The 576,716-nt window shown below is 38.9% G+C and overlaps 1 protein-coding gene across 1 annotated transcript; it reads left to right on the top strand.

The window, feature by feature from the left end:
* The first annotated feature begins 13,427 nt into the window (after positions 1-13,427).
* On the top strand, positions 13,428-477,881 carry LRRTM4 (leucine rich repeat transmembrane neuronal 4). Its single transcript, XM_058193989.1, has 2 exons — positions 13,428-15,002; positions 477,660-477,881. Exons 1-2 carry the CDS (start codon positions 13,428-13,430, stop codon positions 477,879-477,881), a joined length of 1,797 nt encoding a protein of 598 aa, XP_058049972.1.
* Positions 477,882-576,716: the final 98,835 nt, after the last annotated feature.

Genomic DNA, 576,716 nt, shown 5'->3' on the forward strand with positions numbered 1-576,716 from the left:
TTCTGCACAAGACAGGACAGTGTCCTGGTTTCTAACCTGGTGCCTTAATCACCAGACTGGTTTGTGTATGCATGGGGATATGTACATGTATACAGTTCTCCAAAAACTATGCTTTATTTCCAACAAACACAGGTAGGTAGGGGGGAAAGAGAGAGAGAATTGGTACAGGTACAGATGTAGATACAGATATATATACATACACATGCAGGCACAGACACTTAAATATATATACATTTTGGCACTGCCAAAGTATGCTTTTGAGATGGATTTAATGAATCAGGTCCGTTCATGTTATTACAGATTCTACTTTGGTGATCATTCTTCTGTTTATATAAGCAAACTGTGACAAGTTTTTTTCCCCTTCAATTCCTGGTCCCACTTAAGGAGCTAGGACTAATAATTTACTGATGTCAGGAAAGAGAGAACCTATTTATCCTCTATATGCAAGCAAGCTGCTGTCTCATTGTGGCTTGTTCCTCATTCATTAAGAGTACTTATAGAAATTAGAAGACACAACCTGAATGGCTTAAATCATGTTTAAGGCCAATAACAGAAGCACTAATAGACACAGATGACCCAGCCTATGCTTTGCAATTTCTTTATGGATTAAAAACCATAACAAAAGAATGATCCAGGAAAGTCAGCATTCTGGAATAAGGCAATGGGAAGTTTGCTGTTTGCCGTACTGTAACCAAGAAAGTTACTGTACTGTAACTTCCGCCAACCTAGCAGTTCGAAAGCGTGTAAAAAATGCAAGTAGAAAAACAGGGACCACCTTTGGTGGGAAGGTAACAGCGTTCCGTGCACCTTTGGCATTTAGTCATGCTGGCCACATGGCCACAGAGACGTCTTCAGACAGGGCTGGTTCTTTGGCTTTGAAATGGAGATGAGCACTGCCCCCTAGAGTCGGGAACAGCAAGCACATATGTACGAGGGGAACCTTTACCTTTTAACCAAGAAAGTGTAATCAGGAGTCCAGCTTCATTTGAAGGATATTTTTCCTTGCCCCCAATATAAATTCATCAGCCGAAACCAGGGGTCTGCAAACTTGGCTCTTTTAAGACTTGTGGACTTCAACTCCCAGAGTTCTTTAGCCAGCAGAGCTGGCTAGGGAAGTCTGGGAGTTGAAGTCCACAAATCTTAAAAGAGCCAAGTTTGCAGACCCCTGGACTAAACCATCAACCTCAAGTTATTTGCATAAATAAGATTCCTAGTGATTATTATGAATCATTTCTTCTGATTATCAGACGATTCTGATAACAGTTCTGAAGGTAACCATTATAGGAAACCATGAAGTTCTGCCTCACCACAACGACGGAGTCAGTTTTTTCACCATTCCTATAAGTATTGTGAAATGTAGAGATGGCAAGCTGGGGACAAAGAATAGGACCTGATATATCTATTTTGTAAATGTGGGCCAGATGTAACTAGAGCAATGTCAGGTTTTAAAGATTAGGACATGCACCATAAGCATATAAACAATGTTCCTTTGCAGAAAATGCTCTATATCGTAACTCGGGTTATTTTATTTACTCAAGTCAATGTGGGCTACCCATGAAAGGGTCAAGTTCCACAGAAAGAATTATTTTAGTGATAGGAGGGAACTTCTGACAGCTCTTAATAGAAGAAGCTGTCTTCTATTGATCTTTCTGACAAATAATAGAACCCAAGTAACCACAGTTTGTTCAGCAAACTTCATGTGACAAGGTTCAGACAACATGCTAATCAATCCACTTTTATAGTCTAAAGCAGGGGTCTTTGAGGACAACTTTAAGATTTGAGGACAACTTTAAGATAAGTTATCATATAAATATGTGTTTTCACAGATGAAAATTGGTGTGGTTTCATACGATAAGCATAGCTCAGAGTGTCTGTCCTCATAGCTGGCTGGAGAATTCTGGGAGTTGAAATCCACGAGTCTTAAAGTTGCCAAGGTTGGAGACCCCTGGTCTAAAGCAGAGGTCTTCAAACTTGGCAGCTTTAAGACTTGTGGATTTCAACTCCCAGAATTCTCCAGCCAGCTATGCTGGCTGAGGAATTCTGGGAGTTGAAGTCCACAAGCCTTAAAGCTACCAAGTTTGAAGACCTCTGGTCTAAAGCTATTTGTGCCTCCGGGCAACTGATTTTGGTTCATAGCTGTCCAATCACTCAGAAAGTTTATTTCTACTAGAGATTCCAAGAATTAAGCTCATGTCTTCTCAATGTAGGACAGACACTCTGAGCTATGCTTATCATATGAAACCACACCAATTTTCATCTGTGAAAATACGTATTTATATGATAACTTATTTATATGTTATTATCATATTATCTATATGATTATTTATTTATATTTCCAAGTGCACTATCTCTCACCAACATTGCTGAAAGTGTGACTTTCTACTTAAACATTCAGCACATAAATGTCTGCTGGAGAAACACTTTTGTAAATATAGCTGCATGTGCATTAGCTTCCATATGAATTAAAAACAGGGTCCTAACTCAGGCAATTTTTTTATACTTACACACAAAGGCTCTTTTCTAAAGATGCCCATACTTAGCAAATTCATGTGGGACACCAATATTACTAGAATGTTAAGCAAAGCACTTAGGTAGTGAATGCTCCAGGTATTTTAACTCCCAAGTGAGGGTTTTGTGAGAGTGTTCTTGTGGAAGCCTAGTTCTGGATCTGACATGGGACATAAACACTTCTATAAGTCTCAAAGCAAATTTCATCCCAGGGGAAATAAGGTTGCGTTAGCAGCTCATTCCTTCTGCTTCTTGGGCAGCAAGCAGATTCTGCTTCTCTCTGGCAACCTATGGTAGAATATCCACTACTGGGGAATGGAAAACTAAAATGCAGTGTTGTCTTGGTTTCTTATGAATGGATAGCATCATCAGACTGGACACTAGAGTTTGTAGACAATAAGACTACATAATTTATAGCTCAGAGGTAGAACATAATATTTTATAATAATTTTTTATCATTATTTTTATAATAATTTCCACTAATATAGCAGAACCCCTAAGCATGATCTTTGAAGTAGCTTTCACGACCAGTTCCCTTCCCAAACTTTGGTCACTAGCCACAGTCATCCCAATCTTCAAAAAAGGAGACCCCAGCTTAGTTGAAAATTAAAGACCGATCTCTCTGTGCTGCGTCACGTGCAAAGTAATGGAATCAATCATCAACCAATCCATTACCTTCCACTTAGAAACAAACAAACTACTCTCTAATAAACAGTTTGGTTTCAGAAAAAAATTATCATGTAACTTACAACTTCTCAACTGTAGAAACATATGGACTACAAATCTTGATCAAGGCAAAACAATAGATGCAATCAGTAGTACATGATAAACTTCTCCTAAAACTAAAATCCTATGGCATTTCAGGACCCTTCACAAATGGATATCTGCTTTTCTGTCTAACAGACAACAAGTGGTCAAAATTGGCAATGCTCTATCAAATTCTGTTCCTGTCAAGAGTGGCGTTCCTCAAGGCAGCGTTCTTGGACCAACACTCTTTATACTATACATAAATGATCTTTGTGACCATATCTCAAGTAATTGTGTTCTCCTTGCTGACGATGTCAAACTATTTAACACCACCGACAATACATTTGGATGGGGAGAAACAGGCTCGAGCTCAATCCCTCCAAGACAGAGTGGCTGTGGATGCCGGCACCCCGATAGAGTCAGCTGCAGCCGCGGCTGACTGTTGGGGGTGAGTCATTGGCGCCAATGGAGAGGGTGCGCAACTTGGGCGTTCTCCTGGATGGACGGCTGTCTTTTGAAGACCATTTGACGGCCGTCTCCAGGAGAGCTTTTTACCAGGTTGCCTGGTTCGCCAGTTGCGCCCCTTTCTAGACCGGGATGCCCTATGCACGGTCACTCATGCTCTCGTGACATCTTGTCTGGATTACTGCAATGCTCTCTACATGGGGCTCCCCTTGAAGAGCACCCGGAGGCTCCAGTTGATCCAGAATGCGGCTGCGCGGGTGATAGAGGGAGCCCCTCGTGGCTCCCATGTGACACCTCTCCTGCGCAGACTGCACTGGCTACCTGTGGCCTTTCGGGTGCACTTCAAGGTTTTGGTAAGTATCTTCAAAGCGCTCCATGGCATAGGGCTGGGTTACCTACGGGACCGTCTACTGCCACCGTTTGCCTCCCACTGACCCGTGCGTTCTCACAGGGAGGGATTCCTCAGGGTGCCATCAGCCAGGCAGTGCCGACTGGCGTCACGCAGGGGAAGTGCCTTTTCTGTGGGGCTCCCACCCTCTGGAACGAACTTCCCCCAGGACTTCACCAACTTCCTGACCTTCGAACCTTTCGCCGCAAGCTTAAAACACATCTATTTATTTGCGCAGGACTGGACTAGAATTTTAAATTTTAAATTTGGTTTTAACGGGGTTTTATTATTTTTATTGCAATTTTTTAATATTTGGCCTTATTTAATAAGTTTTTTAATTGGTGTTTTATTTTGTATTTATATGTATGTTTTTATTAGGCTATAAACCGCCCTGAGTCCCCCGGGAGATAGGGCGGTATAAAAATGTGATTAAATAAATAAATAAAAATAAATAAATCTACCATTCAAAAAGACCTTGATCATCTAACCACTTGGTCTAAAACTTGGCAACTCCAAATCTCAACCAGCAAATGCTTAGTCTTACATATAGGAAAGAAGAACCCAAATACTAAGTACATACTAGATGGACATTACCTTACAGATGACCCCCACCCTGTTAAAGACCTTGGAGTTTTCATATCAAATGATCTAAGTGCCAAAGCCCACTGCAACTATATAGCAAAAAAGGCTCTAAGAGTTGTAAACCTAATCTTGAGTAGCTTCTTTTCCAAAAATACTACACTACTAACCAGAGCATATAAAACATTTGCTAGACCAATTCTAGAATACAGCTCACCTGTCTGGAACCCTCACCACATTTCTGACATCAGTACAATTGAACTTATCCAGAAATATTTTACAAGAAGAGTTCTTCACTCCTCTGAAAACAACAAAATACTTTATCCCACCAGACTTGAAATCCTAGGCTTAGAAAACTTAGAACTCCGTTGCCTTCGACAAGACCTAAGTTTAACTCACAGAATCATCTATTGTAATGTCCTTCCTGTCAAAGACTACTTCAGCTTTAATTGCAATAATACAAGAGCAACCAATAGATTTAAACTTAATGTTAACCGCTTTAATCTAGATTGGAGAAAATATGACTTCTGTAACAGAGTTATCAGTGCTTGGAAAACATTACCTGACTCTGTGGTCTCTTCTCAAAAACCCAAAATCTTTAACCAAAAACTTTCTACTATTGATCTCACCCCATTCCTAAGAGGACCATAAGGGGGTGCATAAGCGCACAAACGTGCCTACCGTTCCTGTCCTATTGTTTTTCTTTCTTCTCTCTCTCTCTCTCTCTCTCTCTCTCTCTCTCTCTCTCTCTCTCTCTCTCTCTCTCTCTCTCTCTCTATATATATATATATATATATATATATATATATATATATATAAATAAATATATATATAAATAAATAAATATATATATATATGTAGGTCTTTGGTTGTTGGGTTTTCTCCCGTGTAAAATTTTACACGGGAGAAAACCCGAACAACCAAAGACCTACATACAAACACCCGTGAAAACCTCAGAAAACAAATATATATATATTCAGCACGAAGCTGAAGCCTGAAGATGACGAATGAGACTTCGTCGAAACGTTGCCAAGACATTTCCAATTTTACACGGGAGAAAACCCGAACAACCAAAGACCTACATATATATATATATATATATATACGCTTATACCTCCTTATATTTCCTCATATATATGTTTATATACTATACAATCTTTTTGTGTGATGCTTATATATATTGTTGTGACAAATAAAATAAATAATCTTTGTAAACAGAGGATACCCATCTACTCCAAGTCAGGTAGGGGGAAAAATTGTGTATGCATCCAGGGGTGGGCATCAAAAATTTTAGCAATGGGTTCTCTGCCCAGATGCTGGGTGGGCATGGCCATGTTGGGTGTGCCATGTCAGCCTCCTGCACCACAGTGGGGGTGGGGTTACTTTCCTCGAGCCTCCAGGGAGGCAAAAATGGCCTCCCCAGGCTCCAGAGCCTCTCCCAAACTTCCAGCAGGCCTCCCTTAGCCTCCACGGCATCCTGCACTTACCTGCATCCAAAACGGGCTGTGTGGGGACTCCTGGGAGGGGAGGGGAAGGGAGGGGTGGGCAGAGCCAGCCAGCAGTGGGATTTAGGGGTTCTCTGAACTGCACAGAATCTTAGCTAGAGGTGTTTCCAAACCCCTGCAAACCCCCAGCATTCCACTCCTGTATGAATCTCTGGGAAGTGACTGCCAGTTGATTGCAATAGCAGTAGAGATAGGCATACTTTATATTCAGTCAGTTTAAAGCAGCTTATAGAATCATAGGTGTTAAAGGAACCCTGAAGTCCTTCTATTCCAACTTCTGCCCAGAATAGAAAACAGCTTTTTTAACATTTACTTGAAACCTTGAGTGGTGGAACACCCACAACTAAAGGAGACAAGCTGTTCCTCTGCTCCACAATTCTCACATTTAGGACATTCCTCTTTTTTTGCATTCTGTTCTTTCTCTGTAAACCTTTTGCCCATTGATTCTTGTCTTACTGTCAGATACTAAGGAGAATAAATTCACATCCTCTTCCCCAGTGACAGCCTTGCAGGTATAGAAGGATTGCTATCATGCCTCCTCCTAGCATAGTCTTCTTTAGCTAAACATTTTCTCCAGAGGATTTTGCCTCCAAGCCTGTCATCTCAACCATCCTTATCTTCTCCTCAGAAAATTTTGCTTTCAAGTCTGTCATACCACCAATCTTTTCTCTGCAAAGTTTTTAATTCTTTAATGTCTCTCTTGTATTACGGAGACCAGAAATTGACACTTTTTCAGGTGTCGTCTAACCAGTGCAATATAGAATAGAACTGTACTTTCTTATTATCTTAACACTTTATTTCTACTTATGCAGCCCAAGATGATTTTTGCTTCTTTCAGAAGACGTAGAACACTGCTGGTTCATGCCTAATCTTCAGTCCACTCCCTTTTGGGCCTGGTACTACCTCTCTTATACCTGTGTGTCTAGTTTTTCATACTTAAGTGAAAAGCTCTTTCCTATTATTGAACTGCATATTGTTGGATAGGGCCCATTATTTAAGCCTGTAAAGATTCTTTTGAACTTTCAATGTGTCTTCTAACATAGAATACTGAAGAGCACTGTACTCCCATTCCTCCAGATTTATGTCTGCAGATTTGATGAATATGTTTTATATTGACTTATATAATTATGAAAATATTGATGAGCACTGGACTCAAGATGGAACCATGTAGTCTCCCACTCCATGTATACCTTTCTCCATGTAAATACCACATGTTTGGTGCAGTCATTCAACCAATTACAAATATATCTGGTAGGGAGACCATCTATTCACCTTTATTAAGGATAAGGTTATGTTCTACTTTATCAAACGTGCCTATATTCCTGTTCATAAGAATGTGAAAAAGTTTAAGGTTGATGCAAACAATCTGCATATGTAAACATAGGTTTAAACATATTAAACATTACATATGCAAACAATCTGCATATGTAAACATAGATTTAAACATATAAGATGTCAACTACACAGAGCTCAGGACCTTAAATGAGTCCTATGACCAGAATCTTGCAAACTGTTATTTATTGCTGGCTTTTTTAGTATATGAACTGGAAATCAGATTAAAAGGTCAGTCTGCAAAAAGAGACAGTGATAAAGAGAGAGATGAATGGAGGCATTCTGTAGCCTAATCACCTTAATACTGTATTTTTGTGTGGGTGTGGGTGTATTTTTCTATACAAAAGAAAAAAACCCCAGATAATCCAATGTTGGTATGTGATAATGCTGGAGTTTGCAATGAAAGTTTGAAGTCACCCAAACTTTTCCACATCTTGCTTCATTGTTGTCTCTGCCCAGTTTTTTTGTTTTTTTATTTATAATTTAATTTTTATACAGTTATGGTGGTCTTGATTCTGTATACATGTAAAAAAAAAATACTACACCCCAGTCTAATAATACTGATTTGCAAGACTTCAAACTTTTCTTTTTCTATTTAAGAATTTTTTGTCATGACTCGGGAATATGAGGAAAAACTGAAGAGTTAGGGTTTTAACTGAATAACATCTGAATTATATGAAAATCTCACCTGTAAAAAATAGTTATGAGGCAAATTAAAATAGCTGTTCTGCTTAAAAAAGATAGAGAGTTGGCTAAACAAACATCCTGCCAGCTTTTTCAAGTATAAATTGAAGAGAGACTAATCTATAACTTGACATTGCCTGCAGTGCAGATCTAGTTAGTATGGAAGTCAATTTATAAAGAAAAGTGGGATAAGTGATGAAGTTCTTGGACTTGTTGCAAATTAAAAATTAACAAATTGCCAAATCCAGAATTGCATTCAGTGGAGAATTCTTAAAGACCAGCAATGAAGATAGTTTAGACTTCATCCAGAGGAAGGCTGTTTTAAAGATTGAAAAGTTGCCAATGTAACATTTTAAATATATATTTTACTTATTTTTATTTATTTATTTTGTCAAACACAACAATATAGATAAGTATAGGCATGAGATAACCATACAAGTTGAATACAACCAAAGGGAACATTAGGACAGGAACGGTAGGCACGCTGGTGCTCTTATGCAGACCTCTTAGGAATGGGGTGAGGTCAACAGTAGATAGCCTTTGGTTAAAGCTTTGGGGATTTGGGGATGAGACCACGGAGTCAGGTAGTGCATTCCAGGCATTAACCTGGAATGCACTACCTGACTCCGTGGTCTCATCCCCAAATGAGGATCTAACAACTCTGTTACTGAAGTCATATTTTCTACAATCAAGATTGGAGCAGTTCACTTTAAGTTTAAATCTATTGTGTGCTTGTGTATTGTTGTGGTTGAAGCTGAAGTAGTCTTCGACAGGAAGGACATTGTAGCAGATCATTTTATGAGTTATACTCAGGTGATGCCGAAGGCGGCATAGTTCTAAATTTTCTAAACCCAGGATTTCAAGTCTGGTGGCGTAAGGTACTTTGTTGTGATCAGATATATATTGGAAGATGCTAGAAAATTGCAGAGCAGTTAGTGCTACCTCTATTCCAGATACTGTAAATTACTAGAATGCATTATTGAAGATAAAAATAGTGGGCATATAGAATAATATATTTTGTTGAAGGAGAATAAAAGTGTATTCTGGAAAATTTGATCTTGTCATGCTAAGAAAGTTAAGTATCTAAGAAAGTGTCTAATTATTAGAATATAGTTTTACTTTTTAAATAAAAAAAATCAACAGTGATGGTCTAAGAGGAAGTTTCTTAGGGTTTGGTAAATAGATATAGACATATAGATTAGATATAGCTATAGATGGCTATAGATATATTAGCATTGGGTTCAAGGAACCTTTGAATTGAGTTTAAGAAAGTGATTTCCATTGTCTTCTTTTCAATTTCCCCATCTAACCTTGGCTTTCTTCGTGGTCTCTTGGCCAAATCCTAATTGGATTTTACATTGGCAAATGTCTATGGAGATTCTCAGTCATCCAGGTCTTGGTTGTCCCAAAGGTGCTTTTTCAAAAGGCAACTGGACTTGCTTTGTTTTTCTTTGAAGACATTTCACCTCTCTTCCAAGAAGCTTCTTCAACTCTGAATGGATGAGAAGCAAAAGGTCTCCATAGAAGAACAAGAAAGTCCAGTTGCCTCCTGAAAAAGCATCTTTGGGATTATTACACTGTAATCAAAATATGAAGGGCAATGAAAATAGACCTTCAAGTATGTGCTCGAAGTTGTTTTGGTGTTGTGTGAAGAATTCTCTCTGAAGCTCCAGCATAATTATTTTAAAAAGGATAAACACGGCAACCATGGCGTGGAGAAGCTTATTCAGCAGAGGGGGCAGCTGTGAGTAATCGCACTCCTGCATCTTTAATTTTCTCCGCGCAAAAGGGAGCCTGCATAGCAATGCCAACCCGCTCACTAGTTCGTGCTTTTAATATGTGATCCGTTTTCTCCAGTGGAGGGCACTCAATGTATCGCAAAGTAGAACATTAGCACCAACAAGCTCCTAAGCATTTCATCTGTGTCTGGGAAAGAGGGAAGAAAAAGGAGGAGGAGGAGGAGGAGGAGGAGGAGGGGTGGAGGGGGGAGGAAAGAGAGAGAGAGAGAGAGAGGGAAAGAGTGAAAGAGAAAGAGAGAGAGGAAAAAACAGATTGATTGTGGAGAACAACCTCGCGCGCGCAGCACAGGGCTCCAGAAAATACACGCGCGCGCGCGCGCACTGGCACATTCGCTCACACACACACACACACACACACACACACACACACACACACACACACACACACACACACACTCTTTGGAACCCGAGCGCCTCCATGGATAAAAACTAGCTTTTGAAACGACGAAGAAAGGAGGGCAAAATCTTGGAGACAAGACCCCGGGGAGTCACCTTTTTATTTTTTTTATTTTTTTATTTTTGACAGCTGGATTGAAGGAATGGGTCGCTGTGCTTGGGGATGGAGAGAGGCAGCCGACTGAGGAGGTTGTCTTGCAGCAGGAGGACACTTCGCGGCCTTTTCGTCCTCCCCCTCCTCCCCCTGGCTGAGAAGTTGCTTCTCCTCCATGGTCCTCTCGAGTTCCAACGAAAGGCTGGACGATTGATGCCAACGATCCAGGCGAGGCGCTCCATGGCTTTCCGAGATTAGGTTATTCCTTCCTTCCTTCCTTCCTTCCTTCCTTCCTTCCTTCCTTCCTTCCTTCCTTCCTTCCTTCCTTCCTTCCCCCTAATCCTGTCTCCCCTACATTCCACTACCCCATTCCCTAACCTACCCTTCCTTCCTTCCTTCCTTCCTTCCTTCCTTCCTTCCTTCCTTCCTTCCTTCCTTCCTTCCTTTCCCTCTCAGGAACTTTGTGTAGGTTCCTGGCATCCACTTGGATGGCATAGAAGTAGGTAGCAGCTGGGCTAGTCTGTGTGACACCATGCTTTAAAGGAAAAGAACCGGCTTGAAAGGGGGGTGGGTGGGGAAGAAACCACCACCACAACAACTATCAACCTCCCCGGTCATTCCAAACAACAAACAACATCTGGAAGAAGAAACATCTGGAAGAAGAAACAAGAAGGATACAATTGCAGATGAGGGAACGATGGGTAAGTGAACTTTTTTTTTTTTTGGTAAGGCTGCAGCTGTGCCCAGGGCTGAGGGTGGCGTGTGTGTTTGTGTGTGTGTGTGTCTCTCTCTCTCTGTGTGAGAGCACATCTCATGCCTGCCCATTTGCTGGAGAAGAAAACCCATCAAAATAACACTACTGCGTTCCTTTTGCTAGGTGACTCACACAAGCTACTTTTATAGAGATTCTGCCTTCTTCTGCCTCATCCCATCCTTTACTCTCCCCTCTGTTGCTTTGGGAGATCCTCAGATGAATACCCTTACTCCATTATTAGTGGTAGATATACAGACGAGAACAGTTTGGTTCTTCTTCCCCTCTCTCTATTTACCTACCCCCCTCCCCCCTCCCCCAGTTCTGTCATTTCTTCTACTCCTCTGGTGCCCTGCTAGTCAATCTATGCTTCATCCCCATTTAGCATTTGCTCAGATTCATGACTTAAGAATTTTTTTAAAGGTGGTGCTAATGATAAATCCAGACCCTTAACCCTCTATTGAAGAAAAAAAGGAGGGGGGGATTTGGTGATGAACCTGCTCCTGAGAACTAAGTTGATATCCTTCATACACATGCATGCGCCATCCTCCAAAAGAAACTGTTAAATCTCCAACACCTATTTTAGAGATTCTCTTCCCCTCCTTCCAGAAACCTCCTCCTCCAAATGTGACAGAATTATATTTTTCCCTCCGTGTGTAGGTTGGAATATGTTTCTGCTGTTGCTCCTCCTGGCATCAGGCAATGAGAAAAGATCAGAATTTAAATGAAGGAAGGAAAGGAAGAATCTTGCCATTGAAACGAACATCTCGGAGATAGTCAAAAGCTCTTTGGATTAGCAGTTTGCCTCCACTCAAATAAAACACTGAATAAAATAACGGCTTATTTGGCTATTTTTTGTTCCTTCTTTTCTTCTTTCCCCCAACCTAATAATATTATTTACTATTAAGAAAACAATACTTTCCAGAATTCCTGACTGAAGGATGCAAAACAAATGACCAGACAGGTTGCAACTCTGCAAAGCTATACTTTGAATCTTATCTCAAAACTAGAAAGGTCCAATTTTCCCCCTTATTTTGGAGAATCCAAAGCCTATATGTAGCTTAGTTCTCCCATGACTCACGTAGTTATTCAGAGAACATGGGAACCGTGAGCATCTCAGAAGGATGACTATAAAATAAGTTTTTTGCTACATATGTTAAATGTAGACTATCAAAACCGGAAATGGAAAAAGAGAAGGGAAATTCACTTTTTTTTTTGATTCACCTGGGATTGAGTTTCCATTCATGTTTATTATTAATTTATAATAATAACATTCTCCCTCCTTTTACCCAGAATAAATATTGGGTGTGCAAGGCTGTAATTACAGAAGAAATGTGGATGCTAAAACAATAAAACCATGCTACTGTATATTAAAATATATCAATAAGTAATATAATTATGTTAGCTGTTATGTGTGAAGATATGAAAAGTATCTCTGATGACCACATGCATTTTATGATATCCAGAAGTTCCTTGTTGTTGCTATTTAACATCCTTAGATTTTTTTTTTCAAACATAAGATTTGACACATAAGACATTCATACCTGTCCGCTTGAATTATGCTTAGCTCACATGAAATAAAATATCTTACCGTGTGCTTTTCCCCCCCCTCTCTAATTTTTCTAACTTCTATTTGTCATGCTACATTAACACATATTTTTAAGGTCATCTGTGCATCTCTTGAAGGGCCCAAGAGATGTGTACCTGTGAGCTAGTTTATTGAAAAACCTTTTACTGATTTAAGAATATTTAACAATTCAAGCTTGGGTGCATTCTCTTCCCAAAATCTACTTCACAGTGACTTGACAAATATGTTTAGTATTAAATCTACAACATCCTAATGATAAGGGTATTCAGGCTCTGTGCATCGTGCTAATGCATGTGGTTATGAGTTAAAAATGGGAAGGGGAACTTAATTTGTCATTGGTAAATGAATAAATCTAGTCTGGTTGAATATGTTGGCTGGATAGAGAGAAGGAAACATTGGAAAAAAAAGAGTCAGTATAGCAAACATCTCTATGTAAAACACCAAGCTCACACACATGCACACACAGAAAGAGAGAGAGAGGTTGAAAGAGAGGGTGAACTGCTTGGAAGCAAGGCATCGTGTTTTGAATTCAACTTTGCTATTTGAAATCCTGATGGTGAATTCTATGATTCTGATTTGGGTGGTCTCATGATGTATGTTTGTTATCTTCATATTGTAGGTTTCCATGTAATTAAGCATCTGAGAGGCATGAGTGCAGTGTTCGTTCTCCTTCCTACTGTGCTGTTTGTGACGTTGAGTGGGGCTCAGCGAGCTTGCCCCAAGAACTGCAGATGTGATGGCAAAATTGTGTACTGTGAATCCCATGCATTCAGAGACATTCCTCAGAACATTTCTGGAGGCTCTCAAGGCTTATCATTAAGGTACAACAGCATCCAGAAGCTCAAGCCAAATCAGTTTGCAGGCCTACACCAACTCATATGGCTTTACCTTGATCATAACTACATCACTTCAGTGGATGAGGACGCCTTCCAAGGCATCCGAAGGCTGAAGGAATTAATTCTAAGCTCCAACAAAATTACGCACCTTCACAATAAAACATTTCACCCGGTCCCCAACCTACGCAATCTAGACCTGTCTTACAACAAGCTACAGGCGCTGCAGTCAGAGCAGTTTAAAGGTCTTCGCAAGCTCCTGATCTTGCACTTACGATCCAACTCATTGAAAACGGTTCCTATTCGGGTTTTCCAAGATTGTCGCAACCTTGATTTTCTGGATTTAGGCTACAATCGCCTGCGGAGTTTATCTCGCAATGCCTTTGCTGGCCTTTTGAAGCTCACAGAGCTCCACTTGGAACACAACCAATTTTCTAAGATCAACTTCGCTCACTTTCCTCGTCTCTTTAGTCTCCGCTCCATTTATTTGCAGTGGAATAGGATCCGATCCTTAAGCCAAGGGTTGACCTGGACTTGGAGTTCTTTGCACAATTTGGATTTATCGGGAAATGACATTGCAGGGATTGAACCTGGGACATTTCAGTGCCTGCCAAACTTGCAGAAGCTCAACTTGGATTCCAACAAGCTTACTAACATCTCTCAGGAGACTGTCAATGCCTGGATTTCTTTGATATCTATTACTCTTTCTGGAAATATGTGGGAATGTACCCGGAGCATTTGCCCTCTGTTTAACTGGCTTAAAAACTTCAAGGGAAACAAAGAAAGTACCATGATTTGTGCAGGCCCTAAGCATATTCAGGGTGAAAAGGTGAGCGATGCTGTAGAAACCTACAATATTTGTGCAGAAATCCCAGTGGTGGTCACTGAAAAACCTTACCAGGTCCCTAAAACCCAGCAGAGACCCATCTTTATTCCAAAACCCACCATTCCCAAAGTGGAAGACTATGAACCGACATCTTTTACACCAAGCCCTTCTCCAGATTTCCCAACATCTGGACAAGAACCAGAATATGAGCATGTTTCCTTTCACAAAATAATTGCTGGAAGTGTTGCCCTGTTTCTTTCAGTGGCTATGATTTTGTTGGTCATTTATGTTTCATGGAAACGCTACCCAGCCAGCATGAAACAGCTTCAGCAACATTCCCTCATGAAAAGGCGTAGGAAAAAAGCCCGAGAATCTGAAAGACAAATGAACTCCCCTTTACAGGAGTATTATGTGGACTACAAGCCAACAAACTCTGAGACCATGGATGTATCGGTTAATGGATCTGGACCCTGCACGTATACCATTTCGGGCTCCAGGGAATGTGAGGTATGAACCATGATCCTCCTAAATCCATTTCTGCTGCTGGGAAGGAGAGGTAAATGTTTGACGCTCTTGAGGTGACTCTAATCACTAGACAGATTAATGAGTCTTGTTTCTTTGGGGTGAAAGGTTATTAATTAAATTGCAACGGTCAGGGAAGTGATGGTGTCTAACTTTCAAGAATCCGGACTTAAAAGCTATTAATTTAAGGATAAAAATGAGTTTGGGATGAATAGCATCAGAGAAGCCCCTTGGGTCTAGCTTTAGCTGTTTTATGCTGGTTAAAAGTCAGGGTTACTTCTATCGTGATTTTTATATTTTGAGATAACAGCAACTAAGGGGAGGCTCTGTTATACCATAAAAATTTGCCTTTGTAGCAGAAACATAAACTTTTTTCCCCTTGTTCTATTTCAAATGAAATTCTAAGTAACTTACTATACAAACTCTCCCCTTTCCTGCATTTTGGTCCTGATCCCTCATGCATATTAAGAATATCTCATTACCTGTCACTTCCTTGACATGTAAGGAAGGTGGATATTCAACACTTATATACAAGGCAGTTCTTTCTGAAGCGCCTGGATGAATAAAGGAGGGTTTAAATGCGGCCTTTTGCGGTTGGCGGTGCTGAAATCAAAGGATTTCTTTAAAATGTATCTGCTGGGGAAAGGCAGATTCTCCACTAACATTTCATTTGAGAATAATTATTTTATATCAGTTGGAAGCTTGGGTTCCACTATGACTATGATATTTAGAGAGAATGGGAGGATATGTTGCTGTTCTCCCAGGGATGGGAGAAAGAGCATCTGAGGACCCACTGCTTCACAGAAGGCTGCTTCAAACAGGATGGGAGGAGAAAAGATGAATAATGTGTACTCTAGTTATGGCTCTTGGCAGCATGGGGACAAGGGTGGGTGGTGTTATTTGATTTGAGCGGCTGCAGGATTTACAATCCTCCTAATTGTCTTTCCTGAAAATCCAACCTGCTTCTGACCAGAATATGGATTATGCTATGAAGCCTGTGCCCAAAATTTGCCAAGATAGATTGCTCTTACGCTTTGATATCTTGTTACATTAAAAAGCACTTCAATTTAAAGACAGTGCAAATGAATGCACCTTCCAAATAAGACGGACACTCTCCATTGAGCCGCTGAATCAAATCCAATGCCTTTCATCAATTCAGCCATTTGAATGTATACTTTCTGATGCCTCTCTGAATTGATTAGAAAATCCAATCAACTTTATATTCCAAATCAATTAGAAGTGCCAGATCAGATCAGATTGATTATTTGAATCAGAATGAATAATTTAAATAAGAATTACAGATACCTAGGAGAAAATCTGCTTTGACCATATTACAATGGGGATTCCTTTGCTCTCCCATACTACCAGATTTAGTTTCTAGGGATATTTCAATAGAAGAACAATTGGAATTGCACTGAAAGTATTAAGTTGCTTCACTGTATTTTTTTTTCCCGTTTTGACTTTAATTAATATATCATTTTTTAAAAAATAAATAAATAAATAATGAAGGAGCGGACAGTTTAATTATTTTTCTACCTGTTGAGAAAGATTATTCCCATCAGTCTAATTTAGTTTCTTCAGAAACATGTTTATAACTCCTGAAGAGTCCAAAACAAGCTGATAAATCCCTATTAGAGTCTGGTGAATTCAATAGATCATTGGATATGACTTTGCTGGGCTTTGGTTATGCTCAAATCACATCAGTTGCTCTGCTTGAGAAGAAGTTTAAAGTGTTTCCTGTTGTCTAAAGAAGAAACATAGGCCACCCTAGGGGAAATAAAGACAGTCTGACATATGTTTCTTTTCTATGGCAATGAGATATATAATTTAAAAATCAAATATACATGTATTGTTTTATAGATAAATGTATAAAACAATAGGCTATGCCTTCTCCAAAGTAGGTTTCTCTAAATTTGATAAGAGTTTGCTTGATTCTAATTTCTTTAGGGTTTGTAAATCCTGGTTTATCATTTTTCATAAACTAACAATGGCTAGTGTGTTGTTTTTATTTGTCATACACCCAAGCAAGGACTAGGAAGCATAATGTAGGGATAATTTCCATTTTCTAATAGAAAAATCAATGGCTGTTATGTGAGAAAAGTATTCTGGTTTTTTATGATGAACATCTGGAGCAGTATGAAGTAATCCCCACATTCTATGTTCAACCCTTAAAGCAGGGGTCTCCAACCTTGGCAACTTTAAGCCTGGAGGACTTCAACTCCCAGAATTCTAAAGCTGGCTGGGGGTTTCTGGGAGTTGAAGACCACCAGGCTTAAAGTTGCCACAGTTGGAGGCAACTGCCTTAAAGGATGAAGTTACAAAGGTGCAGTTAGTTCCATTAATGTCACACTTAAGGAAATAATAATATAATCCAAAGATCCCACTATCTCCAAAAACAATCTGAAAACTCATTTCCAGATAAATGTATGTATTTATGAATTGTGGAAGCTACTTCTATCCAACTGGCCTCTAGAGATAATTTTTAGTATATTCAGTAAATTACAATATTAGTAATACAATATAGAAACTAATATATATGTAAATAAAATTAAGTCTTACATTAATGAATCGTTACCGAAAGGTCTTCGGGATGGTGGAGTTATTTACAAGTTCCTTGATGACCATAAGAATAAGAGCCATCCTATTGATTTATTTTTATATATGTGTATATGTATGGAAGCAAATGATCTTTGCACCTTACAAAGATGCAGATTATATTTTAACCCATGGAAGGAATCTTCCATACAAATATTGTATAGTCAGACCATGTATAATGGATACTGGATTTTATTATAGATTTAGTTGTCATTATTATTTTAAACTAGAAGTCTTAAGTGTATATATACGGAGTGCTTTTATTTGTTTCTGGTCTAAGACTGAAATAATAAAATTGAAATTGAAACATACAAATGTATAGCACTGAATTAAGGACCAGTAAAGGCATAATTTTAAATAAATTAAAACAATAAACTCTTTATTTTTCTCTTAAAAGTGGCCATATTTCCACCTACTATTTTCTAAGCTGGCCAGTGAAAAAGAACTAGTTTTATTAAAGTCTTGTTAATACAGTCCTAACTGGACTAGGAATTTCCAAGAAAAACTGGGTGAGGATTCTGTACTTCTAAAATGATGTTTTTTAGTTAGTGTGATTATCTTAGAAGCACAAATATATGGATTTGAAGACTTGGATAAGTAGATTGTATGAAGAGAACCAATAAATTGCTGTACTCTGATAGCATACCAAATAAATTGTGGGAACATCCAAGGTGAAATTAATTGACCCAGTTTTTATAAACATATAAAAACATCTAATATCTAAAAAAATATCTGTAATTAAAATATTCCTAATTAAAGGAAGAAGGAAGTGGAGGTAATAACAATAGGGATTAGTTTTTGTGGTATCATCACAACAAAGAGAAAATAAAATGTGAGAAAGAAGCAAATGATTTTTCACAATTCCAGAGAATTTTGGAGCTCTGTAGAGAAAAAGGAGTACAAATACAATCCACTTGATTAAGGCAAAACTAATTTACAACTGAAAAATCTCTATCACAACCAATAATGAAATGTTTCTATTGTTTCAATTCAGAGGCTCGGTCAATAATTTGCTCACAAACATTGGCCTTCTAAAGCCTTAAATCTTGTCCACATGGAGCTCATTAGCATTGTGTTGCAAAGGAATGGCAAAAGAAATCTGTAAGAGATTCTGCTTAATAACCATGTTGAAGACACTGGAGAAGAATAGTGACACTAACTTCTCCCTGCATCAGTTCTTTAAAACAAACCACATTGTTGCTATCCAAAGCTGGCAGAAGTTAGGTTATATTTGCTTGCTTGCTTCTTGTTAGCAGGAATGGCCTTCCAGACAGTGAATTATCAGCATCCTTCAACAGCTGGGTACTAGGATGGTAGTTTCCACCTTTTGATAGTCAGACTCCAGTTAACATTTGGGACCCCGCTGGATGGGGCAGTTATTCCAAGTAAATGAAGTCCTTTCTTCCATGTTCATAGATGGGTCAGAATATTTCTTGCTTGGGCCTTTTAGAACCGATGGGTTGGGGGTTTTTTTGTTTTGTTTTTTTAAATGTTTAACTATGTTATGTCTATTTTAGAGGTTACATTGAAATTTTAATGAATCATGTAAAACAATGCCACTGACTTACTAGGTTTTTAAAACAGTAGCTTTATCTTTACTCTCAGGAGTTCATAAATTAAGAAAAACCATTACTATTGAAATGTTTTGATACATTGCCAACAGCAGTGATGAAAAAGCATTTCCAAAAAATACCAATGGGGGAAAAGACATTTGTCTTTATGGATCAAGTAGAATCTTTAGCCCACATATTTCTGTAACACTTTTATTACAGTGCAAGTAGGTCTGTTTTTACTTTTTCTCACAAGCTGAAATCCTAGGGTACACTGGCAAATTTAATTTGTTTATCTGTTAGCAAACAAAAATGTCTACCATGTTTACAAATTTGTTAAGTTCCATGCTCCAGTTTGCATTCTTCAAAAGTTCAACACTGAATCAATTTTTGGGTTCACATGATTCATATTCCTCTACTTATAATTCAAGTTTAATTTTCATTATTTTTAATGTATTTCCTTAAAAAAAGCCATGTGCATAGAGTTTTGGTAATTGTAGTCCTATGACTGTAATAATGAAATGAAATGTCACTGATTTTGAACTCCAAGGATTATAGAAAAGTTGTGTTTGACTCTTGGAATTTGATTCTGTTGAATGGGCACGATGGGTAAAATAAACCTTTCTGAGAGATAAGGATTTTGAATTGTGCATGGTGGTGGTATGGTCACACACCCCACAAAATATGATAGGTTACCACAAAGGAATGACTGGAACCAGATGTAACTTCATTTTAACAATAAATCAGGAAATCAGGAATCTAGTCTGTAACTTATTTTCCCAATTATCACATTTAAAAATTACAATTAATGGCAATTTTTGGAAGATGGTGACATCCAAACCTTTTGTGAGAGCTCCATGCAATCATGAATCCTGGAATTCTGCAGGCTTGATCTTTTTTTTAAGTAAATTGGGAATATAGGAGTAAATTTATATTAGCATTGTTACTTTGGAATGAAGAAAGAAAGATTTTCAACTCAACTTGGGGAAGATATGGAGAGATATGGAGGGGGAAGGTTAATCTGTTCATCTGTTCCCAGTTGACTGCCATCCTATAAACTTTCTCCCAAGATGATGTCTGTTTTAGTATTCATTGGATTCTGTAGGTGTGCAGTTGAGGTACACCTTACCACTATTGTTTTTGACATGATCGTGAACTTAATTCATTTCAGGAATCCAAGAAAAATAACCATGAATGCAACTAGAATGTAAATGTCTTGATTCCAAGAAAGCAGCCATCATATGGTTTGTTGATGTAATAAGTCAATGGCCAAAGGAAGCTATTTGGAACTCCTTTTATGGCATTGAGATATCAGCAATTATTTTGCTCATGCTCATATTGGAAGAAAGGGAACAATAATCAAAAAGTAGGATAAAAAAGTAAATTTCGTTTTGTATGGTGTAAGATTCTGTAACCTTTAAAAAGAAAAGATCGAATGAAAATTGACTGCTGTGTAAAGACCAGAGAAATTAACTTAGTTTTTAAGAATAAATCTTTTGCAGTATCAGTCATCTGATAAGATATCAGCTGTTCTTTAAATATCACTCTTTGAATGTGAGGATTTGTATATTTCAGGGTTATATGAGAATTTATATCAGGTAGCAGCAGTAATTCCTTAAAATTACCTCAAGTCACAGAGAAATGATGTTGACTAAAGTTTATCAGGAAGTTTAGCTGCTGTAATTTGGAGAAGTATGTGGTTGACTGAAGGACTTCCAGTAGAATGGTTGAAATAAACATGACCCATGAAAGCGGATGAACATGGTGAGATGCAAGACTAACTTTAGGGGAAGAAACTTTAGGAAAACAGAACTAGAAGGAAATATAACTTAACAAGTCTTCCAGTACTCAAGAGGCCATCTCAGAAAAAAGAGGGTCAGCCTATTTTCAAAGAACCTGAGGGCAGGACAAGAAGTAACAGATGGAAGCTTATCAAGGAGAGATACAACACAGAATTAAGAGAAATTCCTGACAGAACAATTAATCAATTAATTAGAACAGTTAATCACCTTACCTCCAGGTAAGGGTCTGGATGGGGAGAAACAGGCTCAAGCTCAATCCCTCCAAGACGGAGTGGCTGTGGATGCCGGCACCCCGGTACAGTCAGCTGCAGCCACAGCTGACTGTTGGGGGCGAGTCATTGGCCCCAATGGAAAGGGTGCGCAACTTGAGTGTTCTCCTGGATGGTCGGCTGTCGTTTGAAGATCATTTGACGGCCGTCTCCAGAAGAGCTTTTCACCAGGTCCGCCTGGTTCGCCAGTTGCTCCCCTTCCTTGACCGGGATGCCTTAAGCACGGTCACTCATGCTCTTGTCACCTCTCGCTTGGATTATTGCAATGCTCTGTACATGGGGCTCCCCTTGAAATGCACTCGGAGGCTTCAGTTAGTTCAGAATGCAGCTGCGCGGGTGATAGAGGGAGCCGCACGCGGCTCCCATGTAACACCACTCCTGCGCAGGCTGCACTGGCTGCCTGTGGTCTTTCGGGTGCACTTTAAGGTTTTGGTTACTACCTTTAAAGCGCTCCATGGCTTAGGGCCTGGGTACTTACGGGACCGCCTGCTGTTACCTCATGCCTCCCACCGACCCATACGCTCACACAGAGAGGGACTTCTCAGGGTGCCGTCCGCCAAGCAATGTCGGCTGGCGGCCCCCAGGGGAAGGTCCTTCTCTGTGGCGGCTCCTACCCTCTGGAACGAACTTCCCCCTAGCTTGCGCCAATTGCCTGACCTTCGGACCTTTCGCCGCAAGCTCAAGACATATTTATTTATTTGCGTGGGACTGGCATAAATTTTAAATTTTAAATTTTAAATTTTACTTTTAATTGGGGTTGAATTAATTTATATTTAATATGAATTTTAAGGGTTTTTAGGTCTAAATGTTTTAAATTTTTGCCAATTATATAATAAGTTTTTTAATTTCTGTTTTAGTTGTACATTGTTATTGTTTTTATATTGGCTGTAAACCGCCCTGAGTCCTTCAGGAGAAGGGCGGTATAAAAATCTAATAAATAATAATAATAATAATAATAATAATAATAATAATAATAATAATAATAATAATAATAAGAAGAAGAAGAAGAAGAAGAAGAAGAAGAAGAAGAAGAAGAAGTAGTAGTAGTAGTAGTAGTAGTAGTAGTAGTAGTAGTAGTAGTAGTAGTTGTTGTTGTGGGTGCTCCATTGCTGGACGTGTTCAAGAAGAGATTGGACTGTCAAACTCTCAGCCCGCGGGCTGGATGTGTCACGCGCTGGCCACGCCCATGCCCAGTTTAGCAAAGGGAGGAAAAAGTCCTGATATATCACGTGATGCAGCTGTGACGATGTGAATTTGACACCCCTGGTATAGAGGAAGGGGTAGAAAACTAGAAAATTCTAAGCTCCGTTCCTACCCTCTGAGCCACCAGAGGTGCCTCTGGTGGCTCAGCAGACTAAATCTGTCTGTTATTAACAGCAGCTGCTTGCAATTACTGCAGGTTCAAGTCCCATCAGGCCCAAGGTTGACTCAGCCTTCCATCCTTTATAAGGAAGGTAAAATGAGGACCCAGATTGTTGGGGGCAATAAAGTTGACTTTGTATATAATATACAAATAGGATGAAGACTATTGCTTAACACATTGTAAGCCACCCTGAGTCTTCGGAGAAGGGCGGGATATAAATGCAAATAAAAAAAATTATTCTATGTTGTGTTAGTAAAATATAAAGAAATAAGAGGAAAAAGGCACAGAGTGGTAGAAATGCTTTAATGCACCAGTGGTATATTTTGTCAAAAGATATATATTTTATTAAGTTTACTACGTGCATGTAAAATTCTAGTAAGATTATAGTGGATTTTTTGTGTTTTAATTTGAAAGGCTCCGCATCAGAGCCAAATCTGTTTATTTTGCCTATTGTCTCTTATCTATAAAATCTTCTGGTGCTATGAACCACAAAAGCATGTTTCATATCTGGGTTCATATCTATTCCACATTCTCAATATGGACATCTAACATAATACTTTTTAAAATCCACATTAACCTTGATTTTATTGTACCGCAAATATGTCTGCTACCAAGGCCTCAGGTTATGTCCTAATTGTAGGTTATTTCAAAATAGACATGGACTGAAGTAAAAAAAAAAAAAAAAGATATGTTAAGATGGGGAAAACTGTAACAGTCATGTGCCAGGGAGAATTTATGTGCTAAAATTGAATGTCTTGCCTAGAACAATGCTTTTAACTCAGATAATTCCTCTTTTGACAACTGATACGGCATGTAAAAGTGGCAGAAGGACATATCTAAATTTGTATGGCAGGGGAGGAAAACCACAAATTAAATCTAAGGTGTTACAAGAAAGAGGAGGCACGGGTTTATTAGATTTGAACTTTGGGGGGGGGGAAGCATTATTATTCAGCTTCAGTCGCAACAATACACGAGCACACAATAGATTTAAGCTTAATGTGAACCGCTCCAATCTTGATTGCAGAAAATATGACTTCAGTAACAGAGTTATTAATACTTGGAACACACTACCTGACTCTGTGGTCTCTATTCAAAATCCCCAAATCTTTAACCAAAAACTATCTACTATTGACCTCACCCCATTCCTAAGAGGTCTGTAAGGGGCATGCATAAGAGTACCAACGTTCCTACCGTTCCTGTCCTAATGTTCCCTTTGATTGTATCCAATTCATATAGTTATTCCACGCTTATGCTTATATATATGCTTATATATCGTATAGTTATTTCGTGCTTATGCTTTTATATACTGTTGTGACAAATAAAATAAATAAAATAAATAAAATATTACTATTTTTTGCAATTTGCTGTTTGGTTTGGATGAAAGAGTGGGTGCTGCTGAGAAAAAGAATGCTTTCAGTTTATTTTTGAAATGGTGCCGTTGAGCACATAACCGGAGCATCTGCTGCTTTTATTTGTTGTAAAGCCTGATTTCACCTAAAGAGAAGGTGTTTCCTAAAAACTCAAGCCTCTCAAAAATATGACACAGGTTCTGCAAGAAATCATTGTTTCCAGCTGTGGAAGCATGACATGTGATATGCCTTCGGCATACACACATTTTTCAAGAGACCAATAGACAAATTGTGTGAGAATGCGTATTGTTTTCTGCATTAACTTAAGAATAATTTCTTTTCTTTTTTTAAAATAATTTTTATTGAACAGTGTTTTTTTTTAACAACTTGCTTCTTTACAACATTTCTACATCGGTATACATCCTTTATATATCCATTTTACCCACCCCCTTACATCAATTTACCTTTATCTATAAATTTGGTTTCACTTGTACATATTAACATATTGATATACTAAATTATACTCATTCATTTTGTGTCATATATATTTGTGCAAGTTTGTTACTAATTTCTAACTCCTAGTTCTTCTTCCTTTAATCTTTTCTTAACTTTTACACCTATCCTCTAACCATTCATACCATTCATTCCATACTGTTTATCTTTTATTTCTTTTGCAAGTCAGTCCATCGCTGCACGCTCTAAAACTTTTCTTATCACAATTTCCTCTGATGGTATAGTGTTATTCTTCCAATTTTGTGCATACATTATGCTTATAATATGTAATATTAAGTATTGTGTTTTTTTAATCATGATTTCCTGTGAATATTCCTAGTAAAAATAATTCTGGTTTCAAATCTATTTGCTGTTTGGTTATCTCTTCAAGCCATTTTCTTATTCTAATCCAATCTTTTTCTCTTGAAAAATATAAGGTCTTCTAATTGCAAAAAACAAACAGACCACTTTGCTCTCAGTTACCATAACCATGTTAAGAAAATTTACATCTCCCTCTCCCCCACCTTTTTTTTTCTTTTTGGCCTTTATGTAATATGTAACTTTGTAGTGCAAAATACATACTAGAGTTAGGATTGTACCAATATTCAGTTTGGAGATTCAGTTTGGCAGGTATATGATTGAATCCCCCAGATCAAATTGACTCTCTGAATTGAGTTATTGATTTGGATTGAGTCATCAAATTGAATCAGGTACTTTAAAATTAATCTGACAGTTTGAGGGTCTTTGGGGCATGCATAAAACATCCTTTTTCCCTGATCAAATTTAATTTCTGAATTGGATCAATTCAATTTCTTCCTATTGATTTAGAAATACAGACTGACAATTCTAAATTGATTTTTTTCAATTAAATTGTTGCTTTGAGATGGATCATATATAGTCTTAGCATCCTACTATCGATACAGAATGTCAATTTATATGCATACATGCATATATGTAATGTCCTATATGATTTAAATTATTGCCTAATTTCTCATGTAACATCACATGACACTAAGCTACCCTGGTTTCCCCAAAATAAGACATCCCCTGATAATAAGCCCAATCGGGCTTTTGAGCACATGGCAATAAGGCCAAGAGCTTATTTCAGGGTTCAAAAAAATATAAAACAGGGTTTTATTTTCGGGGAAACATGGTAGTAGGAATAGCCAACACCCAAGAAGACAAGCTCAGGAACCAAAAATATCTTGACAGACTTTAACAATAGGCCCTAACCAACAAAATGAAATTTAATGTGGAGAAAAGCAAGGTTTTACACTTAAGCAGGAAAAACCTGTCTAAGATCATAAGTCTAGTTAATCCAATTTAGATCTTCCAATATAAATCTTAAGCTTTTAAAATTCATTCGTATTTTAATTTTAGCAAAAAGCCCCTCTGCCCAATCTGCTTTCTGATTTCCAAATCAGTTTTCATACTTCTTTAAAATTGTCTTTATTTTATGGGCACCGCTTTTTCACTGCTGTTGCTGGAAGTAGGGAGGCAGCCATACATCCACTTCCTCCCCTTTCCACTTTTGCTGTTCTTCTTCAGTTATAACTTTTAAAAACCAGGGGGTATAATAAAAATAGGAATCTTGTTTTCAAGACAATAAATTCGATCTCACACAGACAATCCACCTCACTTTCTTCTCTTCCTTTGTGGCCGCTCCAGCTTTGAGACAGCTCCCGATGGCTGTCTTTCCAGTCACTGAGTCAGAGACTATTAGTCGGTGCTTCAGGGAATTTGCGATTTTCCCGTTCGCACCAGCCTGTGCCTCCATTCTTTACCATCCCTATGAGATGGCTATGATCCTCTGTGGACCTCCAAAATGGCTGGAATATCAATGCTCCTCTGGAGCCCCGAAGTTTGCAACATGTCGCTGTGATGCTGTTTGTGCACCCCCACCCCCCCGCAGTACTGCTTTATAAAGCCTTAGTAAGGCCACACCTGGAATACTGTATCCAGTTTGGGTCATCTCATTACAAAAAAAGATGTTGAGACTTTGGAAAAGTCTGCAAAGAAGAACAACTAAGATGATTAAAGGCTTGGAGACTAAAACATATAAAGGACAGTTGTAGGATTTGGATTTGGCTAGTCTAAAGAAAAGAATTGGGGGAGGGGAACATCATAGCAGTATGAAATGTATTTGAATATAAGTATTATAGCAGTATCACAGTATTTGAGAGGCTGTCACAAAGAAGAGGCGGTCAACTTATTTTCCAAAGTGCCAGAGAGCAGAACAAGAAACAATGGTTGGAAAGTAATCAAAGAGAGAAGCAACCTGGAATTAAGAAAAAACTTCCTAACGGTGAGGACAATTAACCAGTGGAACAGCTTGCCATCAGAAGTTGTGGGTGCTTCATCACTGGAGATTTTTAAGAGGAGACTGGACAGTTACCTATCTGAAATGGTATAAGGATCTCCTGTTTGGGTGGGTGGTTGGACTTAGAAAATGGGTCTCCAACCTTGGCAACTTTAAGCCTGGAGGACGTCAACTTCCAGAATTCCCCAGCCAGCTGGCTGGGGAATTCTGGGAGTTGAAGTCTTCCAGGCTTAAAATTGCCAAGGTTGGAGGCCCCTGGACTAGAAGACCTCCAAAGTTGCTATCAGCTGATTGATTGATTGACATACCCTTCTATTTATAAATGACTCATTGAACAACCTTTCCTTTTTGATCAGAAAAATCCAAAGCACTAAGGCTATGAAATGTAATTGGAAATAATACTGTGATTTTCATTAGTATTAGATTTTGACTGTAACTATTTTTAAACTATAATTTAATTAATTTAAAAATGGGATTTTTAAAATGTGGTGTTATGTGACATTTATATGTGCTTCAGAATTGATTCATTGGTTTACTTGTTTGTTTGTTTACTGCTTTTCTATAGCCACCCATCTCAAGCAAGTAGATCTGGGTACTGGACCTAAAACAATTAAAAATAATTATAATATAATACAAGTGAAATACATATGGCAGCCAAGTTTTAATGATATTTATCTTGAAAATTGGCCTGCCTTAGGCAGATTAGGTGTTAAAGGAGGAGGTAAGAGATGTCTCTAGAAACAAGGTATCTTCTGCTTGTTGAAGGTATTACTCGTTTTGCTCTTGAAAGCCTTACCTATCATGATTTTAGAAGTTTCTCTTATCAACTCCAGGGAAAGTTACAACTGTTCTTTTTAATGTTTAGAATGTTGCATAATTACAGTCAGGGTTAATTTATTGTATTTACTAATTTGATTTTTATAACTACCCATCTCCACAAGTAATTCTGTTCATAGCTATAGCTTTGTCAGTCTCCTTTCTCATCCCTATGAGTGTTCTATACCTTTCTCAATCTCAGGTCCTCCACTAGAGGCCTAGGAGTTTGAGAGTTCTGGGTAGTATCTTAACTATTCCTAATACTGGACATAGAGCTATGATGTTGCTCCTGAAATCTATTCAAGCCTCTCTCCCAGTTTAGGAGTCACAGTCCCAAGTGCTCCTACCACTACTGGGGCCACTTTGGCCTCTATTTTCCACATTCTCTACAGTTCCTTCTTCAAGCCCTAGTACTCCTCCAGTTTATCATCTTCCCTTCTCCTGTGGTTGCTGTGATTTGACACTGTTACATCTATTGGCTTTGTTGTCTTCTGTCCTTGTCCATAGACAATGTCTAGTTGATTTAACCAGTATCTATTTGTCCATATGGGTCTGGAAGTAACACACGGTCTTAACCCTCTTACCTCCACAACCTTCTTGGGAATCTCCCATCTGGACTTAGGAGGTTCTAGCCCATTCATTGTGCAGCTACTCCTGTATACAATGCCTGCTATTCCTGCCTGCATCTTACAACCTGCTACTATGTGATGAGGCTTCTCTGAATACTGTGCATCTTGAATCCATTCAGTGGAGTAGATCCCTGCTTCTATGGATCTGGTGCTCAGTGCTTGTTCTTGTGCTGCTATGATCAGTGTCTGAGTGCTGTCTTTTAGTTCAGCCCTTTCCAGCCACTGGTATGAAATAATAATTAAAAGCACCATATAAATAATTAAAAGGGATATATAAATATCAAAGCAAAAATGATCTGAAAAACTTTCCTATAGTGAATTTATAAAAAAAAATAAAGAAAAAGAAAACAAAGGAAAAAATGTAAAGAAATCAAGTTTTTGGACATTGTTTGAAGGGACTAAAAATCAAGATTCTCATCAATAAAGGAAAGAATTTAACAATTGTTTATTTGTTTCAAGGCTAAAGAAGATATGTTGCTATCTTTAGTAACCTTTAACGGACTTTTGCTGATATCAGGACTGAAATAATGAGGCTTTATAGATTTGTTTATAAATGAGAAGGGCTATGAGAAGAAGAGATCATTTGTATTTTAAGAGAAGGTGATAAGTTATTAAAAATATTTATATTTGGTTGAGGAAAGGGGAAGACACTTCTTTATATGTTTCTTTTCTTTTTCTTTACTATATTCTTATTTTTTTTCTTTTATACTATTTTAAATTTGTATTTTATTGTTGTAAATTGTAATCTTTAATAAACTATTTTTGAAACAGTTTGCCATTTTCTCCTTCCTAGGGCTGAGAGAAAAAGTATTGCCCTCTAGGACTTCATGCCTAATGCAAGACTAGAATTCATGAATTCCTAGTTTATAGTTTGATGCCTTAACCACTAAGCCAAACTGGCTCTCCACTCAGTAACTAATGAATGTAATATCTGGGGTAGATGTATCCCTTACCTAGACTTGCAAATGCAACTATAGGTTTAAAAGGAAAATGACAACTAATACTAGGATGTTTCATCTATTCTTTTTCCTGCTCTTCTCTTAAACTTCCTTTGAGGGAGACAAGTTTTCTGCTTAATGGCTGTTACTGTATCAGAGTAAAATTAAGGGAAGGGAACAGTCTGCATTGGCATGGGAGTATTCTCTGCTCTTACGTTCCACATCTATGCCACAGCCCAGAATGTCAACATTGTGGCTGGCTTCTGGTGAAATTGGGGAAAAGTATTTAATTAATTGTCCTCCAGGAAGACTCATTGCACCTTAGCATTTGCCAGGTAACTTTTCTCAGTAATAGACATCCTAACCAGATGCAGCAAAAGAAGCAAAAAATGCTTAGGCTATGTATAGCTCTAAATGCCCTGCCCTTGTTTTAAAAATGAATGACTTTGCTTGGGAAATGAATCCGGAACCTTCCATAAGGTTGACCTTTCCAGTAAATGTCTCATTGCTTCTCCTGAGAGAAAAGGATGCGCAGTGAAAATAGCTTCCTGTTTGAAACTCTTTGCCTCGTTTCTACTTTCAACTTGCATGTGCTGGAAAGAGGTAATTACTAGTTTTAAGATGGGTTGGAAGAACAAAAATAACAGGTATGCATAATTTCACTCCTCTGCTTCTAAATCCAGAGATCTCAGTGAAGTGTTTCATGATTTCTATCGCTGCCACCCGTCACTCTTGTAAAAGAGCAGCTGCAGCAAGATATCTACCCTACACCAACTTAGACAAACTACAAAATGTACTTTCAGGATTTAGTTTTAGCATGACAATTTTCTCTTGCAATTTTTTTTTTTTTTTACCCTACCAGTTTTCGTTCGGTTTGATGACAGCATTTGTTCTTGGAAGTTCTCCCAACACAATGGGAATTCTGGCATCCCTGTCTTTTAACACGAAATGAGCCCACTGAGCAGTTTGCAGATTCCTTCAGCACCTGCCTGACCTACTTCCCAATTTTATCTAAGTCTTCTTCTTCCTAGTATTATTCTCAGGCTATGGCAAGGTCCGCCTCCAATCTTATCTAATTGAAGTTTAGAAATAGAGGTAGAGGCTGAGATAGAGAGGGAGGAAGGGAGGGAAGAAAGGAAGGAAGGAAGAGAAAAAGAGGGGAAGGAAGGAAGGAAGAGAGGTAGGGAGGAAGGGAGGAAGGGAGGAAGGAAGGAAGGAAGGAAGGAAGGAAGGAAGGAAGGAAGGAAGGAAGGAAGGAAGGAAGGAAGGATTCTGCGAAGCACACATTTTAAAAAGTTATCCTTTTTTCCCCAAAGATCTTCAGCTTCATAGAGCTTTTGTAAGCATTTTTAATCACTTTGTTCCTATTTCACCCTCACCTTTTCCCCCACCCTCAAAAGTTACAAAAATAAACTAGATTTCATACATTGTAAGAAGCAATCTTTTCTGTTTGTCATTCAGTAGATGACCCTGCAACTTAAAGGAAGCTATTTTATGAAAACGGCCACAGCACACACTCCAAATTTCAATTAGGCTCACTGCCCCCCCCCTTCTCCCAGATTTTTATGCTTGCTGTCATTTAGTCATCAGCAAACAAAGGTCAAGGGATATAACTAGTAGTTAAGCATAGCTGGGTAATTGAGAGCTTCATGGCAACAGATAGTGGACAACCTTTTGCTGCTAGGGAACACAGGAAATGTAGTTTTCCAAGACCAATTGTCTCAATGAATTTATTTATAATTAACTGCCATAGTTAAAAGCTTCAGAGGGTTGTTTTCATCCACATTGCTATGGCAAATTATATAAATGCTCTGACCCTCAAAGCAGACCCATGAATTTATTCTGATAATCTAATATCCAATGAAGTCTATGAACAATTGCTTTCTCTTCCAGAAAACATATTTTTCATATCTTCTCCCATTGCCACCCTTCTGGAGTTGGGGCAAGGGAAGCAGCTGCATATATATTTAAAGGCTGCCTGCTTCAATTTAACATTTAGAGACAAATTACACATAGCCACTTTCACCAGGAGAAAAATAAATATATAGCAAAAACAGAAATGAAAGTGTTTTGGCATAAGAAAAGAAGAATTTAAACAAGCTTGAATTTCAGATTTGCAGAGTCCAGATTCAAATTTTCATTAAAAGTATATTTTACTCTGAATCTAAAATTGATGTTTTAGTTAATTTGACTTGTTCTTTACAGCTTCCAATTATTTGTGTTGCTCATATTTTAAGAACTATACTTGAGATACCATAAAAGTCTGAATTTGGGTAAAACTGCTTCAATTTTAAAGGAACCTGATATTCCTAAATTCGTGTATTGTAATTGCTTAGATTCTTTCAATGGATTGAGAGATATTTGAACTTTCTATTTTCCTGAAGTTCATTATAGCTTGTGGTAGCATATCTCTGTCATACTTTTTCTTTAAAAGCAATTTAAAGCAATGTTTAAAGTTTTTAATTTTTAAGCAGGCTTTTAACATTGTATCATAACATGTTTTTAATCCCATCTGTTTTTTTTTATAGTGTTTAATATTTGACTTGCTTTTGTAATTACAACTTTGTAGTTTAAATGTTTTAATTATTCTTTTTCTGAGTCAACATTGGTGGATCCTACTCATGAAGTCTGCATCAGTCCTTAAATCAATGGAATGCAATCTTTCAATAAACTTAAACAAGTTTCTCTAGAAACTTCATCCTCTACCACCCTTCATCCTCTATGAAGGGTGGCTTGTTCAGAGTATCCATCAGAATTGGAAATGATTGGACGGACTAATGTCTTTTGAAGGAGACATCAAGTTCATTGATTAAATAAAATGTAAAGGGTTTTGTTTTGTTTTGTTTGTATTTTGGGCTTTTTTATGCCCCTGGATGGATATTTATAATGCCAATGATTGTGGATGAATGTTTTGCTACCACCTAATTAATAGAATTTTTTATTGGCCAAGTGTGATTGGACACACAAGGAATTTGTCTTGGTGCATATGCTCTCAGTGTACATAAAAGAAAAGATACCTTCATCAAGGTACAACACTTACAACACAAATGATGGTCATAGGGTACAATTTAACACTTAATGATACAACACTTAATGATAATCATAGGGTACAAGTAAGCAATCAGGAACAATCAATATCAATATAAATCATAAGAATTACCAGCAACAAAGTTACAGTCATACAGTCATAAGTGGAAAGAGATTAGTGATGGGAAAAATGAGAAGATTAATAGTAGTGCAGATTTAGTAAATAGTTTGACAGTGTTGAGGGAATTAGTTGTTTAGCAGAGTGATGGCCTTCGGGAAAAAACTGTTCTTGTGTCTAGTTGTTCTGGTGTGCAGTGCTCGATAGTGTCGTTTTGAGAGTAGGAGTTGAAACAGTTTATGTCCAGGATGTGAGGGATCTGTAAATATTTTCACGGCGCTCTTCTTGATTCGTGCAGTATACAGGTCCTCAATGGAAGGCAGGTTGGTAGCAATTATTTTTTCTGCAGTTCTAATTATCCACTGAAGTCTGTGTCTTTCTTGTTGGGATGGAGAACCAAATAGTTATAGAAGTGCAAATGACCGACTCAATAATTCCTCTGTAGAATTGGATCAGCAACTCCTTGGGCAGTTTGAGCTTACTGAGTTGGCGCAGAAAGAACATTCTCTGTTGTCCTTTTTTGATGATGTTTTTGATGTTAGCTGTCCATTTTGGATCTTGCGATATGATAGAACCTAGAAATTTGAAGGTTTCTACTATTGATACTGTGTTGCCTAGTATTGTGAGAGGTGGAAGTATGGAAGGGTTTCTCCTAAAGTCTACCACCATTTCTACGGTTTTGAGTGTGTTCAGTTCCAGATTGTTTTGGTTGCACCACAAGGCTAGTCATTCGACCTCTCGTCTATATGCGGATTCATCATTGTCTCGAATGAGACCGATCACTGTTGTGTCATCTGCGAACTTCAGTAGTTTAACAGATGGATCGTTGGAGATGCAGTCATTGGTATACAGAGAGAAGAGAAGTGGGGAGAGCACAAAGCCTTGGGGGGCCTCTGTGCTAATTGTACAGGTATCTGATGTGATCCTGCTTAGCTTCACCTGCTGCTTCCTGTTTGTTAGGAAGCTTGTGATCCACTTACAAGTCTGTTCAGGTACCTGTAGCTGGTTTAGCTCAGTTAGAAGTGTGTCTGGAATGATGGTATTGAATGCTGAACTAAAGTCTACAAAGAGGACCCTTTCATAGGTCTTTGGAGATTCAAGATATTGTAGGATGTAGTGCGGAGCCATATTAACAGCATCATCTGTTGATCTATTTGCTCGGCATGCAAATTGCAAGGGGTCTAACAGCGGATCTGTGATGGTTTTCAAGTAGGAAATCACTAGCCTTTCAAATGTTTTCATTAATTATAAATCTTAAAGACACTGGTTTATACATGCATACATGAACTTTATCTACAATCACTTCCTGAGAACTCTGCTTTAAGATCAGTTCTGGAGGAGGAGGGGTGGGAGGAAGAGGAGGAGGAGGAGGGATGATGATGATGATGATGATGATACAGGCTGAAGTTTGAAGTTGCAATGGCCATGCTGCCTCGCATGATCATGTTACCACATATTGGGTGGGACAGCTTTACAACTCATTGTGGCATTCCGCAATCCTGTGACTGCAATTTGCAATGGTTTTTTTGCCAGTTTCTGACATTTTTGGCTGGTATCCAGGCAAAAAAGGTATTCACACGAGTGAGTTAACTTAACAACCATAGTGTTTGCTTAATGACCGCCATATTATAAAAAAGGTCAGAAAATTACTTCTAGTTATATGGGTGCCTCAATTTATAATCATAAGGATTTATGAGTGTAATTTGGGGCTGTTATGGTTGAAGTTGTAAGTCGAGGAGTATCCCTCTCCTTCCATTCTTTCTTCTTCTTATACTCTTAATCTCTAAACCATGTTTTTAATCTAAAGCATTTTCTGCAGCTCCGTAATTGCTGTTGCTTCAGCCAAGCAATTTTATGCAATAGAACAGGCTATTTACGGGACCGCCTACTGCTACCAAACACCTCTCACCGACCCGTGCGCTCTCACAGAGAGGGACTCCTCAGGGTGCCGTCAGCTAGGCAGTGCCGTCTGGCGACACCCAGGGGAAGGGCCTTCTCTGTGGGGGCTCCCACCCTCTGGAACGAACTCCCTCCAGGACTTCGTCAACTTCCGGACCTCCGAACCTTCCGTCGCGAGCTTAAAACACACTTATTTATCTGCGCGGGACTGGATTAGATTTTAAATTTATGGTTTTTAATGGGTTTTATTATTTATATGGTTTTAACAATTCGGCTATGGAATAAGTTTTTTACTTGTTATTTTAGTTTGTATTTATGTGTATTTTTAAGTGCCTGTGAACCGCCCTGAGTCCCTAGGGAGATAGGGCGGTATATAAATGTGAACAATAAATAAATAAACAATAAATAAATAAACAAAACTGCCCTATATTAACGCTGTTTTCTTACCATTTCTTGTTTCTTCCAATGTTACCACTGCTATCCACCCTTTGTTCCCAGAGCTTCTAAATCATGTTTTAGGAGCCTTTGATTTAAAAAGCCTCGCCACTGACACATATTAAATAAAATGTAGAAACAAAGGCAATTCTTGTCTTTTCACAATTAGGTTGCAAGTTGGACAAATTAAACCAGGAAGCAAGGAGCTGGCAACTTCAAATTAGCCACCATTTGCTTATAGGAACAGATTCTGCATGCACATGTTTTAGTTGTCAAATGTATCCAGAGACCCTATGAGAAAAGTAGGGGGGGGAAAATCCAGGCAGTCTCTGGGAATTATTAACCTTTTGCTCTTGATTATTTACCACAAGAATCTTTTCCCCAGTTAAGTACTGGAAAAGTCAAATCATAATTTTTAGCTTGACTGATATTTTCATCTACTCTTTGCTATCTTGAGCAATTAAGAAAGAGAATGTGCAGGAGCACACACACTGGATTTTTTCCCCTCCAGAGATCAAACAAACAAACAAAAAAAGCTTATTGCTTATTTTGCAGCCTCTCTGTAAGTGGCCTCTTAAAATAGACAGTGTTATCATCCTGTATACATGCAAGACCATTTCTAATTGTGAATAAAGGCAGCAGTAAAGAAGATATTTTATCAATGTATAAATCTGTTGTCCATATTAATGGTGAGTCTTCTTGAGACCAAGTTATAGACTTGGTAGTTAAATAGGATCTGTTCAGCCAGTACTTGATTTCAGATCAGAAAAATGTTTGGCCCCTGAATGGATAAAGGAAAGTAGCTTAATCTAACATCAGCAGTCAGTGATGGGATTCAGCCAGTTCGCACCACTTTGGGAGAACCGGTTGTTAACTGTCTGAGCAGTTTGGCAAACTGGTTGTTGGAAGAAATCGTTAGGGCAGAGAACCGGTTGTTAAATTACTTGAACCCCACCACTGTCAGCAGTGGTAATGAATAGTAAAAGAGCTTCTGCTAGCCTCTTCATAGACACCCAAAATTGAACCCCAATGTTTTTGACATATGGTGTTTTTGGAACTCAGACTCTAGGTTAAACCTTAATTTATTTTCTCCTGGGAAAATAAAATGAGAAGGAACTATTGTGCGCTAACATTCCTAGTGCTTTCATTTCATTTTACTTGCTGGCATTTACTTGCTTCTTTTATGGGTTTTAAAATCTGCCCCAATCAAAAAGAGTCTGTTACAACATTAAAAACCCGAAAGACAAGATAATGGCTGCTGATAACATTTAACTAAAAGCTGAAGGTTCAGTGAAATAAAACCATCTTCAATGTGCTTCTAAATACGATAAGGGAAGGAGGTTTATGAACCTCTGGGGAGAACATGCATGTAGATAGAGATGTAGAAATAGAATGATTCTTATATTTGATGGCTCCAGTCTCATTTTGGTCATTGTGTTTTATATTGAAATAGAAATGTATCCAAAAATGCCAGCTGATGGACACACAGGAAGGTGCGTGCATCTTTCTGGGACTTGCCATGTCAGTAGAAGATTACTTCCTGAGTTCTTTACCTATATTTAATTATACATTTGACTTTGCCTTATTGAATCTAGTAATGTAATATTACTTCCAGGCCAAAAGGTATCTAAGCCATTGACTCAGGGAAGGGATGGAGCAAAAAAAGATAATGAGTTTTCAGGACAAGAAGAATTCTGTTGAGCAACAGAGCTTGAAATAGTGAGCTACTAACTTGGAGTTTCCTGAAGCTATCCAATTCCCATGTGCTTTCCTATTGACTTCATTGTGCTCTTGGCATCTGGTTCAAACCAGGCCAGGCAGCAAGATGAAAAGAAAATGCAAGCTGATACAAGGGTCTTTCTTTCGTTTCATCCTATATGGTGACATTAGAAAGAAAGTTTGCATGTGGATATTGATTGATTGATTGATTGATTGATCAAAATTTAAAACTGCCGATCTCCTTCACAGAGGGACTCTGGGCAATATGCAAATAAAATATTAAAAACTTAAAAACAGTATATACAATTTAAAAAGAGGCATGCGATGCTGAAAATTAAAATGCTTCATTAATATGAAACAACCAGCACTAGTGCTAAGGGTGATCTTAGGTTGTTGATTAGTGTTGCTTGATAAGGTTGCATTATCAAAACTGCTTCTGTAGGTAATTCTGGTATCTAAGGCATCTATTTGCAAAGACTAAGAATATCACTAGGAGAGACATATGAGCACTTCAAACTCTATTTCTAGAATTCAAGTCTGCATTTAAATTTGACTTGGGGAAAAAAACATACAAATCTCTTGAACGATTTTTGGAGGGGGAAGGATATGTATAATAGCAGTGTTCTGATTTATAAAACACCGCTGCATTTTTACCATCCGTTTAATGGCAGTGCCTTGGTGGTTAGCAAGAAGCATATTGTTTCAGCTACATTAGTTTTCTATTATTGAATTTCAACCAGAATTTGATACAGATTGTTTTTTTTTCTCCTGCTTCTGTTGTCTGTTGTAATCTTTGAAAACGAAAACAAACTCTTGCTTTTAAAGATGTTGTAAAAAACTCATCAGTTTTTTCTCCCTCCATGTAAAATAGGATGACCTGCCAAAATATCTTCTATTGCAGCAAAAATGGTCATATAATCATCACTGTCTATTGTATTTTGACTCAAAATATTTCCATTCCCAAGATTACATACATATGACTTTTAAGATTACATATGACTTCTAAGTGTAAAAGTGAATACTAGACAAAAACTCAGTGGTAAAATCCAGCCGGTTCTATCCAACTTGGGCAAACCGGTAGTCCCAGCAGCAGGAGGCTCTGCCCACCTGCCCGGATATCATCACGTCCCATTTTTTACCCTCTGTGCATGCACAGAAGGATCTGTGCATGCATGGAGGAGGCACGCACGCTCACATTTGTAAACTGATAGTGGAGGGAAGTAAATTTTACCCCTGCAAAAACTGTATGCAAAAGAACAATAACAATAAACACTTAGTGGATTTTCAATTTAGCATTAATTTGCAAAGTAGCGTATATTGAGGAATTAACTAATAACTGAATAATGACTCTATCTCAATTCTTTGCTTCAAAAAGCGTGTGTTTTACTTTGATCTCTACCATGCAGAGAATTAAAGAGGTTTCCAACTAACTCAGCGGTTCTCAACCTGTGGGACTCTGTTGGGGGTCGAATGACGATTTGCCAGGGGTCGCCTAAGACCATCGGAAATATGGGAAGTATACTTGCGAGTTGAAGAATTGCACTCCAATGGTTGACTCCACAAACCAGCTGCAGGCTCTTCTAATCGCTAGCCAAATTCGGCTTCAGGCGCGATGAATTAAAAAAGAGAAATCTTTGCTCTGATGTCTCCCTCTCAAGCCAGCTGCAATCACTCCCAATCGCTAGCCTAATCTGGCTTCAGGCGCGATAAACTTAATAGGGGAGGAGTCTCCGCTTTAATGCCTCCATTCCAAGGCAATCACAAGCAGTTCAGATCGCTAGCCAATACGGCTTCAGGTGCGATAAATTCAAAAAAACAGTTTGCCGCTTTCCCCCCCCCCTTCTGCAGCTGCTGAGGCGTGCTAAGATCGCTGCCTATCACCGCGATAAATTTTACGGTTGGGGTTGCCACATCGTGGGGAATTGTATTAAAGGGGTCGCAGCACTATAAAGGTTGAGAACCACTGAACTAACTGTTTTGATTTGTTTTATTAAATCTGCATCTGAAACATTATGGCCAAATGGGTTTATTTATTGAATTTATTTAAAAGATTCAATTGCTGCCCATCTGAGAGAGCACAATCAATGGGTGCTCCTCAGTAATAAAAGCACAAACCCTCCATAAAAGTGAAGCAAAAGAAAAACAACAACCCTTAAAGCCAAAGTTCCTGCTTACCTAGCACTTTAGAAGCTCATGCAAATGCGAATAGATAAATAGGTACCACTTTGGTGGGAAGGTAACCACATTCAGTGGGCCTTTGGTGCATATAGCTATGCTGGCCACATGACCATGAAAAATGTCTTTGGACAATGCTGGCTCCCTCAGCCAAGAAACAGAGATGAGCACCACACCCTAGGGAAATTTTTACTTTTACCTTATTGTAATTAAGACTCTAATGGTTCTTGATCAGTGTATTCTTAACACAAAGTTCTGATCAGTGGACATTTAGTAGAAATTATTGTTGGATTGGGGATTGCAGCATGTCTGCACCTGATTACTTTATTATGTCTTATTGTCTTTTAAATCCAAAAGGGGATTTAAAGTAATACTAAGACTAGACAGAGATAAGTTTCCTCTTCTTTTGTCCTTGCAGTTTCCAGGGTCAGGGGGAAAGAAAGAGCAATCTTCCCCATTGCAGATGGGGTTGTTTGTTATTTGCAAGTTAAATCATATTGTTCGGTTAGAGACTTGAAAATATTACCTCCTTTAGATTTCTGTATAGGTTTTGGGACCTTCCTTATTAATGGTGACATAATTAATCCTCTTGCTAGACCTCTATAATATATAAGTGAACCTTGTTATGATGAGGAATCTGTTCCACTCTAGCAGCTACTGATAATGAAGCCACAGATAACGAGACCTTGAAAAATGTACTTTGGGTATGCACAAAAGTTCTTCATCATTATATATATAATGTTCATTCAGGATGTTCATTCAAAACTGATGGATGGATTGTATGTTATTGAATGAGTGTTAACTCTTACTGAACAATAGATGTTCTCCAGTTGGTGCTTCAGGCTTTTCAATGGTGTATCCATCACTGTTGTAAATTAATCCATCTATCTACTTGCTGGTCACTTTCTTATCCTCTTTCTTTCCATCTTACCTAGCATTGTAAACCCCGTCAGAGAACTGCATCATTACTTAATACGAGCGATGTATGATGATCCTGTATTCTATGTTTTGAGTGAAAACTCTTAATTGATTTGTGGAATAATTCATTATTTTGAATTGTTTTGTTTTTTTCTTGGCTGTCCCTGGTATTCTCAGGAGTTTTCTCCATCACCAGAGTTTAAAAGTATCAGAAGTCCTTTCATCCAAATTCTACAAATTCCATTTGTTGCTTTTGTAGACTTCACATGGAATATTGCCATTGCTTGCATCTTTGTACATGTAGAAACTTTATTGCAACTAAAAGTTGCATGTTTTGTTCTGACACTTTGTGGGGAAAATGAAGTTTATTTCTAATGCATATGACATTGCTGCATTTGTAGATTTAGTTATAACCTCAGTAATAATTTGAATTTATGATCTCTTGACCAGTTGGTAAATTAGGTATCTGCTTATTACATCAGAAATGAGACATTCTCTTTTCCTCCATTACTTCTGTATGTATCTTTCAGCTTCTACAAAAAGAATATTACTGAGTATCTAGAGTTACTCATAATCCCCAATGCTTTTCTCTCAGTGGTGATTGGTACCTGTCAAAAGCACATCAAAATGATAGAAATGTGCAAAAAAACAAAAAAACAAAACCCAGCTCCAAAATACTCTTTCAGGTAGGTTTCTTTCTAAAGTTTTCTTCTAAAGTCTTCAGCAACAGCACTTGAAAAATTCAAAGGGATTAAAATGTAAATCTTTGGAGTTTTTCAAGTATTGCTGTATGCTCCAAAATCTCAAGGAGATTTTGGCATTTTGAATAAGAACTCTTGAGAAACATAAATGAATGAAGATGCACTAGACAAGAGAAAAAAATCAGCATATATTTTCCATTTTTGAAAAACAAGGAAAACAAGACAAAACAAACCCTGCTATGGCATGTATATGGTAATGTTTTCCTTCTAGCATGCACAGTTGTTGCTGTTGGTTCCTCTTTAACTGAACTTTTCTATTTTATTATTTTAACAATAAAAATATGTTTTTAAAAAGTTATTAAATTATACACTGCTGCTCCAGAGCTCTGTATGGATCTTACCCTGATAATATCCCCAAAGTTCTTGAAAATATGTCTGTTTTCTTAGGCCCTGGGTAAAGTAGCTGTTGGGTTTCTTTTGATGTGTTGTGTATGATTTTTTTAAATGGACATATATTATCTTTTTCTTTAACATAAAATAATAATAGCTTCATTACTTTTTAAAGTATAGGCTGACCTGAGTCTTTTGGAATAACAGCTCTTGATGGTTTACAAAGCATACAATATAAAGACACTTTGAACAGAGAATTAGAGAGCGCTTTAAAACTTTGGATCATGGTTAGTCTTCAAAACAATCACAGGAGTTCACTTTCTTTGCTTTGTAAAGGAACAGTGTCTATCCCTTCATGTGAGTGACCTTCTCTTTGGGTTCCTCTTCAATACATAAACTTTTTGCTCGGGGGAAAAAGAAGCTGTGTGTCTTTTGTTCCTTTTGAACTACCACTGTTTCAAGAGTCATGCTTTCCTGAAAATATAGCTAAGGCAGGTCCTTACATTAGGTGGAAGACCCCGGAAAGGATTGCAGGAGGTGTACTACTCAGGTGTATCCTTCTTTCAGGGGGGCAGCATGTCAGCACCCCATAGGGACACTGCCATTTGGGAGGGGGCTGGTTGTTGGAGGCAAATTCTTTGCATTCTTTTGCTTTGCTGTAACACAGAGGATTGGGGGGGGCAGGTCTGTGCGATGGATAGGCTTCCTCTCAGCTGATTCTAGCCTGTTATCAAAGATTGCAGTGCCCTGAGAGTATTACCTCCTCAAAACACCTTTCTGGCATTGTATTGGCTACTGGTGGACTGGGGGATTGGGGTGGGGTTTGAAGAGGGGGAAATAGCTTAACGCTTTGTGTGGGAACTTCCGATTGCACCTGATTTCTCTGCAATCACACTCTGGGTAAAGGTTTCCTTTTGAACTACCACAAGTCATGCTTTCTTGAGAATATAGCTGAGGCAGGTCCTTACATTGCAGAGTAAGAGGTCTTAGACTAGAAAAGTTAAAATTATATCCTGCATTTTAAGGAATTCCAAAACATATACTCCCTTTTTTCTGTTGCAAGTAATACAAGTACTATATTATATGTAAAAAAAATGTTTTCTAAAACAAATGTAAATGAGGGATTTAAAATTGTGCAGGGGGTGAAATATATATATATTGTCTAATCAAGGAAGTTTGGGGTGGTGAGACATAAAACTTCCTCCTCTTGAGCTTTATACTTTTATTCAGACTGAGTTAATATGCAGTCCTGTCATAGTAATGAGAGGGAAAAATGGAAGCATGGAACAGCACAGAAAACTCTTATTTCCTGATTTTCCAATATAAATTGGTTTTTGTCACTTTTTTTTTTTGAACATGTTTTTTATTTGTGTGTGTGTATCATACACAAATATACGTATACTTTTTAAGGTTTCATTAAATATCAACTGTCCAATATTCTAATGAATAAAAAATATTTTAAGCCTATAAATGCCATGTGAGTTTATGAGTATTTGCCTGCTCCTAACAACCTGCTGGGGGTAAGAATAACCAAATCCTTGCTTGTTATTGACATACAGGATACCTGTGTTTGATGCACACAGCCAAATCCTTACAATATTTGGAAGCTTGATAATAAGAGAGGCAAATTTAACCCTGTCTCACCAAAGTAATTAAAGGTGATGTGTATGCCCTTAATTAGAGGCCTAAAGAAGCTTGTTTACTTTCACTTTCCATGTAATTAAGCACACAGTCCTTTTGGTTTTGTCACATGTTAGTGTCAGAGATGCTTTCTTTGGGACTGTAGTCCTGTTGAGAATAGTGCCAGATTTTTTTTTACTTATATATAATGTATCCATTGTTAATCTCATGTCGTCCTGTCTAAACAAAACTCTTGAGTCCAGAGAAGTTTAAGACCACAGTTCCCATGTGTGATGTTTATCAATCATGCCTTGCTTGTGTACATGGATAATTCTCTTAGGTAGATATTTCTTATTAGTACAGAAAGAGCTGATCATGTTCCACATAATTAATAGAGGACATAATTGCCCCACCCTCAGGCTACAATTACCTTACACGTGGGAGATAATTTCCATTTGCTATTCCTAGAATGTATCTAAGCCATATTGCATGTACAAATAATAAAGATATTATTAGGGATTAGGGTTCCTCTCTGAGCTTGATTGTTTTCTTGCAGATGTTTCATTACCTAAACTAGGTAACATCATTAGTGCTAGCTATCATTCACTAGTACTAATGATGTTACCTAGTTAGGGTAATGAAATGCCTGCAAGAAAACAATCAAGCACAGAAAGCACCAAGGACCCCTCATTTCAACCCTGTGCTACAAATATTCTCCTTTATTAATAAAAAGCATTGCTATCCACTGCTTGCCATTTCTTCAGCCAATCTTCTCTCAATTGTTTTTTCACTGGGGAGGATATAATGCCAAGTAGATGCAGTAGCCAAGTACAAGCTTCAGGAATAGCTTCAGGAAGTTCTCCCCGGTGTATGCAATTGGTTTTTGCAAACTTACCCCTATTTGTAATAATTTACCAAAACAAGAAAAAGGATAATTAAAGCAATAATCTGAAGTGCTGGGAAAAAAATAGGCTAGCAATGGTGAGAGCTGTGTGGATCATGTTAAAGATATACGGTCTCTGAGTTTAGGGCTACAACAATGGCTGTTTTCTTTATATATACACTGGACATATATTTAGTTCAGTTGTGGGTTTCAAAAATTTTACTACTGGTTCTGTGGGCGTGGCTTAGTGGGTGTGGCTTGGTGGGCATGGCAGGGGAAGGATACTGTAAAATCTTCATTCCCTTCCCAATCTAGGGGAAGGTTCCTGCAAAATCCCCATTTCCTCCCGATCAGCTGGGACTTGGGAGGCAGAGAATAGATGGGTGTGGGGCCAGTCAGAATTTTTACTACCGGTTCTCCGAACTACTCAAAATTTCCACTACCGGTTCTCCAGAACTGGTCAGAACCTGCTGAAACCCACCTCTGGTTTAGTTGTTGAAATGTAATTGGAGCTGGAATGCCAAACCTGATAACATTCAGGAAGAAAATATAGTTGATTTGTATGCCTTAGACAATCAAAATGAAGCAGAAGAATGGCTTATCAATTTCTGTCACTCCCATAATTTGTTTTTATAGCTAATTGTGTCTTCAAACAACCGTGTATCTATACATGGATAACATCAGGCAGTGTGGATATAATTTGAATTAATTGATAATTTCAATATCAAAATATTATTGCTAAAAGGAATGAAAGAGCTCATTTATATCATCAAAGACCTGGCTAGGGGCTGACTGTAAAATACATCATGAACTGCTGATGTGCAAGTTGGAGAAGCAGGAAGAGGAGCGAGAAGAAGAGGGGGAGGAAGAAGAGGGGAGGAGGAAAAGGGGTGGAGGAAGAGGAGAAGAAGAGGAGGAGGAAGAGGTGGAAGAGGAGTAGTAGCAACAGTTTCCAAGATGTGATCTTGAGCATATACCAACCACTTGCAAGGAGAACATCAGGAATAACTTTGAAGTCCTGAACCTTGTTGATAGAGAATCAGAGGAATTAATAGACTAAACTTAAAGAGGTCCATAAGGATGACTGTGAGAAGAGACTGCCAAAAATGCAAACTAGATTTCAGAGCGAAGAATTGAAATAGCCAAGCACTGAAGAGAAACCAAAGTGAAGACAGACAGAAAAATCTCAGAAAGGAATTTTGAAAGTAGAGTTTTAGAGAGCTGCTAGAAGAGGCAAGAAGCACTATTACAACGTCTGCAAAGAGGTGGAAATAGACATGGAGAAACAAGGAAAGGAGATCTCTGAACTGAAGAGGATCCCACCTCAAATTGATATGCTAAAGGACATTAATGGACAGATAGCAACTGATTCAAAGAAAATCAAAGAAAGATAGAAACAGCTTATTGAAATACAGTAGAGATGTGAATATCCTCTAAGACATCCAAGATATTTTAGAAAATATTTCCAATGGTGAAGTGTCTCTAATAATAGAAGATGAAGCAAAGACCAGTTAAATGTCATTATAAAGTTAAGAGGCTACAGAAGAAAATCCAATAAATGTTCCTACAAAGCAAAACTGGAAAATGACATACTGGCCAACTATTCCAATTAAAAGCAAAACAAAAACAAGGGAAGCCGATACTGCTGGGGGAAAAAAAAGGAAGGAAACAGAAGTAGAAGACAACCAGCATTAAAGATGATTGTACTCAGTTACAGTGGTGATGAGTACACTATTAGAAGACCTGAAAGACCAAGTTAAGGGAAGACTGTCATGAAGAAAATCCTAGATCCTGTGGTTTGTAAGAATCAAAACTGAGTTGGTTACCCATAATCTAATCAAATTGTTGGTAGATAACCTTGTCCTTGTGGTCCTGATACAATACAATACAATAGTATTTTAGTGTTGTGTCTGTGGAAAAAAATTAGCTGCAGTTTCTTGCAATTAAACAAACCTGCTTTATATGTCCTAAAGTAAACTTTATAGTTCCTATGCTTGTGATGTGTCCCTATCCATTTTTCTTCACTATGCCCTTCCTGACTCTGTTATTTTGCCCAAGGGAGAATTCTACCAAAAATAATGATCAGTGTTATAATCATAATGATCAATCTGGCCCCAGTCACAAAAGGTTTACCTATTTGCTATTACATACAATCATATTATAGCTGAGGTTTTTTTTCCCTTCCTCTTCAGAGTTGGTACTAAAATAAAGTAAGAGGGCTGTGCGTATCACTTTAAACTCCAGGGAAAAGAAACAGAGGTACCAAAGGCAAATAGAAGAAATAATGGGGTGCTGAAGACAAGAAAAAGTAATAATATGGTATTAAGACAAATAAAAATAATAATGAAGGAATAATATTACTAAAACTTAACTGCAAACAGATGAACATTTTAACAAGAACTAAATAAAAACATTGAAAGGGAGCTGTTTTTCAACCCTGCTAACAATATTGTTCCCGTTTTCTTTCTCTTCCTTTTTCCCCTTCCTCCTATTTTTATCAGTATATGTAGACCAAAATAAGAGCAAACGCAGCATTTTCTCTCTGGGTTTCATTTACAAAGTCAACATTTATAGTTCAGTAGTCTTTCTGGAAGATAACACTGATGTGTATTGTCTTGTGTTTATACTAAGCTGTATCTTTTTTAGATAGACAACTTAACATTCTCTCTCATTGTGCCTTGCCTTTGATAATTGGAGTAGTTGGAAAGCTGTTTTTCCCCTTTTCTTTTTTCAAAAGGACTTGCTTGGCTTATTTGATCAGGCAACCACATGTGTCTCAAAGAGAACTGTTAGACTTAGGTCTGTCATCTTTTCATCAGATTGGACTTTATTCTCTTAATGCTTCCTTGGTCCGTTTGATAGCTGAATCATTATTACACAGGTCTATCTATTTTTGATTTTGTCGCTACTTGGGCTACAGATCATTAGCTCGAGGATGCTTAAGAATAATCTCTGATATCTTTTCATACCATGTGCTATAGTTAGCAACAGTTTTCACAGCTCCATTAGATCAGTCAACTCTAAAATAAAAATTGTGGTTTTGCTTGGAAAACAGATTTCTTGGTTTTGTTTTAGTTTCCATTATTTGCAGTTTGTCAGAGACCTTTGTTAGGCACCAAATAATACTTTAGTAAAACAATTGCAGTAAGTCCCACAAAAGCCAAAATGACAGCGTTCTTTGCATGTTCTGCTTTTTAAATTGCTAGATTGTAAATGCAGATACATATCTATTACAGAAATGCCTATGCTGCCCTTCAAGCAAATTTTAATATTTACCACAAAAGAATAAAAGGTAAACGTTGAGGAAAATACTGAAAGCAACATTGATGATTTTGGTGTAAAACAGTGACATAAAACAGGGGTCTCCAGCCTTGTGGACTTCAACTCCCAGATCTCTGTGGCTCAGACTGGTAAGACAGTCTGTTATTAACAGCAGCTGCTTGCAATTACTGCAGGTTCAAGCCCCACTAGGCCCAAGGTTGACTCAGCCGTCCATCCTTTATAAGTAGGTAGAATGAGGACCCAGATTGTTGGGGGCAATAAGTTGACTTTGTATATAATATACAAATGGATGAAGACTATTGCTTGACATAGTGTAAGCCGGTCCCTTTAAGACTTGTGGACTCAACTCCCAGAGCAAAGCTGGCTGAGGGACTCTGGGAGTTTTTTTGTTTTTTTGTTTTTTTAATTTGCATTTATATCCCGCCCTTCTCCGAAGACTCAGGGCGGCTTACACTATGTCAAGCAATAGTCTTCATCCATTTGTATATTATATACAAAGTCAACTTATTGCCCCCAACAATCTGGGTCCTCATTCTACCTACTTATAAAGGATGGACGGCTGAGTCAACCTTGGGCCTAGTGGGGCTTGAACCTGCAGTAATTGCAAGCAGCTGCTATTAATAACAGACTGTTTTACCAGTCTGAGCCACAGAGGTCTGGGAGTTGAAGTCCACAAGTCTTAAAGGGGTCAGGGTTGGAGACCCCTGACATAAAACAATGAACAAAAATGAACTAGACCAGGGGTCTGCAAACTTGGCTCTTTTAAGACTTGTGGACTTCAACTCCCAGCTTTGCTGCCTGAGGAACTCTGGGAGTTGAAGTCCACAAGTCTTAAAAGAGCCAAGTTTGCAGACCCCTGAACTAGACTAATCAATTGGGGAAAAATATGGGAGAGAGTTAACAAACACAAGGATATGTTGAGATTTTGTTCTGCTCCTCCTTTCTCTTACTTGCTTTGTTGCAATCCAAAATGAATGAAGTTTCTTTGAATAACATTTGACATATCCAAAAGCTGGTTCTTAAAAATGACCTCTCCCTACCTGTCCCTTCTAGATAAAAAGCCCCACTAATATAAAATACACAAGCTGTGACTGACTTCATATGGATGGTGATTGCATTAGAGTGGGTGTTGCCTTAGACAGGCATAGATAACGTAGATTAAAGTCCATTCTTGGTTGTAGAAACTAACTAGATAACTTAGGACCAATCATTCTCTCCTTGCCCAGCCAACTCAGGAATATTGCAGAGAAAAATAGACAATATGTATACTATCTTGAACTCCTGAGGAAAAGAAGAGGATATAAATAAAAAGAACGGAAAACAATCCTACCTACTTTAAGTCATCATTCCCCTCTCCCTCAGACACATGTTATTGAGAAATATGAGAAGCGTGGACACTAAAAATCTTTCCACTCTAGGAAAAGATGGCTTCAGAAGAGAACTATCCCAGGACAGTATGGATCTTTAAAATAAATGTACAAAGCCTTTGGGAAGCTTGTGGTGAACTGGATCAGGTAATTGAACAGAATACAGTAGTTAGAAAGCCTGCAGCTGCTGGAAAATATCATCAAATAACTGCCAGAAAAATCCTTCAGGTCTTTAACCAGACTTCTAAACAAGGCTAACCCAACTTGATCAAGAACAATCCTACATGCATTCGACAATACATCTGCCTGTCCTCTTGTTTTCTGACTCTAATAATGTGTTGATTGACTATTACATATGGAGATGATTACCTCAGACATGATTTTAATGATTTAATATGGTTTTATATTGTTTTAGTCCCTTTATTGTTTTGGTTTGCTGATTTTATATATTATTTTAATTGTTTGTGAGCCACCTAGAGTCTTATATGGAGATGGGCAGCTGCATAAATGTGATTATTAAAATTAAAAAATCAGGCCAGTTCATTCAACAGTAACTAGAGAAACCATTCTAGCCAATCATAAAAACGTACACCGAAACCATTCTAGCCAATCATAAAAGAAGTACACCGATTCCTCTTTATCTTTTATTCTTAATGTTAATCTGTTCATTTCTACACATTCTAAAATTTTCTTGATTATCTCTCCTTCTAACGGGATTTCTTCTGCTTTCCAGTTTTATGCAAATACTATTTTAGCCACTGTTATAATATGTATAATCAAATATGTATCTTCTTTGCCATATTTCTCCAGTAAAATTCCCAATAAATATGTCTCTGGTCTTAACTCTATACACCGGTGTAGCATTTCTTCTAACCATGTTTGTATTTTAACCCAATAATTCTTTGCTTCCTTACATGACCACCACATATGATAATATGATCCCAGCAACTGATGACATTTCCAACATTTAGCTGATTTTATTCTATTCACCAAATCTTCATTTTCCATTAAATTCATTTTATGTTTTTGCAAGTCCATCAAATTCTTAGTCTTTTTATCATGTGGATTTTTCTGTAGTTCCATCTCTAGTTTATTATACTCTTACTCCAGTTTCTTTTGTATTTTTCTATTCTATTTATTCTGTTTTCCTAGATAAGTCATTGTCAGTCCTCTAATATATGCTTTGCTGGTATCCCATACATTTTTTGATGACGTATCCTCTTTTTTTAATTTTCTTTAAATAAATAGGTCAATCCTTTTTCCATATACTGCTGAAAATTCTTTACATTTAATAGTTTTTGATTCAATGTCCATCTTATTCTTTTCCTCTGCCCCTTCCATGTAATTATTATTGGGTTGTGGTCTGCCCATGTTTCTTTATCAATCTTGTGTACTTTAGATATTAATTCTGTTGACATCCACATTATATCTATTCTTGACCATGACATGTGTCAGTTTGAGTAAAACGTGTACTGCTTTTCTTTCAGATATCTTCTTCTCCAAGCATACTGGAGAAACTCAATTCATCTGTCATTGTAAAAAATGCTCTAGGAAGAGTCTTTCTTAACTTCTTATTTATTTTTGTGGATTTGTAATCTAACTCATAATTTACAATCGCATTAAAATCTCCTACTATACATATATCTTCATATTCATATTCTGTTATGTTTCTATGTAATTTCACGTAAAATTCTCCTTGATTTTCATTTGGAGCATATATCACTACTAAAAATATTTTTGTATAGTTCATTACTATTTCTACCATTAATACTCTTCCTTCCTCATCCTCAAAAATTTGTTTGGATTGAATTTTCCTTTTAATATATAGGGCTACTCCTCTTTTACTCTGACAAGCAAGTGTTGTATATATAATGTCCCCAATTTAATCTGCTCCAAAAACTTCTTTTGTTGTTTTCTAATATGGACTTCTTGTAAACATATTATCTCTAATTTTAACTTCTCTAATCTATTAAATATTCTTCTTTCTATTGCCAAATTTATTCCATTTATTTTTATTAATATCATTTTTATTTCTTCTTCCATATCTTACTTATTTACTTGTTTAGTAGATCTAGTCATTCTTATCTCCCTTTGTTCTTTTGCTTCTTTCACTCTTGCTCCTTCTCTTATTGCTCTTTCTTCTTGTTCTTTAGCTGTCTCTTTTGGTTGTTCCTTTTTCTCTTCCTGATATCCAGCCCCTCTTTTTTTCTCTCAACCTCTCTTCTTGAAATCCTATATATTGTTCATAAAATAGTTTCACCTTCTCTATTATATCCAATCTATGTCTCTGTTCCTGCCAATTCACCAACATTCCTTCTGGAACCAACCATCTAAAGCTCACTCCTCTTTTAATCAAATATTTTTTCAGGAACTGGTATTCTTTTCTTAAGTCTCTAACCCTTCTTGGAACTTGTTTCAATGCCACTATCTCTCTACCTTTGTGTTTCTCATAAACTGCAAAATCTCTTGGTAAATCTGATGTGTATTTCTCTAGGCAAATTATTTCTCATTGCATATCTTGTATGTACTCTGAAAATCTCATCAATCCCATTTAATATCTTTTCTGTGCTCTCTTCCATTGCTTCCACTAATATCACTGCATTTTTTTAGGTAGATTCTCTCCTTTTTCTTCTTCAATATTTTGGAATCTTAAATAATAATCAGCCTTGTCCATTTCCAATGATATAATTGTTCTTTCCTGATTTTTGTCTGTTGTTGTAAGCCTATCTCTTCTACTTCTTTCTCTGTTGATTCTGCTTTCTCTTCCACTATCTTCAGTCATTGTTCATTTTCCCCCATCATCTCTTTGACTTCTTTTACTTCTTCTTTTACTTTGTTTATTTGTTCCTTAAGATTTTCATACATTGCCTGTAACATATTTTTTTAATTCCATATTAGCTTTCCCTTGTTGTGTTGTAGTATCTATTACCTTTTGTGCCATGGAGCTAGACGCTGTTGTTATTGATAGTGATGATAAATGTGCTGTTATTTTCTTCATCTTGTTCTTTGTTTTCAAACCACAAAATGTATAATCCAAATATCAAATTTAATTGTAATCCATGTTTGTTATCTTGAAATTCTGCTTTCAAATTAAATCCAAATTTAAGGTCAAAGTCAAAATCAAAATCAAAATTCAATCCAACATCTTCAGGTTCTTGTTACCTTAATCCACATAAATTTGAAGAAAATAGAAAAGGAGCACAAAAAAAAAAGGTATCCCACAAAAACAAAAGGAGAAAGAACATCTGCCCAGGGCCAAAAAGGAAAAGCAAAAAACAAAAATTTAAAAAGGAGAAAGGAAAAAAAGGGAATTAAAAAAATCCAAAAAATTAATTCCAAAATTTCCAAATGTCAAAAGAAATCCAAAAATTCAAAATCATAGATCCAGAAAATAGAGGGAAAACAATTGGATATTTAGTCTATTATACAGCTGGTTCTTTTTCTTTCTCTTTGCCGGGGCAAATCACAAGACAATTATTATCAGAACTCTGTTGCCAAGTTTAAAAACATTGTCCAAGATCATTCCATTCCATTTCATATCTTCTTTATTCTTTCCAATAGTTCCTCTTACACCACTAGATGGCACTGCAGTTTACTCCCCCTAATCATAAGTATAATTAATCCAATTCAGACCTTTCCAATATAAAACTCAAAATTTTAAAGTTCATATGTATTTTAGTTTTGGCAAAAAGCCACTCTACTCAATCTGCTTTCTTTTTTTCAAATCCATTTTCAAACTTCTTTAAAATTGTCTTTATTTTATGGCCACCACTTTTTCGCTGCTGTTGCTGGAAGTGGGGAGGCAGCCTTACATCTGCTCCCTCCACTTTCCAATTTTGCTGTTCTTCTTCAGTTATAACTTTTAAAAACCAGGGAGTAAAGTAAAAATAGGAATCTTGTTTTCAAGATAATAAATTCAATCCCACCCAGACAATCCACCTCACTTTTTTCTTCTTTCTTTATGTGTGGCTGCCCTAGCTTTGAGACAACTCCCAATGGCTGTCTTTCCAGTCACTGGGTCGGAGGCTATTCTCCGGTACTTCAGGGAATTTGCAGTTTCCCTGTTCACACCAGCCTGTGCCTCTGTTCTTCACCGTCCCTATGAGATGGCTATGATCCTCTGTGGACCCCCACCCCCAAATGGCTGGAATATTGATGCTTCTCCAGAGTCTCAAAGTTTGTTGTGTTGCCACGATGCTGGCCTTTGGCTAGAAAAGGACTATGCATAAAAATAAATGAGAGAAAAGACAAAAAATAGAAATCCAGATGACACCTGAGTAAATAAAAAAGAGGGAAGGAGGGGGGAAATGAAAAAAAAGAAGTACTATATAAATATACATTAAGGATGATATATGTCTAACAAGCAAAATAGAAAATAAATTGAAAGGAAAATATAGGTAAATATAAGATCGGGGTTGCTCAAATACCATCTTAATAAAATATTGAATTGAAAATGGACACAACAATGGATAGGGAAGGGAGAGAGGAATAGAGGGACAGGTAGGAAGGAGAGAGGAGAAGGGAGGAAAAGAGAGAGAGAGAAGAAAGGGAAAAGGAGAGGAAGAAAGGGAGGGGAATTAAGAGTAGGAGAGAGGGTTAGAAAGAGGGGAGGGCTGGGGGAAAGGAAGGGGGAGGAGAGAAGGGGAAGTAGAGGAGGAAAGAAGAAAGTTGCAAAGGGTAAGAGGGGAGAAGGAGAGGAATGGTTGTTGTGGAAGAAGGGAGATATGGAATGGTAGAAGAGCAACTCTGAATGTATTTTAAAGTTTTATGATGAAGAATGAACCAATATGGAAACCAAAAGATAATATGTGTGATAAGAATGATTAAAGAGATTGTACATTTATATACGTTTTATGAGAAATAAAAATAAAAAACGTTTATAAAAAAAAAGATAAATCATTCTGAAGCTATAAGATAATTTCAATTATATACAATTTTAAAAGGAACAGCAATTTTTTTTAATCTCACGATATGTGTTAAGTGGAAAGAGATTTGTGTTATCATCAGCACCATGTTGTTAATTGTCACTTAATATGCAACATTTTTCAACTCGTAGACTCTGAAGCATAAGTCCAACCTCTGATATATCCATTTCATTTACATCTGACTTTTCTACTCCTTCCATATACAAACATGCCTGACAAATTCTGATAATACTTTATGTATCTCTTAAGGTAAAGGTAAAGGTTCCCCTCGCACATACGTGCTAGTCATTGCCGACTCTAGGGGGCGGTGCTCATCTCCGTTTCAAAGCCAAAGAGCCAGCGCTCTCCGTGGTCATGTGGCTGACATGACTCAATGCCAAAGGCGCACGGAACGCTGTTACCTTCCCACCAAAGGTGGTCCCTATTTTTTCTACTTGCATTTTTACATGCTTTCGAAACTGCTAGGTTGGCAGAAGCTGGGACAAGTAACGGGAGCTCACCCCATTACATGGCAGCAATAGGGATTCGAACCGCCGAGCTGCCGAACTTTCGATCGATAAGCTCAATGTCCTAGCCCCTGAGCCACCGCGTCCCTCTATGTATCTCTTAGTGGCCTTCAATCCTTTAAAGCATACGTCTTAATAGGTGGATTGCATTTAAGGAGTTTTTAGCTGCTTTTCAGTTCTCTTATGATTTTCCATCTGTTTCCCTTCCTCTTCCAATCTGTGCCCCATCTTTCTTTCAAAAAAAGCCAGTTTTTTTCTTAAGATAAGAAAGATGGTTCCACAATAGGAAATATCTTTCATAGACCGCAACTCCCATCTTATTAAGTATAATAAACCAGAAGGAATAATCAGACTTATAGTATTATATCTGAAGTATAACCAGTTATTACCCAACCTTCTATGATGTACTAAAATAATGTGTGGACTACTTTAAGTATAGGAGTGTTTTATTAATTTTAAAAAAGATTTTATTGTTAGTGAGATGCTTTAAACATTTATTACATTTGTAAGCTGCCTGATAACTGCGCACAGTATGAAAATTGAAACAAAATAACCATAAAACAGTAGCAAACAAATTAGATAAAAGTGGAAGAAAATAAAACCAACTTTAATGCCTTTTATATGTATCAGATTTCAAATTCTGTGTTTCCAGACAACATGGTCAATGACCAATTAGGAAGGATGCTTTGAGATTTTTAATTGAGTAACATTAAAATCACAATAGCTAATTACTAATCCAATATATGTATTTAGAGGGCATCAGGTTGGGGAAATCTGTTATATACTGTACATGTGATAGAAGAAAACTCAGACTTCAATGGAAAACTATACATTGGAAGCACCAGTCTTTGGCATTAATGATTTTTTTAAGAACAAAGAAAAAGAAAGAAACTTTTTTGATCTGATATAAAGTCTTCATGTATGACTACTAGTTTCAAATGTATATTTACCAGAGGTTCTAGTTATAATATCTAGGATTGAGGATCTCAAACGATTTAAGTCTCCTAGATTTAAAGGTAGACTCTTCTTAGTTTAATAAAATACATTATTAATGTAGTCTATTTTTTGCCTCCTCTCAGCTGAAGAAATAGATGCCACAAGGATAACAAGAATGCTATTTCACTGTTGTAGCAATATAACAGGGTGAAATCCAACAGGTTCTGACAGGTTCCGGAAATTTTGAGTAGTTTGGAAAATACCATATCTGGCTGGCCCCAGAGTGGGGTGGGAATGGAGATTTTGCAATATCCTTCTTCCAGGAGTGGGGAGGGAACAGGGATTTTGCAATATTCTTCCCTTGGTGTGGGCAGGGAATGGGGATTTTGCAGTATCCTTCCCCTGGAGTGGGGTGGGAATGGAGATTTTGCAGTATCTTTCCCCTGCCACACCCACCAAGCCACGCCCACAAAACTGGTAGTAAAAAAAATTGGAATTCACCACTGCAATATAGGTATAATAGCATTATAGGTATAGTAGGCATAATAACAAAAAGGCTGTCTGTTTTATACAAACAGAAACAAAGCAAGGTACTTTGAGTTTCTTATATTTTCCACTTACCTAGGACTGAGTTTTATATGTATTTTCCTGGCTTACTGGCTTATCCATCCCTTCATCAAGGTTATGTTCACAATATTTTTTATACAAAGTGCAGCAAAACCTTCCATAAAAGCCCCCCAAACTTCAGCTGTAGCCTACTGTCTGTACTCTTCACTGTTTTGATCTTTGATCTTTATTTTGACTTTTCTAGTTCTGATCAGATGCAGTTTCATTGTAAAGAGACATAGCAAAAAGACATTGTAAAGAAACATAGCAGAGACATTGTAAAGAGACATAGCAAAGCAAGTATTTTGTGAAAATAAGTCAGTCTGAGTTTTCTGGGGAAAGGATGGAACAATAGACTATTTTTGGAAGGCCTTTTAAAGAAAATCCTTACAAGAAAAGAAAACATATGAAAAATATTGACATGGAAGGATTAGAAGAGAATTTAGAGAACATCTACTTTTAATCCTCTGTCCAGTGCAAAAAATCCATTATTAGAGCATCCTTGACTGATAGTCATTCATCTTCTGCTAAAGCTCCTCCAGCAAAGGAGAGTCCATCAGTTTCTAATTAAGAATTTTTTCTTTATGTCCAGTTAAAATCTGTGCTCTTGTGCAGGTGGTCTTATTTAACAACTGCAATGTTCCATGATCATTTGAAGTTACAACAGAGCTGAAAAAGAAATTAAATGACCAGTCCTTGCAGTTTCAACCATGAGTGTCCCCATGATCATATAATCTATAACCTTTGTAGTGCCTTGCAGTCACATGATCTCCTTTTGCTTACTTCCCAACTGATTTCAGATGAGTTGAGTCAATGGGTTTCTGGCAGTAAAATTACCAGTTGTGGTCACATGATGTTTCCCTGAATGGTTGTGCAGCTTAGCAATGGAGTTGCTATTCCCAATTGTGGTTCTTAAGTAAGGGCTGTGATTTTAAACACCTTCCCTCTGACACAACTTTGAACAAGTCTATATCATCTTCTGCATGGCATCTATTCAGGAACTGAAGAGAATTGTCAGATCTCTTTCAACTCTTTTCCAGGTTGAACATATCCCATGTCTCTAACTATTTCTCATAATTGTTTCTTTCCAATTTTATTGTCTGAATAAGTTCAAGTGTATCACATTTTCTAAAATGAGGCTAAGTGAATTTAGGTATGGATTGACCAACATAAAGAGAAACTGTCATTATTACTATTAAACTAGAATTTTGCATTTCTCCAAGCTGAAAATTCTCTTGCTGATTTCTGCATTTTGTTCCAGCTTATAAAGATCCACCTGAATCTTGATTAGGTTTCTAAGATACTTGCTATCGTCTCATCTATGTTGACCTTTACACATAATTTGCTAATCCTATTTTCTAGCTCCTACTTTGAAAATCCATTCAAAATACATTGAATAGGTAAGTCCTAGAACATCATTTTTTGACAGCTCCTCTTGTTGCCAACCAACCAAAATATGGTGCATTTTTGAAGCATTAATAGGTTATATGACAGTCATAGAGAATCCATGATCCTTCTCAAGGAGAAAATAATAAGTATTGTTATTGGAGGAATTACTCAAGCTTTTCTTCCCCGTGACCTGAATACCTATGAGCTTTTGAATCAGAAGGAATGAATCTAGTAGGTTTTGTCAGTCTAGAAAGCACTTGTGACTGATAATCTTGTAGTGGCACACTCATGTTTAGTATGTGCCTCATCCACTAGATGTCCCTGTATACTGGATTGAGTCCAAGCATAGCAAAAGAGTGATGGATGAGGAATACCAATTTTTTATGAACGGTTGAAAAACCTTTAGCTCTGGACTCAGATTGTAGCTCTGAAATATCTTTTCTGCTTTTCTAATAGTGCATGTTCCAAGGTATTTTTATGAACTAGCCTGATCATGCTTTCTAAACAAGTAGTTGGATTAGAATGTCATTAACATTCAGATCCTTTCTTCAGGGAAACAAAGCATTAGAACGTCTTTCATTGTTGCTATCACTACCTTAAATGGGTATTTCCCAAAACTCCACAATTTTCAGCTGCTCTCTGTTTACTGCAGACTCATCTGCCTCATCAGTGTTACACTGAGTTTCTTTCCACTCCCAGGGAATGGATTTTGTGTATGATTCCACATTGATACAAACAAGTGAATCTCCTTCTCCTTTTAAATAGTGTGACCTGTTTGCTGGCAGATGTGTGATTCATGACCTGAATAGAAATTTCAGTTACATGTATTAATATTTCTATTAGAAGAATCATCTGTTTTATATGTCACCACCCTATGCGCAGATCACACATGATGACATCATGGAGCCTCTCACCGGTTTTACTATCGGTTCTATACAACCGGACCGAACCAGGAGCAACCCACCACTGAGTCTAGCCCTGGTTGACATTTTGGAAGCTTTGATTTGTTCTGTTTCTCAGATGCCTCATAGAAGGACCATACTATGTATTTGTGTCACTTTTCTTCTATGGCTTTTTCTCAAATTGATCTCTCAACATGTTTTCTCAGAGAAATTGTGAGATAGAAGGACCATACTATGTATTTGTGTCACTTTTCTTCTATGGCTTTTTCTCAAATTGATCTCTCAACATGTTTTCTCAGAGAAATTGTGAGATATTTCTTTTCCTTAATTGCTATTGTGATCTCATTATGTTCAATATGCCCAACTCATACTAATGTTTCATAGGTCACTTCCATGACCAAATATTTTCTCTAGCGTACCATCAACTTTGTCCCTTCCTTTCTCAAAATTGTTCTTTTTCAAGATGAATGTTGATGCATTACTGCAATGTCTACCCATCAACAAAGTTGTGATGCTCTTTATGACATTTCAAATGGAATATTTTGGCTTTATGAAGTCCTCATAGACTTTCACATTTTGTTTAAAGGATACAATGGGTGTAATGTTAAGGACATTGTCTTACTCTTGATTTATTAGATTTTCATAAACTGCTAAAACTCCATTGCAGAACAGAATAAGCCATCTGGACCCTGCCATAGCTACTATGTGACACCTAAGGAGGAAATTGTTTATTGATTTTGCTGAGTGAACAAACTGCAACGAAAAAACCACAAACATATTGGTAATGCTAATAGATAACATCAAAAGCAAAAACACTTTACTAGTATCTTGATTACAGAGCAGGAAGTTTAACTAAAGAGTCTTTAAAAAAAAGAAAGCAAAAGAAAAACGTGTTTTATAGAAACATCTAATGAAAAACCTCTTGCAATGACACAGTAACATTTAGAAACATTTGTGTATGTTTATTTCAGAATGCTAATGATATATTGGATTGAAAACAGATAATTTAATAAAGCAAAAACTTCAGTAAATGAAGTTATTTTATTTGAATAGAAGTGAAACATTGAGAAATGAGATTTCAGGGCAAAAAAAAAAAAGCCAATACCATAATCTTTAATGGATTAACTGCTTTTGCTAGGGTGGTCAAAAATTATTCAGACCAGGGTATCCAAGCAAAATGTTGGAGATGTGACTGTGATGACGCTACATATTTTCATATTTGGTGGATTTGTAAGAAAATTAAGGCCTTTTGGATAAGAATATGGTGGATTATTCAAAATGTCCTGAAGAAGAAGATAAAGTTCCTGCCGCAATTTTTCCTTTTGGGAATTATAACGGATTGTACAGTGACTGAGATTAAATTGATTTTGAACTTAATGACAGCAGCAAGACTGTTGATTGGACAATATTGGAAGAAAAAAAGAGTTACCTACAATAGAAGAATGGATATTGAAAGTTACTAACTTGGCTGAGATGGCTAAAATCTCAGCTTTTTTGAAAGACAATACGCAGGAAAGATATTTAATTGAATGGAAAAAATGGATTGATTATTTACAAAATAGATATCAGATTAAGAAATATCAGATTGCCTTTGAATAATTAGGATGTATTATTTTATATAATGGGGGGATTAGGAAATGAAAAGATTTGGATGAGGTTAATTGGATTAGAAGGGAAAATTTTACTCTGTTTGGTTTATGTATAACAATACCTTGTGATTGACCCGGGAAGCCGGGGGGGGGGGAGGGAGGGGGAAAGGGGGTTTTGTGGGGGGGGAGGGGGGGAAAAAGGGGAAAAATGTTTTTGCTTGTTAAAACTTTTTCAATTAAAAAAAATTATTCAGACCAGCATAAATTCTTATGAATACCTTGTTAATATTTAGTGTATGCATTGCTCTTGGGGACAATCTGTAGGACTAGATATTGTACCACATTTGGCCTCAAAGTTCCAAATTTAGTACTGTAATGAAATACGGAGAAAAGGTTTTGGTAAGGAAAGCTTTTCATCCACAGAAGAGGATCTGGAAGAGGATCCATTAAATCAAGGTATGCAACATTCCTTGAAGAGTAAATGTTGGGTTAGATACGAAACATATTTTTCCACATCAAATCATAACTTCATCTTCTTTCACCACCCTTCCCAAGAATTAAAGGAAGTATCCATTTATACGAGAGCAACAAATATAGTTGTATAATCCTTTCCTTATCTTGAGTGGATTTTCCTTCTTTTTCCATTGTGATATTTACTGCAGCCTACTTTGTCCAATTCTCTTCACAGATCTAGTTCAAGTTCATTTCCATCTTTTCCTGGTTTATATTACTGAGAAGACCGTAATCACATTGAATATATGACATTTCGAAACACTGAGACCAATTCTGAGCATTTAATCAATTAAATGAATCAAATCAGATGTGCCTGAATCAGTTCAGACAGATATCATATGCATTTTAAGGTAAGGGCACACACATTTTAAAGGTCCAGATCAATCCAAATTAAATCATATCAAGTATAGGTCAGAGATTCATTAGTCTCATACATATACAATGTAAATGCAAAAGGACTGATAGTCTCAATAATATTAAATAACATTAAGAAGAATCCTACTTGCAGTCTTAGTATTTGCGGTATATGCCTAATATCTGAACAGGGCCAACGGGATCATACCATTCCACCAGGATGGTCCTCTATTTATTCCATGAATTTATGCAATACATTCTATTATAAAGAAAAGTTGCTGGAATTGGGTATGTCTAGTTTAAGGAAAAGAAGAACCAGGGGTGATATGATAGCAGTGTTCCAATATCTCAGGGGCTGCTACAAAGAAGAGTTAAGCTATTCTCCAAAACACCTGAGGGCAGGACAAGAAGCAATGGGTGGAAACTAATCAAGGAGAGAAGCAATCTGGAACTAAGGAGAAATTTCCTGACAGAACAATTAATCAGTGGAACAACTTGCCTCCAGAAGTTCTGAATGCTCCAACATTGGAAATTTTTAAGAGATTGGGTAGTCATTTGTCTGAAATGCTATAAGGTTTCCTGCCTAAGCAGAGGGTTGGACTAGAAGACCTCCAAGGTCCCTTCCAACTCTGTTATTCTATTCTAATTCTTTTTCCTCTGGCTTGCAAACAGGCCTATGGCAAATTGCTTATATTATGGCTAAACCAAAGCTAGGTGATTAAAAGTAAAAGAACTATAGATTAAATCTTTGATATATGGTCTAAAGTAAGAATGCTTAGAATGTATGTATGTATTAATATCCCTTATACAACCATCTTATTTGGCTTCAGTATGCAATTTAATCTTCTCAGCTATTCACTGCCTTTACTTTTGCCCCTTGTTCCTCAGTATCGTTTGATACATCTTATCTACCTCTGAGAGCTGTTAGGATGCAAGTACTGAGCTGTGTATCATTACTTTGACATGGCTGTAACTTGTTAGGCCTATGCAGGTAAGATGGGACCAAGTATATCATAATGCAGGTTACATTACTTGTTTCATCAGCAAGGCCATCATCCATACGAGCAGTTATCAGCAATTCTAACCTGTAGTGTCTGCTGTTTTCCATTTAAACAAGGCACCCCATACTTGGTTCCTCTCAACACCTTTTCCCCTGGCAATTTTTATACCTTTTTTTTTTTTGCATTTATATCCCACCCTTCTCTGAAGACTTAGGGCGGCTTACACTATGTCAAGCAATAGTCTTCATCCATTTGTATATTTATATATAAAGTCAATTTATTGCCCCCAACAATCTGGGTCCTCATTTTACCTACCTTATAAAGGATGGAAGGCTGAGTCAACCTTGGGCCTGGTGGGACTTGAACCTGCAGTAATTGCAAGCAGCTGCTGTTAATAACAGACTGTCTTAGCAGTCTGCACCACTCAAGGACCCTAAAGTACAACTTTAGTTTAGTACAAACCCTTGTTTGTACTTCTGAAAATGTATGAGGTAACATTCAAAAATATCAGAAGACATTTTAGAATTTCAACAATCACACATATGCCTATTTTTTTTTTATTGAAAAGATGATGTCTTGTTTAAATGAAAAATAGCAAAAGGAAGTACTTGCATTTTCTTTGTCTAGCGCACCTTTTTTTAATTAAAAAAGTATAGACTTGGGTAATGTGCTTTTCCTTCTCGTATGACTTACTTTAGATTTTCCTAGTCTCTAATAGCATTGGCACTGACTGCTACTGCTTCTGAGTTAAGTACAGTGGTAGCATTCAAATAATTTAACAACCGGTTCTCTGACCTAATGATTTCTTCCCACAACCAGTTCACCAAACTGCTCAGAAAGTTAACAACCGGTTCTCTCGAAGTGGTGCGAACTGGCTGAATCCCACCACTGGTTAAGTACTTGAGATTGGTGCTGAAGTTTCATCCTGTGTCTGTGTCTATTTGTGTGTGTGTGTGTGAGAGAGAGAGAGAGAGAGAGAGAGAATTTTGAGAAAGTAAGAAAGAGGTGTTTCTGTTTATTGTATGTAAATAAAATGGGGATAGAGATGGATGGATAGAGAGAGAGATTCAGAAATAAGCATTACAGTTTTCTTTTTCTTTTTAATTTAAAATTCAAAGCCAGTAGCTCTTAAAGGATACAGCCAGTATTTGCTCCACAACTTACTGTCCTTGAGTAATATTTGCAAACTATAACATATAGAATTTGGGTTTAATCTTATGATTTAAACTTGAGCCTTCACATGTTTATCCAGGAAACATAAGATGGAATTTTCAAAGGGCAAACAGACAGAGAGACAATATGCACACATGCACACGTGTGGACACACACACAAACAAACATCCCTTCTTGTTAGTTAAAGGGGCACATCTGTGTCACAACAGGCTTGATTTGTCACTCATATTTTTTTTTTCAGGAACGTTGTTAAACTTAATTTCATCTAGATTTCTCTTGAATTGATTGATCTTGTTTATGAGGACAGTGGCTGAATTCACAGTTCTGTATTGTGTTTCACCCTTCATCATTTAATACATACTGTAAGCATTTTGTACAATTTATCACAGTTTTAATTTCCTCCAGTTTTTTCATATCTTTTCTTCTTCTTTAAACCAGAAGGTACATAAGGACAAAACAAACATTGACAGAATATTATAAGATCCCACAACTTACATAGAGTCATACAAAGATGAATCTTTTGCGGGGGTCTCTCTTGTGATATTCAGAAAAAACCCTGCCAATAATGTTTTGGTAGCTAAGTGCAGCAAAACCATCCATGTCCCCCTATAAACGTAATATTACTTTTTCTAAAAAAATATTTTTACCTATTCCATAAACTGAGTTTTTTCTTGTCAGTTCCATAAACTATTTAAGCAATACTGTTATTAATTGCACGCCTTTATTGCATTTTTCATTAAAAAATGTGGAAGAGATTGTGTAAAATTTGTGATACTTTCAAAAGTATCAATTGCTCTGCATGGTTGGGCTACTCTGTTGTAAGATGTACAGTGGTAGCTTTGTCTACAATAACCCTCTGTGTGTGTTCACTTTAAAGAATAACTGAGCAAGAATATATCTGAGCTTAAAACTTTCAATCACTCTACTTGTTTTCTGATATATTTAACTCTGCAAAGGTATTTTGATGCCATGTTAAGCCTATAATGGTGATGAGAGTATTACATTAATAGGAGTTGCACCAATGGTTATAATTTATTAATGAAAAAAAGAAATGAAATGAAATGAATGCATTTACTGCAAACAAGTGCAAGTGCCATTTTCTAAATTCTTAATTTAGACTTGAAACTGCTCCAGCTCATTTGTTTCCTCAAATGAGAACTCTCTAGCCATGATTCATTGTCTGGAGAATTTGAAATTAACAACTTCATTCCAACAGTATTAAAGCTTCTATGAATGATGGGACAATAATTCTGAATAGAGATGGAAGAGGTAAGAATGATAACATCAGTCTGTGCTGTTCTGGACTTAGCTACAACAATCTATGGAGATGCATCTGCTTCCTGTCTCTCATAACGCTGACATTTTAATCAGTTTTGCTGGGGAAAAAAAAAGCAACAGCATTCCATATGCATCTGTCTTTTGACTGACATTTGCAAGCAATTTTCTCCCCAGTGGTCAGGCTAGATCAAATGAGCATTCAAGAGCAAATTAAATTGATGAATTTATGTAACCTCTTAGAACAGGGGTCTCCAACCTTAGCAACTTTGAAACTTGCGGACTTCAACTCCCAGGAATTCTGGGAGTTGAAGTCCACAAGTCTTAAAGTTACTAAGTTGGAGACCCCTGTCTTAGAAGACTGAGGAATAAATAGACTGATCAAAGGACATTATTCAAGAGGAAGACTTCCAGATATATTCTAGGCCAATCTTAATCACCCTCTTGTTTTGATTTTATTATGACACGGTTCAAGCCTCTCGTGCATTGTGGATTGGGTTGGGGGGGGGCGGTGGCTACCAGCTCTGCTTGTCTGTTACAGCTGGGTGGTGTGGGGGGAGATGCACGAGCTATTCTGGGATGAGGCTCTTTTGTTTGCGGTTGCACTATAGCGCCATTTAGTTTCACTTATGTAATGTGAACTAAACTTATGCGCGGGCAATACAAATAGTATATTTTCAGAAATTTAAATTGTCACGGGGAATTTTATGAAAACCTAATGAAAATGTTTTTAAATAATGCTATGAAAATTTTTAAAAAAGTCAATTAAATTTAAAAAAAGGAAAGTGCTTCAGTATCGGACAAAACCCCTACAGCCCACCATGAAAGCTGGAACGTCCACTAGTGGGCAATAGAGACTAGGTTGACTACCACTGTTCTAGACTATCAGCTGCAGAATATATTCATTATACTGAACTGTTGGTACATGGTTGGTTTTCTGAAATTAGTTAGAGCTCTTAGCTCTTATTCGCCATTAATCAGGAATTTTATTTATTTCCCAGTGCTCTATGTATCACTTTGGGCCAATTATATCTCTGTATATAATAACTGTAGCTGATATACTACCAGCCCAAGTTATGGCACACATTAATTGAAAGTGAATATTCTGTTTAGTTAATAGTAATACTTAAATGCATAACATCTTCAACGTGCTGTACAAACATTAACTAATTAGTACCCCCAACACTCCACCGAGGTGTGTAATTATGTGTATTATTAGAGCTGGTAGAATTATTCCTTAGGAATAAATTAGTCAGCAGAATTGGCTTTTTTCCCTATTGAAAAATTTGTATGACTCTCAGACCTAATATCATTTGCATCTCTTCAGTATGGTAGCAAGTGCAGTGCCAAATTTCTTCTGTACTTTTTAACATTTTTGTATTAACTTGATGGTAAATATGTAACAGAAAACTAAAGAAAAGGTTAATAAATTTCTTATGGGAAGAGTGTATGCTTTTGCATTTGTTTTAAGTGATTACGAAGTGACTTTCTGAACATCGGGTTTGTTTCTCCTATTACAATTTTTCCAGCTGTTTGCTGTCTCTCTGGATTTTTATATAATTTCTGTGAAATGTAAAAATACGCAACAGAAAAACAATAACAGCATCTTTTTGCCACCTTGTAATAATAATTTGAGTAACTACATAATGTTTTTATGGAACTTTGTTTTATGGAACATATGGAGAAAACAACATGAATTTCAATTACTTTTCCATTGAGAGAAACAGCACTTATAGATGTCATAGGTTAGCCTGTGTGGTCCCACAATTGCTTGCACATTCACTGAACATTTGGAAGAGGTGGTGTGAACCTTGCTATGATAAAAAAAATGATCAATTGTACCTGTTTATAATTGTTTATCACTATGAAGTATGATTTGTAGAAATCATACTAGCTTTCTGAATCACCCTGAAAACACAATTCCATACACAGGAATGGATACAGATCACTCATTGTCTCTTCTTTCTTGAGGTTCTTTTATTCTCCTTTCCTCTTCAAGACTTCTCTGGCAGGAAGAAATGAGCAATATTACACCACTATCTTACTTTCACCTTCCATTTTAATTTTGCCTCAGCCATGGACAATGCCGCCTCCTACATCTTGAAGGAAAAGTAGCAGAAGCCAAGTACTTAGGGTGTTGGGTAAAAGCAAGTGAAGACTTTTATTAGCTCAGGAAAGTCAGAATGAAATTCTGCTTTTTTTTCTAGTGTGTAATGATGCCACGGAACAGCGTTCCGTGCACCTTTGGTGTTGAGTCATGCCGGCCACATGACCACGGAGACATCTTCAGACAGCGCTGGCTCTTCGGCTTTGAAACGGAGATGAGCACCGCCCCCTAGAGTCAGCAACGACTAGCACGTATGTGCGAGGGGAACCTTTACCTTTAATGATGCCATAATTTTTTTTGGAATACATGAAATTCACCTCTTGTTTAAGGGGAAATTTAAAAGCCCAAAACTTATGTCCAATACTTAGCTTGATGAACTTAGCTGAATTTCTTAATTAGAGTGGGAAGTGAGGAAGAAGACTGGCTCGGAAATGTTTTATGGTAAGAAAGAAGTGACGATACGGACAATGTGTAAAATCCTGTATTTTATGCTAGAAAACGTGACATGAAACTTCAAGTGATCTCGAGAGTGAAAAAGAACATCCTCCAGTTTTTTTGTTTTATTTGTAATTCTATTATGCCCTACTTGATAGAATTCTATTGCTACTTTTCTTGTGCTCATATCACCTCAATATGTGGTATACTCCCTCATGAAACTAAAGTTCAACTTCAGCTTAACCTTTAAAAGAAGGCAAAAGTACTGTATAGAAAGCAAGGAATCAGACTGTTTCCTCATCCAGGGGGCGGTGTGGGGGTATTTTAATTTTAACCTGCCTTGCCTTGCACCCACTCCAATTCTGAATGAAAAGCAAGTGGGAAAATTGTGCCGTATAATTCAGCATTGTGCATATGGGAGGGCCCAGAGAGATTATTATAGCAGGCTACATTGGGATCATTAGGTAACCATAGCAACCCAAATCCTTTTTTTATACACTTTGTGGTGCAATTCTTTTAGTTTTGTTGCCTTTCTTGCCAAATGCCATGAATATAGAAATCTTGCCTTGCAACATGCTTTTCATTTTTAGTTTTGGTAAGGTTGACCAAGATTGATTTTAATGATGTTCCTTCAAAAGAACACAAAAGGAATTCAAAGATTGTTCAGGAATGCAGACAATGGAAAAGAAAAGAAATGATTTTTTTCCTCCCGGGGTAAAATAGCCTAGATACCTTGGCCAAGTTGACATAGTGCCTTAACAATGTCTTATCTGTGGATATGTTCAAGATTGTGAGTGGGATACTGCACATATTTAATGAAAAGTTTATTCCTATATATCTCTGCAGTGATTGCTCTCAATTGTGGGAAAATGATGGATAGTGGGAATCATGATGTCAGCATTCCAGAAAGCTCCAACTCCAATTAAAAACTCTGAGGCAAGAATTCCTCAAAGTTCCATTTATTAGAGTAGGTACACTGACACATCTGGGAAAACCCAAATCTGAGAGTTCCTGTTGTGACCCAGGTTCCTGGACTCAGACTCCTGGACTCGGATGATTCAGAAAGTGAGGAAGAAGACCTGGCAAGGCCTGCTTCTCCTGGGCCCTCTCCCTCCCTGGCACCCACCCAAGGGGAGCAGGAGGAGCTGGCAAGGCCTGATTCCCCCGGGCCTTCTTCTGATTTGGCAACGCCCCAAGAACAATTTTGGCTTGATGCAAGACTGCACAGACGTGACCAGCGCACGCAGCAGAGGAGGCATTGGGACAAAGTCAAAGAATGATGAGTCACAGAGTGACATCCACAGAGGCTATAAAAGCAGGAGGCGGAACTTCCTGGCTTTTTGTCTTGGACAAAGCAGTGAATTTGCGCGGTATCAAACTGTATCAATGGAGGGAAGAATATATTCATGAGTAATTCTGGCCTTATCTATAATTTCCTAGTTATCTCCAGAGACTTGGCAAGCGCATGGGTAGACATGGCCAGAACATTTATTGATGTAAATAAACTAGAAAAGAAGGCCTTTGACTGACTCTTTGTTGGGAGTATTGGGGGAGGGAAACAGAACAGTTCCGGGTTTTCCCTCAGTAAATCAAAATCCCAAATTCAGCCTCTGCACCCATCAGTCTGTCACATGGCCCAATCATTATCATCCCAACCTGAGCCATCATTGCAACCACTCCTCCTCCAGATGCATAAACACCGTGACCTTGACCGAAGGGAATAATACTATTATGTCTAACTACAATCACTCTCCTGAATCCCCTACTTTCCCAAGCACAAGAAGTTGGCAGCGTGAAAGCTTCTGGTGTTAATATGGCTTCCAAAGCTGACACATGAGATAGCTAAATAGAGGTTGGTCTAGTGCAGGGGTCTCCAACCTTGGCAACTTTAAACCTGGTGGACTTCAACTCCCAGAATTCCCCAGCCAGCAAACTGGCTGGGGCATTCTGGGAATTGAAGTCCTCCAGGCTTAAAGTTACCAAGGTTGGAGACTCCTGGTCTAGTGGTTAAGGCTAGATAGCAGGAGACTTGTTAGTTCTAATCCTGCCTTAGTCATGAAAGCAACTGGGCCAGTCACTCTCCTTCAGCCCAACCCACCTCACAGAGTTGTTGTGGAGGAAATAGGAGGAGGAAGGTGTGTTGGATATGTTTGCTGTTTTGATTTAAATAATTTAAAAATAATAGCAATAGCACTTAGATTTCTATATCAGCTTCACAGTGCTTTACAGCCCTTTTTACAGAGTCAGTCTATTGCCCCCAACAATCTGGGTCCTCCTTTTTTTTTTTTTTTTTTTCAACTCCTACCATCAAAACGACGCTATAGAGCACTGCACACCAGAACAACTAGATACAAGGACAGTTTTTTCCCCGAAGGCCATCACTCTGCTAAACAAATAATTCCCTCAACAATGTCAAACTATTTACTAAATCTACACTACTATTAATCTTCTCATAGTTTTCATTACTAATCTCTTTCCACTTATGACTGTATGACTATAACTTTTTGTTGCTATCACTAAGGTTTAAATTGCAACCTATGACCATCATTTGTTTTGTAAATGTTGTACCTTTGATGAAGGTATTTTTTTTTCTTTTTTTTTTCTTTTATGTACACTGAGAGCATATGCACCAAAACAAATTCCTTGTGTGTCCAATCACACTTGGCCAATAAAAAATTCTATTCTATTCTATTCTATTCTATTCTATTCTATTCTATTCTATTCTATTCTATTCTATTCTATTCTATTCCCAACCTTGGAAGAATGGAAGGCTGAGTCAACCTTGAATAAAGGTGAGATACCAAGTAAATAAATAAATATGTCTCCCTTCACTTCATGATTGTTGGAATGGCCTCTGTATCCTGCTCCACATAGCTCTCTGACTTCCCTAATCAGGATTTGGCAGTAAATTCAGATTTCCTGATATTTGATGACTGATTCGATTTTTCAACTTAGATTGACAGAATGTTCACAGAAACAGATCAACTAGTTTATCGACAAGAATTAAGACACTTCATTGCCCACTAATACATACATATACTGTACACCTCCGATGTTTAAATTCAAGACTGCTAGCTTCCTTCTTTCAATTCATGGATACTTTGCAAATCATGGTTGGCTATTCGTGGCCTTAAAAGCAAGCAATTTTTGTAAGCATCTATAATCCCCATTTCTGGCTAAGAACTGGTGTCTTCTAGTCTTAATCCCCATACAAGCTTCTTTTGGAAACCTTTTTTGGAATTAGAGATAAGAAGCAATTAATTTTTTTTTCTCTTGAATGGGAATCTACTGAATTCACACTCCCCAAACCGATATGTAATTCTTAACCTTTTGGCATTTATTTATCCTCAATCAATCTCTTTCCTCCTCCACAAATTTTCCAGATCTCAGGGAAAAGGGAAAATATGTACATTTTTTCTATTGGACTTAGGGTACAATATAAGCCCTAACTACAGAAATATATATAGGTACTATTTAGAAGTGTACTAGCATTATATCGCCTTAACTTACTTCATCATAACTTAAATCAATAAATAACCTGATTTTTTTTTAAAAAAGAGATTTTTGAGAGTAACAGCCATTTCATATGATGTGACACCCAGAAAAATACATCATGTTTCACTTAATTCCAAATCTAAGGGACTGGTTTAGACAAAACTCAACAGCAGTTTTTGTGTGGCTGTTGATAAAAAAAGGATCGCCAACATGATCATCAACGTCCGATGATGCATATGGCACAATAACGACGAGAAGAAGCCATTTCATTACCGAATAGTTTTTGTCCTTCTGAGGTTTAAAAGCTGAGGATGGCATACTCAGGGATGGTGATGATGATAACGATGATATTATCCATTCAATCATGTCCGACTCTTGGCACTTCTATGGGCCAGATCTCTTTACATCTTCCAATTTGGCACTACTTTTTTTGAGTTTTTCTATGTTCTGACTGGTGTCAGCTTTGATGGTGTCCATCAACTACATTGTCTGGCGGCCTGGTTACACTTTACTGCTTACTCTTCCAAACATAATTGGTTTCCCCAGTGAATTCCTCCACATGACATGGCCAAAGTAACTAAGACACAGTTTTGTGATTTTGCCTTCCGGTGACATGTCTGGTGTTTTCCAGTACTGATATTTTGAATGCTATGTCTTTGTCTTTGAATGCTATGTCTTTGTTATTTGTTACATCCTCCCTGGCAGTAGCCCTAGCTTAGTGATTGCCCTGTTTAGTGACCTTTCAAAGTTATGACAAAATAACTTCACAACTGGTCATTGCACTTACAACCATCCCAGCAACCACGCAGGCATGCAATCAAGATTCAGATGTTTCATATCTACAGAGATTCTCAGTCATCCAAGTCATGGTTGTCCCAAAGGTGCTTTTTCCAGAGGCAACTGGATTTTCTGGTTTTTATTTGAAGACATTTCACTCCTCATCCAAGAAGCTTCTTCAGCTCTGACTGGATGACAGGTAACGGAAGAAATATACACCTGGCATACAGCTGGTCATTTGAATTCTTTTACAGAGTCATTGAGGCCACCTGAAGATTTATCTGTGTCATCGGGGTCACTTGAGTAATACACAAAGATGTGGACCCTTCTTGGAACTGTTGAAAGGACTGTGTTGTAGACTGGAGATAGATGATGTCATATCCCACCCCTTCATTTGAGAGAGGACCATTCGATTTTGACATAGATGGCCTCTTTGACCCCTCTTTCAAACCAGTAGTCTTCTGTGTCTAAATTGCTTTTCTGTCTTCCAAAGAATGGCCTTTTGTCTTTTAAATGAAGATGGACTGCTGAATCTTTGATGGTACAACATGGGGTTTGTTCCCCCATGTTGTGCCATCCAGTTATGAATCCTTCCATTGCCCACTTCTTGGATGAGAAATGAAACATCTTCAAAGAAAAACCAGAAAGTCCAGTTGCCTCTTGAAAAAGCACCTTTGGGACATTTAGATGTTTCCCAACCATCAGGCATTTATGCACTCACATTATTATCATTTGAACACTTCACCCTTGGCTTCTGGCAAGCAGATTGAATGGACAAGCCAGCAAGCCATGGTCTTGTGATGTCTCACATAATAACTGTATGTGAAGGAGTCATAAGTCTGGAGTGGTCATAAATCTGTTGTGGTCTTATGTTGTCTCACTTAATGACCCTGACACTTAGCAATGGAGATGCAAGTCCTAAATGTGAATGTGAGGAGAGCCATATCTGTACTATGGTTATGGTCAGGAGTTGATTTGGAGAGAGAGATTTTAACTGTTATTAGAGAAGAAATCAATGGAAAACTCCATAATGGTATGTCACCAATAGATGATATGCTAACATATGCAATGAGCACTTCTACCATTCCATATTGCATTCATTTTCTAAGTGTAATATTGACCAACAAAAATAAAAAAATAATTTAAAAAATATTTGTTCAAAAATATTGCGACTTCTAGCTTAGCAATGAAAAAATAGAAATCTTTCTTGGGCAATTTGTATTCTAGTCTTGAAGGGAATGGAATTGAATATCTGTCACATTTCATCTGGATGGAATCGTCTATACAGCTGTAATATTTGCTGTTTCGCTAGCTGATCAAATAGAATACCATTATATGGGAATCACTCAGCTGACCAACTGACCATATTCATGCTGAAATGAAGACAAGTCTGTTAATGACAACATGGATCAAAGTATTCCAGATGAAGAGTTAATAATAATAATAATAAATATAATAATAACAATAACAACAACAACAACAGAGTTGGAAGGGACCTTGCAGGCCTTCTAGTCCAACCCCCTGCCCAGGCAGGAAACCCTACACCATCTCAGACAGATGGTTATCCAACATCTTCTTAAAAATTTAATTTATTTTAAAAAGTTTAATTTAACTTAAAAAGTTAACTTATAAACATTATTCCCTCCCCACACTTTCCCTTCTTATGTTACTTCAGAGATTTGCATCAAAACACACGGTTCAAACTCACATCTTACAACTTATATTTGATTCTAATATCTGCTTTACATTCCATGGACAGCAATTGTTGCAATTGCTCTTTCCTTAAATTCACTTATGGCCATTACTTCAGCCCAGTAATATGCATTGCAATTCTTGCATTTTCCAATGTTACTCATATTGAGTAACAGAAAATAATTAAATTTAGGACACACACACACACCCCCAAAAAAAAATTCCAAGGAGTAACAGCATATGAGTAAATGCTGAACCTTTACAAACAGTGAGGCATCCTTGGTGTTCTCTGAGCTTGGTTGTTTTCTTGCAGATATTTCATTACCCAAACTAGGTAACAACATCAGTGAATAGTCTCAATTTGCAAACAGTCTTTGTGGATGATCTCCTAGCTCCAGAGGTGGGCTGCTGGGGGTTCGCAGGGGTTTGGGACAACCCCTACTAACACTACTAAGACTACTAATTACTAAAATACTAACTACTAACACTACTAACCAGAGCATATAAAACATTTGCTAGACCAATTCTTGAATACAGCTCGACTGTTTGGAACCCTCACCCCATCTCTGAAATCAATACAATTGAACGTGTCCAGAAATATTTTACAAGAAGAGTTCTCCATTCCTCTGAAAACAACAAAATACCTTATCCCACCAGACTTGAAATCCTGGGTTTAGAAAATTTAGAATTACGCCTCCTTCGACATGACCTGAGTTTAACTCATAGAATCATCTATTTCAATGTCCTTCCTGTCGAAGACTACTTCAGCTTCAATCGCAACAATACACGAGCACACAATAGATTTAAGCTTAATGTTAACCGTTCCAATCTTGATTGCAGAAAATATGACTTCAGTAACAGAGTTTATTTATTTATTTATTTATTTTTCAAATTTTTATACCGCCCATCTCCGAAGACTCGAGTTGTTAATGCTTGGAATACACTACCTGACTCTGTGGTCTCTTCCCAAAATCCCCAAAGCTTCAACCAAAAACTATCTACCATTGACCTCACCCCATTCCTACGAGGTCTGTAAGGGGCGTGGATAAGAGCAAAAGCATGCCTACCGTTCCTGTCCTATTGTTTCCTTTTGTTATATCCAAGTAATATAGTTATTACATACTCATACTCATATATATGCTTATATATTGTATAGTTATTTCATGCTCATGCTTATATAAATTGTGTGATATAAATAAATAAATAAATAAATAAATAAATAAATAAATAAATAACCTCTAGCTAAGATTCTGTGCAGTTCAGAGAACCCCCAAATCCCACTCCTGGCTAGCCCTACCCACCCTGCCCCACCCCTCCCTGGAGTCCCCAAGCAGCTCGTTTTTGATGCAGGTAAGTGCAGAGTGTGCATGGAGGCTCAGGGAGGATGAAAAACAAGCCTATTGGAAGTTCGGGAAGGTCAGAAACGGGCCCATTTCTTGCCTCCAGAGGGCCTCCGGAGCCTGGGAAGGCTGTTTTCAGCTTCCCGGAGGTGTAAGAAAAGCCTACAGAGCCTGGGGAGGGCAAAAATGCACCACCACCCCGGCCATAGTGCAGGAGACCAACTAGGCCATGCCCACCATGCCCACCCCCACCCAGCAACTGGGCAGGGAACCTCTTACTAAAATTTTTGAAGCCCTTGCCTAGCACCAAAGTTATGTCACTAAAACCTGACAATTTGTAGTAGGACCCAATTGATAGGTCTTTGAAGAGAATCTTTATGTACCATTTGAAAAGTCTGTTTATATGTGGGTGGGTGTTTTAAAGCAGGGGTCTCCAACCTTGGTCCCTTTAAGACTTGTGGACTTCAACTCCCAGAGTTCCTCAGCCAGCTTTGCTGGCTGAGGGACTCTGGGAGTTGAAGTCCAGAAGTCTTAAAGGGACCAAGGTTGGAGACCCCTGTTTTAAAGAATCCCAACTTTCCAATGAAAGAATTAAAGAGGATTGAAGAATTTGGTCCTACATAATCAGTCACATCATTGTTTCCCCATATCTGAGAGACCAACACTTTTTGGGAAAATTAGAAATGCAGTGGCAGATAGGGGGGAAATAACATTCCATGCTTCCCTTCTCCTAAGTTTGCAGTCACTCTCAAAAGTTCAGTTTCTCCTTCAATTGCCTGAGTAGATCCTTCTAAGAAGAGTTCACTGGTTTTGTTGGGGTTAGAGAGAGAGGGGGGAGAAAGAGAGAGGAGGGGAGGGAAATAGAGAGAGAAAGAGGGAAAGAAAGAGCGGGGGGAAAAGCAGGGAGGAAATTCAGTGGGTTCTATCTGGCTCAGGTGTACCGATAGCGGAGGCTGCGGGAGGCTTTGCCCTCCCATGCAGACATCATGAGGTTGCTTTTCTGCAACATTTTAAGCCTCTATGTATGTGCAGAAGGTTTTCTGCATGCATGGATGATGGTGCGCTCACATTTGGGAACCGATAGGGAAGGTAAGTGAATTTCACCCCCGGGGGAAAGAGAGACGGAGGGAAAGTGAGAAATGATATTCCAAAAGTTTTTCTTTTTTTATTGTTGCTCAACATAAATCCTGGGTTTAGAAAACTTGGAACTCTGCTGCCTTCGACATGACCTGAGTTTAACTCATAGAATCATCTATTGCAATGTCCTTCCTGTTGAAGACTACTTCAGCTTCAATCGCAACAATACAAGAGCAAACAATAGATTTAAACTTAATGTTAACCGCTTCAATCTTGATTGCAGAAAATATGACTTCTGCAACAGAGTTATTAACACTTGGAACACACTACCTGACTCTGTGGTCTCTTCTCAAAATCCCAAAAGCTTTAACCAAAAACTGTCTACTATTGACCTCACCCCATTCCTAAGAGGTCTGTAAGGGGCGTGCATAAGAGCACAAATGTGCCTACCGTTCCTGTCCTACTGTTGCTTCATGCTTATGCTTATTTATTTTATTAAATTTTATTTTATTAAATTTTTATACCGCCCTTCTCCCGAAGGACTCAGGGCGGTGTACAGCCAGAATAAAATACAGGATATATACAATTAAAACAAATTAAAATATAACAATTACTAAACGGCTGAGAATTAAAAAGAATTTAAAATTTAAAATATTAATAAAACCCGATTTAAAATCAATCTATTTATGCCAGTCCCGTTTGAATAAATAAATATGTTTTTAGCTCACGACGGAAGGTCCGAAGATCAGGCACTTGACGTAGGCCAGGGGGGAGTTCATTCCAGAGCATCAATGCTCCTACAGAGAAGGCCCTACTCCTGGGGGCTGCCAGCCGACATTGTTTGGCGGACGGCACCCTGAGGAGACCCTCTCTGTGAGAGCGTACGGGTCGGTGGGAGGCATAGGGTAACAGCAGGCGGTCTCGTAAGTACCCGGGTCCTAAGCCATGTATGTATGGTGTTATGACAAATAAATAAATAAATAAAATAAAGTAATATTTCAAAAGCAGGGGAAAAAATGAAGGGGCACAAAAGTTTTATCACATTTTTCTTAGAACAATTAGCTGAACTCTGCCTTGTTTATCATTATTGTAGGTAGTAAAACCTCATTATTCAGGTTAAATTGCCATATTGGCACCTTGCGATAAATAAGTGAATTTTGTGTTGCAGTTTGGGCACTCGGTCTCTGACAGGTTTGCCGTCACTGCCTTATGCTGTAAATTCTAGAAAGTGGGAATTCTCAGCAGGTGCTCCCTGGATGTCCATGTAAAGGTGGTAGAAACTGGGTCCCATTTCAGGTGCTTGGCAACCAGCATGCATTATATGATGGTCATGAAGTCTTGTGAACTGTCTGCAACCTTCCTCACAGTCAACGGGGATAGCCAGAATTACTTAATATCTGCAGCCATTTGATTAATGACTGTGCCGAAAATAGATTGTAGAATTGGGCTCAACTCACTTAATAACTTAGCGATGGACGTTCTGGTCCCAACTATGGTAATAAGTTGAGAACTACCATTAAAGATTAAAAGTGGAACAGGAAGGTATGCTGGGTTAAGCAAGATGAAAAATTGAGATGTGTAGCTCTCGGAATCTATGGCAGCTGCCTAAAACTGAAAGTGATTATTTTCTAAGTAAGATTCTCAGAGGTCTCTTTAGCAAGTCTTATTGAGATAAAGAGATGAGATTACAAGAATTCCTTCAAAGAGCAATTTTCAGTTTATAACCTTTTTGTATTTTAGGCCAGAGACATTCTGAGACTTTTGTTTTTCCCCAAACGGTCTTTTTATAATCCTTATTCATTGATAGCTGAAAAACATTCTTCTAACCTTTTACATTACTTCTCCTTGAAATTTATTGGTTGGCAACTTTCTCTTATGCTAACTCACATAAAGGTAAAGATAAAGGTTCCCCTCGCACATACGTGCTAGTCGTTGCCGACTCTAGGGGTCGGTGCTCATCTCTGTTTCAAACCCGAAGAGCCAGCGCTGTCCGAAGACGTCTCTGTGGTCATGTGGCTGGCATGACTCAATGCCAAAGGCACACGGAACGCTGTTACCTTCCCACCAAAGGTGGTCCCTATTTTTTCTACTTGCATTTTTACATGCTTTTGAAACTGCTAGGTTGGCAGAAGCTGGGACAAGTAACAGGAGTTCACCCCGTTACACGGCAGCACTAGGGATTCAAATCGCTGAGCTGCCGACCTTTCAATCAACAAGCTCAACGTCCTAGCCCCTGAGCCACTGCATCCCTTATGCTAACACACATACACGTACACATTTTTTTCCTCATAAAAAGTTGGGTTATTCGCAATATTATTCCATCCCTAGAGTTGGGTCAAAATATGTCATTCCACAATCTTAATTTCCTGCACTGTTGAAATCATGCCATTACTGAATTTTCCTGTAGGAGTCAAGAAATAAATTTCATTGGGATGAGCAGTGTTGAAACAACATGTCATAGCATTCTGTGGCCCAAAGGCAGGAGACCACATGGTGCTGTCAGAAAAACCTGTTTGGTTTTGGGGGTTCAAAGGATATGTTTATTGAAAGTTAACCTTCTGCTTCTGAAATTTCCAATGGAGTTTTAAATAATTTCCTTAAGTATACTAAAAGTTTTCCATGTTCAAAAAAATCATAGATATATGACTGGTTGATTGGCAAGTAGAAATGGAAACTTAACAGCACAATTCAAAGGTCACGTTAATTAAGAGAAAATTTTTTAGCAGAAGTATTTTTTTCCATGTTTCATGCATTCGTGCTTTATGTGTTAGAGCACATAAAGTCATGGTGTTGCTGTCAGACGCTGGCTGTTATTTAAGGAAAGTACATTGCCTACATGAGATACAAGAAGCAAAGATTTTTATCCTTGTCTAGCTTTGAATTCTTGTTACAGAAGTGGGGGAGAAGGTGCCTCTACTTTGCACGTATTTCTATTTATATGATTTTAGAATAGGATAGCTGCACAAATTGAAATAATAATAACAGTAACAATAATAACAACCAGAATATTTCTTATGAATATCTCATTCAGTCAGATTTAATAAAAGAAATGACTTTCAATAAGAAGATAATTTTGGTGAAATATCTCATGTGATATTTTTTTTTTGCAGATATTTTGTTAGATGTTAGCCCAAGGATATCTGTGAATATTTTCTATTTCATTATACAAATATCTCTCTTTATTAAAAATAAAAGGTTAGCAGGCCAAGGAGCATGGCTTCCATACATAAAATAACATTTTGAGTTCCTAGCTATAGACAGAGTTTTTTTGTTAAATATACTAGATCTTTACTTACTTTTGGCTAATAGCTTTCATTTTAATTTTCTAGACATACTTATCAATCTGTATATTTTAGTGTGTGCTTTAATAATAACTGCAATTTTCTATTTTTAACCAACTTGGACAGCTAGTATCCCAAAACAAGTTAGATGTTTAAATAAATACAAGCTAAATAACTTAATCTAAACAGATTTTTTTGTTTTACTTTGTTTTTGTATCTCAGACATATATTTAAATACAATATTGGAACTTACTTGGAATTTAGAATAAGACAGGTGCCACTGCAATTGTTTTTAAAACAATTCTCTTAGAAATTAGCAATAACTAAATATTTGCAGTATAATTATATTATTTTGATTGTTAGTGAAACATGGAGCTGCAAAAAATATGCTGCTTTAATTTCCTTTTGTGGCTATCTGGCTCTCAAACATGTATTTAATTATTTATGGCTTGTTCAAACTTATAGAGAGAAAATATGAAAATGTGTTCATAAATGTTAATTACAGTAGAAGACATAAATGATATGTACATAACAATGACTTATTAAACATAATTTAGAGACCCCATAAACAGAGTTCGACATAGAAGAACATGAAATAAAACTTACAGTAGTTTTAGGAAATGTAAATTGAAAATTGTGGCATTGATGCAACGTATGTTACTTGTTATTGAATTAACTAATTTTGTGGATTTGAATAATACATTAAATTGTAAGCTAATTGAACAAACTGGACATAAAGAGAGACAAAAATTAGCACCAATTAATCTTAAAATACTTCAATGCAGTTGCAAACTCTTAACAAACTGGTTAGGTGTGTTACGTAACGCCAGTCAACACATCTTATAGTCTTGTAAGCACAAGCAAAACAAGGCAACACAATCGATATGTTAGCTGAACCCTACATTTTGTAAACTCATCCCAGAGACATGGTCACAGCTAGGCCGTCATTTAGAACAGCTAGTTAATGCATTGATTCAAGACAATTTTATGGTATGACTACAATGTATATTCAGGTATGGCTTAGAAATGCAATGTTTGCACTGGTTCTCAACATTTGCTGCTCTGGAAGTCAAGTGATTAAAGAGAAATATATTATGTGATTAATGCTTCAGCCCATTAATCAGGCCAATTAATCAACTGAAAGCTGGCAACAGCAATAAAAATGGCACTGAACTTATTAGGAGCTAAAAAAAAAATCACCCAAACTTGCACTCAATTACTAAACTAATTTCAATCTCCTCCCCTACCTTTTGGTCATATGCCAGCATCACACCTGCTATAATGTTGGGTTTCATCCATACTGACACAGGAACCAAAAGGCTAGCACACAAGTACGCTCACACAGAGAGGGACTCCTTAGGGTGCCGTCCGCCAAACAATGTCGGCTGGCGGCCCCCAGGGGAAGATCCTTCTCTGTGGGGGCTCCTACTCTTTGGAATGAACTTCCCCCTGGTTTACACCAAATACCTGACCTTCGGACCTTTCGCCGCGAATTGAAAACATATTTGTTTGTTCGCGCGGGGCTTTCTTAAATTTCTTAAATTGTTTAGATTTCGAATTAAAATTTTATTTAAGTTTTAAATTGGGGTTTTTAGATTTTTAAATATTTTTAATTTTTCGGCCAAATTGTATAATAAGTTTTTTAATTTACTTTTAATTGTATATTGTTTATTTTTATCTTGGCTGTACACTGCCCTGAGTCCTTCGGGAGAAGGGCGGTCTAGAAATCTAATAAAATATAATAATAATAATAATAATAATAATAATAATAATAATAATAATAATAATAAGAAGAAGAAGAAGAAGAAGAAGAAGAAGAAGAAGAAGAAGAAGTACACAGGCACACACTCACATAGAGAGGCATCAGAGCTAAGCTCAAGTCTTCAATATATTTTCTCTTGCCTGTGCTCCATAATGGGCTCTTTCCATTCCTTCTGGGGCAAGAGGAACATTTAGCATTGACATACTATTATTGCAATGGAGTAGTTTACTCTCAAGTCCTCTGCTTCTGACTTTGCCTGATCTAGTCCTCATGTGGACTGAAACAGAGTGTCTGTCAACTCACAAAATATCCCTGGCCTGCTCGCGAGTTGCCATAGGCCAGAAGGGATGGGGAACCGGTGAAACTGCACAGCAGCCAAAAACAGATGAACATTCCACGCTTATCTCCCTCAAGGCTGTATCCCAGGGTTACTTACAGCAGCAAGAGGAGTGACTGCTACAACCCACAAAATTGCTCTGTTGGCAAATGTGATTGATGATACACCCTGGGGGGAGGGGGGAAACGGGGTCATAATTGGAGCGTAAATTATGTAGGGTCAGAGCTGGCTTTACTTTGGATCGTGCCGACATGAAGCTCCTAACAAATAACTGGATTTCTATTGAAGCTTGGCTTGAGACTCATGATTTAATTAGGGCATCTATTGGAACCCTGACAGTGTCAGGGTTCCAAGTAATAGACTCATAGCAAGCAAAACTCTGAGGCAGATGGATTTCTCAATGAATAGTTTTATTGGATATATCATATTGGCACAGATCTGATGAAAATCGACTCTGGAGGTTCCCATGGTTTTCACCTAATTAAAAATAAAAGTTTGTCACTTTCTCAAAACAATCAGTCACATGGTCCAATCATGGTGTGGTCTGGTTGCCTGGTGACATTACTCCGCCTTCCTCTGACCAGGTGTGAGAATGTCCTTGGTTCCCAAGAGAAAGTATTTTTTTTTGGCTACAAAATCCCAGCTATCTCAAATTCCCCCTCCCTATCCCTCAGCCCCAGTGTAGCAACACTGAAGCTTCTAAAATGGCTTCGGTCAGGTCAGCTTCAGGGTTGACACAGAGATTCCAATAAATAAATTTGTAAATAAATGCAACTACAAAACAGAAACAAAACTTGTGAATTACAAACTAAAAATACATATGCATAACCAACAAGCCTTAAGAAAAATATAACAATAAGTAGGTAGTTTAAGAAAAATGCAGCAATAAATCTAATGACATAAAATGTACTACAAGCCAGTGGTGGAATTCAATTTTTTTTACTACTGGTTCTGTGGGCGTGGTTTGTTGGGCGTGGTTTGTTGGGCGTGGCAGGGGAAGGATACTGCAAAATCTCCATTCCCACCCCACTCTGGGGCCAGCTAGAGGTGGTATTTGCCAGTTCTCCGAACTACTCAAAATTTCCGCTAACGGTTCTCCAGAACCTGTCAAAACCTGCTGAATTTCACCTGTTCTACAAGCCCATTTTTTAATAGTGAATTAAATTTTGAGCAGAATCTTTCCTTTATGGTGATAAGAGTCAGTACAAAGGCTGATAGTGGACACATTTCATCAAGCTAGCTGTTGGTATCTTTTACTGAAATATCTTCATAGGAACGTATGATGCATTTTTAGTAGTAATCCAGGCATAGCTAATTCAACATACGTATATTTAACTTTCTTCTAAGAACATGGTTCCCTTTAATAAAATGGCTGAGCGAATACAAAACAACCACAAGGCATCACCAAAGTATAAAATTTAAAATACATTCAACTGTCCTGCATCTCCTGCACACTAATGCAGCAATTCCTATGCCATTAAACATAATGAAAAACTTGTGCTTTATGTAGGAAGAGAAAACTGTTTGTGATCCAGTCTTTCATTGTGTTTGAAAGACTGGATCACATTGACATTGTGTCCAGAACAAGATTATATTGTTCTCTGTTTGGCCAAAATTCTGTTTTGTTTGTATTCTTTTTAATTGTATTCTTTTTAACAATAACCTTAACCACAAAAAGAAATCATTGAGAGGAATCAAATGGCAGAAAATATAGTACTTAAAATACTTAGGTTCAACTTTCACATCTTCTTTAATAAACTATAATTTGGAGTTGAAAAACAAACCACATTTTCTCCATAAGAAAGTGATGATGTTTCCTTTCAATGGGGCTATTTTAGAAAGAGGAAAAACTCATATATGCCATAAAATATCCTGGCATGTCTTAAAGGACATACCTCAAATAATCCCATAGTCTCTGAAATTTTACAATTCTGCAGTAAATTTTCAGGTAATAATCTAAGTGGCTTTTTTGCATGCATGTATGAATCACAAAATTCCAATAGATTTACGTCATATCATGTCATATCATCCCATATACTTATTAATTTTTTCAGGCTTCAGTGATTCTGACTGTGCATGATGAACATCTATTGAATTATATGTGATATCAATCCAATAAATTCAGCATTTTAATTTATCAGATAATTCAAAGCAATGAATTGGGCTTTCAAAGAAGAACTGATTTAGAGATTGAATCTTAATTAATTTGCAAATCCAAATCAAATAAATCGTTTTTCCAAATTATTTTAAAAATCTGAATCAGGCTGGATTGATTTCCTTAATTGATTTGAAACTCCAATTCAAATTACTCTGATTTTCCAATGTAATTCAAACCTCCATATCAAATTATATTGAATGTTCAAGGAATCAATCAATCAATCAATCAATCAATCAATCAATCTTTATTTGATCAATGACCAGCACAATTTAAAAGAGCAAAACAAACAAAACCAGAGTAAAGCAAATAAATACCATAATATACTAACAGCTAGTGAAATAGCAATAGCACTTAGACTTATATATCACTTTACAGTGCTTTTACAGCCCTCTCTAAGCAGTTTACAGAGTCAGCATCTTGTTCACAACAATCTGGGTCCTTATGTTACCCACCTCTGAAGGATTGAAGGCTGAGTCAACCTTGAGCCTGGTGAGATTTGAACTGCCAAATTGCAGGCAGCTGTCACTCTAGAGTACTGCACTCTAACCACTGAACCACCACGGCTCATAAATTACAGAATATAACTTTCACTCTTCTATTGTTATGTTAATACTGTTGTTACCTGGTGATAAATACAAAACTTTAATAGGTCTACAGTAAACATAAAAGCTGCATGTTCCCAACAATTGATAGTTAAGATGTATCAAGTAATATTTTAAAGCAAAGTTAAAATGTCTTTGACCAAATATATTTTGCTTTCATTACAGCAGCACAACATTTAGCTACTCTGAAAACCCTGATCAATGGTTTTAGATCCTGAATGAGAAGGTTCGTGTAAAATTTAACTGACCTCCCAGAGAATTTATCTACCAGGGTACATTGTATATTGACCTAATGTCTCCTGCAAACTACACCTCTATTTTTAATGTGGACCGGTGAGGATCAAGAACTATGTCAGTGGTGTTTATCTCTGCTCCTTTTCATTCTAAGGTTAAGCGCTGAAATCTAAGAGCATGCAACCTTGTTTTTGATTTTTGTATCATTTTGCCCTTAACAGGCAGAGCAGTTTTGGATGTGGCATGTTGACGTTATTAGATAGAGCGGAGACAAAAGTTCCAACCATTTTATTTTTATTTTTAAAAAAGACTTTGTAGTTGGACTCCTAAAGTAATATATACTATATATTTAAATTACTATATATTATATACTATATATTTAATATTTAACATCTCTCTTAAAGGGCTATGCCTTTTATTTGTTTGATATTTTTTTTTAAATTAAACCCTGCCGATTCTGAAGCTGTAAAAAGAAACTCCAGCATCAAATGGAAATAAGCAAAATGATGAAATGAATAATGCTGTGTACAGGTTCAATTTTTTAAAAAAATGTAAATATATGTAAATAAAGGAGGAAGGTAAAGAGACAAAGAGGACTTGCTTTACATCCCTTTTTGCAGTGATTGTTAGGAACATGCCACAGTCATTGAGCGAACAAGGTGGTCATGAAAGAATCTGTTTAAACCAGGGGTCTCCAAACTTTAAGACTTGTGGACTTCAACTCTGTTTCACCCTGTTTCAGGTGACCTGCTCTCTCCTTCCACAGGGGGTGCGGGATGACCCATTACAGGGAAGTGCCGAGGAGTTTAGTGGTTATCTATACAATAAAATCGTTCAGCTTCGGGATGGGTTGGATCAAAATTGGGTAGATCCAGGTGAGAGGTTGGAGACTCGTCTTGTTGAGACTGTTTGGGATGAATTTGACCCTGTGGCTCCTGAGGACATGGACAGGTTGTTGGGGAGGTTGAACGCCACCACATGTTTACTGGACCCGTGCCCCTCCTGGCTGGTACTGGCCACGCAGGAGGTGACACGAGGCTGGTTCCGGGGATCACTAATGCTTCATTGTTGGATGGGGTTTTTCCTGCTGCCTTGAAAGAGGTGGTGGTGAGACCCCTCCTCAAGAAGCCTTCCCTGGACCCAGCTGTTTTAGGAAACTACCGTCCGCTCTCCAACCTTCGCTTTGTGGCGAAGGTTGTAGAGAGTGTGGTGGCACGTCAATTACCCCAATACCTGGATGAAACTGTCTATCTAGACCCGTTCCAGTCCGGCTTTTGGCCCGGATACAGTACGGAGACGGCTTTGGTCGCGTTGGTGGATGATCTCTGGAGGGCCAGGGATAGGGGTTATTCCTCTGCCCTGGTCCTATTAGATCTCTCAGCAGCTTTCGATACCATCGACCATGGTATCCTGCTGCACCGGCTGGGGAGTTTGGGAGTGGAAGGCACCATTTATCGGTGGTTCTCCTCCTATCTCTCTGACCGGTCGCAGACGGTGTTGGCAGGGGGGCAGAGATCGACCCCGAGGCGCTTCGCTTGTGGGGTGCCGCAGAGGTCGATTCTCTCGCCTCTCCTGTTTAACATCTATATGAAGCCGTTGGGTGAGATCATCAATGGTTTTGGGGTGAGGTACCAACTGATGATGATACGCAGCTGTACTTTTCCACCCCAGGCCACCCCAACGAAGCTATCGAGGTACTGTCCCAGTGTCTGGAAGCCGTACGGGTCTGGATGGGGAGAAACAGGCTCAAGCTCAATCCCTCCAAGACGGAATGGCTGTGGATGCTGGCACCCCGGTACAGTCAGCTGCAGCTGCGGCTGATTGTTGGGGGCGAGTCACTGGCCCCGATGGAAAGGGTGCGCAACTTGGGCGTTCTCCTGGATGGGCGGTTGTCTTTTGAAGATCACCTGACGACCGTCTCCAGGAGAGCTTTTTATCAGGTCCGCCTGATTCTCCAGTTGCGCTCCTTCCTTGACCGGGATGCCCTATGCACGGTCACTCATGCTCTTGTTACCTCTCGCTTGGATTACTGCAATGCTCTCTACATGGGGCTCCCCTTGAAGAGCACCCGGAGGCTCCAGTTGGTTTAGAATGCAGCTGCGCGGGTGATAGAGGGAGCCACTCGTGGCTCCCATGTGACACCACTCCTGCGCAGGCTGCACTGGCTACCTGTGATCTTCCGGGTGCACTTCAAGGTGCTGGTTACTACCTTTAAAGTGCTCCATGGCTTAGGACCGGGTTACTTACGGGACCGCCTACTGCTACTGATTGCCTCTCACCGACCCGTGCGCTCTCACAGAGAGGGACTCCTCAGGGTGCCGTCTGCCAAACAATGCTGGCTGGCGGCCCCCAGGGGTAGGGCCTTCTCTGTGGGGGCTCCCACCCTCTGGAATGAACTTCCCCCAGGACTTCGCCAACTTCCGGACCTTTGAACCTTTCGCTGTGAGCTGAAGACATATTTTTTCATCCGCGCAGGACTGGCATAGGATTTTAGATTTTATCTGGTTTTAATTTTAGTGAGTTTTATTGTTTTAAAGATATTTTAATCTGGGCCAAATTGAATAACTATTTTAAATATTATTTTATTCTCTATTTATTTTGTTGTTCTGTTTTTATCTGGCTGTAAACCGCCCTGAGTCCTTCGGGAGAAGGGTGGTATAAAAATTTGATTAAATAAATAAATAAATAAATAAACCCCCAGAATTCCCCAGCCAGTCATGCTGGCTGGGGAATTCTGGGAGTTGAAGTCCACAAGTCTTAAAGTTCCCAAGTTTGGAGACCTCTGGTTTAAATGAATCTACATACATTTTCTTTTCATTGGAATCCTGAAGTAAGTGCTAAAAACTGGCCAAAAATAACAGAAACGGAGGTCATGTGATCTTGGGACACTCACACAGTCATAAAGGTGCAACAGTTTCCAAGCATCCAAAATGCGATCACGTGATCATGGGTCCATGGCCATTGGAACTTCAAAATCATAAGTACCTTTCCAGGTGAGAGTCCATTGTAACTTCAAATGGTTGCTAAGTTACAAGATCCAATCTGGGTCGTTCAAGGGGACTAGAGGTTTAGTCTTCCAAGCTTTCAGACTTGTGCTGGAGTCCATCTTCAGGGAACTTCTCTCTAGCAGAGTGTTAGAGCAACCTAACCTAAGTCTGACTTAAGTATGTATATAAAATTATCTGCTACAATGTCCTACCTGTCAATGATCGGCTTCAACCACAATACACAAGCACACAATAGATACAAACTTAAGGTAAACCATTCTAAACTCGATTTCAGAAAATACGACTTCAGCAACAGAGTTGTCCATTCCTGGAATGCACTACCTGACTCTGTGGTTTCTTCCCCGAACCCCCAAAAATGCAACTTTAGACTGTCTACTGTTGACCTCACCCCATTCCTAAGAGGGTGTAAGAGACATGCATAAGCGCACCAGCGTGTCTTCCATCCCTGTCTGACTGTCCCCATTTATTCATATCCATTTCAGGTATTCATAATCATGTTTATACTTATATTTGTTATCTTATACATGCTTGACAAAATAAATAAATAAATAAATAAAATAAAAAAAACACTTAGAGACTGCTAAATGACCAGTTAGACAAGGACTACCTATAATTATTCTGATGAAGGAGCTCTGCTTTCTTTTGCATAGGTGCTTCAAATGGCCACTGGTTGATAGGGCTGACTTGTAGGCCTGGGATCAGAGGTGCATAAGACAGACTTTAGTTGGGAGGAAAGTAAAACACTGGATAATTTCTTGAAATAGATTCTTGCGGTCATGTATTAAACACCTCCGAATCTGCACAGAAAGGCCTTCCATGTGTTTAATCTTAAACAAGTATCTTGGAGCAACTGTTAGATGAGAAATTATTAGAAAGTCAGTGCCATTCAGATAAAAAAACAAGAAAAAAAGGATTTGGAAAGAAGTAGCAATCAAACGAGCAGATTATGACAACTGGGTCTTTCTTCAAGAAAGTTCCTGTTTCACTTTGAATTTTCTGCATGGGTATGATAGCTAGCTTTAAGGCTATTATAAATTCCACAGTATGGAAAATAAATAGTGGGAAATTGCCCTGCCAGCTAGATACAAAATAAATTCTCTTTGTTGTAGACTTGTGCCTATTGTCTGTAACATACTGTGTATAATCCTCCATGAACCTAATATGTAAAATTTTGGAACATATAATTGTAGGTCTTACAAAGAAATAATGATGATACATGTCATCCTTCAAAATTGTTGTCTTTTAATGTGGCTCACAAGAGGTACTAAAATATTATTCTTATTTATTTGCTAATATTTCTCTACTGCTCCACTTCAGAGAGTGTGACAATTTAAAAGCAAAGCCAAACTCACATTTAAAGATGGCTAACCAAAATCAAGCATTAATCATCAGTAACTAATCTGTTTCTGCTGAAACAGAGCTAATTTTGATGACTTTGCAGAAACATAATGAGGATGTGGGTTTGGTACTGCCCTGGAGGTAAGGAATTCAAAAGCAAGAGGGCTATTACACAGATGAATTTTCTCATTGGAATCCTGAAGTAAGTGCTAGAAACTGGCCAAAAATAAAAAGAAACTGAGGTCGTGTGATCTTGGGACACTGGGAGTTCTTTTATTACACAGATGAATTTTCTCTGAGTTCATAACTCTTCTCATCCCAGTCTCTTGTTGGGATGGAACTCAGAGCAATCCATCTCAACTTGTCAGCCCTTCAATATAGCCCAAACCGGAAGCATAGAGTACCAAGTCTACCTTTTTTGTAAGGCTACAGTAGCAGAATCTTCCATGTCTGAAACTACTTCTCCTTTCCTTTACTTTTACTTCCAGAAAGGTTTACTTTACTTCCAGAAAGCTAGGGAAGGTTTCTTCTGATATTCTTCCCATGCCCCTTTTCCTTCAGTGGACTAAGTTGCCTCTTGTCAGGCCGTTGTCTAAGCTGTGACTCATTCTTCTATATTCGGAGATCATTCCCACACAGACCGTTACACAACCAGAATGCACAGGCCAAAGGATTCCACCTAGAGCAGGGATCTCCAACCTGGACAACTTTAAGACTTGTGGACTTCAACTCCCAGAATTCCTCAGCCAGCTTTGAAGTCCATAAGTCTTAAAGTTGCCCAGGTTAGAGAGCCCTGACCTAGAGGAGATGGTCCTTAGATAGAGGGGAAAAATGCTGATAGAATAAAGTAAAAGTTAAATCAGCTTGACAGTTTGAACCCAACTTTTTGATGTAATTCAGAAAAGTACTATTTGAATTGGGATCCTAGTCCTGGAGGAGGAAGACTTAGCAGCATGGCTTCAAATCTGTATTGCATTATACATTGTATTTTTCCCCAAGTGGAAAAGCAAGATGTTACATTAAAATAAATAAATAAATGGAAGTGGTTCAATCTAGGGAATGAAAAAATGATTGAATCCAAATCAGGCAGACAATATATGAATTCAACTACAGCCCATTACAGAGAGCCAGTCTGGTATGGTGGTTAAGGCATCAGGCTAGAAACTGGGAGACCATGAGTTCTAATCAGGGCTTAGACATAAAGCCAGCTCGGTTGAGCCAGTCACTTTTTCTTAACCCTAGGAAGGAAGCAATGGCAAACCACTCCTGAAAAACCTTGCCAAGAAAACTACATGGACTTCTCCAGTAAGTCTCTGATATTCAGACATAATTGAATGAAAAAAAAATCCCATATTATTAAGGCCTTTGGGACATTTCCCCATTCAGTAAGTATGGATTAAATAGCAACAAATTAACAATAATGATAATAATAATATATCTTAAAGTTCTTAGGTCCTTGGTTAGGACTTGAATTGTTAAGTTTTTACCTGTCCCAGACTGTGAATCAACTTGAAGATTAACCATAATAATCAGAGGTGAAATCTAAAAAATTTCCCTACTGGTTCTGTGGGCGTGGCTTAATTGGTGGGTGTGGCTTGGTGGTCAGGTGACTGAATGGGCATGGTCAATAATAATAAATAATAAAAATAATAAAGTATACAAAACTTGGGAGGCACTGGTCTACCTTCTTTAAAAATAGAGGCCCCAGTCTACCAAGTGCCTTTTACTGAGAGGCACCGGTTTACAAAGTGCCTTTTTTTGGCAGGCACCGGTCTACCTTCTTTAAAAATACAGCGCTGATCAGCTGTAGTGCGGCCCTTTGAAGTGCCGCAGCAGTCATTTAAGGCCGTTTGCAGCTATATCACCACTGAGAGCTTCAAGGACAGAGAAGAGGAACAGCGAGGCGTGGGGGGCAGGGATTTTTGCTACCACTTCTCTGAAATACCCGCCCCCGTCACTACCGGATCAAGCGATCCGGCCGGAACAGGGAGCATTTCACCCCTGATAATAATATCACCAAGAAGAGTGAGTATTTTTTACAAAATGCCCAATAGTTTTACCTCTCTGGATACATTAGGAAGTAGCCATTCACTAACTGCTATCAGCTGCAGTTGCCATTTAATTAACAGGTATTACAAGAGATGTATTCTGTGCTGGCTAATTCTCAGCTAGGATGAGAATTGTAATTTTCTTCTACAAGAAGTTGCATCTTCCTCCTTCTTGGTCACTATTTTGTTCTCTTCCTGCTAAATATTGTAGGTCCAAACTGGTTTTGGTTTGTTTGTACTACTAGATTGGAACGAGTATTTTTAGATTTTAGATTACACATGACTGCAGCTTTATTTTTGCACATAAGTGACTTTACCATGTCACACACATTGTGAGATTTTCCGCAACAAGGCCCATACTAATTTCCCATCAGTTTCATTCTTAGGACTAATACCAACCAATTTTGCTGTACAAAAATGGATTCAGGTTGTTTAGAAAGTTATGGTATGGGGAATATGGGGAAGAATATGAGGTAAATGTTAAATTCATATAAGGAAAGATGATGTTTATTATTAAGTATGATGGAGATAATATGATGGATTATAAGGTATATTGAGGAATAATTTTTGATATTACAACATTGGAAGATGGGATATTGTTTAATACAGAAGATTAAACTTTAAATTTAATGATGAGAAGGTAGAATTATCATCATATTTGAAAGATTATTTTTGAAAGATATATACAATGGAGATTGAAATAACAAAACACTAAATAGCTTTTAAATGAATAGAAGGTAATTGTATTAGTATTAATATTTTACTTTTTTTTCTATTTTTTATGGAAAAGGGGTGTTGAGGTTCAAAAAGAGGGAGGGGAGTTTATGTTAATTAGCATATTTTAGTTCATGATTGTTAGATACGATACCCTGTATTTGCTCTGGGAAGTGGGGGAGAGAGGGGATGGGGGGAGGAGGGAGGAGGGAGGAGGGAGGAGGGAGGAGGGAGGAGGGAGGAGGGAGGAGGGAGGAGGGAGGGGAAGGGTTAGGGTTGTGGGGAGGAGGGGATGTATGGGGGAAAAAATTGTAAAACTTTTTCAATTAAAAAAAATGGATTCAGGTGAAATAAAGAATTGCTTGAAATAGCTTCGAATAGATTTCATCGATAAGCAATGTGGGAACTCAAGACTCTGATATTTCCTCATTTAGCAGCTTTAGATTATTGTCTGCAAGCACTCTCAAACTGAAATGAATTTAGGTCACAGCATGCTAAATGCCTTCAGGTTTAATATTAATATTTAGCATATTGCCTCCCCTGTGCAGCCAAGCACACTCAAGCAGCATTGCTGTAATGAGAGTAATTTTTATAATGTAGTTTAATGCAGTGGGGATGGTGAAGTTCCTGAATTTTGCTGGATCTTTGACATTTTCTTAAACATAATGTTTTGCTAAAACTTGAGAACACCTCGTGAGAAGAAAAGAATCTGAATTATTTGTGCCATGTTTTCTTCTTTCTTTGTTCCTAAAGATTTAACTAGGAATAATAAAAAGTGGTGGTTGATCTAGGCACAATATATATGTGTGAAAATAACATATGCCTATCTCATCCACTTGTCTCTTAGAAAATCAGTGCCAATATCAATACTTTAATTTAATTAATTAACTACTAGGAAGCTTCAGGTGGTTGAGAATGTAGTGATGAAGGCATTGATGGGCATGCCTCTGTTAAGTCTGGGATATTACATGGCAGATGATGATGATGATAATGATGATTGTTGTTGTTGTTGTTTGTCACACAGCCAGTCAAATGTTCAGATTGGATTTGGCATTTTCTCCACCTATTGAGTCCTTCCCAAGGGCCTGGGATAGGCAGATGTGGATGTTTGACGGCGTTAGAGATATTGTCACAGGATGTAAACTTTTCCGAATAAAGCTGCCTTTTGCAACTGATGTTGATTTTGTTAATGCCGATGATGTTCAAGTGATGCTTCAGATGTTTTGGGATTGCACCCAAGGTGCCCGTTACTATTAGTACTGGTTTTCCTTGTTGTTGATGATGATATACTGTACACTGCAGGGGTGGGTTCTACTTACCTTTACTAATGGTTCGCAATGGGATCGCGCGTGCACGCTTGCTTCGCTCACGCATGTGCAGATCAACTATGATGACATCTGGGTGGGTGGGCGGAGCGTCTCCCTGGGTTTACTACCGGTTCGCAAGAACCGGACCGAACCAGGGGCAACTCACCACTGGTACATTGCCCCAAGCCCCTCCTTGAGAGAGATGGGTGGTTTAGAAACATGAAAAGCAAATAAATAAAAATTAAATAAATAATCCTTCATATGTTCTCTACATATGGAGGTTGCCTATCTAGACACAGACTTCAAGTGATTTCTTGATTTCAGGGAACAGTGTCTAGAAAATCAGCTAATATACATGGAGAACTTTTGAGCCAGTCCCTGCTTTTCAGCCCAACTCTCTTCACAGGGATCTTGTTATGGGGAAAATAGGAGGAGGAAGGAGTAGTAGTTCCATTTACCACCTTGAGTTATTTATAAAAATAATAAAGGCAGGATACAAAACAATCTTTCAAAAAAGAGAACATGGGAATAGAGCCAGAGGAAAGCAATTTTTCTCTATTTTACCTTTCTGTTAAAAAGTTTCTTAAACCATGGAGAAATAAGCATTTAATTAATAGCTCAGTGCTTTTAATACTAAAGAAAGAAAGACATGTCTGATTTATTAAATTAATTATGGAATTATATCCCTGCCTCCTTAAAGGAAGATGAAATTACTACCCACTGAAGCTGGGACTACTACGTGTATCCTACCACATGTCACTTGCGAAGGCATGTGTCTAATAAACAAAAGATTGAATAAGCAGTTACAAAGTTCTTGTCCTCTTCCTTAGAGGTTCAGCTTATCTCAACTAATCATGGAAGAGGCTACTTCTATCACCTCAGCAAGACTTGGGAAGTCAAAGTCTGAGCACTCCAAGCTATTTTATCTGCCAGGTTCCTAGAAAATACTTCACAGTGGCATAGGTCAAGCTGTGATTTGTCCCTAAGTTATGGAATGGGAGACATTGGCTAATTATATCCTCCGCTTAATTAGCATAAGAAAATTAACTCATTTTTTCCCTTAGGCTTTCTGAATAAAGAAAATATCCAGTATGTTTTAGAAAAGGCCAGAGCTCTTAATTAGCAGGTTTCTGAATTTGAGAAATAGGCTACCCTTTAAAGCTTTCTCTTTTATGCATAAATACAATCAAAATGAAATGTTACTAATTATAAGAAATAATCATATATTTCATTTGATAACATAAACCAAACAAATACTTACTTGAGTGATGTCTCAGGCAACAATAGACAAAAGAAGATTCCTGATTAAATCAAGATTGGGACGTACAGATTTGGGAGCTTGCCTTCAGAAGTTGTGGGTCCTCCATCACTGGAAGGTTTTAAGAAGAGATTGGACAACAATGTGTCTGAGATATAATAATAATAATATCATAGAGATCATAGAGGGTCTCCTGCTTGAGCAGGGAGTTGGGCTAGAAGACCTCCAAGGTCCCTTCCATCTCTTTTATTCTGTTGTGAGACAACAGAGGATCCCTGAGTTAAATCAAGTTTGGAACATAAAGACTCAGGAGCCTGAATAGCAGCTATAGACATTCAGTACAATGTAGAGTAGGCAAATAATTGGCAAATAATTCATGTAGATATTACTATATTAATCTATTCCATCTCTATAAAGTACCCATTTTGTTAAATGAAACTATCTATCATATAGAGGCTATTTATTAATTTATTCTACAAATTATATTAGCTTTGTTAATCTTCAATAGGTCATATTTGCATTTTATTTCTAACTAGACTATACTTGGTGTGTCTTGTTTAATTCTCCCATACAAGTCAATACTCATTTCTCCGAAGGTCAATGCTAATGGAATGTAATTCAAGTATATACATATGCACAGTTCCATTTATACAGTACATTACAAATTGCTTGCCTCCTCATTAAAAGTTTTTATATTTGCCAAAAAACTATTTCTAGTTTAACCAATTTATTGTTCTTGTTTTTTTAAAAAAACCGCTTGTGTCTTACGAGCCTTGTCCAAAGAACAGGATGATTAAGAAGGCTCAATAAAATCTGTGCATTCTTATGTTTTAATGTATCTCAGACTTACAGTACATCTCATTTTTCATTTAGAAAAATTAATTATCAGATAGAAACATATAGATTTTTTTAAAGTATTTTTTTAAAAGAAAAAAAAATCTTTAAAAGTTCCATTTTGAATTGGAAGGCTGCTTACACAGGCTTTATCTCAGGGGTCAAGTTTTGTAGCCTTAAGAGAAGTACCAAAGTTTGTGAAGCATTTTGGAAGCCGTAGTCCAAAACTTAACTATGCTCATTTAAGGAGGAGTTTTAAGGAACAAAATCTATCTTATCACTTAAGACTTTTGTCACTCTGTATCTGTATCTGTGTATCTGTATTATCTCTATCTATATATCTTATCTCTATCTGTATCTATAGCTATCTAATCTGTCTGTCTGTCTGTCTATCATCTCTCTCTCTCTCTCTAGCATCTATATTTATATATCTCTATCTCTATCAGTATCTATATCTATCTAATCTGTCTGTCTGTCTGTCATCTCTCTCTCTCTCTCTCTCTCTCGCATCTATATTTATATATCTCTATCAGTATTTATATCTATCTAATCTGTCTGTCTGTCATCTCTCTCTCTCTAGCATCTATATTTATATATCTCTATCAGTATCTATATCTATCTAATCTGTCTGTCAGTCTGTCTATCATATCTCTCTCTGTAGCATCTATATTTATAATCTCTATCTCTATCAGTATCTATATCTATCTAATCTATCTAATCTGTCTGTCTATCATCTCTCTCTCTCTCTCTCTCTCTCTCTCTCTCTCTCCCTCCATCACTCCCTCCCTCTCTCTCTCTCTAATCTATTTTGGGGGAGTCAAAAAGGCATGCTCTGACCAGGGTTGAATCTTGGCTACATGTTTTGGTTAACCTTCCTGACTACTTAATGTTAAGAATTCCCTCTCAGTTTTTCCTTGGGTTTCCTGTGAAACCTTGCAGAAGTGAAATTTGGACATTGAAAAAAGCAGGATAGAAAAATATTAAATGTCTGAAACTTTGTATTGAGAACACCATGGACAGACAAGAAAACAAATAAATGGATCATGAAAGAAAGCAACCAAGAGTTTTCAATCAAGGCCCTAAGGACCAATTCAGGTTATTACACATTATACAAAGATCCAGTGATGTAGATGTTGCATCTTCAGCCACGCCGTTGCATAGCAACACGGGAACGTTTCCCACTTGCTAAGACGTAACAGCTCTGCCGGCGGGAAAATAGACGCACGCTATTGGATTACCCCTTTGACAGCTGCTATATAAATAGCAGCTTGACTGAAAGTTGTCGGTTGCAGGTTCCTTCTTGTTAGTATGTTAGCTGTTACCCTAATAAAGGGATTTATCTTAAAGTCATCTTTGCCTCAGTTTCTAGCCACTCTTGTTTTCCTGAACAGAACAGTAGATATCCATAATACTAGGAAGGTGGAAAGAAAAAGAAGACAGCCATCAGCAAATTGAACGGAATCAATTACAATGGCAGTGAGTGTCCTTTGGAACAGGGGTCTCCAACCTTGGTCCCTTTAAGACTTGTGGACTTCAACTCCCAGAGTCCCTCATCCAGCAAAGCTGGCTGAGGAACTCTGGGAGTTGAAGTCCACAAGTCTTAAAGGGACCAAGGTTGGAGACCCCTGCTTTGGAAGACCTGAAAGATCAGGTTAGGGAAATATCGTCCTGGAGAAACTTAACTGCTCCAGGTATATCACCCTTGAAAATTGTTTAGCTTCTTTTATCTTCCTTCATAACTTCCTTTATAACTGGCCTTTCCTCTATAAAGAAAAATAAAATCAGGGAAGTGTATTTACGGCCCAGCTGCATGCATTATACAGAAACACTCTGAAATGCGTGAAGATATATTTGTTAGCCTCAAAATGATCTGAGTATGACCACAGAAATACAGCCGTTAATAAAGGCCTAAATATTTAATGACATCAGCTTGCTAATTTGTGAGTCCCTCTGGGATGAGAATATTTATTAGGTACTGCCTGGTTTGTGATTAATTGTATTGTCAAGATTTGAAAGCTGCATGATTTAGCAAAGAAACAACAACAAAAAATATTATTCCTTCCAAAGGAATCAGAGGTGTGGGGAGCCTGATGTGCCACTTATTTGAGGAACCATAGATTCAGCCAGTTCGGGCCAATTCAGGCGAACCGGAAGTTAAATTGATAGCTGGCCCCATCCCGCCCCTTCCAGGAGTCCCCACGTGCCTACTAGGCCTAAAATGGGAGGCCTACTAGGCCCAAAATGGGGTACGGGGGCGTCACATCCCCCCTGTGGCCTGTTTTTGCTCCCAGGGGGGTGCAGGAGGCTGAGTGCTGCTTGTCACACCCCCTGGCCATGCCCATCATGACCACGCCCACCCATCTATTCATTAGGAGAGAGAACTGGTTGTTAAATTATTTGAATCCCACCACTGCATAGAAGGTTTCTATGAGGACTTTAGCACAGAGGTCTCCAACCTTGGTCCCTTTAAGACTTGTGGACTTCAACTCCCAGAGTTTCTCAGCCAGCTTTGCCTGTTGGTGGCACAGTAGTTAGAATGTAGTATTGCAGGCTAACTCTGCCCACAGCCAGGAGTTTGATCCTGATGGGGCTCCAGGTTGACTCAGCCTTTCATCCTTCTGAAGTCAGTAAAATGAAGACCCAGATCACTGGGGGGCAGTACGCTGACATTTGGAAACCACTTAGAGCAGGGGTCTCCAACCTTGGTCCCTTTAAGATTTGTGGACTTCAACTCCCAGAGCAAAGCTGTCTGAGGAACTCTAGCAGGAATTATGTACGTATCTTTTTTGAAGATCAAGCCAGCTAGAAACAATAGATGAAAGGATAGATATTATATAAACAGAGAACTGATCATAGTGATATATTGATCTAACAAGCCACCATTTCTTTCATTATGTTTTGTTTTGCTTTGTTTTTATTTGATGCCATGTATTTATCATTTGACCATTATTTTAGATACAGAAAATACCATCAGTTCAACAAATCAATCAAGTCTTTATTATAGTCAAAGACCAACATAAGGAGGGTAGAATAGAGTCTTTAAAAGAATAGAAAGTACATCAAAGGCTAAAAATTAATAAAAGGCTAAAAACTATAAAATCAAATTATAGATAAAAAGCAAAAGTCTAAAAGGAATCTAAAAAAGGGGGTGCAGAGCATTACCCATGGCAGTACAGTGGTTAGAATGCAGTATTGCAGATTGACTCTGCTCACTGCCAGGAGTTCAGTCCTGACTGGCTCAAAGTTGACTCAGTCTTCCATTCTTCAGAGGTTGGTAAAATGGAGACCCAGATTGTTTAAGGCAATTTGCTGACTCTGTAAACTGCTTAGAGAGGGCTGTAAAGCACTATGAAGCAGTATATAAGTCTAAGTGCTATTGCTATTAGATGGCTATAGGGAAGCCTAATGTTAGAATACAGCAGACTAAATCTGTCACAGTACAATGCAGTCTAGAATGATGAAGTAGATCGGGGGTCTCCAACCCCCGAGCCGTGGCCCACTACGAGGCCATGGCCTATTTGCAACTGGGCTGTGTGAGCAGCGGGTTGGCACTTGATTTGGACAAGTGACAGGCTGGCAAGCGGGCACATGCACACACAGCTCAATTTGCACAACTTGAGCTCCGCCGCATGCGTGAGCATGCCAGCCCAGCAGTTGAGTAAGTTGAACTGTTTGTGCATTGCACTGGCCCACCAAGTTCCCTTCTCTCCCCGCCCCACATGGCCCGGTTCCCTTCTCCCTCCCACACTAGGCCATCAAGCCACAAAGGTTGGGGACCACTGAACTAGATCCTACTTTATGGCATAGGTCACCATATACCAGATTTTAAGCATTGCTTTGCAGAACGTGGCAATGTTATATTCTGTTATAGATTGATATCAGAAAGCAGCAAGGAGGTGTACAATTGTACTACTGATGCATTAACTACTACCCCAAACTGTCATCTCTTTTAATCAGAGGACACTGCAATTTCAGTAAATTGTCTTGAAGTACATGCAACTACAATATTTCCTCAATTTTCCTAGGTACAGATTGATTGAAAGATATATGCAACATCCTACTTTTCATTGTGGTATACAATCTTTATTGCTTCTCACCGTCCCCATTAGACTGCAAACTCTGGGCAGAAGGAAAGCTGCCAAGTGATCAAGTATGTTCTACCACTCAGATCAATAAAATCCTCTCAATAATGTCACAAGCAGTACTGTCAATAAATCCTGAAGTATCGTTAGCTCTTGTACAAGGGAGGAAACCTTTTGAGAAACGGGAAGATAAATTTTAGAACTATGCTAGTATTTTATAAGTGTTTCAAGCTTTGCACAGGCATTCACTGAAAATCAAGATGTTAATTCACTGGAGGCATAATAAATACAGTTTTACTGTAGAACATTTGTAGAACAACCATTTAATTAAAATGCTGTATATGCTATGGTTGAAGTACAGGGTGTAGGCATAACTCTGTTTGGCTTATTCAATTCAGTTTACATTTCTTATTTGTCATAGTCTTGGGTATTTGTTCTATTGTCGTTTTCCTGGGTGAAAAAAAATGAAATATTGATAGTCATGGCAGCAGAAGGAAAATGACTTTCCTGTCTAAATCACAGATTTCCATGGCATGAGTGTAAGAGTGGAGAAAAGTGAGTGAAGTAGATGAGAGATGTGTACAATCCTGGAATGTGATTGAAAAATGATGTCTTTGTCACTTAAATCAAACAAGCTATTTATAACTTCCCAGAGGTCTGCAAATAGGCATGAAAAAGAGGTCTAAAAAAGAAACCTGCATATTGTTCCTTAGCTTGAATGCAATGGTGACATGATGTGGTTATAATCAGTAAATAATAATGTAACTTCAGAGTATACAAGAGCTTTCAGGGCATGTTGCAAAACTTTAAAAAGAGTACCTTTAGTAGAGAATATTTGTAGCTCAGGGTTAAACTGTGGTGTCCTTCATGCTTTCTGAGCTTGGTTTTTTTTCTTGTAGATGTTTCATTACCCAAGTAGGTAAAATCTTCAATGCTGGAAGGAATGGGATTTGCTCTCTGTTTATATATAGAAACTTTAAAAAGTCAAATAGGGTTCAAAGGTTTAATCATTAGTCTATAACCAAAACTGGGATCCTAATATCAGATTCAAATACATGAAGGGTTTGATTTACATAGAGATATCATGATGTACATTCATTACTCTCATCTTGTGGGAACTTATGGGTTTGTACTACAGATCTGCAGCATTTGCAATCCTGCATCTACAAGTATGGTTATCAAATGGCTATTTTAATACAAATATCTATTCACTTAATAGACACAGTAGCATAGTTATTGAACAGGACCAGTGGGATGTCCAATGTCTCTTGGGAGATTTTGCTCAGATGCTCTCCTTTGGGATTCAGTGGAATTCTGAGAACTCAGAAAAGTTACAGTTTAGTTAAAAGACAATTGCACTATGAACACTAGGATATATATATGCTCTTGGCCACATCTTAACTAAATAAATGCAGGATTGCCACACTCCCCTGATGAGAATTTCTTGGATGTTTTCATGGAAATGACTTTCTAAAAGTTAAAATAGAAATAGCACTTATATATTGCTTCAAAGTGCTTTACAGCCCTCTCTAAGCATCAGAGTCAGCATATTGCCCCCAATTATCTGAGTCCTCATTTTACTGACCTCAGAAGGATGAAAACTTTGAACCAGTCAGGATCGAACTCCTGGCTGTGGACAGCGTTAACGTGCAATACTGCATTATAATCACTGCACTACAACATCTCTTAGAAGCCGTAGAAAATAAGAGAAGAAAAAAATTTGCTTGGTATTATTAAGAGCTTATTCTGGAATAGAAACAATAGCTTGGAAGTTTGATGGGTTCTTCCTTGATGGAAGTGTTCTTAATAATATTTACAATCCAAGAAGTGATAATTTAATGTAGAATATATGTGTCCATTGCTCCTGACATATGGTAAAGAATGTGAACTGGAAATCAAGTCTTTATTTTTGGCATATATACATACATACATACATACATACATACATACATACATACATACATATATGTATGTAGGTCTTTGGTTATTCGGGTTTTCTCCCGCATAAAATTTGAAGTGTCTTGGCCAAGACACTTCAAATTTTACGCGGGAGAAAACCCGAATAACCAAAGACCTACATACAAACACCCGCGAAAACCTCAGAAAACATATATATGTATATATATATATTACATCAGCCCTTTGATTTTTGCAATTGTTCTTCAAAATCATTGGGCTAAGCCCAACACTATCATTTGAAGCAACTGACATGTGTAAACATTTGCAGACATGACTCAGAAGTTCCATATGTTCTTTGAATCAAAAGCAGTATATGAGTTCATCATTTTTAATAATAGTAAAAATTGCAGGATAGTACCCGGTTCTGGAAACATACGGCAGCTGTTATATTGGCCAGCTTGCTGAAATCACAACTGAGTATCACTGAAGCCACAATTTACACTCAGTATGTAAATTTCTTCTTTATTGATGCTGGAGCTTATCATGTACATAAATATAAATATAGAGCTATATGTTGCTAGAAATATGTTTCTATAGGGTTATAACTCAAATATATTGAGTATGGTTCCCTGAACAATTGATATAGGTCTGTGTGCCCCATCACTATTAGGTGATACCCAAGTTGGACATATTGAAAGAACATATGGGTTTCAATTTTTTGTTGCTCCTGCAACAAAATTTGCTCATGATGGGACTATCCTAGTAATGGGGACAGTACTGTGATATAAATGTAGGTCTGTGTAATGATTATTCAATCAGTAATGCTGGTTGGTGTTTTCCAGTGTCTTGACCAAGTGAATATGGTAGCTTCTTATTTTATCTTCACTATTCAGCTAGGACATCGTAGTACCAGCTGAATATTCATATCACCTAAAGTTTTGTATATAATTGACCAGAGTTATCATTCATTTATTGATATATTATTTATTTATTTATTTAGTCAAATACATATTAAATAATATATATATAAGTATAAGTATGAATTAAATACATAAAATCAATACAACTAAAGGCAACATTAGGACAGGGACGGTAGGCACGCTGGTGCTCTTATGCACGCCCCTTATAGACCTCTTAGGAATGGGGTGAGGTCAACAGTAGACAGTCTTAGATTAAAGTTTTGGGGATTTTGGGATGAGACCACAGAATCTGGTAGTGCATTCCGGGCATTAACAACTCTGTTACTGAAGTCGTATTTTCTGCCATCGAGATTGGAGCGGTTCACTTTATGTTTGAATGTATTGTGTGCTTGTGTATTGTTGTGGTTGAAGCTGAAGTAGTCATTGACAGGAAGGACATTGTAGCAGATGATTTTATGAGCTATGCTCAGGACATACCGAAGGCGGCGTAGTTCTAAATTTTCTAAATCCAGAATTTCAAGTCTGGTGGCATATTCATTCCTTACTTAATTTTATTTCATGAATGAAGCAAATATATGTGTCCCAGGATAAATGTTGCAAGATCCAAGCTGGGTTGGTCACTGGGACAAGAGGTTTAGATTTCCGGACTTTCAGACTCATGCTGGAAACCATTCTCAGGGAATTTCTCTCTTGAGTTCCCTGAGGATTGGCTCCAGCATGAGTCCGAAAGCTCGGAAGCCTAAACTTCTGGTCCCAGTGACTGATCCAGATTGGATCTTGAAATTTTATTCCAGTAGTTATTTAATTGGCCAACTATGAAATGTGGTTTGGTGAAAAGAATAGTAACTTAATTTTTTTTAAATTTGCATTTATATCCTGCCCTTCTCAGAAGACTCAGGGCGGCTTACACTATGTTACCAATAGTCTTCATCCTATTTGTATATTTATATACAAAGTCAACTTATTTCCCCCAACAATCTGGGTCCTCATTTTACCTACCTTATAAAGGATGGAAGGCTGAGTCAACCTTGGGCCTGGTGGGACTAGAACCTGCAATAATTGCAAGCAGCTGTGTTAATAACAGACTGTCTTACCAGTTTGAGCCACAGAGGCCCTAAATCAGCATATGATTTAATATAACTCTATAGCACAAATTAGACACTTGGTGCCCCTCAACTATTCTGGATTATCCTTCCATTATTCTTTGGTATTCACCATACTTGGAAATATATTGGAGAATACAAAACTGTCTTGTCTTTTTCTACCTCTCTCCACTACTACTACTGAAATGAAGTACATTTGTAATCTGCTGTGGCATAGTTTATGAATTGATATTATAGTATAGTTAGGCCGTGTGTAACTGACAGACTGGATGGCAAATTGTGATTTTAATATAGATTGTACCTGTTATTTATTATTTTTCTCTATAATTTTTAACTGGATATTCATTGAGTGTTTTGATTTGTTCTGGTTTCTGGTCTTTGTAATAAACTTGATTTGATTACATGTATAGCATATCATATTAAAACCATATCTCCTCATTCAATGATTTTCTAGGTGGCAATGACAAATTTGGTGGGATGGAGGATAAAATTCTTATTTTTTTTTATTCAACTGTGCTTACCACATGCACTTGGATGTCAGTTTACGTCAATTGCCTGATCTTCGGACCTTTCGGCGTGAGCTGAAAACGCACCTATTTATTCAAGCGGGACTGGATTGAAATTTTATTGGGGTATTTATGTTTTAAGATTTTAAATGGTTTTAAAATTTCGGCCACATTATAATATTTCTTTTTAACTTCTTTTTAATGTTTATATATTGAATTTTTACTTGGCTGTACACCACCCTGAGTCCTCCGGGAGAAGGGCGGTATAAAAATCGAAATAAATAAATAAATAAATACTCCCAATTTCCATATATCATAGAAATATGATCATAAAAATATGATTATCGGTGAAAATATGCAAAATCCACTTTATATTATGGATGGTTACCTTCAAAAAGTTTTTGCAGAGGTTATACTAGAAAGTATCAGATGAACATACATCTGTATTTGCACGTGGAAAAATATATTATTTCTATAAATTCATATATCATTGTGGAGAAGAGAAAAATAAAAGTATGTGTTCTGTCTCCTTCCCCACTTCAGACCCACGAGCTGGCCTTTAGCCAGTGGATTCACGGCTCTTTATCAGTCCTGGCAGAGAAATCGCAGCTGCCTGCCAAAGTTCAAACAAATGACTCACGTAGCAAGACTTTCAGCTCTTTTAGAAACAGATCAGCTAAACTTTGCTTCCCATGGAGTGAGAGCAGTCCGAAAACTCCTTATATATCCTGTGGTATATATCATTTTGATGACGCCGCCTCTCTAATCCTCTGAAGCGCGGGTCAAGCCAAGCTTGATTATTATTATCAGCTGGATCTGAAGCCGTAGCCTGGGGAAGGGAGGAATCAAGGGATGACGCCTCATTACGTCCTCCGACTGGTCTGGTTCTGGCTCCTGGAGCCGAGCCAAAGGAATCGGTAAGCTCCCGAGGTAAGCCTTACTGGCCCTTCCCCCTCACTTTCGGAGTCACTTTCAGGCATGGGGCCAGGTTCGGGGGCTAGAGTCACAACAGTATGTTTGGAAAATGAGGCATTAAACAAATCCATTGCTGGTAATTTAGACCATCCATTGGACTATAATGATTAGAGCAAGGACATTTTCTTAAGTTGAGATTTCATCAGCATGACAAAACGCTGTGTTGCAATGCAAGTATCAAAGGGAGGGCATTTATGTCATGATTTTGTGATGGATCTTTATCCATAAATTCCTGTGGGTACAGTTGTAATAAGAGCCATAATGATGCAATGGTTAGAATGCAATATTACAGGCTAACTCTGCCCACTGCCAGGAGTTCGATCTGGACTGGCTCAAGGTTGACTCTGCCTTCCATCCTTCCAAGGTCGGTAAAATGCGGAGCCAGATTGTTGGAGGCAATATGCTGACTCTGTATACCCCTTAAAGAGGGCTGTAAAGCACTGTGAAGCTGTATATAAGTGCTATTGCTATTACTATTGTAATAAAAAAGGCAAGGGTAATTTTTCAGCCATTTCACCCACTGTCAAATCATTTTTTTTATAAAAAAAAATCAGCTGTCTTAAAAAATATATTCTTGGAAATTATTATTTTTTTAAACTGAAGAAAAAAATAAAATAGCAAGAGACATAAAAAGGGCTGGCATTATAATAGACAATGGTTGAGTGTATACAGACCAACACTTATTATTTTAGAGCAGAACAATGTTTTCTCTAGCAGCCCAGTTGTTTTTAGTGATACAGTGATAAATATCCCTCCAATCACTAGTGATTGAATTGGGATTGTGATCACTTGAAAGGGTACAACGCAGTCCTGTCTTGCTTCAAGCATCAAAAGTAGCACAATGTGCCATGCCTGTTTGCCATTTCAAAGTAGATGTATTCCACTCATGAAATACCGAGAAAGACACAATCTGACTAGACTGGTGACTTTGTTTAAAGCAAATGACTTGTTATAAAGAGCCATACGTGAACAATAAGACCACCAAAGTGCCACAAACTGGCAAAAGTGAAGCACAGAATCTGTACTAAGATGGTAAAAGAAAGCAGAACTTCATCACTTCATACAGCTTCACTTAAAACACCTGGAAATATAGTCATGTATTCAGAATGTTCCCATGTTTCCTGAAGGACTTTTAGACAACATCAGAGGTGGGTTTCAGCAGGTTCTGACCAGTTCTGGAGAACCGGTAGTAGAAATTTTGAGTAGTTCAGAGAACTGGTAGTAAAAATTCTGACTGGCCCCACCCCCATCTATTCTCTGCTTCCCAAGTCCCAGCTGATCGGGAGGGAATGGGGATTTTGCAGTATCTTTCCTCTGCCACACCCACCAAGCCATGCCCACCAAGCCATGCTGAGCCCACCAAGCCACACCCATAGAACCGGTAGTTAAAAAAATTAAAACCTACCACTGGATAACATGTATAACATTTTCTCCAGCCAATTTTCACCATGGTAGAAGTAGACCAAGTAGGCTACTACACAACATTATTCTACCCTTCATTAAAGCTTGGAACAATTTAGATGAGCAGGCTGGCAACTATTCCATGCAATTTCTTTAGTTTTTTGAAAAAAAAAACATAAATGTTTTTTAAAGAAAAAATGAAATACTAAATATATGTATATGTGTGTGTGCGTGTGTGTACACAAACAGTATATATAGTATTTTGATTTTTTTAAAATCATTTATAAAAAATTTATGGTTTAAAAAAATTATGCTACAAATAACCAAATTTTATATTTCTGTTGTATTCACATTTGATATTTACAACCAGATCTCAAATGACTTCAAGGGTTACTGGTATCAAAACATTTAAATATTTTGGTTTTCTAATGGAAGGCAAACATGTCTTAGGTTCCCTGAAAGTTACAATTCCACTTGTGGTCATCTTCTACTACTCCATTTCTTTTCAACACACACATACACACACACACACACACACACGAGAGAGAGAGAGCGAGAGAGCGAGAGAGAGAGAGAGAGAAAGAGAGAATCGGGGAAAGTCAGAGAGAAACAGAGAATGAAAATATATTGCATTTCCATATCTGCAAATAGATATAGATAGATGACATAGATACAGATGTTTTACGTGTATAAAACCATATCTACAAAGCTGTTGGATCTCATTTTGTGTACAAAGAACAAAAAATGAGAAATTCAAAAATGCATACATCTACCTCTAGCTGGACAGATCAGGGATTTCTCCTTAAATAACAGAAGCTAACCTATGTAAGTTTAGTTCAGAGATTTGTTTGAAGTTGAAGCCGGACAACAGCTGCGCAGCTCACCAGCTCAAATCCCCCTGCAGCTCAGACTAATCTGAACACAACCAAGTCCCCACCCAAAGAGGACACACCCCCATCCAATCAGAGCACCAAAAAAACTCCATCCAATCAGAGCACAGCCAAGCTCCCACCCAATCAGTTCAAACCCACACTAGCAGTTAAAAAGGAAGAAACAGCTGCAGTCACACATTGCTCCCAGAAGCACGAAGCTGAAGCCTGAAGATGACGAATAAGACACTTCCAATTTTATGCGGGAGAAAACCCGAATAACCAAAGATAGATATATATAAAGAAAGAGCAGAGATAAAGCACAACCACATATTCATGATTCTGTTATGACAGCCCTTTTCAATGAAAGTGGCTGTGCTTTTCCCGTGGAGTTTATTTTTTCTGACCTGGATTACCCACTGTGACTGACAGATGAACAGCAACATTTGATGTGAAATGTTTAATAATAAGATTTCCTGGAAAAATCACCTTCTGAATGAATTGTAATGTAAGCGATGGATATTCCTGAAATGTGGACTTTTTGTATTATGATTGTATCCTAATTTTAAATCAAGTCTACATCAGGGGTCTCCAACCTTGGCAACTTTAAGCCTGGCGGACTTCAACTCCTAGAATTCCCCAGCCAGCTTTGCTTTGCTGGCTGGGGAATTCTGGGAGTTGAAGTCTTCCAGGCTTAAAGTTGCCAAGGTTGGAGACCCCTGGTCTACATGGTGGTTGATCTGAGTTATTCTGAAGCAAGCAGTGTGATCAGTGAGACTATTCTCACCCAAAAATAGTGTAGGATTGCAACTCAGATTATTTAAGTAGGACATTCAGAATGAACTCTGCTTACAAGCTGCAATTTCATCAGATGGGCAAATATCTCTTTATTTGTGGTGGATTTATTTATTTATTTATTTATTTATTTATTTATTTATTTATTTATTTATTTATTTATCTATTTATTTATATTTATATACCGCCCTATCTCCCTAAGGACTCAGGGCGGTTCACAGGCAGTTAAAACACATATAAATACAGATTAAAAACAACAATTAAAAAACTTATTCTATAGCCTAATTTTTAAAACAATATAAATAATAAAAACCCCTTAAAACCAATTTTTTAAAATCTAATCCAGTCCCGCAGATGAATAAGTGTGTTTTAAGCTCATGACGAAAGGTTCGGAGGTCCGGAAGTTGATGAAGTCCTGGAGGAGTTCGTTCCAGAGGTGGGAGCCCCCACAGAGAAGGCCCTTCCTGGTGTCGCCAGACGGCACTGCCTAGCTGACGGCACCCTGAGGAGTCCCTCTGTGAGAGCGCACGGGTCGGTGAGAGGTATTTGCAGCAGTAGGCGGTCCCGTAAATAGCCCGGCCCTATGCCATGGAGCGCTTTAAAGATTGTCACCAACACCTTGAAGCGCACCCGGAAGGCCACAGGTAGCCAGTGCAGTCTGCGCAGGATAGGTGTCACACGGGAGCCACGAGGGGCTCCCTCTATCACCCGCGCAGCCACATTCTGGACTAACTGAAGCTTCCGGATGCCCCTCACGCGGAGCCCCATGTAGAGAGCATTGCAGTAATCCAGGCGAGACGTCACGAGGGCGTGAGTGACCGTGCATAAGGCATCCCGGTCTAGAAAGGGGCGCAACTGGCGCACCAGGCGAACCTGGTGGAAAGCTCTCCTGGAGACGGCTGTCAAATGGTCTTCAAAAGACAGCCGTTCATCCTGGAGGACGCCCAAGTTGCGCACCCTCTCCATCGGGCCAGTGACTCGCCCCAACAGTCAGCCGAGGACTCAGCTGACTGTACCGGGATGCCGGCATCCACAGCCACTCTGTCTTGGAAGGATTGAGCTTGAGCCTGTTTCTCCCCATCCAGACCCGTACGGCCTCCAAACACCGGGACAGCACTTCGATAGCTTCATTGGGGTGGCCCGTGTGAAAAGTACAGCTGGGTGTCATCAGCGTACAGCTGGTACCTCACACGAAGCCACTGATGATCTCACCCAGCGGCTTCATATAGATGTTGAACAGAAGGCGAGAATCACCCCGCGGCACCCCACAAGTGAGGCGCCTCGGGGCCGACCCCTGCCCCCGTCAACACCGTCTGCGACCGGTCGGAGAGATAGGAGGAGAACCACCGATAAACGGTGCCTCCCACTCCCAATCCCTCCAACCGCGCAGCAGGATACCATGGTCGATGGTATCGAAAGCCGCTGAGAGGTCTAATAGGACCAGGACAGAGGAACAACCCCTATCCCTGGCCCTCCAGAGATCATCCACCAACGCGACCAAAGCCGCCTCCGTGCTGTAACCGGGCGGAAACCGGACTGGAACGGGTCTAGATAGACAGTTTCATCCAGGTGCAGGGGAAACTGATATGCCACCATACTCTCTACAACCTTCGCCGGCGGGTTGGAGACCGGACGATAATTACCTAAAACAGCCGGGTCCAGGAGGGCTTCTTGAGGAGGGCCTCACCACCGCCTCTTTCAAGGCGGCGGAAGACTCCCTCCAACAAGGAGGCACTCAGAATCGCCTGGAGCCAGCCTCGTGTCACCTCCTGAGTGGCCAGCACCAGCCAGGAGGGGCACGGGTCCAGTAAACACGTGGTGGCATTCAGCCTACCCAACAACCTATCCATGTCCTCGGGAGCCACAGGGTCAAACTCATCCCAGAAAATGTCACCAAGACCACCCTCAGGCGCCTCATCTGAATCGCCGCAATTTTGGTCTAAACCGTCTCGAAGCTGAGCGATTTTATCGTATAGATAACCGTTAAACTCCTCAGCACGTCCCTGCAACGGGTCATCCCGCCCCTGGTGAAGGAGGGAACGGGTCACCAAACAGGGCGGCTGGGCGGTTATCTGCCGACGCAATGAGGGAGGAGGCGAGCAACGCCTCGCTTCCTCAGTGCCACTAGGTAGGTCCTAGTATAGGACCTAACTAGTGTCCGATCAGCCTCTAAATGGCTAGACCTCCAGGAGCTCTCTAGGCGTCTTCTCCGGCGTTTCATCCCCCTCAGCTCCTCGGAGAACCAAGGAGCCGGTTGGGATCTGCGCCGGGTCAGAGGCCGCAGAGGCACGACACGGTCTAAAGCCCCAGCCGCAGCCCGTTGCCAGGCTGCGGCTAGTTCCTCTGCCGTGCCGTGAGCTAGACCCTCAGGAAGTGGCCCAAGCTCCATCCGGAACCTCTCCGGGTCCATCAGGCGCCTGGGACGGAACCAGCGTTGTGGTTCCGTCTCCCTGCGGGGTTGAGTGGCAGTCAGAAAGTCCAGGCGAAGGAGAGAGTGATTACCATCAGGCTTACTGTACATCAAAGATAGATTAATATTTAGCACACAGCGTTCCATACTACATGCATCAGTGACTGTATATTAAGGCACTAATTTCGGACCAATTCAGAGTCTACTACAAGAGACTTTTTCAAAGAATGAAAAAAAAAGTAAAAGGTGCAAAGAAGAGATGGGGCAGTCATGTAAATCATTCAAATGAATAAATAGCCCTACAACACTTCTGTCAGTATATCACACTAAAAAAGATGACTAAAACGAAGTACTGCCTCTTTTAAATTCCAACAAAAGTGGATTTTCATACCTTTCAGTCAAGAATTTATAAGCTACAGACACAAATATGGTTGCTAAATCACCGTTCATTGAATTATTGAATTGGCTAAGTTCACAAGATATGCTCAATTGGAAATACTGATTTAAAAGGTGATGCTTAGTAATTGACAAACAAATCATATTAACACTTTCTATCATCCAAGCATGCATGTACTAGTGAATAAAACTGAAGTATGCTTTTGCTAGTTTTATTTCCTGCCAACTGCCTGGGTAAACTTATGATCAGTTGGGCAAAGATTTCCATTTTGAGCCACACTTTCAGAAGCATGAAAAATCTTGGAAAAATCAAGGAGAATATTTGTAGATCAAGGTTGAAATGAGGGGTCCTTGGTGGTCTCTGAACTTGGTTGTTTTCTTGCAGGGGTTTCATTACACAAACTAGTTTGCGTAATGAAACATCTGCAAGAAGACAACCAAGCTCAGAGAGCACCAAGGAGCCCTTATTATTACTTCTGTTATCAGTGTCACTACCAACTCTTCAATCTTGGGCTCAGCAAGGCCCTGATCATTTTGAAAACATTTGGAAGCTTGAGCAAGACCAAGCACAGCATCTCTTCACTAAGTAACGAAATTAATAATTAATTAATTTATTTATTTATTTTATTTATTTATTTTTGTCACAACATCATACAAAAAGATTATATAGTATATACACATATAAACATATATAGGAAGAAGAAAAGAAAAACAATAGGACAGGAACGGTAGGCACGTTTGTGCGCTTATGCACGCCCCTTATGGTCCTCTTAGGAATGGGGTGAGGTCAATAGTAGAAAGTTTTTGGTTAAAGCTATTAGGATTATGGGAAGAGACCACAGAGTCAGGTAAAGTATTCCAAGCACTGATGATTCTGTTGCAGAAGTCATATTTTCTGCAATCTAGATTAAAGCGGTTTACATTAAGTTTAAATCTATTGGTTGCCCTTGTATTATTGCAATTAAAGCTGAAGTAGTCTTTGACAGGAAGGACATTACAATAGATGATTCTGTGAGTTAAACTTAGGTCTTGTCAAGGCGACGGAGTTCCAAGTTTTCTAAGCCTAGGATTTCAAGTCTGGTGGGATAAGGTATTTTGTTGTTTTCAGAGGAATGGAGAACTCTTCTTGTAAAATATTTCTGGACACGTTCAATTGTATTGATGTCAGAGATGTGGTGAGGGTTCCAAACAGGTGAGCTGTATTCTAGAATTGGTCTAGCAAATGTTTTATATGCTCTGGTTAGTAGTGTGGTGTTTTTGGAAAAGAAGCTACGCAAAATGAGGTTTACAACTCTTAGAGCTTTTTTTGCTATGTAGTTGCAGTGGGCTTTGGCACTTAGATCATTTGACATGAAAACTCCAAGGTCTTTAACGGGATGGGGGTCGTCTGTAAGGTAATGTCCATCTAGTATGTACTTAGTTTTAGAGTTCTTTTTTCCTATATGTAAGACTGAGCATTTGCTGGTTGAAATTTGGAGCTGCCAATTTTTAGACCAAGCGGTTAGATGGTCAAGGTCGTTTTGAATTAATGCCAATTGATGAAATTAAAACTGTCTGCAGTTTCTTAAAGTAGCTATCCTTTTTCCTCAAACTGCAGAGATGCACTTCATACTTGCAAAGTGGTCCCAGGAAAAATAGGTTGGGTTTAAGAAGTTGCACAGAAGTGCAAAGTATATTCTCATGGGTATATATATTCTCAGCGAAGCATTTATTTGCCTCTGAACTTGCTTCTGGGTTCACATTTGGCAAAAAAACTAGCGGGGGAGGGAGGGAGACAGAGTGAGAGATACATACACATACATACAGTACATACATACATACAAACACACATATAGATTTCTAAATATTCCTTAGGGGAAAATGAATGGCATATGGATTTCTTCAAAAGTATTTACATACACATGTTTTTACAGCTACCAAGAAAAATTACATGTTAATCCCCTGTATTCCCCCAGGGAATTTATGGAGAAAGCTACATAGATGAAGGGAGAGAATGCACAAAAGCACTGCATGCTAAAATGGAATTGAAAACACAAGAGATTTGCAATTACTTTCAAAACCGTTATTCGTTTTTAAGATCTCTATTAATAATGGAACAAATTTATACTGACCCACAGCGCAGCAACATGCTTTCAGTTGCCCTCAAAGTGCTCAGAAATGTGGTGGATCTCATCTACTCTCAACTTTAGATATGGTCTCCAGATGCATTCCTTTATCTGGTTTACTATATCTTCTTCCTATGATGCATTGAAGACTGGACTCTACTGGAGCTCCTTTATCATATGAGTCTGCAGTGGCACAGTGTTTAGAGTGCAGTACTGCAGGCTACTTCTGCTGCCTGCTGGCTGCCTGCAATTTGGCAGATTAAATCTCACCAGGCTCAAGGTTGACTCATCCTTCCATCCTTCCGAGGTGGGTAAAATGAGGACCCAAATTGTTGGGAGCAACAGGCTGACTCTGAAAACTGCTTAGAGAGGGCTGTAAAAGCACTGCAAAGCGGTATATAAGTCTAAGTGCGATTGCTATATTTGTCCATACGCTATCTCAATCTAACTTTAAAATGTTTAGGCTTGACAGGGAAAAAAAGGTTGTTGAAACTATAATTTCTATAAACTTCTAATATCTGGTAACATGAAGTGCTAAGTGGGTCTTTCCACTGAAAGTCGGGCAAGTGATCTGCAAGATTTCAGCTAAATGCATTAATTTATTATGTTTTCCTTCTTTGACATCTAGCCAAGGAGTTAAGAAAAGTAGAGATCACTTTCTTCTTGTACCTTAAGTACTTAAAAAAAAAAATGAGACCAAAGGGCAGACTGACTAACCAAGCAACATCTTGATAAACTTCAAAGTAAGAGCTATGAGACCAATGACTGTGTGTCTATATATGTCCCTACAGAGATGAAGACGTTTCATCTCAATTCTGTCTCTAAGGCAACTCCTTCTTTTTTGAAACTGGGATAGGCAGAAGGTAAAATTGAAATCTCGTGATGAGTATATGCAGCACATAAGCAAGTGTTCATAATCCCCAAGTGATTTGACAATAACAATGTGTTCCTTCTGTTATTACGTTATACTGTAATTATGTTATTAGATTATACTGCTCCTTAGTATCTTAATTTCTATCTTGTTTTGATTTTTAATACCTGAGATGTTGATATGTATAAATATAGACATGGCATATTCAAGGTTCAGCTTGGGGATACAGAAGATCATAGATTCCATAAGTTTTGTATCTGGTTGTATAGCTTGCTATCTAGTTCTGTCAAATAAAAACAGTCTGAATTCTGACCACCAAAATCAGCACCTTTCTACTATTATATATTGGCAGTGGTGGAATTCAAGTAATTTAACAACCGGTTCTCTGTACTAATGATTTCTTCCAACAACCAGTTTGCCAAACTGCTCAGAAAGTTAACAACCGGTTCTCCCGAAGTGGTGCGAACTGGCTGAATCCCACCACTGTATATTGGCCATCCTTATTTAAGGCACCACACTTTAGTTTCATGAATCTCACCATCTGCTGAGTTATGGAGAAGCATAGCTATCTTGTGCAGCCAAGATAGAATTAAACAGTGAGACAGTATGCATTATTATGAAGCATCTTGCTATGGGCATTCTTATAATGTTTTATCATAAATTACAGTGTGCAGCCTTTTGCCAATGATATATTTCATGCAGCCCTCAGTCTCATTGCATGCAACTGAACTAAAATGCAAGAGCTTAAAATAGATCTCTTGTAAGATGGTAACAGACAAAGATGCCAGAAAGTTAATAAGTATTCTCTTTGGCTCTAGTCCCACATACTGTTTTAGTTCAATTCAATTCACCATGAAATCTAAAATGAATTACCCTATGTGGATGTCAAAATTGGATAGAACAAGAGTTCCATCTCTGACTTTTTTTTTTTTTTGCATTTCTTAGATTGTTCATATCGAGACTGCAAAAATCTGGACATCCACTAGATAAGGAGACACATAAAAGGTTGACTATCATCTAGTGGTCATCTGAATTTTTGCAACTCATATTTACTATTCCTAATTATAGTTTTGAATTACAGAGGCTACTTATACCTCTTTCTTGTCAGCAGAGTTAAATACTTCGGGTTTTTTGGTAGAGTAGATGAACTGGAATTGTGGCTAAACATCAAATTATTAAGCTTTCTGAAGAATAGATAAACCTTAATCTATATGTCAGCCTCCGCTTTAATTTAGTGTATTTCTCCTACTAGATTATCTGACTATTTTATTACCTTGTTAAAAGTTTGCTCTACTGATTGTCTTACATGCTTTATGGAGAAGGGGGGGAGGTTTTCACTGTTCCCAGCGTCGGCTGACATTGTATGTGGGGGAGAGGGGAAATGCCATTTTCAAAACCAGAGGTTTGAATTGTGTTGGCGCGTGAATGAAACGGCAGCTGCTGATTCCACATTCCATTCAGAAGATTGACAGAGGGAGAATATCGGAAGTGAAACTACACGTGGCTGAGGAGGAAGAAGACATTGGACTATTACTGTATGACCTCTAGTAGGGGGAGGGTTCAGGAGAGAATATGACTCTGGGGTTTTGATTTACTTCCAGTTCCAGCTTTGCTTTCCACTGCATCCAGACTTGTATGATATAAATTACCAAATTCTTCAACATGATGAAGTTGGGTTTTTATTTTCTCAAACACTGATCTGGAGCAGGCTGACAATATATATTTTTTCAAAGCAGAGTGATTATTTGCTCTATATGGATCAGAACCTTTGAAAATTGGCTCATTCTGGCCTTTATTTGTTTCATTTTTAAACCGTGTGATGGAATGTGCACCTAGAGAAGCATGAGGAGGAATTTTGGCAACAGTTTTCCCAGAGAAAGGCCCAGATGAAGAGACTGCACAGTCAGACTAGAACCTTATACCCTAGAATCTCTCAGGATATATCTAGTATCTTAAACGTTTATAGCTTTAGTTTGGCAAGGTTCTGTCCACTAGTCTAAGCAAATAAATGATTGGATTGGATTGGATTGGATTGGATTGGATTGGGCTAGACTGGATTTCACTATTTTTTGGGTTTGGGCCTAACACCTCACACTTGTCCTTGTATGTGTGAGGCATACAAGGGCTCTACAGAGGGTTTTATGTCAGAAAATGAACATGTAGCACAGTGCTGTCAAACTCCCAGCCCATGAGCCAGATGCGCTGGCCATACCGATGCCTGGTTTAGCGAAGGGGGAAAAGTCCTGATACGTCACGTGACACCACCTTGATGATGTGAGTTTGACACCCCTGATGTAGCAGATTAGGATTGGGTGGAGATGCTGTTTGTTCCATGTCAATTGGTCAGTATTCATTCTGGCCACATTTTAAAGAGGAAGTAATATGCAGAACTTGATTTTCCATCAAGTCATTTTTGTGATGTCCAATAATATTATGTGTTGTAAAATAACACACAGGTGGGGTAGCAGGGGCATACTCTTGTTGAAAACATGTAAAGTGATGGTAGAAGCAACCCTGGTGAATAAGGCAACCATTTAAAGAGCTGGAGTTCGTATGAAGGTCAAATATTTTTATTGGGTTTCCTCCTACTGATGATTGACAGCATCTGAATTAGGAAATCACTTCCATTGGACAGTGTCTAGTCAAGTTAGATTCTTAATTTTTTTCTTTGTTAGATTTACAGCTATCTCCTATGTTTTCCCCAAAGGCACGCAGGATGGCTATCAGTAAGCAAATGCAGATAAAGCTGTACAGTAACTAATACATAAAAATAACATTGCAAAAAAAGCTTTTATTTTATGATGTGGGAAGAAACATATGTTCAGTTATGGTCAGGAACGGGTGATAGGGCAATTTGACACCTTCCAATGTCCCACTGAACAGATGTCAGGAGAAAGAAAGCGCAGATGGCTATCTGTGGAAATGCATTTACAATTTCTCCTGATCTGGTCTCAATGTATCAAGGCATGTGGAAGAATAAGGGAAAAGTATCGTTCATCCAGTCCTCTTGGAATGCCCCTGTTGGTAATAATTCTGAGCTCATGACAAGCAACTATGGAGTTTGGGGTAAGGATAAGAAGGGATGTGGCATTAATCCCCACTCCCAAATTGGAGTGCCTTCGCTCATCTCCAAAAGGAAAATGGAAACTTTGTGTTAAATGCAAATATATTGGAAATATGGAATGTTATGATCCATATGGCTTAGGACCAGGATACTTATGAGACCGCCTTCTGCCACCGAAAGCCTCCCAACAACCTGTGCGCTCCCACAGAGTGGGCCTCCTCAGGGTGCCGTCGACCAAACAATTATTATTATTATTATTTATTCGATTTTTATACCGCCCTTCTCCCAAAGGACTCAGGGCGGTGTACAGCCAAATAAAAAGCACAGTATAAACATTAAAACAAGACTAAAACAAAACATATTACAAAATGGCCAAAAAATTTAAAAAATTTAAAACATTTAAAATAGTTTTAAACCCTAAAAATATAAATAACCCCAGTTAAAATTTAATAAAACATCTAGGCCAGTCCCGCTTGAATTGCGTTTTCAGCTCACGGCGAAAAGTCCGAAGATCAGGCACTTGACGTAAACCAGGGGGAAGTTCGTTCCAAAGCGTAGGAGCTCCCACAGAGAAGGCCCTACCCCTGGGGGCCGCCAGCCGACATTGTCTGGCGGACGGCACCCTGAGAAGGCCCTCTCTGTGAGAGCATACGGGTCGGTGGGAGGCATAGGGTAACAGCAGGCAGTCCCATAAGTACCCGGGCCCTAAGCCATGGAGCGCTTTAAAGGTGGTAACCAGAATCTTAATGCGCACCCGAAAGACCACAGGAAGCCAGTGCAAACTGCGCAGGATTGGTGTTACATGGGAGCAACGGGTTGCTCCCACTATTACCCACGCAGCTGCATTTTGGACTAGCTGCAGTCTCTGGGTGCACTTCAAGGGCAGCCCCATGTAGAGAGCATTGCAATAATCCAAACGGGAAGTGACAAGAGCATGAGTGACCGTGCATAAGGCATCCCGGTCAAGGAAGGGGCGCAACTGGCGAACCAAGCGTACTTGGTAAAAAGCCCTCTTGGAGACGGCCGCCAAATGATCGTCAAACGACAGCTGCCCATCCAAGAGGACGCCCAAGTTGCGCACCCTTTCCATTGGGGCCAATAACTCGCCCCCCACAGTCAACTGCGGCTGCAGCTGACTGTACCGGGGTGCCGGCATCCACAGCCACTCCGTCTTGGAGGGATTGAGCTTGAGTCTGTTTCTCCCCATCCAGACCCGTACAGCTTCCAGACACCGGGATAGCACTTCAACAGCTTCGTTGGGGTGGTCTGGGGTGGAGAAGTACAGCTGCGTATCGTCAGCGTACAGATGGTAACTCACCCCAAAACCACTAATGACCTCACCCAGCGGCTTCATGTAGATGTTGAACAGGAGGGGCGAGAGAATTGACCCCTGAGGCACCCCACAAGTAAGGCACCTCGCGGTCGACCTCTGCCCCCCTGTCAACACCGTCTGCGACCGGTTGGAGAGATAGGAGGATAACCACCAATAAATGGTGCCTCCCACTCCCAAGCTTTCCAACCGGTGCAGCAAGATACCATGGTCGATGGTATCAAAGGCCACTGAGAGATCTAATAGGACCAGGGCAGAGGAACAACCCCTATCCCTGGCTCTCTAGAGGTCATCTACCAACGCGACCAAAGCTGTCTCCGTACTATGTCCGAACCGGAAGCCGGACTGGAACGGGTCTAGATAGACAGCTTCATCCAGGTACTGGATGTCGGTTGGCGGCCCCCAGGGGGAGGGCCTTCTCTGTGGCAGCACCGGCCCTATGGAATGAGCTGCCTCCGGGGTTGCGCCAACTCCCTGACCTCCGGGCCTTCAAACTTGAACTGAAGACTCTACTATTTCATCGTGCGGGACTAGCCTAAGAACTATTTTATTGTAATTTTAACGGGTTTTAAGTCGGTCTTTGACCGTTTTAGCTGATTTGGCCATTAAATATTTGGTTTTAATTTGTTTTTAAAATTGTTATTTATATTTGTATTTTTAATATGGCTGTAAACCGCCCTGAGTCCTTCGGGAGAAGGGCAGTATAGAAATTAAATTATAAAATAAATAAATAAATAAATATCTTCAGCTTTGTTGGAAAGTTAATAAAAATTGGTTTGCTTGTGTTAATTATTAGGATTCTGTGTGTGCTTCTTCATGAGTTTGGAAGCAAATGTAGTGCTGCTTTAAGACTATATTAAGGAATAAAAACTTGAAAAGATACCACTTTATGAATAGCAGTGAACTGTGTGTGCATGATGACCAAATATCTCCCAGTGAATACCCCACTGTTTATATCTGTTACAAGATTTTTGTTAAAAAGTTTAATTCTGAAATGCTGCATATACAACATGCAGATACAGGTTAAGTTTTTGTGTCACAGGCATATGTTTATAAGACTGTGGTTAAATTCCTCCAAGTTATGTTTTAATCAGGGGTGGGTTTCACTTATGCTTACCACTGGTTCACCGCATGCACACACGCTTGCTTTGTGTGTGTGTGTCTGCTGTCCGCGCATCCACCCGGCCTCAAAAATATTCGTAAATAGCACAACTTGAAGCCAGGGTGGGCAGGTGGGCCTACCCGCGATTGCCTCTATCAGTTTGCTCGAACAGGTACAAACTGGCTGAATAACACCTCTGGTTTTAATCCTCCAAAGCATGATTACAACTAGTGTTAGCTGAAATACTAATATGGCAGTAGAACTGTAACATCATTGCAACTGTTCCAAACAGTTATCATTTAAAAACCAACATTTAATACAATACAGTAGCCATTGCTCCATGGCATCTTGCCTTTCAAGGCACTGTGCTCATATACATGGTTTACATTGGAATGTTTTATTAGTGCTTCCAGATTTTTATTTTATTGACCAGTTACTTTGAAGTGCAATTTGGAGAGCAGAAAGAGTTGGAATCTTTCAGTATAGAGCTCTCAGTGGACAATCTTCCAAATATGTACTTGGTGAATTAACTATTTGTCTACAAAGAATGAGTGCAAATTTAATACATAATGTAATAATAAGCCCTCTGAGTGGGCATAGCTCTTGCTCACTACAAAGTAAAGATCTGCCCCACTACTTAGTCAAAAGATTAGCAACAGCCATGGTCTCCTTGGAAGTAAATAGCCTACTGAGAAGTAAGGGGTGTGTTTGTGAGTAAAACTTTCAGGACATTGTAGATTAAGTGCAGCTGGTTCTGAGGCAGGACTCTGAAAGATCAAGTTATCAAGGACTATTCACTTTGGTTTAGACCGGGGGTCTCCAACCTTGGTCCCTTTAAGACTTGTGAACTTCAACTCCCAGAGTTCCTCAGCCAGCTTTGCTGGCTGAGGGACTCTGAGAGTTGAAGTCCACAAGTCTTAAAGGGACCAAAGTTGGAGACCCCTGGTTTAGACAGTATTAAGGATACTTTTTGTTGTTATTTTTCTTACGCTGTTCTGTTTTTTTTTATCTTTATGCCCTTGACTGAATTGATTTCATTATTTGTAAATCTTAACTTTGAGAAGATCCTTCACTCAGGCATCTATTGACCTGCATCCTGATCTTTGGAACAGCTAACAATTTCTCTTAACAATCCAGAAGAGAATCAGGGTATGTTTCCAAGCCATGCATGGCAGGTAGGCTCTGTTCCTAATAAATCCCTAATAGATTTGTCCTGTTTCTATTTCAGGGGTGCTTTTTGTATGCCTAAGTTTTTATTTATCATTTGAGTGCTGTAATATATAATTCATTTCATTCTTATGGCTAGTTTATCTCTACTTGTTTCATTCTATTTATTGGCTTTTCTTATATATTTTTTTCTTGATGTTTTAAGGGTGGATGAAAGGTGGGATAATGTGCTTACAAGAAGTATGGATTAGAAGGGTTTATAATAGATACTCTTACATTTCTACATTAAAGACACCTTATTAAGAGTTTCAACATTTTTGATTCTGAATTGCAACAGCAGCAATATCTAGATATAATATATTTTTTGATTCTTCATGATATTCAGCTAGTTTTGTCAGTCAGCCAACCATGGCTTCATGTACAATTGAATGCAGTTCACAATACTATTCTATGAAATGCTATGCTATTTGGATATTAGGAGCCTGTTGGTGGCGCAGTAGTTAGAATGTAGTGTTGCAGACTAATTCTGCCCACAGCCAGGAATTTGATCCTGATGGGGCTCCAGGTTGACTCAGCCTTTCATCCTTCTGAAGTCAGTAAAATGAAGACCCAGATCTTTGGGGGGCAGTACGCTGACATTTGGAAACCACTTAGAGCAGGGGTCTCTACCCTTGGTCCCTTTAAGACTTGTGGACTTCAACTCCTAGAGTCCCGCAGCCAGCAAAGCTGGCTGAGGAACTCTGGGAGTTTAAGTCCACAAGTCTTAAAGGGACCAAGGGTGGAGACCCCTGACTTAGAGAATGCTGCAAAGCACGATGGAGCAGTATATAAGTCTAAGTACTAGTGCTATTCTGAGCCCAATTATGCTGCTATTGGAAGATACAAACAGTGAACATGAATATTTCTAATAATTGATTTCTGAAAACCTTGTGCTTTTACCATTTGAAGTCAAGTCAGATATATTAATAGTCTGTCTGATAAGAATTGAGGTCCTGATTATGTGTGTGTGTGTGTATGTATGTATGCATATATATGTGATAATGTATTCAAAATGGAATATATATAAAACAGATCCAGGAAACTACATACCTATCAGCCTGACCTCAATACCGGGGAAGATTCTGGAAAAGATAATCAAGCAATGAATCACCGAACACCTAGAAGCAAACAAAGTAATAACCAAAAGCCAACATGGGTTTGTCAAAAACAGATCATGCCAGACTAATCTTATCGCATTCTTTGACAAAATGACAAAATTAGTAGACCAGAGGAATGCTGTCGAAATAATTTACTTGGACTTCAGTAAAGCATTTGATAAAGTAGACCATAACCTACTACTAGATAAAGTAGAAAAATGTGGGTTAGACAGCACCACCACCAGATGGATTCGTAACTGGCTGACCAACGGCACTCAACGTGTAGTCCTCAACGGAACTACATCCACATGGAGGGAAGTATGCAGTGGAGTACCCCAAGGCTCTGTTTTAGGCCCAGTACTCTTCAACATCTTCATCAATGACTTGGACGAGGGGATAGATGGGGAACTCATCAAATTTGCAGATGACACCAAGCTGGCAGGAATAGCCAACACTCCAGAAGATAGGCTCAAGTTACAGAAAGATCTTGACAGACTTGAACATTGGGCTATCTAACAAAATGAAATTCAACAGTGAAAAAGTAAGGTTCTACATTTAGGCCAAAAAAAACAAAATGCACCAGTACCGTATATGTGGTACCTTGCTCAATAGTAGTATCTGTGAGAGGGATCTTGGAGTCCTAGTGGATCACCATTTAGATATGAGCCAGCAGTGTGCAGCAGCTGCTAAAAAAGCCAACACAGTTCTGGGCTCCATAAACAGAGGGATAGAATCAAGATCACGTGAAGTGTTAGTGCCACTTTATAATGCCTTGGTAAGGCCACACTTGGAATATTGCATCCAGTTTTGGTTGCCACGATGTAAAAAAGATGTTGAGACTCTAGAAAGAGTGCAGAGAAGAGCAACAAAGATGATTAGGGACTGGAGGCTAAAACATATGAAGAAGGGTTGCAGGAACTGGGTTTGTCTAGTTTAATAAAAAGAAGGACTAGGGACATGATAGCTGTGTTCCAATATCTCAGGGGTTGCCACAAAGAAGAGGGAGTCGGGCTGTTCTCCAAAGCACCTGAGGGTAGAACAAGAAGCAATGGGTGGAAACTGATCAAAGAAAGAAGCAACTTAGAACTAAGGAGAAATTTCCTGACAGTTAGAACAATTAATAAGTGGAACGACTTGCCATCAGAAGTTGTGAATGCTCCAACACTGGAAATTTTTAAGAAAATGTTGGATAACCATTGACTGAGATGGTGTAGGGTTTCCTGCCTGGGCAGGGGGTTGGACTAGAAGGCCTCCAAGGTCCCTTCCAACTCTGTTGTTATGTTATGTTATGTTATATATATATAACATAACATATATTATGTTATATATTTGTATATATATATTCCTAGGTTTTCACGGGTATAGATATGTAGGTCTTGGCGTATTCAGGTCTTTTCCTGTGTAAGGTTGAGAGTATCTTGGCGACATTTTGACGAGGTCTCACTCATCATCTTCAGGCTGGTGCTTACGGCTTTGTAAGCACAAGCACAAGCACAAGCACAAGCACAAAGCTGTAAGCACCAGCCTGAAGATGACAAGTGAGACCTCCTTGAAACGTCGCCAAGATACTCTCAACCTTACATGGGAGAAGACCCAAATATGCCAAGACCTATATATATATGTATTCCATTTTGAATACATTGTGTAAAAATAGTGTAGATTGATATTATATGGTACAAATTCCCAATATCAACTTATATTGAATTATAGAGTTGCAAAGAATGCATATGTCTATGATCAATCTTGCATCATTCTACTACCTCCATGCTTCTGTAAAATCCCAGTGGGAAATTCCTCTTATTGAACTATTTTACCATGAACAGTCAGTGAAACTTTTAGAGTGGAAAAAAAAAACATGAATGCATGCTGGCAGTACATCAATTACAAGAATAAACTGAACTAAATAAATTATCAAGCATTCTGAGAAGTCATAGGGCAGAACATTAATTGAAAAAGGAAGGTACTGAGCACTGAAAAAGCCATGAAAGCTGGCTGGATATCTTTAGTGAGGAAAAACAGAGTCCCACTAAATTTAATGGTTGTATTTACTTTTAATGGTGTTTCAGATTTCACCTGGTAGCAACAAAAAAGAAATTAAATGTCATGTTAAACTGTGTATCTGTCTTTCTCCATCTCTATATCTGTCTTTAATTTTACAATATTTCTGTCTATTCATCATCATCATTTCTCTCTGTAAATATACTGTATATCTGAAATAGGTTTTCAATATCTGTAGGGTTAAAGAATACAATGTGCCAACCCTTCTATTTCTTACTTGTGAATCCTTTTTGGATTCTGTGTTGGATGGCATCTTCACTGAATGTTGATCATGATCCATTGTAGGAGGAAAAACTTTTTTGTGGTGAATTTTAAAATGTTCCATTGTTACCAAGTGTTGCACAATGTTGAAATAAGGAAGATGATCCTTGCTAGAGGTTGCTTGCTTAAATTTAGATCCATTAGCTTATTTTCCTAAGTTTAGCGTTCAGACTTTTGTCGTTCTGAACTTTTGAAAATTCTCCTGCGTGTATCTGCTTTAAAGAAGAACTAACTTCATCTATTTTCCAACCCATGCATGGCTCAAGTACTTGTCTGCTCCATAAATGCAATTTTTCAGCTACACTCTTCATGATCACTACAACTTCTTATCTACATTAAATCAATCTGCATCTCATATTTGGTTTGACTTTGGTGACACCAACAAAAAAATACACGGAGGCTCCTAAACAGAACTGTAGAAATGTATTGTTTCTTTAAGGACTGCATACTGGTATTCTCAGAAGTACAAGCCATGCTTGACTCTCACGTCCAGGATCTCCTTAATATTATTTTCTGGTAGAAGAGATGGTAGCTCAACTAAACTAGGTTTCTGGTAAGGAAGTTAATGGGAACTCTTTTAATTTAAAACTGTTTTATATGGTTTCAGACCAGGGGTGAAATCTAAAAAATTTTTTGCTACTGGTTCTGTGGGCGTGGCTTGGTGGGATCATGTGACTGGGTGGGCATGGCTATGTGACTGGGGGATCAAAAGACAGAAACTCACTAACAATGTCCTGCTGGAGCAGGGTTGGACTAGTCCAGGGGTCTCCAACCTTGGTCACTTTAAGACTTGTGGACTTCAACTCGCATTCTGGGAATTCTGGGAGTTGAAGTCCACAAGTCTTAAAGTGACCAAGGTTGGAGATCCCTGGACTAGATGACCTTCAGGTACCTTCCAGCCCTGAAGCTGCGTCTAGTGCCAAGTTTGTACTCCTTCCTTCCTTCCTTCCTTCCTTCCTTCCCTCCCTCCCTCCCTCCCTCCCTCCTTTCTTTCTCTCTCTCAAAAATGACTCCCCACAAACACCCCATTTTTCCTCCCAGCCTACCTGAAGCCTGCTAGCCACACCAAAAAATGGGGGGGGAGAGTCCGTTTTTCCTCCCAGCCGGTTTCAGGCTTCAGGGAACCTGCTGGGAGGAAAAACGGAATCTCCTCCCCTCTTTTTTTTTTTTGGCTAGCACCCAGCTGAGCCGCATGATCATCAGAGGTTGTTGTTGTTTTACTTTTAAAAGCTTTTTTTTTTTGGCAGAAGAAAAAATGCTTTTAAAAGTTAAAAAAAAACCTCTCTGATGATGGTGCAGCTCAGCTGGGCATGGGAGGGGGCAGAGATTTTTGCTACCGGTTTTCCAAACCACCGGCCACCATTGCTACAGGATCGGGCAATCCGGTCCAAACCAGGAACATTTCACCCTTGTTTCAGACCCATGGTTGTCACTTAGCTTGCTATTAAATGCTTTGAATGGCAGCTTCTTCCTAGAAATTGAGGGGAGTATTTTTCTTTTCAGGTGTTATCTGATCCTAATTCAAAATGAAATGAGATTCCCATTAAATTCAGAGAGTGCTTCTGTCAACAGCTATCAAACCCTCCTTTTGCCTGGACATTTTTCAAATTACTTGTATTACTCGTTATCCTGGGGGATACCAAATGATGTTTTCTTATTATGTTTGTTCACCATTTTATTACATATCATCTAATTTTAAACTATTTTGAGATTTTCCGTGAGACTGAAGAGCAGTAAGTGAATTAAGAAAGAAGAAACCTCAGAATCTAAGATTTCCATTCTGCAAAATATGGTCTTGAAACAACAGGGTCTCTGTCTTTGTTTCCTACTCACTTTTATTGGTGCTAGAACTATAATGATGTATGTTTGGAAAATGGATGTGGCATTTAATAATTTGCAGATTGAAGTTAGAGAACCTCTTGAAGAAACATGGTTGCAGTTGATGAGCATCCATTGTACTTTAATATCCACATATCCTCTCCATGTTATCAATGGGGAAAATATATGGATATTATTTTGCATCCATTATGAATTTACAGATCCCTCATATCCTGGACATAAACTGTTTCAACTCCTACCCTCAAAACGACGCTACAGAGCACTGCACACCAGAACAACTGGACACAAGAACATTTTCTGCCATCACTCTGCTAAACAAATAATTCCCTCAACACTGTCAAACTATTCACTAAATCTGCACTACTATTAATCTTCTCATCATTCCCATCACCCATCTCCTTCCACTTATGACTATAACTTTGCTGTTTGTATCCTTACGATTTATACTGATATTGATTGTCCTGATTGCTTAATTGTAGCCTATGACTATCATTAGCTGTTGTATCATTAAGTGTTAAATTTGTACCCTATGACTATCATTAAGTGTTGTACCTTGATGAAGGTATCTTTTCTTTTATGTACACTGAGAGCATATGCACCAAGACAAATTCCTTGTGTGTCCAATCACACTTGGCCAATAAAAAATTCTATTCTATTCTATTCTATTCTATTCTATTCTATTCTATTCTATTCTATTCTATTGTAGTCTAGTCTAGTCTAGTCTAGTCTATTCATAGATAGTAAAAATCCAAGCTCCATAGTATGTACAAGCTTTAACAGTACTAAGAAGATATTTTAAATGCATGTTGAGTCTTCTGCTTAATATTCTGTTGTCTATGTCCAAACTGTACAGTAAAGCTGGAAGTCTTTAGATAGAATCTCATCAATAGTTTGCTCCCAGCATGATCTAACTTCTGTTATTTACGCCATGGTGAGATCCATATGGCGTAATGGAAGGTTTACAAAGCATTTCTGTCCTCTAGTGAACACCCTCAGTGGTATCCAGTTGTGAAATAACCTTCCCAAGCATGTTCATCAGAACTCTAATTTTAGAGGACCAAGGGATGTTTTCTCATTTTCCAAAGCCTTTTAGTGGTACATGTGGGATTATGTACAGATTTGGTTGTGCTTTTCATTTTAGCAGAGAATAGAAAACAATACAACTTCATGTCTGGGGCAGCTAAGCTAAAAACTCCAGAGACTTAGTTGTGTTCTTTTTTGCTCATCTTTCAGTGGGGAATAAAGACTTGGCTCTTCCAACACAGTTTGAATTTAGCGTGTCAGTTTATTAGCATTATTTTTTTTGCTATTTACTGGCAAACAAGCAAATTGGTCAAGTTGTGTGCTAATTTGATATGTAGCTTTGAGTTTTTTAGACTAACATCAACTGTATTAAAAGAGTTTGAAACCATTTTATACTGTGAATTCCCAGGTAGGGTGTATGTATGTGTATTTAAATTAAAGTAACACAAAACTATATATTACATGCAAAATGCATCCACATAATGATTATGTAGCGTCATTCCCTAAATGAGCTCTAATATGTTCATAGTGCGCAAAGCCATTTCATGCAATATAGAAATCTGTGGGCAGATTGCAATCTGTGGTTCCGGTTTGCTGATGACTGCAGAATGGTAGGAAGAACAGCGTAAATTGCTGATCAGTATTAAACCAGGTGCAGGTGGGCAATTAACAGTGAATGCATTGGATTAGCAAAGGGGGGGGCACTCTCGGGGAGGAAGGTAAAAGAGGACTCTGACATAAAAAGGGATGGAATGAGGGAGGGAGGAAACGGTAGGCAATTAACGAAATAATATTGGAAGCTTTTGTTGAAACACAGGAGGTGTTGTAAGACTTGAAAACCGTAACTGATAACAGCATCTAGGTCTTATTTCCCTTGGAAAAACCTTACTGCTTAAAAACTTCAGTAATATGAAAGGTATATTTTCTTGTGTTAATTACTGTCCAGAAATATTGTTGTCTGGTTTGGGAAAACAAATGAAATGTTTTTTGTTTTTTTTTACATTTATACCCCGCCCTTCTCCAAAGACTCAGGGCGGCTTACAGTGTATAAGGCAATAGTCTCATTCTATTTGTATATTTTTACAAAGTCAACTTATTGCCCCCCCAACAATCTGGGTCCTCATTTTACCTACCTTATAAAGGATGGAAGGCTGAGTCAACCTTGGGCCGGGCTTGAACCTGCAGTAATTGCAGGCTTTGGGTTCTTAATAACAGGCTGTACCAGCCTGAGCTATCCGGCCCCGGTTTTGAAATCCAATCTCAGTTTGGTTCTCTCTGTTTCTTTATGATAGTGCTTTAAATAGAACACAGACTACATTTATAGAATAGAATAGAATTTTATTGGCCAAGTGTGATTGGACACACAAGGAATTTGTCTTGGTGCATATGCTCTCAGTGTACATAAAAGAAAAGATACGTTCATCAAGGTACAACATTTACAACACAATTGATGGTCAATATATCAATATAAATCATAAGGATTGCCAGCAACAAGTTATAGTCATACAGTCATAAGTGGAAAGAGATTGGTGATGGGAACTATGAAACGATTAATAGTAGTGCAGATTCAGTAAATAGTCTGACAGTGTTGATGGAATTATTTGTTTAGCAGAGTGATGGCCTTCGGGAAAAAACTGTTCTTGTGTCTAGTTGTTCTGGTGTGCAGTGCTCTATAGCGTCGTTTTGAGGGTAGGAGTTGAAACAGTTTATGTCCAGGATGCGAGGGATCTGCAAATATTTTCACGGCCCTCTTCTTGATTCGTGCAGTATACAGGTCCTCAATGGAAGGCAGGTTGGTAGCAATTATTTTTTCTGCAGTTCTAATTATCCTCTGAAGTCTGTGTTTTTCTTGTTGGGTTGCAGAACCGAACCAGACAGTTATAGAGGTGCAAATGACAGACTCAATAATTCCTCTGTAGAATTGGATCAGCAGCTCCTTGGGCAGTTTGAGCTTACTCAAACTGAATCCTATTTTCTATTAGATTTTCTATTAGATTTTTCTATTAATTTTCTATTAGAATCCTATTTTATTATTTCATTGAGAAGTAAGGCAAAAAGTGGGGTCGTTATCTTGCTTCGTGGGGAGAAAATAGTTTTCCTATTTACCTTTGAAAGGCATTGCTTAGCCATAAGCTATGCAATTTTTGCTCGTCTGAAATAGAAATGTTTGCCAGATACATTAATCTAAGTGAACCTGTGGCTGATTTAAGATTGTCATTTGTAATTTTGTTTCTGGACAAATTTCCTGTTTGTGCCCTTTGGAAAGAATTTTGGTTATTTATTCTGGTCACTAATCAAGTTTCCAGGCTAACTCATTTATCATAGATTATAAATGATAATGACTAGGTTCATTTGGCAGACTAAACCATGCCCAAACAACTGTTTTTGCTGTGTTTGCACAACCTGTTTATCCATGGCTAATGTGATTTATTCAATTAACCAAACTTTCAGTTTCCTAAACCATAAAATAACCAAATGGACCATTTTTGTTTTACAATGATTCAAGGTGGGTGACTTGCTTAAAACTCATTATGTCCCCCCAAAAGTCACTTATTTAATATTGTTTGAATCATGACAATGAAAAACTGGTGTAACCTACTTAACTATTTCAGATAGAACCTAAAACAGTTTTCCTGTAAAATATGTAGGCTATCACTGAATGAAGGACTTTTGCAATGGTGGAATATGAAGAGGGAACAAAGGTGTATTGAACTAGGACAGTTGAAGACTATCTTATGCTGCCCAAAAGGTTTTTCAGAACTGAAGAAGCTTCTTGGATGAGAAGCAAAATGCCCAAAGAAAAAACAAACTCCAGTTGCCTTTTAAAAAAGCTCCTTTGGGACAACCATGACCTGGATGAGTAAGAATCTCCACAGGTATTTTATATTGTCTAAGTCAGGAATGGACACTCCATGAGGTTCTTAAATGCCATTCTTTCATTTCTTAAAAATGGTGGCATTAATAGCACATTAAAAAAATGGGCTGGGTTTCCTTCATTTTTTCTGAAAGAAAATAAAAAAAACTTGGTATGAATCTTTGTTTAGTCTTAATGCACTATTATAATCTGGTAACAAGACATTCTGAAGCTAACCCACAAGCTCAAAGAATGAACCCCAACCCACACAATTATAATGCAAAGAACAGGTCTACATGAAGCTGGGATTTAACTATGTTTCAGCTGAATCAATCCTGTTGAATCACTCTGATGAATTAAGTTGAATGTCTTTCAATCAATTCACTTCTTCAGTGCACATGAAGCCCCCTTTTAATTGAAGAAATTTTACAAATTGGAATTTAGTTGGATTATCAGATCAGATCTTGAGGGAAATGCCTCCCATCCACCCACTGGAAAAATCTGGAACTCTTGATAACTTGTCACAGCTTTTGACCAATGATACACAAAAGCCAAAACAAACAAACAACTCACCAACTCTTCTAAGTTCCTGATGAATTTTTGCTTCTGCTTTAATCCATTCTAATACTTGGTGCTATTCTAACTTGAACTACTTGCTTGTAGGGTTAGCACCAGCTCTCAATCTTTTAACATTGCCTGCCAGATCCCCGAAGATCCCAGATTTCATTCACGATTAGATCATTCTTGGAGACACTTCTGAGCAATGTGTTGCCTAGGTGTAAAAGCAATGAATTTAAAATCTCCAGGTAGTAGAATGGGCAGACATTTAAACCTACAGCAGGATTGACAGAATTCACTTTTATTTGTTTTTGAAAACAGGAAGGCTCTTGGGCTACATACATGCTCATTATCTCTCCATCAACGGCGAGTCAGACAAATGTTCATTTGCCTTAAACATGATAGGGTTATTCATTACCTTCCTTGTATTTGCAAATCTGCTATGATGCCGTGCAAAGAATCTACTTAGGAACACTGCTGTAGTAATACTGGCATTTATTTTTAAACTGTTGGTAAATATTTCAGGAATATTAAGTCTCTTTTGGCTCCTCCTCCATGTCCTCTTTTAAAGGCTGTGATTTACCGTAAGAAGGACAGCTCCCATTGTATGTTTAGTTAACAATTTCAACCATCCAGTCCTAATGCTTTGCTGAGTAGCAGGGGGTAAATTCCTATGGTGCCATTGCCCAATTCCTGCTAAGGACAGCACAGAAGGGATGCAATTGTTTATGGTAAATCTGCCCTCTCAAATGAGGACATGCTGCTAATGAGGCAGTGTTTGGGAGGAGAACTTCATTAGTCACTTTCTATTCTCCTCAGGGTTTAGAGTGAAGCTGGAATAATCGGGCTGATGTCTGATTATATTCCATAGAAGCTTATCAAAGTGAGATCCAACCTAGAATTCAGGAGAACTTTCCTGTCAGTGAGAACAATTAATCAGTGGAATGTCTTGCCTGCAGTTGTGGGTGTTCCATCATCCACAACTGGAAGTTGTAAGAAGAGGTTGTAAGAACCATTTGTCCAGAATGGTATAGGGTTTCTTGCTTGAGCAGAAGGTTGGATTAGAACAATAGTTCCCAACATTTACAGCTTGGCGACCTGGCAAGGTGGGGGGGGGGGAGAGAGTGGAACTGTCTGCCTCTCATGAAAGTCAAGCTGTGCACCTACCCACCACTTGTGCAAGTCGAGCTACATGAGCATGCATCAAAAAACCTCTCACAACGCCCAGTTCCAAATGGGCCATGGCCTGGGGATTGGGGACCCTGGACTAGAAGTCTTCCAAGGTCCCTTCAGCTCTCTTATTCTGTATGTCTCAGTTTTGCTCTGTATGTCTCAGTGACAAAATATGGATTGAAGTTATTGGCATTGTTTGAGGGGATGATGATGATGATGATAATGTTGATGATAAATACTAGCCAAGAGCTTTGGGTAAGTTCACCATGGCCAGAAAGTGAATATATTGTTTCTTTTATTGAACAATTGTCTCTCCCATTATCTCCTGTCTTTCAGTTGCATCACAAGGGAATTTCTCCTGGAAATTGCCTGCTACTCCCAGGTATAATGTTACTATCACCACCAAGGAGAAATTCTTGGAAAAAAAATCATTAAATAACATCACCTGTCTCTGAATAAATTGTCCACTTGATTGCTCTGTCCACCAATTTGGTGGAGAATTTTGAAGTCATTAGTGTCCAGGTCTAATTAATTTACTGCAGTTTGTCCTTCATTTATTTAAAAGCCAATAGGGTGATCAATTAAGAGATTAGGGCTATTGTCTATCAAAACTCTTGCCAAGATAGTATTGCCTTAATGTTTGTGGGCATTATATGAGACCCAGGTTTAAAAATAGACATCTTCATCCATCTATTTAAATTTAATTAAATCAAATTATTTTTTACGGATCAATGACCCAGTCTAAATAAAAACTACAAATTAGGGCTAGAAGATAGAACATACAGAAGAAAATAACATACCTAAGATAAAAGATCTTATCATACTTGCACTATTTCGATGTCAGCAATATATATTTTATAATCTGGAAAAAAAAATAACTATGCAATGGTTAGAGTTACCTGGGGATCTTTAATAGTAAGAATTGCATTTAAAATTCTTCAGTCCATCCCAAAAATGGAATTGGAAAATGTGCTAGGAGCTCTTTGCATATGTCTCTATAGAAATTGCAATATAACAGGATGTGAATTCTTGTTTCAATATTACCATTATTAATAGGACATAGCCTTTCTGCATATGGAATTCTGCAAAACTTTCCCTTCAGCTCTGCTGATGGTATAAAATTGAATTGCACTAATGTAAATGCTTCTCAGAATTTATTGTTTATGTTGATCTAGGTATAATGTTGCCTTAAACTGTCTCCCAATTGTACCCTAGGCGAGCATGTACTGTATTTTGATTGTAATTTTATATCAAGGATCCTTTCCTTAAGCACTGCCATTACTCGATCTTGTCCCATGGGCATGAAAAACCCAATTTATTTTTATTTTATTTCTCAGTTCGGAATTTCCAGAAGGAATCATGCTTATCGCTTAATGTCAGATCGTGAGCTTGAAAGTGAACTGTTGGCTAGTGTTTAAATGTGCATAGCCATTTCTCCTGTTCTGATCTTTCTAAGTCTTGCTTCCAGCCACAAGGCAGCATTAGGCACACATTTTGGATGCTGGAATGGCTTTCTTAAGGATTCTGATTATATCCTTTCCAAATTCTGCTAATTGATTTCTGGGTTTAATTGAGCTCCATATAACAGCTGGGATAATCTCTTGGCTTTAGGAAGGTTGAGGACAGATGGCATATATTGGGCACCTCTGGAGAAGAAGAAGAAAGAAAGAAAGAAAGAAAGAAAGAAAGAAAGAAAGAAAGAAAGAAAGAAAGAAAGAACTGCTGCTGAACTCCTCTGGGCATTTGAAGCAACCTAACCAGTGAGCGTGTGACATTTTCCAGAGTGGTGCAGCACAGATCTCAAGAATTTGTAACTGGGGACCTGTTCTATTTTTATTTATGTCCTTCAAAAGTCCAAGACAATTTTTTAAACCACTTGCAAAATAACTTTTTTTTTCCATAATTGATCTATAATGAATGTTCCTTGCAGAACTGGGCCAAGGCTCCCATAACCCGTCTAATTTCTATTGGCATTTGTGATAATGGAATTGCACTGTCAGCATAAAGGAGTGTAGATACAGGTCTGCTATCTAATTTGGTGGGGGTGGTATTGAACAATGTCTCCATTGTTATGATAAGGGACCCCGATCTCTATGCAACCCTAAAACACCAATAAATTCTGTGTGTACCTTTACTGCTCATATAAGTTTGTAATGCTGATGGAAAATTACTTCTATATAAAAGCAGAAGTTATCTAGCTTGACGGAAGAATTATGGTGCAACCTGAAAGAACTATTTCTACATACTGTAACTGTTTACGTCTTAACCCCTGGAACATACTGGGTAAGAATAGGGTAAGGAAAGTAACTAGTGACACGTGTCAGAGGATGTCTCATGTCTTGAAAGGTGTATGATAATGCCATATATAGTCAAGTTAACTCTAAACCAATTACGTATCACCTTGTGTTTTCGCTACTTTCTGTACCAAATACTATAAAAGAATATGCTTGGGCGATGCCTGGGGTCCAGACCTTGCCTTTCCACGCAAGTAGAAGTCTATACCTATTTGCGCAAATAATTAAATAAATAATTCCTGTTTCTCCAATTCTTTGTGGTCTCCTTACCTGAGAACGGGTGTGTCCCGTAACAGTTAAGGTTACTAGCTATTGTGTTGGTATAATAATTAGAAATACAACCTTGTTTAATCCCCTTGCTGGCTATTACTAGATCTGAGAGATGCCTGGCTGTGGTACTCCAATTTTTGATCCCTCAAATTCCAGCCACCTCATGATCACTTCTGCATCCAAGTTGAATAAAGGTGAAAGAATGCAACCTTGCTACATTCCTTCTTCTATCTTGAACCACTCACTGTCTCTATTTGCGGTCCTTACAGTGATTTCCTGATTTGTATATAGTAATTCCATTAACTTGGCCACAGTTATTGGGACACCCCCCCCTTCCAGAACTCTCCACAGCTTGTCATGATTAATGCAATCAAAGGTTTTCTTGTAGATGTTCTTGAGATTTTTCCATGAGCCAGTGTGGATTTGAAGTGTGGATTTGAAGTGTGGTCATGAGTACCACGGTCCTTTCTGAAACCAGTTTGAACATCAGATAATTTATTTGTTTCTTTTATTTTATTTGTATTCCACAATCTTTCACATAATATAAAAGAGGAACAGAAGAGACAATTCCAGGCAAAGGTAAAAAATGTTTAGTTTCATGAAAGTTTATCAGGCTTTGCAGATGTCAAGTTTTTCTATCAACCTGGATGAAGTTATTTTTTTCCAAAATAATTTAAGAGAACAGGAAGTACTGTTTGCTCTGAAAAATATTATTTAGAGCATGTCTTTCTCTTTTCTAGAAGTCTAGTAAAATATAAGAATATAAAATATAAGAAATTGCTTTCTTTGTTTTTGTTTAAGGTGAACTTTCAGGGGTCTCTGCATTTTTAGACTCATTCTGTGCTGCTTATTTTGTTATTAACATTCTCTTCATGTCCCTATCCTAGACCCATGTTAATTGCTTCTTTTCAAGTACAGATGCTAGTTTAGATAGTGTTTAAACAGTATTACAGAGATACATAATCAGGAATTTTTGGAACAGCCTCCCACTCTTTTAAAATCATGAAATGGCTCTCAGAGTAAGCTTGCTTTCTGTTCTTTGCACATCTGGATTGTCTTTGTAAGTGTATCTATATTTTAATGTTGAGACGAGAATAAAGGCAAACAATGCTTAATCACCAGCTGTAAACTAGTTCATTGAACATTTGCAAACCCATCAGCTGTAGGTGCTGCACGTCTTCTGTTTCCTTGATCTCTTCATTGGGATTGCTATTTAATGTGCATTACTGAAGATTTTTATTTCTCCACCAACACACTTCAGTGTGGAGAAGGTTCTTGAGAATACCACAGTAAGCCAAAAAACAACAAGAAGAAAAAATGCATATTTGAACAAATCAACTCAGCATTCTCATTCAAGGCAAAAATGGCCAGGCTCAGATGATGATATTTGAACATATTATGTTGTTGTTAGTTGCGAAGTCGTGTCCGACCCATTGCGACCCATGGACAACATTCCTCCAGGCCTTCCTGTCCTCTACCATCCTCTGGAGTCCATTTAAACTCATGCCTACTGCTTAAGTGACTCCATCCAGCCACCTCGTTCTCTGTCGTCCTGTTCTTCTTTTGCCCTCAATCTTTCCCATCATTAGGCTCTTCTCCAGTGAGTCCTTCCTTCTCATTAGGTGGCCAAAGTCTTTCAGTTTCATCTTCAGGATCTGGCCTTCTAAAGAGCAGTCAGGGTTGATCTCTAGAACTGACTTGTTTGTTCACCTTGCAGTCCAAGGGACTCGCAGGAGTCTTCTCCAGCACCAGAGTTCAAAGGCCTCAATTCTTTGGCGCTCAGCCTTTCTTATGGTCCAACCTTCACAGCCATACATTGCAACTAGGAAAACCATAGCTTTAACTATACGCACCTTTGTTGGCAGGGTGATGTCTCTGCTTTTTAGTACGCTGTCTAGATTTGCCATAGCTTTCCTCCCCAGGAGCAAGCGTCTTTTAATTTCTTGGCTGCAGTCCCCATCTATGGTGATCTTGGAGCCCAGGAAAATAAAATCTGTCACTACCTCCATTTCTTCACCATCTATCTGCCAGGAATTGAAAGGGATGGATGCCATGATTTTAGTTTTCTTAATGTTGAGTTTCAAGCCAACTTTTGCACTCTCCTCCTTCACCCGCATCAAGAGACTCTTTAGTTCCTCTTCGCTTTCTGCCATTAGAGTGGTATCATCTGCATATCTGAGGTTGTTGATATTTCTTCCAGCAATCTTAATTCCAATTTTTGATTCATCTAGCCCCGCCTTTCTCATGATGTGTTCTGCATATAAGTTAAATAGGCAGGGTGATAGTATACAGCCTTGCCGGACTCCTTTCCCAATTTTGAACCAATCAGTGGTTCCGTGTCCAGTTCTCACTGTGGCTTCTTGACCCGCATACAGGTTTCTCAAGAGACAAATAAGATGGTCTGGTACTCCCATCTCTTTAAGAACTTGCCACAATTTGTTGTGATCCACACAATCAAAGGCTTTAGCATAGTTAATGAAGCAGAAGTAGATGTTTTTCTGGAACTCCCTAGCTTTCTCCATGATCCAGCGTATGTTGGCAATTTGATCTCTAGTTCCTCTGCCTCTACAAAATCTTTCCTGTACTTCTGGTAGTTCTCGATCCACATACTGCTGGAGCCTAGTTTGTAGGATTTTAAGCATAATCTTACTAGCATGTGAAATGAGTGCAATGGGGCATATTATGCAATGGAACATATTATACAAGGACCCAACTCTCTTGTAGGCCTATAATATTGGGGAGGTAGAAGGAAAGAGAAGAGTATGACTAGCAAGGTAGATTGCAATGGGTGCAAAATGCAAACTATATATGTTTATTATTTTCATTACAGGATAGTGATTCCCAGTTAACCACTGCTATTTTTATTTATTTTTTTGGAATTCTGTGAATGGCAATATAACAATTTCTGTCAAAAAACCTGCAGGGACTGGTCCAGAAAGTCATGGAGAACCAGATGTGATTGAATGGAATGAGGGGAAAAAAGAGATAAGTGTGAATGATCTGCTCATTATACTTATGATCTTTTCTCCAGGACTCTGTACTCTCCTATTCTCCCTGATCTACATTAAAATTTCAAAGGAACACTTCAAGAAACAGGTCTTCATATACAGCTTTATCAATAGCTGTTCAAACTGACTTCAGCATCATTTTGCCTTTGAACTTGTATACAATTTCTCTTTTCCCTTGGAAAAATGCAGAGAAATCATCTGTTTTATCTAGAAATCTGTTAAGATTTTTTTTAAAAAAAACACTCTACAGTTGCATACAGATAACCTCAAGCTTGGAAGAAACTTGCAACATCAATTTAGAAGAATTTCTATCAGCCAGGGTTAGAGATTAGGAGATGATTATGTTGGGTTGACTTACTGCAACACAGCCAGTTTCCATCACCGTAAGTTATATTACATCATTTTCATCAGTGTGTCCATCAACTCAACACTTTCCTTCTTTAAATTCATCTGGAATATCATTTCTTTCCTGGGGCATCACAGTTTCACATAGAATTCATTCCCATACACAATAACCATGTGGCTGTCACAATGCCCATTAATCAAACTCTGACCTCTCCAGTTCCCTCACTGTTTCTTTTCTCACTTTGATTGCCAGCCTGCTTTCCAAAAGCCACTTCACTTCCATATCCACAACTATATGCTGTGTGTTGCTAATGTTAAATAAACACCTACCAAAAAAATAAAAAACCATGATTAATCCTTGTCTTCAGGCTTTCAACTCAGGAATGTATGTAAACAATCAACCAGCAGGAAGTTAATTATGCCAGGTTCATTTTGACAAGTGTTTCCATTATCTCAGTCTAGTTATTACTGGTTGTATAACCTCTAATTGGTTGATTAGCAATAATTGTGCAAATGTTCTAGCACAATCAAACTGGAATTGTCTACAATGCCTTCTAGTCCTACTAGCAACCAAGCTGCTAATCTGGAGATGGGCATTTCTCATGTTTTCTGGAGGGGGAAAAGCAATTACATGTATTGAAGGAAAAGGGAAGCTATACTGTCATAGCAGAGGTGGCTGTTAGGATCTCTTCTGCATCATTTCACATGTTTAACTTATTTCATTGTTAAAACATTTTTGATGTTCACTGTAATGAAGCTATTTCTCCCTTCCTTCCTGTCTCTGCTATTTTGTTAATATTGTGCCAATATTGTGTTTTGCATTTTTTAAAAAATACAGGTTTTTTTTAAAAAAAGAAAGGCTTTACTTTCTTCTCTGCTCCCTAGCTCTAAATTTCACTGAAATAGGCAGAAAATAGGATGTTTGTACTTATCATAATTACAATGTGGCCAAATTTCTTTCTTTCTTTCTTTCTTTCTTTCTTTCTTTCTTTCTCCATCCATCCATCCATCCATCCATCCATCCATCCATCCATCCATCCATCCATCCATCCATCTTGCCATATGGCTACTCTGTGCAGCTTACAACAGTAAAACAGGAAAATGATTTTTAAAAAATGTAAAAATGACAATAGTAAAGGAATGAAACAATAAAAGTATAGTATTGTGAAATTAAAAAGTTGAGTTGAGGGGGAACAGGAAACCCAGGGGGGACATGTGGTCAGCTAGTAGTCCAACAGTGATGTACTTTCCTACTATGTCAGCCCCAAGTCTTCAGGTCCTGGTGGAGGGATGGGGGGGGGGGCAACTTCACCCAGGATGGGTAGGTCAGCCAGATATTCTAAGGGGCTAACACTAGAATAGAATAGAATAGAACAGAACAGAACAGAACAGAACAGAACAGAACAGAACAGAACAGAACAGAACAGAACAGAATAGAATAGAACAGAATTTTTTATTGGCCAAGTGTGATTGGACACATAAGGAATTTGTCTTGGTGCATATGCTCTCAGTGTACCTTCATCAAGGTACAACATTTACAACACAAATGATGGTCAATACATCAATATAAATCATAAGGATTACCAGCAACAAAGTTACAGTCATACAGTCATAAATGGAAACAGATTGATGATGGGAACAATGAAAAGATTAATAGTAGTGCAGATTTAGTCAATAGTTTGACAGTGTTTAGGGAATTATTTGTTTAGCAGAGTGATGGCCTTCGGGGAAAAAACTGTTCTTGTGTCTAGCTGTTCTGGTGTGCAGTGCTCTATAGCATCATTTTGAGGGTAGGAGTTGAAACAGTTTATGTCCAGGATGTGAGGGATCTGTAAATATTTTCACGGCCCTCTTCTTGATTCGTGCAGTATACAGGTCCTCAATGGAAGGCAGGTTGGTAGCAATTATTTTTTCTGCAGTTCTAATTATCCTCTGAAGTCTGTGTCTTTCTTGTTGGGTTGCAGAACCGAACCAGACAGTTATAGAGGTGCAAATGACAGACTCAATAATTCCTCTGTAGAACTGAATCAGCAGCTCCTTGGGCAGTTTGAGCTTACTGAGTTGGCGCAGAAAGAACATTCTTTGTTGTCCTTTTTTGATGATGTTTTTGATATTAGCTGTCCATTTTAGATCTTGCGATATGATAGAACCTAGAAATTTAAAGGTTTCTACTGTTGATACTGTGTTGTCTAGTATTGTGAGAGGTGGAAGTATGGAAGGGTTTCTCCTAAAGTCTACCACCATTTCTACGGTTTTGAGTATGTTCAGTTCCAGATTGTTTCAGTCGCACTACAAGGGTAGTCGTTCAACCTCTCGTCTATATGCAGATTCGTCATTGTCTCGAATGAGACCAATCACTGTTGTGTCATCTGCGAACTTCAGTAGCTTAACAGATGGATCGTTGGAGATGCAGTCATTGGTATACAGAGAGAAGAGAAGTGGGGAGAGCACACAGCCTTGGGGGGGCCCTGTGCTAATTGTACAGGTATTTGATGTGATCTTGCTTAGCTTCACCTGCTGCTTCTTACAGCAGAGAAGATCTTCTCTTAGGGAATTGTAGCATATTTGGTTTGGTTTGTTCTTGTACAACATTTAATCAGTCTTCAACCTCCTGAATACAAAGAAATCCTAGGTACAATAGCTTAAGCAAAGTACTCTGTTAGGGTCTTGTCCAAATTAACAATCATGGCTCATCAGGCTGAATGGTGGAGAATGAGATTATGGTGGAAGAGGAAACACTGCAACCTATCTTGGTCACCTCACAGTAATAAAGCAGTTTCAAAAGCAGACCTGGAAGAAGTTATAACACATTCTGAGAGTGAGGTGGTAAAGAAGATTGATATTATATATAAAATGCTTTTTATTTTTTATTTTTTTATTTGCATTTATATCCCGCCCTTCTCCGAAGACTCAGGGAGGCTTACATTGTGTTAAGCAATAGTCTTCATCCATTTGTATATTATATACAAAGTCAACTTTATTGCCCCCAACAATCTGGGTCCTCATTTTACCTACCTTATAAAGGATGGAAGGCTGAGTCAACCTTGGGCCTGGTAGGACTTGAACCTGCAGTAATTGCAAGCAGCTGCTGTTAATAACAGACTGTCTTACCAGTCTGAGCCACAGAGGCCCACAGAGGTTTTAATTGTTTTTTTATGTTTGGGGAATTGTAAGCATCCCACCATCATTTATGGAGATGGACTATAGCTATAGAAATCAATTAATTAAATACATATTTATGAACCAAGAAAGAATCCTGAAACTATTTCATGGGGAAAATCTATCTAGGAAATTGTAAACCAGACTTTAATACAGGTCTAAAAATTTATATGTCTAACACTGGTGAAATTCCAACAATAGTGAAACTGTTATCTAATTAATCTTTTTTCCCCCCAACAGGGATTGTGCATTTCTAGAACAAAGGGTAAAATCAGCTATTTTTGAATATATTTTTAAAAAGAGGGATAAGAAAGAAAGAGGGCTAAATCTTTACAAAAACAGCACTCCCATGAGCGCCACAGCTTTGGATGAGCACAAGTAAGCATTAAGAATGCCATTTAAGAATTGAGATCATTCTTGACACTTTGGTTACTTAGCCAAGAGGTCACTAAAATGCAGTCTGAGAAGTGCCAACACAGCAGCCCTAGCTAAGTAAATGGAAAGCTTCCCAGAAACATGTCTCCTTAATAAATAGATGGCATTAAAATGTTTAATTAAAAGGTTCTATGTTTTTATTCCTTTGGGATATTTTGCTGTCATTGGGCTGGGCATATAGGATGAAGTACATTTTGAGGCCTGAAATTAAGAATGCTGTCTTGTACCAGGAAAGACATTAAATAATCATAGGTTCATTAAATTACAATAGGAAAAACACTTAGGACCTTCTTAGTAATCATTTGTAAAGGACACATTAACTTCAGTTCAGCCAGGGGCACTGTCCTTGGTACTGAACAGTAATGAAGGAGTCCCAAAGGCGCTATCAAAACACAACTGGACTTTCTTGATTTTTCTTGAAGGCCTTTCACTTCTCATCCAAGAAGCTTCTTCAGTTCTAACTAACTGGTGTGGAATGGAAAGGATTTATATGGTTTGCAAGAAAACAGTAAGAAAAATCAAGACAGTCCAGCTGCCTTTTTGAAAGCATCTTTGGGACAAAAAATACCTGCATGACTGAGAAACTCCATAGACATTGAATGAAGGAGTTACTCATTCTATAATGTACCACTTCCTTGTTCTGTCATGTTTCATTTTTAAAAGATGGTATATGGCTGTTCTAGGTTCCACAGAAATGCATCTCAATGACATTAAACAGATTAGTCAATGCCTTTGAGTTATCAAGGCTCAAGCAAACTTTATTTCTTATTTCAAATGTGCCAATAATTAAATCTTTCTATTGAGAGATGTTTCCATGCGCTGTGTTCTTTCGTTCTCTAGTTATAAAAATCATGGATAGTTCCAAAACATACAGGGAGAAGTCACAGTGAAGTTGCAGAATTGATGCTTATTTTTCAGTGTGATGGATGGCATATGAATTTAATAAATGAATAATTTATTTAATCAGTTTATATAGTCACCCATCTCACTAAGGCAACTCTGCGCAACTAACAAAGATTTAAAAAATAGAATAAAAATACAATATAAAAAGTCATATCATGGCCAACTGAAACAATGACTGCCATAAACACTGTACATCAACAATTATTCTCCCAAGTCCGATGACTAGGAAAAATAGTCAGCTCTTCAAGGATTTCTGAATAATGAGGAGAATTTGATGGTACATCAGAGGGCACGTGCAGCTGTAGAAAGAAATCACTTCCTGAATCCTGCTAGATAATAATCTTTAATCAACAGAACATGCCCTTCCGGTCCTACGTAATGGGATGAGAACTAACTATGGATATAAGATGATCCCTAAAATGCATTTTAACTCATAAAGGATTGTCTTTGTTTTTCATTATTATTTATGTTTTTTTTTAAATGAAAAGAATTATGGAGGAGATTCCATAAAGTGCTTGGAAAAGCACTGCCAATCAAAATCGGTAATTCTGGAAGGTATGACCATATACATTGCACTAGGCTTCACTGTGTTTAGCAAGGCTTCAATGAATAAAGCAGTGCTTTAAGAGCCATGGTGATGCAGTGGTTAGAATGCAGTAATGCAGTCTACTTCTGCTGACTGCCAGCTGCCAGCAGTTCGGCAGTTTGAGCCTCACTGGCTCAAAGTTGACTCAGCCTTCCATCCTTCCAAGGTCAGTAAAATAATGACCCAGATTGTTGGGGACAATATGCTGACTCTGTAAACTGCTTGCAGAGGGCTGTAAAACACTGTGAAGTGGTATATGAGTTGAATGCTATTGCTATAAGTATTGATTGGATGTGTTGAAACAAAATGATAGTACAAAATGTGGATTTGCCTGCAATATATTTAAAAGGCTGTAGAAATCCTTAGTTCACAACACTAGGTCATCTGCACTGCTACCATAAAACACAATCCAGTTCAGGTTGTGATATTATCAGAGTGTGTTCTGCTTTGTAGAATGAGCCCAGGTTTATTCTTGTAATATTTTTCATTTATTCCTTGGTGTTGGACTAAAATGATATTCTCCCAGATCACAGCTGTCCATGACCTTGGGTGCCAAGCAATTTTGCAAAAATAACAGTGTAGACAGTGCATTGCCCAGAAAACTAATTGCAGTGCTAGAGCTTTGCAAAGACTTCTAGGGTAGTGCCAATCATCTAGAATTAAGCAAAGCAATTTTGTTTACCCAAGTCAGGTCACAGAGGGAAATCTTAAATTTACTGTTCATTACAGTCAAAATGTTGAGTCTCACCCTGTCCATCTGGTATGTTGTAAAGTGAGCCAATAATATGGATTCCTTCAGAAAACCTCCATTATTCAGATACAAAAGATAGGAGAGGAAAGATGAAAGGTATCTTCACTAAAAAGATGACAAATAAATTTTAAGATTAATTCAGAAAATATTTTCTCAAAAACTGCACAGCATACCTTGATTTCTGATAATCTGCCTTGATTAATGATGATTAGTGATAAAAGCCAATGCTAAAATATGATTTATTTGTGACCGAAATTAGCCATTTTAATTTAAACCTTCATTTATCTTCAACTTCCTCTGAAAGTTACTTGCTATGTCATGTATTCAAGTTTTTTTAAAAAAAAGTACAGTAGAGATAATGAAAAACTCAGAAAGAACTTTTTAACTGACAAAAAAAGAGTTTTCCATGGCTTTTTTTTCTTTTTGTTAAATGCAACTTTAAAGCTTTAATTTGGAGGGTGGGTATTGAACTAAATATTAGTATAACATTAAGTGCAGCATATCTGGTTGACCCTTCCTTCCTTCCTTCCTTCCTTCCTTCCTTCCTCAGACTTAATTTTTCTTCTTCTTTAAGGTGGGTTCAAAGTGTTTTAGATGAAGTCATTATTCAGCAGTTTGGTTCCGTTCAGGTGTTTTAGACCATGAAACCTGAAGTCTTCTTGATCTTGGCCATATCGAAGGGCATTTAGTTTCCAGCTGCTGTCTTAAAGCATAATAAATCATTATTTTCACAGCTTGAATTTATGGGTGTATCTTCCAATATCTGAAAGTGGTAGTGAGCAAAGATATGGCCCTGATAGATCTGTGCCTTCATTTCATCTAATCAAGATTTGAGCTTGAAATCTGTTTTTATTGCTATGCAGTCTTCAGTGGCTGCCTTTTGTGTAAAATATTCTGTTCCTTGTTTCTATTTAAAATATGTATCATTTTCAAGGTGATTTGGTGGCCTCGGCTGATTTCTTTTGATCTTGAGACATTCCAATGAAATAATAATGGGATGCTGATTACATTAAAGATGTGGCACAACCAAGATGTAATTTTCTTCCAGTAAAGGCAAAAATAATGAATCCAACTTCCAGAGGTTAAGCTAAGGTGTCTGGAGACCGAGAATGCAGGCAGAATGCAGTGGAAAGGGTTGGTACCTCTGTAATTTCCTTCACTTCTGTTAGATGATAATATTGACAGACAATATTTTAGTATTATCCCTTTAAGGCAGATAAAATGAGATTCATGCTCTTGTGAATGTGGAACAAGGACAAAAAGGACAATATTTCTATGCTGTAGCATGTAATATTCAAAGACAGGTACCTTAATAAGGAATCGACCTTGAAAATTCTCTTAACTTTGAAGCAGGTCATACTGAAAACAGCAATTCCTATTTGTATGAACATCTTAGGAGGGAGGGAGAGTGGGTTAAAAAAAAAACATTGAGGAATTCTGGGAGTTGAAGTCTGCATGTTTTAAAATTGTCGCGGTTGAGTAACAGTGATTTACAGCATGGAGTTATTCATGGAAGTGAAGAATGACTGGAGGCTCTTTCTTTGCTTGTAGCATTTCATTCACATCCCCAATTTTTAAAATAATGCAATTGTGTTTCTGTGCTTAATGTAAAGTAGCTGGAGAAGAGGATTAGTCAGCACCAACAGAAATATTTAGAGGCACATTATCATCCTTGGGTTCTGATTCTTTCAGATTTAGAATCTTAGAGGTTTCCAAACCTGAATACCAGCATTGTCAAGAATTCTCCAGAGATGAAAATGGAAATGTGTTTAGTACTTCCTGTATTAGAATGTTGATTTACTCTGTTATGGCTTGTACTGTTCTAATGTGTAACAAAAAGAGTATTCATTTTCTTAACTGAAAATGAATCAAGAAAATGTCTGTCTGTCTAACATCTATCTACTGAACAGAAATATGAATATTGCAGAGAATGCAATCACTAGTTCCATATATTGCTGAGTGCCAGTGTGTGTGAATTCAGATGTTGTGTACTGCATGGTGGCTGAAGTGTTCAGTATATGAGTCTGTGTACTTGTCTGTACTTCAGATTTTTCTACTGGAAAAGGTTGTGTGAACAATTATTATGCTAGAAAAAGCTTGGGCTATTTTTAGTTCTTGTCAGTTTCGTGTTGTTCTTTTAGAATTCTGTTCACTTCTGTTTTTGCATCCATCTGCATTTTTGTGGAAACAAATATAACAATGTGTACTTGCAAGTGTATTCCAATATGGACTCTTTTTTAAATTTCATCTTAAAATTTAGGAATATACAACATTTTCAGATAGTTCTGAATGATGTAATAGGATCAACATTTGTGCATGGAAAATGAATGCAATTTTCAACCATTTATTCTAAAATCTATTCTAAACTTCTCAATTCTCACTACCAACAACCTTTTAGTAAGGTATTCTCAAAAGGCAGAGAGAGGTAAGATATTTTTCTTTAATTTATATTTTTTTTAAGTTAGGAAAGTAAAAAAAATTCCTCAACTTGGGGAAATAGCAACAGTTGGGCTTTATGTTGCAATTATTCCATGCAGAGAGAAACACATACACACCCAAAACTTCTGAACAGAAAAAAGAGAAATGTGCAGGGGTTGCTAGGTATTCTTCCTTTATTAGCTGTGCACTCCCAACTGAGTACCTTATGTTTCCTACCCTTCAAGCATAGTAATTTTGCCTGCTAAGCTTAGTTTAAGCTGATTAGAGAATTAATATCCTAGTCAGAAGAATTTTAATGGATGGCAAAGCAGCCATCAGCACATTTCATAAAAGCAGTACAAATACCACCTGCAGGTCTTAAATTATAGTTTCTTTTTAATATTTTTTTTTTAAATCCAGACTTTAAGTTATTTATATGGCTGTGTAAAGCACCAAAATAGTGTTTGAGTTGACATTGTTTTGAGCAAAGTATCCTTTGGTAGATGCTTCGTGAAATAATGCAGCTGCCAGTTTCTAAAGAGCAAAGACTGACATACTGTTTAGTATTCCACCTGGAACATCCTTCAGCAGATCCCAAGATGCTTTTGAAGCACCTCAAAAAGAGAAACCACCATCCCTGTACTCAGAGGCAAACAACATTACTTCTGATATCCAGGCATTTCAACTAGCTGAAATGTGGGTGCTACTCACATGCATACTAACATGGATATTGAGGATCCTATGGAAGCTACAGAAAATAGGCTGTAGTGGACTGTTGATGGCACCCTTTTTCTTCAAAGTCAAGGTTTGGGTTGTTGTTGTTGTTGGTTTTTGTTTTTGTTTTGTTTTGTTTTTGTGTAAATTCCTTTTGTTCGAATGTCCTGGGATTTGTTCTCTTGTTTTTAAAAATAATGAAGAAAAGTGACTTTATAGAAGAATTGCCTGCCCTTCACAAAGCATTTCTGTTGGTCCACTATTCTTAACTGTATATACTTGGCTGATGTCAGTGTCTATCACTCAAAAGATGTACACAAATCTCCTTGCCGATTTATAGACTGCAGCCAAAATATTTCACCTTTCCTAGTGCAGCACTGTTGGACAACAAAGGAAACCAAATGCTAAGTAAAGGAAGTAACTTTTATACTTGATCCAACTTATCAGCCCCGTGAACAATAGCAGTGGATTTCTGATTTAAATATTCAGCAAAGGGAAGCTGGGAAAAGAAATAGTAGCAGAGATAGAAAGATTTTCTGATCGGAGCAATAGAGATGCAATGCTAAGAACGAGTTATGTTTTTTAACTTCGTCTTTAACCCAAACTTGTACTTTAAGTCAGATCTCGTATTTACAAATGAATAATGATTTATTTTTTTATTTTTCATTTTATTTGTCATAACAGCATACATAAGCATAAGCATGAAGTAACTATACAACGTATAAGTATATATATATGAGTATAAGCATGTAATAACTATATAAATTGGATATAATGAAAGGAAACAGTAGGACAGAAACGGTAGGCACGTTTGTGCTCTTATGCACGCCCCTTATAGACCTCTTAGGAAAGGGGTGAGGTCAATAGTAGACAGTTTTTGGTTAAAGCTTTGGGCATTGTCCTTCCTTGAGCCAACAAGTGCTGAAACTCTGTGATGCTTTCAGGAAACACCTAAAACTGCTAAAAACAAGCTGTATATTAAAAGCAGGTGCCTTCAGCCCTTATTTGAAAGCATTACAGGGCTTCGGTGCTTTGTTGGTTCAAGGGAGGTAATTGCCATCCACCATTTTAATTAATAGGCAACTCATTCCTATCTTAACATTCCTGTTCTTGTTTTTAACTCAGACATTCTTAACCCAGGACAGATTGTCAGACCTTTTTCAACGATTACTTACTTAGAATTATGTGGACTGATAGATAAAATATTGATGTTTTTGCCCTGATTTGGGAAAACAAAGCGACCACAAAAGCAGTTATCTAAAGCATGAAGGGCTGATACTTTTCAGTTTGTACACATTAGTGAAGTCTAAACCTACATACTGAATGAACAATTCTTTCTAGCTGATTTTAAAAAAATCACACCCTACTTCCATGCTTATAGTACATGTAGGATAAAAGGAGAATTCTAAAATATCACAGACAATATTGTTCATCAATCAGGATTCTGATATGGAAATTAATGCAGTTGTGCAGTTTCTACTGGAAGTATCAACTGCATATAATCCCCAGCACCCTATTTGTAGCCCACCAACTCTGAGATTCTGCTCTCAAAATTTGGTAGCAAATTGGCAGGTTAGGGTTTTTGCTTCATTTGTCTCTTTTTAAAGTAAGAGTAAAATGAAAACAGATTGCCTTTGATAGATAAACCATTTCAATATATTCTCTTTTGAAGGGCTTTTAGGGACAAGTGATTGAAAGGGTTTTAAAAATAAAAACGAAATGACCTTTCCAAAAATATTCCTACTTCAATTCATATTATTAAAAATCTAGAAAAAAATGGGTTAGAATTTTCTCCAAACCTCCTTGTGATATCACTGACTTTCCACTGACATTATTTATGGACATCCGGGTAGTTGTGGAGATGAGTTATGGTCTGTTCTGCTGGGTGCAGCTGGTTTCATCTTCTTCAGAAGTCTACGCACAGTCTACACACAGACACTTCACAGGTCCAAAATTAGTTGCTATAGAGCTGTGATGGTGAACCTATGGCACACGTGCCACAGGTGGCATGCAGAGCCCTCTCTGCGGGCACGCCAGCCATCGCCCCAGTCCAGATGCACCGCGCATGTACACGCACCTCCAGCTGGTCTTCAGGTCTCTGCCACGCATGCGCAGGGCACATGGGATGGAACGTGCGTGCATGCACAAGAGCGCTCGCATTGCATGTTGTGGTCCTGGCATGCGCGTGTGCATTCGCACACATGCGGGCGCACTTTGGACACTCGGCACACAAAAGGTTAACCATCACTGCTATAGAGAATCTTGGCTGGGGGTGTTCCTTCCTTCCTGAAATAGTCTTCAGGACTGCCCATCATAAACAATGGTTGTGTCCTTCATTCTGAAAAAAATGTCCTCAGATACTTAACTAATAAAGGCAAATTAAATCCTGTATAAACTGTCAGCGTGTAAAGATAATCAAGTCTGTGTAAAGAAATGTGATTAACATCAGTAATTCTTTAGTTTCAGAACTTGCTAGTACTATATTCCAGCAGTAGCTATTAAGTCCAGTTTTTAGAAGCTTGGGTATGTCTTTTTGCCTGTCCTTTATATCATGTCTTTGAATGAATTCTTAATATACTATATTTCATGTAGTGTTCTGCCTTGAAAACAAGAACATTTGTCTTAATAGCCACCCACTAGCTGTGCAAACCAAAGGAGGAAAGTGAGCATGTGTGGAGAGACAGAAGGGGGTTCTGTTCATTTACACTTTATTAGTTACCAATTCAAATCTAGGAAAGAAAGATAATTGCAGGAGCTGATTGCCAGACATTCTCCCATATTGACTCACGGGGCAAAACAGAAAAAGAGAATGGAAGCTGAAATTACAACATGATTCTCTGGAGAATATTAATGAAACAGGTTTTTAATGTGATCCACCTTACATTTCATCAAGTCGAGCTAATAAAAAAAAAGATACAATTCTGGTAATTTTGTGCAAAATTAGATTTTTCTTAGAATAATTATAACTTGGTATTCACTTTGTGAACTAATGAAAGTCTTGCACCTTTTGGGGAGGGGAGTAAGGATAAACCCATAAGTGAAAAATATGCCTTTGGGCTATGAAAACTCATAATCAAATGTAATTTTGTTTGCTAAAACTTTCATGTGCAATATTCTGGAAATATTGGTTTGCTAAAAGAATATTATATTTTAAGAGCGTATATCTGGAGATGAATGCTCTGTCTTCCAATATTAATTATGTTGATTCTCATCCTGGCTTATCCATGAACATCTGGATGGTTAATTGCATGTACTTAGCTCATTCATCAGTTCAATAACCCTTCCAAGTGTCTAGCCTAATTTCATAAAGAATTCAGCCAAGAACATTGAATAAACTGAGACTGAAATGAAGTCTTTTGAAATCATCTATAACACAATATATGAGTTTCTTTGTAAAAGGATTTTGTTTATAACATAGGATGTGTCTGAACATTGTCCAGGAGCACTCCCTGATTGTACAAGTATTTCACATACCCTGATACGTAAAAAGGAGTAATGTCAGAATTGCCTTAATTGTCTTTATTGTGTTCCCACAACCCAGTAGACGAGGCTAAAATAGAGTTGCATACTTTGTGGTTCAACAAATTATTATACCCCAGCCAATGTCTTTGCATGTTGTATAAACTTGGTCATTCTGTTATGTGTCAGTACATATGGTTCATTCATTAGACAAAAATATACTGTATTATATGTACATAGTTTACCTGGATTTAGCATATATGACCTAATCTTTTTAGGCAGACCCCAATCTGCCTTTTTGGTGAGAAGTAACACAGGACTCCAGAGGATGGTAGAGGACAGGAAGGCCTGGAGGAATGTTGTCCATGGGGTCGCGATGGGTCGGACACGACTTCGCAACTAACAACAAAAAAACACAGGAAGGAGTAGCAATTCTATTTCTGATTTCCATCACACAAATTAGCATTACTGGTAGCATCAACAGGAAAGAGGACGTATAAGTCCAAAGCACCTGAAGGCAGAACAAGAAGCAATAGATGGAAACTAATCAAGGAGAGAACCAATCTAGAACTAAGGGGAAATTTCCTGACAGGTAGATAAATTAGAACAATTAATAAATGGAACGACTTGCCTCCAGAAGTTGTGGGTGCTCCAATACTGGAAGTTTTTAAGGATATTGGATAGCCATTTGTCTGAATGGTATAGGGTTTCCTATTTGAGCAGGAGGTAGGACTAGAAGATTTCAAGATCCCTTTCAGCTCTCTTATTCTGTTAAGTATCAAGAAAAGTTATACTGGATCAGTCCAACAGCCTATTCAGTGTAGCATTTTGTTTATATAGAGGCAATCAAGCATCTCTAAGTGTCTCTAAAAGTCCACCCACACAATATAATTGTCATCCTTATTGATGGATTCTTAAGAATCACTTTTTGAGATTCATGTAGTATCTGATTTTGAATATCTTATCATCCTGATTACTATCTCTTGATGAGTTAGGTGACTCTTCAGCCATGATTTTTTTACTGGTTTTCATACTTAAGGTCAAACTACATGTCTGTAACAGGAGAAGTAATATAGCAGGGGTCTCCAACCTTGGTCCCTTTAAGACTTGTGGACTTCAACTCCCAGAGTCCCTCAGCCAGCAAAGCTGGCTGAGGGACTCTGGGAGTTGAAGTCCACAAGTCTTAAAGGGACCAAGGTTGGAGACCTGTGTAATATAGTATCCTTTCACTCATCTAAATAGACCAAGTGAGACAAGTACCACATCAGCTGCTGAAATATAATCTAATCATCTTGCATAGGTTTGCCACCATATCTTCATTCAGCAGGAGCCAGCTAACAATTACGTTTTTGGGAGATGAAACATGACAGCAAATAAACAAATGGATTTTAATACAGTTCTCCAGATATTTATACATGCTCATATATTGCTATGATTAGGAGATCAAGCCATTTGATGTATGTGAATGTAGTACACAAATTTATGAAAGCATAGTCCGCAAATTAAATTATATTTGAAGTTAGGTAAATCCAGGTGTATTTTTTTTTTTGTATTTGAGCAGAATTCCCCATAGCCAACTTTATCACATCCAAATTTGAGTCCAGTGACATTGCAAAAGTTTTGAAATAATTCTCTTCCACTACCATGAGAGAAAGATCTCCCATCGTTCCTACCACCCGTCTCCTCCCACTTATGACTGTATGACTGTAACTTTGTTGCTTATATTCTTATGATTTATATTGATTGTTTCCTAGTATGATTTGATTGTTTATTTGTACCCTATGACTATCATTAAGTATTGTACCTTATGATTCTTGATGAAGGTATCTTTTCTTTTTATGTACTCTGAGACCATATGCACCAAAGACAAATTCCTTATGTGTCCGATCACACTTGGCCAATAAAAAAATCTAAAAAAATAAAGGGCAACCACCATAAATATGAGTAAGTCGCCAAGCATCTGAATTTTGATCATGTGGCGATGGGGATGCCACAATAGTTGTAGGTGTGGAAAACTCACATAGGTCACTTTTTTCAGTGCCATTTTAACGGTCACTAAATGAACTGTTGTAAGTTGAGGTATACCTGTAATAAGCTGGTCAGCAAGTGATGGTAACATCAGAATCAAGATAATGTGATATGTATGGAGAGATCAGTGAAAAACTAATGGGGAAGAAGTTTTAATATAAATATAAATTTAATATAAAATTTTCCCCCTTAGTTCTTGTCTCATAAGGATAAAGAACTAATTATAAATGGGAAATGTAATTTTGAAATCAGTGAAAACCTTAATTAACTGAATTAACCCCACTGAATTCATGGTACCCAATTTCTTTGTATCACTGTCTGGTATTCCCAGCACTCAACACAATGGTTCTTTTAGGCTACATTTATGGTTACATTTTACTTTCTTTCCATAATTACTGTTCCCAAAATGTTTTTGTTAGGCCTGGAAGCCATCTTTGGTGTTAGGCCTTCAGGCCTGCCACATTTACTGCTGTGGGAAATTGGGAGGGAGGATTGTATGGAGCCAGGGTGACATATAGTTATAATAACATATAGTTATAATAACATTCCTTTCTCAGAAACTCAAGGCCATCTTGCCCTGCACCTGGAAAGCTGGACCTGGGAGGCATCTTTAGTTGGGATGGTGCTTGGATTGGACCATGTGATAAATTTGTGGGTGTTGGGCAGGGACATTTCTTTGGGTGGGGAAACCCTGGAAATTTTCAGATTCGGATTTTCCCAGATGTGCCAAAATGACATCTCTAATAAAATGGAACTTTGAGGAAACTTGAGCCTCAGAGTTTTCTTTTGTTGGGGGTGTTACATGGAACCCTGACAGGTTTTTCCCCCAATTCTATCTCTTAAACCAGTTATTAGATACCTCTTACCCAGGGTTGAAATCTACTTACCTTCCTTACCAGTTCGGAAGTGCAACATTAAAACCAAGAAGTAATGACACCCGAGCGGGTGGGTGGAGCTTTGCTCCTCTATCGCTACTGGATCGCTGAACTATTAGCCACTATCACTACTGGATCGTGCGATCCGGTCCGATCTGGCAGTATTTTACCTCTGCTCTTATCACTAGCTTTCCCAATATCTACTTAATGCATTATATATACAGCAATATCAAATGTTTCCTATTGTCTTCCTTCTTCCATTTTTCACATTACTTTTACCCAGGGTGCATAATCAGTTCAGTCCAGGATTTTATTTTATTTTATTTTATTTATTTCATTTCATTTCATTAAAAAATACTATTGGCTCTAGTTATATGTAGCAGCACAGACTGTTAAAGTAATGAATTCAGAAAAAGAAAAATTCTGTATTTTCACGAAAGGAAGTTCCATTTGGGTATTCATTCCTGCAAATGAGATATAAAACAGGGATTGATTTCCCTGAGGTACAGAACTGCTCGTTCTATCAGATGACAGTGGAATGGATCCATTAAAAAATTTAGAATGAATCATCTGCTTTGGTCTGATATCCTCTAACTTGCTTAGCCAGGCATTACCTAGATCTTTTCAGATTGTCAGAATAGCCGGCATGAGATAGTTTGAAGGTATTGTAGCTAATTTTTGCATCTAATAGCAATCAGTCCTACCATATTTGCTTCCTACCTGCCATCTGCCAGGAAGTGTTAGATCAGGATTAATAGCATATATATTTCCTGGAAAAAATACACACAAACACCAGGCAAGTAAAAACATCATTTTTTAAAAAAAGAAAGGCATGGAAGAGTTGCTATTCATGTCATTTATAAATTTACATTGCTGTTTAAAATGCTTCTAACTCAGCTATAAGCAGCTATTCTCTGTTTGATTTATATAAAAGGCACAAAACAATAAATGCAATAATAAGGCAATGCACTAAGTCCTCAATTGCTCCTAGATCTCAGCCCCAATCATGTTATATTCAAGGAAATACTTAAGTAAATAATTTGGTCTTTAGGACTTTCTTGAAAACAGGCTCCAAGGAGTTTAATGAGTTAAGACACCAACAATGGAAGACACACACACACACACACAAAAGACACCAAAAATGGAAGAGTATTGTTTAAGAAGGGGACGCGGTGGCTCAGGGGCTAGGACGTTGAGCTTGTCGATCAAAAGGTCGGCAGCTCAGCGATTCAAATCCCTAGTGGTTGCCGTGTACTCCCATTACTTGTCCCAGCTTCTGCCAACCTAGCAGTTTCGAAAGCACGTAAAAAATGCAAGTAGAAAAAATAGGGACCACCTTTGGTGGGAAGGTAAAAGTGTTCCATGCGCCTTTGGCGTTGAGTCATGCCAGCCACATGACCACAGAGACGTCTTCAGACAGTGCTGGCTCTTCGGCTTTCAACGGAGATGAGCACCCCTAGAGTCGGCAACGACTAGCACATATGTGCGAGGGGAACCTTTACCTTTACCTTATTGTTTAAGAGTTATCATTCCCCCCACCTTTCCATGGGGCTGTCCAAAATGTACCTCCTTCCATAGAACTTCATTCATTGAGACCGCGGTGGCGCCGTGGTTAGAGTGCAGTACTATAGGCTATTTCTGCTGATCACCAGCTGCCAGCAGTTTGGTAGATTGAATCTCACCAGGCTCAAGGTTGACTCAGCCTTCCATCCTTCCGACGTGGGTAAAATGAGGACCCAAATTGTTGGGGGGCAATATGCTGACTCTATAAACTGCTTAGAGAGGGCTGTAAAGCACTGTGAAGAGGTATATAAGTGCTATTGCTATTGCATTCAGCTTTTCATGGGATGGAGCATGAAGAGATAAGATACCTTCCTTTAGAGGAACAGGTTGAAATAAATATTGCTAGTTTTATGCATGATGGAAAGAATTAGTTATTAACTCAAAGACAGGGGAATGAAAATGAGAAGCAACTAAAGCAATCTCCTTTTCTGCATGTATTCATGCTTACTAAAAGTCTGAATTTCATGCAAACAGATGGTAGCTACAGTGGGACTTACTTTTTTTTTTATTTGCATTTATATCCTGCCCTTCTCCGAAGACTCAGGGCGGCTTACACTATGTCAAGCAATAGTCTTCATCCATTTGTATATTATATACAAAGTCAACTTATTTGATGTACAACCATAACTGAACCTGTGGTCGTAAGTCATACTGGGCATTAAGCAGGTCACCATTTTATTTCAATTTTATAGTCTTTTAATAGTCTTTTGTATAGCAAACATAGTGGTCACTAAGCAGATCCATTGTTTACAATGAGCATTTTTGCAGGAAATAGAAAATAAATGCCAGTGTCTAGCAAAAAAACACAAGATGCTATAAAACGGTTGGAAATGTGGACCAATTGCTGTGCACCCAAGATTCAATCATGTGACTGCAGGGGACGGGGGCTGGCCATCTTAACTTTGAACCCAGGTCATAAGTAATTCCAAAGATAACTTCAAATAGTCAGTAAGCAACCAGTTCTAAGTTGAAGATTAACTGTGTTATCTTCATTTATAAACTGTGACCTTCCAGATGTTGTTGAAATCTAATTCCTGACAGCTCCAGCCAACATAATCAATAGTGAGGGATGTTACAAGAATGTTATGAACCTCGGTGGTGCAGTGGTTAGAATGTAGTACTTAAGGCTACTTCTGCTGCCTGCTGGCTGCCTGCAATTCGGCAGTTCAAATCTCACCAGGCTCAAGGTTGACTCAGTCTTCTATCCTTCCGAGGTGGGTAAAATGAGGAACCAAAATTGTTGGGAGCAAGAGGCTGACTCTGTAAACCGCTTAGAGAGGGCTGTAAAGTGGTATATAAGTCTACATGCTATTGCTATTGTTATGTTGTTCTACAACATCAGGAACAGTAAAGGCTCTGTATATATTCCACTAGGGAAACATAATTCATTGCTTTTTTTCTCCCTTTAAATCAGATTTTTTCCATTACTCATGCAGCTTTTTTTGCATATGAGCAGCTGATGTGACTGTGCCACAATTCTGATCAGAATAGAAACAGTTCTGTTAATTTTCTAAAAAAAACTGTTATTTTAAGAGATGACATATCCTTGCACCAAAAAATATTCTTTTTTTAACTTCAAGAATTGATTTAGAGGAAAGGAGGCTCAGAAATAGCATTTTTAAAAAATACAATTCCTACAATAGTATATTCAGGTGGCAAAATAATGGACTTCTATCATATTTGATCCAATAGCTGCTGGCAAAATAACTTAAGTCCCATTCTATCAAGGACATTGCAAGGGACAGATAAGGTAATAAGTGCTTCGCACAACTGCTTTGTTGTTTCTACTTTGTTGTTTCACTGGTAGTCAAGAATGGCAGCTCCCATATCAGTTGCTGTTCTCCGTATCATCTTTTCTGACCTAAAGAATGGGACATGATCATGAAACAGGAAGTGCTTTTATCTTCAGGTTTTCAGTATACTTACTTGTTTCATGCATGCATTCATCCATCCATTTCTGGCTAAAATGGGGAAGAATCCCATCACTTGTGACAATACTAATCTTGGAGTTCACACAAAGTGATAAGGTTCATGCAAGACATCCCATGTAAACTCAGCTGTTGAGATTTACCTAGAAATCCAAATTCTTCTTGCGTGGTGCTGTTAGAAGGAGAAAACTGGAAAAAAAAGAGAGAGATCATGGGAAAAATACACAAGGAACAGGAAACAGGTCAATAGGTGTGGGAGAAAAACAGGAAGGGGAAGTCAAAGGGACCTGGCAAAAACATTGATGGTTGGAGGTCCAATCAAGAAACCCAATTAAGAAATGATGTTTAACCTTCCCTTGATTTCTCTTCAAGTCCCTTCCTTTCACTGGTATTATTGAGTGGCTAAAGATAAATCATAACAGCAGGATATGGCTTTGTGTTGTTGTTAAATGGCGATAAATCACCTTCAATTTAAGTCTACATATGTCCACAAGCGTCTCTATTTTTTATTTATTTTTTTTGCTTGCAATAATTGTCCAAACATTTAACTAATGAAGTCTATTACATACAGAGGGAAACATATGTAGGAAAATTCATATTCATGAACTGCTTCCTGTCTTCAGACATCTATGAATATATTTACTGTTCAGTTTACAAGTTCTGGTCACTGTTTTTATTTATCGTTACCAACATCAAATGGTGAAGCAAAAACAAAACAAAACAGTTGCTAATTCCTTATGGGTTTTGTTTTATGTTTTGTTCTGCTATTTAATCCACGTTCACCACTGTCTGAACCTATATGTTTTCGAAAGCTGCTGTAAAAGAGTGGATTGAGATTCTGCAGCCAGAGTTAATCCGTTGCTTGAATTTAATTCAGCAGGTCATCTCTCTGTTATGTTCTGCATTATATTTTAATTCTAGTAATCCATCCTAACCATTCAGGAAGGCATGACAAATAGGAATCCAACTGAGCCAATGGACAGATGTTCCAGCTCTTGCAAATGTTTTGACAATGCCCCATGTGAGAATTGGAGTACGTGATGGCAACCATTTCCACGATCACAGCTGCTACAAACGATTCAGCTGGAATCATGGATGAAGATGTAATGCCAGTAGGAGCCTAACTGTTCTGTGATTGGGTGCATAGAAGGAATGAAGCAGTTCTAGAGAACACCAGCAGAGAAGTGAAACTTAGGTAGTCAGCCATTCCGATGCACTTATGGTAAAAATTATATGGAACTTTCAGTTTCCTGGAGTTTTGGTTTATAAAATCTGCAGTAGTGAATATTATAGCAGCTGCTGCTTTAGTATGTTAATGACTTGGTTCACTGTAAAGTTTTTATCCCCATTGTCATGTCCCTATGAATACAATTGATGTTCAGTTGTGAAAAAAATGAAAACAAAATGTAGAAAGGATGAGCAGCATGTTTCCCTCTCAACCTTTCAGTTATCTTATGCATGTACATCCATAGAGACTCATCTACTGAGCCCATTTTTTCTACAAGCTCCCCATTAAATTCACAAAGGTTTTATTTAATGGCAAAGGGAAATCTACTGTCATTAGCAATGTGCAGATTCCTGTACAGCTTTTCCATGTCCTTACTGCCTAAGATAGTTCAGTTCCTATAATGGTATGACAGGGACATGAGGTGCTGCCTAGGGAACAGTCAGATAAGAAGGGGCATAACCAGCAGCTGCATAATGGGTAGAGAAAGAGCCTTTAAGTTCTTAGGAAGTGGGAGATTTGTACTTTCAAACTTGCAAGATTTTGTTAATGTAGCCTTACAATGAAGTTGTATTAGCACATTTGGTTGTCTTCCTGGGAAGACTGACAGTTCTTTCTAAATTCTCAGCAAATTATTTTTAAAGCTACTCTGAAAATCCACAATCATTGTAACATAAACATATTTTTCTATGTCTGTCAGTATCCTAATTTATGTACCATATTTGTAACATATACTTTTTTTTTCCTGATTGTGACTTTTGCTGACATAATCTGATTTTTATGCAACTTTGCCAAATATTTCATTTTCTCTGACTGGTACTGATGAACAGAAATCCATTAACAGATATTTGCTAATTAGAGAATCTGAGTATTCTGAACTAAAACAATACAAATACATGTATCTGCCTTTTGAAGATTTCAATGGGTTCATGTAATAACTCTCAAATGGAGGTCAAAAATGAACTTGTTATTATTGTTATTCCAGAATATAATCAAATCTGGTATAATTGCTAGAATAAGCTCACATGAGTAGAAAGTTAGAGCCACTTTTCTTACCAGATGGTTGCAATGTGTACAGAAAAAAAATCCTAACATTTTCAAAGGAATTAATTTAAATTGGTTTAAGAAATGTTATGAAATAAATATGGGAAGACCTCTCAAAATATAAACCAGACTTCAAATTATATTCCTTTTAACTGTGTTTGTGTTTACCTAAATACTCAGGACAATTCTGAATCATCTATCTAAATCTTCTTTCATCTACATCATAACAGGAATTGCTTCACATTTACTAATTGAGAAAGATTTTTGGAAATTCCCAATCTTTACAGTTTTCTAAATTGGTATTCTGAGTTAGTGGTTTCAATTCCAATTTATTGCAAATATAACTAGACGAGATCACAAACTCTTATATTAAGATTAGGCAGATACGTACAGCCCAAAATTTAACGTACACCACTTTTCTCTACATACATTACAACATGGATACTTGTCAGATTATATATTTAACATGGTGAACCAGTAGGGAGGAATTTTTTTAAAAAAAAAGGAACAGCAGCAAAATATATAGTGGAAGATTCACAATTTAAGTCCAGGTTTAAGTCTAAATATATAGGTGTGCAAAAAGTGTCAAAACAGCACTTGTGATTGTGAGATGCTTCTCTTTACTTGTGTCACATAGTGGATCATTCACAACAGGAGATTGGGCTTTGAGTATGTTGTTTCTGCCTCATCTTGACTTTTTTGACCCTCTGAGATATCTCTTTTCTAGCCTGATAAGTCTGTCTTAGTTTTCCCCACATTTCCTTTTTCAAGCTTATATCTCTCCCACTCCCGGTATAAATATAATTTCTTATAATTCATCAAAACAAATAACTCACTTAACGTAGAAACAGCTAGACAGATGAAGATCTACTTATGTTGATGGATGCATGTGAAATACATATATCAGATGAGGGGGAAAATTAAAAAAGCAAAAGGAAGCTTAGAACCTGCCAGTTAGGGTAAAAGTCTGAGACAAATGAGACGATCATTTGTCAATGAAGATTCAATCATCCAGGTCAAAGCTGTCAAAAGGTTGAATCAACTGGACCAATTTTTGTTAACTTGTGACTTTTGTTGTTCAACCAAGCAACTTCATCAGTCAGAGCAAAATTAGTTAGGCAGAGAGTCAGAGAGTCATCACAAAGTACCAACTCTTGGCACACCAACTTCAGAGGTTTCTCCCCAAAATGGATTGTAATATGTTGATGAAGACTCTAATCGTCCAATCCAAAGGTGTCTAAAGGTTGAGTCATGGCAACTGGACCAAACTTTGTTAATCTGAGACATTTCAAGAGGACCATTTCTCTTTCTAACTCTAGGATCTGTCACCCTTCAAAGAGTTTTTCTTGAGCAATGTGAAAAATGGGGCATTCGGTGCTACCATTGGTAGGTAAAAGTTTAATAACCAAAAGAAAGAACCAAAGTGAGTTTTTGAAAAACAAATGAGTCTAAAGAGCAGCTTTCTGAAATAAAGGGTGACCTTTATGATAAAGGATGCATGATCACCGGAGGTTTAATTGATTTCAGAGGCTGTAGTTCTGCAGAAGCCACTCATTCTGTTTTCCTCATAATTTAATCTCATTGTACCATTGAATTGGTGAACCTGGCAGCTGCAAACAATACCTTTAGAGTAAAATTATATTTTAATACTAGTGATCAATTCTTGTAAAGCAGTTGCTTCTCATTTTGTACCATGTTGGAAATTTAATAAAGGAAACACAATGTTCTGTTTTGGGAGGAATCATGCTAACAGTTCTTTAATTCAACCAACAAGCTCTGGCTGGGATTTCAGATTGCTTTTTTTAGCTGAAGCCCCTCCAAGAAAGTAAAATAATAAAAATCCATGTGTAAGAAAACCTAGGTGCATGTATTCTATCAAATGCCATAAGGCACATTTTAAGTCATAAATCAATGTTTCGTACATTAGTTATCTACTAACTGAAACTTTTTATTACTTTTTTTAAAAAGTATATATTTCCATGCCAGTCTTCCAAATTAAGGTTGATACACTCACCCTTATTCCACTCCCCAACAGTTTCCCTGCTTTTAACTGCTATATCACAAGGAGATATTGATGTTTTCACATGGGGATGGTTGCATCTATTGAATTTCTGTGAGAATGCACAAACCCATGCATGATGTTTTGCTTAGTTTTCAGTCCTCAGTAATAAATCCATCTTGCCTGCTTCCATTAGATTCTTACACTAAACAAAGAATTGGTTTTAATGCTGCTGTCCATGGTTTTATTTTTTACGCATTTTAGGATTCTAGATAACACATAGCTATTCCTAATCAGGAAACTAAAGTTTCCTTGCTAACACTGCTGGTCGTGAGGGATCATCTGCATGTTATGTTTGTTTTCAAATAGGCGATCTACTGCAAAGCAATAAGATATATAAAAATGCTGGCTGGGCAACTCTGGGAGTTGAGGTCTACAGATTTTCAAGTTGCCAAGATTCAGAAACAGTACTCCAGAGGAAGAGAGAAATAACCAACCTTCCTTCCTTCCTTCCTTCCTTCCTTCCTTCCTTCCTTCCTTCCTTCCTTCCTTCCTTCCTCCCTCCCTCCCTCCCTCCCTCCCTCCCTCCCTCCCTCCCTCAACACACACAAACACACATATAGAATAGAATCTACATGGTGAGTGAAGAAGGAATGCTTTCCATACTTAGTATATCACAGCACATCAATGGCAGGAAGAACAGTGTCACCCACATACATTTTTGAACAACAGAATAGGAAAGGTGTTAATTTCAGTCTTACAATTCTTTTTTTATTCTCTTTCATGGAACTCTTAGAACAGCACCCTGCAAATAACTCCCCAAATTCCAGTTTATACAAACTTTCTTTGTACATGAAACCTGTACTAAATCCCTATAATAACAGCTTAATTCTAACAGTGGTCATGGCTTGGAAGGTTAATTATTCTTTATATAGTATACCAAATATGGTGTATATGGTATACTAGCAGTATACCAGTATATCAAAGCACGACACTGGCTTTTCTGTTAGTAGAACTAGCTAGAAGAATAAGTTCGTTTTTTCCCCCTGAAAGATCGATCAACAATTATGCAAGGCTTTTCAGCTTTTTTCAACAGGAACAATTCGGAGTACATTTGAGGCTGACTGTATGTACAAAAATTGAGTACTCCAATTTAGCATAATTTGCCTGATTTCAAGATGATTTTCATATAAGTAGTGCAAGCACAGGGAAACTGTGGCTTAAGTAATCATCCACACATTACACTTCATTCATTCATTCATTCATTCATTCATTTAACATTTTTGAACTACCCATCTTCCTCACAGAGGAACATGGCTGGTGTACAATAACATATATACCTAGGATTGAACTCACAGACTCCTGGTTGTGAGGCGAGAGCTCCATCTCTAGACCACCGCGCCGTGCATACAAACACACACACACACACACACACGCACACACACACAAAGTTGCATTCAAGAACCCATTCCCTCCCCTTTCTTTAAGCTTTGCTTGCCATGTCGATTACATCCAGGAGTAACTATCAATAGAGGATGGAGTTTTTTTATCATTATCATCTCCAAACGCTTTGAGATTCGCAGGGGAAATGCACCACAGGGCAAAACCTAATTATTTTTCCTCTCTTGTTTTTATTTAATTTTGTTTGTCGCACAGTTGGTGCTGTAGGGTGCTACAGAAAGTATGTTTTATTTTTCTCCCACTTTACAAGTCACTTTATAATGCAAGCTAAAATGGTGAGCTTGTCCTTGGAGCTGGGCCTCATTAATTTCCAGAATTTTGCATTTAAGCAGTTTGGGATTGCAATCCTAAGGCAAAACCCAGCATTGCTTTTCCAACAGTTAGTTGTATTGCGGAAAAGGGGCCAATGAGCAAAGCAATGAATATCTACATTTTGGGGCTCCTGAAGCATGAGTGATATTTGTAGCTAAAGAGAAGGGTCTTTTTCTCTCTCTCGCTCCCACTATACCTCCCAACCCCAGAAGGGTTAGACTATTCTCATTAAATGTAATAGAAATGGCTGAAAGGACTCTCTGGTGATCCTACTTTTCAATGTTAATCCAACTTCCCAACAATTTAGTCTCCAAGAATAATAGCATTATCTTTATTGTAAGGCTACATTAACAGAATCTTGCAAGGCTGAAAGTATTTCTCTTCTCTTCTCCTTTTACACTCCAGAAAACCAGGGAGGGTCATTTCTGAGTCGTTTCCCATGCCCACCCTGAGATACCTTTCATACATCAGTTGTCCAGCCTGCATCCCGTCTTCCAGCCTGCCAAGGTCTCCCATTTTTACATACCATTACACTCACTGGCTTCCTGATTTTCCATTAGAAGCAAGAGCAATAAGAGAACTAGCACAGAGTGAAAGGAGGCCGAAACAGCTAGACAGGTTTCTCGGAGATTGAGAGATGCATTAGAGAAAAGCAACTTCACTTAATGCTTTTCTTACGGAGCAGCAGAAAGAACTGTTGCTTTTCTCTTAAAAGAGAATGAAATGGAATGACGGACACCTTTGTCCAGCAACAAGCAGGACAAACATTAATATGTGCATCGTGATGTTGTCATGCAGGTGACATGGTCATGGTATCAGATGACATGATGCAAGGGACACAAATGACATACTGCATCATTGGAGTGTTGACATCATGATCTTATGTCATATTGATATTATTGGAGCTTGTTACAATTGAAATGAAGGAACCCCTTTGGGGCCTTATTGCCAAGGTGTGCAATATTTGTATGGCCCCAATATTTGTATGGTTTCCTTTGACCAGTATTGGTCATTAGGAGATTGTCATGCTTATCTAGATTTTTTATTATGTTGTTTTGGACTCCTAGATTTTCTCCAAGATAACTAAGCTTAACTCCAATTTATTTCACTGCTGATTTCCTTATTTGTAATCTAATTAATTTCTAGATATAGTTCATTCAACAGCTGCTGTCTACCTTTTTATTTCTGTGAATAGCTTAGAAACACCATTTATCAAACTGTATGGGCAAGTCTCATCTTTTAAAAAAATTAAAGGAACAATCTGGCATCTTGGAAGACAACATGTGGTTAGCATTTTCAGCATGGGACAATGCACATTTATATTTGGATAAGCCAGGCAATTCAGAAAATTCTACCTTTCTACCATTTATATCTGAACATACTGTAGACAAATGCACTAAAGATGCAATACCACTTTTTGGTGAAGTGCAAATAACTGTAATAATAATAGAGAAGACAAGTTTTCTCACATTCTTAGCAATAATTTCAAAGATTATTCCTGATCTCTCATTTATCCTTCATGAGAAAATAACTGATGGGACAAAAAGCTATGCTTTAGAATAAATTCATTTAAACTTTCAAATAAGAAAAACTTCAGGAAGGTATTCACTTGTAGGTTTTTTTTCCCTGATTTCCCCCCCCCAAATTTCAGAGTTTATAATATACTTGTAATTCCGTGCTTTTTTAAAAATGGGTTTCTCTACATACAAACACATTCAATAATAGACTGGCTATATAAAATGGCCATAATGCAAAACTCCACACATATTGTTAATCAATCTACTGAAAAAACTGGGGAGCCAGATAATTTCAATTAAGATCCTTTTCATGGCAATTAGTGGTGTGTCAATCAGTCAAGGTATAATTTGATTCAGATCATCAGATCTGATAAAAAATATGTGGGAATACACAAAAGGTGAATTGTCAAATTGATTCCGGAGTATTGATTCAGCATGTCAAATTGATTTAGCCGTTTGATGCAAAGAAGTGTTTGAGTAGCGTCCTTTTCAGGCTGAAATTTTGAACATTATTAACAGTGACAATATTTTTGTTTTGCAGCTGCTGTTATACATAATGATGTAATACTAAACTATACATCTGACTGATTGCAACCAAACATAATAATATTGCAATCACATAATTTATTATTTCAAATTTAATTTTGTGATGGTTTATCTATGGACATAAGTCAATACATACAACAATAAATGTACTACAGAAAACAATAATTGACAAAATTTCCATTTGTCAATTATAAAAAGCCACATTGCTTGGATCCGCATCAGAGGTGGTATTCAGCAGGTTCTGACCAGTTCTGGAGAACCAGTAGCAGAAATTTTGAGTAGTTTGGAGAACAGGTAAATATCACCTCTGACTGGCCCCTCCCCTATCTATTCTCTGCCTCTGTCCCAGCTGATTCTCTGCCTCTGTCCCAGCTGATCAGCAGGAAATCAGGATTTTGCAATAACCTTTCCCTGGAGTCGGGAGGGAATGGAGATTTTACAGTATCCTTCCCCTGCCACACCCACCATGCCAAGCCGTGCCATGCCACGCCCACCAAGCCACACCCACAGAACCAGTAGTAAAAAAAAAACTGAATCCCACCACTGATCTGCATATATATTACACCAACATATTATAATATCCTAGCTTCTTGGAAAGAGCTTGATATGTATGAAGGCTAAGACCAGCTAAAGAATTGGCAGCTGTGATTTCACATTGTTGTGCATTTATAATCAAAATAATTGACAAAAATCACCATTGGTCAATTGCAAAAGGCAGTGTTACTTGGAACAGCTTACATCCCATGACCTTTAATACCATCAAGCATCCACATCTGCCTATCCCAGATCCTTGGGAAGTACTTGATCGATGGACAAAAATGCCAAATCCAGTCTAAACTTCTGATTGACTATGTGACAAACATGATAATACAGTGATAAATATAATCATATCAAGATGTTCTTTTCTCTATTTTTATCAGTTAACTAGAGGACATCAGTAATATGGGAAGGAGAATTGGTAATGTGCAAAAGAGAATAAAACACAGGAAACTTCATATATACTCTAGTTTTGGAATCAGTTTTAGAAGTTATTCCAGTTAAATTGGAGTTTGGCATAAATATCAAAACAATGCACAACAATCCAAACACAATATTTTTTCTTTTTGTTTACATTTATACCCCCCCCTTCTCCGAAGACTCAGGGCGGCTTACAGTGTATAAGGCAATAGTCTCATTCTATTTGTATATTTTTACAAAGTCAACTTATTGCCCCCCCAACAATCTGGGTCCTCATTTTACCTACCTTATAAAGGATGGAAGGCTGAGTCAACCTTGGGCCGGGCTCGAACCTGCAGTAATTGCAGGCTACTGTGTTCTTAATAACAGGCTTTACCAGCCTGAGCTATCCGGCCCCTAATATTATGAAACTAAGGAGGACTAGAATATGAGGAGTGGGAGGAAGGATTTCAACTTTTTTTTTTAAAGGCAAAAGTGTTTCAATAACCCATTCCTAGAAAAAAAAAGCTTAAGTCTGTAGTTTGCCTTTTAATCTCAAATCCAAATAAAAAAATAGGTCAAATGTCCTCTAAAAAAACAAACTGAAGAAGTACACAAAGGGTGCTAATCAGGCCATGTAAAATTGGTGGGATACAAGTCCCTGCACCTGGCTTAGGCTAAATCCTGATTGGTATAGAATCTGCACATTGATGCAGTGATTATATTCTCAGTTAATGTTCCCTATCCTCTATTTAAATATGGGATCCCCAAACTCTTCAGCTCATCAAATCCTTCATGGTCTTTAGGTTTATTGGCACACACACTCCGCCCAACATTTCTTACATGAAAATAACTGAATAAATATTACTGTAATATTATTGTGTATATTGGTAGTAACAAAGACCCCTTGGATAGTCTCTTTGACCTCAGAAGTTGATATTGACCACTGTGGGGAACTCTGATTTAAACACTGCAGTAAAAGGAAAGCCTACATTTTTCTATAGCAATTTTCTATGTTTGAAGATTTCTCCTGATGTTTTCCTGAAAATGTTCTTTGCATTTTCCACTCATTCAATCTAATCTTGGTCTCAAGGCTACATCTCCATAGAGAGGGAAAAAAATATTCAACTACGATTATGCACAACATTACCACGCACTAGCAGAGATATCTGTGAAACAAGGCTATCAAGCAAGAAATTTCCAGAATGACATTTTTTTTGAAATAATTTCTTGCACCTTGAGAATATCAAGGATAAACCAATATTCTTACCTTATCTGGAGATTATCCCAAGATGCAGAACAAACATTATTGGAACACAATGGAAACAAATCACAATATGAAGTACTATTACTCAGTGGCCACTTTCATTTCTACAAGTATATGCGTATTTTATAATGCATCCACAGTTCCCTCTAGACAACAGTTATGGAATGTATTCACTTCCTTTTGTTCCTTCCTTAACTACTTCTTTAACTACTTCAGTTATATCTTAAGGGGAAAAAACATAAGAATGTCAGGGACTAATTCATAGAAAGAGAAATAAGAATACTCTGATTACTTCCTCAGGAAGGAGAGAAATTTTCAAAAATGTTGTATTTCAAACTCTATACAGTGGTACCTTGGTATTCAACTGCTTTGAAACTCATTGAATTTGGTACTCAATGCATTTTGACATGAAAATTTTATCCCAATTTGTTTGATATTCAATGCACAAGGTAGAATTTGTCGCGGTTGGCTACTTTGTGACTCACTACATTATTTCTTACAGGAAAATGTGTTTGGTACTCATCATTTTTGGTACTCATCATGCCTCCTGTAACAATTAACAATGAATATTGAGGTACCCTACTGTTGATGCAATTAGGCAGAAGAATGGCAAACACATCATTTTCTTTTGTGACTTTTTCCATAGTTGCATCAGGTCATGATAATGTGAAGTGATAGCAAAGAAAAGAGAGTGATGGAATGAATACATGGGAATGGGATTTTGGTGGGACATAATGGGATTCCTAAGTGGATCACAACCTAAGTAGTTAATGCTCAGGAGATTGGGCTCATGAAGTCTGTACTTTTGTTATTACACTCATGTCCTTGAATTAGTTGCACATTTCCTGGCAGCTGCAAGAAGGCAATATTTAAACAAGAGAATTCATTGTTTGCTCAAAGAATATTTATATCCATGTCACTTAATTTCCTCAGCTTTCCTTTCTTTTCCCTCCCTCAGGTTTAATGAACCATAAGGAATTCTGCATTAGAATGAGGTGTTTACCATCTGGGGTATTGGTTTGAAAGAGGAAGGCATAGTACAGTAATGTCAAATGAGAGAGAGTCTCTCTTTATATCCTGCGGTGTCATAAAATCTCTTTTCAAAGGCCATCTTTGTTACCTCCTGGGATTCAGTTACTAATGGGCTGTACCTTGTCCCCTCTTGTAAGTCATATTAGAAATGGTTTGATTTATGTGGTTTTCCGAATGAGAAGATTTTTGCAACGTTGTTAGTTGTTTCCTTTCTATGAAACTAAGACGATAAAGGGAATGAAGATAGATGAAAAAAGCCCCATGTTTTTTCTTAAGAAAAAGTAATAGTCTTACTTGCATCTTTGCAGCTCAGTGACTTAGTTTATCATAGCAATAGCTAAAATTGTTTCTTATAAATCTTTATTCCACATAATTTAGGCTTTTCTCCTTTGACTGATAGCAATTCTCAAAGATCCATAAGCATTTAACTGAGAAAGAGTGCTGCATTAAAGCAACTTTTTTCGTACTCTTGTTGTTAGTTGTGAAGTCGTGTCCGACCCATCGTGACCCTATGGACAACGTTCCTCCAGGCCTTCCTGTCCTCTACCATCCTCTGGAGTCCATTTAAGCTCCCACCGACTGCTTCAGTGACTCCATCCAGCCACCTCGTTCTCTGTCGTCCCCTTCTTCTTTTGCCCTCAATCTTTCCCAGCATTAGGCTCTTCTCCAGTGAGTCCTTCCTTCTCATTAGGTGGCCAAAGTATTTTGTAGTCTAGATAACCCTCAAAAAGTGAATAGTTTACCTCTTCCAGGATTGTTATCAATGCTAGCTAGAAAATTCTGGAATTAAAACTGGAAGAGGCCAGGCTGATTAAGGCTGATTAGAGGGATAATCCTGCAGGCCTGTTACTACATATAAAGCTGTTTCATACCAACTCAGAATGTTCATTTATCTATTCAGTATTATTAGAAGGAATGATGAAATTCATATTTTTTATGTTTTAAAATATACATCAAATTGTCACGTAGTAAGGCTTCTTCGTTCTCTTTCATTCTGGATATGTGTTATCTCAATGTATTTATCAGCTCTATTGTTGTGGAAGCCCATAGCTTGTCTCCGCTATGGAGGCTTGAGGACTTCCCATTTGCAGACAGACTGCTGAAATAGATACTTCTTTGGTCTTCTTTAGGCTCGGTTCTTAAATAAAAAGGAATGATATGAAAAATAGGTTTACTTCTAGAGATATGAAAGGGTTCAGTTCTGACTGGCTCAGGATCAAGGTTCAGTCAGCTTTCCATCCTTCCGAGCTCGGTAAAATGAGGACCCAGATTGTTGGGGAAAATATGCTGACTCTGTAAATCATTAAGAGAGGGCTGTAAAGCACTGTGAAGCGGTATATAAGACTAAGTGATGTTGCTATTGCTATTATCTATGTATATGCATGTTTCTTTCTAAATATGCACAATATAATATATGTCTTATCCTTTGAGGGAGATGGGCAGTTCAGAAATGCGATGATAGATAGATGATAGATAGATAGATAGATAGATAGATAGATAGATAGATAGATAGATAGATATTTTGTATAATGTTTTTCTGTGGTGTGTCTCTTCTAGCAAGCTATATAATTTTATTTAGTCACTGAACAAAAAGAAAAAAAAATAAATTTCTGAAATAACAAGTCATATATGGGTGTGCATCAGGGGTGAAATCCAGTAGGTTCTGACAGATTCTGGAGAACCAGTAGCGGATTTTTATTTTTTTATTTTTCTTATACACATATTATAAATGTACATTTTCTTATTCATAGATAATCATATATATTCTCTCTAAAGAAAGCACAAAAATAAAACTTTTTAATTACCTTTGGAGTTGCTCTTCTACCATTTCTTTCCATTCTTTTTACAACAAACCACCTTCTTTATTTTATTTTATTTTATTTTATTATTTTATTTATTTGTCACAATAGTATATATAAGCATAAGCTTATCTATCTATCTATCTATCTATCTATCTATCTATCTATCTATCTATCTATCTATCTATCTATCTATCTATCTATGCATAAACAGTATATATAAACAGTCTTTGGTTATTACGGTTTTCTCCCACGTAAAATTAGAAGTGTCTTGGCGACGTTTCGATGAAGTCTCATTCGTCATCTTCAGGCTTCAGCTTCATGCTTCTAGGATGGCAAAATACACAATAAGAAAATTTCTGGCTTTAATTCTATGGATTTGTGTAGCATTTCCTTTAACCATGTCTGTATTCTAAACCAATATTTTTTTGCTTCTATACATGTCCACCACATATAATATGACCCTGACAAATTCAAGCACTTCCAACATTTAGCTGATTTATCTTTAAACATTTTTGCTAGCCTTTGTGTTGGCATGTGCCATCTATAAAACATTTTATATAGGTTTTCCTTATATGCCGTTGCCATTGTCAATTTATAATTCCTTTCCCATAGTTGTTGCCATTTTCCTAATTCTATTGCATAACCAAAATTTTTCGCTCATGTTACCATTGTTTCTTTTACTTCTTCATCTTCTAGTCTAACTTGCAATAAGTAATTATACAATTTTTTAATCATTTTTTCATCCTTTCATCCTTTCCAGTCAGTATCTGATACACCTCTGATCTCCCCAAATTAAAACCATATTGTTTCAAGTCTTTATCATATCTTGACTGTATTTGCAATCTTGTGTACCAATCAGTCTCAATTCCTTGTTTTTCTAATTCTTGCTTTTGTTTTAACTCTCCCTTCTCAGTTAGAATGTCTTTATAACATACAATATTGTTCATATTAATCATATTCTGATGTGTCAATGCTTCTATTGTTGAAAGCCACATTGGTATTTCCATGTAGTGTTTTTCTTTCACTCTCTCCCATATTGTTAACAATATGGGAGACAATGCCTCTGAAAGTATCCATGTATCCTATTTTTACCATACCATATGAAAGCATGCCAACCTAGCTGAAAATCATGTCCTTCCAAAGTCAATAGTCTTGTATTTCTCAAAAAAATCCATTCTTTAACCCAGGTTAACATCGCTGCTTGGTGACAAAGTTCCCAGTTTGGTATGCCAAATCCGGTAGCGGAAATTTTGAGCAGTTCAGAGAACCGGCAGCAGAAATTTTTAGTAATTTGGAGAATCGGCAAATGCTACCTCTGGCTGGCCCCAGAGTGGGGTGGGAATGGGGATTTTGCAATATCCTTCCCCCAGGAGTGTCGAGGGAATGGGGATTTTGTAGTATCCTTCCCCTGGAGTGGGATGGGAAGGGAGATTTTGTAGTATCTTTCCCCTGCCATGTCCACCACACCACACCCACCAAGCCACACCCAGAGAACCGGTATTAAAAAAATTGGATTTCACCACTGATGTGCATGCATATACACAAAAAGAGAGAAAGTGGGGGAGAGAATTATTGTATTAGTTGGGAAAGAAGGAAAAGGTTAGCATTTATATATGCTGATAATTACATGTCCTGTCTCTTACAAGTTGGTTTTTTTTTAATTTGCATTTATATCCCGCCCTTCTCCGAAGACTCAGGGGGGCTTACACTATGTCAAGCAATAGTCTTCAGCCATTTGAATATTATATACAAAATCAACTTATTGCCCCCAACAATCTGGGTCCTCATTTTACCTACCTTATAAAGGATGGAAGCTGAGTCAACCTTGATTATTGATTTCTTTCACTCCTAGTTATGCACTTTCTATCTGCTATGGTGCCACTTTAATTTGGATTCCATGGTTTTAAGGCCAACAGTCTGCTGATCTGGTACAATATCTCTTTTAGTGTGAGAATATACCCATTTAAACTGGCTTAGCTCTAATAAATTGATTTCAAATAAATTAGCCCAATATTTATTCTCAAACATTAAAACCAGGAGGGCAGAGGCTGATTATGAATTATGCTTTATGTAATGTCCAAAATAATGTTGGGTTAAGGATGATAGAACAGTCTGTCTATTTCTGTCTGTGTCAGTTTTCAATGGCCATCCTCTTCTATGCATCGTATGCATTTTTTTCTAAATGGCATATTCTTAAGACAGACTTAAATGGGATTTTATTTTCCACAAAATAAAAATTTCCTATTAAATAGCAGATTTTATTATATCTTGTCTTAAAACACATTTTTAAACACTGATTGAGTACTTTATTTTAAGTCAGGGACTGCATTGTAAAATCTGGAGGTAATCTGAAAGATAACTATGGTCCAGTTTGGATTTTTAATTTGGGAGGTGGAAGAAAATCCACAAGTAACTTTAATTCTGGACCGGTTGACTTTTAGATGACCACAAATGCATTGAGAATGTCTCCAAAATTCTCTATCTCTTTACAGTAGGGAAAAATAAATAGCAAGGGTGCATCAGCGTCTTTCAGAGAAACATCTTGTCCATTGCTGAGGACAAGTTGACAGATATCTGTATGAGCTTTCAGGCAAGCTTGTGTTCTGTACTATGACTGACAAGGTTTGAGTGTATCTGGAAGACTATAAAACAGTTCCTAAGGGACATTCAGGCAGAATAATAGTGGCCCGGCCAACCATGATATATGAATATGCACCCAGTCCTTGTTGTCACTCTTCCTCTTCCTGCTGTGCAAGGATGGAGTGTAGAGGATTCTTAGTAGAGAGGACACTAATAATGCAGTTCTGCAAGCTGTCTCCTAATGCTTTAATGTACCTGTGCAACTTTATCCTACCCTGAGCTAGGCTTAAGACATTTTCCCATTATTAAACTCTGCTTAATTCACGCATCAAATTTGTAAAGACACAATAGAGATGACACGGTATGAATTATAATAATTCATTTAATTGTGATAATAATAAGAATTAAAATGGTTTTGCAGATGTGGAAGGAATGACCAAGTTTTAACCATCTAGGTAACTGGTCATTTCACAGGTAATCAATTCATTTGCCTTTTGTTGCCTGCTTGTAAATTAGGCATTGCAAATAATAAAATGCTTTAATGTAAATACTTGGTCTAAGAATGTCTTGTCCCTTGATTGATACATATGTAAACCAGTAGCTCATCATGTGAACTTAGATTATGCTTACAACAGTAAGCAAATGACTTTGTGAAATCACACATCCTTTGGTTACCAGAATTTTTTTACAGATGTCCTCCTGAATTTCTCCAAAGGAAGGATTTTCTCCCCCTAAATCTTTTCCATTTCAGATGTAGCAGTTCTTTATTTTTAATAAGCCATCCAAAACCTTTGGGAATAGAAAGCATATACATTGGTTACATAAGTAAATATGTCATTTTTAGTGAAAGTAGCAGCACAGCTTCTTTGAACTTCCAAATTGAACCCAAGCAAATCCTAGGCAGTTTTGACTGTGTCTAAAAACAACTTATCTCACGTGCAAAAACTAATAGGAGATTCTCTCCCAGTGCTAAAGCAAGCAGGAAGTCTCTGAATATACATTCTTAAAACTGAACTTTCAAGAACAAGATATATATCTAGGGTTCATTGACAGAATTACAAATGCATGGAATTCATTGCATGAGAGGAGCATCTTGATCAAGGATACCAACAGTGTTTTCAAATCTCCTTCCAGCATCTAAAAATAATATTTTGGATATTTGTAAGCTGTTCATAAATTTTCATTCCATACACATCTGCTAGTTGATTGGAAGAATATTGACATGTTTTGAATCCATGGAAGTGTGGTGACGAAAGCACCTTGTGGAAGCAAACAAGTAATGAAAACATTACATGGAAGACAAGCAGATGGAAATATTACTTCACAAAATGGATAAAACTGGCTTTATTTGCTAATGTTAAAGTTGTTATAGGTTTTATCTTCGTCTCACAATTGATTTAGCTTCATATTCAGAAGTAGAATGCATCTAAATGTGGGTTTATGTAGGTACATAAACCTGTAATTTACAGGTAAGTAAGAGGAGGTCACTTTGGATTGCAGATAAGTTAAAATATAAGATATTCATCTGTAGTATCAAACTTCGATTAAAGGGAGATTGATGTTTTGTAGGAACATTATTACTTCAGGTGTACCAGGTGTACAAACTCATCCAGAAGAATGCCTTATGGTAGGGCTGTCAACTCTCAGCCCATGGGCCAGATGCATCACATGCTGGTCATGTCCATGCCCAGTTTAGCAAGTCCCAATATATCACGTGACACCATCATTTATTTTATTTATTTTATTTTGTCACAACAATATATGTAGGTATCATACAAAAGATTATATAGTAAATAAACAGATATATGAGTAAATATAAAGAGGTATAAGCATATATATAGGAAGAAGAAAAGAAAAACAATAGGACAGGAACGGTAGGCACGTTTGTGCGCTTATGCACGCCCCTTATGGTCCTCTTAGGAATGGGGTGAGGTCAATAGTAGAAAGTTTTTGGATAAAACTTTTAGGATTATGGGAAGAGATCACAGAGTCAGGTAAAGTATTCCAAGCACTGATGATTCTGTTACAGAAGTCATATTTTCTGCAATCTAGATTAAAGCGGTTGACATTAAGTTTAAATCTATTAGTTGCTCTAGTATTATTGCAATTAAAGCTGAAGTAGTCTTTAACAGGAAGGACATTACAATAGATGATTCTGTGAGTTAAGCTTAGGTCATGTCAAAGGCGACGGAGTTCCAAGTTTTCTAAGCCTAGGATTTCAAGTCTGGTGGGATAGGTATTTTATTGTTTTCAGAGGAATGGAGAACTCTTTTTGTAAAATATTTCTGGACACGTTCAATTGTATTGATGTCAGAGATGTGGTGAGGGTTCCAAACAGGCGAGCTGTATTCTAGAATTGGTCATGACGACCTGAGTTTGACACCTCTACCTTATGGTGTTCCTCCTTCACTACGGAATAAATTGACTAAGGAGTGGCCAGCAAGAGATATGACTTTTTTTTTTCCACATGTTGCTGGCTGATTGTCCAAATTAGAGAAATTCTCCTTTAGGAACTTGCCTTACAACTTTAATGTTTCTGCATGGTGTTGTGTTTCAAGGTTGATTGAACACAATGCGTGAGAAGTAGGAATATTCACAGGAATTTAGGCTGATAACAGCAGACAAGAATATGATTCAAATGCCTGGTAAAGAATGCTTTCCCCAAGGGAGCCAAATAGAAATCAACAAGCAATAGTGTAGTCCAGAAATATTCTAAAAGTCACAGGATGCCAAACCAAGTAGTCCAAAGGTCAAGAGTCACAAACAATAAACAGGAACACAATTCAAGCACTAAATAGACAAATGGTTCTCTCCAACAAGGACTGCCAAACACAGGAGCTAACTAAATCTCTCTACAGCCACTAGCTACAATTACTCATGTCTTGTCCTTTGTTTTGCAAGACGCTTCATTGAGAAATGTTGCAGCCAAGGAAATCCATTCTTAGATTTTAATTTCCATCATTGGTCAGATAAGAGGCAGTCGCATCCACAGAAGGAATGGGAACATAGCTAATATCTCACAAGAGATTTTTCCTAGTTTCTTGGGCTGTAAAGGAGACAATTGAAGAGATGTACTGTCAGATTTGCAAGATTCTGTTACTGTAGCCTTTTGATAAAGTAAAATTAGCTCACCTGATTGTGTTTTCTGTCTGATCTCCCTCATAAGGTTGACAAATGACTTAATATTCCATCTAACAGCTTTACTGTATGTGTTCTTCATTGTCTAACAGAGTTGTTGCTGCAGTTGAAACCTAGAATGTCATTTGAATTTCTGGTTTAAATTAGTCCTTAACAATCAACTTCTAGTCTGGGATACATTTGACTCACCCTGTGGAAAAAAAATTGATCTTTTTCATATTTTGCCAGGTGGCATTGTTGGGTTTTCATTTCCATTTCCATTGGTTGTATTGGTCCAGTGACAGCAAAGAATGAAAGTCAGGTAGCTATTTAAAAAGCCACTGGTTCTTTTCCCCATCTTGCTTAAATGATAACTCAATTTACTTCCTTTGTCCTATAAAGCATGGACCCGCTTTAACTATTTTTTTGTGGCCATGGCCATGGGCTACCAAGACTTAACTCAAGATTTAAAGCACTAGATTGCAGCAAATATTACTGGACACTTTGTGATGACACCGTGCCCTCCCCAGGGGCCCACCAACCACAGGTTGAGAACCAATGCTATAAAGTATATTACTCAATGTAAAATATGACAACCTTCAAAAAGTGGATTGACAATGTAGATTAAAAAAGAAAGGAAATAATAGATCATGTGCTAGTTTGTTGCCTATTCTATACATGGCTTCAAAATGAATTAATATAGCTGCTCATTACCATACACCCAGGTAGATCAGAGAGAATACATGAATGTATTATTAGGGAATTGGTTTCCATATCAATCAAAGGTGGTCACAAAATTTTGCTCAACTGCTGTTTCTACATGAGACCTATCCTGTTGAGAAATTATGAAAAATCCAATCTTTTACAATCTATTAATTCACTTAGCATTTATTTTAAAGGATAGTTCTCTTTAACATTATGTATTAGAGTTTTTTTTTAAGTAGATCTTTGATTGTAATAAATTCAAGTTGAACTGGAATTCAAGAGTCACTGATTCATCAGTTTAGAAAATAGAATGCTGGATGAAAGAGATCTCTGTCCTCATCTGTGAGGGCTTATTTGATGTTGTAACTTGATGTTACTCTCCAAATATATTGAGATCATATCTCCCAATATTTCCACATGACCACTTTAGAAGCTGTGGTTTCAATAAATCTGTTGGATGCCATGAATACTGTATTATCACTCATAGGTGGCATTTGTGAATTGCTGGTTGTAATTTAAGGAGGTTGCCAATAGCTATTTAAAGATAAACATATTCAGACAGAAACACACACATACATTATTGCTCAATAATCAGGTCACCAGACACAAGGTTATAGGACACAGAATGTGAAAATCCAGACAACCTTTAGATGTCAGCAAAGGAAGCACTATTTTGCTTCTCTCTGCACTGCCCAGATTTAGTTGTCCTGTTATTGTCCCTTCAAATTTTCCACCTGAGCAATTCTGAAATATATTATAAACTGCAATAGCCAGTGTAGAATTGAATAAGAAGCTGATCCCTTCCTGTCTCATGTGAAGTGGAAGATATGCTGATATGACATCAAATCTTTGCAGCAGCCATACGACACGGCCCCGTAAGATTGCATTGCTACAAATACAGTCATCATTACAGCTATGCTTTATGAGTCTGACAAGTCATCTTCAAGGATCCCGGTTTCAAATTGATAGTGTAGGCATTTTTTTTTATCTTTTATGATTTGTCTTTAAACAGGAAGGCAAGCGAGTGGAAAACGGCTATAAGCATCAGTGAGCTTTGCTTTTCTAAGCTAGTCGAAGATTCACATAGAACTGCTAGGAAGCAAATTCCCAGAAGGGTAGTTTGCAGATTTTCAGAAACATATATTATAACGATGATTCACCAGCCATCACTTCTTGGTCACATGGGGAGTACTCTAGAGTCAGTTGGCCTCTGCCATATATTGACAGTTAAGTCTTATTTTCACTAGTGGTAGAGACAGGGATAATAGCATCTCCCTCCTACAGAAAATAAGCAAGAAAGGCAAGGGAAATAAAACTCTCCTTCTATGACACAACTTCATAATATTATTTGTTTATTCAGAAACAATATTTGGAAACTCAGTGGGATTACTATTATGTTGGTTCCATTGAGCTTTCCATGGGAAAGGGGAAAGGGGGAAAATAAAGAAAGAAAATAAAAATGAAAAAGTGAATGTGTGTCATATGGTCACTCCCTCAGCCTAAATTAAATAGAAATAAGAAGTGAAAAACTCTGATCCAGGTTTCCTTGTAAATATAACACTCAAAGAATAAATTCTATTATTCTTTGTTAATATAGTATGGGAGATATGATGGCTTAATGGTTAAAGGCTCTGAGCTTGCTAGGTGGAAATCTGATGCCTGAGTTCGACACCCAAGCACCTTGCAGTGGGGTCAGCTGTCGTCCTTGCTCCAGCTCTGCCCCACTTAGCAGTTTGAAAGTATGCAAGTAGATAAAGAGATACTATTTCGGTTGGAAAGTAATAGCATTCTATGCAACCTGGCATATAGTTATGCTGGCCACATGACCATGGACATTGTCTTTAGACAATGCTGGCTCCATCGGCTAAGAAAAAGAGAGAAGCACTTCACGAGTCAGACATGACTGGACTATCAGAGTATGACTATTCATAGACTGGAAAAGGTAACAGATCAGCCAATGGGGACTGTTTGGTAACTGAAACGTAGTATTGTTGTATGGGGCCATAAGAGACGGTTTGGAGCCTGGGCATGGCTTAACTGTTCTGTATATAAGTTTGAGGGGACTAGCTTCTTTCTCCTCCATTTTGCTTTCTCCATTTTGTGCTGTGTTAGTACTTGCTATTTCTCTTCTCTACAATGTGGAAAAACATACAAGGGTATTGTATGGCTTATGTGTTATTGAATCCTGCTTAATAGTCTGATTGTGTGTGCTGCAACAAACACTGACATGGACTAAAGAAACCTTTGTTTTTAATATATAGTAAGGCTCAATGTTGATAATAAATGCAGGCAATGATCAATTTTTATTTGATATAAGATTGCAACTGGATATGTTTCATTATTATATACTTTAAATGACTTTTAAACTACTTAATTATTCTAACACCATCATAATAAACCTATTTAAGATGAAACGCTTTTAAATAACAAAGTCATCTATTATAAATGTACACATGACAACCATACATTAGACGCATAATAATCATGACTGGTGCTCTGCAGAAATTCATCTGTTGGGGGTGAAACAGAAATATGCTTTTGAAATAGGTCAAACTGCAATGGTATTCAAAACTGATGCAAATAACTAATTTCAGTTACTTTTCATTCCTTTGAGAAACAAGAGTACTGTTCTGTTGATAAGAGACCGTAGTTTACAAAAATAACTCCCTCTTAGAATATGGGTTGAATCAGGTCAGATCTGAACCTATTAATGCCCAACAAGATCCTGACAAACTCCAGACACAGGAAATCTGCATAGCCCATTAAAAGTTCTTATGGAGATATCCAATTGAGCATCATCAATAAATTAATGGATTTCTCCCATTAAATTCATAGAACAGGGAAAAGTCTCCATGTACAACAAAGGATCGAAGTGTTCAAGCTCTTCTCCCCCCCACCTCCATGCCCCACTGCCACTGGCTGAACCTACCTTTTTAAGGAGGAGCACAACCATCATAAAAGGATACTTCTAATTGATAATATAAGAATGGTCTTACAGTACTCCATCCACGTCACTACACAGGTCATCCACAGGAATGACTAAAGTGTTATCTTTCCTGTGCCCATGTTTGAATCCAAACAGCCAAAGGTCTAGACAATAAGTCAAGAGCCTTGTGTAGTTCTTTTACAACCTTCCCAGAGACAGTTAAACATAAAGTGGAAGTTGTTCGTTTCCATAAGATACAAGCTTAGCGTCTTGAAAAGTGGGTGGGTTTACGCCAGGGGTGCTATTCAGCAGGTTCTGACAGATTCTGGAGAACCAGTAGCGGAAATTTTGAGTAGTTCAGAGAACAGGCAAATACCACTTCTAGCTGGCCCCAGAGTGGGGTGGGAATTGAGATTTTGCAATATCCTTTCCCCTGGAGTGGGAAGGGAATGGGGATTTTGCAGTATCCTTCCCCTGGAGTGGGGTAGGAATGGAGATTTTGTGGTATCCTTCTCCTGCCACACCCACCAAGCCACGCACACAGAAGCAGTAGTAAAAAAAATTTGAATTCCATCACTGGTTTATGCCTATTTCAGAGATGTTAGAACCTCTTTTTTCTCAACTATACCCCAGATCCAACTAATCATCTTCCCAACCTCTTCCTTGCCTAGGTAGGTGATGAAGGATATTCAACAAAATCACCATCAAAATTACTGAATAAGACCCAAAGTACCCTGTACCATGAGGAGGGCTTCTCTTCTTTGTTCTGCTCTCTCAGACACAATTAATTCATTACGAGACGAGATTTATTGCATGCAGAACTGGAGTTCAAAGGCATAAACCTGAGTGATCTGACAGGATTACTTTCTCTAACTGGAGAAATGCTTTGAATCCCTAACCTCCCTGAGATTGCTTAAGAACTGGATCAGCTGATTTCTTTGTAACATCTCAGAAATAAAAGATCTAAATGCTCTCACTTATCCTCCTTTGAGTTCCGTGTAAGACATTCTATTAGGCATTATCACAAGCAATCAACCACAGGATTTTCCTTTCTTGCATTCTGTACTAATTTAGCTCCAATATGGTCAAAATATATTCTCCAGTGAGAATACTTAGATCTGCCCTCTGTTGTATACAGTGATCGTGCTTGCATAATAAAGTGTTTTTTTTCCTGAGTACGGTGTACAAGACCACGTTGCTAAGTACTTATGATATTCCCTGGAGCCTTTTCTCACTCAATTTGGTTCATGCTGTGCATTTGTCTTGACTGCTTGTGACACATTCCTTGTCCTCTTCTACTTTTTCTGCCTCCTCTGTATGTCATCTGTTGAGAGAGGGAAAACAATCATCCTCTCATTCAAAGCACTGGTGTCGCTTCTCTTTTTTTGCCACTTTTGGGAAACTACTATTCAGATTTATGACTATTCAAAGCAACAGTAAAAGGATTTCAGTGAAATTGTATTGTAACAATATGCTTAGAAATAAGGTTACCAAAGTTATGCATGTTTATATAATAAAGATACAAATTCTATTCACAGGTACCATTTCTTACCGCGTAGAATAACTGAAAAGCTTCTGAAGTACTTATTCTGTCTTGCCCTACTTTATCTTGACACCAAATCCAGCACATCCAAAAGGATGGGAAAGGGAAGCATTTTATGGACATCCATGAAGAAATACTATATTGCTGGTAAAATCTGGAAGTGAGAACTTGTTGGAACAGATTTAAACCAGATTTTGGTGCTTTGGTGTGTTCTATCCTGTGCCCCAAACAGGATAGAACACACCAGGTTATGTTCAATTTTTTTACTTCATAAGGCACAAAGTAGTATGTTAGAACTGTAAATTTATAGCAAAGTACACCATGTGCTTTTATACTAAATACCTGGCTCACATCCAATTTGATTGTTGCCTATATAAGAGGGTAAGAGACCTTGGTCTATATACTAAATGAATGAGCCAATTGGTTCCCATATCAAAACAACTTACCTTATGTGCGGACAGAATCTGAAACTAACATTTAACACAGCACAATACTTAAGCAAAATGGTTTGCTTGAGATTGGCATATGTGGGACTGATTGGGGTAGATTGTAGGAATGACACCAAAGTATAATTTTATCATATTTTATTTATCTATATATTAAATTATTGTATTTTATTCCAATTTCATTTTAAATCATATTTTATTCCAATTTCATTTTAAATTGTATTTTATTCTGTTCCATGTTAAATTGTTTTTATCAGATTTTACTAATAATTTGTGTCTGGAACTCTGCACTTTGATATGGCCCACGGGCTAAACAATAAACTAAACTAAACTAAACTAAACTAAACTAAACTAAACTAAACTAAACTAAACTCTAAATGTAAACCCAAAATGTAAGGTATCGTATTAAGTAGGCTCTCATGAAACAAAGTTGGAAGATGGTGAAGGATGGATTGGATGTTAACCTGGGTCACATTACATGCATATGTGATGCCATAACATGGTTTCTTTGGATATGAAGTTGCATTTTTTATAAATTTAGTCATCGGGTATGTAAATCGTAGTTTGTAACAAATGTTTTAGTTTGGGTTCAAGACCCAAGTGCAGCACGATGAGGTGAGTGCTCATCCTTGCCCCAGATCCTCCCCGTCTAGCAGTTTGAAAGAATAGAATAGAATAGAATAGAATAGAATAGAATAGAATAGAATAGAATAGAATAGAATAGAATAGAATTTTTTATTGGCCAAGTGTGATTGGACACACAAGGAATTTGTCTTGGTGCATATGCTCTCAGTGTACATAAAAGAAAAGATACGTTCATCAAGGTATGCAAATGCAAAGCATGCAAATGCAAATAGATGAATAGGTACCATTTTGGTGGGAAGGTAACAGCGTTCTGTGTGCTTTGGCCTATACCAGGAGTCTGCAAACTTGGCTCTTTTAAGACTTGTGGACTTCAACTCCCAGAGCAAAGCTGGCTGAGGAACTCTGGGAGTTGAAGTCCACCATTCTTAAAAGAGCTAAGTTTGCAGACCCCTGGCCTATACTCATGCTGGGCACATGACCATGGAAAATGCTGACTCCTTCAGCTAAGAAATGGAGATGAGTTCTGATCTTAGAGTTGGACACAACTGGACCGGGGAAAGCTTTACCTTTAAAGCTATTTAACCTGTGATAGGTTACAGGGGAGACAGTGATCTGTTGGTAGAACCGTGATTTTCTTGCAGCATAGGCCAGATACTGACAGCACTAAAGCAAATTGCAAGGCTTTGGTGAAGTTGTGTCATTCTTTGTGGCCTTTCCCTGCTGTCTCTCTGACATGCCTGGCAGCATAATGAAATGATGCATGCACTGCCATAAAGACAGGACGAAATTTCTGCTGGGTTATATTGATGGCCTAATTGCATCATCTGCTCTTCTGCTCTGTATGTGGACAACACTTGACTCTCTGCATCCAACACACTAAATGTTTAAATGCTGCTTAGACCGTGCATCACATTCCTTCATTAGCAATAAATGTGCCCTGCCAAAGGAGTCCTGAGCTGAACATAATGGTTTTTATTTTCAGTGCTGAGTCTTAGAATTAACAAGCACATAAATAATTCAAATCTTCCAGTGCCTGGTTGCATTTGGATGAAAACTTCCAGTGCTGGAATTTACCCCTTTCTTCACCCTACTTGATTGTGCAAGCACACACCCACACATCTTCTAATCTGTCCATTTTCCCTGCAGCAAAATCTCTGGATGGATTTCCTGTCCCATTTGGCTCTTTTTTTTAAAAAAAATGCAGGAGAATGAAAGTTTATTAGTGACCGACAGCCTTTTATGGGGCCAGGTTTCTCTTTGTCACTACATCCATTTAAATCATATGGCTAAATCTTGGGGCTTTGACTTGGAAAGCCCTTAAGTGAAATAAGTGCTATGGATGGTTGTAAAATTACAGGTTGAATACATCTGACGATGGGATGCTCTCGTCTTGGTAATCAGTATCATTTTATAGGGGTGTTGAACTGACTCATCAAATTGAAGCAGAACTTCAAAAAACCTAGCTGGAAAGCTCAGAGGAGCTGTGCTACTTCATTTTGCCTGCTTCTTTTCTCTTTCAGCAACCTATTGCTCATCAGCAGATGCCCCTGGCCTCAAAGCAAAGCAGCTGGGAAACAGACCGGCCCTCTTGACATTTTGCAGAGGCCTGTTACTTTACTTGCTCATTACTCAAAATGTAACCAGCTAGTACCTTTCCAGCCCACTTCTTCTTAAGCAACTCTGGGGGAGGAGCTGGTTGATACTGGCCGGTGTCTTGGCTTCTCCATAGATATAAATCTGACCTTAGCTATACATTCACTCAGTGTGAAATCTATTATTTCTCTGACTACTTCATTCTCAGAATTTGACTAAAAATATTGAGCTACCTAAGTTAGAATATTATTTTTATATCTGCTCATTATGCTGCCTAGCTCCTACCTTATTAACCCATTGTTTTGTGATGTATCCTAATTGCTTGCTTGTTGAACTTCACTTCACCTTTCCTCCAAGAGTTTAAGGAAATGTGCATAACTCTTCCCTTTTTAATTGTTCAACTATAACACAGGAATAAATCTACCAGATTCCTTCCTTCTCCCCTCCCTATAAGGCTGCGTATTTCAACCTAATGACTCTAGGTGGCTATCAATACATTGACATACAAAGCAGAATATATAAAAACAATCAAATTAAATCAAAACTCTTCTATAGCATATTGTAATGCATACTGTACATACCGGGCTTAATTAATGCTGTGAGCTTAATGCCTTGGGGAAAAACCAGGTGTTCATGTGGGTATATATGCATATATCATATGTCATGCCTGGGCCATTTATTTTCTACCTTATTGCTTGATATTTTAAATGTCAATCAAGTAAGAACCCAGCATGTGCAATTTACAATGATGATGATGGAACTAATAGTAATAATGCTACTTCCATTAATAGCAATAGCACTTAGACTTATATACACTTCACAGTTCTTCACAGCCCTTTCTAAGCTGCCCTCTCTAAGCGGTTAAGAGTCAGCATATTGTCCCCAACAATCTAGATCCTCATTTTACTGACTTCAGAATGATGGAAGGCTGAATCAGACTTGAGTTGGTCAGGTTTGAAGGAATCATACTTCTGGCAATGTGAGCAGAGTTAGCCAGCAGTATTGCATTTTAACCACTGCACCATCATTTCTCTTAATAATTTGATGTGCAGGACAGAATGAAATGTGCTTTACTCCTGTATGAATTTCCTGGGCTTATCTCACCATAATTTAATTTATTCAAACTCAGGGCATTCCAGAGAAGTAAATTCCCAGGATTCCAAGCAATTAATCTAGCTGGGGAATTCTGGGACTTGAAAGCCCTACCTCTAAAAGTGACCCAGATGGGCTATAATGGGTAAAAAACCACTCAGTATGGAAAACTGCGGCTTTGGATAATAATTTCTTCTTAATATACCATTTTTACTCCTGCATATTTTGTTTAATATAACTTTATTGATTTTGAAAACATAACCTTAAAAGTTAAACAGAAAAGAAAAAAAGAAAAAAGAAAAAAATGATCGAAAGAGAGAAAAGACAGATGTGCAAAAAGAAAAAAATAGAAAAAGAATGACTTCCAACTTTCTTTGATACGGATATGAATTTAAAAAGTGCATCGGTCTATTATTCCAAGGTTATAGAAATCCCACATAATTCTAATCAACCATTCCCAAAATCAACATTTCATTTCTTTTAGGTTTTTTGTAAAAAATAAATCAATCAAGCAGTTTCCAAGTAGAAATAAATTTAAAGTCTTTCCTTTAATCAAAGCTGTCAGTTCACCATCTGCAAAAATTCTTATCACCTTCACCATCCATAGATATTTGTAAGTCATTCCCACTTTTATTCATATAAAAGTCTCACTCCTGTCATCAAATATATAAAACAATTTCGATAAGATGGTTCTATTTTTTGTCCATTAAACCCCAATTTTTTACTCATGCACACTCTTCCATAGGCACAGACACACTTGCCCACAAGAATTTTATATTGCAATAGGTACAAAGAAAGTGAGGAAAAAAAATCTTAACAACCATCTTGGAAGCTTCCCTCAGATTTTCAAAGCTGCATGCATAGAATTCTATGCCCCTCCATTCTTTTGTGAGCAGTTTCTTATATTACCCAAAGCTCTAGTTGTTCTGAATCTGTTTGTACAAATAAAATGACACTCCTAAACTCTGCACTAAAACAAATTAGATTTATTTTGAAGAGTTCAATGAACAGCCTTTTGAATGGGTTCCATAATGGGTTTTTTTAATTAAATGAATATAGTCATTTCATAGAGGCAGTTCTCATTAGCGTAGCAATATTGAATGACCATTTCCTTCTAATTGCATTGTATATTCATGTAAGTGGCTCAATTTTAGGGTTGGTTTGAACAGATTTACATGTAATCACGATTTGACACCTCAGCTTGCACTGAAAGACAAGATTCATCTTGTTTTTCTAAGGAAGATGTCATAATAAAGGGTTGGGTTAGAGATTTGGTTTTTGAACCATCCTTCTGACAGGATGGAATGTTGGTTGAAATTGGTCAGAATTGTCTATTCCAGATCCTGATTATCCTTATTAAATCTCCACAGTAAAGGTCTTCCTTTCCTCCTTTGATTGAGTTCCTTGTACTAGAAGATTCCAGAGTTTTTATACGGTCATGTCTATTTTGGTGACTTGCCAACCAAAATGACTCAGAACAGACGTACAGTACATCCCATTCTCTGACTCTCTACTATTTAATTATGATAACTGAGGCTTATTTCGTGAGGATTCACAGAATAAGTTTTAATATAGGACTAATGTTTTGTAGTTGATTGATGTTATGTCATTGCACTGGAAGAAACCTGTCAGGCTCTTCTCAGAAACAAGTATAAAAGACACAATGGATAAGGGAGCTTCTGATAAGCAGATTAATATTAGAAAAGCTGGTGTAGCTATTGTGAAAGAATCCCACTGATGATTGTATCTCAAATGCAAATCATATTTAGAATTAAATCAAGGCTAACATTCCTGCACACACAGTATAGCTGGCTTCAAGCTATTCACTTTCATGCAGGATGGACAGTTTTCAACCTGTTAACCCTTATTCTGTTAATGGTGGCATGATGACTCAATAGCTAAGATGCTAGGCTTGTTGGATGAAACCCGGCAGTCCAGGTTCAAAACCTGAGCACCCTGTGATATGGTCAGCTCCCGTCCTCACCACAGTTCCTTCCAACTTAGCAGTTCAAAAGCATGCAAATGTGAGTAGATAAATAGGTACCACTTCATTGGGAAAGTAACAGTGCTCTGTGATGTCATGCTGGCCACCTGACCACGGAAATGTCTTCATACAGCACTAGCTCAATGGCCTTGAAACGGACTTGAACATTTTCCCCTATAGTTGACAACAACTAGCCGAGTAAAATCTGCAGGGACTCATTTTTTAAATTTTATTAATGGATTCAGGTTTTCTGGTTATTGTTTGGATTACTGAGTATTAACTCCCATACATCCTTTGGATTAATTTCTCAAGTTTTTCCACGAGGTGACATAATCACTTTTCAATTCATATGAGCTCCATTTGTCTTCATAGCATTTTGCTGGCAGTGGTAGCGGTAAACCATTTCCTATCAAAGAGTCTTGAATTATGAGAGGTATGAATGTTGTCATTTTAACACCTCAGGCTACACAAATAGTCTGATAAAGGGAGGCAAAGATGTCAAAGCATGGTTTAAAAATGTTAATTAAGTTTCAGTCTTTGCAGACAACATTCATATTCTCTGTAATGGAGTTATTCAGCTGCCTCTATTTCATATTTCATGTCATATATCATTTGGAGAACTATTCATTTCCACTCTTAAATGAAGCCTTGACCTTTCTTCACTTAGTCTTTTCACATATGGTAGAGTAGAACAGTGGAGGGAAAAAATGTGTCTCACTTTATTGACCATTAAGGTTTGAGGTTCATCCAGATTCCACTTTTTTTTTAACAGACACAAAATATTTGTGATTCGTGCCTTTAACTACATGGGTTTTCTTAAAATATGAAAATGTTTTGTAAATCTGTATTTTTTTAATAATTGTATAAGAAAGGAAGCACATCTATTATTTTATATCTATATTATCTATTGATTGTTTCCCTTTTTAAATTGGGAAGGACAAAGGAGCCTGAGAATATAAACCACCAAAAGAGCATTATTATTATTGTTGTTGTTGTTGTTGTTGTTGTTGTTGTTGTACTATTACATTTACAGCTCATGTAAGTTTGCAGCCAAGATAAGTCAATGTGGAAGCCTGCAAGTGGGTGTAAATGCCAGTCATGTGACATCACTCTTAATGACCATGTTGCTTCGTGACAATTACCATCATTTTTTGAAGACTACCTATACAATTTTAACTGAACAAGAGTGGAAAATACAGAAATTTGTATTGAATATATGGCAGAATGAAAGCCTTGCCAGAGAACCAATGACCATAATATGTCAGCCAACTTTAATGGTTCAAAATTCAGGGTTCATTCTTAGAGAGAGAGAGAGAGATAAATGTATTCAGTAGTAAGATGAAGAATGAATCTGCATTTCAGTGAATAATTTTCTAAGTGAATCTTTTGAAGCTAATGGTGTTGTGTTCCCTAAGGGGTATCCTCCCAGAGGATCAGTCATAAATTAAACTTCTGGCTTCTTCCTTATGGAGCTGCATTGTCAATCAGACCACTAATTTTTAATTCAGTTGCTAAATGTAAATGCGATTTTCTTTTCCTTTTTTTTTAAATTAAAAAAATTTTTTTTAAAAAAAACATACATACATACATACATACAAACAGTACATTGTTTCTGAATAGAATATTGACCGAGTCAAAATTTATACAGCTTATAACATAATTATTTCCCAAATATAATTTATATATTTCAATTTCTGCCATAATATTCCTTTTTTTCCTACTTTTTTATTTTTCATCTCTACTTAATATTTAATATAAAATCAATATTACCATCTGTCCTGACCTCCAATCTTAATCTTATTTCATTTCATTATCTTATTTCTCCATTTATCACATATATTTCTCAAAATCAGTACATTTGTAAATTATAATCAGTTTGTTTTCTCTTATTTCCTTATTTTTATTGAAACCCTTTAATTTAAACATAGTCATTTCCATCTTTAGTTTCTATTTTTTTATTATAGCTTGATATTTCACATTTGTCTCTTAATGTCAATTATTTTCTAAGATGGACCAATTTATCATTTCTTATTTCCCTATTAATTATTTTACGATTTTACCAAAAACAATATATTTTTTCAGATTTGTTTTTCACACCACCTTTTTCAGATACAAACATTATCTTAATCTCTTAATCATCTTCTTTTTCTTCATTTCTAATAATATCTTATTCAATTTCAATTTCATTTGAATTTCCATATCTTAACCCCTTCTAAATACATCATACAATTTATATCATAATTCATTTTTTACAATACTGATATTAATACAATTCATTTAATTCTATAGGTATATAGCATATTTCCTTTCCTCCTTTTCCTTGTTTTTCTCCTTTCTACCATTCATATTATACAATATATTTCATGTTACAATCACAAATATTAATAATAAAGTCACAAAATATCCAATTTGTGTATTAAATCCACTTATCAAATGCTTTTCAAGTTTCTTCTTTCTCTTCTTAATTTTATATATCCCAAATTCCAGTTTAAAATCCAATTTCAAATCCAATTGAAAAATTTCCTTTACAAGGCTTTTCTATTCTGATTTTTTCTTTGTTCTTCCTTCAAAATTCAAAACTTATAAAATTATGTCCAATCTTGTTCAGAAACTATTTTCTTTTGGGTTTCTTTTTCTTATAATTTTAATATCTCCAAATCCAATTTCCAATCCAAATATCAAGCTCCAATCTGGGCTTTAGTGCTTTAACTTCTGTTTTGTTCTTCTCCCTTTATTAACATTCCCCAATGCCAATTAGCTGCTATTTCCTTACTGGAACTTCTTTTGAAAATTTTAAAATACTTCTTTTTTTACCTGTGAGTTGGCCAATCACCTGGTATCAATACTCCATCCAAAACACCGCTCTTGCACAAATCTTACTCTGGTTGTCCCAGCTTCAAGTCCATCGTAATGGCTGCCACCCCTGCTGCCAAATTGAAGAGTTTCCTCTGACCTCTGAGGAACTTGCCTGTTCCTCTTGGTCGTCCAAGGTGCCTCTCCTTCTTCACCATCCCTACAAGATAGATCTGACAGTGGTTTGACTGTCTGGATTTTCGCAAGGCTTGTCGGACCCTGCTATTTTCCAGCCAGTTTTGCCGCGACACTTCCAGTTCTCCCCCTCGTGATTTTCTTTTCCAATATTGTGACCAAAGTATGAAAAAGCTCCAAATGACAAACAAAAAAGCAAGCATTTTGAGTTCATGAAGAAGTATGTTATTTTCCCCTCTTCAAGTAGGAAAATAAGTACCGGCAATAGAATGACAAAAAAAGGCAATGTCAGTAGCTCAGGGCTGAACTGTGGCATTCTTGTTGCTGCCTGAGCTTCATCATTTGAAGAGAACAGGAGATAATCAGAGTTGTAAAGAACCTTGGAGGTCTTCTAGTCCAATCCCTTGGTCAAGCAGGAGACCCTATGCCATTACAGACAAATGGCTGTCCAGTCTCTTCTTAAAAGCCTCCTGTGATGGAGAATCCACAACCTTTGAACTGTTCCACTGTCAGGAAATTTCTCCTTAGTGCTATATTGTTTCTCTCCTTGGTTAGTTTCCATCTATTGCTTCTGGTTTTACCTTCTGATGCTTTAGAAAATAAGTTGACCTCCTCTTTTGACCCCCTGCGTTTGCTTAAAGATGTTTCATTACCCAACTATGTAACATTTCCAGTTTTAACAATGAATGCATGTATGGCTGTGTACACACAAAATAATAGAGGATTGTCAATATAATATGAATAGCTCAGGACTGAACTATGGTGTTCTTGTGGTTTTCTAACCTTGGTTGTTTGTTTGCAGATATTTCATTGCCCAACTAGAACAACACCATTAGTGGAGTAAAGCAAACCACCCAAGCAACAAATAACCAATGTCATAGATCACCAATGGCTTCAGAATGATGAGAGGATGGTGATAATGCTTTTGGCTAGGTGGCATATAGTGGTGGGATTCAGCCAGTTCGCACCACTTCGGGAAAACTGGTTGTTAACTTTCTGAGCAGTTTGGCAAACTGGTTGTTGGAAGAAATCATTAGGGCAGAGAACCGGTTGTTAAATTACTTGAATCCCACCACTGGTGGCATAGAATATGCACTCAATTAATAAGGAACAATTCAACTGTTAGTAGAAAAGTTTAAAGTCCACGAACTATAAAAGAATAAGACCACTTTTACTTTTGCTGGTGAAAATGGTTCTTAAGCATATTAAATATGTGCCTCTTTAGTTACAATGAGTTTTAAAGAAAGAAGCTATTTTTCTTTTCTTTCTGATGGATGTTTCTGTTTATTTTTAACTGTTTTAAACTTATTTTAAAAGCAATAACAGATTTTTTTGTTATCCACTCGCTCATCAAAATGGATGGCAATAAAAATGAGCTCTTTATCACCTATACCAATGGAATCATCCACTGAACCAATGTCTCAATCGGTTTCCTTAAAAGTGCTGTCATAAGAAAAGTTCCATGTGTTTACTTATCTGAAATTAACATATTTTAGACATATTTTATGTAAGTAACTTTATTCCAATTTTTTTCTACCAACTAGGCCTCTTTTCTTCCCCTTCTTATGTAATTTCCCCTAATATACTATAAATCAGAGCTGGAAATGTGATTTAGCTACATTTCCCAGCATTCTCATCACTGTCCCTACTAGTTCAGATGGATGTAAAGTTTTGTATTATCTGGGAAACCATAAATTTCCTCTATCCAATCTAAATGGTGTCAGGAAAGAGAAGAAAAAGATGACCAGCCAGAAAGTGGAGATACTCAATTTATAGCAACAGGAATCTTGTTACCGGATGTACCTCCTAGAGAAGTTCTGTCTCTCTGGTTGTTTAAAGTTAACATCAACTTGGTAACATGCCATCAACTCAAAATGCAAGTTTGTTTTTGAAACGCAGCTTTCCAAAATGTTAGGAAACGTTAACATGTATGAGCTTTTTTAAGCAAGAGAAATGAATGGTGTTCCTGCACAGTAGTGGCCAAACTTGTGGAAACCTTTTGGGAAGAGTGTATTTTTTAAAACTAGCTAATAACACCACTTTTTCTGGAGTAGTATCATAAAATTATGTATCAGTGGAAAGATAATTTAATCAAGAATGTAATGCAATAACTTTTATGAAGGATTTGCTATTAGAATAGCAGTTACAGTATAAAGAAGAAAGTGAAACACGTAGAAATATGAGATATACAAAAATTATCATGTCACTTAATACTTAGTTGGGTAATCTTTAGCATGAATTACAGCCTTACAACGTCTTCCCATGGAGTGAACCAAGTCTTTTAGTTCTGCAGCTATTATAATGTGAAATCAAGATTGAATGATGGCTTCTATTAACTGGGTTTTATTGCTGGATTGCTTCTGACTAACAAGTTTCTTTAATCGGTTCCATAGATTTTCAATTGGGTTAAGGTCTGGGCTATTCCCAGGCCATTCCAGCAGTGGAATATGATTATCTTGTAACTCCAAAAAAAAAAAAAAAAGTGGTGTCATTAGGCATCAAACCTCAAAAATACACTTTTCCCAAAAGGTTTCCACAATTTTGGCCACTACTGTATATTTGTAAATCCTTAAGTAGGTGGATCAACATGGGTTTTTTTGGGGTTTGGGTCAGTGGTGAAATCTTCCCCAGTTTGCCACCAGTTCGCTGGATGTGCATGCGTGGTGCATGCCAAATGCATGCAGTGCGCACCAAGTGCATGCTGCATGTGGATGCGCAGTGCGTGCCAAACACACGCTGCATGCAGAAAAAGGAGGCTTGGTAAGGTAAGTAGAACAGCGAGGGGGTGGGCAACAGCTGTGCCACAAGATTTAGATTCACTAGAAAGCAGGATTGTTGGAAATGCCGGTTCGAACCAATTGGGAGCTTTTTTTTTTTTTTACACCACCTGAGCCGGTGCGAACCGGTAGGATTTCACCACTGGTTTGGGTTTATTTTAGGACACTCCAGGTCCAGAACCATACTTCTTATTGGTCCATCCATTCCTTGACAGTCAGGGAATATTATTTCTTAATTTGAAATGGCTTCATTCCTTCCAGATGCAGGCATCAACGCTAACAAGCACCTGGATGCCTACACACTTATCCCACGGCCTGCAATTGTGTTCAAGCTATCAAAAAGAAAGAAGTGATTTGAGGGAAGATGGGGCTATATAAAGCAGACTGTCTTGGGTGAATTAGAAGCCTTTAGTTGTCTAATTGTAAGTTTCTATGTACCAAGAAGAAAAAGCGAGAGGGAGAGAGAGAGAGAGAACATGCAAGAAAAGTAGTCTTTTACTTCAGTCATTTGGATAATACCTCTGAAGGCTTTGTTGTATCCTTGGCCATTGTTCATATTGACTAGAATTTCTAAAACCCAGGGACAGTGTACTGAATTGCACTAAAGACCATTTTCCATTGGATATTTGTTCAACATAAGAGCATGGTTTAATGATTGCGATTGTCTTTTTTTATGTTTTAGCTTTTGGCAACCTTTTGGGGAGAGGGGGATACAGATGTTGTCTTTTATGCAAACATTGCTTTCTCCAGCAAGCTGTGCCCTGCTGTCTAAAAATAGACGTCTGTAGGAAGGAAAGCAAAAAAGGAAATTGTGTGCAAAGTGGTGTCTTGCTGTTTAAGCCATTTGAATAGAGAAAACAAAGCTATGAAAGGAGAGTGATCCTATAGTCTTTGGAACAGAAGGCAATGGTGGAGGGCGGGGGTGTTGGCACATGGCAGCTGCAAGGAAGAAAGAACAGTGATGCCTTTTCTCCTGCAAAGCATCCTGAGGAAGTATTGGATTGAGGAACATAGAGAATCGTTACTGAAGGATTTTCTTTGTTTCTTCAAGCATGGCCCTTCTCTCTCTCTTCTCTGAGTCAAACTATCTCTTCCTTTACCAAAGAATGGAGTTAAATCTTAAGAGCATATTGATGCAGGGTAACCTGTCATTGCCCATACAAACATGGGATGGAGACCTTTTTGTGAGTCCAGCTGCCATCATTACAAAATTGGTTTGGTTTCTCCATGGGAGACATGAGTGGATTGGCCCAGTTTTGTAGACTTTGGTTTAGTTTGAGTGATTGAAACTATAAGGAATGGAAAGATGACGGTCCATCAATTCTCCCCCTGAAATCCTATCAGCAAAATCATCCTATTTAAAGAAGACTCAAGTGATGAAATAGGAGCCTTGTGTTAAAAAAGAGCTGTGGCGACACAGTGGTTAGAATGCAGTATTGCAGGATAATTCTGCTGACTATCAGCAGTTTGATTCCGACCGGCTCAACGTTGAATCAGCCTTCCATCCTTCTGAGATCAGTAAAATGAGGACCCAGACTGTTGGGGGCAATATGATGACACTATAAACCGCTTAGAGAGGGCTGTAAAAGCACTATGAAGGGGTACATAAGTTTAAGTGCTACTGCTATTGTTTTGTGAAATCAACCCAGCCATGCAAAACTGCCTTTGGTGGTGCTTCTAGAGTAATCCCACTGCCTATATGGAAGTGGGATATATTGGGGAGATATATATATATATATTCTGAGGTTTTTACGGGTGTTTGTATGTAGGTCTTTGGTTGTTCGGGTTTTCTCCCGTGTAAAATTGGAAGTATCTTGGCGACGTTTCGACGAAGTCTCATTCGTCATCTTCAGGCTTCAGCTTCGTGCTTATGGGAGCAATTGCTCCCAGAAGCACAAAGCTGAAGCCTGAAGATGACGAATGAGGCTTCGTCGAAACGTCGCCAAGACACTTCCAATTTTACACAGGAGAAAACCCGAACAACCAAAGACCTATATACATACATACATACATACATACATACATACATACATACATATCCCCAATCAATGGTCATTCTGGTCTTCAGGAGAAACGATTTATTCTTACCAATTGTTTCTCTTCCAACAGTGTCCCACTGGAGGCATTTTGAAAGGCATTAAAAAGACTCGCCTCTAATTTGTTATAAAGATAGACATCTATTTGGTTCTGATCAATTTAGGCCAGTTTTACATATGTTCATTTCCATTTCCATTCTGTGTTATTACCAAGTTGGATGCTGATTTTATTTTTAGAAAAGCGCAGTTCCTTTCCGGTCATGTTCTTATAGGCAGATTTTTGCACACCATTTTCCACAACCTGTAGGTTATTTATATATGGTTTTCAGAGAACTGTATCTTTCCCTGCACTGAAGTAAAATAAAATTCTGAGATTATGCAATCCAAAGAATTCTGCATGGCAGAATAAAATATTCATAGGTCCCGTGATCCACCAAGCAATCAAATAATTTTCATTAAATCAATACAGAACTGACATAGGATTCAGAACAACTGCTTGGCAAAAAATATCACATTTGAACCCTATATCACCAGCACTATGCTCCCTGGAACACAATGAGTAAGCCTCATGACTTGCTCCTCAAGACTTGAGGAAAAGATAATTGCTCACAGAGAAAAGTAGGATTTATGAGCAAGGTGCTCCCAGATCAGCTTCAGCTTCCCATCAGAAACTCTTGATATCTTAAGGGAAAATATCCAACCAAAAAGAGGTTCAGTGATGAAGTCTTAGCTCTCCAGTTTTCACTCATCTGAAGATGTAATTTGAGGAGCATAACTCTTGAAATGTTTTACCATTTGGGAAGCTGCAGAATGAGGAAAGGGTATTTTGAAGTTATTTAGATTTGTTTTCCTTCTAAAACCTTGAAATACAGAAGAGAAGAGAGGATATACAAACACACATTTCTTGCGTGATAGATGTTTAATGGCATAGCACCCAGTTAAGTTTACTTGATCTCCAAAGAACTTCAGCAGGATCAAAATTAGTTTGTGTCTAGAGAGCTGACCATATGAAATCCCAGGGCTGTAAGTAAAACTGAAAAATCAAACAGTTATTTGGACAATACCGGTGACAAATTTCTGTCATGTTGTTTGCAAGTAAATAATGTAGATGTGTCTAAATCTTCAATCGGCCATTACCTCCATCTTTATTGAAAGTGTTCATTGCCTCTTTAAAAGTCTAGTTAACTTTATTTTAGTGGGTAAGAGCAACCACTGAGGCCAATTTCACACCACAGTGAGTTGAAATTTTAGACAATCAGAAGGGAATCCAGACGCAATGATTTTTTTTCAGCTCATTCCATACAACTGGTTATATATCTATTGCATTTTCATGCAGTTTTTGTTAATTCCCTTTTTTTTCCTTCCAAAGAAATCCAGAGTCCACTGCAATTCAAGCCCAGTAATAAAATTCTCAGTAAGAATACTTGTAGGAGTCTGATAGTGAACAGCAAAATAAAATAAACCCAGAATAGATTTAATTGGAAATAGATTTGTGAGCTTTGTTAAAATGGCCATACAATGAACCCAGTTAAGATGAATGGATACAGGACCCATCTTTCACCAGTTAAAATTGCATGTGAAAAATAAGCTTGCATGATGTATGTATGTATGTATGTATGTATATATGTATGTTTATACATCTAACTTCTTGTGATCTCAAAAATTCTGAGTTTATATGTTCTGACGGTTTCATAAAAAGGGGAGAATTGTGTAAAGCAAATTTATATTGGCAAAATTTATATTAAAAAGTACATAAAGAAAATTGCATTTAAAATGATATTCAGCAAGTGAAGTAGATTAAACTATGAAGTGTTGGAAAATTTGCATGCAAATCTCCATATGTTAGAGAAAGTTACCTTTGAGAGAGGGCATTGATATTTAATTCATTTTAAAGAATCCATAACCGCACTCAAAAACTGAAATGTTGCCCTACAGATGTAAAATCACAGATGGTAAAATGTACCAGGTTTAATTCATGTATCTCCATGTTTATCCTTTCCAACCCAGAGGGGGAAATATATTATGCAAAAGAGGTCAGCTCTCTGCCCTCTTTAGCATGGGGTGCGGGGAGATCCAATTTGTGACTGGATTGAAGTGGATTCTGCAGAGAAAAAATGCCCCCAATATATCCCTATGGAATAGACAACCAAGCAGAGACTTTGAATGTGGTTGACTGATCCTTCTAAAGCCCCCTCCAGAGCAAAACCCATATAACCCACCCCATGTTTCCCAATACACATATACATATAAAACACCACAGATATAGCACAAAAAGAAAGTTGACACAACTCTGTTATTTTGCTGCAGAGGAGAAAATTCCAACACCATACTTTGCACACCTTCCTTACTGTGTTAAGTTATTTACTCAACTTTGAAGTGTTATCTATTCTTGATGCAAATATTAAACGAGTTTTCTATCTCTGGCTTCAAAATTATTGACTGCATTTACATTCTATCTTTATTTTGTACTATTCAAAGTGGTGTTTCTTATTTTCCCTTATGAGGTGGGCAGGGATGAGCTCAGAAAGACTGACACAAAGTCACTCAGCTGGTTTTCATTCCTAAGGGTGGACTAGACATCAGACTGAGGATTTCTAGTGCAGCACCTCAATCACTACACTAGTTAAGTGTTCCTACCTCTCTTCTGCTGCTAAAGCCCATCCACAAATGGTTAGTCCTAAGCAGATGGGCTGCATATAAATATGATAGATAGATGATGGAGAGATGATGGAGAGAGGGAGGAGATTTTTTATATCTCTATCTCTATCTCTATCTCTATCTATCTATCTATCTATCTATCTATCTATCTATCTATCTATCTATCTATCTATCTATCTATCTATCATCTATCTATCTATATACAGTATATAATAAAAAAATTATTCTACTAAAAATATGGAACATTTTACGAATTTGCATGTCACGAATTTTGTGAAGCGTTCCATATTTTTAGTAGAATAAATTTTGTATTATTTTAGTTCTGGAGTTCACAGAATTTCTGTTTCTTGTTTTACAAATATACCTGGAACTTGTATTTTTAGAATAGTTTGATATATATCAGCAGGGCACTCAATTATTACCCTTGAAAAGTGTTTAACAGTTCATTATTGGTTGTCTTCAATATTTGTGCTGGTCAGCTGTCTCATTGCAACTGCTTTCAGGATAACTATGGATCTTTCTTTGCTGGACAGCAGCTTGGAAGATTGTTGATCATTTATTTTTAGCCTTAGTTTTCTTAAAAGTGAAATAAACTGTGGTGTTTAGTTTCCCTTCAGGTTTCAAACTTTAAATGCTTTGAATATAACACCACTGGGCAGTGTGGGGCTTCAGGATTTATTGACAGTGATCTAGACAACAAATTTCCTCAGGTTTTGTTGGCAACCGTGGCTGACATCTACCTGGTCAAGGTGATGTCCTATACAGACCAGGTTGATGTCAGACCAGTTGCAGATCACCTTACCTCTGAAGATGCTAGTCACAGTTGCTGTTGAAACTACCCAACTGATACCAGCCATGGAAGCTTACAAAATAACACTACTCTTTCCCATAACAACATCACAGAACATTTTTGAAGTGGAATGTTCCCTGAATCTCAATAAGTAAAAAGGAAGTCCTTTGGCACTGGAAAATGAAGACCTGTAGCGGCAACACGGAATATTTGATGGCCAGGGAATAACCAAAGTACGGTAATGTGCATTTGTGATTGTTGTGATTGAATCCTTATCAGGAAATTGTTTCTGTACCAGAATATCAGGTCTTTCCCACTTCTTACATCAGAGGTCCTCAGAGTGACATCATAATTATTGGACTGCTATAGGGGACAGAAGGAGGTCATCTTTCACAGTTGCATGGTAGGAAGGCTTACTAAGGAAAGTAAAAGAAAAATCTGCATTGAATTTTCTAATGCTAAATATGATCATTTGCCAAAACGCAATTTGCCCCAGCAGAGATGGCAGATCTCCAAAGAATTTAGAGGACATAAAAAGTGGTGGTTCACCGGGTGGGGGTGGGGGAACTTTATAAAAGATTAGCATGTACTTTGAAAAGTTGAACAAAAACAATATAGGTTAAGGAAAGTTGCTTTAAAATAATCATGATACTGTGGATGATCTCTCTCTCTCTCTCTCTCTCTTTCCCTCCCTCCCTCTCTCCCTCTCTCCCTCCCCCTCCCCCTCTCATATATATATCGTCTATATCTATTATCTATCTAATCTGTCTGTCTATCCTCCATCTCTCTCTCTCTCTCTCTCTCTCTCTCTCTCTCTCTCTCTCTCTTTCTCATCTATATCTATATATCTCTATCTCTATCAGTATCTATATCTATCTAATCTAATCTGTCTATCTGTCTGTCTGTCTGTCTATCACATCTCTCTCTTTCTCTCCCTCTCTCTCTCTCTCCCGCTCTCCCTCTCAAGAAAAGTCCTCCTAAGATATTTATTGTACTTAAGTTGAAAAAAATATCCATTTCAGAAAGGTGCAACAATTTCTTGGCTTTATAACCTTTGCTGAGAAAACGATGGAAGACAATTTCATGTGGCACTGGGTACAATTTGCATTGATCCCACAGTAGTTTTACTTGCCTGCACATCCATAGGTTCAGTAACGTAGTAGTAGACATTGGAATGGATGAAGTTGCCAATCATTAAATTACTGTTGACATAGTCTTCTGCAAGACTGCTTTTATTATATACTATGTCTAGGCGAGTATAATTCACCAGCTATGAACCGTTGTCTGGCACTGCTTGACTATCTGCCTCATTTTTTTATAGTCCTAGTAGGCAGACAAACTAGGAAATCTATCACATAACTCTCATTTCTCCAAATGATCTGCTGTGCATGGCTGGTGAATTCCATGGCTTATGGTTTTTATCGCAAGCTGTAAACTAGTATTCTCTTACCCTCATTGCAACCTTAACAGACATTCACAAAGCTAGGGGGGGAAATTGAAGGCACTAGATATTTTAGCCTGGAAAAAGTTGACCTTGGGGAAGCATAATAACTGTCTTGCTATCCAAAGGACTTGTTATATAGTAGATGGGGCAGAAATGTTTGGAGTTGTTCCAGAAGACAAGAAAAGGTTTTATATAGAAGGTAGATTTTGGCTAGATATCAGGAAAAGGAATTTTAAACAGAACTTCCATTTAGCAATGAAATGCATTCCCAAAGAAATGGATTGTGACCTTTACTGAAAATTTGGATAGCCATGTAGAGGATTCCTGCACCAGGCCGGGGCTGGACCGGATGATCTCCAAGATCCCTTCCAACCCTTACATGTTAATAATGTTAAGATCATGATACAGTCTATTGCACTAAGTCTGTCTGGTTCACCACCAATACAGAGCATTCCGTTTTGACTTCTATTCAAGCTGCATAAGGAAAAGTATGAACACTGAAGACTATTTATTTAATTTAGTTTTGGAGCTTATCATCAATATTTTGTCGAACTCTAAGCTTCCATTTTCATAAGTTTCATTAAAATTTTAAAAAGAAAGTTTAAAAATTAAGAAAAACTAATAGAGAATAGAGAAAAAGAAGAAAGTTGAAACATATATATATATATATATGTAGGTCTTTGGTTATTTGGGTTTTCTCCTGCGTAAAATTGGAAGTGTCTTGGCGACGTTTCAACGAAGTCTCATTCGTCATCTTCAGGCTTCAGCTTCGTGCTTCTGGGAGCAATGTGTGATCGCAGCTGTTTCTTCCTTTTAACTGCTAGTGGGGGTTTGAACTGATTGGGTGGGAGCTTGGCTGTGCTCTGATTGGCTGGGGGTGTGTCTTGTTTGGTTGGGGGCTTGGTTGTGCTCAGATTAGTCTGAGTTGCAGGGGGATTTGAGCTGGTGAGCTGCATTGTTGTTGTTTGGCTTCGTGGTCGTGGTCGTGCTACATCTTCATAGTGGGTGTCAGTCTGCTGCATGTATGGATTAGAGGGGTTTGAAATGAGACTTCGTCGAAACGTCACCAAGACACTTCCAATTTTATGCAGGAGAAAACCTGAATAATCAAAGACCTACATACAAACACCCGCGAAAACCTCAGAATATATATATATATATATATATATATATATATATCTATATATATATATATATATATATATATGTATGCATGTATGTATATATATATATATAATATATATATATATATATATTATTTATTATTTATTTATTTTATTATTTATTATTATTATTATTATTTATATATATATATACATAGGTCTTTGGTTATTCAGGTTTTCTCCCGCGTAAAATTGGAAGTGTCTTGGCGACGTTTCAACGAAGTCTCATTCGTCATCTTCAGGCTTCAGCTTCGTGCTTCTGGGAGCAAATATATATGTATGTATGTATACACACACACACACACACACATACTGATGAAAACTTAGTAGAATAACATTTTAATTATTTTAGTTCCGGAGCTCTCAGAATGTCTGTTTCTTGTTTTACAAATATACCTGGAACTCGTATTTTTAGAATGTGTGTGTGTGTGTGTGTGTGTTCTTTACAGCATTTGTAAATGTAAATTTACCTCTTACTCTATAGTTAGAACATCTCTCCTTTTTCTATAATCTACTTTTTTTTTTCCTAATCACCAAGCCATAACTCAGAAGTTCATTGGTTTCCATTTCACCCAAAGTCTGTAAGGGGTATCCAGTCAGCCATAAGCAGCAATAACATATTTTCTCTGATCAAAGAGTTCAATCCTGCCCGCTCAGCAAGTTCTATCCTCTTCATCATCCATTTTTTTCCATTGTGGGTTATGTCAAATCATTCCACCTTTGTGCATTTACTGTCGGCAATTATCATGTACAAAAACAAAAAGCCTCATTATTATTTTCCAACAGTTTATCGATCATCCCAAAAGAAAAAGCCTATAGTTTCAGTTATATATTAATCTGTAAAATTTTCTGAAATACCATATGTATTTGATTCCAAAACTTTCTGGATATATCTATATCTATATCTATATCTATATCTATATCTATATCTATATCTATATCTATATCTATATCTATATCTATCTATCTATCTATCTATCTATCTATCTATCTATCTATCTATCTATCTATACCCACCAAGCATGATAAATTGTCACTTCTTCTTGTTGACATTTTCTACTTTAATCCTCTTAATGTGTTAAAAACTCAGCTCATTGTAGCTTAATAACCAAGCCCAATTGGTTGGATTCTGAGCTTTCAGAAACATAATGCATTCTGATTGGTGTTCAGCATTCTTTCATTGTGAACCATTCCCAGAATGTATTTGGAGGATTAATTTATTTGCATACCTCTGCCTGTTTTAGTAATAGTAAGAGTTGGAAGGGACCTTGGAGGTCATCTAGTCTCATGCAGGAGATCTATACTAGGGATTCGAACCACTGAACTGCCAACCTTTCTGATTGATAAGCTCAGTGTCTTAGCCATTGAGCCACCTAGCCAGCTGGTTTTAAATGTTTACTAAAGGTAATTTTTGTGTCACTGGTGGGGTATTTTCCCTGTTCTAGTTTTTTTAAAAAAAATAACTTTCATAATGAATGTTTAATTATTGCAAATGTGTGCATTTTTAGTTTTTTCTTTTTGGCAATCAGAATCATGTCATACTCCCATTCCCTGATCTTAATCATTCACACTTACATGAATGCAATTATATACTTCTTCATTACACTATTGAGCAATACAACTTAATGGGCCATCTCATAAAGAACTCATTCTCCTCCCCCTATAAGTAATGCTTATAATGCATCAAATAGAGTGGTATTACTCAAACTTACTTGATTAAAGCCATAATTTTGTTTTTATGATGAATAATTTGAAATGTTACTTTTTTTTACTCCTGTCTCTTTAGGGAGTTGTAGAAAATTCCACTGATGTTAGCAAACATTTATTTTCATTTTCTTTTCTTTCATCTGTAAGAACATGGGATCTACACAAAGTAAACTAGTCGATACTAAGCTTATAGAGAAGCCGAATTAATATTGCCATAAGATTTCACTTACCTTCTCACCAGTTTAGAAAATTTTATTCTGTGATTATTTGCAAAGAGGATATATTTAAAACGAAAGTCTTCCTCTGAGCTTTGATTTAGTTTGATCCTCTAAATGTCTCACTAATCATTGAACATGTTGAAGTAGTGAATAGAAAATCTCATTTGATTGTATCAAGATATGACTACTAGAATTTGCTCTTACTAGTAGTCACTTCTGGATGTAAGAATCATCATATTGCTGTCAGTGAGAACTGGTTTGACATATAATAGTGAAGAGTATGAGTTATGAACTGGATTCACCTCTGCCATTAACCTATTAGCCTAGAAGGGCGACAAAGATGATTACGAAACAGGAGACTAAAACATTTGAAGAACGGTTTCATAATTGGGTTGGTCTAGTGTAATGAAAAGAAGGACATAGGGAGACATGACAGCTGTGTTTCAATATTTGGGGGGCTGCCACAAAGAAGAATCAACCTATTTCCCAGAAGGCAAGACAAGAAACAGTGGATGGAAAATTTTATTTATTTATTTATTTATTTATTTATTTATTTATTTATTTATTTATTTATTTATTTATTTATTTATTTATTTATTTAATTTTGTCATAACAATATACACAAGCATAACACAAAAAGATTATATAATATATAAACATATATATGAGGAGAAACAAGGAAGTATAAGCATGTGTGTGTGTGTGTGTGTTTTCTGAGGTTTTCGCAGGTGTTTGTATGTAGGTAGTTACTTCCAATTTTACACGGGAGAAAACCCGAATAATCAAAGACCTCTCTCTCTCTCTCTCTCTCTATATATATATATATATATATATATATGTATGTATGTATATATGGAAAGAAACATTAGGACAGGAACGGTAGGCACGTTTGTGCACTTATGCACGCCCCTTAAAGTCCTCTTAGGAATGGGGTGAGGTCAACAGTGGATAGATTTTGAATAAAGCTTTTGGGGTTATGAGAAGATACCACAGAGTCAGGTAATGCATTCCAAGCACAGATAATTCTGTTAAAGAAATCATATTTTCTGCAATCCAAACCCACAAAATTATCAAAGAAAGGAGCAACCCATCCCTGGAGGCTTTTAAGAGACTGGACAGCCACTTGTCTGGAATGGTATAAGGTCTCCTACTCAAGCAGGGGTTTGCATTTGAAGACTCCAAGTTCCCTTCCAACTCTGTTATTCTACGTTCCAAGACAGTATGTAATGGAAACCTAGAAAGCTGGTTGAAGATCTAGATTCAGATGCCTTCTTATGCCATCTAGTACAAGGGTTACATCCCACATGACCTTCATTTTTGAAAAAGCATACCAAGATTTAAATATGTAACCTTCTAATTCTAAAACTTCAACTTTCTTTTTTTGCTCATGAAGAGTTGGTGGTAAACAAGAAAAATAGGATCAGAAGAATAAAAAGTTAATCCTGCGTGGAAGAGTTGTACCTTGATGAAGGTATCTTTTCTTTTATGTACACTGAGAGCATATGCACCAAGACAAATTCCTTGTGTGTCCAATCACACTTGGCCAATAAAAAATTCTATTCTATTCTATTCTATTCTATTCTATTCTATTCTATTCTATTCTATTCTATTCTATTCTATTCTATTCTATTCTAAGAGCATGAAAGTTGCTTAACTGAAGTTGTTTTCCTGAACTCCCAATAATTAAGAGGTAATTGAGTTATCCATTTTGAATATCGAAGTGCTGCCTGGTGCCTGGAAGCCGTACGGATCTGGATGGGGAGAAACAGGCTCAAACTCAATCCCTCCAAGACGGAGTGGCTGTGGACGCCGGCACCCCGGTACAGTCAGTTGCAGCTGCAGCTGACTGTTGGGGGCGAGTTATTGGCCCGATGGAAAGGGTGCGCAACTTGGGCGTCCTCCTGGATGGACAGCTGTCTTTTGAAGATCATTTGACGGCCATCTCCAGGAGAGCTTTTTACCAGGTTTGCCTGGTTCGCCAGTTGCGCCCCTTCCTAGATCGGGGTGCCCTATGCACGGTCACTCATGCGCTCATCACATCTCGCTTGGATTACTGCAATGCTCTCTACATGGGACTCCCCTTGAAGAGCATCCAGAGGCTTCAGTTGGTTCAGAATGCAGCTGCGCGGGTAACAGAGGGAGCCCCTCGTGGCTCCCATGTGACACCTCTCCTGCGCAGACTGCACTGGCTACCTGTGGCCTTTCGGGTGCGCTTCAAGGTTTTGGTTACCATCTTTAAAGCGCTCCATGGCATAGGGCCGGGTTATATGCTGCCACTGACTGCCTCCCACCGACCCGTACGCTCCCACAGAGAGGGACTCCTTAGGGTGCCGTCTGCCAGGCAGTGCCGACTGGCGACACCCAGGGGAAGGGCTTTCTCTGTGGGGGCCCCCACCCTCTGGAACGAGCTCCCCCCAGGACTGCGCCAACTTCCTGACATTTGAACCTTCCGCCGCGAGCTTAAGACACATCTATTTATTTGTGCGGGGCTGGCCTAGAGTTTAGTTTTAAAATTAGTTTTAAATGGGGCTTTGTATTATTTTAACGATATTTTTAAATTTGGCCTAATGTAATAAGTTTTTTTTTAAATGTTGTTTTAACTTGTATTTATTCTTATGTTTTCTATGTTTTTATAAGGCTGTAAACCGCCCTGAGTCCTTCGGGAGATAGGGCGGTATAAAAATTTGAATAATAAAATAAAAATAAATAAAATAAATAAATGAAGAGGCTTCTATAAATTCCTCTTTTGTATGCTACCTAAAGTAATATTTGACTAATATTTATTATTGGAAAATTTTTATGATCAGATAAAGCATTCTCATGTTAAACATCTCCTTCAAAGTACTAATTTCTAAAGTAGATTTAGGTACTAAGGTTTAGAGTGATATTAAGTCAGAATTGTTTTCCATCAAATTATTTTTAGTCTTTTAAAATCTAGGTTTCACTGTCAACTGCTTTTTCATACAGATAGTCTACATTTGATTCACTTTTATGCACATAAAATTTCTTTGTCTTAAGTTTAATGCTCTTTTATGCGATCACATTTCCAAATCAGTTAACAGAGTGTTGTTATTTTTAAGCAAAATATAACAAGTATAAATAGGGAATTTCAAGGTGTTTCAGAATCACCACTTTTATCATGTTTGACTCAGCTAAGCATTATAGGTGAGGTGGAGAGCTAATTTCACATGATGCCCTCAGTTTTGAAACTTTCACAGCTAGATTTGTGACTTATTCTGAGGGGGTTTTGACACCCAATTAGTAGTATTCACTTTTTTTTTTTAGGCAGCTTAAAATACAAAAAACAAAACTATAAAGTTGCATGATTCCAAATAAAGTACACATTTGTGTAATATAGAAAGGAAGAAATTGGAATAAAAAATGCAGGCCTATCTAGGATAACGCAACAAGATAAAAACTAATGAATGATGGACAATGCTTCCCATGGAAATTAATTATTGCACATTTGAAATATTTGAGCTGGAAATGTGGTTAAACTTTTATGTGGTTGGATTTATGTCTAACTAGCTATCTAATGAGAACTGTCTGGAACTCATACCTTGTTTCGGACATTAATACAATTGAGCGTGTCCAGAAATATTTTACAAGAAGAGTTCTCTACTCCTCTGATTACAACAAAATACCTTATGCCACCAGACTTGAAATCCTGGGTTTAGAAAATTTAGAACTCTGCCGCTTTCGACATGACCTGAGTTTAACTCATAGAATCATCTGTTACAATGTCCTTCCTGTTGAAGACTACTTCAGCTTCAATCACAACAATACACGAGCAAACAATAGATTTAAGCTTAATGTGAACTGCTCCAATCTTGATTGCAGAAAATATGACTTCAGTAACAGAGTTTTTAATGCCTGAAATGCACCACCAGATTCTGTGGTCTCTTCCCAAAATCCCCAAAGCTTTAACCAAAAACTATCTACTATTGACCTCACCCCATTCCTAAGAGGTCTGTAAGAGGCGTGCATAAGAGCACCAACGTGCCTACCGTTCCTATCCTAATGTTCCCTTTGATTGTATCCAATTTCATATAATTATCACATACTTATTATTATATTTACGCTTATATATCGTATAGTTATTTCATGCTTATGCTTATATATACTATTGTGACAAATAAATAAATAAATAAAAATTAAAATAAAAACCAGTTTTGTGTAGCAGTTAAGGCATCAGGCTAGAAACTGGGAGACCATGATTTCTAGTCTGGCCTTAGGCATAAAGCCAGCTGGATGACCTAGGGCCCCTTTCTCTTAACTCTGGGAAGGAGACAATGGCAAACTACTTCTGAAATCTTGCCAAGCCAACTGTGGAGACTTGTCCAGGCAGACTCTGAGAATCAAACACAATTGAATGGTGGGGTTGGGGGGAGGAATCACTTAATTACACATGAACTGATGGCTATTGTGTGAAAAATCAGTTCTTAAATTATTGGAATTGGTGTAAATCAAGTAGGGATATCAAGAGAAAGAATAGCATATGAGCGGCATGGTAGCCTAGAGATGAAGATGTTCTCCAGGTTGAGAGTTCAGTCCTAAGCAGCAACAGATGTTTATCAGGGCGCAAAGAGAAAATATCAGCTGTGAACTCCACATAGGCATCAGGAAGGGCATCCAGCCAGTAAACACTCAGCTCCATTCAGCTGCCCTGATTCCATCTTGATAAAAGAAAAAGAAAAAATCAAGAGGATACATGGTCTTAGATAAATGATCTCAAACTACTATAAGTAATGGAGCTCTTGTGTCTGTGTTGCTTCAGAAATCAAAAGGGAGGAATAAAACAATAAAACAGGGAGAAAAAAAATTCTTATAAATCAAAAGGAGGTGGCAGTTTGGGAATGCCATACACCAAAAGGGGGGGGGGAAACCCTCATATGAGACTATTCTAACAAGATTCCAAAATGTGGCCTTATATATGAATGAATGAATGAATAATTTAATTTCTATACCGCCCTTCTCCCGAAGGACTCAGGGCGGTTTACAGCCAGGTAAAAAACACAATAAAAAACATACAATATACAGCTAAAAACCAATTTTAAAAAACCTATTCAATTTGGCCCATTAATTAAAATACACATTAAAACCATAAAAAACCCCATTAAAATTACTAATAGTTTTTAATTTTATGCCAGTCCTGCACGGAAGAATAAGTACGTCTTCAGCTCGCGGCGGAAGGTCCGGAGGTCAGGGAGCTGTCGAAGTCCTGGGGGAAGCTCGTTCCAGAGGGTAGGTGCCCCCACAGAGAAGGCTCTCCCCCTGGGGGTCTCCAGCCGACATTGTTTGGTTGACGGCACCCTGAGGAGGCCCTCCCTATGGGAGCACACGGGTCGACGGGAGGCAGCAGGCGGTCCCGTAAATATCCCGGTTCTAAGCCATGGAGCGCTTTAAAGGTGGTGACCAACACCTTGAATTGCACCCGGAAGACCACAGGCAGCCAGTGCAGCTTGCACAGGAGAGGTGTTATATGGGAGCCACGAGTAGCTCCCTCTATCACCCGCGCAGCCGCATTCTGGACCAGCTGGAGCCTCCGGGTGCTCTTCAAGGGGAGTCCCATGTACTATTGCCTACTATATAGGCAATAGTAACAGAGTTGGAAGGGACCTTGGAGGTCATCTAGTCCAACCCCCTGCTCATGCAGGAGACCTGTACTAGGGATTCAAACTGCCAAACTGCCGACCTTTCTGATCGACAAGCTCAGTGTCTTAGCCAAGGGTTTACTTACCCAAATTTGATATAGCAACTTGATTTAATCAATTCTGCTCATTTTCATTTAAGGTTTTTCCCACGATATACAGATGTGCCCTAACAATTTGGACTGAAAATAAAATTAGACTAAACTCAAACACTTATCAATTGGATCCAACCAATACATGGTAATTTGCCATCTTTATATATGGGTGCGTGAGTGTGTTTTATTAGTGAACGGCAGGATAAAGTAGAGAAAAATATTCCTCTACAGTACATTTCCACTTCAGGTTTACAAGTTTACAACTTTAGTGATTTCTTTTCTTGCCTGCCCCTAGAATTGTCTACCGCCTCCTTGTCCCAGATTTAATTAAAACAATGATCAGAAGCCGGCTTTTGCTTCTTGCTTATGCCACCTCTTTTAGCTCTTTAAAGCAAAACTCATTTGGCTTTCTTTTTTTTTTTTAACAAAAAGGAATCACAAGCAAGAGAAGAATTTCTTCACCTGTTATTCACGGCAGTGAATATGTCAATATAGAACATAACTGCTAAAAAAACCATGAACAAACTGTGGATGAAAGGCAGTGTAGTGAATATGAAGAGTTTGCAGTCAGGTTATAAATGTTTTTAATAAAGTTTTTTTTAAGCCTAGAGAGTTTAAAAATATCTTTATTGAGGAATACATTTATTTCCATAATTAAGAGAATTTTCTTTCTTTGCTGACCTTTTCTTTATATGTACCTGCTCCCTGCTTTTTTATAATTCTTGAAGGGGCTCTTCAGTGTGTTTTTCTACTTTTTAAAGCAGATTTTTATTTAATCAATTAAGTTAATAAATTTCAATGTATATATATGCCCAGGACCCTGATTCTGTCTCTCTCTGCTCCCAATTTATTTCTTAGTTAAAGTAGGAATTATTGTAATTTGTTTTGCTGAAGTTATGGTTTAGATTCAGTTTCCCTCTGATATTCCTGAGATCTGATTGGCATTTTAGCATTTAGAAAATTGAAAGAAAAGAAAATAGCATTGTCAGTTGGACATAGGAGAAATTAGGAAAAAGAGCTTGGAGATATCAGACCAACTGCCACTTGAACCAAGGAGATTTCTCATTGTCAATTTCAATGAAGATGATAATCCAGCTTTATGAAAACAGTTTTCAGAGTGTAAAACAAGTCAAAGAGGCTCAGATTAGAAGAATGCAAACTCTTATTTACCAGATGTTTATAATAGTTGCATCTATTTCTGGATAAATTTGATGCGTTAACCTGGTTCTAAGCCAAGGCATTCTATGGTCTAAAAAAAATTATTGGAATTGGACAAAACAGAAATAATTCTCCCGTGCATCTCCATCTATTTAGATGTCACTGAACTAAAAAATATCCCAAGATAATCCTCTAGTTGATTTTTATCTGACTTTCAAGATTTATTTTCCCCCAAATATACAACCAGGGTACAAACGAACTGTCAGGTACAAGCAAGTAGTACCAGTTCAACATACTATCGAATCTCTTGTAAATAATGATTGTCTCTGGAATAATTTCCATCAAATTGTATACAGTTCCTTGTATGAAATCTTGGTAACAATGAAATATGGAACGTTATAGCTCCATTTCCAGGTTATACAGTAGCTGTGCCAAGAAGATGAAATGGGGCTTTTAAAGAGAAGAAATAGAGGAAAAAAGTTAAGACATCCTCATAAATAACAAACGATAACATTACTTTCCCAGGTCTTGAAAGTTGGTGAATTTTTATCTCATTCCAGCAAAAATAAGGGCTGGGTGAGGGTATAAGAGAGAGAGGAATTTAGGAAAAATTGGAAAGGAAATTCAGAGCTCCAACAGAAGCAATTTGAGAAATTTCACCCAATCTTAACGATTTATTAGCTTATGAACACAGGGTTAAAGTTTTTTTTAATCCAGGTGATAAATAAAGAAAAATGGAAAAGTTGTTTTCATATCCAAGAATTAGTTCATCTGAATAGCAATTTGGAAGTAATTTGCAACAAATTTCTGTAAGAATGAAATGGCATGATCTTCCAAAATTAATTCTGGCAATGGCTCTGGTAGGCACCTTTGAACAGAGCCTGCTAGTATTTATCATTCTCTGTTCAAAATTGCACATAAAGAAAAGTATGTTTTGGAAAAATGTGTTATGCAAGAATTGCATACAGTATATAGGTTTTTTTTTTCTTCCAAATGCAGAAGTTATGCGGATGTTGCATTAAAGACGGGAATGAAGTTGCATGGATGGATGCCTGGTTATAAATCGCATCCTCAATACTATTAGGAAATGCTGCATCCAAAACTATCTGTATTAGGGGAAGCTGCATATAATAAATGCAGATTCTAACTCTTGAACATAAAGCAAAGTTGAATTAATAAAGAATTAAATTAGTATTTAATGAACACTAATATGAATGAATGGATGAATGGATGGATGGATGGTTGGATGGATGGATGATTAAATTGTGAGTTAGAATTTGCAATGCTACATTGGACTGGATGTAGCCTAATTCATTTATTCCTATATCCATAAAATAAAATTTCTCTTTTATAATATATACTGAACTACACACATAGACATATATGAACATATGTCCCTATGAATATATGGATAAGCCTGCTTATCATATTTAAAAATATTCCAGTGCTATATATGTTTTCAAGTCAGTACAACAATACAGAAACTTCTTTTTAAAAAATTAAGAATAATTAAGTGGCAGATTATTTGGGGATTACTGCCATAAAATTATAGGATTCATGTTGATATAACAGTATTTGGTGATTATGTCCTTTTCTTTCTCACTCCTCTGTAATGATTAAGTACTGGAAAAACAGTAAACACTATTAGATACTACTGTAATCAAAACCAAACTCAAAAGTCGGCATCAAATCTTTACACTAATATAAATTTCTGTACTTGGATAAAGCAGAGGAAAGAGGAAAGATAAAAGGATTAGAAAGCTGATTTAATTATTTTAAATTATAGGTAAAGGTTCCCTTCGCACATATGTGCTAGTTGTTCCTGACTCTAGGGGGCAGTGCTCATCTCCGTTTCAAAGCCGAAGAGCCAGTGCTGTCTGAAGATGTCTCTGTGGTCATGTGGCCGGCATGACTCAATGCCAAAGGTGCACGGAACACTGTAACCTTCCCACTAAAGGTGGTCCTTATTTTTCTACTTGCATTTTTTACTTGCTTTCGAACTGTTAGGTTGGCAGAAGCTGGGACAAGTAACAGGAGCTCACCCTATTATGTGGCACTAGAGATTCGAATTGCTGAACTGCCAACCTGTCAATCGACAAGCTCAGTGTCTTAGCCGCTGAGGCACTGCGGCACTGCGTCCCTTTTAAATTATAGTTACTTGTTAAATAGCTCTTAAAACAAACACATCAACAAAAGTCATCTTGGAATGTTTGCTATATTTTGCCCTTTTAAAGTATAATACTTTAAGTATAATAAAGTATAACACTTTCAAATATAGTACTTTAAAAGATGAGGAAATAAATTCTGCACAGGAATCCTACTTTAAGTAGCTTGCTGGAATTTAGTTCAAATGAGTTCTATGTCTTTGGGTATACAGGTAGTCCTTGACGTAAAACAGTTCGTTCAAACTTTCAATGGCACTGGGGAAAAAAAAGTGACTTATGACTGTTTTTCACACTTACGTCTGTTGCAGCATCTCCGCGGTCATGTGATCCAAATCCAGATGTTTGACAACTGGCTCATATTTATGACGGTTGCAGTGTCCTGGGGTTATGGGATCACCTTTTGCGACCTTCTAACAAACTAAGTTTGGGAAAGCCAGATTCGCCTAACAACCATGTTACTAACTTAACAACTGCAGTGATTCACAAGTTGGTTTAAAAGTGAATAGTCAACAGTGTTGCACGTGAACAAAAAGTGTGTGGTGTCATTCTATCAGAGCATATAAAACATTTGCTAAACCAATTCTAGAATTGTCGTGTCCCACTCCTCCGCTGACGGCTGGGTCAGGGAAATCCGAATCAGGCTTGCCTCTGCAGCTCTGCCCAAAGTCCTAGCAAAGTCCTCAGAGCAGGCAGGAGACCAGTAAGTGACTTCAGCAAGATAAGTTCGACTTTTGCCTGACTCAGAGACTGCCAGAAAGTAGATCCTTTATATAGGCCATGGGGTGTGGCTCCATGACTCAGCACTCATTAAGGCCTGCCCCTCCCTTCCTTCTGTTGCCTCCGCCTCTCCAATCTTCTGATGCGAGGGTCACTCCAATCAGCTGTTGTTGGGAGTAAACCCTCCTCAGGCTCACCTGCTGTGGAGGAGGGGGAAGGGTCTAGCTGCTCCGTTTGCCTGGGCATGGAGTCAGGGCTGGGGCAGGGAGATGCTCCTTCTTCTGCAGTTTGTGTGGGCATGGAGCCAGGACTTGGGCCGGGAGGCATACATTCCTCAGTGTTCGGGAGCAGGTAAGAAGGCCCCGGCTGCTCTGAGGGCGGGTAAGACACAACAAGAATACAGCTCGCCTGTCTGGAACCCTCACCACATCTCTGACATCAATACAATTGAACGTGTCCAGAAATATTTTACAAGAAGTGTTCTCCACTCCTCTGAAAACAACAAAATACCTTATCCCACCAGACTTGAAATCCTAGGCTTAGAAAACTTAGAACTCCATCGCCTTCGACAAGACCTAAGTTTAACTCATAGAATCATCTATCGTAATGTCCTTCCTGTCAAAGACTACTTCAGCTTTAATTGCAACAATACAAGAGCAACCAACAGATTTAAACTTAATATTAACCGCTTTAATCTGGATTGCAGAAAATATGACTTCTGTAACAGAATCATCAGTGCTTGGAACACTTTACCTGACTCTGTGGTCTCTTCCCATAATCCCAAAAGCTTTAACCAAAAATTGTCTACTATTGACCTCACCCCATTCCTAAGAGGACCATAAGGGGCGTGCATAAGCGCACAAACGTGCCTACCGTTCCTGTCCTATTGTTTTTCTTCTTCTTATATATATGCTTATTCCTCCTAATATTTACTCATATATATGTTTATACACTGTATAATCTTTTTGTATGATACTTATATATATTGTTGTGACAAAATAAATAAATAAATAAATAAAAATAAATACCATGCCATACCTTAGCCATTCTGAGTTGAAACCTCTGGATCGTCTTCAAGGACAGAGAACCCATATAATATCCTGATATGACATTCACAGGAGTGGATCCCTATGTTCAAATCTCTGCAGCAAATCTTTTCAATTATTATTAATTGATTAGAGGGAAAGGAGAAAATGTGAGTCATTTAGAGAGTGACAATTTGTCTAGTGGGCTGGCAAATGGCTGTGATGCTTCATACATTTGTGTGCCAAAATAATCTTCAATTCCTTAACAAACTTTTTTTTTTTTGCCCTTTAAAAAGCCTACCAGTGTTTTGACAATCAGCCAGTAGAACATAGATATTATGGAAAAGGATTGGAGATATATGGGGAGTGGGGAATCGAGAAGGTCATTCTCCAGTTTCTGTTTCCTCCACCAGATGAATATATCATACAGGCACTGAAATACCACAGTAATTACATATGAGTGCTCTACACAGATTCAAATAATTTATTCTCCTAAAAAAATACAGGAAGGAGTCTGCAGAGCAAAGCATTTCATTCATAATTATGTTCCTACTGGCGGTCATTCTAAGTTGTCCCCTTAAAAAAGGCAAAATTCTTTCTCAAGTTGAGCTCAGTTTTTTGGTGAGGGCATGAATATGACAGTATCTCCTCCTTGGTAACAATACAAAACTGCTTTGTATTGATCACTGCTCAGTTCTCCTTCTGATTAATAAAAAAAAAATCCCACATGCTGGCCTGTGTTTGGTAAATAAAAAAAAAATAACTGAATACAATTCAAAACTGTGATACAAAACAAACAAACAAACAAACAGAGGAGTTCCTGTAGATTTTACTCCGTTAGTCATTGCTGAGTATAGGGAGTAGTGCTCATGTCTGTTGCAAGGCCTTTGAGCCAGTGCTGTCCTGAGACATTTCCATGGTCAGGTGGCCAGTATGAAGTCATGGAGGGCTGTTACTTTCCCACTGAAGTGGTAGCAATAACAATAGCACTTAGACTTATATATCACTTTATAGTGCTTTACAGATCTCTCTAAGCGGTTTACAGCATATTGCCCCCAACAATCTGGATCTTCATTTTACCAATTTCGGAAGGATGGAAGGCTGAATCAACCTTGAGCCTGGTGAGATTCAAACTGCCAAATTGCAGTCAGCTGGCAGTCAGCAGAAGTAACCTGCAGTACTGCACTCTAACCACTGCGCCACCATGGCTCAGGACCTATTTATCTACCTGCATTTGTATACTTTTGAGCTGCTAGGTTGGCAGGAGCAGAGGTGGGGATCGGAACTCACCTCATCATGTGGAATTTGGGACTCAAACCTGGCCTGCTGGCTTTCTAGCTGACAAGCTGAGTGTCTTAACCACTGAGTTACTACTCTGCCCAATTTATATCCAGCATATAACAGATTTTAAATAATTCACCAGAGTGGGATGCTCAAAGACGTTTGATTTTACAAATCTAGCAGTTTTTCTTAGATAGATATTCTACAGACATATTTGATCCATTACATATTTTAAAAATAAAAATATGGAAGGAGATGATTGCTGGCATGGCAAAGATTGAACTATTTTATATTAATATTATTTCTTTATTTTACCATCTCCTTTCTAAATCCCCTGTATTACTTTTTATTCTACTATTACTTTTGTATTACTTTTTTTTGAATTTGCTATATTTCACAAATAAAAATAAAAAATACATATTCAATTAACTTTGATGCTGAGTATATTACTCAGATTTAATATAGGGTAGTTAGTTGTCAGTATACTAGACATGCATTAATTACACTGTATTAAATCTGAGTATTTTGCAGTAGTTGGAATGAGTTTAATGTAATGTTGATTCATACTAACCCTGATACATGGTTGCGGTGTAAAAAAAATTACTTTTGTATGTTATCCTAGTTGCATAACAATTTGTTTCTTCAACCCTAAATCTTGCCAAACCCACAGCTTGAAATATCTTGAGGCAAGCTTAATGTGTGTGGAGTGTAGGCGGTATGTCTCTACTAATTTGGATGTCACCAATATCTGCCCTGCTTAATAAAATTGGGTGAGTGACCGACATTCTCTTCTAAAATAGTGAAGAGTAGAAATCCATGCTGCAGCATGCTCATCAGAATCCCAGTTATTTCCTTTCAGACGATTCTTTTAGAAAAAGAATAGTGGCAGCTCTGTCAATCACGAGCAACTAGGTTCACACATCAAGGGTTCAATTTATGGTTTCATTGCTCAAGCCTATACACAGACTAATGATTTGCTCCAGATAAAACTAAATGAGGTTTTAATGGAATTTAAGGAGGGGTTGGATTTGTTCTCTTCTGACTATGTAAAGATCCTAAACAAATTCCCTGCTTGACTCCTCCCCCTGCCTCTGTCAATCTTTCCACATAACTGTTAACGAGAATTAAGACTATTAATAGGTAATACTATTAATTTCAGGAATAGAATAGATCAAATGAAGTTGTTAATCGTTCAAGATGCTTAATTTAATTTATGAGTACTCCAAATTTAATTTAATTTGGAGTACTCATCTCAAACGATTTAAGTGCCAGAGCTCACTATAACAACATTACCAAAAAGGCATTAAGAGTTGTCGACCTAATCTTGTTAAGCCTCTTCTCCGGTAACATTGTACTGCAAACTAGGGCATATAAAACCTTTACTAGACCAATTCTCAAATACAGCTCGTCTGTCTGGAATCCGCACTGTATATCGGATATTTATACAATTGAGAGAGTCCAGAGGTATTTCATGAGAAGAATCCTCCACTCCTCTACTCATAACAGAATACCTTATGCCACCAGGCTTGAAATTTTGGGTTTGGACAACCTAGAAACCGCTCCAAACTCAATTGTAGAAAATACGACTTCAATAACAGAGTGGTTAATGCTTGGAATGCAGTACCTGACTCTGTGGTTTCTTCCCAAAACTCCCACAACTTTAACCTAAGACTGTCTACTGTTGACCTCACCCCATTCCTAAGAGGTCTGTAAGGGGCATGCCTTAAGCGCACCTGTGTGCCTACCATCCCTGTCCTATTGTCTCCATTTATTCATACCCATTTACAATGTTCATATTTATGTTTAATCTTAACATAACATAACATCAGAGTTGGAAGGGACCTTGGAGGCCTTCTAGTCCAACCCCCTGCCCAGGCAGGAAACCCTACACCATCTCAGTCAGATGGTATCTTATACCTATTATCTTATACCTATTATCTTTTACATGTTTGACAAACTAAATAAATAAATAAAATTTTGATTCAATAGCATCCCCTACCCCCCAAATACCTGAATTTCCCCCTGCATTTTTCTTTCTTTTTCTCTCTTAATTGCCAAGACCATTTTATAGTTACTGTCAACATTCTTGGCTGAATTGAATAATTTATCCTTTTAAACTGACAGCAGCTGTCATTATAAAAAATTTCAGGGGCCACATTTGACAGGATCCACACAATGGGGAAACTTAAAACTTTTAACCGGCTTCGCGACATCCCAGACTTCTCTGAATCTCTTGTCAGTCTCTGCATTATCTCATCTTTGCCTTGTAAAGAGTTGGCAGATTAAAAGATTATATCTGACAGATCTGAAGTGGTGTTGATGACATTCCCTGACAATCATATCAGTAGGAGAGAGGGAAACCACAGGGATAAGAAAAGAAAGCATAATGAAAAAATCATCTTTGAAAATTTGTTCAGCAATTTACAAATGAAAAAAAAAAAAAAAGCTTGGTCCTTCCAGTCAACCATTTACAACACAACAGAGTTTTGCCAGGTGAAAATTGGAGCTGGTTAATATGTCAGGTCCATTAGTTCTCAGACAGAAAAGAAGAAAATATTTCCTTCCCCTCCCCACTTTGGGTACCCTGGAATCAGGCCCATTTCCAAAGTTAATATTCTGCATTGACCATTCTTAGAGGTGAGGATTTAGTATGCCATATGTTAGTGGCCAATGCAAGACAATGCTAAGAATTTGTCAAGATTTTTAAGGTAAACGGAGAACAATAGAAAATGAGCAAGTATTATATGTTCTGCAGATACAACAGTAGAGTTAATGTAGATCGCTTTCTTTCTCCTCATGTGACAAGCACCACTTGTGCTTGTGTTGTACACTTGTGTTGTACTGGTTTACAAACTTAAAGAATTCTCCTACTTGCTAGAAAAGTATGAAAACAGATGAAAGGTTGAACTAAGAACTGGAAAAAAAAGTTGAGGCACAGATGAACAGCTACAATCGTAATCATTGGCATCAATACATTGAATTCTAAAATGTATATTCATACATGTTCTAAGTGGAGTCAGAAAATAAACACCTTCAGCTGAAGAACCAACTAAATGTGTACTTCCCAAATTGATGTATGATTTAGCGGCTAGATATTACTTGGTTTGTCTTTCATCTGAAGGGCAGAAGGTTGCTGCAAATATCTGTCTTTTAGCATCAGGTCAAGACCCAGTTTTGTAACCTCACTTATGCAGGTCCACAAGTCTAATTGTGACTTTATCACTTAATATAATCACACTGCAAGAGAAGCAGTTAATTATTGTGATTTTTTGAAACCATTATTTTTTATTTCATTTTACCATCTCATTTATTTTGATTTGACTCTCTACCAATTCCATTTTTCCTTATAAAATGCATGCAAAATATATATGCACACTGTATACAAGAAAAACAAACCTGGTACAAATTTACTTTTTACTAAAATTAATGTACTTCTCATTTTTAAAAAATAAAACAGGTCAAAAAAGCTCATGTTAAAAGTAATCGCATTATGCAATAAACCAAAAAGTAGACCATTTTTGATCCACGGACTTACTGCACATTTTACTTTATTAAGTAACTATGTCTCATTTAAAAATAAGAAATAAATAAGGAGGGGGATAGTAGTAACTTCTGTTGTCATTTTCTCCAGTACAGTGTGATAGCACCATCATAATTTTTGTAATTCTTAGAAAATAAAAAAAAAAGTTGTTTATAAAAAAAAATGGCTATAAAAGGGCTGCCCAACTTTGCAGTGAATATAACAAGACACAAACATATAAAATAACAAAACCAAGACAATTATTAGAGATCTTTTGCAAACAAAGCGATGAAAAAATGTCTCAGCAAACTGATGGGTTTTGACGTTACAGTGAAATAGTTCAGCTGTGGAGCTGCTCCATGAATGTGCTGAGGACTCCACGTGGTTGGCATGACAACTGAAGAAATGTTCAAGGATGCGTTCAAGGAGTGTTAATATTTTGGGGGGTCATTGTGAATTAGAAGAGAATACATGTATATCCAAAAAGTTGGCATTGAAATGAAACAAAAGTGTTTGCAAAAAAAAAAAAAAAGATGCGTAAATAAGAAAACTTAGAGACAGTTATTCATAGTGTTGAGCTTATACAGTAGATAAATATCAGCTTTCTTTTTCCAGAGTCTTACTTCCATCTCCCAAAAAGCATGGGAATAGTGCCAGCAGATAATACAATCTGAATTATGGTTGCTAGGTGCAACCTCTTCTCTTTATTTTTGCACACTTAATTTTATTGATGGCCAGCATTTGAATAGTGCTGTAGAGGAATGTATAACAAAATGATTTGTGCCCAATAATCTGTCTTTGTATTGATAGAACTACACAAAAAACAAATAACAGTAGGTGGAAAATACTGTAGAGATGATGATGATGAAGAGAAGGAGGAGGAGGAGGAGGAGGAGGAGGAGGAGGAGGAGGAGGAGGAGGAGGAGGAGGAGGAGGAGGAGGAGGAGGAGGAGGAGGAGGAGGAGGATTCTATTGGATCTGTCTTAACTCTTAGTAATTTCTTGGTTTCCTGATTCCAGGCCAACATTTTAACTACTATGTCATACTGTGACTATTAAAACAACTGTAAAGATCTGAATATCCTACTTGAAGCAAAGGCAGTTGGGATCAACTTCAATTTCAAAGGAAGTGCACTCCAATTTGAAAATACAGAAGAAAACATGCTTTAGTGTGTCCCATTTTTGCAGATGGGTCATCTCCTGAATGGCCTCTTTGGGCTGGTTTGTAATCTACTGCTCAGATATTCAGGGGAAATTTATCCAGAGAAGACGACTCAATCCAGTTCTATTTTTATATGTTTTATGTATGCATGCAGCTGAAAAAGCTTCCAAAAGCTTCGACGCATGATTCTGGATTACTTTATAAAACACACATCTGGCTCCTTGTTAACGTTGCCAAGATCAATGGAAGTGTCTATGGAGATTCCCAATTATCCAGGTCATGGTTATCCCAAAGGTACTTTTTCCAAAAGGCAACTAGATTGTCTTGGGTTGTTTCCCCTTTGAAAATGTTTCTCATCCAATAATTTCTTCAGTTCTAACTGAAGGTGGTTCTAGACCTTACTTCCTCAAGTTGGGTGACCTCTAGAACTACATGGAATTTTATGAACTGGAAACTTCTCAAAAGTTTATTTGTTTTTGGCTTATCAATGAGTGCTAATTCACTCATTATGTATGAACAAGGCAACCGTTATAAAAAATGGGGCTGCTAAAATATTTCTTCTTGTCCATATTGTGTGATTTTTGCTCATCCAACTTTCTCCTGTTAACCAAATGCAAGTTCTTTGGTTAAGGAAACAATTGAGCTCTTTCTTTCCCATTTGGCCTGTTATATCTTTAATTCTACTCTACACTTTTGTGCTTACCATTCACCCTTCAAAATAAATTTATTTTAACTAAACAACCCACTAAGTCAATTACCTTTTATAAGTGTTAAAAGTGTGAAATGTAAGCGAGTTTTGTCCATCTTTTATTCTTGCTGCCTTTTTACTGGCAAAGATCAAAATTAAATTCCAATACCCACTTGGTTTTCCATAATCCTTGGTCCAGCTATCAGCTTCCTTTGGGACCTTAGGACAACTTCCTCTGTGACCTTTGGTAAAACTATCAATCTGTGTACATTCTCATTCTCTGACATTGCCTGCAAATGGGAAGCCGGGAATAAATATCTTACTCTAGGAAGTGAGCAGTAGAATGAATACTGCTCGATAATTTAATGCTTGAAAAGCAATTTGAAGGCCTGTTGAAATAAACAAGGCAATATATACCTCTCCTCTTGCTATCAATCAAGTAATGCAGCGGTAAGGTTTGCTCTCAGTGGACTAAGAGTCATGAGTCACCTAAAGACTTACAGCATACTACTCGAAGGCAGGACTGCTAATGTGATGAATCACTGATGCTACCGAAGCAAACACCTGCCTTGTCATTGGCACAATTCTAGGAAAGATTATTGCTCAGTGCTAAAGCGATGCTAAATCTTTGGATTTGGAAGAACTCTACTGGAGCCAATGATGCATCCAGTCTTTCTATAGAATATCATGAAAAAGGGTCGCTTCGAACCTGAAATCACCCACTTCCAGTTTATAAAATTCCAGGTAGCAGGTTTAAGAAAACTGTGAGATATCATATTGCTCACTGAGTAGCAGTTCCTTCACTCAAGAAACAGGTAGAACATTTTCTTAGCATCAGCAATTTGTGGGCAACCTGCAGATAGATAGATACTGTGTGTGTGTGTGTGTGTGTGTGTGTGTGTGTGTGCGTGTGTGTATATGTGTGTGTGTGTGTGTGTGTGTGTGTGTGTGTGTGTGTGTATGTAGGTCTTTGGTTATTCGGGTTTTCTCCCACGTAAAATTGGAAGTGTCTTGGCGACATTTCGACGAAGTCTCATTCGTCATCTTCAGGCTTCAGCTTCGTGCTTCTAGGAGCAATGTGTGATCGCAGCTGTTTCTTCCTTTTAACTGCTAGTGAGGGTTTGAACTGATTGGGTGGGAGCTTGGCTGTGCTCTGATTGGATGGGGGTTTTTTGTGCTCTGATTGGATGGAGGTGTGTCCTGTTTGGGTGGGGGCTTGGTTGTGCTCAGATTAGTTTTAGTTGCAGGGGGATTTGAGCTGGTGAGCTGCATTGCTTTTGTTTGGCTTCATGTTCGTGGTCGTGCTACATCTTCATGGTGGGTGTCAGTCTGCTGCATGTATGGATTGGAGGGGTCTGAAATGGCTAATGTTGCAGCTGCGGTCTGGCTTCTGGTCCTTGGTTGTACTTCATCATCGGTGTCGGTTTGAGTCTGCTTTCTGGGTGGATGTGTGGTGGTGACATCCTTTGTGGCCCTCGTGAGTGTGGGTCTGGTGTCATTCCTCGTGTTAAGGACTCGTTTGTCAATAAGGGTGGGTTTCCAAATGGCCAAGACACTTCCAATTTTACGCGGGAGAAAACCCAAATAACCAAAGACCTACATACAAACACCCGCAAAAACCTCAGAAAACATATATATATGAGCAATATGTTCTTATGTTCTTTTGCTCACATAAGAACAAAGCCAAAAAACTCCAGCCTGAAGATGATGATGATGATAATAATAATAATAATAATAATAATAATAATAATAATAATAATAATAATAATAATAATAATAATAATAATAATAATAATAATAATGTTTTAATTTGTATACCGCCCTTCTCCCGAAGGACTCAGGGCGGTGAACAGGCAAATAAAATACAAACAGAAACATACACAATAATTAAAACAACCCTTAAAAAACGGATTCAAATTTGCCAGAAAATTTAAAATAACATTACACCCCATAAGAATTACAAAAATTTAAAACCCATCAAAATTCAATTAAAAATTTAAAATTTAAAATTTAAAATCAGGCCAGTCCAGCCATACGAAATAAATAGGTTTTAAGTTCGCGGCGAAAGGTCCTAAGGTTAGGTAGCTGTCGAAGCCCAAGGGGAAGCTCGTTCCACAGGGTAGGAGCCCCCACAGAGAAGGCCCTCCCCCTGGGGGCCGCCAGTCGACATTGTTTGGCTGACGGCACCCTGAGGAGTCCCTCTCTGTGGGAACGCACCGGACGCTGGGAGATAGAGGCCGGCAGTAGACGGTCCCGTAAGTAGCCCGGTCCTAAGCCATGGAGCGCTTTAAAGGTGGTAACCAATACCTTGAAGCGCACCCGGAAAACAACAGGTAGCCAGTGCAGTCTGCGCAGGATAGGTGTTACGTGGGAGCTCCGAACCGCTCCCTCAATAACCCGCGCAGCGAAATCTCATCGAAACATTGCCTAAATACTTTCAATCATACACGGGAAAAGATCCGAACATACCAAAACCTGCATACATATACCCGTGAAAACCTATGAAAAGATAGATAGATGATAGATAGATAGATAGATAGATAGATAGATAGATAGATAGATAGATAGATAGATAGATAGACAGACAGATGGGGGAGGGAGAAAGGGAGGGAGGGAAGGAGGGAGAGATCTGTCATCTATCTATCTATCTATCTGTCTATCTGTCTATCTATCTCCTGGTATTGTCCTTGGCATTTATGGGTAGAGGTAAGAAAAGAATAATAATTTCTACCCATGACACAGATAGTATTGAGACAGATAAGGCATTTATTTTATTAGGTATTATGAAACATTCTCTGTGTCTATAGTAGATAGTTCAAGACTACAGGGAATGACAATCTTTTTGCCTGAGTTTAATGGGGCTAGCACACTTATATAAAGTATGCTAATGACATTTATCCATGGGGATTCATTTCTTTTGTATATTACTGTATAGCAGAGATGTATAACACGAGTTTGTGGAAACCACAAAAGAAATAGATGCAGTCTTCAGAACCTGTACAAAGTTTGTTACTAAATGTACTTTTTAATTTAAAGTTTCATTCAAATTTAATTCATCTCTTACCAACTGCACAGATATGCATAAAAAAAAAGCTATAACAGAGGGACAACTGAAGTTTTACCTTTTTTCATCAATTATATTTTTTGAGTGTTGGTTATATATTGTTTAATAAAATAATGGATAATAGAAATCTGGAAGGAGAAAGACAGTTCTATTCAGAATAGCCTGGAAAAGAAAAGAACAGCTCTGAATTAAGGGAATTACAGCTATAAGGACATAGAATAAAAACATTGAGGAATTTTATTTTTATATACATCTGCCATAAATTTATAATCATCTGAGTTCTCCAGGAGAGATGAAGTAAAACAAGAGATTTGATTTAACAATTAAAAGGGGGGATCTAATTAAAGAGAGTTTTAGCTCTTTTCTTTCTTAAGTAAAACTTTGTCCAAATAAAACTATAAAAAATGTATTATTTGAAGTTACAGTAATATTTAAATTTTAATATACATCGACAAGGTACATTTCTTTATGATGGCAAAATCTATTAACAGAAACAATTTCAAGTACGTTAATTGGATTCTAAATGAAATGTGAAGAGTTGAAAACCATGCATGGGTTTTGCTAGGTTCTACTATAGTTTGCACGTGACCTTGATATTTCAGTTATGGTTGATGATACAACTCATTAAAATTACATACCATTTCTATAATGCTAGAAAATAGAGATATATTCAGAAGCACAGCCTCCCAAAACAGTGGACTTGGAGCAGAATTACTAGATTTCACCCAGTTTGGAAGACTGTACTTCTGAATAGGTCCCTATTTTCTAGAATTACAGAGATGATTAGAGATCCATTCCAAGCTGAGAACTATTAGTTCAATAGAAGGAACATTTGCAGCATATAATTGTCAAATTGGCACTCTATCTCCTTTTGCTAGTCTTTGAATAGCCTCCCCTCTCCACCACCACCACCCAGAAAAACCTACAGGAACAAAAACCCCACATTTTTCAAGTCAATCAGCTTCAAAAACAGCTAGTAAGTATCATGAATTAGAAGCAGGAGAAGAAGTCATATAAAGAAAGAAAATGATATCTTGACTTACATTGCTTGATTCTTGGGAATTGGAGAAACAGACAAATCGAGAATACACACACACATGCAAACAGGTAGACAGAAATACTGACCTCAAAAAATGAGCCAGATATTTAGGCGTGAATTACTAAAAAGCTTCATCATACTGATTTATTATCATTATTTGACCTTGATTTGCCATATTTCCCAATTCATTTTGTAATATCCTCCCAATTAATTGGCCTCTTTCTGCTTGCATGGATACAACAGCATCATCTAGATGGTTTTGTTGCTGGTAATCCTTATGATTTATATTGATATATTGACCATCATTTCTGTTGTAAATGTTGTACCTTGAGGAACGTATCTTTTCTTTTATGTACACTGAGAGCATATGCACCAAGACAAATTCCTTGTATGTCCAATCACACTTGGCCAATAAAAATTCTATTCTATTCTATTCTAGAATATAGCCTTGGCTTCTGATGTTGAAACAGCTTGTTATTTTCATGTAATATTGAAGCATACCTTAGAAGCATTGAGCAAATAATGATGGATATATTAAAATGAAGATGGATCCATAAAAATGGATTTCCTCTTATATTGTTCTGCAAGCTATTCACCTTTGCATAATACGTTTTTTTAAAAAATAAATTTTGGAACTTCCAATGGCGTGGCACAGTTTTAAGTATATGCCTCCCCTCCAGGCATAATGATATGTTGCAACCCATATGCACACCGGCAGAGTCAGAAAATGAAAAAGATATTTTGATGCAATTGCATTGTGATTGCATTTAGATTCCTGTTTGCACTGTAATTCAATTTGCAAATGTGCTTGAAGCAATGTGTCAGTAATCGGCATTGTAATGTGAATTGAAAATTGCACGTATTCAAGCAAATTTGGATATTAAGCATATTGATTTCTTATGCTGCTATTGAATAAATAGCAAATAAACTGAAGGTCCAAATCTAAAGAAATCAAGATGAACATAATTGGATAATGAGCCTAGAATATTTTCTTTCTTTTTTTAACTCTTACTCTTTGTAACTGTAATGATAGATTGCTTGATATTTACATTTACAAAAATGTACATTTACATTTTTTACAAAAATTAAAAATATTATTATTTCTAGGATCTAAACTTTTTAATAATGTCATCGTCTCCACCAGACAGATATTATAGCTCATCAAGTACACAGATTCTGACATCACTACTTTGCTTTGTTCGTTTATCTTTATTATTATTATTTATTTGTCAAACACTTATAAGATTACAGGTATAAGTATAGACATGATTATGAATACAGGATAAGGATATGAATAAATGGGGACAGTAGGATAGGGATGGTAGGCACATTGGTGCTCTTATGCACGCCCCTTACAGACCTCCTAGGAATGGGGTGAGGTCAACTGTAGACAGTCTAAGGTTAAAGTTTTGGGGGTTTGGGGATGAAACCACAGAGTCAGGAAGTGCATTCCAGGCATTGACCACCGTTACTGAAGTCGTATTTTCTGCAATCAGGTTTGGAGCAGTTTACCTTAAGTTTGTATCTATTGTGTGCTCATGTATCATTGTGGTTGAAGCTGAAGTAGTCATTGACAGGTAGGACGTTGTAGCTGATAATTTTGTGTACTACACTTGTTTAAGAACTGAACAGAAAAACTTAACAGTGAGTAAAAGAGGTTTCAACTCTCCTGTGCTGATGTAAGATGATGGGAATTATACTACCGTACCTAGTAAGTACTTGGGATGCGATGGCTCAGGGGCTAGGACGTTTAGCTTGTCGATCGAAAGGTCGGCAGCTCAGCGGTTCGAATCCCTAGTGCTCCCGTGTAACGGGGTGAGCTTCCCTTACTTGTCCCAGCTTCTGCCAACCTAGCAGTTTTGAAAGCACGTAAAAATGCAAGTAGAAAAAATCGGGGCCACTTTTGGTGGGAAGGTAACAATGTTCTGTGCACCTTTGGTGTTGAGTCATGCCGGCCACATGACTGCGGAGACGTCTTCGGACAGTGCTGGCTCTTCGGCTTTGAAATGGAGATGAGCACCGCCCCCTAGAGCCGGCAATGACTAGCACGTATGTACGAGGGGAACCTTTACCTTTACCTACCTTTACCTTTACCTACTGTACAACTGAATGGTATTTGCTTGGACAAGAATGATTTTATCAGTTTTAAGATGAGGTTCACCATCCTGGTTAAATTACATGTTCATACATTTTCAGCGAGTGAGTTGTATGGAAGACAGAACTACCCAGAATCCTCTTATAGGGGGAATTGGCAGCATAAAAGGAATTAATTAAAAAAATAAAATAAATACAGAAAGGCAACTATTAGAAAACTATTTGCACTACCTATCTTTCATTAACTTTTCAAAATATCGTACTGCATCCCCACCCAGGACAGGGGTTGTCTATTTTTGTCAGACACAGTGACTTCAAGGGATTGTCTTGGTGACTTGTATGGCAAGGAAGTTTAATGACAGCTGCGTAAATAGTTTTTATGGTTTTTTTTATTTGCATTTATATGCATTTATATCCCGCCCTTCTCCGAAGACTCAGGGCGGCTTACACTATGTTAGCAATAGTTTTCATCCTATTTGTATATTTATATACAAAGTCAACTTATTGCCCCCAACAATCTGGGTCCTCATTTTACCTACCTTATAAAGGATGGAAGGCTGAGTCAACCTTGGGACTCGAACCTGCAGTAATTGCAGGCAGCTGTGTTAATAACAGACTGTCTCAGCAGAGCCACCAGAGGCCCTTTGTGTTCTCAAGTGAGATCACAAAATGCAAGAAGCTTAAATTTAAAGCAGGGTTCAACATCATGGTCCTTCAAAATAGAATGTAATACTGTTCTTCAACCTTGTCCCACACGTAAACCAGGAAATCATTTGTTAGGATAGAAAGTTGCTGCTTCTTGTGTAAGGTTTCAGTGAGAGAAGTTGCAGCACTTACAAGCCCCCATAGCTATTGAAGCTTCAACTCTCCAAAGGAGTTACTTTGGATTTTGGAGAATATCTCATCAGCTTCCTCACAAAACTACCAACTTATTGAAGATGACTCTATCACAAGCATCCATGTATCAAAAGACAAACTGTCATTATGTATCTTCAGTCCTCCCCCTCTTTTTTTTACACAGATGACATACATTTTCAGAGAATGCTTTTATTTGTTGACTGTCAAATGTGAAGAATCCTGACCACACATTAAGTTCTAGTTGAGCTTATTTATTGATCATGCCTGTACACAAGAATATAGTCAAATAACCATTAGCACAAATGACATCAGGAATTCAGGAAGGGTTGGATTTAGACTGCTTGTGGAAACCTAATGATTCCAGGCTGATTCCTCTCTTGACTCAATCCTCAAGCTCTGCCTCTTCATCTCCTCCTTGACACTGTCAGAACCCATAGAGGATTCCTGAAAATAGAGATAATCGTCAATGCTTATGAATTTCAGTATATCATATTCATACATTATATATATATATATATATATATATATATATATATATATATATATATATATATATATATATATATATATATATATATATATGTTTTATGAGGTTCTGAGCACGACCACGAACATGAAGCCAAACAGCAGCGGTGCAGCTCACCAGCTCAAATCCCCCTGCAACTCAAACTAATCTGAGCAGAACCAAGCCCCCACCCAAACAGGACACACCCCCAGCCAATCAGAGCACAAAAAAAAAACCATCCAATCAGAGCACAGCCAAGCTCCCACCCAATCAGTTCAAACCCCCACTAGCAGTTAAAAGGAAGAAACAGCTGCGATCACACATTGCTCCTAGAAGCACGAAGCTGAAGCTTGAAGATGATGAATGAGACTTCGTTGAAACGTCACCAAGACACTTCCAATTTTACGCGGGAGAAAACCCGAATAACCAAAGACCTACATACAAACACCCGTGAAAACCTCAGAAAACAAATACACACACACACACACACACACACACGAAAGCTAATGGAGGAGACAGTATTCCAGCTAAGCTATTCAAAATCTTAAAAGATGATGTAGTAAAAGTGCTACACTCAATTTGCCAGCAAATTTGGAAAACTCAACAGTGGCCACAGGATTAGAAAAGGTCAGTTTACATTCCAATTCCAAGGAAAGGCAATGCTAAAGTATGTTCAAACTATCGCAGCATTGCATTCATTTTACATGCTAGTAAGGTTATGCTTAAAATCCTACAAGCTAGGCTTGTATACCAACAACCTCAGATATGCAGATGATGCCACTCTAATGGCAGAAAGTGAAGAGGAACTAAAGAGCCTCTTGATGATGGTAAAGAAGGAGAGTGCAAAAGTTGGCTTGAAACTCAACATTAAGAAAACTAAAATCATGGCATCTGGCCCTTTCAAATCCTGGCAGATAGATGGGGAAGAAATGGAGGTAGTGACAGATTTTATTTTCCTGGACTCTAAGGTCACCACAGATGGGGACTGCAGCCAAGAAATTAAAAGACGTTTGCTCCTGGGGAGGAAAGCTATGACAAATCTAAAAATCTAAAGCATACTAAAAAGCAAAGATCACCCTGCCAACAAAAGTGCGTATAGTCAAGGCAATGGTTTTCCCAGTTGCAATGTATGGCTCTGAAAGTTGGACCATAAGAAAGGCTAAGTACCAAAGAATTGAGGCCTTTGAACTATGATGCTGGAGAAGACTCCTGCGAGTCCCTCGGACTGCAAGGTGAACAAACAAGTCAGTCCTAGAGATCAACCCTGACTGCTCTTTAGAATAGAGGTCTCCAACCTTGGTCCCTTTAAGACTTGTGGACTTCAACTCCCAGAGTTCCTCAGCCAGGAAGTCCACAAGTCTTAAAAGGACCAAGGTTGGAGACCCCTGCTCCAGAGGATAATAGAGGACAAGAAGACCTGACGGAACATTGCCCATGGGGTCACGATGGGTCGGACATGACTTTGCAACTAACAACAAAAATGATCTGACTTTATAGAATTAGCCAATTTTTAAATGGTCAGGTTCAAAATCACAGGTTAAATAAAATAGAGTTAATATTCATGTCTAAAGTTATGTACTAAGAAGAAATCAATCTCATTTCTGTAATAAAATTAGCCTGATCCCTACCCTCATTTTTCATAGTTGAACCTTACGTTATCAACATTTTATGACCTAATTTTTTATAGTATAAACTGACATAACATGCAGGAATATTTTTTTAAAAAAAATCAGTATAAAAAAGTCCTCCTTAATGCTGAATAACTTGCTCAGGATTTAACCCATATGGGCATTGTGAAATGCTTCTGAATGACAAGTAATTACTTATCAGCTGTAATACATGTCAGCAAGATCATAGAAAGATGTCTGCAGCTCACCTTCCATAGTTCAGTTAAATGAATCACAGGAGAGAAAAAGAATTAAAGACTGATAGGTTGAGATAGCTTCGCTCTGTAGCCATTTCCCTCTTCTGCAATCATTAATTTTCTTTAGGTACATCTGATTCTATTTTACAGGTAGCCCTTGACATATCACCATTCATTTAAGAATGGTTTGAAGTTACGTTTATTAGACTAGTACAACATTTTCATATAAGTGTTCTTCCCATAAATTATTCCTTCTATTCTTGTGCCCTTCAGATGTGCTGGGATGACAGCTTCATGAATTCCCAGCCAGCCTGAGCCAACTCACCTGGTTGGTTTCCAGAATTTGGCATGTGCAAATTCCCTTCTTTGACAATAATACAATATTTCAAAGTTATTGAATTACTGTCAATGACCAGGAATAAAAACTAAATTGAGTTGTATGCATGGAAAATAGCAGTGACATGATTCTGTTTAGGCCAGGGGTCTCCAACCTTGGTCCCTTTAAGACTTGTGGACTTCAACTCCCAGAGTTCCTCAGCCAGCTTTGCTGGCTGAAGGACTCTGGGAGTTGAAGTTCACAAGTCTTAAAGGGACCAAGGTTGGAGACCCCTGGTTTAGGCAACTGGAAAGGTCCATGAAGTGGACCTCTAAAAGACAGCCACTTCAATTTTTTTCAGGGGCAAACCAGCTTTAAGGAAGGGGTTCTTTTGGCTCAATCAAGCATATCATGTTCCATTTCTCATGTTGATACCACTGAAAGCCTACATGTTCATTATACTATCTAATGGCAACCGATATACATTTTCAGTAGTTAAATGTTACTTTTATTAGTGGGGACAAAAATGCACTCTGAATCAAAAAGGTAGTTAATTTTCTTGGCAAGCTTTCAAAGTACTTAATGGAGGTTTTTATTAGGTATCATATATGGGACTTCACAATTTGCATTTACTTTGGTTACTTCCCACTCTATCTTTGACCTTTCTTCCCTGGAGGTGAATAGTTTTTCTTTTCTTTTCTTTTCTTTTCTTTTCTTTTCTTTTCTTTTCTTTTCTTTTCTTTTCTTTTCTCTTTCTTTCTTTCTTTCTTTCTTTCTTTCTTTCTTCCTTTTTCTTTTTTGTAGAACTGCAAAAGACTAGAAAAACCGAAAATAGAATAGATAGAATAGAATAGAATTTTTTATTGGCCAAGTGTGATTGGACACATAAGGAATTTGTCTTTGGTGCATATGCTCTCGTGTACATAGAAGAAAAGATACCTTCATAAAGAATTCTAATGTACAACACTTGATGATAGTCATAGGGTACAAATAAACATTCCTAAATGGCATGATTGATATGTATAAATTGCCATGAGTGATTGGATGAATGAGTATATTTAGCTATACACACACACACAAACATAAATACACATATATATTCATTACACACACACAGAGAGTGTATTTGTTTAAAGAAAGATATGCTGTGTTTCATGAGTACCTGTTTGTGACTTTTCAATGGGTATGTGTATATACAGTACAGTTGTTAATTATGTTTCCATATTTACTTATGTAATCTACCATCTCATATAGGTGACTTCAGGTGGCTTACAAGAAAATAAATAGTAGAAAACAAATACACCCTAGCAGCCAAGCTTCAAAAATAATAAAGTTAAGGGATTGCTGATTGATTGACTCTCTGTCTCTGTCTCTGTCTCTGTCTCTCTCTGTCTCTGTCTCTCTGTCTCTGTCTCTGTCTCTGTCTCTGTCTCTGTCTCTGTCTCTCTGTCTCTGTCTCTGTCTCTGTCTCTCTGTCTCTGTCTCTGTCTCTGTCTCTGTCTCTGTCTCTGTCTCTCTGTCTCTGTCTCTGTCTCTGTCTCTGTCTCTGTCTCTGTCTCTCTGTCTCTGTCTCTCTGTCTCTGTCTCTGTCTCTCTGTCTCTGTCTCTGTCTCTGTCTCCTCCCTCCCTCCCTCCCTCCCTGTGTGTGTGTCCCCCCCCTCTCTGTCACTCACACAACACATAAATATACTGTCTATATCAGATTGTGAACAAAATCTGAAAAATACCTAAGAATTGTCCAAACATCAATATGGTAATGTAGTTTCAAGCAAAGTTCTTTGTGTGTGTGCGTATTTGTAAACTAAACGTGAGGTCAAATAATTCTTTTTTTTTTCCAGCTGCAAAGATAATACAGTTTCCCCACGAATATCCAAAAGTCATATAACCATAAACCATTCCCCACTCACTCACTTATTAATTGCCTTTGCAGACTTGAAAAAAAACCTCATTTATTGACAGCCACTGGACTGAGAAATATAAGCAACCTGCAAAAAATACTTCATCATTAACATAGTTTCCATTCCGGAAGGCATAAACGCAAAGCCTAATGACATTTTTCCGTGTGTTAAGGCATTGAATACACAAGCCCATCCACAAATTTCCTGTGTAAAGATGACAATTAAAAGTCTCCACTAAAGCCCTTTTGAGGTTAGTGTTTCATTGGGTAAACCTTTCTCACTCTATACGAAATGATTTCCAGGCAAAATAAAATCTTTCTAAAAGTAACCAATCAACACAACACTCACAAATCATGCATTCGGAATTTTATATCAGGAATCTATTTTTCCATCTATAATTACTTTTTTTTGCTCTTTAACAATTTTTTACTTTTCCCCATGAAATGAAACCCAACATTCATGGTGAAATATATCATTAACCTTCCTTCTCGGTGTTGTGACTTTTTTTTTTATCTTTGACCAATTTCAGCAATTCTGTTACTATACATGGTGGTGGTGATAATTGGGATGATTAGGATCCAGACTTAAAGTAGATCCAATGTAATTCAGCTGGAATATAAATTTGTTGTGAGTATTCAACAGATACAAAAAATTTAAGACTATCCAACAGACATATTTTTCTGCCAAGTCCTTGGGAAGGAACCAATGGGTGGATAAAAATAGCAAATCCAGTCTAAACGTTTGGATGATTATGGAACCATCCATCATCATAATCATCAAGCAAAGGTAATACAATCATAATAAGTGTCTTGGATGCAATCCCAAAACAACTGGAACATGACTGGAACACCATCGGTATTGACAAATTCAGCATCAGCCAATTGCAAAAGGCAGCTTTACTTGGAACAGCTTACATCCTGCAACGATATCTGTAACAACATCTAGGTCAATGGTAGTCAACCTGGTCCCTACTGCCCACTAGTGGGCGTTCCAGCTTTCATGGTGGGTGGTAGGGGTTTTGTCCGATACTGAAGCACTTTCCTTTTTTTTAATTTAATTGACTTTTAAAAAAATTTCATAGCATTATTTAAAAACATTTTCATTGGGTTTTCATAAAATTCCCTGTGACAATTTAAATTTCCAAAAATATACTATTTGTATCACCCGCGCATAAGTTTAGTTCACGTTACCTAAGTGAAACTAAATTGAATTATTGAATAAGTTTTTTTAATTAGTATTTTATATTGTATTTATATTATTGTCTATTTTATCTGGCTGTGAACCGCCCTGAGTCCTTCGGGAGAAGGGTGGTATAAAACTCTAATTAATAAATAAATAAAAATAAATAAATAAATGGTGCTGTGTTGCTACCGCAAACAAAAGAGCCTCATCCCAGAATAGCTCGCGCATCTCCCCACACCACCCAGCTGTAACAGACCAGCAGAGCTGGTAGCCGGCGCCCCCCCCCCAAACTCAATCCACGATGCTCGAGAGGCATGTGCAGACGATGATACATGGTGAATTACTGTGGAACTGGGTGGGCGGTTAGAAAATTTTGCTACTAACATAGATACAAAAGTGGGTGGTGGGTATAAAAAAGTTGATCTAGGTAGACAAAATGCCAAATCCAGTCTCAGTATCTGACTGAATGTGCAACGAACCATAATAATAATGTAAATAAAAATTATGACCTGACAATAATAAGGTTCAAGGGAAGACAAATATAAGCTGAAGTTTGGAGAATTATGAGGTTCTGAAGTATCCACAGGGGATACACAGAGCGCGCATAAATGCAAAGGGGCGTGCATATGTGCACCAGTGTGCCTACCATCACTGTCCTAATGTTTTCTTTTATTTGTATCCTTTTCATGTATTTATAATTATGTTTATACTCGTATCTGTCATAAAATACATGCTTGACGAAATAAATAAAAACAAAACAAAACAAGCAAGAGTAAATGATGAAAGCAACATTTTGTTTTGATGATTCAAAACCTGTTCCATTTATACATGACATTGTATACATGCATGACATTTGTCATTTTGATAAGAATCTCCATCCTGCAATTACCTTTAATGGGAGTTACACAAAGCTTTCTCAAGAACCCAGATTGCTTTTTCTAGAACAATGTATTAACTTTGAGAGAGAGAAAAACTTGGCACTCTCTGTTTTGAACCCTTTCTGCTAATATTTCTTTGGCTGAAATACAGTGGAGAATTTTGAAAGACCATTGGAGCACCTCTCTCCCTTCTCCAGGAATAGGCAAGATATTTGAGACTATTATTCCCACAAATCTTTGCTAATGGATATGAAAACTAAAGGTTTACGAGAGATGATATAGTCTAAAACCACACATAGGCCTATTCTAACTGAATTCTGTATTTGATAGGAATGAAATAGCATTTGCTTAAACAAGCATGCATTATTAAACATTTGTGGTGTGCAAGATGGCTACGTCTTGCTTCATGCCTTCTCAAGGTCTTGTTCATCTTTTTGAACTACCAGACAAAGCAGGTATACAAGCAAGTTCCCACATGGTCATCGGTAAACAATCAACAGATCAATCCACTAGTAAAAATAGGGGCCAAAGGAAGCCATTATTTCTGCCTACAAGAGAGTGACTTCTGGTTATACCATAAAGTTCGGTTCTGCAACCAAACAAGAAAAACACAGACTTCAGAGGATAATTAGAACTGCAGAAAAAATAATTGCTACCAACCTGCCTTCCATTGAGGACCAAGAAGAGGGCCGTGAAAATATTTGCAGATCCCTCGCATCCTGGACATAAACTGTTTCAACTCCTACCCTCAAAACGACGCTATAGAGCACTGCACACCAGAACAACTAGAACAACTAGTTTTTTCCCGAAGGCCATCACTCTGCTAAACAAATAATTCCATCAACACTGTCAGACTATTTACTGAATCTGCACTACTATTAATCGTCTCATAGTTCCCATCACCAATCTCTTTCCACTTATGACTGTATGACTGTAACTTTGTTGCTGGCAATCCTTATGATTTATATTGATATATTGACCATCATTTGTGTTGTAAAAGTTGTACCTTGATGAAGGTATCTTTTCTTTTATGTACACTGAGAGCATATGCACCAAGACAAATTCCTTGTGTGTCCAATCACACTTGGCCAATAAAATTCTATTCTATTCTATTCTATTCTATTCTATTCTATTCTATTCTATTCTATTCTATTCTAAAGTATGGTAAAGGGAGAGAATGGCATCTTTTCATTTAACTATAAATTGGGCTCTTGTTTCAAGCACAGCAATTGCTGGAGTCTTTAGTAATGGTTTTAGCTTTTCTACAACACATCTACTTCTCTGAAGTTCTTTTATCCCGCTGGATCTGTTTCCAGCCAGGTTGCCTGGGAGAAGCCTGACAGTTCTGAAGCAAAACAACTCAGATACTTCTAGAAGTGGAAAGCATATGACTTTATGAAGCAGCTTTCTGGGTATGCATTACGCAATCTTTCCTCAAAGCCAAGACCTCTTTGTAGCATTGCCTAGCCTAAATAGTGCTGATCTTCTTTTAAAACTATTTGCATTTTCTAACACTTTTAAGCAATTCATTCAGATGAGGACATATCAAAGTACCACTTTAATGCTTTAATGTACATACAGAGAATTAATTTGTGACAGTTATATTATGGAACCAAGTTGCTACTTCCCATGTTGCATGAATGGCCTAATAAAAGTGACTTGCTTAATTAGAGAAGGGAGTAATTAGGCTATATAATTTACTTTTTAAAAGGAAGTCATGCCTTTCTCTCTGTCTCTCTTTTTAATGTTCTATATTATTCATTAAGCAGATTACAACAATTCTGTACCTCAGATGGGAGGGAAAATTCCGGATGAAAAGAAAAAGCTCATCACAAAGGACAGGGCTACTTAAAAGATGACAGTTTTGTCAGGCACAAATATGTGCGTTGAGAAAAGTTTTCAAATTCTTTCCAGATAGTTTTATTGAACAAAAAATACTTGGATTTTCATTAATTCAACAATCTAATTCTGATAAAGGTAGACATAGATTCTGTTCTTTGAAACTTTGTCAGTCTACATTAAGCACCAATGTGATTAAGCTGTTCGACTGAAGATCATTATACTTGTAACATGTGCTTTTATTAGCCAATTTTCTTTAAGTAGTTGCTGGTATGCGTGACCACGGAGATACTATGATCTATCAATGGGAATATAAAAGAAATCCATCACAGTTTTCAAAAATGTCAGAATGGCCATCAAAACTTCCGATTCTCATTAAATAACTCAATGTCTTGTCTCTTGGTTTCACAGTCCTACTTAAGGAACCAAACAAACTGTAATTGAACAGAGGCCATCTTCTGATGAAGAGAGAATGTACCAATTTTATTTATTTATATTCCAAATAACGAACACTCTTTCCTCTTCCATTTTCCTCACAACAACCCTGTGAGGTGAATTGGGCTAACATAGAGTAACTGGCCCAAAGTCAGTCAGCCAACTTATATGCCTAAGGTAGGACTAGATCTCACAGTCTCCTGGTTTCTAGCCTGATATCTTAACCACTAGACCAAACTGTCTCTCTTAATCTTCCTTGTAATCCTTATAATCTTCCTTACACCAAGAAAGACAGTTCTGACTGAAATTAATATTAACTACACTGAAGTATAATATATATGATTGTCATTGAGATCACCATATATGCTACCTTATGAACATGCCACCAGAAGTCCATGAGCAGCATAAACTCAATCTTTTCTTTGTCCCCTTTTTCATGTTTAAAAATCCAGTGCAGAAAACCTGGCAGTTCAATTCAGTTTTTAAACTTGTATGGATCAGAAGCCAGACAGCTGAAAAAATCAGATGGTCATTTATGAGAATCTTGGCAAATAATTGCTTGAGAGAATATATAATTCTAATGTATATATAGAATAGAATAGAATAGAATAGAATAGAATAGAATAGAATAGAATAGAATAGAATAGAATAGAATAGAATAGAATTTTTTATTGGCCAAGTGTGATTGGACACACAAGGAATTTGCCTTGGTTCGTATGCTCTCAGTTTACATAAAACAATATATATATCTCAGTGGTGAAATCCACATTTTTTTACTACTGGTTCCGTGGGAGTGGCTTGGTGGGCGTGGCAGGGTAAGGATACTGCAAAATCTCCATACCCATCCCACTCCAGGGGAAGGATACTGCAAAATTCCCATTCCCTCCCCACTCCTGGGGGAAGAATATTGCAAAATCTCCATTCCCACCCCACTCTGGGGCCAGCCAAAGGTGGTATTTGTGGGTTCTCTGAACTATTTATTTATTTATTTTATTTATTTATTTTGTCACAATATATGTAGGTATCATACAAAAAGATTATATAGTAAATAAACACATATATGAGTAAATATAAAGAGATATAAGCATATATATAGGAAGAAGAAAAGAAAAACAATAGGACAGGAACGGTAGGCACGTTTGTGCACTTATGCACGCCCCTTATGGTCCTCTTAGGAATGGGGTGAGGTCAATAGTAGAAAGTTTTTGGATAAAACTTTTAGGATTATGGGAAGAGACCACAGAGTCAGGTAAAGTATTCCAAGCACTGATGATTCTGTTACAGAAGTCATATTTTCTGCAATCTAGATTAAAGCGCTTGACATTAAGTTTAAATCTATTAGTTGCTCTAGTATTATTGCAATTAAAGCTGAAGTAGTCTTTAACAGGAAGGACATTACAATAGATGATTCTGTGAGTTAAGCTTAGGTCTTGTCGAAGGCGACGGAGTTCCAAGTTTTCTAAGCCTAGGATTTCAAGTCTGGTGGGATAGGATATTTTATTGTTTTCAGAGGAATGGAGAACTCTTCTTGTAAAATATTTCTGGACACGTTCAATTGTATTGATGTCAGAGATGTGGTGAGGGTTCCAGACAGGCGAGCTGTATTCTAGAATTGGTCTAGCAAATGTTTTATATGCTCTGTTAGTAGTGTGGTGTTTTTGGAAAAGAAGCTACGCAAAATTAGGTTTACAACTCTTAGAGCTTTTTTTGCTATGTAGTTGCAGTGGGCTTTGACACTTAGATCATTTGACATGAAAACTCCAAGGTCTTTAACGGGATGGGGGTCGTCTGTAAGGTAATGTCCATCTAGTATGTATTGAGTTTTTGGGTTCTTTTTTCCTATATGTAAGACTGAGCATTTGCTGGTTGAAATTTGGAGCTGCCAATTTTTAGACCAAGCGGATAGATGATCAAGGTCGTTTTGAATGATAGAAGTATTGTCTGTGGTGTTAAATAGTTTGACATCATCAGCAAAGAGAACACAATTACTTGAGATGTGGTCACAGAGATCATTAATGTATAGTATAAAGAGTGTTGGTCCAAGGACGCTGCCTTGAGGAACGCCACTTGACAGGAACAGGATTTGATAAAGCATTGCCAATTTTGACCACTTGTTGTCTGTTAGACAGAAAAGCAGATATCCATTTGTGGAGGGGTCCTGAGATGCCATAGGATGTTAGTTTTAGGAGAAGTTTATCGTGTACTACTGAGTCAAAAGCTTTGCAGAAGTCTATGTAGATTGCATCAATTGATTTGTCTTGATCGAGATTTGAAGTCCATATGTTTTTGCAGTGGAGAAGTTGTAAGTTACATGATAATTTTTTCCTGAAACCAAATTGTTTGTTGGAGAGTAGGTTGCTAGTTTCTAAGTGTGAGGTAATGGATTGGTTGATGATAGATTCCATGACTTTGCAGGTGACGCAGCAAAGGGAGATCGGTCTGTAATTTTTGACTAAGCTGGGGTCTCCTTTTTTGAAGATAGGGATGACTGTGGCTAGTGACCAAAGTTTGGGAAGAGAACTACTCAAACTTTCCTCTACCAGTTCTCCAGAACCTGTCAGAACCTGCTGGATTTCATGCCTGATATATCTCACTTTGATGGACAATGGCATTTGAACCAATAATAAAATACCAATACATTGTTTCCTTGACATTCTTTCTAAAAAATATGTTTCATAAAGGAAATATCATGGATAATTGTACAGTATGATATGAATTCATTAAGCTCAGACATTTTCTTGTTGCTGCTTCTTCTATTTTCATAGCAATGAAGGCTTCACAAGGGTCATGTTTTTGAATGACTTTGTTCATTTGACCCCAGGGAATACATAGAACCTTTTTGAACCAAGATGTTATGAAGATCTTGAATCAAGATGGCCAGCAAATAAAATAAAAAATAAAATAAAATAAAATAATATTGCATGCTGTGAAAAAGATCAGCTACATAGATCCTAACCATGATAAATATTAAATTGAGAGATTTGAGAAAGTTGTACAATCTCTTGATTTACTCCATTACCTAAATGTCCTAAAAATTATTTATGTACTTAATTGTCCACTTTCAAAAGTGTATCCATTTGTTAATGGTGAGAATTGCTGAATGGTAGCATGATATTCAAAAGTAAATAAATCCAAATAATTCCAAATAAGACCGAGCTCTGGTGTAGGATTTTCACATGATAAAGATAATGTAGCCATTTATTTATCTCGTGCTCCTTTCTGCATAGATTTATCAACTCAGATTTTCCACTTGATTAGGCAAAATAAATTTTCACCACTCTGTGGAATATAAAGTTTAGGTACTAGATGCTCTAGCTATAATAAAATAAAAATGGCAAAATATGCAGTATAAGGGATAATGGATAAAAGGCATTATAAGTAATTGTCTAAGACAGCTTTATAATGTTCCTCAGGAACCGTTATGAATTTCTAATGGGGAATTCCAGCAAATTTACATAGTTGCATGAAAATCATCTCAAGATCCCTAAATATTTCTTTAATATCTTAGATGCTTCTCAAATAGATGATTTACTTTGGCATGAAGTGAGACATTATCTACGGTGATGACAATTGATAGATAGATTGATCTCCTACATGAAAACCATCTGTCAGTTTTGGAAGGCATGACATCTCTAATAAATTGGAACTTTGAGGAACCTCAAGCCTCAGAGCTTTATTTCATTGGGGGTGTTCCTTGGAACCCTGACACCATCCTTCCATGGCCTCAGATATGCAGACGACATCTGTATCCTGTATGCTATTGTTGCATGGCAATTGAAATGTATAGTTTGAATTGTTAATAATTTTTCATTGTTCTTGTGATGATGAGGTTATTGCTCATCATCAGGAACCTCTGAGAAATTTGCAAAATTTCCGACAATAGTTACAGTCTTTAGAACAGGGGTCTCCAACCTTGGTCCCTTTAAGACTTGTGGACTTCAATTCCCAGAGTCCCAGAACTCTGGGAGTTGAAGTCCACAAATCTTAAAGGAACCAAGGTTGGAGGCCCTTGCTTTAGAAGTCATTTGGTTTCTCCTTACTATTTTTGTTTCAGAATTTTCATATAGTTTTATTTTTTATTATTATTATTTATTTACAGTACCTGTGGTATTTTTATTTTATGACTGGTCTTCGACTATAATTAAATAAGCACTTGCAGTCTAATACTTACATATTCCTCAGGGTTAGAACTGCTGCGACCACTATTTTATTAAGGAGGCAAGATTTCAAGGGGTGTCAAATGAACCATTTGTCAATTGAGAAATGTTTCTTTTCAGTAAGGAAGGCTACCCTTCCATTTCTGCAAAAAATTATAATAACAATGAGTAGCTGCAAAGCTCTCTTCCAGGATGCCTTGTAATATTTAAAATATAGCTTTCTCTTTTTAACAACTTTTCAAAGTAAAATGAAAAGTACTGCTTCTCTTCATTGCTATGCTGCGGCTTCTTTCTGAAAATATTCAGGCATGGATGGCTGCGGTGAAAACAACACATAAAAATCTTGATTCGTATTCTTAACTTCAACCTCAAATTTTCTCCTTGGAGAATTTTCCTCTTAGCTGCAAACTGGAATAGCCAGACTCCGTATCAGACAACATCCAATATGGAATGAGAGAGCTTACGGGTATTTATGGGTCTCAGTTATTGATAAATTATTTTTTATGGATTATGTTTAAAAAGCTGTTAGTGGGAAGGAAATCAGCAAATTCAATAGTTTTGGTCCCCCTCCCTTCCAACTGTGCACTGTAATGGTCTTGGAATAGTATGTTATAGGCAGGAGTGGCTGGTACCTATGCACTGGCTTTTTTATAGAGCAGTCCTTTGCTTCTCAACGTGCCTGGTCTACCTTTTACTGTCTGGTTTTGAAGCTGGTGCTTATTTTGTTTCTGAAGTGCTGTGACTGTAGACAGTATTACAGCTTTATTATTTTAGTCAGATGGTTAAACTGTTGTGACCCAGGCCCAAGTAGATAGTAAGAAACTCAGTCAGTGGGGAAAAAAAAACTTTGTTCAAACAGCTGAGAATTATTTTATTCTCAGCGTAGTTCAATTAAATTAAAGCAAATTCCGCTCAACACAAATTCCTCAGTCCTATCGCAAACCTTGATCCAATTAGGCAAACTGCCAAAGGCCTTTCTTGGCAAACATTCAGAAGACACAGATACAGAATTAAATGCAAGACGTAGACAAAGAAGACGACGAAGCTACCAAGGTTGTTTTCCGGCAAAGCCCAAATGCTGTTGCTGGTCTGTTTTAAGCATTATGGGAGGGGCCAATAATCTCTTGGCCCTACTCCCAAGTCGTCTTCTTTGCTTGACTGCTCTTGCCTTCTAGCAGCTCTTCTCATGCGTGCATTAGGAACAGTCTCCTCCTGTTCCTCTGCCTTACTACTATCAGTCCCTGGAGGCCCTGGAGTCTGCATGTCTCTCCCCGATGGCCCTGGCCCCACCTCAGCCTCATCACTGTCTGACTCCATTGCCAGCTCCACAGGCTGCTGGTGGACCACGACATAAAGGTTAAACATGACTTGTTGCCTGGAAAAAATTCATTTATCAAAAACACAGCCCTGAATCCCAACGAAATGTACCAAACTAAAGATCCTTGGGAAATAAATAGAAGTGATATAGAGTTGGTTTGCTTATTGATAAATGAGGTAATGAGTTGTGATCTCCCTTCTCATACTGTAGAATATATAATTTGCCTTGATGCATGAATTTCAGAGAAGCCTACTCTGCAGCCTTGCCCTTATAACGCAGTGCTGGATAGTATGCTTTGTGTTTTAATTAACTGGATAATTGTGCAGAAATAGTGGATTTATAGGTCGAGAAAATATCTTATATCTGATAAAAAGGCTTATAAGTATATGTAACTAAGATATCTATATATTAATTCATACCATGTTGGGTATCAGTGGAAAAAATGCCTTCAGTTAAAATGCAGATCAAAGGTGAATTTTAAAAGTTCTGCTTAATGTGCTTTTGTTGAGTTGTAAGCTTTCTAATTGTAAAATGATTCCTTCACTTAAGTTGTGATTACAACTGATAGCTAGCCAAGCAAGGAAAAACTTGAATATTAAGGTGTTTTATATATATATATATATATGTGTGTGTGTGTGTGTGTGTGTAGGTCTTTGGTTATTCGGGTTTTTTCCCAATTAAAATTGGAAGTGTTTTGGCGACGTTTCGACAAAATCCCATTCGTCATCTTCAGGCTAGGTGTTTACAGCTTCATCCTTCTAGGAGAAACCTAGAAGCCTTTTCTCCTAGAAGCACGAAGCTGTAAACACCTAGCCTGAAGATGATGAATGGGATTTCATCGAAACGTCGCCAAAACACTTCCAATTTTACGTGGGGAAAAACCCGAATAACCAAAGACCTACATGCAAACACCCGCGAAAATCTCAGAAAATATTTTTTTTTCATATATGTATGTATATATATATATATATGTATGTATATATGTGTATATATATGTGTGTGTGTGTGTGTGTGTGTGTGTGTGTGTGTGTATTTGTTTTCTGAGGTTTTCACGGGTGTTTGTATGTAGGTCTTTGGTTGTTCGGGTTTTCTCCCATGTAAAATTGGAAATGTCTTGGCAACGTTTTGACGAAGTCTCATTCGTCATCTTCAGGCTTCAGCTTCGTGCTTCTGGGAGCAATGTGTGATCGCAGCTGTTTCTTCCTTTTAACTGCTAGTGGGGGTTTGAACTGATTGGGTGGGAGCTTGGCTGTGCTCTGATTGGATGGAGGTTTTTTTGTGCTCTGATTGGCTTAGCTTAGCTGACGAACAATACCTAAAAACCGAACTAGACACTCTCACTAATGTACTAACATCCAATGGATTCCAAAGAAATAAGATTACCAAGCTAATCCAAAAAGAACCCCCCACTAAAATCCAAGACAGAGAACAAGAAAACGGCACAGCCCTCCTCCCATATATAAAAGGCACCACAGACAGAATCAGCAAGATCCTCCACAAACACAACATCAAGACAGCATTCTGCACAAACCGAAAAATATCCACCATCCTAAGAAACCCCAAAGACAAAATTGAGTTAGAAAATCAAGGAGTATATGAAATCCCATGCACCGCCTGCCCCACCACATACATTGGACAAACCAACAGAAGAATAAGTGCACGCATTGAAGAACACAAGAACTCAGTCAAAAAGAGGAACTAACTTCTCCTGGTCCAACACTTTAAAGTCACAGGACATGATATTGACTTTAAAAAGACCAGAACTATCGCCAAAACTGAACACTTTAACAACAGAATAATCAGAGAAGCCATTGAGATAGAAAAATGCCCACACAGCATGAACAAACGAGATGATACCTCCCGCCTACCAGCCATTTGGAAACCCACCCTTATTGACAAACGAGTCCCTAACACGAGGAATGACACCAGACCCACACTCACGAGGTCCACACAGGATGTCACCACCGCACATCCACCCAGAAAGTGATATAGAGTTGGTTTGCTTATTGATAAATGAGGTAATGAGTTGTGATCTCCCTTCTCATACTGTAGAATATATAATTTGCCTTGATGCATGAATTTCAGAGAAGCCTACTCTGCAGCCTTGCCCTTATAACGCAGTGCTGGATAGTATGCTTTGTGTTTTAATTAACTGGATAATTGTGCAGAAATAGTGGATTTATAGGTCGAGAAAATATCTTATATCTGATAAAAAGGCTTATAAGCATATGTAACTAAGATATCTATATATTAATTCATACCATGTTGGGTATCAGTGGAAAAAATGCCTTCAGTTAAAATGCAGATCAAAGGTGAATTTTAAAAGTTCTGCTTAATGTGCTTTTGTTGAGTTGTAAGCTTTCTAATTGTAAAATGATTCCTTCACTTAAGTTGTGATTACAACTGATAGCTAGCCAAACAAGGAAAAACTTGAATATTAAGGTGTTTTATATATATATGTGTGTGTGTGTGTAGGTCTTTGGTTATTCGGGTTTTTTCCCAATTAAAATTGGAAGTGTTTTGGCGACGTTTCGACAAAATCCCATTCGTCATCTTCAGGCTAGGTGTTTACAGCTTCGTCCTTCTAGGAGAAACCTAGAAGCCTTTTCTCCTAGAAGCACGAAGCTGTAAACACCTAGCCTGAAGATGATGAATGGGATTTCATCGAAACGTCGCCAAAACACTTCCAATTTTACGTGGGAAAAAACCCGAATAACCAAAGACCTACATGCAAACACCCGCGAAAATCTCAGAAAATATATATTTTTTCATATATGTATGTATATATATATATATATATATATGTATGTATGTATATATGTGTATATATGTGTGTGTGTGTGTGTGTGTGTGTGTGTGTGTGTGTGTGTATATATTTGTTTTCTGAGGTTTTCACGGGTGTTTGTATGTAGGTCTTTGGTTGTTCGGGTTTTCTCCCATGTAAAATTGGAAATGTCTTGGCAACGTTTTGACGAAGTCTCATTCGTCATCTTCAGGCTTCAGCTTCGTGCTTCTGGGAGCAATGTGTGATCGCAGCTGTTTCTTCCTTTTAACTGCTAGTGGGGGTTTGAACTGATTGGGTGGGAGCTTGGCTGTGCTCTGATTGGATGGAGGTTTTTTTGTGCTCTGATTGGCTTAGCTTAGCTGACGAACAATACCTAAAAACCGAACTAGACACTCTCACTAATGTACTAACATCCAATGGATTCCAAAGAAATAAGATTACCAAGCTAATCCAAAAAGAACCCCCCACTAAAATCCAAGACAGAGAACAAGAAAACGGCACAGCCCTCCTCCCATATATAAAAGGCACCACAGACAGAATCAGCAAGATCCTCCACAAACACAACATCAAGACAGCATTCTGCACAAACCAAAAAATATCCACCATCCTAAGAAACCCCAAAGACAAAATTGAGTTAGAAAATCAAGGAGTATATGAAATCCCATGCACCGCCTGCCCCACCACATACATCGGACAAACCAACAGAAGAATAAGTGCACGCATTGAAGAACACAAGAACTCAGTCAAAAAAGAGGAACCAACTTCTTCCCTGGTCCAACACTTTAAAGTCACAGGACATGATATTGACTTTAAAAAGACCAGAACTATCGCCAAAACTGAACACTTTAACAACAGAATAATCAGAGAAGCCATTGAGATAGAAAAATGCCCACACAGCATGAACAAACGAGATGATACCTCCTGCCTACCAGCCATTTGGAAACCCACCCTTATTGACAAACGAGTCCCTAACACGAGGAATGACACCAGACCCACACTCACGATGTCCACACAGGATGTCACCACCGCACATCCACCCAGAAAGCAGACCCAAACCCACACTGATCAAGAAGCACGACCAAGGACCAGAAGCCAGACCGCAGCTGCAACATTAGCCATTTCAAACCCCTCCAATCCATACATGCAGCAGACTGACACCCACTATGAAGATGTAGCACCACCACAAAGCCAAAAAACAGCTATGCAGCTCACCAGCTCAAATCCCCCTGCAACACAGACTAAATTAAGCACAACCAAGCCCCCACCCAAACAGGACACACCCCCAGCCAATCAGAGCACAAAAAAACCTCCATCCAATCAGAGCACAGCCAAGCTCCCACCCAATCAGTTCAAACCCCCACTAGCAGTTAAAAGGAAGAAACAGCTGCGATCACACATTGCTCCCAGAAGCACGAAGCTGAAGCCTGAAGATGACGAATGAGACTTCGTCGAAACGTTGCCAAGACATTTCCAATTTTACACGGGAGAAAACCCGAACAACCAAAGACCTACATATATATATATATGTATATATATATATATGTATGTATATAAAAAGATGAATGAAGTTTTATTTATTCAAAATGTTATATTCCTCACTTCATTGTGTCTCATTAATCTTGACTGGGTCAAAAAGGGTTGACGTGTACAAAATTGAGATTTGTGAATGTAGCATGTTGTTTTGACAATTCTTGTACTACAGTTATTTCACGAGCCTTGATTTTTGGAATGGCTTTATTGCTAATACTGTTTAAAAGTTTGAATATTAAATAGATATCCTTCCTTTTATTCATAAACTTAAAGTGAGGATTCAGGAATTAGGACTCTGGTTCTTAATCTATGATCACTTGTCAAGCCCTTTGATCAACTATAATAAAGACTGTGTGTTTCTGTGCAACAGTAAAGTTCCATTGCAGTAGTGAAAACAGAAAGAATTCCCAAATACATCTTATTTTTTTTTAAAAAATTGCACAGTGTTTTAAATTAATAGAGGTTTTTATTATTTTTTTTGATGGAACAGTAAGCATTTAGATGTCGTATATAAAGTTACATATTCAAGTTAATCTGTTTCCCTTATCCACACTTTACAAGAAATGAGTTAAACCCATTTTAACTCACTCCTTGTTTAACTTTGTATCCAGACAGAACACGAAAAGGTGGGGCCTTTAAGTTTTAAAAGTTTAATCAGATGCATTAAAACTTCCATTACAAAGTTCACAAATAGAAACTCTTCACAGTTTATCAACTTCATTCTTGCTTGTTCGTAATTGTCCATGTACACTATGCAACATTTTACTTTTTGAATAAGTTAAAGTTAAGGAAGGTGTTAAGATAGAATTGTGATACTGTGTTGACCTCTCCCTTCATCTGAGCATTTCTTTTGTTCAGAACCCAGAATATGTACCATGTATAATGTAATGTATATTTTTATTTTTAAGCAAGTTATGAGTTAGTTAGGTTTTTTTAAAAAATGTTTTCTACCAGGTCCCTGTAAATTTTTAAAAAGTCCATTTTCAAAATAAAACCAGCATTGGTCAGCATGTTCATTTGAGTGATACAATCAAAAAGAAGCCAACAAAAATCAGAGGAAAAATCCAATCCACAGTAGGAGTCTTCTGTTGGCATGAATGGGGTGGGCTAGTTGATGCCTGTGATCTCAGGCAGTGGTGTGCACAATGGGATCAAAATCAGTACAATTTTGGAGAATAGAATAAAGTAGAGTAGAGTAGAGTAGAGTAGATCAGGGGTGAAATGCTACCGGATCGGACCGGATCGGGAGAGTAAGTAGCGGAGTTTGGTTCTGGTTCGCCGATCCGGTAGCAATCGCTGGCTGGCCATGCCCCCGAACCAATCCACGGCCCGCAGTCCAGCCTTTGCAAGCTGGACATCAGAACACCGGGAAGGCAGCTCGCCACCTGCTCGCCCTTAGGTCAGGAGCCGGGGCCCATTCCCTGAGGCTCTGGAGCTGCCACCTGCCCCAACCAGGTAAGGGAATGCACCATTCCCTGACTCCGGCCTTTCCCCGGAGCCACCGCCCGCTCTTCCTTCTCCCACTTGCTGCCCGCTTGCTGCCTGTTCGCCCTTCACCTTTGGTCAGGGCCCAGGGATAACTCATTTACCTGAGACCCCAGAGCTACCCCCTGCTCGCTGCCTGTCTCAACCGGGTCGGGGAATGCACCATTCCCCGACACTAGCCTTGTCCCGGAGCCGCTGCCCGCTTTTTCTTCGCTACGCAGCGTATACTTACTTTCTTCCAGCGGCTGGCTGCCAGGAAAGGCAAGCATCCAAAAGTTACTGGAGTCCATCTCCTTGAATATGCCGCCGCCATTGCTGCTTGTTCCATGCACCGACTGCGCAAGCGCACACTGTTTATTTCATTAATTTATCAGCGGCAGGTTGGGTGTGTGCTTGCGCAGCCGGCGCATAGAACAAGGTGGTATATTCAAGGAAAGCAACTCCGGTAACTCCGGTGCATTCCCCGACCCGGTTGAGGAAGCGGCGAGCAGGGGGTGACTCCGGGGCCTCAGGGAATGGGGCGGCCCTGGGCCCTGGCCCCTGACCAAAGGCAAAGGGTGAGCAGGCAGCAAGCGGGCGATTAGCTTATGTTTAAAGCACAGGATAAATTATAATAGGATACTATTATGAGTTATGAGTTATAATGTAAACTTTATTCCATTTGGGCCGTGGTGGCGCAATGGTTAGAGTACAGTACTGCAGGCTACGTCTGCTGCCTGCCGGCTGCAAGCAATTTGGCAGTTCAAATCTCACCAAGCTCAAGGTTGACTCAGCTTTCCATCCTTCTGAGGTGGGTAAAATGAGGACCCAGATGGTTGGGGTACAGGTATGCTGACTCTATAAACCTCTTAGAGAGGGCTCTAAAGCACTGTAAAGTGGTATATAAGTCTAAGTGCTATAGCTAAGTGCTATTTGTACATGCATGCATCATTGAAATTGAAACAATGGATAGGACATTACATCATGATTATGCATTCATCATTTTGTCCCATTTGACCTTCCCTGCTGGTACCACTGTTTTCAATTGATCTTTTATGTGCTGTACTCATGATTTATGCTTTGCCTAGAAAATACAAGCAATCTTTCTTTGTGCAATATTCGAAGAATAGGTCAGTCATGGAAACATCATGGTTTCTCAATAAAACAACCTTTTCAAATAATCTCTTACCATTCCCATTTTCTACTCTTCATTTTTTTTTTGAAAAGTGGTTTTTTAAATATCTCAGAAGTGCATTTACTATTGAACACATATAATTTCTATTTTTCAAAATATATTAGGAACTCCTTTGCATCACAAATGAATCCTAGATGATAGTTGATGCCTGGGATCTCAGGCAGTGGTGTGCACAATGGGATCAAAATCAGTACAATTTTGGAGAATAGAATAAAGTAGAGTAGAGTAGAGTAGATTAGGGGTGAAATGCTACCGGATCGGACCGGATCGGGAGAGTAGGTAGCGGAGTTTGGTTCTGGTTCGCCGATCCGGTAGCAATCGCTGGCTAAATAAAACAACCTTTTCAAATAATCTCTTACCATTCCCATTTTCTACTCTTCATTTTTTTTTTGAAAAGTGGTTTTTTAAATATCTCAGAAGTGCATTTACTATTGAACACATATAATTTCTATTTTTTCAAAATATATTAGGAACTCCTTTGCATCACAAATGAATCCTAGATGATAGCCTTTTCTCCTCCCAAAATGATGTTTATATGATTTATTCTGCAATCTGTATTGTTGATGCTTTGCCTGTGAGATGTCAATTTAATCACAATACATTAGTAAGTATGTATTTGCTATCTTCACTATCTGAATAGCCAGATGGTAAATCAGAAAGAAGAATATGGTGAAAGGAGAATGCCAGTCTCTTCAGGATTAAGCCAAAGCATCTGAGTATGAGTTCAGTCTTGGTGCCTGCTGAGCTAAAGCTACTCTGATGAATTGGGGAAAAACAGAAGAAGCAGATGCGAAAGTTCAACAAAGTTCATCCTGGTTACAAAATAAATTAAGAAGAAAGGAAAACTACTAGTGTGTTTGTGTGTGTTATTTAAATACATTTATAATAATGGGATTCCATTATTGGATTATTGGAAGCACCTCAGCTATACCTCAGGGAGTTGGCCACTGTTGCTAATAGTTTGAATGACCAATTTTAAAGTAATGCTTTAGTCGGGAAATCAAATTTCTTCACTTTTCTGACTTGAATCAAAGATGGCTAATTTAATTATATAACAACAACAACAATAACAACAACAACAGAGTTGGAAGGGACCTTGGAGGCCTTCTAGTCCAACCCCCTGCCCAGGCAGGAAACCCTACACCATTTCAGACAAATGGTTATCCAACATTTTCTTAAAAATTTCCATTATTGGAGCATTCACAACTTCAGCAGGCAAGTTGCTCCACTTATTAATTGTTCTAACTGTCAGGAAATTTCTCCTTAGTTCTCAGTTGCTTCTCTCCTTGATTACTTTCCACCCATTGCTTCTTGTTCTACCCTCAGGTGCTTTGGAGAATAGTTTGACTCCCTCTTCTTTGTGGCAGCCCCTGAGATATTGGAAGACTGCTATCATGTCTCCTTCAGTCCTTCTTTTCATTAAACTAGACATACCCAGTTCCTGCAACCGTTCTTCATATGTTTTAGCCTCCAGTCCCCTAATCATCTTTGTTGCTCTTCTCTGCACTCTTTCTAGAGTCTCAACATCTTTTTTACATCGTGGCAAACAAAATTGAATGAAATATTCCAAGTGTGGCCTTACCAAGGTATTATAAAGTGGCACTAACACGTCACATGATCTTGATTCTATCCCTCTGTTTATGCAGCCCAGAACTGTGTTGGCTTTTTTGGCAGCTGCTGCACACTGCTGGCTCATATTTAATTGGTTGTCCACTAGGACTCCAAGTTCCTTCTCACAGTTATTACTATTGAGCAAGGTACCACATATACGGTACCTGTGCATTTTGGGTTTTTTGCCTAAATGTAGAACCTTACTTTTTTCACTGTTGAATTTCATTTTGTTAGATAGCGCCAAATGTTCAAGTCTGTCAAGATCCTTCTGTATCTTGAGCCTATCTTCTGGAGTGTTGGCTATTCAGCCAGCTGCCTTCTTCTCTACTACATTCAGGAGATTTTTTGTCTTAATTGACAGACATGAAGGTGGGCATCTCAGCACAGCATTTGATATGTGCTTAGATTGTGCTTTTGGACTGAAGCACATTGCCATACTCTTACTAGAAGAGTTAGAATGATGTCCTCTTCTACTGTCCAAGTTGGAAAGGCAACCACGAGCATTATCAGAAAGTATTTAACTACAGGAGTTACTTTCTCCTCTTCAAAGGCTCTGTAGAGTTCTTGTGCTTTTCTGTTAAGTCTTTCAAATAAGGTGTGTTTACTTAGCCGAGCTGTAATTAGCATTCATTTCTTAGGAAAGAGAAACACTGTTGCCATAGACACAACTAAATGGAAGTAAAGTCTCACTCAGAAAGTTCAGCGGAACTTACCCATAGATGGATGTGCATAGCAGGGATTTTTATAATAAGGAGTGTGCTCTGAGTTTTCTTGCAAAATTATTGTTGAGGGGGAGGCATAATCAATTATGAAACATGGATATTCCACAAGTCTGCCTGCTGCTGTTTTTCCAACTGGCTATTTTCTCCTATTCCTGATAACTTTTACTCTTATTCTGAACAGGTGGACATGTTTCTAAACATAACACAGAACTGACCAGCTATCATCAATCGATCAATCCAAGGAACCATATGGATCTTAACAGTGATGGGATTCAAATAATTTAACGACCGGTTCTCTGTCCTAATGATTGGCTGGGTGGGCGTGGCCATGATGGGCATGGCCAGGGGCAGCACTCGGCCTCCTGTACCCCCCGGGAACAAAAACGGGCCATGGGGAGCCCGCACCACACCCCCATGCCTCGTTTTGGGCCTAGTAGGCCTCCCTGCACTTACCTGGGAGCCAAAACGGGGCGCGTGGGGACTTCTGGAAGGGGCAGGGAAGGGAAGGGAGAGGCCAGCCAGCAATTTAACAACTGATTTGGGCAAAGTGGTGCGAACCGGTTGAGTGCCACCACTGGATCTTATAGGAATAATAGGATATCAAGATGATTATGTTGGCTGGCACTTGTTTTGAAGCATGCTACTGTCCCTTTTAATCTAAAGGATCAGGTGGGGCAAGGAGCCTTGCAGATGCCAAGGGAAGAGTTCATGAACACCTGGTTAATGTGTTTGAGATAAAAGACTGCAAGGGTAACAGCACAATTTAATTAAAAATCTTCTTCACCAGGTGAAAAAGCCAAGTAAATCCATTCTCAGTCAGATGGAAATATTTAAGATTGCCACAATGGGAGAGGGGGGGGGGATATTCTGAACACGCTAGTCTTTCCAGTAAAGTAGTTGTCTGTAACAGACAGTGATAGTGTGTCTTCTTAAATACAATATTTTTCATAGAATCCATGAAGCAATTTCTACTGAATTATATCTTCAATCATATATGAAGTGTCCATGATACAGATACATAATGTCTCCCTTGCCACTCTAAGTTGCAAGTACACATTCTAATATCAATGGGGAAAAAAGGTAGATCACAACGAAATAGGGTCAGTAGTTTATCTGAAATAATAAGTTCAGAACCATGGCGTATTAGATAGCATACCACCATATTTCTCAGCACCTTGGCATAGATTTGGGCATGGCCTGGGAAAATATTATTTAGATAGCCTCGGGCATATTAATAATATTAACCATATGTTGAATTAAGACTTTTGATATATATTGGAAGTACAGGTGATCCTCGTTTTACAACAAGAACTGAGATCAGAATTTCTATTGCTAAGCAAAATGGCTGTTAAGTGAGCATTGCCCAATTTTACAACTTTTTGGCATGGTTGTTAAGCAAATCATTGCAATTGTAGCGAATCATGAAGCCATTAAGAGAATCCTGCTTCTCCCGTTAAGTTTGCTTGTCGGGATCCAACTGAGAAAAGCACAAATGGCAATCACATGACCCTGGGATGCTGCAACTATTTTTTTTTTTAATTGAAAAAGTTTTACAAAATTTCCCCCCCTTTCCCCTCTCCCCCCCTTTCCCCCTCCCCCTCCCCCCCCGACTTCCCGGAACAAACACAAGGTATAGTAAAAGTAAAGCAAACATATACTAAAAAATTTTCCTTCCTAACTAAATTATAATCCTACAATTCTCATCAATTCCTAACTTCTCCCAAAACAATCAAAAATAATACATCCTAATCATTCAAAGACAGTCTGATAACTCTTAGTCAGATATCTGTTTTGAATATAGTCAATCCATTTTTTCCATTCACTTAAATATCTTTCTTGCGTATTGTCTTTCAAAAAGGCTGAGATTTTTGCCATCTCAGCCAAATTGGCAATTTTCAATATCCATTCTCCTACTGCAACAATTTTAAATACAAGTACCCAAATTTTGTTCCAGTAACTGTGGGGATCCTGCAACAAATGTAAGTGTGAAGGTTGGAGATAAGTCATTTTTCCCCCCCGTGGTTGTAACTTTGAATGGTTATAAATTGAGGACTGACTACCTGTACACCATTTCTTTGTTCTCACCTCTTTTTCTCCTTTTGATCTGTTTCTTGGCTGATATTGAATAAAAGGAAAACTTTACTTTGTGCAAACAAAGCTGCAAGTATCACCCCATTATTAAGTTGACTTACAAAAAATTGCAGGTTTTATATTATGAGTAATGAAACGTGCAAGGGGAAAGGAAAGCAAGAATTGGAAGGAAAAAGAGAATTGCTTGTTCCCATAGGTCAACAACAATAAAAAATGAACAGAGCTTTCTACAGTTTTTCTGGGCTTTGATGCAAATAAGCGTACGAAACAGTTTATATATAAGAATGCTGACATGTGGCAACCTTCCTCTCCCCTCAAAACTTGCTAAAGTCTATGAATATTAAAATATTTCACACATTCTCTTCATCCATGTAGCAGAATAGCGGGAAGATATTGCATCGCTAAAAAGGAGAGGGGGGGAAGGAAGAGAGATTAAAAATTGTTTTGCTTTGTTATAGGTGGATACCTAACTCAGGAATTGTAATATTCAAGCGTGACTTGGAGTAGGGAAGGCATTTTGGGATTATGGAAAAGAACAATCAGTTCCCAAGAAGGGAAGGAGACAAGTATCCAATTCTTTGAGAAGGGAAGCAGGAACAGATGTTCAATTCATCTCCTTAGGGCAGGGGTCTGCAAACTTGGCTCTTTTAAGACTTGGGGACTTCAACTCCCAGAAGCTTTGCTGGACTTGTTGAAGTCCACAAGTCTTAAAAGAGCCAAGTTTGCAGATCCCTGCCTTAGGGCATTGATAGGGATCTAATTCAGCCTCCAAGAGTGATTTGTTTGGTCTGGTGCTTCACCCTTTCTCTTCTCCCTCTTGAAGAGTGAAATGCATGGTTCAAATGAGAAGAGAACCAGTTTGGTTTAGTGGTTAAAGCTCCAGGCTGGAAAGTGGGAGTCTGTGAGTTCTAGTGGAACCTTAGCCATGAAAGCCAGCTGGGTGACTTTGGGCCAATCACTCTTTCTCAGCCCAACCCACCTCACAGGGCTGTTGTTGTGGGAAAAATAGGAGAAGGGAGGTTTATATTCATGGCCTTGAGTTATTTATAAAAAAATAATAAAGGCTATAACTAACTAAATTTCTGACTTTTCAAACTGTTACTTCCTGAGTTGATCAGCCCTTAAAGGGACCTCAGCTTAGTTTGGTTTTAATTCTTCAAATTTGCAGCACTATTTAACATAAACTACTTTTCCTAACATGCATGATTGCAAACTGTTCTGAGGATTCACACATTTCCTAGACTAAACCTGAAAAAAAAAAAATTTACCCCCACATGACAAATGACAATGACAGCAGCAAAGAAAACTCAAATACAGCTCAATTAATAAGATGGAAACTCCATTAAGAACAAACAAGGCTTAAATGATGTGGGTTGATTCTGTACACATGTTTATAATTTCATTGACAGTGAGCAAATGTGATTATAATGTGTTTCAAAACACACACGCACACACACACATACCGAGGGAGCCTATTGCAAAAGTATGCACGTTGCACTTCTGTTTTGTAAGTCATTTTTCCTCTATCCTCGCATGATAAAGTATGGTAACAAGACCCAGTCTTTTTACCTGATTATGGTTCCTTGCAGAGTCAGCCAGAGGTTCTGACTGGATTTGGGATTTTTTGCATACCTGGGATAGGCAGAGGTGGATGTTGGTGTAAAGATTCATGCATGGAAGACGTTCCATCTTGCCTATGGCAGGACTAGAACTCACACTCCTAGTTTCTAGGCCAGCACTTTAAACACTAGACTTAAATGGGTGTCTTTGTTCTACATCTCCCTCTCTTCTCTCTCCTCTCTTTCTCTCTTCTCTCTTCTCTCTCTCTCTCTGGTCCAGCCCCAAGTGTAATCTACTATATCTTTATAGATTAACAGGCTCCCTAGACAACAGACTGTGTGAACCATTAACTTCCAATCTTCTTGAAATTGAATTTAACCCCTGGTAGTTGTTAGAAGAACAATTTGAGAGCAGTTGAGAGTTAACTGAATCAGAAAAGCACCTGCAGGGAGCTCTCCAAGGTACTGATAATGCAATTCTCTGCCAGAACTTAAATCTATTTGTGTCCCCCCCACCTCCTCTTACTAGTAGGGACAATAAGCAAGATACAGGCTTCCTGAACGTCATGGAAATATTGATAGTCATTCTATGGTTTTAGCAATGGATAACATCTAATTATATTTCCTATCTGAATCTAAGAAGAAAGAATAGGTTAGCCCAATCACTTAACCTGCTGAGGTTATTAGTATCAACACATCCTCCTAGGAGAGTGTTTAGTGTGGTAAGGTCTTGTTTTACAAGAAAATACTATATATACTATACATACATACATACATACAAACACACACACAGCAGTAGCACTTAAACTTATTTAAGTGCATTACAGCCCTCTCTAAGTGGTTTAGAGAGTCTGCATATTGCTCCCAACAATCTGGGTCCTCATTTTATCCACCTCGGAAGGATGGAAGGCTGATACACATACACACTAATGAGCTGGGGTGGCATAGTGGTTAGAGTGCCATAGTACAGGCTACCTATGCTGCCTGCCAGCTGCCTGCAATTAGGCAGTTCAAATCTCACCGGACTCAAGGTTGACTCAGTCTTCCATTCTTCTGAGATCAGTAAAACGTGGACCCAGATTGTTGGGGGCAATATGCTGACTCTGTAAACTGCTTAGAGAGGGCTTTAAGGTAAGGGTTGTTGGCATTCCTGGGGCTTGGGTTGGGGGGGGCCAGCAGGTGTGAGAACTTTGCCCAAACTCTGGCCAGGATGAAGTGCCCCCGCCCAGCCTGCCACCAAGAACAAGCCAGCACAGCCCCCTCTTCCCTTCCACTTCCTGGCCAGTGCACTTCTTAGTCCTCAGCGGCATCTCCATGCATGAGAAGCTGCACTCTCTTCCAGGGACAGTTTGTCTCCCCAACAGTGGCTCCTCTTCTTTTTCCTCCTGGCTGCCCCTCCTGGTGGTGAGGATCGCTGCTGTCCCCTCACCTCTGGTGGTGGCAGGAGCAGTGGGTGGGATAGCTGGCCATTAGGCCAGAAAATCCTGCCCCGCTGCCCTGTGTGCCCAAGCAGGCCAGGCCCTCCAGACCACAGATGCACGTCGGTGCCACGGGCTGGAGGGCTGGGGCCGCATAAGAAGCCCGCTTGGGCAGAGAAGGAGAAAAGCCCCAGCCCACCCATCCTGGCTGGCAGCTCTGCTCCCTTGCAGTTTCCCTTGAACTCCTCTTCTGGGTTCCGGTGCACCGGCCACCTGGTCTTCACGCGCATAGGAGCGCCGGAAGAGCAGCCACCTGGGGCGCATGTGCGTGCTGTGAAGATGACCTTCCAGTGTCTGGCGCACACATGCCCACTGGTCAGATGGTCTTTACATATGCATGCATGCCAGAAACCGGAAGATCAGATGGGCGGCACACATGTGTGTGCCGGAAACCAGATCTTTTTCCTGGCATGTGTATACACAATATGTGGCTGCTTTTTTTGGTTTCTGGTGCTCCTGCTAGTGTGAAGACCAGCTGGCCAGTGCGCCGGAACCTGGAAAAGCAACAGTGACAGCTCGTGTGCCCAGAGTGATGGCTTTGCATGCCACTTTGGCATGTGTGCCATAGATTCACCATCATGGGCCTAGTATAAGGATTATCTCAGTTTCCCAGAAAGATTGATCAGCTGTTTTAGCTCAGGGGTCTCCAACCTTGGCAACTTTAAACCTGGCGGACTTCAACTCCCAGAAACCCCCAGCCAGCTGGGAATTCTGGGAGTTGAAGTCCACCAGGCTTAAAGTTGCCAAGGTTGGAGACCCCTGTTTTAGCTGTTCTGCTAGAAGGAAAAACTTGTTTACTGTATGCTGTTCATAATTCAAATGATGCCTCCCATCTCTTTTTCTTTTCTTTTTTTGCAGTTTTTTTTTAATAATTCATTTTTAATATATTGGAGGTTAATCCTGAGGGAGGAAAAAGCATTGTCCCTATACTTATGCATTATCCTGATCATGATGTGGCCTACTGCCACAAACAGCCTCCCACCGACCTATGCGCTCCCACAGGGAGGGCCTCCTTGGGGTACCGTCGGTGAAACAATGTCGACTGGCGACCCCCAGGGGCAGGGCCTTCTCTGTGGGGGCTTCTGCCCTCTGGAATGAGCTGCCTCCGGGGCTCCGCCAACTCCCCGACCTTCGGACCTTCCACCCGTGAGCTGAAGACTTTTTTATTCCATCGAGCTGGGCTGGCCTGAATAAGTAATTTTAAATGGGGTTTTAGTTTTTATATTGTTTAGTTTTTAATATTTTGGCCACTATTTATATAAATTTTAATCTGTTTTTTGATTTGTATTTATTGTATTTTTTAACTGGCTGTGAACCGCCCTGAATCCTTCGGGAGAAGGGCGGTATACAAATGTAATTATAAATAAATAAATTATAAATAAATAATAGCAGGAAATCTTTAGCTGATTTAGGAACTTGGGGCTTTCCCCCCCCTCCTGAAATTAAAGACCGTCCTGTGCTTTAAACATAAGCTAATCAGTTTAGTATGGGGAAGCAATATTTAAACGAGCAGAAAATCATTAGATGATTTACAAAATGCTGAAAACACATGCTGGGGGGGAAAAAATGAGGCCTCTTCTTTTTCTTTTCTTGAAAGAGAATGTGATTTAATTATTATCTGCTGCTCAAAACATTCATCTTGGTAAAAATTAAAGTAATTGTGGCAAGAAAATTGTCTTCCATGTTAATATTTGCTGAAAATGAATAAATGGGCACACTGTCAATTGGATTTTTTTTCCTATAGCAAAACGAAAACGTTCTCTTTCTCTTTTATTTTTTTAAAACTAATAAAAAAATTTCCATAAACCTACACATTGTTGATAGCTTAATTTGAGCAAGCTTATATCTTTGTCTTATAGAATTATTTTCAGACATATAAGCCTCTAGAAAGTTGTTTCTTTTCTTTTTCCCATAACAAAGATAATCTTGTACAGGAAGAAAAAAAACCTTTAGTATCACTTTGAAAGATTAATCATGACTCTACTATTTCTCCATATGCTTCAAAGGCAGAGAAAGATCAGACTGAAGGGGGAACAGCAATTTGATTGTGTGTCTGACTTGCATCTTAAATATTTAAAGTGACCTTCTTCTCCAGATACATTTTCCATACTTGCTATGACTGGTGTCATTTTTTGTTTGTTTGTTTTTATGTTATTTATTACAATGGCTTTTAGAATTGTATCTGTTTCAAATTTTCTGTTTTATTTATTGTTGCATGCTGCCTAGAATCCCTTTGGGGAAGATGGGTGGTTATATAAATTTGATAAATGATGAATGAATGAATGAATGAGTGAGTGAATGAGTGAATGAATGATATGTATCTCCCAGGCAAGGAGAATAAGGTCTTCACGATAATGATCCCACAGTCATGGCACATTATTCTATTTTGTAGTGTCCCTTTTTTCTTATTTACAGGTGCCTAAGAGGTCTTGAAAACATATTTTTATGATTGCCATCCCTTAAGGCAATTAAATTCAATGTATTCCAAAATAGTCCAATATATTAACTTCTTGGCCTAACCGGGTCTGTATACAATGTACATAAAGTAGAATAAAATCACTTTTTATTTGTCTGTTTATTTTATAAGGTAGCTTGACCCCCTAAACTCATAAATGTTATTTCTGCTCATACAGTAAATTCTACATTTAATGAAGACAGAAATTGTTTGAGATTTTTTTTTAAAAAAAATAGGACAGATTCACAAATTTGTATTTTGATAAACATGTAGTACGGCATGCTGATTTGTGCTGATGACATATATCAAAGTATGTGTTTCAATATGAATTTTATATGACAAAAGGGAAAGAAAGGAAGGAAGGAAGGAAGGAAGGAAGGAAGGAAGGAAGGAAGGAAGGAAGGAAGGAAGAAAGAAAGAAAGAAAGAAAGAAAGAAACATTGAAAAAGGAGTAGCAAATCTACTTCTCTAATTGAGTGAAGAGAGGAAGGAAGAGAAAGATAGAAGATAGTAACAAATTAGTTTGGTCTATGCTTAAGGCATCAAACTAGAAACAAGAAGACTAGTTCTAGTTTTGCCTTAGGAATGAAAATCAGCTGATTTTCAACCTAATTCACCTCACAGGATTGTTATGAAAATAAAAGGAGGAAGCACTATTAGGTGTGTTCACCATCTTGAGTTATTTGTAAAATTAATAAAAGCTGGAAGTAAATCAAAAATATTTATTGATTAATGTTTATGTAATTTATGCCCACTCTAATTCCAAGTATAAATTGCATGAAATTAAGGCTACCTGTGTGGGTACTATCAGAAAGGTTTATAATTATCAGCACTGACATGTGGGGGCATTTAAATCTTTGCCCCAAGTCCAGTGAAGGGAAAAATCAAGTGCTCTCGAACTTCAGACTGCCTTCCCTTCCACTTCGTCTCTGATATCTCTCCCTAACCATAATCCTAAACCTTCCCATAATCACTGAAATTTCTTCTGCTTATTTACCTATATATCAAACTAAAAATAATCCAACAATGTATGGCTGTAACTGTTCTTTCCCCCCCACCCAAACACAATAAATTAGAAATGCAAACTGACTAGATGTGCCAGCAATTTATTCTTGCCAAGTCCTCTTATCTGTCAGAGCGACTGCAGTCCGAGCTGGAACAATCCCAAAGTTCAGAAGGAAACGAAACAGAATCCGGGAGCCAAAGTACAGCCAATGTTTTCAACAATCAATTGTTTGTTCGTCACAAGAACTATAAGGCAGCCCCTCCTGCTTTTGTATCCTGTGAGGTGTGGCTCTGTGACTCAGCACTCTCTAGGCCTGCCCCACCCTTTCTTTTGATGTTGCCGTCTCTCCTGTCTGCGATACCGGGGGGTCCAGCCACGACTGATTGTCAGCAGCTGGGTCTTGTGGTGTGGCCTGAGAGGGAGGAGATCCAGGAGACAGAGGCCTCATCATCTCCTCTACCTGGCCTGCCTCTAGGACTTGGAGTGGAGCCAGAGAAGGAGGCTCCGCAGAGGGAAGCCCTGTCGGCTCTTCCCCTTCGCTCTCTGAGTCACTTTCTGCCAGGCTGCCAGGTTTGGGGGGTGGCAGGTTCGGGGTTGGGGCGAAAACACAACAGTAACTCAAGTTTCATTGAAAAATAGCTGAATGCTTAAAGGCTCAGAAGACACCTTCCCTAGGTTCTCAGCCTGGAAAGGAGATGGGGCAAATTTGTACTTTCAGACTTGCAAGATTGAAGGCCTCCAAGGTCCCTTCCAACTCTGATGTTATGTTATGTTATGTTATGTCAGCTTTACTAGGTAGCACAGACAGGAAACTTAACTAGATGTTTCTATGGAGATTCTCAGTCACCCAGGTCATGGTTGTCCCAAAGATGCTTTTTTTCAAGAGGCAACTGGATTTTCAGGTTTTTCGTTTCGCTTCTTGTCCAAGAAGCTTATTCATAAGCGAATGTCATGGTTCTGACAGATAAGACTCATGAGCCTCGAGCCAAGCTTCAAAAGAAATCCAGTTATTTTTTAGGAGCTTCATGTTGGTACATTCCCAAATGAAGCCAACTCTGACCCCATGCAATTTACAGCCCCAAATCAAGACCCTGTTTCCCCACTCCCCCCAGGGTGTGTCATCAATTACATTCACCAACAGAGCAATTTCACAGGTTGTAGAGATCACTCCCCTCCAGACGCTGTAGGTAATCCTGAAATACAGCCTTGAGAAAGATATGTCTGGAATGTGCTCCTGCTTTTAGCTGCTGTGCTGCTTCATTGGTTTCCCATCTCCCTTGCCTATGGCGGCTCGAGAGCAGGCTAGGGACACTTTGTGAGTTGACACTGAAACATCTTCAAAGAAAAACCTGAAAGTCCAGTTGCCTCTTGAAAAAAAGCACCTTTGGGTTAACCAGATGTGCTAATTCTATTTTGTTGTCTTACAGATAGTGACAGAATTTTGCAAATCTGAGAACAATTCTCTGCTCCCCACATTTTCTTTACAGAAAACTAGAGAGGGTATCATCTAAGACATGGGTCCCCAACCTTTGTGGCTTGGCAGCCCAGTGGAAGGGGGGGAGAGAAGAACTGGGCCATGCAAGTGGGGGCTGGTGTGCATGAGTGTGCAAAGTTCAGTTTGTGTGAGCAGCAGGCCAGTGCACATGCTCATGTTTGCACAGCTCAATTTGCACAAGTTGAGCTACGTGCACATGTGTAGATCTGCTTGTTGCTCACACAGCCTGCTTGCTAATAGGCCATGGCCCAGTAATGGATCGCGGCCCAGGGTTTGCAGGGGGGAGGCTGATCTAAATCTTTTGCCCCACCTACTATCCAGCCGCAGGTATGTAGGTATCTGACTGTTCCCTTAGTAGTATTTCTTCACTGAATCTCCGAAGGTGTTTTCCATGTGCCATTATAGAAACCTGGGCATGCAGGTTTTCCTTCTTAATTCAAAGGAGACAATCCATAAGAGTGCTGTTGGTCTAGCCTAGTCTATGGAAGTTTGATGCCCATGTAATTTTCTAGGATCATGTCTTCTTATCTAATTTTAGAGAAAATTTGATTTTCTTCATTTATATATAAGTCTGCCTTGTTGCTATTTTGATGTGTCAGAATGTTATTTGGACCAATTGCCACATAGATAATTGCTTCTCACAGTGTGGGGAAATTGGCTAACAGTGGAAAGACAAGCTGTGAGCTAGTTATTCTAATAAGTTTGCATCTACTGGAAAGTAATGTGTGAACCTCAATTTTCTCCTTGAAAAATATTTATATTCATGAAAGCTGGGAGGCTATTTCATAATGGAGATCTGTTTCTAGATGCATAGCTGTAATATATTATGAACCCCTAAGAATTTTGCTTAGCTGTAGGATACAGGATTTATATATTTTGCTTCCCTTTTTCTTTCCCTCAAAGATATGCATTATGGCTTACAAAATTACTTGACTAGAGAACTTGGTGATTTTCTTCTACTGTCAGCAGGGTAAAAATAGCAGGTCTGTTTCCATGCCTTTCAAAGGGACATTTGGGATTTGATCTGATGAATGCTTGAGCTTCATCTGCATTGCAGAATTGTGTTTTAATCATTCTTTAAGCATCTATTTGAGCCTTTGGCCAAGGATTAGAAACAATTTGATGCTGAAATGAACGACCATTTAAAAAATAAAAATAAAAGGAAGCTGTAACAGACTAGATGTTTAACTTGGACATAACAACACAGACCTTAAGATGTTTATATGTTTTGTGGAAAATCCCTCTCTCTGGAACATCATTCTCCCCAGAGATTAGATTGGGCCCCAATCTAAAACTCCTTCAGAAGGCCCTGAAAAGGTGTTTGTGTCAGTGGGCCTGGGGAACCCAGAGCGGGATGGAGCCCAATAAATGGCTAGTATGAATATGTATTGTCACAGGGGAGGGGGGATGTTATTATTTTATTATTTTTCATTTTATTATTTTCAATTCTTTTATACGCCTTGACTCATCACGTGCAAGTAGGTGGCAATATAAATTTTCTAAGTAAATAAAGTAGAACTATGAGAAGCTTTGAGATTTTAGGATACTTACATATATTGTAAGTATCCTGGGATTTAGGAAGCTTGCATATAAGTATCCTGAATATCCAGGAACTTACATATATTATGACCTGTATAAAAACTGATTCATGATCTCTGGAAGCAAGTTATATGGCTATTCTTGAGTCTGACTATGTCCTCTTGGGATGTATGATAGTCCTTCAAAAAGTGTTTTTTATCAGGGCAACCTGGTCTACCGAAATATGGGATGGCACATACCCTGTTTCCCCCAAAATAAGACATGCCCCGATAATAAGCCCGATCGGGCTTTTGAGCGCATGGCAATAAGGCCAAGTGCTTATTTCAGGGTTTAAAAAAATATAAGACAGGGTCTTACTTTCGGGGAAACACGGTACTGCTTCTGTTTTCGCCTTTCAGTCCCGATCTAGGAGCCTTTGCAGGCAGTCACTTTTGCGACAAACTATTTTTTTCTGTTAAATTTATTATAACTGTCCTTCAAAAAGTTGCTAAGGGAGGAAGACTGTTTTTAAAATAATGTTGCTTGATTTGCAGCAAAGAAATGAGAGGATAAGTCAGGCAGAGGCAGAAAAGAAACTTTACAAAGGTCAGTTCATTTTTTTTAATTGTCTGATTTAAAACTTTTAATCCCGTTGCTCACCCAGAATAACCACATCTGTTTTAGACAGTCTATTGAAATAGTATGACAGCCATTATACTGTTTTCAAACATCAGTGTTACTGCTGTGTAAAGGACAACAAGCTGGAACCTGTCTCAGTATGAAATCAAAGAAGTAGTTCCAGACAGATGTGTAATCTCTTGTTTTCTTCCAGAATTTAAGTCCTATCTCTCCAGGGGGGGAAAGAGCAATTGGAAAGTGAGAATAATCACTATATCTGTTTATTAGGATTAGAAAAACATCCATCTACCCAGTGAATGGTCTTTAACAAAACAAGCTGCCAATAACTTAGTGGGGTATTGTTTGAATTTAAAATCACTGCTATTGTAATGTGCTCTTGTTCTTCTATTAAAATCTTTCTGGAATCAGATTAGAAGAATAATTGAGGAAATTACAGGATTAAAAATAAAAATGCCTCAAAATAGTCTGACTATTTGAAGAATGTACTTCAGATAATGAACTGGAATGTATTACTTGTTTATTACCAACTGTCCCCCTCAAAAGTGAATCTTTCAATTTAGAAATATCACAAATCTCTTGCCATTAATTTTGTGAGAGAGTAGCTCTCTAGTAGTAACTAAACTATGTAACATTATTATAGGATCCAATATTCGGGTGTTCTGCCTAACTATATTATAAGACAGGGGTCTCCAATGTTGCCAACTTTAAGTCTGAAGGACTTCAACTCCCAGAATTCCCCAGCCAGCTTTGTTGGCTGGGGAATTCTGGGAGTTGAAGTCCGCCAGGCTTAAAGTAGGCAACATTGGAGACCCCTGTTATAAGATATACAGTATAACATCAATAGTCAGTATATCATGGTTTAGCTGTAAGGCTAGGATATAGCTACACACAGAGAAACATGCACACATGCCAATCAAGAGTAAACAGTGTATTTATTTATTTGTTTAATAAATGTATATTTATTATGCAAATAATAAATAGTATAATAATAACAAATAGCATTGTATACAAGTATTTATACAATTGATAAAGTAACCCAACTCATACTCTATAAGTGGATAATAGGGTGGGGGAAGAGATAAGGGGAAGGAAAGCTATTTAAAATCCATAGACATAAACCTAGCTTTATAGTTTTTATTTATTTATTTATTTGAATTTTTATCCTGCCCTTCTCCAAAGACTCAGGGCGGCTTACACTGTGTTAAGAAATAGTCTTCATCCATTTGTATATTATATACAAAGTCAACTTATTGCCCCCAACAATCTGGGTCCTCATTTTACCTACCTTATAAAGGATGGAAGGCTGAGTCAACCTTGGGCCTGGTGGGACTTGAACTTGCAGTAATTGCAAGCAGCTGTGTTAATAACAGACAAACTTAGTCCGTTGTGTTAATAACAGACAGACTTAGTCCGTTGAGCCACCAGAGGCCCTATGTTGGCAGGAACTTAGTGAATCTTATAAATTTATAAGCTTAGCTGGATATTGGGTGTTCAATAAAGCTATTGACCTATAATCTATCATCCTATCTAACTTGACATCATCAGATATAATTATCAAGAATATTTTGAACATCATAAATCTATATGTTCTAATACACTTATCCAGTGGTGGGCTGCAACCAGCTTAACAACCGGTTCTGTGAGTGCATGCTTTGCGCGTGTGCCTAAAGTTCTTGTGCGCAGCATTCAAAATATAGCAATTTGAAGCTCACCTGCTTACCTTCTAAGTCAGCACCAGTAAGTAGAACAGCGGAGGCGCAGAAATCAGTTGTGCCGTGCAAATCAGCTGAGCCAGAAAAAAGGAAATATAGGACAGGATAGGTCAGGGGTCGGTGGGTGGGGCCAACTGATCGTCGGAACTACCGGTTCGCCTGAACTGGTCCAAACTGGCAGCAGCCTACCACTGGACTTATCTCTGTTAAGGGTAGAGATTCCAAAGCAGCACCTTTGCCTACAGCATTCATAAGCATGTTTAAAATTGTTAAGCAGGCATGTTCATGGAACTTTGTAGGTTATTTCTTGACAAGTCTACTTAAACACCCCCCAAAAATTATTTTTTAAGGCTGACTCTATACCTAGGAATATGGATATGGATATATATTGTAAAGGTTTCCACTGTCCAGTTGTGTCTGATTCTACGTGGCAATGCTCATATTTTTTTTCTTAGCCGAGGTAGTCAGCATTATCCAAAGATGCTTCTGTGGTCATGTGGTTGGCATGACTATACACCGAGGTGTGCAGAACACATTTACTTTCCCACTGAAATGGTACCTATTTATCTACTTGCATTTGCATGCTTTTGAACTACTAGGTGAGCAGGAACCAGGACAAGGAATGGGAGCTCACCCCATAACCCTGTGCTGTGTCTCATACTGCCAACCTTTCCAGTCCACAAGCCCAGCATTTTAACTAGGCCATGGCACAGTGTGTGTGTGTGTGTGTGTGTGTGTGTGAGGGAGGGAGGGAGGGAGGGAGGGAGGGGGAGGGGGAGAGATTTTGCATAATGAGTTTATCATGGGGTATTTATCTATATTATTTTACTTGTTAGAAAAGTACTGTGAATAGTTGCCATTTCTGCAATGGATTAGGGATTTTACCAACACTCCTAATAAGCAGTGTCATAAAAATAAGTCTATTGTTCTTCAGTGAATCACGGCAGCTCATCCATATAGAGAACTTTGTGACTTGCCAAGTTAATAAAATATTGATTAGAGCAATGACTCTAATACTAGACCAAGAAGAAACGTAGCACACACAAACATTTTTTTTTTACATTTAGGTCCAACTCCGCATCCACCAGAACTGCTTTGGTAGCTGTCATTTTCAAAACCATGCAGGTTATTGTACAAAGATTCATCTCTTTGCTAAATCTGAATATATTGACTTGGAGGTGGTGGAAGAAATAAGCAAATGCATAAAATTTAGCTACATTAATGAAAAATGCAAAACTGTTTCTCTGACAATAAATAAATTTGCAAAATGAAAACTCTTTGACCAGTAGGGACCTAAGAATGGTATGATAACATACATACATACATACATACTGTACATTTACATGTGTCATGTATGTATAGTACAGAGCTGACCAAGCTGAAGTTCACAGAAAGTACACCTCTGAAGAATCTGTACCTACTTTTAGGTACAGATTCTATATCTTCTTCCATTTAATTATCCACAGTGTTGTAATATCGTTATGTTGGGTACTGACATTCTTACTCTACTCAGATGCCTGAATCTCCTCCAACTTCCTCTGTTGGTTTATCAGACATAGCACTTACTGTATTTTTTCCCCTTTCTTTTGATTGTATTCTCTTTCTAGGAAGCAGAAATGGCAACTTCTTAAATTTATTGGGTTACTGGCAGCCAGCCTATGCCAGGCTGCCAAACATGCACCTATAATTTCCCCTAAATCTTCTGGTTGAACTTGCAAAACAAATACTCAGCAGAGGACGGATGGGAGAGAAAGTTCCCATTTTTGTCAATCTGCATAGCTTATGAATCTATTTTAAAACAGGGGAAATAGGGTTTAAAATATTTTTGAAAGGAACTCTATTTAGGTGATCTAACAAGGCTTAGTTTCACTGCCTGACAGTTTGGCCTAGAAATATTCTAAAGGAATAAAGACTCTGCTTATTTTAAAAGATAGTATTTCTGTGTCCCCCCAAACTTCTTTCAATTATATTTCTTCTGGGCAAAAGTAATATCTACATGGAAAACATTGTATTCTCTAGTTTTATAATGGGACTCTTTGAAAATATTTTTCAGCTAAAAAATATTAGACTCAGTTTAAATAAATAATAATAAAAGATTTAGTTTGCCACCACACTTTTCTCCCTGAAGTTAGCTGGTTCATAGAATCATAGGGCTTAGAGGGCTTCTAGCCCAGCCCCCTGCCCAAGGACAAAGGATCCAAGCTTTACTTGAAACCATCAGTGATGGGGCTGATTTTTTGTAAAATATTACAAAAAAATACACTGCATGGCATACTCCTTTGTTACATATTAAACCTTTTTTTTTTTGATGCAGCTGCTTCCCCCTCCCCTTTTTAAAATTCTTTCTAATTCCAATTTTATACGTATCAAAAATAAGTTCTGTTGTATTGATGCCAGTCAGGAGAGACTCCCTATTGTCTCAACACTGCCATTTAAAAGCAAGCAAGCAAGAGAATACAGGCTGTCCACAACTTGACAGTCAAGTTTGACTGTCAAGACAACCTCAATCGAGGCCAAAATTTCTGTTGCTAAGCGAGACATTTGTTAAGTGAATTTTGACCCATTTTATGACCTTCCTTGCCACAATTGTTAAGTGAATCACTACAGTTGTTAAGTTAGTCACATGGTTGTTAAGTGAATCTGGCTACCCCATTGACTTTGCTTGTCAGAAGGCCACAAAAGGAGATCACGGAACACTGCAACCATCATAAATATGAGTCAGTTGCCAAGAGTCTGAATTTTTTTTTAAAAAAAAGTTTTTTTATTTATAATACATTCATCTTCATTGTTGCAATTCTTCCCATAAAGGAGAGTTGCAAATTTTCCTACCTATCCAGGTTCACTTTGATTTGATCAATTAATTTATTATAACTATCCTCGTTGAATGTGATGCATCTTGCTGTTATTTGAATTCCTAGATATCTCACTTTCTTTGTTGTCTGAATGTTTATTTTCCAAACCAATTCATTTTCTTGCAATTTGGTCATATTCTTAACTATCGTTTTAGTTTTCTCCTTATTTATCCTGAGTCCTGCTACTTCGCCATAGTCTCCCAGTACTTCCTTTAGCCTTGCATCAGACTGTAAGGGCTCTTCAATGATAAAGACCAGGTTGTCTGCAAAAGCCTGTACTTTAAAAGTTTCTTTTTTAATTTATAAACCTTTAATTTGTTCATATTTCCAAATTATTCTAGTTTATTTTTTTTTATTTTTTTATTTATTATTTAGATTTTTATACCGCCCTTCTCCCGAAGGACTCAGGGCGGTGTACAGCCAGATTAAAAAACAGTACAATATACAAATTAAAACAAAATTAAAATAACATATTCTATAAATGGCTGAAAATTTAAAACCGTCAAATTTGACCCATAAAATTCATAAAAATACTCCAATTAAAATTATTAAAATTCAAAAAGTTTAAAACATTAAGCCAGTCCCGCTTGGATAAACAAGTGCGTTTTCAATTCACGGCGAAACTAGTCAAAACTTCTAAGAATAATACAAACAATAATGGTGATAACGGGCATGCCTTGTACCGTTTTGAATTGGGAAACTTTTTGTTATTTCTCCATTAATTACTACTCTGGCTACTTGTTTGGAATAAATTACCTTAAATATATTTTTTAAAATTCTCACTGAATTACATGTGCTTAAGCTGGTTCAACATGAAGTCTCATTTAACATTGTCAAACACTTTTTGTGCATCAACAAATATTAATACCATATGCTTTTCATTGTGCACCTCATAGTATTCCAGAATGTCCAGTATAATCCTAACATTATTTCTTATATGCCTTTTAGGCAAAAAGCCACTTTGTTCAGTATGAATGAACTCATCCAAAATCTTTTTTAGCTTTTCGACCATTATTCCCATGAAGATTTTATAATCCGAGTTTAATAATGATATGGGCCTGTAATTTTTAATAAGTTTTTTCCTTATCCAGAATTTTTCTTGGGGATCAGAGTTCTTCTTCTACGCATGCGCAAGAATGGCAGCGTTTTGAATTTCATGCTGACGGCGGGTGGGGTTTTCCTGGGCCGAGATGCCATGGATGTCGATCGCCAAGCTGCTTGAGTCTTCCGCCCCACATGCCATCATTCCGGCAACCGAGGGGAAGCCTTTGGGCCTTGCTGGATCCTCGGTAGCCGGGAATGGGGCTGGAGTCGTGGACGGGTAGCGGACGGCGGATGGTGGTGGCCATTTTGAGGGGCGCAGAGCGGTGTCCGCTGAAAATGGCTGGGCCGGATTGCTGCTTGCTGCTTGCTGGCCGCGCACGACATCGGCCGCGCATGACATCGGCGGCTGGGTTGTTTGCCGCGTTGGTCATCAGCGGCATTGTTTGTCGTCAGCGGCATTGATACCAGCGATACCATTGACATCGACTATTGCCTATTAGCCGCGTTACGACATCGGCGGCTGGATCATTTTGCCGCATTTGTCATCAGCGGCTTTGATACCAGCGGCCTACTAGCCATGCACGACATCGGCGGCTGGACTGTTTGCCGCATCTGTCATCAGCGGCATTGATACCAGCGGTGTTGGACACTGGTAGGCGGAATTTTGATTCCAGCTGACTTCTGGCCGCGTATAACATCAGTGGCTAGAAATCTTTTTTCCTGCTTTCAGCATTGGCAGCATCAATTATGGGTGGGTTCGGAATTAGTCATGGGCGGCATTGGCGGGCGAAATTTTCTGCCGCATTTATCATTGGCGGCATTAGCGGGCGGAATCCATCAGCCGAATTTTCATCTTTATTAGTCCCATTACCGGCCGTTCTACTGGCCTGGTTCGTAACTGTCCCGGCTCTGACCGTAGGCCGTGATATCATCTATTGTACTGACCAGGGATGCCCTTTTTTTCCTGCTGTTATTTATAATCTTTTCATGAAATATTCGCCTTCTGAACTTCTTCGACTGTGAGGTTCCCCCGCCTCGCAGGAATGGCCCTCTGTGTTATCGAGGGCCTGCCTTAATGAGGGGTCTTGGGACCCAGAGAGGTGGCATGCGATGAAGAAGAACCTCTGGGGGTTTGTAAATAGGTTTTTTAAAAAGGGTCTTTTAAGGGGGGGGAGGGAAGAGACGGATGGGGGAAAAACCCGTCAGGGAGAGAATGTCCAGTCCCTGGGCCTGTTCGCGGTGTTCTTCCATCTGGTCCGAGGGCGGGGGGAGGGGTGTGTTCCAGGTGTTGAGGGCCATTCCATCTGTATGGTAAGTGGGAGGGGCAGATATGGCGGAAGCAAGGGGCCGTATCGTTTTTTGGGAGCACGTGCTCGCTGTTTAAAAGTGATCATGTGCTCCGGCCCTTAGTCCTTACCCGTTCCCCGGAAGGCCAAGACCCTCAGAGCTTGGGCTTCCGGTTGATGTTGTGCAATGCCCGGTCCATGGTCAATAAGGCCCCCCTGATCTGCGATCTTATTCAGGGGGAGTCCACGGACTTTATGGGCATTACGGAGACCTGGTTGGGCACAGAAGGGGGTGTACCCCTGGTTGAACTGTGCCCTCCGGGTTTCCGAGCATTCCATCAACCGAGGGCCCAAGGTAGGGGTGGAGGGGTGGCGGTTGTGATTAGAGAAGGTCTAGAGCCGAGAGAGTCCACTGTGCCTCAGATAGCCGGTTGTGAATCCCTCCTTGTGAAGTGGGGCCATAGGAATCAGATGAGTTTGTTGATCACGTACCTGGCTCCTTGCTGCATGACTACAACCCTACCTGAGCTACTGGAGGTGCTTGCCAGAGTGGCGGTTGAGATCCCCAGACTTTTGGTCATGGGGGATTTCAACTTGCCATCGGCCGGCTTGTCATCAACGGTGGTCCAGGAGTTCCAGGCTTCCATGACGGCCTTGGACCTGATTCAAGTAACTGATGGCCCTACACACATTGGGGGGGGCACACTGGACTTGATTTATATCTCTGGACAGTGGTTTAATGATCTGGTATTAGGAGATTTAGTGACGGAACCTGTGTCATGGTCAGATCATTTTCTCCTTCGCCTGGACTTTCAGACCGCCGCTCACCACCGCAGGGAGACGGAACCAATGCGTTGGTTCCATCCCAGGCACCTGATGTACCCCGAGAGGTTCCTGATGGAGCTTGGGCCGTTCCCTGAGGATCTTGCCCACGGCATGGCTGAAGAACTAGTTACGGCCTGGGAATTGGCCGCGGCTGGGGCTTTGGACCGTGTCATGCCTTTGCGGCCTCTGACCCGGCGCAGATCTCAATTGGCCCCTTGGTTCTCTGAGGAGCTGAGAGAGATGAAACGCCGGAGAAGATGCCTAGAGAGTACCTGGAGGTCCAGCCGTTCCGAGGCTGATTGGACACTAGTTAGGTCTTTTTCGAAGACCTACCTAGTGGCACTGAGTTCTTACGTTTCCACCCTCATTGCATCAGCAGATAACCGCCCAGCCGCCCTGTTTTGGGTGACCCGCTCTCTCCTTCATCAGGAGGGCTGGGATGACCCCTTGCAGGGACGTGCCGAAGAGTTTAGTGATTATCTATACGATAAAATCATTCAGCTTCGGGATAGTTTGGACCAAAATTGCAATAATCCAAGTGAGATGACGGAGACGTGTCTTGTTGAGGTTGTTTGGGATGAGTTTGATTCTGTGGCTCTCGAGGACGTGGACAGGCTACTGGGGAGGTTACATGCCACTACATGTTTACTGGACCCGTGTCCTTCCTGGCTGGTGCTGGCCACTCAGGAGGTGACACGAGGCTGGCTCCAGGGAATTATAAATGCTTCATTGTTGGAAGGGGTTTTCCCCGCCGCCTTGAAAGAGGCGGTGGTGAGACCCCTCCTCAAGAAGTCTTCCCTGGACCCAGCTATTTTGGAAAATTATCATCCAGTCTCCAACCTTCGCTTTGTGGCGAAGGTTGTAGAGAGTGTGGTGGCATGGCAGCTTCCCTGGTACCTGGATGAAGCTGTCTATCTAGACCCATTCCAGTCCGGCTTCTGGTCTGGATATAGTACGGAGACAGCTTTGGTCGCGTTGGTGGATGACCTCTGGAGGGCCAGGGATAGGGGTTGTTCCTCTGCCCTGGTCCTGTTAGATCTCTCAGCAGCTTTCGATACCATCAACCATGGTATCCTGCTGCACCGGTTGGAGAGCTTGGGAGTGGGAGGCACCGTTTATCGGTGGTTCTCCTCCTATATCTCTGACCGGTCGCAGACGGTGTTGACAGGAGGGCAGAGATCGACCGCGAGGCGCCTTACTTGTGGGGTGCCTCAGGGGTTGATTCTCTTGCCTCTCCTGTTCAACATCTATATGAAGCCGTTGGGCGAGGTCATCAGTGGCTTTGAGGTAAGTTACCAGCTGTACGCTGACAATACGCAGCTGTACTTTTCCACCCCGGGCCACCCCAATGAAGCTGTCGAAGTGCTGTCCCGGTGCCTGGAAGCCATACGGGTCTGGATGGGGAGAAACAGACTCAAGCTCAATCCCTCCAAGACGGAGTGGCTGTGGATGCCGGCACCCCGGCACAGTCAGCTGCAACCGCAGCTGACTGTTGGGGGCGAGTCATTGGCCCCAACAGAAAGGGTGCGCAACTTGGGTGTTCTCCTGGATGGACGGCTGTCGTTTGAAGATCATTTGGCGGCCGTCTCCAGGAGAGCTTTTTAGCAGGTGCGCTTGGTTCGCCAATTGCGCCCCTTCCTTGACCGGGATGCCTTATGCATGGTTACTCACGTTCTTGTCACTTCTCGCTTGGATTACTGCAATGCTCTGTACATGGGGCTACCCTTGAAGTGCACTCGGAGGCTTCAGTTAGTTCAGAATGCAGCTGCGCAGGTGATCGAGGGAGCCACACGTTGCTCCTGTGTAACACCGCTCCTGCGCAGTCTGCACTGGCTACCTGTGGTCTTTCGGGTGCGCTTCAAGGTTTTGGTCACCACCTTTAAAGCGCTCCATGGCTTAGGGCCCGGGTACTTACGGGACCGCCTGCTGTTACCTTATGCCTCCCACCGACTCGTACGCTCACACAGAGAGGGTCTTCTCAGGGTGCTGTCCACCAAGCAATGTCGGCTGGTGGCCCCCAGGGGAAGGGCCTTCTCTGTAGGAGCACCTACCCTCTGGAACAAACTTCCCCCGGTTTGCATCAACTACCTGACCTTTGGACCTTTCGCCGTGAATTGAAAACGCACTTATTTATTCAAGCGGGACTGACCTAAATTTTTTAAACTTTTTGAATTTTAAATAATTTTAATCGGGGTATTTTTATGAATTTTATGGGTTAAATTTGATGGTTTTATATTTTCGGCCATTTATAGAATATGTTATTTTAAGTTTCTGTTTTAATTCGTATATTGTATTGTATCTATAATTTGGCTGTACACTGCCCTGAGTTCTTTGGGAGAAGGGCGGTATAAAAATCTAAATAATAAAATAATAAAAAAAATAAAAAAAATAAATAATAATTGCTTCTTTCCACGAGGCCAGTATCTTTGCATTTCTAGTAATGTTGGGCCTAAAGATTCTTGTAAGTTCTTATATATTTCTGATGGTAGTCCATCAGGGCCTGTTGTTTCGTTATTATTATTATTTTTTTATTCCCTCCATAATAAGAGTGTTAGCTCTTTGTTCAACATGTTTTTAATATCTTCTGGAACTTTTGGTAATCCTGCTTTCTGGAGACATTGTAATATTTTATCTTCACTATTATGTTCCTCTTCTTTATATAGTTTCTTATAGAACTCTTATGTCATGTTTCTTTTCCCTTCATTCTGATAAGTTATCTTACCCTCTTCATTGCACAGTTTACTAATCCATCTTCTATCATTCTGTTTCTTCAGTCTGTAGGCCAGCCATCATCCTGGTTTTTTCGCGTTTTCAAAGAAACTTTGTTTAGTACATTTTATTTGCTGTGCCAGATCTTCCTTCTCAATAATATTCAGCTTGTGTCCAATTAAGTTACCAAGAGCCTGAATTTTGATCACGTGATCATGAGGATGCTGCAGAAAACGGTCAGCTTTTTTAATGGCATTATAACTTCAGACAGTTACTAAATGATCCAATAGTGCTTTTTCAGGAGGCAACTGGACTTGTTTTTTTTTCTTTTGAAGATGTTTTAGAATAGAATAGAATAGAATAGAATAGAATAGAATAGAATAGAATAGAATAGAATAGAATAGAATAGAATAGAATTTTATTGGCCAAGTGTGATTGGACACACAAGGAATTTGTCTTGGTGCATATGCTCTCAGTGTACATAAAAGAAAAGATATGTTCATCAAGGTACAACATTTACAACACAATTGATGGTCAATATATCAATATAAATCATAAGGATTGCCAGCAACAAGTTATAATCATACAGTCATAAATGGAGAGAGATTGGTGATGGGAACTATGAGAAGATTAATAGTAGTGCAGATTCAGTAAATAGTTTGACAGTGTTGATAGAATTATTTGTTTAGCAGAGTGATGGCCTTCGGGAAAAAACTGTTCTTGTGTCTAGTTGTTCTGGTGTGCAGTGCTCTATAGTGTCATTTTGAGGGTAGGAGTTGAAACAGTTTATGTCCAGGATGCGAGGGGTCTGTAAATATTTTCACGGCCCTCTTCTTGATTCGTGCAGTATACAGGTCCTCAATGGAAGGCAGGTTGGTAGCAATTATTTTTTCTGCAGTTCTAATTATCCTCTGAAGTCTGTGTTTTTCTTGTTGGGTTGCAGAACCGAACCAGACAGTTATAGAGGTGCAAATGACAGACTCAATAATTCCTCTGTAGAACTGAATCAGCAACTCCTTGGGCAGTTTGAGCTTACTGAGTTGGCGCAGAAAGAACATTCTTTGCTGTCCTTTTTTAATGATGTTTTTGATGTTAGCTGTCCATTTTAGATCTTACGATATGATAGAACCTAGAAATTTGAAGGTTTCTACTGTTGATTCTGTGTTGTCTAGTATTGTGAGAGGTGGAAGTATGGAAGGGTTTCTCCTAAAGTCTACCACCATTTCTACGGTTTTGAGTGTGTTCAGTTCCAGATTGTTTTGGTTGCACCATAAGGCTAGTCGTTCGACCTCTCGTCTATATGCGGATTCGTCATTGTCTTGAATGAGACCAATCACTGTTGTGTCATCTGCGAACTTCAGTAGCTTAAGTGAAGCTTAAGTGAAAATATTTGCAGATCCCTCGCATCCTGGACATAAACTGTTTCAACTCCTACCCTCAAAATGACGCTATAGAGCACTGCACACAGAACAGCTAGACACAAGAACAGTTTTTTCCCGAAGGCCATCACTCTGCTAAACAAATAATTCCCTCAACACTGTCAGACTATTTACTGAATCTGCACTACTATTAATCGTTTCATAGTTCCCATCACCAATCTCTTTCCACTTATGACTGTATGACTATAACTTGTTGCTGGCAATCCTTATGATTTATATTGATATATTGATCATCAATTGTGTTGTAAATGTTGTACCTTGATGAACGTATCTTTTCTTTTATGTACACTGAGAGCATATGCACCAAGACAAATTCCTTGTGTGTCCAATCACACTTCTTCAGCTCTGACAGGATGGTAGGGAATGGAAGGATTTATATTCCTTGGAGACAGCTGGTCATTTGCATCCTTTTAAAGCCTTGTTAAAACCCTTGGAGGTTTATCTGTGTCCTCAGGGTCACCTGAGTAGCGGTCCTGGTTCCTGTAGTCTGCAGTTTTTCCTCTGGAAATCCACTCCTATTCCCACACCATTCAAAGGGTGCTCATCCCAAATTGTACAGCTAAAAATCTGTAGAGATTTTCAGTCATCCAGACTATGACCTGGATGCAGTGGTGAAATGTAAAATTTGTTACTACCGGTTCTGTGGGTGTGGCTTGGTGGTGGTGGGGGTAATGTGACTGGGTGGGGGTGGCCAACTTTTTTTACTTTTAAAAGCATTTTTTCTACAACCTCTTTGGCTGCCCCAATTATAATGCAAAGAATGGCCACATTCATTTCAGATTTCTGTATAACTATGGTAACCTTGCTGCTTGTATGACTTTGCTAAAGGATGAGCCAAAGAAATAAACCTAACCCTCCAGAGAAAAATAAAGAAATCTTAGTAACATGTTGTTGAGTAACATCATTAATTTTCCATCCACTGTTTGCTTGGGCTGGTACTTCAAATTTGAAGTTTTAATGATGCTCACTAATAAAGCCAGAGGGAACCCGTAGGTGGAATAGCTCTCATTTCAGTGTCTCAGTGTTTAATCCCTTCCCTTTTTCAATATACTATATATATGTACATACAGTATATATGCTGTCACATTAAACAAACAAAGGTATAATCACAGTTCCAGATATTAACGTAGGAATGGTTTTGGAGAGTGATGTGTAGACAGGGAATACAGATTTTAGCAAATTTCCAGCATTTTGTTTCTAATTGGAATCTCATTGTAATATATGCAAGTAACATAGTAGTAGTATACTAACTAGTAAGAAAGTAGGAAATAACTTGTCCTAATGAATAGTTCTATGACATGTTTTCTTTCTCAATGTGCTATTTTTCATGAGACCTGTACATCAGTATTGATTTTATTATATTCAATTTCCAAAACATCCCACATAGATAATATGAACCAGAAATGATCTGATAACAACATATAGAAAGTGCTGTTCCCTAAACTGCAGGAATGCCCTAAACTGTAGAAATGGACCTGAATAGTTTAATCTGAATTAACTGCTTAATTTATACATCCAATTAAATATTGAAGATGGCTAGCAACAATCAAATTACAAATTAAAGCATGAAGGGTTCAGACTAAGTATTCCCCCCCTCCAGCAATTAAATTCATCTGCTAATATGTTAAAGTCATTGGCATACTATTTGGGAGCATCAGATTTGGTTCATTCAAAGAATTTAAAAATCCTAATATCCCACCACATTAACCTAGGTGACTCTCCTTTTCTCTTTCCTTTCATCCTTCATTCTCTTCCATTTCCCCTATCAAGCTTTTACAAGGCCTCTCTTTCTAAAGGCGTCAACCTGCATATTATTTTCTTCTTTAAAAAAAAAAAACTTATGGCAAGTTTATTTTCTATGATGATTCTTTGTGGTTTGGTTTTGCTAATGAAATATTCTCCTTGCATGGAGATAATGCTTGGAACACATTACCTGACTCTGTGGTCTCTTCTCAAAATCCCAAAATCTTTAACCAAAAACTGTCTACTATTGACCTCACCCCATTCCTAAGAGGTCTATAAGGGGCGTGCATAAGAGCACAAAATGTGCCTACCATTCCCTGTCCTATTGTTCCTCTTCATTATATCCAATTAATATAGTTATTACATACTTATGCTCATATATATGCTTATATATTATATATTTATTTCATGTTAATGCTTATACAGTATATACTGTTATGACAAAATAAATAAATAAAAACTAAATAAAAAAATAAACTTTATCCCCCCTCCCCTCAATTCCTAGAGATTAAATTGGCCCCAAGAGTGTTGGGTTTTCACAAGATCATGAAAATTAGCTTTTAGTAATGGGTGTGGCTCTGGTAGCATGATAGGACCCATGCAGTGTATGTATTGATTGCTATTGATGAATGTGGCTACTTCCATGATATGATATGATAACATAATCAAATAGAATAATATAGCAATAGAATAAGAAGGACTAGGGGAGACATGATAGCAGTGTTCCAATATCTCAGGGGTTGCCACAAAGAAGAGGGAGTCGGGCTGTTCTCCAAAGTACCTGAGGGTAGAACAAGAAGCAATGGGTGGAAACTGATCAAGGAAAGAAGCAACTCAGAACTAAGGAGAAATTTCCTGTCAGTTAGAACAATTAATAAGTGGAACGACTTGCCTGCAGAAGTTGTGAATGCTCCAACACTGGAAATTTTTAAGAAAATGTTGGATAACCATCTGACTGAGATGGTGTAGGGTTTCCTGCTTGGGCAGGGGGTTGGACTAGAAGGCCTCCAAGGTCCCTTCCAACTCTGTTGTTATATTATATTATATTATATTATATTATATTATATTATATTATATTATATTATATTATATTATATTATATTATATTATATTATATTATATTATATTATATTATATTATTATATTATATTATATTATATTATATTATATTATATTATATTATATTATATTATATTATATTATTATATTATATTATATTATATTATATTATATTATATTATATTATATTATTATATTATATTATATTATATTATATTATATTATTATATTATATTATATTATATTATATTATATTATTATATTATAGCACTTAGAGTTATATACCATTTCACAGTGCTTTACAGGCTCTCTAAGCAGTTTAAAGAGTCAGAATATTGTCTGCAACAATCTGGGTCATCATTTTACTGACCTTGGAAGGATGGAAGGCTGAGTCAACCTTGAGCCAGCCAGCAGTCAGCAGAAGTAGCTTACAGTACTGCACTCTAACCACTGTGCCATCGTGGTTCATATAGTATAATAATATAAATTAATATAATATAATTATAACATAACATATAATATAATGCAGCAACAGCACTTAGACTTATATGCATCAAAAAGTCATCAAAAAAGCACAACAAAGAATGTTCTTTCTGTGCCAACTCAGTAAGCTCAAACTGCCCAAGGAGCTGCTGATTCAGTTCTATAGAGGAATTATTGAGTCTGTCATTTGCACCTCTATAACTGTCTGGTTCGGTTCTGCAACCCAACAAGACAGACACAGACTTCAGAGGATAATTAGAACTGCAGAAAAAACAATGGCTACCAACCTGCCTTCCATTGAGGACCTGTATACTGCACGAGTCAAAAAGAGGACTGTGAAAATATTTACAGACCCCTCACATCCTGGACATAAACTGTTTCAAGTCCTACCCTCAAAATGACACTATAGAGCACTGCACACCAGAACAACTAGACGCAAGAACAGTTTTTTTCCCAAACGCCATCATTCTGCTAAACAAATAATTCCCTCAACACTGTCAGACTAGTTACTAAGTCTGCATTACTATTAATCTTCTCATCATTCCTATCACCCATCTCTTCCCACTAATCACTATTGACTGCAACCTTGTTGCTGGTATCCTTAAGATTTATATTGACTGTTTCCCTATGACTATTATTAAGTGTTGTACCTTATGTTCTTGATGAATGTATCTTTTCTTTTATGTACACTGAGAGCATATGCACCAAGACAAATCCCTTGTGTGTCCAATCACACTTGGCCACTTCTTAGAATAGAATAAAAAATTCTATTCTATTCTATTCTATTCTATTCTATTCTATTCTATTCTATTCTATTCTATTCTATTCTATTCTATTCTATTCTATTCTATTCCATTCTATTCCATTCCATTCCATTTTATAATGCTTTACAGCCCCCTCTAAGCAGTTTACAGAGTCAGCACATTGCCCCCAACAATATGGGTTATCATTTTACTGACCTCAGAAGGATAGATCCAGGCTGTGGGCAGAGTTTGCCTGCAATACTGACTTTGACCATTGCGCCACCAAGGGTCTCTCTATAAATTAATATAATATATAATATAAAGAATATAATATGTAGGAATGGGTATTTAAACTAGATTGTAAATAAATAAATAAATACATGCATACATACATACATACATACATACATACATACATACATACATACATACAGGGGTGAAATTCAGCAGGTTCTGAAAGGTTTTGGAGAACTGGTAGCAGAAATTTTGAATAGTTCAGAGAACCAGCAAATACGTCTGGCCGCAGAGTGGGGTGGGAATGGAGATTTTGAAATATTCTTTCACCAGGAGTGGGGAGGGAATGGGGATTTTGCAATTTCCTTCCCCTGCCACACCCACCAAGCCACATCACACCATGCCCACCAAGCCACGCCCGCAGAACCAGTAGTAAAAAAAAATTGAATTTCACCACTGCATATATAAAATTCCACCAGTGGTAACTTTTTTAAAAAAATTGCATCTGTACAAAGAAATAATAAGCTGAAGAAAAGAATTAGCTTCTCCCTCCTAGTGCATGATGATCCTAATTTATATCAAACCATTGTTTGCAATTAGAATAGAATTAGCCATACCATCAGAGATTGGAGGAAACAGGAAATAATTTTTATATAGCTTAGTTTAGCTTGCCAATGAACACAGAGGTGTTTACAGAAATTGGCACCCTAAAATTCTCATTTAAAAAGAAATTAAACGGTTCACTAAAAAGAAAAAGCAGATTTCTAGTTATGATGCAGTTTCAAAATATGTAGCAAAAATACCTGATAAAGTCTGTGCCCTGTGAAGTATGCTTTTTCATGACTGTAATTTGTATTTTTTTAAACTATCCAACTTTTCTGATCATTCCTTGCCTTAGTTTGCAATGTGGTTTACATTTTTCATTGTGTACAAACTTCAGATTTAATCTGTACTAATCGAGGGAGAGGGAAAGAGGGAGGGGGAGAAGAAGAGGGCGGAGGGGGAGAGGGAGAGAGGAGGCTATACCCAAAACGCAACAAAACCCAAAATTGAATTCAGTGCTTGTTCTGTATTGTGGTCCCATCACAAGATACAAGTATACAAATCAAACATAAAACTTAAAGAGCTTTTACATGACACCTTTTACAGAAGTATGACAGAGAAGTAACTTCTGTTAAAGGAAGCTACAACTGGATCAGCATTCTCTGCGAACATATTTTGCAGAACATTGTTTGTCATAAGTACTCCAACAATGAAGCGTAGAGAGGAAGGGAGATTAATTGTCATGCAACAGCTTTAGGATTACTTGCTGCTCAGACAAGGAACAATAGGGACTGGCAGATAATTGACATTTGTCTTTGGAAATCCAACCGGAAGGCCACTGTTTCGTCTGATTTGTCTCATTGTTCATTCTTAATGCACTTCTTATGGATTGAAGAGAGACATATAATTCACTCATTGGAGCAACTAGATTGTTTAAAATGAGTGAGAAGAATTGACAAAAAGGTGCATTTCTAAGTATAAAAAATTATCTTCTCATCCTATGGGTGGTATGTGTCCTCCTCAATCTTGGGTCCTCTATCTGAGGTCCAGGGGTTTGATGGTTCTGTGCAGTATCTTAGCTGTTCTTAGCACTTCATCTTCTAGACAGAGAGCTCTGATGTCATTCCTGGGATCTGCTGGAGACCTTCTGCCAGTTTAGGAGTCACAGCCCTGAATGCTTCTCCCACCATTGGGACCATGTTTGCCTTTATTTCCATATTCATTCCAATGGTGGGTTTCAAATTTTTTTACTACTGGTTTTGTCGCCGTGGCTTGGTGGGCATGGCATGACTTGGTAGGCGTGGCTTGGTGGGTGTGGCAGGGGAAGGATACTGTAAAATCTCCATTCCCACCACATTCCAGGGGAAGGTTACTGCAAAATCCTCATTCCCTCCCAATCAGCTGGGACTCGGGAGGCAGAGAATAGATGAGGGTGGGGCCAGTCAGAGATGGTATTTACCGGTTCTCCGAACTACTCAAAATGTCTGCTACCAGTTCTCCAGAACTGGTCAGAACCTGCTGAAATCCACCTCTGATCCATTCTAGTTCCTCCTTCAGGCCCCGGTACTTCTCCAGCTTCTCAATTTTTTTATTCCTGATTTTACTGTCATTTACATCTGGGATCCCCAACTCCCAGTCTGCGGCCTGGTGCCAGGCTGCAGTCCATTCAGAGCCATTTGGAAGTGTTGGGAGAGAGTGTGCTCGTGCACAGCTGCATTTGTGAACACGACACCTGTGCGTATGCATGAAACCATCTCTGTCCCGATCACTGCTCCTACTGTCATCTTTGCCCATCCACCAAGTTGGAAAGGTTGGGGAACGCTAATTTACACCACTACGGCTATCTTCGAGGGGACGCAGTGGCTCAGGGGCTAGGATGTTGAGCTTGTCGATCGAAAGGTCAACAGCTCAGTGGTTTGAATCCCTACTGCTGCCGTGTAACAGGGTGAGCTCCTGTTACTAGTCCCAGCTTCTGCCAACCTAGCAGTTTCAAAAGCACATAAAAATGCAAGGTGGTGGGAAGGTAACAGCATTCTGTGCGCCTTTGGCGTTGAGTCATGCCGGCCACATGACCACGGAGACGTCTTCAGACAGCGCTGGCTCTTTGGCTTTGAAACGGAGATGAGCACTGCCCCCTAGAGTCGGCAACGACTAGCACATATGTGCGAGGGGAACCTTTACCTATCTTCTGGGCTTTGTCCACTAATGGAATATCTAGTTGACTGGCTAGTGTCTGGATCCAGAAGTCCCACAGGACTTTAGCTTTTTTATTCTGCATGACCTTCGGTGGGAATTCTCATCTGAACTTGTCAGCGTGTAAGAGTTCATGAACTGGAATAGACATGGTAACAGGTCAGCCAATGGGGACTGTTTGGTGACTCAGACAGTTTGGAGCCTGGGTGTGGCTTAGCTTGACTGTTATGTATAAAGGAGTTGGTTTGTACTTACATTATTGCTTCTGTGATTATATTGATTCAGTACTTCTGGATTCTGAGTTCTGGTTCTAGCTTCTACTGTATGGGTATTGTATACATACATCATGCTTTATATTACTGTATATAAAGAAGTTTCTTTTATACATGAATCCTGCTGAATTATTTACTTGTGTGCTGGTTGGATTGCTGCAAACTAACAGAACTTTCATCCCAATGACCAATCAAGTACCCATCAACCAACCATCCATCGAAACTGTCATCCAATCAGCCATCCAACAAACCATTCAACCAGCCATCCGTACAGCTATCCAACAAACCATTCAACCAGCCATCCGATCATCCATCCAACCAACCTTTCAACCAGCCTTTCAACCATCCATCCAACCAACCATATCAACAAACAGTCAAGTACCCAACATCCAAGCACTCTCCACCCAAAACTTCCATCCACTCATCCAACCTCCTATACCACCACCAGTTGTACATATCCCTCAACCAACTAACATTCAAAACTAGGTATGCACGCCCCTTACCTCTTTAACACCTCTTTCTACAGATTTTAAATGTAAATTGATGAATGCAAGAAGTATTCTTAACAAATTACCTGAATTTATCCTCCTGCTAAACAGTGGTACATTTGATATCATATTTATTTTTGAAACATGGCTAATCTCATCCATCCCTGATTCCATCATTTTAAACAAAGAATATCAAGTTCACCATTCAGATCGTGAAAACCGAAGAGGTGGTGGAGTGGCTATTTTCTATAAAAAGTCACTGAATCTAAAAAACATTCAAGTTGCACACAAACTTTCTCTTCCTGAAACTATTGTATGCGACCTATCATCTAATACCGCACTTCGATTCATTCTATGCTACAGAGCCCCCGACTACGATATTACTCATGCTAATATTTTAACCTCATTACTAACGTGGGCTGCCTCTTGTCCATATCCACTCATCTTCCTGGGTGACCTAAATTTACCTCTCATCAACTGGATAACAAACGAAAGTACAACTGATCCAATCCACACTACAATATACAACGGTGTTACAAACCTAGGTCTTGAACAATTTGTAACTAACAGTACAAGACTAAACAACTGCCTTGACCTCATCTTCTGCAACAAAAACAATACCATTTATGGACTACAAATAAGAGAACACTTTTCCAACAGTGATCATTGCATGATTGACTTCCATCTTAATATACGTTGTCACTTAAATCATCATATCAATAGCATTCCCATCTACAACTTCAAAAAAGCCAATTATGACCTTATAAACAATGATCTTTCATTTCTGGACTGGCAAAATCTGTTCTCAACCTGTATAACTGCTGAAGACCACTATAGAGTTTTCCTACTTGAAATCAACAGAGTCATCAAACTATACGTACCCCAAACTACCACCAAGATTAGGAAAAGCAAACTACCCATATCAATAAAAAAGCTTCAATCTAAAAAAAGATCCCTCTGGAAAAGAAACAAAAAGGGCTATGTAGCTAATTTTAAAAATCGATACAGATCAATATGTAACCAAATAAAAACTGAATGCACAAATTATCACACCAAGCAAGAAGAGGATCTTCTGCGCACTAATTCCAGTCGTGCCTTCTATAATTTTGTCAACAACAAGCTTAAAAACTCTAGATGCATGCCACCACTAAAAGACTCTGATGGCAATGTATACAATGATGAAGTAACTAGAGCAAACCTCTTTAACAAATTCTTTGCATCAGTTTTTGTCAACAGTGATGGCACTCATCCCACATTTCCTAATTGTATAAGCAACGAGCATGACAACTTAACTAATGTTGATTTTACAGAAGAAAATGTTGGTAAAGCTCTAAGTAAATTGAAGCCATCTCTATCCATTGGACCTGATGGACTTTGTGCTTATTTTTTTAAAAAACTCTCTAGTAATCTAGCAGAACCCCTAAGTATAATCTTTAATATAGCTTTTACTACCAGTTCCCTTCCCAGTCTCTGGTCACTAGCCACAGTCATTCCAGTTTTCAAAAAAGGCGACCCCAGCTTAGTTGATAATTACAGACCAATCTCCTATGTTGCGTCGCCTGCAAGGTTATGGAATCCATCATCAACCAATCCATTACCTTACACTTAGAAATACACAACCTTCTCTCAAATAAACAATTTGGCTTCAGGAAAAAATTATCTTGCAATTTACAGCTTCTCCACTGTAAAAACCTATGGACTACAAATCTTGATCTAGGTAAATCAATAGATGCAATATACATAGACTTCTGTAAAGCTTTTGACTCAGTAGTACATGATAAACTTCTCCTAAAATTAAAATCCTATGGCATTTCAGGACCCTTACACAACTGGATATCTGCTTTTCTGTCAAACAGACAACAAATAGTTAAAATTGGTAATGCTCTATCAAATCCTGTTCCTGTCAAGAGTGGTGTTCCTCAAGGCAGCGTTCTTGGACCTACTCTCTTTATAATATACATAAATGATCTTTGTAATCATATCTCAAGTAACTGTGTTCTCTTTGCTGATGATGTCAAACTTTTCAACACCACTGACAATACATCCACAATTCAAAAGGACCTTGATCATCTAACTGCTTGGTCTAAAATTTGGCAACTACAAATCTCAACCAGTAAATGCTCAGTCTTGCATATTGGAAGAAAGAACCCAATCACAAAGTACATGCTTGATGGACATTGCCTCGCAGATGACCCCCACCCTGTCAAAGACCTTGGAGTTTTTATATCTAATGATTTAAGTTCCAAAGCCCACTGCAACTATATAGCTAAGAAGGCTCTAAGAGTTGTTAACTTAATTTTACGTAGCTTCTTTTCAAAAAACACCACGCTACTGACCAGAGCATATAAAACATTTGTTAGGCCAATTCTCGATTACTGCTCTCCTGTCTGGAACCCATATCATATATCTGACATCAACACAGTTGAGCGTGTCCAAAGGTATTTTACGAGAAGAATTCTCCACTCCTCCAAAACTAATAAAATACCTTATTCCACCAGACTTGATATCTTGGGTCTAGAAAACTTGGAACTTCGTTGCCTTCGACAAGATCTGGGTTTAGCATATAAAATCATCTGTTGTAATGTCCTTCCTGTCAATGACTTTTTTAGTTTCAATAACAATATCACAAGAGCTACCAATAGATTTAAACTCAATGTCAACCGCTCCAGTTTAGATTGCAGAAAACACGATTTCTGTAACAGAATTGTATATACTTGGAATGCATTACCTGACTCTGTAGTTTCTTCTCATAACCCCAAAGGCTTTATTCAAAAACTGTCCACCGTTGACCTCACCACTTTCCTAAGAGGACTCTAAGGGGCGTGCATAAGAGCACATATGTGCCTACCGTTCCTGTCCTACTGTTTCTTCCCCTATGTATATATATGTTTTTAGTACCTCGTTTCTCCTCGTATATACGTTCATATATTATATAACCCTTTATGCAACGCTTATATATATATATTGTTATATTGTTATGACGAATAAATAAATAAAATAAATAAATAAATAAATAAAACTTGGGAGGGTCTAGTCCATATATTGTGCAGATGTTCCTGTACACAATGCCAACAACTGGATTGTACCATTCAGTGTATTCTATTCCTGGCTGCATTTTACACCCTGTCACAGTGTTTTGAACTGTCTCTGAGACCTCTCTGTATAGTACATACATATATCTTGCTTTCACTTATTCAGATGAAGGGTCAGTCACAACCATAGAATGTTGCACTGAGGCCTGATTTTGAGCATGGACTGCTGCTATTTTTAAACAGCTCTTCTTCAGAACAACATCTTGACAGATTGTTTGCCTCCCTCTCTGCAGAATGGAAGAGAATCTCACACTGTTCCTTTTTCTTGTGTCTCTTATCCGTAAATTTTATGCAAGAATCTCAAAGGATGTATAATATTCCCAGCAAGGGGCTATAGCTCAGTACGGAATGAGAACCAATGTGACAGAGTGGTTAAGGTGTTCCGTCTATCTTCAACCATGAAAGCTCAAAGGGGAGTTTGAAGTAATTTATCAGCTCAAGATAGTTTACCATTTAGTGTTGTGGGAATAATTTGGAGAAAGAAATATGCTGCCTTGACCACAGGGAGGAAAAATGTGATAACTCTATGAAGTTCTATGGATCCTGTTTCTTCCTAATGGAATGAATAGCTGAAGTGCTTTGCTTCACTCATCATAAGTGATTGCTTTTAAGGGTGGTAAATTGACCACCTGAGGTCAACAAAGGGATTTCATATAAGGTTAACATTGTCTCAGTGCTTTGTGGAGGTAGTCAACTTGTCTCTGGTTAACATTTATCTTACAAAGGAAAACAATGCACCTCCGTAGCTGAAATATTTCATCATGGTAGATCCATTGATAGAAAAATAAACAAATGTTTGATTGTATATTTAAACTATCACAAATTTCACAGCTTTCATTTTAGAATTGATTTAACTAGTTTCATTGTATGTCAGAATCCAGGTGAATCTGGTAACTAAAGATAAGAAGAGGACCAATACAAAAATCAAAGCTCAGGTACCTTCCAGACTTATCATTTATACGCTATGTAAGTTGATGAGGTCTTCGTAAACTATCTGACTTTAAATCATCATGAATTCAAGTATTTGCATTTTGTTGAATTGTTTTATTCTGATTCCTTCTCTCTCCATGCACACAGACACACATGATCATAAAACTATGTTTAAACAGTTTTCAGATTATTTTATAGCCAAGAGTATCCTATTTTGCAAAAGCAGCTTCTCACAAATAAAACAAGATTAAGTACTTCAAGTTCTAGCTTTCTGCTGACAAAATTTTAAAAGGCTTTTTTTTTTTTGCACAAAAGTGAGATTCCAAAATAAGTTCTTCTTTTATTTTATTTTTCTTCTTTGAAATGCATATTTTCCTTCAGTCTTACCTGGTCATGAAATTAAGTTAATGCATTCCATGGTCACACCCTTTATAGTAAAGTAATTGCTTTTGGCAACACATTTAGTTTTCAGTTGTTATGGTGCAGAAATGCACCCATAAATCAGGGATTGCTGATGTGTTGCATTATGTGCCAAGCCCTCAAATTAACTTCAAGGGTTATTTGTCATTAGGACACAGCTCCTGCATAGTTGTCATTTAAAAAAAGAAGAAGTGTTTGTGGAAAAATGCACAGGGAAGGAAAACACAACAGTTTCAAATATCATTCCAAATGGCCAAACCATCAGTTTAGTTGGGAATTATTCTGAAATATCCATTTTTATCTCTTTGGGAAGGAAAGCTTTGCGCCGAAAATTTGCTTTCCCCTATATAGATATTTGCAGTCAGAAACTGAAAATGGAACGTATTAACTCACTCAACTATTTGTGGCTAATTCAGGTATGTGTTGTGATTGTTTGCATATCATCTTGTAGCCTGCACATAACTTCCTCATAAGCACCCCTAGAATCAATATTGATGGATAATGGGCTAGAGGCTCTGATTCAATATATTCATCAGCTTGGGACCATGAATTGGAAATGCAGTATAATGAATGCATACTGCTGCTAAATTTTATGTTCACACTGATGAATGAAGCTATCTGCTTCCTCCCAACCATCCAAAGGGACAGTTGTTCTATGTCCTCTTGGATACATTTGTAATCTTCTCCAATGCTTTTCTCTTAATGTCCATGACAAAAAGGTCCAATGGCTGATGTTTAGAACAGTGGTTCTCAGCCTTTTCTTATTTATTTATTTATTTATTTATTTATTTAAATTTTTATACCGCCCTTCTCCCGAAGGACTCAGGGCGGTGTACAGGCAAAGATAAAAACAGCAAGTATACAAAGTTAAAATATCAATTTAAAATACCTATTCAATAGTGGCCGAATTAAAACCGTCAGATTGACCTAACCTAAAATACCCCATATAAAATTACAAAGGATTAAAAATTTAAAATTTAAAATTTAAAAAATCAGTCCAGTCCCACTTGAATAAATAAGTGAGTTTTTAATTCCCGGCGAAAGGTCCGAAGGTCAGATATTTGGCGCAAACCGGGGGGGAAGGTCGTTCCAGAGGGTAGGTGCTCCAACAGAGAAGGCCCTTCCCCTGGGGGCCGCCAGCCGGCATTCCTTGGCGGACGGCACCCTGAGGAGACCCTCTCTGTGAGAGCATATGGGTCGATGGGAGGCATAAGTTAACAGCAGGCGGTCCCGTAAGTACCCGGGCCCTAAGCCATGGAGCGCTTTAAAGGTGGTAACCAAAACCTTGAAGCGGTTCTTCACCATGGATCCCATTTAAATACCTTTTGTGGCTACAGACCATGGCCACAGGTCCCCAAGACCGAATTCAAGATTTGAATCATAACATTTCTTCAAGTATTCAATGATCCCTGTGACATCACAGCCCCCCAGGGGTCCATGGATCACAAGTTGAGAACCACTGGTTTAGACAACAGGCATAGATCGGCACTTCAGAAATGTAAAGGTTGGTTGTAGGCAGTTATTCAGTGGATGGATACTGCAATGTGCTTGAACAGGTCAGTTGGGTTATGATGCAAAGTGGATGATGCTGTGTTGCATAATATTTTCCTGGTTCCGTCCATCCCACTCTACCTCCTGTGATGGAATATTGTTCAGATTCCCAAGAAGTGAATTCCAGAGGAGCAAGAGACAACTCAATTAAGATAGTTTGTGTGTGACAGAGAGGGTGAAGATGTCTCTAATAATTACAAGAGTATATGCATTATGCTTCCGTCTGCTTTAGCTTTGCTAGATTTCTGTCTATAGGTGATGGACACTAAAGGAAACTGCTCAGTGTATCTTTCTTGGGCTTTTTGGGAGCCTGACATCCCTTTTATTTGAAAAAAATATTACATGGAATGAATCTATGGGATGGCATCAGAATATTCATGTGCATTATTCTAAAATAGGAAAACGTTGTTGCTGAACTACCTATTACTCTTTGTGTTATGGTGAAAAATTGTCCTGATTGAATTTTGCATCCAATTGCCACATAATGGTGTCAAAGTGAATTTGAGCAATCTTCAAGTCTTGAGGAGTAAATTACAACTTGAATTCAAGTCGTTGGAGTGGGAAGTCTATCTTAGCATCTTGTCCTTTTTTCTTCTTCTTCTTTTATAGTTTCTACATGCTCCCTGTCACTTTGACTGTCTTCTTCTGAAATGATAAGATGACAAGACAGTTTTTCACATGCAACTGATGGTTGCATAATCATTTGATCATTTGTTTAAAAAAAAAGCAAAGGAGCATTTTCTGGACAACGATGACAAAAAGCTACTGCCAAGATAGGGTAATTTTTGCTTTTCTGTATACCAGCTCCACTTCAATCAAACCCAGTCTCCAGTTTTAGTTATCAATCATCCTTACCTTTTTCTTAGTGACAAAAGAATGTTTTGAATGCCTGGATGCTCAATCAGCCTGGATGTTAGTTTATTCATCAATTAGAAACACTCAGAAATCTTGATTATTCATCTTCAGGGTTGGGGAGAGATAAGTCTGTTTATTTATGACTGACAATATGGCTGGGATCACTATTTTTGCTTTTCTTGGTTACTGAGTAACCATTGTCCTCAACTTACGGTCACAAGTAAACCCCAAAATTTATGCTGCTAAGTGAGACATTTATTAAGTGAGTTTTGCCCCATTTTACGACTTTTTTTGCCACATTTGGCAAAATTTGGTTTCTCCATTGACTTTGCTTGTCAGCAGGTCACAAAAGATGACCACATGACCCTGGGACACTGTAACCGCCATAACTGTGAGTCAGTTGCCAAACATCTGAAGTTTGATTATGTGACCATGGGTGTGCTGCAACAGTCATAAATGTGCAAAATGGTCATAAGTATTTTTTCAGAGCTGCTTGTAACTTTGAACAGTCACTAAATGAATTGTTGTAAGTTGAGAACTACCTGAACTACTTTGATTAAACTGAGTTGGACTCACAAAACACCTTAACATCTTAAATAAACCAGTGTTAATGTTGGTTAAGCATGGCTTAATGGGCGAACGTGGCCTCTGAGTGATGAAAGTTATTCATAGACTCAGAGAAGAGTTGACTAGCACTCATTTCCTTCCTTCCCCCCCCCCCTTTTCTTGCTGGTAAGTATAATTTCCACAAAGTTGTCAGCTTCTCTGTCCCAGTTGTTCCCAATTACTTTTATTGCCTCTTAAAAATTGAGATATCTGTTTAAATGAGGAAGAGATTCATTTCGGTAAAACAAGAGTGGCCTAGGAGCTATAGAATGTAGCAGGTTTTGAAGCACAGTGATGTTTTACAAGCCTCGTATGACTCTTTTTTCATTAACTGTATTCATTTACAGTTGAGAATTTTATGGGGCTTTCTCTTCTATGATAATCCTGCACGTGATGGAGTAAAACTGAGTCTTCATTTAATCAAATGCACAGCCCATTATAGCTCACTCTGAAAATATTTCAGATGGAGAAAAAGGTTTAGTTTTTCTTTTCAAAAGAAACAACAGGAACTACAATGCAGGTAATCTTCGAGTCATGACCGCAGCTGAGCCCAAAGTTTGTGTTACTAAGCAAGGCAGCTGTTAAGTGAGCTTTGCCCTATTTTATGACCCTTTCTTGCCACAGTTGTTAAGTGAATCACATCTGAATTTTGATCGCATAACCATGGGGAGGCTGCAACTGTTGTAAGTGTGGAAAATGGCAATAAGTCACTTTTTTCAGTGCCCTTTTAACTTTGAACAGTTGCTAAATGAACTCTTATAAGTCAAGGGCTACCTGTACTGGAATATAAACACCCTCACCAACACTAATAGGGCAAGCTGCTGTATATAACCCAAGAGCAAACCCCACTCCCCATTAGACCAGGTTCAGCAACCAAAGTTACACAAGGCAATTTTATTAAAAAGATATAGTATTTTGCAAGAATGCACTTCCTCCTCCCTCCATTTATCTTCATGATTAACCATGGAGCATCTTGTCTGAGATGTTCTCTTAGGTTACAATTTTGTCCCAGACTCAGGTTTATCTACTGTTATCTTCATAGTGATTCTTTCTCCTGTCACCTCAAGGCCATTCTGTCATTCCACTACACTAATGACTTCACCTAACAGCTTTTAATGCTACACAAATAATGTGGAATCAAGGTGTTCAAGAAACTGCCTCCATTGTCACAGGCCTGTTTAATTGCTGAGATTAAATAACCATTTGATGTGATCATGGTTATGTGATCAACTACGCCGCCTTCGACATGACCTGAGTTTAACTCATAGAATCATTTATTACAATGTCCTTCCTGTCAAAGACTACTTCAGCTTCAATTGCAACAATACACGAGCAAACAATAGATTTAAACTTAAAGTGAACTGCTCCAATCTTGATTGCAGAAAATATGACTTCAGTAACAGAGTTGTTAATGCTTGGAAGACACTACCTGACTCTGTGGTCTCTTCCCAAAATCCCCAAAGCTTTAACCAAAAACTCTCTACTATTGACCTCACCCCATTCCTAAGAGGTCTGTAAGGGGCGTGCATAAGAGCACAAGCGTGCCTACCGTTCCTGTCCTATTGTTCCCTTTCGTTATATCCAATTAATATAGTTATTACATACTCATACTTATATATATGCTTATATATTGTATAGTTATTTCATGCTCATGCTTATATATACTGTGTGACAAAAATAAATAAATAAATAAATAAATAAATAAATAAATAAATAAATAAATAAATAAATAAATAAATAAATATTGTATGGGAAGGTCCTTCTGTGTTCCCTAGAACTTCAGATTGCCATGCTGATGTTGCCTATGCCATAGAATCCCCTGAAATGACTAAAACTCTTTTACATCTTTTTTTTTGAAATTGTAAATAACTCCTGTTCTGTCCAGGCTCTTTTTATATGAATGTTCCAATTTTTTTTTCTCTTAGTCTGCCTTTTTTTTCTTACTTTATGTGTATTTATCTTGCTCATAAACTGACTTATTTTTATAGGTTTTTTTAACACTAAAAAATGTGTAGGTAGAGGAAGTAATATAAAATATACTTAATCTTCATCATAATAGCAGTGATTTTCTTAAAAATCAACAGGGTAACTTTTTACCTTTTTAATTAATTAAACTCAGAGATTGCTGCTAGTTGCACCTTTAGGTTAATGTTCTTAGATTCTAGATTGTGGCTTAATTAGGCTGTCTTATCTTTCTTGATTTGAGTGAGAAAGCCATTCATTCTGTTCCTTGTAGCAGAACAAAAGGTGGAAAACTATGACTTGTTGGGTGTTACTAATCAATATACTTGTTGAATAGTGGTAATTACTGAAATTGTCATCTTGGAAGCTACTAGGCTGCAAAACTAAACGGTTTCAAAAAGAGGTTTCAAGATAAGCAGAGAAACTAAGTTTGGTGGATGGAAGGAAAGAGGAAAAGTTCAGAATAATATCAGAGGCTCAAATTCCTTCCTCCAAAGCACGCTAGAAGGGAAGAGAAAGGAAGGGAGCAGAAAGAGGGAAGGGAATTCCAATTTCCTTTCCAGCAAATATATCAGTAAAATTATGTTTTATTCTTTGATTTTCAGCAACTGTATCTTCCCCTTGGATTGATTGGAGCATTTGTACCCATTATGCTCTAAAACATATTTTCCCTTTCACTCAAAACACTGAACTGTTCTATGGCTTATTCCCGCTGTCTTCAATATGTTCAACAGAACCCCTGGCTGAAACAGTTGTGGGATGCTTAATGTTCATACTGTGAATCTGGCATTATGACCCTGGGATGGGAAACAGAAGGAAGAATTGAAGGATTTACAGGGAATGAAATAGGTGAAAAGAGACTAAATTGTAGGTGATTTGGAAAAGAAAATATTTAAGGATAACTGAGTTTAATTTGATTAATTCTTTGGTAATCAAATCAAATCCTATCAAATCCTGCACCTGTTCATAGCGGTGTCCCCCAAGGCAGCATTCTAGGACCAACACTCTTCATACTATACATAAATGACCTTTGTGATCCAATTATAAGTAACTGTGTTCTCTTCACCAAAGGTGTAAAACTATTTAACACCACCAATAATGCTGCTACCCTTCAAAAAGACCTTGACTTTGACTTTGTGTTGGAATGGTCAAAAAATTGGCAACTCCAAATCTCAACCAACAAATGTTCTGTCTTACACATTGGTAAAAGGAATCAGAACACAAAATACATGCTGAGTGGACACAACCTTATAGATGAGCCTCACTCTATCAAGGACCTTAGAGTACTCATATCAAATGATCTACGTGCCAAAGCCCACTATAAAAACATCGCCAAAAAGTCATTAAGAGTTGTAAACCTAATCTTACTTTTTACTTTCTTTATTTTTGTAATCTGGACAATAACAGCATTCTATAGTGTTTTATGAATGGGTTCAGTTGTACATTCATTTATTGTCCAATTAATAAGAGGTAGGTTGGGGTCACCAAGAAAGATGAGAGGGTATGGTCAGGAGGCTGCCCACGTTAGTAATGAAGTTAACTTGTTTGCATGTGCGATATTGTAGTTAGGGGCTCTGTAACATAGTAAGAAGTTAGGTGTGGTGTTTAAGGACAGTTCACCGATGATAGTTTCCAGAAGAACGAGTTCATGTGCAACTTGAATATTTTTTAGGTTTAGTGACTTTTTGTAGAAGTTAACTACTCCACCCTCTCTGCAGGTTTCGCGATCAGACCGGTAAATGTGAAAGTCTCTTACTGTGATAATGGAGTCAGGGATGGATGTGTTTAGCCATGTTTCACAAACAAATATAATGTCAAATGTAGCAGTATTTAATAAGAGGAGGAGTTCTGGCATTTTGTTAATGATACTTCTTGTGTTTATTAGTTTGCATTTGAGGTTAGTAGTGTTTGGTATTGAGGAAGTAGGGGCATGCATACCTAGTTTTGGATAATGGTTGGGTGGATGTCTTGGATGATGAATAGTTGGATGTTTTGTGTGATGGAGGGTTGGATGTTGAGGGATTGATTGTGGGTCTTACTTTTTATGCAGTCAGCACAGTAGTCGATGTATAGATTTGTGTCACCTAGGTCTTTTGAGTTCTGCACGGAGTTCACGGGAGCGGATCCATTGTAGTAAAGATAGGTCAGGCCGTGATCAAAGTTTGCTGTGGCTGTGGTTGGATCTGGCAATTGAATTTATAGTGTAAATGAACTTTTGTTTGATGGCCTCATTTTTGCAGATGATGCTACAGAATTGTAGGGCCACTGAGCCATCGCTGTTCTTATATTCTGGGCCATCTCTGGAGACTTCAATGATTTCATCGGGGGAGATGGTTGGTGTGTGATGACTGCTAATGATGTTACGAACCTTGGTCATATCAGATTCATTGGTGACATCTAATCCAAATAAGATAGCATTTTGACATTTTTGTTCTCACGCAATGGTATCTTTAATGAGTATGGAGATGTTGTTTGGTTGGTTGTTTCTATTTATATTTTATCTTATAATAAACTTTTAATAAAAAGTTTGAAAAATAATGGTTTTAAGTACAGAATAAAAGTAAGGGTGTTTTTGTTAAGTGTTTCTGAAGAATGCACGTGATCTTATATTGATTGATCAGTTTATGATCTACTTAAACTGCATCAACTGAATGAAGCTCAACACAAACACTGGCTAGGAAGAAAGTCTTGTAAAATTTCTGCAAGAAAACGTCTGCAAATTTTGCCAGCCAGCAGCGTCTCTAACCGAAGCATCTTGTTGGTTATACTGCTGAGTTATCCATTTCCTTCTCAGCTAGACTGCAGCTGCTTCATTCGCTAGAGAAAAACTAATAATAAGAGAATAAGTATACAAAGAAATTGTCTTCCAGCCTGCGAATAGGTGTAACACAGTAAGCCATAGGGGATTTTAATGGTATGTTGTTGTTGTTTTTTGCCTCATGAAAGGAGACAACAACAAAGACGATGAGTTAGGAATAGCTACCTCCACTGTTCTGAGCAATGACCCAAAACAAATCTTTGTTGGATGACTGATTTTGAGGGGGAGATTTTGCATGCTTTGTTAGTTTGTGGTTTACCTGTGTAAAACAATCACCAGCAGCTCTCATTATGATGTTCAAACCTCACAACCTCAATGAAAATTATCTGAAAAACTGTTGGCTGAGGTATGTTCTCATAATTTTCTTGTAGCTCAAGATACCTTCAGTTCATTTTGTTTAACCTTATTTCCTAATTCCATCTAGAAATCAGTCAAGAAGAACCAAGAACTGCCTTCCATAATAAGAGAGAAGAGAAGGGATAGAGACAGGCAGACAGATATTCGAAGAGGACTCAGAATTCCAATTTTGGAATTTTGTTGGGTTTTGTGGTCGATTTAAAAGTTTTTTTTATTATGTTAAATTACATTATGCCAATTGAGGGTTTATACTACAACTTTTCCAGTCTCAAAATGATGTAAAATGGGAATGTCAAGTTCTATCAATCACTGTCAAAAAGAGATAGTCCAGGCCCCAGTGAGGAGGTGGTAGAGGAAATACATGTTTTCAGTTCTATTTTAGAATCTTTTCTAGTTTCATTCTCAATTATTCATTGTGCATGCATATTAGATTAAAAAAACCAAACAAAAGCAGGCAGCAAACAAAATAATTGGTATCAGAAAAGAATGGGGCCAACTGATGTCACCTCAAGGTTTGCACACCTACACAATCACACATAATTTTTAACTTTTAAAGTGAAACGTTCTAGGTTAGGAGCAACCCATCTTCCAAATGACCAAAACTAAGCTGCTAAAAAAAAAAAGTAAATCAATCCATATATTGAATCATTAACCATGAGCGTATATCCCTCCCAGAATTAATATCTCTGATGCCACATTTGGAGACAGCTCTCTCGCTCGTTCAATCTCTCTCTCACACACTTATTTTTTTAACTGTCTAATGGGAGAAAAAGGAGATAACTTGAAGAATATGAATATAAACTTTATTACAGTCATCGACCAGCAATAAGGAGATAACTTGACTTCTTGTTCCTTTTCCATCCAATGCTAAGATTAATATTTCCAACCAAGAGAAGCTTCTTCTCATGTTATGAACATATTTACACACATCCATCATTTCTTACATAACTATTCAGCAAGCCATGGCTTGCCTGAATAAAATATACATTACTATAAAAGCCTTTTCTCAGTGCCACTTGTTATGTTCCTCCAAGTAATTTCTGATCCTTAACAAAATGAGCTGATACTTAAACACTTGGAGGAAATTATTTCCATCTCTTTTGTGGAGCAAATTGTGACTTTGTCAAGTATTTTTTTTTTATGAAGACAATGAAATCAGTCAATTACATAAGCCCAGTATATCATTCTCAGCACAAAAACATCCATGTACAGTTTACCTATTGTAGAGACCATTTAAGATGAAAAGTTTGTTCAGAACAAGAGGGGGGGAAAGAGCAGGGAAAACCATTCTTATTCACATCACATAGATGGTTACATAATCAGAAATTCAAAGACAGATTATTATAAATTAGGCATTGTTGTTGGATGGAAAACATCATTGAGATTTTTGGAAAAATGGGTTTTGGAGATCCATTTTTTTAAATGTCCCCAACCCAGCAAACTAAATAAACTATTGCAGGGAATGAAGAGAATTTCTGACTTAAAAGATAATTAGGAAAGGAGGGAAACAGAACAATATATATACAGTGTGTGTTTGTGTGTGAGGGAACATTTATATGTATATGCACATATATGTAAATGTTTATGTATATATGTATATGCACATATATGCATATGAGTGTGTGGGTACATGTATATGCACACACATACATACATATTACCAATTTTTTTTTTCAACATATTACCAATTTCAGTCCCCCGTCCTCATAATTTGTTAAATTATTTTTTTTTATTTATTTATTTGTCGTGTACATATCAGATAATATATATAAGTAAAAGCATGAATTGAATATCTTCAATGAATACAATTAAAGGGAACATTAGGACAGAGATGGTAGGCACGCTGGTGCTCTTATGCATGACCCTTACAGACCTCTTAGGAATGGGGTGAGGTCAATAGTAGAGAGTCTTTGGTTAAAGCTTTGGGGATTTTGAGAAGAGACCACAGAGTCTCTTCCCAGAGGGCCGTGGTGGCTCAGGCTGTAAGATAGCCTGTTATTAAAACACAGCTGCCTGCAGTTACTGCAGGTTCTAGTCCCACCAAGTCCAAGGTTGACTCAGCCTTCCATCCTTTATAAGGTAGGTAAAATGAGGACCCAGATTGTTGGGAGGGCAATAAGTTGACTTTGTAAATATACAAATAGAATGAGACTATTGCCTTACACATTGTAAGCCGCCCTGAGTCTTCGGAGAAGGACGGGATATAAATGTAATTTAAAAAAAAAAAAAAAAAAAGTCAGGTGGTGCATTCCAGGTATTGACCACTCTGTTGCTGAAGTCATATTTTCTGCAGTCGAGTTTGGTGCAGTTTACCTTAAGTTTGTATCTATTGTGTGCTTGTGTATTGTTGTGGTTGAAGCTGAAGAAGTTATTGATAGGTAGGACATTGTAGCAGATGATTTTATAAGCTATGTTTAGGCCATACTGAAGGCTGTGTAGTTCTAAATTTTCTAAGTCCAAAATTTCAAGTCTGGTAGCATAAGGTATTTTGTTGAGAGTGGAGAAGTAAAGGACTCTTCTTGTGAAATATTTCTGGACATGTTCAATTGTATTAATATCCAATATGCAGTGTGGGTAAAGAAAGTAGGAGTATGGAAGCTTCCAACCTAATATGACTTCCAAAGCTGACGGTTATAAATCTAGGTCTAGATCAACTAGTAACTAACAACACTAGACTCAACAACTGCCTCGACCTCACCTTCTGCAACAGCTTAAATTCAATTTATGGACTACAAATAAAAGAACCCTTTTCCAACAGTGACCACAGCATGATTGACTTTTGTCTCAAAATATGCCCTTACAAAAACCACCATAATAATGGGATACCCAACTACAACTTCAAAAAAACCAACTTTGATCTCATAGACACCGACTTCTCATCTCTTGATTGGCAAATTCTATCTCTCTGGATGTAACACTGCCGAAGACCATTATAACATTTTCTTGCTCAAAATCAATAGAGTTAATAAACTATATGTACCATTAATTACCACCAAAACCAGGAAAAACAAATTACTCACATACATCAAAAAGTTTCAGGTTCTTTCCAAAAGTATTAACAAATATAATGTTTTTAACACTATAATTTTTAAGTGATAAAGTACTTGTAATCTATCTCACATATAACTTTCATCTGTAAAATTAACCAGCCTGTCTGTCCCATCGCCACCCTTTCACAATTTAAATCACACAACAGTTTACACACTCTATATATCTGATAATGTGAGCTGTGATTGGTGAGTTGTTCACCAAAGCTTGAATTTTTAAGATAAAAATTTCTTAAGTGGAAAAAGAGCTATTAACCCCCTTCTGATTTTAGGATTTTAGGATTCTATTACTGTTGAACGTTTCCTTGAATGATGAACATATGACTTCTATTCAATAAAAATGAGTGGAATATAAACATGACAACAATAATAAAAGCTCTAGAAGTAGTAAATTTGAAAGTTGGACATAAACTCACATAATTTTCATCATATAGATACCCTGACCATACATCCTTTATTATAGTCTTTCATTCCAGAAAGCTGTCCTTTGTGTTTATTTCATTTAAATATTTTTTTCCTGATTTTGCTCTTGATTTTTTCACTTTTAAGCAAAGTTTAATTTGTCTTCATCTTTATGGACCTTTTTCAGATTTGTCCTTTTTTCAGTTTGTCCTTTTATTTTTTCCAAGAAAGCATTGCCCCTGTACATATCAATGGTGATTAATCAGGGTAAACCCAACCTAAAAATTAGAGGTCTGCTTATTTTCAGACTGTTAAGGGAAGGCAGGTGGAAGGTCACGGCAGAAACAGAAGTTCAGTTTGAAAATAAAGAGATAGCTATTTTAATTGATGTTTAAATTATACAGAGCAGTATGGATGGAAGCTTGAGATAAAAGAAATCCCTTAAAACATAGCAGCAAGGGAAAAAAATAAAATGAGGGAGACAATCAACAGAAGGTATAGTCTGAGAGTTTAAGAGGAGGAAAGAAGTACCTAAAAAAAAAAAAAAGACACTTGAAAGCCAAGAGGAATATAGCTGAAGTCCTGATAAACAGAGGGATAGTATCAAGATCATGTGAAGTATTAGTATCACTTTATAGTGCACTGGTAAGATCACACTTGGAATATTGCATCCAGTTTTGGTCAACATGATGCCCAAAAAATAAATGTTGAGACTCCGGAAAGAGTGCAGAAAAGAACAATAAAGATGAGTAAAATACATGTTGCTTAGAAGGAAAAAGAAAACATTGTTGAGTACTTAGAATCTTAAATTCAAAACTTCTATGTGATGTTCCATTGCGTCCTACAAGCACCTATGTTCATTTTCTTTTCCTAGAATTATATTTCAGTGCTGGGAAGTTGATCTACTCTCCATCCACCATCTCTTTGCTAATTTAAAAAAAATAATAATTCTAGGGCATGCATCCCGTATACAGCAAATACTTTAAATGCATTTCTGCCTGCTGTAACTTCAGGCTTTGCCCAGGAAACTTAGTGCCTCAGTGATGAGATGCTAATTTTCTTGCAATATTTTTTGTGGTATTCGATACCTTAAGGAGATGCTAATGTGGAGTAGAAATGGCAGAATTGGGCATAAGCTTATGAAAAGATCAACTTCCAGACAGGTGTGCCAGCCTGCTGCTTTAAATGACAAGCTGACACACTTAAATGTAACTCAGTCTAATTATAAGCCCTTCAGATTGCAGTTTCAAACAGCAAACTGACATACTTACAAGAACTGGGTGAAATCTTCTCACAATTTATTATCCTTCTCACCAGAAACATTGAGAGTGAATATGTGTCCATAGATCTGACAGTTAATTTAGGGGATTTTGGCTGCTTACCTGGGATTTCAAAAAGACGAGTCCGAATATCTGGAAGTCACAGGTAGCAGGCAGCGATCATTGGTTGGGTCATACATTCTGTTGGTTTGTTTGTCATCTCAACTTTTCTTTCCATTATTAGGCTAATCTCTCCCTCTTTCTTTTTGAATCAGTACAGCAGCCAAGGCAATTGACCCAAGAACACACATTTCTCAGGAAACCACCCATCCAACTTAAAAAAAACCCCAACATACATACATACATACATACGTGTGTGTGTGTGTGTGTGTGTGTGTGTGTTTTCGTAGGTTTGGTTGAGAGTATCTTGGTGATGTTTCGATGAGGTCTCACTCATCATCTTCAGGTGGAGGGGGATGCAGCAGCCAGTGGTGTCAGCATGGTCTGGCTTCTGGATGGTGGTTGTGTTTTGTCTGTGAGATGGGTTTGGATTTGAATCTAGTGAGGATGATTGGTAGTGGCGTTGTGTGTTGTCCTGGGACTGGGGTCAATTTGGTCTGCCCCCCTCTGATCCCCACACAAAGCAGGCTGTCACACACCCAGGAACACATGACAGGACCTTGGACTCGGAGCCAAACCAGGGCCCGGGATGCTGCATCACAGCCATCTGCTCAAGACATCACATCACAGAACTTCAGAGGCCACAACACCAAAGCTCAGGAACAAAAGATCAGGACCACACCCACACAGGATGCTACAAAACATCCGACCAATCTGCAAACACCCACTCCATCTACCAGTCAAGATGCAACCACACAGCCAACCAACCCGCTCAGACCAACACTCCCCACCTCCTCACCAGTATTTATAGAGAGACGGCAGCTCCGACCACTCTTTGCTCGAGAAGCCGAAGCAGAAGACACCAGCCTGAAGATGATGAGTGAGACCTCGTCGAAACGTCGCCAAGATATTCTCAACCTTACATGGGAAAAGACCCAAAAATGCCAAGACATACATACATACATACATACATACATACATACATACATACATACATATGATTCTGCTTTACACAAATTTTAAAAAATAGCAGAGGGACTTCATGGCATTTTATTTTCTTTAATAAGCAAACCTCTTGCCTGAAATGGTCTCTGATTTTATCAGTTCATAAAAAAAAATCTAACTTCTCAAACAGTATATTCACACCACCATGTGTAGTTCAGATAGAGACAATTTGCTGTGAGAAATGGGATTCCAAGCTCACGACTTGAGACAACTTATTGGGGTTCTTTGTAACAATGCCCTGAACAACAGCAGTTGGAGTTGTGACAGAAGAAAGCAAGGAGGTTTTCACAGTTAGTTTGGTCCAATTAATCAGCTTCAACGGCACATACATGTGGAGAAGGCAGCAACAGTTATATACTGATTAACTAGAGTTGCAGTTAGATGTGCAGCTGTAATGTAGTAGAAGGGCTGTCAAGGCTATTGTCAGCTTGTGTTCTCCCTGTGTTTTTAGTGAAGATGTTGAGTTGATCCAGAAACTGGAACTGGAACTGATACATTACACGATTCACATCCTTTCATTGTTGACTGATGTTTGCTGAATCCCTATATCTTCTGCCATTCTTACTACATGGTGTAGTTAAGTTCTCAAGGAGCTTCCTTCACTAACTATGAGATCCTAAAACTCTGAATCCTAGGGAATCCTGGGCTTTTGGCATTCTGCTATTTCTGCTGATCTCTTATTTTAAAGTATTGTATCCATGTACTTATACATAACAGGATCTTTGACTCTCTGTGGATGATATAAAAAGTATCCAGCTCTTACTACAAAATAAGAATGTTGCCAGGAACATTTTTTTAATTAACAGCCATTTCAACAAATATATATTTCTAATAACAGGCTGCTATCTTTCCAAAAATTTCACCACTCTGTCCGTCATTTTTTTTAAAATTAAATTTAAGCTTTATTAAGCAATCTGCAGAGGTACACAAATTCATCTACTCCTTCTAGATTTTCATTTTAGAGAGAAGTGCCACTTGTTTACTAATTAATCAAATTTATATGGCTGCCAATATCACAAGAAGTGACTCTGGGTGGTGTATAATAAGCAGTAAAACATATAAAATACATGCATTTAAAAAAGAACATTGCAATAAAGATTAATTAAAACTATTTTTTTTAGCTTTTAAGAAGTTTTAGGTTTTTAGTTTTATTATTTAGGAATAATTTGAAATCATTCAATCCCTCCCCCCTTGTCAAATACAAATTACTTTCCTGTGAAATGTAATAATGTTTGATACATTAAGTGAAAAAGACCAGAACACATCTCTACCAGCACCCAGATAAGCAGGGATTTAAGCCAGGCAAACAATCAAGCAAAAAGAAAACTAAGAAGGAGAAAACTATATCCTGACTAGATCAACTGTCTGGGCCTGCCCAAGAAAGGCATAGAACAATCCAGTCAAAGTTCACCTCTTTATTTGCTCATACCATATAGACAGAATCTTGCCAGACTAAACCTATATCATTCTAACCCTATCAGTTATACTCTGAGACAGGGGTCTCCAACCTTGGTCCCTTTAAGACTTATGGACTCTGGGAGTTGAAATCCACAAGTCTTAAAAGGACCAAGGTTGGAGACCCCTGCTTTGAGATATTCTAGGGAGGAACTATCCAAATTTTTTCTTCTTCCTCTGATCCAGCTCCAGGCTGTCCATCTCTTTCGAATGTGCTGCCTCCTTCCAAGGAAATTGCTGCTTCATTATAGACCATCACATCAACCAAGCTCAGAGATCAGCAAGATGTCAACTTGCAAAGCATCCCTAGCCTGTTCTCAAGTTGCCACAGGCAACGGGGGTGGGAAACTGACAAAGCAGCACGGCAGCCAAAAACAGAAGCACATTCCAGACATATCTCTCTCAAGGCTGTCTCCCAGGGTTAATCACAGTAGCCGGAGGGGAATGATCTCTACGACCTGCGAAATTGCTCCATTGGCAAATGTGATTGATGACACACCCTGGGGGAGGGGGTAAAGAGGGTCATAATTCAGGTGTAAATTACGTGGGGTTGGAGTTGGCTTCACCTGGAACGTGCCGACATGACACTCCTAATAAATAACTGGATTTCTTTTGAAGCTTGACTCGAGGCTCATGATTTAATTAGGGCATCTGTCAGAACCCTGACTGGACGTCAAAAGTGATAGGCTCACTAATTCTTATTCATTTCTTCCTTCCACTTTGCTGCAGTTCTACAGTTATTTTTATGATTTCAGAAAATACTTCTAATGGCAGAAGGGATGCCACCTCTTTAAATAAAAGTGGTTGCCAAGTTTAGTTTTGCAGAATTCCAGAAATGCAACCCAAGGGAGAGAGAAAAAGATTAATGATGGAGTTTAGAACTTCTAAACAGAGCTTCATTGAATTGTCCACTGTGAGGGAATCCTTCAAACAAAAAATCAAAGCAAAGGAACATTCGTGGTATTTAGACATCCTAATACACACACACCTTTTTTTAAAAAAAAATTGTATTTTTTCCCTATACTTTTTTGTTTTGTATCCCTACCCATTTCTTTTCATCAGAAAATAGTGATACATATGGGCAACAAGAAATAGCTTTCTTATTGGAAATGATTGCCACTTGTCTGATTTCACACAGTACAGAGATCACTCATGCAGCCCAGCACACAATGGAGTTGGGAGAATATTTTTCTGAGGCTCTTTCATGTATCATATAATAGTGTTGCCTGTCCCCACTCTACAGTAATTACTATCATCATCATAATGACCATCGCTGCACTGGAAATGAAAAGAAATGGGGAACAGCATTGACTGCAAAAGAAGAGAGCCACACACAAATAGAAATATGTTTTTTTAGTGTAGTAAATGCTACAATTTAAAAAATTTTATACCAATCCTCAGCAAGTCTAGGAATCAATAATATGGGTAGGGCGAGCCTTCACCTGTTCCTCTCAAATCCTAAGAGAAAATGCTTTTTACCTCTTTTTAACTACCGGTAGTTGAAAATGGAGATGCTAAATAAATCCAGTAGAGATTTGCATAGGTTTATGAGGTCACCAAAATAGAATTTGCCATGGAAGCATTAAACAGAATCCCAAGCATTCATATTCTATCACTCAACAATCTACAGCAACATCTAAAAGCATATGTAATATCTTGAAATTTACTTGTGCAACATCCTAAATTAGTCATGTTTGCAATAAAAAAACATTAAAATATTTTACAACAGGGATACCCATGTTTAAAGACATTGGATCTGAGAAACGTAGACAATTTTATCAGATCTTTAAAAAAATATTTATGAAGATTTTGAAAAATGAACCCATTTTGTGTTGGGATGTTTAGAAGAGTAAGGAAAAATTAAGTAAATAAATATTGTGTGGTGCAGAAAAGGAAAATATATATATGAATAGATCATTTGTATCTTCATAACATTTAGGATGATAAGGATCCTTCTATTTAGACCCACAAGGAGGCATTTATGTCCAGTTAAAGGAGTTGGAAATCTAATATTCTTTTTGCATAATTCTACAGTTTTCTATAATAACTATATAGTAACTTATTTGCTGCAAGACCTTGATAATTGGAGCACAATAGCTCTTCATAGTTTGCTCTCTTGGAAAGCCTGATACAAACACATTCTTGCTGATACTCATTCTTGCTTCTGATTACTCAAATATAATAAGTTAATGTTATTTCAGATCTCACAACCTTATGCTCTGTCATTTTATTGCTGCCAACCAGCCTTTCTCATTTCTGTGGAAGGGAGAAATAGGTGGTTGGTGCATAACCTTAGTTTTTTTGTTGTTGTTGTTGTTTTGAATTTATATCCTGCCCTTCTCTGAAGACTCAGGGCAGTTTACATTGTATTAAGCATTGTAATACATCCATTTGTATATTATAGACAAAGTCAACTTATTGCCCCCAACAATCTGGGTCCTCATTTTACCTACCTTATAAAGGATGGAAGGCTGAGTCAACCTTGGGCCTGGTGGGACTTGAACCTGCAGTAATTGCAAGCAGCTGCTGTTAATAACAGACTGTCTTACCAGTCTGAGCCACCAGAGGCCCCTCCTAGGAGAATGATTACATCAATGAGTTTGCAAACTGGTATAAGAAATAACACAGAAACAAAAGCAATTCAAATGAGAGAAAATACGGGAAAAATAGGGAGGAAAAATGTTGGGCTGGTTCATTTTGCTAGGGAAACCACAACAATGTGATAGTGGAGTGATTAGTATACTTTATTACATCATCCTAACTTTTCTGCTTATCTATAGTATATCAGGGGGATGTGGTGGCTCAGTGGATAAGATGGTGAGCTTGTTGATTGAAAGGTTGGCAGTTCAGCAGTTTGAATCCCGAGTGCCGCGTAACGGGGTGAGCTCCCGTTACTTGTCCCAGTGTCTGCCAACCTAGCAGTTCAAAAGCACGTAAAAAATGCAAGTAGAAAAATAGGGACCACCTTTGGTGGGAAGGTAACAGTGTTCTGTGCGCCTTTGGCATTTAGTCATGCCAGCCACATGACTGGAGACTTCTTCGGACAGCGTTGGCTCTTCGGCTTTGAAATGGAGATGAGCACTGCCCCCTAGAGTTGGGAACGACTAGCACATACGTGTGAGGGGAACCTTTACCTTATAGTATATCCATTGAATTTCCAAAGGGATTAATGATCCAATAACAGTGTTCTATAAAGCTCAAGTGCTCTTCCCAAATATGGGTTCCCTCTTGAATCAAAATCCTATGTTCCCAGGCTCTTGGCCATGGAGAAGTTTTGACTTCTGAAGCTGCACAACTGGCAGGTGATATTCTGATTCCCACTACTAGACTACTAGAAAGTGGGGGGGGGGAGAGAAATAAGTGAGATGAGCAGAGAAAAATCTCTTTGATCTGCTCATTAATCATTGTAAGGACAGAATCTCTAAAGACCCAACCATTGTGGCATCTATGGAAGAGAAATAATAAAAGAAGGGAAGGAAAACAGAAGCAACAATGAAAGAGTTCTCAAGCAACCCAGCCAACATATTGAGGATCATTATTGGATACCATGCGACAATGAAATAATGTTAAGAAAAAGCTCATAAGCAAATTGACTTCTAAATCTGGGGAACCTGTATACAGTAATGGAAAATTTAAATAGTTTTAAATACCCAGAGAATAGCTAATTCATGCATGTCAAATTTTTACTCCTAAAGCACCTCCTAAAGGTTAGCACATTAAAGGTAAAGGGTTCCCCTCGTACATATGTGCTAGTTATTCCCGACTCTAGGGGGTGGTGCTCATCTCCGTTTCAAAGTCAAAGAGCCAGTGCTGTCCGAAGACGTCTCTGTGGTCATGTGGCCGGCATGACTAAATGCCAAAGGCACACAGAACACTGTTACCGTCCCACTAAAGGCGATCCCTATTTTTCTACTTGCATTTTTTACGTGCTTTCGAACTGCTAGCTTGGCAGAAGCAGGGACAAGTAATGGGAGCTCACCCTGTTATGCAGCACTAGGGATTCAAACCATTGAACTGCTGACCTTTCGATCAACAAGCTCAGCGTCTTAGCCACTGAGCAACCACGTCCCTTTTGTTAGCACATTAGGTCCTTGTTAAAAGGCTATCTGAAAATCATGTGCAAATTGCTGTGGGCTACAGGAAGAACAGAGTTAAAAGAGAACTTTTTTATACAGAGTTCACTTCAGGTACCTTTTGTTACCCTTGAAACAACCCGGAGACATTCCAGCAATGAGCAGGTTGAGAAATACAGTATATATGGCCTAAGGCAATAACTAAATTCATGACAAAGAAAAAATCTCTGGTGATGATGAAGCTGGGAGATTAGCAGCTGGGTGGATCAGTGAACATTTCATTCTCATCTCCCCTTTCTTAAAACTTTTCTTCTGCATGTAATAATGCCCGACTAGCTCCTTTTCTCAAAACGCTTTCTCCTTTTAGTATTTGTCAAGCAAAATGAGAAGGTGGTAATCCTTGATATAATATATTATCAGTCTTATTCAGAGAAAATTGTCTTCTACCAACTATGTTCTAAGGAATCATCCATCTATGAAGTAATTCAAATGTTATATAAAGTTCTTTTTGAGTGCCAATTTTTAAACATTATCAATATACTACAACAGAAAATAATAGTAGTAAGCAAACAATGTAAATTCTAAGGCACACTATCACCTTATATTCAGTGTCCCTTGGCTGAACAGGACTGGCCAGTCTGTCGTAAAGGCATATGGAAAACTCAGTGATCTATGCTGTACAGAGAACATTGTACTATAAGGGTACAGTGTTCTCTGTAAATCAGAGATTTTAAAATCTCAAACAAGAAGCCTTTTATAGCCATTCCCAGTGGGTTGGTTGCATAATTCAGTATCAACCTTCCAGGACAGGAACTGTTCAGAAATTGTAAACATTTTATTATCAGCAGGTAGCTTCAAACTACAGATCTCATATTTTGCCCCATGCAGCCACAACAAGAATCCAAAATCTCTGATTCTACCTCTGGTAGCTGCTGACAATCATACTCCTAGAATGTATACTGGAACTCTTTATAGCGTATGGAAATTTTGTCTCTGTCTCTGTCATGTGTGTCTGGCAGTCTAAAACAATTGAATGACAACCGAGAGAATCGGAAAATGTTTGCTAAGGGAGAATATTTGAAAACCATGTTTCTTTTGACCTTCAGAGACATAAAATCTCTGAGAAATATTATTAAGAAGAGGAAATTGAAAAACTTTGAGCTATGCTATGCAGGGCCACCCAAGACGGACAGGTCATAGCAGAGAGTTTTGACAAAACGTGATCCACTGGAGAAGGAACTAGCAACTCACTCCAGTATCTTTGCCACAAAAACCCCTTAAAAAGATAAAGGTTCCCATCGCACTTATGTTCTAGTCGTTGCTGATTCTAGGGGGCAGTGCTCATCTCCGTTTCAAAGCTGAAGAGCCAGCGCTGTCCGAAGACGTCTCTGTGGTCATGTGGCCGGCATGACTTAACGCCAAAGGTGCACGGAACACTGTTACCTTCCCACCAAAGGTGGTCCCTATTTTTTTCTACTTGCATTTTTACGTGCTTTCGAAACTGCTAGGTTGGCAGAAGCTGGGACTAGTAACGGGAGCTCACCCCGTTACACAGTAGCACTAGGGATTCGAACCACCGAACTGCCGACCTTTCGATCAACAAACTTAGCTGTCTTAGCCCCTGAGCCACCGTGTCTAAACCCTTTAGATAGTACCAAAAGGAAAAAAAGATATGAGGCCGGAAGATGAGCCCCTCAGTTTGGAAGGTGTCCAATATGCTACTGTGGAAGAGCAGAGGTCTAGTATTAGTAGTGCCAGAAAGAGTGAAGCGATTGGGCCAAAGCCAAAAGGAGGCTCAGCTGTGGATTCATCTGGTGGTGAAAGGAAAGGAAAGATTTTTTCTCCATAGGAGCCTGGAATGTAAGACCCATGAATCAAGGCAAGCTGGATGTGGTCAAACCAGAGATGACAAGACTGAACATCGACATTTTAGGAATCAGCAAACTCTGGTGCTGGAGAAGACTCCTGCAAGTCCTTTGGACTGCAAAGTGAACAAAGAAGTAAGTCTGAGAGGAGATCAACCCTGACTGCTCTTTAGAAGGCCAGATCCTGAAAATGATACTCAAATATTTTGGCCACTTAATGAGAAGGAAGGACTCTCTGGAGAAGAATCTAATGCTGGGAAAGATTGAGGGCAAAAGAAGAAGGGGACAACAGAGAACAAGGTGGCTGGATGGAGTCATGTGAGCTTAAATGGACTCCAGAGGATGATAGAGGACAGGAAGGCCTGGAAGAACGTTGTCCATGGGGTCACAATGGGTCAGACATGACTTCGCAACTAGCAACGAATGTGTGTGTGTGTGTGTGTGTGTGTGTGTGTGTGTATGGTTTTCCCCTCAAATTAAAATTATAAGTGTTTGAAAAGGGAAATGACAATTGAGGAGTTACTCTTAGGCAAAACAGAATCCTAACAAAATCTCTTGTCTTCTTTTCTTTATGCTATCCTCATCAAAAGATTATTGGAGAATTACTGGTCCAAATCCACCTTAGGTCTCAAAAGCTCAGTCATTTCTTTTCTTCATCTGCATAATTGTATTGCAGACAGTTTTGCAGCATTCAAAATTATGCAAAGAGTCTTAAAAGAGAGAAGTGAAGAAAAGGAAAAAGAGAAGACAAGAAGGAATTTCAGTTTTGGAATTTTGCCCCCTAATCATTGCTACAATTAAACAATTTAAGACACTGGGAGCGATGTTTTCATGAGGTCTTTATTATGCAAACCCTCTCAGTTACCAAAAGCCATATTATTCCATGTTTTATAGTTCCAAGGAAGAAACATTAATAAGCTGTACTATGTTGATGACACTACCCTGATAGCCAAAGACGTAAAGGATCTGCAAAGCCTGGTTATAAAAGTTAAGGAGCAAAGTAAACAAAATCAGACTAAAATTTAAATATAAAGGAATAAAATGAAATATAAAGAAGATCAAGCTAATGACAAGTAGAACAACCAGCTTTAGAATTGGCAATGAAGTTATCAATTCTCAACAGGCCACCCAACATATAGTTCTTAAGCGGACAATAGTTGCACATGCATGCAAAACAAGTTATGCAAAAATGCAGGCAAGGGTCGATATTGAATTATGCAAACAACTTTGAGAGTAAGATCATCTGTAAAGCCCTTAGGTTTAATAAGCATAAAGAGGAGAGGAGAAGAGCAAAGACATTGTTCTTTATATTCCAGTTCATTCTTGAAAAGCTAAGCTAAAGAATCCAAGAGATTTTATCAACTCTGCCACAGGTCTCCAGCAGGCCATTAATTACAACAATGGATTGCAAGGTTTGTGGCTTCCAGCATCAGCACAATCTTAGCCAGGAAGAATGCTGCTTACATAAACAGGTAGGAAGAGATAATACGTGCCAGATACAAGTGCCATGTCCATTGCTGATAGTACTGATCTATCCTTCATTTTCTCATGCCTGAGTATGAAAAATGCTATCAGAACTCACTGAGCTTGTACATGGAAAGTTGGCCTGTCATGTTTTGATTAAAAGAAGATTAGAAAAGAATTCCTGAGAGAAGAATGGGAGAAGAATTTACTTTCAAACTTGCAAAGATTCTGTTAATGTAGATTTTCAATAAAGTAGAATTTTCTCATCTGGTTGTGTTTTCTGTCTAGTCTACCTGGAAAGGCTGACAGGACTCAGAATCCAACCAGCAGGGTCAAGTCTAATTGGTACTCCAAGGTATACCAGACCTGTCAATTACAATGGAAAGTTAACAAAACCAAAACAAAACTCAGAAGAAGACAATGACCAACCACTTCTGCATCATGTAAAGAAAACTGTATAACTATATCCACAGTTAGAAAAAAACTAACCAGAAATCATATTAGTTTTGCAGCATCCATTCCATAGGACACTGCTTGTGATGGGGAAATGAAAAGCTGGAAAGGAAAAAAAAAAGTAAAGAGAATGATTAGCTTCTTTGCTCTTAGTAAGAAAATATTAAAAGGAATCTGTAATCCAATCCTCATGTATGATCATTGGAAAGTCTGTGTATTTCTCATGCAGTGCTGCGTTTAAGGACTGCCCCTGCCTTAGTATATGGAGGAAACACTTCTGTCTTCGGCAATAATGACTGTTGACAGTATTTGAGAGGCTGTCACAAAGAGGAGGGGATCAACTTATTTTCCAAAGCACCAGAAGGCTAAACAAGGAACAATGGATGGAAACTAATCAAGGAGAGAAGCAACTTGGAATTAAGGAGAAACTTCCTAACAGTGAGGACAATTAATCAGTGTAATGACTTTGCCTTCAGAAGTTGTAGGTGCTTCATCACTGGAGGTTTTTAAAAAGAGACAGGACAGCCACTTGTCTGGAACGGTAGAGGGTCTCCTGCTTGAGCAGGGGGTTGGATTAGAAGAGCTCCAAGGTCTCTTCTAGCTCTCTTCTGGTTGATTGATTGATTGATTGATTGACTGACTGACTGACTGACTGATTGATTGATTGATTGACCGACTGACTTATGCAAGAAGTCAGTTGAAGGGAATCCTCCTGCCATTATATATGGAGCTATTAAGAAATGAATGCCATTCAAATCATGTTAGGAGGGAAAACTTTTTGGATCAATTCATCCTGAATAAATAGCAATAGCAGTTAAACTTATATACCACTTCACAGTGCTTTACAGCACTTTCTAAGCAGTTTACAGAGTCAGCATGTTGCCCCAACAATATGGGTCCTCATTTTACCAAGTTCAGAAGGATGGATGGTTGACTCAATCTTGAGGCGGTGAGAATTGAACTGCTGGCAGTGGGCAGAGTTAGCCTGCAATCCTGCATTCTAACCACTATGCCACCATGGCTCTTAGCAAGCTGTTTTTAGGACAGCTGGCTGACATGTCACTATTTCTTTTTCCTCTTTCTAATAAAAATGGACTATGCAAATCTTGACTAGCTCACATTCAGTTTTGATTATTGGATTATTTAGTTATTGGATTCCTATTTTCATGTTATGATGACCTTTTAGGCTTTGGGTGGGTTTATAGATCAGGGGCTCCTAAGCTTTTCTGCCAATGGACCTCCCTTTAGTTTAACTTCAATTTATACCGCTAAAAATCCAAATGCCAAAAAGAACCCAAATGAACAAGGAAAACAATACAATTAAACTTTGGGGAAAATGGACTCCTTGCATCAAGGTAAGTAAAAGGTTCTTTATACTTTTCCTGGACACTGTCTACACCTCACCAAGGGAGGTACACTTTCAACTTGGAAATCCCTGATAGTTTTGGTTTCTTTTTTGGTGGAAAACTCAGTAATACCTTTGGAAAGGAGAGCTGTTCTCTTTCATCGTAGTCTTTGGTGTAACTTTACATTGTTTACCTGAAAGACAACAATGTTCTTACATACAGTACAAGGAAATCTGCAGATCATTTACGTTTGACCACTTAAAACCTTTCTAACTTACTGGAATTCTAATTCCTTTATTGGAATTATTATTTTCTCTTGTCTTCTTTTCCTATTTTTTCTCATCAAATCCAAACAAACATCTTTCTCCTCCAGAAAGTAATTCAGAAAAAAAAAGATCACCAGTATTTGTGATCTATAGCATATAAGGAGATAAGGATCAGGAAGTAAGAATTAGAGTTAAATTTTGAATTTCTCCTTTTCTTTTTGGGGCAAGAAATGAGTAGATTCTATTCAGTTTGCAATGAATCAATATCATTACTATTCCTGCTCTAGAGTTATGACTAGAATAGAATAGAAAAGAATTTTTTATTTTTTATTGGCCAAGTGTGATTGGACACACAAGGAATTTGTCTTGGTGCATATGCTCTCAGTGTACATAAAAGAAAAGATACGTTCATCAAGGTACAACATTTACAACACAATTGATGATCAATATATCAATATAAATCATAAGGATTGCCAGCAACAAGTTATAGTCATACAGTCATAAGTGGAAAGAGATTGGCGATGGGAACTATGAAACGATTAATAGTAGTGCAGATTCAGTAAATAGTCTGACAGTGTTGAGGGAATTATTTGTTTAGCAGAGTGATGGCCTTCGGGAAAAAACTGTTCTTGTGTCTAGTTGTTCTGGTGTGCAGTGCTCTATAGCGTCGTTTTGAGGATAGGAGTTGAAACAGTTTATGTCCAGGATGCGAGGGATCTGCAAATATTTTCACGGCCCTCTTCTTGATTCGTGCAGTATACAGGTCCTCAATGGAAGGCAAGTTGGTAGCAATTATTTTTTCTGCAGTTCTAATTATCCTCTGAAGTCTGTGTTTTTCTTGTTGGGTTGCAGAACCGAACCAGACAGTTATAGAGGTGCAAATGACAGACTCAATAATTCCTCTGTAGAATTCCTCTACACCATTACTATTACTATTTCACTGATAGAAAACTCAGGTTTAGAGGCAGTTCATGTGCTATTCAGTGAAGAAATGGAAAGCATTCAGGACCATATTCTGAATCCTAAATCAAACCAAAAACCCTTTGAGAAATGTGTAAATTTTATTTTTATGTCTCAACTTCGGCTGCATTTGGGAGAAATGTGTGTTTCAGAGTGATTTTATTGCAAGCAGGGTTAGATCTGATTTTCATCCATTTGCACCATACAGATTCAAAATGTACAGCCCCTGAGGGAATCATGTTTTATCTGCTGGTCATGTAGTGGTTAAAGATGAGGAACCTAAAAAGAAGAAGAAGAAAGAAAGAAAGAAAAAAGCTTTAATTCAGCACCACAGCATGGCTGAATTTTCAGAAGCTCAAACCCGGCATTTTAGAGATAAGATTTTAAACCTCTCTGCCTAGATGGAATAAATTAGTTTATTTGCTGGGAGGATGCAGTAGTTTTGGATTTGAAGGTAAAAAAATATATATGAAAAGGCAGTGCTCACATAGCATCTGTCTATAGCTTTTAAGCCAAATGCATGTTTTCCTGGAATTACAATGCAGCTGTCCAGTCTTGAAAACTAAATTTCCTAAAATCACTTTTGCTTTCAAATCTGAAATACTGCATGGCCTTCTTACTTCATCACATCTTCTTCTTCCTCCTCGTCCTCCTAAAAATAGACATTTCATCATAAAAAAGGGTTATTTTACTTCTCTCCCAAAAAATCTGTACAGTACATAACATAATGCTCAGCAACTACATGAGTGTCTGTCTGTCTATTTATTAAAAAAAATGCCACCCATCTTGCTACAAGGCAGTTTTCTACGACGGGGTCTCCAACCTTGGTCCCTTTAAGACTTGTGGACTTCAACTCCCAGAGTCCCTCAGCCAGCAAAACAGAGTCCCTCAGCCAGCTTTGCTGGCTGAGGGACTCTGGGAGTTGAAGTCCGCAAGTCTTAAAAGAGCCAAGTTTACAGACCCCTGCTCTAGGGTATTCATTCATGACAACAAATATTGAGTTTGTATCATCTTGTGAAAATTTGTTGGTGGGTGTACTTTCTTCTAAGAATTAAAGAAAAGACTGATATCCATATTCCAAACAGACAAGTTTCATTAGTAATTAGGGACCTCCAATCAGCATTAGAGTTCCATAACTAGGGTGTCTGAGGGCGCCTCCAACTTTGTTTGAGATCATAATATTTTTCTTGTTTTAACAGCCTAGGTGGGCTCCAATAAGCAGGCATTCTTCCCAATTCCCTGGCCAGTTTTAGTCTAGTTATGAGCCTGACCTTCTGAATGTCTTCTAAGGATGAATAACCTTGATGAACGTATCTTTTCTTTTATGTACACTGAGAGCATATGCACCAAGACAAATTCCTTGTGTGTCCAATCACACTTGGCCAATAAAATTCTATAAAATTCTATAAAGGAAGGGGAAACATAGAACCAGTCTTGTATTTAGTTAACATTTGAGATATAATAGTAACTACCCTACTTTCCTAGGTATTTAATTTGCATCTCTATAATCCGTTAATATATTTTTGGAGGAGGGATATTTAAATGATAATGAAGATTCTGATGTTTGAACTTATTTGTCCTTTGTTGACATGAAAAAGGGAATACGAGACTTGTTATTATGACTTTCTGATTTAGAACTCTGACTCATCTTTCTGACTCACTCTGTTAGTAGGTCATCATCAATAACATTTATAACACCCATATTACTGACCAGTGAAATAGATGCTCTGTTGATATGCACATAGATAAGATGTGTAGGAAAAATATTAGGCTAAAAAATAGTAATGAAAGGATTTGGTATTTTTCAGCAGAATGACCTACCTTACTTCCACAAATTCATTAAACACCCCGTGGAGTTTTTCAGTCTAAAGGTAGCCTATCTGTCTGCGGCTTTTCATTTGGAGTCATTGATTTAAGCATTGATAACTTGTTTTGCTCAGGGTATAGTGTTATATCTAACAGAGTCTATTCATCCACAATGCTTGGAAATTCAATGTTGAGCTTTAAGAAATTTTCAATCACTTATACTCAACAAGATAGCTTTCACTTGCCCAGAGAGGACTCATTCTGATCTTCATCTTAGTAAAGCTTTCTATTTTCTGGTCCTGACCCAGGCTATTTTTGCTCTTGTTAAGAGCAGACCTTCCTTATCTTGTATCATTAATTGGCAACAATATCTTTCATTTTTTTTAAAAAGAATCTCAATTCTTTACCAAGGTCTTTAAAGCAAAGCACATTGAGATGACTAGAAACTTCATTCTTTGAAGCACATCAATTTATTCAACTGAGCTAATTCATTGTAATAAATCTCATGAGAAAGAATCAAGCCTAATGTGCTTTTTGCCAGACATTTTCCTTTTTAATGCATTTAATTTGTTGTTCTTTCTAAATATTTTAACCATGTGTAAAATGAATAAGGAAGTAGAGCATATTTTGAGCATTGTCCCATCATTAATGGTTATTATCTTTCCATGAGAAAGGAGACCGCAGCTCCCATGCAACCCCATTAGATTTATTATAAATAGGAGTTTGTGATTCTGCTGACCAAAGTGGCAGTTGGTTAATTCTGAACAATATAGTATATCAGAGTGGATCACCATAAGAAGAAGCAAGAATCTTCACATCTCTGTATAAACACAGACCTCCTGACTGCCACAAGATAAGTTAATTTTGTGCTGGAATATAGTCTGGATTCTTAGGAGGAAAGACTCAATTCCAGAAGGCAAAGATAATGCAGAGCTTGGAAATTTTAGTCTGCAGGAAGACCATACTTTAGTTCCTCTATAATATTTCTCATAGTATATCTATCGTTATGCAAATAGTTACTTTAGTCTGGGAAGATTCTGTCTATAGGTTAAGAACAATAAAGAAAACTACCCAGAAGTAACCCCATGTGTTGTCCTTGATTCTTGGCGTCTGACAGGGTTTTTTAAATTAAACTTTTATGTGGCCCATCTTGCTATCAAGCAATTCTGGGCAGTTTACAACAATTTTTCTCTCCTCTCTCTCAAAGTTCTTTTGGGAATCAATTTACTCCCAGTAAAAGATCCTAGTCCAATATCAGCGCATTTTTCAGGGAACAAAAATTATTTTAAACACCAAGGCCCATTCAGTCTGAGATTAATTTAAATATTATTCAAGTAATTCAAGAAAAGCTTTTAGAAACTAGTTTCCACATGGCTAGATTAATATAGGAATTAGAGATGTTTAATTCTGACAATTTTGTTTTCACTTGGCTTTTTTTCCAACCGCATTTTTTTCTGGCACTGTGCAGATAAATAGTATCAAACAATTTATGTTTAACATGACAGTTACTGGAGTGGTAACATTCATCTTGTTTGATTTTATTTTTGTGGGGGAGAGAGATTACAAATTAATTGTTTTTCCAAAGAAAGAAAAAAAGTGCAATTTGTCTCCTCATTGTTATTTATTTATTTTTTTGCAATGCTACAGATGCAAAAATCTTGTAGCGATGCTTTAATAATCATCTTCAATTCATGTCTGATCAGTTGAGTGGTTCAAATAAGCAGCAATTCAAAGAGAAGTATTTTGTTTGTAAATGTGAAGAGTAGCATGAGAAAAGGTTAACTCAATACTGACGATGAGATTAGTGAATTCAAAAGATCATATATGAAATTAAAATGAGGTTTATACTTGATAGCATCTTATCCATTTAATTTGAACCATAAGTAAATTGCTGCTGGTATTGTGTTCTAAGGGCTGGCATGCTCTGCAATTATTACTGTCCTTTATTTTCATTTCACTTTTCCAGCAAGAAGCTACAGAAAAACTTCTTATAGGACTCCAGAGGAATAGTGTCAATTCCTCTACAATATTGACTTTGATTCTAAGCATCTCATGCATGATTAAATCTCGTCTTTGTCTGTTGCTCACTCGGTGTAGCTGAAACCTCAAAACCTGCCTTTCGAGGCTTGTGAAAGAGTTGTGTTAATTAACCTCCAATCTCCAATCTATACTAAATGAAGATGCTTGGTGACCATGGTTTAAGCATATCCAGGAATCAGTATGCCATTTGGTGGGTGGAGAGGAATGGAGAACTAGTTAGGTGGAGAACAGCTCTGCTACGGTCTTGAATAGCAAGCAACATCATTGCACCATTTCTACTATATTTATTAAAACCTGTCTTATTCACTCCATAGCATAAGGGTGGAATATAATCAATAAAACAACAATTTTGTTGCAGAGCAGGTCCCACTTGTCATCCTTATTGATATATTCATCTTCTACCCCTCCCCCCCCTTTTCCACATCTGACTAGACACCCACTCATCTCAATGACTTTCCAGAATAACACAATAGCACAGTGATAGCTTACTTCACCGTTATTGATGGATGCCAGGGCAGCTGAGAAATAATTTTGATGGAGATCACTATAGGTTTCAGTGGGGAGGCGGAGTGCTTAAAAACATGAAAGGTGAGAGTTGTGTTGTATTCTCAAAGAATGTAATTTGTTCAGGGACAGCTCAGTTACCCCCTTCACGTCTCCCCTGCTGAGAAGTAATCTGTGGTCAAAGCCATATGGAATCGCCTGTTCATATTGCAAGAATATAAACACAGCTTTTCATTGTCTGTTCATCAAAGTCAGTTTTATGCTTTTCTCTCAGCAAGCATTTCCATGCCCTCTAAGTTATAGTTAGCATAAAAGCCATCCTATCGTTGAGAATGCATTTAGACTATTTTTTTTTTCTTCAGCAAAACTAATTTTCATTGTTTAAGAACACTATGGCAGGGGTCTCCAACCTTGGTCCCTTGGAGACTTGTGGACTTCAACTCTAGCTTTGCTGGCTGAGGAACTCTGGGAGTTGAAGTCCACAAGTCTTAAAGAGACCAAGGCTAGAGACCCCTGCACTATGGAATTTCTGTCTAGTTTTCCCCCCCCCCCTCTAAAATAGAAGTGGGAAAGAAATTAGTTTGGACTGCATTAAATGCAAACATACCTAATTCATATTTCCCGAAGCCATGCAAATGCAAATGATTCTTGGCTGATTAGCTTTGCCAAATTTGGTAATGCAATTTTCCTTTTTTTTTTTTAAGCCCAGAAACTTTGCACTGAAGGCAACTATATATAAATGTGTTATATGAGGGGGATCCATTTGCAAAAAATAGAATAGAATAGAATTTTTATTGGCTAAATGTGATTGGACACACAAGAAATTTGTCTTGGTGCATATGCTCTCAGTGTACATAAAAGAAAAGATACGTTCATCAAGGTACAACATTTACAACACAATTGATGGTCAATATATCAATATAAATCATAAGGATTGCCAGCAACAAAGTTATAGTCATAAAGCTGTACATTTTAAAAAATGAATACCTGAATTCTTTGCTTTAAATAGAGGAATTAATACATAAATATTTTCTATATATATCTTTTTAAATCAAGTTGCAAGATACGGAAATGGAACAGAAGAAGCTAGAGGTTGAGAGGAATAAGAAATGGATCTAAATGTAACTGAACACATTTATTTACTTGCACATGCACACACACACACACACACACACACACACGCACACACACCAAATTTGAAATATCTTTTCTGAAATATCCTTATTCTATATTTGCCAATGCATCTCCCAGATACATGCTGGTCCTGTCCCAGAGCAAAAAGCATGGACACATTCAGTGGTGGGATTCAGCCAGTTCGCACCACTTCGGAAGAACCGGTTGTTAACTTTCTGGGCAGTTTGGTGAACTGGTTGTTGGAAGAAATCATTAGGGCAGAGAACCGGTTGTTAAACTACTTGAATCCCACCACTGGACACATTAGATGGCAAACCTTCAAATTTTAGCTTTTCAGAATTGCGGGGTCCTTGCTCCTCCCAAGAAATTATATTTTTGAGAAAGATAAAAGTGCTTTTTTTCTTTTACTTTTGGCAGGCAAGAAATGATAAGTTCAACATCTTGTCATTGCAGTCTTAATGCTATTTTTTTCCTCAAGCAAGACTAACCTGAAAATGTAGCACTGAGAAAATTTGATAATGTTCTTCTTTGTAATTACCCTTGTAATGGTTCCAAGCCTAACATTTGTTAGATTGGCAACTAACTGATTTCTTTTGGGTAATGAATCAGGGCAGCGGAGTTTGGTGTTGACTATACCATATATATATATATATGTCTATATACATATATATATATGTCTATATACATACATATATATATATATATATATATATATATATATATATATATATATATATATATATATATACACACACACATATATATATATATTCCTATATATATATATATATGCTTATACCTTTATATACTATATAACCTTTCTGTATGATACTTACATATATTGTTGTGACAAAAATAAAAAAATAAAAAAAAAATAAATACCGGGGATCTCCAACCTTGTCAACTTTAAGACTTGTGGACTTCAACTCTCAGAATTCCTCAGCCAGCTTTGCTGACTGAGGTATTCTGGGAGTTGAAGTCCACGAGTCTTAAAGTTGCCAAGGTTGGAGACCCCTGGACTATAAGACTTGGTGGAGAACAGAGTCCGTTCTTTGGCAGACAGGTAGGTGATCTGCTCACTGGCCAGCATTTATTATAAGAATGGTTTGAACTGCATGGCTGTCTGGATGATGCAGTGAATTGGCAGCAGAACAATGACAGTTGTTCTGTGGCAACGGGCATTGGGCTGGAGGTGCTGCCACTCAGCTGAAGATGTGGTAGTATTGTGCTATGGGCAGCAGTGCTATTGTGCTCTTTGTCCAGGAAGATGTGGAGTTGGGTTTAGAATTGAACCTAAATTTTCAACGTAACCATTCTGGGGAGTAGAGATAACTAGTGAGTGACAGCAAGAGCAGAAGTGGTCCAGTGGATGGTGAAGTGAACTTGCATCTTTTAACGTTTATAAGGCCTGCCACATCATAAGCAACCCTCTTGCCTGTCATACACTACAACTGGTCTCAAAAGGGTTGAAATGTGTGCTACTTACACCTGTCATCTGCTCCAGAGACTTCCTTCATTTTTCCCCTGAGAAATTTGTTGAGGAAAGGAATATTATCCCCTTGTTACTAGGGTCCAAGACCAGTACAACCTAAGTACCTAAGTACAATTCAAAAATATAATACTATCACAACAGTTTAATACATAGTGTATTTCTATTTCTTTTTAAATGGAAGTGATGTAATTTTATAGCCAAGGTATAAAACTTAGCAATTTAAAAAGAGATTTCAGAACACCTGTCATGTAAGGGGAAAAAAATCTCAATAATATTGATTGGAGCACCAGCAGTCTTTCTGTTAGAGGATGAATTAATTGCTTCTGCATAGAATTTACACATTAAGAAAAAACAGATTGTAGGTTCACTAGAATTACAAAGTCTTGGTCTAAGAACTACAGGAGTTCTTTTATAGCTGCCATCCATAATTGCAGAAGGGTAGGCAATAAATCATGTTCTGGAAAAAGCCCATGGTAATAGTTGAAGAAATGAATAAGACTTATGAACTTCAATCAGGAAAAACCTGATTGGTGGTGGGATCCTACAGGTTTAACAACTGGTTCGCTGAGCACGCGCTTCACCTGGACCGGTCCGAACCAGTAAAATCCCACCACTGGACCTGATGGATAACTCTGAGGTGCTGGCATTGGTTGGGATGCAGATATTTGCTCCCTCCCCCAACTAATGCGCTCACAAAGAGGGACTCCTTAGGGTGCTGTCAGCCAACAATGTCGGCTGGCGGCGCCCAGGGGAAGGGCCTTCTCTGTGGGGGCTCCCACCCTATGGAACGAACTTCCCCCTGGACTTTGACAGCTCCCTGACCTTCGGACCTTTCGCCGCGAACTTAAGACGTATCTATTTTCTCGCGCAGGACTGGCCTAAAATTTTAATATTTTAAATGATTTTATGGGTTTTTAATTTCTAATTAGTTTTGTAGGGTTTTTAAATGTATTTTAAATAGTTGGGCCAAATTTAAATAAGTTTTTTAGTTATTGTTTTTAGTTGTATAGTATATGTTTTGATTGTTGTTTTATTTGGCTGTTAACCGCCCTGAGTCCTTCGGGAGAAGGGGGGTATACAAATTAAATTAAATTAAATTATTATTATTATTATTATTATTATTATTATTATTATTATTATTATTATTATTATTATTATTATTATTATTACTATTATTATTATTATTATTATTAGGAGGGAGTGGTCAGAATGGGACAACTCACCAAAGTCAACTCACTATGGCCAACTCTCTACAACCAACTTGCCATGGTCAACTCACCATGGCCAATTCACTGCGGCCAACTCATTACAGCAAAGTCACTGTGGCCAACTAACATTGGACAACTCACTGCAGAATTCACTTAGTTACTTTTATTTTTGTTGGCCACATTTTCATCAAAATTATTTTATCTCTTGTATCAAAGAAAATCATTCCTATGTCTACCAGCTTTTATAATCCTTTGATGAATAATAAAAAGAAGTAATCCTGCATTGAATTGTCCAGTGGTGAGTTGTCCCATGGTGAATTGGCCACAGCGCATTCTCCTATGGCATGTTGGCTGCAGCGAGTAGGCTGTGGTGAGTTGCCCATGCCAAGTTGGATTCAGTGTGTTGCCCTAGATCCGGAAGTTGTAGTAATCCCCAATTGTCCCAATTTGGTAGAGAGTGTAGCTGTAGGTACATAAATAAATTTGTTCTAAGCACAAATCATAATGTACAGTATAGCATAGTGTTTTAGATGCAAAAAGTGCTAAACAAATTAAAGCTGGACTATGAAAAAAAAACCCTCAAATATTTCTTTTTAACTTTTAATGACAACATGTAACCTGACTATTAACAGGGGAAAACAATTCTGCATGAAGTTAATTCAATTATTTCAGACACAAGTCCTTGAATTCACCTACCAGTAGTAATTTATCCCTGATCTCACCTGAGAGATGGGTCAGGGGAAGACATAGTGAATAATGTCTTCCACTTGAACAACACAACACGGTCAAAGAGACTGTTCAACAAGAAACTTACAAATCTTCCTTAAAGTTTAGCCAAAGGCGTGGTTTGCAAGCAAAAGCATGTAGTAACTTTGTTTAGTGGGAGACTTCAGACATTGTATTGTTAACCAGACATTGGGAAAGGCTTCTATATTTTCTGTAGTGATGAAACCAAGATGAAGGTTTCGATGTTTGTTGTGCAGTAGTATCGTTTTTAGTATACCTTTCAGAAAGTGTATCTCTAATAATTTTCCCTTCCAATAACTGACTTCCCCGAAAGGGGGTTAAGATAGGAGGCAAAAGTTCAGCCAATGATTCTCAATTGTGTAATGGAGGAAAAGAAAAAGGGCAGAATTCTTGAAGGCTTTCTAGTTTCTCATAGTGGCCCAATGATGCAAGATACAGAGTGATGGAAGATAAAACTACTTCCATCCTCAAAAAAGTGTCCTTGGGAAGTACCAAACTCTTCCTTATGAGTAATAACCTTCTCATCCCTTCCACGTATCTCAGCCTCATATAACATCTCAGTTGTCACCTTTCCCTGGGATATTTTACATGAATCAGCTGCCCTCCTTTGGAATAGAAAAATTTACACATAGGACCAAGAGTGTATTGGGGAGCTCCTTAAACAATGGTTAAATATCTTTTCCATCCTGGGAAAAGAAGGTACTTAGAGATTTTAGTAGCACTAGTGACTTATATACTACCATTTCATGGTGCTTTACAGCCCTCTCTAAGTGGTAATGTCAACTCGCAAAGCATCCCTGGCCAGCTCTTGAGTTGCTGTAGGCAAGGGGGATGGGAAAACGGCAAAGCAGCATGGCAGCCAAAAGCAAAAGCACATTCCAGACATGTCTCTCTCAAGGCTGTCTCCCAGGGTTCCCCACAGCAGCCAGAGGGGAGTGATCTCTACAAGCCGCAAAATTGTGCCATTGGCTAATGTGACTGATGACACACCCTGGGGGGAGGTGGAAAACAGGTTCACGTCTGGGCCGTAAATTAATTGGGGTCAGAGTTGACTTCACTTGGAACGTGCCGACATGAAGCTCCTAATAAATAACTGGATTTCTTTTGAAGCATGGCTCGAGGCTCATGATTTAATTAGGGCATCCGTCGGAACCCTGAGAGGTTTACAGAGTCAGCATATTGCCCTCAACAATCTGGGTACTCATTTTACTGACCTCTGAAGGATGGAAGGTTGAGTCAACCTTGAGCCAGTCATGATTGAACTCCTGGCAGTAAGTAGTGAGTTGTTGTTGGTTTTTTTTTGCATTTATATCCCGCCCTTCTCCGAAGACTCAGGGCGGCTTAAACTATGTCAAGCAATAGTCTTCATCCATTTGGATATTATATACAAAGTCAACTTATTGCCCCCAACAATCTGGGTCCTCATTTTACCTACCTTATAAAGGATGGAAGGCTGAGTCAACCTTGGGCCTGGTGGGACTTGAACCTGCAGTAATTGCAAGCAGCTGCTGTTAATAACAGACTGTCTTAGCAGTCTGAGCCACTCAATACTGCATTCTAACCACTGTGCCACCATGTAAAAAGGAACTTTGCTGTATCTGTTGGCACTAATTGTCTATCCGTGTTTATTATTGTTTCTACCAAAGACTGCTATCTTGGTCATATAATTTATCTTCTTTTTCTCATTCACAATAAGCAATAATTTGGTCAATAGTCTTCTAAGGCCAACCTTGCCATAGGAAATAAGGGACATGTCCCAACTTACATGACATTTTTTTGTGAACAGTCTACTGAATAAGAGGGAGAAGAAGCTTTGTGACTTCATGACATTGTGGTATTATTATTATGAAAATGAAAATTAAATTAAAAAAGGGGACAAGTAAACAGCCCAATCTGACTCCTGTTTCCAATGAAATAGGATCTGACAGAGACCCTTGAGAGTGCATTCTTACTCTGACTGTAATATCAATGGATAATTTAATTCTTAATTTGAGAAGACACATATCTATGTCTGTCCTTGAAAGTTTCCCGCATAATTGGGACCTGTCAAATGAATCAAAAACAGAGGTGAGATCAATGAATGTGACATAGAATTTTTTTCTGTCTGTCCATTGATATATTTCTGAATAGGAGCCTTCAGAATGTGCCCTGATCTACTGAATTTTATCCTTTTCAAAATCCTGCCTGTTCCAGGTGGAAAAGTTTTGTTTCTTCATCCTAATTTTCTAAATTATTCAAAATATGTCAGGCATAAACCTTAGAAGGAATATTTAGCAATGTAATTGGAAGGTAATTGGCAGGTTCCTACCAAACATCCTTTTTGAAGACTTTTGAAGGTATATGGTTTCCAATGGGAAGATACAACATATTTTATCTATTTTTGAGAAAACTCTAGGCAGAATAAGAATCCAACAGGAATCATTCTTCTTAAATACTTTTGGAAATATTGTATCCTCACTAAGGGGTTTTCCAAATTCAGAACTGAAATCAATGATTGACATTCAGGTTTTGTAACACCTGGAACATTTTAGTTTCGCACTTAGTTCAATAGAGGCTATAATCAGCTTAGTATATGGGCAACTGAGAGCTAGATAGTGTAGTGGAAATGGACAAAGAGTTCAACTCCCACTTAGTCCCAAAGCCCCTTGAGTGACCTTGGGTCAGTCATCTTCTGTCAGCCCTGGGAAGAAAAGGCCAGGGTAAACCACTTCTGAAAGACCTATTGCAACACCTTTTGGGGAGAAACCTCTGAAATTGGTGTGTCAAGAGTTAATACATTCCAGTGACTCTCTGTCTTTGCCTAACTAATTTTTATTTTGACTTCCAGTTGCCATGATTTAACCTTTTAGACGCTTCTGAAAGTCTTGAAAAGAAAACTGCAAGGACTTGTCCATGCAGTCAACAGGAATCAACACTGACTCAAGGACACACACACTTGCACACAAAGAACAAGTATAAATTCTTCATTTCCCCCACCCCCAGTGGATGGGGCTATATTAAGATTGCTAGCAGCATCTATCATAGAGAACCAGTTTGGTATAGTGCTCCAGGTGCCGACTTAGAAATCAGGAAAATGTGGGTTCTAGGTTTGCCTTGGACATGAAAGCTCAACCCATCTCACAGGTAGTGGAGAAAATGGGAAGCAGGAATATTGGCTATGTCTACCATGTTTCCCTGAAAATAAGATCCTGTCTTATATTTTTTTTTGAACCCAGAAATAAGCACTTGGCCTTATTGTGCTCAAAAGCCCAATTGGGCTTATTATCAGGGGATGTCTTATTTTGGGGAAAACAGGGTATCATCTTGAGTTGATTAAATATGTAAAAAGGTGGGATAAAAGAAACTAATAAATTAATACAAAAATAAGGTTGGGCGTTAGCATACTGAAAGATGCAAAATGGTGTCGAGGGTACAATATAGTTGAAGTGATCTTAGATCAATACATTTAAGCTTCATAAGCCAAAGTAACACTAGGCATTTCTACTGAAAATTATCTGATGGAATGTGAAAATATAATATAATATAATATAATGCTCCAGAATGGATGATAAGAGTTTTTCTGCAATACTTACCTGAAAAGTTTTCTAAGAAATCAAAATTTTCCTTATGCACAACTTTTGTAGATTTCAAAAGTGTATATGATTCCATTTCCAGAAGTAAATTTTTTAAAAAATCTGAAGGCTATAATACTTGACAAAAAGCTGTTGTTGCTTGTTAACAACCGATATAACCATACCTTGAGAATCAGATATAATTCATTTGGAAGTTTTCCAGTACACATTCATGGAGTAGAGCTCTCCACATGCCTAGCAGAATTGTATCTTGGCACTCCTGTTTTCAGTGTCTGCATTATTATTATCAAGCCAGGATTGCAGTTAAGTGGAGAAAAATGGAGATTCTGTAAATACCTTGAATTCTTGGAAGAAAGGTAAAATGGATGGATGGATGGATGGATCAATCGATCGATCGATGGATAAATGAGAGAAATGAGATGAGGGAGGGAGGGAGGGAGGGAGGGAGGGAGGGAGGGAGGGAGGAGAGTTGGAATCGTCATCACTTTAAAGCATGTATTATATTGGCAAATCTGGCTGATTGCTAGAGAACTGGAGTCATTTTATAACAATTTTCTTTAATTATGAAATTTGCAGTAAAGTTGTTATTAGTCTTCACCGGAAATTTCCCTTGTTACTTATTGTTGGTGGAATCCATATTATATATCCTCTTTAATCGTACAACCTTTGACTTGTTCAGTTTCAGAATAAATTTTTATTGGCAATGTATAAATAAGCCTTAACAATGTCTAGACTGTTGTTTTATAACATTGCTGAATTCTGTCAAAGCCCTTACAAATCCTTTTTATAGCCCTTTATATTTCTTTACACGCTATAGTGATAATCAGTAAATATTGAAACCGACGAGGCAGCAATTTGTACAAGTTCTTGCTGCTTTTTCATAGTGACAACAGCAGGGTCAAAGTGCTGTGTCACAAACTCTACCTTCATCTATATGTGCATGATATGACAGATGTGCAGCAAGGGTGACCTTTTCTATCTAATGCCACAATATTCCTTTTGTCAGTTTCCCTTGCTCTCCTAATCAACCTTCTGCAATGAAGAGTTTCTGTCCATTCTTGAGTCATTTTTCACAAAGCTTTAACCTAGTTTTATGTACTGGCAAACCTTGAAATCTGCAAGGATAGCAAAGACTCCATTGATCCAAAGTTCCACAACTTTTTAAATAATAATAATAATAATAATAATAATAATAATAATAATAATAATAATAATAATAATAATAATAATAATAATAATAATACAGCTAGTCCGCAGCTTACAACCATTCATTTAGTGGTGTGTTCTGGCCCAGCTCTCCAAACATGACAAACCCTCTAAGTTAACTCAAAGATTCCTTTATTAGGAGTGCCAGCAGCCCCAGCAAAAAGTTTCTCTTTCAATGCAGGCTAACAAATATGTCCAGCAAGGAGAGATGAATAGTTGTCTGCCACATCTATTCATCTCCACCCTCTGCCTTTTATCCCCAGAGCTAAGGTGGGGCTTCGCTAGCAGCGAGGGCTTTTCTGTCCCAAGGACCGGCCCATAGATTTCCACTGCTCTCCTCTCCTCTACTGTCTGTGCATATGTACATCAGGCAATGGGCCCAGCTGCTCCTCTTCTTCCACATCAGCCACCTCCAGACCGGGGGACTGTTGGCTCTCCACCTGAGGACTGATGAATGGCCAGGCTCTGCCTCTGTCTCTCTCTCTCTCTCTCTGCCAGCTCCATTTCCTCTTCCCCTTTGGCGCTCTCAGATTGACTTCATGCTGCCCCTGACTCCCACACCTCCTCCTCATCTGATTTGGCTCCTGGAGGGGCCGATGGCTGACAGGCCACAACAGGTTGTTTGAAATTTTAGCAGCACTGAACAAAGTGGTTTACATTGGTCCTCGAACTTCTGACCATCACAGTGGTCAGAAGTTCGAGGACCAATGTAAACCACTTTGTTCACAGTGTTTTCATCACCACTTGATCAAAATTGGGGTGCTTGGCATCTGTCATGTACTTATGATGGTTGCAGGATCTCAGGATCATGGGATTTGCAACCTTCCCAGCCAATTTCTGGGGTGGGGGGAGTCAGTGGGGAAAGCTAGATTTACTTACTGATCATGTGATTCATTAAACTGCAGTGATTAGCTTAACAATCACACAAAAAGGGTCATAAGATTGGGTGCAACTCACTTAACAACTGCCTTGGCTAGTGATGAGAATTCTGGTTCCAATTGTGGTTATAAATTGAGGGTTAATTGTTGACAATTCAGGATTAATATGTCAATGAAGACTCAATCATCCAGGCTGAAAGTCCTCAGTTTATGACCACAATTGCTCCCAAAGTTTCTGTTGCTAAGTGTTTATTTGTTAAGTGAATTTGCGCCCATTTTACGACTTTCCATGCCACATTTGTTAAGTGAATCACTGCAGTTGTTCAATTAGTAACACGGTTGTTAAGCGAATCTAGCTTCTCTATGGGCCGTGGTGTGGCTCAGGCTGTAAGAAGTCTGTTATTTTTTTTCCATAAAAAAGTTTTATTTTTACAATCATGTCAAACAACTCATTCAATGTACAGTTTTATACAATTAGTCGGGCCTGCCCAGTCACCACCCCCCTTTTTAACACTCTTCCCTCTTCTACCTTCTTTTACTTTCCAGACCTTCCTCTCCTTATCTTATCTACATCCTCTCCTCCCTCCACCCTCCACCTTCCTTCTCCCTCTTCTACCCCTCTTCCTTCCTCTTCTCCTCTTTCCTACCTCCTACTCTCTCTTTTCTCCCTCCCCACTGTTCTAAAATGGTATCTGGGCAGACCCGACCCTACATTAATTATATTTATACATCTTCAATAATCCCTGTACATTAACCATCACTCCATCTCTAGCCCCACCCCCCCAATCCCCCTCCCCCTTACCCCCCACCCCCCACCCCGAAGAAGCCTGTTATTAAAACACAGCTGCCTGCAATTACTGCAGGTTCTAGTCCCACCAGGTCCAAGGTTGACTCAGCCTTCCATCCTTTATAAGGTAGGTAAAATGAGGACCCAGATTGTTGTGGGGGCAATAAGTTGACTTTGTAAATATACAAATAAAATGAGACTATTGCCTTACACACTGTAAGCCGCCCTGAGTCTTCGGAGAAGGGCGGGATATAAATGTAAATAAATAAATAAATAAAAAAATAAATAAAGATGTTGATGTTGCTTGTCAGAAGGTTGCAGAAGGGGTTCACATCATTCCTGGACACTGCGACCATCACAAATAGGAGGCAATTGCCAAGCATCCAAATGTAAATCCTGTGACCATGGGGATGCTGCAACAGTCATAAGTGTGAAAAATGGTCACTTTTTTTAGTGCCATTGTAATTTTGAGCAGTCACTAAATGAACTGTTGTTAAGTTGAGGAATACCTGTATCCTAAAGGTTAAATCATGGCAATTGGACCAGATTTTGGTCCAGTTGCCATGATTTAACCTTTTAGATAATTCAGGATTAAGTCTCCCTTGTGCTTAGATCATACCTACCCTTTATCCAAGCCTAGCAGGAGAGAAAGGGCCCCCAACAGGTTCAGATATTTGTATCTCTCATTTAAACATTTAATTGGATCACTAGCTGCAAAAAAAAAAATGTGGTTTTTTTTTAGAAGTATACTTTCTATCTAATAAGCAAACAGCAGCCACTGACCTGGAAAGAAGTCTGGGTGCAAATGATTATCCTGCTTTTTAAAAAGCAGAAGAAGAAATCCCTAGCATTTAATTGTATAGCCTGCCTAAAAGAAAGGTGGATACTGTAATTTCTGAGACTACCAAATTCTGTTATCCCCATTGTTGACCTTTTATCAGCAGAATTAAAATCTTGTTGGGGATTTGCTGTGTCCTTCAAAATGCAGTAGGTTGCAAGACAACGAAAGCGGAAGGCTAGGAATGGCTTTTATCTTTGCTAATAGGAATCTAATGATACCATGGTCTGTCTGTAATTGGATTTCTGCTTCAGATCCATGATTAGGAAGATGGCTAAACAAAGAGTGTAGAAGCTGTCTGCAAAAGTTATGTACAGTAGTAATTGAATGGAGAGATGGGATTAAAAAAAAAACCTTGGGAATTATCAAGTGGGCTGAAATGGAATCAGTAAGTGCAAGAAAGAATGGAAAGTGCTCTCTTGGGAAAAAAGGAAGGCAAACAGAAATAATAATTCACAATTAGAAAAATGTACTGAGGTTAATATTAAGTTTGTTTGCTTAAAAGTTCTCTGTTAAAAAATCTTTTTTCCTTCTTCTTGATGATGAGGACTACCAATAATACCATTAATACAATTGAGCATGTCCAGAAATATTTCACAAGAAGAGTCCTCCACTCCTCTGCTCGCAAAAAAGTACCTTATGCCACCAGACTTGAAATTCTGGGTTTAGAAAATTTAGAACTACGCTGCCTTCCATATGACCTGAGCCTAGCTCATAAAAATCATCTGCTACAATGTCCTACCTATCAAGGACTTCTTCAGCTTCAACCACAACAATACACAAGCACACAATAGATACAAACTTAAGGTAAACCGCACCAAACTCGACTGCAGAAAATATGACTTCAGCAACAGAGTTGTTAATGCTTGGAATACACTACCTGACTCTGTGGTCTCTTCCCAAAACCCCCAAAGCTTTAACCTAAGACTGTCTACTGTTGACCTCACCCCATTCCTAAGTGGTCTGTAAGGGGCATGCATAAGAGCACCAGTGTGCCTACCGTCCCTGTCCTAATGTTCCCTTTAGTTGTATTCATTTTATGTATTCAATTCATGACTATACTTATATATATATTATTTAATATGTATTTGACAAAGTAAAGGAAGGAAGGAAGGAAGGAAGGAAGGAAGGAAGGAAGGAAGGAAGGAAGGAAGGAAGGAAAGAAGGAAGGAAGGAAGGAAGGAAGAAAGGAAGGAAGGAAGGAAGGAAGGAAGGAAGGAAGGAAGGAAGGATAATATTTGTAGCTGAGGATTGAAATGAGGGGTCCTTGGTGCTGTCTGAGTTTGGTTGTTTTCTTGGAGACCTTTCATTAGGTAGCACTGATGATGTTACCTAGAGGAAGGTCTGCAGGAAAACAACCAAGCTCAGATGATGACCATGAGGCCAATGTCCAATTTATTCTCAGAATGAACCATTGAACTGACGTAGACTTTCTTCTGTCCTTATCATGCTTTTTCATATCATAATCAACACATTTTATTTCAAGCTGCTGTTGACAGACATTTGACAAAATGCACAATTGTTCCTTGAAGTCAGATTTGTCAACTCCAGTATGCAAAGAAGGGATGAAGGTTGTTGTTTTAACTAGATGGTGTGGGAGGGGTTTGTTGATTTTTTTTATTTTATTTTTACAAAAAATGAGCAAGATCCTGGAGAAAAGGCACACTCATTGTGATAGCATTTTTCACAGATGCATATTTAGCAGGTGCATTTTTAAATTCAACTTTTAAACATTTCGCTCCATTGATTGATCAATGGAGTAGAGGAAGTTGTTATATCTTTATTTAAACTTTTGGTAGGATATGCTTTGACAAGGAATCCTATGAAGGTCATATCCAACAAATGGGCTACAGTGAATAGAAGTTTTGATCAATTATGATTAAGGGTCATAAAGCAAACTACAAGCGTGATTTTGATTATCTTCCTAGATAGAGTCTCACTTCTTTAACAACAACAACTTAATGTGTTTTGAAGAGCTGACTGGCACCGCTGGAATTTTTGCGGTTTTTCCTTTATGGTATACAAATAACACTGCAGGACATGCATGGACAATATGTTTAAGTCTAAGGCTGTATTGAAAGAACATACAGAAAACTATAATCCAACTATGAAAAATATCTCCAAAGTGTTTCTTTGATTGAATGAAAACATGGTGTGACATTATTCCAAATCATGTTTATTTCCATTGCTATAATCTACCTTGAAAATTATAGCATAGATCATACAGCCAGGTTTTCATATTTTGGAATTGGTGACAAATTAATTCAGAGTACTAAAAGCTGCTACAAGTTACTTTCCTTCTCCTTCTTTCATCCTCTGTTTCTTCCATTCTACAAATCCAAAAGCTTTATGCAGAATTCCATTAATATGAATAGCACACAGATTGCTCTAGTTTGATTACTGTCAAGTTCACGGTATCTATATATTGAGCAAGAAAACTGCTTAGCAATTCCACTTACCACTGCCAGTGGGATATTCATGTTGACATGGTCTTGCATGAAAAGCAACCCTGGCATGCCTTATGCATAAGTGGAATAAAATTATTCTTTTTTTTCTGATGTACAGTTCATGTTATTTATGCCTTACTTCTATTTCTCAGCAAGCTATACAATAAGTCAAAGAAAAATGAGACACAGTGAAATCAAGTGTATATATATATATATGTATATATAAATGTATATGTTTTCGTAGGTTTTTACAGGTATAGGTATGTAGGTCTTAGCATATTCGGGTCTTTTCCCATGTAAGGTTGAGAGTATCTTGGCGACGTTTCGATGAGGTCTCACTCATCATCTTCAGGCTGGTGCTTTCGGCTTCATGCTTGTGCAAGCAAAGCATGGTCGGAGCTGCCGTCTCTCTATAAATACTGGTGGGGAGGTGGGGAGTGTTGCTGTGAGCGGGTTGGTTGGCTCTGTAGTTGCATCTTGATTGGTAGATGGAGTGGGTGTTTGCAGATTGGTCAAGGTGGGGAGTGTTGCTGTGAGCGGGTTGGTTGGTTGTGTGTCAACCCGCTCACAGCAACACTTCCCACCTCGACCAATCTGCAAACACCCACTCCATCTACCAATCAAGATGCAACCACACAAACAAACAACCCACTCACAGCAACACTCCCCACCTTCCCACCAGTATTTATAGAGAGACGGCAGCTCCGACCACGCGTTGCTCGTACAAGCATGAAGCCAAAAGCGTCTGAAGATGATGAGTGAGACCTTGTTGAAACGTCGCCAAGATATTCTCAACCTTACACAGGAAAAGACCCGAATATGCCAAGACATACATACATACATACATACATACATACATACATACATACATACATACATACATATATATATAGACACACACACACACACATACAGTCACATACACACAGAAGAGAGAGGCAGTTTACTGCTTTCAGTTGCAATCCGATGCAGTACTTAGCTACCTTTGGCTGATCTCAGAAAAAAATAAGAAAGGTTTGGCCTTGTCAGTTCTTTGATACAAAACCACCAGACAAAAACAGGGCTGTAGACTAGAAGGAGAATTTTAAAGAACATCTCGGAAGAAGGAAATAGCAGACTATATTGTTTGTTTCTATATTGTTGCCAAGAAAACTGCATGGATGTGTCATATAGTGATGGGAGCCAAACTCAAGTCAAAGAAGTCTTTATTTAGTTTGTTGAGGCTGGGCTCACTATTAACAATCATACTAACACAACTTACTTTCTTTCTCCTCTACCTTCTAGTGGCAGCAGATGCTACTAAGTTGGCACCTGGCCATGGTTTTAAATATTTCCCAATGCTCTACATCTAAGATTGATCTGTAGCATTATAGAGCAAGACTTTATTTACTCCCACACACCTACAAAGAGAATATTCAGAGAGTATTCTGCAAAAATGGTCTTACATTTTTCAAGAAGGAATGAGTCCCCAAAAGAAATAACTGAATATTGGGTCGACGCTATCTTTTGTTCAATTAATATTTATCAAGAGCAGAGGTCACCAAACTTGGCAGCTTTAAGACTTGTGGACTTCAACTCCCAGAATTCTCCAGCCAGCTATGCTGGCTGGAGAATTCTGGGAGTTGAAGTCCACAAGTCTTAAAGCTGCCAAGTTTGGTGACTTCTGATCAAGAGTTTGCTGGTTTCAATTCAAAGTGCTGATTTTGACCTTTAAAAGCCCTACCTGTCATGGAAGCCATTTATTTAAAATGTTGCTTCTCTCTGGCAGGAGGGGCATATTATGGGTCCCCTGTGCTAAAGAGTTCCATTTGATGTGATCCAGTTCCATGGCATCCACTCTTTGGAATATCATCGCTCCCAGAGTTCCTCAGCCAGCAAAGCTGGGAGTTGAAGTCCACAAGTCTTAAAGTTGCCAAGTTTGGAGACCCCTGCCTTAAGAGATGATTTGCCCCAAAGCTACTGGCATTTAGGAAACCCCTAAAAACTTAAGTGTTTCAGCAGACCTGGAACCCAGAGAAATGGGGAGCCCATGAGATGGTTGTATTAGGTGTGGGACGTTGGTCCATTCTCCTGCAGTTTGTGTGTGTGTAAAACAGGTCTAATTGTTTTGCTTGGTTGCTTCTATGCCATTAAGAGCTACTTTTGTGGGATGTCTGGCTGTATAAATCTGATGAATAAACAATTGAATTTAGGATGGCAGAAATCTTGAAAGTAACTCCTTTAGGTTCCAATAGAAGGAAAGGAATTGCACTTTTTTCACCCTTGAATTTGGAGAGAAAGCAGAATAAGAAGGGAACTAAGGTCATTTTTTTGCAACTGCTAAAGCTATTAGAATTGTTTCCTGGTAGTGCTAGAAAACAGTGATGAATGTTGTCTGAATCTAAGCTATTGCTTTTAAGCGGTATGGGAAATAAATCCAACATTTCCATAGGGGTAATGCCTAGATTAAACGTAATCTTTCAAGGAGGAAAAAGCAAGAAAAAAAAAGTGAGCAAACCGTGACCCAAGCATTCCCTACAGCTGAACTGCTAAATGCATTTTTTTTTTCAGATAATGAATCAATGCAGTGCAGCTTTAAACCCTTCTGGAGTAAGAGGCAGAAATATCATCTCTGATTCGCTCTGATTTGGATATTTTAGTGTGCTGTGAATGTCATCAGTTAAGCAGAACTATCAGTGGAGTGTGTGGAGGAACAATCTCTGGCTAACAAACCCTTTTTTCTCTCACTAGTAAATGTGTGTTGTAAGACAGAGAGAGAGAACTTTCAAATGGCATCTGTGCTGATTAACCTTGCAGTATAATTTATATGTCTATTTATTTAATCACTTACAAGTTTTAGTATTCCCTGGCAGTTGCTAGATTGCTTTTTAAATTTAGGCTGAGTGAAGGAAAGTTTATGCATTCTTACACCCATTTCATAATATTTGTGCATGAGTGTCGCTGGCTATTTAAATATTGTTTTATTTAAATTAGAGCATTTTCTGCTCATCTGCATATAAATCTTCCCCATATTTAAATCACAGATAGAAGTGGGAGATGGAATATGTCTTGTCTGGTCATCCTAGTGATTGATTCCCATAGTTATGCTCGGACAGAATCAGATAGAGAAAATACAGGAGGGGGGAAATTTTCCCTGTGTTTAGATATTCCATTAAACCAGGATAGGAAGCTTAGTGCCTGCAAAAGTTGTGATCTGTAATTTCTGTCAGATATAGACATCAAAACCAGTGATAATGGATGATTGAAACTCCAGAATATTTGGAGGGCATCAATTGACTATTTCTGTACAAAATAATTTGATAGTATGCAAATGGTACCCAGCTTTTTTCTTCTGTCTTCACTGGCCTAGCAATTATTTCTATTTTACAATAGAGGCAGTTTGTTTTATAATCCCCAACCAAATAAAATATGTTTGGATTAATTCCTTTAATTATGGTGAACTTCAAACCCAGGTTTATGGTGATAGCTTGATTTTACAAAGCAAAAATTAGCCATTCTTTTGAGTTTGGACATCATGGTAAATTACAGGTGATCAAAAACATGAACACCCATGGTAACAGCCGATAGGCCTTTTTGGTGGTAGCCCCTGTCTTTGGAACATTTTTACCCTAGATACAGATAGCCTGTTGGCCCTGCAAGGTAGCCACTATCTTAGCTGTAACTTTATTGTAAAGGTCCACTAACAAAATCTTGTGAGACTGAATTTCTCTCTTCCTTCCTCTCCTTTTACTCTCTGGAGAACTATGGAGGGTCGTTTCTGTGATGAATCCCACCCTCCATGGACTGAGAAACCAGTTGTCTAGTTTTTTCCCCCCTTTCTCCTGTGACCCAAGGTCATTCTCACACACCATTCTCACACACCAGAGCCCCATTCCGGTTTACACAAACAAGTTGAGCTATTCATCTCAGCTATGTTTTTGGCCCTTAGTTGCTTTCAGTTCTTTCATTGCAAGTTTTTTACTTGTATTTATTTGACTATTTTCTGTTAATGTTGTATCTCTTTCATGGTTTCCCCTGAAAAGGAATGGGATGTATTGTTAAATATTCATTCATTCATTCATTCATTCATTCATATCTCACCTTTATTAGTATTAGAAATAATTTATCCAACACACCTTCTTCCTCCTATTTTCCTCACAACAACAACCCTGTGAGATAGGTTGGGCTGAGAAGAGCGAATGGCCCAATGTCATCCAGCTGGCTTTCTTGGCTAAGGTGGGACTTGAACTCATGGCTCTCCAGTTTGGTGTAAATGCATGCATACATCCAAATATATTTGCTTGCTTTTTTTTTAATGGAAAAAGCAATTATAAAAATAATTTCCTTTGGTCTTTAGGCTTGGGATTTGAACCCAATGTTGGTAGATGATTTGTGTTGGGAACTTGGGGAAATAAGTATCCTTTTGAGTCTTCTGGAACATTCCTTTCAATAACTATGGAGTCTTTCTGAATGGACTTGAAGTTATAAATTTACAGTTGTCCTATTGTAAGGCTAGTTTTACAATATCATCCTAAGAGTTGTTCAGATAATACTCTGTTAGCCATTGAAGTTCTAACATGGTGACTAGTTTAAAGTCTAGCGGTTTAGTAGGACATGTCTCTCAATCTCTACAATATGCAGAAGATCATTCTTCCTTGAAAAATCTGGGGTTCAGTTTACGAATCCTGGAAAAATCCAAAAACAGTATTTTGTCACTGCAAGCTGCTGTAATTTGAAATATTCAGATAATATAAAAGAGAAATATAATGGTCTCGTTGTCTCATTGGCATGTTCTTTGGTTGTCACTGGTCAAGATGAATAACATTCCAGGCAAATAATAAAGCATGTTGCCAACTTTATTTTATTTCAATTTGTTCATAATAATATTATTAAAGCTATTCTGCAATATTCTGTAATATGCAGCAAATCTTACATCCCTTGGTTTTTCAGCTATAGGAACATTAATCATGGTTAATACAATAGAATCCAGTCTGTGTGGAAATATATTATTTCAGGTAAAGTCTAATACAGTTTTGCTCTAAGGTTTTTAGCAGTCTAATGTATATTATATCATTGTTGTCTAGCATTTATGAAGTTATATATGACAATAAGGACCGTAAAAATGTTTACCTCCAACTAATTTACAAAAAAAATCAGATAATTTCATAATTAAACAATTAAAATGTAATTGAATGCATGCTATTAAATTACACTATTCCACTTAGAAAGTTATTTGCAGGATATCACACACACAAACACATACACTTGCATGCACAAAAAGATGTATAGATATCCATACAGCCCCTTCTTTTATTTATTTTTAACATAGTTCTGGGCAAGATACTGGAAAAATGGACATGTAAAAACAAATACTGTTTAAAAAAATAACTAAGACTGTAGAAGACTGGACAACATGCTAAACACAATACAACCATCTTGAAGACTCCATGGGATACTCAGGATTTCTTGAGAAAAGATATGTATTAAGGACTCTTTGGATGACTCGTAGGGAAGAGCTAACCTTGGTGAGAATGAGGGCTGGAACCACAGCAGAAAGGGCTTGTGACTTGGGTCCCATCAGATAGAGCACTTTAGCAAACTGGACCCACAACATATTTCTTTTGCAAGATTTGATGGGATGGGTAGATTGGGAAGAAATGGTCCTTCAAATAACCTGGTCCCATGTCATGCAGTGCTTTCCTAGTCATAAGCACCATTCTGAATTGAACCCAAAAGCAAACTAGCAATTGATGCAGATTATCAAGCAGATGTATGGTGCATGTCGTTCTAACTCATAACTGCCTGCACTTCTGGGCATATGCTATCTTTCTTGGCATACTTAGGGTTTTTTGGCTTCTTCCAATGACAGTAATTGTAATTCTTGTATTTTTGGAGAACCCTATTATCTTTGCACTAATGTCTGGCTCCCCATGTGTGAAATTAGGACATACAGGTAGTCATCGACTTATCACGGTTCATTTAGTGACCAGTCAAAGTTACAACAGCACTGAAAAAGTGACTTATGACCATTTTTCATACTTACAACCATTGCAGCATCCCCATGCTTGCAACTGACTCATAATTAAGACGGTTGCAGTGTCTCAGAGTCACGTGATTGCCTTTTGCAAAATTTATTTATTTATTTATTTATTTATTTAGTCACACAGTATATATAAGCATAAGCATGAAATAACTATATAATATATAAGCATATATATGAGCATAAGTATGTAATAACTATATTAATTGGATAATAATGAAAGGAAACAATAGGACAGGAATGGTAGGCACGCTTGTGCTCTTATGCACGCCCCTTACAGACCTCTTAGGAATGGGGTGAGGTCAATAGTAGATAGTCTATGGTTAAAGCTTTGGGGATTTTGGGAAGAGACCACAGAGTCAGGTAGTGTATTCCAAGCATTAACAACTCTGTTATTGAAGTCATATTTTCTGCAATCAAGATTGGAGCGGTTCACATTAAGCTTAAATCTATTGTGTGCTCGTGTATTGTTGCAATTGAAGCTGAAGTAGTCTTCGACAGGAAGGACATTGTAATAGATGATTCTATGAGTTATTCTGACAAGCAAAGTCAGTGGGGAAACCCGACTCCATTAACACCCACGTTACTCACCTGCAGTGATTCACTTAAGAACTGTGGCAAGAAAACGGGGCAAAAACTTATTTAACAAATGTCTCACTTAGCAACAGAAATGTCGGGATCAAACTACTTATTAATTGCTGTATGTCCTTTCAATTCTATCATTTGTATAGAGGTTAAATCCATGATCTTGGTCCTCTCCATCAAGTTAATCTTTTCTGAGTTTATGGAAACTGCCCTTAGCTGTCATATCTTTTCTATCTCTATTAGAAATGATACAATTGTGATATGCAATGCTACTGTTACTATAGCTGCAGAATGAATTTTTCTGGGTAGAATGGAATGCTGCTTGTGCTAAAGAATTACAATATAATTGCAATTACAGAGCTGGACAGCTGAACACCTGGACAATCTGATGCATGCCTGGCAACTTTTCCCCATTTTGGCTGCTATCATACACACTTGCACAATAATTTAGGTACCCCATGATTTCTGATGAGATTACCAGATCTTTGCAAAAATGTCAATATCTGATGAAATCTTGCATGGCATTTTAATACTCTTATGTGGCACTTACATTGAATAGAATAGAATAGAATAGAATAGAATAGAATAGAATAGAATAGAATAGAATAGAATAGAATAGAATAGGATTTTTTTTTATTGGCCAAGTGTGATTGGACACACAAGGAATTTGTCTTGGTGCATATGCTCTCAGTGTACATAAAAGAAAAAGGAAAAAAAAAACCTTCATCAAAGGTACAACATTTACAACACAAATGATGGTCATAGGTTGCAATTTAACCCTTAATGATAGCAACAAAAAGTTACAGTCATACAGTCATAAGTGGAAAGAGATTGGTGATGAAAATGATGAGAAGATTAATAGTAGTGTAGATTTAGTAAATAGTTTGACAGTGTTGAGGGAATAATTTGTTTAGCAGAGTGATGGCCTTCGGGAAGAAACTATTCTTGTGTCTAGTTGTTCTGGTGCGCAGTGTTCTATAGCGTCGTTTTGATGGTAGGAGTTGAAACAGTTTATGTCCTGGATGTGAGGGATCTGTAAATATTTTCACGGCCCTCTTCTTGATTCGTGCAGTATACAGGTCCTCAATGGAAGGCAGGTTGGTAGCAATTATTTTTTCTGCAGTTCTAATTTTCCTCTGAAGTCTGTTTCTTTCTTGTTGGGTTGCAGAACCAAACCAGACAGTTATAGAGGAGCAAATGACAGACTCAATAATTCCTCTGTAAAACTGGATCAGTAGCTCCTTGGGCAGTTTGAGCTTTCTGAGTTTCTTAATACTTTTTTTTTCCTTTCCTTTCCTTTTTTTTTTTCTTGATATGTTTCTTGCAATATATTGTTGATATATTGCAAGGTTTAATGAAAATCATTTTGACTCTGTCAAAATAGTTGTAATAAATACTGTATCATCTCTATCGGCCATGCAGTCAAGTTCTAATTTTGTGGATTGTACTCAGCCAAATCTTTTGTTTTAATTTTTTTGAAAGTCACAAAGTAACCTAAGATTTCTCTTCAAATTTGCTGAATACCATCGATAATTGAAATGGATGACTTGAATGGATTATTATTCTCATTAATAACCTTAATGAGATTATTAAGGTCTACTTAATTAAGTAAAACAAACACATTAATTAAGGTAATATGTACTTGGCCTTTATTTCATTTGTGCAATAATAACTTTTCTGTGGTGGAAACACCTTATTAACTCACAGATGGTTTTGTTAAATGGACTTTTCATTCAATATAAGTACTGTGTTCTTTTGCTAATAGTAGCATTGCATTTTTGAGACTATCATCATATGTAAGATAGAGCAATGTTTTCAAACACAAAATTAATATTTGTAGTGGCAGGTCTGAAGGCCTAATACAAAAGATGACTTCCAGACAAAGGGTCCCCCTGGGAGAGGGGAGGTGGTTAACCATCATGCTACTGTCGTTTTAGGACACACTTTTGTAACCGGGGGGACAGCCTGTCAGGTCTGGAAGCCATCTTTTGATTTGGCCTTCAGAACTGCTATGTTTACTACTGTGGAAAATTGGGAAGGGGGATTGTACGGAGCATGGGTGACATATAGTCATAATAATATTCCTTTCTCAGAAAGTCAAGGACACCTTGCCTGGAAGGCTGGAACTGGGAAGCATCTCCAGTTGGGATGGTGCATTGATTGGGCCATGTATGGACATGTGGGTGTTGGGTAGGGACTTGAACTTTTCTTTGGGTGGGGAAAACCTGGAAACTTTCAGATTCGGATTTTCCCAGATGTGCCAATATAACATCTCTAATAAAATGGAACTTTGAGGAAACTCAAACCTCAGAGTTTTCTTTCATTGGGGGGCGTTACTTGACATGCAGAATCCTACTATGGTTATGAAAGTTGTAAATACACAAGGCAATTCTGGCTTCATGAATGAAGTGCACATTCCTGAAGGAAAATTAAAAAGAGCCCACACACAAATCTTGTCCCCACTCTTTCCATTGCCTTTCTTCTTTCTTTCAGACTCTGAAACTCTTTAGGATTTGAAGAGAAATTCTACTGATTCTTATGGTTCATGGAATGTGAAAAAGGTCCTTTGCAAACATTTCTACTATCATGGAAAGTTTAAGGAGGAGCACCCGGAGACTCCAGGTAGTTCAGAATGCAGCTGCGCGGGTGATAGAGGGGGCCCCTCGTGGTTCCCATGTAACACCTCTCCTGCGCAGACTGCACTGGCTGCCTGTGGTTTTCCGGGTGCGCTTCAAGGTTTTGGTAATGATCTTCAAAGTGCTCCATGGCATAGGGCCGGGTTACTTACGGGACCGTCTGCTGCCACCGAATGCCTCCCACCGACCCGTGCGCTCTCACAGAGAGGGACTCCTCAGGGTGCCGTCGGCCAGGCAGTGCTGACTGGCGATGCCCAGGGGAAGGGCCTTTTCTGTGGGGGCTCCCACCCTCTGGAACGAGCTTCCCCCAGGACTTTGTCAACTTCCTGACCTTCGGACCTTCCGCCGCGAGCTTAAGACACATCTATTCATTTGCGCAGGACTGGACTAGGGTTTTAAATTTTTAATTGACTAAATTTTAGCTTTGGTTTTAAATTGGGTTTTATTATTTATATCTTATTTTAAATATTTGGCCTTTATAATAAGTTTTTTAGATGAATGTTTTATTTTGTATATTTGTGTGTTTTTATATGGCTATACACCGCCCTGAGTCCTTAGGGAGATAGGGCGGTATAGAAATACGAATGAATAAATAAATAAATAAATAAATAAATAAATAAATAAATAAATAAATAAATAAATAAATAAGGATTAAACAAATAGAGATGGAAGAGTTCAGTACTTCCTATCAGCTCCTTATACAGAAAGAGAGAGAGGGGAGAGGGAGGGAGGGAAGAAGTGGGGAGGGAGACACAGAGAGAGAGAGAGATTGAAACAGGTCTATGGATTTGTTTTAGGAATGCCAGCCGATCACAAATATCACAAGCTGAAAAAAACCCCAGTGTTAATGTTTTCAGTTATTTTCTTCTTTTCCTTTTTCTGCTTGGTACAAATCTATCTCTATTCATCTAGCTTTAAAGCAACAAGGCTAGGTTTCTAGTTGGCCAAACCCGTTGAAAGATCAAATTATATGACCTTCGGAAGCTTAAACTATCTTTAGCTTCTTCTGATATATGCAAATGCCTTGTAAAATCAAGCAGCAGAATGCTCAGGGTCCAAAGAGATTATGTGGCAGTTAGTCAAGGCGTATGTGAAGAGATAGATTCTTCCATTGGGACGGAGGGAAACAGTACTTCAGAACTTTGTAAGGAACAGGTCTAAAGTGATTGGAAACATCAAATCCAGCAAACCAAGATTTGCCTTGATGCCATTTCATTTCTCAAGGTAGGAAGATTCCGGACTATGTATGGCTGCTCCAGCTTGTACTGATTGGATTTCTACTGCAAAAACCAAGTGACATACAAAATGGGCAGTAATAACCTAAATTGCAGGTTGCCAAACTTGGGCTTCCTTAAAACAAGCATTGAAAAAAAAACACTATGAAACAGCTGACCAATCTGCAAACACCCACTCCATCTACCAATCAAGATGCAACCACACAGCCAACCAACCCGCTCACAGCAACACTCCCCACCTCGACCAATCTGCAAACACCCACTCCATCTACCAATCAAGATGCAACCACACAGCCAACCAACCCGCTCACAGCAACATTCCCCACCTCCGCACCAGTATTTATAGAGAGATGGCAGCTCCAACCATGCTTTGCTCGCACAAGTACAAAGCTGAAAGCACCAGCCTGAAGATGATAAGTGAGACCTCGTCGAAACGTCGCCAAGATACTCTCAACCTTACGCGGGAAAAGACCCGAATATGCCAAGACCTACATACTTATACCCATGGAAACCTACAAACATACACACACACACACACACACACACACACACACACACACACACAAGAGAAGCACGAAGCCGAAGACACCAGCCTGAAGATGATGAGTGAGACCTCGTCGAAACGTTGCCAAGATACTCTCAACCTTACACGGGAAAAGACCTGAAAATGCCAAGACCGATATATATATATATATATATATATATATATATATATATATGTATATATATATATATATATATATATATATATATATATATATATATATGTATACATACATATATACATACATATACATATACATATACATATACATACACACACACATACACACACACATACACATACACACACACACACACGCACACACAGAGTATATGTAAAATATAATATGGTGCACAAGAAAAGGAAATTTTGAAAGGAAGAGAAGACAAAAAATGGCAACCTTAAGTAGCTATAACTCAGTCCATAATTCTCTCCACACTATATATATGTCCCCAATCTCTACTTCTAATGAACACTCCCCACTTCTCTATATAAGAAACAATATTGGGGTTTTTAAACACCAATTTTAAATTGCTAACATTTCTTCCCTGCTGAGATTAAAATGACCATTTTTTTCTATTTCAGTTCTGAGTATACCATCAGACAAGGTACTGATTTATAAAGATGTATACTTTCACAGTCTATGATTATTACTGAACAAGACAATTTGTAGGATATGCTATTTTAGTCAGCTTTGCAAAAAGTAACTTTTTTTTATAATCACAGAGAAAGATTGAGTCTGAATTGCATAATAACTTAGACCTCTTGGGAAAAATACTAGCATAGTCCTAAGTAAAAAATAGCAGGCAACTATTATTATTCTCCAGAACTAAAAGAAAATGTCATCATGAATGATGTTGCCCTTGATTTTTCACTGATTAGATGAAAGATTAAGGCCTGAAACACCACCTCCCCCTATCATGCCTACAGAAAACTTGAGAAAAACTTCATAAATGTTTTGATCACACCAAGAAATAAAGGATCCGATCCAGTAATAGGCAGAAAAGTTTCCAGCATTTTCTTTTATCATTTCTCATTTGATATCATGAAAGATCATTTGCTTTTGAAATTGTTTCAAGAAAAGGGGGGGGGAGGGAAGGTAAAATCCTCATGTGTGGTAGATAAATGGTCTTGTATTCATTCTCAAAATTGCCAAGGCATAGGTATGAATGTCTATCTTTCATTGAGCCATCTTCTACTCAGTGAGTCAAACTCTCCTTAGCTTCCTTTGTTTCAATTAAATCTGACAGAAAGTTCTCATGAGCAAACAATCTCAGGAGGCTGTTTTTTTAAGATTGGGAAGGTTTTATAGTAAGATCAGCAGTGAAGATGTTACCTAGTTTGGTAATGAAATGTCTGCAAGAAAACAACCAAGCTTGGAGACCACCAAGGAGTAAGATTAATATACACATCAGACAAAAACAATGGTAGTAATGTCACCTACTTTTTCCAATTGTAAGCCCAAAATGCCACCACAGAAATCTTAAACTTATTTTCAATTTTTCCAGAAGACTTGAGAAATTAATCATAAATACATTGGTTAAATTGGGCAGGAAGTAGGCACTCTAAAGAAGCCACAGAAAGTTTAAGACCCTCAAGAATGGGGTCTAAATATGTTCATAGTCACTGTGTGTTATTGGAAAAAAGTTGTTAAACCAAAGGAAACTAAAAAAGAGCAGATTGGTACAAACTTGTCATTGGCCTGCTGGCCCCATTGTTTTAGAGACTGCAGGATTAACCATTTGGAATCCAATAGAATTGCTCTGGCAATATTGTCTAATTATTTTTGCATAGCTTCTTCATTTATTATTTATTTATTTAGGTCATGGTATCTACAGAGTTCATACAATCATTGATATACAAATTTAGTTTAAATAAATCAACAAATGATAGATAGATGATAGATAGATAGATAGATAGATAGATAGATAGATAGATAGATAGATAGATAGATAGATAGATAGATAGATAGTGATGGTAGATAGATAGTGATGGTAGATAGATAGATAGATAGATGATAGATAGATAGATAGATAGATAGATAGATAGATAGATAGATAGATAGATAGATAGATAGATAGATATAGATAGATAGATGATAGATAGATAGATAGATATGGAATGTGGACAATATGATATATATAACAGAAGAGAGAAGGAGGTAGGAAAGAGAAGAGGAAAGGAAGGAAGAGGGATAGAAGAGGGAGAAGAAAGGAGTAGGGAGGAAGAAGGAGAGGATGTAGATAAAAGAGGGGGAGGATGGTTGTGGAAAGTAGAAGAAGGTAGAGAAGGAGAGTAAAAGGAAAAGGAAGGGGGTGGTGACCGGGCAGATCCGATTAATTGTATATGATGGTACATTAAATATGTTATTGGATATGTTATTGGATAAGAATGTTAAAATAAAACTTTTTTAAACAAAAAAAAATATGATATACCGTATATACTCGAGTATAAGCCGATCCGAATATAAGCCGAGGCACCTAATTTTACCACAAAAACTGGGAAAAACTATTGACTCGAGTATAAGCCGAGGGTGGGAAATGAGGCAGCTACTGGTCAATGTAAAAAATAAAGATAGAGCCAAGTAAAATAACATGAATATTTATTTGAACGAAAAACAATAAAAGTGCAAAAGGGGGAAGGAGGATTCCCAGCTTTAGAAAATTTAGAACTCATACCTTTGGTATGACCTGAGCATAGCTCATAAAATTATCTGCTACAATGTACTTCCTATCAATGACTACTTCAGCTTCAACCACAACAATACACGAGAACACAATAGATTCAAACTTAAAAGTGAACCTCTCCAATCTAGATTGCAGAAAATGTGACTTCAGTAACAGAGTTGTTAATGCCTGGAATGTGCTACCTGACTCTGGTCTCTTCCCAAAATCCCCAAAGCCTTAACCAAAGACTATCTAGTATTGACCTCACCCCATTCCTAAGAGGTCTGTAAGGCGTGCATAAGAGCACCAGCGTGCCTACCGTCCCTGTCCTAATGTTCCCTTTAGTTGTATTCCTTTTATGTATTCAATTCATGCTTATATTTATATAATTATTTAATATGTATTTGACAAAATAAAATGAATGAATGAATGAATAGAATAGAATAGAATAGAATTTTTATTGGCTAAGTGTGATTGGACACACAAGGAATGAATGAATGAATGAATGAATGAGTGAGTGAGTTACTTCAACAACATTGTCTCACAGAAATTGACAATACAACTGCAAGCATGAAAATGAGTCCTCCTTTAGCTTCCAAGGGACCAGGGTGCCTCTGAAGGTCAGTGCTCTAAGCACTAAGAACCCAGCACAAATCTAAGCCTGTATGCACACCAATAGTGAAAATACCCTGCACAGTGTCTCTTGGCAGAGAAGGTTAATTTTCATAGACGTTGGGGTGGCTCTTTTTTTTTTGGCAGGGCAATAAGGATCTCTAATATCATTAAACCCAAGTGTGAGGAAAAGACAGCAGCTAAAATGTTAAGGCCAGTTGTGTGACCTTCTCCAATACAGTTGGCCTGGCTGTTTGCCAAAACTTAAAACACCCTCCATCCCCCTCCTGCTAAAGCTTCTTTCTTAAAACAATTGTGGTCTTTGCCTTTCATGTCGCTCAACCTTTCACCTGCCAGGTTCCTAGCCCTTCACCCTTGACCCACTGCTGTGTTTGCTTAGCATTGTGCCAATCGACTTTAGAAGTCTGTGTGTGTGTGTGTGTGTGTGAGAGAGAGAGAGAGAGAGAGGGAGGGAGGGAGGGAGTGCAAAAGGGGGAAGGAGGATTCCCAGCTCTAAACAAAGGGAAATCCCGGAATGCCAGCGCGAAAGGCGGTGCTCGCGTTCCTCCTCCCTTGCTCAAAAGCCCCAATAACCTTCACCAGCAAGGCAGACCCCCACGGGAAGGAAGGGGGCGGGCTGACTCACCGAGCATCTGGCTGAAGAGCAGCTGCTCCAGGTCGCCCAGCACGGTGAAGCACGGAGGAGAAGAAAGAATGAAAGAAGGAGGAACGGCCTCCTTCCTCTCTCTCTCCCCCTTCCAGCGCCACGGAACAGAAGGGGACTAGGGCGCGCACACACACGCCCAGCTTCTGAAGCACGGAGGGAGAAGAAAGAATGAAAGAAGGGGAGGAACGGCCCCTCCTTTCTCTCTCTCTCTCTCTCTCTTCCAACGGGAAAACGCTCTTTCGCTTGGGGGAGGAGGGAGGAGGGAGGAGGTTGGCTTGCTTATTCAACCCTTCCCGGCTAGCCATCCAGCCCTTCCCAGGAGAAGGCGAGGAGTTTTGGGCGGCGACCTTTTTGCTAAGCGGCAGCTGCTGCCCCAACACCACCAGTTGGGCGGGGCAGGTGAGCTGCAGTAACTCCCGCCAGGCTATGCATTGGCGGGAAGCCCTGGCGGTGCAGTCCTTCTCGGCTGAGGGAGGAGGTTTTCCCCCTCTTCTCTCTCCCGTTGCGCCTGAACATCTGCCTAGCAACAATGGCGACAGGAGAACCTTTTTTCTACTGGTTGAGCTTTGTCCGGCTTGCTCTGAGTTGCTGCATTGTTTGTTCACCGGGCGTCTCAATTTACCAGAAAGCGGAGCGAGTTTGAGGTCGCGGCGGGATGGCGCTGCGCTCTGCGCCGCGCGAAAGCCACCCAAAGGCCAGAAGAAAAGGTCATTCCATCGGAGTAATGGAGCGAAGGCTCCTTCCTCTCCCGGAAGGAGCCTTCGCTCCATTACTCCGATGGAATGACCTTTTCTTCTGGCCTTTGGGGTGGCTCTCGCGGCGGCGAGCTCTCCCTCAGCGGAGAAGGCTGGCGGCTCCCCTGCCCAGCCCTCTCACTGCACCACCAGGGCTTCCCCGCGCCAATGCACAGTCCGCCAAGTTTGCGCCGTCCGCCCACCAGACACGGGAATGGGGGCCGGCCTGGGGGCGACAAATCCCGCGAGACCTCGGCGGGCCCGCTCCCCGTCCCTCCCATGGGAGTCCGTTCGGTACCCCCTCCTGTGCGGGGTTCCCGAGGGCGTAGACTCGAGGATTAGCCGAGGGCGTTTTCAGCACAAAACGTGCTGAAAACTCGGCTTATACTCGAGTATAAGCCGAGGGCGTTTTCAGCACAAAACGTGCTGAAAACTCGGCTTATACTCGAGTATAAGCCGAGGGCGTTTTCAGCACAAAACGTGCTGAAAACTCGGCTTATACTCGAGTATAAGCCGAGGGCGTTTTCAGCACAAAACGTGCTGAAAACTCGGCTTATACTCGAGTATAAGCCGAGGGCGTTTTCAGCACAAAACGTGCTGAAAACTCGGCTTATACTCGAGTATAAGCCGAGGGCGTTTTCAGCACAAAACGTGCTGAAAACTCGGCTTATACTCGAGTATAAGCCGAGGGCGTTTTCAGCACAAAACGTGCTGAAAACTCGGCTTATACTCGAGTATAAGCCGAGGGGACGTTTTTCAGCACAAAAAACGTGCTGAAAAACTCGGCTTATACTCGAGTATATACGGTATATAACTAAAATAAAGCCATAATAAAATCACCATAATATAGCTTCTTAATGTCCTCACCAAATGAAAATTATGAAGCTTCATCCCAAGACTTCTTGAAGACACCAGACTGAAGAAAGCCTGGCCTGTGAGACAAATGTCCACTGTCCAAGAACAAAGAAAAAAAGTTCTTATTTGGTTGCAACATCCTTTGCACCTTTGCCAAGTTTTATCTCCTTTCTTTTGCATTTGGCTACCTCCTTGCCATTGGATATACAACTGACAAATTTTCTTTTTGAATTACAGCTCCAATGCCATGGGAAATTTCATTTCCGAATTGCACTAATATGGAGAAGAATAAAATATGTCAGATCACATTACGCTTCCAGAAGGCAGCTTCTAGCTGTTGACTGCAACTAACTTGTTCTTGCTGTGGAAATGCTGAGAATGACAGTTACACTATGACACTTTAATACCGTGTTATAAATCACTGTCATCCCCTCCCCTTCTTCACAATCACATCACGAATCCCAATAAAGCAAGATATTTCTCATTTGATATCATGAAAGATCATTTGCTTTTGAAATTGTTTCAAGAAAAGGGGGGGAGGGAAGGTAAAATCCTCATGTGTGGTAGATAAATGGTCCTGTATCCTTTATCCTGTATAGATAAATGGTCCTGTATCCTTTATCCTGTATAGATAAATGGTCCTGTATCCTTTATCCTGTATAGATAAATGGTCCTGTATCCTTTATCCTGTATAGATAAATGGTCCTGTATCCTTTATCCTGTATAGATAAATGGTCCTGTATCCTTTATCCTGTATAGATAAATGGTCCTGTATCCTTTATCCTGTATAGATAAATGGTCCTGTATCCTTTATCCTGTATAGATAAATGGTCCTGTATCCTTTATCCTGTATAGATAAATGGTCCTGTATCCTTTATCCTGTATAGATAAATGGTCCTGTATCCTTTATCCTGTATAGATAAATGGTCCTGTATCCTTTATCCTGTATAGATAAATGGTCCTGTATCCTTTATCCTGTATAGATAAATGGTCCTGTATCCTTTATCCTGTATAGATAAATGGTCCTGTATCCTTTATCCTGTATAGATAAATGGTCCTGTATCCTTTATCCTGTATAGATAAATGGTCCTGTATCCTTTATCCTGTATAGATAAATGGTCCTGTATCCTTTATCCTGTATAGATAAATGGTCCTGTATCCTTTATCCTGTATAGATAAATGGTCCTGCGCGGTCGGGAAACCCTCCTCCTCAGCCGAGAAGGCTGGCGGCTCCCCTGCCCAGCCCTCTCACTGCACCACCAGGGCTTCTATTTTTACTTGGCTGTGAACCGCCCTGAGTCCTTCGGGAGAAGGGCGGTATACAAATTTAAATAATAAATAAATAAAATAAATATTCATTCTCAAAATTGCCAAGGCATAGGTATGAATGTCTATCTTTCATCGAGCCATCTTCTACTCAGTGAGTCACACTCTCCTTAGCTTCCTTTGTTTCAATTAAATCTGACAGAAAGTTCTCATGAGCAAACAATCTCAGGAGGCTGTTTTTTTAAGATTGGGAAGGTTTTATAGTAAGATCAGCAGTGAAGATGTTACCTAGTTTGGTAATGAAATGTCTGCAAGAAAACAACCAAGCTTGGAGACCACCAAGGAGTAAGATTAATATACACATCAGACAAAAACAATGGTAGTAATGTCACCTACTTTTTCCAATTGTAAGCCCAAAATGCCACCACAGAAATCTTAAACTTATTTTCAATTTTTCCAGAAGACTTGAGAAATTAATCATAAATACATTGGTTAAATTGGGCAGGAAGTAGGCACTCTAAAGAAGCCACAGAAAGTTTAAGACCCTCAAGAATGGGGTCTAAATATGTTCATAGTCACTGTGTGTTATTGGAAAAAAGTTGTTAAACCAAAGGAAACTAAAAAAGAGCAGATTGGTACAAACTTGCCATTGGCCTGCTGGCCCCATTGTTTTAGAGACTGCAGGATTAACCATTTGGAATCCAATAGAATTGCTCTGGCAATATTGTCTAATTATTTTTGCATAGCTTCTTCATTTATTATTTATTTATTTAGGTCATGGTATCTACAGAGTTCATACAATCATTGATATACAAATTTAGTTTAAATAAATCAACAGATAGATAGATAGATAGATAGATAGATAGATAGATAGATAGATAGATAGATAGATAGATAGATAGATAGATATGGAATGTGGACAATATGATATATATAACTAAAATAAAGCCATAATAAAATCACCATAATATAGCTTCTTAATGTCCTCACCAAATGAAAATTATGAAGCTTCATCCCAAGATTTCTTGAAGACACCAGACTGTGGCTCAGGCTGTAAGAAGCCTGTTATTAAAACACAGCTGCCTGCAATTACTGCAGGTTCTAGTCCCATCAGGTCCAAGGTTGACTCAGCCTTCCACCCTTTATAAGGTAGGTAAAATGAGGACCCAGATTATTGGGGGGGCAATAAGTTGACTTTGTAAATATACAAATAGAATGAGACTATTGCCTTACACACTGTAAGCCGCCCTGAGTCTTCGGAGAAGGGCGGGATATAAATGTAAACAAAAAAAAAAAAGAAAGAAAGCCTGGCCTGTGAGACAAATGTCCACTGTCCAAGAACAAAGAAGAAAAGTTCTTTTTTGGTTGCAACATCCTTTGCACCTTTGCCAAGTTTTATCTCCTTTCTTTTGCATTTGGCTACCTCCTTGCCATTGGATATACAACTGACAAATTTTCTTTTTGAATTACAGCTCCAATGCCATGGGAAATTTCATTTCCGAATTGCACTAATATGGAGAAGAATAAAATATGTCAATCACATTACGCTTCCAGAAGGCAGCTTCTAGCTGTTGACTGCAACTAACTTGTTCTTGCTGTGGAAATGCTGAGAATGACAGTTACACTATGACACTTTAATACCGTGTTATAAATCACTGTCATCCCCTCCCCTTCTTCACAATCACATCACGAATCCCAATAAAGCAAGATATTTCTCATTTCTCTTTTCCCCCGCCCACATCCCCTTTTATAATGTTGTACAGGATCATTTCTAATCTGCTCACGCTTATAGCACTTAGCAAAAGCACTTAGACTTATATACTACTTCATAGTACTTTATGTTAGAGTATGCAGTGATCCAACCAGCACACAAGTAAATAATTCAGTAGTATTCATTTATATAAGAAACTTCTTTATATACAATAATATAAAGCATGATGCATGTATACAATACCCATGCAGCGGAAGCCTGAACCAGAACTCAGAAGACAGAAACACAGAAGTTATATAATACAGAGGCTGTACTGCAAGGACAAAGCAACTCTTACATACAAATCAGTCAAGCTAAGCCACGCCCAGGCTCCAAGCCATCTGGGTCACCAAAACTCCCCATTGGCTGACCTGTTACCATGTCTGTTCCAATTCATGAACTCTCATACACTGATACTTTAGAGACAAACGAGCTCTCTAAGTGGTTTACAGAATCAGCATATTGTCCCCAACAATCTGGATCCTCATTTTACTGACCTTGGAAGGATGGAAGGCTGAATCAACATGGATCCCCATCAGGATTGAATTCCTGGCAGTGAGCAGAGTCAGCTTGCAATACCGCATTCTAACCACTGTGCCACCACAGCTCCTGATCATGATGAATATTCAGTGATATAATGTTATCACTAAAAACATCGTCTCCAAAAAAAACATATGGGATATTCCAACATCAATAAATAAACTTGGAGTTGAATCTGCCACATTATTTCCAAGATCAGAAAGTATTACTCAAATTGTAATCATAGGGATTTCTTCCATCTCCACTCATAGCAATAGATATTCTGCAGTCAGTGTTGTTTCTGAAGGCGAGCAGACAGTCAGGAATATTTTCTGATTAAACCAAGTTTAAAACCAAACTATGGAGGCATTATTCAAACTAATATGGAAATGTGTTTGGCATTTAGTTTGTCTGAGCTTAGATATAACCTGTCAGATATAGGTAAATCCTAAGGTTTCAAAAGATGGTTTCCCTGATAATCATTTTTTAAAAATTCTTTATTAAATTGTATTATAATATAAAAAACTATAATATAACTAGGAACAAAAATCAAAAGAGAAAAGGGAAAGAGTGCAAAGAAGGGGGGCAAGCAGTGACTTCGGACTTTTTAAAATGTAGCAGAGTAAAAAAACAGGTTTACAACTTCAACTTTTTGCTTTACATTTCTAGTAGTTCATTTCTATAACAACAAAATTAATCTAATCATCAAAACCTAAAATTTCTTTCTGTTTTGAGAATAAAGTGGTTTCCAAGCAAAAATGAAACTAGAAAAAATTCTTCTTTTTAATTATTTCCTGAGCCACTGTTTAAAATTGGAAAATAATGTTCCAGATTGTGGGTCAGTATAATCATTACCGTTCATTAAGTTACATAGTTTTTAGATTAGAGATTCGCTTGTATAGAACAGTTTGAGTGACATTGGTGTAAAACTGGCTTTGGACTGTGTTTGTGGTATATTGGTCCAAATGTGCCTGCCTGCCTGGTAGTATCCATGCCATTTGTAGGGAATTTTGCACATAAAGTATCCTCAGATAAGGGCAATAATCTACATTTTAGCATTTCTGACTTCCTAAAAGAATTATATGGAACATTTGATTGACCAAAGACATGACTGACACTGCAGGTCAATCTATGACTTGATGTAGTGACTATGTCATAAGATTAACAGATTAATAGAGCTGGAAGGAACCTTGTAGATCATCTAGTCCAGGGGTGTCAAACTCAAGGCCCGCGGGCTGAATCCGGCCCATGGGGCCATCTGGAAAATGTAAGGGGCCAGCCTGCATCGCTTCGGCCCAGTCTACCCAATGTGAAGAAATATCAGGCCAGTGTGACTTCGGTCCACTCTACCAATGCAAAGAAGAAACATGACAGCAGTTTGGGGAGTGGTGCCAAGCTGGCCACGCCCACCCAGCTGGCCACACCCACCCAGTTGGTTATGCCCCAGGCCTCCGAGGTCAACCACATCCCTGATGTGGCTCTCAATGAAATTGAGTTTAACACCCCTGATCTAGTCCATAAGCATGATAGTGAATGCAATAAAACAGGAAGGAAGGAAGGAAGGAAGGAAGGAAGGAAGGAAGGAAGGAAGGAAGGAAGGAAGGAAGGAAGGAAGGAAGGAAGGAAGGAAGGAAGGAAGGAAGGAAGGAAAATGAGAGACATAGAAAAGAGGTAATATATCTGAATGAAGATGGTGAGGTATGAGTGAGAGTGCAGAAAATGATGTAAGTTTAATTATTTTAAATAATTTTATTTTTATAGTTCTATTATTATTGCATGAAATAAAATTTATTACTTTATTGTAGGTTTTAGAATTTACAAAAAGGTTAAAGTTTTGGAAATGATGTCATCTATTTGTTGTGTGTATTTATTTGTTTGTTTTACTTGCTTTTGTCTCACCTCTATTATTTTTAGAAATAATTTAAGGAGGTGTATAAAAATAGTCCTCCAAAACTGGTGATGGTTGCATGTTCTGTGCCAATAAATGATGGACAATCTAGAAATGAGTCTTTAGAAAAACTGTGTAACGTTCTGAGTTAATACAGAATAGAGACTAACAGTAATCCTTAAGGTGACATTCTAAGCTAAAATGAGATGAAAAAATGATTGGTCCATTTGGAGACCAAGGAATGAATGAGAACTGTGATTGCTTGAGTATCTGCAAAGAAAAAGATCTATTCATTTCAAATGTGTGGTTTTAAGCCTGAATGTATGAATAAATATACATTACACATGGCAAAATAATGAAAATAAATCTAAAAGCATTGCTTTGATTGCTTGTGATGAAAGACTGAGGAAATTTGCGAAGGATGGGATAATGAGTACTTCTCATTTTGGGACAGACAATTATTCAATAATGTAATGAATGGATATGGGGGGAACGTCCATGGAACTTTAAAAAAAATGAAATGAAAGAAACCAAAATGAAAGTAGAACAACGAAACATAAAGTATGAATCCTGAATGAACAAATATGAGATGATAGTTTATTATCACAGCAGCATGCCTGGAAAATGGGCACAAGGAAATAGGATGTAGAAGCAGAACAATAAGAATTATTTTACAGAGTGCTACAGAAATGTGCAGCATTACTTTAATGGAAAGTGTGAGATAGGTTGCTTAGTGGAATAATGATGCAAAACAAGTTACATTGAGAAATATACATACAAGGGAATTATTGCTGCAAAAAAAAACAAAAAACCCAAGGATGACGGAACTATATTGTAGAAGGTGTATAAATATAGCTGCAATAAATGTAGTCAAAGCAAGCAAGTAACAGTAAAATTAAGTTAAAATTATTTGATGTATAATAATTTGAATGTGGATTTGAAGGTCTAATGATGCTTTGAAAGATTTTCAGCTTTATTTGGAATCAGAAGCCAATGTAAAGACAACTGTCAGGTGCAATAAATCAAGTGTCAAACCGGTAGTGAAATGTAAAATTTGTTACTACAGGTTCTATGGGTGTGGCTTGGTGGCGGGGGTAATGTGACTGGGTGGGTGTGGCCAACTTTAAAAAAAAACTTTTAGAAGCATTTTTTTTTGCTGAAAAATTACTTTTAAAAGTAAAAAAAAGAGCCTCTGATGATCAGGCAACTGAGCTGGGATCGTCAGAGGAGCCTTTTAAAAGCATTTTTTCTACAATCTCTTTTACAACTTCAGTTGGGCATGGTGGGACAGGGATTTTTGCTACTGGTTCTCCGAACCACCCACCATCATTCCTACCGGATCAGGTGATCCGGTCCGAACCAGGAGCATTTCACCCGTGTCAAACCCCGACTGGTTTGCCATACCTGGGGGGAGGGGGAATTGGAGAGCACAGCAGCAGTAGCAGCCGGGCAGTTGTATGCCATGTGGTGGCCCGTGAGGTGATGAGGTGCTCGGTTGGGACAGCATCGGCTCTGGGTGCAGCCAGGGTTGTTCAAATGAGTACAAGTTTATTCCATGCTACTTCTATACAAGACTCTGAACTATTAATAGTTAATCAAACTGATAGTGGATAAGAATCAATGGAATTCAAAGAGGGCTGAACTTAGATCTCTTGTGGACGTGCAGGGACTCCAGACTAATGACTGCTTTGACCCTTCAGCTCAGCCTGGTCATCTTCTATAGATAACCAGAAGTAATCAGAATAGGAAGTCCTGACAGCAGCCATCTAAGTGACCCAGAAGTGAGAGCCAGGACCATTTGTGCCTTCACCAAGGTTGATGTGGTCCATTTCTTTGTTTTCCTGGCTACCAATCTTCCCCAACCTTCTCTTTTTTAGATGGCATAGATTACGGGTGAGTAACCTGCAGTCTTCTGTCAATTTTTATATGGGCTTTGACTTTATTTCCAAACTTCTGTTCAAGAAATCAGTTTACAATTCTAGAATGAGCTGTTTGTCCCTTCCCTGCTACTTTCTTCTTGAATCAGAGAAAAAATATTGCAGGAAGAGAATGAGTGTCTCCTTTACTTTTGGCTCTGTTCCAAGTACTGCTTACTTTAGTCCTGCCCACTGAGGATTAACCCTAATGAACGATATATGGTAAAAAGTCTTGTCTACCATTGGATTGGATTTTTCAAGATGCAAGGATTCAGTTCTAGATCTTGCTGAATTATTTGATAATGAGAATTAAGCTCATCACCTTTCCAACATGGGGACCATTTTGTGAACATGCCAACATGTCATAGAATTCTAAGTGTGACCCGTGTGGCTCAACCAAATTGACCAGTCTGGGTTTTAATGGAATTTGTGGATGACCTTGGGGAAGAAGGGGAAGAGATGCTGTCTAGGAAACAATCAGAGAAGAGAGTCAGGAGTCCCCAGTGGCTTAGAAGTCAGAGGAAGAAACTTAGAAGGATCCATTCTAATGGATCAAGCAGTTAAAGTGGTGACAGAAAGTCTGTACTTTCAGACTTGCAAGGTTCTGTTGATGTAGCTTTACAATAAAGTAGAATTAATTCATCGAGTCATGTTTCCTACCTGGTTTACCTGGGAGAGCTGACAAGGTCTATAGGTTTGTAAGCTACATATTTGGCATATTCTAAAATGGTATAATACTTTAAAAAGAGATTATTTGCATGATGCTGAAGTATATATGAAGTATCTCATTTCAAATTTAATAATGCATCTGCAGCATTGCAAAGCTCATGCAACTGCTTTGGAAACTGCTTTCAGCTGTCTCCTTACGCATATTTGGCTGCACAGCCCCTTCCAAAGCAGCTGTTTGAAAACAGCAGAATTGCTTTCATGTTTCAAAAGGATGTCTTATATGGAAGCCTGCCCATTTTGTGGGGATAGGCATCATGACCAGATGAGCTAATTCCACTTTACTATAAAGTTACATTGACTGAATTTTGCAAATATGAAAACACAATTCCCCACCCCATCTCCTCTACAACCCATGAAACTAGGGAGGGTTCCTTCTGAGCCTTTCGCCCCACCTATTATCCAGCTGTGGGATATGTTGTCTCTTATCTGATCATTCACTTGGCAGTGTTTCTTCACTCAGTGTTTTCCACATACCATTACAGGGATGAGTACCTATTGCAAACATTTTGCACAGATCTAGTACAGCCAAGTACAGTACAGTAAGACCACACCTAGAATACTGCATCCAGTTTTGGTTACCGCACTATAAAAATGTTGAGACTCTAGAAAAAGTGCAGAGAAGAGCAAGCAGGATGATTAGGGGACCGGAGACTAAAGCGTATGAAGAACGGTTTACAGGAACTGGGCATGGCTAGTCTAGTGAAGAGAAGAGAAGGACCAGGGGAGACATGATAGCAGTCTTCCAATATTTGAGGGGCTGCCACAGAGAGGAGGGGGTCAAGCTATTTTCCAAAGCACCTGAAGGCCAGACAAGGAATAATGGATGGAAACTGATCATGGAGAGATTTAACCCAGAAATAAGGAGAAATGACAGTGAGAACAATCAACCAATGGAACAGAAGTTGCCTTCAGAAGTTGTGGGAGCTTCATCACCGGAGGCCTTTAAGAAGAGATTGGACTGCCATTTGTCAGAAATGTTGTAGGGTCTCCTGCTTGGGCAGGGGGTTGGACTAGATGACCTACAAGGTTCCTTCCAACTCTGTTAATCTGTAATCTGTAAACCATACAAACAGACGTCTACTATACACTCTTTTAGTCATTTATTGTTTCCAAACACCATGCATAATGTTTCTAAATCTCAGCCTCCCCCCCACTTCATCTGTCAAACCACAATCCATTAACTTCCGTGGCATATCGTATCTTTATTCTGCCCTCCCTTCTTTTATTGTTGATATCAGGCATCTCTTCAAGTGCTTTGGGTGATTAACTGATCTATTAGGGGTGAGTGAACTCTGGTTTTTGGTATCACAGCATAGCGTCAGAAAAATCTTAATCCTAGGATTATGCTCCAGATGGATGATTTCTTTAACAGAGGCCTTTAGCTTACCTTTAATGTTAAAGTAAACTTGATCTCTTCACAAAGCAGGAAATGCTTTCAGTTGCCGTACAAATCTGTAGATTGTGCCTTATGTGCTTTTTCTTTTGTTACCGGTAGTTTGAGCTTTTTTTTTTTTTTCCTTCTGGAGTGAGCCGAACATAGTAAATTATAAAACAAAATTGTGCAAAGGTAAGGCTTTTCTAAAATAGTTACGTAATTCAAAGATGAAAGAAAACAAAACAAAACATGAGTTCTACAGTGTAGTTGGAAATGGCATGCCTGTAGCCTGAGCCAACATTGTGGCTCCTTTGAAATTGAAGTAGCAGCATTGTATCACGGACCATCACAAACAATTTCAGAATAGAATAGAATAGAATAGAATAGAATAGAATAGAATAGAATAGAATAGAATAGAATAGAATAGAATAGAATAGAATAGATGGAATGGAGAATAGAATAGAATAGAACAGAACAGAACAGAGTAGAGTAGAGTAGAGTAGAGTAGAGTAGAGTAGAGTAGAGTAGAGTAGAGTAGAGAAGAGAAGAGAAGAGAAGAGAAGAGAAGAGAAGAGAAGAGAAGAGAAGAGAAGAGAATTTTTTTTATTGGCCAAGTGTGATTTTATTGGCCAAGTGTGATTTTCCAAGGAAATACAGAGCAAGAACAACATAGAGGTTTGCACACTCACCTGTTGCCTACCTTTTGTTTCCATCTAAATATCCATCTGACTCCCAGCTTTCCATACCTGAGGAAATGACTTTAAGCTACAGTACTCTGGGTGATATTGTCCTGGAAGATAATGTAATGTCCTGTGAAAATGATCTTTTTTCTTTGTAAAAAGTTTTATTTTCATTTTCCAACAACCTATTCAATATACAGTCTCTTATTCAACATTAATCATTAATTTTCATTTGTTACTTATTCGGGCCTGCCCAGCTACCACTTCCTTCCTTAACAAACCTTTCCTCCTCCCTTCTCTACTTTCTTCTACTTTCTTCATCCTTCCTCTCCTTCGCTTTTCTACATCCTCTCCTCCTTCCCTACTCTTCTCTTCCACCCTTTCTAACCCTCTCTCTTTCCCCTTTCTTCTTCCTCTCCTTTCCCCCTTTTCTACCTCTCTCTTTCCTACCTACTTTCTTCCTTCACTCCTCCTCTCCTTTCCATTCCTTCTGAAATGGCAGCTGAGCAGCCCGCTTTCATTTCAAATTATTTCTATTTCTTTTTTTTATTCAAAAGTTTTACAAAATTTTTTTCCCTTTCCCCTCCTCCCCTCCCTTCGCAACCCTCCCCCGACTTCCCGGAACGAGCACAAGGTATAGTTAAAGTAAAACAAAACATATGCTAAAAGTTTTCGTCCCAACTTAATTATACCCTACAATCATCAATTCCTAACTTCCCCAAAAGCAATCAAAATAATACATCATAATCATTCAAAACAGTCTGATAACTCTTAGTCTGATATCTCGTTGAATATAGTCAATCCATTTTTCCATTCCTTTAAGTATCTTTCTTGCGTATTGTCTTTCAAAAGGCTGATATCTTAGCCATCTCAGCCAAATTGGCAACTTTCAATATCCATTCTTCTATTGTTGGTACTTCTTTTTTCTTCCAATATTGTCCTATTAGTAATCTTGCTGCAGTTATTAGATTTAAAATCAATTTAGTCTCAATTACTGTACAATCCGTAATAATTCCCAACAAAAAAAATTGCGGCAGGAACTTTATCTTCTTTTTCAGAACATTTTGTAAAATCCACCAAATTTTATCCAAAAGGCCTTTATGTCCTTACAAGTCCACCAAATGTGAAAATATGTAGCGTCATCACAATTACATCTCCAACATTTTGCTTGCATTTCTGGATACATACGATAATTTTTAGGATCTAGATGCCATCTATAAAACATTTTATAAAATTTTTCCCTCAGATTCTGTGCCTCGTGAATTTAACATTTCTAACCCAAATTTTTCCCACGTTTCCAATAATATTGGCTCCTGAAATTTTGTGCCCACTTTATCATACAGTCCTTTACCAAGTCCCTTTCAGAATCTATTTCAAGTAACACATTATACAATCTCTTTATATGCTCCTGAGACTGATTTCTAATTTGCTTTACCAAATTTCCCTCGTTCTGCTCTATACCAATTTTCTGATCTCCCTTCCATCTAGCACGTAGTTGCTCATATTGAAACCAAGTATAATTTTTCCATTCCTCTCTTAATACTTGCAGAGATTTTAACTGCAAATTACCTCTTTCAGTATACAAAAGATCTTTATATGTAATCATTTCCTGATTCTGTTCTATGTTTATATTTTCTACTGTATGTCTAGGACTCGCCCATATAGGAACCTTATAATTTAATTTATAAGAGTATTTTTTCCAAACACATGAAGGGCATTTCTTAGCACATGATTTTTAAAGGCCTTATCCACTTTTTGTCATAAATTAAATATGCATGCCATCCATATAACAAATCATAACCTTCTATATTCAAAATTCTGTCCTCTGTTAAATTAAACCAATCACTTATTGCAGAGAGCAGCTGCTTCATAATATAATTTAAAATTAGGCATTTTAAACCTCCCTTTCCGAGAATCTTGAATTATTTTCATTTTAACCCTAGCTTTTTACCTTCCCATATAAATTTGTTAATTCCTTCTGCCATTCCTCAAGATTCTTATCTTTCTTAATTATTGGTATCATCTGAAAGAGGAATAAAAATCTAGGTAAAACATTCATTTTAATAGCAGCAATTCTCCCCAGCAAAGATAATTGCAATTTTTCCAAACAATCAACTCCTTCTGAACTTTTGCCATAAAACCTCATAGTTATTCTTATACAATTTCACATTTGATGACGTAATATAAACCCTAAGTACTTAACCTTCTTTACAATTTCAAATCCTGTTACTTCCTCTAGTTTTCTTTCTGTTGTCTGGCCATATTTTTATTATCACTTTTGTCTTTTCTGATTTACCTTAAACCCTGAGACATTCCCATATTGATCAATTATTTCCAACAAAGATTTACTAGAATTTATAGGGTTTGTTAAAGTAATCACCAAATCATCTGCAAAAGCTCTTAACTTATATTCATACTGTCTAACTCTAATTCCTCTATCTCCTTTACTTCTCGTATTTTATCCAATAATGGTTCTAGAGTTAAAATAAACAATAATGGTGATAAAGGACATCCCTGTCTTGTTCCTTTCGCAATCTTAAAAGGTTCTGTTAAGCTACCATTGATTATAATCTGTGCTGTTTGCTCTCCATAAATTGCCCTAATTATTCTTAAAAAACCATCTCCAAATTGCATCTTTTCTATTAATTTAAATAAAAAATCCCAATGCAATCGATCAAAAGCTTTCTCTGCATCGAGAAAAATAAATGCTGCTGGAATAAAATTTTTCTTTTCTAAGTACTCCAGTAAATTAACAATCTGCCTAACATTATTCCTCATCTGTCTCCCTTTTATAAATCCAGATTGATCATTATGAATTCTTAGCTGCAGAATCAACATTAATCTATTAGCTATTATTTTAACAAAATCTTATAATCATTATTTAAAAGTGAGATTGGCCTATAATTCCCAGGTTTAGAACAATCCTGTTCCTCTTTTGGTATCAATGAAATAAAGAGGTTCTCCATGAGAATTCCCCTCCTAGTTGTATCTGATTAAATAATTCCTTAAGTGGACCTAACATCTCATCCTGTAAATTCCTATAATAAAAAAAAAAAATCCATATTTGAAATGAAGAAGTTTGCAAGATTTTAATAGTTCTGTTTGCTTAAAAGCCATTCATAAACTATAAAATCTACCAAAAGAGAGAAAAAATCATTAACAATTCTTGTTCATTCCATTTAAATAAATAGCTTGTTATGTTCTTCTTCCTTTGTCTTTTTTCCATATTTGAAATGAAGAAGTTTGCAAGATTTTAATAGTTAGTTCTGTTTGCTTAAGAGCCATTCATAAACTATAAAATCTACCAAAAGAAAAAAAATCATTAACAATTCTTGTTCATTCCATTTAAAAAAGTAGCTTGTTATGTTCTTCTTCTTTATAGTTTCACTTTCCTTTGTATATTGCAAACGCCATTTTAAATCCACTCAAGTTAAAAGTTAGTTCAAAGGAAAGCTATTTAAGAGCTGGTTAAGATTTATTACTTGCAAATTCTTGCTAGTCCTCCTACTTTGTTCTGTCTGTGTTGAATTCTCTTTAGAAATAAATCTTGGCACAGAGGTGGTCGCGACTTCTCGTTCTGTATAAACAGAAGCACCCTGGGCACGGAGCTTCGTCAGGCTAAAGGGGAGCTCTCACCCTTCGATCCCCTGGTTAAATTCCAGGGGTCCTGGGGAGCTCTACCCAAAACCTGACCACTCTTCCCTCCCCCTTCTCCCGGGGGAGAAAATTCCAACCGTTTGACAGCCCATTTACGCTATCAGGGACGGTTTGACGAAACCCAGGGCAGACGATCCCAAAGGAACGTCCACGAAGCCTGCGTTGCCAACCGGAAGCCTCCTGTGAAAATGATCTTGAGAGACAAGAGTAATAGCAACAGCAACAGCAGCTGAGTAGGCAATGGTCAGATAAAAAGCAGTTTAGCCAGTGATGAAATCCAATTTTTTTTTTACTACCGGTTCTGTGGGCATGGCTTGGTGGGTGTGGCAAGGGAAGGATACTGCAAAATCTCCATTCCCACCTCACTCTGGGCCAGCCAAAGGTGGTATTTGCAGGTTCTCCAAACCACTCAAAATTTCTGCTACTGGTTCTCCAGAACCTGCTGGATTTCACCCCTGAATTTTAGCCCTCAGAAGCAACAGGAGGGTGGCAAATATCTCAGAAGGATGGAAGGCTGAGTCAACCTTGAGCCAGTGAGAATCGAACTACTGGCAGCCAGTAGAATTCGCCTGCAATAATGCATTCTAACCACTCTGCCACCACAGCTCCAATCATGGGCATTGGTTACCAGTCTATTTCAGGTCCAATTCAGGATGCTGTTTTTGACTTTTAAAACTCTTTCAATTAAAAGAGAATCGAACTACTGGCAGCCAGTAGAATTCGCCTGCAATAATGCATTCTAACCACTCTGCCACCACAGCTCCAATCATGGGCATTGGCTACCAGTCTATTTCCAGGTCCAATTCAGGATGCTGTTTTTGACTTTTAAAACTCTACATAGAGTGGGATCAGTCATTTGAGGGACCATTCTCCTACCAGATCCAGCAGAGAGGGAATACTGCAGGTCCCATCTGCTGGGTGCTTCATTTGGAGGGACCTTTTCTCCTGTGGCCCCCACTCTAGGGAACACCCCCCCCTCCAAATTCCTTCTCCTTAAAGTTTCAACCAAGGGCTGGTTTCATCCCTTCTAATTTTCCAGATGTCCCTAAAGACCTGGTTGTGTAATCAGGGGACACCAGAAAACTAGTGAAATACTGAGATGGTTCTTTACCTAATCTCTTTTTAAATTCTGTTTTATGTTTGTGCCTTACATTTTTAATATTAATAACATTCATGCTAATTTGAATACGCTTTCCAGAGTTGAATTAGTCACATTCGTATGGGTGGCTATACAAATGTGACAAAGAAATAAGAGTCCATTGCAATTGGGGGGCTAATAAATTCAAATCTCCTCAAAGGGCTGAAGTGTTGAAATACAGTAGCTGCAAAAGGTATACATACGAGCCACACAGGCAGACAGCAATCCATCACCTCTACATTATACATAGCTGCCTGTAACATTTCCCATTGAGAAAGAAACTGACATCTCCCATTGTGGAAGAAGAAATATGGTTTTGTCAGGTATCCAGGGGAAGAACCTGGTTGCTTTGAGTTATTTCCTCCTGTGCAATAATCCTCAGAGATGTGCTACTCATCATTTATTGTCACTTCCGTGGTATTTTTTTTTTTTTTTTACTGGGGTCAGGGAGAAAGCTTTTAGCTTTGCTCTCTTTAAAGAATAGTTCACAATTCATGCTAATTTGAATACGCTTTCCAGAGTTGAATTAGTCACATTCGTATGGGTGGCTATACAAATGTGACAAAGAAATAAGAGTCCATTGCAATTGGGGGGCTAATAAATTCAAATCTCCTCAAAGGGCTGAAGTGTTGAAATACAGTTGCTGCAAAAGGTATACATACGAGCCACACAGGCAGACAGCAATCCATCACCTCTACATTATACATAGCTGCCTGTAACATTTCCCATTGAGAAAGAAACTGACATCTCCCATTGTGGAAGAAGAAATATGGTTTTGTCAGGTATCCAGGGGAAGAACCTGGTTGCTTTGAGTTATTTCCTCCTGTGCAATAATCCTCAGAGATGTGCTACTCATCATTTATTGTCACTTCCGTGGTATTTTTTTTTTTTACTGGGGTCAGGGAGAAAGCTTTTAGCTTTGCTCTCTTTAAAGAATAGTTCACAATTCATGCTAATTTGAATACGCTTTCCAGAGTTGAATTAGTCACATTCGTATGGGTGGCTATACAAATGTGACAAAGAAATAAGAGTCCATTGCAATTGGGGGGCTAATAAATTCAAATCTCCTCAAAGGGCTGAAGTGTTGAAATACAGTTGCTGCAAAAGGTATACATACGAGCCACACAGGCAGACAGCAATCCATCACCTCTACATTATACATAGCTGCCTGTAACATTTCCCATTGAGAAAGAAACTGACATCTCCCATTGTGGAAGAAGAAATATGGTTTTGTCAGGTATCCAGGGGAAGAACCTGGTTGCTTTGAGTTATTTCCTCCTGTGCAATAATCCTCAGAGATGTGCTACTCATCATTTATTGTCACTTCCGTGGTATTTTTTTTTTTACTACCGGTTCTGTGGGCATGGCTTGGTGGGTGTGGCAAGGGAAGGATACTGCAAAATCTCCATTCCCACCTCACTCTGGGCCAGCCAAAGGTGGTATTTGCAGGTTCTCCAAACCACTCAAAATTTCTGCTACTGGTTCTCCAGAACCTGCTGGATTTCACCCCTGAATTTTAGCCCTCAGAAGCAACAGGAGGGTGGCAAATATCTCAGAAGGATGGAAGGCTGAGTCAACCTTGAGCCAGTGAGAATCGAACTACTGGCAGCCAGTAGAATTCGCCTGCAATAATGCATTCTAACCACTCTGCCACCACAGCTCCAATCATGGGCATTGGTTACCAGTCTATTTCAGGTCCAATTCAGGATGCTGTTTTTGACTTTTAAAACTCTACATAGAGTGGGATCAGTCATTTGAGGACCATTCTCAGATTGAGAGCTGTACCCATGGTCACTCATGCCTTATTCATCTCCCAGTTGGACTACTGCAATGCCAACTATATGGGGCTTCCCTTGAAGAGTATGCTTATATAGCACTTATATACTACTTCATAGTGCTTTGCGGTCCTTGCTAAGCGGTTTACGGAGTCAGAATATTACCCCTAGCAATCAGGATCCTCATTTTACCCATCTCAGAAGGATGGAAGGCTGAGTCAACCTTGAGCCAGTGAGAATCGAACTACTGGCAGCCAGTAGAATTCGCCTGCAATAATGCATTCTAACCACTCTGCCACCACAGCTCCAATCATGGGCATTGGTTACCAGTCTATTTCCAGGTCCAATTCAGGATGCTGTTTTTGACTTTTAAAACTCTACATAGAGTGGGATCAGTCATTTGAGGGACCATTCTCCTACCAGATCCAGCAGAGAGGGAATACTGCAGGTCCCATCTGCTGGGTGCTTAATTTGGAGGGACCTTTTCTCCTCTGGCCCCCACTCTAGGGAACACCCCCCCTCCAAATTCCTTCTCCTTAAAGTTTCAACCAAGGGCTGGTTTCATCCCTTCTAATTTTCCAGATGTCCCTAAAGACCTGGTTGTGTAATCAGGGGACACCAGAAAACTAGTGAAATACTGAGATGGTTCTTTACCTAATCTCTTTTTAAATTCTGTTTTATGTTTGTGCCTTACATTTTAATATTAATAACATTCATGCTAATTTGAATACGCTTTCCAGAGTTGAATTAGTCACATTCGTATGGGTGGCTATACAAATGTGACAAAGAAATAAGAGTCCATTGCAATTGGGGGGCTAATAAATTCAAATCTCCTCAAAGGGCTGAAGTGTTGAAATACAGTTGCTGCAAAAGGTATACATACGAGCCACACAGGCAGACAGCAATCCATCACCTCTACATTATACATAGCTGCCTGTAACATTTCCCATTGAGAAAGAAACTGACATCTCCCATTGTGGAAGAAGAAATATGGTTTTGTCAGGTATCCAGGGGAAGAACCTGGTTGCTTTGAGTTATTTCCTCCTGTGCAATAATCCTCAGAGATGTGCTACTCATCATTTATTGTCACTTCCGTGGTATTTTTTTTTTTTTTTTACTGGGGTCAGGGAGAAAGCTTTTAGCTTTGCTCTCTTTAAAGAATAGTTCACAATTCATGCTATGCAAATACAGGTAGCCCTAGATTTATGACCACAGTTGACCCAAAATTTCTAATGTTAAGAGAAGCATTTGTTAAGTGAGTTTTGCCCCATTTCTTGCCACAGTTGTTAAGTGAATCACTGCAGTTGTTAAGTTAGCAACGTGTTTGTAAAGTGACCCTGGCTTCCCCATTGACTTTGCTTGCTGGGTCACTGCAACCGTCACAAATACGAGCCAGTTGCCAAGCATCCAAATATTGATCATGGTGGGGGGGATGCTATATCAGTTGTAAGTGTGAAAAACAGTCATAAGTCACTTTTTTCATTGCTGTTGTAACTTCAAGTGGTCACTAAACAAATGTTTGTAAGTTAAGGACTGCCTATAGCCAGTATAAGGGACACAGTGACTCAGTGGCTAAGACGTTGAGTTTGTAGATCGAAAGGTTGGCAGTTCAGCAGTTCAAATCCCTAGTGCCGCGTAATGGAGTGAGCTCCCGTTACTTGTCCCAGCTTCTGCCAACCTAGCAGTTCGAAAGCACCTAAAAAATGCAAGTAGAAAAATAGGGACCACCTTTGGTGGGAAGGTAACAGCGTTCCATGCGCCTTTGGCATTGAATCATGCCGGCCACATGACCACAGAGACATCTTCAGATAGCGCTGGCTCTTCGGCTTTGAAACGAAGATGAGCACTGCCCCCTAGAGTCGGGAATGACTAGCACTTATGTGTGAGGGGAACCTTTACCTTTACCTATAGCCAATCCATACTTTAGGTCCATGATGGCAAACCTATGGCACGTGTGCCAGAGATGGCACATGGTGCCCTCTCTGTGGGTATGCGAGCTGTTGCCCCAGCTCAGCTCCACCACACAACAATTGTACTGGGGATGTGGCCAAAATCTGTAAAAACAACGAAGAAGACAAAACAGGCGATCTTTGTGCCATTTTGTAATTTTTAAAAAATGCACACAGTGCAATTATGAATTTAAACCTTTTTTTTAAAAAAAAAAATCCCTCTTGCAGCGTGCACTGTGATTGTGAGCAGACAAATGTGTCTTCAATTTTCATGTGGAACCTTTCTGGTTAAAATATAGGAAGGAGAAGACTGGGCTGGAATATGATTTTTCCTTTTCCCTTCAAATATAGGATGTTTGAATGTCTAAATAAGACATGGTCTGTAGCATTCAAATGTGCTATCATTTCAGTGATCCTGAAATGTTGCAGGAAAACCTGCAGAAAACATTGTAACATCTATAGTTGGAGGTAGACAAGGTGATGGGCCAATTTTAGTCTTTTATCTTGAAGAGCTGCTACCAGCCAAAGCAAATAATATTGGGTTACTCTCTCCAATGCCTCAATGAGCTACATGGGCATAGTGGTTAGAATGCAGTATTGCAGTCTAACTCTGCTCACTATCAGGAGTTTGATCCTGAGCGGCTCAAGGTTGACTCAAGCTTCCATCCTTCCAAGGCAGGTAAAATGAGGACCCAGATTGTTGAAGGCAATTTGCTCAGTCTGTAAACTGCTTAGCCTTAGAGAATGTTGTTAAGCACTATGAAGTGGTATATAGGTCTAAATCGTGTTGCTATTGCTACAGTAGTTTTACTATTCCTAAATAGTGCATTTTTCCAATTGAACAATTATTCCTAAGATAGAACTTCTGAATCTTGCTGCTAACTGCATTTTCATGAGAAACCTAATGCTCTCTGAGACGTTTTGGACTAGAAGTGCCACTAGCTGCCATTAACAGAATTAGAATATTGAGGACTTGAACTCAGAAGCATCTGAAGGGCACCTGGTTGAGTGTTTCTACTTTAAACAGCAGCGGGAGCAAAAATGCCATGCTTGAATACAGTTTTCTTATACGTCACTCCCAAATAATTGTTTCCTTAATGACCAGTGTGGCTGTTTAGGTTGAAATAAATCTAGCGAATCTGTCATCATGAATATATGTCAAAGATTTGCATCCTTTAATGAACGTAAAGCATTAAAAACTGGCAGTCATACATTAGAACATGCTGTGACTTCATTACATGCAGTTGGAGGGGGGATAGTTTCCAATTAATTAATGTGCAGCAGAGGTTCAAGCTCATAACAATTCATTCTTGGCTTTAATTACACATGTGCTTCATGCAGTAACTGTCCTTGAATGGATGCACACTGCATTTGTCACCCACAATTCCTGAGGAGCTGCCAAGGGGGAGAAAGGGACATAGAACTGATGGTGCTTAGCAACAGCCAAGAATAAGAGGTATGGTATAAGAACCGTAGTGGTGCAGTAGTTAGCATGCAGTATTACAGACTAACTCACTCCTCACTGCCAGAAGTTCGAATCTCACCAGACTCAAGGTTGACTCAGTCTTCCATCCTTCCGAGGTGTGTAAAATGAGGATCCAGATTGTTGGGGGCAATAGGCTGACTCTGTAAACCGCTTAGAGAGGGCTGTAAAAAGCATTATGAAGTGGTATATAAGTCTAAGTGCTATTGCAATTCTTAATACTTAAGGCTCTGTGCTACAAGGCAGCATTTGAGCAGATCGGTAGTTTCATCTGCTTGGTTCTGATACTATGTCTTTTTGTTAATGTCCTCTTCAAATTTGTGGGCTCATTGTATGGGTAATTTTTTGTGAATTGCTCTCAGGAAAATAGATCCTCCAAATATTTCTCAAAGGCAGAAGTCCCTCTTAGTAGCAATAATCGTAGAATTGCTAGTGGGGAACTTCCTAGATAGAGTTTTTCCCTTGTTACTTCTCATGGATTGAATGGCAGCACAGAAAATCAAGGAGTCTGCTCGGCTTTGAAGAGACAATTCTCTTTGTGGGTTCCTTGGTACACTCTGAGCTTGTTTTCTTGCAGACATTTCATTACCAAGCTAGGTAACATCATCAGTACCAGTAAGAGAGTAGGGTTTGTTCTTATTTTATATGCTAGTGGCTTGCATGGGAGGAAGTGGACTTGACTGAGCTGTTTATTGTTAGCGTGTTTGAGATATAGTTTGCTTCTTGATTGTTGGTCTAATGTGAATCTTGGTGTGAATGCTTGTGCATCACTGGCACAATCTCTCACAAAATCCTTAGCTACCGCTTAACTCCCTGTTTATATACAGGAAGACTACCAAGGAAGTACCAAGGAGAATACCATACCCCCACCAACCTACTGCATATAAATAACACACACTCACTAGCACTGATGATGTTACTTAGTTGGGTAATAAAACATCTGCAACTGTACTTAGAGAGCACAAACGGAATATATGGCATTGTTTGTGAATATCATCTGGTCATTTCTTTTTCTTTCAGTAGATGACACTCTTGCTTCATTTAATGCTGCTCAACAGACCACAAAAAGTCCAAGCAGCAAAATCAATCCCAGTGGAATATTTTTAAAAATGGCAGGGGAGCATAGAGGTTCAGGAAATGGAACGGCATTAATGATTGGTTGAAAACTTGGACAATAAATAATGATATCTGCTTGATGATTCTATCTTCTTAAATTTTGCTCTGTGGGGTTTTTTTTTAACATTATCAACAAAAGCAGGAAACTATTAAAACTGAAGAGAAAGAAAACAGAAGCTCTGTATTCTGACTGTTTTGCAAACTTTATATAATGAGGGGGAGGGGGAGAAAGGGGTTTAAGATATTTTTTCTCCTGAAAACACAGTATTATTCACTTCTTATTCACTTCTTATTCACTTCTTATTCCTACCTTTCTTCCCAGAAAGAATTTATTTCACCTCTACTGCCTCTAAAACCTAATTAATTTCTCCTCCAGAAAAACATGGCCGCTTTAGAGGATTTTCTCTAAATATTTTCCAGGATTATTAAGATATTATTTTATCTTACATTTTGGGATGGCCATTGTTCTTTCACAAAGTTGTGAATTGGTACTTATATCATAGCATTGTAGAGGCTGATAAACAGCAGGCTACAATGAAGTAAAGAAACAAATGAAAAATGTATTTTACTGTATCTACACTGTGCCAATAATATTTTATAGAATGATTCCCTTTCAAATATACACAATTTCTCTGTCCAGAAACAACTGGTAAGCTTTATGAACTTAGAAACTACATGGGAGGGAGGGAGGGAGGGAGGAAGGAAGATCACAAATCAGGGTTTCTGGGAATGTTCTTGGAAAACAGGTGAAAAAGGGGGACAGTTGGATGGCAGCTTAGTTCACAGAAGAAATGTCAGCTTGGTAAACATCTCAGAAGGGACCCTCCCTAGTTTCTTAGGCTGTAAAGGCAATGAAGGAGAAATATACCGTATTTTTTGTAGTATAAGACACACTTCCCCCCTCCCCAAAGAGGCTGAAAATTTGGGTACATTTTATACTCCGAATGTAGCTTTTTCAAAGCTTTTTTCAGCCCTAACAAGGCACTAACAAGTGAAGAGATCTTCCGTGCTTCACCTGCTTTTCTCATTGTTTCTCTCTCTGATGATCAGCTGTGCTTTAGAAGCTGGTTTTTATCCCCTACCATACACCTGCAAGCTTCAGCTAATGTGCTAAGATGCTAGCTAGATGAATACCTAGTAGGCAGAATTTGTTTTCCTATTTTCCTCCCCAAAATCTAAGGTGCATCTTATACTCTGAAAAATATAGTATTTTCAGACTTGCAATACTTAAAATATAGTAATATAGCCTTACAATATAGTAGTATTAGTTCATGGGTATTCTTCTTATCTGGACTACTTAGGAAGGCTGGCAGGTGACTGCACATTCAATGCCTGTTAAGCATACAGGCTGCTCTGAAGAAAGGATGGTTAGGAAGGTTGGAGTACAAAGTTGAGGACACAGCAGTGACAAAGAGAAGCCTTCAGAGACAGCATCTACAAGATTAGCCTTATCAGGCCTGTATAACCTTGGTTAGATATTTTATTTTAGTGCTATTTGATTTGGACTGCTAAGGCTCCAGATGGCTGGACAACTGGCTGACAAACTATACTCAATGAGTAGTCCTTAATGAGTCTTAAGTCTACATGGAGAGAAGTAAGCAGTGGGGTCTTAGGCCCAGTCTTAGGCCCAGTACTCTTCAATATACAACTTAGATGAGGGAATAGAACTTAGATGAGGGAATAGAAGGGAATAGAAGGGAAACTCACCAAATTTGCAGTTGAGTTTAAATGGACTCCAGAGGATGGTAGAGGACAGGAAGGCCTGGAGGAACGTTGTCCATGGGGTCAATGGGTCGGACACGACTTCACAACTAACAACAACAACAACAAAACTAAGCTGGCAGGAATAGCTAATACCCTAGAAGATAGGCTTAAGATCCAGATGGATCTTGACAGACTTGAACACTGGGCCCTATCTCACAAAAGAAAATTCAATGTAGAGAAAAGTAAAGACTTACACTTAGGGAAGAAAAACCAAAAGCACACATACAAACTGGGGGAAACAAGGCTTAATAGCAGTGACTGTGAGAGGGGTCTTGGAGTCTTAGTGGACAATCAGCTAAATATGAGCCAGCAGTGTGCAGTGGCAGCTAAAAAAGCCAATGCAATCTTAAATTGCATTAACAGAGGGATACAATCAAGATCAAGTGAGGTACTAATACCACTCTATAAAGCCCTAGTAAAACCACACCTAGAGTACTGCATCAAGTTTTGGTCATCACACTATAAAAAAGATGTTGAGACTCTAGAAAAAGTGCAGAGAAGAGCAACCAAGATGATCAGGGGAATGGAGGCTAAAACATATGAAGAATGGTTGCAGGAACTGGGCATGGCTAGTCTAGTGAAGAAAAGGACCAGGGGAGACATAATAGCAGTGTACCAATATTTGAGGGGCTGCCACAGAGAGGAGGGGGTCAAGTTGTTTTCAAAGCACCTGAAGGCCAGACAAGGAATAATGGATGGAAACTGACCAAGGAGAGATTCAATCTAGAAATGAGGAGGAAATTTCTGACCAGTGAGAACAATCAACCAATGGAACATTGGTTGACTTCGGAAGTTGTGGGAGCTTCATCACTTGAGACTTTCAAGAAAAGATTGGGCTGCCATTTGTCAGAAATGGTATAGAGTCTCCTGCTTGAGTGGGGGCGGGGATGGACTAGATGATCTATAAGGTCCCTTCCAACTCTGTTAATCTGATGTAGAATCTGGTCTGTAGAACACAGGGAACCTTGGTTATCCTTATATTTCAATCCCATTTTCACACTTCCATGTCAATCACTCATAGGTCATTTTTCTTCTAATATGAAGAGGGTGAACCTCATTTTGATTATTCTAACGGTAGTGCTGCTTTTAGCTTTTCTACTTTAGAGTGATTCTCTCTCTCTCTCTCTCTCTGTGTGTGTGTGTGTGTGTGTGTGTGTGTGTGTTTCTAAAGACAAGCTCAAGGAAGATTCCATTTCAGTTCAAGACAATTTCGCATTCAAGGCAGATATAATTCAATCACTGTGAAATAAAGGTGAGGAACTAGTCACCTGGCAGATATTATTGAAGTATTATAATGGAATATGCACCTGCAACAGCAGGGGAGAGGATTTTTCCAACTCAGAGCTTTCTCAGGAAGAGACCCGAATCAAAGTCTACACATTTCCGAGCAGGATGGAGAAGAAAGGAAGAGGTTCAGGATAATTACACCCTAGAATTTCTCAGGAAATATCCAGTGGCTTAGAAAGTTATAGCTTTAATTTGGCAAGATTCTGTCTATTAGGTGTGAGCAAATAAAGGATTGGACTTGAATGGATTTCACTGTCTTATCTCTGTCAGCTACAAACAGCTAGGAACATTTTTGAGTTCAAAGCTCAGAAGAGTTTATTAGTGCTACCTCTATCATAGAATCTAGTCAACTAATGGTCAATATTAAGTTGGTGCTAGATCAGGGGCAATGGTATTCATGGGTGGGTGGGTGAACTTTTGCAGCAATTCAATGACTCCAAACTAATGACACATTTAACCTTGCCTTCCAGTTCAGCCTATTCTTCTCCTAAAGTCTTTGCATTTGGGCCAGGTATTCCCAGCTAGCATGGCCAGTAGCAATGGGAGCCCAAATCTGTAATTCAGTAAACTATTTTGCTAATTACCAAACACCCTCTATGAGTTATTACTATCATCTTGGAGAATGGGAAGATATACATATGTACCATGAAATAAAATCAGTGTTGTTAGGAGGAACTCAAAAATCGTGCTCACAATTGCCTCTGTCTGAAAGAGAGGGCAGTCCATTAGATTTTGGGACTTGGCTCTGCATGACAAATTGGTAAACCTGTACAAAAATGTACAGGTTAGGTCCACATCTTCCCAGAGCTTTCAAAAGGCGGAATTTGCAGGTGGGATGTTGGTCATCTCTTTTGGGAAGGAGATTCTGCACAGCTCTAGAGTGCGATGTGTGAATGATGCCTCGATTCTCTAGAGCAGGGGTGGGGAACTATGGCCCTTTTATGACTTGTGGATTTTAACTCCCAGGAATTCCTGAGCCAGCATGATTCCCCACCCCTGCTCTAGAGGGACTTTCCATACATAGTAAAGGGATCTGTGTTCCAGTGTGTTCTCTGTTGATCTAAAATATTTTTTGAGTCTCTGAATTGGAACATAAAATAGGCCATACTAGAATAAAACAAAGGCTTATATCAGTGATGGCTAATCTTTTTGTCGTCTTGTGCCAAAAGTGTGCACATGACATCCCCCGGCATGACCCCACCCTCCGTGCATGCGTGCACAACCAAAAATGGGCTGTGCGGGGGTTGATCACCCCCCCCCCCTGTGAGCCTCAGGCCGTTTTTGGTCCTAGGAGGTTGCAAGAAGGCCTGCTAGGCCCAAAACGGGTTGTGGGGGTGTGTGGCGACCACCTAAGGCTCATTTTTGGTCCCAGGAGGTTTCAGGAAAGCCTGCTAGGCCCAAAACAAGCCATGGAGAGGCCCCGCACCCCCATGGTCTCTGTTCATGTGCGCACGACCCCCTTCCCCTGCACATGTGTGGCAGAGCCCCAAAAATCAGCTGTCCGGCAGGAGGCACATGTGACTGCAGGATGAAGCTGAACTGGGCTTCGCATGCCACCTGTGGCACACATGCCAAAGGTTCGCCATCATGGGCTTATATAGTTAGGTTTTTCACAATATCTTTGAAAAGTCTACAGAAGCTTGACAGCAATCCCCTCCCCCCCCTTTTTTTTGCTCTTGTTTCCTAGGAAATAGAAATCAGAGGTATGTTGTCTCTGAACTTGGAGACAATAATGCTTTTATGATGCTAAGGTCCTTCTACCTTTGTCAACTTTTTGATGGCCATTACTCAAAGGATTCCCTTGCATTTTCTGTAACTCTTGGTACCAATTAATTAGAAAATCAAAGCTCCAGCTTTTGTCCATTCATAAGAATTGCCTAAATCCTGTAGTTATATTTCTGAATTTATGCATATTTCCTTCATAGAGACAGTTCTATGAATCACGGTGTGTTCAAAGAATACACAAAAGGGCTTTAAGGTTCAACCTTCAACTTAATTATAATGATAATAATGACCATATTAGTAACTACTCGTGTCATTATAATTTACTAGCAACAATTTTTTTTAAAAAGTCATTGAAAATAGAGAGATCAAAAGACTTTGAGATTTCCAAGGTAAAGGTAAAGGTTCCCCTCTCACATAAGTGCTATTCGTTCCCAACTCTAGGGGGCGGTGCTCATCTCTATTTCAAAGCCGAAGAGCCAGCACTGTCCGAAGATGTCTCCATGGTCATGTGGCTGGCATGACTCAATGCCAAAGGTGCACGGAGCGCTGTTAACTTCCCACCAAGGGTGGTCCCTATTTTTCTACTTGCATTTTTTATGTGCTTTCGAACTGCTAGGTTGGCAGAAGCTGGGACAAGTAACGGGAGCTCACCCCGTTACACGGCAGCACCAGGGATTCGAACCGCTGAACTGCCAACCTTTCGATCAACAAGCTCAGCATCTTAAGCACTAAGTCACTGCGTCCTGAGACTTCCAAACACAAGCCAATAAACTTTTATCCTAATGTGACTAATAACCCAGATATGACTATTTTTACAAAGAAATAAATATGAATAATTGACATTGCAGTAGCTGGAGACAGGCTGGTTAACAGGAAAGAAATAGAGAAGATTGAGGAAATGTGGAAAAAGAAAGACAAATGGTGCCAAGAGTGCCCTGTGGCCTTGGTGCCATACCAGGATTTCTAGAAAAGCACTTGGACACAGAATGAATGGACAGAATATTATTCAATTATCAAAATTTGTATTATTTGGAACAGAATATATATTATGGCAGCATAGTTACCTATCCTAGAGCCTTCGGAAAGATCTGCAATTCCAAAGTTCCATATTATAAAAGTTGCTAAAAGATGGGGAAGTGAGCAAAGCCCACTTTTTTCCAGCACTGATAATGTCATTTAGTTGGGTGATGAAACATCTGCAAGAAAACAGTCTACAGGTAGTTCAGAGAGCACCAAGAACCCCACAGTTCAACCCTGAGCTACAAATATTCACTTCTGTTGATGGAAAAGGTCTTCTAGAAAAAATAGAAACAAAAGGAGATGGATAGATTGATTGCCAAGTGCAGGAAATCAGGAGTCCAGGCAATAAACTATATGCAATAAACTATATGTTCAAATGAACATATAGTTTATTGCATGCTAAAGCTTTCTACAAGAGTCTGAACTACTAATGGTAGATGACCTCCAAGGTTCCTTCCAACTCTGTTACTGTTACTTCGAGAAAGCAAATTGGCTAGATAAGAGTCAATGGAATTTAAGGTGGGATGGACCTAGATCTGTGAAAGGACTTGAAGCTAGTGGTGCATTTGAACTCTCCCTTGGGCCCAGCCTGGATATCTTCTACATTGATTGATGGAGTCTTCCTTGTGTATTCCATCACTCTCATGGCAAAATTCAGCATAAGTAGTAAAAAAAAAAAAAAAGTCTGCATCTGGGATTACCCTCAAGAACGATGGTTTTATTGAATCCGATGTTATTTCTATAACTGCAATGCATTATGAAAATTGCTGCATTTGTATCCAGTTAAGGTTATTTATTACCAAAACCCATTCCTTGATTCCTCATTAAACACCCCAGGAAGTGAAACTTCCATAAACCAATATGATTGTGACCACAGTGAGCAAAAAGAAAGGGTACCTGAAATTGTCAGCCAGTTGTAACAGTTTGGGATTAAAATACTAGGAAGTTGATGTTTCCCCGTAGTTTCTTAAGATAAAATCATACATCTGTAAAATATTTTAAATCTACAAAGGAAATGTTTTAAAGAAAGCTTGAAGCTTCATGCAGAGAGTAAGGAAAACCCAGTGTGAGAGAGGTTAATAAAGTAGTATCTTTGTTAGATACCCTTCTCAGGGAAAGAAAACAATTCTTTCTGTTTTCATAGTTGAACTCTTCATTCCGATGCTCTTAGACACAATTTGGTCTTTGCAAAAACTCACCAGGAAATATTAAGAAGGCTGGAAATTGGCTCAAAGAAATCATCGAGCCCAGGTACCCTAAACAACTGGGATGAGTTTTGCCAGCTTTATGTCTTTATTTTGAAGTACAAAGGAGCAGATGGTTGCAACTGCTGAAGACCACAACCTTTGTAAAATTGAAGTGTCTGCTTCTCTAGAGGCAAAAGATGACCTCTTTAGCTCTGGTGGATGCAGTGAAGTTTTAAAAGTTTTTCAACCATGATGCTGAAAACTCAGATTCTTGGGAGATGTCAAACTTGCATCCACACAGCTAAGAACAAGCCCTGGTGTCCATTGAATTCAACTAGATTTTCATCTGTAAATGGGTTCTGATGTGCAAGTGGTGTCTGTACATGTGGCTAAATATAGAATAGAATAGAATTTTTTATTGGCCAAGTGTGATTGGACACACAAGGAATTTGTCTTGGTGCAAATGCTTTCAGTGTATATAAAAGAAAAGATACATTCATCAAAAATTCTAAGGTACAACACTTAATGATAGTCATAAGGTACAAATAAACAATCAGGAAACAATTGATATCAATATAAATCATAAGGATACAAGCAACAAACTTACAGTCATGCAGTCATAAGTGAAAGGAGATGGGTGATAGGAACAATGAAAAGATTAATAGTAGTGCAGACTTAGTAAATAGTTTGACAGTGTTGAGGGAATTATTTGTTTAGCAGAGTGATGGTGTTCGGGAAAAAAACTATTCTTGTGTCTAGTTGTTCTAGACATAAGGTGTGCAGTGCTCTATAGCGTCATTTTGAGGGTAGGAGTTGAAACAGTTAGGGTCTGTAAATATTTTCACGGCCCTCTTCTTGATTCGTGCAGTATACAGGTCCTCAATGGAAGGCAGGTTGGTAGCAATTTTTTTTTCTGCTGTTCTAATTATCCTCTGAAGTCTGTGTCTGTCTTGTTGGGTTGCAGAACTGAACCAGACAGTTATAGAGGTGCAGATGACAAACTCAATAATTCCTCCGTAGAACTGGATCAGCAGCTCCTTGGGCAGCTTGAGTTTTCTGAGTTGGCGCAGAAAGGACATTCTTTGTTGTGCTTTTTGTTGACATATTTGATGTTAGTTGTCTATTTTAGATTTTGTGATCGGGTAGAACCAAGAAATTTGAAGGGCTCTACTGTTGATACTGTGTGGTCTAGTATTGTAAGAGGTGGAAGTACGGATGGATTTCTCCTAAAGTCTACCACCATTTCTATGGTTATACTTTCATACAAATACATACAGTGATACTTTTGGTACTTGACTTCTTCAAAACTCACCGAGTCTGGTTCTCAATGCATTTTGACGTGAAAGTGTCCCAGTACTCAGCTTTTGTTAGTCCTCAACACAGTGCTATGGGAAGAGCGGGATGGCTGTGGAGAACAGATAGGAAGTCAGCCATGCTAAGGAAGGTTTCTGCAAAAGGAGGGAGACAGTCACAAAGGGCAGACAGGAAGTTGGCCGTGCTGGGAGGGTCGCTGGCATAGGAAAAGGGACAGACAGAAAGTTTTTCTTGGCTGAAACAAAGGGTCATGCGCTAAGTCACATGGTTTGGGACTGGTCCTTTTAAGTACTCACTGCACTTCCCAGAATGAATTAACACTGAGTACTGAGGTACCACTGTATTTTTTATTTTTATTCCTATTTTTTTTAATTCTTATGTATCTGGGGTCTCAAGGCAACTGAGATATAGAACAACTGGTTCAAATTCAAACCAAGAGTTCCATGACTTGAAAGTAGAGCTGGGCCAAGATCTTTCTTCTCTCAATCTTAACCATATCATAATAGTTGATATTAATCACAATATCAACTTTCCCAAGCATAGAGAATGTTACAGTTAACTTCTCCTAAATATATATTTGTTTTCAATTTTTCTAAATATAGGTATGTACATATACATACATGTATTTTTTCAGCCAAGATATTTAGAGGTGGAGAGTTCCTATTCATGCTGAAAATGAATTGTGTCTGGGCAGCTCATGCCACATTCCCTGAAAGCAAATTTGCACTGTGCCCAAAGCCTTATCGTGAAACAAAACATATTATTTCTGCCTATTTTGTCCTTTTGTTTTCTGACTCCCTTGGTGACATTTAGAAGGACATAGTCCATGATACAGAAAACTGCTGCAGGGGCAAAACTAGCATAACAGCTTTATAAGTATATATGAAAAACCAAATGCATGTGATTATTCAAGCGCATTCTGCAGAGTCCGTGCAGGCTTAAAAGGATAATAATTTCATCATGACACTGAAAATTACAATAATCACAGTCACAGCTTTTCAGTCTTATTTCTTCTCAGTCCATTATGGGGCTTCTTCCAACGAGCAAAATTGGTGCTTGCTTCATTGACAGAAAAGGACAAATGCATCGACATGACACACAATGCTTCTTGCCAAATAATTAAATCATAGCATGATATAAATCTAAGCCCGCTTGGTTGTCGATAGCATTTCTCTCAAGACACCTGAAAATCATAAATTCCATGCTTAGTATTTATGGCATTTATGTTCAAGACTGGAGGCAGCTGGGAAGAACGGGCTCTTGTTAGATTTACCTGACAGTTAATGCCTTGTGTGCTGCTTTGTAAAGATGACACACATCATTGTGTGTCATCTTTGTTCAAGCCAACAAAGACATGAACAATTTTCCATAAGTAAAATCTTTCCTCTCCAAAATATCATATTGAGAAGCTGATTTCCATAAGAATAACATTGTGTTCTATGGGAATTTGCATGTGTACAAAAGTACATGTGAAGATCTCCCTTCGCTATCAAGTTTATGGCTAACATAAAATGTGTTCCATGTCCATGTTGACATTGTAAATAATCATCCCTCTTACATAAATTGTTATTCTTAACATGATTTATAGGACAAAGAAAACTGCAACCTTCATTTCAAATCAAGCTGGTGAATCTAGCTGGTAAATCCTATTGACTGGACCATGTAATCACAAAGGTTACCCTTCCATTCGTGATCTCCAGGGCTATAATAAGGTTTCTGATAGTGTTATTCCAGTACTGATAATCAGGTACACAGCTTAGAGATAACCTCTTAATACTGTGAACCAGACGCCGTTAAATATTTATTGGGTGAAAGGAAGGCTGAATAAATTGAAAAAGAGTAGGCAGCAATCATATAACATAAACAAGGAAAGTAGCCATTAGTGGGATTTCATTTAGCAGCATAGATAATTTTTGCGTCGTTTGCATTTTCAAGGAATTCAGCTTAATTCACATTTTTCTCTGGACTGCTACCCAGATGGGAAAATATTTATTCTTTGGTTTTTATCCTTTTCTAAACTTTGCAATATATCATAAAAATACATTAAAAGTGCACCTAGCTTTAAATGATGTTGTCATGCCATGAGTGTCTTGTTCAGTCCCTGGAGGACATGAGGGTCTGCATGAGGAACAATAGTCTTCAACTGAACTTTGGCAAGACTCAGTGGTTCTGGGTTTGGGGGCCTGTCGGTTCTAGGATTATTCTATTTTGGTACTAGATGGGGTTGCATTGCCCCAGACAGACCTGCTGTACAATCTCTGGGACCTCCTGGACTCATGCTTCATGCCCAAAGAGTAAATGGCAGTTGTGAGTAAGAAACCTTTATATAGCTTCATGTTGTGTGTTAGTTGTGTGCCCATTCCTAGATTGGGGGGCTCTACTCACACTTACTCATCAGAAGTGGGTTTCAGCAGGTTCTGACCAGTTCTGGAGAACCGGTAGTGGAAATTTTGAGTAGTTCAGAGAACCGGTAGTAAAAATACTGATTGGCCCCTCTGCCATCTATTCTCTGCCTCATGAGTCCCAGCTGATCGGAAGGAAATGGGGATTTTTCAGTAACCTTCTCCTGGATTGGGGAGGGAATGGAGATTTTACAGTATCTTTCCCCTGGAGTGGGATGGGAATGGAGATTTTACAGTATCTTTCTCATGCCATGCCCACCAAGCCATGCCACACCCACCAAGCCACACCCACAGAACCAGTAGTAAAAAATTTTTGAACCCCACCACTGTTACTCATGATCTGATCACCTCTCAATTGGAGTACTATAATATGCCCTACATGGAGCTGCCTTTGAAGAGAATCTGAAAGCTTTAGCTGGCACAGAAAGCAGTGGTACAGGGAGTTATGTGTGTTGCATTGGGTGTCAGTTTGCTTCTGGGTCCAATTCAAGGTGTTGGTTTTAATATTTAAAGTCCTTCATGGCATGGATCCAAATTATCCAAAGGACCTCTTTTTCAGGATTATATCTGTCCATCTCACCAGATCTAGCAAAGAGGTCAGTCAGCTATGGGAATTACATCCATTTGTGTGTCTATGTGGATGTGTTCTCTATGCAAGCTTGGCATTCTTTTTTTCAGTTGTAATTTAGGTTTAGGACTGAAACTGAAATAGATAAGAAACAATATAACCCACTTATTTTTATTCTTTGTTTTTGTTAGCAGAAGTAATACAGTTTAAATCTCATCTGGTTGATGTATTAATCTCTTAGATCCAACTGGCTGTAATTTATATTATAATAACTAACTAAGTCAGTAAAAGATATCATTGTCAACCATGGCAATGAACATTCTTGGTCTCCTCTCCAAATCCAACTGGAAAAAACTCTGGGTTTTGCACACAATCTTTGTGAGTTTTTGGAGAAAAACAAAATATCTAAGGGATTTTGATGCATTTTTAAGGAAATACCTGGATGGATTCTCTATGAACCTGTGACTGCCACCCCCTCACTTGAACCAAAAATAGTCCTGGCTTTGTAGAGATGAGGGAATAACTGGTGGAACGGAATGCAGTTGCCTTTCTCTTAAGCTTCCTGCTGGGATCTAGATTTTTCAAGCACATAGTTGAGAGTGTGTGATTTTGAATGACAGAACTGGCATGGACAACCAATAGCATATTAAATCCAGAGTCTGGGAGGAGGTGTTTTGAAGCAAAGTTGATGCTTTTAACTTAGAAAAATGATTTTTTTATATCTTCAAAGCTACCTCAAAATAATTTCCTCCATGTGCTGATTTTAATCCCTTCCCCAAAACAACCCCCCAATTTGCACCTCCATAAATAACATGAATGGATGGATGGATGGAAAGACAGACAAATGGACGAATTAACAAACAAATGAATAAATGAACAAGTGAATGTTACAGCAAGTCTTTGTTACAATAAAAGATTGGCTCTACCCCAAATAATAAAACACATGCAAAGTAAAGATAGATCACTTTGGTATGAGTTGTTGCCATATTTTCACCAGTTACACAATAACAGTCTGCAGTACAAATGATAAAATGGTTGGAAGAACAAATTGACATAACAATATTTCTGCCCTTCCAGGGAAATAGCATAACAAGGGTAATAAGAAATTATTCCAAAAATTATAATAAAACAACACGTGTCAGAGGATTTTGAATCATATGAGAAGGTGCAACATATTAAAGGAATTTTGCCCTTTCTGCCCTGTAAGTAATCTCAAAAGTAGCACATTGGATTGGGGTGAAATGGTCCCGGTTTGGACCGGATCGCCCGATCCAGTAGCAATGGTGGCAGATGGTTCGGAGAACTGGTAGCAAAAATCCTTGCCCACCCCCCCATGCCCAGCTGAGCTGCGTGATCATCAGAGGTTTGTTTTTTAAAAAAAAACAACTAAAAGCATTTTTTCTTCGGCCGAAAAAATGCTTTTAAAAGTAAAAAAAAGCCTCTGTTGATCGTGCAGCTCAGCTGGGATCATCAGAGGCTTTTAAAAGCATTTTTTTAACAACCTCTTCAGCCAAAGAGGTTGTAGAAAAATGCTTTTAAAAGGCTTCTCTGGCGATCCCAGCTGAATTGCCTGATCATCAGAGGTTTTTAAAAGCATTTTTTACAACTTCCTCAGCCAAAGAGGTTCTTGAAAAAATGTTTTTAAAAGGCTCCTCTGGCGATCTCAGCTGAGTTGCCTGATCATCGGAGGCTTTTTTTTTTGTTTTAAAGGCAAAAAAGTGCTTTTAAAAGAAAAGAAAAACCTCTGACAAGCAGGCAACTCAGCTGGGATCATCAGAGGAGCCTTTTAAAAGCATTTTTTCTACAACCTCTTTTTACTTTTAAAAGTAAAAAAAAAAAGTTGTCCATGCCCACCCAGTCACATTACCCCACCACCACCAAGCCACACCCACAGAACCAGTAGTAACATATTTTACCTTTCGCCCCTGCATTAGACCCAAACTTTTTGACAGTTTGGGACATTAGACCTGGACCCAAATAATTCCTTTGTGATCTTTTTAGGAGGTTTCATGACTGGTTTCATACTATATGGAATCCAACAGACACATCTCTCTGCTTTGGGAACTTAAGGGAAGGTGGATATGCCATTTATTTTATAAATAACTCAAGGCAGTAAACATATCTAATACTTCTTCCTCCTCCTATTTTCTCCACAACAACAACCCTGTGAGATGAGTTGGGCTGAGAGAGATTGGATCAAAGCCATCCAGTTGAATTTCATAACTAAGGCAGGACTAGAACTCACAATCTCCTGGTTTCTAGGTCAGCACCTTAATAACTATTTAATAAGTGTCTATCATCCTGATTCTATATATCCCTTCCTATAACCTCTGAGCTCCGGATCTGAATCTCTCCTAAAACGAATACACTTTATTGATCGTCTAGAGTGCAAAGGTCTCCTAGCTCCCTTTCTTACTAGAGTGTTTGAACTCTATAGAATATCATCTGGCTATCAATTTCTGATAAGTTCTAAATGAGACAGTAATGGACTTCTCTGTTATTCTGCCTCCTAGTGTTCATTTGTAACCAAAAACACGTATAATATACTGTATTTTTCAGTCTATAAGACGCCCTTTCCCCCAAAAAAAGAAATGGATGGAAATATAGAGCAAATGTTGCCAAAGCCCTGCCCACCCACCGGCCTCCACCCTTCAGCCATTTTTGGCCTCCACTCTTCAGCCATTTTTGTCCTCCACGCTCCCTGTTTTTGGCCTCCACATGCCCCATTTTTGGCCTTCGTATGCCCCATTTTTGGTTTCTGCACATCCTATTTTCAGCTCATTCCAGGTGGCAGGAATCGCCACTGCTGCCAATCGCCACCAATTGCTGCCACCTATTGCCACCAATCAGTGGCAATCAGTGGTGATCAGCAGCAATTGGCGGCAGTGATCAGTGACAGCAATCAGCTGTGATAGGAATGGGCTGAAAATGGGAGGTATGGAGGCCAAAAATGGGATGCACAGAGGCCAAAAATGGGGCATGCGGAAACTGAAAACAGGACACATGGAGGCGGTGATAGGTAGTGGCAGCCCCTGCAGCCTGGAATGGCTGATTGGCAGTATTCTGGGTGGCCAATCCAACCACCAATCAGCTGTTCATGCTAAATCAGGCTGCAATAATATGCTGAACCTGACCAAGCTGTTTGGTGTTTGCTGCAAGGATGCTAGTCAGATGAATACCGATGGATGCTGGGAGGTAGAGGCAGATTTTTTCCCCTTGCTTTCATCCCCAAAAGATAGGTGTATCTTATGGTCCGGAGAGTCTTATAGTGCAAAAAATATGGTGCATTCTCTAAAAATAAAGAAATCTGCCCAATGGGTGGTTGAAATCATATAAAACCCTCTAAAGGTTTTTGGCACATTCATACCTGTCTGCTATGAGCTGTGGTGGTGCCATTATTAGAATACATTATTGCAGACTGACTCTGCTCACTGCCAGAAGTTTGATCCTGACCGGCTCAAGGTTGACTCAGCCTTCCATCCTTCTGAAGTCAGTAAAATGAGGATCCAGATTGCAGGAGACCATAGGTTGATTCTGTAAACTCTTTGTAGAGACAGAACTGTTAAGCACTGTGAAGCGGTATATAAGTCTAAATGCTATTGCTGTAAAACTTTATGAGAAAATGGGCTGTATGTACCATTCTGATAGATATTGTAGGTGCATTGTAGGCATCCATCTGCCCTATGCTATCAATGTCCTGCTGCTTGACAAAGGGTGCTGACTTGAGATTGATATTTAATGGTTTTGTTTTGTTTTTTGCATTTATATCCCGCCCTTCTCCGAAGACTCAGGGCGGCTTACACTATGTCAAGCAATAGTCTTCATCCATTTGTATATTATATACAAAGTCAACTTATTGCCCCCAACAATCTGGGTCCTCATTTTACCTACCTTATAAAGGATGGAAGGCTGAGTCAACCTTGGGCCTGGTGGGACTTGAACCTGCAGTAATTGCAAGCACCTGCTGTTAATAACAGACTGCATTAGCCTGTTGAGCCACCAGAGGCCCTGGTGGCCCTTACATTTTGAAATTCTGCCGTTGTAGCCTGATCATATTCAGACAATAGAGAAAAATCTATTTTTGGGAAGAATGCCCCAGTCTCAAGAAAATTGCTCATCTATGCCCCCAGGTGATAGTAAATCAAAACTTTGAACATGGATGCTAAATCGATGCACAAAATATTCCTCTTAGTGTCTTGCATGTTCAGAGGTAGTTTGGTACTCTCTGGTTTTCTAATTATAGCATGTCATATTGACTTGTATGCATGAAAACTAGCTCGTGAATTTGTTTTCCATGACATGTTGTGATTGAAACAACCCACATCTAATTATATTGCCCAGAAATTGAAATCCTTGTGCTGATTTGACACAAGTTGTAATTATTCTTTGGTAAAATATCTTCCCTTTCCCCATTGCAAAACACACACAGAGTGACATACATTTTTTTTCCTCCGATAATGATTGTCAAAGCTTCATGTAAGATTAGCTGACATGGCAGTGAGTTGTTCAAAACCATTTATTTGCAGGCTGAGGGGGAAAAGGGGTGTGTTTGCTTTCCTTCCTTTTGCAATCATAATGCAAAAGGAATACAGTTTAATTAATTATAACAAGACATCTACTTAGATTGGCAAATGAATAAATATGGGACCCCTCCCCTTTCCCTTGGCTTCTGGATATTTTTCATGAACTCTTTTGACAATCTAACTTTGAACCATACATCAATAATGTTCCCTAAATCAAGTCAAGGTAGCTTTCATCTATTCCTAGGACTATCAGATCTGAATTGCAAAAATCTGCATGAGCATGGTTGGCAAAAAAGAGTTTTCTGTGTTTCTTTGCTTCTTTTCTAGTGGTCATGCAGTTATTTGAAGCTCAGATCTGGTAGTCCAATTCAGCGGTCACCAACTGGTGGTCCATGGACCACCGGTGGTCCATGAGAAAATTTCGGTGGTCCCCAGAAAAATTATTTGCATTTTTTAAATATTGCACTAAATCAGGGGTTCTCAAAATACAGCTCTTGGGACGGATACGTGCAATGAACATTTGTGTTGCTGCAGAGAGTCTCCCCCTTCAGGATCTTTTTGTGTGGGGCAGAGGGGGGCAGAAATTCCGACTTGGGGTCTGCTTCAGCCTCCTGGTGTGGGGCTTTGGGCGAAGGCTGGAGGGAAGCGACGCAGGTGGCGAAAAGCCAGAAGGCCTTGTTCCAGTGGAAGTGCCTCATGGCCTGGAACTGGCTGACCATCTCAGCCCACTGAGCCTCCAGGCACCAGTGCCTGGCCTTGCACTCCCGCAGGTCTTCCTTCTGCTTGGAAAGCCTATGCTTGTAGTCCTCAGTGAGGTGCTTCTGCTGAGCCTCCTTCTCGCTCAAGCCAATTTGAACTGAGCCGGCTGTTTTGCCAACTCTTTCTTGTGGTAGCTGCTTAGCTCCCTGTTGGGGCCCTAAAGAGCTTGGGTGGGCAGGTGAGGAGTAGCGAGTAGAGGCTGGCAAGGTGCCCCTCGATTTGAGTGACATTGAGTTGGCCATGGCCACCCAGTCACATGACCACCTTGCCACGCCCACCCAGCCGGTCATTAGGCTTATCATATTAGTGGTCCACGGGACTTAAAATTATAAATTTATGGTCCCTGAGATCCGAAAGGTTGGTGACCCCTGGTCCAATTCAAGCCCATCTGTATCATTTGGTATCTGTTGCACTGGAGAATGGATGGGGAACTTGACTCCCCAAGGAAAAAGGACCCCCCAGGACACCATATATGTTCATGAACGCGAAAGATCGGGATTTCACATGACGTTCCAATTAAATTAATTTATTGCTCGTGCCTATGTACAGGAATCTACTCAACTAATGCTCAGCAGAATCTTGGCATTAGATAAGGGTCGATGGAATTCAAGAGGGGTTGGATTTTGTGGCTATGTGAAGACTCTAGACTGATTCCTCTCTTGACTCTGTCCCAAGGCTCTTTCACTCCTTCTCCTACATATAATGTTCAATCAATCTTTTACTACAGTCAAAGACCTGAATTAAAAATTAAAACCAGAGTTCTTGCAGTGTCCTTAGAAGTTGTCTTTGACTCTGAGGATTGAAAAACAGATGTGCAATTTTCTGCCATTTGAAATATGAAACAGTGCTACAGACTTAACCTGATTTAGAAACAGTGAGGTGTTTTTTTTAATAAAATCTGAAGATTTAAATAGTGCAGAGAAGCATGGTTGGAGTATAGAGGATATAGAGAGAAGCTTATCTGAACATCCTTTCTCATGCCCTTGGAAAATATTGTAAAAATTTGTCTGGTTCTTCTATTGATTCATTCTTCCATTCATTTCCAAAGAATTATTATCTGTTATTTCTTCTAAGCAAATGCAAATCTTGTGCACTAATGTTTATGCAAGGTGCTATATTTCTTTCCATCTAAGGAGAGTCCTCCTCCCATTTTTCCATATTAATACCTAAATTATATTGACAGCTTGCAATCATCCTTTCATTCTTCCTGACTGCCATTTTATATGACCTATCTGACCATAAGTCCAGCAGGTTTAGAGGTACTCCATATCCTGTTATTTTCTCTTCTGTAATCATAATTACATTTATTCAATAATATTTTCTAACTTTGCAAGTTTATTATATGCACTAACATCTGCTGTATTCCAACAACATCTCGAGCATATGAATTTATGAATTAGAGATATGTAAATGTTCAGTAAATGTTAAGAAAGAAATTCAGTGCTGGCAAATTAAACCTTGTTTCTATTACAGAGACTTTAGCTTCCTCCACATCTTCCTCTAATGGCCTCTGCAGTCTCTTAAACCTGTTTTGAATAAACCCTCACCTGTCTGGGCTAAATTCTGAATGTTAGCAGTGGAAGCAAGTAGTTTTCACCTACAATAAAGGTCACAAATTAATATTCTTGTAAAATCATCCCCTTACAACTACATCCATCTCTTAGTGATTTGACTTCTCACTTCTGGAGGTGGCTTGGTTATTACCTTAGCAACAAAATTCATCCTGTTAAACTGTAATATCTACCCAGCTCATCATTAAAATTAGACAGTTTGATATACCTGATCAGAATCACAGAGAAAAAAATGAAGAAGAATTCTCCTTTGGTGGAAAGATCATGTGAAGTTCTGGTACCACTTTACAAAGCCATAGAATAGAATAGAATAGAATAGAATAGAATAGAATAGAATAGAATAGAATAGAATAGAATAGAATAGAATAGAATAGAATTTTTTATTGGCCAAGTGTGATTGGACACACAAGGAATTTGTCTTGGTGCATACGCTCTCAGTGTACATAAAAGAAAAGATACGTTCATCAAGGTACAACATTTACAACACAAATGATGGTCAATATATCAATATAAATCATAAGGGTTACCAGCAACAAAGTTACAGTCATACAGTCATAAGTGGAAAGAGATTGGTAATAGGAACGATGAGAAGATTAATAGTAGTGCAGATTTAGTAAATAGTTTGACAGTGTTGAGGGAATTATTTATTTAGAAGAGTGATGGCCTTCAGGAAAAAACTGTTCTTGTGTCTAGTTGTTCTGGTGTGCAGTGCTCTATAGCGTCATTTTGAGGGTAGGAGTTGAAACAGTTTATGTCCTGGATATGGGGGATCTGTAAATATTTTCACAGCCCTCTTCTTGATTTATGCAGTATACAGGTCCTCAATGGAAGGCAGGTTAGTAGCAATTATAATAAGACCACACTTGGAATACTGCCTCCAGTTCTGGTCACCACAATATTTAAAAAATATGTTAAGATTCTGAAAAGAGTGCAGAGAAATGCAACAAGATTGATTAGGGGGCTAGAAGCTAAAGCATATGAAGAACAATTACAGAAACTGAGTATGTCTAGTCTAATGAAAAGAAGGACTAAGGGAAACATGGTAGCAGTATTCTAGTATTGGAGGGGCTCCTACAAAGAAGAAGGAATCAAACTATTTTCCAAAGCACCAAAAGGCAAGACAAGAATCAATGTATGGAAACTAACCAAGGAGAGAAGCAACCTAGAACTATGGAAAAAGTTCCTAACAATCAGAGCAATCAACCAGTGGAACAGCTTTGCCTTCAGAAACTGTGGTTCTCCATCACTGGAGGATTTCAAAAAGAGGCTGGACAACCATTTGTCTGAGATGGTATAGGGCAGCGGTTCTCAACCTGTGGGTCGCGACCCCGTTGGGGGTTGAATGGCAATTTGCCAGGGGTCACCTAAGACCATCGGAAATATGGGAAGTATACTTGCGAGTCGAAGAATCACGCTCCAATGGTTGACTCCACAAGCCAGCTGCAGGCTCTTCAAATCGCTAGCCGAATTCGGCTTCAGGCGCGATGAATTAAAAAGGAGAGAAATCTTTGCTCTGATGTCTCCCTCTCAAGCCAGCTGCAATCACTCCCAATCGCTAGCTTAATCTGGCTTCAGGCGCCATCAACTTAATAGGGGAGGAGTCTCCGCTTTAATGCCTCCGTCCTCAAGGCAATCACAAGCAGTTCAGATCGCTAGCCAATATGGCTTCAGGCACGATAAATTCAAAATGAAAATAATTTTATGGTTGGGGTCACCACATCGTGGGGAATTGTATTAAAGGGGTCGCCACATCTTGGGGAATTGTATTAAAGGGGTTGAAGCACTATAAAGGTTGAGAACCACTGGTATAGGGTCTCCTGCTTGAGCAAGCGGTTGGACAAGAAGCCCTCCAAGGTCCCTTCTAACCCAATTATAGTATTCTGTGTTCTACAATGTAACAGATGTTTCTAAAACTTCTGCAGTGAAAAAGGGTCAAAGAAAAATTCACTTTTGTTGCATTCTGCCAACTAGCATTCTTTGTGCTATGTCAAAGAAACAAGGACTGAACATCATGTTTGTTGAATATGTAAATAGTGAGTGAAGCTGGGAACGTAGGCTTCACTCAGGTCCCGGTTTAGCCAGACATTAGCATATCCGCTGCTGATTAGTCTGTTCAAAACGGAGGGAGAATTAAAGCAATGTCAGTAGCTAGGCTGTTGGACAGTTCCCTTTAAAAGGGAGTGTTGCCAGCAGCCTGGCAGAAGTTTTACTAATCTTGAAATTAAAGAGCCGAAGTTACTTGCGGGAGTCCTGCCTCTTCTTGCGATTCCTCCACCTAACAATGTTATCCCTATTTCTTCCTCCACCCACTCACCCACCTTTTTCTGCTGTACAACTTGATTTGAGGGGCGGAGGGAAGAAAGCTTTCTTTTCTTTCTTGAAGAGCCTTGGATTGGCTCTCTTCCAGCTCAGGTAATTACATTAGTTTTGTCTGTCTTAGTTCTTTCTTTTAAAAACAAAACAAAACAAAACACCAACTTTGTTAAAATAAAAATGTATCCTAGCAAATCTTTGCTTGTCGTATATTATCATCGTTCCCATCACCAATCTCTTTCCACTTATGACTGTATGACTGTAACTTTGTTGCTGGCAATCCTTATGATTTATATTGATATATTGACCATCATTTGTGTTGTAAATGTTGTACCTTGATGAACGTATCTTTTCTTTTATGTACACTGAGAGCATATGCACCAAGACAAATTCCTTGTGTGTCCAATCACACTTGGCCAATAAAAAATTCTATTCTAAAATTCTATTCTATTTATAGGAAAGTATCCTCAAGATATTTGCATTGTTATTTGCAAATATGTGCCTTAATATTTGTGACTTTGGGCTTCTCGTGATCCAGAAGATGCAGAAAAAAAGAAAAAGAAAACTTTTTGAACTCACCTCCTTTCGGTTTTTGAAGCAGTCTCCAATCTTGTTGCTGAAATTCAGCAGCAACTTTGCTGGAAAAGAGAACAAAATTAAATTCACACAAGATCAAAATGCTATTTGTCAGTAGAAAACTAGATGCAGAGACTGGTTATTAAAGATGGAGTCACACTTTCGCAAAGGGCTGGGAGTTCTCCTTCATCCTTAGCTATCACTAGTTTTACAAGTGGTAGCTATGGAGAAAAACACATTTTATACAATTAGAACTAGTGCAAACCTTGCCTACTTTTGAACTGGTTGGTTTATATCCCATATTGGCAAAGCTGCTTCCCCATGACAAAGTGTAGAGTTTATATCATTCCTGGGCTAAAGGACCTGCACTGGTTGCAGCTTGTTTTACCAAGCACAATATAAGATTATATTATACTGATTAAGACATCAGGCTGGACCTGAGTTCTGGTCCTGCCTTAGGCATTATTCAATTGAATGACCTTGGGCCAATCTTCCTCTCTCAGTCCCAAGGATGAAGACATGGCAAGCCACTTTTCTCTACCTTTGCCTCTCCCCCCCCCCCCCATCTCTCCCTTTCCCCCTCTCTTTAAAAATGGCTATCTGGAATTCCTGAACAAAATCCCTCATTGGGAACATGCCTCGCTCAGAATGATCACAATTGTTTCTTGTGTCAAGAGTCAGTGCAAAGTAAATGAAAAACATGTATTCCCTGAAATTATTATTTCCTTAGTATGTATTGTCCATAGAAGTTTAATAGGTTACAAATATTTGTAATTCCCCCTCATTCTTCTAAATTGAACAAAATTAAACTATCAAGACATGCTTTCTGTCTCTTTATTGTAAATTAACTTGTGACTGTATATCCATTTTGCTTATTTTCGTGGCGTAGGGGTGCAGGTGCGGAAAAAGACAAGGATGTGTACATTCCCATTGTTAATCATTCATTAACTGGATTTGTCTATGTAGTGAAATTCATAGATGATAGATGACAGACAGACAGGCAGACAGACAGACAGACAGACAGACAGATAGATAGAAAGATAGATAGATGATAGATAGATGATAGATAGATAGAAAGATAGATAGATGATAGATAGATAGATAGATAGATAGATAGATAGATAGATAGATAGATAGATAGATAGATGATAGATAGATAGATAGATAGATGATAGATAGATAGATAGATAGATAGATAGATAGATGATAGATGATAGATAGATAGAAAGATAGATAGATGATAGATAGATGATAGATAGATAGATAGATAGATAGATAGATAGATAGATAGATAGATAGATAGATAGATGATAGATAGATAGATAGATAGATGATAGATAGATAGATAGATAGATAGATAGATAGATAGATAGATAGATGATAGATAGATAGATAGATAGATAGAAAGATAGATAAATGATAGATAGATGATAGATAGATAGAAAGATAGATAGATGATAGATAGATGATAGATAGATAGATAGATATATAAATGATAGATAGATGATAGATAGATAGATAGACAGATAGATAGATAGATGAGAGAGAGAAAGAGAGAGAGAAAGAAAGGGGGGATACATATTTTTCAAAGGAAAGCAATACACTTGCTACTTTTTCCTTAAAAACCCATTTATGAATATAGAATCAGAGCCTTACTTATTTAAAGCCGTTTTTCCCATTAATTGACTTGAGGGTGTTCTTTGATCTACACAAAATGAATTCATTGCAATAAATTATGAATTTCATTTCAATTAAGTTGGGTTTATACGCATCTCTGGATCTTGTGGCCATCTGCTTGCCATCTGTTGATTGGTTAGGAATTCAAGTCAATGTACAATTTTCCACGAGCATCTTAGAATCCAAAGATAAATGGAAACTGGTATCATCAAAACCTTGTTTTAATCTTAACTGAGCTTTCTTTTCAAAATGAGCTTACTTCCTGAGAATAAGGTAGCTTTCTTTTAAGTCAGCAAACATTAGTTATTGTCTACTTGGGTTTGCTAATATATTAACCAAGGATGAGACTTCTAATAAAAATCTACTCATAAATGTTCATTCCTGGTTACCATGGAAATTTTGGCTGAAGGTGAACTTTTGGTCCACAAGATTGGAGATTAAAATGATTATGCTAACTACGCTCCCTTCATAATTGTTATTGTTCTAATGTCAAAATTATGGCAGTAAGAAAGCTCTTTCTTTCTCTCTCTCTCTCTCTCACACACACACACATATACTAGATAGATAGACAGACAGACAGACAGACAGACAGAAATTCATTCCATATCAACTATAACACTTTATTAAATATTAGAGGCATCACTTGTTTAGCGATTTATAGGAACAAGAGAATTGTTTGGCTGTAAGAGAAATTATTTGCCTTAAAAGTACGTGTGCATCTGATTTTTACAGCTATGAAAGTTAACAAGATCTATATGACACCCACAAAGCAAGACAGATTCAAATTATTTTCTTTGGCTTCGGCTATTATTCTGCTGAAAACTTTGTTGACCTCCAGAATAGACAACTGACCTGTGATTGACGTAACTGTTATAAACAGTCCTCTTTTTGGTTTTCTGAATGTTTAGAATGAACACACAAACCCAGAGAATTTGACCCCAGTTTTCCACTGTATAGGTGCCCAGAATTTTTGGATGTTGAGTAGAAAAATAATTAGGGACAAAAAAAACAACCCCAAGGCTTTGTTACCCACAATTTTGATATACAAATTCTAGATAAAGCCTTTCCTATCTTTTTAAATTTTGTTAGCATGCTATAATAATTATAAATAATTATTGCTACCAACTTGCCTTCCATTGAGGACCTGTATACTGCACGAATCAAGAAGAGGGCCGTGAAAATATTTGCAGATCCCTCGCATCCTGGACATAAACTGTTTCAACTCCTACCCTCAAAACGACGCTATAGAGCACTGCACATCAGAACAACTAGACACAAGAACAGTTTTTTCCCGAAGGCCATCACTCTGCTAAACAAATAGTTCCCTCAACACTGTCAGACTGTTTACTGAATCTGCACTACTATTAATCGTTTCATAGTTCCCATCACCAATCTCTTTCCACTTATGACTGTATGACTATAACTTGTTGCTGGCAATCCTTATGATTTATATTGATATATTGATCATCAATTGTGTTGTAAATGTTGTACCTTGATGAACGTATCTTTTCTTTTATGTACACTGAGAGCATATGCACCAAGACAAATTCCTTGTGTGTCCAATCACACTTGGCCAATAAAATTCTATTCTATTCTATTCTATTCTATTCTATTCTAAATGATGGATTAGAAATTTGGAATCTGCTTGTTCAGCTGGATTGGAAAACTTCCAACTAACTATGATTGAGGAGATGAAAAACTTTCTTCTTGTGTCATTAAAATGACCAATTTTTGTGCTTAAAGTCCTGGCGAGAGGTAAATGATAAATGAATCTTTTTAGGAATAGCTGTAGTAAGGCCTTTACATCTTCACTCTACCTGATGATTCTGGCTCTGCTGGATAATGGGTTTTACCATGCTGGACCCTAGATTTATCAACAGATTTATCTTTTTTAAAGGGAAAGGATTTGAAGAGAATTGTTATACCACTTAACAATATTAATAGCACTTAGATTTATGTATACCACTTTCATAATGCTATACAACCCTCTCTAGGTGGTTTACAGAATCAGCATATTGCCCCCAACAATCTGGCTACTTATTTTACTGACCTCGGAAAGATGAAAGGCTGAGTCAACCTTGAGCTGCTCAGGATTGAATTTCTGGCTGTGAGCAGAGTCAGCCTTCAATACTGCAGTCTAACCACTGTGCCACTATGGCGCAGATATATTTCAGACTGACTTGAGACCTGAATTTGAATTGGGAACAGCCTTTGTCACCATCTATACCAGGATCTACCCAAGAATAGAACGTTCTATTTGGTTCTGTTGAATCCCTGCAATTTGTGATACCATCAAAGAGGAGGTCTTTTGAAATTATTTGATGAACAGAGCAGTCTGGAAGGTATCCCACTAGAGTGGCTGTGTCTGTATGAGATTTTATTAACCTGTAAAATTCAAAATTATGAAATTCAGGCTATTGTGATATATATGATTTATTGCCTAAGGCTGAGGTTCCTTGGTTTAAGCAGTGTTACCTTTTTAACACACTGATTACATATCCCCTATTAATCAAATGTCAAACAAATTTCTAAATCTACTTTATTTGTTTATTTAATTGATTAATTGATTAATCAAGAGCCTTCTCTGTGGGGGCTCCCACCTGTGGAACGAGCTTCCCCCTGGACTTCGACAAATACCTGACCTTCGGACCTTTCGCTGCGAACTTAAGACTTATTTGTTTCATCTTGCTGGACTGGCTTGAATTTTAATTTCAATTTTTAGCTGATTTTATGGGGTTTTAATTTTATATTAACTTTTAGTGTTACTTGTATTTTAATATTAGGCCAAATTTAATAAGATTTTAATGCTTGTTTTTAATATTGTATGTATTGCTGTATTTTTATTCTGACTGTAAACCGCCTTGAGTCCTTCGGGAGAAGGGCGGTATACAAATTAAAATATTATTATTATTATTGTTATTGTTATTGTTATTGTTATTATTTGATTAATTAATTACTTGCTTGCTTACATACTTATTTATGTATTACATTTCCTTGCTGCCTATCTCGCTGCAAAACCCATTATCCCCATTACCTTGGGGGAAAATAATTTATTGTCTAACACTACAAAATATGATAAAATTTATGATACAGAGAAAAAAGAAGAAACATGATGAGTTAATTTTTTTCAGAATTAAAATTGCTTTTCCCAAAAATAGAAAAGTTACACATCTCTTTCCTTACACTGAAAATGGGCACTTGTTCTGCCTCATTGTGACCAACTCAAGTAGGATATTTTTTGGATATAATTCATGCTATGTAGGAGATGAACAGGCTGAGCTCAAGGGAGAGGTCAAGTGTGTCATTGGTCTTGAGTCATTTTGTGCCAACAAGAGATCTAAGTTCAGTTTACTTTGAATTCAGTAGACCCTTATCTACCACAAATTTGCCTTAATTGTTAGTAGTTCAGGTTCTCATAGTGTTAGCATTCAATGTTAGCCTGTATTCATTTGAACCATCCTGACTCCTGATTTGATATGCTGCTGCTGTTACCTTGTCTATTGAGGTTGCCTTTCCAACTGAGATGGGTCAATCTGTTTCAGCACTGTACCTCACTGAAATATTTCATTAAAATGCAATTCCACTCCTTTTCTCATCCCTATTAACTAATTAATTGGTATCAAGAGTCGTAATCTACCATACATGGACTATTTCCAATGAAACTTCAGAAGATGCCCTGGGTCCAAGCTATAGCTGCAAGGAAGTTAGAAAACTATGTGTGATATAAGTCAGGTTCCTATTACAGTTTTCATACAATGCTAGCTTGTTTGTTGATTATTATTTTTATCCAATTTGTACCTTGGAAAGAACTTAGAATGACATAAATGATTGGTCCTGACCATTTTTATCCCTTTAAAGTACGTGAAATTTTGAGATAACGAGTGAATCATAATAATCTTTTGAGCTTCATAGCTTAGGAAGGAATTGAATCTAATTCTCCACTGTGTTCCCACCCCACAGGAAAACCATGCTGGGTTTTTCACAGAAATCTATAATCCTTAAAAGTATTTGCAAGTCCATGTTTCTGAGAAAACAATAGAGAGATTTTCCATATTGTCAAAAAACTATGAGGACAAAGAAAATGGCTTGTTGTCACAAACAATGCAAACTGCTGTTGACTACTCCCACCTTGCAAGAAAAATTATCCCATTTGGGCATTTTGTAATTCAAGCGGCCCCCAGTCTTTCTATTAAAATAGCTTTCACCTTAGGAACTTCAAATTTTTCACATAGGCACAATCGTTTTCCCTTTAAGTGGCAGCAATACTTGGGCCTCTTGGAGAGATACAGAGATTGGCACCATGCCATGCTAATGCTGAAGAATGGCATAGGCAACATATAATTCCTTCAAATTGTTTCTTCAGAGATGAACCCTAGAGTCCTTAACAGCCACAGCTAAAACCTTCCACAGACACACACACAAAATCACAATCAAACATACAGCAAGACTTTGCTTTTTGCAATAAAAATTAAGTCCTTTGCCAACACCTCATCATTGTCCTAACTGGAAGTCATTCATCTGCAAACCAATGTATAGATTTCTTGCATCTTCCCACTGCTAAAACAATGTTCTAGATAGAATTTAGTCACTTTACCTATCAAGTTAATTTTCCATTGCAATCTTGTTTGCAATGTTCTTTTTGTCACTGCTGTTATGAGCTGTGACAACTGAGCCCTCTCTTATCACAAGTCTTCTGAAATCAGCTTTATTATTCTGTAGCTCCAATGCCAGTTGGTATGTAGATGATACAGAGAAAGAGGTTGTTCAACTTAGTCCAATTTAGATAATTTACAAGGCTGCTGGCTTATTCCTTACTCGATGTATACATTTTCCATATATTGCAGATAGTCCAGCTAAGTCATTATAAACTTAGCTGGACTATAATGTATGTATAGCCTCTATAACTGTCTGGTTTGGTTCTGCAACCCAACAGGACATACAGACTTCAGAGGATAATTAGAACTGCAGAAAACACAATTACTACCAACCAGCATTCTATTGAGGACCTGTATACTGCACGAGTCAAAAAGAGGGCTGTAAAAATTTTTACAGACCCCTCACATCCTGGACATAAACTGTTTCAACTCCTACCCTCAAAACAACACTACAGAGCACTGCACACCAGAACAACTAGACACAAGAATGGTTTTTCCCCAAATGTCATCACTCTGCTAAACAAATAATTCCCTCAACACTGTCAAACTACTCACTAAATCTGCATTACTATAACCCAGATTGTTGGGGGCAATAAGTTGACTTTGTATATAATATACAAATGGATGAAGACTATTGCTTGACATAGTGTAAGCTGCCCTGAGTCTTCGGAGAAGGGCAGGATATAAATGCAAATAAAAAATTAAAAATTAAAAAAAATTAAAAAAATAAAAATCTATTAATCTTCTCATCATTTCTATCATCCATGTCCTCCCACTTATGACTGTATGACTGTAACTTGTTGCTGTATTCTTACGATTTATATTGATTGTTTCCTAGTATGATTCGATTGCTTATTTGTACCCCATGATTTTCATTAAGTGTGGTACCTTATGATTCTTGATGAATGTATCTTTTCTTTTTATGTGCTGAGAGCATATTCACCAAATATAAATTCCTTGTATACTTGGCCAGTAAAGAATTCTATCTATCATCTATCTATCTATCTATCTATCTATCTATCTATCTATCTATCTATCTATCTATCTATCTATATCTATCTATCTATCTATCTATCTATCTATCTATCATCTCTCTCTCTCTCTCTCTCTCTCTATCTATCTATCTATCTATCATCTATCTATCTATCATCTATCTCTCTCTCTCTCTCTCTCTATCTATCATCTATCTATCATCTATCTATCTATCTATCTATCTATCTATCTATCTATCTATCTATCTATCTATCATCTATCTATCATCTCTATCTATCTATCTATCTATCTATCTATCTATCTATCTATCTATCTATCTATCTATCTATCTATATCTATCTATCTATCATCTATCTTTCTCTCTCTCTCTCTCTCTATCTATCTATCATCTATCTCTCTCTTTCTATCTCTCTCTCTATATCTATCTATCTATCTATCTATCTATCTATCTATCTATCTATCTATCTATCTATCTATCTATCTATCTATCTATCTATCTATCTATCTATCTATCTATCCACACTTCCACCTGGATTGTTGTTGTTTTCTTTTTTGTTTCTGTAAGAGGGCAACAGCAGCTATTGTTTCGGGTCCCAAACTTTGAGGGTACAGCCTATACTCCCAAGGCTTTCATTATTTTGGTTGCTTCCCTTGCAAAGGACAATTGAAGGAAAAATACTTTAATAGAAGACATGGTGAAAGGTAGTATAATAGGAGATTCAAATTAGCATTATATCTTCAGCTCTTTAGAATACCTTGACTATGTTTACTGTTAGAAAATTAAATAAACATGATCCGATTTGGTGGGGATTAGAATTCAGATGCACAAGCTCTTCCCAAGTAGAAAGGTGTTTACATTTGTACAAATGTACAAATGTGCAGATTTAAGAACAGAGACAAGTGTAATGAAAACTGTTGTTTATCAAAGAATGTAATTTGCATTAAACATTCTACCTTCTAATCCAGTTTGAACCACTCCAGTTATAAACAAAGGTATGTTTCGGTGCATTAGCGTATTGGTATGTTGGTTTCTAAAAAATGGGCTCCCTCTGGGAGGGATCATTTATATTATTTAAAAGTAAAACTATTAAATCTGGCTATTCGCCAGTCATGTATTTAATTATTTTCCCCAACTGTCATATTAAAAATTAAGATTTTGTATCATTTTGGAAATTTTCTCAACAGATGCATCATATTATGTACCTCTGCTTTCGAGAGCCTGAGCAAGAATTCAGTCATAATCCATCATTGTCCTTTTTTTTTTTTCATTCTTGCATTGATATATTGCTCTGAGCATTGTTATATATTATATTTCCAAGAAACATTTGCAAGCAAGTTCAATTCCCTGGAGGAATTCAAATTGGCTTGAAAATACCTGAGTGCAGAGAGAGAAAATTTGAGGGAACTGTTGTGGAAATCAAATGCAATCAGATTTAATATCCAGGATATCTCTCTGCTGGGAAATTAGTTTGTGGAAGAAAGATTGAATTCTGGAACCCCTCTGTACCACTGACAACTACATTGTACATGAGCCTTGTTTACTGGGGTGGGGGGGAAGATGGACTAACATCTCAGTTCCACATGCTGTATGTTCATTCATAACATTTTTTTTCTAGTGAGATGAACAGGGGATCAAAGAAACCCACCTCCTCTTCATTTTTTTCCGTACAAATTCCCATTTAATCTAGCGAAAGAAAAATAAAACAGCTTTCTTCTGCCCAAAGGAAAACCACTTTCTCATGAGCAAAGTACTATCTAGTATTCTTCCACTTATTTAGTTGCCAGGTGATCAAAGAGCTTGTTTTGATGTCCAACAGTGTCATTGTACTCTACCCTATCTTGATGATTTCCTTAAAATGTTTTGAAATATACCATTAGGGAACTCCTCCAATGGGTCATTTTGTATGACAGTTTATTTTTTTTATTTTTTTTATTTTGTCACAACAATATATGTAACTATCATACAGAAAGGTTATATAGTATATAAAGGTATAAGCATATATATATACATATATATATGAAGAAGAAAAGAAAAACAATAGGAAAGGAATGGTGGGCACGTTTGTGCGCTTATGCACATCCCTTATGGTCCTCTTAGGAATGGGGTGAGGTCAATAGTAGAAAGTTTTTGGATAAAACTTTTAGGATTATGAGAAGAGACCACAGAGTCAGGTAAAGTATTCCAAGCACTGATGATTCTGTTACAGAAGTCATATTTTCTGCAATCTAGATTAAGGAGGTTAACATTAAGTTTAAATCTATTGGTTGCCCTTGTATTATTGCAATTAAAGCTGAAGTAGTCTTTGACAGGAAGGACATTACAATAGATGATTCTATGAGTTAAACTTAGGTCTTGTCGAAGGCGACAGAGTTCCAAGTTTTCTAAGCCTAGGATTTCAAGTCTGGTGGGATAAGGTATTTTGTTGTTTTCAGAGGAATGGAGAACTCTTCTTGTAAAATATTTCTGGACACGTTCAATTGTATTGATGTCAGAGATATGGTGAGGGTTCCAAACAGGTGAGCTGTATTCTAGAATTGGTCTGGCAAATGTTTTATATGCTCTGGTTAGTAGTGTGGTGTTTTTGGAAAAGAAGCTACGCAAGATTAGGTTTACAACTCTTAGAGCCTTTTTTGCTATGTATTTGCAGTGGGCTTTGGCACTTAGATCATTTGACATGAAAACTCCAAGGTCTTTAACGGGATGGGGGTCATCCCATCCCAGTGCTCATGTTTCTACTAAGGGGTGTTTTAAAGGGTCCTGAAAATCTTCACTCAGTGTATAACATGACAAACCTTCATTGGGTCTTTATCTAGGCCTTTGGCAAGAATGATTGAAGTTCTTTTGTTGTAGAAGAAGGACAGGCAGAGGCTGAGTCAAGAGAAGAACCAGCCTAGACTGGTTACATTTCTACAAATGGTCTAATTCCAACCCGTCTTGAATTCCATTGACTCTTGTCTAGTGCCAAATTAGTGCTGACTTTTAGTTGACTAGATTCTTAAGGACGTGAACAATAAATCAGCATAGCTACAGCTAAATTGTAGTTCTGATTCTTTGCACCTGACAATGGTCTTCTTTTTCTTTCTCCCCATCTGGGTTTGTTAACTCTGCCACCTTTGCTCTTTTTTGTTTTCTCCTTTTTTTTTTCTTTTAAGAGTGTCCTGTCCCAGGCCAAGCACACACACACACACGTACACAAAGTAGTTGTTTGTGCATTTTACTAAATGAGGTTTGCAAACACCCTCACTTGCAGGTTACTTCCCCCAAAGCTCAGCAAGTTTGGCTTACAGAGTTCTGAAATCATAGAGGCTAGAAGAAGAGTAGTTAGGTAAAATTTGAAGGGCATAGCTTGTAGAAGGTTCATCAGCCGATCCGGTTTCAAAGTCAGGATTGTGAGGTTCACAAGTCAAGTGGTATAAAAATTTAATATATCATCCTCATCCTCATCATCACCACCACCACCACCATCATCATGCCCTTAGAAAATGGTTGAACAATGTCTTCTTTCCTTGATTCACAACCATTATTCATACAATTTCACTGCCCACCTAAAGGTTATTTTGGCCTCAGGCTAATATTATCTCATTTCTATATCAAACTATACTTTAAAAAAAAAAACCTGCATGGAGATTCTTACTGTATTTATGATACAAAATAACTGTTTTTGAAAAAATATTATTTCTTCATGCGGTTCTCTATTTTATTTTATTTTCTCCTAAAATAGATTGCATATACAAAACTGTATATAAAATCTTTGATACGGATAAAGGTTCTCATGTATATATTTGTCTAAGCAGTGGTAATCAGTTGGTTTAATTGGATATACAGATCACACAAACACATTATATTTCAAACATTTTTACAGCAGCTGTAAATTTTGCAACCAGGTGTTGACTTTACAAGGAATAAAGGTAATCTGATTTATGTAGTGATGCTATCTACATGCATCATACTTTAATCCACAAACACCCTAGAATTTTATTTAAAGGAAACCATGTTTTTAAGCTCACTGTCTCACTTCACTCAATGTAAAATTCTATTTATTAGCTCCTAACACAACAAACAGTATGTAGCTATTCACTTATTAATATTATTATTTCATGTGGCATGACAGAATACAACATTAGCACGTAAAAATTCACAGAAACAACATATAAAATGTGTATCAAAGTATAAAACACCAGAACAGTGAATTATTTTAAAAACACGCAGTATGGGTGATAAATAAAATTATGAATTAGACTTAAATTATCTATGAGCAGTTCCTGGAGTGACTAAATCTATGGCCAGATATCTAGATTGTTTAGCCATTGGACAGCAGTACTTTCAAAATGATGTATTTTGTGTAGGGATCCAAGCAACCTTCTGAGGGGATCTTTTGTCATAATATAAGACTATTCACTAAAATCTTAAGGTATTTTATTCTAAGGTGTAGGAATGTGTGTGTGTGTGTGTGTATTCTCTCTTTCTCTCTCCCTCCCCCCCCTCTCCCTCCCTCTCTCAATAAAAGAACTGAAATTAGAGCAAAAATGCAATTCCAAATAGGGAAAATATTAGCAATCTATCACTAAAATATTTATTTATTTTTTTTACAAATCTCTACAGATAGTTGCTGGAGAGTAATAGGCTTCAGGTTAGGAGGATTGCTGGCAATATGCCTACATAAGTGATGGCTCATATCCTCCCTTTATGCAGTTCCTCAAGCAGCTATAAATCATGTTACAGCAACTCAGTGGTAAATATATTTTGCAAATAATACACAAAGATGTAAAAGACTGCAGAAGCCTTCAAACAATGTACCTGATGGCTAACATAAGATTAGATTCATGCATCATGATGAACTCTTTTGGTTAGTATTTTATGTGAACTTAGCCTTTGCATTTTGTATGGTCTATGAATTAGTTTCATAAGCAAACTAGCTAATTGTGTTTTACTTGCCAAAAGACAATGAAACAAGGAATGGGTTTGTGTGATATGTGGACCCAACTGCAGAAATGTACAACAGGCAGAAAAAAAGACATACGGTTGCGTGTTCCCTGAGTATGTGCATCCTGGATATTTGGAAATGTAACAGAAACATTCGGAAGGCTTCAGATCTGGAACAGATTGTATGAATGAATTGGATCTTAGTAATAGGAAAACCAACTATTTGGCATTATCCATTGAGTAATATTCAATATAGCTCCAAATTAATGCACAGGCATTTGTACAGCATCTTTAATAATAAAATTTAACCATAATACATCTGGCAACAATACCCTTAACACTATCAAACTCAGCATCTGCCTATTACATGTAACAGTAACAGAGTTGGAAGAGACCTTGGAGATCATCTAGTCCAACCCCCTGCTTATGCAGGAGACCTGGGATTCGAACCACCGAACTGCCGACCTTTCTGATCAACAATCCTTGGGAAGGATTCAATGGGTTGATAGGAATGCATGCCAAAATAGTTTCCTCTTTGATTTCAGAGCCCTGAACAATCCCATAAAATAATTCATATTAAAATTAATTGCTTGCAAAAAGATCCCAAATAAACATTAAAATTCTAGCCACCCGGTATAATTCTTGGAAACGTGTCCAGCAAAATATGTGGAAATTTTATTACAAACTTAAAACCAACCACAACTCAAATCCTCAAGTTCAAGAAATAAAGTTGGATGAACACATGAAAACAAGGAACCAAGAAAGAACCAAAATATCTTGCTCAATAGTAGTAACTGTGAGAGGGATCTTGGAGTCCTAGTGGTTAACCATTTAGATATGAGTCAGCAGTGTGCAGCAGCTGCCAAAAAAGCCAACACAGTTCTGGGCTGCATAAACAGAGGGATAGAATCAAGATCACGTTCAATATTGCATTCAGTTTTGGTCACCACGATGTAAAAAAGATGTTGAGACTCTAGAAAGAGTGCAGAGAAGAGCAACAAAGATGATTAGGGGACTGGAGGCTAAAAGAATATGAACAACGGTTGCAGGAACTGGGAATGTCTAGTTTGATGAAAAGAAGGACTAGGGGAGACATGACAGCAGTGTTCCAATATCTGAGGGACTGCCACAAAGAAGTGGGAGTCAGGCTATTCTCCAAAGCACCTGAGGGTAGAACAAGAAGCAATGGGTGAAAACTGATCAAGGAAAGAAGTAACTTATAACTAAGGAGAAATTTCCTGAAAGTTAGAACAATTAATCAGTGGAACAACTTGCCTGCAGAAGTTGTGGATGCTCCAACACTGGAAATTTTTAAGAAAATGTTGCATAGCCCTTTGTCTGAAATGGTGTAGGGTTTCCTGCCTGGGCAGGGGGTTGGACTAGAAGACCTCCAAGGTCCCTTCCAACTCTGTTGTTGTTGCTGTTGTTGTTGTTATTATTATTAACTTGCTTTTCTAGTTTTTAAGAACATAACAAATTATATTGTCCATTAATCCTAGTTGAGTTTAGAGTTAAACCTGGTCTTAAGCAAGGCCTCTTTTTGGCTCCCTTTCTCTTTTTACCATCTTATTTTATAAAAGAATGCCTTTAGAGAGAGTAAACATAAGAAAATGAAACGGGGCAAAGAAAAGCAGACCTGACGGAAAACTAATCTCACTCTATCTCCCCGGTAATTCTACCAGCATAGACATTGTTAGCTGGAGAAAAGCTGGCTGTCAATCAAAGGAATGACTGGTGTGGCCAGAGGAAATGGCAGAATAACCTTTTGCATCAAAGGCACAAGGCAAGGATTCTAGGAACTTAGTAGAGGTGATGCAGTACTACTGTATATTCTCCAGAGGTTAGATAAACTAAGATGAGTTTCTTGCAATTTACAGATTATGGTCTTTGGGAGGAAACCATACAAAAAGTTGAGATCCTTGTCAATGCAGGCTAGATTTAAAAAAAAAAAATCCCTTAGCAACTGTTCAAAGAGATGTCTTCCCAAAATATTCTTCTAGCTGCTGTTACCATAGCACTGAAGGATGTCAACACATTCTATATTTCAGAGTAGAGAGAGAACTGAAAGAAACAGGATTGATCTTCATTTGTCTTTAAAATAAGAATTAAGGTAGAGGAGGGTGTGGTGCAAATCATCCCTTTATATATTATTTGGTCATTCAAATAGGTATTGCGATAATGGAGGGATTTTTTTTTTCTTTTTCTTCTGATTAACTTCTGAAAGAATAGATAAAATATAGAGAGGAGTAACTAAACCCCCATTGCCTCTCTTTTGGAATTATTTTTAAATCCCTGTAATGTAATTATGCCTGATTTTACATCAGGTAAATACTCTTCTCCACCTCCCCCTGACCCCATCTTTTTACAAATGTCTCAAGCATAATCCATATTTTAGCTATTAATGGAATTAATTTTATTTTAGCTACCCATGCATGTTGGGGAATTTTTCCCCTCCATAAAGTGCAGGTAAAATCTTGTCAAGATTTGCCATTAAACTGATGTAACTCCACCTTCCTAAGCTCGCACCACTTTAATTACTACTCTAATTTCTCTGCTGCTGAAATAATACGGTCGATACATGTGCTGACTTCCAAAGAATGCCTTCTAAAATTAATCTGAAGAATATTCAGAAAGGTGCATTTAGAACAGGGGTGTCCAAACTTGGTCCCTTTAAGACTTTTGGACTTCAACTCCCAGAGTCCCTCAGCCAGCAAAGCTGGCTGAGGAACTCTGGGAGTTGAAGTCCAAAAGTCTTAAAGGGACCAAGTTTGGACACCCCTGATTTAGAAGATATATGTACCCAAGTATGCGTTCAACACACCAAATCAGCACTACTTACTGGTCCCAAGTACAGTACTGCTACCAAATGGGAAGAAATTACTTCAGTTCTTATTGTAATAGAATAACTCACATGATCCAGATTTTCAACCCATGCAAGGGTTTCAGGATCTGTCAAAATTGCTGCCTTAACAAAATAAATGTCAGCTCTCTGAGGTAGACCAGACTAGAAACTGAAGTTACAACTGCTAAAACTACTTTTATTATAGAGTTAAAATAACAGATTCTTGCAAGTCCAAATATGCTTCCTCCTTCCTTCCTTCCTTCCCTTTATCCTCATGATAACTAGGGAGGGCAAATTTGAAACTCTCAAATTACATTTTTGCTCTAGAATAAATTTATTTTATCTCACTGTTGTCTTGGTTGCAGCTCTTCCTCTGCCCCTCAAGGTTATTTCTTTTCCATATTACATTAACCACAAATAGGGATTCTTCAAAACTCCATTATGAATTTACCTGAACTGTACATGCTTAATCCTACCTTCTCCAATTTAGTGCCCCCTAAATATGTGGTCCATATCCTAGAAATCTAAACACTCCCCATTTTGATGGGGGTATTCTGGAAATTGAGGGGCCTCTGTGGCTGAGGCTGCTAATGCAGTCTGTTATTAACAGCAGCTGCCTGCAATTACTGCAAGTTCTAGTCCCATCAGGCCCAAGGTTGACTCAGCCTTCCATCCTTTATAAGGTAGGTAAAATGAGGACCCAGATTGTTGGGGGCAATAAGTTGACTTTATATATAAATATACAAATAGAATGAAGACTATTGCTAACATAGTGTAAGCCGCCCTGAGTCTTTGGAGAAAGGGCGGGATATAAATGCAAATAAAAAATAATAATAAAAAAAATCTATTAATCTTCTCATCATTTCTATCACCCATGTCCTCCCACTTATGACAGTTATTTCAGAACTGCCTGTCTCCCACTGTTTCTGCCCATTCAGTAAAGTGGGTTCACTTTACATCCCATCCTTTAATCAGTACCATCTTATGGGACCTAGGATCTTCTTTGTTGTGATACCTGTCTCCAGCTTGGTATCCCCCTGGAAATTCAATAGCCTGCTATCCTTTAAGTGAGCTTTGAAGATCTGGGTTTTGCTTCTGTTGAGTTATGCTTTCTGTCCCCTCATTTCATTATGCTTCATTTGATAAATAGCGGTTCTGTTTTCTTTTTTTTAATTTTCAGTATCTGACTCCCAGAAACATCATTCTGCAGCCTTAGAAAACTAAATCACAAATAATATCTGGATGCCGCCTTAAGTTTGTTAGATTTTCCTAAGCTAATGATTTTGGACTTCTTGAACATGGATAGGATGAAACAAATGGCAGACCTATATGGAATGCAATGACTTTAAGTAACCCATCCTAGTTTTAACTGGAGAGGCTGAGGATTGCAGAAAACAGATGCTCTTCCACCAACACACAGGGAACATCCTCTGTTGAGTCTAGCATAAGGAGCCATTCACCTTTCTGAGCAGCTTTCCAATTATCACACAGACCCTTAAATATATGTACCATCCCAATGGGAGAGAAGAATGCATGATTATTAAGCTTCTTGTTTCTTTTTTCCTTCTCTCACATTGTCTCATTTTAAGTGCAAAATTAATTGGAAGTGACAAGAGGAAAATGTTGCATTTGAATGCTCTGATAAGCAATCAAAGCTTAATAGATTAGAAAATATAATTAATTACCTAATTATACTGGAAGTGGTAACTGTTGGTAAATTATTCATTGAAAAGCCATTGTCTCTACTTTATCAAATAGCCACCATATGAATACTAGTTGCAGACAGCTATTGCTTCGTTAAGTAGATAGATTATCCCTCTATCTAGGTTGATCTTTTTCAGTCAAAGGAACTTATTTTCCCAGTGTTCATCCTCAAATTTTGATAAATTTTGAATAGTTCGGAGAACAGGTAAATACCACCTCTGATTGGCCCCACCCCCATTTATTCTCTGCCTCCCAAGTCCCAGCTGATCAGGCGGAAATAGGGATTTTGCAGTAACCGTCCCCTGGAGTGGGGAGGGAATGGAGATTTTACAGCATCCTTCCCCTGCCATGCCCACCAAGCCACGCCTACCAAGCCATGCCACGCCCACCAAGCCATGCCCACAGAACTGGTAGTAAAAAAATTTGAATCTCACCACTGAAATGGACTATATTGAACTCCTCTTGAAGTCTATTGACCTTTATCTAGTGCCAAAAAGTCTAACAGTTGAATAGATTCCTGTGCATAGGCTTGATTAGTAATAAATCACTTTAATTGTAGAACTTCACCTGATCTCTTGCCACCTGACACCTAGATACAGAAGTATAGCCAGGCGCACAAACAGTCTGAAGAACAGTTTTTATCTGTAGGCTGTCAGACTCCTGAATGAGAAATAACATCATTACTACGTAGTATGATGGAGTGCAGGGTGCAGTGCAATGTGTAACATGTTCACACTGGTGTAATAGGACTGGGTGTTTTGTTAATATGATTTATTGGGTTAGGGATTTTCTGTCTTCACTGTGAGTTGTATTGTGTTGGGGTGGGTGCACAGAGGGAGCTCAACCAATCTCATTATAAATATGTTGTACACTGACAATACAGATTTGAATTTGGCCTGACAGTTGTCTAACTAACCCTTGCTACAGATTTGTGGAACCTGTAGTTTTTCCAATGGTGTTTGTCTGAGAAACAGAATAAAATAATAACAAGAAAAAAATCCAAACATTTTGTTTTGTTTTATTAAAAGAATGCTCAGCTCATTCTCAAAGTAAAACAGTCAATTTATTGTCAGTGAATGCCATAAGTGATTCATGTGTCAGATTGGGAATCTTCAAAACTACCTGTTTTACTTCTTTTGGATGTCATGCAGTTTCTATCTTATTATGCTTCACATATGGAAAACCTCAGAATATAGAAAACCTGGCACTGGATTTTAGTGAGGTTGCTTAAGTAATTTTCTTGAGAATAGTCATGTCCATTTAATCCGGTTTGTGCAGGTATATGTGTCTCAATACAGGGCAGAGGGTTAATGTACTGTTTTGATGTAAGCCTTGGACATCTCTACATTTATGCAATGCAATTCTCAGGGGATGGAGAAAAGATGGTGAAGAGAAAAGCAACTTTTCAACCAAGCTCCTTATGAATTCTCACCAATTCCAGCTTTACATATTATTTTACCTGCTAGTTTTTCTCATTTTCTTTTAACTTCCGAAGCACATTGTCCTGTGAGAAGTATTTAAAATCTAAATTCCATCCCAAGCGCCTCAAGATTTAATGAACCAGCAGAGTAAGTGCAGGCATTTCTGAAAATTGAAAACCAAAAGGGACGCAAAAGGGAGGCAATAAAATGACTGGGAAGCATAAGACTCACACCATCATAAAAATTCTGCCATCGACATATGTATGTTGGTGTTGCACACATGGTTCAAAAGCAATCAGTCAATAAAATCTTTGCTTTAATCATAGACCAGCATATACACACATGTACAACACATTACACTGCTTCTAGCACTCATCTGTTTTGACTTGTCTTGCGGGTGACGTGCCATTGACTGTTTGGCCATGTTGTATGTTTTTCCCCCCTTGCCAATATACTTTTTAAAAGAATTTTAATTACAATAGTGAAAATCAATACAAGTTAAAGAGAAAAGGTCAGAAAAATAGAATATTTTTTTTGCAGAAAAAAAGAAAAAGAAAGAAGAAAAAGAACAGAAATATATAAAGTTTTGACTTTCGATCTTCATCACAAGACTAAGGAAATTTAATAACTTTTCACCACCACCCCTATAAGTTAATAAACAGGTACCTCTTCACCCCAGCTGTTCCTCTTCTTTGGAGCAGCTCAAAGGGTTGATAATGGAGGGTGTAGTTCTGTTTGCACTCTGTGCTTAATACAGGCATAAGAAACTGTGGCGGGATTGAGAGACAATACAATCCTTTTAAGATTGCAAAATATCACATAGTGTAGAATAGCCAAGGTGAGCTACATGCTATGATTGAGGCTGATCCCTCCATCACTAGCTGAGCAGGTCACTTCAAGAAAAAAAAGTAGTTCCCAAAAAAAGTTAGTGGAGTCCCATGACTCAGCTGAACTGATAGGTTTTTCCATGTGCAAACAGAGGGTCAGTTTTTATTTTTTATTTTTATTTGCATTTATATCCCGCCCTTCTCCAAAGACTCAGGGCGGCTTACACTACGTTAGCAATAGTCTTAATTCTATTTGTATATTTATATACAAAGTCAACTTATTGCCCCCAACAATCTGGGTCCTCATTTGACCTACCTTATAAAGGATGGAAGGCTGAGTCAACCTTGGGCCTGGTGGGACTAGAACCTGCAGTAATTGCTGCTGTTAATAACAGACTGCATTAGCAGTCTGAGCCACACTGTGCCGATGACAGCTCTGGGAAGAAGCATTAAAGATTTGGCCGGCAGGATCATCTCTGCAGTAATAGAGACGTTAATCTCAGCTATATCGATTATATTTTTTTAAGCTGCAGATACTTACATCTTCATACTCACCAGTATTGAGGATGAACTACAATCCTACAATATTGGTCAGATAAAGCTAGGGGTAATGCATAATGCTCAGTACATGGTTGCCTGTACAGTGGAATTCTCTGATAAATCCTTCACCTTATCTTGTGCCAGCAGCCCTCCATCACACATCACCGTAGCTGCTATTTTCTTCATGTTTATTGGCTGTTGCTGTGGCTGATTTAAGGAAGGCTAGTGGCTTGGCGGTCACTTTTTTTTTTTTTGGGTTTATCGTTCATTGTTTGCTGTCAGCTGGTGTAGTCTTTGGTTTGATTCCTCTTATGCACATATGTCTCTTTCTCAGAGGTTATTCACAGTCATCTTTTAGGCTTCTCTCAATGTGTTGTCACTTTGGTTCTTATCGTATATTAGGGAGGAGGTATAAAAAGGAGGAAAAAAAACGACCACAGGATTCAGAAATTAGATTCTCTTGGATCATTGAGACAGACAAATTGTCTAGACATTGAGACTAGACAAATGAATTAATCAAGGAGAAGGAAGGAATCACTGGAGAAGAGCTGGGAAAGATTGAGGGCAAAAGAAGAAGGGGATGGCAGAGAATGAGGTGGCTGGACGGAGTCACTGAAGCAGTCAGGGTAAGCTTAAATGGACTCCAGAGGATGGTAGAGAACAGGAAGGCCTGGAGGAACATTGTCCATGGGGTCGTGGTGGATCGGACATGACTTTGCAACCAACAACAACAACCCCTCCCAATTCCCATAGATTCAAAATCCTTTCATTTCATAACCTGTGCTGTCTCCCTCATGTATACTTTTACATATAATAGGTGCTTTGACAAAATGGTTGTCACTGGAAGACTAATTTATTGGGTATGGCTTGTTTCAAAAATTCCATCTCAACCAGAAGGTGATCTGATGAGCCCACTTCTAGCACCTAAGATTACACCCTATGCCATTTAACAGAATAACAGTGCTGAAAGAGACATTGGAAGTTTTCTAGTCCAATCCCCTATACCAGTGATGTCTAACCTTTTCTGGACTGAGTGCCCAAAGCGTGTGCACATGAATGCACATGTACATGCCCGAACCCCCAAAATGCAATGTGTGCATGCCACGCATCCCCCCCCGCATACACACCGCCCCCCGTGCATGTGTACGTGAGGCCTCCACACACACCCTGCTCCCCACGAACGTGTGGCAGAGATCCAATGACCAGCTGGGCAGCGGGTGTTATGTCCTCCTCGCCTACGTCCGAACAATGACTTAATTAGCCGGCACTTATCAGCTCTGGCAGCATAAGAGCCAGCATCTGCCAAGAGCCCTCGTTGGCTGCCAAGACGCTGGTGAGTCACAATCTTCAGCTCTAGTCAATCCGTGGATTTGCCTGATACAAAGAGACACACCAGCTCTTGCTGCCTTTTATATCCTGTGGAGTGTGGCTCCATGTCTCAGCACTTCCTAGGCCTGCCCCTCCCCTGCTTCTGTTGTTCTCTTCTCTCCTGCCTACGAAACCTGGGATTGAGCCAAGCCTGATTGCTGTCAGCTGGGTCTGCAGGCATGGCCTGGGGGGGAAAGAGTCAGGAGAAGGAGGCCTCGTTATCTCTTTCGCTTGGCCTGCTTCTGGCTCCTGGAGCTGATCCAGGGAGGCCGGTGCTTCCGAGGTAAGTCCTGATGGCCCTTCCCCCTCACTGTCCAAGTCACTTTCTGGCAGCAGGCCCGGCTCTGAGACACTTTCTGGCAGCAGGCCCGGCTCCAAGGCACTTTCGGGCATGGGGCCAGGTTTGGGGGCGGGAGCCACAACAGCAGGAGGTACGTGTGCACAGCAGAACTGAACTGGGCGACAGCTTGCATGCCCACAGAGTGGGCGCTGCGTGTAACCTGTGGCCCACGTGCCATAGGTTCGGCATCACAGCCCTATACCATCTCAGACAAATGGTTGTCCAATTTCTTCTTAAAAACTTCCATTGATAGAGCACCCACAATTTCTGGAGGCAAGTGATTAATTGTTCTAACTGTCAGAAAATTTCTCCTTAGTTCTAGATTGGTTCTCTCCTTCTATTGCTTCTTGTTCTGCCTTCAGGTGCTTCAGGTGCCTTCTAATATCTTTGGGCTACTAGAGTTACCTTTGTCATTTTTTTTTGGGCCAGGTAATATTCAAACAGACTAAAATCCTAACCTGAAGCCATTCATAATTTCTAAGAACACTGACGAAAGAGCCGGAGATTCATAAAAAAGAAAGAAAGAAAGAAAAAAGAGGATAGAATTGCTTTGCTTTTCAACATTCCAGGTTCCAATTAAGTTTATTTCAATTAAAATAATTTTAAGAAATAAATTTGTGTAGGCCACAAAGCTTGGCAGGCCCCAAAAGAAGTGACTTCAGGCACATTTGCTCTAATTAGAATGGTGCTGGCATCGGTTATTAATAAGGATTTCACCCTGGCTAGCTGTGCAGAGAATTTGAGTAAGTCTTAATATCTGAGTCCCAAGCTGTCATCAACTTTTTAGTAAGAGCCAAGCAAAACTTACTGACCACATCCAAGGATGGGACTAGATAAATCAGTGTAAGAAAAGTCAGCTTCTAAGTCTGTGTTACTTTCATTCTTAATTTGTAAAGTAATTTACAGTCGTCCAAGATATGGAGACTGCATGATAAGTGCAAATGAAACTGGATACGGTGGCTTCTATTTCAGCTTTGGTCTATTTTAAGTGTTTATTTTTGTTCTTGTTCAACTTAATTAACAGCTTCCAAGGTGTCGGAAGAAGTCAGGGCAGATTTTAGAGGTTGAACTATGAGTATCAATGTGCCTCTCAAACTGGTTTGTTAGAATAGCAACTTTGAGAGCAGAAATAGCATTTGAACTGTGATTTATAAATATGATTATAACCAGCTAAGGCACCTAATTAGCAACACTCATCTTTGATTGATTGATTGATTTTTGTGGTTGCTCATAACAGCTGAGCTTCTTGGGTAGCTGGCAGGGTTTTTAAGCCAAGGTCTTCCATGGATATTTCATGAAGTCATTGATCTTTATGCATTCAATTTTTTAGGATGAAAAGGAAGGAAATATTGTGCAATGCTTTGGATTTCATTCAAAAGTTGTGTTTACGAACATATCTGTATGAAAATGCTATGCATCTCTTGCTATTTTTTAAAGCAACCACATTCAGGATGAGATAACCTAGAAACAGATGTGGATGTTTTGATAAATCATGAGCAACAGGAACTACCGTATTTTTCAGAGTATAAGATGCACCTTTTTTCCCCAAAAAAGAGGGTGAAAATCTGGATACATCTTATACTCCAAATGTAGCCCCGTCCAGCTTCTCAAACTGAGGTTTCAGAGGCTGCAAAAAGCATCAGAAAAGAAGCTTCAGAAAAGAAGCCCCCAAACAGAGCTTCCGAGGCTTTTTTTCTGAAGCTGTTTCAGAGGCTTTCAGAGGCATAAAAAATGTTTTTTCTAAAACAGAGTTTCCGAAGTTTCAGAGGCAGGGAAAAAAGCAAAAAAAAAGCAAGGCACAGAGCTCACAACCAAGGAACCTCTTGCTAAAATTCACCTCTGGGAACAGCTGATTTGGGAGTATTCCGGGAGGCCAATCCACCTGCCAATCAGCTTTTTTCTTATTTTTCTCCCCAAAAACTAAGGTGCTTCTTATACTCCAAAAAATACAGTATGTTCAGATACTTGCATATTCTGAAATGCCCATTCTGAATTGAATCCAAAGCACCACATACCGCTAATAGAAAATAATTCGTGAAGGTAAAGAGATGAGAGCAGAAAATAATTTTCCTTTGAATTTTTCCTCCTATTTCCCCCACAACATCACTCTGAGTGGGTTTGGATGAGAGGGAGTAACTGGCCCAAAGTCACCCAATTGGCTTCATACCTAAGGTGGGACTAAAACTCACAATCTCCTGGTTTCTAGACTGGCACCTTAACCTCTAGACCAAACTGGATCTTTCCTTTGTTTATTTTTATTATGGTTTTAAAATAATAATGTCTGATTTGTGAAATCCATTTTATCAATTATATTGAATTGTATCTGACTTTTAAGTTCCAGCACTGTTGGCAATATTTGGAATTTTTTTAAAAAATCCAAAGAAGGTGGTAATAAACCACCTCTACAGATAGTCCTCAACTTACAACAGTTCATTTAGTGACCATTCAAAGTTACAACAGCACTGAAAAGGGGACTTATGGCCATTTTTCACACTTGTGACCTTTGCAGCCTCCCCATGGACACATGATTTACATTTGGATGGTTCATATTTATGACGGCTGCAGTGTCCATGAGTCATTATCTGACAAGCAAAGTCAATGGGGAAACAAGATTCAGTTAGCAACCATGTTACTAATTTAACAACTGCAATGATTCACTTAACAAACGTAACAAGGAAAGTCGTAAAATGGAACAAAACTCACTTAACAAATTTCTCACTTAGCAACATAAGTTCTGGGCTCAGTTGTGGTCATAAGTCATTTCATAAGAATGAAACTGTAATTGACAGGACCTTTATCTTTTGTAGTTAAGAACCACAACTTTTTTCTCTTCTTGTAAAATACATGCTTTCTATGTGTTGGCTTGGTTTACAGCATATATCACTTTATGAGCAGTTTGGTTTTAGTTCTCAGCACTGTAGAACATAGAAGGGTAGGAGAAGAAGTACAGTAATGAGTGGAAGAACATTAAAGAGAGATCTATCATTAAGGAGAAATTTCCTGACAGTGAGAACAATTTATCAGTGGAATGACTGGCTTCCAGAAGTTGCGGCTACTCCATCAGTGGAGGTTTTGAAGAAGATATTGGGCAACCATTTTTCTGGAATGAAATAGGGTTGGACCAGAAGACCACCAAGGTCTTAATACTATTATTAGGATAGAATAAGGTAAACGTAAAGGTTCCCCTCACACATACCTGCTAGTCGTTGCCGACTCTAGGGGCGGCGCTCATCTCCGTTTCAAAGGCGAAGAGCCAGCGCTGTCCGAAGACATCTTTGTGGTCATGTGGCCGGCATGACTCTACGCCAAAGGCACACGGAACGCTGTTCCCTTCCCACCAAAGGTGGTCCCTATTTTTTCTACTTGCATTTTTACGTGCTTTTGAAACTGCTAGGTTGACAGAAGCTGGGACAAGTAACGGTAGCTCACCCCGTTACACGGCAGCACTAGGGATTCGAACTGCTGAGCTGCCGACCTTTCGATCGACAAGCTCAACCTCTTAGCCCCTGAGCCACAGCGTCCCCTAGAATAGAATAGAATAGAATAGAATAGAATAGAATAATACTATTATTCTATGTTCATAATATTAATATAATCTTTTATATTGTATGTATTGTTCCTTTTGTATTTTATTCTGGCTGTTCACCGCTCTGAGTCCTTCGGGAGAAGGGCGGTATACAAATTAAAATATTATTATTATTATTATTATTATTATTATTATTATTATTATTATTATTATTATTATTATTATTATTATTATTATTATTATTATTATTATTATTATTATTATATTCCTTATATTATCTTCATTTAATTTGTGATTCAAATAATTTTAATTTAGTCACTTCTTCTTCTTCTTCTTCTTCTTTTTTTTTTAAAAAAAGCAAAACTTGTTTTATATTGGGAAATACAAATCATAAAAAGTATGAGGAAGACCAAAATTAACAGCTCTGAAAATAGGGAAGGCTAGTTTTGGCCATCTCATGATGATGAATCAGCTGAACAATAAAAACAAAACTAAAACTTCTTTCATTCCCCTATCAGGAATTCAGTAGAAAATTGAACATTAAAATACATGTAGCCTTTGACTTACAACAGTTTTTTTTTTTGTTTGTTTGTTTGTTTTTGTGTTTGTTTGTTTTTTATATTTATATCCCGCCCTTCTCCGAAGACTCAGGGCGGCTTACAGTGTGTAAGGCAATAGTCTCATTCTATTTGTATATTTTACAAAGTCAACTTATTGCCCCCCTAACAATCTGGGTCCTCATTTTACCTACCTTATAAAAGATGGAAGGCTGAGTCAACCTTGGACCTGGTGGGGCTTGAACCTGCAGTAATTGCAGGCAGCTGGTTTTAATAACAGGCTTCTTACAGCCTGAGCCACACCCTGGTTTAGTGACCAAAGTTACAACAGCACTGAAAACAGTGAATTATGACTATTTTTCACACTTACAACCTTTGCAGCATCCCCATGGACACAATTGGGTGCTTGACAACTGGTTCATATATATGACCATTGCTATGTCCCGGGGTCATGTGATCCCCTTTTGTGACCTTTTGAGAAGCAAAGTCAATGGGGAAGCCAGATTCACTTAACAACCGTGTTGCTAATTTAACAACTGCAGTGATTCACTTAACAGCTGTGGCAAGAAAAGTCATAAAAGAGAGCAAAACTCGCTTAACAAATCTTTCACTTAGCAACATACATACATACATACATACATACATACATAGATACATACATATGTGTGTGTGTGTGTGTGTGTGTGTGTGTGTATATATATGACCGCTATGTCCCGGTCATGTGATCCCCTTTGTGACCTTTTGAGAAGCAAAGTCAATGGGGAAGCCAGATTCACTTAACAGCTGTGGCAAGAAAAGTCATAAAAGGGAACAAAACTCGGTTAACAAATCTTTCACTTAGCAACATACATACATACATACATACATACATACATACATACATACATACATACACTTGACACTATGTCAAGCAATAGTCTTCATCCATTTGTATATTATATACAAAGTCAACTTATTGCCCCCAACAATCTGGGTCCTCATTTTACCTACCTTATAAAGGATGGAAGGCTGAGTCGACCTTGGGCCTGGTGGGACTTGAACCTGCAGTAATTGCAGGCAACTGCTGTTAATAACAGACTGTCTTAGCAGTCTGAGTCACCAGAGGCCCTGGTGGGCCCTGGAAATTTTGGGCTCATTTATGGTTTTAAGTTGAGGACTACCCAGGGGTGAAATCCAGCAGGTTCTGACAGGTTCTAGAGAACCGGTAGCAGAAATTTTGAGCACTTCGGAGAATTGGCAAATACCACCTCTGGCTGGCCCCACCTCCCATCCCCTATTCTCTATTCTCTGCCTCCTGAGTCCTAGCTGATTGGGAGAAAATAGGGATTTTACAGTATCCTTCCCCTGGATTGGGGAGGGAATGGAGATTTTACAGCATCCTTCCCCTGCCACGCCCACCGAGCCACGCCCACCAAGCCATGCCATGTAGCGAAAATTTTGAGTAGTTCGGAGAACCAGCAAATACCACCCCTGGCTGGCCCCAGAGTGGAGTGAGAATGGAGATTTTGGAGTGTCCTTCCCCTGCCACGGCCACCAAGCCATGCCAACAGAACCGGTAGTAAAAAAAAATTGGATTTTACCACTGGGACTACCTGTATGTTGAGGAAGTTGAAATGGGAACATCTGGGCCTATCTTCAGAAAAAAGTCCATTCCCCTCACCATAGAATTTTGTTTCGTCTCCCCCCAAAAAAAGACAAACGCTACTCTGCAGTGCTTTGTCCTGGGTAGCAATTATCCTGCCAGAGGCTTCTGGTATTGAAGCTTTTCAAGTTCAGTCACACCAGAATCCACAACAGGATGATGTTTGACTCTTAACATTTCAAAAAACGTGCGGGTGACTAATTACTCTGCTAGCTGAACTGATGTTGCAGAGACAGAGCACTCTGTCATACCCGAAGGTGATCCTTCCTTTGCAATCTCCCTTTTGCATCTTTGATTCCTGCAGTAGCTCAGAGTAGGAGAAAGTTATGGGTCTCCAGAGACCTCCAGACACGTCTTGCAGGGAAGAAGCATTGCTCTATCGGTATAATTTCTCAAGAATGGAATGAAATCAACTCACTAGTGAACAGCTTGTCCAGATTTCTGAGGTGCCCAATTTCCCCTCAGGCTGTTGATTTCCTTCTTAGGAATAGCTCAGCACTGTCCTTCTGAAAAGTCAGAACATCTCAGTCTGGCAGGTTTGGATGCTCTTCAGGCTGAATGGAGGAAAAACCAGCTTGTCTCCAGCAAGACCTTGGTCACACAAACCCCAGAGAAAATGATGAAATGCAGCACTAGCATGGAAAACAGCTCTCACCAAAGCAAATTAAAATGTGTTTGTGTGGGAGGAGAATTATAGCAGAGTTCTCCTCCTCCATAACTATCTTTCTTTATGTAGACAGGACTCTCCTTTTCCTTCTCCTCCTTCGTTTTTCCTTAGTTTTTATTCAAAGTCAGAGGCACCTAACTGATGTTTGTTACATCATCTGAGTTAGGTAAATGTGTTTCCCACACTCTCCCAAATTACTTATTTAAGAGCTGGCGGCCCCCAGGGGAAGGGCGTTCTCTGTGGGGGCCCCGGCTTTATGGAATGAGCTGCCGGTGGGACTCCGTCTCCTCCCTGATCTCCGGACCTTAAGTGCGAGCTCAAGACTTTCTTTTTTCACCAAGCGGGGCTGGCCTGACTTATTTTAGTATGGGGGTTTTAGTGGGTTTTAATAGGGTTTTTACCAAGGTTTTAGTTTTGATAAATTTTAGCTAATTATTTTAAGTTACAGCGATTGAATCAGTTTTTTAAATTTGATAGTGTATTTTAAATTTGTTGGGTTTTTGTTGTTTTATTGGCTGTACACCGCCCTGAGTCTTCGGAGAAGGGCAGTATAAAAATAGGAATAAATAATTTTTATTTTTTTTACATTTATACCCCGCCCTTCTCCGAAGACTCAGGGTGGCTTACAGTGTATAAGGCAATAGTCTCATTCTATTTGTATATTTTTTACAAAGTCAACTTATTGCCCCCCCCAACAATCTGGGTCCTCATTTTACCTACCTTATAAAGGGTGGAAGGCTGAGTCAACCTTGGGCCGGGCTCGAACCTGCAGTAATTGCAGGCTTTGTGTTCTAATAACAGGCTTCTCTATTGCCTGAGCTATCCCGGCCCCAAATAAATAAATAAATAAAATAAATAAGAGCATAGTTTGCCTCTGTTGGAAGAAATTTCCATCTGGGTTCAGTTCCAAGTGGGGTGAAAGACATGGGAAACATGGAAGCTGTTTGGAAAGATGGTTTAATGGTGGACAGGACCACATAGTTTGAGGTCCTGGGGAAAATGGGCACATGGGTGAGAGAGGGAGAGAGATTTATACCCTTTCTTGGGCCCCGCCTTGGAGCTTCCTGTTCCTGTGTAAAAAATGTACTTTGATTGGTTGTCAGACTCCCATGGGGCTATGCAGGGGTATCTTTGTAGATTGTCTTGAGTCCCAGACCTGGTTGAATCTTGCTGGGTGGTGAAGGGGCTTTGGGCAATTTCTATTATGGCTTAATGGCTTTGTCCTGGTTTGGATCTTGAGTGAGAGCTAATCCTATCATGTTCTGAGGGCCATGTCTTTTGTGTTGTAGATGAGCTGGCCCAGTCTTTTGTCTCGTAGATAGGTTGGCACCAGTCTTTCAGGGTCTAATAGCATAGAGCTGCTTACATAGAGCTTGTTTCTCCTTTTCTCATCCAGGGTGGTATAATATTCTGCCTTTTTAATATTTCCTAGAATATTTCATTCTCTAGGAGAGGGGTGGGTGCTAACTTCCTACACATCTATGAATGCACAAGAATAATTGACTGTCAGAACTACTCAACATCGGAGACAACATCCTCTTAAACCCAGTGCCTATTAAGTGAAGCAATTCAAATGTTTTAAATTAGGGCTAGGCAATTCTCTGTGGATCGTCATGTCGTGAGTCTCCCACAAAATATTTGCTGTTGGGGGCACTCCTATTCAGGAAGGGTAGGATTTGAAGCATGGCATATATTAAGTAAGGTTGTTCCCTCCCACACTATCTAGCATCTTGGCTTGGTTTCTAAACTTAACTTACCTTTGCCTTTTTTTTCCACACCACCTTTGAATAAAGAAGTGAGTTGCACTTCCCAACATGTTTATGTCTATTTTGTAGCCTCTGTATTGGTCAGAGTCACACTTGTAAATAAAAGTCTAGATGCTAGTGCTTTGCTTAGGAGGTTTTAGGTGTGCAGATGAGCATTATCTGGCCAGCCCTGGTTTTAAATAGTTATGCTTAACAGCACTCGAGAAAAGAAATGCCAATTTCTGGCTTTTGACTGCACACAAGGGTTTTTTTAGATGATATAGAAAAATGACATGACAGAACCAGTTTGGAATCTTAAAATCCATTAGTAAACTTTCCTGTGATCGTTCCTGAAGGACACTGGGACGTTGCTTTGTGAATGTTCATCTAAGCATAGATTACGTTCTCTTTTGATTTTCATGTGAATGATTCCTCAATTAAGGTTCATAAGAGAAAATCCATAATAAGCTTCATTTTTGTACAATGTGCTCCTTCTATTATGTATACTCCTAATGAAAAACGCAAAAATAGCCCCAATGTTTACATCTCATTATTTACATCTCACTTAACAAAGTTTTCCAATAATTTCTTTTCCATTTAAAAAGAGTAACCTAGGTCAGGGGTCTCCAATCTTGGCAACTTGAAGCCTGGAGGACTTCAACTCCCAGAATTTCCCAGCCAGCAAAGCTGGCTGGGGAATTCTGGGAGTTGAAGTCCTCCAGGCTTCAAGTTGCCAAGGTTGGAGAACCCTGACTTAGGGAAGATTATACTGTTGTGCAGCTCATTGGCAATGTGTGTGACACATAAGAATGGGGAAGAAATATTATAAAATATAATAATTTATTTATAATTATTTGCGTTTGAATGTGAACCTACCTAATTTTGCATTTTGCAATATTGCTGAACTAAACTGAAACTTACCATTTGTACGTCTTGAAATCTGGTGATGAAGATCATCAGGCAGAACAAAAACAAGAACAGCAGTTCAAGATTTCTTTTTTTATTATTTATATAATCAGAATATGAGTGAATAAAATCTGTGTAAATAAAATATAATAATACAATAAATAAATAAAATATAAAATAAAATAAAATAATACAAATACATACACGCACGCACTCACACATATTGTTGTGTCTCGCCCGCTTTCACTGCAGCCGGGGCCTTCTTATCTGCTTCTGAACGCTGAGGAATGTCCTAGTATGCTTCCCGGCCCCAGCCCTGGCTCCATGCCCAGACAGGCTGAGGAGGAAGAAGTACCTCCAGCCCCCAGCTCTGGCTCCATGCCCAGGCAAACGGAGCAACTAGACCCTTCCCCCTCCCCCACAGCATGTGAGCCTGAGGAAGGTCAATTACCAACAGCTGCAGACTGGAGTGACCCTCGCTTCAGAAGAATTGATAGGCGGCGGGGACAGAAGGAAGGGAGGGGCAGGCCTGGATAAGTGCTGAGTCATGGAGCCACACCCCATGGCCTATATAAAGGATCTGCTTTCTGGCATTCTCTGAGTCAGGCAAAGTCTAACATATCTTGCTGAAGTCACTTTCTGGTCTCCTGCCTGCCTTGAGAACTTTGCTAGGACTTTGGCAGAGCTGCAGAGGCATACCTGATTCGGATTTCCCTGACCCGGTCGTCAGCGGAGGAGTGGGACACGACACATATATATTAACTACATTTGTTATTTTATTCCCATTTATTGGGCTTGGAGAGTCAGTTTGGTCTCACCTGGGGCAGCTGTGTGAACTTGGCCCATCCCGCTCAGCCTTAGAAAGGAGAAAATGGCAAACCACTTTTGAAAAGCCATGGCATGAAAACTACAGAGACTTGTCTAGGCAGTCTTCCAGAATCAAACACAACTGAACAGAAGGAAGGGAGGGAGGGAGGGAGGGAGGGAGGGAGGGAGGATGCATTTCAATATGGCTTTTCAAACTTTACAACAGAGCTGAAAAATGAAGTTTGATTTTCTGTAGGTTGTCAAATTGGGGATATTGTTGCCTTTATCTTTCTATTTCTCCATTTTCTGAGCCATAGATCTATTTCCATTCAGTGAGAAGGAAGATACTCAGAGCATATATTCTGTTATCTCTTACTTCTATAGAATTGTTACTAGGACGTTGAGCTTGTCGATCGAAAGGTCAGCAGCTCAGCGGTTCGAATCCCTAGTGCTGCCGTGTAACAGGGTGAGTTCCCGTTACTTGTCCCAGCTTCTGCCAACCTAGCAATTCCGAAAGCACATAAAAATGCAAGTAGAAAAAATAGGGACCACCTTTGTTGGGAAGGTAACAGCATTCCGTGCGCCTTTGGCGTTGAGTCATGCTGGCCACATGACCACGGAGACATCTTCGGACAGCGCTGGCTCTTCGGCTTTGAAACGGAGATGAGCACTGCCCCCTAGAGTCGGCAATGACTAGCATGTATGTGCGAGGGGAACCTTCACCTTTACCTTATTACTATTAATATACTCATAGTCTGATTTATTTCATCACTAACTTAAAGTCTCATAGTTGGTGGCTGATAAATATCATAAATAAAGCAGGCTGTTTTATCTGTCTTTTGTTAAAATACTAGTCAATAATCAGTAAAGAAAAAATTGATTGTCTGATGGGGATATCTAGAATTAGATTAATCTGGACATATCAAGCAATATATTGAGACCTTCATAAATCTTTGTTAATGAGTACAATAGAAATTAATTATAAAGAAGATATGCAATAAGATTCTGCTACGGTACTGCAGTTTCTACCACCACAAGGCCAAAGATGATGCATACAATGAATTTTCAGTTATTAGCTAGCTAGCATATAAGTGACCAGTTTTGTACAGTTTACATTACATTAAATGTGTACTAAACATGTGTAAAGCCCCTGATAGACTTTAAGGTCCTGATTCTCAACCTTAGCAACTTTAAGGTCTGTGGACTTCAACTCCCAGAATTTCCCAGCCAATATCTAGTTGGGAGTTGAAGAGCTTAAAGTTATTGAGATTGACAAACATGAATATTAATTTTCTGATGAACTTTTTTGCCTCTTTTAAACAAGAGAAACAATGCATTCCAAGAAACAGCCGCAGAGACCTGTTTTTTTCAACCTAGCTTTCAATAAATATGATTTGAAGTAATATAACAAAAGAAGAGGGCTGAGAAAAAAATTAGCTAGAAATTAAAAAGAAGACTCCATTCTGGGTCCCTATTGTCACTAACTCATTGGTAAACAAAACAAACAAAAAACCTGGCATTTTCAACACCTGCACACAATTAGGATTGACAAAAGACATTTTGATGTCATGGCCTTGAGTCAATTATAATCCTTAGAGATCCAAATTTGAGTGTCATATACAAATTGTGCTGCAAACATGGCCTTGAAATCTTTTAGCATATGGGCCACCATGTCTTCATAAATAGTAGAGGCTGTTGTGGTCCATCAGCAGCCTACGGAGCTGGCAACGGAGTCGAACAGCGATGAGGCTGAGGTGGGGCCAGGGCCATCGGGAGTGAGGTGCGGACTCCAGAGCCTCCAGAGCCTGATAGTAGTGAAGCAGAGGAACAGGAGGAGTCTGTTCCTAATGCACGCATGATAAGAGCAGCCAGAAGGCAAGAGCAGCTCAAGCAGAGAGGACAACTCGGGAGTAGGGCCAAGAGATGATTGGCCCCTCCCATAAGGCTTAAAACAGACCAGCACCAGCATTTCAGCTTTGCCGGAAAACAACGTTGTAGCTGCGGCTTCGGCTTCGTATACGTCTTTGTTTTTGTTTTGTTTTCTGGACATTTGTCAGGAAGGGCCTTTGGCAGTTTGCCTAATTGAACTAAGGTTTGTGAGATAACTGAGGAATTTGTGTTGGGAGGCATTTGTTTTACTTTGAGTTGAACAACGCTGGGAATGAAGTAATTCCCAGCTGTTCGAATAAAGTTTGTTTTTCCATGGACTAAGTTTACTCCTACCTACTTGGACCTGGGTCACAACAGAGGCTGCAATTCTGGAGACACTTTCAGCCAAATATTTTATGTGTGCTTTCTATGTCACTGTGGATTGAAAACAATCCCATCCCAGATAATAATCTTCTTTAACAGATGAAGTTGTATAGCTATCACTTATTACTTTATCATGCCTTGCAAAAACTTGGCTTACTGTGGGAGGTGGGACAATGAATTGTGACAGGTTTTGTGCAAGGAATTGTAATATTGCCTTAGATCATCCGAAGTTAGAAAAAGAATTGCCAACTCATTTATATAACTATGGAGCCTTTATTGGACTCTGAGCTTGTTTGTTTGCAGCTATTTTATTACCAAACTAAGTAACATAATCATTACCAATGTGTATGGGGTTTGTTCCCTGTTTATATATAGTAGTCTTCCCTGCCAGTTTTGATAGGGATTTGATTTACTTCTTGGTCATTAGGTCATTATTTTCTGCCTGATGTTTGTCTGGTGTTAAACCCTGCTTATCTCAGTGTTGGCTGCTGGAGAGGACCTGTTCTGGTCTTTTTGTTTTCTTCTTAGGTTTTTTATTGTCTCTTGTATCTGTAAATATAGTTTATTTCTATGTGTCTGTTGATCACTGATTTGTCTGAATTCCAGCCTTCCAGGAATTCCCTAACATGTCTGGATTTAGCTTGGTCCAGGATCCTTATGGTTTCCCAATTGAAACTACGATTGAGTTTCTCCATGTGTTGTGAGATGTTGTAAACCTTTCCATGTGCTGTGTTGTCATCTGTATAAAAAAAGTGATCTACCTGCCAAAATAGATGTTGGGGAATACACAATAACAAGCCTGTAAGAACTATGATAAGGAAGATGATCTAGCCATTATATATTGCAGAAGTCAATGTAGGTCTAAAATCTTCCAGTTCTGGAATGTAACTGCAAGTTGTCTTTTCTGAGTAAAACTCATAAAATGCATTGTCTTACAATTTTGATATAAGTTAAATTAAACCTAGAAGTAAATGTCTATCCATGGAGGATCCTGTAATTTCATGGTTTTTAGTCAACAATTGAAAAAGACAAGTTTAGGGCTTCCTTCGGATATGTTTCTGTTATTTCTGAATAGGAAGCTTTAAGATCAAACAGATATCAAAAATTGCCCTTTTAGCTTCAAAGCTCACCAAAACATCCACTCTGCAATTTTGTTGTGTCAACCAATTTGCATAAAACCACCCAACATATAATTTGCTGACTATACTCAGCAAATGAAGCTGCCTGCAGTTTTCAGGGTCTTATTAATTTTCCTGTTTTATAAGCAGGAATTACAACCACCTGCCTTCTGCAATTAATTCCTACTAAATTAGTTACTTTCCTCAAATATTGCTTTATGACTATTTTTTAAAGGATTATATGGGGAGGGGGGAGAATTTGAAACTACCAGCTTTTTAAATCTATTCTATTCAATTGCTCTTTTAAAAGTTTTGGGAAACCTTGATGAAATACCTGTTTGTCTTTCATAAGTTTTAGAAAAATGAATAAATAGCTAGGTCCAGTCTTTCGACTTGGTGGCCACAGTGAACTTTGACCACTTTTCCAGGACACAGATGGACAGACCTTATGCAGAATAGAATAGAATAGAATAGAATAGAATAGAATAGAATAGAATAGAATAGAATAGAATAGAATAGAATAGAATAGAATAGAATTTTATTGGCCAAGTGTGATTGGACACACAAGAAATTTGTTTTGGTGCATATGCTCTCAGTGTACATAAAAGAAAAGATACCTTCATCAAGGTACAACACTTACACTTAATGATAGTCATAGGGTACAAATTTAACACTTAATGATAGTCATAGGCTACAAATAAACAATCAGGAAACAATATCAGTATAAATCGTAAGGATACAAGCAAGAAAGTTACAGTCATAAGTGGAAGGAGATGGGTGATGGGAACGATGAGAAGATTAATAGTAGTGCAGATTTAGTAAATAGTTTGACAGTGTTGAGGGAATTATTTGTTTAGCAGAGTGATGGTGTTTGGGAAGGAACTGTTCTTGTGTCTAGTTGTTCCGGTGTGCAGTGCTCTATAGCGTCGTTTTGAGGGTAGGAGTTGAAACAGTTTATGACCAGGATGTGAGGAGTCTGTAAATATTTGCACAGCCCTCTTTTTGATTCGTGCAGTATACAGGCCCTCAATGGCACTCTTTAGCTTGATGGAAGAAAACTTGCTTTAGAGATCTTCTCAAAGAGAAAGTTTTGGAATATGTGACACATTCCTGTGGGCACAGCACATGCAATCTAAGACATATGTGTGAACATCCTTCCTACCTTTCACAAATACTTTTTTTGCCTGTACTATTCTTTGCCCAAGTTCCTTCTCCACTTGGATCCTTCAAGATTCCTCATTTTACGAGATGCAAATCACATTTTTATCAGCTCCTATTCGACTGATTTTTGATTGGTGTGTTGGACTTGGGCATTCAGACTGTTTCTCCACCTACAGATACTCCTCAGTTTGTTTAGTGACTGCTTGAAATTACAACAGCACTGAAAAAGTGACCATTTTTCACATTTACAACCATTGCAGCATCCCCAGGGTCACGTGATCAAAAATCAGATTCTTGGAATGGACTCATATTTATGACGGCTGGAGCATCCTGGGGTCAGGTGATCATCTTTTGTGACCGTCGGAGAAGCAAAGTCAACGGGGAAGGAAGATTCACTTAAGAGCCGTGTTATTGACTTAACATTTGCAGTGATTCTCTTAACAGCTGTGGCAAGAAAGTTTGCAAAATAGGGCAAAAGTCACTTAACAACTGTCTCGCTTAGCAAAAGACATTTTGGTCTCCATTGTGGTCGTAAGTCGAGGACTACCTGTACTTCAGTGCTCACTTCAAAGTAAATAGATACATACATTAAAATGGATGCTCAGAACCAAAAGAGGTTCCCACTGTTATTAGTAGTATTGACTTACTTCTAAGGTCTTGATATCTTCAATGGTCAAAGACAGTGTGTGGGGAAATGTGGACATTTCCTCATGTATGGATACTTATACTTACTCAGAAATTAGTTCCATGAAAACATAATCCTCCTAATTTACATTATAAATTTTAATCAGGACATGAAGTGTGTCTTTTTATTAACTGACATGCTTTAATCATGTTTATGATTTGCATTTTTAAATTGTATTTTCTCAAAGCAGAAAAACATTTATAGTTGATATAATTATGAAACATGTTGATTTGATTATTTACGGCTAAATTAAACTCCCATCTTAGATTTTAGGCTCATTACATGTATTGCTGAGAATACTTCTGCTCATATTTTTATGCAGCTGAACATACAGTTGTTCATAAGTTCTTTCTTTTATTATTATAAATATTTCCCTCCCTTTCTTTTGCTACATAATTTTTATTCTTATCCCCTTTCTTCCTCACTTTCCCCTCATCCTTTTTATCTCATCAAATTGGATAGAAATTGTCATTTATTTCTGCTAAAATCTCTGTATTTCTGTATGTAAGAGAACATGTATGTATTCATGCACGTACAGTATGTGTGTGCATTTTTTGTTCATATATAACAACAACAACAACAGAGTTGGAAGGGATCTTGGAGGCCTTGTAGTCTAACCCCCTGCCCAGGCAGGAAACCCTACACCATTTCAGACAAATGGTTATCCAACATTTTCTTAAAAATTTCCAGTGTTGGAGCATTCACAACTTCTGCAGGCAAGTTGTTCCACTTATTGATTGTTCTAACTGTCAGGAAATTTCTCCTTAGTTCTAAGTTGCTTCTCTCCTTGATTAGTTTCTTCTTGTTCTACCCTCAGGTGCTGAATAGTTTGACTCCCTCTTCTTTATGGCAACCCCTGAGACTGCTATCATGTCTCCCCTAGTCCTTCTTTTCATTATATTAGACATATCCAGTTCCTGCAACCGTTCTTCATATGTTTTAGCCTCCAGTCCCCTAATGATCTTTGTTGCTTTTCTCTGCACTCTTTCTAGAGTCTCAACATCTTTTTTTACATCGTAGCGACCAAAACTGAATGCAGTATTCCAAATGTGGCCTTACCAAGGCATTATAAAGTGTTATTATTTATGCATTTATAAATGCATATATTGTATATGCATTTATATGCTTTAAACATATAATACAAAGCATGAACTCTTAAAATATTGCAACTGAACTCAAAGAAAAAATAATGGGCTACGTTTTGTGCTTAGTAACATCTGTGTATCCCAGACTTTCCCAATGCGGTAGCCTCCAGTTGCTGTATATAAAAAAGCTCCATTTACACATTTCTGATATCTCTACATTATTCATGGCATCTTAACATTCAAGAGGCAATTTCAATTAAAACCATGGCATCCGTACAATAAATAGAAGCAGGTATGACACATGCAGCTAGGAAAATCAAAACATGGATTTATCCAGCAATTTAAAACTCAGAACTAACAGGGTGAGGTGGGGGGGTTGTGGCCTCCAGAAGAGGGTAAGAGAGGAAGACAGCCAATTTTGATGGAGCGACTGAAGAAGTTGCCAGTGAGGAAGGAATTTTTATCATAAAATCAAAATAATCATAAAATTAAAGAAGCATGGGACCTATTTTTTCACTGTCAAGTTAGGATGGTACCATGTGTATAGAAAAGTCTCCCTTTTGAGGATTTATTTGCTTTCATAAAGTTATGTATAATTAATATACAGCTATCTTCTGAATGTTGTGGAATTCCAGCCATTTTCTCTTGCATCTCCCAATGAAGCTAGACAATAGCTCCAGCCTAAACTTGTGGATTATCACTGCAAATCAGATAATCTTACTCGGAAAGCAGCAATTTCCTAGCTCCCAATAGTACATTTAGCAAAAAAATTTTGCTAAATGTTTTTCATTGAATACTCTAGATTTCTTCCTTCTATTCTTTCTGCCTTTGAAACAAACAATAGCATCTCAAGAAAGTCTCTTACCATGGCCCATTTCCACCACCTGCCATAAAGAGGGGAGGGGAGGGGAGGAGAGCAGAGGAGAGGAGAGATGAGATTTATTTGGCCAATAAAGTAAACACACAAGGAATTTGTCTTTGGTACAGAAACACTCAATGCACTTGCAAAACAACAGAGAAATAATAATAATAATACTGAAAGTAAGCAACCAGTAAGAGAAAATAAGAGATATAAAAAGGATAAATAATACTAGGTGTGGCTGTAGTATTATTACTACACATTAGACAAAACTTAGTAGTCACCATGTGTTGTCAACTGTGAGAATTAGGTATGCAGCAGAATGATGGCACAAGGAAAATACTGTCCCTGTTTCTAGTTGTCTTGGCCTATAATATCCCATAGTGCTATCCTGAGTGAAGGAGTTGAAATACTTTGTGTCCAGGATATAAGGGGTCTGCAGATATTTTCTCATCCCTCCTTCTGACCTGCACAATATACAGGTCTTTTGTGCAAGGCAGGCTGGTTGCAATTGCTTTTTCTGCAGTCTTAGCTACCCATTGGACTCTCAACAGACTTTATGTTCTGTTTTTGTTGCTCCCCTCTGGGAAGAGGTTTCAAAGTATTCCTAGCAGGACTACAAGACTCTGTAATGGCTTTGTTCCCTAGGCCATCCATCTGGTAAACTTGCAAGATTAGTTTTTCTTGCCATATACATGTATATATCTGAACTAGACTGGGTTGTCTCTCCATGTCATATAATATATGTAGGCATATGCATAATCTTGTATTTATTTTATTTTATTTATTTATTTATTTTATTTATTTATTTTGTCATGTTTGTGTAGCGTATATTGTTGACCCTTTTGAGGGCTGTATGCAACAAAATTTCATTTTAATGTATGCCATTTAGTGTACATTCAAAATGACAATAAAATCATTCTAACCTGTCCTGTTTGGTTTCTGTACTAAATGAGACAGTTATAGAAGTGCAGATGACAGACTCAATAATTCCTCTGTAAAACTGTATCATCAACTCCTGGGACAGTTTGAACTTCCTGAGTTGATGCAAGAAAGCTCAGGAAGGGTATATGTGGTGCCCCAGCCACTTTATTATTTAATCACATTTATATCACTGAATATATTGCTCATATTTTGTTTGTCAACTATATGTTTCCCTTAGGCTTAAATATTTAACATTCCTGCTTGAAAGAACAGCCCACTACGATCTGAATCACAGATTGTCCTATTGCCTCCTGGGGTCTAATGTATACATTGTGAGCAGAACTGCTAAGTTTATAATTAAGGCAGTTCAGGTAAAAATCCTTTATATCAAACAAATTGGGGAAACTTATAAATCAGAACATTGATTCTTCACATTTACCAGATGTATTGTATTACTGTAATTTCTTTTGTCTGTTTTACTCTGGAATTAGATTTATTTAGATTACCCTGGAATTAGATTTTTATTTGAGGGTTGTTTTTTTTAACATGATCAATTAATAAGCTATTTACCTACCTTAACTGAAATAAAGGACAAATTTGTGCCTTTCTCCCCCTTGCATATAGAACATATATATGTATATATAGAACATATATGTATATATGTTCTATATACATATAGAAGGTGATCCAATTTAGGTAGTTAGCAGTATACCTTTCATGAAATGAGTAGTGATGGACTGGCAGAATCATTTAAGTGAATAGTATAAGCTACCTACCATGCCTGTTGCAGGACATGATCAGGCTAAGCCCAAGGAAGAAGTCAAGCTTATCATCAATCTCAGGTCCCTTCGCACCCCCCAAGAGATCTAAGCAGTGGTGGGATTCAGCCAGTTCGCACCACTTCGGGAGAACCGGTTGTTAACTTTCTGAGCAGTTTGGCAAACTGGTTTTTGGAAGAAATCATTAGGGTAGAGAACCAGTTGTTAAATTACTTGAATCCCACCACTGGATCTAAGTCCAACCCTCCTTGAATTCTGTTGACTCTTATCTACTGCCAATTTGCCTTGCCTGTTAGTAGTTCAGAATGTTGTAGAGAAATAGCATGGAATAATCTTGTACTCATTTGCACAACCCTGGTTCCTGACACCTGTTTCTATCATGAGAATTGGTACCTTTGAAGCATCTTCCACCTGAACAGTTGTTTGATTGTACAATGAAAAGGTCTGCCTCTATTTATTAAACTGATTGTGAACCCAAGCACTAAAAGCAGGAAGAATATAGTTTTTTTCACTAATCTCACTAAGGGATAGGGAGGGATAGTGGTTTTAATTTCTTTTCCTCTTTAAATATTCTGGTGTTAGTGTTCTAAAATGATAATTCTTTCCGGTTAGTCAATGGCTCCCATTCGTTGGAGGAGCTGGAGAAATTTCTCATCATTTTACACAAACAGATAGATCCTGCTGTGAGACTGATTGTCTTCCTAAAAGTCAAACCAAACATGCCAAAACAATGATGTGCAAATTGGAAAAATAGAAACTCTCACAGGGAAGCACCAAGGAATCTGGCAATGTCAGCCACCGGAGCAATATTAATTTGAAGTTTTATTTTAACAGATGGTTAGAATTGCATTAACAAAAAAAAATGTTTCAATATGATCGGTGAGTGTGTATTAGGTTCCCAATAGTGCTCGGAGAGCCAAGCTGTGTTCCACTGCAAATTTCAGACAGGATCTGTTTGGGTTAGCATCAAGGGCAAATAAAGGGGAGAGATGTTTGCACTGACAATTTCAGAATGCAACAGGAACAGACAGCAGCCTAGCAGATGAACATCTTTCTAATCCTACAGTCGCATAATCCAGTGCATGCTGTGTTAATTAGATAGGGAAAAAAAAGAAAAAAGATAAGAAAACATACACTTTTTTCTGTGCTGTGATTCTTCCATTTAGGAAGATGTTTCTCTTATTCCTATCTAGAACAGAAACATTGGTTCACTTGAATGAGTCTTTGGACTGAGTATCTTTCCCCCCCCCCCATGTGTGTTTTGCCAACTTTGATAGCTAACATCTCCCAGGCAGGATGAGTTCCACCTGCTTTTGGGTTGAGGAGAACATCATACTCTCTACCAATGAAGTAGTACCATGTGCCAACAAACACAGTGTTAAAATGAACAAAAATAAGATATAAATGAGTTTCTATAGAGTATTCACTTGTTTCTAGAGAGGAAATCAAGGTGTTGAAATGCTGGACATATATCCTTAATAGAAACAATAGGTATGTAGGGACATTTAGACAAATCAATGCATTTAAAGGAAACACCTGCCCGTCACATCTACCAACCTATCAGACCTGGGAGGCAGAGAATGTTGCAGGTCCCATGCCCTAGGGAGATACACCAGGTGGGACCAGAAGAAGGGCCTTCTCCATGGTGCCTCCCTCTCTCTGGAACATCATTCCCCCAGAGATTAGAATGGCCCCCCTCTAACACTCTTCCGCAAGGCGCTGAAGACCTGGTTCTGCCAGCGGGCCTGGGGAACCCAGAGCGGGATGGAGCCCATTAAATGGCTCGTGTGATCTGCTGTCGCCAGGGCAGGGGTGGGGGGTGATTTTATTATATTAATTTATTTGATTTTTTTAATTAGTTTTCTTGTTTTAAATGAGGTTTTCTATTTTGTAAGCCACCCTGAGTCGCCATGTGTGACTAGGCGGCAGTATAAATTCAAAAAGTAAATAAATAGGTTGAAAGATCCTGCAACCACTTATTGTGTTGTAATCCTATAGCATTCTGGCAAACTTTGTGGAGTCTGTTAAAAAGAAACAATTTTGAATTTCTCTCCCTCCCTCCCTCCCTCTGTCTCTAAAATGAAGTCTGGTTTATATGAATCATACTATAAGTCAGATCAAACTATATTTGATTAGATGTAGGCTATATTTCAGATGTGGTTCTGAATCTCTGCAACTCTGTGTAGAAAGAATAAAATATTCACATTTCATAATTCCCAGGATGGGATCTTATATGGGCTGAACTTGATTGACAATCCTCATCCCTCATTCTACCACAACCTTCTCTGACCTGAGACAATGAGAGAGAGAGAGAGGAAAGCTTGTAAGAAGAAATGATAAGGAGAGAGATCAGATGAAGCCATGGGAGTAACTCATACTGCTTGTGTAATATATTTGTGTTTTAATGAACATAGTCCACATCATTCAAGCATCTTTTCTTCTTCCAATCTAAACATATGCCACTGCTGTCAACATAACCCCAAATTGAAAGCTAAATCAGACTAAGTTCAAGTGCGTGACATTCCACTATTTACAACTCAAAATGAGACAGCACAAAACAAGGGCACACATTGCCAAGAACCATTACAGCTCTCTTTTGTCTAACTATTTTTGAGGTTTCCTTGTGATAAATATGTGCCAACAACAGTATGAACTTCCTCACCTATTCCCCTACATACATACCGGTTTGCTTCCCCCCCACCCGCCACATTCTGCCAGGAAATAAATTCAGTGTACTGTTTTCATACCAAGCATTGACCTATTGTATTTTTGCACAGCTTATTTTTTTTATCATATTTTAAGTAGCAAACCTCCCTCATATTTTGCCAAGATGCCTTTTAGTTAAGGCTAGACTGGAACATGTTCTAAGGAACAGCTGGGCTTCATGATTGCCTGCCTAATAATTTTTTCTTTCCCCCGGCTCTCCAGCTTCTAATCTGGACAATTGGTTTCAGCCCAAGCTTCTGTTGATATAAGTTACATTTCAGGTTGTTATTTTATTTATTTATTTTCATTTGACACTTCACCAAGCCAATGATGATAAAAGAACCATTTCCCAAGCTCAAATTTGCTGTGGCTCTCAGAGAAAGAAAATCAATATTCATTTATCAGCTGCCTTAGCTAGCAGTGGAGGAAGCTGGTAGCCTTCATGAGTATGCAAGAATGTTGGGGCTGTGCTGGTTTTCACTTTCATCAAAGGCTCTGGGAGAACATCCTTTTGAAGCGAAATTGCAAAGCAAAGGGAATGCCCGATACTCCGTGGTGAAAGGCTGCTTCATTTGGCTGGGATTTATGCATAAGGAGGATGAGCAAAAGCCACCATATCAAAGTAAAGTCCCTGCAAGAGGCTGGCGGCTGCACCCCTGCAAATCCTTTCGTTGCGTGGCGTAAATCATGACATTTCCTCAGTGAGAGTTAAACCACAGTGAAATGGATCCAGGACATTTGTAATGATATGTGAGGATGATTTTGAGGAAGCAGAGAAGAGATGCTGCTTAGGGAATGAACAGGGAAGAGAGGAGGGGAATTCTGCACTTACTTAACAATCAGAGGGAGAAACTTAGGAAAGACCCACCCTAATGGATCAAGCAGTTTAAGAAGTTGCTACCAGAAATTTTTATTTACAAACTTTCAAGTCTATGTTAATGCGACATACCATAAAATAGAATCAGTTCATCTAATCATGTTTTATCTGAGTTGCATCCACATGGTAGACACCGAGCCGTGTCAGCATAGTGGTTAGAATGCAGTATTGCAGGCTAACTCACTGCTAGGAGTTCGATTCTGACTGGCTCAAGGTTGACTCAGCTGTCCATCCTTCTGAGGTATGTAAAATGAGGACCCAGATTGTTGGGGGCACTATGCTGACATTGTAAACCGCTTAGAGAGGGCTGTGAAGTGGTATATAAGTGTTATTGCTATTGCTCTGTGACAATAGCAAGAGCTGAAATGGACAACTGATCCATTTATCCTTAGAAAAGCTAAACTGCATTGCAGGAAACATTAGCATTAATCTATTATTCAAGGTGAATTGAATTATAATCTTTGGCTCTTCCAAATAAGGGTTAGGAAGACTGAAGGACAGATATCTCCCTCCTAATAAATTCCCACAGCATTTAATGGAAGGCTGGGAAGCCACAGATCTTGCAAATTTGGAGTGACATTATTGTGCTGGGAAAAATTGGACACTGCTATCCACCTGTCAGTCGCTTTGTCCCTAGTGGAATTCCCTGCACTCATCTTCTCCTTTAAAAATACTAAGAACAACGTTTTTGTTTTTCATCAACCTGAATTAAAATTAGGAAGGAAATTGCTGGAGTATTTTTTTCAGGGTACTTCTAATAATTTCAAGGAGAGCAAGAAGTATGTAATGAACAGAAAATAGCAATTCCAAAGGAAGCAAAAGAAGGACACAAGAGAAGAGAATAAACAGGATGTTTGCAGGCTTATTTGAGGCCCCTGGAGTTAAAAGAGGAAAGGTCCATAAAGCAGGTTGTAATCAAATATCTTTATATCAACAATTCTAGACAAATACAGGCTCCAGTGTCTCCTTAAGTTTCTGGAGCTTGGGAGGTTGAGTAGGAGAAGGACACAAAAATGCCCTCTTGATGCCTCAATCCCTTAAAAAAACCTTCTGAATTATATTATTTCTTTATTGTTACAGTAATCAGTTTTGATTACTCATGGCATGTGCTTGTGTATAATACTGACATCTTGAATTTCTTGGAAAAGCCAACTCAAGAAGCTTCCAAGAATAATGAAATTGTATAAAGTGCATTGAAAAAAGAGCAAACGATAACAAAATAGTAAACTAACAACAACACTGATAGGAATAAATTCTAAAGCAATGCTGATGGGAAGTTTTAAGTAGAAAAAGATCTTGTTGAACACAATGTTGTTGAAGCACAATGTGGGTTTCAAATTTTTTTACTGCTGGTTCTGTGGGTGTGTCTTGGTGGGCGTGGCATGGCTTGGTGGGCATGGCAGGGGAAGGATACTGTAAAATCTCTATTCCCACCCTACTCCGGGGGAAAGTTACTGCGAAATCCCTATTTCCTCCCAATCAGCTGGGACTTGGGAGGCAGAGAATAGATGGGGGCAGGGCCAGTCAGAAGTTTTACTATCGGTTCTACAAATTACTCAAAATTTCCACTACCGGTTCTCCAGAACTGATCAGAACCTGTTGAAACCCACCTCTGGTCTGAAGTACCAAAAGAATGGTAATGAATCAAAAGACATCTGACCAGGGAAGTTGTTCCAGAATCTTGTTTGTATCAGTTCACTGTTACCCATTCTCAGAATGTGGTTGAATTTTGGAGGATGACTGAATTTTCTCATCAGATCCATATGCAGGAAGGTAATTTGTGAGGTCCCAGGGTTCTAGGCATTATAAGGTTTTAAAAAAAATATGGAAACCTTGATTGACGATGACATGTCTAGTGAAGTTGACATAGAAGAGACTAATATAAGCTGGGCACACAAGAGTCTAAAACACTCTGCTCAAATAAAATGCATTTTCAAAGTTGTCTTCAAGTATTCTCATGGGTAGTTATTTCCATAATCCCTTTGAGCGCAATATCACTTAGTCATTCCTGTTGTTATATCATTCAACTATGAAAAAAAAAAAGGTATTGTATCCTGGTCTTCAAAAGGAGCAGTGACTACAGACACAGAAGCAACCAAAGAAAAGAATTCATGTTAGAGAAATACCCTTGCTATCCCTGGGGGCTTAGAATGCTGTGATTAGTTCTGCACAGCATTTACTCTTCCCTACTGTGGGATTTCTGCTAGGACATTTGGACTAGCAGAAAGCAGCTTAGGAATTGGCACCCTCAATGTGTACCTCACAATTGTCCTCTTGGCCAGGCACTGCAGTATTTATAAACAATTAACAATTACCATAGACAAATCACATCTAGAAGCACCCAACATTAGTCCAACAAGAAGAAAAGAAAGCAAAAGGAAGTTACATGGTGACAAATACCAGGAGTAAATCCAACCAATGTCTAGAGGGCCTACATTAGAATTCACACTACCAAAGAGCCAACTGCTTCAGAGTGAAGGTTAATCATTTTTTTGCTTGTTTGTTTTCCCACTTTGACAGCTTTGGATCTGAAATATATATATGTTTTCTTTTCTTCAAGAGCAGTCATTAAAAATCTTCCTCTTTTGTGCCATTTAAAAAAAAAAAATAAACATGGAAGGAGAATTGAGGCTTTATCTACAAAGACAAGCTTGGTGTTTTGCTGGGAGATCAGTTACAAATGTCCTCCAGCAACTTCCATCACTAAAGTATGCCTTGTGTAAGCTTCATGAGGATCAAACCATGAGAATTGAGGCTCACGTTTGTGTAATCAGTAAGAAGCTCTTTGATGCATTACAAGCTTGCCCAAAATGGTCCTTTTCTACTTAAATGAATCAGCTTTAATTGGTACTGCCAAGTAAGTTCCTGGCTTGGCATGTGAGTTTCAAAATGCTCCTTTTCAAGAGAATATACAACTGTATGTCCCTCACCTCGCTTCTGTATCTCCCATGATCTTTCCTAGCTCAAATTTTTTATGTTATGGTAGCTTAGGAAGTAAAAACAGTACATTTGTTCCTCTTTTGTTTCCTATATAGATTGCACATAGAGAATTTATTTCCCCGTTTACATAGAAGATTTTCTCTCTCTCTCTAATGTCTCTTCTCTATTGCATCATTGATAGCCAGATATTTCTTTGAGAATTAGTCCTGAGAATTAATCAACTTTGCATTGAAATTTGTCCTGGACCTCCACTTAATGGATTTTCTGATGTATTTTATTATATATATACATATTATATACATACATACATACACACACACACACACACACACACACACACACACACACACACACACACACACCCCTTTTCATTTTATTAGGAGTTGCATGGAAGCATCTTGTATGGAGGAATGTTGTATAAAAGCAGAAGTAACCAAGAAAAGAGAAATACTATTACTGGCTATCGTTAAGGAAACTAACTCCTTTAAGGCAGGATTTTGCTTTTCTTTGTTGGGTAAAAAATTAATGACCTGAGGATAGAAGGCAATGGAATAAGAGTTTGGGAACTCAACTGTTCATTGACTTAGAACAGGATGCAAAGAATGTCGGCTAGTGTGATGCTGCAAACCAGTGGTGAAATTCAGCCGGCTCTATCCAGATTGCGCGATCCAGTAGCGCCGCTGATGCTGATGTCATCACATCCCATTTTTGACCCTCTGTGCATGTGCAGAAGGCTCTGCGCATGCGTGGAGGAGGTGCACTCACTCACATTTGTCAACCGGTAGCAAATGTAAATGAATACCACCCCTGCTGCAAACAGTAGGTAAGTGTTGTATAGTGACTTGAAGGCAAAAGAATCTCATAAATGAAACTTAATTTCTGGTGCCTCATCTTGTTGTTGTTTTGGCAATAATTGAGAAGGGCCTTATTTTTCATGATGATGATGATGATCTTTCCTGCAATCTGGTGCCCTCTTATCCAAGTATTAGTAAGGTGTTACCTGGCTTATTGTTTTCAATCAGCTAATAAATGTATCTTTTTTATTTTTTCATGGAATACTGTAATGTAGCATGTATTTAAAAAAAAATATGTAGAAAGAATAAATGAATAAGATATACTTAGTAAACTGCAAATGCATCTTTATATATCCAATCCCAATCCATTTCTTCACGGGTGTGAAATGAATAGGGTTATCTATGAACTTACAGTTTTTGCTGGAGTTAGGAGTAGAAGAAAAATAAATTAAAAGAAAATAATTACAGGAGGTGGAATTACTTAGAGGTTTGGATGATGAGAACAGCAAAGCACTGGAAACCAGGGAGGTGATTCCTGGAGGTAGAGACAAAAATATCATGAATAAGAAAGAATCTCATTTCGAGCTGAGTGTCCTCCTCAGAACTTTACAGCAAAAATTAAATAGTAATATGTTGTCCCACATTTAATTGCACGGATATTCTTCTCCTTAGAGTGATGTTTTGAAGCAGAAGTTTTTGGAAAATCAATGGGGGGCACTGATAAAAGCAAAAGTAAGATACGGATTAAGGTCATTAGATGTGACATAGATATTCTTGCACTGAACTAAGCCCTGAGATGTAGCCAACTTTGGATCTTGAAAAGTTAAGCCACTTAATGCTTGGATAAGATTATTAGAAAATCTCAGAAGAGGATATGTTTATTGAGATTTTTTTCTAAAAAAAATATTCCTGAAGAAAGCAATGGAAAACCATTTTTATATTTAGACAAGTCTCCATGAAGAAACCCAAACTGACTTGACTTGAAAGAGATTCTACTTTTTCTTAAAATCCTTGCATTGCACCAGGATAGAATAAAAATGATCCCCTAGGTTAAGATCTTCTAAACTTGCTTTGCTGAGAAGGAATAGAATGTGGAACCAGAATAAAAGAGTTGGAAGGGACCTTGGATGTCCTCTAGTCCAAACCCTAGCAGGAGACCCTATACCATTCTGGACAAATGACAGTCCAGCCTCTTCTTAAAAACCTCCAGTGATGGAGCTCCCACAACTTCTGAAGGCAAACCATTCCACTGGTTAATTGTTCTCACAGTTAGGAAATTTCCTCTTAGTTCTAGGTTCTTCTCTCATTGATTAGTTTCCATCTATTGCTTCTTGTTCTGCTTGGGAGCAGGGGTCTCCAACCTTGGTCACTTTAAGATTTGTGGACTTTAACTCCCAGAATTCCTCAGCCAGCTTTGCTGGGAGTTAAAGTCCACAAGTCTTAAAGTGGCCAAGGTTAGACACACCTGCTTTGGCAATCTATTTGAAGAATAGATTGAATAGATTGACCACTTCTTCTTTGTGGCAGCTCCTCAAATATTGGAAGTCTGCTGTCATGTCATCCCTAGTCCTTCTTTTCACTAGACTAGACAAACCTAATTCCTGCAACCCTTTGTCATATGTTTTAGCATCCAGCCCCTAAATATTTTTGCTCTTTTCTGCACTCTTTCCAGAGTCTCTTCATTTGTTTTATAATATGGTGACCAAAATTAGATGCAGTATTCTAAGTGTGGTCTTACTAGCACTTGATAAAGTGGTACTAATATTTCAGATGATCTTAATTCTATCCCTCTGTTAATGCAAGCTAGGATTGTACACTTATCACAATGCATTACTAGCCATGGACTTACTTTTGCTAATATTTTATAAATTCCCATCACATATCTGGTTACATAAATTGTAGTGGAAATAATAAAAACTGCGAGCATTTCAGTTTGAAAGGGGAAACTGATTTTCAGCCATAGATAAGTATGTTTTCTGGAGAACCCAATTCAGAGAAGGTAGAAATAGTCAAATGTTAGGTACATTTACTTAACGATCTTGAACTGAATTTGATTTATTTCCAAAACAAATAACTGCAGTAATGCAAATATAATGCGGCCTGAACTTCAAATATGTATTCAAAATAATAACAATCATTGAAATATGGTGGGAAAGAAATAATGGTAATAAATCAGTGCAGTGTAAATTATATAAATGTATATTTTGTTATTGGATCTTGCTGGAATTGGTCCATTATTTTCTTTCTCACTCATTTATTTTCTTTGCGGTGTGATGCTTTCCTCAACATGATATTTGACCAGATGGTCTCTGATAAAGATACAGGAAGGCAGGCTGTTGGGTGAGTGGATTATAGAAATATTCAACCCAGAACTGGATGAGATCAGTATCTTGCTTTGGCAAACCTGAATTGTATCAGACAAAATCCTTTCTTTAAACACCGTGTAAGCTTTGCAGATTTTAGCTGCCAGCTCTTATCTCTGGGTTTTCATGTGTGAAGGAAGTTTTCACAGCTACAGATGACAGATTTTTTTAAAGTATATTTGAATGTCTGGTTTGTATTTTGATTTATGCCGATTCCAACTGAGTATGTTAAAAGAGATTACCAAAACAAGAGAGATATGGTGGCTAGAAATGTTTGCAATAAGGGCACTAGAATATGGGCATTTTCCCCCTTAAAATGTGATCCCTTTGGTAATGATCTGTGATGGAGTTCAGATTTTCAAACCTTCAATGCATTGGATTCAGCCATTAATACAAACACATTAAAAAGATTGGTCCCAGTACAGATCCTTTCTCATTTCTCAAATTTCTCAATTGAAAAGGTTATCAATAACTCCCATTCCTTGCCTTATCTTCTTTTCTACTCAGTGAATGCCCCTAAGATCATGAAAGTCTTGAATTAACAATCTATCAGAAAATAATGCCACTGTCTTTATCTCAGAATTGTTAAAAGTATTCAGGAGTATCAGTGAATGGTTTTTCCAAAAGTGTTTTAACACAAAAAAATGTCTTTTGTGTCTTGAATTAAACTGTTGACACATGTAAACCAATATTGACAGCACTGACTGGAAGCATTTCACAAGTGTTCTCCAATCCTACCCAGAAAGAGCTATGAATGAATCTTCTGCATGAAAGCATGGTCTCCACTGTAGAGCTTGATCAAATCTGGTGCTAATACTCTTAAGTAATCTTAAGATATCACTGAAAAATGAGACATTAAATTTCGGTGGTACCTTTGTACTCATTATTTGGTTCTGGGAGGCATGATGAGAATCAAAAATGATGAGTACCAAACATTTTTTTTCCCTGTAAGGAATAATGCAGTGCATCACAAGGCAGTTGACAGCAACAAGTTTTAGCTTATGTACTGAGTACCGAACAAATGATGGGTATCAGGATAAAAATGATGGGTATCAGGGCCTCTGGTGGCTCACCGGACTAATGCAGTCTTTTATTAACAGCAGCTGCCTGCAATTACTGCAGGTTCAAGTCCCACCAGGCCCAAGGTTGACTCAGCCTTCCATCCTTTATAAGGTAGGTAAAATGAGGACCCAGATTGTTGGGGGCAATAAGTTGACTTTGTATATAATATACAAATGGATGAAGACTATTAGAATAGAATAGAATTTTATTGGCCAAGTGTGATTGGACACACAAGGAATTTGTCTTGGTGCATATGCTCTCAGTGTACATAAAAGAAAAGATACGTTCATCAAGGTACAACATTTACAACACAATTGATGATCAATATATCAATATAAATCATAAGGATTGCCAGCAACAAGTTAACCGTTGCCAGCAATACAGTCATAAGTGGAAAGAGATTGGTGATGGGAACTATGAAACGATTAATAGTAGTGCAGATTCAGTAAATAGTCTGACAGTGTTGAGGGAATTATTTGTTTAGCAGAGTGATGGCCTTCGGGGAAAAACTGTTCTTGTGTCTAGTTGTTCTGGTGTGCAGTGCTCTATAGCGTCGTTTTGAGGGTAGGAGTTGAAACAGTTTATGTCCAGGATGCGAGGGATCTGCAAATATTTTCACGGCTCTCTTCTTGATTCGTGCAGTATACAGGTCCTCAATGGAAGGCAAGTTGGTAGCAATTATTTTTTCTGCAGTTCTAATTATCCTCTGAAGTCTGTGTTTTTCTTGTTGGGTTGCAGAACCGAACCAGACAGTTATAGAGGTGCAAATGACAGACTCAATAATTCCTCTGTAGAACTGGATCAGCAGCTCCTTGGGCATTGCTTAACATAGTGTAAGCCGCCCTGAGTCTTCGGAGAAGGGCGGGATATAAATGCAAATAAAAAAAAAAGTTCATGTCAAAATGCTTTGAGTACCAAATTGGATGAGTTTCAAAGCAGTTATGAAGGTACCACTGTATATTTATTCTTCAATGAGATTTCAGCTGCATGATCTATACTTATTAAAAGTAAAGCAACGGCTTCTGTTTACAATTTCAGCTTTGTGAGGTCTCATGAGTGATTATGCAGCCACCTAATATGTCCAACTTTTCCTTACCACCAGATAGCAAGGCAGCTAAGCTTTATAATATCCTAGTTCAGAAAATAAACCTCAGTGACTTAGGAAAATAGGAAGCTGCATATATCATATCAGGCAAGTGGCTCACCATTTCAATTCTATCAATGCTAATACTTTTCCAGGATCTTGAAAAGAGGCTTTGCCAACACTATCTGAAGATTGGCGAAGCTCGCTCTTCAGCATACAAAAGTACTCTGCTATTAAGTTACATTATTTTTTAAAAAAATCTTACATACTTCATTACAGTATTATTAGTCTAACCCAGGAGTCTGCAAACTTGGCTCTTTTAAGACTTGTGGACTTCAACTCCCAGAGTTCCTCAGCCAGCTTTGCTGGCTGAGGGACTCTGGGAGTTGAAGTCCACAAGTCTTAAAGGGACCAAGGTTGGAGACCCCTGGCCTAGACAATATATACAAAGAACAGCTAATCATCAGCAGCAGATGTGTGTTTGTGTTTTATCTTTATAGTTATAATGTACACTGAAGATGGTATTTAATTTTGTTGTATGAGGTGCAATGACAATAAACAAACTAACTAAGTGTTTAAAAAAAAGGAAAAGGAGAAAATGGAGGAGGCAAGTACAAGTGGCAGGAGACAGTTCCTAAAATCCAGCTTTTTCTGTTGCCCAATTAAGTCCTTTTGATGTTTCTTTGCTTTTCTGGCTGAGGAACTCTGAGAGTTGAAGTCCACAAGTCTTAAAAGAGTCAAGTTTCCAGACCCCTGGTCTAACCTAATATCAAAAATAGATGCAAATCATGTTGAAACGGTTAACAATGAAAATAAGAGAATCAGGAATATGAGAAAAGCCCTACCATTGGATTTAAATGAAAAAGCTGTGGTGGGGGGAATCTGTGTGTGGACTTCAACTCCCCAAATCCATTTCTTAAAATTAGGCTATAAATATTATGTAATATTGAGCTAAATTTTGTTTAGAGCAGGGGTCTCCAACCTTGGCAACTTTAAGCCTGGCGGACTTCAACTCCCAGAATTCCAGCTGGCTGAGGAATTCTGGGAGTTGAAGTCCACCAGGCTTAATGTTGCCAAGGTTGGAGACCCCTGGTTTCGAGAAATGAGGAGCTTGTTAAAGATGTAGCAGAAGCCTATCAAAATATAACGTTAATATTTGAGATTTGAACAGAGAGGCGGCTTACAGGTATCTGTAGTTTCCCTCTTCTCCCTTTCTTCATTTTGATTTCATCAATATTATGCTCTGTCCATAAAGTGATTTTAGTGATTTCTTCACCAAAAGGCATTTCCTTGGACAAGATTTTCAATTTGGTTTAACGGTTTCCAAGTAAGCTAGAATATGGGTTACATGGCATGGATTTACATTTGCTGTTAAAACAGCCTATTAATTACATTTAAATAACTGTCTTTTAAAATACAATCAAGTAAATATTAAACTAGATCCCATACCTGACTCTCTAAATCAATATGGGCAGTAAACAAATAACCAGTATTTGCTAACAAATATGCTAAGACGGCAGGAGGCTGAGAAAGAATCTATGGTTTTATTTGGGTCTCATCTTGTACTAAACAAAGTTAAGATTATTTAGAACAGGGGTCTCTAACCTTGGCAACTTTAAGCCTGAAGGACTTCAACTCCCAGAATAGCCCAGCCAGCTTTGCTTTGTGGGAGTTGAAGTCCACCAGGCTTAAAGTTGCCAAGGTTGGGGAGCCCTGATTTAGAATTCATCACATTCTGATTTTATTCAGATGAACATATCAGAATTACAGATGACTGTAATTATAAGGCTGCATTGAAGATTACAGACAGATAAGATATGAAATGATTGAAGTTCTTCAATATGCTACAGAGACTTCAGGTGATTATGATTATCATTTATTCAGCATGAAATTGGCATTTAATCCATTAAAATGGACAAATTAAAGGAGGTCAGCATTAACACCTGGTACAATACATTCTCTTCTGTATATGTCAATAAGGAAATCCTCAATCCTTTGCTATGAGCATAAGCATAAATCCAGCATTGGCTAAACTATACTTCCACAAAATCTCATACATACATACATACATACATACATACATACATACATACATACATACATACATACGAAAGTCCAGTTTCAGTCTATTCAGAGCACACTGATGATTTGGGGCTAGTCACTTTCTATAATTATAATCATAATGATAAGGAAACTGCCATGTTAGCATTACTGTGCTCTAGGAAGAAAAGTAGAGTTTAGGATTACTTGATTAATTTTATACGCTGCTCCATTTTGAAAGATTCTAAGCTGCTTACCAATGATGAATAAAATAAAATTACAAAAAAAAATCACTAACATTGTTAACAAGAGCCTGGTATGAATCTTCATTTATCTCCAATTGTTTCTTTGAAGAGCCATGTTTTCAAAACACTGTTGAAAATAGAGCTTTGAAATGGAGCTGGGAATTGTCCAAATATCAGGAAGAATGGCTATTTGAGCCATGGTGGTGCAGTGGTTAGAATGCAGTATTGCAGCTACTTCTGCTAATTGCCAGTTCAGCAGTTCGATTCTCACTGGCTTAAGGTTGACTCAGCCTTCTATCCTTCCAAGGCTGGTAAAAATGGGGACCCAGATTGTTGGGTGCAATATGTTGACTCTATAAACTGCTTAGAGAGGGCTGTAAAGCACTGTGAAGCAGTATATAAGTCTAAGTGCTATGGCTGTTTCTATTTAAAAAATGGACACGTCCCTCACAGAATCACACATAGGTAGATGATGTAGATGACATTCTGTCAGATTAGGATCTAGAGCAAACCTTTCCTATGAAATCTCATTGGACAGCCAGATTCAGATTAGATAAAGCACTCTTGGAGATACTGAAATCCTGAAATGTAATTAAGAGCGTTGTTTGGAATACTGCATTCAGTTTTGGTCGCCAGGATGTAAAAAAGATGCTGAGACTCTAGAAAGATGCAGAGAAGAGCAACAAAGATGATTAGAGGACTGGAGGCTAAAACATATGAAGAACGGTTGCAGGAACTGGGTACGTCTAGTTTAATAAAAAGAAGGACTAGGAGAGACATGATAGCAGTGTTCCAATATTCTCAGGGGTTGCCAAAAAGAAGAGGGAGTCGGGCTGTTCTCCAAAGCACCTGAGGGTAGAACAAGAAGCAATGGGTGGAAACTAATAAAGGAAAGAAGCAACTTAGAACTGAGGAATTTCCTGACAGTTAGAACAATTAATCAGTGGAACAACTTGCCTGCAGAAGTTGTGGATGCTCCAACACTGGAAATTTTTAAGAAAATGTTGGATGTTTGTCTGAAATGGTGTAGGGTTTCCTGCCTGGGCAGGGAGTTGGACTAGAAGGCCTCCAAGGTCCCTTCCAACTCTGTTGTTGTTGTTTTTGTTGTTTTTGTTGTTATTGTTGTTGTTGTTGTTTAGAATACAAAAAAGATTAAAAAGGACAGGTGGAAGCTAACAAGTAAGAGCCATCAGCTATTCAGAATTGGAGAATTTGGAAATTTTTAAATCTGCACACAGAAAGTGTGTTTTATAGTTCAACAAAATATTTTATTTTTCAAACCGTTGCAGTAGTGTTCCATATGATTTTACAGAAAGAATTGTACTGAACAGTCTTATTCCAGAATGGATGCCTCTTACTCTAATGCTGTTAATTCCACGTTTTTGTGTGTTTTGGCTCCATTCTGTTTTTCTCCTGATTTGTTCCTGTGAGGTCTTCCAAAAGAGTTCCAGCCTCTGACGAGCTTTATGAGTTCTGTGGAAAAAATACCTTTCATCTTCCCCAAGTGAGAAAACCTTTCAGATCAGAGACTGGTGGACTATTCCATACCAGAAGTCAGAACACCTGGGGTTCAGATTGAAAAGCTGTAAAAGGAATAAGCAGCCAGTTCTAATACGTTTGGCTGAAAAACTGCAATGCTGCAACCCTCCAAAATCTACCATACTGAATATATAAGAAGTTAAACAAATGATGCCAACACATTTCCCATTGTGAGAGTTTAAAATGTTTATTATAGCCTTTCAAATCCTTTGAAGTCAGAGGGAATCATGTCCCAATTCTTTTGAAATTCAGGCGTGATTCTTAACCAGCAAAACTGAGGAACAAACATCAACCTTGGAAAACTGCAGGTTTTCTTATGCATTTAAAATTCCAAAGAACTCAATCCAAAAGTTAAAATTGCAATTTGAGCAAGAATTGTAAATATTCTAATTCATAAACACTGTTTTACATTGGAATGGGGCTAAGTCTATCAAATCTCAAACCATTCCTTACAAAATGTGTACATTCATTTAAACATACATTTAAAGTAATAAATAGATTTGGTCCAAACATAGTCATTAGTCCAGCTGCATATCATACTGAATCATAAACTATAATTTATGAGCAACAGCGGCTGGGTTCTGACAATATATTAAACTAAAATCAAATTCTATTATTGCTTAGCGTGATAGCAGCCATTTTTTGAACAGGCCCACTGAGATCAATCTGGCTTTAGTTAGTTGTGATAACCTGTCCCTTTCTTTACGCTGTTCTACCATAAGTACCACTGAAGTCTAAATCCAACTCAGTGACAACTTCTGTCCTGGCTTTAGTTTACATTAAGGTATTTATTTATTATTTGTTTATTTTATTTGTCAACAGATACAAGAGAACAAGTAACATAGTAGACTCAGACATGGACACATGAAAAGATTTTGGCACAAAAAAAAGGATATAAATTGGCAAAAGATAAACATAAATACATAGAATGATTACATATAATTGGGAACAGTAGGATAGGGATGGTAGGCACGCTGGTGCGCTTACGCACGCCCCCTTAGGGACCTCTTAAGAAACATGAAAGGTCTGCGGTAGACAGTTTATGGTAAAAGGTATGTGGATTAGGGAGACTAACAACAAGATCAGGTAGATTGACTTGCAAAAATCATATTTCCTACAATTAAGATTAGAGCAAATTACATTGAGTTTAAATCTATTGATGGCCCTTGTATTATTATGGTTGAAATTAAAGTATTGATTTACAAGTAGAATATTTTGATAAATAATCTTATGAACTGCCCTGAGTCTTCGGAAAAGGGCAGTATATAAATTTAAACAATAAATAAATAAATAAACTAAGCATAGGTCGAAACGTAGATGATGTAGTTCGAGGCTTTCTAGACCTAAGATTTCAAGCCTGGTGGCATAGGGAATTTTATTTCGAGCAGAAGATTTGAGAACTCTCCTAGTAAAATATCTCTGGACCCTCTCTAATGTTTTGATGTCTGAAATAAGTGAGGGTTCCAGGCAGGTGCACAGTAATCAAGTATAGGTCTGGCAAAGGTTTTATATGCCCTAATTTGGAGTACAGTGTTACCAGAGAGAAAACTTCGTAAAATAAGATTTACAACTTTTAAAGCCTTTTTTGCAATGAAGTAGGTAGCACCTATGGCATCTTATGGAGTTAAGGAAGTATTCCTTCATCCTCTGGAACAACATCTCATCAGCAATAAGGACAGGATCCAATCTCATAGGGTTCCAGAAAGCTTTGAAAACTTACCAAGGCTGATTTTGGTCCCTGACTTATGGTAAAAATGTAAAAAAGATTTGTATGGCTAGCTACCTTAAATACAATTCTGGGGGGGTGGGCTTTTAGTGGGGTTGTTTGTCTAGAGTCTTATTTTATTTGTGTTGTATGTGAGATTATTTCAATCTGGGCTGACCACTTGATTTAATTTATTTTCATTTATTCAGTTCCTGTAGTTGCCTAAGTCAACCAAGTGACCCTGGGTGGCCTAGAGTTTTAAAATTCTGAAAGAATTTAAAAGACATTGAAATAATTAAAATATCCACAAGATAAATACATATGATCAACAGCTCTGATAATTAATCATATAATAGTAAAGCCAAGTAATGGGGCCCTTCACACATTCTGAGCCCCAGACCCAATAAATAGTCAGTTTTTTTAAAGCTTTGTGAAAAAGCTATAGGGTTAGGACCAGTGGTGGGATTCAAGTAATTTAACAACCGGTTCTCTGCCTTAATGATTTCTTCCAACAACCAGTTCACCAAACTGCTCAGAAAGTTAACAACCGGTTCTCCTGAAGTGGTGCGAACTGGCTGAATCCCTCCACTGGTTAGGACCATTCTAATCTCTGAGGGCAAAATGTTCCATAAAGTGGAGGCTACAGCAGAAAAAGCCCATCTTCTAATTCCTGCCAGTTGAGATTCTGGCAGACAGGATCTGCAACAGGGATGAAATCCAGCAGGTTCTGACAGGTTCTGGAGAACTGGTAGCGGAAATTTTGAGCAATTTGGAGAACCGGTAGTGGAAATTTTGAGTAGTTCGGAGAACCGGCAAATACCACCTCTGGCTGGTCCCAGAGTGGGATGGGAATGGAGATTTTGCAATATCCTTCCCCCAGGAGTGGGGTGGGAATGGAGATTTTGTAGTATCCTTCCCCTGCCACTCCCACCAAGCCACACCATGCCCACCAAGCCACACCCATAGAACCGGTAGTAAAAAAATTTGGATTTCACCACTGATCTGTAACGCACTTAATCTGTTGGAAAGGTTGAAACTCTTGGAAAAAGACAATCCCTCAAGTAACCCAGTCCCAAGCCATGTAGCACTTTAAAGGTGACAACCACTATAAATTGCATCCATAAACACACTGCAAGCCAATGCAGAGCAAAGAGTAATGGTATTACATGCACCTTGTAACCAACACCCATGCAGCCACATTTTGCACCAGCTGAAGTTTCCAAAATGCTCTTCAAGGGAAGACCCATGTAGAGTACTTTACAGTAATCTAAGTGGGATTACTGGGCATAGGTGACAGTGAGCAGAATCTCCCAGTTCAGGAATGTTTTAATCTGTTTTACATGTTTTTTCCCGATTTTGCAGGTGAGCAGCTTATACATTTAAATAAATACATATATAAAAATGATCTTGTGTGCATATTTTACACAAGGTCTTCATAGCGAAACAACAGCTTGAAACCAGTTAAACAACCAGGGAAATATTCCAGCTGTGTGTCCTTCTGTAATTTATGTATTATATAATAGAATGTCAAGGAGGTTACTGTGGCATTTAGGCTACTCAAAGAGTATTTTTTCACTAGAATGGAAAATTGGTTTCAATAGCTGATCTGTTCTCTATGTGAGTTGATTCTTCAGTCCTCCTTGTAGAATATGTCTTCAGTCTACCTTCAATGTTTGTAATTTGTTGTTTTGTAAGCTTTCCATTTGGTTCTTTATAAAGCTCAGAAAACTACATTTATCACAAATGATTGTAAATTGTTGCCTTTATTACGGCTGAGAAGAAAACTGTTGCTATGATGCAAACAATTTTTAATGTTATTTTTCCAACAAAGATACTTAGGAAACCACTTACAAATGGAGAAAAAAAATAAACATTAATAGACAGTTGATAAATTCAAGATAGTATTGGAGAATATGCCAACAACTCAAGTATTTTGAAATTTTTGTAAAATTTCAAAAAGTAATAGGTTTGAAAAAAACTAAGCTAAGGGCAGAATTTGGCATCATTTTATTTTGGAAAAATGTTTCCATCAATTTAAAATTCAAAAATGACATTACAAAGTTGATTCTCAAATTTATTATGCTTAGAGTAAATACTGTGTCCCAAATATCATGCTTGAATGCCAATGTACCAAGAAATCTCTCTCTTGGGGTTTTCACAGTTTCCCTCTTCCTGATTTTTGTTTTATTAATTTTAATTTCTAATACTAGCAAGTGCTCATATGAAGCATTATCTTTCTTTTTAAAAATGCCTGGGGCGCAGGTTAAACCTAGAAGTACTCTTAAATATGGGTGTACAATCTAGGAATTTGTTTGGCAGTGTGCCCACTATCAGTATTAAAGTGAAAACAAAGCACAAGCTAAGGAGACGGATAATAAATTAATATTTTGTGAAGGCTACGTCTCCCATAGCAGCCATTTTTTAAATGGTAACAACGGAATACTTTAGAATTTATTTATTTATTTAATCTATTCATTTGCAATGGCTGCCTCTTTCAGGAAGTGATTCTGGGCAGCAAACTATCTTAAATTAGAAGCAAAGTTCCATCATCAATACAAAAATTAAAATATACAACAGCTGAGGAAAATGTCACAGTGGGCGGTTCTTAGCAGAGCCAGGAGATAGGACCTTCCACACATCCAGAGTCGCAAGCTGAGATGCAGTAGCTGGTTTTTAAAGCCCTACAAATTCCAAATGTGTGTTCTTCATCCAAATTATTGGAATTCTCTAGAGATAAATTAGCCTCAAATAATTAATTTAAGCATTACTTAGTTTGCCATTATATAATCATATGCAATTATATCGTATACCATACATTATATCAAAGAAACAACAAAGTATACAGTATCAATAATATATTACAATAACAATCGTATGATTTTTTAAACAATATATATTACAGTAAGACCTAGATTTAAGATGCATTCTCTACTGTTGGTTCTTCAACTATAATAGAAGGTGTTGTGGGAGATGTTATGTTTGGGTATTGACGAGGCAGGAGACCAGGTTAGTGACAACAGCTCTTTAATATAGTGTGACCCAGCAAAACTCTGGAGAAAAACCTCTCCTTATATACACTTCAGCCTGAGGCTGCATCCAATCAGAAACGAGATATTTCCCGCCTAAAACTCCCGCCAAAACTTACAGTAATACATTACACTCCTTCCCTCCCAGAAGGCACTTTGCCAATATTTGCATATTACTTCTCTACGTAGTCCTGCAGGTACGTGGGGCGTCTCCTGACTCTCCCGGACCTGCGCAGTTCACTTTCTGGAGTTGAGTCGAGCTTGCCGGAGGGACTTTTCGTTCCTCTGAGCTCCTCCACCCGGCCAACCGGCCCTGGATTATTCGCCGGCTCGGACCTGCTGTCCTCTAGAGGGACCGGAGGGTGTCGCTGGACCTCGCCTGACTCAGATAAGTCTCTGTTTGGTTCTTTGCTTACGCTTTCTGTTTGTTCTTGGCGCCGGTCAGCTGTGGGGTTAATTAAATCATAGTCAGGGCTGGTCTCGCCTAATTCTGCCTTATCGCTCAATCTGTTCCTTAATTGATCTATGTGGCGCCTCCAGATTCTGCCATCGTCTTGGTCCACTAGATAAGATTTGGGGGCCCGTTTGTCTATGACTATCCCCTCTTCCAGTTAGGGCCGTCGCTGTAATTATGTGCCCACACCGAGTCTCCTATGTTTAACTCTCGGATTCTATCTGGTTTTGTTTTGAACCCGTCCTGTACGTAGTTCGGGTGTAGCCGGTCTAGCGGGCACCGTAGCTTCCGCCCCATTAATAGCTCGGCTGGGCTGCGGCCGGTGGCCACACAGGGGGTCCTGTGTTGGGCCAGTTAGGAATCGTCGATTTGTGCCTGCCAATCGCGGGGCCGCTTCGTGATAGCGCTTCTTCGCACTCGGACAAAGCGTTCAGCAAGGCCGTTCGACGCAGGGTGGAACGGCGCTGAGAGGCATGTCGGATGCCCCCTTCAGCCAGGTACCCTTCAAATAATGCTGCGGTGAACTGTGGGCCGTTATCGGACACGAGGGTGTCCGGTAGCCCGTGCGTGGCGAAAAGGTGTTTTAGTGCTGAGATGACAGCTCCCGCGGTTGTGGATTTCATTAGGATGATCTCCAGCCATTTGGAGAATGCATCCACCACAATTAGAAATGTTTGGCCGTGGAAGGGGCCGGCAAAATCAATGTGTATGCGGGACCAAGGGCCTTGGGGTTTCTCCCACTCCAACACTGGGGCCGTAGGTGGTAGTGGTCTGGATTCCTGACATACTTGGCATCGGCCAACCCTGTCACTGATTTCCCTGTCCATTAGGGGCCACCAGACATAGCTCCTAGCCAAACCCTTCATCCTCACAATTCCTGGGTGACCCTCATGCAGGAGTTCCAGAACTTTTTTCCTCAGTTTCTCTGGGACTACCACCCTATCCCCCCAGAGCAGGCACCCCCCTTGCACAGACAATTCCCCTCTTTTCTTTACAAATTCCTTGAAAGCGTTCGCCCGCGCGGCCATCCCTTGAACCCAACTGATTACAGTCCTTAAAACAACGTCCCGGTAGGAGGCCGAGCCACTTCCTGCGATGTGACTGGCCCCGAGTCAAGAGTCAATTAGTAGAGCAGGTGTGCCGGGGTGGGGTCCTCGATTTCCCTGGCAATGGGCATCTGCTCAATCGTCCGCATGCCCCAGCTCCTTTCCAGGCCGATGCTGCAGCTTGTAGGAGTATGCGGTCAAAAAATAGTCCATCTGGTCAGTCTAGGTGAGAGTGCTACTGGCGTTGGGCGGTCGCCAGCCAGTAACCCCAATAGCGGTCTGTGATCAGTGACAATTTCAAATCTGCCCAAAAGCGTATTCGTGAAATTTTTCACCCTGACACTATTGCGAGAGCCTCCTATCTAGCTGGCTGTAATTCCTCTCAGCCGGGGACATCGTTCGTGAATAGAACGCTATAGGGGCTTCAGTGCCGTTTGGGAGTCTGTGGCTAAGTACGCTCCTACTCCATAGGGGGACGCATCACAAACCAATACTAACGGCAGTCTGTTGTTGTATTGTATTAACAGGCTATCGCTTGATAGCAAACTTTTTACTGCCTCAAATGCCCTATTCTCTGACTTCCCCCACGACCAAGCAGTGTTTTTTCCAAGCAATTTATGCAGCGGTTCAGCAACGGTTGCCTTGTCTTTTAAAAACACGGCGTAAAAGTTTACCAGACCCAGGAAAGCCTGGAGTTCTGTCTTGTTTTTGGGTGCTGGGGCTCTCTTTATCGCCTTGACTTTGCTCTCAGTGGGGTGAATCCCTTTTTTGTCTATTCTATAGCCCAAAAATTCAACAGATTCGACCCCTATCTGACACTTGCTTGCTTTGACTTTTAATCCTGCCGACCTAGAAATGGCCAAAACTTTCCTTAATCGCTTTCCCAGTTCTCTTAAATCTTCCCCTGATACCAACACATCATCAAAATAGGGTACGACTCCCGGTAACCCTTGTAGGAGCCGCTCCATCAAATTTTGGAATAGCCCCGGGGCCACACTCACCCCGAACTGTAACCGGGTGCACTTAAAGGCACCCCGGTGCGTTACAATGGTCTGGGCTTCAGCTGTGCTAGCATCTACGGGTAGCTGTTGGTACGCTTGTGCCAAGTCTAATTTGGCGAAAACTTGTCCGTGCCCTAGTGAGTGCAATAAGTGTTGCACTACTGGAACTGGGTAGGCGCTCTTTTGCAATGCTTTGTTCAAGGTAGCCTTGTAATCAGCGCAAATTCTTATGGACCCGTCTGGTTTTATAGGGGTGACGATTGGCGTCTCCCATTTGGCATGGTCAACTGGCACTAGTATTCCCTGGCTGACTAATTTATCTAACTCTTTGTCGATTTTAGGTTTGAGTGCAAAGGAACCCTCCTTGCCTTTAACCTAATGGGAGCTATTTGGGGTCTAAATTGAAGGAGATAGGGGTCCCCTTGTACTTGCCTAAGCGGTCCTCGAATCGTCTGCGAATTCCTCCAGTAGGGCGTTTGCAGGTTGCATCCGCTCCGGTGGGCGCCAGTCACCCCATTCCCAACGCCCGGAACCAGTCTAGCCCCAGCAAGCTTGGCAAGGTTCCCTCGACTAACGTGATGGGCAGGGTCTTTTCGTATGTCCCGTACTTGACCTCGGCGGTCGTTGTCCCTCGAACAGGGATGCGGTTGCCCTGGTAATCCTGCACCCGGGCCGTTGTTTCTGTAGCTTGCGCTTTGCGATGTCGGCAAGGCTTTCACAAAAGTGTCCCAGGACATGATTGTGATAGCTGATCCTGTGTCTACTTCCAGTCGGCACGGTACGCCTTCAATTGTCGGGTTTGTGAAGATCTTTTCTTGATGCGGGTAGCTGCGTGGTCTATGGTAACAGTCATTCGGTTTGACTTCGCTCTTTCTTTCCTGGCCAATCGCGGTCGCCTCGCCGATCTCGCGCTCTGATTAGCTGGTTTGAAATTCGGCGGGAATGTGGGGTTTGCATCTCTGACTCAGAGCCGCTCTGATTGGCGATTTGAATTTTCGGCGGGAAGGTTGGGGTGCTCGGCAGACTTGAGCCAGGTGCCCTTCCTTTCACACCGCCGCAAATGGCGTCCCTGAACTTACATCTTTGGCGCTGATGTCGCCCGCAACTTCCGCATTCCTCCGGGTCTTCCCTTGTCGATTTTCCGGTGTAGTGGACTTCTTCCTCCTCTTGCTGGTTGACTCACGATAGGTTTCTTCGTGGTGGACTGTGCTCGGCTTTGCGCCCGCCATCGGCGTGAGTCGCTTTGTAAGGTGTCTGCTGCATGGTTGGACATCTCATGGGCTCTGGCTTCGTCCAGGCGTTTGCCAATGTCAGGTTGCTCTTGGCTAGCAACCGTCTCCTCAAACGGATGTCTCTGACCCCCGTATAAGTTGTTCCAGCAGCTCTTCGTCCAGATCGCGGTACTCGCAATGCTTGGAGGCTTGTCTCAGGGCTGCCATGTAGTCGCTGATAGACTCGCCTTCTTGTTGCCTCGCTCCCCAAACTCGTGCCGTCGAGCGTATTTGGGCGGGGCTGGTGCGTAGTGATTCTTCAGGAGGGTCTGAAGGGTCTGCCACGATACGGAGTGTAGCGGTGTTGGCTCCGCTAGGGCTTCTGCGGCGATGACTGCTGACCCACAGTGGCTTATGAAGTAAGCCCGTTTGCGGTTGTCGGAGACTCCTGTAGCTCGTTTGCCTCCAGGAAACTTTCGAAACGGGTCATATATATTCCCCATGTCTCCTGGGCAGGGTCAAACGGCGTGGGTGGCGTGTAGCCGGTCATCGCTGCATTCGCCGTCACCTTGCTGGGTTTGATTCTCGTAGTGAGTTCAGCTCTGTTCTGGTGCTCTGCCTCAATATCCCACCTTCGTCGCCAATGTTATGTTTGGGTATTGACGAGGCAGGAGACCAGGTTAGTGACAACAGCTCTTTAATATAGTGTGACCCAGCAAAACTCTGGAGAAAAACCTCTCCTTATATACACTTCAGCCTGAGGCTGCATCCAATCAGAAACGAGATATTTCCCGCCTAAAACTCCCGCCAAAACTTACAGTAATACATTACAGGAGACTACTCATTTTGTAATAAAGTCTTTCTAATGACTTAAAGGATTTTCCTTATTTTTTCTCTTTTTGTTATTCTAGTTTGTGTTATTCTGCATTTTTGAAATCTGATTTTATTGCAATTGTTTCTACATCATTCCAAAATGGGAGTAAATGCAGCTTTCACCTATGCTTCTCCCCTTGTTTTCTTTGCACTGATGAAAATGCTCCTAAAAATGTTTTCAGCCATACGATTATAAATATAGGGCAAGATATGAATACATGGATAAATTAGATTAATGTGTATTTTAATGGATAAACCTGGAGGGTAACAGTGAACAATTATTCAGGGAATTAATTTATAGCTTGAGTTCATATTTTGCACTTAAACAACTAGGTGGCTTATTTAACCTGTATTCATAAGCCACAATTTATAAATCACAAGGATTACATTCACCTCATAGGTTTAGTTGAAGGAGACAAGTAAACAAAATCACGTTGCAGATTTCCTTGGTGTATGGACCTAATTACAGTATTCTCTAGTTGTCTGACCTACTAATACAGTAATTCAAATTAGTCTTCCTGGAGACAGAAATGTCAGTCATCTCACTTTTGCCATAAATTCTGTTAGCAGGTATGTAGAAATGACTTCCCAGAGTGTTTTAAACTAAAAATAGTTTATATCCCTTTCATAGATGTAGCTGAAGATGGGCACTTTCAGATGGTTGATCAGTTTGTTGTTTCAAACTATTTAGCCATTTTTAAAAATAATCTGGAAGACTGATGAAAAACGTAATGCTTCTAAATCCAGAACAGCCTCACTTTCAGAAAATTCATGTACTATAGATCACTGAAGATATTTATTTGGAAATAAATAAGTATTTGACCTATTCCTGAAAGCACCTGGAGGTAGGACAAGGAGTAATGAATGGAAGCTTATCAAAGAGTGATCCAACCTAAAATTAAGGAGAAATTTCCTGTCAGTGAGAACAATTGATCAGTGGAACAACCTGCCTCCAGAAGTTGTGGGTGCTCCATCATTGCAGGTTTTTAAGAAGAGATTGGACAACAGTTTGTCTGCAATGGGAATCTCCTTATTGAGCTGGGGCAGGGGGTTGAATTAGAAGAACTCCAAGATCCCTTCCAACTCTGTTATTCCGATTTCTGAATTTTAAGCAGACATTAAGAACTTCATTAATGGTATTTTTTTAACCTCACCTTAGTCTTCAGTTATGTTGATAGAACTAAATTATGCGGGGGGGAGGGGAGAACAGGGATGGACTTCAAAAATTTAGCAAGGGGTTCTCTGCCCAGTTGCTGGGTGGGCGTGGCCTAGTCGGCCTCCTGCACCACGGTGGGGGGGGTCATTTTTGCCTTCCCTGGACTCTGGAGGCTTTACTTGATCCTCCAGGAAGGCGAAAACAGCCTCCCCAGCCTCCGGAGGCCTTCCCGAACTTCCGGTAGGCCTGTTTTTCATCCTCCTCAAGCCTCCACGTGCGCCCTGAACTTACCTGCATCTAAAATATGTCGTGTGGGGACTCCTGGAACGGTTGGGGTGGGGGACAGCCAGAAGTGAGGTTGGGGGTTCTCTGAACTGCACAGAATCTTAACTAGAGGTTCTCCAAAACTCTTGTGAACCCCCAGAAGTTCACCCCTGGGAAAAAACCCTGAAAGTATTGCTTCTCCAGATCAGCTGTAAACAAAAGCTGTGGACTGTGGACTGTGGGAAAACAAGCAATAGAGGGAGCGTCACGTAGCTCCCATGTAACACTTCTCCTGCGCAGGCTGCATTGGTTGCCGGTGGTCTTCCGGGTGCGATTCAAGGTTTTTGTCATCACCTTTAAAGCGCTCCATGGCATGGGACCGGGATATTTACAGGACCGCCTGCTGCCGCCAGTAGCCTCCCATCGACCAGTGTGCTCTCACAGGGAGGGCCTCCTTGGGATGCTATTGGCCAAACAATGTCGGCTGGCAGCCCCCAGGGGAAGAGCATTCTCTGTGGGGGCTCTGGCCCTGTGGAATGAACTACCTGTGGGGCTACGTCTTCTCCCTGATCTTTGGATCTTTAAGCGCGAGCTCAAAACTTTCTTCTTTCACCAAGCAGGGCTGGCCTAACGATAAATTTTAATTGAGGGTTGTTAGTGGGGTTTTTAAGGGGTTTGATTTATTTTTATAATTTTACACACTTATTTTAAATACTCAGCTTATTGAATTAGATTTTTAATGAATATTGTATTTTAAATTTTTTGGTATTTATGTTTTATCTATGCCGTACACCGCCCTGAGTCCTCGGAGAAGGGCGGTATAAAAATGTGAATAAATAAATAAATAAATAAATAAATAAATAAATAAATAAATAAATAAATAAATAAATAAGAAATAACCCAGAGCAGCTAAAGCAACCTCTCCCTGCAAAAAAAAAATATCTTTGCTTGGTTCATTCCAGAAAGGGGGCTTTAATTATTAATTTGTCTTTTTGTTGTTGTTAAGTTTTACAGAGAGAAATAAAGTAGAAAATAAAAGAAAGAAAATAAATGTATGGGAGAAAAAGTGTGACCATCCAACTTTGCAGAATCAAATTTTTTTAGAAAGGCACATTTTTAAGATAGTGCTTTTAATTAAAAAAAAATCAAGTGCAGTCAGGAATCAGGCACAGCAAGGGATTCAGTGGCACTTTATTGCTGGAAGAAATCTTAACAGAATCTTAAAAGCCATCCCCAACCTTCACTTCAAGGACAACATCAAGGTAAGGTTGTCCTAATCATCATTTTCTGCTTTTCCAGGGCTGATAAATTATTTTACTTCTCACATCTCAAGGCCAAAGCTAAATTCTTCTCCATCCAATGAACAAAATAGTTCAGGACAAAAAAGTTCTGCAATGTCCTTGATCAGCACAAGCTGGAGATTTAAATGAAAAAGTGGCTTTCCAGCTGCAAGTACTTAGAAACAATTTCTTGAGTAAAGTCTATGGAGATCCTATGAGCCTCCTAGGATAGAGACACGATTCCCCTTAATATCTGGGAAACATTTGCTGGTTGATTTCCAAGGTATAGTATTTTAATCTGATTGGGTTGCAATGATTTTACAATAGGTTTACTTTACACTTTGTATTTTTTTAAAAAATACACATTTATGTCTATGTATATATGTAAATAAAATAATTAATATTAGAAATATATGTATAAAAGATACATTATGATTAGGGAGAAAAAAATGTATAAGTATTGGTTACCGATGCAAAATTGTTGAAAAGAAAAAAGTGTTAAAATTTGTTTTTGTCTTAAAAATATATATGTCTTGGCACTTCGGGTCTTTTCTTCTGTAAGGTTGAGAGTATGAGAGTATCTTGGCGATGTTTCAACGAGGTCCCACTCATCATCTTCAGGCTGGTGCTTTCAGCTTCTGCTTGTGCGAGCAAAGTGTGGTCGGAGCTGCCATCTCTCTATAAATACTGGTGGGGAGGTGGGGAGGGTTGCTGTGAGCGTGTTGGTTAGCTGTGTAGTTGCATCTTGATTGGTGGATGGAGTGGGTATTTGCAGATTGGTCGGCTGTTTCGTAGCATCCTGTGTGTGTGTGGTCCTAGTCTTTTGTTCCTGAGCTTTGGTGTTGTGGCCTCTGGAGTTCTGTGATGTGATGTCTTCAGCAGATGGCTGTGATGCAGCATCCCAGGTTTTGGTTTGGCTCCGAGTCCGAGGACTTGTCATGTGGACTTAGAAATTGCTTTTCTTTGGCAGCAGCTGGAATTAATTTTTATAGCTTTTCAAATTCTGCCCTTTTTCGCTGCACCATACATCTGCATATTGTCACATCCCTACTGTTTGACCTTCAAAGCTTATCGACAACTCTGTGTTCACCCGAAGCTATGCAAAGAATTTGAGCCTTTCTTTGAGAAAAGAAATTGCATAAAAGCATTTTTTTAAAGGGATGGCCTCATCATAATCACTTTTTATAATGTTCCGTCCATGTATACAAATCTTCTTATAAAACTTGAAAAGGTGGAAAAGAAATTAATGGAAAATAAAAACCTTAATGTGTCAGATCAGCTAGAGAAGGAAAAGATACTTTAGAAGTCAACAATTTGTGGAAAATTTGGGGTGAGATCTGTGGACACATTTATAATCCCTAGGTAAGCTGGCTGAGCAATCAGAAGCTTAAAAGCTGAACCAAAAAGATCCTTCGATAGTATTGGCGTTTGGATTTAAGAGTTTTGCTCGGCACCTGTTCTTACTTTCAATCTGAAATGGACAACTCCCTATTAAACACGTTGTAACATTTCTGTACTGATTCATAATGTTTCCCCCCTATTTTATTCTGAGGGTTGTAAATGTGTCAAGTTTCATGCAAGGTGAACAATAATAAATTAAGAATAATCTCTTATAAATACATATGCCTGTACAGTGGAATAGTTAAAGCCAGGTTAGAATAAATGAAATTTTCATCAAAGTTTTAACAAAACAAAAGGGGACTAAGCCAGAGGGCAACGTTTCTTAAATAATAAAACATAACATGCTAAAAATAGAAGCATTATCAGAACTAAGCAAGCATAGAGCAAAGAGAAAGAGAAAAAGGAAGGGGGTACAGCTACTTCAGAAATCATGGACCCTTCTTAATATAACAGTTTTAAAAAATGTTGATTGCCAATACCTATGCAAATCAGGTAGTCCTCAACATACAATGACAATTGAGACCAAAATTTATGTTGCTAAGTAAGACGGTTGTTAAGTGAGTTTTGCCCCATTTTGCCCCATTTTACAACCTTTCTTGCCACAGCTGTTAAGTGTGTTAACAATGCAGTTGTTAAGCTATTTACGGGACCGCCTGCTGCTACCGAATACCTCTCACCGACCCGTGCGCTCTCACAGAGAGGGACTCCTCAGGGTGCCGTCGGCGCGACAGTGTCGTCTGGCGACGCCCAGGGGAAGGGCCTTCTCTGTGGGGGCTCCCACCCTCTGGAACGAACTCCCCCCAGGACTCCTTCAACTTCCGGACCTCCGAACCTTTTGCCGCGAGCTTAAAACTCACTTATTCATCTGCGCTGGACTGGGTTAGTTTTTTAAATCTATGGGTTTTTAATGGGTTTTTATCCTAAATTTTTAATTTTAGCCAATTTAATAAGTTTTTTAATTGTCTTTTAATTGTATTTATAATGTATTGTGTATTTTTTATCTGGCTGTGAACCGCCCTGAGTCCTTCGGGAGAAGGGCGGTATAAAAATTTAAATAATAAATAAATAAAAATAAATAGTAACACTATTGTTAAATGAATCTGGCTACCCCACTGACTTTGCTTGTCAGACAGTCGCAAAAGGTAATCACATCACTCTGGGACACTGCAACGGTCATAAGTATGATCTCAGCTGCCAATCATCTGAATTTTGATCATGTGGCCATGGGGATGTTGCAAGAGTCATAAGTGTGAAAAAATGGTCATAAGTCACATTTTTCAGTGCCATTATAACTTTGAATGGTCACTAGATGAACTTTTGAAAGACAGGCTACAGAGCCCTCTTTCTCAGGGGTACTTTCAAGAATTGGTCAACAATCTCTATCATTCCCCAGTCAGAATTACTAATGAACTGAGCCCTGGTGGCACAGTGGTTAGAATGCAGTATTGCAGGCTAACTTTGTCCAAGTGCCAAGAGTTTGATCCTGACAGTCTCAAGGTTGACTTACCCACCCTTCCAGCCTTCAAAATGAGTACCTAGATGAGTACCTAGATTGTTGAGGGCATTATGCTGACTCTATAAGCATAGAGCACTGTTCATAGCATAGAACAGCTCTATTCAGCACTGCTGTTAACCTATAATGGGTTAATCTAAACCACTGTTGTAAACTTTATTTCTTTGGGAAATAATGCCGTAGAAAATATTTCAAAAGTTGTTTAACTTCTATTTAAACAACTCATAGATTCATTGGAATAAAAGGTCATTTATACAACAAAGAGGTACCACTTGCAGAATAAAAGCTAGGAACAGAAGAAGCAACAAAATGGCATTTTAAGACGGTTCAACACACTTATTCAGGCCAGAAAATATTAAAGGAATAGTATGTTCAACAGTGCCATCAAGTGGTACCTGAAATAATGATTTCACAGCATATATACACTTGCAAAGTTAAGAATATGCTGTTTTGATCTGAAGGGAGAATCTCAAAATTGCCTTTCCTCCTGTGAGATGGTTATAATATAATAACATAGCAGAGTTTCAATGCTTTCAGACTTATTATTGTATTTATTTATCAGAAGGATCACCACAAGATTAGGTAGTAGCTAGCCAAGGAGAAGAAACAGCAATAACAACCTCGTTTATGACAATTGTGCCACTATTGAATCATCAGTGTTGTAAGCTGGACATGGATCATCACACATTTTCTTAAACCATAGTATGGTTTCCTTCATTTTAATTTAGCTTGTGTGATCTCAGCATACATGGTGTTGCAAAGCACAAATATTGAAATTTCTGTTCTGATCCCAGTTGGGCTACAATAATGATTTTAACACTTCAGTCCATTAAAAATATACAGGAATTTCCAGCTTTCAAGATCCTTAACTTGTCCATTGGAGTGGGTCTAATGAAACAACTGCAAGCAAACAACCAAGCTCAGAGCGCATCAAACATTCCACAGTTCATCCCTGAGCTACAGACATTCTCTTCTGCTGGAATAGCTACAAAGCTCTAATGTAATATCAAGTCTCTTGATTTGGAATCGGGTAGGACAAATGACAAAAAGCAGACTTGGACCATTACGTTGCAACATCTTCCCCTTCTGTGCATGGCTTGTAGAATAGAATAGAATAGAATTTTTATTGGCCAAGTGTGATTGGACACACAAGGAATTTGTCTTGGTGCATATGCTCTCAGTGTACATAAAAGAAAAGATACGTTCATCAAGGTACAACATTTACAACACAATTGATGGTCAATATATCAATATAAATCATAAGGATTGCCAGCAACAAGTTATAGTCATACAGTCATAAGTGGAAAGAGATTGGTGATGGGAACTATGAAACGATTAATAGTAGTGCAGATTCAGTAAATAGTCTGACAGTGTTGAGGGAATTATTTGTTTAGCAGAGTGATGGCCTTCGGGAAAAAACTGTTTTTTGTCTGAATGTATATAAGTTTCCATGGAGAAACTTCTATGGAGAAAGTTCTCTGTGCCTATGAATGCATATAAGAAAGACCTATTTAGCAAAATAAATACTCACTCCTTAGTAACTGTACATAATTTTGTACCTCAGAGACCTGTAGAACATCTTCCAAAGAGAGTTCTCATTTAAAGACAAGAGTTTCTGGATCAATATGTTAATTGAAACAAATCCTTTGACAGTTGCACTTTTCAGAATTTTCCAATGCAGCGACTGGAATGCAAACATGCTTGCCAAAGTGGCATTTAGCTTGGGAAATAAGTAGGAAAAATGCCTACAATTACATGTTTTGTGGGTTTATTCAAAACCCATAAAAGTTAAAAACTCACACTGAAATTGGGTAGAAGAAACTGGGTCAAAAGAGCAAAGTTGGAAATTAGATTTCCCCCATCTAGATTTCTCCATCTTTACTATGAAATGAAACTATTTATCTGGAGAAAGTAAAACACCATTTAACCACCATTCAGTTATTTTTGAGGATTTTTATCTTCATTTTGAATAACATCACATAATTATGTTATTCTGAAAGCACATTAAATATATGGGATATCTCTCTTCCATCCTACTCACTCATATTTTGAGTGAGTACAAATAACTGTTATCAGATACTATCATCTTTCCCTTAAAGGAAGAGCCTTTTCGACATCATTATCTATACTTGATAATTTGAAGCACTATTGATACTTTTAGAGAGATGAAGGATGTGATTTTATGTTCTCAATCCCAGGTTTTAAGCTTTCAGCCAGGACTGAAAAGAATTCATCAGTTTTGGAAAAGACTCTGTTACTTTCAGAATGTTAGGCAGAGAACTTTTCCATCTTGATAGTCAGAACCTGCACGTTGCAGAAAGCAGGAATGGGATGACATATGGTGTAAACTGGGTTTTGAAGAGGTGTGAAAAATTGTATGAAAATCAAAAGGAAATGTTACCTCCATTGTGGCTGACTGTGTAGGAGAAGATCAGGCAACCTGGGGGGAGGGGGCAGAGTAAACATGTCATTTGTCCTTGCATTGCCACAAGAGATCCAAGTCCAGCCTCCTTTGAATTCTGTTGACTCTTATCTAATCCCAATTTAGTGTTGAATTTTAGTCAGCCACAACAATGCTAGGTGTAAAGAAGAAGGACCAGTTGTAAGGGTGCAGCATAGAAGAGTTTGTTAAGGTAATGATTAAATAGCTGAACAGCTGCTGTAAGGCTGTAATACTGAAATGATGATGCAATGAGAGTGAGTCAGCAGGTTTATTTGACTCATTACCACTTTAAGAGACTGCAATATAAGAGAGGCCATGTTGGGTCTTATGTCTCTCTCTGTGTGTGCTTCTTGCTATAGTTGATGATTGATTGCCTGACTTTGCCTAGTATGTTTATGTTACCACCTTTAAAGCGCTCCATGGCTTAGGGCCCGGGTACTTACGGGACCACCTGCTGTTACCCCATGCCTCCCACCAACCCGTACGCTCACACAGAGAGGGCCTTCTCAGGGTGCCGTCCGCCAGACAATGTCGGCTGGCGGCCCCCAGGGGTAGGGCCTTCTCTGTTGGAGCGCCTACGCTTTGGAATGAACTTCCCCCTGGTTTACGTCAAGTGCCTGATCTTCGGACTTTTCGCCGTGAGCTGAAAACGCACCTATTTATTCAAGCGGGACTGGCTTAGAAGTTTTACTAATTTTAACTGGGGTTATTTATATTTTAGTATTTTAAATTGTTTTAAATTCTGGGCATACTGTAATATATTTTGTTTTAGTTTTGTTTTAAAGTGTATATTGTTGACTTTTATTTGGCTGTACACCGCCCTGGGTCCTTCGGGAGAAGGGCGGTATACCACTATTTGCAAGACAAACCTCTGTTTACTGTATTTTGCTCCTGGATTGTCTCAAAATAGTCACACTGTGTGCACTCTGACAGAGTTCTTCAAGCCTATATGTGAGAATCTAGTCAACTAAAGTTCAACAGTAAATTGAAGCTAGATAAGGATTAACAGAATTCAAGGAGGGGGAAGGCTGGACTTGGTTATCTTGAGGACTCTAAGCTTATGATACATTTAACTCTGCCCCCCCCCCCCAGTTCTGCCTGCTCTTCTCCTATAGACTGCCAAGTTAGGAGCTCAATATCTGGGGTTTCAGAGCCAGAAAAAAAGAGGGGATCTAGAAGGCAGATGTGACCTGCAGGAACTTCACAGCTTCTATAAAGACCTCAAGGTTTGTGAACATTGGTTATAAAACACCACTCAAACTCTGCTTGGAAACTCAGTGAGATAAACTATCCTTACTTATTGACTTTGTCTCTTTCCAGGCTAGGACAATTTTATATTACATTCATATTTAAAATTAATGACAATTATATTTGGGAGGAATATTAAGGTTTCATCAAGCTGTTGATCGTTGCCAGTCAATTTTACACCCTTCACATCATGCAAATCCTTTGCCTTTTACAAAATGTGTTCATTTTTTTCTTCATATCCACATGTTAGAAGGCTGAAAGAACCAGAAAGAACCAGCTTTTGATTTTCCTAGGTACTTAAAAAGGAAGAATTTAAACACCGGGCAAGTAAATAGGTCTAGTGATGAGTTCATGAAAACTAATAGCAAATCTGAGGGAATCAAATTATCTTAATGATTTGAGCTTTGTACAAAGCTGAATGCAGGTCGCCACAGGCTGTTTCTGCACATCCTTCTACATTATGTAGACGAGGTCATTCCAATTAGTGTTTAAACTGTTTCACAGGAATATCATGCATCTCAATATTGAAATAATCAAGCAAAACTCTGTATGGGGATGGTTTTAGGAACGTTTTTGCCAATTTTGACAAGCACAAATAATTCAGACTGACTCTGTTCACTAGTTTACTAGTTTACTGTGTATACCACAAGATCTCTCCATCTCCCTCTCTCCTTCCCTCCCTCCCTCCCTCCCTCCCTCTCTCTCCCCCCCCGTCTCGCACTTAAACTAAATTATTGGAAAAGGAGATTATAGGCATCCAGTGCAATGAATGTTCAGTAAAATTATCTTTAAAGCAGGTTCAGGCTTCTCACCCATCATACAGGTGGCCAAGGCACAGAATTCTTATTTATATGGAGATGAGGCACACTGTAGCCAACCCTGACATGCATATCACAGAAAATAAGAATAGGTTGCTGAAGATGCTCATTCAAAGGAGGGCTTGACCTTTGGATGAAAGCAAGCAGCAGAATGCATGATGATAAGACAGGATTATGTTTGTGAGATGGACAGTGGACAGCTATATGAATGAATGAATGAATGAATGAATGAATGAATGAATGAATGAATGAATGAATGAATTCCTATAGGGAAAGTCCTCAAATTTAAAAAGAGAGATGGGGTTGCAGATTGACATTCAGACATTCATATATTTTGTTTGTTTGTTTGTTTATCTAACAAAAATTACAAATTCATACAAACAAAATGAGAAAAACTAAAATGTGACAGGGACAATAGGCATGTTAGTGCACTTAAGTATAGGTGCAAAATCTATAACCCAGATTGGCTACAGACATCAATTTGTCAAATATCTGCTGACCATTAGTAACAATCCCACACGTCCCTTCTGTCTATCTCAGCCCGATCCTGATACCTCTACCATATATGATCTTTATATGTGCAATGTGTGTGAAAGCTTGACAATATGACAATATTCTCCTCTTGGGATTGATGTCGTGCAAAATGTAAAATAAATCTCAGTTGTTGTTCATCTGTTAGACTGCTGCAACCAATGTGGAAGTATTTAATGTTTTATCTCTTCTGTGCTAAAACTCCAAATGTAATTAAATAGTATCTCTTAAGTAAGTAAATAAATAAGAAGATGATGTTGGTGATGTGGTAGTGGTGATGATGATGATGATGATGTTTTTGTTGATGATGATAATGACAATGATGATCCATTCAGTTGTGTCTGATTCCTACCAATACTATGGCCCAGGTCCCTCTACATCATCCAATTTTGCACTACTTCTTTAAGTTGTTCTATGCTCTGACTAATGCAAACTTTGATGGTGAAGAGAAATCTAGAGGTGTCTTCAATGTAAATGGAACCCCAAAAAAGGCAAGAATTGCCCTATGGGGCATGCATGGACCCAGCATTTAATGTGGATGGATGGATGCATGAGAAGTAGGAAAGGAGGGGGGATTTTTGGCACTCAAACCTTCTTTCTTCCTTCTTCTTCTCAGCACATTTGTAGAATATTAGACTAGCCTGTGACTACTCAGATCATGGCTGACTGGTTTAGGTTTCGGTCAAGCATGCTGTCTCTTATTGACGTGAGGTACAGACATTTTTCTTTGTGCTTTTCATATGCAAGAGGGCAGATTAGCTTTCCCTGTAGAATTCTTTTTTTTTTTTACTTATACTTGGAATTCATCACAAGCAAAAGGTAACAGCAGTACCGGGAAATTGTTTTGCATTTAGAATCATTGAAGCCAGTTAGATCAAAGATGAGATTAAAGTGTATTTGTTTTCTCGTTAATTCTTTCTCTCCCTCTCTCTCACACACACCTCATTTTCCAAAATATAGCACAATCTTATTCTGCTTTATCACTAGGCAGCTTTGAAAGGGACAGCATATCGTGTTCTTCTAATACCCTTCAACCTGTCTTCCTCTCCTTCCTCTTGTGGAAAATATTTGTGGAGTTTTGCTGTTTGAGGAAATTGGTTTTCACAAGGGACTAGAGAATGAATGTGCAAAATAAATAAATAAGGCCGTGGATTAGGGGAAGAGAGTGAGTTTAGATACAAAAAAAGCAACACGGCATCTTATTTTCCTTGCACAGACTGCTCTAGCTTCCCTTCATTACAATAACTGAAGCCTGATCGTATTTATAATTCCTCTGAAGTGAATCCTATTTTTCTTAGCGATTTTTTCCCCCATTGCATCTTACTTCTTTCTTATCCAGCCTATATCTCGCCCATTTCATGCACATGCATCTATCATCCTACTTAAAACTTTAAAATAATGGCAATTTCCTTTCTTAACATATGCGTAGCACCATATTGGCAGAAAGAATGGATAAAATAGGCTATCTGCGATCCTTGACAAGCTTTGAAATATGCACTTAGATAAGATTTTTTTTAAAAAAAATCTGCATTAACTATACATTTAGAGAGTTAAAAAGAAAAGCTGCAGAACTAGAACCAGATGGAATTGTGAGATCAAAAATCAATGGATTCCATTAATAGAAAGTTCCTATTTATTAGGGAGTTGCTTGGGATGTCAGCCTGTTAATTCCAGGTGACGTAAAATGGTGTTTCAATTTCTGCACTGCCAGAATAGATATTGGAAGAGCACTTTGCATGTTCACACTTACATTTATTTATTTATTTTAATTTTCCTCCTGTTATACGTGCTCAGGTCTTTCCATAGTTCCTCAGAGATGGTCTGTCCTGCTTTATTATTTTCCCTTAGGACTATTTCGCTTTAGGACTATTAAGGTTCTAAGCAAGGTTAAGGCAACGTGATGACCCTGGTAGGTTTATATTGATGAACACCACTGTTCACCATGGCCTTCCATATATTTTCATATATTTGAACAAGTTGGTATGCTGTAAATCCACTTTGGCCATGAAGTTGATTTTCAAGAATGTCCCAGGTAGTTCTGAAAGGCCATATTAGAAAGTGAAAAAGATGAGAAGCTATAATCCAGAGTTCTGCCTTGGAAAACAATAAACAAATGGAGGAATGAATGAACAGGCAAAGACAAGTTGGACTGATAGAAAATAGAACTGCATGAATGCTACAATTTGAAGATTTAATGTATCAAAGGGTATTTTTTAACAATGGACCTTGAAATTAATTTTAGGAGTATCTGCTTCTATAGATAGATAGACTGTGTTTAAAAGGTGTTCTGGAAGAGGAACAAGATCAAGACTGATTTGAAAGTGGATTTAACCATGACAAGCTATAAGAATAACATGGACATACGAAAGAAACTGGCCTATGTCTTAATAATTAAATCAAATTTCATAGTCAGAGAAGTGTTACATAATTAAAACATTATTTTAATTATGTCACCTTAGTGCGGGCCATAAATAATGTTTCTGCAGAGAAGAACCATGGCTTCTCAATCTGTTGGTTTTGCTCAGCGGAAAATTGCACCATAATTTTCTTTCCTTCCTAATATATCGAACAGACCAGAAGACAATGAAAAACCATTTCTATAGTCTTAGATGTGACCAAAAAATAAAATAAAAATAAAAAATGGCTCCAATGACTGCATTATTAAAGCCCCGCCCCTATTGCGTGTGTGTTGCATGCTAATAAGAAATAGGGCTTTGATTGTACAGTCACAAAGCCTACATCATGACACACACACATATACAAACACAAAAACATCCTGTAAATGCCTCTGTATTCTTGACAGGAAGTTACCAGGAGTCAAGCTGAATCCAAAGGAGATTTTGTTGAAATGCTGAATTAATCTGCAAATAGCTCTTTTGCTATGTTTTACTTTAATTTCCTCCTGGAGTTTATGCATGCCTTTCTTGATAAATAGGACAGTAGAGAAATGCCCGATGAAATGAAAAAAATCAACACACCCATTTGTTTAATAGAGATTATTAACAAGGAAAATAAAAATAAATAAATAAATACAATGGTTTAAAAATATGCTTTGCCTGAAAGTCTGGGGGAACTTCATTAATTTTCTGCTTGCCTGATCTCTGATAGACAAAACACCTATGGAATATGATTAAGGCAAGAGAAAAATATATGATTTATTTTCTAATATTGGTTGTACTCTTCCTTTTAATTTTCACACATCCTATTTAATAGAACTGTTTAAAAGCTGTTTAGAGGAATTATAAAAGCAAAACAAGGGATTATAGACATTGTCAACAATTTTTCAGATGTCGTAATTTATTCTTGTAAACCAATGCATCATTTTTTTTAATGTTAAGAATTTACTAATGTTTGTGAAATTGGTTCACTGTTCATGACACTTTACATCAGGGGTCTCCAACCTTGGTCCCTTTAAGACTTGTGGACTTCAACTCCCAGAGTCCCTCAGCCAGCAAAGCAAAGCTGGCTAAGGAACTCTGGGAGTTGAAGTCCACAAGTCTTAAAGGGACCAAGGTTGGAGACCCCTGCTTTACATAACACCTTAATACTTCATTCATCTATATCAGGGGTCTCCAACCTTGGCAACTTTAATACTTGTGGACTTCAACTCCCAGAATTCCTCAGCTAGCAAAACTGGCTGAGGAATTCTGGGAGTTGAAGTCCACAAGTCTTAAAGTTGCCAAGGTTGGAGACCCTGATCTCTATACAGTACTACTACAGGCTGGCTGAGGAATTCTGAGAGTTGAAGTCCACACAGCTTAGGTTAAGAAGTGCTGCCTTATCTCCACTATCCAAAGAGAGGAGTGAGGAGATGCTCCTACTTGTGAAATTAGATGATACACACACACACACACACACACATTTTCCTTTTGAAGGAATGCAACTTCTCTTCCTTGTCTGTGAGTCATTGTTTGACTTGCGTGAAACAGTTGAGTTACTGTCTCAGCATGAGAGTCTAACTCTCTCAAGAGCTAATGAGACCAATATCCACCCAGGATAAAAAGGGAACCTCCTCAGCAGGATGAAATTTTGAATGCATTTGTCCAATTGTGCATATTCCTGTTCTTTTCTTTTTTTAAACTACAAGAAGCTAGCTGGACATTGTTATTTCTATAAGTCTTTCTGAACAGTGGCACACTAAAGTATTTCAGTTAAGAGAAACACTTCTCTGTGCTTACTATCATTTTATGTTCAACCAGGATAGTGGTTCCTATTACTTTTTCAACATAGACTGTTCAAATGATGCTATGGTATAGATATTAGTGTAATCTGATTCCAAGATCTGTTCTCTTCAGGGTTTGAGAAGTGGTGAGGATCAAGGTTTGCAGAATATACATTTAAGAATACAGGCAATGAGAGTTTGATTCAGTGGTTAGGACACCAGGCTAGAAAGCAAGAGACCATGAGTTCAAGTCTCACCTTGGCTGTGAAAGTCAGCTGGATGACCCAAGACCAGTCACTCTCTTTCAGCCCACCTTACCTCACAGGGTTGTGGTGAAGGAGGAAGGCGTGTCTGATATGCTCATTGCCTTGAGTTATTTGTAAAAATAATGAAGGCAGGATATAAACAAATAAATACCAATTTTGTCCATCTTACTTTTATTGCATTTTTAATCAATCCATTTGAGTAAAGAATTTTTGTCATTATGACAGCAATTGGAAAGAAACATCAAAAGGACTTAATTGGGCAACAGAAAAAGCTGGATTTTAGGAACTGTCTCCTGCCACTTGTACTTGCCTCCTCCATTTTCTCCTTTTCCTTTTTTTTTTTACATTTAGTTAGTTTACTTTATTGTCATTGTACCTTGTACAACGAAATTAAATACCATCTTCAGTGTACATTATAACTATAAAAATAAAACACAAACACACATCTGCTGCTGATGATTAGCTGTTCTTTGTACATATTGTCTAGGCCAGGGGTCTCCAACCTTGGTCCCTTTAAGAGTTGTGGACTTCAACTCCCAGAGTCCCTCAGCCAGCAAAGCTGGCTGAGGAACTCTGGGAGTTGAAGTCCACAAGTCTTAAAGGGACCAAGGTTGGAGACCCCTGGTCTAGGCCAGTGATGCCTAACCATTTTGCCATCGTGTGCCAAAAGCAGGGACAGTGGGGGGGGTCGCATGCACACGGGCCTACACCCATAACTCAAAGCCTCTGGAGCCTGGGGAGAGTGAAAAACGCGCCTTCCCCACCCCCAGAGGCCCTCCGGAGGTGGGAAACAGCCTGTTTCCTAACTTCTGGTGGGCCCAGAAGGTCTGAAAATCAGCAGGACAGCATGTGCACGCACACTGGAGCTTAGCTCAGGCAGCACTTGTGTGCGCACTGGCTCCGTGTGTCACCTGTGTCATGCGTGCCATAGGTTCACCATCACAGGTCTAGGCAGTTCTTTTTGATGTCATCATCATACTCAGTTACCACTTTTGTCCTTCTTTGGGGTGAAACATTCTCTGTTAGGGAAGAATTCACTTGTAACCATTCTGGTCTTTCATTATAGCTGCTGGTAGGAAGAACATGTCAGCTTCAGATTTTGATAGTTCTTCTATTCAAACATTTAAAAGAGGTGTTTTACTAAAAATGACCTTTTTTTGTACAGAAGCACTGGGGGCTATTCTCTTTCAATTCCATGCAGAGAAATTAACCTGCAATTTTTTGTCAGTTCACATTCAGTTTGATGAAAGAGACCTGCCTTTCCAAATATTTTTCAAAGGGAGGAGAATATTGATGAAATTTTCATGGGTGAGATGTGGTGTTCTTGCAATTCTTTAATTATGTGACAGCCCCTGGGAAAACTGTATTTGAATGTTCTCCCTTTCAATTTGTGGCATCTCTTTAGTCATCTACAACATCCCCAGATTAATATGTGTTGTGGGCCGCCAGCGGCCAGCAGAGCTGGCAGCAGAGTCAGACAGTGAGAAGGTTGGGGAGGAACATGGGCCAGTCCTGGGGGCTGGGGAAAGCTTGGATGAGGGCTCTGGGTTGGAGGCAGAAAGGGAGATAGACAGCAGTGAGGCAGAGGAACAGCTGGAGCCCATTCCCAGTGTGTGTATGCGCAGAGCTGCCAGAACAACTCAGAAAGCAGGGTCAACTTGGGAGTAAAGCCACACCTTGGAGATGATTGGCCCCTCCCACAGGAAACAAAAGAGGAGCAAACGAGGAGGGGACTTTTGCAGGAAACAATTCATTTGTTCGGTAGTTTTAAGAGTAGAAAGTTCTGTTCGTGACTCTAAGAGACCAAGTTTTGCCTTACTCTGCATTTGGAAACAAGTTACGTGGCAGCTTGCCGAACAAGATAAGGTGTGTTGATAAATATTCCTTTGAAAAACTGTTTGGACAAACCTTGCTGACTGTGAATGAAAGTAATTCACAGTCGTGTAAATAAAAGAGGTTTTGCCAGGACCAATTCCTGCTTCCTGCTTTTTAAGGGAGGCTAGGACAGAACAATATGTTTCAGTTCTGTTATTAGAAGAGAGCTCCTCCCATGGTGCTTTTTCAGAAAATATGGGTAGTTAGGGAGCCTTCACTATGATGGAAAGACATGGAACAGTAAAGCATCCCATCTCCAGTTATAAAATCACCTCAGAAACGTGTTCAAGAGAAATGCAAAAGAAATATCCAAGTATTCACAACATTCAGTGTAAACCTGAAAGGTTTTTTTTTTGTTTAAGCAAAGGGAGTTGAGAAGGTGGAAGATAGACTTTGACACAGCACTCAACCAACTATGTACCTGATAAACAGGTGGCCTATTGTGATAAGCATATTTGTGGAACATGAGATAGAAGTTAAAATCGCTCCGAAAGGGAAACATTACCTGGAAAAGACAAGAAGACTTTATCTTCGATCAGCCCCATCTTTGTATAATGTCTAAAAAAAGCAAGCAGTTCTTTTCTTTTCTCTCTCTCTCTCTCTTTTAGAAAATTAGTGCATAGGTAGAGAAGAAAAAAACAATTGGTATGTATCATCTTGGCTTGTAGCTTTATTTTTGCTCTTCATCTATAGATCACGGGTCTCCAACCTTAGCAACTTTAAGACTTGTGGACTTCAACTCTCAGAATTCCTCAGCCAGGTGAGGAATTCTGGGAGTTGAAGTCCACAAGTCTTAAAGTTGCTAAGGTTGGAGACCCCTGATCTATAGCATGGGTGTCAAACTCACAGTGTTGTGTTGCCATCACGTGACATTTCACAATGTTTTTTCCCTTTGTGGAACTGGGGTGGGAATGGCCTGTACATGATGCATCCGGCCCATGGCCTGCCAGTTTGACACCCCTGATCTATAGAAAGCCATTCAACTTTTTAAAGAACATTACAAACTTTTGAAATAATCATTTTTTTCTACAAAAAAAAGGGTGTTTATGCCACAGCTTTTGAGAAAATTTAAGGAAAATATAATCTTTAACACAAAATTTTTTTTAACTTATTTTGTAGTGCCTTTGTCTACGAATATTTAGTTTACTGTTGCCAACAGTACATGTGTTTATAGGTTGGTTAGTTTGCAGGTTGCCAACAAGTTGCCCCAGAATAGGTTGCCAACTCTACCACCTTTTCCCCCATTTGAATCATTTTCTCATTTAACATAAAGTATCAAAACTGTAAGGTTTCTACCCCTTTCATAGCAAGATCCACAGAAATATTCACTTCAGATCTTAACATGAGCTAATTAATCCAAACCATTAGACCAAAATTCTTAACAAATACGGGAAGTGGTAATCTAACCACTCAGTTCCTCAGTTAATAAAGTTAACCTTGGTACAAAAGAATAGATAGTATTTCACTTAAGTCCTTGAACAAGAGCGCTCTTTCTCTCCCCCACCCGCTCCCTAGAAGTAAGTTGCTCAGATAAATGGGACCTACTATTATGTAAATGTGCATATGACTGCAGTATTTTATGATGGTTTGCAATGTTTCATCCTCAGAATTGACATTAAACAGGAATTCAAAAAGAAAACATAATGCTCTGTTGAAATGCTAGCTCTGGATGTTTAGATAAATGTGTGTGGGTTTTGTTTTTGTTTTTGTTTTTTGTTTTTTTTTGCTTTTCTTTACCACTGATATGAGAAAATATTTTCAAATTGTCTTACATTCGTTCCACCACATTAAATAAATGAACCATATATTTAACTGGATATTATTAGATGTGATACAAGTTGTGGGCATATAATTTGTTTAGAAGAAACTAAATGCAGATAATATGAATAAGAATAGAGTCTGGTGATAAATAGCATGTCATCTCTCTTATTCAACTGAGATTTATTTTTGCAATAGGCAAACAATGCTAGATCAAATGAAAACCCATACACACGCATACACACACAAAGGCAATAACCTTTCACTAAGAAAAGAAAACTTAAATATAGCATAGGATTCTCAGCTTTGGCACCCTTCCCTGCAATATATAATTTGACTTCTTTTGTAAGCAATCCAACTCTTCTCCCTCTATCCCGCTTCAGCAGAAACATTAATATTTTCACAACATGCATGTAAATAGTGATAAACAGGTACCAGTTCCAAAAATATAGGAACAATTACTTTAGTTAAAAGGTTGGATTAGAATCAGAAGGCTCTAATACCATCTAATACCATTTAATTTAATGTTATTCCTTATTCTTCTTTGTATTTCACATTTAAGCAATATTCAAGGCTTCTTGGGATTAGATGAAAGCAGTAGAGCTGGGTTCATTGGTATACTGATGACACCCCATTCCAAGCTGCAAATGATCATAGATGTTTCATGTAGATGTTAAATTGCATTAAGGCTCATGGAACCCTGAGTGACATCAACCCTCAAGCACCTTCTGGGGTGCATCCTAACCAGAAGGATCAGAACCCCTGCAAAAGGGTGCTTCAAGAGCCAATTTGCGGTCCTCCATTTAGAATAGAATAGAATTTTTTTTATTGGCCAAGTGTGATTGGACACACATGGAATTTGTCTTGGTGCAAATGCTCTCAGATACGTTCATCAAGAATCATAAGGTACAACACTTAATGATAGTCATAGGGTACAAATAAGCAATCAGGAAACAATCTATATCAATGTAAATCGTAAGGATACTAGCAGCAAAGTTACAGTCATACAGTCATAAGTGGAAGGAGATGGGTGATGGGAACAATGAAAAGATTAATAGCAATACAGACTTAGTAAATAGTTTGACAGTGTTGAGGGAATTATTTGTTTAGCAGAGTGATGTGTCTAGTTGTTCTGATGTGCAGTGCTCTATAGTGTTGTTTTGAGGGTAGGAGTTGAAACAGTTTATGTCCAGTATGTGAGGGGTCTGTAAACATTTTCACAGCCCTCTTTTTGACTCATGCAGTACACAGTCCTCAATGGAAGGCAGGTTGGTAGCAATTGTTTTTTCTGCAGTTATAATTATCCTCTGAAGTCTGTGTCTGTCTTGTTGGGTTGCAGAACCAAACCAAACAGTTCTAGAGGTGCAGATGACAGACTCTATAATTCCTCTGTAGAATTGGATCAGCAGCTCCTTGGGCAGTTTGAGCTTTCTGAGTTGGCACAGAAAGAACATTCTCTGTTGTGCTTTTTTGATGACATTGTTGTTAGCTGTCCATTTTAGATCTTGTGATGTGGTAGAACCTAGAAATTTAGCTTCTGATATAGGTCATTCATCACACTGAAAGGCCACCATCTTTTCAATCACTTTATTGAAGAATGGAGTGTTAGAGATTAACTTCGAATGATCTTCTGGATCCTGTTAGAGAGAAAATGTTTTCAATAAGAGTCATATAACCACCTCCTTTAAGCAAAGGGGAGCATATTCCTCACACAAAAAAGTAATTGTCATCTCCCGTAACCAACCACCAAGGTTATAATAAAGAAATGGGGACCATTGCCTATGCATATGTGTTGTGCATATCTTCAAGATTTAGAACCTGAAAAGAATCTGTAAGAACAAAGCAAGTTATTTTGAAGATCACTTTTCTACGACCTGCCCCTATACTGCAGTCCAAATCAAGGCAAACACAATTAGGTGTTTGTAAAGAATGATGAAAATTGGTCACAGCTAGCCACTGACTGTTCCTGAAACAATTCTCTATGAAGAAGCAGTACGGTCCTATTCTGTGCAAACTCACTGAAAGCAGAAAAGCAAGACTTGTTCTATACATCCAGTGTTGTGCACTAGATTGCATATTGCATAAGTGTTCTACTGTTAACTAGAACCGTTTGTCCTAAGAGTATCTCCGTTTGGATTGCCAAAAGTCTACAAGTCCACAATATTACTTTGGCTCCTTAGTGAACTAAGATTCTACTTGAGTTACAATATGTTGGACAGAAAAGGGTGATTAGGACCAATAAAGAAGTTCTCATTGAAGAAGTTTTTATGGAACTAAGTTTAGGAACACTGAAGTCCTCCTGTGAATGATTAATTTTCTACCAAACATGATTTGTTTCTTTCCAAAAAATAAAAAATTAGAGAGTAGTGATGATGATATCTTTATGATTAAGAGCATCCTTCAAGATCATCATTCTTGATATAACTACTGCATTCAACAAGTTCCCTGAAGGCTGCAGTAATTATATCTTTTCATTCCACACTAATAGACTTATTGATTGTTACTTCTCTAAGTAATAGTCTGTAAGGTTAAGAGCTTCACCTGAAATTAGATTTAATATCTACCTGGGAAAACAGCACAATGACTACCTATGAAGAATTGTTCTCATGAAGAAACTTGACACTCTATTTGGTGGAGAAAACCCCAAGATAGTCAGAGGGTAAATTTAAGAGATAGACCAATATATCATGTCATGCTTCTAGTAGAAAAAGAGTGATAAGCTATTAATATTTATTTATATAATCATTGTATTATCCTTTAATTGAGGAAGCATCTCTATGTATTTTGTAGTAAATTACAAGATCTGTTTCTTAGAAAATCTCTTACAAATTGAGTCGATCCAAACCTCCACAGTTTCCTTTATATCTTACAATATTTTACATTTCACTTCTGTTTTTCCCCACCACATAAATTTACAGTAGATATATCCTTCTGCCATTGTTTAAACGGTGAAACGGTTGTCGAAATAAGGTATTGTCTGAAACAAAAATAACATTCTAGGTAAAACATTTATCTTAACATTCATACAAATTCTCCCCAACATGACAGTTATTATTTCTTCCACCTTAACATAACTTTTTAAACTTCATTCCATGTATTAACATAATTGTTTTCAAATAACATACAGTTCATATATGTCTTAGTAATTCTCAAATATTTAACCACCTTCTCAATAATAGAACCATTTTATTCCTCAGTTCTCTTTGATCTTGAACAGTTACATTTTTGTTAACATTTGTCTTCTGTTTATTAATCTTAAAACCTACCAATGTACCACTTTTTTAAAATTTACCATTAATAACTCAGTTCCCTTTAAATCTTCCAAAACTAAAACATCTACAAAAATCTTGTTACATGCCTTTTTTTAATATTCATGCTCACAATCTTCACACCTTGCCTTGTGTCTCTATTCAATATTTCAAGAACTAAAAGAAACAAAGAGTGAGCAACCCTGACTTGTTTTTTTTTCTGTATCTCACAATGTTTGTTAGATCTCCGTTAACAATTATTTCTGCTTTCTGTGAAGTTTCAATCAATCCTATTCATTTTCTAAAGTTCTCCTCAAAGTTCATATCTTCCAAAACTCAAACAAAAAAGTCTAATCCAAATTGTCAGAAGCCTTCTCTGCATCTAAAAAGATCTATGCGACTTGTTTTTCATTATGTAGTTCCAAATATTCCAAAATATCCAACATAGTTCTAACATTATCCTTTACCTTTTAGGTAAAAAGCCACATTGATCGTCATGAACAAATTCTTGCACAATTATTTTCAGTTTTTTCGCTAAAATCATAAGCAACTTGTGATTAGTTAATAATGAAATTGAGCTGGCATTTGGAGCCGGCATTTGGATCAGGGTAGTTAATAGTTTATCTAAGGCCGTGATGGTGAACCTATGGCACATGTGCCACAGGTGGCATGCGGAGCCATATCAGTGGGCAAGCGAGTGTTGCCTGAGCTGAGCTCCAGTGCGCATGTGCATGCCATTCAGGTGATTTTCGGGCCTTCTGGGCCCATCGGAAGTCAGAAAACAGTCTGTTTCCGGCCTCTGGAGGGCCTCTAGGGGGTGGGAAAGGCTCATTTTTCACTCTCCCCAGGCTCCAGAGGCTTTGAATTATGGGTGTGGGCACATGCATGTGCGACCCCCTCCCCCCACGCTGCCCCCTCTTTTGGCACGCGATGGCAAAAAGGTTAGGCATCACTGATCTAAGGGGTTATGTTGGGAGAGTTGTTTGTTTTTAATCATGGGTTCGCCCCACATCTACCCCTCTCCAGATGCGTGTTCAGAGGAGGAGGGTGAGTTTGAGTCTGCAGAGCAAAGTGTGGTGCTGAGTATTGGTCAAGATTGAGAATGCTAGCCTGATGGAGCAGCCTCAGCTGGATCAATCGGACGAGCTACCAGTTGAGGCTGATGGAGGTGAGCCACAGCTGCAGCAAGTTGTCAAGGTGAGGACAGGAAGCAGTTGATGCCTGTTAGCAATGAGGAGAAGGTGGAGTCCACACCACCTCCTGATCCATGGACATGTAGAGCAGAGAGGAGACAGGCAAACATCACCGGTCATATGATTACTCATAAGGAGGCAAAATGGCCATTCATGAAGGGCTGCACTGGCATTGCCTGCTTAACTCTGCCCGGAGGACTTGAGTGTTGCTGGAGCAACATGCACAAGTTCTGTGCCTTGTGTGTTTGTGCCGTGTATGACTCCTGGACTTTGTGTATGCCCATTGGACTCAGTTACCCAATGACTGTTGCTTGGAATCTGGACCTGTGCAAGAGGGGTGAGAATCTGTTTGGGTGGGTGAATAAACACCTGTACAACTCTTGCCATTTGTGTGTGTGTAGGGGGGGAGCAGGGCAGCACATCCTGTAAACTTGACCCAGAGTCGCTTGTGTGAGATGGGTAGTATAATGGTATGTTGGAATTATCTTGGGTGATTGGGTGTGTGTGGAGAATGCTGCCTAAGGAATAGTCAGACAAATGGAAAAAAGAGGCTCAGAAAGAAACCCCCCCTCCCATTCTTGGGCTATTAAGATTCTGATAATACAGCCTTACAATCAAGTAGAAATAGCTCATTGGTCATATTTCTGTCTGGCCCACCTGTGGAGGCTGGCTGCCATGCTATATAAGTGCTAAAAACAAAATAAAGTTGGTGCCACTTCAGATTGCACCTTGTGTTTTGCTGATTTTCATGGACATCCTCCGAATCAGGGGTCTCCAACCTTGGTCCCTTTAACACTTGTGGACTTCAACTCCCAGAGTCCCTCAACCAGCAAAGTTGAACCACAAGACTGATCTAAGGGACTGATCAACCACAAGTCTTAAAGGGACCAAGGTTGGAGATCCCTGCTCTGAATCATTCACCATACTGTTTGGAGCAGGGATAGTCAACCGTTTTATACCTGCGGCCAACATTTGTATCTCTGTTAGTAGTAAAATTTTCTAACCGCCCACCGGTTCCACAGTAATGCACCATGTATTGTCGTCTGCGCATGCCTCTCATGGATCGGGGATTGGGTTGAGGGGGGGGGATACCAGCTCTGCTTGTCTGTTACAGCTGTGTGGTGTTGGGGGAGAGGCACGAGCTATTCTGGGACGAGGCTCTTTTGTTTGCAGTCGCAGTATAGCGCCATTTAGTGTCACTTACGTAACGTGAACTAAACTTATGCACGGGCGGTACAAATAGTATATTTTCAGAAATTTAAATTGTCACGGGGAATTTTATGAAAACCTAATTAAAATGTTATTAAATAATGCTATGAAAATTTTTTAAAAAGTCAATTAAATTAAAAAAAGGAAAATTGCTTCAGTATCGGACAAAACCCCTACCGCCCATCATGAAAGCTGGAGCGCCCACTAGTGGGCGGTAGGGACCAGGTTGACTACCGCTGGTTTGGCACCTGGGGTTCGGTTCCCTGACAAGCATTCTTCTTTCTTTCTTAAAACCAGCTTCCCCTGTTTTGAAAGTCTTCCCTTTGTTTTCATTGAAAAACAAATAGGGTTTGAAGGGATTAAAAAAAAAAAAACTTTGGAAGAGAAGTTTGAAAAAAAAATTACTGGAAATGCAATTTAATGGGGCAACAGCAATTCAAAATACATTTAGATTTAATGTTATGATTCAGAAGCTTTTATCTCCAATTTGGAGGAAAAAAACAAAGCCACAATATACTCTGCCTATCTGGTTAATGTCTGCTGTACTGCTGAATTTTGTTTCAGGGTAATGGAAAGGGGTGGTGGTGGCTCAATTCTGAATTAAATACAACACCCACTGCTTTATACTATTAATTAGAGTAGGGACATCCACAGGAGACAGCAAAAAAGTCAACATGTCAGCCACAACTATTCAATCAAAGTTGTGCCTCTTTCTTTAAAACAATGAAGTTTCAGTCTTATTGTTTTTTGGCTGCCATCTTGAAATTTAACCTTTGGTTTACTAATTCTTGCAATCTTCAAATGGAATTTTGATGAAAGGTATTATCACTTAGGGCAGGGGTCTGCAAACTTGGCTCTTTTAAGACTTGTGGACTTCAACACCCAGAGTTCCTCAGCCAGCTTTCCTGGCTGAGTGACTCTGGGAGTTGAAGTCCGCAAGTCTTAAAAGAGCCAGGTTTGCAGACCCCTGACTTAGGGGATAAGGGATAGTTTGGAACTTTAAAAAGTTTAATGATAATTCTCTATCCCGCTCTGAAAATGATTGGCTGCTTATAGGTATGTGCTTCAACTGCTAAATAAAATTTCAATATGGTGAACTAAATGCCAACTGCACAGGAAGCCTCATCATTTTTTCTTAATCAATCCAGGAGATAGGATGGCTGGAGAGATAAAATGAATGGATAGATGGATAGCTAAATAGAAATCTGGCATAGCTTGGCATTTAATCTCTAGACCCATGAAAATATCTCTAATTATATAAGATAGTTTCATGCCAAACCTTTTCATTTCATTTGAATCCTATATTGCAACATCTGCGAGAAACACACTATTTTCTTTATTCTGTTTTGTTTTTATTTTTAATCTTCTGTGGATTAAATAGTATTCGTTCCTAGAACTGTTCTTCAGCAGGGTTTTATTAGTAGCAATGTGCTTGTAGTACCCATATGATTCTCCAGAGTAAAACCAATATTCAAATTCCAAGATGCAGGCGGTAGATGAGCAATCCATAAGCTATACATCTAATTCATTTTTGACTTTAACAGCTATAAAAACAATTGCTTAGTGAACTATCCCCAAGGTAAATAAAGAACTTTCCTTTAATAATTCAGAGCACTCTTTGAAGCAACCTACACTGTCTTTTTGATGCTAAGATTTAATACATACTTTCTTCTAAAATTATGCTAATCTGTGTCTTCCCAGGTTCCTCATCATATGAAGACTTTGCCCTATTACGGCTATGACCAACCAGTGATCGGATACTGCCAGGCTCATAAGCCTCTCCATGTAAATAAGGGATATGATACTATCTCCCGAGACCAGGTTGAAACCACCAACTTGGAGCTGAGTCGAGATCACAGCTTCATTGCTACCATTGCCCGCTCTGCTGCACCAGCTATTTACATTGAGAGAATACCAAACTGATGGATCGCCTTCTGAATGAAAATGAAGAAGAATGTGTGGGAGGGTTCTTATTTTCCTCTCTGCAGGGAAAAACAGCCCTTCGATTCAAGAGGTGAAAGGCGCAAGAAGACATTTTGAACCGTTCCCGTGGGGGGAAAAATGTTCTCCACTCAAAACCACAGAAAGAGAACAAAATGGAAGATGTCTCACAGAACACTGTGGAAACTCAATCTGGTGACCTGGCCGTACAGATTGGTGAATTCCAAAATGTCCTTTGGTTTTAAACTGTTGAACAAACTTCTCGGTGTAAATAAACAAACAAAAAGATTGTTGAGTTCTTATATGAAAAAAAAAAGAAGTTAGATTTCACTCTGGCAAGATAAAGGGATGGATTAAAAGTTGTGTTTGTATATTTGATTTTTCTACATTGCACGGTTCTGATGGAAAAGAACCACAGATGCCACTTTGTGGTGCAGGGGGAGTGGGAAGGGAAGGTCTGCCAAATACAGAATGAAGTATTATTTCTTTATAATTGTTTATTAGTCTTAGAGGTTTCCTTTAACATTTCCCCTCTTTTCAAATTGGAACATACCAAATCAATTTTTTTTCTCACTTCTTTATTTCCTAAGAATGCAAGATCTGTCTTATAAATTCCAATTCCAAATATGGTGTCAAAGGCATTTATCGAACCAAATGGACACTGACGATTCTGTAAAAGAACCAAGATGCATAACTGACAAAACTTGGGGTGCATGTACATTTAAAACACATGCTGTACATTTTCGATGAGGGGGGGTGATTTTTCCTCGATTTTTTTTTCTTATCTTCATTGTGATTCATTGTTGACACTTCTGTTATGTTTGGGGCTCTTTAAAAAAGGGGGGTGATTAATGATGCAATATGAGCTCACACTTGAACATGGAACTTCTCAATGTAAGGGAAAGGGTGGACTTTGGTTATAGAGATATGCATTACATACCCTACCTGTTGAAAATTATTAAGATAGGCTGACAAAAAGGATGCTTCGGTGAAATTTGAAGAAAGATGTGATTTAAAAGGGAAAAGTAAAGAAATCATGGAAGGATGTGTAACATTGTTTGATTTATTTTTAATTAATTATTCTGATCAGTTAGCTTTTGTGTAGTTTTTATCAATAAAAGAACAAAAATGATGGGGGAAAATAAACATATTATTTTGTGGTTGAGATGCCACACCTAAACTAATGATTGAATGTTTTCTTTAGCTGTTTTATACAGTGCAATATATATTTTCAAAAATACAATATGAAAGCATAAAAAGGGAGTAGAAAATTCATGTGTATCTCATTTGGATAACAAAATTCTCAATCATCTCCATCCCAGGCAGAAGAGCCTTCAAATAATATAATAGAAAAGGAAGTGCTTGAATATTTGGTGTAAGGCAATTCCAGAAGCAGGAGACCATCTTTAAGGAGGCTTCATCATGGAGTCTCTGAAGTTGGCATTTCCTGATATTTGGGACACTCAGCAAGCCCCTTTGACTAGACATCACTCAGCAAGCAGAGAAAGCAAACAGACATTAAGGACCAAAGCTACATAAGATCCAGAAGCTGACTGGCAGTTGTATAATGATATTACATGGGAGAACGAGGCACTCCTATTGGTCCTTAAGCTACTTGATGCTAAGTATACAAATGGTCTTCAAGGGCAATCCCATGTAGTGCAAATTGCAGCAATCTAATAGAAAAGTGACAAGAGCATGAGTGACCAAGACATTCTTCCAAAAAAGGCTGCAACTGGTTCACAAGATCTAACTGTTTGGTGACCTTCTCTACTTGCTGCTCAAGTAGGAGCTCTGAGTGCAAGAGAACTATAGATTTCAAGGCTGCTCAATCTCAGAAAGCACAAGCCCGTTATGGGTCAAAGATGGACTATCTCTGGAAAGGACTTATGAATCCACAGATACTCTGTTTTTCTGGGATTTCAAGCTTCCTTCTCACTATTCAATCCTTAATAGCCTTCAGGATTTGACTCAGGTCCTCCACTGCATTTGGAAATATACTGAATATCACTTCCATGTTGGCAGATGACGTGTTTCCAAATTTCCCATGTTAAACAGCAAGGGCAAAGATACTGTTGCACCCTGTTATGAAGCTCCCGAGGGCCCAACCTCTCGCCTGCCAACATCACTGATTGAATCCAATTGCTAAGGGTAAAATAATATTTTTCACTCCCAGCACATGCAACCAGCCTGCAAGGATTCCATGGTTCAAGGCACTGAAACTGCCAATAAATCAAACAAGTTCGGGACCCTTTATCCAGGTCCTACAGAGGCTTCAAGTTGGTCAATGAAGGTTTGATCTCACACTCTGAATCCTGATTGGAAAACATCCAGAAAATCTGTTTCATCCAAGACTCTCTGTAGTCGCAGTCCATTTAGCTTCTCAACAATCATCCCTTAAAAAAAAGAGAGGAAAAGTTGGAGATAGGGTAAAAACTGTATTAAGAATATATATTGACTCCACTGGAATGACTACCTAGATTTATAGCCAACCACCCACCACCTTTCTATTTTTGTTTAAATTAAATATGCAATATGTATGTATGTGTGCACATTTGTGGGCTTGTGTGTGTGTCCTGATATTACTATTTATTACTATTCCTATATACATTTTTAAAAAACCCGCATCACGCGAACAATGGCATAACTGAGTAACTTAATCAAGTACCTTTTATATTTTCTTATACCGGAATGATTCACTTAGCCAGAATAAGTTTCTAAATCCCATAGTTAAATCAGTTAATTTAATCCATAGCGGTGGTGGGTTGCTCCCGGTTTGGTCCGGTTCTTGTGAACCGCTAATAAAACCAGGGGGAAGCTCTGCCCACCCATCCAGATGTTGCCATAGACTATCTGCGCATGTGCAGAAGCTCGGCATGTATGTGAGCGTGATCCTGTTGCAAACCGATAGTAAAGGTAAGTAGAACCCACCCCTGATCCATAGGATTAAAATTGCACTGGGTGGGTTTGGGTTAAGAATACAATCTCATATACCCACACAAATAAGAATGGTAGATAGCAAGGGAAACATAACTTAGAGCTGATTATGTGAATTCCTATTCTCCAATTTTTAATGATTTTATCCAAGCTGCACCTTCAAAACATACAAGAACTGAGATGCATTTCCTCACCATTTTTTTTTTCAAAATTATGGAATGCATTTTTATTATTTAAAAAGTAAAATGACCATATTATGCACAAACTTCATAACATCAGAAAGCCCTCACAAAATGAAAATAAAAGGTGTGGAAATATTGGATATTTTAGGAGGGACTGTATATATGTGTGTGTATGAGTGCGTGTATTTAATTGCACATTGGCTATTGAAGTGGAATCAGGAAAAGGTGGCTTACAAAAGATTGGAATGCTAAAATAGCAGAAACTAATTTAAAATTGTCCCTGTAGTTGACCTAAAAAAACGAGTTCTATTCACAACTTAGAATTCTTTTCATTCTAGCACTGAAGTGAAATAATTTCTGTCTATAGCACTTAGGTTCTAAAGGAACGTAATTATCTTTGGACCTGTATTTCTAAGCAATCTCTTCCTATATCTGTCTATGACAACTCTGAAATAAGTGCAAAGCTAGATATAGGACTAATTGCATTAGGTGAAATATCATTTTTTAAAAAATAAAAAATAAAGTTTTCACAGAGATGGGAATGTAACATTGAGATGAGATAATTCTTTAGTTTTTAAAATCTATTTATCCAATTTGCATCTTCAGAACTTATACAATGGGAATGAGCTTCTTCACCAAAATTCTTACTTTTTAAAATTTTGTATTTTTATTAACCCCAACTAGATTATGTATAGAAATATTCATAATAGCAGAAAGTTTTTTACAAAATGCATTATTGTAAGAAAAAGTGTGCATACCCAAAAAAGGGTAAAAGATCAATTTTTTAAAATTGATTCCAAAATTGGCTAAATGAATTTGTAATTAGGCAAAGGAGAAATTAGTTGAAATCTGAATTCACAGGTACACTTGTCCCTAATCAAGTTTTTTACATCTATCTAAAATACCAGTGAAAAACTTTCCTTCCATATCAGCAGTTACCAAGAAAGATCATGTGCAGACATAATGTTTAGCAATCTGAATTTATGGGGCAGGGAGAATGAGATAATTCCCCAGCTACAATTTTGTTGCCCCAGCTAGTATAGCCTTAAGAATTTGTTTCACTAAAAAGGGTCCAGAAAAGAAAAGAGTGGGTAATATTGATTAAAGTCTAGTTACAGATGGACAAGAAAAAGACTTACTTTGAACCAGTTTAAAGGTCAGGTGATTTATGAGTGCACTTTGGTATTTTATAAAATGGATTATAGTCATTCATTCACTGCCTTTTTAGCATAATCTTCAGCCAAAGGATTTCCAAGATTCACATGCAATGAATAAAAAAAGAAACATCTTTCCTTTTTGCAGTTTATTTATTTATTTTATTTGAATTTATATCCCGCCCTTCTTCGAAGACTCAGGGCATCTTACATTGTGTAAGGCAATAGTCTCATCCATTTGTATATTATATACAAAGTCAACTTGTATTGCCCCCCCCCAACAATCTGGGTCCTCATTTTACCTACCTTATAAAGGATGGAAGGCTGAGTCAACCTTGGGCCTGGTGGGACTCGAACCTGCAGTAATTGTAATTGCAGGCAGCTGTGTTAATAACAGACTGCATTAGCCTGTTGAGCCACAAGAGGCCCTATAATCTAAAAGACAATAAATGGGGGGGGGGAATAAGAGAGATGGAAAGAGGAGAACTTGAACATGAGCACAAGTTCTTAAATAATGACCTGTATTCAGTTCAAGGCAGAACAACCTATGGAAAGTGAACTCTCAGCAAGTCTTCCTCACTGGAATCCCATATAGAAAATAGATTCCTGACATTTGACAATCAGTATTTGGAAAGTGTCATTTCACATAAGGTGTCTTGGGTTCTCTAACTGAAAAATCTCACAAAGTGAACAGCAGAACTATGATCGATATTCTTGAAGCCAGAGTGAATCTTCAGAAGACAATTGAAATCCATCACAGTTTTGAGCAGTGGCCACAGTAATTTCAGAATATAATCAGAATGAAACCTCCCCTCAAGCAGTCATTTAAGACCTGCAGGAAGAACAAGTAGACTTTTTTACAATGGATAATTAACAGACTAGAAAGGGGGTGGAAAAGGAAGAGGATATTCTACTTAATTGTAGCTTGTTCCATCCACCGATCATTAAAAATTGGAGATTTATTTATTTATTTATTTATTTATTTACATTTATACCCTGCTCTTCTCCGAAGACTCAGGGCGGCTTACAGTATGTTAAGCAATAGTCTTCATCCTATTTGTATATTATATACAAAGTCAACTTATTGCCCCCCCAACAATCTGGGTCCTCATTTTACCTACCTTATAAAGGATGGAAGGCTGAGTCAACCTTTTATTGATGTTGATGTTATGTTCTTTTTCCCTAAGGACATCAAGTCTTACTGCAGAGAATAGTCTCAATATTTGCCCTGTGGTGGTGGTTTTCATCTTGTTATAGTAAAGCACTTTTAAATGAAGATTTAGATAAGGCCACTGCTTTAACATCCTGGGCTATTTCTCATGTGCTATATTTACACCAACTTGTTCTTTGTTATAACAATTGTGAAGGAATGAGGATGTTCTATTCTGCTAGAACAAAGGGATACTTCACCTCCCAGCCTTGCTTTGAGTGGCCACTTGTCGAGTGCCAGGGAAATCGAGAGATTCAGGCAGTTCAATGAGTATAAAGATTTATTGCAAGTTTAAGCACCCTACAAGAATCTGAACTACTAACGGTCAAGGGAAATTAGTGGGTGTTAAGAATAGAAAGGAATTCAAGGTGGTCTGGACTTAGATTTCTTGTGGGTGCAAAGGGACTCATAACTGATAATGCATTTGACCCCTCCCTCAGGCTCAGCCTGCTCATCTACAGCAGTGCTACAAAAATTTAGACAAAGCATCCCTTTAAAAAACTACATAATCCTAATGAAGATGCTAAAAATAATCTTGAGTTCAGTTCTCTTGGTGATTTAATGAACATGTCTGTCTGTCTGTCTGTCTGTCTGTCTGTCTGTCTGTCTGTCTATCTATCTATCTATCTATCTATCTATCTATCTATCTATCTATCTATCTATCTATCTATCTATCTTGACAGCAGTATGGAAGTGGATTGCCATTGCCTTCTTCCCAACATGGTGTTTATTTATTTGACTCCCTGTCTAGAAATGCCTTTCTATGATGGTGCCAATTAAGAACTTACAAGAGCACTGGTGGCTCAGTGCTTAAAGTGCAATATTGTAGGCAAACTCTGCCCATAGCCTGGAGTTTGATCCCAATGGGGAATCAAGGTTGACTCAGGCCTTCCATCCTTCCGAGTAAAAGGAGAATCCTGATTGTTGGGGGTTTATATGCAAATAATGCTCCAGAGAACCTGCCCAGAGAGTGTTATAAAACATTATGGGATGGTATTTATGGGATGTGGTGGCTCAGGGGCTAGGACATTGAGCTTGTCGATCAAAAGGTCGGCAGCTCAGCGGTTCGAATCCCTAGTGCTGCCGTGTAATGGGGTGAGCTCCCGTTACTCGTCCCAGCTTCTGCCAACCTAGCAGTTTCGAAAGCACGTAAAAATGCAAGTAGAAAAAATAGGGACCACCTTTGGTGGGAAGGGAACAGTGTTCCGTGCGCCTTTGGCGTTGAGTCATGCCGGCCACATGACCATGGAGACGTCTTTGGACAGCGTTGGCTCTTCAGCTTTGAAATGGAGATGAGCACCGCCCCCTAGAGTCGGCAACGACTAGCACGTATGTGCGAGGGGAACCTTTACCTTTACCTTTATTTAAGTCTAATTGCTTTTGCTATTCTGTGTATGCATTTTTATTTTCCTTGAATGTTCCTGGGTATTCTTGATTAGGAGAAAATGGAGGTCATCAGAATGGAGGATGATATTCTTCTCACAACCAAAATAAGCTGAAAGAAAGTATTCTTAAAAAATAAAATAGACATTTAATTTAGTTCTACTACTGAAATTAAGCCATACATGTCTTACATAAACCTTCCCTCCCCCACCCCTCCTCCATAAAAAGTCAGAGGGGAAATAACGGAAAATCAATGAAAATAGAAAACTGAAAAGGACAGAAAAAATAAATTAAGAAAGTAATGTGAACGAAACAGCTCAAGGGGATGTTAAAGCAGAATAACAAAGACATCCACACATGCATAAAAACAGTCTTCAGTTAGTACATAGGGTCTTTACAGAGTTCAGTTTGTCAAGGGGATATGTTAAAGGATTCAATTGAAAGAGTGACACATAGTATTCCAGGTTTTTTTCTCTTATTTTATTTAAAAGACAGTGAAAAGCACTTTCTTCTCCAGCTTCCAGCTATGTAAGGGATTTGCAACCCCTTAATAGCTTCACATTCTGCAGGAAAGAGTTTTCTACATACCCTTCCAGTACAGCAGGTCATTATAAAGGTACAGAAGATAAGTATGTTCGCCCTGCCTTTGTAACTTTTATCTCAAAGCTTCTAAATGGGAACACCTTAGTACATATGAGTGCTCAGAATATATGCATCACTTCATGTTGGGAAATAATGAAACTATGCTAACTGGAGTTAGGAAAGATCTTGCAGGATTCACTAGTTCAGGGGTCTCCAACCTTGGTCCCTTTAAGACTTGTGGACTTCAATTCCCAGAGTTCCTCAGCCAGCTTTGCTGGCTGAGGGACCCTGGGAGTTGAAGTCCACAAGTCTTAAAGGGACCAAGGTTGGAGACCCTTGCACTAGTTCGTTTGTTTTTTTTATTACAATGTCTCTTACTGGAAGTTTATCTGGATCAAACTGGTGACCTACTGACAACTAATGTATCATCTTAGATGTATCATCTAACTTCTGATACATCCCCATGACATTATATGAGTTGTTTAGTCATTTGGTCAATGGTACTTTTCTTCTTTGGTGAGTTTCCTCCAGACCCAGCGTTTGCAAGTGCTGTGTGGGCTTATAAACATTCAAGAATTAATGAACCGTCAGTAGAACTCAAAACTGTCCCATCCATTTTAGAATCACTAGCCATTTTCCACAGCCACTAGTCAGGTTTTTATTTTTTTTCTCCCAACAGTCAAAATCCAGGTTGCCATTTTAGCTGCAAATAATTACTTCCATTTTCAAGCTTTTTCTTCACATCAATCTCCTATTCCTTTAAAACTTTCCTCTATGCCAACATCATATTGGAGCATCTAAAAGACTACCTCTCCCCGATTGCACCTACTGTCCCTGGATATCATCAGCTCTGGTAAAAGAGGCAAGCTTTGGATTCCATCTTTTAAAGAATGTTATCTGGTGGGACTCAGTAAGAGACCCTTTTCTGCTGTCTTTGGAACATCATTTTATTAGCAAGTATTGGCCTTTTTTACCACCTCTAACATCAGGCATGGAAGTTCAGTTGTAATATTGTATTTTTAACTGCCGAGAGTCATGATAATAAAGAAGGCAATCATGTTCAATAAAATAAATTCATATTTGCCATATTTCTCACATGAACACCATGTCCTATGAGACCCTAAACTAACTTTAGCTCTCAGGTCTTTATTAGCACAATTAAGCATAGAGTTACTGTAGATTGTTCATTTGATTGTCGCGTGGATACACGAAGAACCAGCAAGATGCTTTGGCAAAAAAATTCTCACGAGACCTTTCCTACTCTTGGTACATTATTTCTGTTCTCCTCCTATAAAAAATTCCATCCTCTTTACAAGTGAGATCAGATGTTATAAATGTTGAAATGTTAACATCCTCTTGCTTTTCAAAATATCAAACTTCCAGCTTTCAAGTGCGAAAGAGGTCAATTTCCTGAGGGAGAATTGCTTGGATGTTTTACTTCTCTGTGAAGCAGATTGAATAAGTGAATAAGAAAATTTACATGCCACATTTATTCAGAAGACTGAGGAAAGATGAGACCATTGAATTATTTATTTCAAGGTTTCAAGTTGTGAAATCTACAACAACAATGGAATTGGCAAATGAAACATCCGTGTTCCACAAAATTTCTCATTCCGTTATATGCCTCCCTCCAACACCCCCAATAATAATAACTATGCTGGAAACAGTTATAAAAGGTGAGTGGAAAACCTACAATTTGTGTTAGAAGATTGGACTAATTTGGACCAGAAATGGTAGTTGATAGCCCCCAAGTCACAGGAGCAGGAAGCCAGAGTGCCAATTCCATTTCCATGCCTCCTCCATGCCTCCTGCATGATTTAACTGAGAATGAGGACAGCTCTGGCATGCATCACTGAAACCTGGATGGATGAGAAGTGTGTGTGGGGTGGTATCATGGAGAACTGTTCCATCAGGTTTCATATTTTGTATCAGGCTGTCAGCCCTTCAAAGCAGACCAATCTCGAAAACCTAGGACATGTAGGTTTATTGTAAAGGGATAGAATCAAGATCACATGAAGTGTTAATACCACTTTATAATGCCTTGGTAAGACCACACTCGGAATACTGCATTCAGTTTTGGTCGCCACGATGTAAAAAAGATGTTGAGACTCTAGAAAGAGTGCAGAGAAGAGCAATAATTTTCAAAAGTGGTGATTTTGAGAAATATATGTGATAAATGGAGAAATAAGATAATAAAATGAAATAAGATTAAGATTGGAGTTTAGGGCTGATGGTAATATTGATTATAAATTAAATATTAAATATATTTAAATATTAAATATTAAGATGAAAAATAAAAAAGTAGGAAAAAAAGGATATTACGGCAGAAATTGAAATATATAAATTATATTGGGAAGTACTTATGTTATAAGCTGTAAATTTTGACTCAGTCAATACTCTATTCAGAAAAAATGTAGTTTATGTTTGTGTATATATATATATATATATATATATATATATATATATATATATATATATATATATATATATATATATATATATATTTGTTTTCTGAGGTTTTCGCGGGTGTTTGTATGTAGGTCTTTGGTTATTCGGGTTTTCTCCCGCGTAAAATTGGAAGTGTCTTGGCGACGTTTCGACGAAGTCTCATTCGTCATCTTCAGGCTTCAGCTTCAGCTTCGTGCTTCTGGGAGCAATGTGTGATTGCAGCTGTTTCTTCCTTCCTTTCTTCCTTCCTAAAAAGGAAGAAACAGCTGCAATCACACATTGCTCCCAGAAGCACGAAGCCAAAGACACCAGCCTGAAGATGACGAATGAGACTTCGTCAGCTTCAATTACGGAGAAGACCCAATATATATATATATATATAAATATATATATATATATATATATATATATGTTTTCTGAGGTTTTCGCAGGTGTTTGTATGTAGGTCTTTGGTGGGATGAAGGATGTAGGATGTAGAATGTAGGATGTAGGTCTTTACGTGGGAGAAAACCCGAATAACCAAAGATATATATGTGTGTGTGTGTGTGTGTGTGTGTATGTATATATAAAAATAAAGGTAAAGGTAAAGGTATTATATATATATAAAAATAAACTAGCACATATGTGCTAGTTGTTCCCTACTCTAGGGGGCGATGCTCATCTCCGTTTCAAAGCCGAAGAGCCAGTGCTGTCCGAAGACATCTCCATGGTTATGTGGCTGGCATGACTCAAGGCCAAAGGCGCACGGAACACAGTTACCTTCCCACCAAAGGTGGTCCCTATTTTTCTACTTGCATTTTTTATGTGCTTTCAAACTGCTAGGTTGGCAAAAGCTGGGACAAGTAATGGGAGCTCACTCCATTACGCAGCACTAGGGATAACAGAGACACTTGGCATACGCTCGCTATTTTGCTGCCAGAACTGATAGTGCCAGCTAATTAAGCCACCACTCAGATGGAGGCGAAGGAGGACAGAACAAATAGAGAGACAGCAGCTCCGACCACTCTTTACCTGAGAAGCACGAAGCCAAAGACACCAGCCTGAAGATGATGAGTGAGACCTCGTTGAAACGTCGTTAAGATACTCTCAACCTTACACGGGAAAAGACTTGAAATGCCAAGACCTACATATATATATTCATATATATATGAATTTCACATCTGAAACTGTTCACATTCAGTTGGAAGCCAATAAGGCAACAGCTAAGTAGATGACAGGCAATGCCATGTGTGGTGTGGTGTTGCCAGGCAGGTTTTGAGCTTGTAGATTGGAGGAAAGGAACATAAATCTCTGTAATTTTACTTCAGCTACTCGTGGATTGGATACCTGCCCCACTGGGCTGATAAAAAGGACTACTGTATGCTGTAGTCAACATTTATTTGAAGGACAAGGACAGGGAGATCCCTTGTTAAAGGGATTGCCACCCTTCAAAAAGCCAGGCATGGATCTAACAAAAAAGGACAACTTCCCTCTGGTCTCAAATCTTTCTTTCTTTCTGAGGAAAGTTTACTGAAAAAGTTGTGGAGCTACAGCTGTGAAGGGCCCTGGAAGGTATGGATTTTCTTATTACAGTTGGAAATTAATTATGGATTTTATTTACTTGACTTTAATACCAATTTATTCTGTTTTATATTGTACTTTTTATAAGCCATGTCAAATGCAATAGGTTTCAGGCAATAAATAAACCATGTCAATAAACCTGCCAATAAAAAAAATAAATATTATCCAAGTCATCTGCAAAAGCCCTTAACTTTCAAGTTTCTGTTTTAATCTTTACTCCAGCAATTCTCTCTGCTTGTCTTATATCTCTATTCAGTATTTCAAGAACCAAAACAAACAAGAGACAGAAAAATAGTCATCTCAGTTCCATTTGTAAAATAACAAAGAATGGGGGCTATCATGGATATCTCCTGTAGAGCCTTGTAAAATTCAAAATATGAAGCAAAATGCCTTTAGCAAGTTCCAACTATATGCAAACAGACGTTTGAACTAATGGTAATCTATATTCTGGGTTCACACAATACATTGTATCATAAACTCAAAAATCAATCCCAGTATACATATCACATTAAGACATACATCTGTAGAAAATCAAGTTTAATTAATTTAACCAAGTTTAACATGTTGAACAATCGAGTTGAGTGAATTTGCTTAGTAAACATTTACTTGACCTGCCATAGAATGTTATGTGAACAAAAATTATAAATATTTACTGTGTTAGAGGGGATATGCTACTTAAGTGTTCCTGCCTATGTGTGTTGATATTAGTTACGTATATTCATCCAATGTTTATAGCATTATATGAGATATAAACTGCCAGTACATTTTTATTAAGCATTTATGTGTCATGCAAACATTGGTTAAATGATTTAGAAAGTAGACCTGCTTGGTTATAAAATGATGGCAGCTCATCATATAAACCCCGGGTAAATATTTGCTGTACAACAATATTGCTGAAATTAATTAATGTAAACTGTATCTATAAGTGTACATTGGATGATTGATAAGGCCCAAGGATCTGAAATATGATGCAAATGAATGCATATTCCTCAGTAGTATTTCTAATATTTATTTTGCACTGTATTTAGACTTTCTGCATAAAGGCATGCCAAACTCTGAACCTAAAGAGATGCAAGTTTTACCTTAAGACTTGGTTATGTCTAGTGTGTAACTAATGCAAAGGAGGATTAGAGTTGACATGATAGTAGTGTTCCAAAATCTCAGGAGTTGCTACAAAGAAGAGGGAGTCCACCTAACCTTCAAAGCATCTGAAGGGAGAACAAGAAGCAATGGATAAAAACTAATCAAGGAGAGATGCAACGTAGAATTAAGGAGAAATTTCCTGATACTTAGAACAAATTGAACGGCTTTCCTCCAGAAGTTTTTTTGCTCCAGAACCAAAAAAGGCTCTAAGAGTTGTAAACCTAATCTTGCGTAGCTTCTTTTCCAAAAACACTATACTACTAACCAGAGCATATAAAAATTTGCTAGGCCAATCCCTGAATACAGCTCACCTATCTGGAACCCACACCACATTTCTGACATCAATACAATTGAACGTGTCCAGAAATATTTTACAGGAAGAGTTCTCCACTCCTCTGAAAACAACAAAATACCTTATCCCACCAGACTTGAAATCCTAGGTTTAGAAAACTTAGAACTCCATCGCCTTCGACAAGACCTAAGTTTAACTCATAGAATCATCCATTCTTCCTGTTAAAGACTACTTCAGCTTCAATTACAATAATACAAGTGCAACCAATAGATTTAAACTTAATGTTAACCGCTTCAATCTAGATTGCAGAAAATATGACTTCTGTAACAGAGTTATCATTGCTTGGAACCCATTACCTGACTCTGTGGTCTCTTCTCATAATCCCAAAAACTTTAACCAAAGACTTTCTACTGTTGACCTCACCCCATTCCTAAGAGGACCATAAGGGGCGTGCATAAGAGCACAAACGTGCCTACCATTCCTGTCCTATTGTTTTTTTATTCTTATACATATATGCTTATACTTCCTCATATTTCCTCATATATATGTTTATATACTATATAACCATTTTGTGTGATGCTTATGTATATTGTTGTGGCAAAAAGAAAGAAAGAAAGAAAGAAAAAGAAAGAAAGAAAGAAAGAAAGAAAGAAAGTTAGTTAGTTGTGGGTGCTCCAACATTGGAAGGTTTTAAGAAGAGATTGGACAACCATTTTATCTATTTTATCTGAAATGGTAGAGGGTTTCCTGCCTGAGCGGGGAATTGGATTAGAAGACCTCCAAGGTCCCTTCCAACTCTGTTATTCTGTTCTGTTTATGTCAGACCCAATCTCAGATAAATATATTTCCATCATCTTAGACTTTCTGGACAATCTTCAGTTCACTATACTGTCTGGTACCACACTTCATAAGCTATAGTTATGACTCCCAAACTATAATGGCTGAGTAGTTAGAATTAAAGGATCAGTTTAGGCTTGCTTCTTAGGGCCAGCTCTAGGGTCATTAGGCAGACTAAGGCAGTGTATGTTAAGAAAATAATTTTGTACTTGTTGCCCCCGAGCAAATATGTCCACAAACAAGTCCCAAAGTTTGATTACTTTGCCACAAAAATTGTTCCTGAAATGGGAGGAAGTGTCATCTTACTTGTCTCAGGAAGCAGAATTTTGGATATCTGGCAACACTGTCAGCTTGAATTTAACTATTTACCACCATACTATACCCTTATATTCCATTCCATCTGAACTTAATTCCAGAATTGATAGAGTTAGACACAATTGTTGAAGCCTCCACTTAATTCACTACGCTCTTATCAACTCTGAATCATATTCATTTAGTTAAAACCTTGTTAGACCTATAAATCAACTTTCTTCAAAGAGTTTAAGACATGCACCCCCTTGTCTAATTCTTTTTTACCTCAGATAAGAAATGGAGAGTGAAGTATAGCTTAGCTGAGATATACTAAACTTTCCTTCAAAATGGGAAGGGATTTGAATATAAGTCAAAAAATACACTCCAAAATGAGAAGTTTGGCTACAACATGATTTTGATTTCCAAGAATGCCTCTTGACTCCAAACATCTGCCAAAAGATGTATGTATGTGCAAAAAGGGTACTATTAGTTGGTGCAACTCACTGTCCTTTGCTGTGAATGATACAAAATCAAGTCAGCAATCAAGAAAATGTGAAATTGCTGAGTACTTGCAGAGTAATTAAGTATTCAGCTTCAGCTGGGTTCAACAGTAGGAAAGGACCAATTCCATAATTGTGTTGCCTCCACATGAGAAAAGTCTTCAATGTCTATAGAGGAAGAAGAATGTACCAACAAGGTTTTCTGCTTCAGAAGGTCAGTGCAGTCAAGTTTACTTATCTTCAAGAAGCAAGTTGGTTGTTGTTGAGTTGTTGAGAAAGATCAGTAGATCAGATACCTTCAGAGCACCTTGTCAACAGTCTTGGCCAGTTGTTCAGGGAAGGAATGTTTTGCCTAAAACTAAGATGTTTTTCTTCATTTTCTTCATTTGTGTATGTTTACTGGCAGGTATGACTGGAATGCAGCTGGTAGAGTTTTCCCTCTTAGTTATTTCCTTAAAAAACAATCAGTTGGTCTTTTATTCTTCATCTCCTAGTAAAATCCCAGACTAAAAAAAAATTGCCTTAGCTTTTTGTCTAGCAAGAATTCAAGGTCCAAATAAATGTGGGTTTCCCATGGCCCCTAACTCAATTTGTCGATGCTTATAATTCACCAAAATATCCCAGTTGAGTAAGATTAGAAGATAAATTTCTGTGCAGAACTTCTCTGAAAGGTTTCAAAAGAAGGGATAGGCATTATATGCTGTAAGATATGTTCCTCGAGATAGCTAAGAGAGAAATACTAAGTGACAAGGTCTAATTGGAACAAGTGGTCTAACTGATAGAACACTGAAACTACATCCTGAGAGCTACAGAGGTTAATAAGATTTGTTTGGTTAATTTTTTTTTTAATACAGAGAATTCATCCTTGGATATCCTTATTGGCTTCTTTCAAGAGGCAATGGTATAAAATTGAGATCGATCATGGTAGTACGAGTGAGATCTTTGATCTTGCTGGCAAAATCCATTAATAATATGGCTTCTAGAAATCTAGGATGATACGTTTCAAACATATCAGGTATTCCAACCTTAAGAAAGTATCCTACAAGTTGGAAATATTAAACAGGTCATTGGCATTTTCTACTGGCTTTCTATTCATTTATAACATCCTATTAGCTGCCCAAATACAAGAGAAATGAGATTGACACTAACGTTTTTGATGGATAGGTCAAAATAGCAGTGTATTTTAATGATGCAGAAAAATGTGCCCAGTATTGCCATTATTGATAGGCTCACTGTACAGCCTTTGATTAGCTGTTTTTCATACAAAGAAGACATTCTTAATTCTCTGACTTTCATCAAGAAGAAATAGTGAATGCTGGATATTATTCCCTAGTTCTCTTGGTTGGATGTTCATGGATGATCATGCCATCAAGGTGTCAGTTGTATACCAGTAAAGATAATTAAATGGCTGAAGCTACTACAAGGTAGTCCTTGTTGTACAACCACAATTGACACCAGAATTTCAATTGCTAAGCAAGGTGGTTGTTAAATGAGTCATGCCCAACATTATGACCTCTTTTGCCCTGGTGGTTAAGCGGATCACTGACAGCCAATTGCATGGTTGTAAAGCAAATCAGGCTTCCACCATTGACTTTGCTGGTTGGAAGTCAGATGAGAAGGTTGCAAATGGTCTCATATGAGCCCAGAAGGTTGCAACTGTCATAAATGCATGCTGTTCGGTTCTGCAACCCAACAAGAAAAACACAGACTTCAGAGGATAATTAGAACTGCAGAAAAAATAATTGCTACCAACCTGCCTTCCATTGAGGACCTGTATACTGCACGAATCAAGAAGAGGGCCGTGAAAATATTTACAGATCGCTCACATCCAGGACATAAACTGTTTCAACTCCTACCCTCAAAACGACGCTATAGAGCACTGCACACCAGAACAACTAGACACAAGAACAGTTTTTTCCCGAAGGCCATCACTCTGCTAAACAAATAATTCCATCAACACTGTCAAACTATTTACTGAATCTGCACTACTATTAATCTTCTCATAGTTCCCATCACCAATCTCTTTCCATTTATGACTGTATGACTATAACTTGTTGCTGGCAATCCTTATGATTTATATTGATATATTGACCATCAATTGTGTTGTAAATGTTGTACCTTGATGAACGTATCTTTTCTTTTATGTACACTGAGAGCATATGCACCAAGACAAATTCCTTGTGTGTCCAATCACACTTGGCCAATAAAAATTCTATTCTATTCTATTCTTCTATTTGCCAAGTTTGATTTCTAATCACATGAATGTAGGGATGCTGCAATGGCCATAAGTGTAGTGTCTGGTTGTAAATTGATTTTTATTCAGTGCCATTCAGGGGTACTATTCACCAGGTTCTGACAGGTTCTGGAGAACTGGTAGTGGAAATTTTGGGTAGTTTGGAGAAACCGGCAAATACCACTTCTGGTTGGCCCCAAAGTGGGGTGGGAATGGAGATTTTGCAATATCCTTTCCCCAGGAGTGGGGAGGGAATGGGGATTTTGCAGTATCCTTTCCATGCAGTGGGGTGGGAATGGAGATTTTGCAGTGTCCTTCCCCTGCCACACTCACCAAGCCACGCCCTCCAAGCCATACCATGTCCACCAAGCCATGCCCACAGAACCGGTAATAAAAAGATTTGAATTCCACCACTGGTGCCATTGTAACAGCAAATGGTTGCTTAAATGAATGTGTAAGGTCCTGCCTCACCAGCCTTCTCAAGGAAGCAGAACTCTTGAAACAAACAGCATTTCAAATGGAACTTTTATTGGAAGACAGTGATAGGAGAGAGATAGTAGGCAGAATCTGAATTTTGTGAGCTGGAGCGTTAGTTTAAACTCCTCCTTTCGAGGCCCCTCCCAAGGCCCAGTTCATCTTTGAGCCAATCCCACGGTGCGAAGATGTGATAACTTCAGGTTGGGAAGGTGATAAAAGACAGTTCCCGGATGCCATGATCTCGCTCCTCCAGTAGTGAGATAAAACAGATGAACCAAGGCACATTCTTCCCCCCTCCCATTTTCCCAAAAGGTACATCAAAGCAGAAAAAGGAATAAAGGAAAAACCCATTCGAAAGAATCGCCAAGCTTCCCCCCTCCCACCAGAATGGTAGCCTCCGGATAGAGATCTATGGGACCTGACAGAAAGTTTTTTATGGTCTCCATATTGCACTAATGTAATGCCTGTATTTAAGACTTTGAGCCAGGGGTGAAATCTAAAAATTTTCCCTACCAGTTCTGTGGGCGTGGCTTAATTGGTGGGCGTGGCTTGGTGGTCAGGTGACCGGGTGGGCATGGCCAATAACAATAAATAATAAAAACAATAAACAAAGTACACAAAACAATAAGAGGTACCAAAAACCAACTTTCACACTTTACACACACACAACACAACATAACACAACTGACTCACACACAACGTAAAAGCAGCTGCACTTCACCCAAAATGGCCCCTGCAACAAGTAGCAAGTTAGGTGTGGCTCAGGCTATAAGATAGCCTGTTATTTATTTATTTATTTATTATTTAGATTTTTTAGATTATTAAACACAGCTGCCTGCAATTACTGCAGGCTCAAGTCCCACCAGGCCCAAGGTTGACTCAGCCTTCCATCCTTTATAAGGTAGGTAAAATGAGGACCCAGATTGTTGGGAGGGCAATAAGTTGACTTTGTATATAAATATACAAATAGAATGAGACTATTGCCTTACACAATGTAAGCCGCCCTGAGTCTTCGGAGAAGGGCGGGATAAATGTAAATAATAATAATAAAAAAGGAACCTCACACAGCCACAAAAGCTCAAAAACCCACACTTCACACACGCACAAAACAACACAACACAACTGACTCACACACACACACAAAATGCCACATATGGCTTTGTGAGATTTTGTGTGTTTCTGTAATTAGTGTGAAACACTACAGAAACACACCGAATCTCAGAAAGCTGCACAAATATTTTATTTTATTATTTTATATTATTTTATTTTATTTATATTTTAGATAAAAGCAGCTAAAGTTAAGACTTCCTTAACTTTAAATTGCTATCTGAAAAAATAAAATAAAACTCCTGAAAAAAAAACCCCAATTAACTATCTTTTAAAGCATTGCCGAAAATCGCCAACCGAAAACTGCAAGCACAGCGGCTACGAGTCCACGACTACCAGGGGAATCGCATCCCTGTTCGAGGGACCACCTCCGTCCGCGTCGAGTACGGACCACACAAGAAGACCCTGCCCATCACGATAGTCGAAGGGACCCTGCCAAGTTTGTTGGGACTAGACTGGTTCCGTGCGTTGGGCATGGGAGTGACTGGCATCTACAGAAATGACTTTAACCTAAAGGACACACTCATGGACGAATTCGAAGATGTGTTCAAGGACTGCCTGGGCAAGTACAAGGGGACCCCTATTTCCTTCAATTTAGACCCCCAGGTAGCCCCCATACGGTTAAAAGCAAGGAGGGTCCCTTTTGCCCTTAAACCCAAGATTGACAGGGAGATAGACAAGCTCATCAGTCAGGGGATACTAGTGCCAGTCGATCATGCAAAGTGGGAGACGCCAATCGTCACCCCAGTGAAACCAGATGGGTCAGTTAGAATCTGCGCTGACTACAAGGCAACGTTAAACAAAGCCTTGCAAAAAAGCGCTTACCCGGTCCCCGTGGTGCAACACTTGCTGCACTCGCTGGGGCAAGGGCACATTTTTGCCAAATTAGATTTGGCCCAAGCCTATCAACAACTGCCTGTAGACGCCAACACAGCCGAAGCCCAGACAATTGTGACTCACAGAGGTGCTTTCAAGTGTACCCGGTTACAGTTTGGGGTGAGTGTGGCACCTGGCCTGTTTCAAAATTTAATGGAGCGACTTCTGCAAGGGCTCCCGGGGGTAGTCCCCTATTTTGATGATGTATTGGTATCAGCCGAAAATTTAGAAGAATTGGGGGAGCGTTTGAGAAAGGTCCTGGGCATTTTCCGGTCAGCCGGTCTAAAGGTTAAAGTGAACAAATGCCAAATTGGGGTAGAATCCGTAGAGTTCTTGGGCTACAGAATAGACAAGGAGGGAATTCACCCCACTGAGAGCAAGGTCAAGGCAATAAGAAAGGCTCCAGCGCCAAAAAACAAAACAGAGCTACAGGCATTCCTGGGTCTAGTGAACTTTTACGCGGTCTTTTTGAAAAATAAGGCAACCGTTGCCGAACCGCTACATAAGTTACTGGGAAAGAATACTGCTTGGTCTTGGGGAAAGTCGGAAGCTAGGGCTTTCGAAGCAGTAAAGAACCTACTCTCGAGCGATAGCCTACTGATCCAGTATCATAACACAATGCCATTGGTATTAGTTTGCGATGCTTCCCCTTACGGGTGGGGCTGTGCTCAGCCACAGACTCCCAAATGGCACAGAAGCCCCAATAGCCTTCTACTCCAGAACGATGTCCTCGACAGAGAGGAACTATAGTCAGTTGGATAAGGAAGCTCTAGCTATAGTGTCAGGGGTAAAAAAGTTTCACGAATACGTTTTCGGTAGAGACTTTGAAATTGTTACAGACCATAGACCACTGTTAGGTTACTGGCTGGCGATCACCAACGCCTGTGGCACTTTCGCCACGATTGACCCGATGGACTATCTTTTAGCCGCCTACTCCTACAAGCTGCAGCATCGACCAGGAAAAGAGTTGGGGCATGCGGACGATTAAGCAGATGCCCACTACCAGGGGCGATCGAGGACCCCACTCCGGGACGCCCATACTATTGATTGACTCTCTGGACTCTGGCCCAGTCACGTCTAAGGAGGTGGCTCGGGCGTCATACCGACATTATTTTGAGAACTGTACTTGGTTGGGTACAAGAGGGTGGCCGCTGCGCCGGGCGTTTTAAAGAATTTGTAAAGAAACGTGGGGAACTGTCGGCTCAAGGGGGGTGCCTGCTATGGGGGGATCGAGTGGTGATCCCAGAGAAATTGAGGAAAAGGGTGTTGGATCTCCTCCACGAGGGTCACCCAGGGATCGTAAGGATGAAGGGTCTAGCGAGAAGCTATGTGTGGTGGCCCTTAATGGACGCAGAAATTGCTGAAAGGGTAGGGAAATGCCAGGCCTGCCAGGAGTCCAGACCACTACCCCCAACGGCCCCGGTTCGAATGGGAAAGACCCCAAGGGCCCTGGTCTAGAATCCACATTGATTTTGCCGGCCCCTTCCACGGCCAAACCTTCCTGGTAGTAGTCGATGCCTACTCCAAATGGCTGGAAATCATTCTCATGAGATCCATGACAGCCGAGGCCGTGATCTCAGTCCTACGGCACCTATTTGTAACCCATGGGTTGCCCGACACGCTAGTTTCCGATAACGGCCCGCAATTCACGGCAACCCAGTTCGAGGAGTACTTGGCAGAAGAGGGCATCCGACATGCCCTCTCGGCGCCTTTCCACCCTGCGACGAATGGCCTTGCAGAGCGTTCCGTCCGGAGCGCAAAAGAGGCATTGTCCAGACTCAAGCCAGGAGACTGGCAAACAAAAATCGATGTTTTCCTGGCCGTCCAACACAGAACCCCTTGTGTCACAACCGGCAGAAGCCCAGCTGAATTATTAATGGGCCGAAAGCTCAGGTGCCCACTAGACCGGTTAAATCCAAACTATACACCGGAGGGTTACAAGGGGGGACTCGAAAAAACAAGAGGGATGGAAATAGGAGACCGAGTGTGGGCACACAACTATGGTGAAGGCCCAGCCTGGGTAGCAGGACAAATCCTAAACGTAACAGGTCCAAAATCATACTTGGTGGAGTTAAAAGACGGCCGAGTATGGAGGCGCCACATAGATCAATTAAGAAAACGAATAGCCGAACAATCCGAGTTAGACGAAACAGGCCCTGACTATGCAATGTTTGAACCCACAGCTGACTCAAACCCGGGAAAATCGCAGGACTTATCTGAGTTCCCGGAGGTCCAGCGACGCCAACAGGTTCCATTAGAAAACAGCAGGGACGACTCTGCAAATAATCCAGGGCCGGATGGCCTAGAGGAGGAGCTGAGAGGAGCAAACAGCCCCTCCGGTCAGCTCAACCCACTCCCAGGGAATGAACTGCGCAGGTCCGAAAGAGTCAGGAGACGCCCAGTCTATTTACGTGACTACGTTGAAAAATAATATGTAAATATCATGTAAATATGGGTAAAGTGTTTTCTGGGAGGGAAGGAGTGTAATGTATCTTTAAATGTTTTGGCGGGAAACAAGCACGTTGCTGATTGGTTGAAGCCGCCGGTTAAACTGTATATAAGGAGAGGTTTTTCCCCAGCCTGGTTGCTGGGTTCACCATATAGTAAAGAGCTGTTGTCATTACCCTGGTCTCCTGCCTCGTTAATGCCCGAATCTAACAGGCAATAAGTTGACTTTGTATATAAATATACAAATAGAATGAGACTATTGCCTTACACAATGTAAGCCACCCTGAGTCTTCGGAGAAGGGCGGGATATAAATGTAAATAATAATAATAAAAAAGGAACCTCACACAGCCACAAAAGCTCAAAAACCCACACTTCACACACGCACAAAACAACACAACACAACTGACTCACACACACACACAAAATGCCACATATGGCTTTGTGAGATTTTGTGTTTTTCTGTAATTAGAGTGAAACACTACAGAAACACACCAAATCTCAGAAAGCTGCACAAATATTTTATTTTATTATTTTATATTATTTTATTTTATTTATATTTTAGATAAAAGCAGCTAAAGTTAAGACTTCCTTAACTTTAAATTGCTATCTGAAAAAATAAAATAAAACTCCTGAAAAAAAAACACCAATTAACTATCTTTTAGCCGCCTACTCCTACAAGCTGCGGCATCGACCAGGAAAAGAGTTGGGGCATGCGGACGCATTAAGCAGATGCCCACTACCAGGGGCGATCGAGGACCCCACTCCGGGGACGCCCATACTATTGATTGACTCTCTGGACTCTGGCCCAGTCACGTCTAAGGAGGTGGCTCGGGCGTCATACCGGGACATTATTTTGAGAACTGTACTTGGTTGGGTACAAAGAGGGTGGCCCGCTGCGCCGGGCGAGCGTTTTAAAGAATTTGTAAAGAAACGTGGGGAACTGTCGGCTCAAGGGGGGTGCCTGCTATGGGGGGATCGAGTGGTGATCCCAGAGAAATTGAGGAAAAGGGTGTTGGATCTCCTCCACGAGGGTCACCCAGGGATCGTAAGGATGAAGGGTCTAGCGAGAAGCTATGTGTGGTGGCCCTTAATGGACGCAGAAATTGCTGAAAGGGTAGGGAAATGCCAGGCCTGCCAGGAGTCCAGACCACTACCCCCAACGGCCCCGGTTCGGGAATGGGAAAGACCCCAAGGGCCCTGGTCTAGAATCCACATTGATTTTGCCGGCCCCTTCCACGGCCAAACCTTCCTGGTAGTAGTCGATGCCTACTCCAAATGGCTGGAAATCATTCTCATGAGATCCATGACAGCCGAGGCCGTGATCTCAGTCCTACGGCACCTATTTGTAACCCATGGGTTGCCCGACACGCTAGTTTCCGATAACGGCCCGCAATTCACGGCAACCCAGTTCGAGGAGTACTTGGCAGAAGAGGGCATCCGACATGCCCTCTCGGCGCCTTTCCACCCTGCGACGAATGGCCTTGCAGAGCATTTCGTCCGGAGCGCAAAAGAGGCATTGTCCAGACTCAATCCAGGCGACTGGCAAACAAAATCGATGTTTTCCTGGCGTCCAACACAGAACCCCTGTGTCACAACCGGCAGAAGCCCAGCAGAATTATTAATGGGCCGAAAGCTCAGGTGCCCACTAGACCGGTTAAATCCAAACTATACACCGGAGGGTTACAAGGGGGGACTCGAAAAAACAAGAGGGATGGAAATAGGCGACCGAGTGTGGGCACACAACTATGGTGAAGGCCCAGCCTGGGTAGCAGGACAAATCCTAAACGTAACAGGTCCAAAATCATACTTGGTGGAGTTAAAGGACGGCCGAGTATGGAGGCGCCACATAGATCAATTAAGAAAACGAATAGCCGAACAATCCGAGTTAGACGAAACAGGCCCTGACTATGCAATGTTTGAACCCACAGCTGACTCAAACCCGGGAAAATCGCAGGACTTATCTGAGTTCCCGGAGGTCCAGCGACGCCAACAGGTTCCATTAGAAAACAGCAGGGACGACTCTGCAAATAATCCAGGGCCGGATGGCCTAGAGGAGGAGCTGAGAGGAGCAAACAGCCCCTCCGGTCAGCTCAACCCACTCCCAGGGAATGAACTGCGCAGGTCCGAAAGAGTCAGGAGACGCCCAGTCTATTTACGTGACTACGTTGAAAAATAATATGTAAATATCATGTAAATATGGGTAAAGTGTTTTCTGGGAGGGAAGGAGTGTAATGTATCTTTAAATGTTTTGGCGGGAAACAAGCACGTTGCTGATTGGTTGAAGCCGCCGGTTAAACTGTATATAAGGAGAGGTTTTTCCCCAGCCTGGTTGCTGGGTTCACCATATAGTAAAGAGCTGTTGTCACTACCTTGGTCTCCTGCCTCGTTAATGCCCGAATCTAACAGGCAATAAGTTGACTTTGTATATAAATATACAAATAGAATGAGACTATTGCCTTACACAATGTAAGCCACCCTGAGTCTTCGGAGAAGGGCGGGATATAAATGTAAATAATAATAATAAAAAAGGAACCTCACACAGCCACAAAAGCTCAAAAACCCACACTTCACACACGCACAAAACAACACAACACAACTGACTCACACACACACACAAAATGCCACATATGGCTTTGTGAGATTTTGTGTTTTTCTGTAATTAGAGTGAAACACTACAGAAACACACCAAATCTCAGAAAGCTGCACAAATATTTTATTTTATTATTTTATATTATTTTATATTATTTATATTTTAGATAAAAGCAGCTAAAAGCAATGGAGAGGGTACGCAACTTGGGCGTTCTCCTGGATGGACGGCTGTCTTTCGAAGATCATTTGACGGCCGTCTCCAGGAGAGCTTTTCACCAGGTTCGCCTGGTTTGCCAGTTGCGCCCCTTTCTAGACCGGGATGCCTTATGCACGGTCACTCATGCTCTCGTGACATCTCCTCTGGACTACTGCAATGCTCTCTACATGGGGCTCCCCTTGAGGAGCACCCAGAGACTCCAGGTAGTTCAGAATGCGGCTGCACGGGTGATAGAGGGAGCCCCTCGTGGCTCCCATGTAACACGTCTCCTGCGCAGACTGCACTGGCTGCCTGTGGTTTTCCGGGTGCGCTTCAAGGTTTTGGTAATGATCTTTAAAGCGCTCCATGGCATAGGGCCGGGTTACTTACGGGACCGTCTGCTGCCTCCGAATGCCTCCCACCGGCCCGTGCGCTCTCACAGGGAGGGACTCCTCAGGGTGCCGTCAGCTAGGCAGTGCCACCCTCTGGAACGAGCTTCCCCCAGGACTTCGTCAACTTCCTGACCTTCGGACCTTCCGCCGCGAGCTTAAGACACATCTATTTATTTGTGCAGGACTAGACTAGATTTTTAAATTTTAATTGTTTAAATTTTACATTTGGTTTTAAATTGGGTTTTATTATTTATATGTCTATTTTAAATATTTGGCCTATTTAATAAGTTTTTTAGATTAATGTTTTACTTTGTATATTTATGTTGTTTTTATATGGCTGTACACCGCCCTGAGTCCCTAGGGAGATAGGGCGGTATAAAAATATGAATAAATAGATAAATAAAATAAAATAAAATAAAATAAAATAAAATAAAATAAAATAAAGTTAAGACTTCCTTAACTTTAAATTGCTATCTGAAAAAATAAAATAAAACTCCTGAAAAAAAAACCCCAATTAACTATCTTTTTAAAGCTTCCCCCTCCTCCAGTTACTTACCCAATTGGAGGCAGGCAGATTGAGTTGCTCACTGAGGAGATGGATTGCAGGCAGGCAGATTCAGTTGCTAGCTGATGCAATTGATTGCAGCAGCTGAAGCAAGGCTTTGCGAGCCCAAAAGAAACAGCAAGTAGGCAAGCGGGGACCGGGCGATTGGGTGGGTATGGGTGGGTGGGGGAGGGATTTTTGCTACCGGTTCTCTGAACAACCCGCCCCCCCCCCATTGTTACTGGATCGCCTGATCAGGAGCATTTCACCCCTGCTTTGAACCTAAACACCTGAAGAACTACACTAATTCTGAGTATTTGGTGAGGTAGGCTAATGGCTAACTAAATATTAGCTAGTTTTGTGTGTTTGGTTATCAGTAAACCTGGGATATAGAAATATTTCATGCCAGCTATATTATTCTTCAACAAAACTTTCAAGATGATATACATGATCGCACTAGAATGAGTTGGTTTTCTTTTCCCTGGAAAGATTGTGATTTTCTTTTGGCAGCTATGTAGCAATTCAATCTCTGTGTATTAGAAAACACCCAAAAAGCTTATTTTCTCATTCTTGTTGTTTAAAGACCGGGTTTTTTTTTATGGTTCCCAAGCAGGCAATTTCCTTATATTGTGAAACTTCAGAATATTACAGTTAATCAGCAGCTCACATGAAAATGTTTTCTTTTTTTTAAAAAAAAAAATCTGGCAAAGATAGTAGGAAAAGGAAGAAAATGAATGTTTGATAAAGATATTTTATGGTTTGGAGATACATTTTTAGTGCTACCCCAACATTTTCTTCAGGAATGTCATAACCATTATTGTTCAGTGGATAAGAAAACATTCCCTTTCGGAGGATAAAAGGGGGGAGAATTATCAAAGGAGAATAATAGGGTTGCATTTATTTTGGTTATGAGAAGCTTGAGGGATGGATGATTGAGTGATCAGTCATTGAACAGTAATTTGTTCACTAATTGCAGTTTCTCAGCCCAATCATGCTTCAACTAAATGCAGAATGAAACTAAGATGAAAGAATTACTCTAGTACTGGTTTTTTAGAACATGAAATATAGGCATCCAGGAAAAACTGCGTATTGCTGGAAAAACTGCTATTAGTACTCTAGCAAAATTTCTTCTAGTGGAGTCCCCTTTCACAAAATGGCTTCATAAGAGCCCCGGTGGCACAGTGGTTAGAGTGCAGTACTGCAGGCTACTTCTGCTGACTGCCGGCTGCCTGCAATTTGGCAGTTCAAATCTCACCAGGCTCAAGATTTGACTCAGCCTTACATCCTTCCGAGGTGGGTAAAATGAGAACCAAGATTCTGTAAACTGCTTAGAAAGAGCTGTAAAGCGGAATATAACTCTTAAGTGTCAATGTTCCAGAAAACCCCTCCTGCAGAAAAGACTCCGAAGCCAACATCTTTCAAAGTTCTTTTACTAGCATAGGTAAACTGGCACAGTTGGATGAAAACCGAAAATGGGGATTTCAGTTCATCCCTCAGTAATATAACCCCCAAGATCTCCACCCTCATGACCCCTGTGCTGGTCACATTCTCCAATCCTCAACCGTCCCATGTCGAAGCATCACTCCAACCACTCCTTCTCCAGATGCAAACTCAGTCTGACCTTGACCGGCAGGAAAAATGTTGTTATGTCTAATCATCCCTTGCACTACCACCTTCCTCCCCTCCTTTCCCACAGAGGAGAATGTGGCAGCGTGTGGAAGCCTTCGGCCTAGTATGGCTTCCAAAGCTGACAGGCATCCCCCCCTTGCAGAAGAAAACACAATCTAGAAAACAAAACAGATAAAAAGCAAAAGATGGGGTTAACACCCAGTACGTCCCCTTCTAACCCCCTCTCCCCCCTCCAGGAGGACCTTTAGGTTTGTCAGGGAATCTATCATGAAATTGGTTGACTAGAGCATCAGCATTTACATCCCAGCTAAGTGCTATTGCTATAAATTTGCTGAAATATTTATTTATTTATTTTATTTGTCAACAAGTAGAAGAAAACAAGTAACAGAATAGACAAGGAGGGAATTCACCCCACTGAGAGCAAGGTCAAGGCAATAAGAAAGGCTCCAGCGCCAAAAAACAAAACAGAGCTACAGGCATTCCTGGGTCTAGTGAACTTTTACGCGGTCTTTTTGAAAAATAAGGCAACCGTTGCCGAACCGCTACATAAGTTACTGGGAAAGAATACTGCTTGGTCTTGGGGAAAGTCGGAAGCTAGGGCTTTCGAAGCAGTAAAGAACCTACTCTCGAGCGATAGCCTACTGATCCAGTATCATAACACAATGCCATTGGTATTAGTTTGCGATGCTTCCCCTTACGGGGTGGGGGCTGTGCTCAGCCACAGGCTTCCAAATGGCACAGAAGCCCCAATAGCCTTCTACTCCAGAACGATGTCCTCGACAGAGAGGAACTATAGTCAGTTGGATAAGGAAGCTCTAGCTATAGTGTCAGGGGTAAAAAAGTTTCACGAATACGTTTTCGGTAGAGACTTTGAAATTGTTACAGACCATAGACCACTGTTAGGGTTACTGGCTGGCGATCACCAACGTCTGTGGCCCTTTCGCCACGATTGACCCGATGGATTATTTTTTTAGCCGCCTACTCCTACCAGCTGCGGCATCGACCAGGAAAAGAGTTGGGGCATGCGGACGCATTAAGCAGATGCCCACTACCAGGGGCGATCGAGGACCCCACTCCGGGGACGCCCATACTATTGATTGACTCTCTGGACTCTGGCCCAGTCACGTCTAAAGAGGTGGCTCGGGCGTCATACCGGGACATTACTTTGAGAACTGTACTTGGTTGGGTACAAGAGGGTGGCCGCTGCGGCGTTTTAAAGAATTTGTAAAGAAACGTGGGGAACTGTCGGCTCAAGGGGGGTGCCTGCTATGGGGGGATCGAGTGGTGATCCCAGAGAAATTGAGGAAAAGGGTGTTGGATCTCCTCCACGAGGGTCACCCAGGGATCGTAAGGATGAAGGGTCTAGCGAGAAGCTATGTGTGGTGGCCCTTAATGGACTCAGAAATTGCTGAAAGGGTAGGGAAATGCCAGGCCTGCCAGGAGTCCAGACCACTACCCCCAACGGCCCCGGTTCGGGAATGGGAAAGACCCCAAGGGCCCTGGTCTAGAATCCACATTGATTTTGCCGGCCCCTTCCACGGCCAAACCTTCCTGGTAGTAGTCGATGCCTACTCCAAATGGCTGGAAATCATTCTCATGAGATCCATGACAGCCGAGGCCGTGATCTCAGTCCTACGGCACCTATTTGTAACCCATGGGTTGCCCGACACGCTAGTTTCCGATAACGGCCCGCAATTCACGGCAACCCAGTTCGAGGAGTACTTGGCAGAAGAGGGCATCCGACATGCCCTCTCGGCGCCTTTCCACCCTGCGACGAATGGCCTTGCAGAGCGTTCCGTCCGGAGCGCAAAAGAGGCATTGTCCAGACTCAAGCCAGGCGACTGGCAAACAAAATCGATGTTTTCCTGGCCGTCCAACACAGAACCCCTGTGTCACAACCGCAGAAGCCCAGCTGAATTATTAATGGGCAAAGCTCAGGTGCCCACTAGACCGTTAAATCCAAACTATACACGGAGGGTTACAAGCGGGGACTCGAAAAAACAAGAGGGATGGAAATAGGAGACCAAGTGTGGGCACACAACTATGGTGAAGGCCCAGCCTGGGTAGCAGGACAAATCCTAAACGTAACAGGTCCAAAATCATACTTGGTGGAGTTAAAGGACGGCCGAGTATGGAGGCGCCACATAGATCAATTAAGAAAACGAATAGCCGAACAATCCGAGTTAGACGAAACAGGCCCTGACTATGCAATGTTTGAACCCACAGCTGACTCAAACCCGGGAAAATCGCAGGACTTATCTGAGTTCCCGGAGGTCCAGCGACGCCAACAGGTTCCATTAGAAAACAGCAGGGACGACTCTGCAAATAATCCAGGGCCGGATGGCCTAGAGGAGGAGCTGAGAGGAGCAAACAGCCCCTCCGGTCAGCTCAACCCACTCCCAGGGAATGAACTGCGCAGGTCCGAAAGAGTCAGGAGACGCCCAGTCTATTTACGTGACTACGTTGAAAAATAATATGTAAATATCATGTAAATATGGGTAAAGTGTTTTCTGGGAGGGAAGGAGTGTAATGTATCTTTAAATGTTTTGGCGGGAAACAAGCACGTTGCTGATTGGTTGAAGCCGCCGGTTAAACTGTATATAAGGAGAGGTTTTTCCCCAGCCTGGTTGCTGGGTTCACCATATAGTAAAGAGCTGTTGTCATTACCCTGGTCTCCTGCCTCGTTAATGCCCGAATCTAACAGGCAATAAGTTGACTTTGTATATAAATATACAAATAGAATGAGACTATTGCCTTACACAATGTAAGCCACCCTGAGTCTTCGGAGAAGGGCGGGATATAAATGTAAATAATAATAATAAAAAAGGAACCTCACACAGCCACAAAAGCTCAAAAACCCACACTTCACACACGCACAAAACAACACAACACAACTGACTCACACACACACACAAAATGCCACATATGGCTTTGTGAGATTTTGTGTTTTTCTGTAATTAGAGTGAAACACTACAGAAACACACCAAATCTCAGAAAGCTGCACAAATATTTTATTTTATTATTTTATATTATTTTATATTATTTATATTTTAGATAAAAGCAGCTAAAAGCAATGGAGAGGGTACGCAACTTGGGCGTTCTCCTGATGGACGGCTGTCTTCAAGATCATTTGACGGCCGTCTCCAGGAGAGCTTTTCACCAGGTTCGCCTGGTTTGCCAGTTGCGCCCCTTTCTAGACCGGGATGCCTTATGCACGGTCACTCATGCTCTCGTGACATCTCCTCTGGACTACTGCAATGCTGTCTACATGGGGCTCCCCTTGAGGGGTACCCGGAAACTCCAGGTAGTTCAGAATGCGGCTGCACGGGGGATAGAGGGAGCCCCTCGTGGCCCCCATGTAACACACCTCCCGCGCAGACTGCACTGGCTGCCTGTGGTTTTCCGGGTGCGCTTCAAGGTTTTGGTAATGATCTTTAAAGCGCTCCATGGCATAGGGCCGGGTTACTTACGGGACCGCCTGCTGCCTCCGAATGCCTCCCACCGGCCCGTGCGCCTCACAGGAGGGACTCCTCAGGGTGCCGTCAGCTAGGCAGTGCCACCCTCTGGAACGAGCTTCCCCCAGGACTTCGTCAACTTCCTGACCTTCGGACTTTCCGCCGCGAGCTTAAGACACATCTATTTATTTGTGCAGGACTGGACTAGATTTTTAAATTTTAATTGTTTAAATTTTACATTTGGTTTTAAATTGGGTTTTATTATTTATATGTCTATTTTAAATATTTGGCCTATTTAATAAGTTTTTTAGATTAATGTTTTACTTTGTATATTTATGTTGTTTTTATATGGCTGTACACCGCCCTGAGTCCCTAGGGAGATAGGGCGGTATAAAAATATGAATAAATAGATAAATAAATAAATAAATAAATAAATAAATAAATAAATAAAGTTAAGACTTCCTTAACTTTAAATTGCTATCTAAAAAAATAAAATAAAACTCCTGAAAAAAAAACCCAATTAACTATCTTTTTAAAGCTTCCCCCTCCTCCAGTTACTTACCCAATTGGAGGCAGGCAGATTGAGTTGCTCACTGAGGAGATGGATTGCAGGCAGGCAGATTCAGTTGCTAGCTGATGCAACTGATTGCAGCAGCCGAAACAAGGCTTTGCGAGCCCAAAAGAAGCAGCAAGTAATCAAGTGGGGACCGGGTGATTGGGTGGGCATGGGTGGGTGGGGGAGGGATTTTTGCTACCAGTTCTCTGAACAACCTGCCCCCCCCCCCATTGTTACTGGATCGCCTGATCAGGAGCATTTCACCCCTGCTTTGAACCTAAACACCTGAAGAACTACACTAATTCTGAGTATTTGGTGAGGTAGGCTAATGGCTAACTAAATATTAGCTAGTTTTGTGTGTTTGGTTATCAGTAAACCTGGGGTATGGAAATATTGCATGCCAGCTATATTATTCTTCAACAAAACTTTCAAGATGATATACATGATCGCACTAGAATGAGTTGGTTTTCTTTTCCCTGGAAAGATTGTGATTTTCTTTTGGCAGCTATGTAGCAATTCAATCTCTGTGTATTAGAAAACACCCAAAAAGCTTATTTTCTCATTCTTGTTGTTTAAAGACCGGGGTTTTTTTATGGTTCCCAAGCAGGCAATTTCCTTATATTGTGAAACTTCAGAATATTACAGTTAATCAGCAGCTCACATGAAAATGTTTTCTTTTTTAAAAAAAAAAAATCTGGCAAAGATAGTAGGAAAAGGAAGAAAATGAATGTTTGATAAAGATATTTTATGGTTTGGAGATACATTTTTAGTGCTACCCCAACATTTTCTTCAGGAATGTCATAACCATTATTGTTCAGTGGATAAGAAAACATTCCCTTTCGGAGGATAAAAGGGGGGAGAATTATCAAAGGAGAATAATAGGGTTGCATTTATTTTGGTTATGATAAGCTTGAGGGATGGATGATTGAGTGATCAGTCATTGAACAGTAATTTGTTCACTAATTGCAGTTTCTTAGCCCAATCATGCTTCAACTAAATGCAGAATGAAACTAAGATGAAAGAATTACTCTAGTACTGGTTTTTTAGAACATGAAATATAGGCATCCAGGAAACACTGCGTATTGCTGGAAAAACTGCTATTAGTACTCTAGCAAATTCTCTTCTAGCGGAGTCCCCTTTCACAAAATGGCTTCATAAGAGCCCCGGTGGTACAGTGGTTAGAGTGCAGTACTGCAGGCTACTTCTGCTGACTGCCGGCTGCCTGCAATTTGGCAGTTCAAATCTCACCAGGCTCAAGGTTTGACTCAGCCTTACATCCTTCCGAGGTGGGTAAAATGAGGACCCAGACTCTGTAAACTGCTTAGAAAGAGCTGTAAAGCGGAATATAACTCTTAAGTGTCAATGTTCCAGAAAACCCCTCCTGCAGAAAAGACTCCGAAGCCAACATCTTTCAAAGTTCTTTTACTAGCATAGGTAAACTGGCACAGTTGGATGAAAACCGAAAATGGGGATTTCAGTTCATCCCTCAATAATACAACCCCCAAGATCTCCACCCTCATGACCCCTGTGCTGGTCACATTCTCCAATCCTCAACCGTCCCATGTCGAAGCATCACTCCAACCACTCCTTCTCCAGATGCGAACTCAGTCTGACCTTGACCGGCAGGAAAAATGTTGTTATGTCTAATCATCCCTTGCACTACCACCTTCCTCCCCTCCTTTCCCACAGAGGAGAATGTGGCAGCGTGTGGAAGCCTTCGGCCTAGTATGGCTTCCAAAGCTGACAGGCATCCCCTCTTGCAGAAGAAAACACAATCTAGAAAACAAAACAGATAAAAAGCAAAAGATGGGGTTAACACCCAGTACGTCCCCTTCTAACCCCCTCTCCCTCCAGGAGGACCTTTAGGTTTGTCAGGGAATCTATCATGAAATTGTTTGACTAGAGCATCAGCATTTACATCCCAACTAAGTGCTATTGCTATAAATTTGCTGAAATATTTATTTATTTATTTTATTTGTCAACAAGTAGAAGAAAACAAGTAACAGAATAGATATAGACATGGACACATGAAAAAAAAATGGCACAAAAAAAGGATATAAATTGGCAAAACATAGCCATAAACACATAGAATGGCTACATATAATTGGGAACAGTAGGACAGGGACGGTAGGCATGCTGGTGCGCTTATGCACGCCCCCTTAGGGACCTCTTAAGAAACGTGAAAGATCCATAGTAGACAATTTACGGTGAAAGGTATGGGGATTAGAGAGACTAACAACAGGATCAGGTAGAGTGTTCCAGATGTTTACAACTCTATTGCAGAAGTCATATTTCCTACAATTAAGATTAGAGCGAATTACATTGAGTTTAAATCTATTGATAGCCCTTGTGCTATTATGGTTGAAATTAAAGTACTCATTTACAGGTAGAACACTTTGGTAAATAATCTTATGAACTAAGCATAGGTCAAAATGTAGGCAACGTACTTTGAGGCTATCTAGACCTAAAATTTCAAGCCTGGTGGTATAGGAAATTTTATTTTGAGCAGAAGATTTGAGTACTCTTCTAGTAAAATATCTCTGGACCCTCTGTAATGTATTGATGTCTGAAATACACTGAGGGTTCCAGGCAGGTGAGCAGTAATCAAGTATAGGCCTGGCAAAGGTTTTATATGCCCTAGTTTAGAATATAGCGTTACCAGAGAGAAAACTTCGTAAAATAAGATTTACAACACTTAACGCCTTTTTTACAATGATGTTACAGTGAGCTTTGGGACTTAGATCTTTTGAAATGAGTACTCCTAGATCCTTAATAGAGTGTCGGTCAATTTACTGCCTTTTCATCTAGCACTCTGTATTCCTTTTTCCTTTTCCTGGTTTGAAAGATGCCCTTTTCAAATTTGATAAGAAAAGGGGAGCCTGAATATTCTGGGAAAGACAGATGATACTGTAAATTGTTTTGCTACATGCTACCATCATTGGAATGTAACCTGGTGGGCACTAATAGAATGATCTGGGACAATCTTTGGCCCTCAGCCCAGGAATGAAATCCATCAGGTTCTGACAGGTTCTGGAGAACAGGTAGCAAAAATTTTGAGCACTTCAGAGAACCGGCAGTGGAAATTTTGAGTAGTTTGGAGAACCGGCAAATACCACCTCTGGCTGGCCCCAAAGTGGGGTGGGAATGGAGATTTTGCAATATCCTTCCCCCAGGAATGGGGAGGGAATGGAGATTTTGCGGTATACGTCCCCTGCCACACCCACTAAGCTACACCCACAGAACTGGTAGTAAAAAAAATTGCACTTCACCACTGCCTCAGCCTATTATATTCAGGATGTTCAATGTATCATAACTGCAATGGGCTATACCAAAAGTAAGTTGAAATTTTATTTAATACTCAGTGATATATATATATATTAGTTCTGCTAAGAATTCAGCAAAAATAGAGGGAGTTGCTTGTAAAAATCAAGATTTTTTTTTTAGAAGAACTACCCTTAGAGTCTATGGAGAGAGGATGTGATGTGCTTAAAAGAAGGAAGGGACATATAAAACTCATCTCAGAAGAATATTGTTATTTTTCAAGAAATTCTCTTTGTTTTTCATTCGGTAAATATAAATTAACAAGTGTCACTTTTTCCTCATTAAGATTTCCAACAATTATTACATATCTTCCATCTTCATCCAAAATTACCTTATGTTTTCAAAGTACACCCTATCTGATATCAGTGTTGCAACTCCTCTAGCTTTTGAAGTTCCAAATGCTTTTCATATATTTGCATACCTTTTATATACATTCTATTTGAATCTTCAGATTTCTGATGAGTTTCTTGTAAAAATAAAATGTCTGGTAAATCCTTTTAATCTTAAGCTCCAATCTTCTTCTTTTAATCTGATTCCTGTACCCTTCACATTCCATGACATTATTTTTATAACTCCCATTTAAAATATAAATTTTTAATCCTATCCCGCATCTTCCTTTCTGTGCCCCCACCACCCGACATTAAACTACCATATAAACAACAATAAGAAAACAAAAAAACAAAAACAAAACAAACAATAAAGTACAAACAATCTTCTTCCCCACATCCTCATCGGTTTCGCCTCTATAAAGAGAATGGGGAGAGGGACGTGCCAATGCCCGGGCACTTCTTTCGGCTATCTATTTAAGTTCATCACTCAAAAAAAGATAGCGATGACCCGCATTCAGCTTCATATTTTCCAAGACTCTTATCTGCTTCTTCTCCTACTGTATCCTCACGACTCTTCTTCTGTTCAACCAACACAGGTGATATTTCTTTCCTCTTTAACCCTTTAGAGTCTTGCCTCCAATAGCCCCTTTTTCTTCTTCTGAGATTGATGTTTCCACGTATGTTCCACCCATCTGAAGCATTTGATCTTTTATCTCCATTAAATCCTCCATCTCAATCAGTCCAAGCTCCGTAAATATAATAATGCATCTATATCTGGGGTGATTGTACGCATCCTTCCTTTATAAAAAATTTCAATTGTTGTGGTGGCCTCAATTGTATTTAATTCCATTATCTCTCAAAACTTTTGTAATTGGTTTTAAAAAAAATCTCCATGCCCTTTCTTCTCTTGATATATCCGGGAAGACTTGAATAGTCTTCCCTTCAAACTTCAAAGCATCTCCCAACTCTCTTAACTTGGCCATAACTTCCAACTTATCACCAAGATTTGCGAACCTGACAAGCACATTCCTGTTAGAACCATTTTGCCTTCTATATCCAATTCTAAAACACTTGCCAGGTCTGCTATTGTGAACGTAAGTTGCGTATCCAAATCATTAATCCATTTCAAAACCCGCTGTTTCAATTTATCTTCCTTTCTTCCGAGATTCCTCTGATAACAAAATTATATTTCCTCATCTCTTCTTCCAATAGACAAATTCTCTTATCTTGCTGCTCATTTTTATAAAATATTTTGCCAATTTGCCGATCTGCTTTTGCCTCATGCACATGCAGCTGCTCCATTTCATCTTTAATCATTGTCATTTCCTCTTTTTGTTTAACAAAGTTATCATCCATATCTTGCTTTAAATTTTGCACTTCGGATGTCAGTTTAAATGTCAAATTATCTATACGCTCTGATAGTGCTGCTATTTTTTCCCCAATTTTATTTAAAGCTGCAGCAATTTGCTGCGTTTCTGAAAGTTGTTGAGTCATTTTGAAAAAAAAAAAAAACCAAAAAATTTCTCAAACTGGGATTCCAATTTTTCAAAGAGTCTTAGTGAAGATCAAAGGACAGCAGTCAAACCAATTTTACAGAGGGTCTTGATGAAGATCAAGGGACGACAATCTTTTAATTGAAGCGAAACGGCTTATTTGCACTCGTTAGTAGCTTATCAGTAACTTATGAGTCATATTCACTCCACAAAGAAACACAATTACCTCACAGCTTAATCAGCGCCATTTTTTCTCCACGTCGGCAGAGAAAAAAAAAAAAAAACCAGCTTGAACTTCAAAACAAAGTCCTTTTTTTGTTTTCTGTAATATAAACAAGCTATTAATTTCCTCTCAAAAGAAAAATAATTAAAAAATTATCCACCTAATAAAAGCTTCTTCAGCCAGTCAGCCAGTCAGTCCAGCACAAAAGATCGATCTCTTCAATTAAAATTCTTCTCATTAGCAAATTCAGTCTTTGATATTTCTTAGCCTCAGCATTTAACACAGAACACGATAATTATAATAAGGAAAGCAAAAGACAGCAGTTTATTCCAAACTCATTGTATCTGCCAGTTCGGTCATCCCACGCAGTAAAAACTCCTTAATTCAAGCAGTTTCAGATGACCTACCAGTTTTAAATTCAGTCTGCTGGGCTATTAACACTTCCACTTCACGATTTATTAACTTTCATCCATAACGGTGCATTCCAAACAGCATTAATCCTCATAAATCTTCATTATTAAGCCCTGTGAAGTGAAGGAAAGGTCCTTACCCCACCACGGTCATGGCCACGCCCCCCGAATAGCATCGTATTTATGTGATGCCTTCCTATTATTGATTGGTGTGTGGATGGCCAGTGATTGGCTGTTGTTTCCTTGTGCTGCTGTGTTGTTTCCTTGTTTAATTTGACAGCACAAGGAAACAACAGCCTCTGAGTCCACATTTTACTGATCTCTGAAGGATGGAAGGCTGAGTCAACTTTGATTCTGGTCAGGATTGAACTCCTGGCGGTGAGCGAAGTCAAGCCTGCAAGCCTGCATTGTAACCACTGTGCCATGACAGTGGTTAGAATGCAATATTTCTCTTTCTCCTCCTTATGAGTCTTAAAATGCATGCTCTATAATAGCGGTCACCAACTGGTGGTCTGTGGATCACTGGTGGTCCACAAGAAAATTTTGGTGGTCCACAGAAAAATTATTTGCACTTTTTTATATTGCACTAAATCAGGGGTTCTTAAACTAGGGCCCCTGGGCCAGATATGTGCAATGAACATTTGTGTTGCTGCAGAGAGTCTCCCCCTTCTGGGTTTTTTTGTGCAGGTCGGAGGGGGGCAGAAATTCCAACTTGGGGTCTGCTTCATCCTCCTGGTGTGGGGCTTTGGGCGAAGGCTGGAGGGAAGTGTTGCTGGTGGCGAAGACCTGCAGGGCCTTGTTCCAGTGGGACTGCATCATGGTCTGGAACTGGCTGACCATCTTAGCCTGCTGAGCCTCCAGGTGCTGGCACCTGGCCTTGCAGTCCTGCAGGTCTTTCCTCTGCTTGGAAAGCCTATGCTTGTAGTCCTCAGTGAGGTGCTTCTGCTGAGCCTCCTTCTCAGTCAGATCCAATCTGAGCCAGCTGTTTTGCCAACTCTTTCTCATGGTGGCTGCTTTCTCATGGTGGCCAGCAACTGCTTCCTGTTGAGGCCCTAAGGAGCCTAGGCGGGCAGGCGAGGAATGGTGAGTAGAGGCTGGCAAGGTGCCCCTTGACATGAGTGACATTGAGTTGGCCACGCCCACCCAGTCACATGACCACCTTGCCATGCCCACCAAGCCATTCATTAGGCAGATCATATTAGTGGTCCGTGGGATTAAAATTATGAATTTAGTAGTCCCTGGGGCCCAAAAAGATGGTGACCCCTCCTCTACAAAATGGAGCTCGATGAGTAGGATCTTCCTGGTTCAGCAGGTTATTCCTCTATGAATTCCCCCATTACGATTTCTATATTTAACTATTGAGCAAAAACTCCCACTTTGTCAGTTCGGACCTCTGTGAGAGAAAGAATTAATACTTAAGTGGAAATTATCTTGAGAGCTTAGCTAACGTGAATTTAAAACTTGAGATTTCCCTTTGTTGTAGTACATGACAGATAGTCAGCAATATTAACAATACCCAAGAAAGCCTCATGTCATTGAAGATAATAAGGTAGTCAAGGTAGAGAGAGCATATATTCATTTCCATATGCGATAGAGACTACCCTGTAAATCATAGGTGGAAGGGAGCTTTGTTCATTAACTAAACTTTTTTTTTTAATAATTACAATGAGTGCCTTCTTTTATTACCATTGCGTTATGGTTCTGCTATTCTCACATTATCTCGGCCTCTGAACTATTTCAAGGCCATGTGAAAGTGGATAAAGATTTTTGGTATGCTTGTTTATGCTACATAGTTGGTAACCACAGCAATCCTTCCATCTTCCTCTGCCTTTTTCAACTGTTTCATTTGTCTCTGCTTCTGTTTCTTTTGACTTTGTTTTTACCTCAGTCTCTTTTATAGGGCTGCATGGTTTTTATTTCTAAATCACCCAGGGTCATTGAGTGAGATGGGTGGTATATAAATTTGCTAAACACATAAATGTCTGTGTGCACATTTATTCCATTAACAATGGCACTTTATGCATTCAGTAGCGGGTCTCAATGAATTAAAGATAAGTCAGACTAGAATCCCACTGCCAGTTACCTTCACTGAACTTCAGCTGAGATGTACAGTGGCAGGAAGCACAGCAGTAAATGAACCGCTCATCCACCCAAATCAGCATGCTTAATATGCCTAGCTAGCAAAATTATTAGTTACATGAAATATGAGGTCCTATCACTGCCTTAGGGCTCAGGGGTTAGGATGTCGAGTTTGTCGATCGAAAGGTCGGCAGCTCAGCGGTTCGAATCCCTAGTGCTGCCGTGTAATGGGGTGAGCTCCCGTTACTTGTCCCAGCTTCTGCCAACCTAGCAGTTTCGAAAGCACGTAAAAATGCAAGTAGAAAAAATAGGGACCACCTTTGGTGGGAAGGTAACAGCGTTCCGTGCGCCTTTGGCGTTGAGTCATGCCGGCCACGTGACCACGGAGACGTCTTCGGACAGCGCTGGCTCTTCGGCTTTGAAATGGAGATGAGCACTGCCCCCTAGAGTCAGCAACGACTAGCACGTATGTGCGAGGGGAACCTTTACCTTTACCTTTATCACTGCCTTCTCCAATCCTGTATTACCATTGATGGAAAAACTCTGTCCCTGCGGCTCAGGAGTTCTGGAGACTTCGGGTCACATACTTCTTAGATGTTCCTTTTATATGGAGATTAGGAAAAAAATATATTCTACCAATAATATGCTAGATATCCTGGCCTTTCTGACACTTTTTTATTTATTTATTTATTTTGTCAAACACAACAATATATATAAGTATAAGCATGAAATAACCACACAAATTGTATATAACCAAAGGGAACATTAGGACAGGAACGGTAGGCACGCTGGTGCTCTTATGCACGCCCCTTAAGTATTGGTATATGACACTGTTATATTTTGAATACATATAGTTGTGTTAAGCCCTGCTAAAGTGAAACTAACCTGAAGATGACCCTAGCTGTTAACTTCAACTGTTTTGGAGGGAGAACATTCATATTTGGGTGGGCTTTTTCAAGTATTATGATTGGTTGAGGCCCTGTGGGCCCAGAGTATAAATTACAGGAATTTGCCTGTTGTTCAGCAGCTCCAGTTGAGTCAATAAATGTTGTTGTATCTATGCTGTCTGTTCTTGCCTACTGCAGCCCACAACAGACACTACCTATCTTCAGTGGCTGCTTAAGGATGAACAGTCCATAACAGACTCAGACTCAATCCATCCAAGACGGAGTGGCTGTGGATGCCGGCATCCCGGTACAGTCAGTTGCAACCGTGGCTGACTGTTGGGGGTGAGTCATTGGCCCCAACGGAAAGGGTGCGCAACTTGGGTGTTCTCCTGGATGGACGGCTGTCGTTTGAAGATCATTTGACAGCCGTCTCCAGGAGAGCTTTTTATCAGGTTCGCCTGGTCCGCCAGTTGCGCCCCTTTCTTGATCGGGATGCCTTATGCACGGTCACTCATGCTCTCGTCACTTCTCGACTGGATTATTGCAATGCTCTCTACATGGGGCTACCCCTGAAGTGTACTCGGAGACTTCAGTTAGTCCAGAATGCGGCTGCGCGGGTGATTGAGGGAGCACCACGTTGCTCCCGGGTAACACCACTCCTGCGCAGTCTGCACTGGCTACCTGTGGTCTTCTGGGTGCGCTTCAAGGTTTTGGTTACCACCTTCAAAGCGCTCCATGGCTTAGGGCCCGGGTACTTACGGGACCGCCTGCTGTTTCCACATGCCTCCCACCGACCCGTATGCTCTCACAGAGAGGGTCTTCTCAGGGTGCCGTCTGCCAAGCAGTGTCGGCTGGTGGCCCCCAGGGGAAGGTCCTTCTCTGTGGGAGCACCTACCCTCTGGAACGAACTTCCCCCCGGTTTATGCCAATTGCCTGACCTTCGGACCTTTCGCCGGGAACTGAAAACTTATTTATTTATACAAGCGGGACTGGCCTGATTTTTAAATTTAAATTTTTAATTTTTAATGGTAATTTTACTGGGTATTTTATATGGTCAATTGGACGGTTTTAATTTCGGCCTTTTATTGAATAAGTTCTTTAATTGTTATTTTAATATGTATATTAACTGTTTTAAATGAAGGCTGTACACCGCCCTGAGTCCTTCGGGAGAAGGGCGGTATAAAAGTTTAATTAATAAATAATAAATAAATAAACTACAGCGCAGGTGGGCAAATTCTGCGCAGCAGCCCAGGAGATTCATCACAAACATGTGTTTTCTCCACCATAGTGATGTTATATAGCAATTATGGCAAACCCTTTGCACTGCTTACTCATTTCTTTTTTAGCGTTGAACCTACAATGGGCCACACAGTTTATGGATTGCAACTATTGTATAGTCAGACCATGTATAATTGACAGACTGGATTTTATTATGGATTTTAGTTGTTATTTTATACTAGAATTCTTAATTGTATATATACTGAGTGCTTTTATTTGTTCTGGTCTCTGGTCTAAGACTGTAATAATAATTTTTATTTATTTATTTGTCACAACAGTATATATAAGCATAAGCATGAGATAACTATATGATATATAAGCATATATATAAGCATAAGTATGTAATAACTGCAAGAAATTGGATACAATCAAAGGGAACATTAGGACAGGAACAGTAGGCACGTTAGTGCTCTTATGCACGCCCCTAACAGACCTCTTAGGAATGGGGTGAGGTCAATAGTAGATAGTCTTTGGTTAAAGCTTTGGGGATTTTGGGAAGAGACCACAGAGTCTGGTAGTGCATTCCAGGCATTAACAACTCTGTTACTGAAGTCATATTTTCTGCAATCAAGATTGGAGCGGTTCACATTAAGCTTAAATCTATTGTGTGCTCGTGTATTGAAGCTGAAGTAGTCTTCGACAGGAAGGACATTGTAGCAGATGATTTTATGAGTTAAACTCAGGTCATGTCGAAGGGGGTGGAGTTCTAAATTTTCTAAACCCAGGATTTAAAGTCTGGTGGCATAAGGTATTTTGTTGTATTCAGAGGAGTGGAGAATTCTTCTTGTAAAATATTTCTGGACACGCTCAATTGTATTAATGTTCGAAATGAGGTATGGATTCCAGACAAATTTTTGTTGTTGTTGTTGGGGCACTAGGAGTCTATTAGAGTTGATTCAACTAATAAACTGAACTTTAGCTGAGATGTATTGTTGCTGGAAGCACAGCAGTAAATGAACCGCTCATCCACCCAAATCAGCATGCTTAATATGCCTAGCTAGCAAAATTATTAGCTACATGAAATATGAGGTCCTATAAGTGCCTTCTCCAATCCTGTATTATACACAAAGTTTTTTTTAAAGAATTGCAATTTATTGTCCTGGCATGCCATTTGAAACCTGCCACCTTAGACAGCTGTTTCACTGTGTCTAATGATTGGGTTGGTCCTGTCTTAGTTTAAGGCTGCATGAAGGCTTTGTGCATACAGCCTTTGAGGCAAAAAGGGTTTAATCTAATTTCAAATGATATCATATGCAAGGCGGTGGTGAAATCCTCCACGGATTGCTACTGGTTCACTGCCCGTGCATGTGCAGTGCATGCCAAAAGCATGCTGCGCATGCGTGCATGTGCAGTGCATGCCAAAAGCATGCTGCATGTGCAGTGCACGCCAAATGCGTGCTTCATGCGGAAAAAGGAGGCTTGGGAAGGTAAGTAGAGCAGCGAGGGGGGGAACAGCTGTGCTGCGTGGTTTAGCTTCACTAGAAAGCAGGATTTCCTGCTTTCTAGCGAATATAAACCATGCAGCATAGCTGATCATTGGAAATACCGGTTTGTCCGAATCAGTAACTTTTTTTACTACTGGTTCGCCCGAACCCGTAGTTTTTATCACTACCAGTTCATCCGAAATGGTAATATTTCACCCCTGATACAAGGTGTATTTCTGCATGTCCTGGTTTCCCCAACCAATAGCTCTAGTAGCTTGGTGAATTGTAAATTAATATTGTGGAGTCCTTGGGGTCCTTTGAACTTGGTTGCTTTCTTTGCAGTTGTTTCATTACTCAACCAGGTAATATCTTCAGTGCTAGAAGGAAGTGTAGCTTGCTCTCTGTTTATATTTAAGTGTCTTGCCTTGTCAGAGTTGATCAGAATGTTGTTTTCTTCTTGGTAGTTGTTTGATTAGGCTGTTGTTTACTATATGATTGTTTGTCTGAGTTGGTAGTTCCTTGATTGGGGTATTGTTTATTGCCTTGATTGTTGGCCTGGTGTGAATCTCTACTTTTATCTGGGTATGGATTGCTAGAAGAATCTGTTTTGGGATTTTGTTTCTTTTTACTTTTTGATTGGAGAGAAACATAATGAAGACACAGATAAACTGAAGCGCCTTGGAACAAACAAACCAACACATATCACATCAACAGCATAGACTATATTCCCTGATCCTCTTTCTTCTCCCTTTTATATTCTTGTCTATTTAGGATCATGTTTGGTGATATAAGTGGCTATATAAATTTGATTAATAAATGAATATGACTTATTTCAACACCTGCACCCAGAATTACTATCTTTCTGAACCATCGTTGTGATAGTAACTGCCAATATATAGTTTGCCAGATAGTAGTTGGCAATAAGTACAATCAAACCTTGCAATCTCAAGTTATATGTTCAAATAAAATGTAATAAAGGAACTAATAAAAAAAGCTCTCGCCTGGCCCTGAAAAAAAGAGAAAATATAATGGTCTGAATAGGGGGTTGAGCAATTATTTATTAGTCCCTAATGAACATCCTTAGCACTTTTACAAGAAAGCAATACTTTATTTATTTGATGTGCATCGATATAGATGTTTTATTAATGAAGGCAAAAGACAAAGTATAAAAACATCAAAAACATAGTACTAGAACTTAAAATATCCCAATTAAGCAACAACAGAATTATAGGAAGTGGAAGATAAATCCAACTGTTCTCCTACAATATATTGTAGATGCAGATCAAGCTATCTTTCCCTCTAGCTAGCAACAAAGTTGAAAAACCCATTAGTGCTCTAGAGTAATGAAGAAAACATTTGTGATGTTGTCATGGGTAAACAATTCACCCCCTTCTAAGCATACTGTTTGGACATATTATTAATGTAACATGCTTGATCTCCAAAGTGCATGAAAAATGCAAAACATTTATTAACAGGGCACGGAATAATAACATGCAAAGCTTCCAAACAAAAATGTTTATCTCATTCCATTAACGCAGACGCTGTTATAACAATAAATAAAGTCGGCTATTTCAATGTAAAAAGAAAAATTCATGTTAATGCTTGTACTTCTTTCACATCTGAGGGAAAAAAAACACCAGCCTATATTTGGAATGTTAATTCCTACTTCCTAGATAAATGAAAAGACCCATTTTCTTCAAGTTTGTAATCTGTGTCTCTACAAAGAAAGAAGAGGGTTAGATATTCTGTAGAATAAAGTTTCAGAAATCTATTTATGCAATGCAACTAAGGTGAATGGATATCTATGAGGCATAGTGAGGGAACTGGTTTTATGGAATTAGTCCTATCCCTAAGAGTTTACTTTCAGCTGCCAGGCCCATGAATGATGATGAACTGAACACGGTAAACATTTGAACAAGTTTAACTGCTCTTATAATAACTGGGTTCGTACGTTAACTAAGTCATTGTAGAGTTTGCTGTTTAATTCCAACCATCTGTGATTTTTGTAACTATTAGTGGATAAACTGCATTGGTTGTGTTAAGTTCGGGAAGTAATGAGGCCGGAGACCAGGGTAGTGACAACAGCTCTTTAATATAGGGTGAACCCAGCGACAGGCTGGGCGAAAACCCTCTCCTTTTATACAGTTCTGTTGGAGGTTTTGACCAATCAGCAACGTGCTGATTTCCCGCTCAAATATTTAAAGGTACAACACTAATACATAACACTCCTCCCCTCCCAGAAAACACTTTGCCTCTATTTACATAAATATTTACATGTTATTTTTCGACGTAGTCACGCAAATAACCTGGGCGTCTCCTAGTCCTTTCTGACCTGCGCGGTTCAGTTCTGGGTGGTGTTTTGAGCTGGTCGGAGGGGCTGTTTTCTCCTCCTAGCACTTTCTCTGGGCCAACGGGCTCCGGATTATTGGCCGACTCTTTTTCTTGGCCATCGGGCCTTGGATTACTTTTTTCAATTTCCTGCCGCCTCGAACCTGATGGCGTCGCTGGAACTCTGGGATCTCAGCTAAGTCTTGCGCCTCCCCCGGGTCATTGTTGGCTGTGGAATCAAATTGGTATTGATCATGATATGTTTCGTTTGGTTCAGTTTGGTCGGTTATTCGTTTCCTTAACTGATCTATGTGGCGCCTCCACACTCTGTTGTCGGGTAGCTCTACCACGTATGATTTTGGGCCAGTTACTTTAATTATTTGTCCTGTGAGCCAACTAGGGCCGTCCCCATAGTTTCGAGCCCACACCGGGTCGCCTATGCTCATTTCCCTGGTCTTTTCTAGTTTTCCCTTGTAACCCTCTGGTGTGTAATGGGGATTCAAACGGTCCAGTGGGCACCGGAGTTTCCGTCCCATTAGCAATTCGGCTGGGCTTTTCCCGGTGGCCGTGCTTGGGGTTCTGTGCTGGATGGCTAGGAAAAAGTCTATTTTTGTTTGCCAGTCACCTGGCTTAAGCCTGGACAATGCCTCCTTAGCGCTCCGGACGGAACGCTCTGCAAGGCCATTCGACGCAGGGTGAAAAGGCGCAGAGAGGGCATGTCGGATGCCTTCCTCTGCCAGGTATTCTTCAAACTGGGCTGCCGTGAATTGAGGCCCATTGTCGGACACCAGAGTGTCCGGCAATCCGTGAGTTGCGAATAGGTGGCGCAGGGTTGCGATTACTGCTTCGGCCGTAGTGGATTTCATGAGTATGACCTCCAACCATTTAGAAAATGCATCCACAACTATTAGGAATGTTTGGCCGTGAAAGGGGCCAGCAAAATCAATGTGGATTCTTGACCAGGGCCCTTGGGGCTTTTCCCATTCTCTGACTGGGGCCGTTGGGGGTAGAGGTCTGGATTCTTGGCAAGCCTGACATTTCCCTACCCTCTCAGCAATCTCTGCGTCCATGAGTGGCCACCATACATAGCTTCTGGCTAACCCCTTCATCCTTACGATCCCTGGGTGACCCTCGTGGAGGAGGTCCAATACCTTTCCCCTTAACTTTTCAGGAATTATTACACGATCACCCCATAACAGACACCCCCCTTGAGCTGAGAGCTCATCTCGTTTTTTGACAAATTCTTTGAACCTTCGCGGCGCAGCGGCCACCCTCTCTGTACCCAACCGAGTACAGTCCTTAACACAATGTCGGTATGATGCCGAGCCACTTCCTTAGATGTGACTGGGCCAGAGTCCAATGAGTCAATAAGTAGGATGGGTGTCCCTGGGTGGGGTCTTGATCGCCCCAGGTAGTGGGCATCGGCTTAATGCGTCTGCATGCCCCACTTCTTTTCCTGGTCGATGTTGCAGCTTATGCGAGTAAGCGGCTAAGAATATAGTCCATCGGGTCAATCGCGGCGAAAGTGCCACAGGCGTTGGGCGGTCGCCAGCCAGTATTCCTAGTAGCGGTCTGTGGTCAGTCACGATTTCGAAATTCCGCCCAAATACATACTCGTGGAATTTCTTGACCCCTGACACAATGGCTAGTGCTTCTTTGTCTAACTGGCTGTAGTTCCTCTCTGGGGAGGACATCGTTCTCGAATAGAACGCTATAGGGGCTTCTGTGCCGTTTGGAAGTCTATGGCTGAGTACAGCCCCCACCCCATAAGGGGAGGCGTCGCAAACCAACACTAGGGGTAATGAGTCGTGATATTGGATGAGCAGGCTATCACTTGAGAGCAGGTTCTTTACTGCTTCAAAAGCCCTATTTTCTGACTTTCCCCAAGACCAAACAGTATTTTTCCCTAAGAGCCTATGCAGCGGTTCCGCAACGGTTGCTTTGTTCTTTAAAAAGACCGCGTAAAAATTAACCAATCCTAGGAATGCCTGCAGCTCTGCTTTGTTTTTGGGCGCTGGAGCCTTTCTAATTGCCTTAACCTTGCTCTCAGTAGGGTGAATTCCTTTCTTGTCTATCCGGTAGCCCAAGAAGTCGACGGATTCGACCCCGATCTGGCATTTGTTTGTCTTGACTTTTAACCCGGCTGTCCGGAAAATGATCAAGACCTTTCTTAAACGCTCCCCCAATTCCTCCATGTTTTCCCCTGAAATTAGGACATCATCGAAGTAAGGAACTACCCCTGGGAGCCCCTGCAGTAGTCGTTCCATCAGGTTTTGGAACAGCCCTGGTGCCACACTGACCCCAAATTGTAATCGGGTGCACTTGAAGGCACCCCTGTGCGTCTGTCGTTTGGGCTTCGGCTGTGCGGGCGTCTACTGGCAGTTGTTGGTAGGCTTGGGCCAAGTCTAACTTTGCAAAGACTTGCCCTTGCCCCAACGAGTGCAATAAGTGTTGCACTACGGGAACCGGGTAAGCGCTTTTCTGTAAGGCTTTGTTAAGCGTCGCCTTGTAGTCAGCGCAAATTCTAATTGACCCGTCCGGTTTTATGGGGGTGACGATTGGCGTCTCCCACCTTGCGTGATCGACTGGCACCAAGATCCCTTGATTAATGAGCTTATCCAGCTCCTTATCAATTTTTGGTTTTAGGGCAAAAGGGACTCTCCTCGCCTTAAGCCTAATGGGGGCTACCTGGGGGTCTAAGTTGAAGGAAATAGGGGTCCCTTTGTACTTGCCCAGGCAGTCCTTGAAGACATCTTCGAACTCGTTAAAGAGAATGTCTTTCAGGTTACAGTCACTTCGGTAGATGCCAGTCACTCCCATGCCCAGGGCACGAAACCAGTCTAGTCCCAACAGACTGGGCAGAGTTCCTTCGACGATCGTGATGGGCAGGGTCTTTTTATGTGGACCATACTCGACTCGGACGGAGGTGGTCCCTCGAACAGGGATGCGATTTCCCTGGTAGTCGTGCACTCGTAGCCGTTGTGCTTGCAGGTGGCGTTTCGCGACGGACGGCAGCGACCTCGCCAGAGTGTCCCAGGACATGATGGTGATCGCTGATCCCGTGTCTACTTCAAGCCTGCACCGTACTCCCTCTATCTTGGGCTTTGTGAAAATCTTCTTTTCCACTTTGGTTGAGGCGCGGCCTATAATGACAGTCGTTTGGTTAGACTTCGCCTTTCTTGTTTGAACCAATCGCGGGCCGCCTTTCCGGTTCAGCGTTCTGATTGGCCGATTTGAATTTTCGGCGGGAAGGTTGGGCCGCCTGCAGACCTGAGCTAAGTGCCCTTTCTTCCCACACCGCCGCATGTTGCGTCTTTAAACCTGCAGCGTTGGCGCTGGTGCTGCCTCCGCAGCTTCCGTGACCGCCACGGTCCTCAATGTCGCTTTCGGTCCGCAGACCCTTCCTCATCTCGCCTCACCGCCGGATTCGGACTGAATCTCCTCCTGGTGTACTGGCGTTGGCTTTGCGCCGCCTTGGATTGAAGAGGCTTTGCAGGTCTCTGCAGCTTTAGTAGACATTTCGTGTGCTCTGGCTTCGTCCAGAGCGTTGGCTAGTGTCAGGTTGCTCTTGGCTAGCAGTCGCCGCCAGACGGATGTCCTTGACCTCGGACGAGTTGCTCGAGTAGCACCTCGTCTAGGTCTCGTATCCGCAGTCCTTGGACGCTCTTCTTAAAGCGGCCATGTAGTCACCGGCGGACTCGCCCTCCATCTGTCTACGTTCTCCAATTCAAACCGCTGCGTATTTGACGGCGCCGCGCGAAATGGTTCTTCAGCAAAGTCTGCAGAGTCGGCCACGATACCGATTGTATCGGCGTTGGCTCTGCCAGGGCTTCCGCAATCTCGATGACCTCCGGCCCACAATGGCTTAAGAAGTAAGCCCGTTTGCGGTTATCAGGGATCCCCTGTAGTTCGTTGGCTTCTAGAAAGCTTTCAAACGGGTCATACGTTCCCCATTTCTCCTTGACCGGGTTGTACGGTGCGGGTGGCGTGTTTGCCATTTCCGCGTTTCTGCCCTGAGTTTGCTGGGTTCGGAACTATCGCGCTTCAGCTCGGTTCTGGTTCTCCTTAGCCTCGAAATCCCACCTTCGTCGCCAATGTTAAGTTCGGGAAGTAATGAGGCCGGAGACCAGGGTAGTGACAACAGCTCTTTAATATAGGGTGAACCCAGCGACAGGCTGGGCGAAAACCCTCTCCTTTTATACAGTTCTGTTGGAGGTTTTGACCAATCAGCAACGTGCTGATTTCCCGCTCAAATATTTAAAGGTACAACACTAATACATAACAGGTTGCCAGTCTGCTTCCAGGTGTAATTCAAGGTGGTGGTGATCACCCAGTGGGACCATCTCATCCCATTGGGATTAGTCTGTCCCACTTGTGCTGGCAGAGAAGGTATGCTGTGGGTCCCATCTTGAAAAGAAATATAAAAATAAGCTGAAGTGGGATATACTGAGGGCAAATAGAATACAGTTTCGAGTTTTCTTTACAATAGGTGTATCATATCTGGGCTGTAAAACTCCATATGACCCTTTGCTGTCATCTAGAGGTTGTCTGGATGTTTGCAGCTCAGATTAGTATGTCTACCTTAAAACAGGGATCCTGTTTAGAGAATGCATCTGACATTCTCTAAAAGAGCCTTTCTCAAACCTTTTACCCAAGAGGAACTCTTGAAACAAAGTCCAACTGCTACAAAATAGTCACATGTAATTTACTTTAAATGCAATCCATGTTTGATTGTGTTTCCAACCGCAACGTGCTGGAGACTGGGAGCGAATTGCAGCACATGCTATTGTGAGCTGTAGCATTGCATGGCCTGTGAAATTCCTAAAACCCCTAGTTACCTCTTATAAGGTCTTTTTTTTTAATGAATTGATATGAGTTATATCTTTGGAATGGCATAAATAGATGACGATAGCTAGATAAACAGACAGATTGATTATGATTTGACAGTGATGTTAGCATATTTGTGGAAGTAAACTCCACATGTACTTCACTATCCTACCCAAAATAGTTAGACCTACCGTTAACTGAATTGTGTCCTGGTTTCCCAGTAAGACACACATTTTTTCTGCCATTTACTACAACCCCACCCCCACATTTAATCTCAGTGGAAATGTTTGGAAAGAGCTTTGTACAAAATGAAATGATACCTGCTGCAGAAATACTAGGCTAATTGAGTTAATGGGGCCTCCAAGAATGCCTAGCAGGGGACAAAGAAGCTACAGTTTATGGTATGACTGTTTTCCAATTGTGTAATAAGTGGGATTGTTAAAGCTGTCAATTAGCTCATTCCACAAGGTGAGTGGATTTCATTGTATTCAAGAGAATGGCTGTAGTGAAAGGGAAACACACACACACACCAAAAAAAAACACACACACTTCTAAGGGAAACTGCTATATAAGTAAAAAGTTTGCAGGAAAAGTAGGGTAAAGCTAAACTGCCAAATTAGATACAATTGAATTTGGGGATTGGGGAAGCTTTATAGATTCACCTGTGTCTCCATCAAGACTAGGGGAGACATGATAGCAATGTTCCAATATCTCAGGGATTGCCACAAAGAAGAGGGAGTCAAACTATTCTCCAAAGTACCTGAGGGTAGAACAAGAAGCAATGGATGGAAACTGATCAAGGAGAGAAGCAACCTAGAACTAAGGAGAAATTTCCTGACAGAACAATTAATCAGTGGAACCACTTGCCTGCAGAAGTTGTGAATGCTCCAACACTGGAAATTTTTAAGAAAATGTTGGATAACCATTTGTCTGAAGTGGTGTAGGGTTTCCTGCCTGGGCAGGGGGTTGGACTAGAAGACCTCCAAGGTCCCTTCCAACTCTGATATTATTATTATTATTATTATTATTATTATTATTATTATTATTATTATTATTATTATTATTATTATTATTATTACTATTATTATTATTATTATTATTACTACTACTACTATTATTATTATTATTATTATTATTATTATTATTATTACCGTATATACTCGAATATAAGCCGATCCGAGTATAAGCCGAGGTCCCCAATTTTACCCCAAAAACTGGGGTAAACTGGGGACTCGAGTATAAGCCGAGGGTGGGAAATGAGGCACCTACCGGTCGGGAAACCTCCTCCCTCAGCCGAGAAGGCTGGCGGCTCCCCGCCCGCCTCTCACTGCACCGGCAGGGCTTCCCCACGCTAATGCAAAAGCCCGCCAAGTTTGCGCCATCCGGTATAATGTGAAAAAAAGAAGAAAAAAAAAACTCGAGTATAAGCCGTATATACTCGAGTATAAGCCGAGGGGACGTTTTTCAGCACAAAAAACGTGCTGAAAAACTCGGCTTATACTCGAGTATATACGGTATTAAGAAAGCAGTAAAGGAGAAATTCTTGTAGTGGCAAGGCCAATAGTCTTGATTCATAATGGAACATGAAGTTACATATAGTTTGGAGGATTATAGAATCATAGGGCTGAGAGCAATTTGGTAGTCTTCTAGCCCAACTTCCTGTCCAAGACAAGAGTCCTGATACCATTCTGGATAAATGGTTGTCCAATTTTTTTTTGAAAACCTCCAGATAACGGGGCACCCACAATGTGTTCCACTGATTAATTATTTTCACTGTCAGGAAATTTCTCCTCAGTTCCAGGTTGGATCTCCTTCTGATGGGCTTCTACGGAGAGCTTCTTGTCCTCTTTTCCGGTGCTATAGAAAGCTGGATAGGGCTATTCAAATTTTATTAATTTAACTGTGCTTCTGTTTCCTGATCTATAACCCAGATGAGTCACTGTTTCTGTTTTGCTCCCATGTTTAAAACGTTGGATATGGTCTCTAGATATGAACATGCCTCCAGAGGTTATGGGTGCTCCAACACTGGAGGTTTTTAAGAAGAGATTGGACAACCATTTTATCTGAAATGGTATAGGGCAGGGGTCTGCAAACTTGGCTCTTTTAAGACTTGTGGATTTCAACTCCCAGAGTTCCTCAGCCAGCTTTGGGAGTTGAAGTCCACAAGTCTTAAAAGAGCCAAGTTTGCAGACCCCTAGTACAGGGTTTCCTGCCTGAGCAAAGAAATTAGAAGATCTCCAACCTCCCTTCCAACTCTGTTATTCTGATTCCTCAGGATTTTACAGCATAACCTAGAATTTTTTACTGTTTTTCAATCCTGTATGAAATAATTCATACTTTTGAACGTCTCTCTTCCCCTTTGAAGGATTGTTGGCCTTTTCTTTTCACCTAATCTATTTGCTCTTAAACTTGTTTTGCAATTTAGTCCTCATCCATTCTGTCTGTATCAAATCATCTCAACAGATTTATTTCCTTCTGAGCACTGACTTTTGCATTTTTTTTTCCATATTCAAACAGCACCCGTTGACTCTTGGCCATCTACTTGTTTTATAATAACACTTCAGCAATGCCATGTCTATAGCAGTCAAGGTTTTTTTTTTTCATATCAATTTTTTTAGCATACTCATCTCTCGTTTCCATATAACAAATTGGGTAAGAGCAATTTGAATTTTATTGTTCTTTTGGTTTCTTTCAATCTTGTTTTGTTTCTTTCAATATTTATCCCTGGCAACAGACTACATCCTGAAGTAAAGATTTAACATTTCTTCAGGTAGTTCCTATTTTAAAAAAATCTTTCTCCTAAGATATGCAAATCCACCCATTTCCTGTTTTCTTTCTTGTTAAAAAATTGCCATTGCTTTTTCCACTTTATCTGCCATATATAACTGTGTTACTTTCTTAAACATTAATTTCAGATCCTCACAGTATCCTACAATCCATCTAATGTTTGCTGCAATTCCATTTGAGTTTTCAACCAAATAAGTGGTAGAAGCTAGGATGTTTTTCTAAAACAGAATATGATTATTGTTGGCACAAATCATTGTAGTTGTATTTCTTCATTGCTGGTGGGCCAAATCATTTCAAATATGAATAGGATTGAACTCAATTAAATTCCAAATCAGATAACCCCACTTTTGGCACTGGCTGGGCCAACCATTTTAAGCTCAAAACACATTTTGTTTTGTAGTTGGAGGACATTTAAACATTTTTCATCTAAACATTTTGCACAATCCTGTTCCTGCCTTTAATATATACTTACTTTTTTTTCTGTTTGCATTAAACTGCTTAGTAGGAAAAATAATGTGATGTGTATGAACATAGGAGTGCATAAGTGCCAATTCTCAAGCTTCAACCCTTTTCCTAGTCTCAAATTTAAATAAGATAGCAGTGAAGGTGCTAAGTATTATTGATAGAACATCTGCATATCAATGGATAGTCTTGAAAAATGCAACAAAGAGCTTGCTGTTCTACACATTGCAGCTGCTGAACAGCTGTTGATAATGTTCTCAAAAACACCTGATTCAGATGCAAGATTTGTTTGTTGGGTGAATTGAGGCCACAGTTGTATTTATTGTACATAGGTAAAATCAGAAGAGACTCATGGTCCCAAAGGTGGTTTTTAAAAAAAACAATTGGACTTTGTTTTTCCTTGAAGACATTTCACTTCTCATCCAACAAGTTCAGTTCTATCAGCACTGAAGAAGCTTCTTGGATGAGAAGGAAGGAAAACCAAGTCCAGTTGCCTTTTGAAAAAGCACCTTTGGGACAACCATGATCTGGATGCCTGAGAACCTCCATGGACAAGAGAGTCATTGCTGTATAAAGTAAGAATGAGGCTTAACTATCATAGCTTCACTACTTGCAACTAAGGGTATGATAGCCCTGATTTAAACGGAAACTGCTATATTCTGCACTGGATAGAGAAAGGAGATGAGATGTCAGACAACTGGATTCATTCCTGCTCCAATGTGGAAACATCCTTTGCAGGAGTAAGGCCTTTTACACAGTCTCTCTCTGGCTTCTCATCATTATAGCCACACTGCTACAGCATGAACAAAACAATGGGAGGTGAATGGGTAGGTTGAATTTTCCCTAGATACACATAGGACTCTATCTGGTGTATTTGCCTTGGTATGACCATCCATAATTTGTCTTGGCAGAAAACCAACAAAGTTTGTTCTTTGTGAGTCACATCAAGCTAATCCTGCTAGAAAGCTAAACCTTCTATACCAGGGGTCTCCAACCTTGGTCCCTTTAAGATTTGTGGACTTCAACTCCCAGAGTCCCTCAACCAGCTTTGCTGGCTGAGGGACTCTGGGAGTTAAAGTCCACAAGTCTTAAAGGGACCAAGGCTGGAGAACCCTGTTTTATACTGTATAAGCTATTAGAATATAGCATCCCTCTGGAAGAAAATCATTATGCATTCACTGTCCAGAAACTTTGGACCATATGGCAGTGAAGTCCAGAATGAGATGGATATGATTGCATATGTATAAAATGCTGTAGAGTTTTGTTTTTCTTGTTCCAGGAATTCTGCAGGTCTATCTTGCCAGGAATCCAAGCATTGGTACTATTGCTAAGTAAGCTTACTTAGCATGCTGAGAATTTAGCTATTCAGCTTTCATTTCCCAGAATTTAATATACAGTATTTCAAAATAAAAGAAAAAGAAAAAGGGTTTCCCTATCCAGTTGTGTCCAATTCTAAGGCATGGTGCTCATCTCTATTTCTTGGCCAAGGAAGCCAGAGTTGTCCGAAGATATTTTCCATGGTCACATAAGCAACTTCAAAGCCATACCGGCTAAACTTCAAAGCCATACTGAATAGAATAGAATAGAATAGAATAGAATAGAATAGAATAGAATAGAATAGAATAGAATAGAATAGAATAGAATTCTTTATTGGCCAAGTGTGATTGGACACACAAGGAATTTGTCTTGGTACATACGCTCTCGGTGTAACATAAAAAAAAAGATACATTCATCAAAAATCACAAGGTACAGCACTTAATGATAGTCATAGGGAAACAGTCAATAACAGTCAAAACCCTAACCCTAACCCTAACCCTCACATCCTGGACATAAACTGTTTCAACTCCTACCCTCAAAACGACGCTATAGAGCACTGCACACCAGAACAACTAGACATAAGAACAGTTTTTCCCCGAAGGCCATCACTCTGCTAAACAAATAATTCCCTCAACACTGTCAGACTATTTACTGAATCTGCACTACTATTAATCGTTTCATAGTTCCCATCACCAATCTCTTTCCACTTATGACTGTATGACTATAACTTGTTGCTGGCAATCCTTATGATTTATATTGATATATTGATCATCAATTGTGTTGTAAATGTTGTACCTTGATGAACATATCTTTTCTTTTATGTACACTGAGAGCATATGCACCAAGACAAATTCCTTGTGTGTCCAATCACACTTGGCCAATAAAAATTCTATTCTATTCTATTCTATTCTATTCTATTCTATTCTATTCTATTCTATTCTAATATAAATCATAAGGATACAAGCAACAAAGTTACAGTATGATCTAAGTGCCAAAGCCCACTGCATATATATAGCAAAAAAGGCTCTAAGAGTTATAAACCTAATCTTGTGTAGCTTCTTTTCCAAAAACACTACACTACTAACCAGAGCATATAAAACATTTGCTAGACCAATTCTAGAATACAGCTCACCTGTTTGGAACCCTCACCATATCTCTGACATCAATACAATTGAACGTGTCCAGAAATATTTTACAAGAAGAGTTCTCCATTCCTCTGTAAACAACAAAATACCTTATCCCACTAGACTTGAAATCCTTGGTTTAGAAAACTTGGAAATCCGTCGCCTTCGACAAGACCTAAGTTTAACTCATAGAATCATCTATTGTAATGTCCTTCCTGTTAAAGACTACTTCAGCTTTAATTGCAATAATACAAGAGCAACCAATAGATTTAAACTAAATGTCAACCGCTTTAATCTAGATTGCAGAAAGTATGACTTCTGTAACAGAATCATCAGTGTTTGGAACACTTTACCTGACTCTGTGGTCTCTTCCCATAATCCTAAAAACTTTATCCTAAAACTTTCTACTATTGACCTCACTCCATTCCTAAGAGGACCATAAGGGGCGTGCATAAGCCCACAAATGTGCCTACCGTTCCTGTCCTATTGTTTTTCTTTTCTTCTTCCTATATATATATATATATATATGTTTATACCTCCTAATATTTACTCATATATATGTTTATATACTATATAACCTTTCTGTATGATACTTACATATATTGTTGTGACAAAAATAAATAAATAAATAAATAAAAAATAAGTGGGAGGAGATGGGTGATTTAGGAACGATGAGAAGTTTAATAGTAATGCAGACTTAGTAACAAATTTGACAGTATTGCAATTATTTGTTTAGCAGAGTGATGGTGTTTGGGGAAAAAACTGTTCTTGTGTCTAGTTGTTCTGGTCTGTAGTGCTCTATAGCTTTATATAGCTCTATATCATTTTGAGGGAAGGAGTTAAAACATTTTATGTTAACTTCACACTGAAGTGGTACCTATTTCTCTACATACATACATATATATATATATACATACATACATACATACATACATACATACATACATACATACATATATGAATGATACATAATAACAGAATTGGAAGGGACCTTGGAGGTCTTCTAGTCCAACCCCCTGCCCAGGCAGGAAACCCTACACCATTTCAGACAAATGGTTATCCAACATTTTCTTTAAAATTTCCAGTGTTGGAGCATTCACAACTTCTGCAGGCAAGTTGTTCCACTGATTAATTGTTCTAACTGTCAGGAAATTTCTCCTTAGTTCTCAGTTGCTTCTTTCCTTGATCAGTTTCCATCCATTGCTCCTTGTTCTACCCTCAGGTGCCCTGGAGAATAGGCTGATTCCCTCTTTTTTGTGGCAGCCCCTGAGATACTGGAAGACTGCTATCATGTCTCCCCTAGTCCTTCTTTTCATTAAACTAGACATACCGAGTTCCTGCAACCTACATCTGCATGCTTTTGAACTGCTAGATGGGCAGGAGCAAGGCAGGAAAGGACACTCACCCCATTGCATGGTGCTTGGGTCTCGAACCTGGGATGTCAGTTCCAGCTGACAAGCTCAGCATCTTTAACCACTGAGCCATCGTACCCCCTCATATCAATATAAGCACCACTTTTTTCTAAGGTAAGAAGTACATTTTGTTTTCCTCTGGAACATTTGCATTGTCACTGACTTAGTTCTAGTTGGGATACATTCGCTACAGACCAGTCACAAAATTAGGACTGAAATTAATCTATCCAAAAACAGTAAGAGGAAGAAAAAAATCATTCGCCTTCTGACCTGTGCATATTTGTCAGAACTGTTGTTGTGGGGAAAATAGGAGTACACCCGAACTACAGATATTCATCACTGTATTGTGATGGAAGAAGTATTGGGTGTGTTCATCACCTTGAGTTGTTTATAAAAAATAAAGGCTTTTTTAAAAAATTAAAATAACCAATCTATCACTTGGGTGCTTTGTCTGAACAGCCAATGTAGAGATCCACTGTAGTCAACAAATGTAAACATAATACATTTATTGTTTATTTTTATTTTTTGTTTATTTGAATTTATATCCCGCCCTTCTCCGAAGACTCAGGGCGGCTTACATTGTGTTAAGCAATAGTCTCATCCATTTGTATATTATATACTAAGTCAACTTTTATTGCCCCCAACAATCTGGGGCCTCATTTTACCTACCTTTACCTACCTTATAAAGGATGGAAGGCTGAGTCAACCTTGGGCCTGGTGGGACTTGAACCTGCAGTAATTGTGTTAATAACAGACTGCATTAGCCTGTTGAGCCACCAGAGGCCCATTTATCATGTTGATAAGTATTTAGAAGTCAAGGATGAGCAGAGTGAAGGGGTCAGATTTTCCAATTGCTTCACGTGATGCAGGATATTTTAGGGGAAGAGAAGTATTTGCATTTTGAGCATGTTTCCACTGGTGCTATAGCAAAATTCCCTTGAAATACAAATAACAGCTTAACCATTATGGAAAGAACAGAAGTATGCATTATAACCCCATAGCAGTTCCAGTCGCTATATACATAAAAGCATGAAATGCTTCACAACATTAACATATGATTTAGTCTGGCAGTCAGGCAACCATATCATACTCAGCTGCAATGAATAATCATCTTCCAGTATGTTAGCCATGTCTTCTTACCTAATTCTCATAGTTCTTTAAAACTGCTGTTGTTATTGCAGATGTGTAAAAGCTGCTGATACACATTTTCCTTCAGAAAAGGCCCCTGTGAGAAGTTCTCACAAGATTTTGGAGATAAATGTAAACCGCCCAGAGTCACTGAGCAGTTTTATTTATTGATAACTAAATAAAAACATTTCCCTTGGATCTGAAGTAGCGTGTCAAGTCAAGGAAGCTGTAGGCCAATGAGCATACAATTGTTTATCTACATCCTCTCATATATATTTGGCTAGACTGAAACGCAGGTGAACAAGAAGACCATTAATTTACGTATTAAATTTATAAGCTACTCATTTTATTCTACATAGCAACTCCATAAAACCCCTGGAAATCTTCACCATAGTTTTTTTAAGAAAAAGAAAGCATATTTTGATATATGTAGCAGTTTGAAAAGGAATTCTTGAGAAAAATGTATTAGGTCCAGTTTTCATGTACTTAATGTCTCATTTTACTGGATCTTCTACTGTGGATTTCAGAACATAAATGCAAATGCTTCTATCTTACACTGTTGTTGTGGCAGTTGTGAAATGTAAAATTTGTTACTACCGGTTCTGTGGGCATGTCTTGAGGGGGGGTAATGTGAGTGAGTGGGCGTGGCCAACTTTTTTTTTTTACTTTTAAAAGCATTTTTTCTAAAACCACTTCATCTGAAGAGGTTGTAGAAAAAATGATTTTAAAGGGTTCGGATGATCCCAGTTCTGATGATCCCAGCTGAGTTGCCTGATCATCAAAACCTTTTAAAAGCATTTTTTTTGTAAAAAAAATGCTTTTAAAGTGTTCTGATGATCCCAGCTGAGTTGCCTGATCGTCAGAACCTTTTATAAAAGCATTTTTTTACAACCTCTTCAGCAAAAGAAGTTGTAGAAAAAATGCTTTTAAAAGGTTCTGACGATCCCAGCTGAGCCGCGCGATCATCAGAGGCTTTTTTTTTTTTTTGGCCGAAGAAAAAGTGCTTTTAAAAGTAGGAAAAAAAACACCCTCTGATGATCACGTGGCTCAGCTGGGCATGGGTGGGGGGGGCAGGGATTTTTGCTACCAGTTCTCTGAACCACCCGCCACCATCGCTATCGAACCGGGAGATCCGGTCCAAACCGGGAGCATTTCACCCCTGTTGTGGGACCTATGTATTGTTTCATTGTTCCCTTTTGCTACAATTCAGGACAAGAATTGCTCCTGAAATAATTTATGCAAGCTTCGATTGGGGCTCTTGCATCTTCTAAGAGAGTGCTTAGCAGGATCAGTCTCATGCAAATAATTTAGGAACAGTATATCCTATTTTACTTCCAGTTTTCTTATACTGCCTTCAACTTTCTTCATTTATTAGTTCCACGCTTTTATTGTCAAACCCCCCAATATATACATAGTGCATCTCTGACCCCCTTCTTAGCCATTAGCAAATGCACTCATAACAGAACCATTGATCACATTTCCAGGCATCTATGGTGTGATTAATGAAATATGCAAAAGGAACAAAATTGTACTCAGAATTGATTTCTGGAGTTTCTTAATGATGTGTTGTTCAAATAGGAATGATTCATTCATTTACCTGTCTCCCAAGCTTTTCTCCCCAGCTATTTTAAACAATCTGTAAGAACTTGCATTCAACAGCACTGGGTATTTGCCTTGGAGTCTCAAAGTACTTTGAGCATCATGAGGTTTCATTTATTTTGCAACCTTCTGATTATCTCCCCCTCCCCAGGTGAGAAAAAAAATTAGGAGATTTTAAATGAAGTGTATTCACTGCCTACAGACTGCATCTGAGATTCTCTGGAGTGGGTTAATTTGTGCACTGGAAGGAGATAAGTTATACCACTGTAAATAGTCCTTCAGCTTCTAGTGCAGACAAATTAACACTCAGCCAGAATGTAAATCTGAAACAAACAAGATTTTCACAAAATGCATATCCACTCCATAGAATATGAGCTGGAGTGGCTCTGAATTAGGTGGAGAAGAGATTAGCTTTGCTAGATATCCTCTACAGGGCTAACATAAAGAAAATAAGAAAATATTGCAAGCAAAGAAATGGGTGGTTTAAATCATCCAGTGAGAGCCAGATTGGTTTAGTGCAGCAGTCACTACTCTTCACCACCTATGGCACTTCCCTCCAGCCTTTGCCCAAAGCCTCGCACCAGGAGGCCAAAGCAGACCCCAAGTCAGAATTTCTGTCCTCCTCTGATCTACACAAAAAGACCCCGAAGGTCTTTTGCAGCAACACATTCATTCTATGTATTCTGTCCCCCCCACCTCAGTGAATGAACTAACTCAATTAGCCAGCAATTTAGTCCACGGCAGCTATCAGCTCTGGCAGCAGACCAGCGAACGTCTGCCAAGATTTTCTTTATCTTCCCTGATGCCGACCACAGAAGCTCATTACCGGAGCAACCAGGAAGTCAGGAAAAAACAGCAATCCAGGCCAAATGCTCAGTCAAATAGTTCAGCTCAAGTTTTCTCCAGTCTGTTTGTTTTGTCCGTCACCAAGTAGTAGAGCAGCCCCTCCTGCTCTTATACCCTGTGGGGTGTGGCTCCGTGACTCAGCACTCTCTAGGCCTGCCCCACCCCTTCTTTTGTTGTTCCTGCCTCTCTTGTCTATGAAACCTGGGATCTAACCAAGACTGATTGTCCACAGCTGGGTCTGGAAGTGTTGCCTGGGTGGGGGGAGATGCAGGAGACAGAGGCCTCATCACCTCCTCTACCTGGCCTGCCTCTGGCTCCTGGAGCTCAGCCAGAGAGGCTGGCCCTGCAGAGGGGAGCCCTGATGATCCTTCCCCCTCACTCTCTGAGTCACTTTCTGGCAGGGGGCCAGGCCCGGGTGGGTGGGGGGCTGGAACCACAACAGTACATATCTGACCAAGGAGCCATAGTTTAGGACCCCTGATTTAGTGCAAATAATTTTTCTGCGCACCACCAAAATGTTCTCATGGACCACCAAAATGTTCTTGCAGACCACCAGTCCCAGGAAGAAGACAATGGCAAACCACTTGTGAACTATTGCCAAGGAAATTGCAGGGATTTGTCCAGGTTATCATTAGGAGTCAAAAAGTGACTGGAAGGCACAAATATCTTCTAGTTAGATGTAATAAGACGAAACTTTTGAAACTTTTTTGTGGAAATTTATCATTTACTTTTCCTAAGAGGCAGTAGAAGAAAACAATTATAACAGAGCTACTTCTAAAATAAAGAGACTGTTTATTTTTACTGATTAATTTATCCATTAAACACACGTATATTTTCGGGGAAATAAAATAATGATTTCAATAGTTTACAAATGAAACATTTGAAAATGATCTCATTTGTAAACCTATTTTCCAAGGAAATGGGTTTTAAATAGCACTAATAAAATAAACAACCCCAAATTTAGAGAGCATCAGCCTACCAGGATATATTTTATGAGTACATTATAGGTATCTATCCAATAGGCAATAGATGAAGTTGTCTTCATCTAGATCCTAAAGTAGATAAATGGGAATGGGAAATCTTAAAAGTGTAAAATGTGACAAAAAGGGACAAAAATCTACCATTTTTATACTGTTAAATGTAAGTTTTGATCCCAGGTTGATATCATCCTAGAGCCGTGATGGCGAACCTATGACACGCGTAGGCATGTGCACCGGCCAGCTGCTCTCTTCTGGATTCTCGTGGTCCAGCACATGTGCGCTCTAATTTTGGCACATGATGCTGAAAAGATTAGCCATCACTGTCCTAGGGCCATCAGATCCAAATGTACAGGTTTAATTGACATATTGCACTGAACCATGTTTTATTTCAACCACATTTTGTTTCTATGTGTGTGTAAAAGCTACAAGTAGCATAAAGAGCCATGGAAAGATACATGCTCAGCATCGCAAGACAAGAATGAAAAACCTGCAAATGGATAAGAGAACAAATGAAAGTATATGATATCATCAAGAGAGTAAAAGAATTAAAATAAAAATGGGCTGGTCACATAGCAAGAAGAACTGCTGTGTCATAGAATGGATCCCACTTAATAAAATTGTCCATGAAAGAGACCTAAAAGAAGATGATGACATCAACAAGCATCGTGGGTCCAACTGGCAAAAGAAAGCTCAGGATCAGTTGTTGTTTGCAGAAGAGGCCTTCATCCTACAGTGATGTTGTGTCCCCCTCCCCCTCTGACGACCGGGTCTAGGAAGTCCGTATCAAGCGTGGCCACGAAGCCTCTGCAGCTTTGCCAAATTCCTTTCAGATTTCTCAGGGCAGGCAGGAATCCAAGTTGTGACTTCAGCAAACTAAATGAGACTTTGCTTGACTCAAAGTTGCTTCACTCAAGCAGGTCCTTTATATAGGCCGTGGGGTGTGGCTCCATGACTCAGCACTTATCCAGGCCTGCCCCTTCCTTCCTTCTGCTGACGTCGCCTTTCAGATCTCCGGAAGCGAGGATCTTCCCACTTTGACCTCACCCCATTCCTAAGAGGACCATAAGGGGCGTGCATAAGCGCACAAACGTGCCTACCGTTCCTGTCCTATTGTTTTTCTTTTCTTCTTCCTATATATGTTTATATGTGTATATACTATATAATCTTTTTGTATAATGTTGTGACAAAATAAATAAATAAATAAATAAATAAATTGTTTCTGCTGTTTGAGAAAGGGAGGGGTCAGAAGGCGTAGGCCCGAGCAATTCCAATCCATGGCTGTCTTCCTCTGATGGCTGAGCCAAAGGAACAGACGCCGCATCAGTGAGGTTTGTTTGTTCATTCCTGACATCCTGTCCGGGCATGGAGCCAGGCCTGGGGGCTGGAGGCATGACAGGCCGTTCATCTTCATTATCAGACTCAGATACCAGGCTCGGGAGGAGACGGGAGGGGCCCGGCTGAGGAGAGGAGGGAGGACGAGGCACAACAAGTGGCTAGACAATGGCTGGAATGTTGATGTATGTGAATATATACTGTATGTATATGCATGCTGCTAAGACCCAAAACATGTTTTAGAAACACAGTGACCAGGTCTGGAAAGTACAACTAGCCCAGTGGTTGGTTTCATTTTTTTTTTCCTATCGGTTCTATGGGTGTAGCTTATTTTGTGGATGTGGCTTGATGGTTATGTGATGGGAGGGGCTTGATGTTCATGTGACTGGGTGGATGAGGCCAACTTGACATCACTCAAGTCAAGGTTTAGGGTTAGGGATAGAGTGCCTGGCCTCTCCTCACCTCAAAGGCCTCAATGAGATACAATTTCCCTGTCTATTTATTTACTACTACTTAACATCAAAATATACTATTTAATCATATGTATATATGCCATATGTGTACATACTGTACATATTACATAGTATACAGTGTGTATAGGCACACAAAAAGATACATTATCTACTATATATACTGTATGCGTATGTATACACACACAACCACACACACACACACACACACACACACACACACAAATACCCAGCTCTTCTAAAACTGTACACATTCAACCTCACTTACTACATTTGGAAAAACATACCAAGAGTCCACTTTCTGCCACACATTTATCTATAACTTTTGTATATTTAGAACAGGGGTGTCCAAACCTGGTCCCTTTAAGACTTGTGGACTTCAACTCCCAGGGATCCTGGGAGTTGAAGTCCACAAGTCTTAAAGGGACCAAGTTTGGACACCCCTGATTTAGAACATTACACACACCTTCAGATGTTGTTTCCTAGCTTTCCAGGAGAGGTAATGGATTGAGTAAAATGTGGTGAAAGTCACTTAACAACACTCTTGCTTAGCAACCAAAATTTTGGGCTCAATTGTGGTCATAAGTCAAGGACTATCTTTGCCTTCTCCTTTCTGGCAATTTTCCTCTCTGTTAGAGGCACCAAAATAATCCAGACGATGTAAGGTTTCTTGCTGGAGCAGGGGGTTGGACTAGATGGCCTCCAAGGTCCCTTCCATCCCTAGATTGCTGCCCTGTTTCAAAGCATCTTGTGAAGCCACGTCTAGTGCCAGGGTTTGTGATCCTTCCTTTCTCTTCTCTCTCTCTCTTCCTTCCTCTTCCTTTCTCTTTTTTCTTTCTTTCCTCTCTCTCCCTTCCTTCTTTCTCTTTTTTCTCTTTCTTTCTTTGTCTCTTTCTTTCTTTGTCTCTTTCTTTCTTTCTCTGTTTCTTTGTCTCTTTCTCTCACTCTTTTTTCTCTTTCTCTCTCTCCCTCCCTCCCTTTTTCTTTCTTTCTTTCCCTCCCTCCCTCCCTCCTTTCTTCCTTTCTTGTCTCTCCCTTCCTCTTTCTTTCTTTCTTTCTCTTTTTCTTTCTTTCCCTTTGTCTTTCTTTTTCTTTTCTCTCTCTCTCCCTTCCTCTTTCCTTCTTTCTCTTTCTTTCTCTCTCTCTGCCTCTCTCTCTCTCTCTCTCTCTCTCTCCCTTCCTTCTCTTCCTCCTTTTCACCAGCAAAACCCCCCAGTTTGCTCCTAAAATGGTCTAGGTCAGGGGTCTCTAACCTTGGCAACTTTTAGACTTGTGGACTTCAACTCACACCAGCTGCGAAGCCCCTTCCACTGCTGCTGCCTCTCCCTTCTCCCTGCTAACAGAAGTCAGAGAGGAAAAGGCAGTTGCTTCGCAGGGTGTTTCTCCATGTTTCCAACTTTCCATCCCAAGTCAGCCGCATCCGCCACTCCCACCTGCCACAACATCACCTTCCCAACAGCTCCAAGCAGCAGCAGGCTTGGGGTGAGTGGCCCTCAGGGTCCTGGGAAAATGCAGGATTTCTGGATGGGACTTACAGGGGTTGGACTAAAGCGCAGTGCTCTGAAAGACTTTCTCTCCCAGACAAGAAGCAGCAGGGGACAGAAACATCAGCCACTGACTTGGAGACCACATGGAGCCCTCCACGTGTTCTGCAGCACTCTGTTTTCTCTCCCCAGCTCTCTTGCTGGGGAGGGAGAGAGTTTTTCGCGGCACTGCACTTTGGGGACCCATCCAGAAAGCCAGGGACAGAGAAATAGAAGGCCGGTTCTTTCAGCGCTCATGAGGAACTGCTCCTTGGCCCCAGCCATGCATTTTCAAGCACAGGCTGCTTGGAATGAAAAGCTATTGCAATAGCCCGGGCTTGAAAATGCATAGCTGAGGCTGAGGAGTGGTTCCTCATGGTCGCTGGCTTGCCTTCCCTTCTACCACCAACCATGGAAGGAAGAAGGTAAGGTTGTGAGCCTGGCAGGAACGGTAGGGGGGCACCAGGCAAGGTAGGCAGCAGGCAGCGTGGCCTGGAATAGAGCCAGGCTGGGCTGTGGCAGCTTAGCCAGCCATGTGAGCCCGGCAAGGATGGTAGGGGGGCAGCGGCAAGCAATAGGGATGGGGGGCTAGCATGGCTCACATGCTTGTGACTCTACCTATGCTCTTGTAGGTAGGAGGAGGCAGGTCAGTTGGGGTGCAGGGCAGGAGCCACATGGGAGAGCAGCTTAGACAGGCAAGCCGCAGAGCAGACTGGACATGTGTGAATGCCACACAGCGTGCTCTGCTGCTGGCGAGGTAAGGAGTGACTGGGCAGGGCGTGTTGTGCCTCGTCTGCTTTCCCCGCAGCCGGGCCCATCTTATCTGCTTCTGAACGCTGAGGAATGTCCTAGCATGCCTCCTGGCCCCAGCCCTGGCTCCATGCCCAGACAGGCCGAGGAGGAAGAAGTGCCTCCAGCCCCCAGCTCTGGCTCCATGCCCAGGCAAACGGAGCAACTAGACCCCTCCCCCTCCTCCACAGCATGTGAGCCTGAGGAAGGTCAATTACCAACAGCTGCGGACTGGAGTGACCCTCGCTTCAGGAGAATTGATAGGCGGCGGCAACAGAAGGAAGGGAGGGGCAGGCCTGGATAAGTGCTGAGTCATGGAGCCACACCCCATGGCCTATATAAAGAATCTGCTTTCTGGCATTCTCTGAGTCAGGCAAAGTCTACCTTATCTTGCTGAAGTCACTTTCTGGTCTCCTGTCTGCCTTGAGAACTTTGCTAGGACTTTGGCAGAGCTGCAGAGGCACGCCTGATTCGGATTTCCCTGACCCGGCCGTCAGCGGAGGACTGGGACACGACAGGGCGAGTGGTGACCAGGCGACTGATTTAGGGGCTTGGCCAGTCAGCCCTTGCCAGTGGTTCAGCAACCAACAACAAATTATCACTACCAGTGCTAATGCGAACCGATAGCAACCCACCACTGAACTAGCCATAACCAAGCAACATATATTATGACTTAGGAAGATGCAGAAACCTACCCAGGAAAAATGAGATGGAAGAAAAATGTGGGGAAGTGAGAAGGTTTATCCCAAATGTTGGATCCTGTGGTGGCGCAGTGGTTAAAATGCAGTACTGCAGACTACTTCTGCTGACTGCCGGCTGCCTTCAATTTGGCAGATCAAATCTCACCAGGCTCAAGGTTGACTCAGCCTTCCATCCTTTTGAGGTGGGTAAAATGAGGATCCCAGATTGTTGGGGGCAATAGGCTGACTCTGTAAACTACTTAGAGAGAGCTGTAAAAGCACTATGAAGCAGTATATAAGTCTAAGTGCTATTGCTATCCTGGCAAATTAAGATCGCAACTTCTCCATCAATGTTTTTAAAAAACACATGATTTTCTCCCCAATTTTAACAAGTCTTCTTGTTCATTCATAGGATAATCATAATCGAATCACATAGATTCACGATAGCTTATTGGATAGAAAGCCAGTTGGTCTCATGGCTGAGACATGCATAGGGCTTGGCTGAAATTTTCTCCAATTGAAGTTTCAGCTATCAACAGGAATAGAGCTCCAGTCCACAAACTGCCCAAGGACAATGGCAGATAAACCAGAGCAGATTAGTATATCTCATCTTCTTTGTGAAATCCCCCTCACCCTAATTTTACCTTTCCCAACTCATCAGTTTTGAAGCTATCACTTTCTCCACTTTTACTAATAGAAAAAGACAGGATTTACTTGAGGCCAACTTTCCAAGACAGCACCAGCTGCAAACCAATTTTCTTTCCAAGAGGAACTAACAAAAAAAAGGTCATTGCTTTTCCAGAAGATATCAATAGCATTAGTTTCAAGTCTTGTGGTTTTCCACTTAAATAGAATACTTGTTTGAAGACCTGTATAGATTTTTTTTTCTTTTTGTCAAGAAGGTAAGTGAAAAAAATAAAGCACTCAAAAGACAGGGAGAGAAATAGATTTAAAAGTTGATTTAAGATAAAGGTTTGGGAAAGAACTAGGCAAACTTAAATTATACTTTATGTAAATAATCGATTCTTAGAAAACTTCAAGTAATAAATATCTTCCTGGTTCCCACTTGGCAGGTTGAAAATGAAGTCAGAAAGATTTTTGCAATTATTTTGCCCTACTTCAGATTTGAGTGTGGATGTTTCACTATTTGTCCTAAAAATATTTTCAATATAAGGACCAATATTTAGAACATCCCAGATCTAAATTACTTCAACTTCATGAATCTGAGATTTGGAAAAAGCCAGTTTTAGAAGTTGAAGAAGAAGAAGAAGACCTGAAGCCAGATTCCTTCCTCCAAGTGTTGAGCTTCTCTCCCATGTTGGAAGACAAAAGAAACAAAACCTTTAAGATGTTGTTGTCACATTACCCCATTGACCCACTCTTAACAAGTCAGGAAAGATAGCTGACCATTTCTTCTCTTTATTCACTTTGGCAGTGTTTAATCTTGATCCTTCTGTTATTCTGTCCTTTTTGCCTGGAACTGTCCTCAGTCCAGCTGCTTACAAATGTCTTAAAAAAACACTCTGAAAAAGCATTCATCCATGTGGACAGTCATTTCTTACACTGCCTCAAGCCCATCCTCCTCTGTAATTCAGAATAGCAAGAGCCTTTTATTAAACCTTATAATTTCCCCCATTTTGTTCCTGCAGAGTCCACTCTTGGGCTTTTGGCCAATTCTGTTCATCCCAGGAAGTTTGTAGCAGAGCTCTTTATGATCAGTTTTAAGCATTACCGCAGAAAAGTTCATTCGTTCCAGCTTTATCATGTTGTTGGCAGGGTCCATTTCTAAAGATCTATCAGTGGCTACCCACGGAAAGCAAATGGTCTTAAATGCATTTAACTGACTATTGTATATTTCTTAATAGAATAGAATAGAATAGAATAGAATAGAATAGAATAGAATAGAATAGAATAGAATAGAATAGAATAGAATAGAATAGAATAGATTTTTTTATTGGCCAAGTGTGATTGGACACACAAGGAATTTGTCTTGGTGCATATGCTCTCAGTGTACATAAAAGAAAAGATACCTTTTGTTATGTTCTGAAATAATGTTATTTCTGAAATAATGTTATTTCAGAACATTACATAATATGTAATGTTCTGAAATAAGAAAACAACTCCTTTTAAATTTGATTTTGAGATTGAGGAACTGGCTTCTTTAGAAATCTCCCAAGTAGGATCTTTACATTTCCTATCAAGATTGCTTTAAACATATCTTCTACCAAGTTTCCAACTGACAGGGGCAGGTCTCTAAGGAATGATTTCCCCTCCATCCTGGGGCAGGCTATAAGAAAAAAAATATTCACACTCTAGTTTTTAATAGAGAGGAACAACTTACTTTTCTAACACAAACAGTGTAGTTAACAAGTACTAAAATTATATTAGAGAACAATAAATATGCTTTCGAATGTGGTGTTGGAGATGACTTGTGAGAGTCTCTTGGACTGCAGGGGGATCAAATCGGTCAATCCTAAAGGAAATCAACCCTGACTCTTCTTTGAAAGGATAGATACTGAAGTTGAAGCTCAAACACTATGACCACCATAATGAGAAGAGACGACTCATTGGAAAAGGCCCTGATGTTGGGAAAGATTGAACGTAGAAAGACAACGAGATGTTCAGATAGTATCATTGACACAACGAACGTGAATTTCAGCAAAGTCTGGGAGACAGTGGAGGACAGAGGAGCTCGGTGTGTTATGATCTGTGGGGTTGGGAAGAGTCAACTGAATCACAATACCACCAATAAATTATGAAACTAAGAGCTTTGAATCTTTTCCACTGTAGCAGAAAGACTTGCTCAGGACCACCGGTTCATATAGAAGAGACTGTGCAGAACATTTAAAAAGCACAATAGGTATTTTCACTCCCATCTCCTATTGGGATACTTACTAGAATAGCCCTTTCTTTGTAGAAGATTTTAATTTTTTGTACTCTTTCTAGCTCCTTGATTCACATTTCTGTATTTCCAGTTGCTTCTCCTCCCCTTCTTCAACCAGTGGATATCATCCAAATGGACAATTTGTTTACAAATGAAACTTGCCAACCTCTCTCTCTCTCTGTGTCTCTGTCTCTCTTTCTTTCTCTCTCTCTCTCTGTCCCTCCCCCTCTCTCTTCATGCATTAGTTCCCAACCAATGATCCTGCATCCTTTTTAGCTCTAAGCTGCCCCTTTCCCCTTATTAGATGGAGGGAGTACCATTCTAGCTGGACAAAGTGCTGGAAAGAGAGATAAACCTGTCTACTGAAACTTCCCAAAATTGGAGATAATTCCCAGAGAGCAGCATCATATAGACATCTATCTGAGGTTCTTTCTCAACAGTCAAGCTCATCCTTGATCACGAGAACTTCCTATTCATTGCTTCAGGCTTCCTTTCAATATTGATTCCATCTGTTCCTTTTCTTCAAATATTAAGGCTCAGCTGCTGGCAAAGCATCAGCATATCAGAAAACTTGTCTGTGGCCATTCATCCTGACAACTCATCTTGATTAAGCCCTTCTGTCTGCAACTTTGTTTATCCCACAACTAAGGAAGTTTTACCAGCTTCCTGCTGTGCTATCTGAAGAAGATGGGGATTATATAGCACTCAGCCAAGCAAGATTAGCTGCTCTGCATGAGTCCTGTCGCTCCACTTCTACTACCATACTTCAACCCATCACCACGCTGCCCTGTAAAAGAGTTAGGGTTATTTCCTCTAAATTTAACAGCATCGCTAAGTGAATTTGAGCTATGTGCTCTAACTCTTGGGAGGCACCTGTCTGTATTTTTTTGAATTCATTCTGGATGAGTGTAAATGTAAGAAAAAGAGCTTTTGTCTCCCTTCCACCCCAAGACAGCCAACTGCCTTACATCAGAACATGCTATTTGTTCAGCTAGTCTAGTATTTGACTACTTAAATTGGCAGAAACTGCCTGGATTTCCCCAAGCAGCTGATTTGATCTAGGGTGGCTTCTGAAATCTGGCCAAGGACCCATCTTGTTGTGAGTGGGTGGGTTGAGATACCGCCTTCTCTAAATGGTATTAAGAGCCTTTGTGCTGCTTCTTACTGACATCTTACTGGAGTCATGGCAATTCTCTTTCTCAAATGGTACCCTTGGCTTTAAAAGTCATCTTGTCAAACCCCAAGGAGTTCTATTTTGGACTAGGGAAGAATAGAATAGAATAGAATTTTTTTATTGGCCAGGTCTGATTGGACATACAAGGAATTTGTCTTGGTGCATAGGCTCTCAGTGTACATAAAAGAAAAGATACCTTCATCAAGGTATAACACTTACAACACTTAATGTTAGTCATAGGATACAAATAAGCAATCAGGAAACAATCAATATCAGTATAAATGATAAGGATACAAGCAACAAAGTTACAGTCATAAGTGGAAGGAGATGGGTGATGGGAACGATGAGAAGATTAATAGTGCAGATTTAGTAACTAGTTTGACAGTGTTGAGGGAATTATTTGTTTAGCAGAGTGATGGCCTTCAGGAAAAAACTGTTCTTGTGTCTAGTTGTTCTGGTGTGCAGTGCTCTATAGTGTCGTTTTGAGTGTAGGAGTTGAAACAGTTTATGTCCGGGATGTGAGGGGTCTGTAAATATTTTCACAGCCCTCTTTTTGACTCATGCAGTATACAGGTCCTCAATGGAAGGCAGGTTGGTAGCCATTGTTTTTTCTGCAGTTCTAATGATCCTCTGAAGTCTGTGTCTGTCTTGTTGGGTTGCAGAACCAAACCAGACAGTTATAGAGGTGCAGATGACAGACTCAATCATTCCTCTATAAGAGAAGAGGAATGGCCAGAATGAATGAACCATAATGAGGCCTAAGTATTTTATCTTTCCCTTTCCTGTTTATTAAGCATGCTGCCCCATAATTAAAAAAAAACATCCAAGTTCCAAAGTACAGGGAGTCCTTGACTTACAAGAGTTCATTAAATCAGGGGTCTCCAATCTTGGTCCCTTTAAGACTTGTGGACTTCAACTCCCAGAGTCCCTCAGCCAGCAAAGCTGGCTGAGGAACTCTGGGAGTTGAAGTCCACAAGTCTTAAAGGGACCAAGGTTGGAGACCCCTGCATTAAATGACTGCTCAAAGTTCTAACGATACTGAAAAAATTGACTTATGACCAGTTTTCACACTCTCAACCATATTTTCACACTCTCAGCCATGGTCACGTGATCAAAATTCAGTTGGCAACCTTCTCATAGGTATGACAATTGCAGTGTCCCGGGATCAGGTGGTCCCCTTTTGTGACCTTCTGACAAGCAAAATCAATGGGGAAGGGAGATTCACTTAGCAATCACGTTATTAACTTAACAACTGCACCGATTCACTTAATGACTGTGGCAGGAAAGGTCATAAAATGGGGCAAAATTCACTAACAAATGTCTGGCTCAGCAACAGAAATTTTGGGCTGATTTGTGGTCATAAGTCGGGGACTACCTGTATATCAAATTGTTTAAAATGAAAAGTTAGGGTCAGTGGTGGGATTCAAATTTTGTTGCTACCAGTTCTGTGGGTGGCTTGGTGCGCATGGCATGGGACGGTGGGTGTGGCTTGGTGGGCATGTCAGGGAAAGGATACTGTAAAATCTCCATTCCCTCCCCACTCCAGGGGAAGGTTACTGAAAACTCCCGATTTCCTCCTGATCAGCTGGGACTCAGGAGGCAAAGAATAGATGGAGGCATGGCCAGTCAGAGGTGGTATTTACCAATTCTCCGAACTACTCAAAATTTCCGCTACGGGTTCTCCACAGCTGGTGAGAACCTGGTGAATAGCACCTCTGGTTAGGGTTCAGAATTGCTCTGCCTCCTTGCTATTTCACTTTAAAGATGAGACAGTTTCTTAAAAGATACATCTTCAAAAGGTGTTGCAAGTATCTGTAATTGGTAGCATGACATGAAACGTTCCTTTGCTTTACATCATAACTGCAGGCTGTGCTAGAATTTGTCGTGTCCCACTCCTCTGCTGACGGCCGGGTCAGGGAAATCCGAATCAGGCTTGCCTCTGCAGCTCTGCCCAAAGTCCTAGCAAAGTCCTCAGAGCAGGCAGGAGACCAGAAAGTGACTTCAGCAAGATATGTTTAGACTTTGCCTGACTCAGAGACTGCCAGAAAGCAGATCCTTTATATAGGCCATGGGGTGTGGCTCCATGACTCAGCACTTATCCAGGCCTGCCCCTCCCTTCCTTCTGTTGCCTCCGCCTATCCAGTCTTCTGATGCGAGGGTCACTCCAATCAGCAGCTGTTGGAAATAAACTTTCCTCAGGCTCACATGCTGTGGAGGAGGGGGAGGGGTCTAGCTGCTCCGTTTGCCTGGGCATGGAGCCAGGGCTGGGGCCGGGGGGGTGCCCCCTCCTCTTCAGCTTGTCTGGGCATGGAGCCAGGGCTGGGGCCGGGAGGCATATATTCCTCCGTGTTCGGGAGCAGATAAGAAGGCCCCGGCTGCTGTGAGAACGGGCAAGACACAACAGAATTTGACTCACTTTAGCCCGGCTCCTATTTTCCCCATATATTTCGTGGGGAATCTAAGAGTTTTCCCCAGTGCTTGTTCAGATCCAGGATTCTTCCATATGATTTTTTGATATATATATATCTATATCAAATATATATCAGACAAATATATATATTTGTCTTTCTGGCTTTCACACATCTTTCCATAAAAAGCAAGCCTCCTTTTTCCTCTTCTCTCCCCCACTTTGACAAAAATGGTTCCCCGTGGCTCTAAATGTGCCATGCCTTCTTTACAGCCAGGTGATGGAAAAGGCTGTAGAAAAAGCTGAGAGCTTTATGGGTAGCAGAGAGGCTGCTGACCTTTTCCTAAAACGATACAGAAATTTCCAGAATCGTTTTTCAAGTCCTTTTTGCCAAAACATATACTGGACTCCTGCTGGTATAAAATAGCCTTGTGAATCTAATTGCTATTCTTGCATAATACCGAATAGCTGCCATGGCAGATTTCTTTTCATGCTCTAAATAGTATTAGCTCCATTTCTTGTTCTACTTGTGGCTCCACTAAAGAGGTGCATTTTGCTTTCCCAGTTGTACCGTTGGATTATTTAAAAATACCGTTTTTCCCATAAAACCTTATTTGGACTATTTGTTTCTTTGGAGAATATTTTGCTCTCTGTGGGCATAATTCCCTGAGGATGCCTCCAGAAGGAATGCTGCTAAATTTAATATTATTTCCGTAAGAGTGTGAAGGTGATTTGCACCTTATTTTAAAATCAAAATAGAGCTGGAAGGAACACTGGAGGTTTTCTAGTCCATCCTCCTGCTCAAGCAAGAGACCCTATATCATTTCAGAGAAGTGGTTGTCCAGTCTTTTCTTTAAAGCTTCCAATAAGTTACAACTACAACTTCTGAAAGCAAGCTGTTCCACTGGTTAATTGTTCTCACTTATTAAGAAGTTTCTCCTTAATTCTGGGTTGCTTCTCTCCTAGATTAATTTCCATCCAATGTTTCTCGTCTTACCTTCTGGTGCTTTGGAAAATAAATTGATTCCCTCTTCTTTGTGGCAGCCCCTCAAATACTGAAATACAGCTATCATGTCACCCCCTAGTCCTCCTTTTCTCTAGACTAGCCAGACCCAAACTCTGCAGCCATTCTTCAGGCCTTGTGTCTCCAGACTTGAAAGATGTCTTGTTAGAAGCAATATGTTCCTTTTTTAAGTTAATGGAAACAAGGGAAGGTAGGGAGCAGGCAGAAAGTTGGAGACATGATTTTACAGTTCAGTATGAGACTCCCAGAAACATATTATCCATTTTTTAAACGAGGTGAATTGTGGTTCACAATGACATAATGTTATGCCTTCCTTGAATATTGTACAACCATATGACAGTACATGAAACAGTGATTTCAATGATCGCTTAAAAAAAATATACTGGGTTTTTCCCCCCAAAAATTAGTTACAATAGATTTGTGACCAAGGCAAGCACTAATTGAATTATATAGAGACAATCAGAGAATTGGAAAGTACTGGAGTAGTTAACTGGAGTATTCTTTCCTACTTTATGCTAACAATTTCAGAGATAGTCAAATATATATTTTTTCTATTTAAAAATTAATAACTGCTTTTGGAAGACAAATGTACTTTTTTTAAAAAAAAATTGCTGTCAATAATTTGCAGGACGAAGACTAAGCATACAGGTTCAGGCAGTACCCATTCCCATTGTCATCTAAAGGCAATTAATGTGTAGTACGATGGAATGCCCAAATTATTAAATATCAAACTGGAGCGTAATCAGAATACAGAATAGCAGAATTGGAAAGCACCTTGGAGGTCTCTAGTTCAATTCCCTGCTCAAGCAGGAGACTCTATACCATTCAAGACAAATGACTGTCCAATGTCTTCTTAAAAATATACTTAATTTCAATTAGACTATACTTAAAATGAAATTGGATTTAGTATTTTTTTTCCTTTTGATTGTGAGATACCTTAACACAGATAAGGTATCCTCTTACCCAACTCAAAGCATGCTTCCCAACAGCCAAAATGGTGTCTTCCAATTCTACCTATGATCTCTACCACAATATATAGACAGAATTCAAGATATGGATGGAATCCAAGAGTTGATGAACAAAGGTAAGAATGAGGCATCCAATTATGAAAATCTGTTTGAGCAAATATTCTGACACTTTTTCATAATGTGCCATATCTTATCTAATTTTCACAGGTATACCACTTAATAAGCCTAGTAGTTAGATCTGAAGAATGGAACCTTTAGGACTTCTATGGATCTTAAGAGCACAATGCTAGTCAAGATTAGCTCCATTAGTGTAATATGATGGGCCACAGAGTAGGGAGAAAGGACGGACACTCGCAGTTTCTATGGGAGAATAATGTTTGAGTAATACACAGGATCATCTAGGATCTTTCTGTCTTGCTCCTGAATTGAAGTAGTCATTATGAGGGCTGCAGAAAACAGAGCATTTGTGGGTCTAGTAATGAGCTACAAGAAGAAAATTGGACCGCTGAGCATGATTTTGTTTTCTGAATTGGGAATTCACAGCTTTTGTAGCAGATATGCAGTGCTTTTTGCTGTTGTTGAATATGAAGCTGACATTACTTTGAAATCTTATTGTCTCTTGCTTGCTAGCCTTCTTTCAACTGGCTATAATTTCTGTCTTCCTGTACCAGCAGGCTCAAGGATGATAGGAGTTATAGCCAAACATAGACAGAAGGTAGTAGATTGTGAAACAGGAAATTATTCATGGTAGTCCTTACTGACTTATTTATTACCTTTCAAACCAGCCCAGCAATCAGTTGCAAAGGTTCTGTAAAATCAGTTTAAAAGAACAGAAAATAGAACAAGATTAAAGAATTTACAAAGCTGGCAGTATAGCAGAGCTTAAAAAGAACAACAGTGATGACAAAAACGGACACCTCACATAAATCATTGTACAGATCATTTTCTGTTCCATGTATTCCCATCATTCTGAAGCCTCCTTGTCCATCCATGCTTCCAAATATGGAAAAAGTGGAAAATATCCTCATAGTACCTATTTTCTGTATTTAACAGAACACGAGAAGCCAGAAACTGCAGACAATTCACGAAATGATTGTGCAGTAAAAATAAAACTTTCCTGGGTTTTATGAAAAGAAAAAGTTCTCATTGCTATGTTTATGATTTTCCTTGTTAGGATTATAGCTCACCAAATTGGCATGTTTCCCCCAAAATAGTAACAACAATTCCCAACTGATATCTTCACAATAACTGCCATGTGAATAGTAAACTAGATTTGATTGAAAGTTCTAACCAACTCAGTGAATTTATAACTATAAGTGGACTTGAACCCAGTGTCAGGTCCTAGTCCTAACCACTACACAGGTTGGGCTATCTTGTACCCAAACAATTGTACCATATTCCACCCATGAGAATTTCCTTGAATTTATCTTCTTTTTTGAAAGTAATTTCCGTAGTTCACTTTCTGAATGTAAACTTTTGGAAAAATAATAGAGGACAACTTATCTGCTCAATGTTGTTGTGCCTTAAGCTACAAAGCTTCTGCCCTTGGAGGGATTGATTGGGACCTCCTCTCAGTAGGAGATTAGAACTTTGGTCATTCATAAATAACAATGAATATTTAAAGAACTTGGTGGTGGTGGTGCTGGCATTATTGCTTCTGAGTATATAGTTACCTAGAAGCAAAGATTTGAAGCTCTGATTCCCCTCCTAAGTTTACAGCCCAATTCAGCCTCTTCGTAACTGCTCTGCATTAATAGGAAATCTGTTTTATCTGCTTCAACAGCCAGTTGCAAAGTTTCCCATGTTTTATTTGTTTTGATGTCCTTGATGCTGTTGCAGGAAGGCGAATCTGACCTTTAGATTACATTTTCTGTTAAATTGGGCAAATGAAGAGACGGGAAAGCCAGGCTCATACAACTGTTCTTTATTGTAGCTCTGTATCATCCAGCAAAACCCTGCCTGACAGCTTGCCCTTATATAGGGAGCTGTCAGGCGTCTCAACCAATCAGGTTTAAGTATTTTTCCCGCTTGTTCAACGGACCTGAGTGAAGCCTATTGCTTCACTGTTAGTATCTAACCTTTTCAATTCATTTTTACTGGAGATTGTCATATTATGGTCCTAACATAGCTAGCACAAAGAATTGCTATTCCAAAGAGAGACTGAACGAGACTCTATATAACAGGAATTGCTGGAACAGGGAACAATAAAAAAATGGGCATGCTAACTAACAGATTAACAGTGTTGGAAGGGACCTAATAGGTCGTCTAGTCCAATCCCCTGCTCAAGCAGGAGACCCTATACCATTTCTGACAAATGGCAATCCAATCTTTTCTTGAAAGTCTCAAGTGATGAAGCTCCCACAACTTCCGAAGGCAACTTCTGTTCCATGGGTTGATTGTTCTCACTGTCAGAAAGTTCCTCCTCATTTCTAGGTTGAATCTCTCCTTGGTCAGTTTCCATCCATTATTCCTTGGAAATAATGGTGCTTTGGAAACCATCTTGACTTGACTATTTTTACACAGATTGTTATTTTTAAATTCCTTTTACTGGTTATTTCTGATTGGTTGGTTGGTTGGTTGGTTGGTTGATTCATTTCTGAGCTTTGCAATTGTTTCCCTACCCTACCCCCAGCTCTCACATCATCAGTAAGTTTTGCATAGCCTTTGGTTTGGATGATCATTTTTGAGGACTAAAGGCCATTGCCTTAGAAATGAGGTCTGAATTATATTGATCAAAATACTTGAATCGTATCAGATACTGTGATAAATAAAGATTAGATTATGGCTGCAGCCTATCAATATTGCATGCCTTTTAAATGAATTAGCAACACAGGGACAGCCGAATTGACATCCTGAATGCTTGAATTTCCAAATATGCATGATATTTATAGTCCATGCCAATTTTGCACATGTACATTTCTAAATCAGTTCATTTCCACGCACATCTAGAATAACTAGACACAAGAACAGTTTTTCCCCGAACGCCATCACTCTGCTAAACAAATAATTCCCTCAGCACTGTCAAACTATTTACTAAGTCTGCACTACTATTAATTTTCTCATTATTCCCACCATCCATCTTCTTCCACTTATGACTGTAACTTTGTTGCTTGTATCCTTATGATTTATATTGATATTGTTTCCTGATTGCTTATTTGTACCCTATGACTATCATCAAGTGTTGTACCTTATGATTCTTGATGAACATATCTTTTCTTTTATGTAGATTGAGAGCCTATGCACCAAGACAAATTCCTTGTGTGTCCAATCACACTTGGCCAGTAAAAAAATTCTATTCTATTCTATCTTCATCTTTTTTTAAAAAAATGTACAGATAAAAATTACATGGAAGCACATTTTCTACCACCATGACCTTTTGCACATCTTTGCCAAATATGTATTTTGAGCAGAGCAATATTAAGAACTCGCAGCTTTCCAGTTTTTAGAAACCTTTCAGCTGCTTCTCCACAGAAGAAAGTGAAGGTGAAAAGATGTTTGATTCTCTGCACCTGATAATCATTTTTAGTTTTGTTTTTTTTTTGGCTTGCAAAAAGGAAAAAAAAACAATTTTAAGGTTAGCAGGCGAACATGGAGGATGGCAGAAAGTTTAAATCCCCTCTAGTTTCTCAACCAAGTTTCTAGTTTCCCAACTAAGGGGCGTGCAGAAGAACACAAAAGTGCCTACCGTTCCTATCCTATTGTTCCCTTCATCATATCAAATTAACATAGCTGTTGCATACTTTTGCTTATATATATATATATATATATATATATATATATATATATATATATATATATATATATATACATATATATACATATATATACATATATATATATATATATATATAGGTCTTTGGTTGTTCGGGTTTTCTCGCGTGTAAAATTGGAAGTGTCTTGGCAACGTTTCTGAAGTCTCATTCGTCATCTTCAGGCTTCAGCCGTGCTTCTGGGAGCAATGTGTGATCGTGACTTTGCCAAGACACTTCCAATTTTACACGGAGAAAACCCAACAACCAAAGACCTATATACAAACACCGTGAAAACCTCAGAAAATATATATATATATATATATATATATATATATATATATATATATATATATATATATATATATATATATATATATATATATATATATATATTCTTTATGATGTGTTTTTTTTTTGGCTTGCAAAAAGGAAAAAAAAACAATTTTAAGGTTAGCAGGCGAACATGGAGGATGGCAGAAAGTTTAAATCCCCTCTAGTTTCTCAACCAAGTTTCTAGTTTCCCAACTAAGGGGCGTGCAGAAGAACACAAAAGTGCCTACCGTTCCTATCCTATTGTTCCTTCATCATATCAAATTAACATAGCTGTTGCATACTTTTGTATATATATATATATATATATATATATATATATATATATATATATATATATATATATATATATATATATATATATATATATATATATATATATATATATATATAGGTCTTTGGTTGTTCGGGTTTTCTCCGTGTAAAATTGGAAGTGTCTTGGCAACGTTTCTGAAGTCTCATTCGTCATCTTCAGGCTTCAGCCGTGCTTCTGGGAGCAATGTGTGATCGTGACTTTGCCAAGACACTTCCAATTTTACACGGAGAAAACCCGAACAACCAAAGACCTATATACAAACACCTCAGAAAACATATATATATATATATATATATATATATATATATATATATATATATATATATATATATATATATATATATATATATATATATATATATATATATATATTCTTTTATGATGTGTTGTTTTTTTTATGTCAATGTTTGTGTATATTGTTGTGACAAAATGAAATTTTTTTTAAAAAAAACTGGCCTTTCTCCTGCAACTCAAAAGACCAGAAGCCTAGGTAGCAAGACATAATGACATTAATTTGTATAACACATGCAGAAGAAAGTGACCAGGCAATTGCACACTTGGGTCATTACATCACAAACAATCAAGAAAGGCTATACAGGGAGGCATGGCCAGCATCATGATGAGACGGTCGCGAATCCCGGGAGCTCTCAGGGGAGCGCCAAAATCCCCATCATTATGGGGGTCCACAACGGACCATAGCTGTCCTGCAGGGACAGTGAAGAAAGAAGGAACCACTGGAGTGAACAGGGATGTTGCAAATTCCCTGCAGCACCAGCCTTTCAGCCTTCGACCCAGTGATGAGGACATGCAGCTATTACAAGCTGCCAAAGTCGGGACAGCCACATAAGACTGTGCTGGAGTGTTGAAATGGTGAATTGGACAAAGTATTGAAGCCGGATGATTGAACACCAACTCTCGGAGTTGGTTTGGAGTTGGATTGCTATACAAATTAAAATATTATTATTATTATTATTATTATTATTATTATTATTATTATTATTATTATTATTATTATTATTATTATTATTATTATTATTATTATTATTAAAATTGACATTTACCAAAAATTTTAAAAACTCTGGAATAGTGGCTAAATTGACTAGGACTGTTAATAAAATAGAACAGAAGAAATGGAAGGAGCACCCAAAGACCTGACATAAACATGATCTTTGAAACTGAAGTACAGATCCCTAAAACAAAAAGGGGGAAAAAACGGAACCTTTATTAAAGCCGGGAATCTGGATAAATTTGAAAGCTTTTAAAATTGATTAAAGATTACAAAAGGGAAAAAAGGAAAAATCGAGGACTTAAAACTGCAATTTGGTAGAATACCTCCGATTTTCTTTTGCCTCTATGGACTGAAACTAAGTAAATTTTAAACTTAAAGAAAGGCTACAGAAACAGAATAGAGAAAACAGAATTTTGCTCACTGTTGTTTCTGTTAGACAAGGGTCTTTCCAGAATAAGGATAAGCACTATGAAGAATGGTTGCAGGAACTGGGTATGGCTAATGAAGAGAAAAGAAGGAACAGGGGTGACATGATGGCAGTATTCCAGCATTTGAGGGGCTGCCACAAAGAAGAGGGGGTCAACTTATTTTTCCAAAGCACCAGAAGGCAAGGTAAGAAGCAATGGGTGGAAACTAATCAAGGAGAGAAGCAATCTAGAACTAAGGAGAAATTTCCTGACAGTGAGAACAATTAACCAGTTGAATTGCTTGCCTTTAGAAGTTGTGGGTGCTCCATCACTGGAGGCTTTTAAGAAGAAATTGGACAGCCACTTGTCTGAAATGGTATATGGTCTCCTGCTTCAGCAGGGAGTTGGACTAGAAGACTTCCAAGGTCTCTTCCGGCTCTATTCTGATTGATTGAATTCCATAGTTGTTTTTATTTTAACAAGAGAAGCCAGAAGTAAAGGAATTGTTGTATATTCATATATGAATGTGAGTGTGTGTGTGTGTGTGTGTGTAAGTATATGCCCTTGAAATGAAAGTTATCAATCTCGGAGAAAGTAAGAGTCAGAGGAATTCTTCTCTACTTATTCCCCTATGTATTTCCATTTAAGTGGAATGGAAGTGTTACGTGAAGTATTAGTGCCACTTTATAATGCCTTGGTAAGGCCACACTTGGAATATTGCATCCAGTTTTGGTTGCCACGATGTAAAAAAGATGTTGAGACTCTAGAAAGAGTGCAGAGAAGAGCAACAAAGATTAGGGAACTGGAGGCTAAAACATATGAAGAACGGTTGCAGGAACTGGGTATGTCTAGTTTAATGAAAAGAAGGACTAGGGGAGACATGATAGCTGTGTTCCAATATTTCAGGGGTTGCCACAAAGAAGAGGGAGTCGGGCTGTTCTCCAAAGCACCTGAGGGTAGAACAAGAAGCAATGGGTGGAAACTGATCAAGGAGAGAAGAAACTGAGAACTAAGGAGAAATTTCCTGACAGTTAGAACAATTAATCAGTGGAACAACTTGCCTGCAGAAGTTGTGAATGCTCCAACACTGGAATTTTTTAAGAAAATGTTGGATAACCATCTGACTGAGATGGTGTAGGGTTTCCTGCCTGGGCAGGGGGTTGGACTAGAAGGCCTCCAAGGTCCCTTCCAACTCTTTTGTTATATTATTATAAGTTATAGAAAAAGCATAGGAGTTTTGAAATATTTTTTAAAGGAGAAGAAAATGTTGGTAAACATTTCACATGTGAGTTCTGACGTACTTGCACTTAACTAATTATGAGGTAGCAAGAAAATATAAATATATTTTCTCTCCTGTCACCAGCAGCCAGTAGCCTCCCCAAATTAATTAATTAAATGAATTAAAATAAATGTTAATAAATTGCTCCTTAAAATATTTATATCAACATTAATTAAATGAAATGAACGCAGGAGGAGGGAACTCGTTTTGAAATACATTTGCTTTTGGATTTTCTTCTTCTTCTAATAGCAATGCTAGTATTGCCTCTAAAAAAAAAATCTTATCCTTGAGAAACTCTTTCTCCTGGACAAAAAAAATTAAAGAAATTGTCTTTTTAAATTGCTTGTAAATTTTTTGGGGATATTTTAAAAGTGGCTGCTTTAATCAAAGCTGAAGCTTTAACTGGCCTTTTAAAATAATGCAGTAAATGTCACTTATAGGTGATTCAGTGATGGAATTCAAATTTTTTCACTACCGGTTCTATGGACATGGCTTGGTGGGCATGGCAGAGGAAGGATACTGCAAAATCCCCATTCCCTCCCCACTCCTGGCGGAAGGATATTGCAAAATCTCCATTCCCATCCCACCCTGGGGCCAGCCAGAGGTGACATTTTCTGGTTCTCTGAACTACTCAAAATTTTTGCTACTGGTTCTCCAGAACTTGTCAGAACCTGCTGAATTTCACCCCTGAGGTAATTCTTCTTCTAAAGATTGTAACAGATGGTTGGGTTTGAGCAGTGGTGGGATTCAAGTAATTTAACAACCGGTTCTCTACCCTAATGATTTCTTCCAACAACCAGTTTGCCAAACTGCTCAGAAAGTTAACAACCGGTTCTCACGAAGTGGTGCGAACTGGCTGAATCCCACCACTGGGTTTGAGTCAGTTTCAGTCCTGGAGTCAATCTTAACTGGTTTAATTTGTGATGAGATGCTTGTCACTTCCAGAAGCTAAACTGGAAGTGATCTATAGAGACCTAGTTCTCAAAGTTCTAAGTAAGCTTTTGTTTTAAAGTGATAATTTACAGCAGGTGTTATGTATTCATGTTTGTACCTTTAAATATTTGAGCGGGAAATCAGCACGTTGCTGATTGGTCGAAGCCTCCAGCAGAACTATATAAAAGGAGAGGTTTTTCCCCCAGCCTGTTGCTGGGTTCACCCTATATTAAAGAGCTGTTGTCACTACCCTGGTCTCCAGCCTCGTTACTTCCCGAACTTAACATTGGCGACGAAGGTGGGATCTCGAGGCTAAGGAGAACCAGGACCGAGCTGAAGCACGCACGATAGAACCGAACCCAGCAAACCCAGGGCAGAAAAGCGGAGATGGCCAGTTACACTCCGCCCGCACCGTTTGACCCGGCCAAAGAGAAATGGGGAACGTATATGACCCGTTTCGAAAGCTTTCTAGAAGCCAACGAACTGCATGGAGTTCCAGATAACCGAAAGAGGGCTTACTTCCTAAGCCACTGCGGTCCGGAGGTCATCGACATCGCGGAAGCCCTGGCAGAGCCAACGCCGTTGCAGTCGGTGTCGTGGCCAACTTTACAGACTTTACTAAGAAACCACTTCGCACCAACGCCGTCCAAATACGTGCGGCGGTTTGAATTCGGAGAGCGAAGGCAGATGGAGGGCGAATCCATAGGCGACTACATGGCCGCCCTAAGAAGAGCGTCCAAGGACTGCGGATACCGTGACCTAGACGAGGTGCTTCTCGAGCAACTCATCCGAGGGGTCAAAGACATCCGATTGCGGCGACGGCTGCTGGCAAAGAGCAACCTCACGCTAGCCAACGCTCTGGACGAAGCCAGAGCACATGAAATGTCATCCCAAGCGGCAGAGACACTGCAGAAGCCGGTCCCACAAAAGGCGAGCGCGAAGGCAACTCCGGTGCACCAGGAGGAGGTTCAGACCGAATCCGACGGTGAAGACGAGGAAGGGGTCTGCCGCACAGAGAAACGCGACAAAGGGGACCGAGACGAATGCGGAAGCTGCGGGGGTCAACACCAGCGCCAACGCTGCAAGTTTAAAGACGCGACGTGTCGGCGGTGTGGGAAGAAAGGGCACCTAGCTCAAGTTTGTCGAGCGGCCCAACCTTCCCGCCGAAAATTCAAATCGACGAATCAGAGCGCGGAATCGGCAAGGCGGCCCGCGATTGGCTCAAACAAAAAAGGCGCGGATTCCAACCAAACAACTGTGATCATAGGCCGCGCCTCGACCAAAGTGGAGAAGAAGATCTTCACCAAGCCAAAAATAGAGGGTGTACGGTGCCGGCTTGAAGTAGACACGGGATCAGCGATCACCATCATGTCCTGGGACACTTTGGCGAAGTCGCTGCCATCCATCGCGAAGCGCCACCTGCAAGCACAACGGCTACGAGTGCACGACTACCAGGGGAATCGCATCCCTGTTCGAGGGACCACCTCCGTCCGAGTCGAGTACGGTCCACATAAAAAGACCCTGCCCATCACGATCGTCGAAGGAACTCTGCCCAGCCTGTTGGGACTAGACTGGTTTCGTGCCCTGGGCATGGGAGTGACTGGCATCTACAGAAGTGACTGTAACCTGAAAGACATTCTCTTTAACGAGTTCGAAGATGTCTTCAAGGACTGCCTGGGCAAGTACAAGGGGACCCCTATTTCCTTCAACTTAGACCCCCAGGTAGCCCCCATTAGGCTTAAGGCGAGGAGAGTCCCTTTTGCCCTAAAACCAAAAATCGATAAGGAGCTGGATAAGCTCATTAATCAGGGGATTTTGGTGCCAGTCGATCACGCAAAGTGGGAGACGCCAATCGTCACCCCCATAAAACCGGACGGGTCAATTAGAATCTGCGCTGACTACAAGGCGACGCTTAACAAAGCCTTACAGAAAAGCGCTTACCCGGTTCCAGTGGTGCAACACTTATTGCACTCTTTGGGGCAAGGGCAAGTCTTTGCAAAGTTAGACTTGGCCCAAGCCTACCAACAACTGCCAGTAGACGCCCGCACAGCCGAAGCCCAAACGATTGTGACGCACAGGGGGCATTCAAGTGCACCCGATTGCATTTTGGGGTCAGTGTGGCACCAGGGCTGTTCCAAAACCTGATGGAACGACTACTGCAGGGGCTCCCAGGGGTAGTTCCCTACTTCGATGATGTCCTAATTTCAGGGGAAAATATGGAGGAATTGGGGGAGCGGTTAAGAAAGGTCTTGAGCATTTTCCGGACAGCCGGACTAAAAGTCAAGACAAACAAATGCCAGATCGGGGTCAAATCCCGATTTCTTGGGCTACCGGATAGACAAGAAAGGAATTCACCCTACTGAAAGCAAGGTTAAGGCAATTAGGAAGGCTCCAGCGCCTAAAAACAAAGCAGAGCTGCAGGCATTCCTGGATTGGTTAATTTTACGGGTCTTTTAAAGAACAAAGCAACTGCTATGGAACCGCTGCATAAGCTCTTAGGAAAAATACTGTTTGGTCTTGGGGAAAGTCAGAAAATAGGGCTTTGAAGCAGTAAAGAACCTGCTCTCAAGTGATAGCCTGCTCATCCAATATCACGACTCATTACCCCTAGTACTGGTTTGCGATGCCTCCCTTATGGGGTGGGGCTGTGCTCAGCCATAGACTCCCAAACGGCACAGAAGCCCCTATAGCTTCTACTCTAGAACGATGTCCTCCCCAGAGAGGAACTACAGCCAATTAGACAAAGAAGCACTAGCCATTGTGTCAGGGGTCAAAAATTCCACGAGTATGTCTTTGGGCGGAATTTTGAAATCGTGACTGACCACAGACCGCTACTAGGGATACTGGCTGGCGATCGCCAACGCCTGTGGCACTTTCGCCACGCTTGACCCGATGGACTATATTCTTAGCCGCTTACTCGCATAAGCTGCAGCATCGACCAGGAAAAGAAGTGGGGCATGCAGACGCTAAGCCGATGCCCACTACCAGGGCGATCAAGACCCCACTCCGGGACGCCCATCCTACTTATTGACTCGTTGACTCTGGCCCAGTCACATCTAAGGAAGTGGCTCGGCATCATACCGACATTGTGTTAAGGACTGTACCGGTTGGGTACAGAGGTGGCCGCTGCGCCGGGCTTAACGGTTCAAAGAATTTGTTAAAAACGAGATGAGCTCTCGGCTCAAGGGGTGCCTGTTATGGGGTGATCGTGTAATAATTCCTGATAAGTTAAGGGAAAGGTATTGGACCTCCACGAGGGTCACCCAGGGATCGTAAGGATGAAGGGGTTAGCTAGAAGCTATGTATGGTGGCCACTCATGGACGCAGAGATTGCTGAGAGGGTAGGGAAATGCCAAGCTTGCCAAGAGTCCAGACCTCTACCCCAACGGCCCCAGTCAGAGAATGGGAAAAGCCCCAAGGGCCCTGGTCAAGAATCCACATTGATTTTGCTGGCCCTTTCCACGCCAAACATTCCTAGTGGTTGTGGATGCATTTTCCAAATGGTTGGAGATCATAATCATGAAATCCACCACGGCCAAGCAGTAATCGCAACTCGCGCCACCTATTCGCAACTCACGGGTTGCCGGACACTCTGGTGTCCGACAATGGGCCCCACCACGGCAGCCCAGTTTGAAGAATACCTGGCAGAGGAAGGCATCCGACATGCCCTCTCTGCGCCTTTCCACCCTGCGCCGAATGGTTTTGCAGAGCGCCCGTCCGGAGCGCTAAGGAGGCATTGTCCAGGCTCAAGCCAGGTGACTGGCAAACAAAATAGACTTTTCCTAGCCCAGCACAGAACCCCAAGCACGGCCACCGGAAAAGCCCAGCCGAATTGCTAATGGGACGGAAACCCGTGCCCACTTGACCGCTTGAACCCCATTACACACCCGAGGGTTACAAGGGGAACTAGAAAAGACAAGGAAATGAGCATAGGCGACCGGTGTGGGCCCGAAACTATGGGGACGGCCCTAGTTGGTCGCAGGACAAATAATAAAGATAACCGCCCAAAATCGACGTGGTAGAGCTACCAGACAACCGAGTGTGGAGGCGCCACATAGATCAGTTAAGAAACGAATAACTGACCAAACCGAACCAAAGGAAACAGATCATGACCAATACCAATTTGAATCCACAGCTGACAATGACCCGGGGGAGGCGCAAGACTTAGCTGAGGTCCCAGAGTTCCAGCGACGCCATCAGGTCCCCGAGGGAAGCAGCAGGGAAAGGTCCATTAATCCAAGGCCGGATGGCCAAGAAAAAGAGTCGGCTAATAATCCGGAGCCCATGGCCCAGAGAAAGAGCTGGAGGAGAAAACAGCCCCTCCGACCAGCTCAAAACACCACCCAGAACTGAACCGCGCAGGTCAGAAAGAACTAGGAGATGCCCAGGTTATTTGCGTGACTACGTCGAAAAATAACATTTAAATAAATATGTAAATAGAAGCAAAGTGTTTTCTGGGAGGGGAGGAGTGTTATGTATTCATGTTTGTACCTTTAAATATTTGAGCGGGAAATCAGCACGTTGCTGATTGGTCGAAGCCTCCAGCAGAACTATATAAAAGGAGAGGTTTTTCCCCCAGCCTGTTGCTGGGTTCACCCTATATTAAAGAGCTGTTGTCACTACCCTGGTCTCCAGCCTCGTTACTTCCCGAACTTAACAGCAGGGAACCAAGATAAAATCAAATCTATCTGGGTGTATTTTCCTGATGACAGGAGACAGTCTCTGCCCATGTAGAATCCATTGATTGTGGTTTGCACCTCCTCTCTATGTGAGACTGAACAATGTGTCCTGATTTTTCTCAAAATACTCTAAAACTCCCCCCCCTCATAATAGGGACTTTTAAAGGACTGAAGAGTTTGGAAGCAGGAAATTATATATCCTTATATCCGCCTCCCTGCTGATAATCAAATCAGGAACAAGAGACCAGTAAGAATTGAAGTGGGATCGAGCCAAAACACCTTTTTCATTTCTTATGTTAGCAGTTTTGAGAAAGAAATTAAAGAAGTGGGAGGGAGAAATGTGTAGGGTGGGGGAAGATGTAAGATTTGCATCAAGCTGCTCTGCTTAATTTCCCTTTTAATCCACTACTGCTTCTTGATGGGGCTCTTGCTGGGCCAAGCTGGAGAGCTGATAAACAGCAAGCTGGCCTGTTAAAGGGCTGTAAACATCTTTGCCAGCCTTATCTCTTCCTGTTCTTATAGAGAACTTCATCACTCTAGAATACCAATAAAGGAGAATATTTGTAGCTCAGGTTGAAATGAGGGATCCTTAGTGCTCTTTGAGATTGGGATATTTCATTACCCAAACTGCGTAACATCATCAGGACTAGTGATGATGTTACCAAGTTTGGATAATGAATGTCTGCAAGAAAACAAGCAAGCTCAAAGATCATCAAGGACCCTTCTCTCTATAATGATTCTGCCATGGAATTTTTAGTTTCTTATAGACAGAGATTTGATGATCTAATAAAACAGTAGAAGAAGGGGAGGAAGAAATAAATGTGATTTAAAATGATATGAGGGTATCTAATTTGAATTTGGGGACATCTAGATCAGGGGTCTCCAACCTTGGTCCCTTTAAGACTTGTGGGCTTCAACTCCCAGAGTTCTTCATCTAGCTTTTCTGGCTGAGGAACTCTGGGAGTTGGAATCCACAAGTCTTAAAGTTGCTAAGGTTGGAGACCCTGATCTAGATCATGGTTGTCCAAACTTTTGGCTTGCCTGGGCCTCTGAGTGAAGAGGAATTGTCTTGGGCCTCATATGAAATGTAAATTAATGTACTGTATATAAATAACAAACTTCCTTTACTTTTTAAAAAACGTTAAAAAATATTTGCTTAAAATTTACTTTTTTAAAGAAAAAGATTATCTTGTGAGGCCACATTACTAGCTGTCTAGGGCTTCTGTAGCCTGCAAGCCAGAAGTTGGACACATCTGATCTAAATAATTATGGATAAGAGTTAAACAAGAACATTAGTTTTTTTCTTATTGTGATCACATTTGTAGCTTTCTTTCCCTTGAAAAACAGGCTATTATAAAAGTCGTTGGGGTAAAAAATAGAGTCCGCTGCTACCTGGAATTCAAAGCCATAAAATTATGTACAAACCATCTTATATTTTTAGAAAGTTATATTAAAAGAAGGGTAATAGGGTTGAGTTTTTCTATACTTCTGTTGGAAGAAAACATGCATCTGGGTTCAGTTCCAAGTGGGGATAAAGACATTGGAAACATGGAGACTGCTTGGAAAGATGGTTTAATGGTGGACAGGATCACATGGCTTGAGTTCCTGAACAGAAAAGGGGCGAGGTGCTGTGCGCGCCCTGGCTTTATGCTCTCTCTAAGCTTTGAACTTCCCGGGGCACAGGAAGAGTGTCTTGATTGATTGTCAGACTCCCAGGGGGTGGGGGTCTTAGCTAGCCTTGCTGGCTGATGTAATCTTCCCAGCTGCCATGTGGTGAGTTTCTGTTGCTAGATGAGTCCTATTGTGTTGCAGATGATGGTCCATTGACAAAGGTGGGGGGAATGAGTGAGATTGGCTGAGGCCTTAATGGCCCTTTGACAAAGGTGTGAGAATGAGTTTCTGCCTCTGGCCCATTGACAAAGGTAGAGGGAGGCAGGAAGCTGCAGGGAGCTGCTTTGTCCTTAAATCATGTTTCTCCATTTCTCACCCAGGGAAATATATTCTACCCTTTTTAATATTTCCTAAGATATTTCATTCTTCTAGGAGGGGGATGGGTGCTAACTTCCTACACTTCTAATAAAAATATGCTGAGGTTGTGCAGTGTTCAGGTTCAGCTTCAAAAAGACTTGAAGCTTCATGGCTACCTTCTGCATTTTCGATTGGATCTCAGATGGCTGTTTTAAAAAAAATTCAGACAAGAGGTACGTTTGAATCCTGATGCAATGCAAAGCACTTTTGTGGGGGACTCAGATCCAAAGTACTGCACAACTCTAGAAGGTCTTCTCTCAGGCAATTCAGATCCAAGCCACGTAGGACTTTCAAGGTGATACTTTCATGTCACTGAAAAATCACATTGGAATTGAACCCCCTTCTGAAGGGAACTGAAATTTCAGTTAAGTTCTCAGGAGATAAAAAGGAACAGGGCAAAATTGCCAGCCGTAATACATTTAAAAGGCAGCCAGTGCCATTTAACATCTAAGATGCAATGTTGGAGAGAGCACAGCGGGTACATAACAGCACAACATTTCAAGTTGTTTTCTGTCTTCAAGCTGAAACATGAAGAATTGGTCATGTTATTTTTACCGAGACGAATGCATAAAGAAAGCGTCTGCTTTCTCTAATTTTAAATCAACCTGTGTCTGCAGTGCAGTGAGCGGTGTCTTGCCATGCAGAACTGCTTGAAAGTGATTTAGGAAGACTTCACACTTCCTGTTCCTTCATCCTGAACTAAATTCATTCACTTTTTAGTAGCATACCAAATTGGTCCATAAACATTTCATTACCAGTAAACAGGGTGATACATCAGCAGCGGCAATTTTATTTCTTCCGACACTAATTGCATCCCTTTAAAACAAAACAAGAGCAAAGTGTGCTACCCCAACAATTGGAGAGTTTGGGGTTTCACAGCAGACACGCACAAAGAGCAAAGGGCAGCTCTTTGCTTTTCTTATCTCCCAGTCCCTTTTACCTATTTCCCCATCCTCTTTGCCACAGGTCTACTTTTGCCTTGATATATCCATTTTTCAGTTCACTGGTTTAGTTTCCACATCACACTGAGCCACAAGGGTATTTGAGTTGGGCTGAGTTGGGCTTGGTCAAATAAAACATACAGAAAGCATGTCTGTGGAGATTCTCAATCATCCAGATCATGGCAGCCTCAAAGATGATTTACCAAAAGGCAACTGGCCTTTCTTGTTTGTTTGTTTTTTCTTCAAAAGAAAAAAAAATCTCTTCTCATCCAAGAAGTTTCTGAAGAACTGAAAGCATTAGAATGCATTAGAAACCAGATATTTTAGTACATATTCCCTCAACACTGTCAAACTATTTACTAAATCTGCACTACTATTAATCTTCTCATTGTTCCCATCACCAATCTCTTTCCACTTATGACTGTATAACTGTAACTTTGTTGCTGGCAATCCTTATGATTTATATTGATATATTGACCATCATTTGTGTTGTAAATGTTGTACCTTGATGAAAGTATCTTTTCTTTTATGTACACTGAGAGCATATGCACCAAGACAAATTCCTTGTGTGTCCAATAAAAAAAAATTCTATTCTATTCTATTCTATTCTATTCTATTCTATTCTATTCTATTCTATATCAGATATGCAAATAAGAACAATAAAATAGAAAACAGTACAATAAAATAAAACTTTAGAAAATTATAAGGAAAATGATAAAATAAATCTAGAGATTCCTGATATTCTCCATGCTAGATAATAATTAGATAACTCCAAATTATCATTTGTGTTGTAAGTGTTGTACTTCGATGAAGGTATCTTTTCTTTTATGTACACTGAGAGCATATGCAACAAGACAAATTCCTTGTGTGTCCAATCACACTTGGCCAATAAAAAAATTCTATTCTATTCAAATCCATTTAAAATTAATTTGTGATCAACAAAGCACCAGTAGTAGAGGCTGAAAAAGGATATTTAGAAAAGAATTCTGTTATTTTATATCTTTACGTATCATTTCTATTATCCCAGGAATGACCTATTTTTTTATTTTAATTTTTATTCAATTGATATTGTTGCTCAACTTATCAAGGAGATTTGGGTCAGTAGAAAATACAAAATGTGATTAACTGATGATTCAATTTCTATGATTTTTTTTTTCTTTTAGGGAGAAATCATCACAAAGATTTAAAGTTTAGAATTGGCTTGCACTATTTAGGACAGGGGTCTCCAACTTTGGCAACTTTAAGACTTGTGGACCAGCAAAGCTGGCTGAGGAACTCTGAGAGTTGAAGTCCACAAGTCTTAAAGTTGCCCAACTTTCAACTCTCAACTCTGAGAATTGAAGTCCACAAGTCTTAAAGTTGCCCAAGTTTGGAGACCCCTGACTTAGGAATTACTATTTGCAATCTTTTAAATAATAATTTAATAAAACCAGTCCTCCAATAAGCGCGCTGAAGTGTGTTAAAGTCTCACTCAGCTTTTCCAAGCGTTTTAGTAACTCTGTCATTTGATGTTTCCCTCTCTCAACTCCCCGCCCCCCAAAAAAACCCACATCCTCCCTGGCCTGTGCAATTTTGTTTGCCCCAGCTTAAAATTGACTATCATCATTTCTTTACAAGAAAGTGCCTTAGTGTTGTTTTAAGGCAAGCTATGTTTCCAATTCTATTTATCTCACAGCATCCCAGTTTTTTATTAGTTAAGGCAATCCAGCATCTCACTGTCTTTTGAGATTTAATTGGCAGTCAATCATTTTTACCTCTGCTATTTGCAAGCTCAGAGGCAACATCTTTCCAAATATTAGAAATAATAGTGCCCTCCCACTCATGGATTTTATGTGGGTGTCTCATCAAGTATTTCTCCCAGTTCTTGTATTCACTTTATCTCAATTCTACCTTACGTTCATTCTGTTGTAATGTCAGAAGGAGTGGTTTTGCATGAGAGAACATCAACATCTGTACTGATTAAGAGCAACGCTTTCCCACACGGTTTTCTGTCATGAATATTTAAATTAATTAAACTTCGGCCTGGACTTCAGTTCAGTCTAATGACTTATCATAGTAGCTTCTGCTCCTCTGAAATAAATGAAATCTTATAAATGCCTCTTGACCCAGGTAATTAAGTAGGATAGGAGGTGGTGAACTGCTCCCAACCACTTTACAACCTAACGGTATCTATCAGTTCTTCATGCTGCCAAGGGTTCGGAGTGCTTCAGAAGCATTTCCTTATTAAAAATCTTGACACTAAGCCTGGAAGTTATATTGCTGTTATTCCTCACCATACAGCTGGAGAGCTAAGAGTGAACAGACTGTCTAATGGATTCATACCCAAAACATGATCAATGCAAAGTCAGAGAGACTGCAGATTTTTGTAGAAACTCTTCTGTGAAGGATAAAATATCCGTACATATTAAATTAATGCAATAATGCCTCCTTTTACAATTTATTTATTCAAGTATTTTTAAATATTTATTAGAACATTCCTTATTTTGTGAATAATGTATTTCTGGTTTATCAGTATTGTGTTTTATTTATTACAGTTTGTTCTTTTGATCTGATCTTCTAATGCCATAGTGGTTTCGTTTGTTTTATTTTGTTGTGAACTGTCATACATTGTTTAGAATTCCATGGCTTGTATGCTTGAAAAATAAATGAATTAATTAAATAGGCAAATAATACCACACTTGAGTTTTCAAATTCTTCTGTCTTTTGAAGAAAAAAAATGGTAAAGCAAATGTCAGTGCTGGAGGCCATCTTTTATTTTGGATCTTCAGGGCTGACACACTTAGTGCTGTGGGAAAGTGGGAGGCGGGTGTACGGAGTTGGTAGAGTTATTTAGCCATAACAACATTCTTTTCTCTGAGAGTCAAGAACGTTCAGCCTGCACCTGGAGTAGCATAGCTGGGAGGCATCTCCAGTTCGGGCAGTGGATTGATTGGACCATGTGATGGACATGTGGGTGCAGGGAAAGGGATTTTGGCTTTCTTTTGGGTGGGGACAACCAGAGGGGTTTCAGATTCGGGTTTTCCCAGATGTGCCAATATGACATCTCCAATAAAATAGATCTTTCAGGAATTGATTGCCTTGGAGTCTTATTTGGTTGGGGGAGTCTTACTTGGAACCCTGACAGCCAATTCTCTTCCATCAAACTGAATGAGATCTGAAATGCAAGGTTTTTTTTTTTCTCCAGCATGGTATTAAATACTTTGCTTCTAACTTTACATGTCATCTGTTGATAGGTGTATAATTCTGAAAGATGATTTTGAGATTTGATTATGTGTTTTATCAATAGTTAACTATAATACAACAAATGATCCTGAATTATCGTAATTGCTGAGGATTCTTTGTAAAGCAATTAAAAATGACAGTGAAACTGTGACCAAGAAACCCATTGTACAGACTCATCTTGTGCACAGTTGTGCTGTTTCTGGAACAGCCTCGGTACACCCTGGGTGTCAGCTGTTGCAATGAGCAACACATGAGGCTGTCCTTAGTCAGGATGACTTGGAAGTTGTAACTGGTCCAGAATGCAACTGTACCATGTAATAACCCTGTTTTATTAGCTGCACTGGTTATTGGTTTGCTTGTGGACTGAATTAAAAAAGCTAGTTGCCATCTATAAACACCTTCATGGCATAGGCTCTGGTTTTCCAAGGTGCCGTCTATCTCTTGTAGCTTCTGCCCTACCTCCATAATCATATACAGTTGTGTCATGTCCCACTCCTCCTCTGACAGCCGGGTCTGTAAAGTCTGTCTCAAGCATGGCCATGAAGCCTCTGCAGCTTTGCCAAAGTCCTGTCAGAGTTCTCAGGGCAGGCAGGAATCCAAGGTGTGACTTCAGCAATCAGATTAGACTTTGCCTGACTCAAAGAATGGCAGAAAGCAGATCCTTTATATAGGCCATGGGGTGTGGCTCCATGACTCAGCACTTATCCAGGCCTGCCCCTCCCTTCCTTTTGCTGAAGTCGCCTCTCCATTCTCCGGAAGCGTGGATCTGTCCACCCTTCGTCTGCCTGCCCAGCTGCCGGCAATTCTAGCTCGTGACTGGTTTCATGCTCCTCATGCTCACATGCTGTGGGGGGGAGGTTTATTTGCTCAGTCTGTCCAGGCATGGTGCCAGGACTGGGGGCTGGAGGCATGCCAGGCCATTCGTCTTCATTATCAGTCTCTGGCTGAGATAGCAGGAGATGGGAGGGGCCCAGCTGTGGAGAGAGGGCAGGCGAGGCACAACAAGTTGTCATGCATTCAGTCTCAGTGGTCAAATAATGTCATTTGAAGGGGCTCAGAAGCAAGCTGCTGTTGTCATGGTGGCTATGCTGTGGAACCTCCCTAGAGATTTGTATGCCACTTCTTTTTTGTGCCCTCAAGTCAGGACTTGACAAGATTTCAAAAATGGTTTGCCACTGTGTCCTTCTTAGGGATGAGAAAGAATGGCTGACCTAGCTGGCTTCTTGCCTAAGGCGAGACAAGAACTCGCAGTCACCCAGTTTCTAACCTAAACAAAAACTGACTCATATAAGCATTATCCTGTCCTTTTTAAACATGGTTATTCTGTTTGGTTTCAAGTTAGGGTAAATAACAAATCTCTTATGAGTATAGATATAAGTTAGGTGCTGTGTTGTCTTTGTCTGTACAGCGTTGTTGTTTTTTATGTTATTTTTTTACTGTTTTAGTGTAGTTGTCCTACTACCCTATGATGGATCTGTGAAGAGGGAGGGGAAGTGATGGATTACAGGGAAGTAGAAATTTCCCAGAAAGGAGGATCAGATTTCAAAGAGGGGATGAGACAACAGAAAACACAACTCAGAGCTGGATTGGAGATAAAGAAAGAAGCAGAGATAGAGATAGATATGATAAAGATAGAGGGGTTTGTTTGTTTTTTGTTTACATTTATACCCCGCCCTTCTCCAAAGACTCAGGGCAGCTTACAATGTATAAGGCAATAGTCTCATTCTATTTGTATATTTTTTTTTTACAAAGTCAACTTATTGCCCTCCCAACAATCTGGGTCCTCATTTTACCTACCTTATAAAGGGTGGAAGGCTGAGTCAACCTTGGGCCGGGCTTGAACCTGCAGTAATTGCAGTAATTGCAGTAATTGCAGGCTCTGTGTTCTAATAACAGGCTTCTCTATTGCCTGAGCTCTATTGCCTGAGTTAAATAGAGGGGGGAGGCATAGGCTTAGTCTGGCAAGATTCTGTCTATTCTGTGTTAGCGAATAAAGACCTGGACTTTAGCTGGATTGTTCTAAGTTGTTTTTGAGTTAGGCCTGGATTACACCTTCCTTACTGGAATCTTAAACACATACATGCAGAGACAAAATCCCTTGCCTATTAGGATTTATTTATTATAACTATGGGCATACTGTAACTTGAGAGGCTCTTGCCATTTTAAGTAGATTTAAAGCAGAGCTACAGTGAGAGTTGACAAATTGAGCAAGTAAGTGTAAGACTAATTTCATAAGGGATTCTCAGTATGTTGTAGTGTGTTTTAGTTCACTACAGCAATTGCAGACTTTTTTACAAGCTTCAATTTCCAAAGCAAGGGAACAGGGAAGATGCAATTTTGTATTAAACAAGTTGGTTTCCACTTCGTTTCTATCCAGCTAAAAAATTGATATGTTTGTGAGTGACTCCAGAGGAATAATTTTCTTCCACAAGCATCTTGAGAACACTTTCCCATTTTCACTTACTTCCTTTGAGGCTTTCCCTAATGGATTAAACCAGATGAAGCCGAGATCAGTTGGTAGGTTGGTATCTGGCTGACAATGAAATAAGGAGGCCTTAGCTGATTTATTTTATTCATTCAATTTCTGTAACCGCTCATCTCAGCCAAATGATTCTTTCTTTACTCACAGTTATGTTATAGTGACCAGACATCCCGCTTTTGGCAGGACAGTCCCGCTTTTTAATAATTTGTCCCGCGTCCCGCGGCAATTCCAAAAAGTCCCGATTTTTTTTTGTTTCACTCCCATTCTGAAAATGGGAGGCAGCAACGCAAGAGGAGGAGGCGGAGAAGGGGAGTGGCAGAGAAGGGGGCGCGAGAGGGAGGAGAGATGCCGCTTGACATCACCCGAGAGGAAGAGAAGAGCAGAGAGGAGAGGAGAGCCGAGGAGAGCCGAGCCTGCCTGGAAGAGCCGAGAGGAGAGCCGAGCCTGCCTGGAAGAGCGGAGAAGCAGCAGCCGCTCCTCCTCCTTCAGGCAGATGGCAAGACTCAGCACGCATGCGCAGCCCCCCCTCCCCCCCGTCAATGGTGTCCCGTTTTGCCATCGCTGAAATCTGGTCACTTTAAGTTATGTCAATCAGAGATGACTGTTGAAACCGATAGACAGTTAAAAGAGTTCTCATTTAGTAGCTTCCTGGTTCAGGAAACAAACAAGCAAACAAGGAAACAAAAAAAGAATAAACGAAGTACAGGTTTAATCCTTGTGGCAATAAGGTCGTTATGACAACTGAAAAACAAAGTTCTTGAATGCTCCATGCATGATTCAGAAGAAGTGCTTCAGTTCTTCTTTGAGTGTCAATAACACATATCTGCTCTTCAGTAATGTAGTCCCACTTCTTTGGAGTGCTTTCACAACCCTTATGAGAATAAAGGAAAAGTTCAGGCCCTTTAGAAATTGTATCAATTTAATTAATGAACTCCTGCAAGCAGTGGCATTTTGTTTTTAACATTTTCCCAGAAGCTAGAATAAAGGCAGGTTGCTTTAATTGTGCTCACACTTGTATAAGAATCAAGACATTTCTTTCCAATCATTTCCAAGGGCTGCACAGACCTAAAATGAACCATCTGAAACAGAGATGTGCATCAAAGATACACAGAAGACTATTATAATATATAAGAAATTAGTTTCTAGCGTATTTTTTATATTTTTATATGAAAAACTCTGTTGGTCCTAAATGTCTATGGAGATTCTCAATCATCCAGGTCATGGTTGTTCCAAAGGTTCTTTTTCAAAGGTTGTTTTCCTTGAAGATGTTTCACTTCTCATCCAAGAAACTTCCTCAGTTCTGCGAAATGCCTTCAAGGAAAACCAAAGAGCAGTTGCCATTTGAAAAAGCGCCTTCAGTTTGCATGTTGCTCCTACATTATCTGTGTAATTTCTTTAAAGGATGTTGAAATTTATTGTTGAAAGCGGTAGAGAAGATTGTTGTTTTCCTGTTTCATTCAAGCTAAATTCCTAAAAGCGCAAAATTCCGGGTGACCACTAGATAGCAACAAACTGTTTTTCAGTACAAGATCATGCTCCTTCCTATCTGATCACCCTATTACATTCTATTCCCTATGCTTCCACCTCTTCTAAGGATGCCATAACCCCATACCCAGCTCCTTATGATTTTTTCCCCTTAACTGAAGCATCAAAATCTTGTAGGTGGTAGATAAAGAAGTATGAGTTCCAATAAATTGAGCACTTGCAAGAGAATGCATACCCACACAGCTATACTTTCCAAAGAAAGTCTCAGATCTAGGAACCAATATTGTTGGAAACCTGGGAAAAAATTTGGGTTAGAAATGTTAAATTTACGCAGGCACAGAATTTAAGGGAAAATTTTTACAAAATGTTTTATAGATGGCATTTAGATCCTAAGAAACTATCGTGTATGTATCCAGATATGCAAGCAAAATGTTGGAGATGTAATTGTGATGATGCTACATATTTTCATATTTGGTGGACTTGTAAGAACATTAAGGCTTTTTGGATAAGAATTTGGTGGATTATACAAAATGTTCTGAAAAAGAAGATAAAGTTCCTGCCGCAATTTTTTTTGTTGGGAATTATTACGGACTGTACAGTAATTGAGACTAAACTGATTTTAAATTTAATAACAGCGGCAAGATTACTGATAGGACAGTATTGGAAGAAAAAAGAACTACCTACAGTAGAAGAATGGATATTGAAAATTGCCAATTTGGCTGAGATGGCAAAAATCTCAGCCTTTTTGAAAGACAATACGCAAGAAAGATACTTAATGAATGGAAAAAATGGATTGACTATATTCAAAACAGATATCAGATGAAGAGATATCAGACTGCCTTTGAATGATTAGTATGTATTACTTCTGATTGTTTTGGGGGGAGGTTAGGAACTGATGAGAATTGTAGGAGTATAATAGAGTTGGGAGGGAAATTTTTTTAGCATATGTTTGTTTTATTTTTAACTATACCTTGTGTTTGTTCCGGGAAGTCGGAGGGGGAGGGGGGGTTGTGAAGGGAGGGGGGAGGGGGTGGGGGGGAAAGGGAAAAAAATTTGTTGTAAAACTTTTTGAATAAAAAAAAGAAAGAAAGTCTCAGATCTGAGGCCAAAAAAAAAATGCATCTTGGTTTTAATGCTACGCCCCAGTGTCAAAATCAATTCTATCTAGACATGAGAAGTCTTCTATTATACAAACAGAACATTTTGGGAAGAATAAGAGATTCAGTATGTTAACATCATGTTTTAAGTAAGTAATTAATCATACTAGAAAAAATATAACAGAATAACAGTTGGAAGGGACCTTGGAGGTCTTTTAGTCCTTCAGCTCAAGCAGGAGACCTTATACCAGGGATGGCTAACCTTTTTGCCATCGTGTGCCAGGAGGGGGGCGGGGGGGTTGTGGCACATGCCCACACCCATAATTCTAT

The sequence above is a fragment of the Ahaetulla prasina genome, chromosome 9, assembly GCF_028640845.1.
Source record: "Ahaetulla prasina isolate Xishuangbanna chromosome 9, ASM2864084v1, whole genome shotgun sequence".
NCBI lineage: Eukaryota > Metazoa > Chordata > Lepidosauria > Squamata > Colubridae > Ahaetulla > Ahaetulla prasina.

Coding starts and splice junctions, on each gene's coding strand:
- LRRTM4 (XM_058193989.1), top strand. CDS start 13,428: ATGTATGTTTGTTATCTTCATATTGTAGGTTTCCATGTAATTAAGCAT. Junction 15,003..477,659: donor CGGGCTCCAGGGAATGTGAG/GTATGAACCATG, acceptor GTGTCTTCCCAG/GTTCCTCATCATATGAAGAC.